A 576,716-nucleotide genomic window follows, 5' to 3' on the forward strand; every position below is an offset into this window, starting at 1 on the left:
CGCAGTGGAAACTTGTGAGCCACTTGTCTTAAAATATTAATCTGAAACTCGAACGCCAATTATAGTCATTTTGTCAACAGCATTAAAAATCAAGAAAAGGATTCTTATACACTTCGTGATCAATAAAAAGATGATTTTTATAATTATAGGTGAAAGAAATTAAAGTTGAAATATTTTTTCTGAAATTAAAATTCTGAAATTCGTTTTTCTTATATGTTCCATATCCTGATTTTCTCTCATATTTGGCATTCGAATGTACTCTAAAAGTATAATAGTAAGTAAAAAGTATAAAAGTAAGGTATGAGGATTTCCAACTGTGTAAGTAAATACAACTTGCATATATTATAATAACACAACAGAAGTTGAAAAACCTGTTTTCTAATAATTCCTTAATCTTTAAATATATTTTTAAGTTATGCATATATGAGCATTTATTTTTTCTGAAATTCGTTTTTCTTATATATTCTATATCCTGATTTTCTCTCATATTTGGCATTCGAATGTACTCTAAAAGTATAATAGTAAGTAAAAAGTATAAAAGTAAAGTATGAGGATTTCCAACTGTGTAAGTAAATACAACTTGCATATATTATAATAACACAACATAATAACATAACATAAGTTGAAAAACCTGTTTTCTAATAATTTCTTAATCTTTAAATATATTTTTAAGTTATGCATATATGAGCATTTATTTTTTCTGAAATTAAAATTCTGAAATTCGTTTTTCTTATATATTCTATATCCTGATTTTCTCTCATATTTGGCATTCGAATGTACTCTAAAAGTATAATAGTAACTAAAAAGTATAAAAGTAAAGTATGAGGATTTCCAACTGTGTAAGTAAATACAACTTGCATATATTATAATAACACAACAGAAGTTGAAAAACCTGTTTTCTAATAATTCCTTAATCGTTAAATATATTTTTAAGTTATGCATATATGAGCATTTATTTTTTCTGAAATTAAAATTCTGAAATTCGTTTTTCTTATATATTCTATATCCTGATTTTCTCTCATATTTGGCATTCGAATGTACTCTAAAAGTATAATCAAATATGTATGGTCAATATGGTTAAAATCTTGTATTCTATGTTATTCAACCAAATGTCCAATTTATGTCAAAGAAATTATTTTTAAAGTATGTAAAATAATATTTTTTAGAAAATTTTTGCGAAAATGCAGCTTTTCGATATCGTAATATTTATATTTTGTTATTAAATGGTTGGAAATAATTATATGAAGGAAATAAATTTGAAGTCAAATAATATTAAAAATAATCTATTCAATGTTAACAGTTTTATTGCTATCTAGAACAATTACAGTATTTTGAAAAATTAAATTTTAATTAATAATATAATTATAAAATAATAATTGAATTGAATTACGGAATAATAAATTAATTATAAGATAATAATAAGTATGCTAATCATTACCACTCATAAATAAACTCGATAATATAAACATTTATTTCATTTTTACTTTTAATGTAAATGAAAGTAAACTTTGTACTTTGTTTGTTTGTTTGACAATTTGAGCCTCTAGGATTAGTGCCGAAAATGCAATAATTACAATAGATTTTAAATATTTCACTTTAAGTTTCTCCCTCCTCGATAACTATATTCTATTAATTTCTTATACGAACTGCCATATTTTATGAGGCTTTTTTTAAATAAGTTAAATGAAACTCATATTTTCTAAAGTAATAATGCTCTAATAATTTAAATTAACAAGAAATATTATAGATAAGAAATTAAATACACTGACGTTGAGAATTTTGCAAGTTGTAATTTTTAAAAAATCGGAAATCTCTTTTTTGTTTCGTTTTGCATTTTTACTTTCTTGTGCGCGAAATATATAAAAGGAAAGTGTTGAATATATAAAACTGTAATCATGAAAAGATTCGATCTCGGGATTTTGATTAATATGCACTTTTTAGATCTGACTGATTTTGAAGAACAAATTTCTAGAGTTGCATCTGATTGTAAGTGAACTCTAACACGCCTTGATCTAGATAGATGACATTTTGTCTTTAAAGTAAATCTGTTGACTTCTGCCAAATTCTGAACGCAATTCAGTCAAAGAAGAATTATTTGCCCAGTAATGCGAAAGTAATTTAATACAATTATAAAATGAAGAAAGCTAAATCAATGAGATTTAGTAGACATATTTAATATCTTATTTGAGTAGATGTGATTTAAATTTATAACAAATGTGTTAAGGGGTTGGCCGTCTGTTGTTTTGTATCTTTGTATTTATATAAACTGGGTGACTCAAAAATGTAACATCGTAGGTAAATTTTGTTTATTTTTGTAAATTTGTTTTATTATTTTCATCTATATCAAATTCTGAACCACATTTTTCAATGATTTGATCTTTTGTCAATTAGTATTTCCAGAAGTATGTAAGTCAACCATCTAATTCTCCGACCCGCCACGAATGCACACGGATTTAAACCAAAAAAACTGAATGACCGGACCGCCGAAACAGCAACATTAGCGGGAACTGTGGTTGAGTCCTAAGGACCGTCACCGGCCACGGTACAACCCTCTCCGAAGGAAGTACTTCCCGTCATTGATGGGAGGAGTCAGATCCCCCACCTATTAGTGTACCCTCCAGGGTGGCGAGATCCAACCACCATGCCGGAAGCATCTCATCCTCATTTCGAGGTGCCCCCCGGGGGTCTTACAGAAGTATGTAAGTGCTATTACTTAAAATCACTATGACTACAGTATGTGAAATTTTGTACACATGACTACAATTTGTGAAATATTGATTTTATTTTTCACAATTGCAGTTCTGTGTCAAATTTTAGTTTCAATTAGACTGAAAGAAATGCGTTCAAATTATATATTCAGTTTTCTGGTACTTTTGTATTAACCACCCGCGGTTAACGCTAAAAAATTGTCAATTCTCGTACACTAATGAGCGCTTTCATAACTATAACTCGAAAAATTTGTGAAGTCAATAATTCCCAAGTATACTTATCAGAAAATGTGTGAGAAAGTTTAGGGAGATCTATAGGCCAATTTTATTTATACATAAGAATAAAGTAAATTTATTCTCAAACTTTAACAATATTAATTTTCTGCATTGTCTTTATTTATTAAAGTTAGTGAAATTGATTCCATCCTCTCATTAGTATGTATCTGAGTCAGATATTAAAATATTTTTCTAAATGCATTGTTTCTGAGTGTTTGAATGCAGTGCATCTTTTCTCGTAAGTCGTATTTTTTCTTGTAGGATGAATTCGGTCAAAATTCTACAGTTCTACGAATCTGTGCACAAATCAATAGTTGAATGTGACGACCTCTGTACTAATTTCATTCATCAAGTTCATTTTGTTTTTATCGTATTTTCGTACACCAGGGTAGTGGCAAAGATTTAATTCCAAAAATGATATGTCAGTAACAAAAATTCATAAATTTTAAAAAAAATATCGGGCCTTACTTTTTGATAATTGAAATAATTTCTTAAGCCTGATTTCTCACATTTTCATTAGTCACAGAATTTCTATTTCATTAAAAAAAAAAACTGAAATAATACTTATAATCATCGTTTTATTATAAGTGAAAATTATTTAATGCATTTAAACATGAATTTAATTATTTCTTGAAAACTGTATTGTTAAATCTAGAACTGTATGAGTTTTTGAAAACTTTTATAATTTATTCTATGTGTATTAAATATTTTTTCAATAACACTTTAGAATCGCATTTGTTTGCTTTTGAATTGCTTATTACTTTTAAGTTTTTTGACATTTGTATATGGATTACTGAATTATTATTTGTAATATTTTCCTTCGCCAAGAGGCTGCATAATACAGTTTCTTAATAATAAATACAGAATTGAAGAAAAGAATGTAACAACATCACTTAAAATTAGATATTGTTTTCGTAATTTTAAATACAAAGATAAATTAGGTCATAAGTTTTAGCATAAATCTGTGAGAGTGATTAATTGTAAAATGGCCTGAAATTACTTCTAATCTAAAAAAAATTGTGCGCAATTTAACGGCAAGTCTCCAAATGCATATCCTATTTCCTATTACTGACAATTAAACATTATAGAAAATCATAGTCACTTATTAGTAAATTTTTGAGTTTTAATATAAAAGATTTATCAAACAAACCAGATTATTGCTTAAACTATCTTTCATCTTTTAAAATCCTCACTAAAGCCTTATTTATAATTAGTTCTTCTTTGTATAATTTTTAACATTTTAAAAATTTCCTTTATGGATTGTACAGAAATATCTGAGGTTTCATGTCGATTCTTGTAAATTTTTTTCCATAGTTTCAACATTCTTTAATAGTCAAGTGTTATTAAAGAATGTCTTTATGTTGCTAATGGATCGTGTTAATGTATTCATATTCCGTACATAATTTTTGTGTTCATATAAATCCATTAGCTATTATATATTCTATTCTAAAAATGTATGCATAAAAACTTACATTATGAAACACAGAAATTGCTCCTATTTCTTTTCGTCGAATGGCAACAGTCAAATGTAAGCAAACCATGATGAGAATTTCATTACTTCGTTGAATGTTTTGACATTTGTATTGAATTCAGTGCTTTGCGTTGATAATTAATGGAGCTGAAAAATATTATTAGAAATGTTCTAGAAATGATTAGTCATGTGACTAAAATGTACATTCAGTCAGAGAAAAGAAGATGTAAAGGAAATCAAGAAAAAAGCTTCAAACAGAAAATTTAATCCAGCACAGAAATAGACTTAACCGTCTACAGATGGCATGCCTATGGAGATTATATTCATATATTGAAAAACAATTATCTTACAAAGTAGCCTATTGTATTATTTAAAAAATAAATTTTTAATGGTATCAGTTTCATTTCTATACAATTTCTCTCTTAATTTTGATATCTTTAATTCATATTAATAAAATGTATACAAAAATGTTTTTAAATGCTATAATGGAATTCAAACTCATCCAAAAAATTCAATATGTGTTAATTATTTTTAATTTAGTATAATCTGATTCAGTATAATTAATTGAACTCGTTTTCCAAGAAATATTTTTAAGGATAGGAGTTTTTTTTTTAAGTAAAATGTTTTTTTAATGCATTCCATAAATTATATAACATTTAAAGAGTGAACCATCTGATCGTCAAAAGCGGCTAGAATTATATAAAAGAAGAAAAAAAAATAATCAAGTTAAAGATTTTTAGGATTTCTGATTAGAATATTGTAGCGAAAATTGCTCCCTGCGATCAAGCGCCGATGGCTCAGTCGGCTGAACGACGCATCTCATAGCGGAGCGGATGGTTGCGGGTTCGAATGCAAGCGAGGCGAACGGTCAAAAATTGACTTTTAATTTCAATTTGCTTTATGTCAAACTTATGTTAATTATGCAAAGTTATGCAAATTTATGTTAATTATTTTAATATGTTATTTATGTAAATTCCTCATTTTCTGCGGGGCTTCAAATTCTAGAAGGTTCTTCAACTGTATATAAGTTGTTTCCCAATCGGTTAGATTGGTATTAAACTCTTCAGTTGATCTTGAGTGTGTTCATTTCTATTGGACTTGGTACATTCACCTCATCTACGTGACAATATGATGCCTAAATCAAACTGCTATTTTGATTTATATCGATATTTATGCTATTTATATCGATAAAAGATTATAAATGTCACTTTTCAGGAAAGTTAGATGAAAGATAATCACTTAGCTTCTGATATCTAACATACACTTTTTAGCGCTTTCATTAAATTTTGCTTGTTTTCTGATTGAAATACATATATTTTTAATCGACTCTTCTCTTATTTCATGGTGTGCTAATGACTTGAAATTTGGCACATTTGCGCATTCTTGATATCAATACGCTGTAAGTAGTCAATTTATCTAATTAAAATTTAATCCATAGAAATGGCAAGTGTTTAATGAATTTCAGAAATAATTTGCTTACAAGACTTGATAATATTTTTAATATTGAAATATAGATACAAAACTGAAATGTAAATGATAAGCTGGACAAATTATCTTCTTTTTGCACTAAAAACAATGCTTTTATTTTTATTTTATGGACTTTAAACATCTTTTCTATGTTTCCAAAATATTGTATTTTCATGTCCTTCTTGAATGCTTTCTGAAATAGATTTCTATAATGATTTTATGGAATAAAGCTAAGACTGCGCATATATTTAATTCAGAAGCAGTTTTCTAATATTTGTTTCACCCTTAAAATGCAGAAACTGTTTTTGCTGTAATTGTTACATTATTAAATTTTAGGCTGCATCTAAAGTGCAGTATATATTGACAAATACACAACTGATAATTTTATTTTTGCATATTTTTGAGTCAAATTTTGACTCAAAAAGTGAACTTTTCAATTATTAACTCAATAAATGTTAATTTTAGTTTCTTTTAGGTTTGCCTAAAAGCATCATGAATGAGGAAGAACATCCTATACTGAGAAAGAAAACTGCATAAAGTTGATTACATCTATAGAAGAATTGTACAAACTCCAGTTTAATAAATGACTATATATTATAATACCTGGTTGTTATCATTTTCTTGTTATCATAATTAAGCGTTGATTCTAAAATAGAATTAATAGAACTGAAAATTGCTGATAACTTTCATGTCACTCAATTGTAGTAAATAACAAATAGTTGAAATCCAGTAAAAAAAGTGATATAATTACCAATAGGTATAATTACTAAGTGATATAGTTACTAATCTACTTTATAATTCCTTATAGTGCCGGGATAGCCTGGTTGGTTGGGAGTTGGATTCGCATACCTTGCGTTGTGAGTTCGAACCAGCCAGCCGAAGACTCTCCGTGTGTGGTGGTGACTGGCGCACGTATAAATATGCCGTGGTCACAAAGTCCTTCATGTCGAGAGTAATACCAATGCCGGTACTAGATCAGAGGTGATCGTTCCCTAGTTCAAGTCTAAATTATGATCTGTGGTTGAATGATTGAAGTCTGCCTCGTAAAAAGGGTTGTGATGCGTGAGTAGCTAAGTCGTACTCTGGGCCTTCGATGGCGCTACTGAAAACCAAGAGACGCAAAAATATCGGCTTAAGCTCGCTAACTTAGTTAGCGGGGCTTGTCTATGACAAGTGCTATCAGAAACAACAACATAATTACTAATTATAGTTTGATTCGTAAAAGTAAGGATAAAAAGTCTACGCTTTTCAAATTTTTCTTAAAATATTGGATGAAGTAAACTATGTTTGATGATTCAAAATTCAACAAACAGATGTTAAGATATTGTAAGCACAAAAGCAAAGAAAAATCACATTAGAAAATCTAACGCTACGTCTAGCTATAACGAAAATGTAAGAGTTGCTTGATATTAGGGTAATCTTTTTGATCTGTTAGAAAATAAATGCAAATAGAAGTTTGAGTTCTGCTCAACATGCAAAAATTAAAAAACAGGAAACTAAACAGGCTAAAATCACATTAAAAAATTTAGGATTATAGTTTTATCTCCAAATAATCTTTTTCTTTATTTTATTATTATTTTATTATCAATCGCAGAACTGTGTCTTTGTTTTCTTATTTCTCTACTAACTTAAATGTATAATAGATGAAATTCTTCTTCCATAGCATTCAAGAAAAGCAGGAAATCAATTATACAATTGAATATTTGATAATACATTAAAAAAGTGTGATTTTTTTAATTTTTTTTTGCAACAATGAAGCCTACGGTTGGAAATTATGCCACAAATTATCTTTTAGAAAAAGTGCACGGTAATTAAATCGTTTCAAAAATATTTTCTTTTCTTAGCTCTCAATAACATTTTTAATTATCAGTATAAAAAAAGATAAACATTTTTATTAATTCTTATTTAACTAAAATGTTAGTAAACTTTTCCAATAAAATAATTTCTAGTTCCAAATTAGTAGTTTTTAAAGTATATTTATTTCTTTATTAACTCTGAATCAAATGTTCTAACCTGTTGAATACCATAAGACAGACAGACAGACAGACACACTTCCTCCCGTTCCCCTTTATGGTGAAAACAAATATCGAATATTTATAATATAAATACTCATTTAAATATTTTACATGAATGATCATTTGCAATAAAAATCTATTTTAAAAACATAGCAAAATAATTTTTTTAAAAAAAATCCTTCTTTATTGAACTGATGCAGATACCTTCTTCACTTTAGCAAACAGAGCGAAATTTGAATCTGAAAAGTAAAATTACAAATATAACAAAAGAAAACATACAGATATATATTATCAAAGCCAAAAAGAAAAGCTTTGAATGTAAGATATTCAAAAAGAGTTGTAATATTTATACAGTTTATAGATATTTATAATTTCTTTTAATTTTGTTATATTAATCAAAAATTTTAATATTATTATTAACCATTGTTTCTGCAGACATTAAACTTCATTCACGATGTAATTAAAAATTTGAGGATATACACCTTTTTTTTATTTTTTTAATTCTATGGATGAGTCAATTGCTAAAATAAGACGACGCACAATTTTGCTGCAAAAATGGCTTCTACTGGAGGAGGGGGGGGAGGCGATCTATTAGTTTTTGGAATGTTTCAACAGAAATACTCAAGGCCAGCCTAATTCAATAAACCAAATCGTTAAATTATTCGTTTTCATCATGTGAGAATATGATAACGTTTTGCTTTGAGGTTTTTGAAGCCTCAAAATGCGTAGGCAACAAATTGACGATTTATCGCCTTTGAGGCATCAATTTTTCGGTTTTAGAGTTATTAGAAAATAATAAAGAAGGTTGTCACTTTTTGGCTATTTATCGTCAACTAAAGTTACAACTTAATATCCAAATTATTCATTTCTGAATTCTTACGAATTGTCTTAATTAATTTAAGCCATTAACCAATTTAAACCGTTTTGAAACAATCACGAGACTATCAGATTAAGTATCCGTCGATATTTAGAAAAACGATGGGTTTTTTCCATCTCAAAATCTGTCGAATTCAAAAACTTTGTTTGCCAGCTAGAAAAATTAAAAATAAAAATTTAAAAAAGTATATATATATATATATATATATAGAGAGAGAGAGAGAGAGAGAGAGAGAGAAGTCTCGTGATTGTTTCACCGGTTTAAACTGGTTAATGGCTTAAATAAATTAAGACAGAAAATGACTTAAAAAATAATAATCTTCTCACATGATAAATTAAAATTTGCAGTCATAGATTTCTTTTTAAAAATTTTTTATTTTCCCTTTCTCTTTTTTTGCGAAAAGGATATAGTTTAGAGATATGAAGCTTGAGAAATTTGATTAAACTATTCAGAATCTGGTTTTTAATCCAACAGGAGAATACTTGTGAAGCGAAATCTCATGTTGAATCAGAGCTAGTTCACAACGATTTGCGATCTTTTTGACAAGATGGTAGTGCATGTGGTTTCATTTATTAGAGCGCAATCCGTAACACAATACCACTTTTTTTTAAATATGTCTGCTACATCTGAAATAAGAAGAGATACCTTGAAGCTTCAATAAATGCCTTGAATAAATGTAGTGAGAAATTATAATAATTATTATTTATTATAAAGAATATTAATGAAAGAGTTAATCTAATCTTAGAAGATAAATCCACTATAAAAACGGGGCGTTACTATAACTAAACTAAACTAAATGTAATAAATTATCAAATTTAACTTATAGATCATCATTTAAAAAATAAATTGATGATTAAATTTATTTTGGTATTAAATTATTTTAATAATTATTTCGGGTTCCCCGATTATTCAATTTATTCCCAATTTATAAAGTCCTATCTTGTGATCAACATTTCACTAGAGATTTTTGCAGTCACGCAAAACTCCTTCTTTCGCTGTTGTAGTCTATGCATCAAAAATCTACAAAGACCACAGTGAAAAGTGATCGAAGTATTTCTATAGAAACAATGCCATTATATCACTCATTTTTTACTTCAGTTTTCATATTTTAAAGAAAAAACGAACAATATATTTCCACTCAACATTGCGTCATTAGATCGCATAGTAAATATTTAACGCCATCACACTGTCAACCCGTTTCATTTATTTCAAAAATTTGCCGATATCTTGCTTGTGTAAATTTCCTATCTCTTTGGAAAGCCGAATGGCAACAGCAGGGGTTAGATAAAGAATTACTTCATTAGTAAGCAAACTCTTCACGATAGGATACAATAATGATGATGTTGTTATGTGGTTTTGATAACAAAACTGCCGATTTTTTTTTTTTTTGTCATGCATCTTTTAGCAAGGCATGCGATGACAATGGCCGTTTTGTAACTGCCTACAAAACTCGCATTATCATCATGATGACCTGACCATTTAAGTGAAAATACCAATTTTACATACATAAATTCCAAACCAAAATAAACTTTGAAGGCTTTTAACTAATTTAGTTTTTTAATATGAAGCGGGATATAAATTGTTAAAAAAATAACTTACGATTATACAGGAAAGTATTCTGGCATCAAGCGTTCGTATATTCCTACATCGATTGAATCGAATAGACAGAAAATGATTCTATCCATCTGAAAAAAAAAGAAAGCAATTAAAAGCAAACATAATATCTTGCGGTGAATGCTTGTATTAGCTAAACTGAAATTTAGCACAATATGCTATCGATGATGTTTAAATGATATTTATAACTTTGGAAAGTGTGCAAATTTATTTTCAATTTCTTTAAACATAAAATTGGTTAAAAACCAGCACAAACACCACAATATCTTACCACTGGTGAAATAAATTGGAGGAAATTAAAGTTATTTTGATGTTAATATTAAAATTTGTAAGTTGATGATTGAATAAAATTGATTTTAGATTTAGTCATATCTTTTTTTATTTACACTATTGTATGAGGCTATTTAACATAAAAATCTAAATAAAACAGAAAAATAAAGGACAGGCATTCAATTCCGGTTCAGATTGATTTTATTAATAATTTAATTTATCATCAAAGGTTTTTCTTCTTTACATTAGAGATTATTGAGAAATTACATGCACATTAAATCTTCAACAAAAAAAGAAAATCCATTATTAAAAAAATTTCAATATGAAATTATCTAAATGAATAATTGATATTCGCAGAATAACTCAAAAGTTCCTCGACAAACTTTGAGACAGGACAAGAAACAATCACACAAAAACAAGTCTTTTTCACAATAAATCATGAAAAGCAAACGCAAAGCTTACAATTTTTACCAATGAACGAAGTAAGAAAGAAAGATACAACGGGACGAAATGTATAATATAGGTTTAATATTATAAAAGTCTAAATAATTATAAACAGAATTGCATTAAAATAAAAAGATTAATTCATCATAACTGATGCACTGGAAAGAAGGACGGAGCGTTAAAAACAAATTTTGGAGTACTTAAGGTAAATATTCAACGGATTTGCTGTTTAAAGCTATGCAAGCTTCCTATGCAGTTAGTCATTCAATTGTGTTGATTTGCTATTATATATATATATATATATATATATATATATATATATATATATATATATATATATATATATATATATATATTATCTAGAACGTCTTTTATCTTTATCTTTTTGTGGACTAGACATCATATTTTCCAGTAAGTTTTACTTTCTTTGCTCCTAATCTATCTTTTAAGCTTGTCTAAAGATTTTTGAATTACTTGGGTAATAATAACTGAATTAAATTTAGATTTACGCTGAGCAAATAGCACAGCATAAATTTACTTCGAGCAAATAGCATCTTATTTCTTTTATCCATGAAAGGAGCTAATGCTAAAAGATTTAAAAAGAAAAGCAGAACTGAGTTTTTAAGAAGTGATAGATGTGTCATTAAATAAAAAAAAACTAATTATTTTAGATTTACCCAATTTCAACCTGATTTTGATAGTTAACAGTTGGAATATATATATATATTATATATCTAGAAAGTACATGCATCCTTACATATTAGTATCGAAGTCATACAATTATAAAGTTAATACTACATAACAAATTTCATTACTTCAGTAGAATGTAATTTTGAAATACAGTTTTCACAGACAAATGGACCAACATTATTCTAAAAATACATTTTTTGGACTCAAATAGATCTGAAAAGTGTAAATTAATCAAAATTTTGAGTTCCAATTTTTATCAATGATTTTAGTACTTTTTGTTTGTATATATTTCCGCTAAAGTACAGAAACCAGTTCATCTCAACATTAACTATGCTGATCCGTTAAAATGCGGAAAAATATTTCATTTCTCAAATTAGGTAATCTACGAATTACCTAGATAATCTGCACATTCCCTATTAGGCACTCATTAAAGTAAAAAATAAGGTCTTTGCTGGAACAACAGCAACGTTTCTGTACCCTTAAATTAAATGTCGTTTATTTATTTTTTGATATCTAAAGAATCAAGTTAAAGAAATCGAACAATCAGCACATTAGTTGACAAAATCAATCATCCATCAATTGAAAAACTGTAATACAAAGAATTTAAATACATTATTACAATTAAAAAATGAATTGGCGAAACATATGATAAAATTATGATTATTTATTAGTGCAATCTAAAGATTGGGGGCACTTTGAGTCGTATAGAAATTGGTTTTAGCGACAAGCCTGCATATTTGTGGTACATTTAAATTTGGAATCGCATTTTTTGAAACCCTGCCCGGGAAGTAATAGGGAAAGGCGATGAGAGAATCAAACTTTTGAATTTAACAATACGGAAGCCACTAATGTGTACATTACCTAGTTAAAAGGCTCAAAACTCTTGATTTTTCACTTTTGCTCAGGAAATCGGTTAATCTGCAGATTAACTAGGTAATCTGCATAGTAACGACTTTCGAGCTTTAACAGTAACATAAATATTGTTTACAAGAAAGTAAAAGAAACAATTAAAAATTTCAATAAAATCCTAATCGAAGAGCTGAAATTGCATGAACACATGTAAACACTCTACTTTTATTGCGTTCATTTCAAGGAACTCTCTGACAGTTGTAAGCGCAATTATAGCTGCACTCCGGTTGGGGTACCCGCAATGGCCTGTGGAAATGCAGGGGAGCGCAATGGATTTCAATCTTTTTTCTGTCGCTAGGTTTAAGCAGCTCAAATAGCACTTTCTCAGCATATCGGGCCTCAATCCAATAGGGCCTACCGTATGAATAACATCTGAAACGAAATTAAAAAAAAGGCAAATGATTTAATGCATAATGACTCGTTTGTCAATTTTAAACTATAAAGTTAGTAAAATCTACATTTAAAAATAATTTATGCATATTTAAAAATATTATTCAGTAATTGCAATATTTTCTATACGAAATTACTAAATTAAAAAAAAAAAGAAATCTATGATCGCAAATTTCAAGTTATCATGTGAGAACATTATTATTTTTTAAGTCATTATTTGTCTTAATTAATTTAAGTCATTAACAAGGTTAAATCGGTTTGAAACAATCACGAGGTTTCTCTATCGCTCTCACTCTCTCTCTCTCTCTCTCTCTATATATATATATATATATATATATATATATATATATAACCAATCTTAAGTAAGAAAAAGTTTGAAAACGAAACTAAAATTAAAACAAAACAAAAACAGTTTCGAAATCGCCACTAAAATTTATGACCTATTTAAACTAAAACCAAAAAAAGAACTTCATAGTATTTAGAGAGCGCAATTGCAGCTACTTCTAAAACACAGATGAATTGATACAAAAGTATTAGAATCAAGTTAATAGGAAAAACAAAAAATCAAAAAAAATTAAACCAAAAAAAAATTATAAAAAATATAAAAAAAGAATCCGGCCTGAAGACTTTTTCAAGGGTCACCCTCAGGCAGGGATTCAAAGAAAGGGATTTTTTCTGTGAGGAAAAACAGACATTGTCTAAAAATGATTCCTCGTGACCCGAAAATCCCCTGAAATTATGCTCAAGAGATATACCATTTTAACAGAAAGGAAATATAAAACAACAAATAAGAAGAAATTAACCACAACAAGGTAAAAATACAATAACAAAAATAACAATAAAAACAAACAATAGCACTAAAATTAAAAATTAAAAACGAAAAGGCCAGTACATACCATTAACAGTCAAGAAAACTTTAAACTATTGATTGTGATTCCCTGTTTTTAAAAAACTAGCGGTAAATTATGTAAACAGATGTAGGCTCCCAGCGCCATCTATTGAGTAATTCAATATGCAAGGAAAGTTCTATTTTTATTTAAGCCAAAGGATTAATCCCAAACCATACCTTGTTTAATTAAAAAATTGACATTACAGTAATTTCTAGGAAATTCATTTTTAATTAAATTTTTAAGGAGGTTGTTTGATGCTTCAATATAAGAATTTTTATTATTGCAAACCCTTTTGATCCTGTTAACTTGTGAGAAAATTAGATTTTTGAAAATTTTAGAGTTTAGATTGGAATGGTAGTTACATAGTTTTGTTATTTTAAAGTTGAAATCATCCCTTTTATCGTATATACCAACTATTGTTTTATCATTAGCAATTTCGATTTTTAAATCCAGAAAGGTAGCCTCAAGTTGATTTTTATTTGTATCTTTTAGAATTAAATCTTTTGGATAGCAATTAGTAATAATATTAGTATTGTCGAAGTTAATCAAAAGTAGGTCATCAATATATCTCCACCCGTTTATTAAATTATATTTAATTATTTTTTTCTCATAGTAATGCAGGAAAATATTAGCTAAAGCACTTGAGAAAGCTGTTCCCATTGGAATTCCCTTGACTTGTTTATAAAAATTAATACCATTAAACACGTAATTTTCAGTAATATTAAAATTACATAACTGAAGCCAGTTATTTTTAGGAATGATATTTTCATTTAAATATTCGTCATATATAAAAGTGCAGACCTTTATTAATTTTTCATGAGGTAGATTAGTGTATAAATTTTCGAAATCAAAAGTATTAAGTTTATTAATGTTGTTATCTTTAAGAAAATCCAATACTTCTTTGTTACTAGAAATAATAAAGTTGTCTTCATTTTTTATTTTGTCCAGGGTAATTTTTAAGTATTTAAAGAAATGTTTAAACGTATAGTAATTATAACTGCCAGTGCTACAGGTTACGAATCTGAATTTTAATGGATTTTTATGAAATTTAACTGTTGGGAATAAATAAGGATAGTTAAGAGAGCAAGTCTTACTAAAAATCAACTTGAGGCTACCTTTCTGGATTTAAAAATCGAAATTGCTAATGATAAAACAATAGTTGGTATATACGATAAAAGGGATGATTTCAACTTTAAAATAACAAAACTATGTAACTACCATTCCAATCTAAACTCTAAAATTTTCAAAAATCTAATTTTCTCACAAGTTAACAGGATCAAAAGGGTTTGCAATAATAAAAATTCTTATATTGAAGCATCAAACAACCTCCTTAAAAATTTAATTAAAAATGAATTTCCTAGAAATTACTGTAATGTCAATTTTTTAATTAAACAAGGTATGGTTTGGGATTAATCCTTTGGCTTAAATAAAAATAGAACTTTCCTTGCATATTGAATTACTCAATAGATGGCGCTGGGAGCCTACATCTGTTTACATAATTTACCGCTAGTTTTTTAAAAACAGGGAATCACAATCAATAGTTTAAAGTTTTCTTGACTGTTAATGGTATGTACTGGCCTTTTCGTTTTTAATTTTTAATTTTAGTGCTATTGTTTGTTTTTATTGTTATTTTTGTTATTGTATTTTTACTTTGTTGTGGTTAATTTCTTCTTATTTGTTGTTTTATATTTCCTTTCTGTTAAAATGGTATATCTCTTGAGCATAATTTCAGGGGATTTTCGGGTCACGAGGAATCATTTTTAGACAATGTCTGTTTTTCCTCACAGAAAAAATCCCTTTCTTTGAATCCCTGCCTGAGGGTGACCCTTGAAAAAGTCTTCAGGCCGGATTCTTTTTTTATATTTTTTATAATTTTTTTTGGTTTAATTTTTTTTTGATTTTTTGTTTTTCCTATTAACTTGATTCTAATACTTTTGTATATATATATATATATATATATATATATATATATATATATATATATATATATATATATATATATATATATATATATATATATATATATATAATATGATAATTTTTTTAAACTTTCATTTCCAATCTTTCTAGCTGGCAAACAAAGTTTTGGAGCTCCACCGGTTTTGAGATGAAAAAAACTCATCGTTTTTCTAAATATCAACACATGCGTAACTGATAGTCTCGTGATTGTTTCAAGCCGGTTTAAATTGATTAATGACTTAAATTAATCAAGACAATTCGTAAGAATTCAGACAATGAATAATTTGGAACTCAAGTTGTAACTTTATTTGGCGTTAATTCGCCAAATGTGACAACCTTCTGCATTATTTTCTAATAACCTTAAAAGCAAAAAATTTATTCCTCAAAAGCGATAAATCGCCAATTTGTTGCCTACCCATTATGAGGCTTCAAAAACCTCAAATAAAACAACATCATGTTCTCACATGATAATAGATAAAAGAAAATTGGTCTTGATTCTTGTTTCTTGAAGAAATATGAAAATTATATTACTAATGTGTGTGTAAACATGGAAACGAGTAGGAAATTTTTTTTTTAAATGATAAATGGCCAAAATTCTAATATAAATGTAATATAAGCTTGATTTAAAAAATACTTATGCACCTTTTAAACCAATCTTTTTAACCATCATTTTAACCAAAACTTCAATTAGAATTACGATGCTTTCTAGTTGATGTTAATAAATTAAAAATGATAAATAGATATAAAAAATCGGTATAGATTCTTGTTTCTTGAAGAAGTATGAAAATTATTTTACTGACAGCTTTGCAAACAATGAAATACGTAGGAAAAAGAGGAGATTTAAAATCAATGCAAATGAACATTACTGTATATTATAACAATAAAGCAACGGATAATTTAGAAATCACCGCTAGTGTTTTCAAAAATTTCTGCAATATCTTTTAATAAATATACTTGTTATAATTAACCTCATGCCATTCACAAACAATAGTTACAAAACGCTTTATTACCATGCGATCTTTGGCAATTAATTGCTGGAATATAGTATTACACCAGAAGGAGTGATCTCTCTAATATTTAATCATATAATTTTCAATAAGGGTCTGATCCACTTTTCCCTGTATGAAATTGGGAACATTGGGCAAAAGCGCGACTATCTTGAATCACACTGCCAAAAAATAGCTTCAAAACATAAATTTTTCTGAATTCTTCGCACAAATATGTGTTTTGGTTGATGGGTTTGTAGAACAAATGAAACCATAATTTGATATGGAAATACAATTATAGTTACAAAATGGTATTCCGAATTGCATTGATTTAAGTTATTGCGTTTACATGTGTGTGAAATTACAGACCGATTAACAATAAATTATTTGATAGGTTGTGCTCAAGTTCTCATAGAAAGCACCATTTTATATACTAACAGTTATGACGCGATGCTATAAAAAGATAGTAGTTCAAAAATAAACTTACGTTTTGCTGGTAATTTATAACCTCCGGTAATTTTGGCTTCGCCTTGTTCACAGCTGTTCAAAGAAATACATTCAGCAAAAAGCGATGATCCAGCTGCCCTATGGATATCTTCGTTGATCACTGTATGAAAATAAATATATGCAAATATAGTCACAGTGCCAGTCCGATTCTTCTTACATTCTCTGCGATTTCGAAAAGCTAACGGGGGGGGGGGCATTGTCAGGAATAAAATTCAATACTAGTGGACTTGGTGCGATTTTAAAAATAAAATTTTAATTACATTTTACAATATCCATTTAAAATTCAGGAAAATGTTGCACGATTATTAAATTGAACAATGAATATGGTTTTTTATCTGAGGACAAAAATGTAATCTATTGCTGAAAAGGAGATAAGAAATTTTTTTTAAAAATAATTGTCAGTATTCATAAAAAAAGTACTACTCTTAAATTGAGATAATGAAAAAAGCAATGTTTTAAATTTTAAAATTTAGTTTCGTGCAATGATATTTTCGGAAGTTAAAATGAAAAAAAAACCCACAGAAATTTGAATGAATTTTTATTCATTCATTAAAATTCTAATTAAAATTTCAAAAAAAAAATCATACCGAGTTGCACGCTTCTACCTTTTAAAGTATATATGTACCAATTTCGGTAGCTGTAAGTGAAATAAACTGGTTATACAGCACCAACAAACACGCACACACACACACACACACACACACACACTCATCTTTATTATTTGTACAGATGAACCTTTAGATGGGTTCGTTGATAATGACAAAAATTTGCATAAAATTGATTCTTTATGATTAGGTAGAAGCTCAAAAGAAAAGAAATTCTAATTATGACTAAATTATGATCGTATATTTGTTTTGGGAACTATCTGTTTTCAATGCATTTGGTTTAAATCATCACACAAGGAACAAGACTTAATTTTGCTAAATGCCTGTTTTAATCACCATTCTTTACTCATTTAGAAAAAAAGAAATTCTCTTATTTGATGAATATATCATAAATGCATGAAATACTCCACTTAAAATTTATAAGAAATCAAAATATTAAGTTTTTTTTTGGCATTTTAACTTTTTCAGATATGCATGAACATTTGATTAGAAGGTACAATATTTTTAGAATTTTTATACCGTTGGCTTTATTAAGAAAAATTGCTTGCTATTTTAGGGCAAAAGAATGCACTTCAGCAAACTGTCACTGATACTATTTTCTTGTAAGGCATATCATCGTAAACAAAATTAAATTTAAGGGTTTAAAAATAGTCCCTTCCTTAATGGATATAAGGAACAAAAACATTATAAAAAGGCATAATTTTGCTACCCATTTTGTATTTGTTAGATTTCTAAAATTCGAGCGAAAACTTCTCACTGAATTTTTGTGCAAAGATAAAAGCTCTTAAGTAGTGTAATGTAAAAAAAAATATGATTTTTCTGATTCAACCATTAGCGTTAAATATTCAAAAATTTCAATTTAAGCAAGATTTGATTTTATTATATCATAATCCATTTTGAACATTACGTCCTTTAACTTTTTTTTATTAGGAAAGTTCCACCGATGTAAAGATTTTAAAGTTAATGAATAAAATAAGAGTCAATGAAACGAAAAATGGATTTTATTTTCTAATATATTGAGTCAAATTGTGTTTAAAAGTGATAATTGTAGCTTATATATCCTTTGAGATAAGTTCTAAATATTTATTTGTTCATTACAAATTAAAAGTTTTGCAATTACAAAGAGAAAACGATAAACAAAATGGAAAAACTTACTCTTTGTGGTTTCGCTTGGGTCTCCTACAGAAAAAAAAAGTAATATAGGTATATTTTATCACCTTTAAATGATTTTTTAATTGAATATCACAGAAAGTAACAGTGATTGGCAAAAGATTCTTATTTCTTCATATTTTTTTTTATTTTTAAATTTTTCAAAATAAGTAAAACAAGTCTGTTAAAGTATAAAAAAAGAAGTTGCTTATTATATTTTCTAATGTGTCTTACTTAAATATTTTAAATATTTCACCGTTTGTCTTTTCTTTATATTTAAAAGAATAAGTCATTATTCCTTATATAATATAAAAGATTTTTTTTGAATTTATAATATTAAAGTTTATTCTAAATTAGCAATGTTAAAAATTCTTGTAAAACTTATGAAGTTTAAAGAATTTAATATAAATTATCATTGCTGCAAAACTCATTCTTCAATAAAAGTTTTTTTTGGAACGTTTCTCTTATCTATTGATAAATCACAGATCTGACATTCAATTCTATTGAAGATTCAATGGCCACTTAATTAAATTTGGGAATAATGAAATGTCGGCTGATATTTAATTTATCATCATTTGTTCCGGGCTATTTAACACAATCATTTCCAAGAGCCTACGATTAAATATAAAATAAAAATCTAATCTATTATGAAAGTCCAAAAATTAACTAATATATTTTTTTAGACATTTGAATAAATCTTGTCTGAAAATAACATCATAATAATATCTGTTTTTATAACTATACAGATTAATAAGTCTAGAAGTAGAAAATGTTAGGATTTTGATGTTATAATATATAAGTAGAATCTATGTTTTTCATAGTCCTACTTTTTATAATATATATATATATATATGTGTGTGTGTGTGTGTGTGTGTGTGTGTGTGTGTGTGTGTGTGTGTGTGTGTGTGTGTGTGTGTGTGTGTGTGTGTGTGTTAGGTGATGAAGAAAGATTCCTTTGGTAACGAATGACTACTTTTTTAAGCACGAAGAAACGAATACACAAACATCAAATATACAGCCGAGACGAACTCAAGTAATACACAACAGCACACTACAACAAACAGTAGCCCACGAATAGTAATCGGTAGTAACAACAACCATAGCACACAAAGCGACCAGACAGAATTCAGCCGGGAATCTAAGTATCTAGGCTCTAGGATCTCTCTAAACGCCTTAAATCTCCACTGTCACCTCGCTTTAGCTGTATCCAACTGCCGACACACTACTACACGACTCGATGCTGCTTCTATAATAAATTCCAGGTCTCGGCACACAGGACAGATCAATTTACAAATCATTTGAGCTCCACTTAATACTTGCGCTTAGCTGAACTTATCCAACTAATTCGCTGTGGACTCGCGATGCTACTCTGTCCACGACTTTCTTAGGCTTAGATTACGGCCTTTTATAGTTCCCGAAGCCTTCCAGAGAAGGTTCTAGAACAATCAGGCCTATATCGGTTCCTATTGACGCTCTCGCCAAAATTATGGAAGATTCCAGTTTTATCTATTTTATCACCAAAGTCCAAGTCAACAAATCGTCACCACGTTTATCCCCAAGCCCTGAGATCACTGATTCGTCATCCGATCAGCATTCAACAGAGCTAATCGTAAAACGGTCTTTCTAGTGATTGAACAACCGCTCTGAGAACCAACATTACAGACTTGTAAGATTAACCTCAATTAATCATTGTATCACAGTTGATCAATAATAACGGAATATATTCTTGATTGATAGATTAGTAACAGTAACTGATTATTTATGTGCTTTACTAGTTACACCAAAATGCATTCGCTTAAATTTTCACTTGAAGTTAATAATTGAGATTAAAAATACCTTACGTAATAATTTCTTACCTTTCTTAACGGTGCTACAAAGAAGCGTTTTCTTTGAAGAATTTACTATTGCATCCACTTCTAAAACTGTGATGTCACCGACAAAGATAGAAACTTTGTCATTCAGACTTTCATCTTTCATGTACTCTGAAGCTAATGAAAAAAGGGGACTTTGAAAAAAAAACCATCAAAAAAATCTGCATCCCAAAATTTTATTTTACAATCTTTTGCAGATTGTAAAAGAATATAGTTTCCATTTCAATTGATTCTTATAATGCATATAGCGAAGACAAATTTTATTAATTTATCAGAGTTCTTATTACAAAAAGAATTTTATATAAAAGCTTACAACCGACATGAATTTATTCGACATGAAATTCTAGCAGACATTCATTAAGTTCATTAAACAGATTTCCTTCCAGAGGATACATAGTGGACTTATAATTGCGTTAATTGCTTTGACTTCTTTATATACATTTCTTTTATTCAAATAGGGACACAGCTCGTTGAATTTGCCAGAATTTTGTAAAAGTTTCAATAAATATAAAGATATTTACAATGAATATATATATATGCAGTTTCAAAATTAGTTTTAACCAATTCACAACTTAAAATGCTTTATGTTGCTATTATTTCATAATTCATTTGAATTATGGTCAAATTTATTTAGACGGAAGGTAAAGCTCGTAGACAGTTCATAATTGCTATAATTGCAATTGGATGGTTAAGCCCAATAGGAAAGTTGGACTTAACAACTTCTATAACTCTTGTGTCATCAAGGTAGCTTCTTCTGCAAAGGAACCCATACAAACTCACGACGACATTACAGCTTTTTAGTAATGGCGAGCCAACTTTACATATTTTGTATGGGCTATGCTTAATATGTATTGGTTTTCTGCGTGTTATTGAGAAAGTTTCTTCTAGAGCTAAATCACTTTAAACTCATGACGATACACTAATGTTTCATCAATAGAGAAACTATATATTTCTATACTATATTACGATTATTCATTCGCTTGATTGAGTTTACAATTTGATAGATATATTTCGTTGCACTCATTATAAGATATTAATTAAAAGACGTGGCATGTTGCGGCCTTCTTTGTTCGAAGGCCATCCTCTATAACAAGATGGTGCCTCAGTGGGTTATAGAAAAGCAGTTTCTAACTATACTGGACAAAAAAAAACATCAAAAAGTAAAAAAAAATAATGAAATCATGAAAAAAAGAAAGTCGTCAACAATTTACTTAAGAAATGTTCTATATGCTCTCCAACTTTTTCTCCTACGATCTGCCTGTGTTCCATAACAGATCCCACTGTTATAGTGGTGATATTGTGAATATGGTTCGTAATACGTATTTTCAATTCGTCTAAGTTCGCAATCGGACCTCTGGACACAAGATCCTTTAGGAACATTACAGTCAAAAGTTACCAGGGTTCCGATCAGGTAATCGTGATGGCTATATCGAATGCAACCATTGGATAATAACATCTTCGTAAATTCTTTGAAGTCCGGAATATCACCAATGCCACGGTCGCACAATCACCATTTTTGTAAGAAAAAGCTTCCCAGGCAGAATCTCGATCTTTTAATGAAAGAGTCATTTACCTTCTGAGACTCAAAATAGCAATAACTTCATGTTTCCCTTATTTTTACATAAGAGTAATGTGTGGCGCGTATGTAACGTTTTTTAATAAGAATTTTTACATTAAAATATCTTTTTAAAAAATCGTTTTTAACATCTTATGAATAATACAGCCACATCCACCAATAAGTTTTTAAACGTTTTTTTTTCCTTTCTCAGGATAAATTTCCATTGCCTCATGTATATTGAGATGAAATATTATGTCGTTATAATCTGTGTTTGTTATATATACGGCCGTTTGAAAATGCAACTTTAATTAAAATCAACATGTATTTATTAACATAAATTCCAAAGCAAACAATCACTTTCTAATACCACGATATGATATAAAACATTTGTAGCTATTTAAAAAAAATCAAATTAACTTGAAGAAAGAAAAAAAATAATATTATAAAAACAACTAATAATTAAGAATAAACATCATATTTTATACCTTCGTAAGGTTGTGTGGTTTTTATATATCTGGAATATTCACTCCAAGTTGGAATATCATTGACAGTTACATAACTGGATTTGCAACAATACTCCTTTCGTTTTTCCGTCAGATTCATGTTCAAGTATTTGTCTGAAAAAAGAGATGTGATTTTAGTTTAACAAGGTTTAGAAAATTTCTTATACATATATTTGATCCACTCATTCCCAAGTTCATTCACCTCAAAATATGAAGCGTCCGAATTTCTCTCCGAAGAATAAGAAAACTTCCTTATCCCCCTCTTAAAAACTACAATGACAGCTCTTTTCATCATAGGTTAATTTACAAAAAAGGACATCACTTTTCTGATGCTTTTAAACAGATGCAGGCTAGAGTACCTCTTGAGAATTACAGAAAACACTCTACTTCCTCAAACCCCACTAAGCTTGTGTCTCAATGAACAAAATATACACAACAGTATTCAATCCGTCATACTTAACAAAGAAGAAATTTCACTCTGATATATACGTATCTCGGACACTCTCAGCAATTTTGTCAAACAAGCGTTTGAAGCCTTTCAGTATTGGTGGATTGAAAGGTTTCATAACGATTTAATTCCACTAGAAAAAAAGAGATAATATTTTTATTCTACTTTTTTACAATAATATGTTTAATTTAACAATAACATTAATTATCTAGTGCAGTTACTTTAATAACATTAATCATCTAGTGCAGGTACCTTAATAACATTAATCATCTAGTGCATAACCAATTTATACAGAGACAGATTGTTTGGATGATAAATTTCATTTTAAGTCCAAGATTATAAAATTGTTTGACGTCCTACACCTTTTGATTAATGACTTTGACTAATTATAATGGACTTCCCTTCAAATAATTTTTTAAAATTAATATTAAAGTCTTAGATAAATTTTATAATAAAAAACTGTAATTGATATAAGGTATTATTAGGATTTATCTTCGCTTTTACATTTTTTCCGTTTTTGAAAATTACTTTGCGCAAATTATCTCATGTTAATAAAACACAATACGCAAATCATGAATATATGGTGCAAGAGGTTCGATAATGGGGAACGATGCTTTATTCTGCTAAAATAATGTTCGACTATTACATATTGGTTTCTTGTCTAGAACGCATATCTCCATGCATAGCTTTCATATATTTCTTCTAATCATCCAACAAAATCTTCTGCATTTCGTGAGGGACTAGGAATAACATGTTATTTCGATTTTCAACGAGCACTGGTTATACTTTTACTTGTTTGTTAAAATATAAAGAGAGTAATTCTAATTTATCCCTATTCTGTGGATAATAAAGCAATCTATATAATTTACATTATTATTCAGATTTGTAGAGTTTTTTTTTAATTTTTTTTTTCATTATATTAAATGCACCTTAAGCATTTTATGTTTCTAAGTACGGTTTTCAAGTCCAAGATCAATGGATTTTTTTAATTTTTAGCATTTTTGTGACGTCTGTAAATTTTTACATAAGAAGCTTTCATATTTTGCATTTAATCCCTTTTAAAGAGATTAAAGTTTTAATGGGCCAATTTGTCTAAGCAAGTTTAGAAAAATTTCACAAATATTATTGCATCGATTTTAGGCTTTCTAAATATTTAGGTGCATCCTTATGATATCTTTTAGATGAAAGAATTACCCGCATTTAATGTCCGGTTATTGATATCAAAATTAAAATAGAATGCTTTGCATGCTTTCTTCTCTCAGTTGTCTCTGTACAGAGCCGACAAAGGGACCCAAATAGGAAAAAATATATTTAAAAAATGGGAATCTGCATATTGTAGAGATTTTTCCTAAAGTTCACATATAATTTTAATTCATTAAAAGGCAAATGATAGTAATAAACTATTACAACAACAAGCAAAGGAATTCAATGTTTTGATGAGAAATTTTGAAATTCAATTACTGTACAAAAATGATTAGATCAACTTAAATTTTCATAAATTTTCTTTTTTATTATATAAATTTAGTACTGAACTATTGCAATGTTTTTGTAATTTAATAAAACATCAAATTTTTGAAGTATAATTTGCAGCAGTACTTTTTAATTAAAATTCACATCAAACATATTTCACTCTTTCCTCAAGTCTTTAAATTTTGTTTTCCTATTTACAGTTCCTAACAAAAAGATATTTAAATTATTACATTAAATTAAAATTATTACATTTAAATTATTACATTAGATATCATACAACTTTTTGAAATCAAAATTATACTTCACTCATAAACTATGAAAAGACAGTAAATGATTTTATAACTTTTTAATATTAAATTTTCTTCCTTGCTCTATACGATTTTAAGCATAATTGTTAGAGAGCAAAACAATAGCTAGAAAAGAAATTTCATACTATTTTGAATAATTATCCATTATTGATGACGAAAATTCGGAGGAAAAATTATAAGCTGACATTATTCGGAATACTGTGTTATTTCAAGTATAATAATTTTCCTTGCTTTAGTTATTGATTATTTATAAAAAAGTTTTTAAAAATCAATCATATAATTTAAGTAAAATTGATAAATATATTTTAAAGAATGTTCCAGAATTAACAAAAGATTTGAATTTACAACCATTCGTGCAATAAAGTCTTAGCAACTATTAAAAAACTATTTGACAGCTGTTAGTTTAAGGTTAGTAATAATGGAGCTTTACATGATAGAACAACGTGTTTTCTGAACAATATTTCAAAAATAATGAAAGTCTGATGGCCACAGTTTGAAACCGTGAGAATTACCCTCTAGATGGTGTAATTTAATACCATTGTATTTCTTTCTATGGCATCATTTGAAGTTAAAGTCTATGTCAACAAGCCTACAAGTACGAGTGCATTGAAGGAAGAAATTCAACGTTGCAACAGCGAAATTCAGTCACAGATAGCAAAATGATGATGGAGAATTTCGAAAAAAGAGAGCCTGTGTGAAAACAAAACCGTAGAGGCCATTTTCCATATATGTTATTCCATACATAACCTTATAATATTTACTTTACGATTCAATAAAAATTTTTAAAAAATTTAAGAATTATTAAAAGTAAATAACTATCTTAGAAAAAATAATCCTTTACACTTTTATGATAGAAAAATATTCAATGTTTTCAAAAATTTATAATATTATAATTTAAAATCCAAACAGATAACAACTTCATTTTATAAAAGAGAAAAGAACAGCTACTTTATAAGATTTTACTATTTTACACTTTCTTACGATACATTTAAAATTAAAAAAGATTAAAATGCAGTTTATAAAGCACAAAAGAAACATTTAAGAATCATAAAGAGTAAATACCTTCTTAAATTTAAAATTAAAAAAAATTACAAACGCAATTTAAAAATCAGATCAAAAACATTTACAAAATAATAAAGAGTAAATAACTTCCTTAGAAAAAATAATCCCATAAAGTCTTATATTAGAAGAATACTCCGTGTTTTCAAAAACTTATAAAATTAGAAGTTCTAAACTCTAATCAGATTACAATATTATTTCGTAAAAGTATAGCAACTTCATAAAATTTTAATTCGTAATGAGAGTGACTTCGTACTTACGTTTTTCTTTAATGAAACTCATGGCTTCTACACACAAGTTAAGAGCGAATGATTTATTTCTTTTTTTTTAAAAGGAAATTACAATGCACATTCCTTTTCCCAAAGGATATGACATCATTTCACTTTTTGTGACCTCTCAATATTTTGATGAAGTTTGTGCACTGTAATCGTGGATGAATGATTTAAATATAGATGGCGTATGAATAGTCACTGTTATGTAGTAGATTTTTCTCTTTCTGATATGACAAATTCTACTGATTAATAGTACTAATAATTTCAAATAGGGCTGAATTTAAATGATATCCCTGGTAGCACAGACTGTTGCACAATATTGTGTGATATTATATAACATTAATCAATATTCAATAATATTATACAATATTCTGAATATTGATAGGTATCATACAATATTGTACATTATTTGTGTGTTACTAGGGACATGAAAAGTCATTCAATAAGTAAAAATATAGATGATATATTTTAAAGTAGTAAGAAGTTACTTCTGAAGTGATATTATATGACATTAATCAATATTCAACAATATTGCGAATATTGATAGATATCATACAATATTGTACATTATTTGTTTGTTACTAGGGACATGAAAAGTCATTCAATAAGTAAAAATATAGATGATATATTTTAAAGTAGTAAGAAGTTACTTCTGAAGTGATATTATATGACATTAATCAATATTCAACAATATTGCGAATATTGATAGATATCATACAATATTGTACATTATTTGTTTGTTACTAGGGACATGAAAAGTCATTCAATAAGTAAAAATATAGATGATATATTTTAAAGTAGTAAGAAGTTAATTCCAAAAATGCTAATCGGTGGCAATAAAATTCAGCTCTATGATACACTATGATTTGATATGATGCATATTGATTGGGTAGCTTAGTTTAATTTGGCTTAACTATATTAGCATTTCAATTTAAAGTAACATTAAGACAACTTCAGGATGGCCTTGTCATTTTGACCACAGTCAAGTGAGAGCTGTTGATGCATCGAAGATGACACCATCTCTTCAAACTTTAGCACTACTACATCAAAAGGCCTCGGTGGTCTGGAGGTCTCGTCTTCGGAACCGGAGTGTTTTAGTTTCGATTTCCACTTCCATTGAAGAATTGGGTCTGGTGCAAACGTCCTTCAGCTCTTGTGATAAGGAAATTTGGAGAGGGAGTGCCAGCTCAGATGTCGTCTTCATCATCTGACTGCGGTTCAAATTACGAGGTCCATCCCAAAATAGCACTAATGTTGCTTTAAAACGAAACGTTAATATAACTAAACTAACACTATATTAAAAGCATTGATGGATTAATACTCTAAATTGATTGATAAATATTCTAAATTTTGTGTAATTTAATTTCAAAATTGTTATGTTTTTCTGTAAGGAGACACATCGCATAGCTCGGCTGACATAAGATATATCTAAGAAATTTATTGAATATCTACGTTCATAGTTTAAAATTAACATCAAACGATTCTTATTTTGTAGTACGAAAAAATTCTTGGTACCAAGACTTTGATGCTAATGAAGAAGAGCTTCTATGTGAAGTCTGAACACGTGCAATAGCCCTAAGAATTATGAAACTGAGACTACAACCCAAAAAATTTAAGCTGTAGATAATGAAGTTATGATAAGAACGATGAAATTATCTCATTGGTGGAGATTTTACTGAGAAACAAAAATAGTATCGATGCGATCATAATTTTATTATCTTTTTTATTATTTTATTATCTTATCAACTTTCTGAATGATTTTTCCTCTTGAAACAGCAAAAACGAGCTAAAGTATATAATCCGTTTATTGTATAGATAAATTGATAGCTGCATTTTTCTTAGATCGTTAGTGGATTTACTTATTCTTTTCTTCACTTCGATAATTATTACATTAAACCTGAAGCATTGATATTAATAATTAATTACACTAAATCTGATATATTATTTAGTTATTAACTGATATTAAACCTAAGTTATACAGAAGAAATGAACGATTATAAATCTATCTGAAGGAACATTAGAAGATAGACAGATTACTCCCTCTAGGATACCGGAAAATAATTATTTACAGATAAAGCAAATATACCAGTTCATATACAAGAAAAATACATAATTTTTATCAATCCATGAATAGATGAAATTTTTTACTAGCATTTGTATCATTACCAAGAGATTTAGAAGGAGTAGGGATCCTATCGACTACACATTTATACTAGTTCATACACAAGAAAATGAGACAAAATATATACAGATTCTATATAGATCAGGTACATCAGGTATATAATTCTTTTCTTGTACAGATAAATTGATAGCTGCATTTTTCTTAGATCGTTAGTGGATTTACTTAATTATTACATTAAACCTGAGGCATTGATATTAATAATTAATTACACTAAATCTGATATATTATTTAGTTATTAACTGATATTAAACCTAAGTTATACAGAAGAAAAGAACGATTATAAATCTATCTGAAGGAACATTAGAAAGACAGATTACTCCCTCTAGGATACCCGAAAATAATTATTTACAGATAAAGAAAATATACCAGTTCATATACAAGAAAAATACATAATTTTTATCAATCCATGAATAGATGAAATTTTTTACTAGCATTTGTATCATTACCAAGAGATTTAGAAGGAGTAGGGATCCTATCGACTACACATTTATACTAGTTCATACACAAGAAAATGAGACAAAATATATACAGATTCTATATAGATCAGGTACATCAGGTATATAATTCTTTTCTTGTACAGATAAATTGATAGCTGCATTTTTCTTAGATCGTTAGTGGATTTACTTAATTATTACATTAAACCTGAGGCATTGATATTAATAATTAATTACACTAAATCTGATATATTATTTAGTTATTAACTGATATTAAACCTAAGTTATACAGAAGAAAAGAACGATTATAAATCTATCTGAAGGAACATTATTAGATAGACAGATTACTCCCTCTAGGATACCGGAAAATAATTATTTACAGATAAAGCAAATATACCAGTTCATATACAAGAAAAATACATAATTTTTATCAATCCATGAATAGATGAAATTTTTTACTAGCATTTGTATCATTACCAAGAGATTTAGAAGGAGTAGGGATCCTATCGACTACACATTTATACTAGTTCATACACAAGAAAATGAGACAAAATATATACAGATTCTATATAGATCAGGTACATCAGGTATATAATTCTTTTCTTGTACAGATAAATTGATAGCTGCATTTTTCTTAGATCGTTAGTGGATTTACTTAATTATTACATTAAACCTGAGGCATTGATATTAATAATTAATTACACTAAATCTGATATATTATTTAGTTATTAACTGATATTAAACCTAAGTTATACAGAAGAAAAGAACGATTATAAATCTATCTGAAGGAACATTAGAAAGACAGATTACTCCCTCTAGGATACCCGAAAATAATTATTTACAGATAAAGAAAATATACCAGTTCATATACAAGAAAAATACATAATTTTTATCAATCCATGAATAGATGAAATTTTTTACTAGCATTTGTATCATTACCAAGAGATTTAGAAGGAGTAGGGATCCTATCGACTACACATTTATACTAGTTCATACACAAGAAAATGAGACAAAATATATACAGATTCTATATAGATCAGGTACATCAGGTATATAATTCTTTTCTTGTACAGATAAATTGATAGCTGCATTTTTCTTAGATCGTTAGTGGATTTACTTAATTATTACATTAAACCTGAGGCATTGATATTAATAATTAATTACACTAAATCTGATATATTATTTAGTTATTAACTGATATTAAACCTAAGTTATACAGAAGAAAAGAACGATTATAAATCTATCTGAAGGAACATTATTAGATAGACAGATTACTCCCTCTAGGATACCGGAAAATAATTATTTACAGATAAAGCAAATATACCAGTTCATATACAAGAAAAATACATAATTTTTATCAATCCATGAATAGATGAAATTTTTTACTAGCATTTGTATCATTACCAAGAGATTTAGAAGGAGTAGGGATCCTATCGACTACACATTTATACTAGTTCATACACAAGAAAATGAGACAAAATATATACAGATTCTATATAGATCGGGTACATAAATGACACCCCAGATGGAAACTATATTGATAAAAAAGAAATTAAGGGAAAAATTCTATCAAGGATGATTCTTTTCGTAACAGGAAGTACAAATTCGTAAAATGTTTATCTGCTCTTTCCGGAATTGTTAGAACTCTTCCGTTCCAACTACTGCTTGCAAAAAAAAGGAAGTTGATGAAAATAAATAATGACGCAACGGAAGTTGTTATTCGAAAAAGACAGCTAAATTTTATTGTGTCTAGAAAAGATATACGAAAAAAGTGAAACTAATTAATTTTTTATATGTTAGATATAGACATATGTCAAATACAAAGTTTAAAAAAAATTTAAGTTGGAACTTGGAAGTAAAAAATTTAAAAAAATTAAATTTTATATATTCCTTATAAAGTAAAAGTATAAATTGGTAAAACGTTTTTATTCCATTCATTTTTTCACCCTACAGGTGGACACCTCAGATATGAGGATGAGAAGCTACCAGTATGGTGATTGGTTCTCGCCACCCGGTGGGTACAAGAATGGTGGAAGTCGCTTACCTGCTACTAATTACGGAATGTCACTCTCACGGGAAGAGTTGTAGCGTGATAGCAATGATGGCTTTTAGGATTCAAATTTAGTTCAGGCCAATGTTGCTGTCGCGGTGGTCCGGTCACTTAGATAAATCCATGTGCTTTAGTGACGGAGTGGATTAACCGGTTATGGTTCCATTCCTTTATGTGTACACTAAATTTTATACTCCTATCTTTAAAATTTCAAGATGCATATTTCTAAATTTAGTGGTTCTTATAGCAAGTTTAAATGGAGGTATATATTTACTTTAGAAAAGTCAACATATTCGATACAGTAAAACTGTCACATGCAAATATTTAGGTATTTATATATCATTCAATCGTCAAAACATAAAAAAAAAAGTTGCTTGTATGAATTACACTGTTCTTTGGTTTGATTGCTTGACAATTTAACTTTATGAAAAGCAGAAGATAATTTTCAGAAATTGTTATTGTAAGGTATATCAGATAAATAGTGAGATACATAACAAGAAAATAAAATTCTTTGCTCGCAATTGTGCACGTGATATTCTTTTGTAAATAAATTATATATTTTGGAACGATAAATGTATTGAAATGCTAATAAGTTACGCTATATTTAATCTTGATGCTCGCCTAACAAGAGAAAAATATAAGCGTCTTTGTATATGTCTTGACTTTCCTTTATGGAGTCATGTACATTTTTCTGTGCATAACAAGCTTCCTGCAGATACAACAGTTCTTTGTCAATGAACTCAAGAAACCTTCGTTGGGATTGCAAGTGAAGAAATGAGTCGCTTTCACGGAAGTTTGTTTCGAAATTCATACATTAATTAAATGTGTCGAAGATACTCGTTTTCAGTAATTTCTGTCACTACTCCAATGAATGCAAAATGACATCTGATTTGATTTCCTCTTTCTAAAAAACAGTCACATTTTACTTTCAACTGGTTTTAAATACACTAGATCCATAAACTCAGTCTCATTTTCTACGAATAAAATGTCGAACATTTAACTTTCCGTTACCATAATCGAGATTTTGTCATTAGGCTATATCGGTTCCTTAAAATGTGAAGATCCCTCGTGAAGCTTCAAATCTGAATTATAAATTAACTTAATAACTGAATTATAATATTAACTTAATAACTGAATTATAATATTAACTTGATTCAATTATTTAACCACTTTGTCCTTCTAGAGTTTGTATAAAGCTGTCTGGCATTTATGTTTCCCGACAGATTTACACTCATCTAATCACATGCTCAATGAAAGCTTTAGGAACGCATATGATTACATTGAATTTAAAATGATGAATGTTAAATTGGAAGGCGAGAGTTATGATGTAAAAATTTCACACAACGCAATTCTTACAATAAGTTATTTATTTTACAATATTCAGACAGTGAAAATACATATATTCTTCTGCAGTAAAGGAGAAATTCAATTTCAACATTTTGCAGTATCCCATTATCGCTATTCATCAAATTGTTGCTGTTTTGTACCATAAAATAAGGCGCTGTCCGTCACCCATAATGACTTCATCTGGCCCTGAAAGCATAAGTTTACGAGAAAATTTTAATTTTGATAAGAATAAAGAATGTTAATAATTTTAAAAATCTAGATTTTAGAAGTGTAAAATAATTTATGCGCACATATTTGAAATATAGTTCTTTTTATCTTATAAAAATATTAAAAAAACAATAAAATATTCGAATTTTTTAATAACGTTTAGTCAGTTAAATGATGCACAATAAATATTGCGCGCCAATTTTGAATTTAGCGTGATTCTTGGTTTAGTTCAGCTATATCAACTTCCCATTTTAAAGCAACACAGGCCTATAGTCGATCTCATAATTTTGAACCGCGATCAGATGACGAGGACGACACCTGATATGGCACACCCCACGTCACACCAGCGGGAGAATGTTTGGCTCGGACGGTTTTAACATGTACCAGACCCACTTACACAATGGTTCTTCAGTGGAATCGGGTCACGAACTTGATACCTTCCGGTTCCGAGTCTGAGACCTTACCAGCAGGCTACCGCGGCCCAGCGCGATTCTTGGAATTGGGAAAATTTGATGTCAACACCTAACATAAGACAAAGGGTTGACATTTTTATTAATATTTTTTAAATTTTTATGGTGTCAAATTACTTAGTCCCATTACTAAAATTTGTTTTTCTAGGAACTAAAGACTGCCCTGATACTTTAGTATTAAATATCAGGTCTTTATATTAAGTACATATAAACAACAAGATACAAAATAAGACAAAAGATACAACAAGAACAGATATATTGAACAAGATGCAGAAAGATTGTTCTGAAATCTACAAATAGAGCAATACTAACATTTCCACTTTCAGTATTGTTACGAAAAATTGCTTGATGGGTGTCGATTAGGGATTGCAATACCGGTATACCGGGATACCGAATACCGGTATTTTGAGCCATTTGTACACTTTTGTAATACCGGTATTCACAAGTTTAAATACCGGTTTTTCGGTATTTACTAAAAATTTTTTAAATTGTCTCCACTATATGTTCAGGTATCGCGAACATAGCAAAATAGTATACGTTTTGTTTTTATGTCTCCCTAACGGGCGAAATTAATTAGCTAATTATTGGCTTAATTAATTGCTTATATCTAAATGAGCGAAACATGGATTACCCCTGAAAGAAAATATTGTATCCATAACGGCTGAAGGAACAACAATTATGAAAAAAGTTGAAAAGTTGATTGGTGAAAATCAGCAGTTGTGCTATGCACATGGAATTCAATTAGGAGTAATAGACATATTATACCAAAAATAAATAAATAAATAAAGAACAAAAGAATCCAAATACTGTGGATATAGAAACTTCGGATTCCAACTCTGAAAAGAGTAAGAGTGAGAGTGATATTGACAATGAAGATAATAACAATGTAATTGTTGTAAAAGATATTGCTAATGAGGATGAAATATTAACCTATCAAGAATTGCTTCCTATAATTTATAAAGTTTGAAAAATTGTTAAGATATTTAAACGTTCCCCTATAAAAAGGATATATTACTAAAATATATACTAACTGAAAATAAAACAGAATAACTTAACTTCTAAAACACGTTGGAACAATTTACTCCTAATGATGGAACGATTTTTAAAACTGAGAAATCCAATCCAAAAAGCAATAATCGACTTAAACCTGTAAATTAATTTTTCAGATAGTGAATTCGACTTAATATCCAGAACGATATTAGCTCTACTTCCAATAAAACTGACTATTGAGGCATATCGGAGAGATTCTAATTTATTAACAGCTAATGCAACAATAAATTTCATGTTGCAGTCACTGAAAGAACAGCACACATCACTATCTGAAGAATTATATGTTACATTGAGAAATCGCGCAGAAGAAAGGCTTGCCGAAACAGAAAATGTCTTACGGTATTTACATAATTATAATGATTCCAAAAATGAAAATGAAAAAGAAGAAAAGAAAATAATCAATTCAAATCTGATTAAGTTTAGAGTAAATTTTCTTAAAATTTTTTACCCACAAACCTATCCACATTCAGAAAAATTCGGTTCAGTTATCGAAAATTATGATGTCACTACTGTCGATAGTGATAAGGAATTGTCTCTTGAACAAAAATTAGAATTAGCGATAAATAAAAAAATTTCAACGAACCAAATTACAATACAGAAATCAGTTATATCCAAAACCATGCGACGAGAAATCGATTTATTTGAAGATGAGGGATTTAGAGGTAATTACTTGGAAAAAGCATATCGCACATTGCTAACAGTACCACCAACTAGCGTAGATGCCGAAAGAGCGTTTTCGACAGCTGGTAATTTTTACACAAAATTACTTTTCAGGCTTAATGACAGTACAACTGATGCATTATGTTTTTTAAGATCACATTTCAAAAATTTGCAATAGTACCACAGACTGAATAGTGATATTTACACTTTTTTTTGTGATTTAGATAAATAAGATGTTTTTTTACTTTTTTGTGATTATATACTGTTATAATTTATAAGTTACAAATTATTTTTGTCATATTTACGCTCTCTAACAAAACTGACAAGTAAAGCAAAGAAACACCTGTGTTTTCTTTCTTTTTTTAAAATTTCTAATACCGGTATTCAAACCGGTATCCCGGTATTAAGATTTAAAAAATACCGAATACCGGTATTGAAATTTTGGTCCGGTATTGCAATCCCTAGTGTCGATGAATGAAATCCTAAAAGCTAGATAAAGAAAAGTGATGCTTTCTTTTAGTAATATTTCAACAAAGACGGACCGTAATAATAAAAACACAACTACCATTTACTAAAAAAAACCCACACTTTTAGCACCAGAAGATGGAAAATCGCTAATTAATAATAGCAATGATATTCAGCAACTATATAAAGACAATAATTTGTCAACAACTTAACACGCTCTCCGAACTGTATTTGAGAAATGTAATGACTTGCTTGTCTGGACGCCTCAGCTTTATGTAGTCCCCTTTCAGTATGTGATAAAAAATAGAATTCACCAAGCGTATCTCTGTGTCTTTATTTTTAATATAGAACTAAAAGTTTTGTATTTTCCAAAATCTTCACATATTTCGGCAAATTCGCGGCCAAGTTACCAAAAGGTTGCATGATTAGGGTTCAACAAATCATTCTTTCAACGATCCTAAAGAATTCCTGTAAATCTTTATTTACAGTCATAAAAGTGAATGACAGGGAAACGATATTACAGATTCGTAATAATATTGCCTGCTTTAACAAATTCCATGTGATTATTGGAATTGTGTTTTGAAAAATTTCATTCGTGGACAAATTATTTTTGAAATAAATACAAAAAATTCCCTTCCGTGCTATTATTTCATTAAATTATAATTGTGTTTGTTTGTTTCTTATGGCACTTGCCACTGACAAGCCCACTGTTACGAAGACAGCGATTTAAGCCTGAGGGGGAACGTCTCTTATTTTTTATAGCAGCGCCAACTAGGGCCAAGAGTACGACTTTGCCACTCGCGCATCACTCATTCGCTTGCACAACCCCTTTTTACAGGAGGGCACATTCACACATCTCACAGATAGAACAACAGAAGAACAACCATGCCCAAACCGGGACTCGAACCCGGGACGCCCAGATCACGGGGAAGACGCGCTACCCCTATGCCAGGACGCCGGCAAATTATAATTGTTCTGTACATATTACATCTTTTGAACCTACAAAAGTTTCTTCAAAGGAGTATTCTATGTGATAGGAAAATACAATGAAGATTAAAATTTATAACAATTCGTAATTGAGTTATATTATGATTTCATTTTTAAAAAAATAACAAATAGATAGTTTCACTATTTTACTATAAGCAATATTTCACTCTTTAAAATATTTATATTAGCTTAATATTCTTATTTCTTTCTATTATGATTAATTCTGTACTGTTTTCTTCTACCAGAAGCTACAAAAAAATCTTTTCATTAAAGTAATCCTGAAGAAAGGGAAAATAACTTGTTATAAAGGAGATTCTATGCGTATCTATTTTAAGAACTGAATTAGATTATCATTTTACTTATTTAAATATTACCTCACTAAATTAATAGTGAGTTACTATTACTTACTGAATATTACCTCTTCTCACCGATTTAATACTCTAATCATTTAATGTTCTCTCAAACATTTAAGAAGAATTACAAATAAATGTATTGGCGAAGAGCAGCAATAACATAGTACCTATAAATTTTGAAAGTGTTGATTTTTTTTAGTTAATTTTATTTGATGAACCAGTAATATTACAAATAGAAATTGAATTTTTATTAAAGAGACAATAATTTAAAAATTATAAGGTATATGAATTCCAAAGAATCCTTATTTATATGCTTTTAATGTTTTTTAACTATACTTGTTACAACTGTAAACTACAGGTTCTGCAAATTTCTTATGCTCTGGTTATTGGAATGAGATATACTCATTTCCTACGAGTTAAAATCCCTTTATTAATACATAGCACAGCACAAAGACATGATCAACACATGAAAGGAACACGAACAGAACTAAGTCACACCGTTTTTTATATCGGATGAGACTATACTAAAATTCTGACATCATACAATGATGTAATGAAAGACCAATCAGATGGCCTCATCACATCGCTTCAAATTCTCTCTTATGTCACGGCTGATGATGTCACAGATCAAGGACAAATTCGTGAATGAGAAGTAATGCAATGGCGTCGCAACAATACTTTAATTGTTATTTTATATTTAAAAGATTGATGTGTGATTTAAATATTTTGAATTTTGAAAATAAGTATCAAGAGTAAGAAAATTTTAATATTTCTTAAAGAATCAAGACTTTATTTATTATTAGAAAGCCATCTTACCTTTTGTTAAATGAAATAATGGCTCAGAATTAGCAGAACTTATATACAGCAACCAGAATTTGCCAGCTTCAGGATCATTTGTTATGTTTGCAATTTCATAAACGTACATTTTTCCCAGCATTGTTTTCCATTCAAATCTGCAAAGAAATGTATTAAACTACAATTCTTAATTGTGAAGTAAGTTATTATTTACATATAATAATTTATAATTTTCTCGCTTATATCTCCGTAATTTTTTGTAATTTGTTGAACTAAATTTATAACTCACAGAGAATATATCCCCAAACTAAGGAAGAGCTAAAAGCACAATGCTTACTCAAAGCAGCATTACTTTACACGATGCTTGTTTGTTTTTGTCAAATTAATGGGACAGTGGATTCCATAAGACAGTTTTGGGAATTATTGAGTCAGAGTTATGAAATTTTTTATGAATATATATTAAAGTATAAATACGAAAATTTCTTAAAAACATTTTAAAACGAAATATATATATTTTTTTAAATTTAAAAGCTATATAATTTTTAAAAATGTTAAAATATTTCAAGCGATTTAATTGTTAATTTTTTTGTAATATTTTTTCTTACTATCCAATTTAAATTTTTTTTGGAACAAAACTGCGTATGATTTTGCAATTTCCAATTAAATGCTAATTTTTTAGGAACATTTTAATGCAGACTTACTAAATTTTCATAGCTATTTTATGTTTTCCAGAACTAAAATTGACTTTTAACGAGCTAAAAAAAACTCGAAACATCAAATGCATACCTCACTTTCTTTTAGTGTTTGACCGAAATCTTTATTATTAATTTCATTTCATTTCTTCAAAAATTAAGATTACTGAAACATTTCAAATATATTTAAAACTAATTACAATATCATTTACAGAAAAGGCATTAAGATGCACTTTTTTCGTCTTAGCTCCTCAAATTATTATTTTATAGAAAAATACCTCTTATAACACTATTTTAGTTAAATATAAACGTGTATTTTGTTAATGAAACGATAGAAATAAAATTGCAAGTTTTCTTCCATTTTTGGTCATTTCAAAGTCCATTGTCTCCTTAAAAAAGGTGAATTGTGAATTGTTTATTATGCAGTTTTTAACAGAAAGTAGCTTCCTCACGTTTTATCGAAAATAACACAGGTTACACATACAAACAACACAAATAAGCATACAGACGTGATGATAGAAATTTTCCTGCGAAGAATTTAGAAAAACACTTGTATCATAGTGAAATTTTTTTATAATCTAAGAGTATTCCTAACTTAGGACTTAACAATACTAGGGGAAAATAACAAATCACTTGTATTTCGGATCTTCAATTGCAGCTAATTCCATGACTTCGGCAGCCGTGTAATTTTCTGGTACTCTGAGGGAAATAGAATGTATGACGTCCTTTTCGTCCCCTATGTATAAAGAATATGCCACTCGTATTTTCGCTCCTAGATAGTCACCGACTTCATTAACAAGATCTGCAATCAAAAGCATTTTGAAATTAATTTTCTAAAGCTATTATTTAAGCACCATTTATTTAATACTAGCCGCCTTTGACGACCAGCCGGTTCGCCAATCTTAATGTTCGTTAAAATTTTAATAATTAAATATTTTATGCAATTCCAACTTTAATAGATTCTTCAGCAAAATATTTTAAAACTTCAAATTTTGATAATCATATAATTCACTCATAATATTATAAAGGCCTTCAGTCATAACGTGATATGTATCTCTCTCATTTTCTGTTACCCCTCGTAGAATTTATGCTTTAAATTAAAGTGTAAATGATTAATCTGCAATTAATATAATAATATTTTTTACTGAAACAAAGCATTTTTTTAATAATATGATTACTGATAATAGAGTCACTGAGCGTTTAAACTTTATGGGCACTAAAGAATATCTTTCTTAATTTATGTAATATCTCAAGAATTTGTCAACAAAATTTTCTCAGATTCATCATGAACAGATCGATTCATTAACAATGTTTCATTTTAAATGCATCAAACACTAAGAAAATAAAATGAATCGCTAAAAATAATCGGTCTAAAACAGGTTTAAAAAAACTACTTAAAAAACGATGTACTTAAAACTATAAGCATATACAAAAAATATATAACTAACATAAATACAATTTAATTACAAAAGCATGCAACTAACCTAAAAATAATTTAAATCATTGAAAACAGGTTAAAAAAAAACTACTTAAAAAACGATGTACTTAAAACTATAAGAATATACAAAAAATATATAACATAAATACAATTTACTTACAAAAGCATGCAACTAACCTAAAAATAATTTAAATCATCCGTTGATAGTGGTTGTCATGACAACGATCAGAACAATGCGCATGCGTGAATTTTCTTCGCCAGTTAGGTAACGCAAATGCTTGAATTTTTCTACGCCAGTTGGGGTAACGCTATGCAGATTATACATTTTTAATTTCCTTTATTCTGTGTTATTTTAATTCAAAAGTACTTCAGAATGATTCTGAAACATGGATTAATTAACAATGTTTAACTTTAAATGCATAAAACATTAAGAAAATAAACAGAATCGTTTGAAATAATCCGCCGAAAAACGTTAACCCTAGCCTCATTACTGTTGGGAGAAAAAAAAACTGAAGCCGTACTCATTTGGCGGTTGGGGAAATGGAAGATTTTTTTGGCGGAAAAGTTGGCGGTGGGGAAAAAGGAAGATTTTTTTGGCGGGAAAGTTAGTTTTTAATTAATATTTAAAATTCTAATTAAAATTTCAAAAAACGGGACCCCAGGTGCACATTCCCGACCTCTAAGGTATACATGTACCAAATTTGATAGCTGTATGTCAAATGACCTGGCCTGTAGAGCGCCAACACACACACACACACACACACACACACACACACACACACACACACACACACACACACACACACACACACACACACACATTGAGCTTTATTATAAGTATAGATAGAAATTTTTCAAAAACATTTTTGGAAATTAAATAGAGAATATTCAGATAAATGACGAAAATGCTGGAATAATTATTTGTAAAATAAATAGAAAGAAAATTTATCAGGAATTTATGATGTCACAAACGATATTTAACAATCTCTTAGCAATACCGGAATTCACTTAAAACAACCTTTAATTACAATAATAACTTTAAAATAGTTTTATCCACAGCATTTTCAAAAAAGATATTTGGATCGTTTTGACAAATTGTCGAGTACTTGCTCCTGATTTTATTGGGTATTTTCAAAAAAAAAAAAAAAAAAAAAAGACACAGAACATAAATATTTTTTTCATGCTAGTATATTTTATTCAAAAACTGTGAGCTTTAAAAAGAAAAAAGAAAAATTGGATTTGCCTTTCTTTTTTATCATTCCTTTTTTGCATTCATGTTTTTCAATACAATTTCAAGATTTCACGAGATCTCTATTAAATTTAACTTAAATTTCCTTATAGGGGTAGCGGTTTCCCTCTTGATCTGGGCGTCCCGGGTTCGAGTCCCAGTTCCGATATGGTTTTTCTCCATCTGTGTTCTATGAGGTGTGTGAATGTGCCACCCTCTAAAAAGAGATTGTGCTACGAATACTTAAATTTGTAGGTGCAATATGACCACCATAAGACACCTAAATTATATCCTTTAAATTTCACCTTCTTTACACGACATGCCATACAGTTTTAAGTGTAGTCATGTTTTAATCGATTGTCCTGCTTTTAATAATCATCGGCTACGATTTTTAATGCAGTTTCTACAGACATGCTTGAACTACTGGGTGAGAAACCTCAGTCTAATATTTTTAAATTTTAACAAACAATTGGTTTGATGCATTTTATTTAAGTTTTGTTCAGTTTGGAATCTTTTTTCGTGTGTCAGCAATTAAGGACTTTTACTTTTTTCATGGATGTTTGTTTTTCAAATACATGTTTTATAAATGTTTTGAATCATGAATCATGTTTTTTTAAATACCGTTTTAATGCATCGGCTTGCGATTGAATTTTTAATCTTGCCTAGTTTTTAATCGGAATAATTTTTTTAAATATCTTTGAAATGCTTCTTGCCATTTGATTCACGCAGCATGGACAGATATGGCTTTTGAGCCAAAAAACCTAAACAACCAACCAAATTCACCTTCTTTATACCATATATGGTATTCCGATTTAATTGGCTAAAGCAATCCTCGTTTCAAATCATTTCTTGTGAACTAGTAATTGTAAAAAAAATGTCTAAATTGTTTTATTAGTTTCTAGAGGGAGATGTAGCTGGGGATTCATAGGTTTGAGATTTTCAGTATGCCCAGAAACGATTATATTGAGATTTAACCTAGATTACCTTAATGTCCTCGAACACATGTCTACTGTTCGTTTCAGTATTCTGAGATCCACTATTCGACGACTCCATCTGACTAAAAATTTACACGCGGTAGGATATGCGCTTTTCCGGGATTTATTTTATTGTTAAATGTAAGCATCTCCTCCTTTCATCTTTTCACTCGCTCCTAGTTTGCCAAATTAAACCTCTCCCAACGCATGCGCAAAAGCGAGGTGGGGTTTAGAATCCGTTGACAAACAATAGCCGCATTTGGCAAAACCAAATTTGACAGCAGAAGTAGTTTACAACAACAATTTGTATAAAATTGGATTTAAATTATTTGGCATCAGTTCAAACCATTGGAACTGGACCAGTTCTGAACATAAACATTCATAATTACCATTGAACATGCAAATTATATTTCCCAGCTTTCTAAACCCAACATAAACAATATTTGGACAGATTAAAATAAAATCTTCTCACCATCTCGATGAGTCCGTGGATTATCTGAACAGTCTACATTCGAAATGTCCACGAGAGTGTTCTCGTTCAAGATGGGCAGAGTCAAGTATATCGCCAAGAAATTTACAGAAGGAGAGTTCAGCTCTTTTATCAAGTATTTAACGGTTGCAGTCAGATTCCAGTCCTTGGCTAGCTCTTGACCACTCGATAGGAGAGCCTACAGTAGATATAAAATAGAATTTAATTTAAAATATCTAATATCTATATTAATAAATCCAAGGTTAAAAAGACTGCTGTTTCGATAAATACTATCCGCAAGGAAGAACATTTGTTTGATTTCCATGATGGTGTTGCCCCCCATAAACCTTTGAGTATAAAATACAACGGTGTTGCTCGGTTGGGGTGGGGCAGGGAACGTCGAAATTGGACTGTAGATGAGTGATAACAAGTTCTCTAGAGTGACGAATTAAGGTTCAATCTCTACCAGTCGGATGGCAGAATCTGGGTTTGGTGTATGCATGAAGAGAGCCTTTTGTCAGAATGCATTGTGCCTACAGTAAAGTTGGCGGAGGCGAAATCATGGTCTGGGGATGTTTCTCGTGGTATGGACAGGGACCCTTGATCCCAAGTCATGGTAAGCTCAATCCCGACTTCTACTCCATTATTTTAAACAAAAATGTACTTCCTACGCTGTTGCAATTTTACAGGTTGTATCATTGTTATATCCAGGATAACAACGCAACTTGTCATGTTGCTAGGATCACTATGGATTGGTATGATGACAATGGGGTACATAGATGACAATGGGGTCCTCGTCATCTGACCGCGGTTCAAAATTACGAAGTCCGTCCCAAAATAGTCCTAGTGTTGCTTCAAACGGGAAGTTAATATAACTAAACTAAATTAAACATGTCCAGTGCCATATTTTTCTTGAATTTAGCTCTTATAGATTATGAACATTACAAAGTGTTCGGATATTTTTGACAGATACATCGCAGTTGCACCTCATAATTCACTGAACTGTAAATAATATATATGATAAATACCATTAGAGATCCAAGTTTTCTATTGGTGGTCTTAAGGGTAAAGATATCTTTTGAATACTATTAGATAAACTTTGTTGATTTTCTCTCAACAAAATAAAACCATAACTGACCGTAACCTTTCTAAAAGTGTCATTCTGAAATAGAATAACTTACTTGAGTTATTAAAGCTGTGGTATAAACATTTCCAAAACTGCCATCATGAGTTTGGAGCTTTTTGAAATGCTGTATCGTCGCCTTGTATAATGTTAAAGTACTGTTGCTGAGCATATTGTTTGTGATGTTGCTGGTGCGATTTGCCTCGCAAGATAAAGCCATGAGAGCCATTGCTTGTAGATCTGAAATTGATAATATTAGAGGACGTATATCAAAATCATTATTTCACATGAACATAGTCATACAACTAGAATCCAATTCCAATATGCCTATTTCGAGGCATTGCTATTTCTATAAAATATGGCAGAAAAAGTTAAATTACTGTACTGCTCGGAAACTAATTATTCGGTTATAAACAATCTACTTTAGAACTTGTGAAGTTCGATATTATATAATAGGATATTTACTTTAACTGCGGTTTAAATTCGTGAACTCATAATATTTGGTTGGTATTATATAATTAAATTCGCGTAATTTTGACCATATTATTTGTTTTTATAATTGAGGATTAATTTTAAACAGTTCTGCAAAATTTAGAGACATTGAGAAAGAGAAAAAGGGTGAAAAATATCTTGCGAGATAGCCATACATTGTCTCTCACAGTACAAAAGGTCGCATGTCAGAAACTCAACTGGGTTGAAATCCATTAAGCGGTACCTCTTTATATTGCCAAGGAAAACATGTCACCAGTGTCAGCAAACCAGGATGGATTCTAAGGTAAGCAATGCAATGAAATTAACATAAATAAATATGAATTACTTAAAATTTAAACAATTTTTTAATCCGATAATTCCTTTTTTTTTCGAAATATTTCATAGGCCATCTATATTTACAGTAACATAAACTTTATTAACCATCTTGCTTGAGCAATTTCGAATCTATTGGTGATTTAAAGAGCTACGACTACCCAAATCTTTAAAAGTAAATATCTTCACGAAGCATTGAGCATCTACAAGTGCAGACGCTTAAGTGCTTCTATGTGTACCAGTTAAGAGCAGTTAAGAGTCTATATGTACCAGTTAAGAGCACCACCAACCATGGTGAGTGGTACACGTCCCATCTGGAATTCCATCATGGAATACTAACTCGGATTCTCATTTCAGCGTCCAATTCTGATTGAATGTGCACACTCTCGATTTGCAAACAGCTGCTAATTTATCTACCCATTTAACAATGCTGAGTTCATAATACAGCTGATCCATTTTATGCACAGCTTCCAAGATGCCAGCTCATCAAAATTCATTAGTTGAACAGTGACTAAGATACTAAGTGTATCGTTATAAGTAATTGTATCTGAAGAATCTTTTGTTAAATTATTGAATTTTCTTAATATTAGATGCGTATCCTTATAAACGATTATATAAAGCAAATATTAATTGTCCCAATATTTACTTCTCTGGAATATTCACCTGCAACGTGAGGTAACATATAATCTCAAGTTTTCATAAGTTGAATGAATACGGTCATTCATTCCGAAACTAGAAGAAATCTTATTCGACAGTGGAGGAAGTAAATTTGTGGTTAAACATGAACATCTCAAACATTTTTTATTTTTATTTTAGAAAGTTCAAAATTAATAACACTTATAGAATCTAGTGCGTTATGTCTTGTATTTCAATAGAAATATAAAATTAAAAACATAAATTGGTGGGCGGGTGTGCGTGTGCATGCACATATGTGGATTCAAAATTAGCATATATTTATATTTTGGAGGGTGAGAATGTGCATCGATTCTATTAAATTTTGAATTTAATTTTGGGTTAATTAAATATTAAGGGAAATTATGGCGTTTTTCTGCTATAAGATCTGAAAATATTGCAGTACAAAAGTTAAAATTGGAAAAATTATCTTATCAATGATAATAAATTTTTACCAAATAAATTAAGTTTCTATTTCGATTTTTAAGAAATAATAAAAGCATATTTTTCAAAGACTTTTTCTCACAAAGTAAAAATAAAATTTAACTCGCATTAACATGTTTCTCGAGCATGGGAAAAATTAGCTTTTATCAACAGGTTGCCGTCAAGTTGACAAAGACTGAAATTAAAAATGAAGTTCACTTTTATTGAAAACTAAATTCAAAAAGTGTAATTTTTAGTATGTATCCGTAAGAAATGAAATAAGAATGAAACATGATATATTTAGATAGATAAGTGTAATAAAAATGTTTCTGTGAACGTATGAAAAATGTTTTTTAACATATCTATATTATTAGTTTAGTAATTTTGTAGTAAGTACGCTCTCGAGTATCCGGTTCGGGACTATTTGGCCTAGTTTTCTTTATCATAATTAATTGAGGAGAGTCGAGGATTGGTAACATTGCCAAGAGCGGGAGTCTGCTACCATCCTCCTTCGTATCGTATGCAAAATGCAAATTGTGACAGGAAAAGAGCAGCGTTCTGCTCGTTGTTCATCGTTTTGTCAGTGTGCAATGGACCTCAATTTGTGCACTATTCCTGATTATAACTGCATAGCAAGTACAGTAATCGTAAATTGTTCTTGGTGTATGTTTAATGTTTTTTTAAGTACACCACAATTAAATGTTAAAAATTGAACAGTTTATATCCTTTAACTTAATTTTCTCTAATAAATTCTTGCATTGCAGTATATAAACATATATAAACTATCGGTACAGTGATTTCTATTTCAACTTGACACTTTACCAGCAACTACTTCTATGACTCACCGAGCCGAAGCCACGTTCATATTCTTCGTGGCTTGAAATGAATGGAGGGCTTCGTACTCAATAAGAAGTAAAAAAATACGTATTATAAAACTGAGTTTGGGTATAAAAACTTTGTTTTCTTGTATTGGTGGCCAAAAAAAGAAGTTCATAGAATTCGGCAATTTTGTTATCCGGCCTGTTCTTCCGCCACATTAGTCCCGATACTCGGGAGTGTACTGTATTTAAATGAAACATGGTTTATATAAATAAAGAATGTCCATTCTTCAAATTTCTAAATAATTAGTATTAAGTATATACATCTAATAATAAAAAGTAACCTGAATGAAGTAAATAATTATATTTTATGCAGTCTGAGTTTGTAACTGTTCTGATGAATCACGAATTTTATGTTATCCTACAGATCGTTGATCCTATGAATCATAGCTAGTAAAAAAGTCTTGAGACACTAATATTTTAAATAAAAAAATGCACTCTATTGAGGCTAAAATTAAATGATTTAAAGATATTTGAATACTACTATTTTATAAGTTGTTGAAATTGCAGATTGTTTTCAAAATAGTGATATTCGAAAGTACATAACTCGATGAGATTTGGTCTAAGAAAATACGATTTTTTTTTTCAAATTTAAGTTGAAGTGTCAAGATTATCTAGTGAAATTCGTTTCCTATGTAACAAAAGACTGTATAAAATTTAGGTTTCATAATTTTTTCAGAAGTACATTCATTGGCTGAAACAAAATAAAATATTTTTATCGTATCAGTTTTAAATCCCTTTGAATATAAAACTAAAAATTGAATTTTTGATGAATTATAGAAATGTTTTGCTGAATATTTTTTTAGATATTGCATAAATTATTTAAAAAATATTCTCTAACGTGTATAAGACTTCAGTTCTGAACGATTTTGTTTCCTATACCTATATTTAAAAAAAAAATGTATGGTTTCAGCAAATATATTTTTGCATCGATTTTGCTGATCGATTCTGTCTTTTTTTTTTTTTTTGTACTTAAGTTCTCAAAAATATATTTGGTTTCCGCAAGAAAGAGTTTTTGTATTTTTTTTTGAAGTTTAATCACTTACGCTTCAATTTAATATTAGTTTTCAGGAAGCTAATAGAAAATTATATATATATATACATATAGTGCAAGGAATAAAACGGCGTAAGACATCTATTACAGTATGAGTTATATAACTATCAGTATTTGAAGCTTAAAAATACTTTGTTGATGATTGCTGCTTGAAAGTATTTAATTGAAAATATTAGACAACTTTACCCAGCAATTGAACTAATTGCCAAAGACGACTATTATAATTCCGTTAGATTTATATCGTCACTGTTTGCATGAAAACACCCAGAACAAACAAACAAGCATTAAATCGAATATTCTATAAATGGCAATCGAGCTATGGTTTTTTGAAATGTTAAACCATGAAATGTACATCAAAATGCAAATACCTTTCACAAAAGGATATTCAGAATCGCTGCTCAATATACTATTAAGATCTGAAATAGCTCTGAGAGGCCAGGATTCGTTGGCATTGCAGAGCGTTAAGTAAGCCAGAGGGTGCGTGAAGTTCCCGGATTCCTCCACTTGCTCCTTGAGACGTTTCACCAAGTTGTTGCCGTAGAACTGTCGAGGGCTGTGGCAGGTGACCAGAAGGGCATTGATGAACATGCTTAATTCGCTGTTCGTTAAGGAGGGCCTAAAGTGCACAAACACGTCTTTATTATAGAAGTTATGCAAAAGTATTATTTATTCCGTAAATTTAAACAATATATTAAATTCTTCTCAATATATTAAATCTGTTCCAAATATGCATTTGGGAATTAAATATTCTATCAAGATATCACAGAAAAAGAAATGATTGAAACATTATTATTACTAATCAATTTAGAGCATAAAAAGCAATAACCTATGAGCCTAATTTTTAAAAAAGCACAAAGAGAACCTCAGAAAAAGTTAAAGAAGTATTCTATAAATATTAATCAGTAAATTGTGTCTTCTGTGTTCATATTTCTACTTCTTTTTCACCATATATACGCTACACGCACAGAAGATGAATCCAATACTCATATGTATTAATAATAACTTATAACTTCAAAATAGTTTGAGTTTCTATGAGTTTTAGAAAAAAAATCTATGAATTTTGAAAAAGAATAGTACTTGCTATTCTTTTTTAAAATCGTTTGCTACATTTGAAAGCTAAGATAAATATCTAGTGTCTGTAAAATTTGTTCAAAATATTACTACAAAACTACAGCTGTATTTTAATTTTTTTTCTAATGTCTGTTGGCCTACAAGATAAGAATAATATTCAACGTATATTAACCGTAAGTGAGGATAGTTATATTCATAAATAATATAACTAAATTACACCTCGGCATGAAAAAATACATAACACCAACTTTGGTGTTTTGCTCATCAAAAAAATGGTCGTTATATTTTCTCCGTGATATGAGACCGAAAAAAGAAGTGGGAAATTTTAACAGTGATTTTTTATTCTTAAATAAAAAGCTATTAATCCGGAAGACTTATGAACTCTTTATTTATATTAACGTTCCGCTTTTAAAGCAACACTAAGGCTATTTTGGGATGGACCTCGTAATTTTGAACAGCAGTCAGATAACGATAACGACACCGGAGCTGGCAACCCCTCTCCAAACTTTCGCACCACATTAGCGGGAGGACGTTTGCACCCGACGGATTTAACATGCACAAAACTCGCTTACACGCTGGCTCTTTAGTGGAATTGAGTCTCGAACTTGAAACCCTTCGTAACCGATATATTACCAGCAAGTCATCGCGGTACCGCAACAGACCCGAATTCATGTTCAGAAAAATAATTCTTGTAAAATTCTTATTCTTCACGATTTCATATGGTATCATAATGGCTGAATTTCAAGGAAAAATTGAAACAAACTAAATTTTAATTTAATATTTTGTCGGTTGTTAAAATTGAATTCATTTCTGATGACTATTTGTAAATATTAATTTAGTATTAAAAAATTGAATATTGATAAATGTTTTCTTCTTATACATGCTAACTTTTCATTTTTTTTCTCTAAATATTGATCAACTAAAATTATAGAATAATAGCTTTTTTTTCATACAACAAATACAGAGAGAGTGATAATTGCTTACAAAGATTTATCGGAATCTTTAGCGAAGTAGTCAACAAATTTTGAAAGAACAATACAGATATCGATCTAAAATGTTTACCAGATTGTATCCTGTATGATATCTCTATAAATTTTAAGAGAATTAAAAAAAATCTCTTAAACTGTAAACTTATAAAAACTATTTTCCTAAATTTACTTTTTTTTTATGTAAGCCTAAGCTCTTAATCTACGATTGCGGCTCTTTAATATCTTTATTTAAATTAACTTTAAATAACTTTCCTTAAAGTTTAATTCTTTATTTAAACTTTCCTTCTCAAATGAACAAACTTTTATTTAAACGACGAAAGAACTGAAGCTGCATCGTTCTTGTCCTTCTATTTCTTTTCCGATTCATATCTGAGAACAAACATTATGGTAATTTTTTCATTGTCCAACTCAAAAACTTAAACGAATAAAATTACTATTTTTGATAAGGTGATCATCTAACTATGAAAATTATACTGAAAAACATTTTTTATTTATATCAATAGCTTTTGGAAAGAAATTTCGGTAGTTAGTCCCAATCTTAAATAATTAGATTTAATTCAGATGATTTTGAAAATTAATTTCGTATTTTTTTAAAATCCTTTGTATAAATTTATATAAAAAGAAATGAAATGAAATATTTAGTGAAAAATAAAAAATATCGTATAAGGCAATGCGAAATATCTACTGTAGTACATTATGAAATGATATTAATGATTTTTTCTCAACGAAACCAAATCATTAGTAAATGATTTAGAAAAGATCAAGAAATTTTTCTTGACAAAAATCATTAGGAAAGGACCAGAAAATTTTTTTCCTGACAAGAATTATTAGGAAAGAAAATTCTATTCCTGACAAAAATCCTTAGGAATGGAAATTTTGTTTCTGACAAAAGTTATTAGGGAAGGAAAATTTTTTCTAACAAAAATCATTAGAAAATGGTTAGGAAATTTTGTTTCTAATAAAAAACATTGGGAATTTTTGTTCATAGCAAAAATCCTTGGAAATAATTAGAAAATTTTGTTCATAATAAAAATCCTTAAAAAATGATTAGGAAATTTTGTTCATAGCAAAAATCCTTAGGAAATGATTAGGAAATTTTGTTCATAGCAAAAATCTTTGGACATGATTAGGAAATTTTGTTCATAGCAAAAATCCTTGGAAATGATTAGGAAATTTTCTTCATAATAAAAATCCTCAAAAAATGATTAGAAAATTTTGTTCATAGCAAAAATGCTTGGAAATGATTAGGAAATTTTGTTAATAAAAAAAATCCTCAAAAAAGGATTAGGACATTTTGTTCATAGCAAAAATTATTAGGAAATGATTAGGAAATTTTGTTAATAAAAAAAATCCTCAAAAAAGGATTAGGACATTTTGTTCATAGCAAAAATTACTAGGAAATGATTAGGAAATTTTGTTTCTAACAAAAATCATTAGTAAATGATTCAGGAAATTTTTTCCCGAGAAAAATGATTAGGAAATTCTGTTCCTAACAAAATTTCTTAGGAAATGATTAGGAAATTTTAATTCCTAATAAAAATCGTTAAGAAATAATTAGGAAATTTTGTTTGGAAAAATCATTTTGAAATAATGTTTATTCAGCGACAGGACAGCGTATCGTCAAGAACGATGACTTTTACTTTACCTTAATAGAGAAACTGCTGTTCTTAACGAAGCCTCCTTTGCCATTAATTCTTCCTCAAGGACAGTACCATTGAATGTAGCAGCTGCTGCCAAATAGAGAGCTACAACAGCTCGAGGGGTGTTTTCTCTCCAACCCCAGGCACCCGTTCTTTTTTGTATCAACCAGGAAACGGCCTTCTCTCTTGCCTCGGAAACTCCGTCGATGGTTAGCAGTCCCGTTCCTAAAACATTCAAAATTAAATTTGAAATGATGATTTCTGTTCATCGAAAATGAAAAATTGCAGTTGATAGTAGAGGTTTACAGAACATTTTTCTGTTAATATGAAATAAGTTTTTTAATAATGGCTTTTTAACTTAAGGTGAATTTATTAGCTGAAAATCCACCTTTCTTATTCATAATAAAAAAATAAAAAAAATTAGTAATTTGTGGATTATTTCAAAAATTTTAATACGATATTTGTTTATTTAACTTGTAATTCACGTCTACAATTGGGGACCACAGTGGCTTGATGGTACGATCTCAGTTTGGAGGGTTCCAGGTTCGAGACCCAGTTCTATCAGAGTCGTCATGCAAGCAGGCCTGGTGCACGTTAAATCCATCGAGGTCAAAACCCCTTCCGCTGGAATAGTGAGGAAGCTTGAAAGGGGTGGGGTGGTCAGTGTCGTCCTCGGCATCTGACCATAATTTAAAATTGCAAGGACCGCCTAAAAAACGAGCGAAACTAAATTTCTACCCATGGTGGTTTGAAAGACTTTTCAAAATTGTACGAGAAGATTACCTTACTTACTTAAGTACTGTGGGTAAAAGATTGAGCTAGCGTTGTGGTAGGAACTTGGTTCAATTGAAATTTGTACGAAAACTGTTGAATGAAAAATGATAAGACACTACCAAAATACTATATGCATTGGGTTTAGGCACTGGAAATGGATGATTAGTGATTCATTCATATCGAAAATGAATCTGAGAACAAAGTTAAAATCCCTTTCTAAGAATTTCTAAGCCTTTCTTTGTGTTAAACAGCATCTATTACTTGACGAAATATTTTAAATAATAATGAAATGTTTTTGATAATGTTTGATTTGATAAGTTTTGAAGCAATTTTTGAAGCTTCATGATCATCTCAAGACTCATAGCGAATGGAGTTACATGCAGTTAATTTCAAAGATACTGTCAAAATATTATACATTAATTGCCGTCCAGAATTATAGAATATTAAGCATAGTAATTTTTTCCCACACATAATCTAATCATGACATACATAAATACATTTAAATAATCTTTCAAAATCTTGATCAACTGTATATTACTACGTATTTTTCTAAATTTATTAAATAAAAGTGATCATTATTTTCCTTTGGTAATGAAAAATTTGATAAGCATATAAACTTTTTGTAAATATTTGAATTATAGGGTTACTTTCACTAGTAGAAAACTAGTTACTGCAATAGGTAGGCTGTACATGATTTAATACACTCCGCCTGAACAAATTGTAACAAAATTCGTTTACTCTGAAAAATGTATTTCTTTAGAATCAAACCGTAATTCAATGAACCTAGTTTATAGAACAGAAACTCAAATACTTTCAGGTTTTCCAAGACTAAAGCAATCTTTCCGTAGTTAATAAAGACGAACTTATTATTTGTATAGCAAAATTAGTAATCACCTATGCCTTTTATAACTGAGCGGAACAATCAGTAAAATTTTTGCACATAAAATGATTTTGGAAGAGTTATTTAACGCCTCTTAAGTCTGAATAAGCTATGAGAAGGCTTTCTGACAGAAATAGAAACCTTTCATAAACTAATAGTAATAATGAAATAAACGAAACAAATTTTGCGTTCTGATTAAATGAAGAACTTTTATCTTGTTTATTTAAGTATGCATTTTAGAAAAGAATATTACTTTGTCAGAAGTCTTTGCTTTACAAAGATTAATTCTGGGCAAAAACACATTACTTGAAAATTTAGCAGCTTGATAGAAAAAGATTTGAAAATGGGTGAAATATTTCATAAACGAAAGTATTTCATCAATTATTTTTTTGTCAAAATTACATTCCATCATTTTTAATGTTCTCATTCGTGTCTATCTTCAGAATTTTAATTTTATCGATATTAATCTTTTTCTCTTGTAATTTCTATTTAAAAAAATCTTGATCTTCTAACATAAAGAGTTAGGGAAATTAATATGTGCAATAGCATTGCACCACCAGAAATGATTTTAAATATGATTATAAAAAGAAGTTTCAGCTATTACATTTTATTTTAGATATTGTATTTTCTGCGTTTTAACACTATTAATAAAGGAGATTTAACATTTTGTTAATCTGCTTTGTTGTCTATTAATGTGGGAGTTCTATTAGAGAACTGCACGATGAAATTTGTTTATCTTATATTCTGAAAAAAAGATCCACCATCATTTGAGTAAAAAATAAGGATATAATAAGTAAATATTAAAGCACCACATGAAGAGAAGATGCAACTTCAGAAAAAAAAATTATGTTTAATTAACTATTTAACTAAAATGTCAATGAAATTTCCGCAGCATCATTCTGTTTAGTTCAACTAATCTGCGGGAATTCCAATGATTTGGAAAGTAAGAAAATTGCTGAATATAAGCATATATTTTAAATAAAAAATGTAGGTATTTTTACTTTATAAATATTATTATAAATTCTAAATTCTTAATTAAAGACTCTTAACAATATAATAATTAAAAATAATTTTAGCGGGTCTAGAAAAATATATTTATACAGAATATAACTTCTACTGCATGTAACTTTCTAAAATCTTCTAGATTGATTCTTTTTTTACAGAAATTTTTTTCTATATGTACATACAGGGTGTCCCAAAAAATGTATACACATTTTAGCAGCTGATAACTAAGTTATTTCTTCTTTCTTTACGGACTGAACCCATTGAACCGAGTGATGGCAGACAGACTTGAATTTGAAGAAAGGAAATTTATTCTAAAATGCTACTGGAAGTATGAAAATGCAGTAGAAGTGCAACGACAATTTAAGAGGGAGTTTAACAAAGAACCACCTATACGAGTTACCATCACTCGAATTATAGATAAGTTTGAAGCTGATGGAACTGTCCAGGACGTCCATAAACCTGCAACAGTTGTTCAATTGAGGGCACCATTGAACATGAATGTACGAATATCCCAAGGGATTTGTTCCATCATGAGTGATATTCCATCGCTTCGCGTTGTCAGCAGTGTCTGGAGCAGAACGGACATCAGTTTGAGAACATGCGATAACAAGACAATAGAATGATATTTGTAGAATCTTTTACATGTTGAAAATTATTGGAATTATAATAAACCCCAAATTTACAATTATTTAAAGTGTGTATACATTTTTTTGGGACACCCTGTATATATAAACAGATATATACATATATAAACTAAAGGGTGATAAATTTACTAATTAAATTTGTTATCCTCAAAAATTGATCTTAGTTATTTTAATTAGTTAATAATTAATTTGTATCTTAAGCTCAGTTCATAGCACTATTAAATAAATTTCTTTTAAGTGAAATCTCATATAAGTAATAAACCAAATTTTAGACATTTTCATATGCATAAAGGATTACTTACTGACAATGTATTCAAGTTCGAAAGTTGAATTAGAATAGACTTTCCGTACGAAATGAACTACAGTAACTGTAGCAAAAGCTGTGATGGGACTTTTACTGTAATTTGAACTGCAAAATATGTATACATCACTTGTTCCCGTAACAGTGATTTTCACATAGTCATCTACACAAGAAAGCTGAAAACAATAGACCATTTTTTCATATTTTATATCAATTAGGTGAACATATAAAAATATAAGAGTCAAAGTTATTTGATCAAAGTGAATATAATGCTACAAGAAAAAAGTTTAATATTGAGGAGGTGAGGGTTCTGTGGAAATTGATGCCAAAACTAATAAATATTATCTCAATGCAAACTTGATTTTTTGAAGGAATATGAAGCATTCAATTTGGTTAGAAAATAAAGATTAAATTTAAAAAAAAATAAAATCCTTAGGAATAAAAGACACAAACACACTAATAGTCACACCATGGATGGATTACTACGTCAAATCAGTAATCCAACCATGCAGTGATACATATTTACATACAATTAAATAAAATGCTAAGCAAAAATGCATTAGTGATTTAATACAATATTTTTTTACGCCGTAATAGGCATTTTACCTAAGTAATACGTATTATATATAAAACGAAATTCCAATTAAATAAAATTCTTTTTCGGTTAATTTAAATATTTTAAATAAATATCTTGCCATCATACATAGTCATCAGAAAATATTACACATATGCAGAGTGTCCCCCAAAATGCAGAACACATATTTATTTATTTAGTTGTTGCCATTTTCCTTATAATTCCAGTTAGAAAGTTTCTCTAAATAAAGTGGAAAATTGTATGAAAGCATTTTGGCTTATATGGATATTAGTAAATTAAAGATTAATTTAAAAAAATTTAAAAATTAATTTTTTTATACAGTTCTCACAGTGATAATAGTGACACATTTCTTTTACATGCATGCGCAGATAAACACAGAAAGTTTGATTCTTCTGTCTACAAACCTTGCAGAGATATGTTTATTTTAAAATTTTGGTGAGTTATTACAAATTGAGATGGTAACATTAATAATATTCACATTTCAATATAAACGTACATTACAATTCAATTCGAGAAATTGAACATTGCAGAAGAGCTCAAAGAAGGTTTGGAATACGAAAAAAAAAAAAGAAAAAAAAAAAAAGAGAGAAAGAATTCTTTGCTACCTATTGAGTGTGTGATACTAAGTTTTTCAACAGAATGATAATTCTCATTAAGAAAGAATGTTTTCAAATTCTTATGATTTATATTGTATGCTATATATATATATTAGAATTCATTATAAAATGTAATTGCTGTTGTTGTTTATAATGGCACTTGCCATGGACAATCTCGCTGACAATGTCAGGGATTTTAAGCCAAGGGAGCGTCTCTTGTTTTAGTATCGCCAACTAGGGCCAAGCGTACGTCTTAGCTACTCACGCATCACATTCGCTTGCAAAACCCCTTTTTACAGGGGGGCACATTCACACCTCTCACAGATAGAACAGGAAGAACAACCATGGCCGAACCGGGACTCGAACCCAGGACGCCCAGGTCACGGGGAAGACGCGCTACCCCTATGCCAGGACGCCGGCATAATATGTAATTAAAATTGGTAACTAAATAATTAATAGAATGTATATAAATAGAAGATTATTTCAGAGACTTAATTTTACCTTCTTTCAGAATAATAAAAGTAAAACTAGCATGGGTACATTCTATTGTTTCCCTCACTTAGTTTCCAGATTACTGTTTAACTAAAATTCATTACATTCTAGGGTTAGATGGTTTTTCAAACACTGTTTTAAAAAACCGTTTTTTTTTTAAGTAAATTTTTCACATTCGAAAAACCGGATTTCCGGAACGCCTGGATATTCCAATTCTTCAAATAATAATAATAATAATAATTTTATCGATTGGGACCGATTTGTCCATAGCTGAGGGATTAAGGCGACGAGATGCGAATTTATTAACAAGTGAAGGTATATTTGAATTTCTGTTAAATGAACTAAATAATTTAAACACTAAAATAAGTTTGAAATTATTATATGCTTTAGAAGAATGAATTGAAAAAAGAAGACTAGTAGAATCAGCAACTCTTTTGCTGTACTTGCAAAATCCACAAAACATTTCTAGTTCAGCGAAGAAATCTAGTGTACTTTCTTTAGCTTCAAAAACCAAAATTATTAAGTTATCTGGAAAGATATTGTCTAGAATATTTCCAAATTCTTATGTTGAAACAGATTCTGATGAAGAGCACATTGAAGAAACTACTCATCAGAGTAATGCTTTTTTAAAAGAAGCCATGAAAAAAAATCAATTCATAAAGTTCTTGAAGACCCTGACGAATAAGACTTAGCCACCATTCAGTCGATATTTTATGTTTTTTAAAATCCTATTTTTTTAGGAAAAATTAAAATTAGTGAAAACAATATAAATATTATTCAAAATTTTTGGTTAAGTTTTCGTTATTTTGTGTAAGTAATATGTATATGTAATCTTTAATTTTATGAAATTTGATATTGATTTCGTTTTTTGTTATTTTATATTACTTAAAGAAAATATTTTTCCCTATTCTATTTTTTTTTTTTGACAAAAATTCGAAAACCGGCTGAAACCGGTTTTTCAAAAAGTTGGTTTTTGTATAAACCCCATTGCATTCCCGTAAAAGGGAGTTTATTTTTAAAAATAGGAATTTGCTAACCTCCTCTAAAAATCTCTCGAATATAGCATTTATGATGATCCCAGACATTTTATCAAGTTTCCTATTTTTCATTCTTTTTAGGAATAATTTTTTCAAAACATTTAAAATAGATATTTGAAATATATATCAAGGGAGCACCGATCACATCGATAAGTTTCGAAGAGGAGTCATAAATGTACTTTAATATAGCATCTGAGCCACATGTTAAAAGAAATAACATGTTAACTCTTAACTGGGGACGTGCGGTATGTGAAACCGCCAGCGATGGATTTCCGGTCACCCGTAATCTATTTTTAGCTCAATTGAATAGATTGGCCCTGTAACTTCCTGTTTAGTGACCTACAATACAAGTGCACTTTTTCAACCTATTTCAGCGGATGCCTTTTAAATTAATTCAATTATATCTTTAAGCGCGGTCTCTAAGACCGCACCTCCGTGTTAGAGTCCCAGTGATAAACAAGGCTTAGCAGACGGAGCTAAAACTTGGGCCCCGAAATATCATCCAGTTTACTGATCCTATTATGAAGCAGTGTTTCAGACACTTTTAAATAAAGCAGAAAGTGATTTTCGTGATGAGGATAATTGTACAGAAGAGTTTTTCGATGGAAGTCCACATTCGACTGATTCTGATATGTATGTTCAAACATAATTAATTTTTCCAGTCATAATGTATTTTGAAAAATTTATAAAATATATTAATATACCAAGATATATATATATATATAATTTATAGGTTGATTTTTGTACTAGTTCTTAACCTGTATGTTTAAAATGTCCTAGAAAACCGTGCTATGAAAGTCACACAAGCCGATAAAACAAAGGCCTAATTTTTTCTCTTGTCAATTTTTTATTTTATTTTTCATATAATTCTTGAATTTTACATTATATTATCTTCTATATACCTTCATATACTGTAAAAATAAATATGATTTAAAAAGTAAAAAGTAATATGTTTTTTCAAGAATATTATTTATTGTAACATGTACTTTGAAAAGAAAACGTATCTTCAAACGCCTTTACTTTTTTCAAGGATAATATATTTTGAAAAATTTCTAAAACGTATCTATATATCAAGAAAAATATCTGCAAAATATATTGGCAGTTTTTCGTACTAATACATTCATTAGAAAACTTAATTTGAGTGTAAATAAAATGCGATCTCGTAGACAGCACCTCCCCATTTAAGTCCTAAAATTTCACCTCCCCAGTTAAGGGTAAAGACGAAATATAGTTGATTTGTGATGCAAAGGAGGTTTTTCTTCCTTACACTAAAATATCAGTACAGGGATTCACTAGGTTAGAATAGCATCAGATCGGAAATCTAAAAAATTCAAATAAATTACCATATTTGAAGCAGATTAAATTTTCAGAATTTTTCTCTAACTGTATGAAATAGATTTTAAAAATCATATTTTATTAATCTGCTGTTTTCTGCCTTTTAAACTGAAAAGTTTTCTAATTCGTATTTCAAAAAATGCGGGGATTTTTTATGATATATTGTTATTTCCATTATTATTATTATTATTTTATTTTTTGTCTACACTATCAAAGTTTACCTCAAGGGTGTAACACCTTGATCATTTTGGAATAAAGATATTCACCATTTCGTATCTTTTTTAAATCATTTTGTATCAATTTAAAATATCATTCGTGCTAGATAGACATGCGTTTTAATTTCTGTCATGAAATAACAATAAATACTCACATTCGAATTTATGCTTTCGAACTTCAGACGAATAACATGGTCGGCTGGAACTGGAATTGTCCAACATTTTTCAAAAGAGGAAAATTTGCCATCCGAAAAAATCTTTCCAGATGCATTTCTTTCTGTTTCACAATTCTGGCAATGAACAGCATCTGTAATAATAAAGATAAAAATATGAGGGCGTTACAAAAATACAAATGAGACGTCTGCTACCAACTATTTAATTTATAGAATTTAAAAATACACAAACCAATCTCTAAGTAAAAATAAAGAGAAATGAATTTTGTTCGGATAGTTATATTATCATTTCATCCGAAATTATTGTTTTAAATCATATCTTGTGTCAAATAGTTGCTTTGGGCTAAAAGATGAGAGTTCTAGGACAAAAAATAGTTTATTTTGGCATTAAAGACAAGGAGACGGCACATAAATATAAGGCGAAAAAATATGCTTGCAGCACAGTGCTGCCATGGATACAGAATTCCCATTACAGCAACATTTCTATTCACAAATTCAATAGCATCAGAAACGAAACTGGTTGACAGATACAATAGTACAATATAAAAATAATAATAAATCCACTGGGACAATACACAAAATAAAATGAAAGTAAATGTTATAAAAATGCAAACATTGTTAAAATGCAAATATACAGTACTGTGCAAATTAATTAGAACAAACACAAAAATTTTCTCAAATGTTGTTTAATTAGTATATGTTAACTGACATGAACGGTATGGCAACCTAATACAAAATATATCCTCCTCTAGCTTGAATGGGATCTTGTACGCGGTTTGGCATGGATTCCACTAAATTAGAACATAAATTTTTGATCTCGTCATCACGAAATCAAACTTTTATAGCATTCTCAATCATTGTTTTCATTTTACTCACACGTCTCTTTACAATGCTCCACAAATTTTCCATGGGATTTACATCAGGAGAATTATCAGGCCAATCCAAAACCGTTATTTTCTGTTTTTGAAAAAAATTCGTTGTTAGCTTAGAAGTATGGCATGGAGCAAGATCTTGGTGAAAGATACCAACACCACCAACGAACGTTTGCATAATAGTCACAATTTTACATTCTATTATAGAAATATATTGTTTAGAGTTCATCATCCCTTCAACTGGTACTAAGCTGCCAGGTCCTCCAGAAGTAAAATAACCCCAAAACATCTGCTTCTGAGGGTGCTTAATTGTTTTAATAAGACGTTGTGCCCTGATGGGTTCTCCAAAATTTCGCCTGACAAATCTTGGTAGAAACCCTTGCACAAGAAAATGCGTTTCGTCGCTGAATACAAATTGCTTCCAATCTTGTGCAGTCCAGAATTAATATTTCCTGGCCCAATCCAAGCGTTTTTTCTTCATTGCAGATGTTAATAACTGTTTTTCGATTGGTTTTCTTGCAAATCTCCCAGCTTCAATAAACCTTCGTCGAACTATCGATGAATCCATGCTCACACCAGTAGCTAATAATTCTTTTTAAAGATCTCTACTTGTTTTGTAAGGATGCATTGTACTATTTCGTACAAGAAATTTGTCTGTTCGAGGTGTGGTCTTGCGTTTGAGTCCACATTTACTCTTTCATTTTGGAAACGCTATCCCAAAATTCTTTTGCTGATTAATAATCCTAGAAACACTGGATTTTCCAACTCCATCTGCTGTAGCAATATCCCTCAAAGTCATAGAAGTATGCTGACTAAGGGTAACAATTCTAGTCCTTTTCCTGGGAGTGATATCCATTTTTTAAATACACGTTCAGAAGGAGACAATTCACACAAGCGACCACTTCTTACAGCAACTGAAGGGAAAAATTTTCGACATGTCATTATCACGTTGTCAAACCGGTTTAGACTAGTCAAGGGCAGTCACGCGTTGTAAGAAAATGCAGTTGAAACCGGTTTGAGACAGAAAATCCCCGACAAAGGAACAATTTTCTTAAAAAATATGTTTGTTCCAATTAATTCGCACAGTACTGTATCTAAATATAATAACATAAAAAGGCTGGCATTTGCGTAAAGGCCTTAAAAACGTTACTATTCACAAATAGACTACTCAATGGCATCAGAGATCAAACTGGTTGCCAGATACAATAGTATAATATAAAAATAATAACAAAATACACTGGGACAATACACAAAATAAAAAAGAGACATTACTAGAATATAAATGTTATTAAAATGCCAATATACACAAACATATATGTTGCCGCGTTTAATTTTATTGATAGAGTGATAATCTTTACAACTATCTGCTTTATCATCGTTTAAAATGTTAACTGTTTAGCCTCAAACAAATATTTTTCATATGATTACACTGATCGGCTTTGGTGAGTATCTGGTCAATCGACAGTCAAAATGATGTTCATTTTCAATTTTAATTAAATTTCTGCACAAAGTTTTCATTTTATTCATGTTTCCATCAAAAAAAATATCTGTAAGCATCAAATTTTGATAGGCGTTAAAGGCTTTCTGCTTTAATAATCGTACACTTATTTGATCGTACACGTGTATTTTCTAAATGCACATTCTAAGAATGCCAACTTGTATAACTGTATACATACCATTAAACTGTCCGTAATTTAATTTTTAATTAGCGACGTCTTCTGCTAAACTGTAAATTTACCCTCTAATTCTTTATGTAACCAGTGGAGATAATAAATAGAATATTTCTTAGCTTTCATGATTTTCTTAGCTTTTATGAGAAGAAAATCATTAGATTATTTATTTAATGTGACAATAAAAAGCGTATAAATTTCATTGGAACATTAAAATTTATTGTTGAAAAAAGAATTTAAAAAAATTTTAATTTGGAAGATCATTCGTATCATTGAAAAGATTTTTTTTTAAATTTTAAAATGGTGTAAAATTTCTGTGTAATAATAGATTCTGTGTAATAATAGATTCAAAAATAAATCTACAAAAAGGCTGACATCTCACTTAATGTAATTAAAATTTCACAAATTTTTTGTAAAGGCTCGCTTTTACACTCAAAACTATGTCTGTATCAAAATTGGCGACTTTAAATCAAATTGTAGACATTGAAGTCAAAAACAAACCTTAGATAGCCGACGCACATACACAAACAAATCCATGTACATTCCTTTTTGGTATAACTAAAGAAAGAGATTGAAGCCCGGTGGCGTAGTGGTAGCACTTCACGCACAGGTCCGAGGTTCGATCCTCGGGCTGGGCAAGGTCGATTCAACCTTTCATCTCTTCAGTGGTCGATAAAGTGCGGACTAAACATGCTTGGAAACTAAACACTGGGGGTTCCGCCTTAGACTGACCATCTAACCGGGACATACACCTTACACCCAGGGCTCTCTATCAAGAAAGCAAATATGGGCACTGTAGGCCTTCGCCCACATGGGCTATCGTGCCACTGAGTTTAGAGATAGAGATTAATTTTGAATCATTATTTAATTCACATTAATCAAATTTGGTGACTTTGGATCAAATTGTAGGCACTGAACACAAAAACAAACTGTAGATAGCCGACGCACATACACAAATAAACCCATGTTCATTCCTGTTGTTGTTGTTTCTTATGACACTTGCCACGGACAAGCCCGCTGTTCAAAGACAGCCGATTTAAGCCTGGGGGGGCGCCTCTTGTTTCTATAGTAGCGCCATCTAGAGCCAAGAGAACGACTTAGCTACACTCACGTCACAACCCTTTTTACGGGGCGGACTTCATTCACTCAACCACAAATCGTAATTTAGACCTGAATCAGAGAACGATCACCCCTGATCCAGTACCCCCAGTGGCATTACTCTCGACATGCAGGACTTTGTGACCACGACAGATTTATACGCGCGTCAGTCACCAAGCACGCGGGGAATCTTCGGCCTGTGGGGTTCGAACTCGCAACCTAAGAGACGCGAATCCGACGCTCTACCAACCAGGCTATACCGGCCTATGTGCATTCCTTTTTGCTATAAGTGGATATAAAGATTAATTATGAATCATTATTCGATTTATATCTTTAATACTGAGATTGTCTAACAAAATTAAAATTATTTATCTTTTATTATACTTCAGAAATTTTTAATCTTAACGTTTATAATGATCAGAAAAAATATTAAAGTTAGCAGAATGGAAAAATAAAATGGAACGTCATTTCTTCCACTTAAGCACATATGTACATTACTCTGATGCATTTTAATGTAATTGTCGTATTTGAATATAATTAGCTGCTAGGTTCATTTATAGGTATTTAAATTTAGGACATATCTTTTTTTTATTGTGAACCATTTTCAGATGAAAAGTAAAAACTCGCACCCACCTCAGTTAAAAACACTGTTACACTACGAGTTCTCAGTATGCTTCCGAAATTTATTTTTATAAAAGTAAAGACAAGTTTCTATTCGAAATTTATCCATTAAACCACTTAGACCGTTCATCGACGAATAACAAATGCAAAAAGAGACAGAAAATTAGAAAAATGAATAACATTATTAAAAGAATGGCAAAAGACTTCGAAAATATTTAATTATATGTCTAGAAAATTTTGAAGTTAAAAAATATTTTACTAGCGAAGCCACGAGAAAACTACGGCATATTTAACTGAAATGTTTGCCAAACATTAATCCCGAAGAACCCACTGGTCGCCATAGGCGGCAAGTTAATTATGCGATTATTTTTCAATGGAAAAATTTCAGTAACTTTTCAATATAACCATATGTAATAATTGCTTGTAAGCAAATATGAGAAAACGATAATGTCCCAAACTCAGAAAGCAAAGAGACTAAATTCTATATGATTATTTAAAAAAAGAACGAAAGGACGCATTCTGCCTGCATTAGGAAATTAAACAATTTTTGAAAATAAATAAATATTAAAACACAACAAAGTGAATTTAATAAAATATTTATGTACTTGCAAATAATATGTACTTGATAATAATTCTGTATCAATAAGCAGTTATTATTTGCAATTATTGTTGCAATATTATGTCAAATTCAAATAATTTTTTTTATTCTGTCAGGCATTGTCACGACAAACCATTTTGTTATATAAAATTTTCCAAATCCTTCGGAAGTTTAATTAGAAAAAGCAAAATCTCTCTCTTTTTTTATTTTATTTCTGAAAATCTAAATTTTAGAAAATTTCTCAAAGTACGTATTTTTTTTTTTTATTTTTAATTTGAATACACAAAGAAAATGTTTTTAAAAATTTTATTAAAAATATTGTATCTTTCTACTTTCGTGCCTAAAATTAAACATAGTGAAAAATCAGTTATGTTCAAAAATTTTTTCTTGGAGATTTTGATGAAATTTCCCTTTTAAGTATAGAAAATAATTTTGGAGTTTTGCCTTTGAGCCTGTCTGTTTGGAGATAAAAAAAAGTAAGACAAGAAATGAACAAGAGGAGTGAAATTTTTCATATGGTCACACATTGTACAGAAATTGTAATGTTTTTGCTAAATGTTTGACGAAATTTACCTAATAATTGCATTTTCTTAAAACACACTTCATCGGAAAAAAAATGATTTTATTAAATTCTGTATTGACAATCGCTTCTACGACCAATTTTAATTAAATAAGGTGAATTTTCAGTTTATTTAATTTTACTATAAGCGTTAGTGACTTTATTTCTCACTTTTTACAGGCAACAGATAAAATGTTTAGTTTAATTTTAGTTATATTAGTGTCCAGTTTTAAAGAAACACAAGGGTAATTTTGGGACGGACCTCGTAATTTTGAACCACGGTCAGATGACAAGGACGACACCTGAGATGGCACCCTCCTCTCCAAACTTCCACACCACATCAGGGGGAGGATGTTTGGATGCATGATGGATTTAACATGCACTAGATTCTTGCGTTAGATCCACGATAAGACAGATCCTCGACGATTCTTCGTTAGAATCGGGTCTCGAATCTAAATCCCTCCGATTCCGAAGCCGATACCTTACCACCAGGCCACCATAAAAATGAAATACCAAATCATTGTGAAATTCAAAGGATAAAAATTTTAACAAAAAGTCAAACTTTATTGAATAAATTGTGTTTTGAATATCTAGTATGATTAAATACTTTTTCTTTTGAATAAAATCTTACGAAATTCCAACCTAAAAGCATGACGATGCCGAACTTAAAATCTAAGTTGTCAAATAAATAACCATTAAAAATTACAATGTATCATTATTTAAAAAAAAAGGAATTGTAAGAAAGACTGATACTTAATACAAAACAAATTATGTGTGGCGACTTCATGTTTTGATTAAAAGAAACATGCTGATATAAAATGTACAATAAACAACATCATCGGAACACTTCTCAATTTTTAAAATTTTCAGTACATGCTCATGCGTTCATCTTTTAAAATTAATATAAAAGAAATAAACGAGACTGAAAATACAAATTTTTGTATTGTCATAATACTGATTCAACTTATTCTTACTTACACAACTGGAAACCCAATAGGAAAAGCACAAACGCAATAAATTTAAAACCTTCCATTGGAAAACTGTAAACAGCAAATAATGTATTCCTTCCAAATAACGCATTTTTATTGATCGTGAAATGGATAAGAACCTTTATTGAACTTTGATAACGTTCACAAGATTACTTGAATTCGCGGTAGAGTTTTAGATTAATATTTTATGACAATAGGTTTCCATGTTATCTTCGCGGTAATCATTGTTATGTATTCTTCTATGAAATTTAGCAATTTACATTAATTTCTATATTTTGCATCTTATCTGGGAACTTATCAAATGAATGTTTGTTAATCTTATCAAATAATCGATATCGACATTTTTTTATTGTATTTTGCTTAACGAGATTGTAATCAGAAGTTCTCGGAATGATATAAGTGATATTAAAAACAAAAAAATCAAAAAAAAAAATTAGAATTATCAAAAATGTTTCAATATTAGATTTCAAAAACGAAACATGCAATAACCTGAATAATGCTTAATATATTGTAATATAATTTTGCACACACATGTCGAATATCATGACATAGTAAGAAATATAAGAAACATGAATAGAATTTTTCCTACAATTTAAAAAAAAAGAAATAGCTTGAGCATGGTATCATATGTTTTTGAAACTGCATGATTAATAACAGATGACATATGCTGTATACAATTTCAAATCGAACTTTCGTATTTAAATTAAAATTGTTAGATTGTTGTTAGTAATTCAGTGATAAATTATGTGCTGTACTATAATTGTAATAATTATGTACTTAGTTGTATATAATTATTAATTATAAGTATATAATTATTAGTTATGTATTAGTTGTATATAATTATAGTTGTGTATAGTTATGTAATTATAATTATGTATTATTGCAATAATGTGTATTAATTATGTATGTTGCAATAATTGTGTTCAGTAATAAATTGTAAATCAATTGTTGTGTCAGCAAATCCAATAATTAAAAATAAACTATTTAAAATTTTAGAAAAAATGGATGAAGAAGTTGATATGATGCTTTAGGTTTTCCTAGAGCATCCTGTACATGCTCAATTGAATTGATTAAAGATCTGCTTGTTATACCATAAGGCTAACAAAAATTCTTCCTAAAAATCTTCAGCGAGCTGAGATTTGTGAAGCATCGTGTTGATGTCCAAAAAAAAAAAAAAAAGAAATAATAACTAGCATCTCACCAGAAGAGCTTTGTATAAGAATAAACAAACATTTATTTCTATAAAACAATGTAACCACGGAATCCATATTAATAATGTACATATCTTTCAGAGTGATTCCTACATGTGCAAGCAGTCTCTTTTCAGAGTAGTTATCGATTTGTGTTATGCTAATCTTTTCGTCATCCATAACGCATCTAGCACGTTCAAGCGAAAGTTCTGCAGGGCGGTCGTAACGCGCTTCAAATGTTCTACTATATTTTAAAACTTTTAAACGTTTAAAACGCTTTGTAAATATTTACTTGTTTGAGTTTTTATTTTTGTTGTTCTAATGCGGCGGAAAAACAGAGGAAAAACAAAAAAATTTCGACGACTCGAGCGGACGGCGAAAGGGTTAAAGCAACTGTAGAGGTCACAACACTTTTGGATGATAAGTATTCGTAGAGCATGTTTCTGTGCATTGAGTATAGACATTATCTTATATTAGGTTTGTTATTCCGCATTTTACTTTATTATTTCATGTAATTTATCAATTCAAAATTTTATTGGAAATGTAGATTTCATTGTTTCTAAATGTTCACTTGTTATGTATAAAGCGTGCCCCGGCATCCTGGCATAGGGGTAGAGCGTCTTTCCGGTGATATGGTCATCCTGGTTTCGAGTCACGGTTCGGGCATGGTTGTTCTTCATTTGTTCTATCTATGTGATGTGTGAATGTGCCCCCCTGTAAAAAGGGGTTGTGCAAGCGAATGTGATGCGTGAGTAGATATGACATACTCTTGGCTCTAGTTGGCGCTACTGAAACAAGAGACGCACCCTCGGCTTAAAATCGCTGAGTTCGTTAGCGAGTTTGTCCATGGCAAGCCATGGCAACCATTAACGACAACAAAAACAAAGTTTGTGTTATATTTTATTGATATTGTTTGATGTTATAAGATATGAAGAGTATGAAAGTGTCTTCTGTAACCTATCTGATTAGTTTTGTCTATGCCTATTTATTTTGTTTACCTGTAGGAAATAAGGCTTCATCGTATATCATTTCAATCATAATCGTGATGTAGGCTGACTCAAGCACTAAACGCTAATGTTGCTGGACTTGCAATTTTCGTGAAATACCCTACTGAAATCAAAAATATGATTACTTTTTAAACAGGAGTGGATGAAAGAGTTTTAGTAATCTTAATCTGAATTACTCTATTTATTTAATTGCTTGCTTACTAAATTACAACCAGCTTAGTTTTAGTGGAAATTCTTGGCTGCTTTACTGTAATTTTTGGGGCTCAAATCCTAAGAGATGAACGAGCACAATAAATAATAACAATGTATAAATGCTCAACTGCCGATTAGTCCATACAGATTAGATTTAGGTAAAAAAAAAAAAAAAGGATGAATATTTACAGATTTTCCTTTTCTGTTTCAAGTCTTGCTAGAGGTGATTTGGATTCAGGGTTGCTTTACTGTAATTTTTGTTAAGTAAAAAAAAAAAAAAAAAAAAAAAAAGAAAATGGGGAATATTAACAAATCTTCCTTTTCTTATTCAAGTCTTGTTAGAGGTGAATTAAATTCTAGGTTGCTTTACTATGATTTTTGGTAAAAATACTCAACTGCCGATTAGTCCACATGGTGAAGGTTTAAATTTAAAAAAAAGGATGGATATTAACAGACCTTCCTTTTCTTTTTCAAGTCTTGTTAGAGGTGAATTAAATTCTAGGTTGCTTTACTATAATTTTTGCTAAAAATACTCAACTGCCGATTAGTCCATATGGTGAAGATTTAAATTTAAAAAAAGGATGGATATTAACAGACCTTCCTTTTCTTTTTCAAGTCTTGTTAGAGGTGAATTAATTCTAGGTTGCTTTACTATGATTTTTGGTAAAAATACTCAACTGCCGATTAGTCCACATGGTGAAGATTTAAATTTAAAAAAAAGGATGGATATTAACAGACCTTCCTTTTCTTTTTCAAGTCTTGTTAGAGGTGAATTAATTCTAGGTTGCTTTACTATGATTTTTGGTAAAAATACTCAACTGCCGATTAGTCCACATGGTGAAGATTTAAATTTAAAAAAAAGGATGGATATTAACAGACCTTCCTTTTCTTTTTCAAGTCTTGTTAGAGGTGAATTAATTCTAGGTTGCTTTACTATGATTTTTGGTAAAAATACTCAACTGCCGATTAGTCCACATGGTGAAGATTTAAATTTAAAAAAAAGGATGGATATTAACAGACCTCCCTTTTCTTTTTCAAGTCTTGTTAGAGGTGAATTAATTCTAGGTTGCTTTACTATGATTTTTGGTAAAAATACTCAACTGCCGATTAGTCCACATGGTGAAGGTTTAAATTTAAAAAAAAAGGATGGATATTAACAGACCTTCCTTTTCTTTTTCAAGTCTTGTTAGAGGTGAATTAAATTCTAGGTTGCTTTACTATGGTTGCTTTACTATGATTTTTGCTAAAAATACTCAACTGCCGATTAGTCCATATGGTGAAGATTTAAATTTAAAAAAAAGGATGGATATTAACAGACCTTCCTTTTCTTTTTCAAGTCTTGTTAGAGGTGAATTAATTCTAGGTTGCTTTACTATGATTTTTGGTAAAAATACTCAACTGCCGATTAGTCCACATGGTGAAGATTTAAATTTAAAAAAAAGGATGGATATTAACAGACCTTCCTTTTCTTTTTCAAGTCTTGTTAGAGGTGAATTAATTCTAGGTTGCTTTACTATGATTTTTGGTAAAAATACTCAACTGCCGATTAGTCCACATGGTGAAGATTTAAATTTAAAAAAAAAGGATGGATATTAACAGACCTTCCTTTTCTTTTTCAAGTCTTGTTAGAGGTGAATTAATTCTAGGTTGCTTTACTATGATTTTTGGTAAAAATACTCAACTGCCGATTAGTCCACATGGTGAAGATTTAAATTTAAAAAAAAGGATGGATATTAACAGACCTTCCTTTTCTTTTTCAAGTCTTGTTAGAGGTGAATTAATTCTAGGTTGCTTTACTATGATTTTTGGTAAAAATACTCAACTGCCGATTAGTCCACATGGTGAAGGTTTAAATTTAAAAAAAAAAAGGATGGATATTAACAGACCTTCCTTTTCTTTTTCAAGTCCTGCTAGTACCTTTTCAGCTAATCTAATCCAGATTAAACCCCAATCTTTTCATGTTTGTCTGCTTTTCAAAGAAACAAAACCGGTTTCTTTTTTCTTTTTCTAATTTTGAATTTTGCAGACAAAAGTACTACTTCGCCTTTTTCTTTTCTTTCTGCTTTCTCCTTCATTAATGAATTTCTCGATACAAACAGGTTATTGATGATAATATTTTCAATCAGATGGATTCGCAGAGGAAATTATTATGTATTTTTTTGTAAACTTATGGTGGGATAATTTTCTCGTATTATTCTTTAAGCAGGATAAATGCTTTATGAAAAAGACAAATTTCTTTTTGAATTTTTATATTATATATAAGGAGACATCATTAAATAAACTAAAAATAAATCTATTTCCGCTATAGAAATGGAAAGAAATAGAAGTTAATTGTTACTTATTTCTATCATAATCCTATCATATAATTTCATTCATATCATTATTTCTATCATATAATTTCATCCATAAATAATTAGTCTGCTAGAAATGTCATTACACAAAACAAAAACAATCGTTTTTAAATATGTTAAGAGCATTTTGTTCATGTTTTGTTGTAAGAATATTAATATTTCTTCCTTCATATTTTTTTCAAATATGGAGAAAGTCTTTGAAGACATATCGTATTACATTTATTGAAAGTTACGGTCTTATTTTTTTTTTCAATTATGAAACTAATTATGTCATTATTGCATTCCAGAAGTGAATGAAAGCTAATCGCAAATTATGATTAGAATCTTATTTAACTGGGGAATTGAAAATTTATGACTTAACTGGAGAGGCATTTCTTTATACTGAAATTAAATTTTCTAATGAAAGTATTAGTATAAAATTTAGGTTATAATCTGTGGATTTTTTTTTTTTGATATATAAATATGTTTTAGAAATTTGTCAAAATATATTATCATTGAAAAAAGTAATTGCATTTAAGCATGCAATTTCTTCTCAAACTACATGCTACAACAAATAATATTCTTGAAAAAACATATTACTTTTTACTATTAAAATCATATTTATTTTTCTAGTATTCAAAGATATATAAAAAGCAATACAATTGAAAATTGAACAATTATATGAAAATTAAAACAATGGGCAATGGTTAAAATTAATCTTTTTTTTATCGGCATTATTTCTGCGCAAAAACTTGTAAACATTCGTAGCACGGTTTTCGAATGCATTTTAAACATACAGGTTAAAGACTAGTATAAAAATCAGCCTGTAAATTTAGTATATATTTCTCTTGGTATATTAATATATTTTAGATATTTTTCAAATTTTTACATTATATCCAGAAAAAATAATTATATTTGAACATACATATCAGAATCAGTCGAATGCGAACTTTTATCGAAAAAAACCTTCTGTACTATTATTCTCATCACTAAAATCACTTTCTACTTCATTTAAAAGTCTCTGGAGCTCTGCTTCATAAGAGGAGCAATAGATTGGGTGATATTTCGAGGTCCAAGTTTTAGAGCCATCTGTTAAGCCTTGTATAATTCTGGAACACTAAAAGGGAGGTGCAGTCTCACAGACGCAAAGAAATAGCTGAAATATTTAAAAACGCACTCGTTGAAACCGGTTGAAAAAGTGCTCGTGTAGTTAAGGTCATGAAACAAGAAGCTACAGGGTCAATCCATTCGCTTGCGCTAAAAATAGAATAGGGATGATCGAAAGTTTATCTTTAGTGATTTGAGATACCGCACCTCCCACGTTAAGGTTAAATAAAAAAATCCGCAAAAAATTCATTTTCAATTAGATTGTTAACTAAAACGTAAACCTTTATTTTGTTGTTGTTGTTGCTCAAAAGCAATTTATTTTTCCATAGTAAGAATTCAAAGATATTTTTTTTTTGAAGAGATATATAAGAGATATTAGTAAAATGCATAAGTATTTCATAGCACATCATTGCCATGAAATACTATGAAAATAAACAAAGAAAAAAATGAATGTAGCCCCCTGGTTTTTTAAGGAAAATAATATATAATTTTTACAATCCTAACTAGTCGTATGGACTGTTGAATTTTTCGAAATAGCAATAATAAAAATAAACAGCATAAATTCTTTAAAATAAAATAATTAAAAAAGATTGAAAAACGAATTAATATCAGACATATGTAACTTACAATGATCGCTGAAAAATTCTTCTGAAGTAGTTAGCAGTTCTTTTATTTATTTAAGAAAATATGGTGAGTAATTAATAAAATTTAATTTAAGATATACGACGTGTTTTTGAAAAATAATACATGAACAATTTTTTATTGTACCATATAGCTAAAACAGAGTTTAAACGTCACTATTAGAAGAAAAAAATTACTCTAATTCCTTTAGGTTTTGAAAATAAACTACTTATTTAATTAAATTGTGTAAAATTTTCAATGTTAGGAAAAAGAGTAAGTTAAAAACTAATGGAAATATTTAATTTTTATTTCACCCATAACTACATAAAATGTAACTACCACAAACTACATAAAATGTAATAGAGCACAAGATAAAAATTATTTTAATAAATAAAAAAATTATGATCATTTGAAATTGCTGTTAATGAATTTTTGTCAAAATTTGTATACGCTTTGAACTTAAAATGTCTGTAAAACATGTCTGAATGAAGCTATCTTAAAATCCACGGTCTATCAAAGGTAGTAGATACATTCATTCCAAATTTTTTGAAATTTTATTAAATCGATTTTGAGTTATCATTTTTCCTTGAATAAATCACAATGAAATATTCATTCTTCAGAAAATGCATTTTGATATTTTACTTATAATTTAGTACATCCAAATGCGTTGAAAACAAATGTAGTTTCCACGCTTTATTAACAGAAATGCCAGAAATAAGCAAACTACGGCTGAATAGGTAGAGAGTTAATATAAAATATTATTTCGGTGAATTTTATTTTAAAAATAAAATAAAACACTCGTTTTCGGTTAAAATTACCACTTTTGACAATTTCATTTTTATTTCTCGTGTATTATTGAAACTACTGTATTGTTAGTTCTATCTTACATATATTAAAAACAAAGTCTGTTTTAGAATCCGCGAAGTTTGGACTTTATTTTAAGAGCCTAAAAATTTTTTTAATTTTTCTGGAAAACACATCTTTACAACCTAGTTGGATACCTTAAGCATTTTGATATAGATATACTTTTAATCTGATGTATTTTCAATAAACTGCACGCAGAAAAATTATTTCATAGTATAGTTGGTTTTTTTAGGTTCAGTTTAGTTATATTAACGCCCCGTTTTAAATCAACATTATGGCTATTTTGGGACGGACCTCGTCATTTTGAACCGCTGTCAGATGACGAGGACGACACCTGAGCTGGCACCCTCCTCTGCACATTACACCTCACCAGCGGGAAGACGTTTGGTCATGACGGATTTAACATGCAACAGACCCCATTACACGACGGTTCTTCGGTGGAATCGGGTCACGAACTTGAAACCCTTCGGCTCCGAAGCCGAGACCTTACCACCAGACCACCGCTATCCTCATAGTAAAGTTGGACAAACAGCTATAAGATTTTGTGCTTAGTTATTTATTAGACAATACTTAATCATTAAGAAACGAATTTTTTAAATCTTTAATTAATTAAAAAATAGTAGGCATCGGGATTCATTATTTTGATAAATCGAAAAAAAAAATTGATTGATCACCTTTCAACCACTTTAAAGTCCAAAAGTTTAGTTGTTCAGTGACACAAACTATATTTTCGGGATATTTTTTCTTTACTTTTAAAATATGTTTTAAAATTAATTAAAAATATAATTTGTGGCAATGCATTTTAGGATTCTAATGAAAGTGAAACCGATTTTATTGTTTCAAATAATAAATTTGATCATTGTTCACATTAAGATAGAATTTCCTTTATTTGGACAGAGTTTTCACTTTCACTTTTATTAAGGATTTTAGAATTTTTTGTGTGTAAAATATGTTTATTATCAAATAAGTTTTTTAATGTGTGTTTGTGAAATGTGTAATATGGTGTAACATAATCGTGCAGCATGGTAATCGTATGTAATATGGTAATCGTACAGCACAATGCGAAGGTTGCCCCAAACAAGAATAACGATGACTAGATACAAGAATCTAGCTTAAAATGTATTCATGCTATATATTTATATTAAAATTGAGAATAATTTTGAATTTTAGGAAGTACAAGGTAATTAACTGTACATTGAACAAGATTGTACATTGAAATTTGCATGTTAAAAAGTAGTATTTTATTCAATGTTTTTCATTATTATTTTTATTAATAGCGTTAATCAAATTTAGTAATACTTCAAAAAATGCTTATTAAAAATTAATAAATTAAATATTTTAAAATTTTTAATTAAAATAATTATGAACATAATCCTTATTTTATTCAGCCTATGTTATAGAACACGGAGAAATAATTATTTGGTATTTGAATGATATACAAATAAAATGAATTATATCTAGATACGGGAAACTATTCTAATTGATACTTTGCTTATTTCTAGATAAGATTGTTCTATTAATTAAACGAATTAAAACAGACTCAGATGTATCTTGAAAAAATTTAAGCACAAATTATGAAAATAAAGTTTAGAAGTTCGTTAGTTCTTACAAATATGAACTGGATATCATCCAAATGGTATCAATTTTATTTAAATTCTGTTTTGAATAATGTTATTTGCAGATTCTGTGCTTTTCGACAAAGCTTTATTTATAGGTATTCTTTAATTCAAATTAATTTTTATTTTATAATTAAATACGTTTTATTTCGAATACTCGAGTAAAGAGAAGTGTTGTTGTTATTGTTATTTCTGATCCCATGAAACGAAAGATCTCTAAAAAGTCTAAAAACAAAAGCTGACCCTTTAAAACCTCAAAAATAGTAAAATTTAAACATTTAAGAATATGATTAGGGGAGGTTTGATCTGCCATGCACCAAGGACATTCAGCAAAGATCTTCCGGAGAGAGATAGAGCTATTTGCTGTTTTCTAAAGACATCCAGACGGTGACACCAACCAGGACTTTTACTAAAGTAACAAGGGTTAGCAGGTGCGACCCTTCAAAGTGCGCACGACTCCATCTTTTTGATAGAAGAGATTTCAAAATTGGTTAATTTTGGATCACCATGAAATATGTCAGTTGAGACTGTCTTAGGTAAGTTATCGGCTAGCTCATTACCATTAAAATCAACATGTGAGGGGACCTATTGAAAGTGTATAGAGTGTTCAGCGGAGAACCTGGCAATAAGGTCTAAGATATTCATGCTAGTCTTATCTCTCAATTTCATCCAATGAGAAAGGTGGTGTATAGAGACAGGACTGTCCGTTAAAATCCAAATTTCCCACTATCGACTTCCATATATCGGCTTTCAATATATCGACAAGTTCAATGAACGTGTCGATATATTGAAGGACCTTATAGATTGCAATAAGGAGTTGTCAGGATTTCTAATCAAAATATCAGTAGCTCCTTCAGGAGTCTCTGTGTGCACTCTCCTTCTCAAGTCCTGCAGCCGCCTTATAGTATATGCTTTAGTAGTCAGTGAGGGGGAGTTCCTGGACGGAATGGGCGAAGCACGTCAGGAGAGTATTCTCCTGGCAGGGTCACCCAAGGCGTGAAGACCGTTCCAGTTTGCTTAACTTAGACCTGCAGGCATTCGGGGCTAAGTCAGTTTTCCAACTTCGGTACCCCAGGCACTCGGACCTATGAAAGCTACTCATTTGCCTCTATCATGAAGCCTAAAGAATAATAGTCTAAAGAATAAGCCTAAAGAATAATAGTAGAAGCATAAGGAATAATAATAGACTAATAGTTGTAATAGTCAAACGAATCTATATTTGTTGTCTTGATGGATATCTCATTTCATTATGTTGTTTTAATGAAAATATTAGCAAATCGTTCAACATTTCATTAAGTTTTAAATGAAGTGTATTTTTTGTTATTAAGAAAATTTTTCTCTTTCTCACTTAAAATTTCCGTATAACTGTATTTATCTTTTGAAAAACTTTTTTTACTTAACACGATAAATTTTATGTCTTTTTTTAATTATTTATTACATTCTAAATGTTTATTTTAACAAACGAATTAAAAATGTTCCGTTTTTATGAACTCGCAGAAATGTTTTTTCGTTGTTTAAAAATCATGAAGGTTGTTATCTAATGTGAAGCAATTAAGTCATGAAATTAAATCAATTTGTGTTGTTCATTTATCCTTTTTAGGGAATATCTTGATTGTTTTTAGCTTTTCCATTTATTTAATTTATGTATAACAAATAAAATGTGAATTACAGTGTTTGTTAGATTTTAGTCTAGTTCTGTTATGACTAATGCTGCTGTTACTTGCTTGACTGGAAAGGATACTTGATATTACTTGCTATTGTTTTTCTCGTAAAAATTTAATATATTTTCTTGTTTTGTTTAATAGTGCTTTTGTATTGCATATACTCCTAAGCATCCAATCAAATTTTGTAATTATAATATCTTACGTACACTACAGATTTGGTTCTGTTTCTGTTGTGATAATTCACATTTGAAATTCTAGTCTTTTGGATTGCCTTGTATTATATGACGTATTACATAATATCAATTATTCTATATCATGTATTATATCATACTGTATACTTTTTAAAAAGTAATGAATTTTTTTAATGTAACTGAATTCAATTTTTCTTTATATTTTCTGCTGTACTTAATTGGGCTTGCTATTTCTAATTGAATGTCGTTTACATGGTACTATTTGTAAGTGCTGTTACTTTGTATTCATATAATCATAGTTAGAGTTTGTAGGCAATTTTATATTCATATAAACAATTCAGTTATATGAATTGAAACTGCATTTGTATTATTTATACTGCATTTATAAAATAACACAAAACTGTATTTGTATTATTTTATATATTTTATTTTTTGGGAGTCACGATTCTCTACATAGTAGTACTCTATATTTCAGAGGGCTACAGGTCTCTCATAGCAAAATTTCCACTTCGGATGTGGAGAACGACAAGTTAAAAAAATGATGATTACTCTGGCTAAGAAGCATCGTTAGAAAAAGTCTGATCTAAAATAAATCAATCCAGGCCAAATGTTCCCCTAGTTGTCTTCAAAGAAAAACTTCAAAAGGTGAAATATTGTAATCGTCTGGCATCTACTCGGATAGCATTTTTAGTTGCACAATACTTTACAATATTATATGATATTATTCAATATTTAATGATATTGTAAAGATTGTTCAATATTTGCCCGTTACTAGGGTACTAATCTGACTACTTTTTAAAATTATATAAAGCCCTCCCTAAATAACCCTTGTGTGCTTCTCTAAAGCCGCAGTACGATAATCAGTTGATTCATTTACGTATGAGTAAATCTAAACAGTTTGTTTATTTCATCGTATACGAAGTATAAAAAAACATTGCAATCGTCAAAAATTCGAATTCAAAATTTTCCCTTTTTGATTTCAACAATTTTCCTTTTGAATAATCCCTTTTTGATTTCAATAACTCTATTGCATTATTGTATTTTACGGTCGGAAATTGATAACGTATATATTATTTACTGAATCAGCATTTTGTACAAGGATACTGCTTTTTTATGCGATATAATAATGATGTAACTAGGAAACATCAAATATATACGGTTCTGCCTTTATAGATTCATTTAAATGCTGCTTTACTTATTTTTTATAGAAACATAACAAAACAATTATGTAACAGCTTTTCATCTTAAAATGCATTATGCCCCAAAGAATATAATTTTATACATGATAAAACGAATTTTATATGAGCAGAATTTTCCAGTTTCTTTCCATATTTCTTGACATTTCATTGATCAACATTTAACAATCCCGGATGATTCTTAAACTGTATGTCAATCGTAAAGCAGTATTTTGTATCGAAAAAATATCCTATTAATTAATAATTTGTATGATATAATATTTTTAATGATTAAAAAATTTCCTAAAATGTATGTAATAATATTTGTTACACAAATTACAAATTTTCATGATCATAATCAGTCATTAATTATGTAACAATTAAAACAAATATTTTTTTGCAGTCGTAAAATATTAACTACAGCGTTTTACATCATTCGTAATGTCCACAAATCAAATAGTTGCTGTTTTATACCACAAAACAAGATGCTCTTCATCACCCATTATAATTTCATCTGGACCTGAAAAAAAGTAATATTTCTTAGAATCCTCGCTCTTTTGTAAAAAACAAAACATACGAAAGTTTCAACTCTTTAAAGAGTTGAAATCAAGGCGTGATCCTTCATCGTCACTTATAGGATTTGAAATATAATCTTTCTATCAATTTCAAATAATGAAATAAATTTTAATTTGATTAATTATGGAGAACTAGCTGTCATTGGCGATCATACGTTTGAACTTCATCTACACTTTAAAAGAGCTTGGCAAAATCTACGAATAAACCCCCAAGTACAAATATTGTACCAATTTCTCCATTTTTTTTTTTTTTTTTTTACTTCATAATACATTAATGTTACCATTGAGTCCTAAAATTCATATCAAATCAATGGGACTTTTATCTTAACCATTTTCCATTTTCGAAAGAAGTTTCGAAAGCATTATTTCATTGAAAAATCCTTACCTGAGTACGCTAGGCACAATCATCAATAACATATGTAATTTACCTATTTTTTCAATTTCAATTTCGTACCGAAGCTCAGCACTTCTCAATATACTAGCTATTGTCATATGTCCTTCCTTATCCATTTTAGAGCGATATTGCAATGCTTTAACAAAAACCCAATATTTAACAACAGGACCGTTTTCGCCAATTCTCATCGTCAAATGAGTACCCATTTTGCAAGGGTAGCCAATCAATCAGAATACTCTACTTTTAGGATATCTTTATTAGCTTTACCTTAGCCACAATTTTAAAGAGTACTTTCTTTTATTGCGAGATATATTTCATTAAATTACGACGACATGAAGGTAATCAGTATGGTCGCCGAAGACGATTCGTTAATAAGATTATTTCAGTCACGTCAGCCAACCTTGATTAATTACATCTTATCCAGATAACTGTATGATAAAAAAAAGATACAGTAGTATTTGTAAAATCTGCACAATAATAGCAGATTTTACAAATACTACTGTACCTTTGTCGTTGTAATTGATTAGCTCTACTTCAAAGACGCAAAATCGCCAAATTGACAGAAAAATTCTGAGAAATCATTTCAATTATTGATGTTGAGGGTTGCGCAAAATCAACCAAAATGGCAATTTTGCAAAATCTACCGAAATGGTGAACACTGGAGTAGAACATCTTCGATGACGTATCGTGGGATCATGAGCGCTCATATGAAGTAAAAGTTTTTAAATTCCGTACAGTGGTTGGGTCCGACGAATTCCGTTGCCTCATTTTCTCTAAGGGTAGTTCGTACAGGGAAGTTATACTTCCTGAAGGAAGTTGTACTTTCTATAGTTGTACAAAGAAGTTTTGTTTTTTCGATTTCTTCTGAAAATGAAAGCTGGTGGAAGGAAGGTAATTCACCAAGATGTATCTAAGGGTCATGAGCTTCCATATGGTATACAATTGAGCGAGAATGGTCTAGTGGTTTTGATTACCAAACTTTATCATAAGATTTCTTCATAAAGAATGAATTACGAAGTATTGTTTCTATGATTTATCTTCAAAATGGAAGAAAGAAAAAAGCAATGAGACTTTACATGAAATAAGAAAGGAGAGAAATCAGGCAAATAATTGTGGCTGGGCGAATTGTTCATTGATGTTCCTTATTGCTTTTAATGCTTGGATGCATAATTATATGATAAGGTTGTTTCATTTTGCTCGATTGATTTAGTCATTATGTCCCAATTTCAGAATTCTGTTGTTTCCTGAAATGTGTTTGTAAGTAAGTATTATGAAGGTATTGGGGGGTGGATGCATGACGCCACATCATAAAACATTGGGTAATTCGCTTGCATTAGCTGTAAGGATTGTCATATAATGACCTCAGTTTTTCCAGTTCCAGAGATTTATTTTTACTGTTAGATTTAGTGGATTAGTGCCAGAAACCAATCTTGATTATGCTGCGCCAAACGTATGGTATGAACTAAAATTTTATTTTATAATTTTTTAGATAAAATCTTATAATTTGTCTTGACTTGCTAACGTTTAGGGCATACGGTTAAACGCTGTAAGAAAACTTTAAAATAGAACTAATTTTAATAAGATCAATTGTTAAAAACCAATCCTTTTTAAGAAAGTAAAGAGATGTGGATGCCAAAAATGATACAGGAAGACTGAAAGCACCGGAAACGTTGTGAAACAAATTGTGGGCAATCAATTAGAATGCGTTGAGCTGACATTCGACATTGGCATTCTGTATATGGATTTTTACCGCACTCTCATACTTAAGAAAAGTATTACGGGATATAAAAATTTTCTGTTGAAATCTTTTGTTAAGCATAAGATTATTCTTGTGAATATAGAGTTTATAAGTAGATTTTTTGAGATAATAGAAAAACATTTCGCCATTTGAATGAGTCGATGACAAACGTGTGGAATTATCAACAGTTTAATTTTCAATTTTGCTTTATTTTTGCCATTATAGTTACTTATTTGTCATGTCGAAATTTTTTTAATGTAGTTATAATGCAATTTCATTTTAGCAGTTTTATAGCTTCTCTTCCCTTTTTTTTGGATAAAAACAATATTCACATGTTTATTTTATCAATATTTCAGAATAGACAACATTTGAGAAAAAAATGAAAAATGTCCTTCGGAATAATATAGATATAAGTAAGAATCAATTATTCTTAAGAGTATGAACAAATCTTATAGCGTAACAAGAAATGTAATGCATAAAGAAACTGCATTGAATTTGCATTATAAATTAGTATTAAGATGTTAACATTAAATTTTAAATGACTCAATAGTGTTCCGAATATTCTGATAGCTCAAAATAAATTTGTTGCAACAGACAATTAAGCATAAGGACGACAATGCGGCTTATTTGAGTATTAAAATGTCTTACCCTTTGTTAAATGAGTTAAAGTCTCAGTACTATTAGGAGCACCCACATACAGCAGCCAGAATTTCCCAGCCTCAGGGTCGTTCGTGACGCTCGCTAGTTCGTATACATACATCTTTCCTGAGATCATTTTCCATTCGAACCTGCAGGCAAATTTAGTACTGTGAAATATTTAGAGAATCCATTATTAACAAATAATGAGAATGTGATTTTTTTCATTTATACACCGCAGCTTTATTTTTATTTTGATGAGCATTCTATGACATATAAAGTGAGAACAAACTATTTACACAAAAAAAACTCAAGCCCAAACTCGAAGTTACTTAGCAAGATATTAAGGCGTTTTCTTTTATTTTAGTACAAGGATCACTAAGTGTTGTGAAATGTGATGTATTATAAATCTTTTTATTTTATATGTTTAAACTTTTTACAAAAAGTAGCTCAGTCGCATTTATCAGAAAACAGGCAAATAAAAATAAATATATGATGAGATAAAATAGACTTAATATCTAGTGGTTAGGAAAGAAAATTAAAAAAAAAACTCTTATTGAGAAACGCAGAAATATTTTTAAAAGAACTACACATAGTCAGTCTATGAATGCCTAAAGAAATTAATTTGGAGGGAGTTAAAGCTTCAGATTTAACTAAATGATAAAGTTCCAACAATTAAAAAAAAAAAATTTCGACTTGGCAAGCTGGAAGGCAAAGGTAGATTCCTTCACATCTAAGTTACAATCTGGCAACATAAATTGTTGAAGTTATAAACAGACAGAATTAGGACTTGAAAATCACTTTTCAACTCCTAAACTCTAAGATAGTGCAGTTATCCAAAAATATTAAACGCAGAAATTGCTTGTCTAGAAAAAGTACTAATTTTTCTAATTGTGTTTATTTTTCTATCTTCATTATCAAAAACGTTATAGAGAAATGAATATTTCCTCCCCCTACCATTTCCATCGCTTTGATCTAGATGGCCAATTTTCGAACTTAGTCGAGGATTTTACATTTCTAACAAACTTTTCCAAACCGGTTAAAATCCGAACAAAATTATGGTAACTTCATTATATTTGCTATTAAATGATGCGCTAAACATTTTAAAAGTGCATTAAAGCGAAAAGTGGGTAATAAACAAAATAAAGGTTCAAAAATAAATCGTTGAATAAAAAAATCAGATTTAAAAATTATTATATCTCTAATTCCAAGGGGCTCTCTAAATGTAATATGGTATGGGAGAAATCTAATCAAAGAAGAACATTTCAAATACGATGTTCAAAATGTTATATCTATCCTTTATTAAAGTTACATATTTTGGCTTCTTATTTAAATTTTTCTCCATCATTTCGAAAATGAATTTCATTTTTTAGAATGTTCCAAACTCCTATATTGAGATCACTTGATTCACTTATCATTAAATATACTCATAGGAATGCCCTTGTTCCTATGAATTCAAGATATTTCATTGAAAAGGAAATTTTCTGCTAACTTTTTGGAATTGGCAAATCCAGGAAATCGTCTAAAATAATAAAAAAAAGTAATAATTTTTTTCTGAATACAAAAAAAAATGCAAATTTGGCAGAAGCAAATCACTTGTATTTTGGGTCTTCCACTTCAGCTAGTTCCATAACTTCGGAAGCAGTGTAATTTTCTGGTACTCGAAGGGAAATAGTGTGAACGACGTCTTTATCGTCTCCTATGTACAGGGAATACTGTACTCGTATTTTTGGTCCTAAATAATCATTGATTTCTGAGACAGGATCTGCAATGAAAAAAATATTTTAAATAAGTTATTCTCAAATATAGTAAACTAACTCATTTTATAGATCATATCACAACTAACTCATATAGATCATATCAAATTCAAATTTAAAAAATATATATATAGCTTTTAAGATGTGTCAATAATATTGTTTGTTATCATTTTACATGATCCTTAGCTACTTTTGTGACATGCTCTAATTATTATCAAGCATCAATTTGGAAATTAAGATTTTAATGGTACACGCTTTTCCAAATAATTTTTAACTAATGAAAAGTGAATAATATGTATATGTACAAAAGCTCATTTTATAGATCTTAGGAATTTTTTAATGGATCTTGAGATGAGTTAAAATATAAGATATCTATACTTATAATAAAGCTCAATGTGTGTGTGTGTGTGTGTGTGTGTGTGTGTGTGTTGGCGCTCTACAGGCCAGGTCATTTGACATACAGCTATCAAATTTGGTACATGTATACCTTAGAGGTCGGGAATGTGCACCTGGGGTCCCTTTTTTTGAAATTTTAATTAGAATTTTAATTATTAGTTAAAAACTAACTTTCCCGCCAAAAAAAATCTTCCATTTTTCCCAACGCCAATTTTTCCGCCAAAAAAATCTTCCATTTTCCCCATCGCCAAATAAGTCAGGCATCAGTTGTTTTTTTCTCCCAACAGTAATTAGGCTAGGGTTAACATTTTTCGACGGATTATTTCAAACTATTCTGTTTATTTTCTTAATGTTTTATGCATTTTAAATTAAACATTGTTAATTAATCCATGTTTCAGATTCATTCTGAAGTACTTTTGAATTAAAATAACACAGAATAAAGGAAATTAAAAATGTCTAATCTGCATAGCGTTACCCCAACTGGCGTAGAAAAATTTACGCATTTGCGTTGACGTAACTGGCGAAGAAAATCCACGCATGCGCATTGTTCTGATTGTTGGCATGACAACCAACGGACGATTTAAATTATTTTTAGGTTAGTTGCATGCTTTTGTAAGTAAAATGTATTTATGTTAGTTATATATATTTTTTTATATGCTTATAGTTTTAAGTACATCGTTTTTTAAGTAGATTTTTTTAAAACCTGTTTTCGACCGATTATTTTAAACGATTCATTTTATTTTTTTAGTGTTTGATGCATTTAAAATTAAACATTGTTAATGAATCGATCTCTTCATGATGAATCTGAGAAATTTTTGTTGAGAAATTCTTGAGATATTACATAAATTAAGAAAGATATTCTTTAGTGACCATAAAGTTTAAACGCTCAGTGACTCTATTATCAGTAATCATATTATTAAAAAAAATGCTTTGTTTCAGTAAAAAATATTATTCTATTAATTGCAGATTAATCATTTACACTGTAATTTAAAGCATAATTTCTACGAGGGGTAACAGAAAATTAGAGAGATATATATCACGCTATAACTGAAGGCCTTTATAATATTATGAGTGAATTATATGACTATCAAAATTTGAAGCTTTAAAATATTTTGCTGAAGAATCTATTAAAGTTGGAATTGCGTAAAATGTTTAATGGTACGACCGGAGTTTTATCCCCTGCTTGGCGAAATTTTTAAAAATCGCAAACAACGGCCTTGCGAAATGTTCAAAAGCAAAGAAGCAGATGTTCAATTATAGTGCATAATAAAGATTGCCAGCTTTGGTGCGTTATCGCAACTTGGCGAAGAAGGGGGTTAAACTCCGGTTAAACCTATTTAATTATTAAAATTTAAACGAACATTAAGATTGGCGAACCGGCTGGTCGCCAAAGGTGGCTAGTGTTAAATAAATATAAAGTTAAATAATAGATGTCTTAAGGAATATGAAATATGTTTGTTATCATGTTGTTGTTGTTTCTTATGGCACTTGCCATGGACAAGCCCACTGTTACGAAGACAGCGATTTTAAGCCGGTGGGGGAGCGTCTCAGTTTGTCTAGTAGCGCCAACTAGGGCCAAGAGTACGACTTTGCTACTCACGCATCACTCATTCGCTTGCACAACCCCTTTTTAATGTGTTAAAATTTAAGATATGTTAAATAAATATAAGGTTAAATAATAGATGTCTTAAGTAATATGAAATATGTTTGTTGTCATCATGTTCTTGTTGTTGTTTCTTATGGCACTAGGGCCAAGAGTACGACGTTGCTACTCACGCATCACTCATTCGCTTGTACAGCCCCTTTTTACAGGAGGGAACATTCACACATCTCACAGATAGAACAATGGAAGAGCAACCATGCCCAAACTGGGACTCGAATCCAGGATGCCCAGATCACGGGGAAGACGCGCTACCCCTATGCCAGGACGCCGGCGTTGTCATCGTAAAGGTGCCATAACAACTCTCGCGGTGTGATCCGATGATTAGGAAATATCAATTGGGAAATTAAAAATATAATAGTGTTTTCTGTATCAAATAATTTTTAATTAATAAAAAGTAAGTAAAATGAATAAATGAAAAACTTGTACATGTGAAAAGTTGAGAAAAAAATTCCAGTAGTAGCTGAAAAAAAAATCCTTCTTTTAATGTTTTCGTCTTATTCGAAACGAAACTAATAAAAGTATAGTTTGAGATGGGAACAATGAACTTTATCAAATTCTTTTATACCATCATGAACATGATAGTCTGAGGAGCTCGAATTTTCCTTTGTCTTTCATTGTAACTTGAATTGATTAAGCTAAATCTTTTAGTATATCTCCATGCATCTATTCATGAAGTTGATAGACAGATTCTAAATTATTCATAAAGAAACAATTTTAATAGATTAATATCTGGCGAACGAGTTGGCCAATCTAATTTTTGTACTTGACAAGGTTCAAACTTGTATCTTTCCTGAATATGGCCTGCCTCAGTTTTGAATAGCATTCCTAAAATTATTTAAAAAATAGCATTCATAAAATAATTATGACTTCCTCTGAAAAGCATTCCTAAAATTATTAAGAAACAACATTTATAACATTGTTATGAATTTCTTTAAAGAGCATTCATAAGATTATTAAAAAACCACATTAATAAAATTTTTATGAATTTCTTTGAACAGTCATAACTTTCTTTTGAAAATTCATAAAATTATTAAAACTTTTTTACAGAAATAGGATAATTTGACATTTTCCTTTTAGTTTTATATTGTTTCCCTTTTTTCCTTCCTACTCTCTTTCCAATTTACTAAAAAAAAATCTTTAAAATCGTTATATGTTTAAGGAGTTTTCTTAAAATTTTGTGCTTACACATTGAAATGTAAAAAAGTGAATCATGAAGAAAATATTCTTTATATGCTTTGAACTATTATTGATAGTATTACTTTAGAGGGTTGTTACTCTGCATATTTTTTGGAGAATACATTTTTCTTTAAACTGAGTAGGAGTTCAGATTTGGTTGTGGAGTGGAATGAAATGGAACGCCTTCTTGTCTTACATGAATCTCGCATGTTATTTAACAGTGGTAGGTGATCTCTACACTAATATTCTCATATTTCAGAAAATCAAATCTGATTCAAGCGTTCCAGGAGTGGATTTGATTCCATGGTATAGTGCTGAGTAGGAGTTCAGATTTGGTTGTGGAGTGGAATGAAATGGAACGCCTTCTTGTCTTACATGAATCTCGCATGTTATTTAACAGTGGTAGGTGATCTCTACACTAATATTCTCATATTTCAGAAAATCAAATCTGATTCAAGCGTTCCAGGAGTGGATTTGATTCCATGGTATAGTGCTGAGTAGGAGTTCAGATTTGGTTGTGGAGTGGAATGAAATGGAACGCCTTCTTGTCTTACATGAATCTCGCATGTTATTTAACAGTGGTAGGTGATCTCTACACTAATATTCTCATATTTCAGAAAATCAAATCTGATTCAAGCGTTCCAGGAGTGGATTTGATTCCATGGTCTAGTGCTGAGTAGGAGTTCAGATTTGGTTGTGGAGTGGAATGAAATGGAACGCCTTCTTGTCTTACACGATCCTCTCATGTTATTTAATAGTGGTAGGTGATCTCTACACTAATATTCTCATATTTCAGAAAATCAAATCTGATTCAAGCGTTCCAGGAGTGGATTTGATTCCATGGTATAGTGCTGAGTAGGAGTTCAGATTTGGTTGTGGAGTGGAATGAAATGGAACGCCTTCTTGTCTTACACGATCCTCTCATGTTATTTAATAGTGGTAGGTGATCTCTACACTAATATTCTCATATTTCAGAAAATCAAATCTGATTCAAGCGTTCCAGGAGTGGATTTGATTCCATGCTATAGTGCTGAGTAGGAGTTCAGATTTGGTTGTGGAGTGGAATGAAATGGAACGCCTTCTTGTCTTACATGAATCTCGCATGTTATTTAACAGTGGTAGGTGATCTCTACACTAATATTCTCATATTTCAGAAAATCAAATCTGATTCAAGCGTTCCAGGAGTGGATTTGATTCCATGGCCTAGTGCTGAGTAGGAGTTCAGATTTGGTTGTGGAGTGGAATGAAATGGAACGCCTTCTTGTCTTACACGATCCTCTCATGTTATTTAATAGTGGTAGGTGATCTCTACACTAATATTCTCATATTTCAGAAAATCAAATCTGATTCAAGCGTTCCAGGAGTGGATTTGATTCCATGGTATAGTGACCAAAGACTCCTACTCAATTATTAACACTGAACCTCCTCTTCAACCTCAGGTAATAATCAAGTACTATCCCTATTCCTAAGCCCACCGGGCAGGGTATCGGATTGGATCGTAGAATGGAATGAAATGGAATGCATTCCTATCTTACACGATCCTCTCATGTTATTTAACAGTGGTAGGTGATCTCTACACTAATTGTTTCCAGGATTTCCAGTATTTTCAATCCCCATTTAAGTGCCAAATTTATTATGAGCAACTTATTTCGTAATATTATAGAATTGAATATTTTTATGCTTATAAATCCAATAGATTTATAGCATTCTTTTGTGTTTTCCAAATTTAATAAAATATTTAACATGTAAATAGTAACAAAAAAAAATTCAAAATTTGATAATAGTGTATTTATCAATATAAAATTATTCTTTTTATTTAAAAACTTTAATTTATTGCACTAAATATATTATCACCACATATATTTTTGTAATTTAAAAAAATATATATCCTATTTCTCTATAAAACTGTAAATTCTCAACAAAAGTTTAGCACAAGAGTAAATTCATGTAAAAACTATTGCTAATTTTAGATTTTAAAAAAGTAATATGATTCTTCCTGAATGCCTTTTATAATCTACCCTGATTTTACCGTTTGTTTGGCATAGTATAACCAAATATGGTACTTGCGCCATTAAACAAGTAACAAAGAATGATGCCTCCCGAGTCAAAAGTATCAGTGTAAGAAACAATGTGAATGTGATTCCAAAAAATGTCGCAACATTGAATAATTATATTTAACAAATGAAACATTCATTCAATAAATCTATAAATGTTCAGAGTAAGGCCATGAGAGAAAAAAAAATTCTAAAAAGAGGTAATATATTATGGTTAAGAAACGTTTTCATTTTTAATGTTTTCCAAAAAAATCTTAAGATATATTAGAGCTTATTAGAAGCTAGTGTATGGCAAGCTGTAATCTACTTGATAATGAATCCATAGCTAAAATAGTTTCGATATCACCAATCAAATAAAACTATATAATGCCAGCGTTAAAATGATTAATGTAAAGTATTTAATTGCTTAGATAAAAGCCTTTAAATATGAGATACTCTTTAGACTTTATAACTTGTATTTAATAAGAAAAGATAGATGTCTTGCTGTTCCAAATTTTCTAAATATAACAAAAGCAGCACATATGATCAAAAAAAATTCTCACCATCTCCGTGCTTCCGGGGATTAGCAGAACAATTTACGTATGAGATATCCATGAGACTTTTACCATTCAATATAGGTAGAGTTAAATATGTCACCAAGAAATCTACGGTAGAAGAGTTCAGCTCTTTTATCAAGTATTTAATTGTTGCATTCAGTTTCCAGTCCTTACTGTGCTCTTGACCACTGGATAGGAGAGCCTATAACAGAAAAGAAAGGAAAATTCCACCACAAAATAACTGCTATTAATATACTGGGTGATTATAAAAAAAAGTATCCCCATATATGAAACCGTGACTCTCATAGGAATCATAAGAACTGAATCAAATTTTGATTCAAGATACTTTGAGATATGCGCTGAAGAATCATATGAAAAATAACAGTTACAAAGGTGGTATGCCTACCAGAGACGGGAAGTTCAACAAATTCCTTTCAATATGGTACGTATTTTAGTTCTATGCACCATCTGACGCCAGTAAAGTGTCGTGGTTGAACTAGAACAACTAGAAAAGTTTTGAAACACAATAAAATGTTTTGTTACTTGTTGATTCTCTGCTGCTATTGGTTGTTTTCTCTTTACTTGTTAGTTTGTCTACCGCTGATGATTTTCGTGCTACAGCTACCGTTTCAACGCTATTTATTGGTTTTTATCTATGGAACACCAATAGAAAAGTTTATGTTGCCATTTAAAAATTTTGAAATTTTGTTACTTCAACCGTAACTGTTAAATTTTAAATGCTGTTTTTTCATATTATTCTTGAGCTCATATCTCAAAATACCTTGAACCAAAATTTTATTCCATTCCAGTGAACGGTACGATGGTTTTGGGATCATATACCGAGATAGTTTCTCCTAATCACCTGGAACAATTATCTGAATAATTATTAAAAAATGTGTGTTAGGAACATTTCCTAATCACCTGGAACAATTATCTGAATAATTATTAAAAAATGTGTGTTAGGAACATTTCCTAATCACCTGGAACAATTATCTGAATAATTATTAAAAAATGTGTGTTAGGAACATTTCCTAATCACCTGGAACAATTATCTGAATAATTATTAAAAAATGTGTGTTAGGAACATTTCCTAATCACCTGGAACAGTTATCTGAATAATTATTAAAAAATGTGTGTTAGGAACATTTCCTAATCACCTGGAACAATTATCTAAATAATTATTAAAAATGTGTGTTAGGAACATTTCTTAATCACTTGAAACAATCATCTGAATAATTTTAAAAAAAATTGTGTTAGGAACATTTTCTAATCACCTGGAACAATTATCTGAACAATTATTAAAAAATGTGAGTTAGGAACATTTTAAATTTAAAGTGTTTAAATTTAGTGAGTTAAATTTAGTAATTAAAGTGTTTAATTAATGTGTGTTTAACATTTTAAATTAACACTGTTTTTCTCGCATTATTCTTATCATACCCAGGCATTTACAATTATTGCATTAAATTTAATCAAGAAATTATTTAAACAATGCATTGATAATTAAAATATAATTTATATTCACATGTGAAACTGATATCGTGTTTTATGATTTGTATGTTGTTACGTCTGCTTTGATTACGTATACTCATTAGTAGAAGGTTTTAATTTTTTTTTCTTTTTCTACATTTATTCTGTATTATAAAAATAATCCCAGAATATAAACACTACTATGTTCCCAGGTAGCACAGCCGGTCGCACAATATTGTTCAATATTATATGATATTAAACTATATTCTACAATATTAAACAATATTCTACAACATTAAACAATATTCTACAATATTAAGCAATATTGTGAATATAGATCAATACCATACAATATCGCACAATATTTATGTGCTACTAGGGTTGAGACTTTTGCAGAAATTTATATCACTTACTCTTTCCTCCAAGTATAAATGAATTAAAATGATTTGATACTCTATCGTGTGGCTACAAATCGGATATAAATGATTGTTAATAGTGTTATTTATACTCTTAAGTGCGTTTTTCAAATAATAATGGGATTTTCTAAGTAAAGTTATCGAAATAAATAGCATTTTTATTTAGTCGCTACTAAGTCTACAAATAGAAAATATTGAAATATTCAAAAACTTCAAACGTGAGTTTTGACGAATCAAAACATTTCATTTCTCTTTGAGCCGGAAAAACATATTTTTGGAATTATGTCTGCCTGTCTGTGAATGGGATAACTTGAAAACGCTTTGAACTAGAAAGAATTTGGTATATAGCTTCTACTTCAAATTTGTAATTTGAATGAAGATTTGATCGAAATCCATCCAGTGGAAGTCTGTCTGTTCGGCTGCCCATACAAAAAGAACACGATAACTACAAAGCGAAAAGAGTTAGATAGATAAATTTGGTGCACAGAATTATCATTTAAAATGTAGATATATGCTAAATTTGGTACCAGCATCAAAGGGTTGATAGCTAATCAGTCTGTACTTTCAAATGCATATAAACTCAAAACTGCATTTATTTAGAAATATGAAATTTGGTATATGATTGTGTGACTATAATGGTATTTTCGTGTCAAATTTTGGTTTTAAATGACACGAAAGAAAAAGCAGCAAAAGTAAACACTTGGTATTCCAGGTTATTTTGTATTAAGAGCATCCCAATGATTTATCACCAAAGATCAAACTGTGATAGAATCTTTTATAACTATTACTCTCAAAAGATATGCGATTAATAATATAAAAGTACAGTTATTAGAGCTTGTACGAGATAGTTTCGTAGCGACCACTGCTATTGATTAAATATATTTTTAAATTCCGTTCTCTATCATGAAATTCATAGGTATACAATACTTCTGATTTTCTTACCTGCGTTATTAAAGCTGTAGTGTAAGCATTTCCAAAACTCCCATCCAGAGCCTGGAGTTTCTTGAAATTCTGGATCGTCTTCTTGTATAATGTTAAAGTTGGATGTCTGAGAGTATTTTCGACGTGTCTACTGCGATTTGCCTGGCATGATAAAGCAGTGATTGCCATGGCCTGAAGATCTGCAGTTGAAAGCAGCATTAGATGCCAAGTAACAGTATCAACAGTAACATTATCAATACATTTATAATAACATTACAATGCAACATATACAGTACATGCGATATATTCAGTCCAATATATATATACAACATATTCAGTACAACATATATACATACAACATATACAGTAAATGCAACATATATACATACAACATATACAGCGTACTCAGTACAACATATATATATGCAGCATATACAGTAACATTACAATGCTACATATACAGTAACATTACAATGCAACATATACAGTGACATTACAATGCAACATATACAGTGACATTACAATGCTACATATACAGTAACATTACAATGAAACATATACAGTAACATTACAATGCAACATATACAGTGCAAACAACATATTCTGTACAACATGCATACATGCAACATATACAGAGCATATACAGTAACATTACAATACAACATACACAGTACATATACTGTAATATTGCAATATATATGGGACAGTAACATTATCAGTATATGTATAGTAACATTACAATACAACATACGCAGTACATATCAACATATATAGTAACAATACAATATATATACAACTGTAACATTATCAGTACCAAAATTCATGTCCATGAATAAATCGGCCATGAACTGTAACACTGATTCAACTGGTAATTGAAGCTTTAAAGTAAACATGCTTAAAGATATCATTGGTTTTGAAATGCAGGAAACACACTTAATTGATGAATCAAGGCGTAGGCGATATTGAATTAAAATATCAGTCAGCGCTATTATATCAAAGATAAGGATTTGGCAATGTATGAAGTGATCACATATTAAAATTAGTATTTACTAGTTGCGTTAATATTTCAGACTGAAGATGAAATATATTTTTAAAATTTATAAAATTCCAAGTGTTAACTGAGCTATAAAAATTCTGATTATTTTCATTAATATTCCTGATAATAGCGAGTAGTTTCTTTTTTTTTCAAAGAAAGAATATTAAGTTTATTAAAGAAAGAATATTTATTAAACTTGTTATTTGTAATAAAGTCGCTTGTCTTGAAATAATTCAGAATCCTGAAATGACGATTTGAGACAGTTTGAAAACACATTTGGATACATTTTATGCAGACAAAATTGATTTATTTCAAGTTAAAAATAACATTTCCATGATTCCAAGTAAGCTTCCCCATTTTTTTAAATGCCGTTTTGCACATAGCCCCATTTCAAATAAAGCGAAGAATAAATTTTCAATAATACTCCTCATTAAATTTCAGTATTTCGATTTGATGAGTTTTGAGCATGGTACGTATACATTAGAAAAGTCAAAAATAAATGCTTGAAAGAAAATAATCAGAACGTATAAAAAATTGCAATCATGGACAACAGAAAATAAAATTTTGATATGCTAAAATCAAAATACCTTTCACGAAAGGATATTCAGAATCGCTGCTCAATATACTATTAAGATCCGAAATAGCTCTGAGAGGCCAGGATTCGTTGGCATTGCAGAGCGTTAAGTAAGCCAGAGGGTGCGTGAAGTTCCCGGATTCCTCCACTTGCTCCTTGAGACGTTTCACCAAGTTGTTGCCGTAGAATTGGCGAGGGCTGTGGCAGGTGACCAACAGTGCATTGATGAGCATGCTTAATTCGCTGTTGGTTAAGGATGGCCTACATGACATATAAAAAAACTTTTCGTTACAATTTTAACTATTAAATGTATGATGATTGACCCATTTATTTTCTTTCCAATTACAGGAATTTACAATAAGCTTATAAGGTATTTAATGACTGAAATGTCAGTGATTTTTCTAGAGTATCATATTTTCGCATCTAATATTAACCCTGCTAATCATCCAATTCAGAAACTTCATTTCGTAAAGTGCTATGAATTCTCGTATCGCAATCGTAACAGTAAATACCAAAAGATTGTGCTGTAAATTTGAGGGCATATTCTTTCAATCATAATTCTCAAATCCCCTTTACTATGTTCGTATTTAATTATTATCTTCGATCTGTATCATTTATTTCACCCCATCGGGGGACCACATCAGAAATGAGGATGAGGAACTTCTGGTATGTTGGTTGGTTCTCATCACCCTAATGGGTACAGAAAAGGTGAGGGTTGGCTAACTCCCCTCGATGACGGGACGTGCTTCCCATTGAAAGGGTTGTGCCGTGACAGGTGTTGGTCTTTAGTACTCAACCACAGCTCCCGCTAGTGTTACTGTCTCTGTCGTCCGGTCATTCCATGTGCCTCAGGGTGGGGCGGAGTAGTCAATTTATTATTTCATTTATTTTTATTTCTGAATAACTTAATTATTTTTGTTAATCAAAACGTTATTTAAGAACATATAACTTAAACGAATAAGTGTTTATTTTTCTACTAATGCTAGGTCACACATAGATGCCACTTGAGACTTTATTACGAGAAAGTTGTTGTTAAAATTGGATTTCCCAAATATGTATTTAAAATCAAATGAAAATTTATTTATGCGTGCAATGATTTTACAAAACAATAGATGAGTTCACCTTTCTTTTGAAAGTCTTTTGAAATTACAAAATCGAAAAGGGTTTCGCAGTAACTTCAAAATTGCATATTATTTATCATGAAAAGTTGCATAAATTGCTTAATACATTTCAGACATCATTAGGTCTTATATTAAGTCTAAGTTCAAAACTAATCATAAAAATTTCAAACATACATTCCGAAACATTGTTAAAATAATAATAGAGTGACTGTGTCTTTCCTTTTACCTTAACAAGGCAACTGCAGTTTTAAGCTCAGTCTGCTTTGCCATCAACTCTTCTTCAAGTACAGTGCCATTGAAACTAGCTCCAGACGCTAGATAGAGGGCAACAACAGCACGTGGGGTGTTCGACTTCCATCCCCAAGCAGGCGTTCTTTTCTGTTTCATCCAGGAAATGGCCTTCTCTCTAGCCTCGGGAACTCCTTTGATGGAAAGCACTCCTGTTTCTAAAATAAATATAAATTGAATTGTAATCATGTTTTCCTTTAATTTTAAACACCCGTCTTTATATTAATACTAGAAATAATGCCTTTAATAAAGGAAATAATGTATCGAAAATAAAGCTATGAAACTCAACTGCGTAACGAATGCAGTGTAATAAATTAAATTTAATAATTAAATGTTTTAAAAATATTCGTTAAATTCAAGGCAACATATCACAGTAATAAAACTATCATACTTGTATAAAAATATGTTAGAAATGAAAATAATATATTTTTCTATTTGAGAGATAAAATCCTACAAATGAAAGAGTTCATGGGTTGGAGGGAGAGAAATTACGTGACAAACTATGCTAAATGATTGTAAAGCTGCATCATTGAAAAAAAAATGATTATTTTTAATGAATTTTCAAATAGTCAAATTATCTTTTCCAAGAAGTTACATTTTCAAAATATCGTCGCCAAAATGTTTCTTGATTTAAAAGTAATTTCATTCAAAAATGTAAAGGGTGTCACAAAATTTATGCAAGATTTGAATTTGCCTCCATTCGTGCAATAAAGTGTTTGCAACCCTATTTAAAAAGTAAGCCTATTTGACGGCTGATAGCTTAGGGTTAGAAAAAATGGAGCGTTACACGATAAAACAACGTGTTTTCCTTGTTGAACAATATTTCAAAGATAATGAAAGTCTGGTGGCCACAGTTCGACAATTTGAGAATTGATCCCCCAGATAGTATGATTTAACAATATTGTATTTTCCATGGGTTTATTTGAAGTCAAAGGCCTATGCCAACAAGTCCACAAACACGCGTGCATTGAAAGAGGAAATTGAACGATGCATCAAAGAATTCATCCACATTTAAGCAAAATGATCATGGAAAATTTCGACAAACCAATGCGCGCGTGCCAGTAAATCCGAGGAGGCCATTTTCCTTATGTGTTATTCCATATATAACTTTATTCTATGTACTTTATGATTCAATAAAAATATAGTAATTTAAAGAAAAAATGCTGTATTTTTTTATTTAATTCAAACTTTGCGTTAACACGCAGTTCTATCGTTAACGCTCCATTTTTTTTATAACCCTAAACTGTTAGCTGCCAAATGGTTCTTTTAATAGGATTGCCAACACTATACAGCATGAATGGTGGCAAATTCAAATCTTGGGCTAATTTTGAAACATCCTTTATATTTTTGTCAAAATTAGCAGCTTTAAATCTAACAGTACAGCACTATCAGATGGATATATGCATAAAGACTTATTTCATTTAATTATTATTGCTTACAATTATTTTATCTCCATAATTATAGAGTATATCAAAATTCAAAAACAATTCATCTCAAAACTTTGAAACTGTTTAAAAATGAATTTTGTGCAAAAATCTTTTTGAATGTTATTATGAAAAATTGTCAATTTTCAGCTTAATTTTTAATTAATGAAAATTTGAATAAAATTATTTAATGACCTTAAGTGCATATTCTCAGCCATCAAAGTGAATATGTGCCGAATTTCATAGTCGTTGGTCAAATGGTTTGTTCTGCAGAGCGCCAACATACACACATATTCATCTTTATTACTAGTATGTATTGTAATGATATAATTAATTTTGGAGCAACAAAACGCCTGTTAAACTATATTTTATTGTTGAATCGCAGTGACGCGGAGTGTACTAAGTTTTGAGAGAATGCATTTGTTGCGACTTTTTAGCTCCATACAGAAAACCATCAATACCATATTAAATGGAAAATATTTCATACCACATCCAATTTCATCTGCTCCGTTTTTGCAGTCTTTCACTCCATCGCAGACTCTTTCCTCAGAAACGCATGTGTTGTTATCGCATTTAAAACTATTCTTGTTTAAGCATTCCATAGTCTCTGGAAGAAATAATAGTTATATTTTCAAAATACTAATATAAAGGGTGGTCAAAATTGAAACACCCCTACTTTGATCTCTCTGTATATTGATCTACTCAGTGTAAAGGCTCTAAAATTGCGGAACATACTATTCAAGACACGTGGAAATGGATTAAGAGGAAAAAAAACTAGTTCCAGAAACACCGACTGATTGAGCAGTACAACAGCATATATACTAAAAAGACACAAATAATCACACAAAAAAACTGAAACTGTTATTGTAATTGCAATTTCGCAATGTACACAAAAGTTTGCATAAAAACTTGGTTTGCTGCTGCTACTGTTCTAGGCATAAAAGGGATAAAACTGGAATAATACTATTCTTATCAGCGGTGACTTCATGCTTTGCTTGTGAAGTTGTTTTATGAAAACAAAGGAAATGCTGCAGCTGGACATCGAGTTTCGTCGACTAGAGATTTGCGCAAAGGACCAGGAGGTACGAAAGCATGGTCGAAAATTTCGTTCTACCCCACATTTAGCAACTCCAATGTCTTGATTCAATTACTTTTATTCAAGATGAAGCGCCTCTACACATTGGACTATGTGTGCAGCAGTTTCTTCGGCAACATTTTACTAATTATAAGGTAATTAGTCGTACGTTTCAGATAACCTGGCCATCTCGTTTTACACATCTTAATTCCCTTGATTTTCCGCTTTAGGGATACTTAAAAAATCTTGTTTATCAAGGACGTCTGGTAACCTTGACATATTTGAAAGACACTATCACTCTACATAGGAGAAACATCTCAATCTACCAATTACAATCCACAGTTGAACAGGCTGTCTACAGAAAGCAGATTTTACGTCTGGAAGAAGGAAACCATATTGGGCAGTTTTCCCTTGGTCTTTGTAATTGAATTTCTAATGCGCTCGAATGAAATAAGTTACAAATGTGTATTTTGAGTCTTTTCAACATATTTTTTGTTGTACAGCGCCATCTATCAATGTTTCTGGAACTAATTTTTTCGCGTTATCTGTTTCCGAAGTTGAATAGTTTGTTCAACATTTTTGGTGCCTTTACGCTAAGTAGTTCGCTGTATAGCTGCTCAGAGTAGTTGGTGTTTTAATTTTGATCACCTTGCATACGTGTAAATCCGACGGCTGTTGTTGTGGCATTTAAAGTTTCAAAAACACTATGAATGGCTGAATTCGAATATGATCCATTTTAAACAGTGATCTTGGTAGAAAAAGTTAAATTTTTAAAAACTTTTTTAACATAACTTGGAGTATAAGAGCTACAGTCTTACATTGCAATTCTTTAATTCGAATTGACTGCATCTTTATTTAATTTCTTTAAAAATAAATAGAATAATTGCACATGAGAGGATACGACGACATTAGACTGATAAAAATTTATGGAAAGTATTCCATACTACATCGAATTTTTACTAATATTAAGATGATTATATAAAAAAAAGATATTAGTTCATTTGAGAAATGAAAAATTGATTTATTTTATAGATCTATTTCTAGAGTAAAATCAGAATCATAGTTTAAATCAGAAAATCGATAATATTAAAATAATATTGACACAGAAGTAGTAAAGAAATGGTTGCTTTATTTTTAAAAAAAATTCTAATCAAAGAAATTGAAATCGCGATATGGTTGCATTTTGGATAAAATCTGCATTATAAGCCAAAAATATTGGCAAAATTAAAATGATAAATATTAGCAAAAATAAAAATAAGAAAAATAAATGACAAATAATAAAAAACAGAAATGCTTTTAAAATTACTTAGTTGATTAAATTTTGCATATATAGACGAAGGAGCCTTTTTAAGAAATTTACTTCTACCGAAGCTCGCCTAATTTAAATTTTTAAACAAGAGATTTAGCCAGAATCTCCAACAGAAATATAAGAGATTAGAGCATCTTTGAGGACATGGACTCCATCAAAATCATTGCAAAGGAAATAAAGAAAAGGGAATGAATGTGAATGAAATGATATTATGAATATGAATGAAAGGTGAAAGAACTTAGTGACATATTTTGCAAACCTAAACAGATGCAAAATGGAAATATTTTGTAATAATTATGAAACTGGAATACATATTAAGCATATTTGTGTTACGATCTTATACTTCTAGAAAATTATTTTTAAAGTTATATTTCCACTAAGTGAAAATTGTTGAAACCCGCGGGTGGATTTTGTAAACTTTTGTGAATTTGTACATATATGTTTCGATAAATAAAATAATCCTTGAATTGTTGAATGATAACATTTCAATGAAATGCTATTCAAATTGACTGTTTCGAAAATTGAAAGTTTTTTTTTTCCATAAAACAACGTTTTTGAGAAAAAAATTAAGTTGATACTTTATTCTACAACTATTCCATGAGTAAAGGCACAGTTACTATCTTTACTTTTCTTTTTAGATATCTAAGACAAAAATTCCAAATATAACCCCTTCTCCTACATTTTAGATTAAGATACTGAGTTCCGTGAAATTCATTGGAATATTACACGGTTTGTCCATGGCGCCACTATGATTTTTTAACCCTTTGCACTCGGATGGCGTAAAGCCTCTCAAGCACTATTGAAGTTAATCCATCCTTTTGAAGTTTTATTCATTCATTTTTTTAATTTTTCATTGTTAAAAATACCTGTTAAACAATAAGATGCAGATTAATTCTTCGGGTTTGGTTTGGTTTGGTTATATTAACGTCCCGTTTGAAGCACCACTAGGGCTATTTTGGGACGGACCTCGTAATTTTGAACCACGGTCAGATGACGAGGACGACACCTGAGCTGGCACCCCCCTCTCCACACCACACCACACCAACGGGAATTAATTCTTCGGGAATAGACAGCATAAAATAATTATTTTTTTCGGAGCAATAAACAAGCTTTTATAAATAATTACGCATCGAGTTATTTACAGACTGCAAAGGGTTAATTATGTGGTGTAAATAATTCTGATATATTATCTTATAAATTTAAGTAAGAGGCATAATTATGTTTTAATAAAAATATTTGTTGGCAGTGTAACCGATGGTTCCCGAGGTATTCACCGTATTAAAAGCAGAGTTTGGAAAAGCTAGAACTATGCAAAAATTTTTCAAAATCGGCCAACCAAAAATTCAAAGCAATTGGATGGAGGGTGAGATTGAAAAAAAAAATGCTAATCTATGAAATATTGGAAAGAATGTTGGTTTCACTCTTTTTTTTCAGGGGGCGCTTCTATGCATGTCATATGTACGAAGAATTAATCTATATTTTATGTATAAATAAAACAATTTTTTTTATGTCTTATACATCATTAATTTCTTTACACCAGTGATTTCTTGAGTGCCTCCCCCTCAAAGAAAAATTACGTGTAAATGGTGGCAGGTGCACGTATTCAAAGGAATTGGAAGGAGAAGGGAGACTGAAAAAAATGCTAAACAATCCATGAAATATTGGAAAGAATGTTGGTTTCACTCTTTTTTTTTAGGGGGCGCTTCTATGCATGTCATATGTACGAAGAATTAATCTATATTTTATGTATAAATAAAACAATTTTTTTTATGTCTTATACATCATTAATTTCTTTACACCAGTGATTTCTTGAGTGCCTCCCCCTCAAAGAAAAATTACGTGTAAATGGTGGCAGGTGCACGTATTCAAAGGAATTGGAAGGAGAAGGGAGACTGAAAAAAATGCTAAACAATCCATGAAATATTGGAAAGAATGTTGGTTTCACTCTTTTTTTTTAGGGGGCGCTTCTATGCATGTCATATGTACGAAGAATTAATCTATATTTTATGTATAAATAAAACAATTTTTTTTATGTCTTATACATCATTAATTTCTTTACACCAGTGATTTCTTGAGTGCCTCCCCCTCAAAGAAAAATTACGTGTAAATGGTGGCAGGTGCACGTATTCAAAGGAATTGGAAGGAGAAGGGAGACTGAAAAAAATGCTAAACAATCCATGAAATATTGGAAAGAATGTTGGTTTCACTCTTTTTTTTTAGGGGGCGCTTCTATGCATGTCATATGTACGAAGAATTAATCTATATTTTATGTATAAATAAAACAATTTTTTTATGTCTTATACATCATTAATTTCTTTACACCAGTGATTTCTTGAGTGCCTCCCCCTCAAAGAAAAATTACGTGTAAATGGTGGCAGGTGCACGTATTCAAAGGAATTGGAAGGAGAAGGGAGACTGAAAAAAATGCTAAACAATCCATGAAATATTGGAAAGAATGTTGGTTTCACTCTTTTTTTTTAGGGGGCGCTTCTATGCATGTCATATGTACGAAGAATTAATCTATATTTTATGTATAAATAAAACAATTTTTTTTATGTCTTATACATCATTAATTTCTTTACACCAGTGATTTCTTGAGTGCCTCCCCCTCAAAGAAAAATTACGTGTAATTGGTGGCAGGTGCACGTATTCAAAGGAATTGGAAGGAGAAGGGAGACTGAAAAAAATGCTAAACAATCCATGAAATATTGGAAAGAATGTTGGTTTCACTCTTTTTTTTTAGGGGGCGCTTCTATGCATGTCATATGTACGAAGAATTAATCTATATTTTATGTATAAATAAAACAATTTTTTTTTATGTCTTATACATCATTAATTTCTTTACACCAGTGATTTCTTGAGTGCCTCCCCCTCAAAGAAAAATTACGTGTAAATGGTGGCAGGTGCACGTATTCAAAGGAATTGGAAGGAGAAGGGAGACTGAAAAAAATGCTAAACAATCCATGAAATATTGGAAAGAATGTTGGTTTCACTCCTTTTTTTTAGGGGGCGCTTCTATGCATGTCATATGTACGAAGAATTAATCTATATTTTATGTATAAATAAAACAATTTTTTTTTATGTCTTATACATCATTAATTTCTTTACACCAGTGATTTCTTGAGTGCCTCCCCCTCAAAGAAAAATTACGTGTAAATGGTGGCAGGTGCACGTATTCAAAGGAATTGGAAGGAGAAGGGAGACTGAAAAAAATGCTAAACAATCCATGAAATATTGGAAAGAATGTTGGTTTCACTCTTTTTTTTTAGGGGGCGCTTCTATGCATGTCATATGTACGAAGAATTAATCTATATTTTATGTATAAATAAAACAATTTTTTTTTATGTCTTATACATCATTAATTTCTTTACACCAGTGATTTCTTGAGTGCCTCCCCCTCAAAGAAAAATTACGTGTAAATGGTGGCAGGTGCACGTATTCAAAGGAATTGGAAGGAGAAGGGAGACTGAAAAAAATGCTAAACAATCCATGAAATATTGGAAAGAATGTTGGTTTCACTCTTTTTTTTTAGGGGGCGCTTCTATGCATGTCATATGTACGAAGAATTAATCTATATTTTATGTATAAATAAAACAATTTTTTTTATGTCTTATACATCATTAATTTCTTTACACCAGTGATTTCTTGAGTGCCTCCCCCTCAAAGAAAAATTACGTGTAAATGGTGGCAGGTGCACGTATTCAAAGGAATTGGAAGGAGAAGGGAGACTGAAAAAAATGCTAAACAATCCATGAAATATTGGAAAGAATGTTGGTTTCACTCTTTTTTTTTAGGGGGCGCTTCTATGCATGTCATATGTACGAAGAATTAATCTATATTTTATGTATAAATAAAACAATTTTTTTTATGTCTTATACATCATTAATTTCTTTACACCAGTGATTTCTTGAGTGCCTCCCCCTCAAAGAAAAATTACGTGTAAATGGTGGCAGGTGCACGTATTCAAAGGAATTGGAAGGAGAAGGGAGACTGAAAAAAATGCTAAACAATCCATGAAATATTGGAAAGAATGTTGGTTTCACTCTTTTTTTTTAGGGGGCGCTTCTATTCATGTCATATGTACGAAGAATTAATCTATATTTTATGTATAAATAAAACAATTTTTTTTATGTCTTATACATCATTAATTTCTTTACACCAGTGATTTCTTGAGTGCCTCCCCCTCAAAGAAAAATTACGTGTAAATGGTGGCAGGTGCACGTATTCAAAGGAATTGGAAGGAGAAGGGAGACTGAAAAAAATGCTAAACAATCCATGAAATATTGGAAAGAATGTTGGTTTCACTCTTTTTTTTTAGGGGGCGCTTCTATGCATGTCATATGTACGAAGAATTAATCTATATTTTATGTATAAATAAAACAATTTTTTTTATGTCTTATACATCATTAATTTCTTTACACCAGTGATTTCTTGAGTGCCTCCCCCTCAAAGAAAAATTACGTGTAATTGGTGGCAGGTGCACGTATTCAAAGGAATTGGAAGGAGAAGGGAGACTGAAAAAAATGCTAAACAATCCATGAAATATTGGAAAGAATGTTGGTTTCACTCTTTTTTTTTAGGGGGCGCTTCTATGCATGTCATATGTACGAAGAATTAATCTATATTTTATGTATAAATAAAACAATTTTTTTTATGTCTTATACATCATTAATTTCTTTACACCAGTGATTTCTTGAGTGCCTCCCCCTCAAAGAAAAATTACGTGTAAATGGTGGCAGGTGCACGTATTCAAAGGAATTGGAAGGAGAAGGGAGACTGAAAAAAATGCTAAACAATCCATGAAATATTGGAAAGAATGTTGGTTTCACTCTTTTTTTTTAGGAGGCGCTTCTATGCATGTCATATGTACGAAGAATTAATCTATATTTTATGTATAAATAAAACAATTTTTTTTATGTCTTATACATCATTAATTTCTTTACACCAGTGATTTCTTGAGTGCCTCCCCCTCAAAGAAAAATTACGTGTAAATGGTGGCAGATGCACGTATTCAAAGGAATTGGAAGGAGAAGGGAGACTGAAAAAAATGCTAAACAATCCATGAAATATTGGAAAGAATGTTGGTTTCACTCTTTTTTTTTAGGGGGCGCTTCTATGCATGTCATATGTACGAAGAATTAATCTATATTTTATGTATAAATAAAACAATTTTTTTTATGTCTTATACATCATTAATTTCTTTACACCAGTGATTTCTTGAGTGCCTCCCCCTCAAAGAAAAATTACGTGTAAATGGTGGCAGGTGCACGTATTCAAAGGAATTGGAAGGAGAAGGGAGACTGAAAAAAATGCTAAACAATCCATGAAATATTGGAAAGAATGTTGGTTTCACTCTTTTTTTTTAGGGGGCGCTTCTATGCATGTCATATGTACGAAGAATTAATCTATATTTTATGTATAAATAAAACAATTTTTTTTATGTCTTATACATCATTAATTTCTTTACACCAGTGATTTCTTGAGTGCCTCCCCCTCAAAGAAAAATTACGTGTAAATGGTGGCAGATGCACGTATTCAAAGGAATTGGAAGGAGAAGGGAGACTGAAAAAAATGCTAAACAATCCATGAAATATTGGAAAGAATGTTGGTTTCACTCTTTTTTTTTAGGGGGCGCTTCTATGCATGTCATATGTACGAAGAATTAATCTATATTTTATGTATAAATAAAACAATTTTTTTTATGTCTTATACATCATTAATTTCTTTACACCAGTGATTTCTTGAGTGCCTCCCCCTCAAAGAAAAATTACGTGTAAATGGTGGCAGGTGCACGTATTCAAAGGAATTGGAAGGAGAAGGGAGACTGAAAAAAATGCTAAACAATCCATGAAATATTGGAAAGAATGTTGGTTTCACTCTTTTTTTTTAGGGGGCGCTTCTATGCATGTCATATGTACGAAGAATTAATCTATATTTTATGTATAAATAAAACAATTTTTTTTATGTCTTATACATCATTAATTTCTTTACACCAGTGATTTCTTGAGTGCCTCCCCCTCAAAGAAAAATTACGTGTAAATGGTGGCAGGTGCACGTATTCAAAGGAATTGGAAGGAGAAGGGAGACTGAAAAAAATGCTAAACAATCCATGAAATATTGGAAAGAATGTTGGTTTCACTCTTTTTTTTTAGGGGGCGCTTCTATGCATGTCATATGTACGAAGAATTAATCTATATTTTATGTATAAATAAAACAATTTTTTTTTATGTCTTATACATCATTAATTTCTTTACACCAGTGATTTCTTGAGTGCCTCCCCCTCAAAGAAAAATTACGTGTAAATGGTGGCAGGTGCACGTATTCAAAGGAATTGGAAGGAGAAGGGAGACTGAAAAAAATGCTAAACAATCCATGAAATATTGGAAAGAATGTTGGTTTCACTCTTTTTTTTTAGGGGGCGCTTCTATGCATGTCATATGTACGAAGAATTAATCTATATTTTATGTATAAATAAAACAATTTTTTTTATGTCTTATACATCATTAATTTCTTTACACCAGTGATTTCTTGAGTGCCTCCCCCTCAAAGAAAAATTACGTGTAATTGGTGGCAGGTGCACGTATTCAAAGGAATTGGAAGGAGAAGGGAGACTGAAAAAAATGCTAAACAATCCATGAAATATTGGAAAGAATGTTGGTTTCACTCTTTTTTTTTAGGGGGCGCTTCTATGCATGTCATATGTACGAAGAATTAATCTATATTTTATGTATAAATAAAACAATTTTTTTTTATGTCTTACACATCATTAATTTCTTTACACCAGTGATTTCTTGAGTGCCTCCCCCTCAAAGAAAAATTACGTGTAAATGGTGGCAGGTGCACGTATTCAAAGGAATTGGAAGGAGAAGGGAGACTGAAAAAAATGCTAAACAATCCATGAAATATTGGAAAGAATGTTGGTTTCACTCTTTTTTTTTAGGAGGCGCTTCTATGCATGTCATATGTACGAAGAATTAATCTATATTTTATGTATAAATAAAACAATTTTTTTTATGTCTTATACATCATTAATTTCTTTACACCAGTGATTTCTTGAGTGCCTCCCCCTCAAAGAAAAATTACGTGTAAATGGTGGCAGGTGCACGTATTCAAAGGAATTGGAAGGAGAAGGGAGACTGAAAAAAATGCTAAACAATCCATGAAATATTGGAAAGAATGTTGGTTTCACTCTTTTTTTTTAGGGGGCGCTTCTATGCATGTCATATGTACGAAGAATTAATCTATATTTTATGTATAAATAAAACAATTTTTTTTTATGTCTTATACATCATTAATTTCTTTACACCAGTGATTTCTTGAGTGCCTCCCCCTCAAAGAAAAATTACGTGTAAATGGTGGCAGGTGCACGTATTCAAAGGAATTGGAAGGAGAAGGGAGACTGAAAAAAATGCTAAACAATCCATGAAATATTGGAAAGAATGTTGGTTTCACTCTTTTTTTTTAGGGGGCGCTTCTATGCATGTCATATGTACGAAGAATTAATCTATATTTTATGTATAAATAAAACAATTTTTTTTATGTCTTATACATCATTAATTTCTTTACACCAGTGATTTCTTGAGTGCCTCCCCCTCAAAGAAAAATTACGTGTAATTGGTGGCAGGTGCACGTATTCAAAGGAATTGGAAGGAGAAGGGAGACTGAAAAAAATGCTAAACAATCCATGAAATATTGGAAAGAATGTTGGTTTCACTCTTTTTTTTTAGGGGGCGCTTCTATGCATGTCATATGTACGAAGAATTAATCTATATTTTATGTATAAATAAAACAATTTTTTTTTATGTCTTATACATCATTAATTTCTTTACACCAGTGATTTCTTGAGTGCCTCCCCCTCAAAGAAAAATTACGTGTAAATGGTGGCAGGTGCACGTATTCAAAGGAATTGGAAGGAGAAGGGAGACTGAAAAAAATGCTAAACAATCCATGAAATATTGGAAAGAATGTTGGTTTCACTCTTTTTTTTTAGGAGGCGCTTCTATGCATGTCATATGTACGAAGAATTAATCTATATTTTATGTATAAATAAAACAATTTTTTTTATGTCTTATACATCATTAATTTCTTTACACCAGTGATTTCTTGAGTGCCTCCCCCTCAAAGAAAAATTACGTGTAAATGGTGGCAGGTGCACGTATTCAAAGGAATTGGAAGGAGAAGGGAGACTGAAAAAAATGCTAAACAATCCATGAAATATTGGAAAGAATGTTGGTTTCACTCTTTTTTTTTAGGGGGCGCTTCTATGCATGTCATATGTACGAAGAATTAATCTATATTTTATGTATAAATAAAACAATTTTTTTATGTCTTATACATCATTAATTTCTTTACACCAGTGATTTCTTGAGTGCCTCCCCCTCAAAGAAAAATTACGTGTAAATGGTGGCAGGTGCACGTATTCAAAGGAATTGGAAGGAGAAGGGAGACTGAAAAAAAATGCTAAACAATCCATGAAATATTGGAAAGAATGTTGGTTTCACTCTTTTTTTTTAGGGGGCGCTTCTATGCATGTCATATGTACGAAGAATTAATCTATATTTTATGTATAAATAAAACAATTTTTTTTATGTCTTATACATCATTAATTTCTTTACACCAGTGATTTCTTGAGTGCCTCCCCCTCAAAGAAAAATTACGTGTAATTGGTGGCAGGTGCACGTATTCAAAGGAATTGGAAGGAGAAGGGAGACTGAAAAAAATGCTAAACAATCTATGAAATATTGGAAAGAATGTTGGTTTCACTCTTTTTTTTTAGGGGGCGCTTCTATGCATGTCATATGTACGAAGAATTAATCTATATTTTATGTATAAATAAAACAATTTTTTTTTATGTCTTATACATCATTAATTTCTTTACACCAGTGATTTCTTGAGTGCCTCCCCCTCAAAGAAAAATTACGTGTAAATGGTGGCAGGTGCACGTATTCAAAGGAATTGGAAGGAGAAGGGAGACTGAAAAAAATGCTAAACAATCCATGAAATATTGGAAAGAATGTTGGTTTCACTCTTTTTTTTTAGGGGGCGCTTCTATGCATGTCATATGTACGAAGAATTAATCTATATTTTATGTATAAATAAAACAATTTTTTTATGTCTTATACATCATTAATTTCTTTACACCAGTGATTTCTTGAGTGCCTCCCCCTCAAAGAAAAATTACGTGTAAATGGTGGCAGGTACACGTATTCAAAGGAATTGGAAGGAGAAGGGAGACTGAAAAAAATGCTAAACAATCCATGAAATATTGGAAAGAATGTTGGTTTCACTCTTTTTTTTTAGGGGGCGCTTCTATGCATGTCATATGTACGAAGAATTAATCTATATTTTATGTATAAATAAAACAATTTTTTTTTATGTCTTATACATCATTAATTTCTTTACACCAGTGATTTCTTGAGGGCCTCCCCCTCAAAGAAAAATTACGTGTAAATGGTGGCAGGTGCACGTATTCAAAGGAATTGGAAGGAGAAGGGAGACTGAAAAAAATGCTAAACAATCCATGAAATATTGGAAAGAATGTTGGTTTCACTCTTTTTTTTTAGGGGGCGCTTCTATGCATGTCATATGTACGAAGAATTAATCTATATTTTATGTATAAATAAAACAATTTTTTTTATGTCTTATACATCATTAATTTCTTTACACCAGTGATTTCTTGAGTGCCTCCCCCTCAAAGAAAAATTACGTGTAAATGGTGGCAGGTGCACGTATTCAAAGGAATTGGAAGGAGAAGGGAGACTGAAAAAAATGCTTAACAATCCATGAAATATTGGAAAGAATGTTGGTTTCACTCTTTTTTTTTAGGGGGCGCTTCTATGCATGTCATATGTACGAAGAATTAATCTATATTTTATGTATAAATAAAACAATTTTTTTTATGTCTTATACATCATTAATTTCTTTACACCAGTGATTTCTTGAGTGCCTCCCCCTCAAAGAAAAATTACGTGTAAATGGTGGCAGGTGCACGTATTCAAAGGAATTGGAAGGAGAAGGGAGACTGAAAAAAATGCTAAACAATCCATGAAATATTGGAAAGAATGTTGGTTTCACTCTTTTTTTTTAGGGGGCGCTTCTATGCATGTCATATGTACGAAGAATTAATCTATATTTTATGTATAAATAAAACAATTTTTTTTATGTCTTATACATCATTAATTTCTTTACACCAGTGATTTCTTGAGTGCCTCCCCCTCAAAGAAAAATTACGTGTAAATGGTGGCAGGTGCACGTATTCAAAGGAATTGGAAGGAGAAGGGAGACTGAAAAAAATGCTAAACAATCCATGAAATATTGGAAAGAATGTTGGTTTCACTCTTTTTTTTTAGGGGGCGATTCTATGCATGTCATATGTACGAAGAATTAATCTATATTTTATGTATAAATAAAACAATTTTTTTTTATGTCTTATACATCATTAATTTCTTTACACCAGTGATTTCTTGAGTGCCTCCCCCTCAAAGAAAAATTACGTGTAAATGGTGGCAGGTGCACGTATTCAAAGGAATTGGAAGGAGAAGGGAGACTGAAAAAAATGCTAAACAATCCATGAAATATTGGAAAGAATGTTGGTTTCACTCTTTCTTTCTTTCTGTTTTTCTTTTTTTTTTATCTTGGCTTCTATACGACACATAACAATATGTAGGAACAATTAATCTATATCTTATGTATAAATAAAACAATTTTTATGCTTTAAAGTTCATTAATTTCCTTGCACCATTATACTAATGATAATTCATTTATTATAATTCATTATACCAGTAATAATGACAATTTATAAATTTTGACATTTACTCAAATTCTACATTTCAAAAGAAATTAACGCCCTTGTCATTAGTGGCTCCTCACGGCATCAAAGGCAAATTCCGTGTACATGGTGGCAGGTGCACGTAAAAATCTGTCGTAGTCACAAAGTTCTCCAAGTCGAGAAAATACCACTGGGGGTACTGGATCAGAGGTGATCGGTAGCGTCCATTCAAGTCTAATTACGATCAGCGGACGAGTGAATGAAATGTATGAACGAAAGTCCGCCCCGTGGAAAGGACTGCGACGTATTGTTGGCTCTAGATGGCGCTACTGAAACAAGAGACGCTAAAATTCGGCTTAAAATCTCTGACTTCGTCAGAGGGCTTATGTATGACATGTGCCATAAGCAACAACAACAACCAGAGACAAGTAGTTCTGGTTCTGGTCAAGGATGATACATAAGATATTGAAAACGTTAACATTTCGTACTATAAATATTTCAGCTTCATAGTTATTAACCCTTAACTGGGGACGTGCGGTCTGTGAGACCGCTAGCGATGGATTTTCTGTCACGCCTATTCTATTTTTAGCTCAATTGAATGGATTGACCCTGTAGCTTCCTGTTTTGTGACCTTCAATACACGTGCACTTTTTCAACCGATTTCAGCAGATGCTTTTTAAAATATTTCCGTTGTTTCTTCCTGTTAGTGTCCCAGTGATAAACAAGGCTTAGCAGATGGCGCTAAAATTTGGGCCCGAAATATCATCCAGTTTACTGATCCTATTATGAAGCAGTGCTCCGGACACTTTTAAATGAAGAATAAAGTGATTTTAGTGATAAGGATAATTGTACAGAAGAGTTTTTCGATAAAAGTTCGCATTCAACTGATTTTGATATGTATGTTCAAACATAATTAATTTTTCTCGTGATAATGTATTTTGAAAAATTTATAAAATATATTAATATACAAAGATATATATATATATATATATATATATATATATATATATGCAGAATTTATAGGATGATTTTTATACTAGTTCTTTACTTGTATGTTTAAAATGCCCTAGAAAACCATGCTATCAAGCCGATAAAAAAAGGGCCAATTTTATCCATTGCCATTTTGTTATTTTTCGTATAAATGTTGAATTTTACATGATATTGTCTTCTATATACCTTCATATACTGTAAAAATAAATATGATTTAAAAAGTAAAAAGTAATATGCCTTTTCAAGAATATTATTTATTGTAACATGTCATTTGAGAATAAAATGTATGTTTCAACGCATTTACTTTTTTCAATCATAATATATTTTGAAAATTTTTTAAAACATATCTATATATCAAGAAAAATATCTGCAAAATATATTGGCAGTTTTTCATACTAATACATTCATTAGAAAATTTAATTTGAGTGTAAATGAAATGCGGTCTCGTAGATCGCACCTCCCCAGTTAAGTCCTAAAATTTCACCTCCCCAGTTAAGGGTTAACTAGAAATTCATAAAATTAATAAATAAGTCATAAAAACTATTTTATTTAATCAATAAAATATTACTTACTGATGGTATATTCTAAATTAAAAGCAGTATATCTTGAATAACTCGAAGACACATAATGTGTTATGGTAACATTGTCAAAAGCAGTGACGGGATTTTTGTTGCCATCTGAACTGCAAAATTTGTATACATCCCTTATTCCTGCAATGGTGATCTTCACATAGTCTTGCGAACATGAATGCTAAAAATAATAAGCATCATTTTAATTATTACTACTTTTTTTTTTAGGAAAACAATATCAATAAAAATCAAATTAGTGTAATGATGCGTCGGTTCTTTATAAATTGACAAATAAAAATATTTTTTATTTCTAAAAAGAAGGTATTTTATTATCACAGAAGTGGATAAACATTTAAAAAAAATATAAACCAACTATATTTTTTTGTAATTTTAATGCATCTTGAAACAGCATTGCTATATTTATTAAAATTTCTTGGATGGTAGTTGATTTTTGGATTACTTCAATGCAGATAATGCACAAATGCATATATCCAATCATAGCATAGCAATCACAGCGATTCCCCTGCCGAATTCCAATTTCTTACAAGTAAAATTACCATGTAAATTGCAAAAATGCTGAAAAAAAATCAGTAAAACCGTATAAATTCAAGATTAAATCTTAAATATTTTTCAACAAAGGATATTAGTAGCTTTGTACATATTCTATTTACATATTTAAAAAATCCCTAATTTCTGAGGTCTCGGCTTCGGAACCGCAGGGTTTCTGGTTCGAGACCCGATTCCACCGAAGAACCGTCGTGTAAGGGGGTCTGTTGCACGTTAAATCCGTCCTGACCAAACGTCCTCCAGCTGGTGTGGTGTGGTGTGGAGAGGGGGGGGGGATGCCAGCTCAGGAACCGCGGTCGTCCTCGTCATCTGACAGCGGTTCAAAATTGCGAGGTCCGTCCCAAAATAGCCCTAGTGTTGCTTCAAACGGGACGTTAATATAACTAAACTAAACTAAACCCTAATTTCTGAATTTACTCTTAACCCACTAGCTGCTTATCCCGCGATATCCGCGGGTTGGTAATCAGTCATATCATAATATTATCTTGTAACATATAATATCGGTCCACTTTTTTGAAAAATATTAGATGCGTTATTTGCAAAAAACGCATCTAAATAGTGATTTTAAAGAATTGCGCAGGCAGAGGGTTAAAGTGAAAAGTTTAGGAGAATATTATAGAATAATCCTTATTTGTAGAACAGTTCAATCAATCTCAAACGTTATGAAAGAGTTGCATTCCTTATATTATTTAAACCTTTCTATTCACAATTTTCTGATATTTAGTATCATTAATTTTAATACTTCTAGAAGGTTAGAGTAACTAATACAATTTAACCAAATTGTTTTCCTTGTAGAATTTACTTATCCAAATAGTTTTCCTTGTAGAACTTAACCAAGTTGTGGTTTTTGTGAAACTTAACCAAATTGTTTTTCTTGTTGAACTTAAACTTCACAAAATACTCACTTGGGATTGCATATTGGTGATTTGCAAGTGAGCAAAATACCCTAATGGGACTGGAACTGTCCAGCAGTCTTGTTTATTATAATAATTTCCACCCACGACGATTCTCCCATTCACATTATTTTCTATTTTACAACTTTGGCACTCCACAGCATCTGTAATAAAGATACAGATACAAGGTTCAAATATAAATGCAAACAAACATCTTAAATGCAGAATTATTCATTTTTAAATACTGAGCGGCCGTAAAATAATTTTTCCTGTTTGGCGGCATCTCCAACTAAAATGAATGAACGAAATGAAACCACATTTTGGAAGGCTAGAGAAGATAAATTCCGCAGGAAAAAATATTTCTAACAATTGCGATAGGAGAAATATCGGCGCTGCTGTCACATACAAACGAGGAAATTTTCATATCGAAATGTATTATGTAAAATTCCTAGTGTGTACGTGACAGCAGTGCCATGCATTCCTTGTAAAAAGGGAAGAGAAAACGACCTGTTAGCAGTTCGTTCTTGACAATTGGTGTTTTCTTGACTATTGTCTGTTTAATAGGGACCTCTTTAATTCAGCCTGCTTAACTTGTGAAACTAATCTACACTAGACAGTGTAATGCCGTGATTGCTCTTAAATCTGCATGTCTTGAAACAGAGCATAAGAGTAGCTGTTATGAGTATTGAAACTGACAGTTTACCCACACCAGTGGAGTATGTCATACACAGTTTACAATAAATTGTGCATTGGGAAGGGCAGAATATTAAAAATGTTACAAAGTTCCCAGAGAACCATAATATTGATGAATAAAAGAATATTTTCTGTGAGTTTCATGAATTCATTTCAAAACTGTACTTTCAAAGCGCCAGTATTTCCCCTATTGTCAACTTCTAGTAGTAATATTTTTCTCTGAAATTCATCTTCCTATGCCATCCATAGTCTGTATATGAAATGCGTTTTCATTTCGTTCACTCATTTTAGCTATTGAAGTCTCAAAATAATAACAAATAAAATAACTCTCCAGGGAAAGTTATTTTAGGGCCGCCTGTATATGACAGGGATATGAATTTCAAAATGAAAATCAATTGGAAGGATGTTTCAAGACATGAAAATTATCATTTTATTCAAAATAGCTATTAAATATTGTCTATCCATCTACGTCTGATTTTTTTGCAGGTATAAAAAGGTTTTTCGACGTTTATGCGAACAATGGTAATTGGCCTCTTATTTATTGAGGGTGAATTCTGGGAACTCTGTTGTATGGCATGACATTTATCTACCAAAATTATATTTGTAAGATTTGTCTTGCAAAATTACATAAACTATTTAGTTCATCAAGGCCGATTCTGAACGGGCGTGTGAACAGACTGACTATCATGGAAAATGTCCCGCCTTTAACTTAATGTAGATTCGGCACTGTCGAATATCGGTTTGCGTTTAATGTCTCAAAAATAATCCAGTAAGCCAAAACACGTGAGTTGTGGCAGCTGAAGTCCACAACACATCAATCAAAATTTTCTGCAATACTCAAAATTTAAAAAAAATTCAATATTTTAAGTATATTTGTTTTTATTCCCACTAATTCATGCAGGTATGAATTCCCAATAATTCATGCATTCAAAGTGGAAAATACTGCATACATGCAAAGCAGAACATACTGCGCATATGCAAAGTGGAACATACTGCAGACATGCAAAGTGGAAGAAAAATAAATAGCAAAACGTATATGCATAGAAACAAATATAATGAAAAATATAAGAGGAGCATAAGTGATATTTACATCATACAAACAGTAAAGAAAAATGAATAAAAAAAATGAAAACAAGTACTAAAAAGTTATGCACATTTGCATAAATTAATAGAGCCTCAGTCAAAAAGATCAGAGTACACAATTACGAAGCATCCACGAAAAAAATATTGTATCCACAAAACAATTAGAAAACGAGAAGAAAATGTTGTCTGCGGTCCAGTTTGGATGGGAAGAGAAAAGTATTGCTAAAATAAAAGTTAGACAGGGGAAAAAAATAAGCATCATGTGTGTCAAATAAAAAATTAAAGTGACATGTGTCAGCAACAAATTTTTTTAATTTGTTAATACAATCCTTGAAATTAGAATTGTAACCCTTTTTACTTCTTTTCACAAATGTTGAATGAGTATGTGGAAGAAAATGAATATTTCTACGAAGAAAATACTTTTAAAGAATTAACTACCGAATAAATTTTAATAGGAATGTATGGGTATGTATTACGTGTTGAAGTCCATTCCTCAAACAAGAAAGTGAGTCGATGAAAGAGGCATAGCATATGAATGGATATGATTGCTATGAAAATCTTTTTACAGTAGCAAAACAACACAGTTTATAAATTGTGCGGTTTGATAGATATGTTAAAGTTAAAAAAAAAAGATAGATATAAAAGTTTCAATAATTATGCAGCTTAAAAGTGAGGAACAACAGTTTTTCAGGAATACATAACTTCATTCATTTTCATGGAATTTAGTCTTTAATAATAAATATTTAAAGAAAGGGATGTGCTTGATAACGAGCATTATTTACGGCTATAATTTTTAATTACTTAATATGAAAAAACTTTATAAATTATTTATGATTAATAATAGAAACAAAATATTTCTTAATGCAAAATAGTCCCATTTCTTTTAACTGTTTATTTAAAATTAACAAAATATCTGGTGTGTTTTTTTGTTTGATTTTTAATGTCTTTTTTTTCACTCTAACTTTCTTCTTCAAATAATTTTCAATAAGCTTCACAATAAAGTTATTTTATTTCCTTTCAGCTTTGAAAATTAATAAATTTCAATATTTTAAACATGCTTAAATCGACGAAATATTTTTGGATCTATGCATGCTCATCTTTCTTTTATTGTGATACAATTACGAATGGAAAAAAGAATGAAGCACAAGCGAAAATACTCACGCGCAAATTTATCAAATTTTTGGCAAAAGATGTTTAATACGAAGTATAATTCCTTCATCAATGCCAGATGGCTGCGATTTGGAATTTTTAAATTATTTTAGTACATTTCATCACATGCAAATCCAAGTCATATATCAAACACATATATAAGATTCTTGAGTTAAAACGTCCAGGTTATCCATATTGTATGCAAAAAAATTCCACATGGTATATATTAAAAATTATCTTCAAAATATTGTGGGCTTAAAAAATCTATAAATGACAACAATATTATCACCGTTGAATACATAATATTTTGGACTCTAAGCGGAGTAGAAACCTTTTATCCCGATAGTATTGCACGAAATTATTAACTGAAAACACCCTTACTAAAAAATTCAAACGATTATAGAAATAAGCTACCATTAAAAAATTTTAAAATATATATAGAAATTTTTTATTGATACCAAACAAGAACATTTCGATACAGAACCCAAAGCAATTCTAATTTTGATCCTATTAAGAGATATTCTGCTATGAAAAAATCATATAAAATCATTCATAGAATAGCTTCCAATTTTTTTTAAAAATTTGTAATTATATACTCATGCATTCATTCTTCTAAATCATTGCTAAAGAAATTTAAATATTTTCATATTTCAGAGTATTAAGCTCTAATTATATATATTCAGTTTGTATTTACTTACATAACTGGAATCCCAATAAGAGAAACACAAAAGTTACGATCTTAATTCCTTCCATTGTAAAACTGTGAAAAAGAAATAACAGTTGTCTCTGAAGCAATGCATTTTTATTCATCATGAAATGGATAAGAAGCTACTTCTTGACCCTTGTTGTTATTGATAAAATTCATCGAATTCATTGGAGTTTTAGTTTGTTATTTTAAGACAATGAGCTCTTGATCTTGAAGCCATTGTTATACTTTTTTATGAAGTCAAACTCAACAAGTTGCACACGTTCCTAAAGTTTTATATCTTATCTCAGACACTTAATAAATGAACACTTCTTAATCCAGCAAAATTCTTTCCGTCAATTCCTTTGCTTTTTTGAGATAATTTTTGTTCTTTGAAATGTTTATCGGTGAAGCACTTCTGATGCGATTTAGGTTCTGTCAAAAAAATAATAATAATAATTTTATTCTCTGTAAACTAAAGGACATCGGTGAATTCTTTATCGCCTAAGGTGACATTTTCAAAAACCTTTCAATCCGTAGGCATAAATAATAAAATATCCCATGTTGAGACTACTATAGATAATGACTATTGATAAGAAATAATTCAGCACTTATTTCAAAACTAGCTGCCTTTAACGACCTGTTGTTTTGCCTGGGATATTGGTTATATTTAATTTCAATTAAATCCCATAGATATAACTTAATATCTAGCAAAAAATTGTCAAAAATATTAAAATCGTGCCATTTTAATAGTCTTAAACAGTGGTTCCCAAAGTGGGTTCCGTGGAACCATAGGATTCCACGAAAAAATTTAGGGGTTACGCGGGACAAATTTTATTTGATTAAAATAAATAAGAATGGTGTTTAATATATTCACATTTTCCTAGGAATGTTTACAATTCCCCCCCCCAAAAAAATAATTTATGTATTTTTTTTTTGTGCAATATACAGGTGTATGGATGTTTAACCGGGATCAAACTTCCGATTCTACCAATAGATGGCCATAATGGTATATTCCAAACTTCTTTTCCGGGTTACTGCTTTGGCGATTGTCTATGTCCCTTGGCTTCTTATAACCGCACCAGTTGATCCATGCAAAGCAAGTTTTTATTTGTTTTCATCATAATCACTGATTTGTCTGCATTGCATATTCTTAAACGACATAGATTAGATAGAAAAGAAAAAAATAATAATAAAAGTAATGTATAAAAAACTGTGAATTATTGAAAAAACCTAAACAAAAACGGAGCCTTTTCATACCATTTCCGGTAGAAATACATGGCGGAAGGATACACCGGAAGACTGGTAGGAGGGCTAGTTTGTTTGGAAACAAAGTCGGTTAACCATCCATTTGCGCCAATGCTATTGTGCCCTTGTATTATTAACGGTAACTGTAATTCAGATCGTAAACTGGTAAACAAAGTTTCAATATCAAAAGTAATACCGTAATATCTAAAACATAAAAATTGCCCTTATAATGGATCGTTGGTTAGAAAATGGGTCGTTAAAGAAAACTGACATTGTTAGTAGCAATGCAGAAATGGCGGAATCTACAGATAAGGCATTCCGGAACCCGCAATGCCACCAACTTCCAGTTCCGTACAGCTACAGCCTCATCTTCCAACTCTATATCTTCCAATTTTGGACACTTTCGCCACAGAATATCCCCGAACTTGGAATCTCTAGGATTCCCTGTCGGTTGAAAGGATATACGTGGAAGTATTTATTAAGATAAAAAAAATACACATAAAATGACATAAAATATCATCAATACACTTAAAAAGTAACTATATACAATATTATAATGATGAAGGAGGTGTTCGGTGGGGAGTATGAGTAGATGAAATCTATTGAAGTTAATATATTCCGGAGAAGAGCTTGATTGAGAAATGAAGAGAAAATTAATACTGGGCTTGGGTCTGGAGAAATCAATTCCTCGTTCTCTTGTAGGAACCGCACAAGATTTCTAATTTTGACATTGGACATCTTGTTTCTCATAACGTTGGTCCACCGTGGTATCAACGAAAAGACGTAAATATGATACTAGTTACCTATTGTTTGGATTTATTAGTACTGGTGACGGGGAGGCCAAAGATACGGTTTGTTTGTTTTGCAACAAAATATTGGCAAACAGCACCTTAAAACCAGCAAAACTACTGAGGCATTTGAAAAAAAATCCCCCAACAGATAAAGGCAAAGATATTTTTTTTTAAAAGAAAACTTGAAAGCCATAATAAAAACAAGAATTTTATGGTAAAAGAAATTCAAAACAGATAATCAAAAAATAACGGAAGCGTCGTATAAAGTATCTTACCGTTTTGCTCTAGCAGGCGAGGCACATGCTATTAGTGAATCACTTATTAAACCTTGTGTTCAAGATATGGTTTCGTGTGTATTCGGCGAAAGGTATAGTAAAAAAAGTGAAAGTGTGTCTCTTTCTAACAATACTGCAAAAAGGCAAATTAACGATATTGCCGATGACATTGAAATAGAACTTTTTGCACGGTTGCAGGCGTGTAACGGTTATGTATTGCAATAGATGAGTCCATAGACGTTGCTGGATCAGCAATTTTGCTTGTTTTCGTTCGATATGATTTTAATAAAAAAAATTGAAGAAGATTTGCTTTTATGTAAAAATTAACACCACGGCGGAGAATATATTTAACTGCATTGATAATTTTATGCCAACGCATGAAATTAACTGGGGAAAATGTATTGAAGTATGCAGCGATGAAGCAAAAGCAATGACAGGAAAAGTGAGTGGTGCTGTAGCACGTATTAAAAATGTTGCAAAAAACTGTAACAGTACTCATTGCATTCTTCACAGATATGTATTAGTAACAAAAAGAATTTCGGTGACATTTAAATCTGTTCTATACGAAACAGTGAAGATTATTAATTTTACCAAAAGTAAACCATTGCAATCACGTATTTTCTAAGCCATGTGCGAAGATATGGGTAGTCTTCACACCACTTTACTTCTTCACACGGAAGTTAGATGGTTATCGCGTGGTACAATGCTTGTGCGAATATTTGAATTGTGAAAGGAACTGATGGCTTATTTTATTAGTCATACATTTGAATTATCAGACAGATTAAATAATATGGCTTGGCTATTATTTAATCTAATAGCCAAGCCTCTAATAATAGCCTCGCTGATATATTTGGAAAATTGAACGAAATATGTTTGGCTCTGCAAGGAAAACAAGTCAACATATTGCAAACAAAAGATAAATTGGTTGCCTTTTCAAGGAAAATACAATATTGGATTTCAGCTGTGGAGCAAAATTACTTCGAGTGTTTCCAAACGCTACGTCATTTTCTCTAAGAATCTGAAATGGATTTAGGTATGGAAATCCGTGATGGTATAAAAACACATCTGTCCAGTTTACAGCAATCACTCAGTGATTATTTTCCAAACCGAGAGAATAAAAATAATTACTAGGTACAAGATCCTTTTAAAATAAAAGAAAAACCAAAAGGATTTCATTATATGGATTATGAAATTTGATTGAATTGAGTTCAGATACACAAGAAGCCACATTTAGAACAGTTTCACTAACTATATTCTGGTCAGATGTATTCGATGAATATCCAAATTTATCAAAACAGGCTATTCGAATTATATTGCCGTTTGCAACCACTTATTTGAGTGAAGCTGGGTTTCAAAATATGTTGCGACAAAAACCGAATTTCGTAACAAACTTGATGTTGCACCAGATCTGCGTGTTCAGTTATCAAACCTAACGCCCAATTTTTAAGAGAATTATGGAATCAAAGAAGCAGGTGCATTCTTCACATTAAAGATTTTCCATTTATTTTAGTTTATGTTTTGTATTTTTATTAATTATTTCTATGATGATTTTCTTTTTTAGTTTCTCTTGATGATGATGAATTATTTCTTTCTTTCTTTTTTTTTTTTTAGTTTCTCTTACTTCAATAAAATCTGAAATACCAAAATTATACTTATTTCATTTAATATCAGATATTAAATTTTGAAAAGTCGTTGATTAAATTATATTCAGGGTTCCGCGATCATTGGCAACAAATTTTGGGGTTCCACGACCAAAATAGTTTTTGAATCACTGGTCTTAAATATGTGCTATGCATTTCGTACATTAATCTTTCTATAGAAATCAGTCACATGATATCAAGACAATATTATAATTGTAATTGTCTGGATTATCTACTTTCTAAATTTCGGCGCCTTATAAACTTACTTTGTATAACATTTTTTACGTAATAGTGGTATTTTTTGTAATGTTTTAACACTGAAATATTTAACGTGAGACTTTTTTTTTGTAAACTCTACATATACTAGATAGAATCCTTCTTCTTTCGCTTTCAATAATGGAGGAAAATCCTGCAATAAAATAACTGATGAAAATAAATTAAATTTTAAATGTGACTACAAGTGCAGCTTTGCGTCAAATGTTTGTTTAAATTAGTTGAGATAAACATGTCTAAAACTAATTCAGTTTTCAGACACTATTAACAGCATGAAAGAGATTGATTTCTAAATAACTTGCCAGGAATCACACTATAGATCCAGTGAAATTGCCAAATTCACACCTCAAGTTAACATTTTGTAACTATTGTACGCCATTGCTAATAAGACGTTCTCTGGCATGACACGTTTATTAGAGAATAAGCGAGAAAACTTTGGGGACCCTCTGGCTATATATTTATTAAAATAGAAGAAGTAAGAGAATAACACTTCTTAAAAACAAAACTGCGATGTAAATGTTTTCCAGCTTTTGAGCCTCATTGTTCTCGAGGAATGGGATATCAGCTTACAATATCTGTGCAGGAAAGCACCACCTGCTGGCACATTTCAGCAATCTCATTAGCCTGTTAAATAAGCCCTAATTCTTCAGAGTGACTTATTGAAATTTGTTCTGCATCATTCTTTCTGGGGACTTCGACAGCCATTATTAGTCGTTTCACTTGTAATTATACCATTTTATTTATACCACAACAGTTTCTTCGCTTTAAATAGATATTGCGCAGAGTTTCCGTTGCAGATATCGAAATAAAGCAGTAAAGAAATTACTATTTTTGAAAGGGTAGTGCAATGAGGGCTTATTCCTCCTTGAATATATTAATTTTGCTGTTATTGCATTATTAACATTATGTTTTGTCATTTATTATTTTTTAAGCGGTTTTGTAATTTTACTTATCTAAAAAAATCTATTTTCATTTTTAACTTAGAAAATCAGCAGGATTACCTGGAATATTGTTCGTGTTTAATTAAATCTTCATTCTAGTTTTCGATGTTCTAGATTTTCCGAAATTGATATTCTAGATTCCTGAAACAAAATGTTTAGGAATAAATAATATATTCCCTAAACAATATATATATATATATATATATATATATATATATATATATATATATATATATATATATATATATATATATATATATATATATATAACTATAATATTGTAGCAGTGAATAAAATTGTCTTATTTTTAACTGCCTTATACAGGGTGGTTATAAAATAACTTTCCCTTTTTGGAGGCTTCTAAAGGTAAACAGAATGAAAGAAATGAAACCACATTTCATATACAGACTGTAAGACCCCCAGTGGGGGGCAGCTCGAAATGAGGAAGAGATGCTTCCGGCATGATGGTTGGATCTCACCACCCTGGAGGGTACACTAATAGGTGGGGGATCTGACTCCTCCCATCGATGACGGGACGTACTTCCTTCGGGAAGGATTGTACCGTGGCCGGTGGCGGCCCTTAGGACTCAACCACAGTTCCCGCCAATTGCTGTTGCGGCGGTCCGGTCATTCAGTTTTATGGTTTAAATCCGTGTGCCTGCGAGGCGTGTCGTAAAGTTAGATGGTTAACTATACAGACTGTAAAAGGCATGGGAAGATGAATTTCCGCTGGAAAAATAACTAAAAGTTGCCGATAGAAGAAATATTGGCGCTGCTGTCACGTATGAAAGAGGAAAATTGCACATCGAGATGGATTATACAAAATTCCTAGTGCGTGCGTGACAGCAGCAGTATGCATTCCTTATAAAAAGGGAAAAGTCAAACGACTTGTTAGCAGTTCGTTCTTGACTATTGATATGTTCATGACTGATTGTTAATGTGTGCTTAATATGGACTCTACCTTACTGGTAAAACTGGTGTAGAAACATTTACTGGTAGTTACCAGTAGAGTAGAAACATTTATTGGTTCTACACTAGACATAATATAACGCCAGCCGATGTCCCGGTGCCTATAACATTAACTAGTTGGATGAGTACAAAATGAAAAGAAGCATAAAAAGAAAGAAAGAAAATGCTATAAGAAAGGAAGAGGCGACAAACCATCCAGGGATCCCCAGAGGGAATCTTATCGGTGTCAAATCCTATACGACTATAATCAATTTTTTGGTGAAGTAATAACTGAATGGAGTTCTACATTAGATAATGTAATGCCGTGGCTGCACTTAAACAAACTTGCATGTCTTAGACAGAACGCAAGACGAGTTGTTATGAGCATCGAAACTGACAATTTACAAGCAGCAGTGCAGAATGTCATATAAGGTATGCAAAATGTTGCATACCGCGAAGATCAGAATGTTGAAAATATTGCAAATGCTGTTTCATTTCGTTCATTCGTTTTTGTTGCCCATGCCTCCAAACAGGGAAAGTTATTTCATGGACACCGTGTACTGTTTTGTTTATTGTGTCAGTGAAATTCCTAATGGAACTGACTTCCATTACATTGTAGTGTCATAAAAAAAACTTCAGTGTCTGCGTAATTTGTTTTAAATTGTACATTTTGCTTTGGAGTTCAGTCATTCCACTTTCTGAGTTCTTATGTAAACTGTCTTATCAAAATTAATAAGCAAATTCGTTCTTTCTTTCAACAATGAAAAGAAAAATTGCAAGATTAATTATTTGACGGAACATTGAAAATTATTTGAATTTTACAGTGAGAATAAATGCTGTTATTGAAAATTAAGCAACAAAATATATATTTAGATTCTAAAGAACTCTTTGCGAAAACTAAGCAGACTAAAAAGAGACATGATGTTTCATAAAAAAAGACATTTAAATTTGGAAGTAACATAAAAATCAGTTTTGTGTAGAAGTATTTTCGGAAGTTATTGAGGTAAAACACCAAGCTTCCGCTTCAATTTTTAATGAATTAAAACTCTAATTGAAGTTTCATAAACTGCCCATTTCACCCTTTCAAATTCCGCAGTTCTAACTCGAACCATCTTTCTATAGAGTACAAAAGCGTGCACGCACTCATTAAAAGCTATATATAATAATTTTATAATTAAATCTCATAACTTGTATATATATAAACAAGCAATACTTGTATATATATAAATTTATTTATTTTATGTATCTCGGAATTTCATATTTAGATAAGCTTTTGCTTTTTAAGTTTATCCGGATAGATGTCTTTTCTGAAGCAATGCAATTTTACATACATATTTTTTTATAACTAACTATCGGAGACTTTTTCTATTTGCTCTCATGATGACACTATCATATAGCACCATTTTGTAAATTTTTGTGGTTTTGCACTGTTACCGTAGGATGATAAGCTATTGAAACCTCAAAATTTTGTGAGAAGGTGCTAATATATATGATATTAGGTAAGATTGAAAAATGCTCATCTGTAATCAGTATGTGATTCGTATATAATAAATATTCGTAATAATAAAAAAAATTTTGAGCGAAGCTTGGTTTTCAAAATATTATATCAATATTAGCCGATCACTTTTCTTTTCTGCTTCGGAGACAATTTAATAAATGGAATTCTTTGCTTGATATCGCCAAACTGTAAAGCATTATCTTGAGAAAAAATATTTTAAATTTGCACTAAAGATGCAAGAAATTTTAGTATGTAACAGTATATTAAGATAGCATGAATTAGTACTATTAGAGTATTAATGTTTTTGATAATGTAATAAAATATAATTCTTTGTTTTTCCTTGTATTCTTTATATATATTTGTTTCCGATGCTACTCCGGTCTTTATATATCATCCTCCATTGTTTCAATATACTATCAAGGTTTTCATCCGCTGTAATAATATTTGTTTATAACTGAATTCCTTGCAATTCATAAAAACAAGAATCTGGAGCCTAATTTAAATTCAAAACTAAAAACATTTTCACAATGCCGACTCCAGCAATTTAATAAAAATACCAGTTTGTAATTTTAGAAAGAGGAAAAGGTGTTTTTATATTTTTCCGGTGAATAGAAATATGATCAAAAAATCTTTGCTAAGCATTATCTAAAACAGCAAAAATTCTTATTTATAGCAAAAAAATAAATAAATAAATCATTGTTTAGCAAGATTAAAAATACTAGAAACGCTATTTATATAAGAAAAAAATTTCATTTTAACCCCTTACAAGTCTTGGCCGGGCGTCAAGGGTCTCGCATTATCACTACTTGGATTTATAAACTAAAATAAAATGATTCACAATAATTCGATATAAAAAATTATATTCAATATACGAATACTTCAAGTATTTTATGGATTCTTAATTAATTCAGTAAGACAGCCCATTTCCAAAATGGAAGGTGTATCTAATTAGGTAGCAAGGGAGCAAAACGGTTAAAGGGTTAATATGGAAATTTCTTGTACTTGATCTAAAATGATGTCATCGAAAGAATAACCTTGTTACTACTAATTATTTTTTCAGTGTTCTGAACAAGATTACTTTAATTATAAACATCTACGCATAATTGTGTTTTATTTAATCTCACAAAACATAAAATTACAGTTTATTACAATATAAATCTCCGAAAAATCAAACTTGTGCTTTCTTGTACCACATAGTTATATGCGCTCCATCTTGTACAATGACTTTATCCGGACCTATAGATTAAAATAAAAATAATGAATCAAATATGACTTCAAAATAATAGCATTTGTACATAAAAAAATTTATTTCGTTCTACAGATTGAGCATTCTGAGCATAGAGAAATGATTTAAATGTATTTGAGTTTGAATCAATAAATACACTGATGAAAAAAATAGATTTATATATTTACTAGCCGCCTTTGGCGACCAGCCGGTTCGCCAATCTTAATGTCAGTTTAAATTTTAATAATTAAATATTTTACGCAATTCCTACTTTAATAGATTCTTCATCAAAATATATTAAAACTTCAAATTTTGACAGTCATATAATTCACTCATAATATTATAAAGGCCTTCAGTCATAACGTTAAATGTATCTCTCTAATTTTCTGTTACCTCTCGTAGAATTTATGCTTTAAATTAAAGTGGAAAGAATTAATCTGCAATTAATATAATAATATTTTTACTGAAGCAAAGCATTTTTTTTATAATATGATTACTGATAACACTTCTGGGCACTAAAGAATATCTTTCTTAATTTATGTAATATCTCAAGAATTTGTCAACAAAATTTTCTGAAATTCATCATGAACAGATCGATTCATTAACAATGTTTAATTTTAAATGCATCAAACACTAAGAAAATAAAACGAATCGTTTAAAATAATCGGTCGAACACAGGTTTAAAAAAGTACTTAAAAAACGATGTACTTAAAATTATAAGCATATACAAAAAATATATAACTAACATAAATACAATTTAATTACAAAAGCTTGCAACTAACCTAAAAATAATTTAAATCAAGAATCATCCGTTGATAATATTGTCAACAATCAGAACACAATGCGCATGCGTGAATTTCCAATGCCCGTTACGGTAACGCAAATGCGTGAATTTTTCTTCGCCAGTTGGGGTAACGCTATGCAGATTATACATTTTTAATTTCCTTTATTCTGTGTTATTTTAATTCAAAAGTACTTCAGAATGAATCTGAAACATGGATTAATTAACAATGTTTAATTTTAAATGCATCAAACATTAAGAAAATAAACAGAACCGATTGAAATAATCCGCCGAAAAATTTTAACCCTAGCCTCATTACTGTTGGGAGAAAAAAAAACTGAAGCCTTATTCATTTGGCGGTGGGCAAAATGGAAGATTCTTTTGGCGGAAAAGTTGGCGGTGGGGAAAATAGAAGATGTTTTTGGCGGGAAAGTTAGTTTTTAATTAATAATGAAAGTTCTAATTAAAATTTCAACAAAAGGGACCCCAGGTGCACATTTCCGACCTGTAAGGTATACATGTACCAAATTTGATAGCTGTATGTCAAATGACCTGACCTGTAGAGAGCCAACACACACACACACACACACACACACACACACACACACACACACACACACACACACACACATTGAGCTTTATTATAAGTATAGAAGTACAGCATCAATTTTATGCATTCAGCCGATTCTGTTATTATGTTTAACACTAGAGCATTTTGAATGGAAAATTTCATTCTTTTGCTGCTAAAACTAGTTATGAAGCACTGGGTTTTACCATTTCATATGATTTTATCAAGTCAGATCCCTACCCATGAGAACTTATTTTTAAATATAAATTACTTCTGATCTTACAAATATTGACTATGAACTTGCTCACGCAATAATTCGAAAAGGCGTTGTAAAAGAGCGGAAGTGGTGTCTCCGAACTTTATCGCATATTCTCTAATCTACCTCTTACTCCTGCCTGTCGGCCGCTGTGGCCTGATGGAAAGATCTCGGCTTCAGAACCGGAGACCTTCAATTTCGAGACCCGATTCTTCCGAAGAATCGTCGTGTAAGCGGGTCTGTTGCACTTTAAATCCGTTGAGTCCAAACGCCCTCCCGCTGCTGTTGTGTGAAGTTTGGAGAGGGGTTGCCAGCTCAGGTGACTACCTCGACGTCTGACCGCGGTTCAAAATTACGAGGTTGTCTCAAAGTAGCCTAGTGCTCTAGTAAAACAGGAAGTTAATATAACTAAGCTAAAAACAAACCTACTCCTCCCTGTATAAAATTTCGGACATGATGCAGAACCATACTACGAAAGCTCCGACTTTATTTTCACACACACAATGAGAGTTGGGTGCTTGTTAATATACTAAAGTAATCCACTACTTGTAGATTAAATGCATACGACTGGCGAATAATAGTTACAAAAGATCTACCTTTGGCAAGAATCCCTTTTTTACGACTTGCAATCTTTGGCATTTTTTTTGGCGATAAATCTTTGATATGCAATTTATAGAAAAATACCAGAAAATCGAATACGTATTTTAAAAGCTTTTTTTTCGAACCAATTAAAAATAAATTGACACAGAACTACTATTATAATCACAAGATCACATACCAGAATTATTTGTTTAAGTCATTACATACATAAGAAAATAATGATCAAAAAAGGAATTATCCTTTGGAGATTTGATTTCAAATTTGATATGATTGATTAATTACATGCCAAAATTGTAAACCAAATTTCATTTATTTAAGTTATTATGTTTTTTTGAATTATAGTATTTAAATGTGTACAAAAATACTAAACATACGAATTTGATTTCAAATTTGATATGGATATACTTTATAGATATTAAATGTACCACATATTATCTATCTAGCTTTTTACGATTTGTAATTATCATATTTATTTGTTTTTGGGCAGCCAGGAAGAATTCCTGTGAATGTCATTCATCCGAAATTTGATAAAAATCGACAAATTTGGAATAAAGACCATATGCCAGATTCGTCTGTTTAGCTCAAAGCATTTTTAATTTAGCATGTTCATAAACACACAGATAGACATAATTTTTTTTTGAAATTGTTTTTTTTAGAACTCAGAGATGTCTGAAAGAATGTATATGTATCGAAATGTAGAGTTCGAATCCTTATTAACAACATATTATATTATACATAATAAAGTAGTAACATGTAATTTGGTCTGGAAAGTCATCCATTTGTCATATGAATTCTCCTTACATACTAAGACAATCTGTAGATTCTATTTCGGATGATCTGACTTTATAAAGACAAGATGCTATAATTATAAAGATTATAATTATAGCATCTTGCTTCATCATATAGCAATATTCTCCTTACATACTAAGACAATCTCTAGATTCTATTTCGGATGATCTGACTTTATAAAGACAAGATGCTATAATTATAAAGATTATAATTATAGCATCTTGCTTCATCATACAGCAATATTCTCCTTAAATACTAAGACAATCTCTAGATTCTATTTCGGATGATCTGCCTTTATAAAGACAAGATGCTATAATTATAAAGATTATAATTATAGCATCTTGCTTCATCATATAGCAATATTCTCCTTAAATACTAAGACAATCTCTAGATTCTATTTCGGATGATCTGCCTTTATAAAGACAAGATGCTATAATTATAAAGATTATAATTATAGCATCTTGCTTCATCATATAGCAATATTCTCCTTACATACTAAGACAATCTCTAGATTCTATTTCGGATGATCTGACTTTATAAAGACAAGATGCTATAATTATAAAGATTATAATTATAGCATCTTGCTTCATCATATAGCAATATTCTCCTTACATACTAAGACAATCTCTAGATTCTATTTCGGATGATCTGACTTTATAAAGACAAGATGCTATAATTATAAAGATTATAATTATAGCATCTTGCTTCATCATACAGCAATATTCTCCTTAAATACTAAGACAATCTCTAGATTCTATTTCGGATGATCTGCCTTTATAAAGACAAGATGCTATAATTATAAAGATTATAATTATAGCATCTTGCTTCATCATATAGCAATATTCTCCTTAAATACTAAGACAATCTCTAGATTCTATTTCGGATGATCTGCCTTTATAAAGACAAGATGCTATAATTATAAAGATTATAATTATAGCATCGTGCTTTATCATATAGCAATATTCTCCTTACATACTAAGACAATCTCTAGATTCTATTTCGGATGATCTGACTTTATAAAGACAAGATGCTATAATTATAAAGATTATAATTATAGCATCTTGCTTCATCATATAGCAATATTCTCCTTAAATACTAAGACAATCTCTAGATTCTATTTCGGATGATCTGACTTTATAAAGACAAGATGCTATAATTATAAAGATTATAATTATAGCATCTTGCTTCATCATATAGCAATATTCTCCTTACATACTAAGACAATCTCTAGATTCTATTTCGGATGATCTGACTTTATAAAGACAAGATGCTATAATTATAAAGATTATAATTATAGCATCTTGCTTCATCATACAGCAATATTCTCCTTAAATACTAAGACAATCTCTAGATTCTATTTCGGATGATCTGCCTTTATAAAGACAAGATGCTATAATTATAAAGATTATAATTATAGCATCTTGCTTCATCATATAGCAATATTCTCCTTACATACTAAGACAATCTCTAGATTCTATTTCGGATGATCTGACTTTATAAAGACAAGATGCTATAATTATAAAGATTATAATTATAGCATCTTGCTTCATCATATAGCAATATTCTCCTTACATACTAAGACAATCTCTAGATTCTATTTCGGATGATCTGACTTTATAAAGACAAGATGCTATAATTATAAAGATTATAATTATAGCATCTTGCTTCATCATACAGCAATATTCTCCTTAAATACTAAGACAATCTCTAGATTCTATTTCGGATGATCTGACTTTATAAAGACAAGATGCTATAATTATAAAGATTATAATTATAGCATCTTGCTTCATCATACAGCAATATTCTCCTTACATACTAAGACAATCTCTAGATTCTATTTCGGATGATCTGACTTTATAAAGACAAGATGCTATAATTATAAAGATTATAATTTTGGCATCTTGCTTCATCATATAGAAATATTCTCCTTACATACTAAGACAATCTCTAGATTCTATTTGGGATAATCTGCCTTTATAATGGCAAGATGCTATAATTTTCAAGATTATAACTATAACATCTTACTTCATTATATAGCATTATTGTCCATAAATACTATGGCAATCTGTAGGGTTTTTTTTGTCGGATTATCTCCCTTTATAGAAGCAAAGTGCTATAATTATAAAGATTATAATTATAGCACCTTTCCTCATCATACAGCAATAGCAAAATATATTTCATTTTACATTCATTTATTGTTTGTTTTTGAATCCCACGTCTATTACTTTTTTGCATTTGAATTTATTGCTCATGTGAGTGTTACACTCTAAGCAAAATTGTTCCTTTTTGGGGATATTTCTGTTTAACAGTTTTCAATTCCTAGAATACAAAGAGAAAATATTTTTTTTAAAAAAAAAAAACCCTCCGGGATTTCTATTTCTTTACATTTCGGACATACCCAAATAGGAAAAACACATTTTTGAAATTATGCCTATGAACACCATTACTCAAAAAACCTTTCAGCTAGACAGGTGAAATATGTTGTGTTGTCTATATACCAAAATTGGTATTTTTATCGAATGTTGGACGAAATCCAAAATCGAAGAAATCTGTCTATCTGACTCTCCAAACATAAGGTAGATGGATAAATACAAAATGAAAAGATTTCGATAAATAAAATTTGATGCACAGCTTTGAGATCTATAGTAAGCCGACATATAAGGTGTAGACTGTATCAAAAATTGAATCCGGATCTCTCAAGAGGTTGTCCGTCTGTTATTTTGTACTTTCAAATGCATGTCAAAGCGATGGCTGAAAAATGCAATAAAATAACTAAAATTTGGTTGCGATCGAATTAAAATTGAAGTTCTATGCCAAATTTTAGTTTGAAACTTTCGGAAAGAAGGCGTTCAAATGTATTTTTGGTTTTCTGGTAATTCTATATTACTCGCATCCCAATGATTAATAGCACAATAAAATCGACGGTCATTGCATGCTAATAGGGTCTTTCGTAAATATTATTTGTCATTTTCATGATGATAATAATGCTCAAATAGTGGTCTAATTTCCAGCATAGAACTCCCATGTGCAGGACTCTGAGATTAAAAATTTGAGCAATCGTGGCGTTCACATAAGTGCTCAGATCAACACCTGACTGAAGTCCACAATTTTGCGTGTAGTTTTAGAAAGTTATAACATTTTCATTAGAAACTCTACGAGAAAGTTTCTCAGAGACGACTAGTAATGGGTTTTTCACTTTCTCGTATACGTAGTATAGACGTAGTAAAGTATATGTAGAAGACGTAGTAAAGTATATGTAGAAGACGTAGTAAAGTATATGTAGAAGACGTAGTAAAGTCTCGTATACGTAGTAAAGTATATGTAGAAGACGTAGTAAAGTATATGTAGAAGACGTAGTAAAGTCTCGTATACGTAGTAAAGTCTCGTATACGTAGTAAAGTATATGTAGAAGACGTAGTAAAGTCTCGTATACGTAGTAAAGTATATGTAGTAGACGTAGTAAAGTCTCGTATACGTAGTAAAGTACAGTAATCTTCAAACAATTCGAAATCGAGATTTTGACGAATCACCACTGTTAAACTTCTCTGAGTTCGAAACGCATTTTTGGAAAGTGTTCGTCTGTTTGTCTGTCTGTGACAAAATAACCCAAAAACGATTCAAACTAGACGGTTGAAATTCTGTATGTGGTCTTTTCTAGATTTCTATCAAGTTTTGAGTAAAATCTGTTCAGAGGAGGTGCTTCTGTCCGGCTGTTCGGATAAAAGTTAACACAATAATTGCAAAACAAAGAGAGTTAGAGATACGATTCGGTACGCAGATTTAACATCCATAGAATAGATATCTGTCAAAATATGAACCAGTTCCAACTGCGTGTCGACGGTATATCTGTCTGTACTTTCAGAAACATGTAAACACGATAAGTAAAAAGGCATTGACTTAAATATATCAAATTTGGTGTGAAAATTTTGATTACAAGTACAGTTTTGTGTAAAATTCTTGTTCCAATCAGTTGAGATAAATGTGTCTAAAACACATATTCTATTTTTGGATAGTATTAAAGCATGCCAGGGTTAATCGCCAAATAACTCGCCAAAACTGAGACGATATATTCAGTAAAAATGCTTAATTCGAACCTAAAGTTAATTGTCGCCAGTGTCATGTAAAGCGTTTTCTGATGCGAGAAAGTTTTGGGGAGACCATTCCTGGTTGTTTAGTGATTCTTTTCGGATGTTGATTACAATTTTCTTTTTGAATCGAATTGTTTTGTTTTAATTCCAAACCTGAGCGACATATAGTATATGTCAGGTATTGGCACTGTAGGCCTTGGTCAATGTGGGCTGTCGTGCCAATGAGTTTAGTGCCAATGCACTAAATATATATACTGATATACACACTGAGTACCAATGCAATATATATATATATATATATATATATATATATATATATATATATATATATATATATATATATATATATATTCCAAAATATATGGAATTTTTTTATATTTGGAAATAGACTTTATGATTGATTTTAAAAATAGCCTCCATTCATACAATGGAAATAGCAGATTTTTTTTCCCTCTGCAATAATTTTATAAATTACTTTTAAACTAATAAAAATGAATTAAAAATTATTTTTCTAAAATTTTAATAGCATTATTGATGTTTTTATCAATCAGAAAACCTCATCTAAATTCTTAAAATGTTACAAAAATTTGGGTATGTTCTTACTTTCATTAGTAAGTCTAACAGATTCAGCATCATTTCCAACATACAACAACCAAAATTTACCATCCTCAACATCGTTAGTTATTCTTGCTATGTCATAGATGTATAGTTTTTCTTTCATTTTCTTCGCTCGAAATCTGAAAAAAAATAATAAAAGAAATACTAATTAATGTACAATATTACAAGATTTAAACTTCAAAGTGACCTCTTATCTTCCAATATTGTTACCTGCTTGTTTTCATACATAATACCTTTCATAATGTATGATAAGGACCCCATACATTATGTACGTTTATATTATACAATATTGTAGAATATTAAAAATAATCGAAATAATATATAATATTGTTGAATATTGAACAATATGATATAATATCGCACAATATTGTATAATATTGTGCAATATTATACAATATACAATATTACACAATATTGTATAATATTGTGCAATATTACACAATATTATACAATATTGCGCAATATTGTATAATATTGTGCAACATCATGTTCTGCGAGTGAATAACTACTGGATAGTTGGGACAAACAAATGTCATTTAAAATAATCTTAAATTATCGTTTGCATAGAAATTTCTTATTAATTTTTTGCATTTTGATTATCCCAGTTATAATTATGTTCCTCAGAAAAGTATACTTAAATGATCTTAGAATTAAAAAATATACTGATAATCATAGTTATATTCGGTAATGTTTTTTTTTCTTTGTTTTCCTCAGCTAAAAATTATTTATGATGAAAATTCATTCATACATAAATATATAGATTTAATATTTATCTAAATACGATTGATGTAGCTTATGATAATAAATGAAAAAAAATTAGTTAACATTTTCAACCCTTTAGCAATTTTTAATTTTTTCAGTGACTTATACAAAAACCATAATTTTGAATTTATGTTTACAAATTATGAAATCGTCTCATGAGGGAATTTCATGAATTTTGAGTTTTCACTAAAATATATATTAACTGATAAAATATTTTGAAACTGTAGATTTTTATCAATTAAAAAAGTCTTTTAGCGCCTAATTCATGTATCAAAGTGGTAACTGGGGAAAATGTCGAAAATCTCAAATTTGTGACAAAAAGATAAAGGAAAATTTTTAAATTTGAGAGACGAAGACATACAGGATGTCCATAATTAAATTTTTCCTATTCCTAGCCGCTTTTATCGAAAATCTTCATTAAAATCAATAAGAAATTAAAGGATGATTTAATAAAGATTGAAGAAAAATATCTATTGAAATACATTCTAAATATATCCACCTAAGGGTTATTTATCTTGATAGCTCATAGTATGCATGCAAATCTTTTTCTATAGCATTCAGTAACTGTTATAAAAGCTACAAATATCCAAAGAAAACTTTCCAGTATACTCGCCATCCATCCACAATACTCGTTTTGAATTTATGAGATCTGGTTATTTTATTTAAAATGTTTTATCAAAATATGAATTGTATGTGCTAATTGCATGACCTTGAAGACTGTAATGGTCTCCAGCATCCGAAGGGAAATGAATGTGAACGATGTTGTTTTCATTGTTATATCCACCATTCTTTAATTGTGTACGTCATGTTTTAATTGATTGTCCTGTTTTTAATAATCAGCGGTTACGGTTTTTTAATTCAGTTTCCATAGATATCCGTGAGCTAGTGGGTGACAGACCTCATCCTAATATTTTTAAATTTTTACAAACCATTGGTTTGTTGAATTTTATTTAGGTTTCATATACAATTTTAAAAAAATCATATGTTGGATATTAATGCAATTGTACTTTAAATTTTTAAAGTGTCGTTTTAATACATATGGAGTAATTTTATAATCATACTTTAACCTAATTTAAATAGCTTTTTAATATCATTGAATTTAATTTTTACCATTTGCATGGCGCCGCTGGCCAGATTTGGCTTTTGTGCCAGGAAACTTAAGCAACCAAAACCAATCATTCTTTAATTATGTAACATAAGTATTAAAGCGAACGTAGTAAAGTTAACAGTTAAGTAATGATGGATACAACCATGATGGCCTAATACAGTATGTACAGTGTCCAACATATGGATAAGCTTAGGAGTTAAAAAAAGCATAATGGAAGTAACCTTGCTTGTATTTAGAATCTGCTCTTTGTGCTAATTGCATGAACTCGAAGATCGTGATGTTCTTCGACACCCGAAGCGAAATGGGGAGGACGACGTCCTTTTCATTGTTGCATCCATCATTCTTTAATTATGTAACCTAAATATTAAAGTGAGCGTAGTAAAGTTAACAATTAATGAATGATGGATACAACCTTGATGAACAGATACAGTGTACATGGACTCCAAAGTATGCATAAGCTTAAAATGGAAGTAACCTTACTTGTATTTAGAATTTGCTTCTTGTGGTAATTGCCTGACCTCGAAGACCATGATATTCGAGGTACACGAAGCGAAATGGTGTGGCGATGTACTCTTAATTGTCGTATCCATCATTCTTTAATTATGCAATATAAGTACTAAATTGAACTTAGGAATGTTAACAGTTAATGAATGACGGATACAACCATGATGACCAGATACATTATGTATGGATTCCATAGTACGAATAAGCATAAGAATTTTTAAAAAAAAGCATAATGGGTGAACCTTACTTGTATTTAGAATCTGCGTCTTGTGCTAATTGCATGACCTCGAAGATCGTTATGTTCTGTGGTACTCGAAGCGAAATGGTGTGGATGATGTCCTTTTCATCTCCTAAATTGAGGGAGTACTGCACACGCATTTTCGAACCCAACTTGCTTTTAATATCGGATACAGAATCTCCTTTAAATAAACCAAATAAGGAAAAATAAATAGTGAGTAACAAATCAATGAAATTTATATTTACTTTAAAGAAATTCTTAGATTAATCTATCTGTTGCTGCATTATAAAACACTTAGATTTAGAATTTGTTTTTAAGTAAATTGAAAACTTAAGGTTAATAGTAGGAACTAAAACACTTTAAACTGAATTTTGATGTAAATTTTCTTCTATCTAGTAAATTAGCTAGAGTACTTCGACTCTTTCAATTATTTATACAATACAGCTGCTTTTGTGTTTAGTTTCTTCACATAGTTAAGAAAACTATATATGCATTAAAAACTATTTGACATTAACTGATTAGATGCAAGGTTTAGTATAAAGTTTTGCTTATCTTTCCAAGTTTCATCTATCTTGATTATTCTGTTTTGGAACTATCGAATTCACACACAAATGTGCAAACAGACAATTTTATCATTGAAGAATTTTGTCCAAAATTTTAAATTGTTTTGTAATTTCCATAATGAAACTATAAAGTAAGTTTGATCCGTAAAGACCAGTACATGTTTCAGAAATTTGTTTAAAGTGATTTATTTAATGTACGATAATCTACATTAAAATTATTGTAATACAAAGACCATTATCACAAATGTGTAACATTTTGTTTGCATTATTCGTAACTAGTATCTTTGGCCACTAGTTTGTCCACCTAATTTATTGACTTTGCAGACTGTATATTAATATAGAATATAGCATTTTGTTAAATGCACCTTGTTATTTGATAAAAATTGAAAAACAGAAAACCATTTAAATCAATCTACTGCCTGCAAATTATCGAATTATTATCGAAAGAAAGCAATTTATATATCAAACTTAAACATTGGCAACAGTACGCTATTGAATATTTTTATAGATGAATTTGAATTTCATCAAAAACATTGCAACGGATTGTGTATGAAATAAAAATGAAATTGTAAGAAATAAAATATACTTTATTAAAGAGGAATATTTTTGAATTTTAAGATAATTCAAAATTATTGTTTTGAGATAATAATTTTGGAACATAGAAACAATATTTTCCAGAAACACCAATACATAAAAATAAACATCACCAATTTGCATATACATAACGATCACCAATCTGCTGACGGTAAACATATTTATTGCAACGACTTACGCATAATATCAGAACCGTTTATCTAATTTGATGACATCTTTTTTTGCTGTATTTATTCGGAATTGCAGATGAATTAATCTAATTAAATAAATAAATAATTTAGAACAATTAGATAGCAGATGGGAGCCAGAAGTGTGGCATTTAATGTCTCAAGTCTATTTTTTCTTTAAATTAAAACTTTCTTTAGATGCGTATTTCAGTATCTTGATATCTGTTACAACATTTTTCCTCTATTCGGCGGAATGTGGCTTTTCATATATCTTGTCGTTTCTTATATTATTGATTCCATATTTTCCCAGTATTTACCTCTTAACATTACCACTTTCAACTTCAAGAAAGGTGAAAAAACATCACAGAGTGCTAAATATGGTAATCAGAAATGGTATTCTAATGTTATGCAGTAATCACGTTACGGCCAGAAACTTGCGAACAATCATTGTTATATATTCAGGATTTTGGGAGGATTTTTAAAGACGATTTTTTATTTCTTATACTTCGTCAAAAGTGGGTTAACAGAAGATTTTACGATCATCAGCGATCATTCAAACAGGGAAAAGATTGGAGAATAATGCAAATTTGCATTTGATTTTTTTCCATTAATATATGATATCGATGGTCATTCTCTCTTTCCACTACCTTTAAAACTTCTATAATTGAAATATTGGATATATACGAAAAGATCTATACTTTTTAGTACGGATCTTTTCCACCTCAGCACTCAATATTTCATGTATTTTCAGATAAATTTTATTAAATCTCTCTGAAAATGCCTCAAATATTTTCCGAGAGATTTAGAAGAAATAAAATTACCGCACAAATTTAATTTTAATATGTAATTTTGCAGTGTCCATTTTAAGTAGGAAAGAAAGCAGGGCGCTAATGATTAAAACTCTCTGCAATCTGGAGTTAATCGTACTCTAAAATGTCCTCCAGCAATACAGCTGATAACGCAAATAAGCAACCATAGTATGTGAGTTTGAAAATTTATTGGAGAGACAAATTAAGTATATCAAACATTATATTAAATAATTTTAAAACAGGAAATTTGAGACAGCAGCAAATTTTTTCTTTGGGCAATTACCTTAAGTGAGCAAAACGAATATTTTTAATGCTATAATTTTGTTTGCCAATTTATCTACATACATTTCATTATTTAACCTTATTGTCTTTTTAAATCAACAAAAAAAGAATAAGGATATTTTCCCATGAGAGAAATTAGAAAAACCATTCATAAAATTTGTAACTATTTATCATGAATATAAATATTGTTCAACAATGTCCATATTCAGGATATATATATATATATATATAACGCTAACGTATAGGGCCCAGAAATTTCTCTTACATTATTTATTGTAGAATGGCAACAGTCAAATCTAAACAAATTGCTACATGAGCTTTCAGACTCTCTCATATACCAATTCTTCGTCTATCGAATTCACTCCATCAATTCCATTTTCACAGGGGGAAACCTTGGTACTTTTTCAAGCTCTGGAGGAACTTTCAGTTACAAGAAAAAATCTGATTTGTTGACAGACAACTATGTGGCCCTTGAAGCTTTAATATACCTTACAATCAAATCTCCAAAACTCTTTCACATATTAGCTGGCAAAATTCAAGCATAGGGAAAATTAAATCAGAAAATATGATAGGTGTGGTCTCCAAGACATTAACAGATTCATTGGAATGAAAAGACGGACGTACTATCAAAAACAATCATAGAGTCGCACCTATTGCTGAAGTGGATTGCTTCAGAAGATTTAATTTCTCATTATCAAGAAATCTCACTACAAAAAAATGAATTACATTATCCAAAACAGCAAATATCAAGAATCTATTGACGATGTTCCCACCATGCTTTCTCTTAATCCATGGCTCAAAAATAGAAGAGAATATATCATAACTAAACGTCTTTTTACTCGGATGATTATTACTCCAGCTCTGTTGAATAGGTTTTGGTTTACGTATTTATCCTCACTGTCAAGTTTGTAATCTTGTAAACAACATTGAACATATCATTCTTGTTTTGTTCCAAATATAAACTCATAGGTCAAACTTTTTTTGTAAAACTTAATATTGATTTCATTCTTGTTCTTCATTCAAAGCATTTATTCAAAAAGTTGTTTCTAATCAACAGTATCATTGGATTCTCCACCAACCTCAGAAGTTTTTTAACATCTATTCAATGAACTCTGTTGGCATTAGGGGACAGCGGCTTTTGTTGCCAAAAATCCCATTCTCATCCCATTTTCAATCAATCAATCAGACTGCCTCATTGAAAGATTTTACAACTACACTTAATTCAACACTTCACTAATAAAGCTACAAAATATTATTAGAAGTACTATAGCGAGAGATCGCCAAACACTTCACTCAAAGGAAAGGAGATGCAGAAGAAATCAAGAAATGTGCATTAAATAGTTTAATTCAGAGCGAAAATCGATTTAACAATCGCCAGATGAGTTATCGCTATGGCTTACCTTTGGAGTTTGATGGCAATATTTTCCACAACTATATCTCTAATTATCTAAAAATTACTATTTTAATCATACAATGACATTTTCGCCTATTTTTTCTTTGTTTTTTAGCATTTTTTAATTTAATTTCCAATATTATCATCATCATATTTGGGACTAAATAGACAGGATGGACCAGTGCCTTCCTTTGATTTCTGTTCCACCGCATTCTATTTTTGAGACTTGAGTGCCAATTTCTTTCCTGGAAATCCAGGAAGTCTGTCTCCACTGACTCCATCCATATCATTTTCGGGATACGCCGGGATAGCCTGGTTGGTAAAGCGTTGGATTTGCGTCACTTAGGTTGCGAGTTCGAACCCCGCCGGTCGAAGATTCCCCGCTTGCTTGGTGGCTGAAGCACATATAAATCTGTCGTGGTCACAAAGTCCTTCATGTCGAAAGTAATACTATTGGGGGTACTGGATCAGGGGTGATCGTTCTCTGATTCAAGTCTAAATTACGATCGGTGAATGAATGAATAAATGAAATGCGTGAATAAAGTCCGTCCCGTAAAAAGAGTTGTGACCTGTGTGTGGCTAAAGTCGTTCTCTTGGCCCTAGATGGCGCTACTATAGAAACAAGAGGCGCTCCCCCTCAGGCTTAAATCGGCTGTCTTCGAACAGCGGGCTTGTCCATGGCAAGTGCCATAAGAAACAGGAATGAACATGGGTTTATTTGTGTATGTGCGTCGGCTATCTACAGTTTGTTTTTGTGTTCAGTGCCAACAATTTGATCCAAAGTCACCAAATTTTATTAACGTAAATTAAATAATGATTCAAAATTAATCTCTAACTCAGTGGCACGATAGCCCATGTGGACCAAGGCCTACAGTCCTACAACAACAATATCATTTTCAGTCTATCCTTTTCCTACATGTTAGAATTTTATGTAAAAGACTTTTTTAATATGAAATCTAATCATTCAATCTAAATATATGAGCCTCCCAGTTCATCCGATTTATTTTTAAGAACTTTATAATATCTGGCTCTCTATAGATTTTATATAGCTCAAAGTTGTATTTTCTTTTCCGAACATTGTTGACTTCTATCCCAGCAAGAATGGCTCACAGAATTTTTCTTTTGAAAATGGCTATTTTATTTTCTCCAGCTTCGGTCAAGTAAATATTGGTTTAATTAAGGTTTTATATAGTAAACATTTTGTATTTATTGATAGTAGTAAATAATTAAAAAATCGTTTTAATCCGTAAAATATTTTTTTGCAATATTATGATGTTCAAATTCATCTATAAAAGCATTCAATCGTTTGCTTTTGCTAATGTTAAAATTAAAATAAAATAATTGTTTCCTTTGGACATGATCTCTGAAACAGAATTTTCACTTTTATTTTATAAAATATGCTCGTTTTATTTTCCAGACTAATTCAATTAAATTAATGCAATTTATTATAAGAAATTAATAAATTATACGAAATTAATTAATTATAAGAAAATGAAACTAAAAAAATTACATATTAATCTAATACACGTAATAATTACAAATTAATTATGGAAGAAATTAGAAAAATAAATCATAAAATGTTTTAAATAATTATCCTAATAATACTTAGCAATGTCATCATACTTACGTTGCGTTTTAGTCGAGCAATCAGTGTTTTTAATATGCGATAGGCTTTTCCCATTTAAAATTGGAATTATTAAATATACACTTTGGAGGTCAACAGAGGATGAATTCAAGTAATGAATCAAATGGTTTACTGTCTTATTATAATTCCAATCTTGGTTCTTTTGCTGGTCAGCCGAAAGTAGTGCCTGAAAAATAAAAACACACATTTCCTAACTAGAACATTAAAAATGTAAGAAAGGAGAATGAAGTAAAATATAGATAAATGAAGAATGAACTAATAATAATTATAAATAATAATAATAATAAGTAATGATAAATTAAGAATGAAGTAATGGAGAATGAAGTAAATATAGTGTTTCAATGATGCTATTGGAATATTAAGTAAACTCTTCTACTTGGGCTATTTAGACCTCTCCACTTTTTCTTTTTATGCCTGCGCCTTTTTTTTCTTTGGCTATTTTTAGCTTCTAGTACATAAGATTATGAAAAAATTTTTTGAATAGCTAGTCCTTTGACAGCTATTTAAATTCTATTTTTTTTAATTTTATTTATGAGCTTTTACCGGTGTAACGCCATTTTAGCACTCACCTAATCATCATCAGAATACCACTGATATATCAACTATTGTTATATAATAAATATTGAAATATTTTTTATCCTTAAAGGCTATATTAATATCCTGTTTTGAAGCGGCATGAAGGCGACTTGTCATCGTAATCTAGAACAGTCATCGATTGACAAGAATGATACATGTACGTAATCTCTCTCTTTAAATTCTTGCGCCACACTAACAAGATAATATCTAAACATTGATATCAGAATTAGCATGCATTAGACTCATATGAACTGCAAATTTTAAATGTTGTTATTAAATATTGTAACGTTGTTTTAGCCGGCGTTTTGGCCTAGTAGTAGAGCGTCTTCCCCATGACCTGGTTCGGGCATGGTTGCTCTTTAAACTGTTTTTTTATCAGTGAAGTGTGTGAAAGACCCCCCCCCCCCTGTAAAGGGGTTGTTGTGAGAGTAGCATCTTCATATGAGCTAAAAGTCAGACTTCTGCTCTAGGGTGCTTAGTGGCCTTTACCCTCAGAAACTACTGCACAAACTTGGCTTAAATCGCTGACTTAGCCTGCGGACTTGTCTATGGCAAGTTCCATAAGTAACAACAACAACGTTGTTTCCCATCACAGTTGGGCAGCTATTATAGGAAAGATTGTTTTATGGGCAGCTCTATTTAATGCTAATCGAACGCCGGATCAATGACCCCAGCCTCGGCAACGAATTTGGTGACAAAATGAATGTCAGAATCTTCAGTAATTTTGGCTGATAGGAACAATAGTTGGCGAATTATGCATGATTCATAGAGAACTGTCTGTGCTTTGCTTCGGAAGCTGTAAAAGACGTACTGCCCAAGTCGAAGTGAGTCATATATTTGGTTAGAGTTGAGTCAGTTATGAATTAGTTGGATCATTCCAATGAAGCTCAAGTGCTGAGTGGAGCTCAAGCGCTTACTGAATTGAGGATTGAACCATGCGCCGAGTTTTGTAGACAAATATTGAAGCAGCATCGAGTCGTATGCTGAGTAGCCAGTCGTATAAAAATGAGTCGACAGTTGAGTACAGCTAAAGCGAGGAGACAGTGGAGAACAGAAGGCATTTGGAAACAACTTAATGAATAGCTGCATTGATTATCTCTTCCTCCGGAGTTCTTCCAGACCGCTTTGTATGCTGTTGTGGTTGTTTATGACTGATTATTTATTGTGGACTGCTGTTTGTTGTAAGTGCTATTGCGCATTGCTATGTGTATGTCTCGGCTATGTTTTTTCCCCTATGTATTCGTGTTTTCGGCTAAATTAACGTCATTATTTGTTATTGAGGCTATTGACTGCGTCACCACGTACCCGCTAAAAGTGATTTTTTTTTGTATCATTATGAATGGATTCGATTTTGAAACACACCCTCTTCAAAGACGAGGCATTAGTATTAGGCTGCCATGGCCCCACAAATCTTTGAAATTCTGCTAGAAAATGTACCCGATCATGATTTTACTCTGAAAATGATTTTCTCATCAATGTTCTCCTTGTTACTTAAAATTCATTTTATAAAAAGATATTCTTACTATAATTTTTTCAATCACAGCTGTGCAAATCCAAGTTATGGAATAAAACGAAAATTAATACGAAGAAATTTTGAAATTCAAACTCAATTATCGTAGCAGTTGTGATCAATTATCTTACAACTTAAACAAATTAAAATAAAAAATAAAATAATAAAATTAAATAATAATAAAATTAAAAATAATTGTCCATCCCTTCAATATATGGTATTTTTGCTTCACCAGAAAAGAAGAGCTCTTTAAAATATCCGTCAAAATATAATACAATACGGGGATAGGTTACGAGTATTAGGAAATCGTATTATTTATGAATTTATATGTTCAAACGTCATTAATTTGTAAATGCACATATTGTAAGTGAGATGTTACTTTATATATATAAATGAGATTCCTTTTTCTTTTCCAAACAAAACCAGCGGGAGTATTCACTCATCAGCTTTCTCGTTTACTTAACCCTTTAAAGGTCCATTTTTTTCTAGTCATATTATGTTAAAATATTTTAGGCTTGAAATTAGAATAAGAAAAGGGATTCATTTAGCTTATTAGATAAATTTAATTTGATTCATTAATTAATTTGGTTAATTAATAATTAAGTAACAAATCACGACACATCATTTTGTGTGATATAAGGAACTGAAACATCTACACTTCTGTCTTTCTAAAACTTTTTGTCAGAACTTATGCCAACCTACATAATTTCATACAAAGATTGATAAATTTGGTGAGAAGCATACTTCCCACTGCCCTAGAAAGGGTTAAACAATCTAACAACTTTCTTTCCTTTAATTTTTTTAATTCTCCTCTGCATCTTCTGGATATAAAACGGAAATGAAATGATGTAGAAAAGGAAGCGGTAGTCTTCCAAAGTCACGACAGTCAAGATTCTTATATCTCAATCATCCAACTTCAAAACGCTTTATAGTCGTTTTTTACTTCGTAATATAATATAGAAAATTCAGCTAATTAATGCAGTACATTTCGAAAACGTTCCTTTCCGGCGATTAGATCCAAACACTTGACTATGACCTACAGTTTTATCTTCAAGAATGCGTGAACTTTTATTGTTTATGAGCTATCATGCTCAATTTAACATGAATATACAAATCAACAAATGTTTCCTCATCTGATGGATCTGATCTGAACTTAAATACACATCAAAATTCAAACACAATACACGTTATCACACATTTAAAACACATGATACACGTAATCAACATACATGCACTGGTGATAAATCTGTATGTCGATTTCCAACTAAATGGCTCTTTCTGTTTTTAAATATCATATTCATATGCATAAGAACAGAAAGACAGGCTTTTCTTCGATGAATTTTTACCAAAATTTGATAGAACTCCGTAAATCTGATAATAAAACTATAACTCATAAGCTCATTTCGGGTGATCAATGTTTATAGCAAACAAGCATAGTTCCAAAATGTGCTTTTACATTCTCATATGTGTAGTAAAAAAAGTATAGTAATCGTCAAAAAATTCAAATTGGAGATTTTGACGAATCTTTTTTTTTTATCCTAATTCTTATCAGTAAATTGCATTTTTAGTTTCTTGTATACGTATCGCAGAGAAAGTATAGCAATCGTCAAAATTTTCATATTCCTCGAGATTTTGACTAATCTCCATGTTTTAAACCTCCCAAAGAAACCCATTTTTGTAAAATGTCAGATTATCTGTCTGTGACAAATATAATTCAAACGCTTTGAACCAGGGAAATTTCGGTTAAATTTCAAATTTGATCTTTATTCCAAATTAATAGATTTTTATCAAAATTTAAGCAAAATCCGATAAGAGGAAGTCTGTCTGACTGATTGTTCGAATATACGTTAGCAAAATAGTTTCCAAAAGAAGAGAGCTGGATAGATAAAATTAGGTATATATATTTAACATCTATAGTGCAGACAGCTGACAAATTTTGAACCAAATACAACTATCGGTTGATCGCCTGTTGGTCTGTATTACAGGAACATTAATTCACAAACGCAGTGACTAAATATATTGTTACGAAATTTCCAGAGTTCGTTTGGATAGAGGGGGTTATATGGTGTGAAGAACGCTCAATCACGAGGCGGCAGTAGAAAATAAAACAACGCCGTTTATTTACACGAATACATACAGGACAGCACAAAGACGACAACTATATACAGCACAGAAGACGATTCTCTTCAGCCGAGACGTGCAGAATACAACATCAGCATACAAAACTCTACTACAGACAGTAGCACACAGCTTAGTTCAGCACTAGCTTCACTCCGTCGCTGCTCCACTTATCTCTGGAAGGCCAGTCCTTTAGCGTCGATTCCGATTACTCTTCTCTGTCGCTTCCGACTACTCTCCGATATGGTTCACGACCCTCAATTCACCACTACGACGACTCCACTGGTCCACAACTACTCTCTCTGGAAGACTCGTTCTTCCCCGTCGATCCCGACGACTCTTGACTACCACTCAATTCACGACCGGTTCACAACTACTCGGCAGCGGCAGGACTGCTTCCTTTTATAGGCATCAGGAGGCGGGGCTAGAAGCCTCACAACCAATCAGGAACGTTCGAGGCGTAACTCAGTTCCTACTGGACGGATCGAGAAAATTCTCGATGTTTCGGGTATAATATATTTTGGCGCCAAAGTCGCCAAGTTTGTCGCCAAGCTCTGGGATCTCCTAGGGAACCCACTATGCTGGGAAGCCGCATCAAGGATTCGTAATAATATCAAATTTGTTATGGGATTTTTGGAACTTCAAATGCAGTTTTTTGTCAAATTTTTGTTTTATTATGTTAAGTAAAGAGAGTCTAAAACATAAATTCGATTTTTTAGTACTATTTACGCATGCTAGTAATTAATCTCGAAATAACTCGCCAAGGATGAGACGACAGATTCAGTAAAAAATGCCAAATTCATTCCAAAAGTTAATAATTCGTAGCTGTTGTACACCAATGCCATGCAAGGGGTTCTCTGGCATGACACGTTTATTAGAGAGTATGCGAGAAAGTTTTAAGGTGACCGCTCCGATTGATTAAACTTAAGGAAGCCTTAAATGCAGAGATTCCTGAAGATCTCGAGTTCAAATTTTTTGATGATTACAATACTTTCTCCTTTTAAAGTTTGCATGGGTTAATGTTTGTATTGAAATAATTAAAATATAACTGTCTTAAATACAATACTAGATTATTATTCATATTTTCTGTGAATTATTCTCAACTTTTTTTACAGCGTTGTACGAAATGACGTTATGTGGAAACACGTCACTCAAGAACCCACTTCACTACGAAAAAAAAAAAAAAAAAAAAAAAACATAGAGCCATAAAATCATCTTGTATGTCTCTACAACCGCTTGAGAGCTCGATTGCAGTTGTCCGATTCTCAAGTTTATTGTTGTTTGTGTAACTTGATTGTGAGGAGGTGGTGAATATGACGTCATAACTAGGTGGTATCAGTTAAGTGTATTTTGACAAACCAGGACATAATAGATATAAATTTTGTCAGTTGACATTTCATCCCCTGCGATTGAAGATATATCAATAATGGAAATTAGGGGAAAATAAACAATGTTCAGAGAAATAATAGTAATAGAATATTATAATATCTTCGTAGCCAGCTTTCGGTTCAAAACTCCCTTCACCATAGCAAATACACTGGTCTATCGAGGTAAAAAATCAAATGCTAACTCACCAAAATTTATCTATAATAAAAGCATTGATATGTTACAAGTCTGTTATACCGTTTCCCTATAATTTCAATTTTATAATACATATTGGCAAGGTTTTTTAATGGATGTCATGCTAATGACCTCTAACCTTTCCGACAAGTCCTTGCCGGGGTTCTGAAATATGACTCTTTTTCTATCAGGAACCGAGATCTTTAGATTCTTCTAGAAACTTTCATGTGATGTCATGCCTTGATGAAAATCTTTAAGTATCTAAGATGCTCGAGCGAGTTTATCGATCTCTCTGTAATTATATCTGTGTGTAAATTGAGGATTATAGACCCCGTGCGCTAATGATAAGATTGCTGCTGATATTTAATAGTAAACTACTGTCACCTGCACTGTATATTTTATACTGTTTCTGTTACATGCACTGTATATTTTATATAATATTCTTGGAAGAAAGCGTCATTTCCCATTATTCAATTTCTTGTACTATATTACCGTTCACCTTTAAGAAAACATCAGTAACATCATTATCATACTAAAAGTAAAACCCACACATGAATATAAGATACAATATATGAATTAAATTTTAACTAGATAGTTTAACATCTTTGAGGAACTGAAAGTTTTGCTGATGAAACAAAAAGCTCTTGTAATGATTGGAAAATAATTTATATAATAGAATAATTATTAATAATTATATTTGGAAAACAATTTATATAATAGAATAATTATTAATAATTATATTTGGAAAACAATTTATATAATAGAATAATTATTAATAATTATATATTGGAAAATAATTTATATAAATGACTAAATATTAATAATTGCTATATATAATAATTTTGATTAATAATAATTATTATAATTATTATTAACACTATGTGAGTTTCTAAGATAAAAATTAATGCTACATTTTATTTTACCCTTTATATCTACTCCTGCTAAGAAATTCATATTCTTTATCTTATAATAATAAATTTTCTATTTTAAATTATCACAGTTTTGTGCTGCAGAAAATTGTACGCCAAATTAAGTATTAAAAAGGATGAAGTAATATGATTTGAATGAGGCACTAAGTTTCTAACGCGACACATCTCTAAGTTAACAAAATTAGTAGAGCTGATTTGAAATTCCATATACATTTCTTACTTACTTGGGTGACAACTGCAGTAGTGTAGATGTTTCCGAAACTTCCATCTTCGAGCTGAAGTTCTTTAAACTTTCTCACTGCTTCTACGTAATCGTTTAGTGGAAATAGAAAGTTCAAGACATTTTGATCATCGGCCTTCAAACACGAAAGGGCCATGACAGCCATTGCTTGGACTTCTGTAAAAAAATGTCTCTAACAGTTTTATTTGGATTGTCTTGATTTCAAAATATAATCAAGGATATAATCCAAGGCAATGTTTACTTATGGTAAAGGAATATTTTTCATTGCCTACATTTTTTTTAAATTCGTAAAATATCATCCTATTGTGGAAGAATAGGACAAGGAAGTGAAATTATTTAAGGATAATTATAATTACTAATGGTTGATTGGTTTGGGTTTATTGGCGCAAGAGCCATGTTTGGCTATGCTGCGACAAACATATGGCAGATAAACAAGATCAAGATAATGTATGGTGAAATACTATTAGAATGGATTAAAATCTAAAATCACTTTGAAATTTCTCATATTGAAATCTAAAAGTCAAAATATAAATTGTTAAAGCCAATTAAAAAAACTATTAAAAATAAGAGCAAGTTGTAAAATATTAAGATAATCTCAAGTTCTATAACATTCTCAATCAACATCTATCTATAATTTCAAGTGTGAACAATAAGTGAAGCAAATATGCAAGCCATACAGATAAAATGTTAAAACACATAATTATAACTAAACAAATTTGAATTTTCAATATACATATCTTCAATGTAGGTTTATAGTCAAAAAACTAAAAGGACTGAACCTGTAAGGGAAAAGAATGAGCGAAAATGCTATACCTTTTATATTTTGCAGGAATAATGTATTTCCTCTTTTCATGCTTTTAAAGGGTCGGGGAGGTGAGCCTACCAAATCTTTAGATATATTATACTCAATTATATCCTCCTCAGACGCAGAGATGAAGCTCATATCAGCATCTGCATTTTTTGTTTCTTTTGAAGGAAGAACGGATGAAAAACTAGGAGAAGTACCAAGTGAAGGAGTTTTATCAGGGTAAACATTAGTAGCAGCCTTAATGGTTGAAACTTTATTTTTTATTACCGCAGAATTGGGTACGAAATGAGGGGTGGTGGTGTAAAATTTTGTAATTTTTTTCTACAATAGAAATATTATTTTCTTTAATTGGAGAAATTTTTAAAAAGTTTTTTTTTTCAATTTGTAACAGTTTGAAAATTTGTTAAATTAGGTATATCGGAAGCGTCTTCACGGATTACTGCAGTATATTCAGAGGAAGAATTCTTAACATTAACTGATGGAGATACTTTTGGAGAAGAAGTGAGTAGAAGTGTATTTATGCTAGAAGATATATCAACTGGATCCCACTGAGTTGTTATGGTTGCGGATAATCTTTTGGGCGGCAGAAATGTAACTATTTCCAACTTTAAGGATTTTTAGTCTTAATAAGTTTACGGGCTTCTTGATAAGATATTTGAATTCTGACCTTTGCTGACACTATTTCTTTTTCTTATTTCCAAGCAAAGCAGTTTCGGGAAAGTCAGCCATCTAACTCTCCAGCCCTCCACGAAGGCACGAGGATTTAAACCATAAAAACTGAATGACCGGACCGCCGCAACAGCAACATTGGGGGGAACTGTTGTTGAGTCCTAAGGGCCGTCACCGGCCACAGTACAACCCTCCCCGAAGGAAGTACGTCCCGTCATCGATGGGAGAAGTCAGATCCCCCACCTATTAGTGTACCCACCAGGTTGGCGAGATCCAACCACCATGCCGAAAGCATCTCATCTTCATTTAGAGGTGCCCCCCGGGGGTCAGCAGTTTCGGGAAAAAGAAACCTGGCCTTCCTTGAAGTTGACACATTTCTCTGCATTAGTACAGTTAGTGCTATTATGACCGATATATGCTTAAAGGGCGCATGTCAATGTCCTTCATTTTGAATACCCAAAACGTTGGCAATGGAAGCATCTCAAAGGGTTTCATTATATAAGTTCTTGCAGAAAGGCGCATGTATCCCGCTTTAATATAATCTGGTAATTTAGAAGAATTGAATGTTAACACAAGGTGTTTTGAGTTTTCCATCCCTCCTTACAATAATTCTTCTTACATTGGTAACTCCCTGGTTTATTTGCTTTTCAATAATTTCTTCAATCGGAACATTACACAATTCACTGCATGATATAACTCCTTTGCATGAGTTTATTAATGGGTGTAGATTAACCTCTACGGAAATGATTGACAATGACTTAAGGTTTAAAATTTGCTTGGCTTGTTTGGCATATACAGCTTGAACCAAAAGATCACCAGATCTGAGTTTTTCAATAGACTTCACATCGCTTAGGTTGCTAGTTATACCCTTTCCAACAAGAAAAGGAGATACGCTGTGGAATGTTTCTGTAGAATCTGAAATTCTGTGAACAATAAAGTACCTCGGAAAATTATTTTGAAAAGTCGATACATTATTTTTCCCAATGAGAAAGGACATTTGGATTTTCCCATAGGACATTGCTAAATGTTCAGGCCCTACGGCACCGCCCACTACGGAGCCAACAAGGGAAGGCAGCCATCTGCTCTCGCCATTTCCAGCCTCGGCGCTTACCTTAGTGCTAGCCGGTGCCTATACTCTCAAGAGTTACCCTCAGGAACAGTGACCACCCTTAACGCCTAGCCCAAGAAGTAGCCCCTTCGCTTGATACCTAACAGACAAACCACTCAGGTGGCTAGCTACCAGCCAATTTATACTCCGGGGACCACAGTGCACCACCCGTCTAAAGGGTCACCACGCACGGCCAACATGTGGTTTGGTTTGGTTTGGTTGTTTGGATTTTTTTGGCGCAAGAGCCATTTTTGGCCAAGCTGCGCCAAGCACATGGTATGAAATGCTACTAGATTAAAAAGAACCAAACATCATAAAGTCTAATATAAAGTAAAATACGCAAATTCGGATGATATAAAACACATTCAAAGAGTAAAAATTCCAAATGAAAGTTTGAGAATAGATTTTCACATAAAAAGTGTTGAAACAAATTTAATAAATAAAAGACGATAAATCAATAAAAAGTGTTAAATGCGAATATAAAATCCAATGGTTCTTAAAAATTTAAAAAGGTTTGGGTGATGTTTTTCACCCACCAATTCCTGTAGGGTTAATGATAATGACTTAAAGTAGTGTAATCGATACGAGTTAAAACATGGGCATTCAATTAAAATGTGCTTGATGGTAAAATCAGCTTGACATGTTTGGCACACTGGCACCCTTTCACCAAAAATGAGATGCTTGTCCGTGAAGCGAGTATGTCCTATACGGAGGCGGTTCAATTTGACATCTTCCTCTCGTATAGGTAGAACGGGCCATAATCCAATGTTGGATTTCACGTCATGCAATTTGTTATGGGACTGCAAATCCCATTGGTTTTGCCAAATTATAAAAATACGACTATTGAAGGACTTCTTCACATCAGTGTACGGAAGTCCTTGGTTCAAGGTAACCGATGCCGATTTTACAGCAGTGTCCGCCTTTTCATTGCCAGCGATGCCCACATGACTCGGAATCCAACAAAAATTAATTTGGAAGCCCTCATTCTGCAAGAGACGTAAAGTGTATAGAATACGGATAGCAATGGGATGTATTCGATTGTGGTAGTGAGAAAGCGTTTCTAGTGCACTCATGCTATCGGTATAAATCATAAATTTTCTTTGAGAAGAATGCAAAATTTTCTTTAAAGCACAGAGTATTGCTAATAGCTCAGCAGTAAATACCGAGGAAAAGTTATGCAGACGGTAATTAAATGTATCGGATGAAAGTATTATGCCACAACCAACATGTCCATCGGATTTTGAACCATCTGTATAAATTGGAACGAAAGAAGAATACCGATAGCGATGATATAGAAAGAGTTGCTGAAAAATAATAGGAGCAGTTAATGACTTGTCAAATCCTGTAAAGGGATTCAAATAAGTAATTTGTGGTATATCCCAAGGAGGGAAGCAATAATCAATAGATTTGATACCAACATTATCAAAGTCGAAGTCTTGTAAGAACTTTTTTACTCTCTCACAGAAAGGCATAATGTGAAAGGGCCGAGCATCATAAAGTCTGCGGAGGCTAAGCGGTAGTGTTATTTGACTTATAGGATGTCTTGGAATAGATTTTGATCGGAAATAATACAAGGCAGATATTTTTTGGCGTCTTAAGCAGAGAGGTAGTTGGTTACAAATAACATGCAAACTCTCTACAGGAGACGTGCGAAATGCACCAGAACAGATCCGTAAAGCTGAATGGTGCACGGTGTCCAACCACCGCAAAACAGAAGATCGGGCCGACCCATACACCATACACCCATAGTCGATACGGGAAAGGATGACTGCTTCATAAATTCGCAGTAGGGAAGCACGATCGGCACCCCAAGATGTTCTGGAAAGCACCTTTAAGATATTTAATATTTTCTCACACCGCGTCCGAAGGTATAGGATGTGTGGTAAGAAGGTCAATTTCCGATCAAAGATAACTCCCAAAAATCGGGTCTCATTCACAACTGGAATAGTTGTATGTCCAATGTATATAGCGGGATCCAAATGTACATTTCTCTTTCTGCAGAAATGGATGCACTGACTCTTCTCAGGAGAGATTCTGTGGCCGTTGTTATTGCACCAAGCCACCACATTGTTTACTGCATTTTGTAGTTGTCGTTCAATTAGATTCATATTACTACCTTGGCAGGAGATCTGCAAATCGTCTACATAAAGTGTTCCATTAACAGATGGCGATAAAATCGATAAAACTTGGCTCAGATGAACTATAAAAAGTGTCACACTGAGGACGCTTCCTTGAGGAACTCCCTCAGATTGGATAAAAGAATCAGAGTAAAAATTAGCAACCCTAACTCGAAAAGTTCTATGGGATAAAAAGTTTTCCAAAAATACGGGCAAATTTCCTCTAAACCCAAAGTTAAAAAGGGTGGAAAGTATACCATAGCGCCATGCACGGTCATACGCTTTTTCGATATCGAAGAATATTGAGACAAGGTGATTCCTCCTGACAAATGCGTTGCGTATTTCGGTTTCCAGCAAAACGAGGTTGTCAAAAGTAGACCGACCTCTACGGAAACCACTCTGCAACGGGGAGATGCATCCTTGTTTTTCCAATTCGAACATTAAACGAGCATTGACCATGCGCTCGAAGGTCTTGCAAAGGCAATTTGTCAACGCAATCGGCCTGTAATTCAGAGGGTTCGATGTCTCTTTACCAGGTTTTAAGATTGGAATCACAATAGCTTCTCGCCATTGTGAAGGGTACTTCTGTTCAGTCCAAATTCTGTTGAAAAGCATTAACAGATTGGACAGGGAAGTAGTACTCAAATGGCGAAGCATGTTATACGTGATTCCATCTGGTCCAGGGCTCGTATCATGGACATGAGACAAGGCCAATTCCAGTTCATACATTCTGAATTCAGAGTTATAAGGAAAGGCACTTTGAGTATTAAAACGCAGCCGCAACCGTTCTGCGCGATTCTTAATTGCCAGAAAATCAGGAGTATAAGAATCTGCTGCAGAAACACGTGCGAACGCTTGGCCAAGAATATTAGCTACATCAATGGGGTCGGAATGCATCACATTTCCTGTTTTTAATACAGGAATCGAAGCTTCACGATAGATCCCATTAGCAGCCTTTACCTTTTTCCACAGAAGTTTACTGGACGTCCTTCATGTAATGGATGATACAAAATTAACCCATGAGTCTCTTTGGCTACGACGCCGAGTGCGACGAGCTAGCGCTTTGGCTCTTTTAAAAGCGACAAAGTTCTCAGTTGTTGGGTACCTTCGAAAGATGTTCCAGAGTCTTTTTTGATTCTTGTAACTATCCTGACAGGCTTTGTTCCACCATGGTTTTCGAAATTTTCTTAGACGTGGTGAACTCTTAGGAATAGTGGAAGTTGCGGCACATATTATACTATCAACGACATTTTGAACTGCTTCCGAGATGTCTGATGTATTGACCATCGTCTCCGTTATAGCTGCCATTTGAGAGAAAGCAGTCCAGTCTGCCCGCTGGAATAAGAAACGCGGGGGACAAAGAGTCGCACCGCCGCTATCAGCATGGCAGACGACAATAGGAAAATGGTCACTATTGTACAAATTAGTACTTACTTCAAAGGCCAAAAACGGCAGGAGTTCTGGAGAACATATGGCCAGATCAAGGCTGTGGAATGTACGTGTGGGTTCATGAAAATATGTTTTCTCATTATTATTGAGCAAGCAGAGCGAGTTGTTGGAAATAAATTGCTCTATCTGCTGACCACGGGTGTTTGTATTATCTGAACCCCACAAAGTACTATGGCCATTGAAATCGCCAAGTAAGATGAAAGGTGAAGGAAGCTGGTCCACTAAGTTGTTGAGATCTTGCTGACAAATGACATCATGTGGCGGTAAATAAACACAACAGACTGTGACCAATGTTCTTGTGTGAACCTGCACAGCCACAGCCTGTAGAGATGTGTGTAAAGTAAGAGATGTACTGGGATATAAATTGGATGTAAAGATACAGACACCACCAGAAGTTCGAGGCCCTGTGTCTGCATCTTTCCTAGTACAGTTATAGCCACGCAATTTTATGGGAATATTGGGTGTCAAGAACGTTTCTTGAACCCCAAAACAGATGGGATGAAATGTATTGAAAATGGTCTTGATGTCATTAAGTTTGGAACGAATGCCGCGACAATTCCAAGACAGGAAGGTACCCATTAAGAGAGTCTTTTTGAAGAGGAACCAGAAGAGGCAGTGGTTGGAGTTGCCTGAATTTCGCAACTCATCTCCAAGTCATCATCATCCTCAGATGGGTGTAATTTTATATCAGGGTTATTATGGGGAATATCACCGAAGATAGATGTCAAGTCCTTATGGACCACACCCTGCGTCGCTAACCCTAAGGCGACGGAATTTTTTGATTTGGACTTTTTTAATTTCAGAGTGAGGTCCTTATGCGAAAGGCCGCGTTTTGCAAGCTGCAGTTTCAGTGAATTTTGAGATTTTCGTTTAGCTTTTGGATTTAGTTTGCCAACGTGAGATGTTTCAGGTGCACTTGTAGAATGGTCTGTATCGGAATCTGAATTTTTCCTGAGATTTCTAGGTTTTGTGGCAAGGTTTTTACAATTTTTACAAGAGCAGTTCTCGCAAAATGATGTTTTAACTGCTGAAGAATAACTTATGCCAGGGGTAGGAGTTTGTGTTTGCACTTTACGCCTGGCTTCAATGTATGATATGCCTTCTTTTATTTTAACTGTTGTGATCTGTTTTTCCAGGTTCCAGCGTGGGCAGAATCGAGAATACGAGGGGTGGTCGCCATCGCAGTTCACGCACTTTTCTTGTGCGGAACACTGCTGGCTATCATGCCCTTTACTAGCACATCGGGCACAAGTGAGTGACCCGCGGCAATTCAGCTTTGAGTGGCCAAAGCGCTGGCACTGAAAACATCTAAGAGGGTTTGGAATATACGGACGGACTGGTAATCTAATGTATCCTGCATAAGCGAACTCGGGTAAATTTGGTGTTTGAAATGTTAAAATATGATGTTTGGTTTCAATAAGTTGTCCATCTCTCTTTATATTTATTCGCCGAACGTCTATTACTCCTTGTGGTTTCATTTCTTTTTTAATAATTTCTAATGGGACATTTAACAGTTCTCCGCAGGTAATAACACCTTTAGAGGTATTCAGAGATTGGTGAGGACTGACTGTGATGGCTATTGTTGCTAATTCCTTTAGTTTCTGTAGCTGCTGGGCTTGCTTTCGAGAATTCACCTCTACTAACAAGTCACCAGAGCGCATTTTCCGGATAGATGTAACTTCTCCAACAGTTGCAGCTACGGCCTTTTGAACTAAAAATGGTGACACGCTTGAAAAAGTTTCATTTTTATCTGAAACACGTTTGATTACGAAAAAACTGTCAAAATGGTTCTCATAATTAGAGTTAATTGGTACAATGCGACGCCCACTGAAGGGACCACGTTTGGAGGAGCCCATACGATATTGAGAATGATTCGGGCCCGACGGCACCGCCCACCACGGAGCCCAACAAGGGAAGGCAGCCACCGGCTCTGGCCATTCCCAGCCTCGGCACTTACCTTGGTGCTAATCGGAAACCTATACGCTGGGAGTTACCCCCGAGGACAGTGACCACCCTTAACGCCAAGCCCAAGGAGTAACCCCTTCGCTTGATCCCTAGCAAACTAACCACTTAGGTGGCTAGCGACCAGCCGATTGATGCACAGGGGACCACAGTACACCACCCGTCTGTCAAATGGGTTGCCACGCACGGCCAACACGTGGGGTTTTGGCTGTCCATGAGAAGCAGGAAGCAAACAGAGCGGCGACAGCTTCTCATGGAGAGCTCCCTCGCTTGCCGTCGAGGGAAGGAAAGACAAAGCAGAAAGCAGAAGGCGTAGAGGAGAGCGAACTGAAAGGGAGTAAAGATCCCTGGGTACCTCGGGATTGGGACACCCGTACTCACCTATAGAAGGTGAGCCCCTGAGGGGACGGCCAATATGTGAGATTATTGGCTGTCCATGAGAAGCAGGAAGCAAACAGACCGGCGACAGCTTCTATGCAGAGTTCTCTCGCTTGCCGTCTAGGGATGGAAGAATCAAGCAGACAGCAGAAGGCGTAGGGAAGAGTAAATCCCTGGAACCTCGGGATTGGGACACTCGTACTTACCTATAATTAGTGAGCCCCTGAGTGGTAATTACTAATGGATTCATTATGCGACAGAAATGAAATTGTAATCCGTTGTAAACGGAGTTGGATGATTGGAGAATTGACCCATATACCACTCCTGTTAAAAAAATCAGAAGCAAGTTGAAGTAGATGAAAGGCAACATTTTCCTTAACAATGCGTGGAGCTTTAGCAAATGATAGAGTATTACAGTTGCATTATGGACAAGGAAAGAATAGAGACTGCAAAGTAACATTTAATAAGACGAACACACTTATATAATATATTTACGTCCACAGAACAGTCTACAGTTTTTATTCTATTATATCGACACATACTAACGACAAACAAAGCAAACAAATGGTATCCCAAAATTTACGCAAGATTTAAATTTGCCACCATTTATGCAATAAAGTGTCGTAAACAATATTTAAAAACCATTTGACAGCTAATAGTTTAGGATTAGTAAAAATGGAGAATTACATGATAGAATAACTTGTTGACACAGGATTTGAATGAAATAAAAACAAAGTATTTTCCCTTTCAATTGTTATATTTTTATTGAATTGTAATGTACGCAGTGAGAGTTATGAGTAGAATAACTCATAACGAAAATAGCCTCCACGGCATTGCTGGCATATACGCACTGTTTTGTCTAAATTTTCCATGACTAGTTTGCATAAATGTGACTGAATTTTATTGATGCAGTACTGAATTTCCTCCTTCAATGTACGCATCTTGTGGGTTTCTTACCATAGATCCTTGACTTCAAATAACTCTATGAAAAGAAATCTAATGATGCTAAATCACACGATCTAGAGGCCTAATTTCAAATTTTCGAACTGTGGCTTCTAGACTTTCATTATTTTTCAAATATTATTGAAAAATGAGAAACAATGAAACAATGAGAACACCTTGTTCTATCGTGTAGGGCTCCATTATTACTAACACTACACAATAAGCTGTAAAATGGGTTTTTTTCAATAGGGTTGCCAACACTTTACTGCTCGAATGGTGGCAAATTCAAATCTTCTGTTAATTTTGAGACACCTTTAATTAGTTCAATATGAGGATTACTCAAGATTGTCACTTTACCTTATTTCGTAAAAAATCGTTCTCTTTTTATTAAATGTAATGCAAACATTCGCTCCACAACCATCTTTCGTTTCACCCTTCTGATGCATTTATAAGAGAATTGAAGGTTTTGTTTATGAGAATACGAAGTAGATTACGCCCAGACCATGGATATCAGATTCATTTTCATCTTTCACTTGGAGGAAAACCAGAAAACTGTCCAGCATTTAATCTAAAATCTGCGAGGGCAACGGTAGCCTGGTGGTAAGGTCTTAGCTTCAGAACCAGAGAGCATCAGGTTAGATACACGATTCCACTAATGAACCGTCGTGTGAGCGGATCTGGTGCAGGCTAAATTCGTCGGGTTTAAACGTCTACCCGCTGGTGTGGCATAGAAGTTTGGAGAGGGGTAACAAGCTCTTCATCTGACCATGGTTCAACATTACGAGGTCCGACCAAAACGGCCATAGTGTAGCTTTAAAACGGGACGTTAATATAACTAAACTAAGCTTAAAATCTGTGATTGAAGTCGATTTACCAGATTCCGATCTGCACTAAGCACAAATTTGGCAATATAATTCATGCAATATCTATATGATTTAAAATACAGGTGAAAAAATTAACCTGAAACAAACGTTATAGGAGTTATATCAAATGATTTCGATTATGCTGATAAAAATTCTATGGGTTTTTCAATGGTGCTTTCATTGCTCCAATTGTCTATTTTAGTTTGCAAATAACTTCTTTATCCATTTTGGATTGCTGTTAGTGAAACATTTGAGCAAATCTTTGATGTTCTCATCCTTTATATATTTACTTTACTTCTCACAAAACTTTGGGGGAAAAATCTTTATTTTCATGTTTTACCTTAGTGTCATTTTATTACCTTATAGGCAAACTCAAGATAGGCTACATAATAAAATAGTGTTTCGGTGGATATTTAAATTAAAAATATTATTTACCTAAAAGAAAAGAATATTCTGTATTAGTTTTCAAAAGGTTGCTGAGATCGTTGGATGCATTCACTGGTAATGTAGCACCGGCATTGCAGAGAGCTAGATATGCCACAGGATGAGTGAAGGCAGATGAAACCGGAACCTCTTTCAGCAGTTTCACCAAATCGTGACCATAAAAGTTGCTGGGATCTTGACAAGTCACAATCAGTGCATTAATAAACATGCTTAACTGATTAGCAGTCACTGAATCTGTTTCTTTCCTTTAAAAAAGCATGATTCAATAAGAATTTTCAGTAATTTTTAACAAAATTGCATAATCTTTGATTTCATACCATAAAATAAATATAAATCACATAATAATACAGAAAAACATAATAAATAAAACAGAAAATATATTCTTAATATTTGATACAAGAACTTCGAAATGCAAAATAGTATTACTTATGACATTTCGGTGTCTATTTCTGGGTTAAATATGTTGTTTCCGACTTTCAAAATTTGTATGATTAAATCTTAAAAAAATAAGTCAAAGTGAGCTATTTTGTTCAGTTTTTCGGCTATAAAATCTGAAATAATTACCGCATGAAAATAATTAGAGAAAAGTTGGTGTGTGTGTATGTGTTACGATAAATGTAATAAACTGGTGATTATATATAATTACTGATTATGCATAACCACCGGAAATTATACATAAATATCGAATTAATCCTATTTATTGTAATATATTATAATGAAACTTGTTCCAACTTGGAACAGACTGAACGGCTCAGTGATAGAATGCTATGGTCTGAAAGCAACAGTTCGCAAGTTCGTACCTGAATGTAGACAAGTTGCCTAAAAAAATTATTATTGATTTACTTTGTTATTTTTCGTTTGTTCTAGAATGTTCTTATAATTTCTGTATCTTTCTAAATCTGGTAGATTCGAGTCATTTCGTCTTGTGTATAAAAACATAGACAAGTTTTTGTTCCTAGAATAAAGTATAGAGCTGAGATTAGCGAGTATTATATTTGACTTTAGTTAAAACAATGTTTACCTACGCTAACTTCACCCACGAGACAATATTATATAATTTCACATTCCTTACAGAATAGAACAAAATTTAACACACATATTTCTTGACATTTGAAGAGATTAACTTCCCTATTTATTATAAAGATTATGCGGCCGTATAAAATTAGGGGAAACGGGGTTAGAATGACTTTAAATTTTTTCCCATTATAACTTATGCACATATCATTACATAAAAGTTAATTACACACTATATTAACATGTAAACTCATGTAGGCTTCAGAGGTATAAGTTTTTCTGTACAATGAATTCTCTAATTTTAATCACTTATTCAATATATTTGCGTAATAATATTATATCAACCGACATTGAGAGCTCTAAATCATCTTAAAAGGTTTAAAATAAGAATTCATAAATTATAGAACTTAAAACTTTACATATTTTGTTTATATATATATATATATATATATATATATATATATATATATATATATATATATAGAATAAATAAATATTCTAACGTAGAGAGAGAGGAAAGAACGATTAGTTTTTAATAAATTCAGTTTTTAAGGTCAATTGTTCCTTTACCATAGATTATTAGAAAAGCAGTTTCCTCAATTGTACTAAGCTTTTATTTAATTTTCAATAGTCACTATAGCTTAGTAATTTTAAAAATGCAAAAAACATCATTTTGCCCTAGTTTTGGGGCAAGATAATTCTGATAAAAAGTATGAGCCACTTTTTTCTTAAGATATATAAAACAGTACACTGCGTATTTAAATATTGTTAAGCAATTTATCGGAAATAATACAAAGAATTATCACAATTACAACCCAAACACATAACAAATAAGGACGAGTAATAATCGATGTTTTTTAATATCAAAAGTTATAAAAACATTTATTCCTTTCTGAGATTTATCATCAATCGTGCCACTTTTCATAAATTCGGTAATATTTTATTTTGTAGGAGGATCGTAATGGATGTAATAAAATGAAGGTACCCCATTGTGCTTTCATTGAAAACTTCACCTCATAGCTTAGTTATATTAATGCCCTGTTTCAGGGCAACACCAGGGCTATTTTCAGATAGACCTCGTAATTTTAAACCGAGGTCAGATGACGATGACGACACCTGAGCAGCCTCTTCCCTTTCTAAACTTCCACGCCAAACCAGAGGGAGGGCGTTCACCCCAGCGGATTTCACGCACCAGACCAACTTCCACGACAGTTCTACGATGGAATAGGATCTCGAACCTGAAGCCTTTTAGTTCCGAAGCCGAGATCTTAACAGCAGGCAGCCGCGGTCCCTAACTTTATTTCCTGCTATGATTATTTTACAGAAAACATTTTTTCCCTATTTCGAGGTGTTTTTTATTTTTTTGCCTTTGTTGATTTAAATCTTTTTATTAACTTACTGTGTTTTCTTTTGAATTAACGTATGTTCTATAGGTAGAATTGTAAAAATATTATGTGCAAGTTCATATGCCTTGCAGTATTTGCAGTAATTAGTGAATCATATAGAGGAAGAAAATCAGAAGAAAAAAAGAAATAAAGAAAGCACATAAATGTTAAATAATAGACAAAAAAAAGCCTTTGGAGTAAGTTGATGAGATAGAAAACTTTGTTCGGTTACCTTGCCCCAAACGGAAACATTAAAGGTTTCAGATTCCTTTTTTGGTAGAATTAACAAGAATAAGACATACATAAGTAGTAACCATGAAAAGCGTTTTGTCCAAAACAGTTGATTATAAAAAAGAAAAAAAACAAATGACTTCCTTGTTTATCAATAAGATCTTATATTCAAGAACTTAAAGGATTATTAACCCAAGCAGCAGAATTTGTTAAAGATTGCTGTATAATATTATTTTATATTAATCAATATTCAACAACAATATACAATATTGGGAAATATCTTAATATACTATTAAATATTTAACAATAATATATAATACTGTACAATGTCATAATATATCGTTTAATATTCAACAATGTACAATATCATAATATATTAATCAATATTCAATAACAATATACAGTGTTGTGTAATGTCTTAACATACTGTGGCATGGCATAATTTATTATTCAATATTTGACAATAATATGCAATTTTGTGCTATATATTGTCATACATTATTAAATATTCAACAATAATACAATAATAATCATATATAGCTCAATATTGTGCCATAACTTAATATATTATTAAATATTAAAAAACTATATTGCACAATATCCTAATATATTATTCAATGTTCAATAATATTATAAAGTATTTGTATGTTATTTGGGAATATCTGATAAAATGCACAAGTATCATCTAACGAACAACGAAATAGTCACAGTGTCTTCAAACTGTGCAAATTTTCAGTGCATTATAGTGTGAAACATTGTAAAGTAACAGTGTTCGAAGAAGATTACTTTTGTCACTATCATCAGATCCTTAAACACCAAATAAAAGAGCAGGGAACTTCCGAGTTATGACGATAAAAGCAACATACGAAATAATTTATGTTGTTGATATAACAAAGAGGCAAAGGGGAAAAAATGGAATCTCAAAGATTACCACTCAGTGTATTAAGTGCTTCAAAGTAAAGAAATAAACTGATAAAAGAAATTAAGCTTATTCCCCAAGGACTAAACGACAAAAGATGATGTTGTAAAAACTATTAACTTTAAATTGTTATAAGTCCTTATACTTGAAATCATTTTTGTCTCGAGTTTCTTGTTAATAGTGAGCTGAAAATGAAATTTTCTTTGTCACAAATGAATGTTAAAATCGAAAACGCTTGTGGCATTGGTAGACATAATCTAAGATTATCATAATTTTATCCATAATTATAATGCATTTTAATTTTGAGTCTTCCTAATAATATTCATTGCCGTTTACTTTCACCATGGCTTTTTTTCCAAAGCCTTATGCTTTTGAGATTTGATTTCCAAGTCTCATTTTTAGGTAAAAAAATTATTTTTTACACATTACTCAAAAACTGGTTTAAAATCTTTTATTATAAAATGCAATATAAACAAAGTCTTTAATATAATTCATAAGAAATTATTATAAATATTTCAGAATCTAAAATCCATGTGTGTGTTTTTTTCTTTCAAATTAGATATCAGAGAGAGTCATTCAAATGAATCCAGATGTTAATCACGATTTATTCAATTAATTGAATTGATTCAATTAATTCAATTAATTGAATTAATTAAAGGCAAAATATTTTATTACCCCCAAAAATAAAAAAAATACATACTTTTAGGATTCTAGTTTATTCTGGAATGAATAAAAAATAATAACAAATTGGCACTTTTACTAATATTAAACAATTCAAATTGAAAAACAGCATGCAATAAAAGCAAAATATAAGATTTATGTAAATTTCTTGCATCAAGTAGATTTGATCTCCGAATAATTGGAAGGAATTTTGTGGAATTCTAGTTTGAAATATATGCAAAATACCGTTTTAAAATTAACACAACAAAATCGTAAGATATTTGAGATCTAATTTTCCTAGTTCATCTTAATATAAATGATCATAAAACAGAAAATAACTTCTTAGTTAGAAATTAAATTTTATAATTCTTTTAGAACTCTGGTTCTTTCAAGAGTAAATAAGAAATAATAATAAAATTGCACCTTTACAAATATTAAACAATTAAAATTCGAAAACAACTCGCAATAAATGCAAAATACAAGATTTAGGTAAATTTCTTGCATCAAGTAGATTTGAATTCCGAATAATTGGAATGAATTTTGTGGAATTCTAGAATAAATTACATTGAAAACACCGTTTTGAGCTTAACACAACAAAACCATAAGATATTAGAGGTTTAATTTTCCTAATTCATCATAGCACAAATTATCATAAGACAGAAAATAGCTTGTTAGTTTGAAATTAAATTTAAGAGCAGTATAGCAGAAATTTCCACTTTTCAGCAAGGAACTAGGTTTTTCACACTCACCTTAATAGATAAACCAATGTCTGCACCTCTAACTGTTTTACCATTAGATTGCCCTCCAAATTTGCTTTCTTGATATTTCTGTCGCTAGCTAGAAACAATGCAGTAATTCCTCTATGAGTATTTTCTTGCCAACCAGAAGTTTGAGACCATTTCCTTTTCAGCCACTGAATTCCGCTATTAAGACTGTTATTCAAGCCATAAAGTATAGGAGTATAGTTTCCTAAAAATATAAAGATTATAAATAAAAAAAAATTACAATTCTAAAATCCTATAAACATTTCAAATTCCAACTTAATCATTTTTATTGATTGCTTACTTATTTTTTTAATACCATTTCATTTAAAATCACAATATTGTCACGTAGATACTTTAGTATAGAACTCAATGATACACACACGAAGTAGAGCTAAGCCAATTTATTAACTGAACACAGAACTGAGAACACAGTGGCTGACAAATCTTCTGCTTTTATACTAGCTGGGAAAGTTCCAGAATACTTTTCTGGAGACAGTAAGAAAAATCCAGAATACTTTTCTGGAGACAGTAAGAAAAATCCAGAACACTTGTTTGGTAAACTAAAGAAATGTCCAGAATCTTCTGGAACATGAAATAAAGGGAAACATAAAATCAAGGAATTAAATTCTCACACAAACTGTTAATCACTGTGTCTCTAGTGGGATTCGAACTCACAATCTCTTGATTATGAGATCAGTGCTACGACCATTCGGCCATAAAGAGTTGACTGCCTTTTTTCAATGCGGCAATATTATGGGAATTCCATAAAAGACTGGAGACTTTAAGGAATACGCTATTTTAATCGTAGAGTAGACAGTCTATAAAAAAACGTTAAATTACCTTAGGGCACATACGATAAAATCGTGGGAGGATCCGTAAAGGCTTGAATGACATGTAAACTACGAAAGGAAGTTTAAAGCGAAGAATTTCCAATGACTATTTTAAAGAATGGCCGACAAGCTATTCATGCAGAATATTTGTGGAATGATTATTCGCAAATTTTCGGAATCGCAAAAGACACGCCATGCCATTTTCCAAAAACAGTTGAAAATCTTGTTATGGATCCTCAAGGGAAAACAATTTTAATTCGAGACTCATCATCTATTCAATGGCAGAATTAGACTAAGTTTAGCAAAGAGCAAAATATGATTTTTTTTCATCCACAATTTTCAGCAATGTTTTTGCAAGTGTAAATAATGCCGGGGATATAGTATTATTTTTTCGCTTGTCCAAGATATCAGCTTTGATATTCTGTTCTCATATGCCTCCTAAGACTAGTGTCGGGGGCATCCACAGTCCGGAACAAATAATGGGTGAGAATAAATGTAACTATCTCAATTTTAAAAAAGTAACTTACAATGGTTATGCATATGTAACAATCATAAATTAGGTTTCAGATAGCTTTCAGAACTGCTCACATACACTGTGTCTTTTACCAAGAGCAGTCGAAATTCTTAATAGGACTCCTTCAGAAAATGCACTATCTACCAATAAATAATTAGACACCTGTGATATGATAAAAGAGATAAGCACAATTTATTCGTATTCAATAGTTGGTAGAGTCTCCACCTGGGACATTTACATCCTTAACCCTCCGGAGCATGCTTTCCTCAACTGTTTGAATGATGGACAGTTGTATTTTCTTTCTACTCGGCTTGGAAAAGACATGTAAGTTCTTTCACGGATTTTGGACGACTCCTGTATCCCATAATTCGTTGACCCAACTCGTCCCAGAGGTTTTCTATAGGATTCAAGGCTGTACTCTGGGCAAACCAGTTCAGTCGGTTCACCTCATTTCATCATACTTGTCCATGGTGAACCTCGTCACAGACAAGTGGCGTTGTCATCCTGGAAATAACAATGATCCAATCCATGAAACTGCAACAGCGTAGGAACTACATTTATGTCTAGAATAGTGGCGTACGTGTCGGCTTTGGACTTGCTATGAATTGGGATCAAAAGTCCCAATCCATACCACGAGAAACGCTCTAGATCAGAATTGCCCTTCCACCAAACTTTACAGTAGGCACAATGCATTCTGGCAAAAGTGTTCTCCATGCGTACACCAAATTCAGACTCTGCCATCCTATTGGTAGGGATTGAATCATGATTCATCATTTCAAAGAACCTCTTTTCATTCATCTACAGGCCAATTTCGAAGTGCCTTTTGACTACCTCAACTGAGTAGTGTGATTGGATTTTGTAAACAAAGGCTTATGGGTGGCAGCAGGACCATGGAACCCACGCAAATGTGCTTTCTTACAGATGGTATGTATATGTATTGAAACAAGAATCCCGGAGGCTTGTTGGAACTCCTGGAGTATATGGGCCATCGGTTTGGTGAGGTTTTTCAGAATTTTTTCCGGCAGCACTCGTCAGTCGCTATCTCTTGATTTCTTGAGTCTTCCGGGTCGAAGCACCTTCAGACAATCACCATTAATCTTCCACATTTGAATCACAAAAGCCACTGTCAATTTTGCAATACTTATGTCCCTTAAGAGATGACGATTTCTATGATATCCAAGAATTACGCCTTTCTCGAAGTCAGGCAGCTCTGAATTTTGTGGCATCTTGCATGTGACTTAATTTTTCATTAATTTTATAATTTGATATATTTTCCTACGCGATATTTAAGTACAGAAGGTGTAAAGTAGATCATGATCACAGATATCTTCATTTGCATGAGTGTCCAAATACTTATGGGTAGATCATCTACAAAAGCATCGTTCTCCTGCGGGAATTATCATATACCAGATTCACCAACTGACCTCTTCAAAAGAATCTCTGGGGCAAGATCTCCATATGAAATTCATATCAGTGCTGTTTGTATTAATAAATTGGTCTGATCTCCATGCATTAATATCTATATTCAATTATCATGGTATGATTTATCAGTACAATATACCTTAATATGCATCAGTTGAAAATATTCAAATAGCCATAAAAATTTCTTCTACAGGAAAATAGGACTTCAGCTAGAAACTTAAATATTAGTTATCATGCTGGTATTATCATTAAGGTTAAGTATTTGAATACATGGACTCTATTCGGTAATTTTTATTGTTAGAGAAGGGAAATATAAAATAATTTCTTAATAAATATTTATTAAGCAAGAATCAAACGTTTAAACTACTAGACCTTAACTACTTAACTACTTAAACTAATTTAAACTACTAGACCTAAAAGATTTCGCCAATCAGTGAGTTTCATTTCCACTTCAAACGAATTTTTTTTTGTCCTTTGGAAAATATGCAACATTAGAAAGAAATGATAGCACATAGTATTGCTAAAACAAACGGTGCACATCCTGGCAAGAACATGATATTTACTATCAACTAAAAGTCTGTTATGGGATATCTTTATTCCAGGTCTTATTCAGGATTACTGGTTTCGTTTTGTGTCAATTGAATCACTTAACTTGTTAGATTTTCAGGAGTTTTTGAGAAAAAATTTTCACACATCAGATGATGTGAAATATATTCAACTCATTTGTTTCCAAAAGCATTGTCTTATTCTTATAATCAACTCAAAATTTAACAAGAAATAGAAATTTTCTGTTTATCTAAAGATTTTTTACTCATGTTTCAATCTAATTATATGTGCAATTTAGTTGACAAGGAGTCTATAAATTTGATATTAAAATGATCTTTAAAACATTCGGTGAAATACAATAATAATAATAATAATAGAGCAATTATTACTTTTCATAATAAATAACTTATATTATATGACTGATTGAAGAAAAATTCTGTAATTTCTCTTATTTTTGAAAATTGATGTAGTGAGCTATGATGGGGTGTAGCAGAGATTTGCCGCCTAGAACAGAAAATCACTTTTTTGAGTTTGTATTCTAAGAAATTCATATACATAGCGAACATATATCAGTTTTTATATTAAATCAATCGATGTTAAATATCCTTCCTCTGTTAAGATAAGGATTTGAAAGAATAGAGAGCATTAAAAGAATTTTTGTTTTTTGTTTTTTTATACTTATAATGAAATTTCACCTCTTAAATTATTCGATTGAAACAATGGCAGAAGCCTGTTTTCTTTCTTCATAGCAAATACATTTTTCCAAACCTGTCGCTGTTTTTTATATTCCACTGATTTTAAGCTAAGATACTTTTGACGATGACAAACAAGACTATTCAACTTGCAGATACGCTAAAAATTATGTTGGGATTGCGCAAACGTTTCATCATTTTTCCTGAGGATCGGAATCTAGAATATGATGCCAGCAGTGCCTACAGCGAATCTACGAACATATCGATAATATGCATTAACACATTTTGTGCCATGCTACAGATATTTTTGCTGGGACAGTGCAAAATGAATTAAGATCATATTAATAAATTTGTTCCTATGTTAGTTTTTTTACTGAGAAAACGATTCACTTTAAAATTATATTGTTTATATTAATATTTTAGTTTTGTGTATTTCGGGTCATATAAATAAATTCATGCTTTCAGTTTAATTGCCATAGTTTTCGGTTATTTACTTATACAAGTCTAAAATGAAATATAATTTTTAACATACCGCATTCCTTTTCATCCGAGCCATCGGAACACTGTTCAGTTCCATCGCATTGTTGAGTTTTAGGAATGCATCCGCCATCGTCGCATTGGAAGTTATCTTCGGGAGAGCACGGAAGATTTTCTGGAAATTGCATTATTAGTAAATGCCTCAAATTATCAAAATCTCATAAAAATAATTTATAATATCAATAAAATAACAGTATTCAAAATAATGGAGGATCCAAAAATTATTTGTTTGGATTTGAAAAAAAGCATGGCGAAGCAGAAAATGTTTGGATCCAAAAATTTTCTCATTATTAGTTTTCTTCCTGATGTTTACGCTCAAGTGCAGCCCCAGCTCCCCTCCCCTGGTGTGGCGAAAGTAGAAATCCTTCAGCTCCGACTGAGTTCCTGTAACAGCTGGATCAAGAGATAGATGCTCCTCTACTAAGCAGGAGACCAAATTCAATGATTTATTGTTCACATTTACCTCCTGTTAAGCGAGGCTGTGATCCAATGTTTTAATAATTTATTAATAATATTTTAATCCTTTAATAATTTAATTAGCATATCGTTGTTGAGTTTGTAAATAAACTATTTAAAAAAAACTACAGTCCGCTACTTTTTTATTGGACTACAGACATCCACTAATAAGAAAAAGAGCTTCAGATTTTACACTTACACGAATCTGCATTTTAAAAACACTATGAAACGGTAACATCACACCCCTAATAGGAAATCAAGAGGTGTTAAGTCTGGGCATAGATGTTTTATCTCCAGAAAAGATATAATTAATCTGGATAAGGAAAACTATTTGAATGAGGGAAATCTTCATTCAAAAAGACTTTGGAAATTTTGCCCCAGAGCAGAATGCGAACATTAATTTATACGAACTATGTATAGATTCAAATTATAATCTTGAGAAAAGACAAAAAATATGTTATTATTGTCTGATAGAAAAAAAAATGAGCCTGTGGCATTTCTGGTCATTAGTACGCACAACACATTAATGTGTGGACTGTTATGAATTATTTTAAACATATTATATATGTTTCTACATATTATGTTATATCTGCTATTACTACTTACTACTATGTGTGTGGATTTCAGTCTATATGGTCAACCATCTCTATAGTAACACTCAAATTAAAAATTCATCATTTTATTATAAAGCTTGCAGTTATATTTTTCCTGCTTGAAAGTTTTGTCTTTTTTGCAAAATTCGATACACTGTACCAATACCTAATTGTCAAGACGCATTCCGTCCTCTTTCATATTTTTAGACTGGATCCAAATGTTTACCTAATATATGAAATATATTTTTCTGATTTTTTTGCTATCAGACAATAATAACACATTTTTTGTCTTTTCTCAAGATTATAATTTGAATCTATACATAGTTCGGCAAAAGTAATGTTCGCATTCTGCTCTGGGGCAAAATTTCCAGAGTCTTTTTGAATGAAGAATTCCCTCATTCAAATAGTTTTCTTTATCCAGATTAATTCTATCTTTTCTGGAGGTAAAACATCTATGCCCAGACTTAACACCTCTTGATTTCCTATACCTCGAAATGAGGATGAGATGCTTCCGGCATGGTGGTTGGATCTCGCCACCCTGGAGGGTACACTAATAGATGGGGGATCTGGCTCCTCCCATCGATGACGGGAAGTACTTCCTTCGGGGAGGGTTGTACCGTGGCCGGTGACGGCCCTTAGGACTCAACCACAGTTCTCGCCAATGTTGCTGTTACGGCGGTCCGGTCATTCAGTTTTATGGTTTAAATCCGTGTGCCTTCGGGCGGGTCGGAGAGTTAGATGGTTGACTTAACCGGTTACTTTCTCTACAGTCTGAAATGTTTTCAGTTTCAACAAACTTTCTTCGTAAATTTAAAATGTTGTTTAGAGATAGATGTTTTATTTTTTTGTACATTGCACAAGTTTCAATTGAATTGTGGCTATAGGCTCGGTTTAAAGCACCAACTTTATACAAGAAACATCTTTATTGGGAATCCTTACTTATGCATGTCAAAATTAATCTGAAATGTCAATTAAAACAATCCACTTATGTAAATAAATGCTCAAATGTTTATTGCAAGCCCCACTTTTCTGAGCCAGTTGATTTTATATTTAAAGTTAAAACTGTGAAATATATTAGGACCAATCTTACTTTAAGTATCTTTTACAATTTTATCAGTAAATATAACAGAAAAAATAGGAATGAAGTAAAAAAGTAAACATCAATTAGTGACTGGAGCTCAAATTCGGTTAGCATCACTTGCTTTCTAGTCGGATAAAAAAAATAGTGTGGTAAAAAAATTCGAATTTCCTTTTAATTCCACATGATTCAATAACTAAAAGAATTGTTCTTCAGAGTAACAAATAATTATTATGTGAGCACCAGATATTTCGTGTTGGAATATTTTATTTTGTCAGCCGATATGTTTTTATTATACCAAAACATGATTACATGCCATCACAGGGAAAGACGATCACATGATGTCACGTTGGTATCAGTTTATTAACGATGAAGTTACTACACTGATACTAACCTTACAAGACATCATTTAAAGTAGATGACGTACAATATCTAATTTTAGTATAGTTTCATATTCAACCTTTCGTGTGGGCAATAGGCGAGTACACAAACTTACTTATAATAAAAATGATTGCCGGTCTCTCTCTCTCCCTCTGTGCATGTATGCGTGTGTTCGGGCTCTCTAAGCTAGTAAGCTTATTCTTGACCTAGAGCTAATAAATTTAGCATATGCATACTTCGATATTTTAATTAAACTTTAATTAAAATTTTAACTATTATCTGGTGAAAACTTGATGTTGATTGGGTTTGACGTTTTTGAGACCTCAAAATGCACGAGCAGAAAATTGGCGATTTATAGCTTTTGATGGCTCGTTTTTTTGCTTTTAGGGTTATTAGAAAATGATAAAGAAGATTGTCACATTTGGAGACTTATCGCTAACAAAAAGTTACAATTTTGCTCGAATGTCCGCCGACTCTCCTGCCTGGTTAATATAGGGCAAGGTCGTAAGAAATTATCACCTGAAGAATACAAAGAAGAAAACGGAAATCAACACGAAAGAGTGGGGTAAGATATCGAAAGGCATATATAAATATACAGTAGAATATTAATAATAAAATATTTTGTTTTTAAACTCGTTTTCAATTTTTCTAGCTGGAAAAATGTTTTGGAGCTTAAAAGATTTTGAGATGAAAAAAAAAAACATATTTTTTTTAAAAATTAATTTCTTTTTTAAAATCCTTTCTAAAGACAGTCCCTTGAGATTCTTTTGTTACTTGAGCATGTAGTCTTTGAAAAACAAAGGAAGTTCTTGTTTCGTAGTGGCAAAGTAACAGATATTTTGTTAATTAACGGTGGTTCCACTCTCAAAGAAAAATCCTTGCAAGTATTAATCATGTTTCAAGCTGGTTTAGGTTTCACGGAATGAAATAAATCAATTTCGTTGGGGCACATATTTTCGTTGCGTGTTTTCCCATTATTTGTGATTGAATGATATTTTCTGGTGTAAAGCACGGTCTCAATTTATTTGGTTATATTCATTAATACGGAGGGTTTTACTGATATTATTTCCATGCATTTCGATCAATGATGGGCATTGTTGGGAATACATTTTGTCCTCATTTCTCTCTCTCACTGTACATAATTAAAATCTTAAGAGTGCGTTATTTTCACATAAAATATTTCATGTGATTACGCGTTTTCCCATTATTTGTGAATGAATGATATTTTCTGGTGTAAAGCACAGTCTCAATTTATTTGGTTATATTTATTAATACGGAGGGTTTTACTGATATTATTTCCATGCATTTCGATCAATGATGGGCATTGTTGGGAATACATTTTGTCCTCATTTGTCTCTCTCACTGTACATAATTATAATCTTAAGAGTGCGTTATTTTCACATAAAATATTTCATGTGATTACGCGTTTTCCCATTATTTGTGAATGAATGATATTTTCTGGTGTAAAGCACAGTCTCAATTTATTTGGTTATATTCATTAATACGGAGGGTTTTACTGATATTATTTCCATGCATTTCGATCAATGATGGGCATTGTTGGGAATACATTTTGTCCTCATTTGTCTCTCTCACTGTACATAATTATAATCTTAAGAGTGCGTTATTTTCACATAAAATATTTCATGTGATTACGCGTTTTCCCATTATTTGTGAATGAATGATATTTTCTGGTGTAAAGAAGTTCTCAATTTATTTGGTTATATTCATTAATACGGAGGGTTTTACTGATATTATTTCCATGCATTTCGATCAATGATGGGCATTGTTGGGAATACATTATGTCCTCATTTGTCTCTCTCACTGTACATAATTATAATCTTATGAGTGCGTTATTTTCACATAAAATATTTCATGTAATTACGCGTTTTCCCATTATTTGTGAATGAATGATATTTTCTGGTGTAAAGAAGGTCTCAATTTATTTGGTTATATTCATTAATACGGAGGGTTTTACTGATATTATTTCCATGCATTTCGATCAATGATGGGCATTGTTGGGAATACATTATGTCCTCATTTGTCTCTCTCACTGTACATAATTATAATCTTATGAGTGCGTTATTTTCACATAAAATATTTCATGTGATTACGCGTTTTCCCATTATTTGTGAATGAATGATATTTTCTGGTGTAAAGCACAGTCTCAATTTATTTGGTTATATTCATTAATACGGAGGGTTTTACTGATATTATTTCCATGCATTTCGATCAATGATGGGCATTGTTGGGAATACATTTTGTCCTCATTTGTCTCTCTCACTGTACATAATTATAATCTTAAGAGTGCGTTATTTTCACATAAAATATTTCATGTGATTACGCGTTTTCCCATTATTTGTGAATGAATGATATTTTCTGGTGTAAAGCACGGTCTCAATTTATTTGGTTATATTCATTAATACGGAGGGTTTTACTGATATTATTTCCATGCATTTCGATCAATGATGGGCATTGTTGGGAATACATTTTGTCCTCATTTCTCTCTCTCACTGTACATAATTATAATCTTATGAGTGCGTTATTTTCACATAAAATATTTCATGTAATTACGCGTTTTCCCATTATTTGTGAATGAATGATATTTTCTGGTGTAAAGCACGGTCTCAATTTATTTGGTTATATTCATTAATACGGAGGGTTTTACTGATATTATTTCCATGCATTTCGATCAATGATGGGCATTGTTGGGAATACATTTTGTCCTCATTTGTCTCTCTCACTGTACATAATTATAATCTTAAGAGTGCGTTATTTTCACATAAAATATTTCATGTGATTACGCGTTTTCCCATTATTTGTGAATAAATGATATTTTCTGGTGTAAAGCACGGTCTCAATTTATTTGGTTATATTCATTAATACGGAGGGTTTTACTGATATTATTTCCATGCATTTCGATCAATGATGGGCATTGTTGGGAATACATTTTGTCCTCATTTCTCTCTCTCACTGTACATAATTATAATCTTATGAGTGCGTTATTTTCACATAAAATATTTCATGTAATTACGCGTTTTCCCATTATTTGTGAATGAATGATATTTTCTGGTGTAAAGCACGGTCTCAATTTATTTGGTTATATTCATTAATACGGAGGGTTTTACTGATATTATTTCCATGCATTTCGATCAATGATGGGCATTGTTGGGAATACATTTTGTCCTCATTTGTCTCTCTCACTGTACATAATTATAATCTTAAGAGTGCGTTATTTTCACATAAAATATTTCATGTGATTACGCGTTTTCCCATTATTTGTGAATGAATGATATTTTCTGGTGTAAAGCACGGTCTCAATTTATTTGGTTATATTTATTAATACGGAGGGTTTTACTGATATTATTTCCATGCATTTCGATCAATGATGGGCATTGTTGGGAATACATTTTGTCCTCATTTCTCTCTCTCACTGTACATAATTATAATCTTAAGAGTGCGTTATTTTCACATAAAATATTTCATGTAATTACGCGTTTTCCCATTATTTGTGAATGAATGATATTTTCTGGTGTAAAGAAGTTCTCAATTTATTTGGTTATATTCATTAATACGGAGGGTTTTACTGATATTATTTCCATGCATTTCGATCAATGATGGGCATTGTTGGGAATGCATTATGTCCTCATTTGTCTCTCTCACTGTACATAATTATAATCTTATGAGTGCGTTATTTTCACATAAAATATTTCATGTAATTACGCGTTTTCCCATTATTTGTGAATGAATGATATTTTCTGGTGTAAAGAAGGTCTCAATTTATTTGGTTATATTCATTAATACGGAGGGTTTTACTGATATTATTTCCATGCATTTCGATCAATGATGGGCATTGTTGGGAATACATTATGTCCTCATTTGTCTCTCTCACTGTACATAATTATAATCTTATGAGTGCGTTATTTTCACATAAAATATTTCATGTGATTACGCGTTTTCCCATTATTTGTGAATGAATGATATTTTCTGGTGTAAAGCACAGTCTCAATTTATTTGGTTATATTCATTAATACGGAGGGTTTTACTGATATTATTTCCATGCATTTCGATCAATGATGGGCATTGTTGGGAATACATTTTGTCCTCATTTGTCTCTCTCACTGTACATAATTATAATCTTAAGAGTGCGTTATTTTCACATAAAATATTTCATGTGATTACGCGTTTTCCCATTATTTGTGAATGAATGATATTTTCTGGTGTAAAGCACGGTCTCAATTTATTTGGTTATATTCATTAATACGGAGGGTTTTACTGATATTATTTCCATGCATTTCGATCAATGATGGGCATTGTTGGGAATACATTTTGTCCTCATTTCTCTCTCTCACTGTACATAATTAAAATCTTAAGAGTGCGTTATTTTCACATAAAATATTTTATGTGATTACGCGTTTTCCCATTATTTGTGAATGAATGATATTTTCTGGTGTAAAGAAGGTCTCAATTTATTTGGTTATATTCATTAATACGGAGGGTTTTACTGATATTATTTCCATGCATTTCGATCAATGATGGGCATTGTTGGGAATACATTATGTCCTCATTTGTCTCTCTCACTGTACATAATTATAATCTTAAGCGTGCGTTATTTTCACATAAAATATTTCATGTGATTACGCGTTTTCCCATTATTTGTGAATGAATGATATTTTCTGGTGTAAAGCACAGTCTCAATTTATTTGGTTATATTCATTAATACGGTGGGTTTTACTGATATTATTTCCATGCATTTCGATCAATGATGGGCATTGTTGAGAATACATTATGTCCTCATTTGTCTCTCTCACTGTACATAATTATAATCTTAAGAGTGCGTTATTTTCACATAAAATATTTCATGTGATTGCTTTTTTTTGAAGGTTGATAAATTGAGTATGTATTTAGATATCACTAGATATCTATACGTATAATAAAGCCCAATGTGTGTATGTGTGTGTTGGCGCTCTACAGGCCAGACCGTTTGACATACAACTACCACATTTTGCATATGTATACCTTGGAGGTAGGAAATGTGCATCTAGGAGGTATTTTTTAAAATTGTAAATTAAAATTTTAATTAATTAAAAATTAAGCGAAATTTTAGCGTTTTTCCGCTATAACTTCCGAAAATATTATAGCACAAAATTGATTTTTACATCATATTGAAGTTCAGAAAATAAACTTTTTAATGATTCTAATGTTAACCTATAAATTAAATTTCTATTTTAATGAATTTTTAAAAAATAATTTAATCTTATTTTTCAACAATTTATTTCGAACAGAATAAAAATAAAATTTAATCTGCACGAGCACGTCATTGGAAGAATTAGCTTTTATCAACGTGGTGCCATCACCTTTACAGAAGTTCAGATTAAAAAATAAATCAACTATTATTGCAAATTAAATATATAAAAATGTAATTTTCACCACGTGTATTTATGAAGTGAAAAAATAATTTGAAACGGTATGTTTTCATAAAAAGTAAATGGAAGAAAAGTTTTCTATGATCTTTTATAATATGTCTATTATTAATTCAATAAAAAAGTTTAATTATAGGCAAACATGGTTTAATATATATAGGATAATCACTTTAATCAGCGTTCATCAGCTAATTTCGGGCATACATCTACTAACAAATTGGTCTAAATGAACTAAATAATTATATTTTATCTAACATGAGCCAATAAATGCCTTTTGAATCACATTTAACAAAATATTCTTGAAACATCAATAGTTTAAATAAAAATTATTGAACTGAAATCAACTAAATCAATCACTAAAACTGACTAATTTATGAAATTTGAATATCACTCTTCTATAAAAAGTGACAATTTCAGACCATTTCATTGACTTCATCAAAAATATCAAATATTCTGCCAGGGTTTTTCGGCAGTGATTGGGCTATTATTATGATTGTTCTAAAATTGATAAATAAAAACTTCATAAATCGGTCAGTTTTGATCGCAGAAGACAAATGCGTTTATTTATCTATTTAAAGGTTGAAATATCAAGAATATTTCGCAATATATAGGGTGTTCATTAATTATTGTCGGGGTTTCCGCACCTCATAACTTTCGAATAAAAAATATTACCAAAAACCGATTATGTATTCGTAAATTACAACTCAAAGAATTATGAATACTTAAATTACAACTCAAAGAATTATGAATACGTAAATTACAACTCAAAGAATTATATATTCGTAAATTACAACTCAAAGAATTATGAATACGTAAATTACAACTCAAAGAATTATGTATTCGTAAAGTACAACTCAAAGAATCGCCTTCAGCTGAATGCCTACAAAGTGCAAATTGTGCAAGCTTTACACTTTAATATCATTAATAAAATTCTTTGAGTTGTAATTTACGAATACGTAATCGGTTTTTGCGTAATATTTTTTATTCGAAAGTTATGAGGTACGGAAACCCCAACAAAAATTAATGAACACCCTGTATATTCGATTCCTTAAGACGAAAGGACTGTGTAAAATTTAAACTTCATAATGTTTTCATAAGTACATTCTCTGACTGAAATAAAATAAAATATTTTTATTTACATCATTTAAATATTTTGAAAGTAAAACTAAAAACTGAATTTTACGATGAATCAGAGAAATTTTTGTTAAATAATTCTTTAAGATATTATATACATTACGAAATTTATTCTACAGCGCACATAGAACTTCAATGCAGAACGACTCTGCTGTCAATTTCCATATTTATACAAAAAGACATGGTTGGTTTCAGTAAAAACTGCTTTTGTATTAATTGCAGTTTAATATTTCCACTCTAATTTAAAATAGAAATTTTATGAGAGCTATCAAAAAATTACTGAGATTGATAAGTAATAGAATGAATTGTTTAAGACCTACATAAATAGTATAACTGATGTATATAATTATCAAAATCTGAAGCTTAAAAATATTTTGCAGAGAAAGCTATTAAGACACCAAGTTACATAAAATATTTAAATTGCAAATTTTAGCGATTATTAATATTGGCGAATCGGCTGATCGCCAAAGACGGCTAATTAATTTATAAAGCAATTGCGCAACATTTTATAAGCTGCAAATTATGAAAAATAAAACTTGGTCTTTTTGAATTTTCTTTGCGAAACTTTATAAGGGTGATATTCGTCTTTTTTTGTAGAAATTTCATAATTTTGATTATATGTCATCGAATCATGTATTTGATTTGTTTATGGCATATTTGTTCTAGAATCGGTCATCAACATTACCATAAATAAAGAAATATAACTTCATTTTTCGTTCTCCGTTATATGTCGGTCGAAAACTTACCAAAGTGATATCTAATGGAAAAACGGCTTGTTTTAGCACTATCAACTTCTAATATTTTGTGCTCCACCCTTAAATCATCGTTTAAAATCAAGATATCCCAGTTGGGGCGTTCATAAAAGCCGTATCGTTTGGGACAAAAGAAGTATATTTCATTTCTATCAATTACAGAAATTTCCACTTTAGTAGTTCTGCAGTCCTGAAAAAAAAATCATTTTATTAACCTCATGGGAAAGATACTTATTCTTTGTGCATTTTGAAGATACCTTTACATATAAAGGTTGTCCTAAAATTAAAGCAAAAATTGAATTTGCTACCATTTGCGCAGTAAAGTGTTGACAAACCTATTAAAAAAACTATATGATAACTGATAATTTTGGCTTGTTATAATTGGATCGTTACACGATAAAACAACGTGTTTTCATTGTTGAACAATATTTTAAAAATAATGAAAATCTGGCTACCATAGTGCGAAAATTAGAGAAATGGCCTCATGTGATTTAACTGGATTTCTTTTTATGGGGTTATTTGAAGTCAAATAACTATGCCAACAAACCCACAAACACACGCACATTGAAGAAGAAAATTCAATGTTACATCAACGAAATTCAGCCACATTTATGCAAAATTGTCATGGAAAATTTCGGCAAAAAAGTGCGTATGTGCTAGTAAAGCCGTAAAAGCCGTTTGCCCTATGTGCTTTTCCATACATAACCCTATCCTTTGAACTTTACGATTCAATAAAAATATAACAATTTAAAGAAAAAAAACTGTGTTTTTTATTTAATTCAAATTTTGTGTAAATATCTCCATAAAAATAAATCCAATGGGGTTCAATCGCACGATTAAAGGGGCCAGTTCTCAAATTTTGAAATCTTGACCTCCAGACCTTTCATTATTTTTGAAACATTATTCAACAAGGGAAATTTGTTGTTCTATTCTTGTAACGCCCCATTTTTACGAACTCTAAACTATCAGCAGTCAAATGTTTTTTAATAGGGTTGTCAACACTTTAATGCACAAATGGTAGCAAATTTAAATCTTGCGTTAAATTTGTTATTCCTTTTCTATTCGTAAATAACAATAATTACAAAAGAAATTTAGTTGGAGATAGGATTTCCAGTTAAAAAAGAATAAATAGTTTGTTTTTGTGATCAGTAAGGCATCAAAATATTTTTAAAATAAACATACAGTAACAGTAATATTTTGGATAATTTTGTTATAATTTATGAATTTGAAGAGATTTATTCGTACATTTTAATGGGTCCATGCCAACCAAGTATTTGACACCCTCATTTAAAAAGTTCAGTTTTTTCAAGCACAATCTCTAATTTGAAGCATAATCCTTTCTAATGGTGATATCAGAGCGCAGTTTAATTAAAGTGACTGTAGTGATTGGAATTTGAAGCGTAAGAAAATAAACGTTCATAGATGGCGCTAGGCAACTAGCGCGAGTGTAATTAAAAGAGTGATGTCATTCGAGTGTTTGCTCTTGAAGGAGAAGGAGTTACTGAGCAGAGTAACTCGAACGAATCTGCAATAAATTTGTTAAGTTTTCTATTTGCCTATTTATTGAAAGCACTCACGAACCAGCCACGACAGTGACATTATTATTTGAATCGTTATTTTATAATTTTTTATTTACTTGCCAGACAATTTTTCTCTAATTTTAATAAATTATTCAAACGTAACTTTAAATGCAATTCCTAACAGTGTTATCTAATATCGTAAAGAAATTCAAACGGTGTTCGATGTCTCCAGGGCCGACCATCTTGGGTGCGGCGGGTGCTATGCACCGGGGCCCCACGACTGAGGGGAGTCCAACCTCATTAAGAATTAAAATAGTGTTCTGAAAATAGCGTTTACACGTACTGAAAGTATACAAGTTTGTTTCCACGTGGTTGGCTGAGCATCGACTCAGCCAACCACGCCAATATTAGGCAATAATCGCTACCTTTGAAAAAAGTTCATTTATGAATAAGGAAACCCCTTCAGACAGGTTAAGACGGCGCGGTGCAACTTCTGGGCGAAAGCAACGACCTGAAATCGCACCTTGTGGAAGGAGGTTGAGACTGGGTTCAAATGGACTTGTATTTACTTTTTTTTACATCTAATGTAATATTTTTATGCGTGCATCTGTGTATGTTTGTTTATATTTAATTGTTGAAACAAAAAGTAAAACGAAGATAAATTAAACGATCATTTCCTAGCATTGCACACTGCATTACTTCTTTACTGGACACGACTGGAATAAGAAGAATTAAGGAAGACGTTTAAAAGGAGCAGTCGATGGATTTGAAAATATACGAAGTTTACAGTATATATTATAGTCTAGTGCAAGCGTGCAAATATTATTGATATAAGATAAGTGGATTTACAGTCACTTATCTCACTTACTAGGTAATAGCGTACAGTATAGCATATATTAATTTGATAATTCATTCTATAAACTGCTTAATACTGTTAGATATAACCATGTCCATGCCAATGAAATATCGCTCTGGGTGTCAAAAAAGAAAAAAGAAGAAAAGCTAAACTTCACAAGAAGTCACAAATATATCACTTTTCTTGACTTCTAAGTAATTCTGGAAAAGAAATGCTTCAACTTCAGAAATTACAATTCAAACTTCAACTGGGGAAGAAATTTTTACTCCAACTACACAGTCTTGCAATGAAAATGTTGAAACGGTGAAAGAACCGTGTGTTTACACAAATATGACCGAATCAGAAGACAATGACAATAACAAATACGATCAGGAGAATATAAAAGATCTTGTTTTATGGCCAAGTATTCTAACTGATCAATTTAGAATGTTTTGTGTTAAAATCAGACCTGTAACATAAAGGTGTTTCTGCTAAAAATGCTAAAGGTAGGTCATTCTCCACTACATACTACTTTTTAAAAAATGTCAAATAGTGAAACCCAATTTCGCAGCTGGTAAATTTATTCAAAAATGCAAGACTCCTTATTTTACTTTATACTATTTTCCAAAAGAAGAGGAAATGACCAAATTAGACGATTTGTAGGTGGCTAAAATGAGTGAAGAAAGCTGTCAAGTGTAATCCAAGATCGTGAGCTTTCTAATTGTCATTTTAATTCGTTTATTGGTTAGAAAGATTTACTAAAACGACTAAATTTATGTTCGACTATTGATAAAACAAATAAAGTTAATATAAGTAAGGCAACGGCACAACTCAAATTACTATTTCAAAGAATTGTAGATGTGATTCTATATGTAGCGTGTAATAATCTTCCACTTCGAGGAACCAGCGTAATAATCGGTACTCCTAAAAACGGACATTTTTAATCGAATTTTTAAGTAAATACGACCTGTGGTAATGGATCACCTAAACAAAATAATGAATTCTAAAAATAGAACTATACATCATTTAGCAATAGATCACAAGAACAAATTATTTCTGCGGTAGGAAATGAAGTCCTTAACAAAATTAAACACAATATAAAAACAGCCACGTACTATAGTATCCAAATGAATTGTATTCCTGGTATTTCCCATGAGGAACAAACTTCAATCATTATTAGGTATGTAAATTTTGAAGAGAAAAGGGTTTATTGAAGTAACTGAAAAACCTTTTTTTTCGCACATCTAGTTCGAGGTATTGTAAAATGATAATGTTTTTGGTTCAATTTGTTTGTATTTATTTATCTTTATTACTACAGCTGTTGCATGAAAGAATGTCCATTAGGGTGGAACGAACTTTTCCACCGAAGTTGCCTTTTGGTGTAGATAAAATAAATTATAAATATGAGCAATATCAGAGTACGTCTTGAGGTGCCGCAAGAGCGTTAAAATTTCATAAAATTGAAATTTTTGCTACATTTTAAAGTTTTTTTTGACGAAATAATCGAATTTTGATTTTTCATTTTTAATGGCATGGAAAAGATGTCTTTTGGTATAGATAAGATAAATAAAAATTATAAAAAATATTAAAATACATCTTGTGGTGCCACAAAGACGTTCAAGTTTCATAAAACACTCTTTTTGCACTTTTTAAAGATTTTTGCGAGCCTTAATTAGGAAATAAATAGCTTTAAATAAGCGTTATACTATGGATAGAAAAATAAAAATAGTTTTACTTTTGCATTGGTATGGCATCCAGAAAGCTGAGTCATCACTGAAGTAGATGTTATTGAGGGGAGGCGGAGTTATGTCTGCGTTTGGTGATGAGATCAGAGCTGGTGCCGAGTTCAGTTGAGTTTGAGTCTCCGCTCCGTCTGTTGTGTAATGATTAACGTAACTGATTTTTGAATTTATCCTCTTGTGAACTTTGTAGTAAGTAAAAATGGCTCAAGTTAAGTTAGTGAAGACAAGACAAACGTCAAAATGTCCTATTTTTAGGAAATTTAGGGATTTGCTTGAAGTTGAACTGCTTATTTACGAATCTATTATGAAGCGCTATTGTTATATTAGACATAACCTCAAAATTGCTTCAGAGAAGGATCCTTCTGTAAGTGAAATATGGGGCACTTTAGTTCGCAAAATAGAACAAATATAGCGAAGACCTTCTATTCCCGTCATTTCTAGCAAAAGAATTTTGCCAATTATAAAAGTTTATCCTGATAAATACAGGAATTTATTTAAGTCTAAAAACAGAAAAATTTCAAATAAGTTTGATTCCAACCTCAGAAAATTTAGAGAAGAAGCTAAACGTTTATTTGATATTACTGCCTGTAAATGTGTAAATTTTAATACTTGCACTTGTATAAAAGAAAACGAAAAGTACCAGTTATGGAAAAAGAGTTTCTAAACGATCAACGCTCTAACAGGAAAATGATTATAGGTAACATTGATGTAGCTACCACAAGCGCTTTGCGGAAGAAAAAGTAAACAACTACAAAAATATTAGTGTTCCAGAAATGGTTATTGGCAGAGCTGAAGAAAAACAGGGTTTTTTAAAAAAAGCACATACAAGAAGAGACAGACCAACCAAATCCATCAAATAAACAAGAAGAAATAAAACTACCGAACCCTTCGAAACTGAACGAAGAGAAAAGCACTCAAATGCGTATTAAATTGTCATCTGTAACTTCCATTGCTGACCGTATCGGAATATCAGATAGAGCTGCTTCAGCTATAGCTAGTGCTGCTTTACAGAACTTGGGTCTAATAAGAGAAGAAGACAAATCCTATGTAATGGACAGGATGAAAATTAGAAGAGCGAGATCAACAAATCGAAGAGTTCTCATTAAAGACAATCTTTATGCTCAGATAATCGAAAATAGTGTATTGTTTTTTAATGGGAGGAAAGACATAACAATTTTTCAAGAAAAGAGAGGTAGTAAGTTGTATAAAAAAGTTATTTCAGAAGTGCACGTTTCACTAATAGAGGAACCAAACTCAAAGATTTTAGGTCATGTAACACCTAAATCTGGCACCGGAAAAGACATAACAGACAGTATACTGGAATTTCTAAAATATAGAGAACACAACAAGCAACTTCTGAACTTTACTGCTGTTGGGTGTGATGGAACCGTTGTAAACACTGGGTATAATAATGGTGTGATTTTTTTGATGGAGAAGGAAATAGGAAGACCTTTACAATGGTTAATCTGTTTGTTCCATTGTAATGAGCTATCACTGCGACATCTTTTTTGCCACTTTATGGTAAAATGAAAGGACCTAATGAGTTTAAAGGCTAAATAGGTCAGCAGCTAGAAAACTGTGCTAGTCTTCCTGTGGTTACCTTCTTGCCAATTGAAAATATCCCTCGTCTTCTGGAAAACAAAAATGATTTAAATACAGATCAAAAATATTTATTGGATATGTATATCTCTGTATGAAGTGGAAATTGATCACTAGATTTATCTTTAAGAAACCCTAGAAAACTTGCTCACTCCAGGTGGCTGACATTAGCCAATCGCTTGCTTCGACTGTATGTGGCAACTGAAAATCTTAAAACTCTGGCTGAATACATTGTGAAAGTGTATAATGCTTGTGTGGTTTAATATTAAGTTAGAACCGTCATGTACGTATGGTTTCAAACATATGTTTAATCTTATCTCATATTCACGCTATCTCTGTAACGATTTCAAGACCAGATTATTCAAAGAAATGGATACTTTGCTGCTCCAGAAAATATCCTTTTATACATGCTAAGTGATGGACGTAAAATTCAAAGAGAACTTGGTTTGCAACGTGTTTTAAAAGCAAGAACAAAAAGTATAGACATAGTAAGTTCAAAGTTCCAAAAATAAACTACGATGCAAAGGATTGCGTGGACATGATCTCATGGTCTGAAAATTACGTAACTGAGCCCCCTTGTTAAAACATGTTTCCAGTGACTCTCTCAAATACACTTTATACTGAAGACATCTGAAGTTGAACCAAATAATATAACGGACTCGGTTATCGACTTTCTCTTGCTTCCTTGTCACACGCAAGCTTTGGAAAGAGCTGTAAAACTGATGTTCGAATCGGTCCAAAATGTCTGTGGTTCAGTCGCAAGAGAAGGATACATGAAAGAAAAAATTGACTCACGTGTGAATGTGCCAAAATTTAATACAAAAAATCAGTTTAAAGGAGCAATGGAGCAGAAGAAAAGTAGCCTTTGAATCCTTAACGATACAAAAGTAAGAAACCAAATTTAACATTTAATATTTTTTTTATTATTATTATATTTTGTAATTAAGAATTTTTCGAGTTGTAGTGCGATATGTATTTAAAACCATCTTTTGTAACATCATATCTACGAAAAATTCATAAAATTCTTTTTATCAAAGTTTATAATTTTTCAATTTTTTACAAACTTTAAGTTCTTTGTGGCACTTTAAAATGTCATTGTATTGCAACCAAATTTAAAAAAAAATTAAACCTAAAAGGAACCCTTTTCTCTGAACTGAACCAAACTGAAATGGGAAAAATAAATTTTAAGGCTTATTTTAAAATTTGTCAGTCTTTTTTTTTTTTTTTCAAATTTCAAGCTCTCTGCGGAACCTAAGGATGTTGCAATATTGCAACAAAATTTTCAATTATTCTTTATAAACCTTAAAGGCAAGTTTTCCCCACTATTACCAAACTAAAATTGAAAAAAAAATTTGTTAGGCAGTTTTCGTTCTTGCACTTGTAAACTCAAGGCACTTGTAAACTCAATAAATTTTCTATCCGAATTACGATTGTTTCCGCCTGAAAATAAGTGTCCATCCTTTTTTAAACACCGATAATTTTAATGGTTTAAAATACCATTCCGGCTTCTCATTTCCCCAATCAGTGAATTTTTTTTAAAAAAAATGTGTTGAACATTCATTATAAAAAAAATTAATTTCATTCTTTATAAAAAATAAGATGTATGTTTATTTCTTAGAGAGGGATCTGCTGAAAACGACTGAATGGTGAATTGATTTTAAAAGTAATGGAAATGCTTCAATATTTAAATAAAAAGAAAAATTATTTATATTTTCAAAAAAAAAAACGTATTCATATTAAGGATAAATTTGTGTCCTGTTGTTTACTCCTCCGAAATTCCTGGGATAAAAATGCGAAAAAAGTCTTATTTTTCTATTAAGAGCTTAGACGTATTTAAAATGCGGCCCCTAGTGGTTTGGCTCTTTTAGAGCGAAGTTTACAGAAAACGAAATTAAGTATACCTCAAGAACTATCACGAATTTCAGAAAGAGATTAGATACACATATATAAAACGACTCGTTAAATCAAATTATAAAAAAAAATTTATTTCCTTAATGGAAAAATTTCGAGATGACAGTTAATAAACTATGTTAATTAAATCGGTTAATTAGTTTATATATCTCAACACACCTGTCCTTCAATCCATTTCTATCCTCGCCAATTTTGTGAAGATACAATATTAAATAACAACGTTACAGAGGTATTCTATTTTCTTGTCGATGACTACATAAATTTTGATCTCTTGTTTTCATGGCACATTGAAATTTGAAGGGGAAAAAAACCTTCTTATCTATATGATATTTTTCAACTTACCATTTCTGACCCAAACGATTCCATTGTGATATGTATATTACTATTTTGCGGGACAATGATATGCCAACATTTCGAATAGATATTGGCACGCTTTTCGTTTGCAATGGTCCCAGAAGTTCCAGTTACCAATGTGCATTCTTCGGTGGACACAACATCTGCAAAAACGATTTTAATTAATATCTGGGATATTATACTAGGGGTGTTAAAAAAGGAAGTTACACTTAAATAATTAGTGTCATGTCTACCTATCTTTTATTTAGTATTAGTTTCATTAACTGTAACTAATAACTGTTGAAACGTTTTTATTCAGAAAAATAAACACAATGGATGCAAGAAAAAGCCTGCTTATTTCCTCTTGAATTTTCCGCTATATTTTAGAGTCTTCGGGCTTTTTTAGAACTGAATGAAGTCCGCCCCATAAAAGGGTTGTGACGCGTGAGTTGCTAAGATGTACTCTTGGTCCTAGATGGCACTACTGAAAAACAAAAGACACTCTCCCGGCTTAAAATCGCGTCAGCAGGCTTGTCTATGACAAGTACCATTAGAAACAACAACAACAACATTAATACTTTGACAATAAGTGAAAGCAATGAAGTAGATAAGAACAAGATATAAGTCTGATCAATTCAACTTGCAACAGTATTAATATTATCCCAAAACTCTATAATTCACAGAAATTGTATTTTTTTACCAACTTATTTATTTGGCAACTAGAATTATAATATATTTTTAACCAACCTTCCTCTCGCACTCACACAAGTTGAACCTAGCGATACTTTATTTGAAAATCATCACAGCATCTGACTGAGTTCCAAAATAAACAGAACATATGCAACGAAATTAAAATAAAACGGCTTCAATTTCTATCGGAATTTGAAGTTTAAAAGTAATTTGTTAAATTAATCATTAATACTTATTTATTCACTCGATTCGATTGAAATGAAACGCAATCGATATTCTCGATGAACGAATTGGTCTCTGAAGATCGCCATCATGTTTCAATTCTGTTATCATCCTCATGAAATTGATCAAATTAATACAATAAAAAATAAAAGTAATTTGTTAAATTAATCATTAATACATATTTATTCACTCGATTTGATTGAAATGAAACGCAATCGATATTCTCGATGAACGAATTGGTCTCTGAAGATCGCCATCATGTTCCAATTCTGTTATCAACCTCATAAAATTGATCAAATTAATACAGTAAAAAATAAAAGTAATTTGTTAAATTAATCATTAATACTTATTTATTCATTCGATTCGATTGAAATGAAACGCAATCGATATTCTCGATGAACGAATTGGTCTCTGAAGATCGCCATCATGTTCCAATTCTGTTATCAACCTCATGAAATTGATCAAATTAATACAATAAAAAATAAAAGTAATTTGTTAAATTAATCATTAATACTTATTTATTCACTCGATTCGATTGAAATGAAACGCAATCGATATTCTCGATGAACGAATTGGTCTCTGAAGATCGCCATCATGTTCCAATTCTGTTATCATCCTCATGAAATTGATCAAATTAATACAATAAAAAATAAAAGTAATTTGTTAAATTAATCATTAATACATATTTATTCACTCGATTTGATTGAAATGAAACGCAATCGATATTCTCGATGAACGAATTGGTCTCTGAAGATCGCCATCATGTTCCAATTCTGTTATCAACCTCATAAAATTGATCAAATTAATACAGTAAAAAATAAAAGTAATTTGTTAAATTAATCATTAATACTTATTTATTCACTCGATTCGATTGAAATGAAACGCAATCGATATTCTCGATGAACGAATTGGTCTCTGAAGATCGCCATCATGTTCCAATTCTGTTATCAACCTCATAAAATTGATCAAATTAATACAGTAAAAAATAAAAGTAATTTGTTAAATTAATCATTAATACTTATTTATTCACTCGATTCGATTGAAATGAAACGCAATCGATATTCTCGATGAACGAATTGGTCTCTGAAGATCGCCATCATGTTCCAATTCTGTTATCTTCCTCATGAAATTGATCAAATTAAATAAGGATATTTTTTAATAAAAAAGCTAAATAAAATAAAAAAAAGTTATTTTATTGATGGATTCCTCTATATACTTTATAAAGAGAATAAAACTGTACTGTGCAATACAACATACAGTTGGATGCTGTATGACAAAGAAATTTATATTTTTCAAATAATTTATTTCAGTAAGAGAGTTTCATGTGCATAATGGAAGGAAACGTGAAGGACATTAAAATAACAGCTGTACAGCTTAAGAAAATCTTAAATATCAGGCTATACACAAAATAGTTTAATTAAAATTGAAAACAACCAAAATTCCTGTTGGCAAAAAAAGACCATTGCTAAAGGCGGCTGATACACGATATATATATATATATATATATATATATATATATATATATATATATATATATATATATATATATATATATATATATATATATATACTCAAAAAAATTTAAATCCCAGGTAAAAAAAATGAAATATATATATATATTTGATATTTAGCAAGAAAAACTACAATTATTGCGAAATTTTCACATTTATGCATTAATGACTCATCAAAATTCAAATGAGAATAATTTGAATTATTGTTGTTTATATTTCCAATGCTATTTCATCATATTACTAAAATTCAGTGCTTTTATAGCCCTCTACAAGGAAAAAAGTTATGAATTACTTACATATTTTACACGCTAATATCAACAGGAGAGACGTTAAATAAGTAGCAGCCATCATAACATCAGATTAACTTGTTACATCTGAAATCAAATCTGGTTTAGTCTTCACGACTTTATGAAACTTAAAGGACATATCAAAAGGAGGTCATGACCTCAAGATACCAAGTGGGCCTTAAAATAAATATTTACAACCAAATCACCATGCTGCTGCAGAATCATCTGCAGAATGATCCTATGACAAGGGCGTATGTTTTTCTTCACTGACTTTGTTTTCATATGATAACAGCTAAGTACCCAATGTGGCTCTGATTAACTTATTTAGGAATTTCTTTAAGTAATAGTAATATTTATCGTCTTACTTACTTATCAGGAGAATGAAAATAATAATTTATCGCTGTAAGAGGGCGTTAAAATAGATGTGGCCGTCTGTTAGAAAACTGTGTTAAGAGCAAATTAAAACCAGTGGGAGTGGTCTCCAGAAAACTTTCTCGCATACTCTTTAATACGCTTACCATGCCAGAGAACGCCTTACATAACACTGGGTTCAATATTTAAGAAATATTAACTTTTGGCATGACTTTAGCTATTTAATGAATCTGTCGTGTCATTCTTGGCGAGTTATCTGGCCATTAATCCCTGGCATTCGTTAATAGTATCAAAAATTCGAATTTGTGTTTTAGATATATTTTCTCGACCGATTGAAAAAAAAATTTGACACAAAACTGCACTTGTAGTCACTAAATCCCATACCAAATTTGATATATTTAAGTCATTGCATTTCTGAATTATCGCGCTTTCATGTTTCTAACTTTCAGACCGACAGACGGTCAATCTATTGTTGCTTTTGGCTCAAAACTTGACAGTTGTCCTAATTATAGATGCTAAATCTGTGTATTGAATTGAATCTATCTAGCTCTCTTCGTTTTGTAGTTCTCGTGTTAACTTATATTCGAACAGTCGAACAGATGTCCTTCCGCTTTGAATGCTTCTGCCGTTAGAAAATTGATATACATCTACAAATTTGATGCCAATGCCATATATCAAATTTCATCCATGTAACTTAAGGAGTTGTGAGTTACTTTGTTCAGAGATAGACTAATTCTAAAAATGTGTTCATCGGAGAGGTTCGAAATTTCGAGTTAGAATAGTTTGACGTGTAAAATGCTTCCTACATGTATATTTCGTACTTGAAAAAATTTAAAAAAACCAATACTTATTTTGTTTTGAACATCGTAACATGACAATATTTTGTGCTTGAATCTTCTGTCTTTGAATTGTTTTTAAAAATTAATACGTATTTATGTAACATTAATGTATTGGAAAAAAAATTGTGATACCATCACAACTAATTTTGTTAGTGCAGTAATTAAAATAATGTAAATTATCGCTGCGAAATATATTGAAAGATATTTTTTTAATTTATTATGGTTAGAAAAAAAGGATTCGGAAATCAAATAGCTGCCATTGGAAAACTTATTTTTAGAATGTTTAGTTACTGGATAATAATAATGCATTCCTGAAGTTAGTGAGCTAATTCTCAAAACCTTTCATGAATTTATATTTAACCAGCTGGTGTGGTCTTCACTAAACTTTCTCAAATATTCTGCAATCAAGGTCTTTTTTTCCATCCTTAACATAAATATATTTAATTTGGATAAGGCAGCGAGTACCTTGTATGGCATTGGTGAACAATAGTTACGAAATATAGAAAATTTCACTGAGTCTATCGCGATAATATTAATTTTTGAGCCTTTCTGTCCGCTGACTGATACCAAAATTAACACAAAACAATAGTTTTAATCGAAGACAACATAACTATTGCATCGATTTCAGTCATTTCGTTTACATGCATGGAAAAGTATAGATAGACAGACGGTCAATCGTTTGATGGATTTGATTCAAAATTTGATATCTATATATCTTTTGGATGCTAAGCCTGTGTACCAAAATGTATATGCGTTGCTCTTTACATTGTGTAGTTATAGAATTCTTTTACACTTAAACGGCTAGGCAGACAGACTTTATGTAAATGGATTTCGTTCAAAATTATAGATATCTATAAATGTGGGGAAAGATGTACCAAATTTCAGCCATCTAGCTCAAAGTGATTTGGAGTTATCTTGCTCACAAACAGGTAGACAGATTTAATTCTAAAAACGCGTTTTTCATACTCGGGCAGGTCTGAAGCGTGGAGATTCGGCTGTACTATACTAGTTAAAAAATTTTGACGAATACATTACGATCTCTATACTTTGTACACGAGAAATAAAACATATTATTAAAATCTCGAAAATTTTTTGTTAATGAGCATTGTTACCCAGGAAGCACATTAGCACATTACCCAAGAAGCATATTTTATGTACATTAGGCAGAAATTGATCCAACAACCTGCCTGTTAGAACGTTTCGAATGATTTCCCCATCATGCACGCAGCATAACGTGATTTGCCAGCCAATATAAATGTTAACATGTTTAAAGTCGCCAAACTAGTTTTAATTAAAATATTAACGTTTTGAACACAAATATAAATGATACAGCACAAAACTCGAAATTTGATCAAATATATCTTGCTTTTTTTGCATAGAAAATATTCCTAAAAAAGCATACTAAGCATAAAATGCAATCTTATGCAAATTTGATCTTCTCTCATCGATGTGTAAATCAATATTATCAATAAGCACTTATCATTTCTGATAACATTTTGAGAGTACGATTAATCTGTAGTGATAATATAACAGAATACAATAACGAAAAGCTGTTTTTACACATCTGAGCCGTAAAGTATTTTTGATTGTATGTCCTGCATTAAGTGAGTTCTCTTCGTTGAATGTTTATTATTGTTAATTTGTATATTATATTAAGAGTTATTTGCATATTATATAAAATTTTTGCGATTATACTTTCTGCATTATATCAGTTTTCATACTTGAATATATAATATCATTAATTTGTACGTTAGCAGGGTTATGTTATCAAATTATTTTTAATATCTGTTATATATTCTTAATCCATCTTTGCATGATGATGGACACTTTCATCATAACATTTAGTGAATAAAAAATTGTGCTCAAAACAGGTGTACTGTAAATTAATTGTTGCTGGCAACTTTTTGCACATCTATTGCGTAATAAGAAGCGTAGCTGTCAAAAAAAATCAAATGTTACAATTATTATAGAAGATTTGAAATTGTCATTCCGCTGTTTGTTGTAATTGGAAGAAACGTGCGATTTTTTGAATATATTTTTATAACTAATCTGATATTTTTTGCTAAAAAAAAGTGATAATGAATGGTTTTTTTGTGCTTCTGTTATTTTCTGTGTAATTTATATTGAATATCCCAAAACCATGCGATAGAAATTTACATCAGTATACAGTTGTTTCACTTCTAATGTATGACGAAATTTTTCTTACTTGATGTTTATTTTAAGTTATTTTTGTAGAGAAATTTAGAAGAGAGAGAGACATTGAATACCCTTTAGGTGAGTCACTCCGGTGCAAATACCCTAAATGCAATATCATGCAATAAATGTGGAATTAATATTTTTCTATACGAGAATATTAATTGTTTTTAATTATCATAGCAAAAAATGATACAAAGATGTATTATTATTTTTTTTTATTTTATACTGAGCTTAACATGTAAATTGGCATGATGATGGATATTTCCCTCATGCTGTTTTTTAATTATTTTATATTATATATTTATACTAAGATTTTTTTTAAAACATTATTCCCTCAATCTAGAGCATGAATTATATCACCCCGATTTATTTCACAAAATAAGAAAAACTCTTTCAAAGAAAGGTAAATATCTGACCTGTTTTGAAAAATATATGTTATTCATTGTCCGTTTAGCCTAGATATTTGATATTTTTTATCATTTAGCTAAATAAAAATTTTTATCTCTTATTAATTGCAATTAATATCTGCAATTTCAGAAAGCGGCGAAGAGGTAAAGGAAATGTTTTGGATTTTTTGTCAAAAAAATTTTTCAGAATATATTCTTTAAATGGTTGGGTTAATTTTATAATTTAAAATTTTCATTTTTCTTCCTTTCTAACTGCGATTTTTTTATTTGAATAAACTTTATTCAAATTTCTATCCACCAATTATCACAGTAAATTTATGGAGCCTTAGATTTTATTAAGCATAATAAGTCTATACTATAAATTTTTGAATTAAAATTTATTTTGAAATGAGCACTGGCTTTTATAATATGTCGGACATTATTACATTTTATGTCCGTAGATTTAAAAGGGAGAACGTTTTTATTTTAGTGATGTTGACATTACGTATTAAAAAGTTTTTTTGAAACCCGTAAAAGAATTTTATCTAACGAACTATTTAAAATTGTGCACTACAAAAAATACTTTGCAAACTATTTTGATAACGATCTGAAATAAAATGTGTTTAAAAGTTATAACTTCCATTTAGAAATTAATAAGAAAATATACCATTTGAAAGTCAGTTTGAGAACCTAATTCATTTGTACGGAAATATATAGACGAGTGACAGTCATATCATAGCGAATTTAATTCAAAATTTGATATAAAACTGCGATTGAAAATAACCGTAAATTGCTACTTTCCCTCCAATGAGTTCCATCGTTTTTGAAGTTATTACTAGACATTTTCTGCGCCCAGATGATTTACTATCATCTATATATTTGAAATAACAGGTCAAAAGTAAAGTACCAATCACTCAGCCACAATTAGTGTATCGATTTCACCAATTTTTATTTCATATGAAATTAATGAAAACAGTAATCATGTGAAATCACTGGCGCTCTTCTCTCAACCACCAGCTATTTCCTAAAGAAATTTTGAAAACTTTACCTTCACTATGCTGCCTTTTGGATAAAATTCTCGAATAAGTTCGCCAGTAACAAAGACTAAACAAAATATGTTTTCTGTTTGTGTTTCATTAAGGATACATACATAATCAAAACTCGTCTGTCTCCTTCTCCTCCATTTCCGAGAGATAAGCAACATGCAATTTGTCTCGGCTCACAATATCAATAACTGGACCGATTTTGCCAATTAATTTCACTACTTTAAATGCATAGCTTACTAGTCAGAAGGATCTATCATTATTATGTAGAAGAAAATGGGGCTAGTTTTGACATTTTTCGGAAAATACTCCTATTTTTCTATGTATTCGCGTTTTTATTTCTTTATAGCTACAATACTCCTTCATAAAATGCATAAAAAATATTCAACATTTTTGTTGATTTTAGCATCAGAAATATTTTTTCAAAACTTGCCGGCTGTTGCAACTTGTCCTATATACGGCAAGTTGTAACCGGTAAGTTTTATTTTATGTGAAATAAAACTTGTTTCCGGTGAAAGTTATTCCGATTTTCCATGTAGAGAATGTAAGTGAGGTCTCACTTATTTTCTCTCGAAAATAGAAAGTAAGCAACAGTTGATGCGATTGGGGGCAAGCGACAATTGATGACGTATTTAAATGTCGTAAGCTATGATTTAAAACAAAAAATAGGGAAATCGAGTAAATGGCGGCGAACTCTGTAGCCGCTTTTCCCAATAGAGAATGTACTGTGAAATAGTATTTATTTTTCTCTCTTAAAATGGAGAATCCTGATAAACGAGTGATTATTGCTGCCATATCCAGATGCTATGAATATTCATATGAATTTTTAAAAAATAGCAAAATCGAGTATGATATTTGTGGGGAAAAAAGATTTAAATGGAAATAAAATTGAGATGACTGAGAAGTTTTTTTAATTTTATTTTAAAGTGACGTAAAAGAGTTTTTTGTACAAAAATAGACTCCTTATTATAAGAAGTGCTAAAATTGTAGATATTAAAAGTTTGAAAAATTTATTCTTAATGAAAATCTACAATCCGAAAATTAAGTATGTGCCAGATTTATTGATCAGCAAACAACATTTTAATCAATTTACATGTTATTATGCATGTGTTATGAATAAACTGATATACATAGCATCCAAGCAAATAAACGTTTTAATAACATAATTCTGCTGTTAATTAAATTAATGAAAGTCGATTATAAAAAATGATTTTGCTGATGATGTCGTGTCCGCGGTACCCTAGAAACGGGGTGCAGTAGCTTCTGAGGTTAAAGACCCCTGAGCACCCGAGGGTAGAAGTCTGACTACTTCTAGTTCATATGAAGATGACACACACGCACATTCGCTTGCACAACCCCTTTTGACAGGGGGGCACATTCACACACCTCACAGATAGAACACAGATGAAGAACAGCCATGCCCGAACCGGGATTCGAATCCAGATCACGGGGAAGATGCGCTACCCCTATGCCATGACGCCGGCAAAGGTTTTTGCTAAACATTTTATTTACTTTCAGGGAAAATTTAAACCTCCGTTCTGAGGCATGTCTACTCCAAGTGAAGAAAATGTTCAAAAGCCCAAGACTCCCACTTACAAAGAAATAGATGGACTTCTGATTTCAAGCATATTTTCAGAGGAGAGTTTCAGATCTGCTGTAGCATACAAGCCTAGACCCGGTGACCTGTTCATCGTCACTTATCCTAAATGTGGTACCACATGGATGCAGAACTTGGTGGCTTGTATTTTCAGAGAAGGCAGGCCTTTCACGTCTGGCCTAGAATTCTTTCTGGAGACCCCTTTCCTGGAGTTGACCGGAGCAGAGGGGGCAGAAAAGATGAAAAGACCAGGCTCAATCAAGCTTCATCTTCCGTTCCATAAGACACCGTGGTCTCCAGAGGCTAAATACATTTTTGTAGCCAGAAATCCTAAGGTGATAATGAGTTTCATTTGGTTTATTTTATTTAGACTTATCAACGCAGTTATGCCAAAATGCCGTATATCAAATATGCCAAAACATTTTATTGATGCAAAAAACTTGTGCAGACTAGCAACAGCTGTTTTTAAATTGTTATATGGATATGGGATTGATGAATTTTGGCACAAAATGCCATATATCCTTAATGGTTCCAGCTGTTATATCAGAAAGATGAAGGTTTTGTTGTGTAGTTTTTTGACCTACGATATTTAGCTATAATATCAATGATATCAGTATTTTTCAATTATCAATATCGTAAAATCTAAGAGGATTACAAAAGAAACCCCGACATATAAAGGCTCTGCAAGTTGAAATGCCCTCTAAATTCTCTCATATATTAATACAAAACAGCCCATTTTGTGTTTAACTTCGAAGAGAATTGAGAGCGCATTTTCATCTTATATCTTTCGAGTCATCGTATTCAGATGCACAGAAATATACAGAAACAGTTAATCTCATGAAAAATATGGGCCAAAATTTGATACATATACACGTTCTTAATAAAAACCATAATTTAAACTTTATTCATCTGAGTTTTTCAGTTACAGTGTTTGTATAAAACAGAAATTGTATAATGAAAAATAAACTATCATGATTTTGGATCTTTATCAGTTAACTGACTAGATTCAAGATTTGATAATGTTAGTGTTAAAGCTCCTTACTTTACAAGGTCTTCAGTGTTAAGAATAAATAATACTACACTTTAATCATTTCATTTGTCACACTTTTCTGAGTAATCATAATGGCATGTACAATGGCTGATGACTGATAGACGGCTTCTTTTTTTATGGATTTTGTTTCATATTTCATAGTTTCATACTATTTATAGATTAGTTTCATACAATTTTAGTATTAAAATTATGTATCAAATTTAACTCGGCTAACCCTTTGCGTTGTTTAATTATTGCATTGACAAACAACTCGACCTATCAGTAGATATAATTTTAAAAAAAAGGGGGGGGCATTCAATAAGTTTCATATCCAGGGAGTTTCTTCAAAACTTTCACGTTTCTGACTTCTACATCTATTTTTAAGGAAAAAAATTACAGCCTTAATTGATCAATTACTACATAAATAATTAATTTAAAATTATCAACATCATAAATTAGAGAATGTTCAATATGACTTCTATGTTGGAATGATACCAACTTGTCAACCAAATTCGATCCACAATGGCTGCAGCATTCCTGGCTTGCTATCAAGGTATAGAATTAATTATCTATATATCTTCATCTACAATAGAAAATATTTTGTGTAATCCTATTCAAAAATAATAACAGCATAAAGCAAAGTTTTAAAATGGCTTATTATAAACCAGTGATGAAGTATCTATATTGAGTCTTCGGAAACAATCAAATTGTTTTCATAACCAGGAAAACATTTTCGATGACAGTGAACTCTTGAAAAATATATTAGGCCAATACGAGTTTATCATCAAAAATCAAAATATGGAAAAAACATACAACAGCAATTAATTTCTCTAAATTGTTAGGTTGGTCATCCAAGGCATGTCACTATATTACGCACGGGGAATATTCTTATTTGTTTGAAATGTTTTCTTTATAAAACCCTTAGAATTTTGTTTCTAAATCTATTTATTTGGGAAGTTACACTGTTTTTTATATTTGTATTTACATACGTTTTAATGCTATTTTACATTTTTAGGTGCTATTTTTTCAAATGGTATAGAATATGATAGAATTTTCCCACTAAAAACTTCATAAATTAAAATTTAATACATTTTTTTTGTTCAAATATGGTATAACAATATCTCAATACGTTCTGCAATTCCTGAACTAAAGAATAAGTAATCAATTCGTTTCGAAATTCTTTATAGTTGTTTTAGAGCGTGACAATGTGAAAAAATTAAAACTTTCGTGTTACTTATCAGTTTAACACCAATAATTAAAGAATGGATAGAAATACAGCTTATTTTTTAGTACAGAAAATAGATAATATAATCCTTAAACTATCTGCAAAATTTAAGTAAATTATTTTTAAACTTCTAACTAGATTTTTGCTTTATACTTCTTTTTAGCCAAAAACTGCCCTTTTATCAATTTTTAAAAAATTTTTGTCACTTAACTGGTGCATTTTGATTTCATAGAAGGGTTTTTTTCAATCCATTTTTATGAAAGTATTTATTTTAAATGTATCATTTTTTTAACGTTTTTCGAAAAATTCATCCCGAGCTTAATGACATATTTAAGATTTATTTTTAATTGAAACGACCCTTCTAGCGATCGTATGCTGCGTATGATTCCAATGATCCTTAATTTCAATGGTCCTTTCTGATATCCTTGCAAAATGATAGAACAATTGTCCTTTATTATCTTCATTGCATAGTGAAAAATAGCATTGAATAATTTAACACACTTATTAAAATTTTTCTCTTCAAATTTAACATAGTTGTTCATTGAAATATTTTATATTTGAAGGACTGCTGCGTTTCTCATTACCATCATACAAAGAACAACTTCGCATACCTGTTCTCAGATGGAACATTCGACGATTTCTTTGAGGCTTTCATCAAGGGAGAAGTGGGTTTTGGTGACTACTTTGACACTACGCTTTCTTGGTGGGAGCACAGGAATGACCCAAATGTTATTTTCGTCATTTATGAAGAACTTAAGAAGGACACAGTCAACAACGTTTTGAAAATAGCCGGCTTTATCGGCTCGGAATATAAAGTAAGTCTTTGTACTTGAAGCAATAAGTTAATTAGTTTTGTATTTTTGAAGAATTATTTCAAAGTTGTTGAAACATTGGAAACAATTTCAGGCAATGAAGGGTTAAAGCAATATCCAGTATAAAATGCTAATGAAACTAGCGGAAGTGGTCTCTCACAAACTTTCTCGTTTACTCTCTAATAAACTTATCATGGCAGAGAACGCCTTCATAGGCTTACTACAGTTACAAAATACTAACGTTTGGCGTGAATTTGACATTTTTACTGAATTTATCGTGTAATCTTTGGCGAGTTATTAAGCGATTGGTATGCTGTTAATAGTACCTAAAAATGGAATTTGTGTTTTAGACATGTTTTTTTCAGCCGATTGAAACAAAAGTTTCACACAAAACTGCATTTGTAGTCACAAAATCCCATACCAAATTTGATATATTTTAATCATTGTGTCCTTGAATTATCGCATTTACATGTTTCTGAAAGTACAGACAGAAAGACAGACAACCCATAGTTGGTTTTAGCACAAAATGTGACAGGTGTTTACACTAGAGATGTTAAATCTATGCACCGAATTTTTTCTCTTGCTCTCTTCGTTTTGTAACTATCGTGTTAACTTATATTCGAACAGCCAGACAGACGGACTTTCACTGAATCGGAATTTACTCAAAATTTGATAGCAATCTGCATATTTTATTTAAAGAACATATACCAACTTTATTTAAAGAACATTTCAACTGCCTAGCTCAAAGCCTTTTTGTATTATCTTTGTCACAGACAGACGAACATTTTCCAAAAATGTGTTTTTCGAATTCGGAGAGATCTAAATTTTGGAAATTCGTCAAAAACTTCAGTTCGAATTTTTTGACGATTATTTTACTTTCTCTATATTACGTATGAGAGAAAATCAAAAGAATTATTATCCATACCCTTTAATTGCCACAGCATGTATTGTGGATACCCATTAATTGCCACAGCATGTATTGTGGATATTCGTTCAATTTTTAATTATTATATTTTTATATACTTTTATTTAACTTGGTTTATTTCCTCTAAATAAAGAGAGAATTTTGCAACGAAACTTTTTACTTGTTTCCATCTTATCTCAACATTTATGTGTCCGCGATAACACATCAAAATTTTAATACTTCTAGAATTTCATCATTAATCAGTTGCTTCAATTTAATTTGCTTCAATAAGAAAGGGGCTATCCGATAAGAAATTTGACAAAAATTGATTATAAAATTGATAGTAATAAGGAATTATATATTATTTAAAACTTACAAATAATTAAAAATATATATATATATATATTTTAAACCCATGATATCAGTTTACTAAAATGTATAAAACACCTATTTTATTAAAAAAAAATAGGAATCAAAACAAAAATCGTAAATGCTTAAAAAGCTTAAATCCATTAGAAAAAAATAAGTTAACCCAAATTATCATGAAACGAAAGGAATTTTTGAATCTTTGCAAAAATTGGAATATGTTAAGGATTCTATTAAAATCACAATTTATATAGATTATTCGAGTCAATGTTTCACTCTTTTGAGATCTCTGTTTATACTTACAAATTTGTGATTAAAAAAAGATTTTCTCTATTTTAGTGTATTAATAAAAGCATTTTTAAAAATATTTATTATTATTTTTTATTGATCCCTTTTATATCCTGAATAGGTTAGGGAGATAAGGGAAATAATTTTTGAATAGAGATAAGGCATTTACAACAAATATACTATGGTCCAAAATGTTGAAGGAAAATATCCGCAAAACCGTAAAGTTCAATTTTATAACAAAAATGTTTACATACTAAACAATAAAAGTTGTCTTTATACTCTTAATCTCTATCATTCCTCTGCATATAAGCATGTTATTTTGAGCTCTTCACTGCTGGAAAATACCGGAATTTCACACATAAAATATTCCATTATTCATTCCAGTATTGTGAAATAGAAAGATCAAGCTGCTCCATTACTAATTTTTCAGAAAAAAACTAGAAAAAGATGCAAAAATGCTCCAAGATGTGATCCACCACAGCAGCTTCGAATTCATGAATGAACACCTAAACAAGCAAATCAAGGAAGTGCTAACATTGCCCAAGGAAGAGGTACGGAATAATTCAGATATTCCAACAGGGCTGAAGTCTTTACTACTCAGAGATCGGGTCGAAACTTCGAATAAAGATACATCATCGAAATTAATAAGAAAAGGTGAGAATGCTGTTGCTTTTGATTTCAATTTTGAAAAAATAAATTAAGCACTCATATATAGATTTTTAGAAGGATGACTTATCTATGAAATTCTCCGAGATTTTTGTCCACAGTACAATAAACGTCCCACTGTTTAAAATACAAGTAAAAACCAGCGAGAATGGTCCCTCCAAAACTTTCTCGCAATAAAGACGTTATCTCAAGAAAGCTATGTAGATCTGATTTTTCATGCACAGCTCATGAAACTTCGATGAAAAAGAAACGCTTGTAATTGTTAAGGTGTACGTACACATTTGAAGATTTTTTTTTTTAATTTTAACTTTAAAAATCCAGTTTTTTCACAGTAGGTTATTAACATATGATTAAACTCATTTCAGTGAGAAAAAACCATATTACATTAATTATTAATTAATTAAATAATATTTAATGAGCTAATTAGCCTATTTTTTGAAACATAATATCTTAAATTCTAATTTGTACAGATACACAATTCTAGTTGGAAATGATGCCTAATATTGTCTGCCTAGTTATAAAAATGTATAGTTATAAAAATGTATAGTTTTTTTTAAACAATTTTTTCATCAACAATAAATAGAAAAAGCGAGATTTTTTCTGCCATTTTAACTTTTAAACAGCTATTAATTTTTTTTCATTAAATATAACTTTGATTGAGGCACAAAACATCCGCTATTTCATACAGATTATTTTGATACATAAATAACTATATTTGGTTAATTTCTTGTTGAGTTAGGATTGTTTGAATGAAGCAACATAGTGGAAAAATATCATTCTTCATAAAATGAGTTTTAAAAACACCGCAACTAGTTTTTAATGAAAGCACCTCAAGAAAAATACTTATAACTCGAGAAATATTTCGAATATTGACAACATCTTGGTATCGTTTGAAAGCTAAAAGATCAGAGAACATTATTAAGCAATAAAAAAATATTCGATATTTTGAACGATTTTCGAAGTTTCAATTGTGTATATACACATTAAAACAAAATTGGCATAAGTTACAGTTAACATAGCTTAATGTAATTGCAGTCAGATTTATATTAGAATTAGGTTTATTCTCGTTTTGATTTGGTGTTGCATCTCCTGCATGAATTTCCAATTTTGCTGTAGAACATTGAAATCAACAATGTATATTATATTTTTAGCTTTTTTCAAACGTTAATTATACTGCAACTTTATAATAAGCGTATATCAGAATTCTTTTGCATTGTCGAATATAGGGGACATTTCCCTAAGGAAGTATTTCTGCATTGTTCCTGATCACATACCCTGTGCTCTTGTTTTTAAAAAATAGAAGATTCTACGCAAGAAAAATCAGAAAACAGTTTTCTTGACTAGTCATCCATTTATTCACATCCAGCCACTTCTTATTTTTTTGCGATTTCCGATAAGCATTTTCATATCACGGTTACGAATATTTCTTAAAGACAAAAATTATCTTCTCCATAAACTATTAAATTCACAAGAAACTCGCTGTGTTTCCGCGTGACCGTTAAAATAAATTTGCTCTGCTTTACCTTGCGAGGTACTGATCGCTCACACTCATGAGAACGTCTATTTTTCTTGACTGCCAATCAAAATTAGAAACATTTTCTGCATAACTTTCAAGGCAACGGGAATGCATTGCCATCTGAGGTTAGGAAGGAGAACAAGTCCCGATATGCGTTTTTGCTAATATAATTAAGGATATATAACCTAATTTACCGCCTCAATTATCTGTCCTGCATGAAAGATAATACAGCAGAAAAGTTAATAATCTACAAATTTTCTTATCATGAATTATTTTAATTATTAGAGATGTGTTGAAACGATGTCATCAGAAATAAAAACCCAGTTTTGCATTTGAGATTAAATATTTCTTTCAAATGAATCGACAACTCGCCAGATTTCATTCTTAAATCAGTTATTTAATATGCTTTTCACTTCCATCATTTTAGGTATCATAGGGGATTGGCGAAATTATTTCTCACCGACTCAAAACGCCAGAATGAATAAGAAATTCAGAGAGAAGTTTGCGGGAACAGGTCTTCTGGATTTGTGGAAGGATGATATGTGAATGCGTTTTCTTCCTTTCGAGGAATGAATTGTAATTTTGAGAGCAAGATTTTTGTAATTGTATGTGGAAAGTGCTTTGTATTATTAAAATGATTTTCTATTTTTTGTATCGTGCATTTGTATGCAATAATAACATTTTTGCAAAGGAGTCACTTTGAACACCCAGCTTATTCCTCAAGAATATTGATTGTGGTTTAGATTAATTCATGAATTAAATTCTAATATTATTCTCTCTTTAAGTGAATATTCTAAAGATTCCATGTTGGTTTAAGCATATACAGACCTAAAATATCGTTTTAGTGTTCGAAAATAAACTTGGAAGCATTCCGGTTTTCAACAGAAGATATAAAAAATAAATGAAGAAAATTCTGAATTTTATTTTTGCATGTTATTTGATATTCTATTATATTGTTTGAACTTTCCAATATTTATTCATTTTAGTATTAATTTAAAATTATATATTTTTTCAAAGTTCTTATAGATACATCGGTAATATGTTTTAATATTGAAGTTACATTCTGTATTTATATAGGATTCTGTGTTATGCAATTAAACTTTGTAAAATTTTGCCAATTCTTGAATGCATTAGATGCCCAAAATCAATAAGTTTTAAATTCGCCAGGGAAACAAATTTCTATAAATATCTGAATATCTATTTATGATATGAGAATATTGTATAATTAACCACACTTTCCATTGATATTACTGGTTTTGTCTTTTATTACAATGACAGATTAACCCTATATAAACTTTTTAATTAAATGTTAGATAAGATGTCAATAAATTCGTCTTCGAGAATCGATTTCAAAGGTCATTGATGGCGATATTAGTTTAGCAATTTGACTTGATTTCTTCACATTTTTATTATACCAAAATCAATATTATAAACATATGATTTCTGTTTTGATTGTTTTAAAATCTCTCCAGATAGAAGTGACATGTTTGTGTTGTCCAATAGTTTATTCTAGTTCTTATTTAGAAAGACTATAAATAAAAAAAAATTTATTATTCAGAAGCAAAAGTTTATCTACTCTTTTGTGGGTCTATGAGTACTTTGAAAAACGCAGAATCGTCTGCAATTCCGTATTTTCCACTCCTTTGTTTCTGAACAAAATGACAGTTATGATTGAAATGCTGAAATCTCCAGCGATATTTAAACAATCTATTGCAAATATTACATAAATGTTTCGAATAACGATGAAAAACCAATATTGAAATTAGTATTGATAAAATAATCATATATGAGTCTTCTTGTACCACATAATTATCTGGGCTCCATCATATACAATCACTTGGTCTGGACCTAGAAGTAAAAAAAAATGAAGCCAGTTTATGAAATACTCGTAACATTTCCTTCGCAAGACTTATAACATTTTTAAAAAGCAAACTGATGTCTATAAAGGCTGATTCGAGATTTTTTTTTGCAAATTCCTTGAAACAGTTCATATGATAAATCATTCGTATTTTCCACTTAAATCGAATTTGAAAGTTTGATAAATTTTCAAGGTTCAGACTTTCCAGAATCCGAAAAATACGTTATTGGAATCTGTATCTTCATACCTGCAATTAAACACAATAATTCAAAAGCCTTTTGAGCTAGACGCAGTAGCAACTGTGCATTAGTCAAAGTGAATAACTGTATGTGTCATTAACCTTTCTTTTAAATCATGATGACATGAAGATATACTTTTAGATAAATATTTTCTTTATCATATTGAATAAATTTGCATCCCTGAAAAGTTTTATAAAGCCCTCTACATTTAAAAATAAGCATATTGCTGCTGGCTTTGTATATAAAAGCGTGAAATTATGGGAAAACAAATGAAAATTTTAAAAAATTAAGCTATACTTTTGCTTTTGGGGAATTGTATACAAATTTAATTTATAATTTTACTGCAATCAATTTCTGAAGAAGCCAAACAAATTATTTACAATATTTATTGGAAATTTATAGCTGGATGTATATATCTTGGTACAAAATTTAGGGTTAGAACCGCTTGTTCAACTTTGTTGGGACATCCTTTATGTATAATCCCATAATTAAAATATATGTGTTTGGAATTCAATCAATAGACAAAATAAAAAATCTTTGCTTACACATAATATTTAGATTATGAGAAATTATTTCGAAAATGTTCAGAGTTTCTTCAACGTGACAAGTGCTACAGAACGAAATCTGGTAATAAAATAGACATAAAAATTAATAAACAAACGTTTCCCAAATACTGGCTAGAATCGAGAGCATTTTGACACGGAAATTTTGATTAGGTAAAACTCATATTTAAGATTTAACTGAATTTTTCCACAATTTACTAATTTACTTGAGGATTTAGGTCTTTTTTTATAATTTACTTCTTTATTCCATACTTTATTTTACTTTTCATTTGAACATTGGTACTTCATAGTTATTTTTAAAATGATATTATCGACTACTAGAGGCAACATGTCAATCGATTCATCTCGCGGACAATTCTAAACGATTTTTTTTAATTCAGCTGCATTATTACAGAATAACATAGTGCACAAGCTATTTTAAATGATTCCATAACCAAAAATTGAAGTCACCAAAAACAGGCAAGCAAAAATTTGCATAATACGCATTCACACAACTTTTGCTGCAAGAAATTGTAAATATAGGAAAAAAACAAGTACGACTATTTAATTTTTTTTTTCTTAAAGCGCTATCAAATAATAGTCAAGCAAGTAAAATGCTCCATTATTTAATTTTTGTGCCTATTTTGCCAACCAAATTCAGCCCTGTAATGCTATTTTAGTTGCGAAAGTTAGTTGCTTTTGCAACTAACTTCACTGAGTTAGCTGGTTGCGAAAATGTCACAATTTTATTTCATATCATGACCCAATTCATATGCATAGTGTTGTTCTTGTATAGTATTTTTTTGGGTAATTAAACTTAAAAAATTAAATATTTTTACTACAGCTACAAAGAGTCTGTACTTTTTAACGCCATACTGAAATGCCTTTATTAATTACAATTAGAAATACATGACCTTCTCATGCATTACAACAACTGTAGAATATTTGACATGGTCGCATCGAACACTAAACATGCCATGAATAGCCAAATTACCCTTTCCCAACTTCAATATCAATTTGCCAGCAAAGAGTCAACATGTTCAGGGTTGAAATGTATCAGATACGCACACACGACAAATTTTTGATAATAATGAGAACATACCTCAAATCATCAACCACTGGTTCCGAAATCAAGCCATAGTATCTGTTTCTCGTAGTTACAGTAATGTAATAACACAAAGTGACCATAAAATAACTTTCCCGGTTTGGCGGCATTGGCAGTTAAAACTAATGAACGAAATGAAACCACATTTCATATACAGACTGTAGAAGGCATGCGAAAAATTTTACAGAAAAAAAATTGGTACTAATAGTTGACGATAGGAGAAATATTGGAGCTGCTATCAAGTACGAGCGAGGAAATTTGTACACTTAGATGGATTATGTAAAATTCCTATTCATGAGTGACAGCATCGCCATGCATTCCTTGTAAAAAGATTCGAGTAGACGATCGGTTAGCAGTTAGTTCTTGACTGTTGGTGCGAGCTTAACATGGACCCTCCTTACTTCAGCATGTTTTACTAGAGGAAACTATTCTACACTAGACAGTATGATGCCGTGACTGCCCTTAAACCTGCATGTCTTGAAACAGAACATAAGACAAGCTGTTATAAGCATCGAAACTGGCAGTTTACCCACAGCAGTGGAGTATGTCATACACAGTTTGCAATACGTTGTACATAGAGAAGGCCAGAATCTGGAAAACTAGCAGTACCCACACAGCGTTGCCCGTGGCATAACGTCCAAGAGGAAAAATTAGCTTTAAACTGAAGTCTAGCCTCCATCCGATATGACATGAGCATGTCAAGCAACGTCAAACAGACATAAAAAGATATTTAGAAATCCTCAAAAATAATTACAAAACAATTTTCTATAGTACACATTCATAAATATTTAGGGCTAAGATATATATATAATACTTTGATATATAGTCATTTGGTGCCTTGCGAGATTGGCAATTTTTCGATGGTGCTTTGTTGTAGTTCATGTACAACTCAACCATTGTGAAAAGTAGTAAACTAAACAGCATTATGGTTGCTAGAAGAGCGTTCCGTTGGGTTTTCATATTGGGGATAAACTCTGCAGGGACATTAATCTTCACTTCAACCCAATGTGTTTAAAATCAGACCTAAACAAAGAAATGTATCTCATATGTATACCACAGCTCTTGTTAATTGCGCATGCGCAGTTTGAGTTTCCGCACATGCATGGATAAGTGAAAGCAGAGATACGCATGCGCGAATCATAGTAAGAAAATAATTAAAATCGTAATTATAACACTCCATTTTTTTTTTATTTTGATGCAACTGCAATATATTAAAACCTTCCCCTATAAATGCTCTATAAAATGGTACAAATATCTCCAATATCAGTTAAGTATTTCTAGAGTTTTTCTGGTCCAAACATACAAACGCTTTCAGGAGACTTCATTTTGTACTAAGTATAGATGTTTCACGGCATCCAAGGAACCTTAATATTGGTGAATAAAAAAATTTCTGTAAGTTTCATTAATTTATTCATAACTGTACTTCCACGGGGCCAATGTTTCCCAAAGGCGCCTCAATTTCAGGAGACACCCGAGCACAAGTCGAATGTGATTGGTTTGTCAGATCAGTGAATTGGAAACCGCCAAATTCGTTTTCCGCCAATTTTACAGTAACCCATTTTTATCTGCGAAGCGGTAAGCATTGTTTCGTATTGCAAGGATAAGGAATAAGCGTAGAATTCAAATGTGCGTTATGTTGCGCTGAAATTTATAAATAAACACAGTTATTTTAAACGCATTTTATTAAAAAAACAATTCATAATATTTTCTTTTTAAATATAGAAATAAGAGCTTCTCCCTGTGAAGTTATTGCCTTAAGTTCCGAACACATATGTTAAAATAGATCCAGTGAGAGTTTTGTAGATCTGCGCATTTCATTTTTATTGAAAGACAACATTTATAGACCTATATACAGTTCATAATATTTTCTTTTCAAATATAGAAATGAAAGCACACTCAGAAACATGTAGCAGACCCTGATTTCTTATATATCAGCTTTATTATAAAACAGATGCGAGTGTAAAATTTTAATCAACTGAATTACAAAACAAAATGCTCCGGTACTGACATCTATTTCCAAATCAATTTCGCCACAATACAGATCTAATGGTCAAAAGGAAAGATAAATAGCCAACAGAAGATTTTACATGACGTATAGTTTGAAGTCATGTGATCGAACTAACCAATCACATTCGACTTGTGCTCGAGTGTCTCCTGAGATTGAGGCGCCTGTATATTTCCCCTATCGACAACTTTTGGTGATAATTTTTCTGTGGAATTCATCTTCCTATGCTTTCTACAGTATGAAATGCGATTTCATTTCGTTGATTCGTTTTAGCTGCAGATGCCGCCAAACAGGGGAAAATATATTATATACGCCCTATACATTCTCATAGAATAAGTGATCAAACTACATTTTGAAAATTGTCAATAATGAAACTGTTCAAAATATTTCCTTACTTTCTGTGGCTTGATTTATTGAATTGGCATCTTTTCCAACGTAAAGCAGCCAAAACAGACCGTTTTCAAAATCGTTGATAATACCGGCTATATCGTAAATGTACAATTTTTCTCCCATTTTTTTCCATTGAAATCTATAAAGGCAAACAGAAGATCATGAATGTTTGTAATAACACAAAGGAGTTCCAAAATCATTTCACAGGAATGAAATAACTTGAAAAGTATCATAATGATTTCTTACTAGTAAGATCACTAATTTTTTGCTAATGGAAATATAGTAATATCTCAAAATTTTATTGAAAATCTGATTAATGTAATATTTCCTTATTCATTAAAGTGAACTTCATATTCTAGCAATATTTTTAAAATGACCTTTTTGATATTCACTGGTACGAATCCCCCCCGGGGGGGACACCTCGAAATGAGGATGAGATGCTTCCGGCATGGTGGTTGGATCTCGCCACCCTGGAGGGTACACTAATAGGTGGGGGATCTGGCTCCTCCCATCGATGACGGGACGTACTTCCTTCGGGGAGGGTTGTACCGTGGCCGGTGACGGCTCTTAGGACTCAACCACAGTTCCCGCCAATGTTGCTGTTGCGGCGGTCCGGTCATTCAGTTTTATGGTTTAAATCCGTGTGCCTTCGGGCGGGTCGGAGAGTTAGATGGTTGACTTCACTGGTACGAAACCAAAACATTACTTTATATAAATTTTATACTCTCATGAAGTTTTCAATTATAATTAATTTGTATGTGTACGTGCGTGCGTGTGTGTGTTTAAATGTTTTCATTGCACTCTTAAAAGCAGCTTTCTTAGTTAAACGCTTCGCGAAAGTTTTACTTTGGTATGAAATTCATAGAGCAAACTAGAAATAACAGTAAATGAAGGCTCAAGACAAATGTCCACTTTCTCATTGATATTAAAGATATTTGACAATATATAAATCCATCTATAATGGATTTATATTGTTACAAACTTGTAATTTGCTTCCCATCACGGCTAGTATCACCTTAAGAAAGACCGTTGTAAGATCTGTGCTGAGCGGCTGCCACGTCGATGACCTGAGAGCTTGGCGACCATTTGGCGACTTGGCGTTGAATTTGGCGAGTTTGGCGACTAAATGGATAATACCAGAAAGTTCGAGAAGTTTCATGATCCATCCAGTAATAACAGAGATACACCCAGGTACGCCCTGATTGGTCTGCAGTTTCTAGCCCCGCCTCCCGGAACTATAAAAGACGAGCAATCTGAAGCTGCGAAGAAGCCGTGTGTATCGTCAGAAGTGGTGTGTGAGAGAGGAGTCGACACGTAGAGAAACTGAAGGATTAGCAAGCAAGCAAGCTGCTGAACTAATGATTAATTAATTGTGCTGCGTCATTACGATTAATTGACGGTATTTGTAGTAGAAGAAAAATTTTGTAACAATATATTGTCAAAGGTATGATAATAGAGAAATAAAACCATTCTCTAATTAAAATGAACAATGTATATTCTTGAAAAAAATTGTGAAAGAACTTAACAAAAACAGGTTTAAAAATTTAATTCAAGTTTAAATTTTTGAAAATTAAATATGAATTATTTAAATTAAAACAAATAATTGTAATCGGAATATGCCAAACGGTAATTTTAATCCTATACGAGTCTCAAATTGGAGCATCTTGTCTCCTATGCGAGTCGTATAGGAGACATATGCATTATCTTATTTCTCTGCTAATTTTCGAAAATAGTCAATTATAATTCCACAGAATTTAACATTTTCTTTAAATTAGTAACAATAATGGCCGAATTCGCTATTTTCCAAAGTTTAGTATGCATATGTAATCTATAAATAACTTGACACATAATCCTAATACAAATGAATTTTGTGTTGACTAATTCATTGTATTAATGTCTTATAGATTGAATGAAAAATATTATACACAAATTTATTAATTTCGAATTAAGATCAAATGACTAGAAAGGCATATGGGCCTTACTCCGCTCTTTGAACCAGAGCAAAAATGCTTCAGTTTAAAAGCTTAGTTTTATCGAAGATATTTCCTCGTCTTGTTTAGCGATTTGATTTAGAATTATATTTCTGGACAAAATACTCTTAGTGTGAAAGGAAAATTACTTTTGAAGCTTTGTTTTTGGATTACTAACGAATTAAGTAAGCCAGTGGCCAACAGCTTTAATATGTTTGTCACTGATAGTCACCGTGTAATATAACGATGTAAATCTGCATCGTATAGTGAAAACCTCACATTACTTAACGCAGCAACCTTTGGATAATAATTTTAATTTTACGAAAACTATTTTATCGTTTCCGAACGCAGCTGGAATTTTTGACTGCTTATTTCTTTATCTGTGACAATTACGATTTATCTGTAACGCTTTATCTGTAACGCATTACGATTACTTATATAAAAAGTAATAACATACAGGAAAAATTGTTTTCAGATAAAAATAAAGTAAGTAACGAATAATATTTACATTTTTGTATATGCTGTTAAATTTATTCAAAAAAACTGTAGCCTTTTTCGTAATGTAAAAATATATGAATATGCAAAATCAGTTCTGCATAAGTTCACTGAACCTAGAGAGTCACCTTATACTTTGTTGCATACGGAAATTCGAAAAGATGGCGTTGGTCACTAGCCTATATTTTCAAACAGATTGAGGAGTAAAATTTCACTATGTAAGAGTACCCACATACCATAAGGGTGGTCTTGTAGAAAATTCAATGTTCCTCTATGCTTAAATGCTAAAAATCATTTTATGAATTTTCATCTTTTGTAATGTAACGAAAGGTATTATGTTTGAAATATTATTATTATATTATAGTACACAGTAGATTTGTGGAACTCAAGGAATGGTTGTTCATAAAGATGTAGAAATACAGCAGCATTTTTTATTTGTGTGTGTGAAATTTAAAAAAAATTAAGTGTTTTTTGTGCATATTTCCCTTTATCTATACACATTTCTCAAGTAATTTTAAATTGTATTTATTAAAAATGCAAATTCATGCACTCAAGCCTTAAAAACGTTCGATACAGAACTAGAAGAACAGAATCATTATTTCGGCTCAAAAGACTTTTTACAATTTCACGGTCATCACTATAGCATTTTTTGGAAATTTTTTAAGCATCTTATAATTGTGTTTATCTTTGCAATAAAACATTTAAAATTCATAACACATCTTTTAAACAACATTTATAACATCAGCTATCAAAGATCTCATATATATATATAGCAGATTTATATAAATTTCGTACTTGTATTTGGGATCCACCTCTTCTGCCAGCTGCATAATCTCAAACACCGTTATATTTGCAGGTGTTCGAAGTGATATGGTGTGAACTATATCCCTCTCGTCGCCTATGTAGAGGGAATACTGGACTCGCATTTTGGGTCCGAGTTTATTTTTCACTTCAGATAATGTATCACCTTAAAAATAAATAACTATATTAAAACTAAGAAAAACAACGCAAAATTAAATCACTGATTTTAAAGTTTCATAAATTATTGAACAATTTGAATTTTAAATAATAATTAAAACAATCTAAATGATCCTAAAGTAAATATTTTATACAAGTTAATTTATCAAATTTAAGCATGTATCATTTCCTTTCCGAACAAAAATGCCAATCTATCGTATCTCACACAAAATTATGCATCTTGATTTGTTATTTAGTTATTAATTAACGAAATTAATGAATCAAATTATATTTACATAATAAATTGAATGCATTCCTTTTCTTAATAAATAAATTGAATAAGTTAACTATAATCAATGGTAACCGAAGTTAGAAGTATGCAAGGTTGTGAGAAATATCAGTGTCAGTTTTATAATTCTGAACACAACCCTAATGATATTCGAAACTAGTATATTTAGTTTAAAACCTTAATATTTTTTTATGGAGTAAATTATTCTTTTAACCCTTTCAAGGGTCATGGGAAGTATAATTCCTCCAAATTCAACAATTTCTGTATGCAGTTATGCGAGTTTGCGTAAATTATCACCAATCTTTCAATAAAGCAGTAATGTAGATATTCTAGTTTTTTTTATACCACACAAAATTATGCATATTGAATTGTTGTTTAGTTATTAATTAACAAAATTAATTAATGATTCAAATTACATTCATGTAATAAATTAATTGCTATTCCCTTTCTTAAGTCTATCTCAGTATTAAAATTGTTTTAATATACCATTACTAGAAAAAAAGGGCACTTTAAAGGGATTAATTTTTAAATTAGAGGTATTCTCTTTCCATTTACTTATTTTCACAAGAATAAATTGAAAATAATCGAGTAGACATGCTGAGCCTCCTTTCATTAATTGAGTTCAAAATTTTATATAGATCTACAATTTTGGTATCAAGTGCACACACTTATTTTAATTTATCTTATTAAATGTGCTGAGTTAAACATACAGGGTGTTTCAAAATTCATAGGCAAGAATTTAAGAGGTGATAGAAAACATCTAAACAAGCAATTTTCACCATACAATGCATGGGCGGAGTGCAAGTGGTGAACCGCTAGATGGCGCTGTAATGGAAAGCAAAATGCGCGAGTTTTCTCAGACATCGTTATTTCTACAATAGATTTCAAAAGGTATGGTAACGTACAGTAATCGGGAAAAGGTGGATATGCATTTTATGTGCGGTCTGGCAAGCGGGAATGCTTTTGAAGCCGCCAGGCTGTACAAGTAGCGTTTCCCGAGAAGATACGCTGGAAAGATTAGTCGGGATGGGCCCTTGTCTTGGCCGGCACGCTGCCAAGATTTCTCCTGTCTTTTTCCTGTGGGGCCATTTGAAAAGTCTCGCCTACGAAAGCTTTATCGTCTCCGACGAGGACCTAGTTTACCTAGGATTTCTGTTGCTGCCTGCGCCATCCGAGAAATGCCGGTTGTGTTTGAAAAAGTGCGCCCCTCACTACGTCGCAGGTGTAACGCCTGCATCATAGCAGTCGGTTTCATTTGTTGTCATTTTGTATGTCATTTTGCCATACAAATATGTCATTTTGCCATACAAGTTGTCAATAAAATTATTCAGTACCTCCTCTATCCGTTTGGTGTTTCGTTCTTTCATGTGACAGTAACGGATCCCTACTAGCGGTCCACTGCTTGCTCTCCGCCCATGCATGGCATAGCGAAAATTGCTTGTTTAGATGTTTCCTATCACCCCTTAAATTTTTGCCCATAAGTTTTGAAACACCCTGTATAGGAGATAAATAAGCTATAGATTTATGAGCGTAATCCAAAATTGAGCTGAGCCATAGAAAATTTTGGAATAAACTCATACGGCCCTTTCATTATATATATCTAATTAAACATGTTTATTATATGAGGGGACATGATATTGTTTTGGTTTGGGATTTTGAAACCTCAAAATGCAAGGGATAGAAAATTAGCGATTTATCGCTATAGAGACAAGTTTTCCGCTCTTAGGGTTAACCGAAAATGATAAAGAAGATTTTCATATGTAGCAATTTATCGACAAAAAATGTTGCAACTTGTCGCGAATATCGGCCATGTTCTAGATTCTCCAGTCTGGCCAATAAAGGGTGGGGAAGTAAAAATTTATCACCTGAAGAAGCACAGAGAAGAAAATGGGAATGAACTCGAAAAAGTGAGGAGAGGTATCGAAAGTTTATATATAGATTTTAAATTTTTCTAGCTTGTTAAAAAAGTTTTGGAGTTCAAACAATTTTCAAGTGGGGGAAAAAATATAGTTTTTCGAAATATTAACGAATGCGTAGTCTGATAGTCACGTGATTGTTTAAAACCGGTTTCGATTGTTTTTCGTGAAGAATTTTAGAACTCAATTGATTTTGAAATGGTCAAAAACCATCGTTTTTCTAAATGTTGGTGATTGCGAAATATGAGTCATGTGAGAACATTATAGTTTTCTGTCGGATTGATATCCTATGATTAGAAAAAAAATAATGTTCTGTATGATAACTTGAAATTTGCAATAGCAGATTTCAATTTTTAAAAATTTATTTTTGAATAGAAAGATTGGCAAATTTAGAGAAAAATATTATAGTTACTAAATTGTAGGTAAGATTTCAAACTAAATTTCATCAAAATAGATAGATTAAAAATAAAACTATCATATTCTGATATATACGGATGAATAAGAGCAATCCATAGAGGAAGTTCATCCAAATTATAGAAATCAAAAGGAAAGAATTCTTATTCTCATTTTTAGAGACATCGCACCGAGATGTCCCACATGTCGGGTCATTTTTAGCATTAAACACATTTAATTGAATGTTCTTCAGTTAACTCTCACAGAATTCGTTTTTTTTAATCATCGTCTTTAACAGACTAAAGGGGACCTCCCTTAACAGACTAGGGGGGGGGGTGTACCACCAAAATATTTTCAAATTCTTAAAGGCTATTTGTTTATGTTTTTTATATACATCTAATAAAAAGTTGTGTTTGTGTTTTGTTGTGTGTGTTTTCAATTTGTGTGACAGCTAATGCTTTCACTTTTGGCTTCCAATTTTAAATCATTGCTTATTTTATATATTCATTATAATTTAATCAAATTTCGCCTTCTCTTACTGAAGCCGAATGATTATATATTTTAATTAATGAAGCATTTTTATCTAGTACGATTTTAGACTATATGCTTGGCACAGCATAGCTAGATATCGCTCTTGCGCCAAAAAAAAATCCAAAACAATAACAACATCCAAACTATAGAAATCAAAAGAATTCTTGTTTAAAACTCACGTTAAATTTCATTCATCATATTCATAACATTTTTTTTTTAATTCTGTGTTTAGAGACACTAAATTCTGGAGAAACTTCAAGGTCTTCAGACGATAATATTTTTAATTTGTATTATTTCTATAAGAAAAGTAAAAATTTAATGGCATTAAGAACCGATACTAAAAGATGTAGAATAAGTTTCTGTAAAATATATCTAATTTTATACTGATTTTACTTTGTGGAGGGTTTAATATGAGAAATGTAAGCATCACTAACAGAGATAACAATTTTAGTGCCGAGGTAACATAATTTTACAAATCTGAAAATATAAAACGGTTGTTGTTGTTTCTTATCCCCCTTGGATTGAACACCAATTCAAACCAAGTCCAAGAGATCGAATCGCATGATAAGTTTGCAAACTGACACCCCCTTCATTCACCAGCTGCCTCACAGAAGCGTCAATATATTCAATGATATGAGGAGGAATTTGTCGGCCGAGCAGTGGCAAAGGGTATACATCCTATGACCTCTGATGAAGAAAAGATTTCTTATATGGCCAGATCTTAGCCTATATAAGAGTGTTTGAACACTCTTTGGATTGGTGCATGCCAAAGACAAGCCTCGACGCCTAGAAAACGGAGAAAACATATGCCTACATATTATATCTATCTAAATTTAGCTCGAATCAAAAATATATTTGTTGAAGCCCAACCACCTAACCTTCCATAAATTGTCTTTGCTTCTGCGACTGTATCAGCGCCTCTGGAGAGAATTACAAACACTGAAGATTTTTTTTTCTAAATAAAACCTTGATTATGAAAACCAAGTATTTATAAAAGGGTAGAATGTCATTAAATATGAAATGATATTTATTTGTTGATAATTTAATTCAATTTAGTTGTAGTCAGAGAATGAAATGTTAGTACATGATCTCATTTGGAGCAAACTTGGAATTTTTGGACCATAATCAGGCAACAAGTATGACATCTGAGCTGCCACCCATCGCTTTGAACTTTTGAGTCACAACAGTTAAGGGGCTTGTTTTTTAATGTTTGTAAAGTATCCCAAGCTCTTATAAGTGATTGATACTCCATAGAATCGGGTTTCGAACATGTGGTACCAGTTTCGTCTGCTGGATAGGAGGATCACTGCAGCCATATAATTTAAGGAGAAATCCAAAATACAAATTTCATAAAAGTTGATTAAAAATACATCATGGAAGCTAAATGCATGAATAAATAATTTTCAAAAGCCACCACAGTTTAACTAATTTTAAATATCATGGTATAGTACTTAATTTCTAAATTGTTATAGTTGGAAAAGTGTTCTAACTTGACTAACTACACTTTATCTTATTTGAGTTAGGAAAAATACTGCAGAAAAAAATTTCGATATCTTAATTTTTATATAGTCCCCCTATCCTATTAAATATATTAAAATACTCTTGACATCTAACTTGGTCAATTTTAGTTCTAGAACAGTGAAATATTTTTAAGATTTTAATGTTTAAAGAATATTTCATTGAATATAAATGATAAAATTTCATGAAAATTGCGCATCATTTCATTACAAAATTGTGTATTAGTAGTAGAAAAGTGCAAAATTAGGCGTCTTATTTTAATATGCAGCGGCTACATAAAAATGTAGACCTTCTGATGATGATGATGATGATATCGTGTCCGCTTTGCCACCGAAAGGGGATGCAGTAACTTCTGAGGATAAAGACCCCTGAGCACCCGAGGACAGAAATCTGACTTTTAGCTCATATGAAGAGGACACTAACACATTCGCTTGCACAACCCCTTTTTACGGGGGGGGGGAGGAGCTCTTACACACACCTCACAAATAGAATGAAAGGTGAAGAACAACCATGCCCGGACCAGGACTCAAACCCGGGACACTCAGATCGCGGGGAAGATGCACTACCCCTAGGCCAGGACGCCGGATAATGCCTTCTAATTTTTTAAAGTTGTATCTTAGTTAAGTCAAAGACAAGATGTCATCTAGGGCATTTCCTATATTTTATATATATGCTTAGCAGATAATGGACCATAATTAAAAGGAACGTCATTTATATTCACTATTTTCGAATTTCATTATAAGTATTTTAGATTTCTTCTGTATTCTAATGATCGATTTACCTTCTTAATTAGGTGTAAGGTGGAAAGTTTATTCTAATGTCAGAGAAATATATTTTCAAGGTCATGATTTCCTTTCATTAAATATTTTAATACCACAAATGAAAAAGCAACAAAAACTTGAAAACATTATAAGAAAGCGTCACAATCCATACCATTCGATTCTTGCTGCAGACCAACAGAACAGTTAATGTTTCCAATATCCGATAGGCTTTTGCCGTTTAAAATAGGTAGAATCAAATATGTCGCCAAAAAATCAACACTCGACGAATTCAAATATCTCATTAAATGATTGACTGCTGCCTCAAGTTTCCAATCTTTGCTCTTTTCCTCGCCAGCGGATAAAAGTGCCTGAAAAAAAAGTAAAACTTGAAAAATACTTCTTAAAACTAGATACTGATATAAATAATGTATTGGTTTTCTCCTCTAAAAATTTTACTTCGTTGATATGTAATTGCTTATAAAGAAACATTTAATTTACAAGCTTAATATCTAATGTGAAATTTCCAGAGATTAAATTTTTTTAATCTTTTTAAAATATGAAAACTATGTATGAGAAAGTAGGAAAAGAAACTATAAAATTCCAACTGAATCCCCTTGGAATCACTGAAAATTCAAATTAAAAATATGAAGGGGTATAACAGTTTGGAATTTGATTGTTAATGATTGGATTTACACAGTGTTTTCTGATGAAAATTGATTTTCTATAATCAGAATAAAAAGACTTTGCCTAACTTACATACACAATTTTATTTTACGAAATGAAATTGAAAATTCTAAAGATTGATCATTTCGGAGGTTAATTAGTATTTAATTTGCACATGTATTTAAGTTTGTGAATCATATGAATGACGTGAAGTTGATAACGAATCCAAAATCTTCTCTTAATTGTTTTTCAACTCCATTATTTAATAAGAAAATAAGTTTCTAACTAGTTTTTATTTGTACGAGATTCTTTACCTAATGACTCATTTTTTTATTACTAACTATGCAAGTCTATATGATAACACATATTTCATACACGTTGCATACGTTTCCATTTGTTTTTGATTACGCAGCATACAATACAGATCGCCTTCTCATACCCCCCGTATCCGTAACCATTCTGGTCACTGAACGGTTTGGTGAGCATGTTACGAGAATTTTATTTAAGTACCAAATATTTACAGTACAAAAAAAATTAGAGTTTACAAGCATATAAAAAATGATATTGAGATGAAACCGTCCACAAAGATTTTCAATTTAGAAATATCATTTGAAATAATAAGATGCTGAGAGACAAAATGTGTAAAAATATACATATTCTGTGTTCACTTATTTTTATGACAGATGAGGATACAGCTATAAAAATCAGATGGAAAATTATTTGGTTAATGAAAACGGAGAGCAACTTTGTTTGATTGAAATGTCTGATAGGAGCTGCGGTGCTATTTTTTCCCCTTAGTCTTTCTTAGTATGACACTTGATGTTGAGAGCTAGGAGGTAAGAATAGGTCTTTATTTTCACTTATAATTTTGATTATCCTATTGATTTTTTTTTTGCCTGGAAAGGAAGTTGCTGGCGACTCTTTTCAGCCTTCTTGTTCATGGTTTGGTGATGTTTTTTTCATATGCCGAGAGATTGTGAGGATAAGAGGAAATCGTCAAAAAAAATTGAACTCGAGATTTTTGCATAGTGTTTCAGAATACCCCAAGTCCGAAAAACGATTGTTTATATCCGTTTCTGTGAACAAGATAGCTTGCAAACAATTTGAGCTAAACAAATGAAATTTAGTACAATTATATCAATTATAGAATACAATTATAGATTTCTATCAAATTTTGAACGAAATTCAAAACAGAAGTATGTACATCTGGCTGTACGGATACTGCAAAACGAAGAGAGATAAATGGAAAAAAATTTAGTTCAGATTTAAGAATGCGAACTGAATTGAAATTAAACCGAATTGTCAACTTAATTGAACCGAATTGAAATCAAATCCATAAAACCTAAAAAAATCCATAGAATAGCCAAAATGTAGGTATCTATCAAATTTGGAATCAAATCTGTCAAGATATTGATCATATGTCGTTCCAATATCAATCAATGTCAGTATGCAAGTCCATTTACTCAAGAATGCAAAGAATTAAAAGAAATTAGGTACTCATTCTTACCACTATAACTTTAATTTGTCAAATTCTGATTTCAATGAATTATTAAATATGCGTTCAAGTATATATCCAATTTTTCTGTACTAACTTCTTTTTACCAATGCCAATGATTAATTGTCAAAGATAGTACGATAGAATCTAACAATAAGAAACACTGTTTTATCGTCAAAAATCTACATTTTGTAACTATTTTTCGCCAATGCCATCTAAACCATTCGCGGTCTTATCAAGGTCCACAGGTTAAATCGAGGTGGGGGAGGAGAGGATAACACCTTTAATAGGGAATATGAAAGAAACTTTTGAGAAAAGAATTCCCACTAGTGGTATTTGCTCTCTTCTTCAAATAGTTGATTTAATTTCTCGCCTATTCAGAAAATAACTCTTCCTTTTTTTAATACAGAAAATTAGAAGAAAAATGAGATCGTTACATGTTTTTCAATTATTATGCAAGACGGGCAGATATGTTCCATACTCTTTCTCTTATCTTGAATCAGCAAATTATAATCCAATAATTACAATCTAAAATTTTCCGAATAATATGAATATTTCATTTTTAAAATTTTGAACATTTTAAATATCTACTTCTATTCTAGTTTCAAATACAGCTGTATATAAAATCCTTCTTTGAATGAATAATAAACATTACATCAATGGTTGGAGTGGCATTTATTCAAAGTGCCCTTCAAATTTTGCACTCTAAAAAAACACTCGAAACGAACACTCAGCATATCATAATGGTAAATAATTTTAGTACAAGAGATAAATTAATTTTAAACAGATTATACAACTGAAGAAAGCAAATGAAATTAAACAAGGTGTTAAAGTTTCACTTTTACACATTTTAAATATAAAAGAAACAGTCTTTAGCCTATAAAAATACTTTTCTGAAGTGAGGTAATTGTTGACAATGTATAATACAATAAACCCCCCTAAAACAATTTTAGTTAATCTCCGATCTAATTATCTAATTTTAAAGGGTGATGCTACCAAAAAAGATTTTTTAAATTGTATATAAGTATGTATTAAAAAGCGCTTATGTACAGGGTACTTACAAAAATATGGAACTTTAAAAACTAATAACTTGAGGAAAATAAATTCCATTTGTACAGAAAGGATTAAAAAGAAACTAGATTTTTGTTACGAGATCAAAATTTATTGATAATATAATTTACAATTTAAGCCATCAAGTAGTTTGTAGCTGGTGCAACGATGCATTACTTAGAATAAGAATTTGGACTGCGTAACGGCTTACAAATATTTAATTCATAATCCTTTATTCAAAAATTGTAGTGGTAAAATTTCATTTTCGGTTTAGGATGCTTGCAAATTCGCATCCTAATTCCACTGAAGAACATGTTGTACATGAATGTCTGGTTTAAGCTTGTGCGTCAAACATTCCATCGTTCGTGCAGTGTGGGAATTAAATGAGTTCGAAATTAAGAGATCCGTCCCTAAAAGCATTCAATTCAAAATGAGGCAGTAATCATGTTCGCTGTCTCATGACTCCCCAATGTTTTTCATTTATCCGATTGTACGAAAGCCTCTAATTAGATACTTCTTCTCTGTTATAACCACAAAAAGCAATATTATATATAGCAGCACCATGCACACTGTTTTAAAGAGAAATGTTACAAGGCTGAAATCTTTCGTAAAAGCGAAGGTCTTTTGTGTAATTCAACTTAAAAGTCATAAAAAATATAAGTTGGTTTAAAAAATAATTTCATAATAATATCTATTTAAATTCACTATTGATATTTTATTTTCTTATCACTGTCCGTTTTATAGACCTTATTTACATGTGCCACGACCATAGCCTACTTCTATTCTACATCGTTAATGCTTTTTAAGAATAAAGAAGTGCGATTTAAAAAGTTGTCATTTGGTCTAATGTAAAAAAAATAATAATTCACCATGAGTTTATACTAAATGCTGATATTTGCTCGTATAAGTTAAAAATGATATTTAGTAAATATTCGGTCTTTCGCCAATGTATTTGGGGCGTCGACATTCCTTGGAGAGTAAAGAAATTCTGCACAATTCCGATTTTCATATTAAATAAATTTCAAACAAAGGCATCTTTTGCAAGAAATTCCGTGAACTCTCATTTATAAACGAGTCTTTTATTCAAAAATATTATTGGAATCTGAATTTTACAACATATTTCGTATATTCTTATTATTATGAAGTTAATCATATTGAATAAATTATACATTAACTACATTTACCTTGAAGAACTTTCCAAAATGAACTTCTGAACATTGTGAATCTAAAGCAGTGAAAAAAATGAATCAGTATTGTAGTGATTGGTTCATAGATGGCGCTAGACCACTAGCCCGAGTGTAATTAAAAGAGTGATGTCATTCGAATGTTGGCTCTTGGAGGAGAAGGAGTTACTGAGCAGAGTAACTCGAACGAATCTGAAATAAATCTGTTAAGTTTTCTATTTGCCTAATTTTTTCAAAGCACTCACGAACCAGCCACGACAAGTATTATTAAGCAAGGAGGTAGTTTCATCATTAGCTCCATCTATTGAGAGTCATCAGCATTATTTAGCTAATAAATATTTTTAATTTATTCCTGGTAACATGTAACAAACAAATCTTTTCGAAAAATTTCGCACAGATAAGTTTTGAATTGGTCATTTAATTAAACCATTAATTTAAACCATCTTTAACCAAAATGACAAAAATGAAATAAATCAAACCAAATTATCAGAAACTTCAAAATTATCTAACAATAAATGGAAAAATTAATAATTTAATGGAATAACGAATGGATTAATTATTATTTCGAGATGTGTAATCCATTCTAAATATCAGTCATCGAGGAATCATCAGAAATGAATTGACAGAATACAACAACACATTTCTAAATCATTCTATTCGTTACTTGCTTCACAAATGACTCACAAACATTACAAATTTACAACGATCGTGTGCCTATTGAGTTTCGAGCGGATCATAATAAAAAAGCGCGAACTTTCCAACTTACTTGTGTGACTATTGCAGTTGTATAGATATTTCCAAAACTTCCATCTTCAAGCTGAAGCTGCTTGAGTTTTTTCAAGGCTTCTTCATAATCAGTATAGAGAGAGGAAGAATTGGAGTCGTCCTGCTGATTGGCTCGTATACATGACAGAGCCATGACAGCTGCAGCTTGGACATCTTTAAGAATAAAAAAATAGAAAATAATATATTTCTTTGGTCTAAACAATTATTACATTAATCACTTTTAATGAAGTTTCAACTTGAAAAAATAATAGGCTTTGATGTAATTTATCTACATTTTTAAACCTAACGAATAGAAGCAATCCCTTTAAATTCAGTTTTGATGGTAAATGTCTAAGTTATAAAATACTAAAAATTTCCCATTTAAGGAAGCAAAAATTATATATTTTGGTAACTTATTTTATATAGATAATGATGACAGTCATACTTAAATGAAATAATTATGAATTGAGCTTCAATTAACTAGTTGTATCAAGCTAATTAATGATTATTCAATTTAATAATTTTTGATTTACCGTAGTAATAAATTGATTTAAAGCACATGCATCATAAAAGGGATAATCTGCACTTTGTAATTATCAATAATTGCAGAATAAAATATTCGTTACGACGTTCGGTTATCATCCGCCAAATCTACAATATTATTTTCCTGCACAGTTAGTCTCATAGTAAGGAAAAGAGATTTACAGATATTCCAAATGGATGATGAATGGTTGCTGTTTGGCGACATTTTTCAACTTTGGCGACAAAATGTCGCTTATTTTTTTGTCTTGCCAAATTACTGTTCGTTTTTTATTTGCAACTGAGAATAACTGGACGCGAACATATCTAATTGGCAATCATGTGCGCGTTTCCTTACGGATGCGAATAAATTTAAAAGAACATAAGATTAAATACGATTTTAAATATTAGAATGCAACTTCGTGAGAAAACTTTTCTATGCGTTTTTTTAACTAAATATTTTGCCTATCACACACATATTTCTAAAGTGGCAAAAGTAAAAATTGAATATTTGGGGAAAATAATGAAAAATGAAGCTCCGAAAAAATAAAACTATACAAATGCTCTGATCAGCGGGATTTTTTAAAAAAGCAATTCCTTTGATAAAAGCCTATTTGTTTAATAATACCTAAAAAATACAATTTTTTCACTAATATCGCTTCAAAAACCGGGTGTTTATTTTTTTTAATTTTGTCACTTTTGAATCAGGTATTACTTTTTTACTTGTATCGCTTTACAGGCGTAGAAACTCGGGTTTCCTTTACTAATATCACTTTAAAGCAAGGGCCAACCATTTCCTAAAAGAAATGTATATTCTGAATCACTTTTTAAAAATATTGCAGAAATCGCTGCTCACTGATATATCTAATCTTTAACATATTTTAAATACACTATTTAAGCAGTATAAATTTAAAATTCTATCAATCCTCAAAATAAAATTATACCGATATTCCTTTTTATCTATTTTTATAGGAAAAAGTAGATGTTTGCAAATTTTCACTCATTCCATCAGCGATATGTTTCTTATCATTTTTAAGTACACAGAATGGGTTTTCGGTGATACACATTTTATGTAATCAGCTTTAAGAGAATGATACATTATAATGAAACCATTACCTAAAAGAAACGGATATTCTGAATTACTGCTCAAAATGCTGCAAAGATCACTGGTCGCATTAACTGGTAGGGTAGCACCGGCATTGCAAATGGCGAGGTAAGCCACTGGTTGAGTAGTTAGAGAAGAAATATCAACTTTTTCCTCCAGCATTTTGACCAAGTCAAAGCCATGGAAGTTGTGCGGATTTTGGCAGGAGATGGTCAGGGCATTAACGAACATGCTTAGTTGGTTTGCGGTTAGTAGATCCGTATCGTTTCTAAAAATTTGAAATCATGATGAAGAATAACAGTTTGAAAGCATGATGAAGAATAACAGTTTGAAAGCATGATGAAGAATAACAGTTTGAAAGCATGATGAAGAATAAAAGTTTCAATAATGATGAAAAATAAAAGTTTAAATAATGATGAAAAATAAAAGTTTAAATAATGATGAAAAATAAAAGTTTAAATAATGATGTATTAACATTATATCTAAATATTTTCAGTGTAATTTTTTTAAAATGCAGATATATATGATTTATATAAATTTATTTACACTATATTATATTATATATATATATAAACGTAAGCGTACGTAGCGCAGAAATTAGTTTTATTACATACTGTCGAATGGCAACAGTTAAGAATAAACAAATCCCTATACGAATGTTTCAAACTTCTTCATTGAACGTTTATATAGCTGCACATAATTCTATGCTTCGTAAATTAATAAAGCTACAAAATATTATTAGAAATTCTCTGGATAAGGCTAAAGCGTAATTTCTTGAGAGTAAAAAGATGTAACAGAACTCAAGAAATAAGAATTGAATAAGATTTAATGGATGTAAAAATTGGCATAACTATTGCCTGATGAGCATTGGCCTATGAAAATTTATGACTATCTTCCAAATGTATAATTTCATAAAAATGTTTTTAGCAATTAATTTTATTTTTAATGACATCAATTTCATTTCTGCACTATTTTCCTTTTTATTTAGTTTTTAAATGTAATATACAATTTGTAACAATTAATATTTAATGTTATGAAATTCAAATTAATCAAGCGCGAGCTTCTGCCAATGTTAAAATTAAGATTTTGAAATGCATTCGCTGAGCCTTAACTCCGAAGTAGAATTTTTACTTCTATTTTCGATTTGTAATACATACAATTTTTAATTTGTTCATGTCATAATTTATTCAGTTAAACCCATGATCTTATTAAATAACAAGGAAAATGTTTTTAAAAAACTAGCATTTCACAGCTTAATATTTATTAACTTAAAAGGTCAATAATTTAGGTGAATAAGCTGGTCGCCAAAAAATAGTAAGTTTATTTTATGATTTGTTTTGCAATATAATAAAGTACTAAAAATTTAAGTAAAAAATGGAAGCGAATAATTGGTATCTAGAAATAATAAAGAAATTCAAACAGCACTTTCACATTAAAGCGTCCTTTGGACAGCAAGCATATAACAATTGAGAGAAGTATTTTTCCTATACAAAACAATGAAAATATGTAAATTTATTGCAGATACCAAAAATAGTTTCGCATCTTACCTGAGTTGTAATCAAATATTGTATGTGCTAGATGAAGTTAATCGGAAAAAATAAGGGTGGAAACGCCTGTTTTTTGTACAACATGTTTGCTTTTGTCACTTAGTTTCTTTCAACTTTAAATAATTCTAGTTACTAATTATTTTTTGGCTAAACTATTTAAAAACAATGTTCTTTTCTTAATTTGATATCAATTCTAAATCCTTAAAATAATCTGCTTAAAAAATATAATTAAAATTAACTAATAAGGAAGCAAACAGGAATGTTCTCTTCACTTTCTTGCATATCTCCACATGTGGTGTCTTATTTTTTAATTTTAGGTAGAGTGAAAATAATCAAAGGATTTTGAACTTCATTGCATCGAACTGTTTTGCCCCCCCCCCCAAAAAAATTGACTTCTAAAAAATTGTTGCCTTTTAAAGTTAAAAGTTAAGTCTAACTTAAAATCGACTTCTAAAAGTCAATTTTCTAGTTCCTTGCTAGCTGAAGTGGGAAATTTCATATGCGCATGGCATATATTCATGGATTTAGCACAAATTTTGATGCATATCTATAATTTGGCTGAGAATAAACTATGTTTTAAATTTCATTATATATATTGCTTTATCCCTGAGTTGTGTTCATATGGATGAGTGGACAGATTTTAAACGGGCGGATTTATTCCAGAATTTAATAGAAAGCTTTAATTTTGTGTTTCGTTATAGACTTCTCAGAAACACTTCCTAAGAATGCCCTAACATTTCACAGCGCATCTTATTTTTTTTTTAAATTAGTCTGTTTCTCTTTATAATTACATTATAATCCTCCGGGGGGCACCTCGAAAAGAGGATGAGATTTTTCCGGTATGGTAGTTGGATCTCGCCACCCTGGAGGGTACATAAATAGATGGAAAATCTGGCTTCTCCCATCGATGACGGGGCGGACTTCCTTCCGGAAGGGTTGCACCGTGGCCGGTGATGGCCCTTAAGACTCAAACCACAGTTCCCGCCAATGTTGCTGTTATGCCGGTACGGTTAATCAGTCTTCTTTATCCGTGGGCCTTCGGGAGGGTCGGAGAGTCAGTAATATGGCTTAATTAGGTTATGATATATAAAATCAGCCGTCAGAAATTTCTGTGTATAAGTATATATTAATATTCAAAGTCATAAATCCTCATAGACATTTTTCATAAAATGTCGACAATAAGTTTAACACATCGGTCTATCAATAAAATGCTGTCTATTTTTTTTTTTTTTTTTATGTATGAGGACTGTATTAAAATTTGAAATATGCGTTTCATAAAAATAAACCATTTTTATTTTCTCGATGTAGGAATTGTGCAAAGAAAAACATTGTAAGGGTAAGAAAACTCGATATTTTGACGATTCTACACTCTTCAAAGCTCCATGAAACCCAAAACCCCACTTTTGAAACTACGTCTGTCTATAAACATAATTACATATTGTTTTTACACCAAATTAACAGTACTCTCAAATTTTGAATGAAATCCTTTCACAAGAGATTTGTCTGTTCGATTACAAATGAAAAAAGTAACTACAAAATGAATAGAAATAGATACATAAAATTTGGCGCACAGATTTAAAGTCTAAAACATAGATATGGAACTAATATGGAATTCCAAATTCGATAATATGTAACTAGATCTAAAATACAGATAAATATAGAAATTTGGAACCAAATTTATCAACATATTGACAGTCTGTACTTTCATAAGCATGTAAACGCGATTAACTCAAAAACACAGCGACTTCAATTTATGAATTTTGGCCATGCAACTAAAATTTTAGATCCAAGTCAAATTCAAGAAAAAGTGTCAACATTTTCCCATTCGTACTACAGTAGAAATAGTTTAAAAGAAATTTTTATCTTAATTTACAAATTCAGAAGAAAAAATAACTCTTAACTTTATATACTCTCTCTTCCTTTAAAAGTATTGTTACGAAATCTCAGGGATTCGTTTGGATAGTGGGGGTTATATGGTGTGAAGAACGCTCACTCACCAGGCGGCAGTAGAAAATAAAACAACGACGTTTATTTACACGAAGACACACAGGACAGCACAAAGACGACAACTATATATAGCACAGAAGACGATTATCTTCAGCCGAGACGTGCAGCTTCAACAGCAGCATACAACAGTCTCTACTGCAGACAGTATCGCACAGCTTAGTTCAGCACTAGCTTCACTCCGTCGCTGCTCCGCTTATTTCTGGAAGGTCAGTTCCTTATCGTCGGTTCCGACTACTCTTCGAATCCACTGGTCCACGACTCAATTCACCGTCCGTTCACGACTCCGACGACTCCACTGGTCCACGACCACTCTTCTCTGTCGCTTCCGACTACTCAATTCACCACTGGTTCACCACTCGACTCACCACTGCCCGGCAGCTGCGGGTGCTTCCTTTTATAGGTCTCAGGAGGCGGGTATAGAAGCCTCTCAACCAATCAGGAACTTTCGAGGCGTATCTCCTTTCCTACTGGACGGATCGGGAAAATTCTCGATGTTTCGGGTATAATCTATTTTGGCGTCAAAGTCGTCAAATTCGTCACCAAGTCGCCAAATGGTCGCCAAGCTCGGGGACCTCCCATTGAACCAACTATGCTGGAAAGCCGCATCACTATTCGTAACAGTATAATAACATTTTATATAGCTTTAAAGGCCTAATAATTTACAGTGGAGACATGCCAATTAAAGGCATTTTAATTTGAAGGGAAAAATAGTTTATTTAAAAACAACCCACTAAAATTACATTGAATACTAAATAAACACATTAACCGTATGCCATTACGATTAATTGCATTGTAGATTAACGCCAAACAGATTAATATATTAAGCACTTGCTTGCTTTGCTACACAGTTCTTTACTGTCTTTATGCAAGGAATAAAGATATGAACAGTCAGATCTTACACGGCCTAGCCTAAGATCCACCATCTTATTCCGATGGTACAGTGAAGGAAATATCAGCGTTTTAGGGAATATGAGACAGTTCAGGGGAACCATTTCTAATGGTTTTAGAGCGATGTTGGAAACTCATTTGTTGGATAACATTTAAAGAATCAGATATATTGATATATTAGATGTATATCAATATATTTGGCATAACAAATATATTAATATATCAAATTTTATTAAAAAATGTATGCTTTGAACATACCTTAACAAAGAAGCAAGAGTTTGGACCTCCAACTGTTTCACCATTAGTTTTCTTTTTAGGTCCATAATTGTAGCATTTCTTTCGGTTCCTAAGTGCAAAGCTATAACTCCCCTGTGAGTGTTCTCTTGCCAACCTAATGTTGGCGACCACTTTTCCATCAGCCACCGCGTTCCATTTAGTCTACTGTCATCCACTCCAGCGATTGCATCCACTCCAGTTTCTAAAATATAGAAATTGAGAACTATAAGCCTTTATTCAATGCTTTTATTTTTTTCCTGCATTGAATTAAAACAGTCAAAAAAATAACTTTAGAAGAACTTGTAATAAAACAAAATTTATAGAACTGGAAAACAAACTATACTTATGAGTAAACTACTTTTATATTATTGGAAAACTACAAAGAGCATATGTTATAGTTAATTCAGTTAACCCTTTCTAGGACCGTGGGAAGTATGCTTCCCACCAAATTTATCAATCTTTGTATGAATTTATGTAGGTTTGCATAAGTTCTGACAGTTTTTTTTTAGAAAGACAAACTTAGATGCTTCAGTTCTTTATCTCACACAAAATGATGTGTCTTGATTTATTAGTTAATTATTAATTAACCAAATTTATTAAATTAAATTTATCTAATAAGCTAAATGAATCCCTTTTCTTATTCTAATTTCAAGCCTAAAAATATTTTAACATAATATGACTAGAAAAAATGGCCCTTTAAATGGTTGATAAATATGAAAAATCCTAGGCCGTTGTAATAAATTGATTAATCACTTGTTGGTAATTGTTTATAATAATCAATCAATGTGATTGATCTATCACTTTTACATTACGATTATATTACCGGATTAATATTATGGTTCGAATCAACTATTTAATTCATTTGACCATAACATTTAACGTAAGAATAATATCAATAAAGTCAGGTAGCTCATTCTGTAAATGGAAGTACTGCAGTTCATTTAATGAATCATCGAAAACACAGGGCTATTAGATAATCCTTCCAAATATCTTACCACTTATTTATGGACCGTAGCACCATCTATTAGTTGGAAATTTCCTCCGAAGGATTTATTAATGTCCAGTAATGTGCATCATCGGTTCAGCATCCTGTGAAACTTTGCCTCACTCGCCCATATTCCGTTGGAAAAATTTCTGTAGCACCTACTTTGTTCAATGCGCAATTTCAACAGTGAAAGCGCGGCTGTTTGCTCCTTGGTATTAGGTCCTGCAGCGTAATTACATGGTATGGATGTGCCCCATTGCCGTGCAATATTTTCCATATTTGGCTTTGTACTAAGCTACAGTGTTTACTATTTGTCTAATACTGCTGCAGGGATGGGCTAATGCGTAGGCCAATATCTATTCTGCTGGTGAGGCCGTGGTGGCCTGGTGGTATGGACTCTGCTTGTGAGCCGAAGGGTTTCAGGTTCGAGACCCGATTCCACCGAAGAATCGTCCTGTAAGGGGGGTCTATTGCACCTTAAATCCGTCATGACAAACGTCCTCCCGCTGGTGTGGTGTGGAGAGGGAAGTGCCAGCTGAGGTGTCGTCCTCGTCATCTGACCGCGGTTCAAAATGACGAGGTCCGTCCCAAAATAGACCTAGTGTTGCTTTTCAACTGGATGTTAATATAACTAAACTAAAACTAAATTAAACTTCGGCTGGTAGTGAACTATGCATATTTAACCTGTTTTAAATATGCTGGCTTCTAGCACTACATGTGTCTGAGGCGTCAAGTATCATTTTCAATTAATGTCAACGTTTGACGTGCTAGTGTGGAAATCCGATGGCATAAGTACATGCAGCCATCAACGCATTCATTTAGTTGGCATTTGTCGTAGAAAATTCTTATTTTACAATTCTAATAATTATCCAGACTCGCCATTTCCTGACAATACACCGCATGAAGCGAGAATACAGGTTCGGGTGGGTTTTATCTGATCCGTAACGTCTGACAATACAATATTGCTACGAAAACTTCCCAGGTGGGTGAACGTAGGTTGCTACAAAATAGCACCACAACAGGAAAGATGACAAAAAACGATGCTTTATTCTATTAATATTCCAGAAACTTGTAACACAGGAGCAATTCAGATAGCGCAGAGATGAGATGCACAAAATTAATAGTGCTGACACAAAATGTTCACACGACATAAACTGACTCAACTGTCAATACGACGCTGCATCGTATAGCGTCGGCCCCAGTTTCAATCTAGCTGTCTTCTATACGGTCAAGTCGCCTACAAATTCAACAAAAACAGCTTACATTATATTCAAATCAGATTCAGGTCTCTACAATTGAGCCCAATTCAACTAATTCCTTAATAGAAATATCGATTCAGTTCTATATCGTAAATTTCGTCCCTAAGCTCGCCAAATTTAGTGACAAATTGCCAAATTGTCACCAAAATTCTTGCCATTATTGGTATCTCTGACTTATGCTAAGGTAATCCCTTGAGATTCACTGTAAATATTCGTATTCGAATATTTACGGTAATATTTAGTGTAAATAAATATTCGTCTCGTCCTATTCGATTTTATAAAAAAAAACTAATACACGCTTTTATTTTATTCATCTTTTAAATACATTTCCAGTTTTACTGTTGTATTATGCTGTTCTTGTGGATCTATAAATCGTCAACTGAACTTTGCTTTTGATAATTGCCAGTCTCCAAGTTATCTGTATAAAATGCTTAAATTGTATAAATGCTTAATTGTAGGGTCATAAGAATTTAATCAAGTATAATTGTGCAAATTTTGCGATTTCTGATCTTCAGATTCCCTTTCTCCCCCCACTCACGTGATTTCTTATTATTATTTACTGTCTTTATTTGCTTTCTTTGTTGCTTAAATTACACTTCGCAATTGCTGCACTCTGAAAAATTTATGATAGTATCGAAAAATGCTTTTTTCAATTTCAGAACAAATTAAATCACATTAGGCAGAAACATTTTAATCGATAATATCTCTCCCAAATTTACGATTAACCCCATAAAAATCTTGTGATTTTGATATGACAACTTTGTAGTTAAACTTTTGGACTTTGGTTCCCGATATTCTTACTAAATTTTGTACAGGTTTTGGTCTCAATCACTCGAATAAAGCATGTACACAATGCTTATTCGTTTTTCCTAATTACATACAAAGCGCAAAACTTTCATGCGTGATTTGCGAAAGAAAATAAAAATCTGAGCACTCACAGTTTTCAGAACCATTCCCAAGTTCCATAACTTTATACGGGTAGGTGGACATGAGTAAAATCTTTATTATTATTAGAGAAGATGAAGAAATTTTTTCGCAAAATTGTTATTCTGTTGACGTCATTGATAGGATAAAAACTTACATTAAGTAATAATTAAACGGCAATTAATAGCTAAAAATATTTAAGTAACATATTTGCTTCTAGAATACATAAGTGCACACAATTTTAAATCTCTAACATTAAAAAAGTGAGTAGAAAAACTCTTTCTCGAAATTTCATGGGAAATACTTAACAAATCAATTTAAATAAATATTTTTGTACCAACCGCAGCTCTCCTCGTCGCTTCCGTCAGGACAGTCTTCAATTCCATTGCACACTTGAGAGAAAGGAACGCATGCGCCATCGTAACATCTAAAGACGTTTCTCTGATAGCAAAGGAAGTTTTCTGAAAAATTTATATTTAGAATAAGAGAACAAGAGCCATGCTAAATTGTATACATATCATTAACTCAGAAAAAGAACAAAAACCCTTTTAATGTTTCATGCTATTCGTTCCAACATTTTCCGGTAAAAGGAAATTGTTGCTTATGGCACTTATCATAGACAAGCCAGCAGACGAAATCAGCTATTTGAAGCCGAGTGTTAGCGTATCTCGTTTCAGTAGCGCCATCTACGGCCAAGAGTACGTCTTAGCTACTCATGCATTACAGCTCTTTTCACGGGACGGACTTCATTCGGGCATTCCATTCATTCATTCATTCACAGATCGTAATTTAGACCTGAATAAGGGAACGATCACCTCTGAGCCAGTAACCCCAGTGGTACTGGTTCGACTTGGTGGACTTCGTGGCTATGACGTATTTATACATGCACCAGCCACCATATACTCAGAAAGTCAATAGCCGGCAACTCAACCGATGCGAATACAAAGCCCTACCAACCAGGCTATCGTGGCCACTTATAAGGAAGTGATTAATCTGTTTAATTTAACTTTGTAGTTTCACGTTTTTAAGAATGAAATTTCGAATTTCATTTTTTTTTCTTCTTATTTCTTGGTGTGCATAGGGGATCTGGTATTTCACATATTAGTACATAACCAATAGTGATTGAATATTTTAAAAACTTCAGACCTCACGAGTTGTGATTTTCGATATTTAATTTTAGAAAGATTTGTAGTAAGTTTCGACAATAATATTTTTATAATAATATATACAAACCGAATAACAATATTTATAATTGTGAAATACATTTAATATTAAAAAAATACTACAGAAATATTTTTTAAAAGCAAAATTATTTATACTCTAAAAATATAAAATACAATTTATTTTGAAAATCTGAACGTAGAAATGAAGTTGTGAAACTGCTAAGAGCAAAAATTATTTAATAGAAATAATTAACTAGAAATTAAATAATTTTCAATCTCGCATTGGAAATTCCTAACCCTACCTTGATAGTACAAAATATATTAAGAATTTTATTTAAAAGAGTTGATTTTAGAAACTTTCATAGCTTTATTTTTTTCTGACTTTGTTTTAACCATAATTGAAAAAAAAATATCTTTTTGAAGTATATTACTCAAAATACTTTTAAATACTGTTTAATATTCATTTTTGTGAAAATCGTTTCAAGTTTGAAAATTTCTTTGAAAATTAAAACCATTTTATTCCAAAACATTGAACGGAAATAACGCTAAAATGGGAATAAATATTGTTCCTGCAGTGTAAACGGTGTTTGTATAGTCATTGTTTCAAGTAGTATTAATAAAAATTTCTTCTCTCTAAGTCTTGATCTTCTCATACTTGGACATTGAATACAAAATAAAAAAACTTTAATTACAAATTAATACAAAACGAAAACTTTTTTAAAGATTTCTGTAAAAAAACGATGGGAAATGGAAGTAAACTATTTATGTTTATACAGATTGTCCCAAAAGCGCGGAAGAAGCGTTTCGTTTCTTTCACTGTCAGAATTAGACATATACTTCTAGTTGCGAAATTTCTCCAAATGAGGTACTAAAATATATAAAATTACTTTGGTTTCAGTAGTTTTTAATAATACAAAAATTTAATTTGTATAGTAAGCGAGCAAGATGTTTTTCTTACATACATCTACAAAAATGCAAAGTTTTATGCTTCTAACTGTAAAACCCTGTTGATATATTAAAAGATAAATATAGTGATAAAAATAATTTATCCATACCTCTAATAAGTTTTTGAGCGATTCGTTACTTATAATTTTCAACAATTACTTAGTTATGAATGAAAAATTATTAAAAGGATATAATCAGAAGATACAAACTCATTTATTAACATTCATTAAATTTCAAAAAACAGTAAAATAATAAATTAATCGTATATTTAAAATTTTATCCAAACTTTCACATTTGGAAACAGTACGAAATTCATTTTTTCAATAATAATTGAGTATATACTATCAAGTTCATCACTTGTGGCTTAAAAATTCTGAATTTGTCTGCAAAGGTCTGTAAAGCGTATATTAACAAAGCTCATTCATCCCTTAGTTCAGACATAACAGCAATCAAAATTAACTGAATATATGTTATCATTCACTATTTAGCATACTGTTGTACAAAATCTAACCAATGAAAGAATTTCTAAAAATGCTTCAAAATGCATTTATATAAAATTGCCACTGATGATGAAATTATTGTATGAAGAACGAATTTTTTTATTTCTTTAAAATATTTTCATGATCTACTCTTTAACCTAGATTAAAACTGCATTCTTCTTTCGAAATTGACACTGTCAGAAAAAAAATGATTTGATTTTACCCAAGGCAGGGCGCAAATGTAAATTTCTAGACGTCGATCATATAATTATCCGATTCATCATAATGTCAACACTGTCGACTTTGGTATGTTGAGTTCTGGACTGATTCTTCGTATACTAGCATGAGGATAGCTTGAAATTTAAGCCAAAATATCAGATATAAAGATACTGCAATTTTTAACCACTAAATCGTTCTGTAAACACAATTCCTAGAAGGATAATTAAAATTCGGAAAATGATATTTCTACTCTTTAACTAGGGCAGCATTACAATCACATGCAGAATAAATCGTCAGCATATCCAAATATTCTTTGATATTGAATAGGTCCTTATTTTAGAAAACACTGAAGTGCGAGCAAAGCCTTTTATTTTCTTGCTCTGCATTTCAGTACTCTGAAAAATCGTAAGTGCTCATTTCCTCAAATTTCATTTTCCTTCCTCAAAAAGTCGAAGTTGCACAATTATGAGTGATTAACATATTTCTTTAAAGTTATAATGATCGGATGATGTACAACTAAAGCTACACAACTAATTACCTATGACAATTTTTGTGCATTGAATAAATGTGTGTTTTTGCCATAAATATTTCCACCTAAGAATGCAATTAGTCCCTTTAAACTTAAAAATAGGTATATATCTGCAACTTCTGTAGATAAAGATTCGAAACTTTGAGCGTGTTTAAATGAATTTTTTAAAAAAGCATTTTAATATTAGATGTTTTTCGATATGGGGACAATACAAAAAAAATTATGTTTGTAGTATCTTCCTCTGCAGAAAAAAAGAAATGTTTTCATGTAAACACCCGTCTTATTTAATGAAACTTTATAACTGGCAGTATATGCTTGTATGCAATATTCAAGGAAATTCTAGCTTGTTCCGTTTATTGCATAGCCTTTGTAAATCATTTATGTAGAATAAAATACAGAAAATAATTTAAACCGCATAATGTTTGTAATTAGTTTACACCACATCTGTTAATATTCCTAATTTTTTTAGGGACCATTTATAAAAAAAAGTAACGTGTGCTTGTGTGATAATGTAAGAATGTGCAAAAACTGTGCTCCAAGAAAAATTTGATTTCCAACTCAATTTTCAGATTTCTCTTCTGTGTAAAATATTAAATTCAATACAACAACACCCAAAATTAAAGAAAAATAACTTCGATTTCGTGTAACTCGCCCTTTTTTCTTTCAATATTTATAGTTTTAAAATATGTTAGATATGAGAAATTCAGAAAGAAAAACAACCTTTCAAACTTGCATTCAGATCTTTGAAATTGAATTTTTTTTAATCCGCCATAGAATTAGGTCTGGTTCCCTGCGGTGAATAACTAGCTGAATTCGTATAGACAGACCTACAATCAATACAATAGTACAGATTTGTGATTAGTCTGCTTTAATTGAAGCTGATGCTTTAGATAGATCCATTAAAAAAGCAAACAATAATATTTTAAGAAATTAGTTTGGTTCTTGATGAAAAAAAATTCTTATGCTTACAATAGACTAATAGTGTATATGACATACCAAAGTTTGATTGACATTGAGATGAAACAACTGACATTCAAATAATTTCATTTTATGCAATGCTTTTATTTTATTATGTGGTATTGTGTATGGTACGATATATCCAAACTATACCAAAAAATACCCTTCCTCGGTACCTGGTGACTCGAATATACTTTGGAAAGAACGTTCAGATCGCTTAGACAAAGAAGTGACAGAAAATACAGCTTAGATTGAATGAATCTCTCCTGAAGATATAATTTCAAGCCTCAAAAAAGTGTTGCATCAGATCACAATCAATAATTATAGAAACATTAAATATTTCATCTCCTTACGAGAGATCCTTAGCATTGAAGCACTATCTTCCTGGTCCAAAAACTCGGAGGGAAGATGTTGTCTTGGCCAGACTCATCAGCAAAACAATTATAACACCAGGACTGTTGAATCGTTTTAATCTCCAAAATGATCCTCTTCGTAATAGCATTTATAGAATGTAATAGCATTTATGATATTGAATACACAATTCTTTCGAGCAAAACGTATACATATTATAGAGATAAGTTGTGGATTTTTCTACAGTTAGATAAGCAAGATATCCTTCAAAAATGTTTTGGGTAAAATAATATGCAAGTTTCTCTTCAAGCAATGAAGCACTTCAATATCTTTAATTTTGTTGATCACATTCTGTTGAGGCATTTTTGAGTCTCTTTCCTTTATCAACATTCCGTGTTGCGGGAACTCTCCTTCTTATTGTACCTCTTCTTTTCACTGGAACTTTAGAATCTCGAATATGGACTAAATCCCAGAGCGAAACTTCAATTTGTTTTTTGGTGTGTGTGCGCGCGCTCTAGTGTTTATTGATATAAATATTTTGCTCTGGAAAGAAGGGATAACAGCCATTTATGCTACAAATCCCAATATCCTACTTCTTTCAAATTCAAGTGGCGGTATATCTCACTGCTACCTTATTTTTATTAAATGCTTTCTTTCCAAATAGCCATTTCCTAGCCTCTGCTATTTTAAAGCTGAATTCCGGTTTTTTCTTATTTGTGTGTGTTTTTTTGTCAATTCCACCTTCCACATTAATTGAAAGTACAATAAAAATACTTTATATATAAATGGATCTCTAACTGTAGTTCCTTTCAGCCGATCGAAATGGCATTTCAGATTTAGTTATCCGCAGGTACGATTTCGAAATTTTGTGAATGACCAAGAAGTGGCGTTCACTGTTTTAAGTACAGAAACTCGAAATTGTTGAATTGCATTGCCCACTTTATCTCGACACAAAATACTCAGCGCATGTGAAAACGCTGAAGAACGTTATGTGTATCACAAAAAACAGATGCGTTATATAGATGCATTAAAAAACTCTGCAAGTGTCCTCTACCTGCGAAAAAAAAAACACTATCTGTTTATTGTTATCTCATATACAGAGTATACATGATCAATCCTCAAACTTAGTCGTATTTTAAAGGAAGGACTTTATCAAACGAGAAATTGCAAACGTTTCTTTTGCTATGTTACGTTCGGCTTTATTATTAACATTCTCCATTATGTAATGTTTAATTACCTAGCATAGAATCCATGAGGAAAATAGGTTATCCAAATAAAAGTTTCTTTTGGTCCGATGATCTCTGTTCTCATCAGTGATTAATGTCTTGTTTCTGTCATGTGCAAATTTATTACGTATGCACCTGGATCGTTCTTTGTATGTTCGCATAGCTGTTTTTTATGCATACACAACGCGTCCGTTTTTTGTGACCGTTCCAAAACTCTTTAGGGTTTCCGCATATGCTAAATATTCTGCGACTGGAAAAGTGGGCATTGTCGTTCGAATGTTTTGAGTTTCTATATCTATAACCGCAACCGTGGACGCCATTGTGTTGCCGTTTACAGAATCCCAAGCAATTACCACTGAATAACTATGTCTTGATTGGTTGAAAAGACCACCCACTAGAGGTCCATATATCGGAAAAGTCTTTCTATGGCCACCCTTTATTAATGTGTGGCTGAGATATGTCAATTGATTCTTTGTCTTCAAATGTGTTGGCCTGGTGGTAAGGTCTCAGTTTCGGAACCGAAGGGTTTCAGGTTCGAGACCGGATTCTATGGAAGAACCGTTGTACAAGTGGGTCTGGTGCACGTTAAATCCGTCGGGGCCAAACGTCATCCCGCTGGTGTGCTGTGGAAGTTTGGAGAGGAGTTTACTAGCTCAGGTGTCATCCTCGTCATCTGACCGAGGTTTAAAATTACGAGGCCCATCCCAAAACAGCCCTAGTGTTGCTGTAAAACGAAACGTTAATATAACTAAAATTACTTGTCTTGAAATATTATATTACTTTGTATAATAGTAAAATTCCTTTTACTTATTACTCTTTACTTATAATATATGACTTACCTAGTCGGTAATTCATCGAAAATTTGCTGGTAACGTAACTTCCTGAATTTATGTAATGTGTCACCGTGACATCGTTAAATGCTAAAATCGGTTGCCACTGAGACACACCTGGGCAGAAAACGAAGGTATCATTTCTATAATTTGCAATAGAGACTTCCACTTTGGAATAAGAGCAATCCTAGAATAAAAACATTTTCAATGATTAGAATACAGTGGAAATAAGGAAAACAGGAAAATGAAAATTGAAAAAATAAAAGAAAAAAAAGAAAATTCGAAGCTAAAAGTAAAAGAATAAAAACAGATTTATTCAAAAATTGGTATTAAGTAATATCGCTTTAAATACGATTACAGTAAAATAAAAAAAAAAGCAGGAAAGAAATTTCAAAATAAGACCAGTGATAGGGATCTCCCCGGTACGTTCTCATGTTGGCTCTGTAAAGGTGTTATCAGTCCCACTACCTAAAAAGCTGGGGTCGTCCAATAAGAACATGAATGTCATTAGTACTCAGATTTTTATTTTGAGAATCCCACAATTGAACATTTTGAGGGCAATGATTCCAAAATTTGATACAAAACTGCAGTTTTGTATCAAACAGAAATTGGAATTTTGTATGCCATCTTAACAGAAATGAGATGACATTAAATTTCCTATGTATAAATCATTGCGTTTTTGAGTTCTCACGTTTACAAGTATGTAAATATACGCACAGACAGGCAGTCCACTGCTTGACGAATTTTCTTTTTATGCTATACCTGAAAGTAAAAATGACATTACCGATTTATTTTAATATCTAATAACTTTTATATATAATTAAAAATGACCAAAAAATAATTTTAATAGGATATGCAGTATTTATATTTAAAATAATTTTAACAAGCATGTTTGTTGAAGATGCAATATACAAGACATTAATGATAATTATGTAATAAAACTTCACATAAAAAGTTTTTGCATCTGATGCGATCGAATTTTAAAAAATAATTGAGAATATTTCATGCGTCATTGAATCATTCTATTGCAATAAAATTCTATATAATTGAATATAAGTATAATTGCATTTATTAAATTATTGTAACAATAAGTCATATGTTAAAGACATATTTAAGTAAAAAAAAAATCAAATTAGAGTAACACTTTAGATTTTTTTTTAGTTTTGAATATGAATAAACTCAAGTAATTATGACAAGAGAAAAATATTCGATATAAAGGTATTCAAATTACATAAATACTATTGTACAAGCATAATATTTAATAAATACTTATTTAATAAATAAATTTTTTAATGTCTAATATTAAATATTTAGGGTTATTACAGTCCATGTAACAGCACGCTACTCAATATTGTACAATTTTGAGTGATATATTATTCAATACTGAGAATATTATTTAATGTCATACAGTACATACATGCATACCATAAGAGTACTTGCACATACATGCATACCATAAGAGTACTTGTAGATACATGTGCAGTGTTTACAACATATGTATAGATTAGGAAGATTATACTTAAATAATACACACTAGATTTTACCTAACTAGATTTGACACTCAAAATGCAGATAAAATAGATGGTACTTAACAAAAATTGGAAGCTACCTCCTATATTTTTTCTTTAATAAAATCATGAAAGAATAATACAAATGCAAAATGTCTTCAATTAATCATTGCAATACGAATAGTTTGCTCTGCAGCAATTTAGAGATTGCTCTTTTTTTCGTTCACTATTAACTACACAAATTAATTGAGTTTTAAAAATGAGAATGATAATTATTACAAAATGCATCATTGCATCCAGTTAAACGGGCTAAAATCCCAGAATCTAGGAAATACAGTAGAAAACTTCAAAATTAATGTTAATAGAAAATCGATTTATTAATTTATTCCTCAGTTATTATTAGAAAAATATAACATATATAAGATGATAAAATTTATTGTTCCTAGTTACCATTAAATCCGAAATAAATCACAAAACCAAATCATGCAACAGACCAGAATTTTACAGTCCTTTTAAAGGTTGCATCAGATAAGTAATAAAATATATACATCTTGTCATTAAAGTATATTCTAATTAACCCTTAACTTGGTACGTGCGGTCTGTGAGATCGCTAGCGATGGATTATCGATCAACCCTATTCTATTTTTAGCTCAATTGAATGGATTGACCCTGTAACTTCCTGTGACCCTTCAATAAACGTGCACTTTTTCAACCGATTTCTGCAAATGCTTTTAAAAGAATTCAGTTATTTCTTTAAGCGCGGCCTCTAAGACCGCATCTCCCTGTTAGTGTCCCAGTGATAAACAATGCTTAGCAGATGGCGCTAAAACTTAGGCCCCGAAATATCATCCAGTTTACTGATCCTATTATGAAGCAGTGCTCCAGACACTTTTTAAATGAAGCAGAAAGTGATTTTAGTGATAAGGATAATTGTACAGAAGAGTTTTTCTATGAAAGTTCGCATTCAACCGATTCTGATATGAATGGTGAAACATAATTAATCTTTCTAGTCATAATGCATTTTTAAAAATTTATTAAATATATTAATATACCAAGAGAAATATATACAGAATTTACAGGTTGATTTTTATACTAGTTCTTTACACTTAAAATGCCCTAGAAAACTGTGCTATGAAAGTCACACAAGCCGATAAAAAAAAGGACCAATTTTATTTAGTGTCATTTTATTTTTTTTATTTTTCATATAATTGTTGAATTTTACATTATATTGTCTTCTATATACCTTCATATACTGTAAAAATAAATATGATTTAAAAAGCAAAAAGTAATTTTTTTCAAGAATATTATTTATTGTAACATGTAATTTGAGAAGAAAACGTATCTTCCAACGCATTGACTTTTTTCAATGATAATATATTTCGAAAAATTTCTATCTATATATCAAGAAAAATATCTGCAAAATATATTAGCAGTTTTTCGTACTCATACATTCATTAGAAAATTTAATTTGAGTGTAAATAAAATAAGGTCTCGTAGACCAAATCTCCCAATTAAGGTTTAGGTATCAATCAATGCTAAATGAAATGTTTATGATAAAAAAAAGGTTTTTGCCTTCCCGTATACCGAGCATAGAGAAAGCATTGCAATCGTCAAAATACCGAAATAAAGAATTTTACGATTCTCCGCGTTTTAGAATTCCAAGCTCGAAAAGAACATTTCCGAACTAAAGCGTTTTACGATTCTCCGCGTTTTAGATCCCAAGCTCGAAAAGCACATTTTTGGCATTATGGTCGTCTGTGTGTGACAAAGATAACTTAAAATCTCTTTGATTTAGATGAATGAAATTTGGAATACGATCTTTACACCAATTCTGAAAATCTCTTTTTAAAGAAAATTCAAAAAGCAAATGTACAGCAAAATCTATTTGGAGAAAATCTGTCTGCCCTCTAAGTTATTACGAAAGCTACGAAAGGAAGCTAAATGGATAAAACTCGGTTCAGATATTTAACATCTTTTTTTAGACATCTCTCAAATTGCGAGTCAAATTTAAGAAAGGATTAAAAATATATTGGTCTTTACACTTAAAAGCATGTCAACGCGATTCATTAAAAACGCTTTGATGTAAATATCAAATTTGGTATGCTATAACTTAATTGCAATTGTAATTCTGTATCAAATTTTGGTTTCAATCAGTTGGGGAAAATGCGTTTGAAATGCACATTCTATTTTATTAGTGTATGCGAGAAAGTTTTATGGCGATCATTTCCATTCCTTGAATTGTTATATTCAGAAGGAAACAAGTTATAAGAAAAAACATTTAGATTCATGTCAGAGCAAGTCACAGAAAATTCATCCAACTCTTGGTCGAATTCTTAGCAATCACAATATTTTCTTTCTATTCTTCGTTCGCGAGAAAATAAAGATGAGACAAAAATATGCTTTTAGTTTTAGAAAATTATAATATTTATCTTCGTTTATTTCACTAGATGAAACTTATATTATGATTTTTTTTTACCCTCGAAGCACGATTATAAATGCTTCCTATTACTTGTTTATAAATATTTATAGGATTTTTCTAATACCTTCAATCCTTGTATGATGCAGTTCTTTCCTTCTATATTGCATAGCAGATATACAAATTAAAAATTACAAAATCACATTTTAACTTACGAAATTTATCTGAATTTTTTTTTACAAGTTATTCACTATAATCATTACTCGTACATATATGAGTTGCTAATAATGCTCATAATCACTATTTCAAGCCTTCAAAAGCAGACACTCCCAATTGCAAGCCTTCAAAAGCAGACACTCCCAATTGCAAGCCTTCAAAAGCAGACACTCCCAATTGCAAGCCTTCAAAAGCAGACACTCCCAATTGCAAGCCTTCAAAAGCAGACACTCCCAATTGCAAGCCTTCAAAAGCAGACACTCCCAATTGCAAGCCTTCAAAAGCAGACACTCCCAATTGCAAGCCTTCAAAAGCAGACACTCCCAATTGCAAGCCTTCAAAAGCAGACACTCCCAATTGCAAGCCTTCAAAAGCAGACACTCCCAATTGCAAGCCTTCAAAAGCAGACAGTCCCAATTGCAAGCCTTCAAAAGCAGACAGTCCCAATTGCAAGCCTTCAAAAGCAGACACTCCCAATTGCAAGCCTTCGTGCAGACACTCCCAATTGCAAGCCTTCGTGCAGACTCACAGCTTCGAAATGTCACAGACAGACATTTTCCAAAAATGTGTTTTTCGCACTCAGATGTCTCAAATTTGGAGATTCGCCAAAATCCCAAGTTCAAATTTTTTGACGATCACAATGTTCCAGCCTATACTTTGTATATGAAAAAGTAAAAACACTGCAGCCTAAACGGAGGAAATATGTCTGCGAAAAGTCTACTTGGTTGTGAGTATGTGAAGAAAACAATTCAAACACGCTTCAGTCTACATCAATAAAATTAGAGGTATGCTTTATCTCCAACATACATTTATTTACATTTTGGAATCAAATCTATCAAAAGTGAGCCTGTCTGTAGTTATATATGTGAACGCAACAACCAAGGAGTGCCATTGCTATTGAACTTGCAACTAAAATTGTAAATATGTCACAATTTAGACAAAAGAGGCTAGAGGAAATGCTATGAATAAATCCCAACTTTTTTCACAATACTATGAAGCCCAAAACATAACATACTATGCAAGTAAGTCCGATTGAAGTTTGAGAACAATGCATTTAAGGTGAATTAATAACGGGGTGGTCGGTATAGGCTTTCAAATATTCGAACTTGCAAATACTAAGTTTATGGCCTGAGCCAACTTACCGTTCTAGAGTTCCAAAATGATTCCATGCTGAGTTGTACATAACTGTTTGACGGAATAGTTATTTCCCAACAATAAAAGTAACTGTACGCTTTTGTGTCATCATAGATAGTTCCAGAATCGTCTGTTAATTGGTAACATGACTCACTTAGAGCAATATCTACAAGGTAAAAGAAATTTATACAAATAAAAAAAAATATTTTAAATTTAAAACATTTTAAAAGCATGCATTTTAGTGACTTCATGTCTGACTTAACCCAAAATGTGCTGATTTTAAGGGCTGAACGATTGTAGGTTAAACTAATTCGGATTAAAAAATAATCTTCGTATCAGTTTAGTATCAGTTTCTAGCAGATCTTAGTTTAGTTGACCGAAATGAGATTAGATGCAATTCATTTGGAAACAAATAAAAATTAAAAGATGTCTAAAAGAATTCTTCATATTGCTTCAAAAAGTACCAATGCATTGAATCATAGAATTTTAAATGGATTAAACAAAATGCAGTTTAGTTTATTTATTTTCAAATCATTTAAATTGGTCTAATCAAACTTCCAACATTATTTTGGGTATCCGAAAAGGATGAAAACATGAATATGGAAGAAAAAATTCGCATTTATATTTATATTTATTTATATATGTTTTGCAATTTCAAAAAATAGACATGTTTCTGTTTCCAGTGATATCTTTATTTTGTTTCTATGCCAATTAGAAGCCAAGTTACAAAAAAACTATTGACATGTAAGTAATACTTATTTAGAAGCATTTAAAATCAAAAAACTATTTTAAGCATTTGAAATATTTTTTGAAATTGTAAACAGAATAAATCTCACAAATAAAAATGAAACCATTTAAAAAAATTGACTTAAAAAATTGAAGATTTACGAGAATTATAAGGTATAGCAAAAAAAATGAACGAATTTAAAATTGTAAAAAGTAAAGTAAAAAAAATGAAACAATTGGAAAATGAATACTATTTTTGTATTTTAAAATAGGATAAAATGTAAATATTGCATGAATGGGCAATGGATTTTCAATTCCTTGAAAATAGGACTTAAAAATAAATGGTTTTCTATTTCATTTGGTCTATGAACATTTTTTCATCTTTACTGTTCTTCTTAACAGTATTATCCATTTTATTATAATTATTTATTTACACTTTGATTACATTGGATAATTCACGAGAAGGAATTAAATATTAAAAAATAGTACAAAATTAAAAAAGAAATGGAAAGTTTCACGACTGAGAAATTACGACTGATTTTAAAAAAAGATTTTACAATGAATGTACACAATTTTCTAGTAAATGATTCCAGATCTACCATTTATGTCTAAATATTAACCACTTTAGTAAATAGGATGCTTGGCGTCTAAGCAAATGATTATGCTTAAGTCTTTTAAATGATTCCTGTTTTCTTCTTTATCACAAAATATTTGAGGTCTAGCTGCGTTAAGTGTGTTTGAAACAGCTAGACCAAATATAAGATGTGTAACCTGATAAACCACTTACATATTTTAAATTAAGTAAATAAATAACAATTAACAAATTCCCATTTCGCTGCTGTATTCTGAAATAACCAAATATTCTCAATCTATTCTTCTTTCTGGGCACTATAATAATGATTCGATTTTGTTTATTTATATTTGTATAATATACATTATTAGTATAATATATTTATTATATGCATTATTTATATTAATACAATATAATTTAATTAACTCAGGATATAATCGAATGCGTTTGTTAAGTGAAATGCAATATGACTAACAGTAGCAATTTGAATCAGAATTAGTCTTGCAATTTATAAATAAATTCGAATTATCAACTAAAATATATATTTTTCCAATGAAAAGTAGAAAAACTATACATTTACCCAATCGGTAATAAAAAACACTTCAATATTCAAATTTAATAACATCGTGTCTTGATTTATAGTTAACAAATCTAGTAGTTGTACACCATTTAAGAATAAAAATGAAACATAAAATGCCAAAATGCCTATCCAACTTTAATTTTGTAATTTTAAAAGTAAAAATTATTAAGCTCAAATGATAATGTTAATGAGCATTTTATTAAAAATAATTTATACACTGAAAACAGTTAACAGATGCAGATTCCATGCGTTCAAATTAGATGCTGGGGTTAACTAATGGGATAAATTAGATAAAACTGGGACTAATTGGATGAAAGTAAATATTAACTGGGACTAATTGGATGAAGGTGAATATTAACTGGGACTAATTGGATGAAGGTGAATATTAACTGGGACTAATTGGATGAAGGTGAATATTATCTGGGACTAATTGGATGAAAGTGAATATTATCTGGGACTAATTGGATGAAGGTGAATATTATCTTTGACTAATTGGATGAAGGTGAATATTAACTGGGACTAATTGGATGAAAGTGAATATTATCTGGGACTAATTAGATGAAAGTGAATATTATCTGGGACTAATTAGATGAAAGTGAATATTAGTCCCATCTGGGACTAATTAGATGAAAGTGAATATTATCTGGGACTAATTAGATGAAAGTAAATATTTTAGATAAAATATACGAAATCTGATACGAATTTTATAACCAATATAACAACTCATTTGTTTTACTTTATTTTACTTTAACAATAGCACGATAATTTCTTTTCTCCAATGATTAAACAAATGAATAAAAACAATAACTTACGAAATATCCTCAGCAATAACAAAGAAAATATGGCAAGGAACTTCGAAAGACCCATTATTTGAAAATCTTTGTACAACACGAATTGATTTAGAGTCGAAAATCAAACGTACGTTATAAGACTGTGATCATGCACAAGAAAAAAAAAAGCATTCTTCGAAGTGATGGCGCTGATGGTCATTATATTATGACGTCATCTGTTTTATCCAGTTTCTGCAGATCTGCTAATAAAAATAAAAAAATTATTTTCTTGTAGTTAAATTTTTCCTCTTCGATTTTGTTGCTATTTTTATTCATTTGTAGTTCAAATTTAATTTCTTGCGCTTTTGTACATTTTTATATTTGTATTTACCCTTCATTCATTTTTGATATAAATTTATTTATTGAGTAAATGTTTGCAAATAGAAGAATAACTTCTTTCAGTAAAAATGAAATAATCTGAACATACAGGAAAATAGCAAAAAAAATTTAACATTCTCCATACATAGTTATCATTATATTTTAAATTATAATTTTCAAATAAAAATATGAAAAATATATATGCAAATTATTTTTATCTTTTAACTCAAGAATGAAGGGGAAACCCAAAATAATACGGACACCATTTCTTAATTTCGAATCAGTTATTTTCAGTATAATATAATATATATATTAATACAACAAAACTTATACGTTATTTACAAATATATATATAATGATATCTCTTAATTTAAATCCTAATTAATTTCCTAATTTTTGTCTTAAATAAGCATATATTACTTTATTCTAGAAGTGTTCTCTTATTTCTTGATCCGAATCCATTTTTTTTATTTAATGATTCTACATGCACTTTTAAAAAAATGCTGAGTTTCGACTTTCCATAGTTCGAGCGAAGGCATAAAAATCCCTAAAGACTATGACATAATTTCAGAGATACCTAAGATTCACATTCCTATTTCGACATATGTCGAAGAAATCCCTCAAAAAATATTTCAGTAGAAGCTCAAATGGTAAATTTCTTACACTTTGCTCTTATATATATATAATATAGTATCAGAATAATGAGTGATTGAATCGATCTCCAAGTCTCCGAATTATCACAAATATTAACAATTGACTTGATTCTGTAATATAAATCCTATGGATAGAGTTATATAATATTATGATTATTAAGATGTATGATAAGGAAACTTGATATTCAAAGTACATCCGGGTTAAAGGGTTAAGATACTTTTAAGAAATATGAATAAGTAAGTAGTTATGACTGCATTTCACAGACAATCATGTGTGATGTCATGTTGACATCATGTCACAGACAACGCCATGTGAGTTCTGTGCGTAATAAAAAGAAAGTCATATTATATACCACGAATTTTCCAAATCTTGGTGAAATGTCAACGAAAGTCACATATCGAAAATCACTATTTCTCCAAGAACTTATTTTTATTAGAAAATCAATTAGCGGATAAAATTTCTATTCTTCGAACTAAGTCTTGCATATAAATAATGCATGTATATTACAGATGTACTTCCCAATTTGGGTAACTATCTTTGCTTTAAATTTAGTTCGTATTTAAATTTTTATAGTTTCTGAACTGAAACTATTAAGCGTGAAATACAAATTCAGCTTAATGAAAGAAATGAAAAAGAACGAAAGAAATCGTGTTTAATTATTAAAAAAGAAAATGATAATTTCGTTTACTAACAAATTTACATTTCTATTTTCAATTTATTGAAAGAAATTTATATATTGCATATATATTCATATATTTTTCAAAGTAAATGAATGTTATTAAAATTGTATAAATAAATAATGAAAAAATGGTGCAAAATATGTGATATATATCTCTGTACATCGAAATTTATGTATATCAAATGTTTTTTCTAGAAACATTTTGTTCAATTGATAAATATTCGAGTGTATTTTTCAGACTTATCCAGTATGTCTCGTCGTTGTACTTCATATACACCATTCCTGAATTTCTTTAAATTCAAATTTCCATTAAACTACTCTATGATAAATATTCGATGCATTTGAACAAATAAAGAATGGGTAAACATTTGTAGAAAACTGCCTACTAAGACATACAGTTTCTGTTTGTGGCGTGCAAGCATGCATGATTACTCTAATCTAATCATGCTGAATTTTTTTAGCAAAATTCAAGACGAATAGTCTTTTTTTCTTATTCGTTTCAACATCCTTGTGCTTTTATATATCTTACAACAATAAAGCCCGGTTGTAGAATAGGATTAATCAGAAAGGAAATTACTTTGAAATAATGCAGAAAGAACACTTGTTAGCCATATACTGAATCAGTCACTTCCATTTATATTTTAAATAGAAAATTGCATGGTGGGAAACTTGTAACATGGTTGGGCAAAGTATAACTTTATAAATGCGTGTATCCGGTAGAGAACGTCTAGTGATAACAGTATAAACTCAAAACAGCATGATTTTCCACTATCAGAGAATCACAAAGTATTACCCACTCCTTGCCTTAAAACTCCAGGGTGGTCTGAATGAGTATTATTGAGGCAACAGAAGGCGGAAATGGAATATTAGAGGAATATTTTAAGGGGCACTATCGAAACAGTCGTATTCACTAACATGGACCAAATCTTCCTCTGAGACGCATGTCTTGTCTTGGGACAGGCGATAACTAGATCTCATAAAATATTTAAACTCACTAGAGAAGTGAAACCCTTCTTATTTGTATGACAGTTCTCATCCAAGAAATCGTGACTTACAATACACTCTCGAGTATCTGGTTTGCGACTATTTGGCTTCCGTACTATCCAGCCTAGTTTTCTTTTAACGAGGAAAGCAAGGCTTTGCATTGCAACGTTGCCAGAGTATTGGAAGCTTGTGTCTGCTATGATCCTCCTACGAATGGTGTGCCAAATACAAAATGTAAATAGAAAAAAAGCAACGTTCTGCTCGTTGTTCATTGTTTCTTCAGTGTGTAATGAACTTCAGTCGTTGCCGTTGTTCCGTATTTTAACTGCATAGCTCGTACAGTGTTCGTAAATTGTTCTTGGGATGTACTTAATGTTTCTTTAAATGTACCACAATGAAGATTGCGGAATTTAGGTTAAAATGTGAACAAGTTATCTTTTAACTTATTTTTCCTCTAATAAATTTTTGAAACATGCAGTACAGTATAAAAACTATCAGCACAGAGCTTTCTATTTTAACCGCAAACGTTACCGGCAACTGCTTCTATGACTCACCGGGCAGCGGTCACGTTCACATTCTACGTGGTTTGAGATAAATGGAGGATATAGTACTCAATAAGAACTGAAAAAATACAATGCGTTTTTGGTATAAAAACCTTGTCTTCTGGTATTGGTACGAAAAGAAATGAGTCCAAAGAACTCTAGCCCAATCGATTTTTTTACTATCCGACCTGCTCTTCCACCCCATTAGGCCGGATACTCTATAGTCTACTGTATTTGATGGGGTTACTTTTAGAGAACACAAAATCAATGGAACTGTGTGTGTGTAAGTGCGCACGGTCACATGAGAGCTGTCAATTTTTCATGACAGTTGTTGTAAAAGAAAAGATGACATCACATCAGATCTTAAACTTCATTTTAAACATGAAATCTGTACACATACCGAATACCTAGAAGTAAACATACAAAATGGCAATCTTACATATTAAGACATAATTATTCACTCGGTGGAATGTAGGTGTAAATCTGATATAGCAGGTGTTTGATGTCTGCAAATATGCAATCTGAGTGAAGATGGGCCAATTAACTCTATTTCTACCATAATTGGATTCAATACGCTAAAGACATTAAAATACCTATATTTTAGGGATTTGATTTTCATTCCTCTCGTCTTAAATAATTCTACAGTGAATTGAACTGGATATGACATTGCCATTTCTTGAGTGCAATTTTCTCAAAAATTAAGATGTTTAGTTTAGTCTAGTTAGTTCAGTCGTCCCGTTTTTAAAAGCAACACTAGGGTTATTTTGGGACGGTCCTCGTCATTTTGAACCGCGGTCAGATGGCGAGGAGAACACCCGAGTTGGCATCCTCTCTCCACACCACACCAGGGAGAGGGCGTTTGGCCAGTACGGATATAACGTGCACCAGACCCGCTTACACGACGGTTCTTCAATGGAATCGGATCACCAACCCGAAACCTTACAACCAGGTCACAGCGGCCCTAGTCGAAATCTAAGAATCGTAGAAATATAGTTTTCTGGAGATTTTTCAGTCTGTGAGACTGATAATTGATGCCAAGCTGAATTTATATGGCAATTACAGGGTGCCTTGTACGTTTGCTTTTAAATAACTTGAAAAAATTGAGTGGCAGAATAAAGCGAATTATAATGTGGATTTCTCGATAATATGTTTTTAGTTCTGATCCACAGAAAATAATGCAAATGTAAGAAAAAAATATGATAGACTTAGAATGGTATACGATAAACAGCAGAATGGTAAATCAAGAGACAAGAAATTTTTATAATTTGTGAATTGAAGAAAGAAAAATCTTTTCACTCAGTAAGTTGTTCAATGGCAATTGTATGATCACTAAAACGACTCTACAAATTTGTTTGCTAAGCGTCAATTCCACAGTAATAATTGCACGTTAAATCTGTCGGGTCCAAACGTCCTCTCTCTGGTGTGGTGAGGAAGTTTGAAGAGGAGGGTGCACGCTCAGATGTCGTCCTCGTCATCTGACCGCGGTTCAAAATTACGATGTTCACCTGAAAACAGCCCTAGTGTTGCTTTAAAACTGGTCGTTAATATAACTAAACTAAACAATAGTAATCGAGTGCCATGTTTTAATTTATATAAATGTTAAAAATCAAGACACCCTTAAATTGTTAGTGGGCATACCTCATTCAATAATTTAGTTTTAAAATTCATCATAGCTAACATGTTACATATTGACGCAATCAGTGGGACTCCAGTTTTGCAATTTTCAGTTACTGTAGATTCCTTGACAGAAAATAAGTTAGAAATTAGTTGTCTCATGCTAAATGTTGAAAATCAGCTTTTTCATGATTTAGTAAGCAGATGGCGCTTTGAAATAGCTAATATTATCGTATAGATGAACCGGGTGTTAACTAAAGTCAAAGAAAAGACTCGCTAATCTCAACTCGAGGCTTTATTCAAGGATCTAAACCTTACATCTGTTTTTATCCACACGAAATGACTCGAATATATTAGATTTAGAAAGATGCAGAAATTATAAGAACATTCTAGAACAAATGAGAAATAACAGAAAGTAAATCAATAATAAAAAAAAACATTTTTAGGCAACTTGCCTGCAGTGAGATAAGAAATTGCGAACTGTCTCTTTCAGTTTATAGCATTCTACCACAGAGCCATTCAATCCGCGTCAAATTAGAACAAGTTTCGATACAATATTAATTCTTAAACATAGATATTTAAAGCATGATCAAAGATTTAAAAAAAAAATAGAAGTTCTGAAGTATGTTTTGTTATGAAACAAACTATTTCATGCATTAATAAGTATATGTAAAGAAAAAAAAAAGCTTTTTATTCGTTATACCAATTTGTAGGAGAAAAAGCATAATCTTAAAATTTCGTAACCGAGACCTTACCAGCAGGCCACCGCGGCCTAAGAGGCCTCTATCCTAGACGCACATACGACATGCAGCGTACGCGAAAGAATACATCCCACAGAATGGATAAGCCTTACTTTGAAAAAAAGCACAAAAAATAATGTTTAATTCTAACATCGTCGTTTTTTCTACATTTTTCGATTATTTGTTCATTCATAATATAAGTACATTCTTCCTCTGAAAAATGACGGTTTTTTTTTTTTTTTTTTTTTGACATTATAAACCGACAACAAGGTTTTCCGTAATAAAAAGAGAAGTTTGCGAAATGTATCCTAGAGCTACACAAAATACAACAGAACTGACGGTAAAATACAAAAAGGTTAATTACAGTTACAAGGAATAACAAAAAAAAGAAGAAAAGAATTGCTGACATTATTGATATGTGTTTCTTATCACTATCCTGTGGGAGACGCATCATTTCACAATGTTCTCAATTAGAAGAAGAATTTCGATGAGTATTTTGCATTAGAAAAATATTAAATCAAAGTATAATCCGATATTATAATTTTTTCCAGTTTTGCTTCATTTCAGTTGCATAGGTTCTTAAGAGTCTCTAAATTCTTTAAGTTATGGAATTTCGCACACACTGAAATCTACATTCCACACATAAGGAAATGGCTTAGTTTAGTTATATTAACATCCCGTTTAAAAGCAACACTAGGGCTATTTTGATGCGGACCTCGTACTTTTGAACCGTGATCAGATAACGAGAACGATATCTGAGCTGACACTCGCTCTCCAAACTTCCACACTCACCAGCAGGTGGAAGTTTGGCCCGATGAATTTAACATCCACCAGATTCGCCTACATGATGGCTTTTCGATGGAATCGGGTCTTGAACCTGAAACCCTTCGGTTCTAAGGCTTAGAGCTTAGTACCAGGCCACGGCGGCCCCATGAGATGGAATGATCAAGATAATATATATAGAGTAATATTAGGATTGAAATTGTGTCTATCTACTCAGTCTCCATTACAAACTGTCACGTCCACCATTTTCTTCCCAAATTCAGCAATAAGCATGTATTGGAAATTGAGATCATATTCATTCGATTTGATCATCTGAAAGATTATATATGAAAAAATAATATCAACCGAAAATTTAGAGCAAAAATTAACTGATGTGGGGAAAAAAATGGAACGATATTTTTTTCGGATAAAAAGTATATTGATTTAAAAGTCAAATGCCAAAAAAAGCTATGCGAATATGTATTTTCCATTCCAGCCCACAGTACCATTCTGAAAGCAATGTTTTTGGCTTCAAACAAGTTGCCTGTGGAAATAAACAATTTTGAATCGTCATTGCAATTTTTAAATAACTTGCACCCAATTTCATAAATATTTGAAAGTAAAAAAAAAGTTATGAAAAAAGTTAAAATATGATTCTGCTAAAATATAAATAAAATAAAATAATCTTGCATTGTTTCTTATTGTTCTGAATGTTCATTTCTTTTATTGCTTAAGTCTTATTACTGATTTTATCAGAGTAAGAAATATTATTACATGTCTAATTTTTCATGTTTTAATCTATTTAGCACTAAAATGTCCTCTCTCAATGCTTGACAATGATGATGTTCCCATATAATTTAGAACGATAATTATATGGGAACGATAATTATATGGGAACGATAATTATATAGGGATATAATATAAAGCAGATTTATATGGGGATATAATTATCGTTATATCCCCATATAATTATCGTATATAAATAATTTTCTAATATTATATTATATATGTATATATCATTTGAAATCAAGGGACATATCAGTGGGAATATTGGGAATGCGTGGAATGAGCACATCTTCGCCATTCGACATTCTGCCAACAATAGCTGTCTCTATTCGTTCCGCATGTTGGTCTTCTGATTCTGATGCGCGTGTTCGGGTAGCATATCAACGTTGTATTTCGATTCTTGCCGCATGTTGATCTTGAGCCTCTGAAGTACATGAGTTTGCATTTCATGAAAAATCTGTTTCATTGCTCCCTTGTCATCCCTCCTTTGTTTGAGAAGCTCGAATTGGCTTATTTCTACATGTTGCGCTGGTAGATCTATTAATTGACGAACGTTTAGGGACATATTTTTTGTCGAAACAATGGACAAGATATGCGCTTGTATAACCGAAGTATCGGTTGTCGATTCACCAAATAATCAGAAAAATTGTTTCTTGCACTGGAAAATTTCTATTATATATAACTTAACTTGATCGGCATCGATAATAATAATTCTATTTTGTATGTGTGAGATAAACTCTGAATAATATTTCCAGTTTGCAGCAGACAAAATAATGTGCACGCTGAATGACAACACCCTGTGTAGAGACTATTCATTAATGAGAAGAAAGAAATTAGTGCTTGCACTAAATATTTTCAATTTCATTTCACTCACATTGATTGGCATCAATCATAATAATTTTATTTTGTTTGATATATATGCGATTAACATGTGCGAATGACATGTGCCGTTTACTGTTTGTCTTTTATCAGTTTTAAAATAAAAGCCATCGCAGCAACAGCCTTCGCGCAAGTGCAATCAATAAGTTGGCAAAGTTTCATAGGAATCTGTCTAACGGTATTTCTGCGCATAAGGTACGAACAAACAAAAATTATTTTTTCTATATTAGATGATCATGCAAAAAATAATATTCCTAAGAACAAATTAGGAGACTTTTATTTCAATATTTATTAGTTTAGAAATACCAAAAAAAACAAAAAAAAAACTTAATCTCCAGCAATTCCAATGTTTGAAATTTTGCTCTCTGAACAAAAATATAAGCTGGTATTTAAATCTAAGAATGTTAGCGAGTTTCACCAACAAATTAATTGTTTAACTTATTTAACCATATAACAGCTCTAAATTAACTAAATAAACAATTTCTAATTGTATAGAAAGACTTCGAATAATATTTCAAAAACAAATCGATGTCAGTGTTGTTTCAATACTCGAATATTAAACTTCTTGTACCACATAATTACTTGCCATCCGTCTCGTACAATGAATTTATCGGGACCTGAAATGGAAGAAAAATCACAAATATTAAGAAAAAGGAAGCAAAAAAATATTACGATTATTAAAATAATTCCATTTGCAAGGCGCATCCAATATCTAAAAAAAAATTACTTATAAGAACTTCGAATTTATCTTTAAATGCTATTCGAAACAAATGGATTTCTTTCCTACATCTCTCTTCAAATAAAACATTTGATTTTAGCACTTACCCCCTTGCCGTGGAAAGACGCGGAATGCATGTCGAAATGCTTTTTTTTTTCCACAGAATCGCCAACGACGTGTTGCGCACGTCAGCTAATTTAGTTGTTATATTAACGTCCCGTTTTAAAGCAACACTAGAGCTATTTTGAGACGGACCTCATAACTTTGAACCGCGGTCAGATGACGACGACGACACCTGAGCTGGCACCTCCCTCTCCAAATTTCCAAACGACACAAGTTGAATGACGTTTGATCCAGACTGATTTAACGTGCAACAGACCCACTTACACGACGGTTCTTCGATGACCCTATGTTTCTTAACCTACGTTTCTTCTACCATAATTTGAACCTGAGACCTTACCACCAGGCAACTGCGGCCTTGTACACGTCAGCAGGCAATTGTGACAGAAAGTAACAGTGACATTCGCGACTCGTCGACTGAGACTGTTTGCACCGGAGTTTGGTCGAAAATTAATTCAACTAGGAGATATAAATCTGCGAGTTACAGTGGACTGTTTAGGCACACGCATCTGTGAATTTCTTGCCACCCTCAACTGGTCACAATAATACTTTCTGAAATCTAATTGCAGATTAAAAATGTGAATTGCGACTTGATGCTTAAGATTGTGTTAACGAAACTGAAAATTCCTTAAGAAATGACCATAAAATAAAAACTTTAATTCATTTTAGAAACAGCGCATGTCTTTTCACTATCATACATAAAATGTGAGAGTGCAACATATGAGATGGCTTAGTTTTAGTTTAATTGTATTAACGTCCTGTTTTAAAGCAACATAGGATTATTTTGGGACGGACCTCGTAATTTTGAACCGCGGTCAGATGAAGAGGATGACACCTGGGCTGGAATCCCCTCTCCAAACTTCCATACCACATCAGAGGGAGTACGTTTGGAACTTACTGTTTTAACGTGCACCAGACCCGCTTACACAATATTTCTTCGGTGGAATTGGATCTCGAACCTGAAACCCTGGGTTCCGAAGCCGAACCCTTACCACCAGGCTAAGGAGGTCTCATATAAGTTAGCATGATTACGGTTACGGTCGGGAGATTGAAAGATCGTTGGTTCGAGACAAGATTTCATTGAGGTTTTGACATGTGTGTAGACGCATAGCTAGATAAATTAGTTTTTATCATGCGAGTCATCAGAACGCGATTTCAAAATGACGAGGTTATCCGAAACACATTACCAGGATATACATTGAAAAGTCAATTGATTTCAAAACACTAAATGGGTTTCTAAATTTTCATCTAATCACAGATAACCGAGTTTCCTTGCATAACTTACTGCTAAACTAATTTATTAGTATTCATGCCGGCGTCCTGGCATAGGGGTAGCGCGTCTTCCCCTTGATCTGGGCGTCATACGTTCCAGTCCCGGATCAGGCATGGTTGTTCTTCATCTGTTCTATCTGCGAGATGTGTGAATGTCTTTCTGTAAAAAGGGGTTGTGCAAGCGAATGCTATGCGTGAGTAGCTAAGACGTACTCTTGGTCCTAGTTGGCGCTACTAAAACAAGAGACGCTCTCTTGGCTTAAAATCGTCAGCGAGCTTGTCCCTGACAAGTGCCATTATAAACAACAATTAGTATTCACGTTATACTTTTTTTATTTTTTATTTATTTTTTATTTTTATTTTATTTTTTTATTTTTATTTTATTTTTTTTATTTTTATTTATTTTTATTTTATTTTTTTATTTTTATTTATTTTTATTTTATTTTTTTATTTTTATTTATTTTTTATTTTATTTTTTTATTTTTATTTATTTTTTATTTTATTATTTTTATTTTTATTTATTTTTATTTTATTATTTTTATTTTTATTTATTTTTATTTTATTTTTTTTATTTTTATTTATTTTTATTTTATTTTTTTTATTTTTATTTATTTTTATTTATTTTTATTTTATTTTTTTATTTGTATTTATTTTTATTTTATTTATTTTTTTGCAATTATCTGTTAATTCCTCGTAATCAAATCGGTAAAATATGGTAACAGTATCTCGAAATAATGTAAGTCATTTGCAACATTAGTTTTGATAGAATATTTTATCTGATCAAAAATATAGAAGAAATATGTAGAGGTGTTATAAACAAAGGGAAAAAAATAAATAGGATATAATTTAATTGTAATAAATCTGTATTTAACACTTTATGTCCAATCTTCCCTTGAATGAATTAAGCTTCTATATTTGCAACATTTAAATTCAAAACTTTTTTTTATCTTTTACAAATAAAGGCAGATAACGAATAATAATCATTTTATCATTTAATAGTAGTATCCGCTCAGAGCGTGGCATAACATCTAAAAGGAAAAATTAGCTTTAGACTTAAGTCTAGCCTCCACCTGATATGACATGGGAATGTCATGCGGGATCAAAAGGATATTTAGAAATCATCAAAAATAATTACAAAACAATTTTTTATAGCACATCTTCAGAAATATTTAGAGCTAAGCTTTGTTATACAGTCATTTGGCGCTTTGAGAGGTTGGCAATTTTTCGGTGGCGCTTTGTTTGGGGTTACATGGCCGCCATTTTTTTTTATGTGACTGTATGCTACTGTATTTCGATTTCTCCTCGATTCCCTTGATTATTTCCTGCTGCACATACTTCTGCTTACTTTCATTATCTTCAATTAAATTTTTTTTTCATGCATTTCATTTTACTGCATTTATTGGGGTTTTTTTTTTTTTTTTCATATTTCCGTTAATTTGCTGCAGCGTTCCTCGGAACCTTTAAGAATGGAAACGCTATCGCTGGCGTTCGCGCCACATTCAGCCATTTCGCTAAAATTGGGTGATAAACTATTTTTTGGATGAAAATAACTGTATATTAATGCTGTTCCATATTGACACTGTTCCACAAAATTATTTCAATTTTCCCTTGTAAACAATATATGCTATTTGATTTATCTTTCCATTTTAAAGCTGCGCTAAGCTTTGATATACAGTCATTTTGCGCCTTACGAGGTTGGCAATTTTTCGGTGGCGCTTTTGCTACCGTTACCCTATTGCTGCCGTTCTTGCCACTTTCTGCCATTTCGCTAAAATTTGGCGATAAATTATTTTTTGGTGAAAATGACTATATATCAAAACTATTCCTAAAGCTGAACAATATGGACAGACTATAGATATTGTTTCTATTGAAACCGAGGCATCATTTCTGTAATCCACACATGGATCGAAATTCAGAGAGGAGTATTCTTTTTCGCACCAAATATCAGGAACATTTGTTCTTTCACTTCTCCTGTGTCTCAAATTTAAATGTCTTTCTCAGTCAGCATATAGGCGCGATTCATTGTCTTTCTCTGTCAGCAGATAGGCGCAATTCATTGTCTTTCTCTGTCAGCAGATAGGCGCAATTCATTGTCTTTCTCTGTCAGCAGATAGGCGCAATTCATTGTCTTTCTCTGTCAGCAGATAGGCGCAATTCATTGTCTTTCTCTGTCAGCAGATAGACGCGATTCATTGTCTTTCTCTGTCAGCAGATAGACGCGATTCATTGTCTTTCTCTGTCAGCAGATAGGCGCGATTCATTGTCTTTCTCTGTCAGCAGATAGGCGCGATTCATTGTCTTTCTCTGTCAGCAGATAGGCGCGATTCATTATGTCTCTGTAATTCAATTGCAGTGCGATTTAAAGAGAGACGGTTACTTCGCCCAGCAGAAGACTCTCCTTTGAAGAAAGTCTGGACATTCTTTCTCTGATATTAGCTAACCTAACGTTTTTCTCCTCCACATTTTCATTATCGTATAACAAATAAAGCATTTTAGCATTTAATGTGCTCCGGCCAAGGTTGAATTTCCTTCATTTTGGGGATAATGAGATTTGAATCGTTGTTTAAAATCAGACGTAAAAAAAGAAATGTATTGCATATGAATACCACAGTTCTTGCTATTTGTACATGCGAAATTTGTGATTTCCGCTCACGCGCGGAAAAGGGCAAAGCACGGATACTGCTGCTTTACGCATGCGCGAATTGTAGTAGGAAAATAATTAAAATAGCAATTATAAAACTCCTTTTTTTATTTTGATATGACTTCAATATACTAAAACCTTCCCCAATAAATGCCCTACAAAATAGTACAAATATCTCCAAAAGTAGTTAAGTATTTCTCGAGTTTTTTGGGTTTCAATATACAGACGCTTTCAGGAGATTTCATTTTATATTATGTCTGATATCGATCTCCAAAAACTGTTATGGATCAATATTCCTAATTCTCAATACTCATGTGATGTAGTATATAAAACTCAATGCTCTTCAAAGACTTACTAAGGCTTTTAATCTACTTTAACTACATCTAATTACATTCACGGACATCTAAAACTACGAAGCACACAAAACATTACATCAAAACACAAACATTGAAAACAGAAGTTCTCACAAAAAAAGAAATTGCCAGATACAAGAAAGATACAACAAAGTTTAAAAATAATCTCGTAACCAGTCAGTTTTCTATATACTTTGCATAGATAATTTTAATTGCATTATTTATTCCTAAGGACCAGAATTACTCATGCTTTCATTTTCCTTTTTTTAGACTATAATGAGAAAACTAACATTTTTTTCTGAAGCATGTACTGTTGAAACTTTAAAATATTTTATTTGTTCTTAATGTTTGGTTTTAAAGAGAATTTTAAATGCTTGATATGTCTAGTTTAAAAGGATATTTCTTCGATCGCTTTATTTCAATCACTTTTTGATTCATGTCGTGACGTGCCACTAGCACTGGTACATTCCAGAAATGTACTCATAAAAATGAAAGGTTAAGATTTTTTTGACTTTATCATTATTTAAAAGAAAGAATAATTCTTTGTATAATTAGCTAGTTCAGTACCGTTTTAAACCTTTGCAATAAATTCATTATGCATGGTGAAAAATAAATTAACTACATTTTATTATAATATAAGCTGTTTATTTGAAATAATTAGGGGGGGAGGTCAACACCCCAACTCTAAACATTGGTCCCCTTTCTACTATTACTATTTCATATGAAACCTCACGATTCCAGATACGTCTTCCAAGGTCATTTGTTTTCCATTCACTCTCATTTTCAAAAGAAATTTCAAAACTGTTACTTCCTTTTATATTACTATGAGAAAAGAAAAAAAAATAGTTTAATGTTCTCCAACTGCATCTGGTGCACCGATTTCGTTAATTCATATAAAACTTTATGCCTCTTAAAGATTTCATCAATGGTCACTTACGTTTCATTGAAGATTCTACAGCATAGCCACCATGAATCTAACACTATAAAAGGATTGTAATTCGAAAACTCTAAATGCGTGTAAAATAAATGATATTTCAACTAAATTTAGGGAAATTTCCATTTTAAAAGTTATCTAAATTCTGAACTCTTTCCCACATTTTCTTTGTTATGCTTTCTTCCTTCCTAATCTGCCTATTTCTTAATTATTATCAAGATTTTAACAAGAAACTTTTATAAAGAATCTAAAAATGGTTTTTCTAAAAAATAGTGTTTGATTTTGGGACCTCTTATAAAGTTCAGTTGAGTTTTTTTTAATAGCACAAAAGCCATCTTTGGTTAAGCTGCGCCACATTCATGAAATTAAAATATTTGTATCAATTTATAATGAAGTAAAAACAATGATTGTTTACAAAATTCAAATTTGTAAAAGCGTGAAACTGTGAGCCATATAAAAGCGCAATAATGATGTAAGATTTGGTACTGTACTAAAAAGCGCGGCTAATGTTTATATATAATTATAAAAATCAATATTTTTAAAAAAAAATTAAAAAGGCGAGCATGCTGAGTTTTTAAAAGCAACTCGCCCAAATCAGGGCAAAATTTCTGAAAACGTGCAAGACGGTGTCAAGAAAATCGTGGAAATTCTACAAGAATGTATAAAAAAAGACATAGGACTCTTTCAAATTGAGCAATAATTCAATCACTCAAACAAATGTCGAAGGATTGAATCGAGTGTGCCCAATCTTCAAAGTAGTTAAAATTATATTCAGTTTTCTACTGTGTAAAGATGGCCAGAAATCTATTGTAGGCTTAATTGTATGAAGCTTATTACGAATCAGTGCGTCCCATTCAGTTTGCCATTTAGAATGCAAAATGTAACATATATATTTCTTATAATCAGAAAGAGTAATCTGTGTTGGCAAGAGAGTAGTGGCCAATTTAGCTGCCATATCAGCCTTTTCATTTCCCATAATTCCCATATGTGAGGGGACCCATCATAAAATAATTTAAAAGACCTTCCAGAAAAGTTTGTCATACAAGTTTAAAATGTAAAGCAAAGGATGGCTTCGAACATGTAAAGATAATAGGAATTCCAAAGCGCTCAGTGAATCAGTGTATATTATGTTGCTATCTGCAGAACAATCTGAAATAAACGACAAATCTTTTAAAATAGCAGTTACTTCTGCTGAAAAAAATGGAAAAAAATAAATGAATTTTATAAGCTATTGTGGAATTTGAAATAATACAAGTATAAGAAGTAAGATCGAAACCTCTAGAGCCATCTATAAAAATAGGTTTGAATTGACAATATTTTTGACGATGATTAGCAAAGATTTGCTGATAAATAATATCTGTAGTTTTTTGTTTATCAAAATGTTGAAAGAGAATCAAGTATTGGATAACATGAGATTTCCAAGGTGTTAAGAGAAATGATTGTTCAGAAACTACTTGTTCATTCTCTAGATGCAGTTCTGAAACTAAACGAGTCATTCTCTCAAAGAATGAGGGTATTAATGATGGTCGAGTAGCCTAAAGGCGTTATAAAAATAGGTTCCTATTAAAATAATAGGGATAACCAGGGTTTCATAAAATTTTAAAATAATAATGGGAAAGACAATATCTGCCTTCTGATGATATTGCTGGATTACAATACCTTATAAAGAGATAAGCAGAAATTTTCTCGAAATTGCGCCTTGAGTAATGTAAATATATAAATTGCCTAAAAAAAGCTACCCAAAATCTACAATGATGAAACAGATCAAATTCTATTCTTACTTGTTTTGATTCCAAATGCTAAAGTACCATTTTTTCTAATATACAGCATCCAAAACAATCCATCTTCAAAATCGTTTTTCACGCCTGCTATATCGTAGACGTACATTTTTTCTCCCATTTTTTTCCACTAAAATCTATGATGTAAATTTTTAAAAAAATACAAATACATTTAACAATATAAAATGGTTAGAGATTTATCTCATAGAAATAAGTTTTTAATAAAAAGCGATAAATATTTTCAGCAAGCAGGCAAATGATTTTTATTTTACAATTCCCGAAACAATTCATTGCAAAATATTATTAAAGAAAACTCGCTTAGTAAAAAAATTTCTTTTATTCATCGTAATAATCTTGCATATTTTATTAAACATATTGTTACGGAAATTCCGGGGTTTATTCCAATTTTTTTGTCGATGAAAAAACAGTCCTTTAGTAATGGGCGACGACTTTTATTAACACGAATACAAAGATAACAAATGCACAGCCGAGTCGAACACAGCAATACAGAGCAGCCTATTACAACCAAACAGTAGCCCACAAAAAGTAATCGGTATTAATAACAACCACGGCGCACACAAAGCAGACAGACAAAATTTTGCAGGAGGAGGGAATCGTCGTAGCCACACTTTACGGTCACTCCTAACGCCTTCAATTCTCTAAAATCTCCTCGCTTTAGCTGTATCCAACTGCCGATTCACTACTACACGACTGGCTACTCCTCACACGACTCGATGCTACCTCCACAATAAACACAGGACTCAGAACACAGTTCAATTCAGAAATCGATTTAGCTACACACAACGCTTGCTCTTTGCTAGACAGTTCCAACTATTCACCGCTGACTCTTTCCACTAATCTGTACACGACACAATACACGACTGACTTCGGCTTGTGACTGCCAGCCTTTTATAAAATCACGGATATGGGCAGAGAAGGTTCTGGAACAATCAAGCATATCTCAGTTCCTATTGGCTCAATCGCTAAAATTCTGAAAGTTTCCAGTATTATCTATTTTATCGCTAAACTCACCCAATTCGTAGCCAGGTCGCCAAGCTCTGAGATCACTGATTCGGCACCCGATCAGCACATAACAGAGATGATCGTAAAACGGTCTGTCCAGTGATTGAACTAACCGTGCTGGTAAGCAACATTATAGATTATTTCAAAATTTTTTTTTTTTTTAGATCTCAGTTGGTACAAGCTCAAAACTTTTGTTTATATTTATACTGTTAAGCAGCTTTCAATAAATTTGTGTGTTTATTTTTTTTTTTGTTTTTGTGTGAATACAAAAACTTTATTGCACTATATAAAACAGCTTTCGCAAATATAAACAATACAAAAGTTCTGCGTATATGAAAAATCCTACAGAAATTGAAGGTTTAGAAAGGAGAAATTAGTTTGTCGCAGTCATTAACATAAATTAAACTCAGGGCTAAACATGTAGCCAGTGGCAGCAATTTCAAAATCTTTAAGCCTTATCCTCGGGGTTCATGATTTAAACCCAAGTTAAATTTCTCATAAATTTCATAATAAAATATTCTTATAGATTTTGTATAACTTAATAAGTAAACTATTTTTTAAATTCTTTACGTAATAAAAATTTACGAAAATGTTAATTTTTATGCAGTTGTTTAAAGATTATAGCTTAAAGTGATTGTTTTCAATAACGTAAATCTACAAAAAATAAGTTTGAATTTTTTTTTTATTTCTGATAGATAAATTTTATATTATTTTGTGAACTGTGAAGTCTAACAAAAGACTTTCAAATAATAACATAATTCTAAAAAAGTAATTTTGAAAATTTTCAAATAGCTAAATTTTACATTGTTTTGTGAGTGGTTTCCAAAAATGAGACCTGTTGTTTTCCTCATCTGATGGTTTTTCAAAAGAATTTGAGAAAATAATGCGAAATTATTATATTAACTTAAACTGTTTTTTTTTTATTTTTTTATTTCTCTTACAATTTAAATAATGCATGAATTTATGATAAAAGCTCCAAATATTTTTAGCCTGTGTATCTATTCATCTAATTCTTATCACTGCCAATTTCACAAAATTTCTATTTCCGCTTTTCTTCCATTAACTTTGATAAGGATAATGTTTGTTTGTTTGTTTTTCATCATCTAGCACTAGTTGGCTATCAGGGCAATATTTCATCTTGCATTCCCTTCTTTTCTCTTGATTTCTGGTAAAATTGCTGACAGCACCTTAATTTTAAGGGAAAATCCACCTCGTTTTCTAGATGTGAAATGAAGAAAATGAATTTTAAGTTCCCCTTATATCTTAATATCTTGAAATTTCTGCGATAAATTTGAAGAATTTAAAAATAATTGCTCTCTTCAAAAATTAAATTTATAGTTTAGATCTCATTAATTTCTAAGAAGTTAGTTATTGCTTTTTTGAATGATTACCAGACTTTTGTTAATCTTGTTTAAAAATTTCAATTTTCATTACATTTTACATTAGGTTCAAACAAATATCTGTTTCTATAGATTTGCTTCGGATAATTCTCTGAAAATGTTTATAAATATACTTGAAATATTTTCCTTGAATTTTATTAAACTAACAAAGGCTTTCAGGGTGCCTAATGGGGCTGGGCGATGACGGAACTTCATCGCGATATATCGTGATATTATTTATTTATAGCATTTATAAGTTAGAAATAGCATCTCTTAATATATTGACTGATCAGAACGACTCCAAATAAACGGAAACTTCAACTTATATAATAAACTTTTTTTAATAAAAATAGAAAATAATTTTGGTAAAGCTCTTTTAATAAAGTGTGATAATGCATTTTTATTATTAGAATTTTTATTATTAGAAATCAAGCATTTTTATTTATTAGAATAGTATTTATAGAAATATTAAAATTCTGTATGAAGGTCAATAAAAACGAAGAGCAAAAAGTAAATAAATAAACATTAACCGATAACCAAAACGAAATAAAAAAATATGTAAATTTATTGTGAACATCCATTTATTGTATCGCAATTTATCGCTAGCCTCTAGGTAAAAGCGGTATAACGGAATTTCTTTTCTTTTTTTTTTAATGCGAGCACGCTTAAGTGTGAAAATACGAGCTACGAATAAAATTGTGAATTTCATCTTAATGAATCCTTTTTACTTTTATTTCTGAATATTTAACGATTAAACAAAAAACAGCCAACAACTTTCTGATAACCGCAATTATTTGTCCATAATGGTATCATTCAGTTAGAGTTTAGTTTTAGTTATATTAACGTCCCGTTTGAAACAACACAAGGGCTATTTTGGGACGGACCTCGTCATTTTGAACCGCGGTCAGATAACGAGGACGACACCTGAGCTGGCACCCCCCTCTCCACACCACACCACACCAGCGGGAGGACGTTTGGTCATGAAGGATTTAACGCGCAACAGACCCCATTACATGACGGCTCTTCGGTGGAATAGGGTCTCGAACCTGAAACCCTCCGGCTCCGAGCCGAGACCTTACCACCAGGCCACTGCGGCCCCTCATTCAGTTAGGGAGAAAACCGTTTATTATACAACCGTTTATTACAAAATTAACCCTAACTGATATCCAAAATGAAATCGAAAATGCAATTTAATTGTGTATATCGATTTATTTTATCGCGATTTATCGTGAACCATTATTCATGATCATGATTTCGATATATCGATATTTTTCGAGAACTGACATCAGAAAATCGATTTTTCAAAAATATCGATTATTTTGATAAATCAAAAGATCGTCAAGCTCTGGTGTCTAATTTTATTCGAGGCGGTGGAAATAAAGCCTTATTTTATTAAAAAATTTATTCTTGAATATTTTTGACAGCAGGTTCAGTGTCTCCTTTGTCTTCCATTCTTTTTTATACAATGTTCCATTCTTCCATCGCTGTCATATTCGAGTAAAGATAAGAAAATTTGTATAATCATTTTATGGATGTAACATAAATATCACTTTATGGACGTAACAAAGATATCACTATCACAAACTGCCTATATACCTTCTGACTATAAGACTACATTAAATTTTGTTATGAATCTGTAATATTGTTTGCGCTGCGCAGTTAGTCTCTTATTAAGGAAGGGAATGTTACAGATATTTTAATGGATGCTGAATGAAATCCAGGTCAACTTGTTCGATCTTGAGAGCCATTCAGCGACAAAGCTGATGGTTCTAGAAATTACAAGAATCAAGCGATTTCTCAATTAGAGCTCAAGAACTAGAAATTGTTCTAGATTTAGAAGTTTATTTCCAAAAGTTATAAAAAACAGTTACTTTTCAAGATCATGATTGTTAAATGTCAGACTCTAGTCATATCTCAAACAGCATTGTCGCCAGTTATATAAAGGGATCTTTAAAAATTTCTTTGGATCTTCTCCATTAGTCTGTGAATTCTTTGAATTTTATTTTCAGGAAAGAAATAGAGTAGGAATATTCAAGCTCCAAATTCGCAATTTTGGCATGTGGATTGACAAATTCAGTGCCTGAAATTTTAGCATCCTCCACTTCTTTCGAAATACATATTCAAACTCATTGAAACAGTTGCATTACGACAGACCACCGCCTTCGTCCTTCTTCATCGAGAACTCGACTTAGATCCGTGTGATTTTCATCTAATCCCTGAATAGAAAAACTTATTTGAAAACTAAAACTCCATATTAATGAGAGACTTCTTAGTAAGGTTAAGACTTCCACCATCAATGGTAACGTTCTTTAAAAAGAGGAACGAAAACTTGCTGTAATCTAACAAATGCCTGAGCAATGTCGTTTTTCTCTCGTCTTTGTTTTGCAATTCAGATTAATTTGAGAAAACAAAAGGGATTCTCGTAATTTGATAGAAAGATTGAAATTCCATGGTTGGGATTCATAATTATTATTAGACATGGACTGTTCCTGTGTAATATATTTAAACGCATTTTAAATATGTAACTCGATTAAATTTAGATATTGTATAAAAAGAAACTAACAGCAAAAATACATTACAATTTATAACAATTCATCAAATACAGAATTTTGAATACATAAAAAAATTAAAATAGAATCTCTGGTCTAATTCCACACTGAAAAGAAAAATATAACCATAAAATTACAAATATAACAATTTCGTTTGTGAGCCTGAAATTCTTGAAAGTTGCTTTTTCAACATCTTTGCATCCAATTATGGCCAACGTTTAATAACATTCACCTTTAAAAGGTGATTAGATTCGGAATGAATTTTTGATAAAACGCTATAAAACAGATATATTTCTTAATTTTTGCTTTAAAAAAATATTTAAAAAATATATGTAATCAAACATACTAGTTAAATTAAAAACTTTAAAAAAAAAACTGGGAAAAAAATTTTTTTGGCTAAAAATAGATATATTCTACAAAAGATCTAAAAAAAAGCAAAAAAAAAATCAGTTCCATATAATTTGCTTAAACTTTTGCAGATAAGAAATACATTTAGTTCCTGAAGTAAAAATTAAACTTTATTCCAATTCAGTATTTAAATATTGGAGTTATAACGGATAAATAAAATGAAATTTTAAATTTTTTTCGCATTTTGAATTATTAAAACATATATAGAATATTTCTATATATGGAAATGAATATGAATAATCCATTCATATTTCTATGAATGGATTATTTATTTTTTAGTTCCAGAACTGTAGAACATATTGAAAAATTATTACTAAATCTGAACAAAAAAATATGCAATAAATTTTAATTTATAAGGTTTTTCGTAAAAGAATTCTACCAAAGAAAATAATTTGAGAAAGTATCATGAAAATGTGCATAAAAGTAAACATAAAAATAAGTAACTTCCCAAAAAATGGATCTAGAAACAAAATACAAAGTTTTATATAAAAAAACTGTTTAAACATTTAGATAAAAAAAAAATCATATTTTCGAAAGAAGCCTATATTTTAGCGTAGTCAAACAGTTGTAGCAAGTTGTATTCAACGTAGATAAAAATCTAGAGAACCTTTAGATGTTTAAAATACTAAAGTATTTGTAGATGAATAAGAGGTACAAAAATTTCGTACTTGTATTTGGAGTCTGCTTTTTCTGCTAGTTGCATGGTCTGAAATACAGTGATGTTTTCGGGCGTTCGAAGGGTTATGGAGGAAGCTCTATCCTTTTTGTCGCCAATGTATACAGTATATCGCACACGCATTTGAGAGACGAGCTTATTTCTCACATCGGGGGCAGAATCGCCTTCAAGAATATAAGCATCAATGAACTAAATTATGCAACACAATTTATTATAAATACATCTGATTATGCACTTTTGTAAATTAAAGAATACTTTGACTTTAAAATTCTGACCTATACCAGTTTCAAACTAATTATAAAATTTCTAAATGGATTGACTAATTTATCATATTCATTTACGTTTTTACATGTCATCGAGTCTTTTTAATGAAAATAATTTCATAAATTAATTTGTAAATAAATGATAAATCTCGTTAATAGTGCGGTAAAGGCTAAGATATGTATTAGTGTATACAATTAAATAATTCTTAATTCTTTCTCGGCGAAGAGCGTCTTTAGGCGCTCAGCTATAGACGCTCACTCTGAGCGAACAGCACCTATAGACGCTCAGCCAGAGTTGCCCTCTCCGAACGAACAGCTCCTTTTTGACGTCATTCATTTCTGACATATCCTACGCTGAAGTAGGTTTCTAAAATGCTTTTAAAGTTTTTATTTCGTTCTAGTGTGTTGCGGTGTCGATTCCCCTGTTCTGGATTTCTTTTCATGGGATAATTATCATTTGTTTTATTTATAGTTTTTTTTGTAAGATAAAATAAATAAATCGATAATTAAATGGAAAAAATAAACCAAAGCAATGATAAATTACCGCCATAAAATTGTGGGGATACCACAATTTGTTATCAGTGACTGCCCAATAATGTCTATTAAATCGTTTGTTTTCGACGCCCTAGCAGCTCACGCTTCTTGAGCAGAGATTTTTTTTACAAAATCAAATATAATTATCAACAAATTTTGCCCCGATAATGGACAAATGGTAGACGAATATGAGCTGCGATGGTATGGAATTGTCATTCTGACCTGTCTGAAATGTTTGGTGGTGAAATTGGATACAACGGTAAAATTCAAAATGCATACAAGAGACGCATACTGCCAAAGAACTCGGAGTCTGATTCTGAAAACATTGAGGAATTACCAGACATCGATCAGCGGCAATTTCTTTGGAGCGCACACGTTTTTGATTTTCATGAGCAGAATCGTTACGCCTGCTGCCTAGAGTGCATTTCATTTCTGAGGGCGCCGTTTCGAAAGGATTGCACAGAAATAAAAAAATACAGTTTTAAATATTGTGGTGTGTCGCGTGTTCAAAATTTATTTGACTAGAATCTAGCTTCAAATTTTAATATTCGATATAATACATAGACGAATTATATTTAAAATGAAAAACAATTGACTTCCATCTCGAATGCCTAAATGCGAAGGCGATTACCTTTTCCATATTACCGTCATAAATTATAGCTTTTATAACACCCAATTTCTTCAAACGAGTATTTTAATCCAGTCTCCCTATACTTAAACAATACGATTTGTTTGGCTCTGCAGAATATAAAAGAGAATTTAATACGAGTTTTTATATATTTTCCTTGTAATCTATTGGTGGAAAATTTGATACAGATCATAAATCTTTATTTCATATACACATGCTAAATTTCATCTATCTTGCTTTTTATCCTTTAGAGTTAACGTGTTCACATATCCATGACAATATCCTAAATATCGTTTATGTTGCACGTCTATCCCTTAATATACTGAATTTAAAATCAGACAGATAAATTGAATGTAATTATCTCAAATTAAAGTTTGCTAATGGGAGAACTTGTTTATTTTTTGATTTATCGCGTGCACAATCGCATGAACATATAGACCAGGTAAGAATCAACTCATTGATAGATCCGATACAAAACAGTGGGAGTTGTCTTCGCAAAGCTTTCTCGTTTACTCTCTAAATTATTATCTCCCACCAACTCTACAAAAACTTATGAGCCTTAGGTAAGGCAGGGAATCCCTTGCATGGCGCTAGTCTACAATAGTTACGAAAGAGCGTGAATTTATCATTTTTACTGGATTTATCGTATGTTCCTTGTCCAGCCTTTTGGCGATTAATAGCAAACACCTACCTATTAATAATATCCGAAAATCGAATTTGTGCTTTAGACGTTTTTCCTAACCGATTGAAACTGAAATTTGACACAAAACTGTAGTTGTAGTCACAAAATAGCATACCAAATTCAATACCTTTAAGTAACAAGACTATAGTTGTAGTCACAAAATAGCATACCATATTTAATGCCTTTAAGTCACAAAACTATAGTTGTAGTCACAAAATAGCATACAAAATTTGATGCTTTTTGAGTCACAAAACTATAGTTGTAGTCACAAAATAGCATACAAAATTTGATACTTTAAAGTCATTTGTTTCTACGTTATTGCATTTACATGCTTCTGAAAGTATAATTCGAAAGATGGTCAATTCTTTATCAGATTTGGCTCAAAATTTAACAGGTGTCTGCATTATAGATGTTAAATCCATGTTCTGAATTTTATCCGTCTATCTCTCTTCGTTTTGTAGCTATCTTTTAACTTATATTCGAATGGCCTGACAGGCGGATTTCCCATGAAATAATTTCGTTCAAAATTTGATAGAAATCTAAGAATTTGTTCAAAGCCATAAACCAAATTCCATCCGTCACGCTTGAAACGTTTTTAAATTATCGTGTTCACAAATCCACAGACATAGCTACAAAGATGTGTTTTTTTTAACTCAGAGAGGAGTAAAATGCGATTATTCGGGGAAACTTAGCTCAAATGTTTTGAAAATTACACTTTTTTTAAAAAAAAATATTTGTATAGGAGAAAATAGTAGAAAATATTGACAGAAAAAATATTAAATTACCAAGTATTTAGATGTCACGAATGAATAAAGAGGAAAAGGAATTAAAATCTTCGCCATGCATACCTTTCGATTTATGTCGCAGATCAATAGAGCAGTTTATGTTTCTCACATCTGATAAGCTTTTCCTGTTTAAAACCGGCAGAATCAAATACATAGCCAGAAAGTCGATAGATGAATTTAAATGCGTCGTTAAATACTTGACTGCTGCATTAAGTTTCCAATCTTTGCTATTTCCTTCACCAGCTGAAAGAAGTGCCTGAAAAAATATGAAAGAATACTCTTACAAGATGTCCTTTCTACAATTTCTACATTAACCAGTTTCTCAACCATTAGGCATACATAGGGTGTTCGAAAAAATCTTAGACTGTAATATTATACAAAACGAAAGCTATCTGGTATAGAAATAGAATGCCTTTAATTACTTACACAAGTATTAAAGTTAATACAGGTTACCCACTTATATCCGTTGCTTCTATCTTAACTTTTAAACGGTGACAGCTTAGGCCATAAAGTTGGTGTCTAGGTATAGTACAAAAGGTTACTCAATTAAGTAACTTACAGCGCCATCTATCGAAAACTTTTAGAATTAGTGGTCTTGTAAATGGTGAAATATACGAGGGAAAAAAAATAGTAGTGTTCTCTCTATTTAATAAGAAAAGCTACCTTGAGGTAAGTTAATACTCAAACGGAATGCAAAATATGAACATTTGTTTGACCACGATTTTGAAAATTATGGTAAAAAGTTGAAGAAAGAAATTGGGACTTGCCCCTGTTATCAGGATCATTAATTAATATTTCTCAAAATTCTATAGTTAGCGACTATACGTCTGCATTTCTCGCTGCACATTGTGCAACGTGGCAAGTGTTACGGATTCAGAAGCACCAGTAAGGTGTTTTAGTAAATTCCTCATCTCTCTCGGTTCGATTTTTTCTCGCTTTGCTCACTCTTCAGAACACCATAATCTTGAAAATCATATCGAACGAATGATCACTTTTGAATCCCGCTTTGAGTATTAATGCGTGATATCGTTTCGTATTACTATAACTATAGAGTCGCTATAAATTTTTAATTGCATTTTTACACGTATCTTTCAATGTTTACGAGATAGGATCATTAATTCCAAAATTTTCTGGTAGATGGCGCTGCAAGTTACCTCAGGTAGTATCTCATAGCCGTTTTACTATTCCGAAACCCCAAACTATATACTGGTTAGTTGAAGCTTGGTAAGAAAGGACTTCTTTTTAAGTATTCGTCTCATAATAAATGAAATTCACACTGAATGGATAAAACAAAATTCTGAACCTTTCTATGGTCAGTAATAAATACATCCATTTACACTGGTTCTTTAGAAATGTTTTAAATCGGTTTCTTTATTAATAAAACTGTATACTTAGCAATTTTCAAAAGAAACAAAATTTTATAAGCAATAAAATTAACTTCTTGGCATTAAAATATTTTATCATTTTTTAAATAATACTCATACATAAAATATCATCTTTTTATATAATATTTATTCAAATAAATATATATGCAATAGTTTTCTGATTAAGAAGTCGAAATATAATAAATATAAATATTGTATACACAATGTCTGCATATTCTATACTGAATAACATGTAAAATTATTCTGAAAGCTATTTTCAGCAACATTGATAGCAATAATATGATTACAATATTTTAGATTCTATATTCTATAATTCAATATTTTATAATTTACTGTTCATGAATTTTACTTTTAGTGTCGAATATTCTAAATATGCTTGAACATATCCTAGTTTTAATTTGGTTTTTTTTTATTATATACTAGCTCACCCGGCAAACGTTGTTCTGCCATATAAATTATTTCTAGTGAATAGTTTGGTTGTTAATTAAAAAATGACGAATGTATTACAAGTGTGTGGGGATGGGATCTATGACAGAAAGAGGAATGGAGCGCTGTAGACGATGATCGCCGATAAAAAAAAAAAACACCAATCATTCTTTTTCTCAATACAATGTATTTCATTAACGTAACGAACATATACATTGTTTGATCTCTTAAAAGTTAGACGTAAAGTGAAAAAAGTAATATATTTTTTATCCTAAAGTATGAAAATGAAATAAAGAAAATCAATATTCATTTCGAAGAGCAATTGAGTGTACGATATTTTTTGTCAGTCCGTCTTTAGCCAACACAAATACGCACGATGGTTTGCCCACGCGAGAACATGCCACGTATAATTGTCCGTGTGAAAAACATGATATGCCCAAATCTAAGCCGCAAACAGACATCGTTTGCCCTTGCGACTTATTAGATTGGCATTCGCAATGACAATTAATAGGAAATTGACCGCTTTTTAATTCTATTGGCACATCTGTGAGAATCATTGGAATTCGTGGCAGCAAAACCTTTTCGGCTCGGAATTTGCCATTCAAAATGGTGGCTTCGATAACGTTTTTCATCAATTTTTTTTAATGACCAATCGCGTGCCATTGCATCGCCGTGGTGGGTTCAAATTCCGAAGTAAGATAACCGGATATCCAACTTTCAGTCGTAGAAGGTGTGGTGACATGCCTGGCAAATCCAATGAGTTCAAAATCTCTGTTGGATAATTTACAGCTACATTAGCATCGCAAACTGTATCGATCGATTTGAATGATACCAATTCGCCTGGCAACGACTGATGTATCTTGAAGTTTAAATCTTCGACGCCCACATTTTTTTGTTGCCAAAATGGCTCTTTCTGCCAGCCACGCATGATTTATGTATTGTGTGCGTACATCGGGAAATATGCGGTCAATGAGAACATTTTGCGAATCAACGATAGTGCAGAAATGAGTGGGCAATTTATGCATCCAGTATTTTCATAGACAGCAACTTTTCCATCGCCGATATCTAACAATTGGTCCGATAATGTGTCAGCCGATGGATCTTGTAGCATTTGGACGCGCGTGTTTAATTTTAGCTGGACTTTTTCAACATTACGTCACAGTGGCGATGACTTCAAGCAAGCGTTGATCTCCTCATCGTACGGTCAACGTGGATAGGAACACCCTAATTACCTAGCGCTGTGAAATATACTTTACGACCTATTCTCATACCTACCAAATACACATAAAAAATTTCATGAAAATCAGTCGAGCCGTTTGCATAATCCGCATATGAAAAAGTAAAACAGCATTTTTTTTTTGTGTGTGTGTATGTGTGTTTATCTAAGTATGTATTTCTGAATAGACAACGGCACATTGAATATTTGCAATCAGTTATTCAATGCATTTTCTAATTCTACGTTCATAATGTTTCTATAATTATAGAATTATTTAGTTTTTTTAAATTATAAATAATACCATCCATAAATTTTAGTTTCCTGTATAAAAAAAAAAAAAATTTAATTCTGTCTTTACTCACAATAAATTTTTAATCTTTCCGCGATTCTGAATCATTTTGTGAATAAATCTCAAAACTGATGCAGAGATTTTAAGCATTTAGAAATATGATGTGCCTATTAAATTTTACAAAAGACACTCAATTAAAATTCTGTATTTTTACGGAACATCAGTTCCACTAAGTCCGTAAAATCAAGGGATTCGCTTGTAGTGGGTGTATGGTGTGAAAATAATCGGCAGGTCTCAATAACGAAAGATGGCATTTATATACACAAGAAATCACGAATACGCAGATAACAAATTCACAGCCGGGACGCACACAAGCAATATACAGCAGCACTTCTCGCAAACAACAGCACAGCATGATAAGCGCCCAGGGAGAGAGCTTGTTCAATTATTAACCAGAGCTGAACTCTAAACACGACATCCACCTCGGTCACACAACCTTTTGTAGTTCAAGAGACAGAGCAGAGAATGATCCCGAACAGTTTGGCTTAAAACTGCCGGCCTTTTATAGATCCCGAATGTGGGCAGAGAAGGTTCTGGAACAATCAGGCATATCTCGAAAACTATTAGCTCTACCGCAAAAATTCTGGAAAATTCCAGTATTATCTATTTTGCCTCCAACATCACCAAATTCATCACCAAGTCGCCAAATTTGTTGCCAAGCCCTGAGATTACCAATTCGGCATCCGATCAGCATCCAACAGAGCTGATCGTTAAACGGTCTTATAGTGATCGAACTATTCGTACAGGGAAACAGCATTATAGATTTGTAACAGTGTTATAATTTTCACATCTTACTTGGGTAACAATTGCAGTAGTGTAGATATTTCCAAAGCTTCCATCTTCGAGCTGAAGCTGCTTGAATTTTTTTATAGTTGGATCATAATCAGTACAGTGGGCATAAACATCTTGCTGACTGGTTCGAATGCAGGAGAGAGCCATGACAGCTGCTGCCTGAACTTCTATAGAGAAAAAAAGATAGTGTAAAACACTTTCTGGAATTGGACAAAGCTTTGAAATATATATTTTAATGCTTATTATCTATTTAAAATTCTTATTTAACATTTGTCTCGTATTCGTAAAGATGATAATTAGTAAACGTTTTCCACGCTTCCTGATGTACAAGAGTGCTATACTTTTATATATAGAGTGGTCATAAAATACTTTCTCTGTTTGATGGCATCTGCAGCTAAAAGGAATGACCGAAATGAAACCACATTTCATACACAGACTGTGGAAGGCATGGAAAAATAAATTCCAGAGAAAACAAGTTAGTGTCAAAAGTTGCCGATAGGGGAAATTCTAGCACTATTGGAATACAATTATTAATCAATTCATGGAACTCACAGAAAATAATCTTTTATTCTTCAATATTAAGGTCTCCTGGACACCGTGCAACATATTGCATACGGTATATGAATTTCCCCACTGCTGCGTATAAACTGTCGGTTGCGATGTTCAAAACAGCCCGTCTTATGCTCTGTTTCAAGACATGCAGATTTCCTTAAGAGGAGCCACGGCATTACACTGTCTAATGTAGAACAGCTTTATCAGTAAAGCATGCTGCGGTAAGGTAGGGCCCATATTAAGCACACATCAACAGTCAATCGCGAACAAAACTCAAGAACACACCAATTGTCAAGAACAAACTGCTAACCGATCGTGTGCTCTTCCCATTTTACAAGGAATGCATAGCGTTGCTGCCACCATGCATTATGAATTTTAAAATATCCATCTCAATATGCAAATTTCTTCGCTCATACGTGGCATCAGCGTCGGTATTTCTCCTAGCGGGAACTTTTGGTGCTATTTGTTTAAATTTTTTTAACACATCTTTAGAAGATATAACACATTAACTTATCTCTTCTGTGGAATATCTTCACTGTGGAATTTTCAGTGGAATTCGTCTTCCCATGACTTCCATAGTCTGTATATGAAATTTTCATTTCGTTTATTCGTTTTAACCATAGAGGCCTCTCCAAACAAGAAAGGTTTTTTTTATGGCCACCCTGTTCTTGTATATTCTTCAAATGAAAACACATTTTTGATTAATTAACCATTGAAATAAAGAATTCATCAGTTAATTTATGATTTAACATAATTTTAATCCTATAGGAACTGTGCCACCTTGTAGAGAATAAGAGAAAAAAAAATACTTTCAAGATCTCATAATATTCACCGACATTCATTAAAGACTAAAAAACAGAAAATAAGAAATATATTTCATTTTGGTATATTAATATAAGTGAGTTACTAAAAAAACTTTTTTGTTTGATATATTAAAGAAATTTCATATTTGCAGATTACAAATGATAGATTTTACAGAAATTTATTTACTTTTTTAATAAATTCCAATTCATTATTCTTAATGTGACAATGAGTTTACTTTTGGAATATTTAAGGCATTCAAATCTTTGACTTAAAAAAAAATATATAGAAAATTGCGAATTAATTATGATCAGTGACTGTCGGCATATTTGTTGTTGTTGTTTATAATGGCACTTGCCATGAAATAAGCTCTCTGACGAAGTCAGCGATTTTAAGCCAAGGGAGCGTCTCTTGTTTTAGTAGCGCCAACGGGGGCCAAGAGTACGTCTTAGCTACTCACACATCACATTTGCTTGCACAACCCCTTTTTACAGGGGGGCACATCCACACATCTCACAGATAGAACAGATGAAGAACAACCATGCCCGAACCGGGACTCGAACCCAGGACGCCCAGATCCAGGGGAAGACGCGCTACCCCTATGCCAAGACGTCGGCGTCGGCATATTTAAAGGAAATAAACGAAATTAGATCTCATTTATACATTATAATTCTGTCAATTGTTAATAAATTTTATTTGGTATTTTGTAACACTTATGAGTTAAAAAGATAAAATATCTGAGTTTAAGGTCGAGATTTTTTAAACTTTTAATGCTTAGTTAAAAAAAAAATTTAAACTTTAAATACTCTAAATATCTTTTATTTTATATAATCATCGTCAGAATACATTCAGCTAAAAATATTATATTTTAAATATATATATATAACCAGTTCCATAGTTTACTCAATAAATTTATTTAATATTTAGACATATTACTAAATTATGTAAAAAAATAATTTGGAAGATGTCATTGCTTCGATACTGCATATTACTAATATCTCGCAAAGTTTTATTTCACAACATTCTTACAGTGGATAATGACTTAATGAAAACGACTATTTGCTAAATTGTACTCCCAATGTCAACCCAATAAACAAACAATTATTTCCTTAGGATTACATGCAAAATAAGTATAGTTTAGTTATATTAACTTCCCGTTTTTTTTAAGCAACGCTAGGGCTATTTTGGGTCGGACCTTATAATTTTGAGCCGCGGTCAGATGACAAGGACGACACCTGAGCTGGCAATCCCTTCTCCAAGCTTCCGCACCCTACAGCAGGAGGACGTTTGGGCCCGACAGATTTAACGTGCACCAGTAACCCTTACACGAAGTACTTTCGGTGGAGTCGAGCCTCGAACCTGAAACTCTCCGTTTCCGAGGCCCCATGGCCCTCCATGTGAAATGGGACAATACGTAACATTCTGAAGCAAATTTATAATAACGTAATTTATTATACATTCTATTTTTTAAAGAAAAGCTATCTGAAGTTGTTTTGTCTTGGACTACGTTTCAAAATTCATGAACCTGAGACACAGCATTAACATCAAATGAACTAGCAGCGCGCATCACTGCTACCGTATAAGGCCCCGTTCTCATGGTCCATGTAAGCCTTGCGTCAGGCTCATTTTGTCCTCTTTCCCCTCATTTGTGGTTATAAGGAGTTTCTTGAGGTCTGCTCATTTTCATGACAGTTTGCGTGAAGCTCCTAACTTCCACAGGGTTACTAACAGGCAGCTGAGGACAATGGTTCTACGATGAGTCGAATGGCAGATTTGCGACAGTATCCAGAAGGAAACGGGCCATGAGAACGGAACTTTGAGGTGATGCTTCTTAATGGGTGATGCACCACGATGGACTGGTGGCAAGATCTCGGCATCGGAACCGGAGGACTTCAGGTTCGAGACTCGATTCCACCAGGAGTACCTCGTGTAAGGGTGCTTGATGCACGTTAAATTCATCTGGGCCAAATGTCTTCCCGCTGGTATGGCGCCGAAGTTTAGAGAAGGGGTGCAAATTCAGGTGTCGTCTGAGTGCAGGTCAAAATTGTGAGGTCCGTACCAAAATAGCTCTAATGTTGCTTTAAAAGGGGACGTTAATATAACTGAACTAAACTAAATTTAATAAATGATGCGATAATTCCCCCTTTCTTTCAGAAACTCGCACATTTCACTAAAAGTTTGTTACTCTGTTGATTCTGTCATTTCTTCCTCCCTGATCAAATAACCCCAGAAGCTTTTTGCTATGACAGAGAATGCAGCTCCTACACTCATCGGTGGTTCTTTTACCAGCTCATCTGTGTCATTCTATCCACCCCATAGCAGTATAATCTTGGCCAGAGATAGATAAAGGCTCCAGAGGTATTTGCTCAAATCCCTTGGAGTCGCGTTCGCCAACGTTATCTGGCTAAAGCTTATTTCATTCAGGAAAGAGGATTCTTTTCAAATAAGTGCTCTTAACAGATTAATACAGACTAATCAAACATGCAACGTGTCTCCTAGCCACTCGTTTTGCAAAAAATGTATGTTAAGCAAGTCACATTTTTACATTTTGTTTCACTCGTTATTTGAACCACTTGTTATGAAAAATAATCATTAAGCAAGGCATGACTATATTTCTCAGAATTGAATAAATAGAGTTATGTATCATCTCAAGATGATTTAACCAGAAAAAAAATCACTTTATATTCATATCATGCGTTTTTCAAAATTAAGTTCCTTATTATATATATATATTCTTGGGGATTGTGAAAATATGGTTGTTGGTGCTTTTTATGGCACTTGTCATGGACAAGCCCGCTGACAAAGTCAACGGTTTTAAGCCGAGATATTTAGCTTCTCTTGTTTCAGAAGTGCCATCTAGGGCCAAGAGTATGACATAGCTACTCATGCATCACAGCTCTTTTTACGGGACAGACTTCATTCATTCATCCACAATTTTAATTTAGACCTGAATCAGAGAACGATCACCTCTGAACTAGTACCTCCAGTGGTATTGTCTCGACTTGGAGGACTTTGTGACCATGACAGATTTATACGTGCACCAACCACCTTATACACGGAGGGTCTTAGATCGGCGGGATTCGAACTCACAACCCAAAGGATACGAGTTCAACGCCCTACCAACCAGGCTACCTCAGCCCATGGAAATATTGTATGTATCAGATGCTTTAAGACAACGAATCTCGCTTAAGCATTCGCAGAATTTAATTCTACTTATCATAGCTATTAATCAATCGATAACTTCTTCAAATGTTCTTAAATGTATAGTGGGAAATTGAACTTAGGTTGGATATACTATGGTCCATAAAAGGACCTCATATTGTGATTTATAAGCCTCAGAAGTTCTAATGGAAGTAATTAAAGGCATTATCTTAAAGTTTGATTCATATTATTTCATAATATGTCCAAAATTTCTTTAACACCCTGTACAAGAAGCAATTAACGTAATCAAATTAAATTTTCAAAAATTTTCATTGTTTTTTTTATTATTTTCATATCATTTATAAATTAAAATTAATTTTTGCGGTTTTTCAATTTTATATTTCGATACTTTAAATTAATTTGCAATGACGTATATTGAATGCAATAGACTTTAAAATATAAAACATTTTAAAATGAAATTACCTAGGAAAAAAGGATAATTCCAGTTATCATTTAAAACGATGCACAGATCACTGATTGCATTTATTTGCAAGGTTTCACCGGTATTGCAGAGGGCGAGATAAGCCACAGGATGAGTTGCTATAGAAGAAGTTTCAATTTCCTCTTTCAGTAACTTCAACAAGTCAAATCCATAGAAGTTGCGAAGATTTTGACAGGTCACAATCATAGCATTAATGTACATACTGAGCTGATTTGCAGTTAGAGGATCCGTTTCATTTCTACAAGAGAATATAAAGTGAAACAAAGGTTAGTAAAGGTAGTAAGAGTAGGATATATACGAAGCAGATTTGAGTTGCTTCCCTCCTACTGCCCCTAATTTTTTTTCAGACACACACCCACAATGTTGAATTATGTCCTCCCTGTCTCTACGTCTTGAGTTACTTCCCTTTATTTTCTTGTTAAAACCCATTAAAAAATTAAACATTTTATTTTGTATACATGAAATGGAAAAGATATTTCCATAGTCAAAAACTTCGTACTCCAGATTTTGATCAATCTATGTTTCAGATCTCCCTGGGTTCGAAAGACACTTTTCGAAAATATCTGTCTGTCTATGATCAGGATAACTCGCAAACGCTGTGAGCTAGACGGTTGAAATTTGGTACACGGTCTTTACATCAAATCTGCTATCAAATTGTGAGAATAGTTCTAGGTAATCTGTCCCACGTTTTGAATATAAGCTAACACAGTAACTTCAAATCGAAGAAAGCTGGATAGATAAGATTTGGTACACATATCGATAGTGTAGATACTAATAAAATTTTGAACCAAATCCAGCAAGCGTATGACCATCTGTCGGTCTGTACTCTCTTAAACATGTAAACGCAATTTCGGAAATATATCAAATCAGAAAATGGAATTTTCTGATTACAAGTGTGGTTCTGAGTCATTTTTTTTTCAATCAGCTAGGAATAATGCATCTAAAACACACAGTCAATTTTGGCATGCTATTAACAGCATGGTAGGGATTTATCGCCAAGAAATTCGCTAAAGATCCTACGATAGGTTCAGTAAAAATGCTGAATTCATGCCAAAGCCTAATATTTCGTAACTATTGTATGAAAAGATAATGCAAGAAATTATCTGGTATGACACCTTTATTACAGACTATGCAAGAAAGTTTTGGGGAGACAACTTCCACTGGTTTTAAAATATTATGGTCAATAATATTTTTGGAGATTTTATTATTTGGTGAAATTAAACTTTCAAACTAAAATTTAATTTTGTAAACAAGTTAATGCTACAGAAAGATTTTATCATAAAATAATGCTATGCATTAATTTTATTCATTTGTAAATTTCCAGTCAAATATTTACCTCAAAAGAGATGCTAGTGTCAGAACCTCCAGTTGTTTCACCATCAGGTTTTCGTCTGAATTAATACCTGTAGTAATTCCTTTGGTTGATGAATACCAAGCTATGATTCCTCTGTGGGTGTTTTCCCGCCACCCTGCTGAAGGAGACCATTTTTCTAACAACCATCGTTTTCCATCGAATCGACTGTCGTCCACCTCAGAAATTGTAAAAGCTCCAGTCTCTAAAATATTGAAATTTCTGATTATTTCCTTCATCTTTTGTATTCATTGCACACAAAGACGCATTAAAAGCATTAATGTCGCTCTAAAGAAATCCAAAATAATAATAATAATAATAATAATAACAATAATAATGATGAAGCCAAAGCAAATAGGGATAATAGCAAAGGCCTGGATAGTCTGGTTGGTAGGTCATTAGACTCGCATTCCTTGGGTAGCCAGTTCGAAATCCGCCGGCAGAAAAATCTCTATGTATAAGGTGATTGGTGCGGGTATAAATCTATCGCGGTCACAAAGTCCTCCAAGTCAAGACAATACCACTAGGGGTATTGGTTCAGAGGTTATCGTTCTCTGATTCAAGTCTAAATTACGATATGTGGATGAGTGAATGAAATGTAGGTTTGAAGTCCGTCCCGTAAAAAGGATTGTGGCGCATGAGTAGCTAAGTCGTATTCTTGGCCCTAGATGGCGCTACTAAAGCAAGAGGCACTAAAAACCTTGGTTTAAAATCGCTGACTTTGTCAACGGGCTTGTCTATGCTACAAGTGCCATAAGAAAAAGCAACATAATAAAACACATCGAGTACCGCATAGAAATCACTAAAACATACGCCAGGAACAGCAGGTTTTTAAACAATTTATGCATTATTTAAATCATTATAACTACAGATCATAATGTATTTTAGGACACGAAATTAAAGAGTGAAAATGAGAAAACTCGTGAGTGGCTTTCAATAGATGGTCGAAACACGAGAAAACTCGTGAGGCGTATGCAATGTGATAATAAAGCAGTACTACACCAAGTGAAAAAATTAGGACAGTCATATCTTGTAAATTATTCTTCGTATTTTGATCCTATAGATCTAATTTTTTTACGTTTTCTATCTTTTTTCTTTTATTTTCAATGAATAAATTTTATCTTCCACTAATAATAATTAGTTGCACTTGACAATTTCTGGAGTGTGAAAAAAGTAGGACACATGCCGAAATAACCGTTTTGGAGTTTATTGTCAACTTTAAATATGGATATTTCGTTCTTTTTAACTATTTTCATTAAAAGAATCTGCTATTTTATAGAAAGCCTTTATACCTTTATTTAGGATGATTAGAGGAAAGTTTTTAAGTGCAGTTCAAAAAGGTCAAATTGTCACCTACAAATATGATGACATAGATGCGAGAGAGATTGCAGGTCAGTTACATATTAGGCCAAATAGTGTTTCGAACTTCAAAAAAAAAATCCTAGTAGTCAAGGGATCAAAAAGACTGACATACATTGTAATGCCTTGATCCTGACAGATCAAATAAGTGAGAAGCGTAATAAACAATTCCTTTATTTAGAGTCTTGTATATGTACGCAAAAACAACTTGTTGTCATCTAAGTTAATATTTTTTACAATATTCACACAACAGTTGAAAGTTAATCATGAAATAGTTCCTCGATCAATTCGGAGAATAATCACCACCGACTAACAGTTCTAACAGGCTGTTAGCACAAAAGCCTACTCCAGGGGTAGCTCAAGAAGTCCACCGATCTTTATCGGGAAGATCTTAACACAAAAACCCGAATCACACACAGCTCCTCACAAAATCAGGAACATCTTCGAACACTCAAGGCTCTCTGGCTTCTCCTTAAAACGGTTCTCACTGCTCTTCTATTCAAAAAATAACGCATTTTATTTCTGTCAAATCGCTTCTTCTCATTTTCTCATTGGTGCACTTGAGTTCCTTATCAGCCAATAGCCCTTCAGCAATCCTTACTTAATACTCTCCAATCAGTCATGGGAATATCTATTAATGATTCATCTTTATAATTGACCCTTCACGAACACATTATTGTCACTTCGTAGTGAGAAAAAAGTTGAACATCTGGATGGTTTGACAATTTTCTTCCTTGAAGATACGATGGATCTGTTTGAAACGACGAAACGCACATCTGTGGGTTTTTTTTCATCATCTGGATGACAGACAATAATTCAACTGGCGAAAAGGATGACCCATCTGGCAGTCTGGAGGTACTTAACAATGTGGAAGTAATATGTGGAGTTACGTACATCTGGCCGGAATCCAAATTATCAGGCGAGGGAAACAGGGAATGTTACAACATAAAAGAACTCATAATAAGGGATCAACGAAAAAGGATTCGAGAGTTAGAAAGAAAGCAAATAAAAGTCCTGCCAAAATCAAAATAATGCAGGCATCGCCACATTTCAAGAACAACCGTCTGCAACTAAAAAAACTCCCAGAAATTCGTATTTAGAATAAGGAAGCACCATCTAAACGGACTGAAAAGCATTTTGAATGCCGACTGCAGATAAGCTAAAAACTATACTTCCTGAAGTTGAGAATGGAACAGATGTAAGCAAAGAAATGTATCTCATATGCATACCACAGCTCTTGCTATTATTTTGCTTTTGAAGCTTTGAAGCTATTCAATAATATAAATTTTGTAACAAGTTTAGATTCATATATTAATTTTAATAACATTTGTATTTTAATATTATTTATGTTGCAATAAATATTGAATTATTCGATAACAATATAACCATTACCAATGGTTGCTTCAATATGTAACATTTCAATTTTACTTTATAGGATACGAAGTACAGAGAAGGTACTGTAATCATGAAAAAATTCAAACGCTCAATGTTGATGAAACTTTCCATTTCGGACTTATCCGAGTCTGACAAACATTTTTGGCATTATGGCTATCTATCCGTCAGTCTGTCTGTAACAAAGATAACACAAAAACGCTTTAAGGTAGAGAAATAAAATTTAATTTATGGTATTTACATCAAATGTATAAATTTCTATCAAATGTTGAGCAAAATCTATTTTGAGGAGGTCTGCCTGTCCTTTTGAATACAAAGTGGGTAAAGTGAGCAAATCGACCAAAAACATCCGTAAACCTACATCTAACCAAGATGCAATATTTCGAGAGATGTGATAAACATATCTGGCTGAATGGATTTTTTTGCCCTCTGAAGTCTTTTTAATTGTGTATTATATGCCTTTTCTTTCCCGGAAGCAAGTCTAAATAGGAAATTATGCGAAGCTTAAAATACGGAAAATCTAAATATGAAATTATATGCGAAACTTAAAATACGGAAAATCTAAATATGAAATTATATGCGAAACTTAAAATACGGAAAATCTAAATATGAAATTATATGCGAAGCTTAAAATACGGAAAATCTAAATATGAAATTATATGCGAAGCTTAAAATACGGAAAATCTAAATATGAAATTATTAGTTTAGTTATATTAACGTCCCGTTTGAAGCAACACTAGGGCTATTTTGGGATGGACCTAGTCATTTTGAACCGCAGTCAGATTACGAGGACGACACCTGAGCTGGCATCCCCCTCTCCACACCACACCAGCGGGAGGACGTTTGGTCAGTACGGATTTAACGTGCAACTGACCCCCTTACACGACGGTTCTTCGGTGGAATCGGGTCTCGAACCTGAAACCCTCCGGTTCCGAAGCCGAGACCTTACCACCAGGCAACCGCGGCCCAAATATGAAATTATATGCGAAGCTTACAATACAGAAAATCTAAATATGAAATTATATGAAGCTTGGAAAAAAAAGCATTTACCGTTAAGTGGTACATTCTGCAGACCTCGATGTGTACAAATTTCTGCCGGGTATTCACGTTTTCATCTACATGATTTCATTATCATTCCTGTTTCTCTAAACATGTAATTTAACTTATTTTCTTCTGAAATCATAATTTTTTATTTTCTAATATACGAAGTATAGAAGAAGTATAATAAACATGAAAAAAAAAAAATTCGAACTTGAGATTTTGTCGAACCTCCCCATGTTAAACCTCCTTAAGTTCGAAAACAGAATTTGTGAGAAATGTCTGTCTGTCCTTCCGTGACGAAGATAATTCAAAAATGTTTTACGCTAGAAGGTTAAAATTTGGTATACGGTCTTTACACCAAGTTTGCAGATTTCTCTCAAATTTTGAGTAAAATCTATTCGTGGAAAATCTGTCTGCCCGACTGTTCGAATATAAGTTAACACGAGAACTACAAAATGAAAAGAGCTAGATAGATAAAATTAGGCACATGGATTTAACATCTATAATGTAAACTATAAAAGTTTGGACCAAATCCACCAAACAGTTGACTGTCTGTTGATCTCTACTTTCAGAAACATTTAAACGCAATAATTCGAACTCGCAATGACTTAAATATATTAAATTTGATATGGCATTTTGTGACTTCAAGTGCCGTTTCGTGTCAAATTACTTGTTTCAATAGATTACGAAAAATTCCCTTTTTGGATACTACAAACCGCATGCGAGGGATTGATCGCCAAAAAACGCTGATACGATAGATCCATGATACGATAGATCCAGAAAAAAGGCTAAATTTACACCAAAATTTAATGTCTCTTAACTATTGAATGCCAGTTTCATTTAAGGCGTTCTCTGGCATAATAAATTTATTAGAGAGTATGCGAAAAAGTATTGTGGAAACTACTCCCTCTGGTTTTACTTCTCGAATCTAAAATTTGATAAGTTTTTCAAAGAGGAAAAAACTTTTTAAAATCCATTTATAGCAATAATGATGCGGTACTTGCGACAGGGCTTTCTTCTTACAATCTGAGCAGGGGAGCAAATATGCTTCGTTACTATGCATCCACAGAATCAGAAAATAGTACAGAGATAAAAAACATGCTAATATGCCAAATTCTCACTCTATGAAGAGAGTCATACAAATTTTCTCTGGTTTTCTTCCGAAGATTAAACGTTCTTTCTGGAACTATGTTGGATTGTTGGTGTACTTGGATATTACGAGCAAAATAAATATGATTTTATTGTTGGAGAATGTTATGCTCAGATGGCGAGTTGTTGTAAGTCATTTTCCCCCAAAAATTAAATTTTCAAAATCAAGTTATAATCGTTATTGTGTCAAAGGAATCAAAATGTCGTGTGTAATATTGTAACAGATTTGACTAAGTAAAACAGAGCAGTAATATTTCTAGCATTTTTTAAATTCGAAACGTCACGAAAATTATCCAAGCTGCTACTTTAAAATTTTGTTTTCCTTTGATCCCCTGATTTTTTTCTGTTTTCCAGGAGGGATACTTGAGGAATATGTTTTCAGGAGTTTTATTTCATTATCTTTTTTCATTGCATCAATTTCTTTTGCCTGATTATTCACAAGTCGAGTTTATTTATTTTCATGGCGTATGTAGACCATGATCAAGACTTCAAAAAACTGCAGACTTTGGGGAGCCATTTAGAGAGAAAATGTCAGGTAAATTTACACACTTTTAATGTTTTGTCTTTATTATTAACGCTAACCCATGCCCCCGATGCATATATCCTGGTAAGTCATCTTCTAACCAATCGGTTTAGTTTAGTTATATTAACGTCCCGTGTTTTTTAAAGCAACACTAGGGCTATTTTGGGACGAACCTTGTAATTTTGAACCGCAGTCAGGTGACGAGGATGATATCTGAGCTGTCACCCCCTCTCCAAACTTCCACGCCACACCAGCAGGAGGACGTTTGACCCCGACGGAATTAACGCGCACCAGACCCGCTTATACAATCTTATCTTCGGTGGAATCGGGTCTCGAACTTGAAATCCACCGGTTTGGAAGTGGAGACCTTACCACCAGGACACCGTGGCCTCTATCTTACCAATTGAATGGACATGTAATGCAATTCTTTTTATGTCAGGTGTAACCCAATGAACATATACACTGGTAATTTTTCTACCCACTGAGTAATTTTAAAATCTGATGTATCAGGATTGTATAAATTATTGATATTAAATAAAAATATTTACATTATTTAGAAAAAAGGGTTATATTTACAATATTTCCGTATGGCGTAGTGATCAGATTTTGTATAAAATTCATTAAGGCAGAAGTCCATCTTAAAATTGGAGTCGCATAGTTTGACTGGGCACTACAGATCAAACAATTACTACGCTGTAATGTCCTGATCTAGACTGATCAAATAACGAAGCAGAATTTCCAGACAATTCTTTATTTTACAGCCCTATATATACAAAGAACAACTTGTTCTAATCTTGGTTAAATAAATAGCTATTTACACCTGTAGTAGAAGATACAACAGTCAAAATCGAAGGTTTTTCTTGGAACTCAGTTCTCCATCATGTCAACACAACTCCAGGGGTAGTTTCCGAGACTCCGAACTCGTGGGCGTAGTCCAACATACTTTGCAATTCGTTTCATCTCTCCTCTCTGAAAAAAATCCCCGCGCTTTATTTCGGCGACAATCTCCACCTCTTAATTTACATTGGTCATTTGAGCTCTCCTTCGGCCAATCGGGGTTCAGCCATATGCTCTCTCAGCGGCGCCAGTGGGTCGTGGGAAGGTTCTTTCACAAAGAGAAACATCTAGCATCCCAATGTTCGGACACCCCCTTCTCTTTGAAGGTACTATCAATACCTCTGGAACGAGGAATTCCATATGTGGTCTTTCACTGTAGTCGCTAATGAACAGATGCGAGACTACCCATGTAAAAAGATCCAACATCTGGCTATCTCGAGGGGGTTAGTAAATAACAGCGACGACACAGCTGGCTGTAAACGTCTTATCAGTACTGGGAAACGGGGAATGTTACAACGCAGAAAATATTCAAAAAAAAGATTGTCCGATTTCTTAGGATAAAGATTCAGAATGCAACAAATTGTGCTTTTTTTCCAAGTAAAATTGATTATGTAACAAAAATAATAATTTGAGCAATCATTTAGAATTATGTAGAGCTGAAAATGGAACTTGCCGGTAGATTTGATTCAACGATGAACCACAATCCAAATAGAAAAGGGGCAATACGGAGTGTAGGAAAATGCCTGCATTTTTCAAACTCTACTTTTTCAGATTTTTGCAATGCCGGCTTAGGAAATTGCATTCTTTGAAGTCTGAATCATGGGCTGCACGGGTAATGAAAGTAAATCGAATCGATTAGGGAACATAGGTTGTTGCCCCTTTACTCGTAAAGTATTTAAGCACTAAAGTTCCAATCGAGCATTAGCCAGTTATAAAAAAAGCTTTATTTTAAATGTTGATTAAGCTGTGTGTTAAGATTGAATATTTTTGCTTTTAAAATTATTTTAGACAGTTTTTGATTGAAAATATTGAAAGGAGATACATGCAAAATTTCTAAAACCTCACTGTTACAATGTATGATTGATCTTGTTTAACCGTTGACTGTCGTGTCATTCGCATTCGTTTGACAGCAAAACTTCTCAGTCAAGGTAGAATTCGATACGAGTAGAGCAAGTCTACGATTAGTTTTTAATTATGTTTTAACACGTTATTCAGCTATATGAAAAACCTGCGATTCATGCATACTATCCAATGAAAAAAAAATTTGTTTACTAGAATTAAAAGCGCAAATAAGTAAGCATCTTATTAGATAGTATTCCGAATCACGCGCATCAATCTTGGAAGCGAACGTGCTTATGTCGTGAAGAAGCAGTTCTAAGTTAAGAAACGTAACTTAATAAAATTCCTGGACGCATTCGTTGGCAATATCTGCACTTGTAAATCGGATCATTGCAAAATAAAAATCATCTAATTAGAATCTCTAAACTGTATAGTACAGAACGTTTCATCCGATTAGAATCTCTAAACTGTAGTACACAGAACGTTTCATCCGATTAGAATCTCTAAACTGTAGTACAGAACTGTTCATCCGACTAAATAGTGTATATGAATTAAAAGTGAAATACGCAATAACTAATGAATTAACGAAAAGAAAATACTGCATTTCAAGTGTATAAAATTAAATTTTATTCTGAGTAGATAACAAGTTCCGAAAGTGAAAGAATGAAATTTCTTAAAGAGTTTTGTAAGTGTACCGATATCAAAACGAGTCGCAGCACACAGATATTTTTTTATTATATATATTACAACTTTCAATAAATTTCTCCAGTGCTTAGTTGCAGTTCTCACAATTTTTATGGATAGAAGTAAAGGGCGAAACCAACATAAAGGAAATACTTATATAAAAACATTTCATTATAAACTTATTTAAAGATGAAAATTTCTTTATTAAAAATCTTGTCAAAATTTCCATAATAATTAAACATCTAAATAATTCAATTATTGGCTAAAGTAATTAAATATATCCTAATTTAAATTATCAAGTAATTATTCCTACACAGAATTTTTAAATGTTACACCTTAAAATAATTTAGTTTAAATTACCAATAAAAAATACATTATATCAAATTCAATTTTTATTGCTTTTTCATATCAGTTTTGAATTAAAATATCAAAATTTCTCTTGCAAATCATGCCAAATTAGTGCAAACAGTCAACTTTTAGACACAATAACTAGATAAATAAAATATTATAGAGTGATTTGAAGCTTTTTTCACTTTAAAATTCGAAGTTTTGGTTAGAAGTATATTTAATTGATAATTATTCAGTATAATTCAAATGACAAAATCATAATTATTTTGATTTGAGTTTTAAGAAAACGCAAACTTTTTATAAGATTCAATCGAGATGATGTACAATGAATGAAAGATTCACCCTTTGCATGAAAAGGCAATTCGATGCATAATTCACTTAATACATGTACTTGTTTATTACATTAAAAAAACATACAATTGTTTTAAGTTGAGTTTCCCTGAAAAAAATAAATCTACATCTTTTTACCACTCTGTAGATATTTTTAACAATTAAAATTAAAATAAAGCGTTAAAATGATGTACCGTCTTGAATAATGTGTGAGAGGCACCATTCGAGTGCAGAGGGTACAGAGAGTTAATACTAAAGTGATATGCTAAAAAGCATTGGAGTTTCTATTCTAATGTGGTGAATTTTGAAAGCGTTGATGAAAATATTTTTGATTCATTTAAATACGACATTATTGAATTCAGAAGGTACAGTTTGAAAGGAGAATAATTTTTAGAGAGAAATAAGATGCGTCTAAAACCTAAATAAAAATGAAATGCCATTCCCTTTTAAACTAAATGGGCAAAATGAATTTGCATATTTATACAAAGCGCAGAAGAAAATGCATCTGAAAAGTAATACAAACACAAATGTAAAATTTCAAATAAATATAAAATGAAAACAATTTTGCTATTGATTACGAGTGCTTTAATATAGCAAGCAAATGTATACAATGAGTAAAAGTACACAATATTTCCTGCGAGTTGAAAATAAGACTTCTGACAAAGTCTTGCTTTTTTTCCTGGGTGAAAGGAAGGGAGCCTTTTCTTCCTCATAGTATTACCATTTTTAATATAATTCTTCACTCACTCGTATTTTGATTAAAAGAACAGAAGGACTGAATTCTGATATGCAACAGGCTGCAAAGTATTTATTGGACTTCTTGAATAATTCTCCCTTTTATAAAGAATGCCCATTGTTCACTGTTTAACCTTTCGACTGCCAGAGCTTTGACTTAACAACGGTTGGAAATTATTCAAATCTTCGAAAGTTTAGTTATATTAACGTCCCATTTTAAAGCAATACTAAGGCTATTTTGGGGTCGACCTCGTAATTTTGAACCCCGGTCAGATGACGAGGACGACACCTGAGATGGAACCCCCTCCCCCAAATTTCCACACCCCACCAGTGGGAGGACGCTTGGCCCCGACGGATTTAACGTACACCAGACCTGCTTATACGACGGTTCGTCGGTGGAATCGGGTCTCGAACCTCAAACCCTTCGGTTCCGAAGCCTAGATCTTGCTACCAGGCCACCGCGGCCTCCTCGTTAGTCAAAGGGTTGGTAGCCAGAAAGTTAAATTTTTTTTCTCGTGTTTTAGGATTTCCTTGAGCAGGCACAATTGCATCCCTTTTTATTATTTTGCATTGGCATTATTTCATGATATTATTTTGCATTGCACATAAATAACTGCTTACTTCTTTTCTAAAATATTTGGACCTATCTACAAACTTTACACCTTGCCAGAAATGTAAAAACTCTATTAATCTTCATTGACGATGTTGCACCACGAGTTCATCGTATTATCGTATTTTTAACTTAAGAGCTAAAATTAAGTGATTTATAGATGTTATAACTACATACAAAAAATTTTGAACTCATGATTATTTCGAGTGTTTTACACATTCTTCGTTAAATTGATAAGACAATACACTTCTAAAACATCATCTAATAAGGTAGTAAATAAATCAGTTAAATAGATAAGCATTATTTTTGTTCTATTTAGAAATATGAAAGTTCTGTTTTGAATCTATACAAATGTAATCGAGGAACAGAAAGCGGCATTTTGAACCCTGGTTAGCCCTCTCATTCCTAAGGTCATTCGAGTTCAAATTCCTTACAGAAAAGCCTCAGTTTCTCTTTCGAAGATATGAAAAATTTCTTACCCCCTCAAAAATCGTCATGACAACTCGTGTTCTTAAGAAGTTGAAGCACAAACGAGGACCCCTCTTAATTGATTGCTAGTAACCAAATTTATGTTCGTATATCCCTTGAGAGTGATCAGAAAACTGGGCGAGTCTCTTGAACAAACACAGCATACATTATGGGTATTCAATCACATTTAAAAAGGAGAGAGGAAATGTTCTCAGCGATATCCAGACATCTTGAGAACTCACCATCGAATGGAAGTTTGAGTCTTTCCAGTATTGATCTAGTTAAGGTAAAAGTGACTTTTAGTGTGCACCCAGCTGCGCCAACAATGCCAAGTCGCCAATAAAGATGGCGGACAAAATAAACAAATACTTCCGCGGAACAGTTACGGTTACCATTTCCCGCCATCTAATTAGGACTTTTTACTGATAAGTATTTTTTTTTCATACTGCCCGGTGCCTTCTACAGATGCCGAAGGCATCTGTAGAAGGCACCGGGCAGAATTTTTTAACTTAAAAAAAAAACATCCTACGGCTTTGCTATCAGCGGGAGCGGGAACCTTGTAGCTTCGCTACCACATTGAACATAAAGACTGTATGGATAACAGAAACAGTACATAACCGAAGGAAAAGAAAAAATGAAGAAATAAGCAATCGGAACATTCTCCATACAAAATTTCAAACAAACATACTTTTCCCAACTTCATAAACTCGTAAAAAAAATATATTCCATTCACCCTACATCCATTCTGCCGGTTCGATATCAAACCATTCTCAATACAAAATTTCAAACAAGCATCCTTTCCTAACTTTATCAACTCGTAAAAAATATATATATGCATATTTAACTCACCCTTCATCCATTCTACAGGTTCGAAATACTCCCGACATAACAAATTATGAAGGTAACCAACCGAAATAACACCAAAAGAATTACGAGAACTGCGAAGAATTCTATTGCAGCTGTCTTTTAAAGTGAGAATGCAAACGATTGTTTAAAGCGCATACTAACAATTAAAAATTGCAAAAGAATAAATATTTTCTGTTCGTATTCACATTAAAAAAAAGAAAGAAGAAAATAACTTTTAATTATAAGCTTAACTTTCTTTATTTAATAAAATTTCAATTATAATCAAGAACAAAATTAAAATCTTTATTCGATATTTTTAATATTTTTAACTTAACATTTTTCATAATGTAATTGTAGTTTATGTACAACTCAACCATTGCAAAAAGTAGCAAACAAAACAGCAGTACGGTTGCTATAAGTTGGATCCGATGGGTTGCAATATTGGCGACATACAGCTGGTGCACACTAATCTTCACTTAGGCCTTAGTTAACTACGACAACATTATTTTACTGAAGTCAATGCCGATGTTTTATCGTCCGGATTACACCACTCCCGTTCCCTTCTCAAACTCATAACATTAACCCTTTGCAGTCGAATGTCTTCTCTCAACCACCATTCAAGACAGTGCATCATTTTGACATTTTATTTGTTTATTTATTTTTAATTTTAATTGCTTAAAATAACTACAGAATATTAAAATGATGTAGATTCATTTTTCAGGGAAATCTACTTAAAGCAGTTGCACGTATTTATTTTTCGGTGTAATAAACAAGTACACGTATTAAGTCAATAATTATGCATCAAATTATCTTTCCGATTGCAAAGGGTTAATACCACACATGAATTCCTTTTTTTTAATTCCCCATTTCTCTACATCAAACTGCATTTTTAATCTAAATTTCTTTAAAGAAAATGTAATTATGCTTTCAGTTTCGTTTATTTAAAATATATATACTAATGTATATATAGAATGCACATTCGTTTGAAACGATTTAAGGTATTTAATTTATTAGTTGCAAAATCCGAGAACTATTTATGTAAAACGTAATGAAGAAATCTTAAATAAGACATATTATAAATCATATTAATAAAAAAGACTAAAATAAAACAGCAGCCGAAAAACAACAAAAAGGCAAAGAAATCTAAATTGTAAAACGAAAGAAGCATTTTATGTATGAAATCATTGCATCAATTGGATCATCAGTTACTGAAAGATGCGCTATAAATGAACTCAATGTTTGCTGACAATTTATCAAGAGTAAGAAAATATAATAATTTTGTAATAGAAAATAAGATTCGATTAAAGTTTTAAATCAAACCATTCTTAGATTTTAATAAACGCATTTAAACTAATTTCATCAGTTAGTTTTCAATTTAAAAAAAATCCAAATCAAGCAAAAAAAAGCATCTTACCGTCTTTGCATATCAGTAACAAAATCGTAAAAACAAGGAGCTTCAAAATACCCATAAATTGAAAATAAATTTTACACGAACTGGTTTAGTTTATTCCTAAGAAAATTACATTAAGACTTTGTTGTTATAAATCAAGGAACATCTTTCTCAAGTTGTGGCGCTGATTTTATCAAATCTGTGACGTAATCAGTTTGAGCTGGTTTCTTTTTCACTTGCTAAAATTTATAAATAGCATTTTTTTTTTTTTTTTTTTTTGAGATTCTAAATTATTTTTGCAAATTAGTAGAAATTTTTAAGCACAATAATTCGAATATTGATCAGATATAGGAGGATTCAAAATAACAGTTACAAAATAAAAAAAGTATTTCAGAGTGCGAAAATTTTTTTTAAGAAATCTTTTTAGGAACTTCGGATTAAACACTTTAATTTAATAATACTAGTTGTCGTTTAAAAGAAACATGAAAAAATAACTTAAGTTCTTTACAGTCAAGAGCAGATTTCTCGTAATGTGCATGTAATATTTCTCATATCTCAAACTGTTTGATATATCAGCTAATATTGTTTTCCTGCACAATTAAGGTGGGTTCACACGAGGCTAACAGTTGCGCGCAATTGTTGTCTCTCTGCTGTTGTCCCCGTGTGAACAGTTGAGACAACGTCGATGGGACAATGGCTAATAGTTGTCCCAACGGGACAACCATTTGCCATTGTCGCGTTGCAGTCACTTGATTTTCCTGAAGTAGGCGTGACCTTCTATTGCGTGCAATAGTTGGCTTCGTGTGAACCCACCTTTAGTCGCATAAGAGAGGTTCGCACAAATATTACAAGAATGGCGGGCCGATGACCTCCCAGTCTTGGCGACATATTTGAAGGCTTGGAGGTAAATATTTCGAATTTGGAGGGTGGTAAATGAAGATTCTCGGAAGAACAGGAATTAAAATGATATATCTGTTAGGATCAGAAATTCGTTAATTCTTCTATAAGTTTCTGTTCCCTGTCACGTAGAACAATAAAATTCCGAGGGAGAATAAGAGTTTGTGAATTAAGTGAATTCATTCTTTAGAGTGTTTATCGCAAATGGAGTTAGCTTAGAGCTCTTGTCGCTATTCTGTTGTTTACTAAGTTGTAGTGTTGTTGTTGCATGCGGTTTGATCATGTTTCCGAGTTTTCTTGCGAAATTTCTTGAAAACGTCGTTATCCATTATAGAGCTGATTGGATTTCATATACACCGGACGGAGTTTTCTGTAACAATATGTGCATTATGATGGTTTTGCAAGAACATCAATACAGCAGCAGGTTTTATCTATACTTATAAAAAGCTCAATGTGTGTGTGTGTGTGTGTGTGTGTGTGTGTGTGTGTGTGTGTGTTGGCGCTCTACAGAAAAAACCATTTGACCTACAACTACCAAATTTGGTACGTGTATACCTTGGAGGCCGGGAATGTGCACCTGGGGTCCCTTTTTTTTGAATTTTTAATTAGAATTTTAATTATTAATTAGAAACTAACTTTCCAGCTAAAAAAAATCTTCATTTCCCCTCCACCAAATGAGTAAGGCTTCAGCATTTTTTCCCACGCTAATGAGGCTTAGGCTTAACATTTTTCGGCCGATTATCTCAAACGATTCTGTTGATTTTCTTAATGTTTGATGCATTTAAAATTAAACGTTGTTAATTAATCGATCTTTCAGATTCATTCTGAAGTACTTTTGAATTAAAATAAAAAAGAATAAAGGGAATTAAAAATTTCTAATCTACGTAGCGTTACCCCAACTGGCGTAGAAAAATTCACGCATTTGCGTTACCGTAACTGGCGTTGAAAATTCACGCATGCGCATTGTGTTCCGATTGTTTACATCTATTTTCAACGGAAGCGGGATTATTTTTAGGTTAATTGTATGCTTTTGTAATTAAATTGTATTTAGTTTAAGTTCATCGTTTTTTAAGTAATTTTTTTTACCTGTTTCCGACCGATTATTTTAAACGATTTTGTTTATTTTCTTAGTGTTTGATGCATTTAAAATTAAACATTGTTGATTAATAGACCTGCTCATGATGTATCTGAAAAAATTTTGTTGACAAATTTTTGATTTATTACATAAATTTAGAAAGATATTCTTTAGTGCACATAAGGTTTAAATGCTCAGTGACTCTGTTTTCAGTAATCATATTACAAAAAAAAGTGCTTTGCTTCAGTAAAAAGTATTATATTAATTGCAGATTAATCATTTCCACATTAATTTAAAGCATAAATTCTACGGGAGCTAACAGAAAATGAGAGTGATACAGATTACGTTATGACTGAAGGCCTTTATAATATTATGAGTGAATTGAAATTTGAAGTTTTAAAATATTTTAATGAAGAAGCTATTAAAGTAGGAATTACATAAAATATTTAATTATTAAAATTTTAATGAGCATTAAGATTGGCGAACCAGCTGGTCTCCAAAGGCGGCTAGTCCGAAATAAAGATGGATATTTTAAGCATGTGCGTTACTGAAAGTAACGGGGTTGTTATGCTTATGTGCTTCTGGAATAATTTTTGAACCTTTTTTATCATATAAGTACCCTAGATGTATAATTTGCAAGTAAATGAAATAAAAATTATGTTTTAATGATTTATTGACGTTAATCATCTGTGCATTATATTATGTCTTCAATAATATCCAATGCCTGGAAAGTTTACAGTTTAATTATATTAACGTCCATTTTAAAGCAACACTAAGGCTATTTTGGAGCAGACCTCGCAATTTTGAATCGCGGCCAGATGACGAAGACCACACCTGAGCTGGCGCCCCCTCTCTAAGCCTCTACACCACACCAGCAGGAGGACATTTGGCCCCGACCGATTTAGCGTACACCAGATCAGCTAACACGAAAGTTCTTCGGTGGAATTGGATCTTGAACCGGAAATCCTCCGGTTGCGAGACTAGACTACCAACAGGCCACTGCGGTCCCAACGCCTCCACAATTGTGATGCCATATTTCACTATGATTTGTGTTTATTTCTCTCACTTTATTTGGACCTTCAATATATTAGCGCTATTTCGAATCAAAATTTCCCACCCTGTTTATCTGCTAATAAAAAAGTAGTACTCGCTCGTAGCTTTTGCATTTAAAAGTGCATTTATTCCTTTTGGCTATTAGATCATCTGAATCGGCTAAAGTATGAATTTCTAAACTCTGGTCAGACAGTTAGCAATAATAATTAATAAAAGAGCACTTTTAATGGTACACTAAAAAGTAATTTGATTTTTAATCTTCTTTTACATTTTTGTCTTAAACTTATAATTTCTAATTATGAACTTTATAGAATTTTGAAGTGGCATTTTTTCACAAATTCAATATAAATTTGCGCCAGTCAATGGACTCAAAGTTTTGATTAACGAATGAATAAATATTAATTAGGTTCTGGAAATATTAAAATAGATTTATTATTATGGGAAATACACTAGTAAATAAAATCTTAAAATACTTTTACACCTCGTTGTCAAATTCGTAATGAAATAATAAATCACACAAAATCTGCATTATTTTTCTGTTTGGAACCTAAATTTTGATAAGATATTCAAATAAAGGCAGACTGCATTTGAAAATTGTAAACATAATAAATAACCATTTGCAGCACAGCACTGGAGTTATTTGTGTATGGCATATGTTTTAATCTATCCTTATAATAAAGCTCAATGTATGTGTGTATGTGTTTTGGAGCTCTGCAGCCAGACCGTTTGATCTACAGCTAACCAAATTTGGCACATGCATACCTTGGAGGTCGAGAATGTTTACCTCGGAGCCTTTCGAATTTTTAATTAGGATTTTAATTAATTAAAAATTAATCAAAATTTTGGCTTTTTTCCGCTATAATTATAAAGGATATTATAGCACAAAATAGATTTTTGTATCACATTGAAGTTCAAAAATAATCTTTTCAATGATGCTAATGTTTTCGAAAACAAATTAAGTTTCTATTTTTAATGAATTTTTAAAAAAATAATTTAATCATACGTTTTAACAATTTATTTCACACAAATTAAAGATAACACTTAAGCTGCACGGGCACGATGTACGTTAATGGGGGAAAAATTAACTTTTATCATCTCTTTGGCCATCATATTGACAAAAAAACAAATTAAAAAATAAGCTTGATGGTTGGGTTGACGGGGCGCCTAGCCCCGGCAGGGGCTTATCCCCGGTAAGGAGAGACTTCACAGTGCTTTGCTGTCTATACTTTGCCGTGGCCGTCTTCGACGAAATGACGAGTGTCAGGACTCATTGTGATTGTCAGATATTAGGGTGAGGGTGGGGAGAGGGGTTACGCTGCCGTTGGGCTTAGTAAGTTTTTACTGCTTGTGAGCTAGAATTGGCTATTGAGATAATGTTTAATTTGAGTTTGAAAAAATAAAAATTAGGAAGAAATACTAAAGGGCTGAGATAAATTAAAGTAGTATATTACGGGGTCTTCTAGAGTTTGTAGATGGTTTATATTTGGGGATTTTAGCTATTGCTTCATTTTCATTCTTATCCATGTTTTTAAAGAAGTTAGTGGCTAGATTTTTAATGAATTTTTTAAGAGGGTGATAGTGTAGGCATAAGTACATATTTGTATTGGGCATGTAGTATTTCATATTGCAGAAATTTCTAATTCAGTTATTTTGCTGGCGTTCAATAAGTCTAAGATTAGTCTTGGCAGCATATCCCCACACAGGGCAGGCATAAGTTAATACTGAATGCAAGTAGGCAGAGTAAATAAGCATTTTATTTTGTCTACTCATTTTGGAGTTTCGAGAAATTAAGGGATAAAATTTACGAGTTAGGTCTCGAAACTTTTTAGCTGTGTAAATAAAGTGGGGTTTCCAAGTTAATTTACTATCTAGAATAACGCCTAAATATTTGCATTCCTTAGACCACGGGACAGTTTGATTTTAATTTTAACTGGGGATAAATTCTTTTTACAGTTATTTTTATTAAAAACTATAGCTTCAGTTTTACTAGCATTTATTTCAATTTTCCATTCGACGAACCAGTCCTCAAGAGATTTAATATGTCGGTTTAAAGCTATGGTAATGAAATTTTGATTTTTGTTTCTAGCTAGTATTGCAGTGTCATCAGCGTACATGCACAACATAGTGTTAAATTGCTTGGGGATATCATTAATAAACAAGAAAAATAAAATTGGCCCTAGTTTAGATCCTTGAGGTACACCTGCAAGAATAGGTTTTACTTCAGAAAATTCATTGTTTATCTTGATTTTAAAGGATCAGCAACTGAGATAAGAAATTATAATTTTGATAAGGTGTGGGGGTATGTTGTAATTAATTAGCTTGTATATAAGACCATCTTGCCAAACTCTGTCAAAAGCTTTCTGAATGTCAAGGAAAACCGCTGCAGTTTTTTGCTAAAAAATAAGCTAACTATCATTCAAAATAAAATATATAACAATGTAATTTTCAGCACGTGTCATTTTGAAATTAAAAAAAATATGAAACATGATATTTTTTTTAAGTAAATGCAAGGAATCTATAATCTTTCAAAATATCTTGTGGCACGGTAGTGCCCCCGCCAAGTCGAGTAAAAACAAGCGGCACGGCCGTACCATTCTTTTCTCGAAGTAGTTCAGGCCATTTTCGACCCCCTATAACTTCGTTGTGGATAAAACTAGAAACCGGAATTTTCAGTAACTAAGCAGGCATTATATAAACACGGTATATTTCAAATTTCATTAAATTTAAACCAGTAGTTTAAGAATTATAACTAGTCAAAGTTTGTGAATTTTGTCACTGACTGACCGATCATCAAAACTCTAAGGCACTTCTAGCAGACATAGAAGCTTCAAATTTAAAATACAATTAGTGTTTAGTGTATAAATCAAGGAAAAACTAAAATATGCGTGTAATAATGGATGGATTGATAAATTTCTCGAAGTTTCGAGTATTATCTATTTTGTCGGCAAATTCGTCGCCAAATGGTCGCCAAGTTTGTTACCAAGCTTTGGGATCACTGGCTCGGCATCCGACAGCATCCAATACAGATTACCGTTAAACAGTCTTTCGTATGATGACACTATTCGCATTTTGAAGCAAAATTACAGGTTTGTAACAATATCTAATTTGAAATAATTCAATTTAAAGCTGTGGAAGCTGCAATCGCAATGGGTGACTTTCAGAGAATCAATCTGGTAGAAGAAGAGCAAACTGATCTTCAAAGTATGATCGCAAAACTTAATGAAGATCAAAAAAGAGTCTTCGATATGATCACAAATAAAATGGACACAACTGATAATAACGCTGACGTTTTACGCTGTTTTGTAAGTGGAACTGGACTGGAAATAGCTTTTTAATAAAAACTCTGAAAGTTTTGGTTAAGACGTATTTAAACAAAAGAGTGGCAGTTAGTGCTCCAACAGAAATAGCTGCATTGAATGTGAATGGATTGACTATACATAGACTATTGCAGCTACCTGTAGAACACAAGCAAACACCGAAGTACAAGCCACTTTCTGATGAAGTGCTCCAAGTTCTGAGATCAGATTTGAAAGAAGTAGTGTTGTTTATCATAAACGAAGTGTCAATAATATCTAATGTTACTTTAACATATATTCATTTACGCTTATCTGAAATATTCGACACAAGCGACGATCAATTTACGCGGTTAATCCTGATAACCCGGTTGGTCGCCATAGGTGGGTGGTAATAAATATAATAACGCAAGAACTCTGCTCTTAGGAACGCCTTCTTGATGAAAGCTGAGATAAAATATTTACAATTTGCTCTATAAAAAGATTTCTTTGCACCTTCAAAAGATTCTTAATGAATATTGGAAGATTACCTCTAAACAGAGTGTTGTTGACATACTTCGAATTTCCGTTCCTCCATGTGTTATAAACATTTATTCAAAAACACTAATGGCTTATGGTAAAAATCGAAACAAGATGTATCTTGTTTACAGTATTTTTTTTGTATAGAATCTTCTTTTTTATACGTATCTCTCGCATTCGGACGTTGTTGGTTAAAATTATGAGCCGGAATGCGACAGCTAAGTGTGAGTGTCTTTGTAATCTTTTCTTAAAATGGGAAACAAAGCAACGTGAGCCTTTTTATGAAAAAAATAACACTGCTTTGACTATTTCTCAACCCTGATTCGAGGCGTCTAATAATGTCTGAAACAAGACGAGTAAAATAATTTCCTTCCACTAGCAAAATGAGGTTACATTATGTTCGAGATAAAATCATTATAGTACAGGGGAATTGTAGATGCTTAATTTTTATTAATAACCAAAAGAGTAAATTTTATTAGGAGCATTGCTGAAATATTTAATGTTAATGTAGCTTGAAGAAGATGGATTACACATAAAAATGGATCATTCATGTTGCCCCACTTTCGTCAATTCTACTTTCTTCTTTCATTTTTCTGATGGGATTTCTTTTAGGTGGAAGTTCTCTCATTGTCTTAAAAATTGCAACGTCTGTAGAACTCACCATCTGCACTACATCCGAAATAGGCAATTAAACTCGGACATTCTGAAAATTGAACCGTTCTGAACACTTCACCTAAAACACGGAATAATCTCCTAATATAATTGCAAGATAAATGGTTATTTTCTCGATCAACATAATGGTAACGGTATTTAAACGGAATTTTTTCGGAATTATCGAAAAATTACATTTTTTTATTATCTAGTTATGTATCTGCTTCCGTCTTTGAAATTTCTTAATGCACTGTTCCTCACGACTGTTAAATTCTTCGGTGGTGGTGGAAATTCAACGAGTTCAAAGCCGCAACTCGAAAATTGTAACCGATGGCTCTTGTTGGGGATTTGGATTTTTCCGCAAAATTCAATTTTGGTCATGCTCCACTAAACCTACACTAAATTTGAAATTCTTTATTATCATGCTTACTCTTGCAGCGGGAAAATTTTCAGCTATAAATCAGAAAAAAAATATTAAATCCTCTATTATGATTTTAAACAAAATGTTAAAATTATCAATTCAAAAATAATTGAATCCACTTAATTCCGTATAAAATCATAAAGGCTAATGACTTTCAGAAATGCACATACATGCGTTCGTTCTCTTCTAATCTCATAGTGACGAATGTAGAAGGCGGGCGGAGAACTTCGTTCGTGAAACAATGTTAAAAAGACGGGACATTTAACTGAAATGGGGTGAATAGTATGATCCTTAGGACAGGATGTGACAATCGGGACACTGCGCATCACATAAAAAAATATTTCTGCTCGAAACGAGTGTACCGAAGGTGAGTGTAATCGATTTAACATCTATACTCTGTTTCACCCTAACTTGACAGTAGTGTATATTCTAGGCATGCCGAATCGCAGTCGTTATGAGGGGAACTGGGTTACTTTAAAGTACAAAGTTACTAGAAATGCAGATCGCTGGCGAAACTTTATCTCTCAAATTTTTCGCCAAATAGTAAATATTTATTTACTTTATTATATTATCACTTTATCGGAGATTTAATTGTTTCCTTATTTTCATTATTTTTTCAATATTATTGATACATTATTTTAATAAATCATTAATGTTATTTCATTTCGTTTCATCGTTTTTCAAAAGAAAACCCTAAATCTTTCAATATTCGGTAAAGCGTAGTTTGGCTAATGTTTTTCGAAAAGATATCTGTGTCATCGTTCACATCTTTTAAAACTTTATCTAATGTTGGGATCTCATTTCTACGAAAATATGCATGGATTTTTCGTCAAATACAGGATAATGTAAAATCATCATATTTTACAAGACCTGAATGTTTACCTACTGAGCCTGGTCATTTCTTTCCAGGGGTATGAAACTTTATCGACGATTTGATTGATAGAATCTTGAGGGTTTCCTCGGAGTCGAGAATAAACGTTTAATATGTTTCTGCATGCTGCACTTTTTGTTGGTTTCACTCATCTTGAAGGTGTACGCAAAACAGTCGGTGATAACACTTTCTCTTTTTCAGAGATTTTAGAAGTGAATAAAAATAACGAACCGAATAAATATTCAACAATCAAAACTAATAACTACTAATGTGATTAATAGTATCAAAAATATCAGCTGGTAAAAAAGCGAGAATAAAAAAAGTACGAAAGATTATAACGGTTGCGAACTGAATGAAGCTGAGTTGGCGGAGACGTAAAAGAAAAGCGCTCCAAATATTTGACCTTGAAGATCGATCCTAGCCAAAGTGGAATTCATTATCTCAATCTTTTAGCTTTATTCGTTCGCTTAGTTTACAAAATACTTAACAGATAAGCACTTCTAACTTGAGAATAATTTTAAATACATACTTATAGAAAAAGGATTTCTGTAATTTATGATATTATTTGATAAATTTCTGCGCATTTTAACTATTTTAAAGTCAGAATTGATGAGGAACTCTTTCCCAACGAGGAGCGTCACATTTTCTACCTTTTACAATACTGCCAAGTTAGGGTGAAACAGAGTATAGCATACGCCCACCACTAAATGACCGGAGATTTATTAAGGTTGGAATGGAGCTAATTTGCGCCTTGGATATCACATTATTGATGCTAATGACTGACTCTAACAAGAGTCATTTTTTCCAAGTCTGCTTAGGGAAATGATCATGGATACCCAAGGGACATGAGAACCAACCGAATAAAATATAATAATCACTAATATACGTTAAAAAAATGCTATTCAAAGCACTAGAGTGTGTAAAATGTTGAAAGAGAAAGCGTCTCCTCAATGGTAGATAAATTCTCCATAGCAATTCAAATCACCATTGATTCTAATGATAAAACAGCATATGTTATGCAAATACTACATACATCCCGAGAGAAGTCGGTCATCATGGAAAGGCATGTTGGATCTGTTAATAACGAACAGGCGTGGTAAGGCATGTTGGATCTGTTAATAACGAACAGGCGTGGTAAGGCATGTTGGATCTGTTAATAACGAACAGGCGTGGTAAGGCATGTTGGATCTGTTAATAACGAACAGGCGTGGTAAGGCATGTTGGATCTGTTAATAACGAACAGGCGTGGTAAGGCATGTTGGATCTGTTAATAACGAACAGGCGTGGTAAGGCATGTTGGATCTGTTAATAACGAACAGGCGTGGTAAGGCATGTTGGATCTGTTAATAACGAACAGGCGTGGTAAGGCATGTTGGATCTGTTAATAACGAACAGGCGTGGTCTCCTCAAAACTTTCTCGCATACTCTAAAAGCGACTTTATAGCAGTGGCGTGCAATAGTTACAAATATCAAATTTTAAGGTGAAGTTAGCCTTTTTACTGAATCTTTCGTGTCATCCTTGGCGAATTATTTAGAGAATAATCTCTGGCATGGGGTTAATAGTGTCCGAATATTGAATTTGTGTTTTAAAATCCTTTTTAGCGGTTGAAGCTAAACTTCACTTGTTTTCCGAAAAGTCACGTGTCATATTTGATGCATTTGAGTTATTGCTTTAACATATTTCTAAAATTACAAACCTGTAGATGATCAGTCCCTTTTTGGATTTGCCTCACAATTTGACAATTTTTAGCCTATAGAAGTTAATTCAATCATTGATTTTTTTCTGTCTAGCTTTGTAGTATTAGAGCTAAATTATATTCGAACAGATAGACTTCCTCTGAGCGAATTTTGCTGAAAATGCCATAGAAATCTACAAATCGGGTACAAAGACTATATACCAAATTTCATCAAAGCCTTAAATTACCTTTGTCACAGATGGAAATCTTCCAAAAATGTGTTTTTCAAAGTCGGAGAGGTCTAAAACCTGGAGTTTTGTCAAAATTTGAATTTTTTGACAATTACTACGCATGAGAGAAAGTAAAGACAATAAAAATGTAATTCGGATTGCGATGATATAAGAAATTGCATAATTATTTATTTGATAATGTATTGCATACCTGAGGTAGTGGTAGTTTAGTTAAATCACAGAAAAATAATTTATGTCCAAATTTGTTGTTAACCAAGAACCAGTAAATGCAAAGTATCAAAAGGGGCATTGAGGGGAAAGGAATCTCAAACTGGCTTCTTTCTAATATTTTATAAAAAGATGAGTGCTGTTGCGGATTATCTCCAACCAAGTCTTTTATACTGATGTTAGAACAACCAAACCAGTGTCTCTATATTTGCTAAAATATCAGCATTTCCTTCCGAAATGTTTAAGTGATGAAAGACTGAAATTTGCGTACATAGTGGTGAAGTTCAATAAATGTTTATGAATCCATCTAGTATGTGCAATTCCAGGGATATTTAAGATGATAGTCTGCTTTCGATTTAAATTACCAAATTTTAAAGATTTTTGATAATTTTATAATGTTTATCATGATTTTATTCTTCCTAAATACTTCATTTTTTTTGCCAATCGCTTTTTAATGGCATGCAAATTGCCACTTATTAGAGCACAAAATTTTCAACCACTATTATTGGATTCGCAGCAACTTTATAAGCAATCTCATTCTTTGCAATATCTGAATTTTCATGAATCCAATAACAAAACATCTACATGCATGCCTTAAAAAAAAATAGAAAAAAAAAGTTCAATGCATTTTCAGGCTAAAGAATTGCTTGAAGGAGACAAAAATTCCATCGATTCAACGACGTTTTTTGAATCTATTTATAAAATAATTTATGATCTGTGACCACTATTTTAACAACACTGTATATGGAATATGTTCCCAATGTAAATACAGAGTAAAATTCGGACAATTTTACTGAAATTATCGTGCCTCTGATATATATACAGTGTGGCCTGGCGGTAAAGTCTTTGGAACCGGAGGGCTTCAGACTCGATTCCACCGAAGAACCGTCGTGTCAGCAGGTCTGGTGCATGTTAAATCCCTCGATGCCAAACTTTCTACCGCTGGTGTGATGTGGAAACTTGGAGAGGAGGGTGCCAGCTCAGGTGTCTCCCTCGTCATCTGGCCGCGGTTTAAAATTACGCGGTCCATCTCAAAATAGCCCTAATGTTGCTTTATAACAGGACGTAAATATAACTAAACTAAACTGATATGTACAGTATCACCCAAAAGACTGTCGGCCTTCTAATCATTGGTAAAACAGATTCATAGCCGGATACCTGATGTCGACAATCAGAAAAAAATGTATCCAATTTAGTGAAGTCGATTTATTTCATATTCGAAAGTCTGATTAAAATTTAAATTGATAATTTTCTGTGGCGGAAACTCGTTAATTTTTTTAAGAGCAGGGAAATGAATAATATTTTATGTCTGAAAGGATATGTCCAACTTTAAAACCAATTGTGCTAAAGGACAACACCAGAACAATGAGTTATATATATATATATATATATATATATATATATATATATATATATATATATATATATATATATATATATATATATATATATATATATAACATGGCATTATAATGTAAGAGATGGAATCGTCTCGAATCTGGACCAGCTTACAAAAACGAAGTGTATAGAGTTCGGATTGCAATTAAAGACATCCTATAGCTGTAGCGAGAAAACACTTTCAATGCACTCGTGCTATCGGTTAAATTGTAGATTGTTCGAATTTCGTTGAGAAGAATTCGAAATTTTCCGTAGAGCATAGGATGTAACCATCAATTAAGCGGTAATTGCTGAGCCACAATATGTGTATCAGATGAAAGAATTGGGTCCTAACTAACATGCCATTTGATATCAGGCCCTCCGTCTAAATCGGAACAAAAGAAAGATATCAATATAATGGACATCGAAGTTTCGTAAAGGATGTATTTGCGTTCCATTAAAAAAAGCGTACTTACTATTCCACGCACCCGTATTGTATAGAGTGAATAAATGGTTGGAGGTGGGGAACAGAGGTTAAAATATATATCTATGCATATCACAAAACAGTGTTGAAATTTCATAATATACTTGTTATCAATGTAATTTTATAATTATCTCAAGTATTGGAAGGATAATATCGTAGAAAACATAATACAATTTATATTAAATTAATATCTCATAAATTGTAAATTCTGCACTATTTCTTTTCCTTTAACCCCGAAGTTTAAATGCGTATTATTCATATTGCTAATGCAATTTTACTGATTAACTGTGCTTGCTCTGGGTCAAAATACACTAATAATTGGGATTTGCTCTATGGCAAAGCAAATATAGGCGTTTGTTGTATCTTCGATATCACATCTATTTTGATAAAATCTAATTCTAATCATGCCAATTTACTAAATAAATAAAGATTCAATAAATAATAAAGCAGGCAGTTAATGAATAACTCAATATTATATTGCACCAACTTTTAAAGTCATATTAATCTTAAATAATATTAAAATCTTCCATGTTAATTCCTTTTAGAAAGAATATTTTTTTTAAATTGTCCCATCATTTTATTACAATCAAATGAACAAATTTCATGTTAATAGAGTTTTCATAGAGTTTCGGATTCCAGCTCTTCAACTTATTTGAATCACTAAAAATGTTATGAACAATAGTTAGTATAATTATGAAAGGAAATATTTTTTCGCACATTTAAATATTGTTGAAATATAAATCTCCAATCGTATATTGTTGAGACTTATCAGTAATAGCAATATTGTTAAAATGTAAGAATAAAATATCACATTATTATTTTATTAACAATGATCCATTTAAAAAATTGCAACAATGCTAAATCAATAATAATCAAATAATGGAATGTTTTATAATTGTTTTTGAGCGAGTGATCTTCCGTGCTGGTGAAATTTGCTGCATAATTTATTTTAGTGAATTTTGAGTTTTGAACAAAAAAAAAACTATGGATGTCTTTGTTTTTATAGCAGTTTATCTGCATATTTTGTTGTGCTGTGTGATGATCACAGCATACGGAGAATTTATTTTTGTACTCCCAATATTGGCATATGCTTTGCTAATGGAACTTTTTAAATATGCAAAGTCTATGATAATGTGCGAAACAGACATCTTTGAGGAAAACGCAGAGAACAACACTGCGGTTCCCGTAGTACAAAATCGATCTGTATTTCTGTTCTGTCATGCTCTGGGCATAAAAGCAGAGCTGGCAGATACTACTGATACCGAGACTGGAAAGCTCTCTGAAACATCAATTCCAACAGTGCGCTCTTCAACAGTTTGGAGTTTCTGCAAAAAGCTAAGCATGAAAGCCAAACTGGAATTTCCAAATGATTATGAGCTCACCAAAAATGGCGAAATTCCAATCGTATTTTCGAAGGATGTCAACATGATCTGCACATCCTTAGAAATCAAAGCCAAACTCCGTTCCTAAATGGAAAATTTATCATCTTCGGATTCCAGAAACATGTTCAGTAGTTGGTTGAGAACTACTGAACACTGGACCAACCGAAGTCTGAAAGAACAAATCAAAATGCGAAGGGCAACTATTTCATATATTTTTTGACATTTCCATCTATTACTGTTTATTTGTGATATTGACACAAAATGATGACATTATAAGGAAGCTCACTATTATTCTTCTGATGCCGATTTCTCTTTTTGAAAGATTGGTGAGAGTTCCTCACAAAGAGCAATTCAATGAACTGCTTACTGATGGCCATACTTTTACGCTTATATCTTCTGCTACTCATTAGAGGAAAAAGAAAAGAAAGTACTCGTTGTTTCTTCGAATACCAGGAAACTGCTCAGAAGTTGGCTGAGAACTACTGAACCCTGGACCACCCGAAAACTGAAAGAACAACAATAAACGAGGGATAATCATTCATATATTTTTTCGACACATTATTTTACTGCTGCTTGTTTGTTATATTTGTCACACAATGATGAAACTTTGGTGAAATTTACTATGTTTCTTCAAATGCCAATTCTTTTTTGGAAGCTGGGTGAGAGTTCCTTACAAAGAACAATTCAATAAACTGTTTACGTATGGCCATACTTTTACGCTTATATCTTCTGATACTCATTAGAGGAAAAAGAAAAGAAAGTACTCGTTGTTTCTTCGGATGCCAGAAAACTGCTCAGAAGTTGGCTGAGAACTACTGAACCCTGGACCACCCGAAAACTGAAAGAACAATAAACGAGGGATAATCATTCATATATTTTTTCGACACATTATTTTACTGCTGCTTGTTTGTTATATTTGTCACACAATGATGAAACTTTGGTGAAATTTACTATGTTTCTTCAAATGCCAATTCTTTTTTGGAAGCTGGGTGAGAGTTCCTTACAAAGAACAATTTAATAAACTGTTTACGTATGGCCATACTTTTACGCTTATATCTTCTGATACTCATTAGAGGAAAAAGAAAAGAAAGTACTCGTTGTTTCTTCGGATGCCAGGAAACTGCTCAGAAGTTGGCTGAGAACTACTGAACCGTGGACCACCCGAAAACTGAAAGAACAATAAACGAGGGATAATCATTCATATATTTTTTCGACACATTATTTTACTGCTGCTTGTTTGTTATATTTGTCACACAATGATGAAACTTTGGTGAAATTTACTATGTTTCTTCAAATGCCAATTCTTTTTTGGAAGCTGGGTGAGAGTTCCTTACAAAGAACAATTTAATAAACTGTTTACGTATGGCCATACTTTTACGCTTATATCTTCTGATACTCATTAGAGGAAAAAGAAAAGAAAGTACTCGTTGTTTCTTCGGATGCCAGAAAACTGCTCAGAAGTTGGCTGAGAACTACTGAACCGTGGACCACCCGAAAACTGAAAGAACAATAAACGAGGGATAATCACTCATATATTTTTTCGACACATTATTTTACTGCTGCTTGTTTGTTATATTTGTCACACAATGATGAAACTTTGGTGAAATTTACTATGTTTCTTCAAATGCCAATTCTTTTTTGGAAGTTGGGTGAGAGTTCCTTACAAAGAACAATTTAATAAACTGTTTACGTATGGCCATACTTTTACGCTTATATCTTCTGATACTCATTAGAGGAAAAAGAAAAGAAAGTACTCGTTGTTTCTTCGGATGCCAGGAAACTGCTCAGAAGTTGGCTGAGAACTACTGAACCGTGGACCACCCGAAAACTGAAAGAACAATAAACGAGGGATAATCATTCATATATTTTTTCGACACATTATTTTACTGCTGCTTGTTTGTTATATTTGTCACACAATGATGAAACTTTGGTGAAATTTACTATGTTTCTTCAAATGCCAATTCTTTTTTGGAAGCTGGGTGAGAGTTCCTTACAAAGAACAATTTAATAAACTGTTTACGTATGGCCATACTTTTACGCTTATATCTTCTGATACTCATTAGAGGAAAAAGAAAAGAAAGTACTCGTTGTTTCTTCGGATGCCAGAAAACTGCTCAGAAGTTGGCTGAGAACTACTGAACCGTGGACCACCCGAAAACTGAAAGAACAATAAACGAGGGATAATCATTCATATATTTTTTCGACACATTATTTTACTGCTGCTTGTTTGTTATATTTGTCACACAATGATGAAACTTTGGTGAAATTTACTATGTTTCTTCAAATGCCAATTCTTTTTTGGAAGCTGGGTGAGAGTTCCTTACAAAGAACAATTTAATAAACTGTTTACGTATGGCCATACTTTTACGCTTATATCTTCTGATACTCATTAGAGGAAAAAGAAAAGAAAGTACTCGTTGTTTCTTCGGATGCCAGAAAACTGCTCAGAAGTTGGCTGAGAACTACTGAACCCTGGACCACCCGAAAACTGAAAGAACAATAAACGAGGGATAATCATTCATATATTTTTTCGACACATTATTTTACTGCTGCTTGTTTGTTATATTTGTCACACAATGATGAAACTTTGGTGAAATTTACTATGTTTCTTCAAATGCCAATTCTTTTTTGGAAGCTGGGTGAGAGTTCCTTACAAAGAACAATTCAATAAACTGTTTACGTATGGCCATACTTTTACGCTTATATCTTCTGATACTCATTAGAGGAAAAAGAAAAGAAAGTACTCGTTGTTTCTTCGGATGCCAGAAAACTGCTCAGAAGTTGGCTGAGAACTACTGAACCCTGGACCACCCGAAAACTGAAAGAACAATAAACGAGGGATAATCATTCATATATTTTTTCGACACATTATTTTACTGCTGCTTGTTTGTTATATTTGTCACACAATGATGAAACTTTGGTGAAATTTACTATGTTTCTTCAAATGCCAATTCTTTTTTGGAAGCTGGGTGAGAGTTCCTTACAAAGAACAATTTAATAAACTGTTTACGTATGGCCATACTTTTACGCTTATATCTTCTGATACTCATTAGAGGAAAAAGAAAAGAAAGTACTCGTTGTTTCTTCGGATGCCAGGAAACTGCTCAGAAGTTGGCTGAGAACTACTGAACCGTGGACCACCCGAAAACTGAAAGAACAATAAACGAGGGATAATCATTCATATATTTTTTCGACACATTATTTTACTGCTGCTTGTTTGTTATATTTGTCACACAATGATGAAACTTTGGTGAAATTTACTATGTTTCTTCAAATGCCAATTCTTTTTTGGAAGCTGGGTGAGAGTTCCTTACAAAGAACAATTTAATAAACTGTTTACGTATGGCCATACTTTTACGCTTATATCTTCTGATACTCATTAGAGGAAAAAGAAAAGAAAGTACTCGTTGTTTCTTCGGATGCCAGAAAACTGCTCAGAAGTTGGCTGAGAACTACTGAACCGTGGACCACCCGAAAACTGAAAGAACAATAAACGAGGGATAATCATTCATATATTTTTTCGACACATTATTTTACTGCTGCTTGTTTGTTATATTTGTCACACAATGATGAAACTTTGGTGAAATTTACTATGTTTCTTCAAATGCCAATTCTTTTTTGGAAGCTGGGTGAGAGTTCCTTACAAAGAACAATTTAATAAACTGTTTACGTATGGCCATACTTTTACGCTTATATCTTCTGATACTCATTAGAGGAAAAAGAAAAGAAAGTACTCGTTGTTTCTTCGGATGCCAGAAAACTGCTCAGAAGTTGGCTGAGAACTACTGAACCGTGGACCACCCGAAAACTGAAAGAACAATAAACGAGGGATAATCATTCATATATTTTTTCGACACATTATTTTACTGCTGCTTGTTTGTTATATTTGTCACACAATGATGAAACTTTGGTGAAATTTACTATGTTTCTTCAAATGCCAATTCTTTTTTGGAAGCTGGGTGAGAGTTCCTTACAAAGAACAATTTAATAAACTGTTTACGTATGGCCATACTTTTACGCTTATATCTTCTGATACTCATTAGAGGAAAAAGAAAAGAAAGTACTCGTTGTTTCTTCGGATGCCAGGAAACTGCTCAGAAGTTGGCTGAGAACTACTGAACCGTGGACCACCCGAAAACTGAAAGAACAATAAACGAGGGATAATCATTCATATATTTTTTCGACACATTATTTTACTGCTGCTTGTTTGTTATATTTGTCACACAATGATGAAACTTTGGTGAAATTTACTATGTTTCTTCAAATGCCAATTCTTTTTTGGAAGCTGGGTGAGAGTTCCTTACAAAGAACAATTTAATAAACTGTTTACGTATGGCCATACTTTTACGCTTATATCTTCTGATACTCATTAGAGGAAAAAGAAAAGAAAGTACTCGTTGTTTCTTCGGATGCCAGGAAACTGCTCAGAAGTTGGCTGAGAACTACTGAACCGTGGACCACCCGAAAACTGAAAGAACAATAAACGAGGGATAATCATTCATATATTTTTTCGACACATTATTTTACTGCTGCTTGTTTGTTATATTTGTCACACAATGATGAAACTTTGGTGAAATTTACTATGTTTCTTCAAATGCCAATTCTTTTTTGGAAGCTGGGTGAGAGTTCCTTACAAAGAACAATTTAATAAACTGTTTACGTATGGCCATACTTTTACGCTTATATCTTCTGATACTCATTAGAGGAAAAAGAAAAGAAAGTACTCGTTGTTTCTTCGGATGCCAGAAAACTGCTCAGAAGTTGGCTGAGAACTACTGAACCGTGGACCACCCGAAAACTGAAAGAACAATAAACGAGGGATAATCATTCATATATTTTTTCGACACATTATTTTACTGCTGCTTGTTTGTTATATTTGTCACACAATGATGAAACTTTGGTGAAATTTACTATGTTTCTTCAAATGCCAATTCTTTTTTGGAAGCTGGGTGAGAGTTCCTTACAAAGAACAATTTAATAAACTGTTTACGTATGGCCATACTTTTACGCTTATATCTTCTGATACTCATTAGAGGAAAAAGAAAAGAAAGTACTCGTTGTTTCTTCGGATGCCAGAAAACTGCTCAGAAGTTGGCTGAGAACTACTGAACCGTGGACCACCCGAAAACTGAAAGAACAATAAACGAGGGATAATCATTCATATATTTTTTCGACACATTATTTTACTGCTGCTTGTTTGTTATATTTGTCACACAATGATGAAACTTTGGTGAAATTTACTATGTTTCTTCAAATGCCAATTCTTTTTTGGAAGCTGGGTGAGAGTTCCTTACAAAGAACAATTTAATAAACTGTTTACGTATGGCCATACTTTTACGCTTATATCTTCTGATACTCATTAGAGGAAAAAGAAAAGAAAGTACTCGTTGTTTCTTCGGATGCCAGGAAACTGCTCAGAAGTTGGCTGAGAACTACTGAACCCTGGACCACCCGAAAACTGAAAGAACAATAAACGAGGGATAATCATTCATATATTTTTTCGACACATTATTTTACTGCTGCTTGTTTGTTATATTTGTCACACAATGATGAAACTTTGGTGAAATTTACTATGTTTCTTCAAATGCCAATTCTTTTTTGGAAGCTGGGTGAGAGTTCCTTACAAAGAACAATTTAATAAACTGTTTACGTATGGCCATACTTTTACGCTTATATCTTCTGATACTCATTAGAGGAAAAAGAAAAGAAAGTACTCGTTGTTTCTTCGGATGCCAGGAAACTGCTCAGAAGTTGGCTGAGAACTACTGAACCCTGGACCACCCGAAAACTGAAAGAACAATAAACGAGGGATAATCATTCATATATTTTTTCGACACATTATTTTACTGCTGCTTGTTTGTTATATTTGTCACACAATGATGAAACTTTGGTGAAATTTACTATGTTTCTTCAAATGCCAATTCTTTTTTGGAAGCTGGGTGAGAGTTCCTTACAAAGAACAATTTAATAAACTGTTTACGTATGGCCATACTTTTACGCTTATATCTTCTGATACTCATTAGAGGAAAAAGAAAAGAAAGTACTCGTTGTTTCTTCGGATGCCAGGAAACTGCTCAGAAGTTGGCTGAGAACTACTGAACCCTGGACCACCCGAAAACTGAAAGAACAATAAACGAGGGATAATCATTCATATATTTTTTCGACACATTATTTTACTGCTGCTTGTTTGTTATATTTGTCACACAATGATGAAACTTTGGTGAAATTTACTATGTTTCTTCAAATGCCAATTCTTTTTTGGAAGCTGGGTGAGAGTTCCTTACAAAGAACAATTTAATAAACTGTTTACGTATGGCCATACTTTTACGCTTATATCTTCTGATACTCATTAGAGGAAAAAGAAAAGAAAGTACTCGTTGTTTCTTCGGATGCCAGGAAACTGCTCAGAAGTTGGCTGAGAACTACTGAACCGTGGACCACCCGAAAACTGAAAGAACAATAAACGAGGGATAATCATTCATATATTTTTTCGACACATTATTTTACTGCTGCTTGTTTGTTATATTTGTCACACAATGATGAAACTTTGGTGAAATTTACTATGTTTCTTCAAATGCCAATTCTTTTTTGGAAGCTGGGTGAGAGTTCCTTACAAAGAACAATTTAATAAACTGTTTACGTATGGCCATACTTTTACGCTTATATCTTCTGATACTCATTAGAGGAAAAAGAAAAGAAAGTACTCGTTGTTTCTTCGGATGCCAGAAAACTGCTCAGAAGTTGGCTGAGAACTACTGAACCGTGGACCACCCGAAAACTGAAAGAACAATAAACGAGGGATAATCATTCATATATTTTTTCGACACATTATTTTACTGCTGCTTGTTTGTTATATTTGTCACACAATGATGAAACTTTGGTGAAATTTACTATGTTTCTTCAAATGCCAATTCTTTTTTGGAAGCTGGGTGAGAGTTCCTTACAAAGAACAATTTAATAAACTGTTTACGTATGGCCATACTTTTACGCTTATATCTTCTGATACTCATTAGAGGAAAAAGAAAAGAAAGTACTCGTTGTTTCTTCGGATGCCAGGAAACTGCTCAGAAGTTGGCTGAGAACTACTGAACCCTGGACCACCCGAAAACTGAAAGAACAATAAACGAGGGATAATCATTCATATATTTTTTCGACACATTATTTTACTGCTGCTTGTTTGTTATATTTGTCACACAATGATGAAACTTTGGTGAAATTTACTATGTTTCTTCAAATGCCAATTCTTTTTTGGAAGCTGGGTGAGAGTTCCTTACAAAGAACAATTTAATAAACTGTTTACGTATGGCCATACTTTTACGCTTATATCTTCTGATACTCATTAGAGGAAAAAGAAAAGAAAGTACTCGTTGTTTCTTCGGATGCCAGGAAACTGCTCAGAAGTTGGCTGAGAACTACTGAACCGTGGACCACCCGAAAACTGAAAGAACAATAAACGAGGGATAATCATTCATATATTTTTTCGACACATTATTTTACTGCTGCTTGTTTGTTATATTTGTCACACAATGATGAAACTTTGGTGAAATTTACTTTGTTTCTTCAAATGCCAATTCGTTTTGGGAAGCTGGGTGAGAGTTCCTTACAAAGAACTATTAAATAAACTGTTTACGTATGACCATAATTTCACGCCTATCTCTTCTACTACTTATTGGAGGAAAAAGAAAAGAAAGTACTCGCTTTGTTTCTTCGAATACCAGGAAACTGCTCAGAAGTTGGCTGAGAACTACTGAACCCTGGACCAACCGAAGACTGAAAGAACAACAATAAGCGAGGGATAATCATTCATATAGATTTTCGACACATTCTTTTACTGCTTCTTATCTGTTATATTTGTCATACAATGATGACACAATGGTGGAGTTCACTACGCTTCTTTAGATGTTAATTCTGGAAATTAAGTCAAGATCAGTTGTCCACTGAAATTGCCGAGAATACAAAGAACTATTCAGTGAAAGATGAGTGCTTGCAAATGCTTTTATTCTTCTACTGATTATTCGAGGAGGAACAAATTAAAAACCATTTAGTTTGCTACTTCGACTGCCTGAGACCTGTTAAATAGTTAACTGAGTGCTGAGGAATACAGGAATGACAAAAGATATAATAAGCATATTAATGAGTGATGAAAATTCTATATTATTCAGAGCGCAATCAGAAATATCACCTTCCCGAACATGTGCTTTCATATGAACAGTTTTGTATTTGAAAAAACTATGTAAACCGATACAATTTCCTAATGTCTAATTAATAATTTCATACCTTATATAACTTTATAAATTTAATTCAAAATAATTTTTAGTTGCCTTTATTTTCAATAGTGTTTGAAATAAATAATTTTGATTTTTGTTCATTTTGTTTTGATATGAATTTTTGCGTTTGATATTCTTTTTAAAAATTCAATAATTTATCAGATTTGCATTTCAATATTAAAATGGATAATTTGGCTGAAAGGAAGAAGAATATGGTAATTCTATGCTGTCACTAGAAACGCACAACTAATCGGAATTTCTGAATTTCTCCATATAAAGAATTGAGCTAAAAATCTATTATGAAATTACCTCTTTAGATATATGAAATATGCAAAACTAATCAAAATTAAATATCTATTTCATTTTTTCAATAAATTTTTCCAAGGCTGATTTAAATAAACTGTGATTAATTCCATATTAAAGTATTTGTGTTTATTTTTCATATACACACATAGAGCAAATAGACGAGAACTTTGCCGAGGGTAGAACAGCTAGTAGTTTAATATTTTCGCTATATTGACACATTTTTATGCATCATATAAACTTTAAACAGATGATAATCATAATCTATTGTCTTCAGTTACGATCACGATTAATAAAAATCAAGTGATTAAGCATTTAATGAAATATAGAAGATGGTTTGAATTTTATTAAAATTATGAAAACCATTATTGCAAAAATTCTATCGAAAAAAATTGTCAAATTCACGATATTTGTATATAACAATTAAATTAGTATCATGAAAACGGTAAATTTTTGCTATAATTTAAATTGTGTAATCTTAATTTTAGTATGATGATATTTTCGGAAAGTATAGTGAATAAGGAATATCTGCTTGCAAAATATTTCATTTATAATGATTCTAATTAAAATTTAAAACAAACAAACAAACCCTGTAGTTTTAGATCAAACGATCTAGCTTCTTAAGTAATAACATACAACTCACAAACACACACGCACATACTGAATTACATTGTCCTTGAGGTATTGTCCTTGATGTCCATTATTTATTCTATGAAAAAAAATCTGTTCCTGGTATAAAGCGTTGAAAATCAGTTTAGAATTATCTAATTATCGCTAATCTTTTCTGTGATTAATTTCATGAATTTTAATCACCTCCAGTGACAGGGAATTCACACGTGCGTGTGCCAATTCAAACGTGCGTGTGCGTTCCACTGTGACTCGCAGCGTGGCCACACCAAGTATTAAATAGCTTACAGAAAATGGAAAAAGATTTCAATGCTCTAAGGGAATTAATTTTCGACTTGTAACTCTGCTTCTGTAAACTATGTTCTGGCAAACAGTTTCTGTTGACGGTTCGCATCATTTTTACTTCTGCATGGCGATTCTGAGATAAGAGCTTTTCTACTTGTGTGGAACATTTTCCCACTACAAGTAGTTAAATATCACAATGGAGCAGATAAAATTCAAAACATTTCTTTTGTATATATTCTTGATTATATGTTCTTCATCTTTGCACATTATCTACTTCACTTCATAATGAATTATGTATTATAATATTAATTATCAATTTTTTTTCTAAATTTGTAGTCTTTATTTCTAGTATCTGGGGGTAAGGCAGTGCCCCCGCCAAGTCGAGCAAAAACAAGCGGCACGGCCGTACCATTCTTTTCTCGAAGCAGTTCAGGCCATTTTCGACCCCCTATAACATCGTTGTGGATAAAACTTGAAGCCTGACTTTTCAGTAGCCAAGCAGGCATTATATAACACAGTGTATTTCAAATTTCATTAAATTTAAACCAATAGTTTAAGAATTATAACTAGTCAAAGTTTGTGAATTTTGTCACTGACTGACTGACTGACCGATCATCAAAACTCGATATCACTTCTAGCAGACATAGAAGCTTCGAATTTAGAATACAATTAGTGTTTAGTGTATAAATCAAGGAAAAACTAAAATATACTTGTAATAATGGAAGGATCGATAAATTTCTCGAAGTTTCGAGTATTATCTATTTTGCCGGAAAATTCGTCGCCAAATGATCGCCAAGTTTGTTACCAAGCTTTGGGATCACTGGCTCGGCATCCGCCAGCATCCTATACAGATTACTGTTAAACGGTCTTTCTTATGATGACACTATTCGCACTTTGAAGCAAAATTACAGGTTTGTAACAATATATAATATGAAATAATTCAATTTGAAGCTGTGGAAGCTGCAAACGCAATGGGTGACTTTCAGAGAATCAATCTGTTAGAAGAAGAGCAAACTGATCTTCAAAGTATGATCGCAAAACTTAATGCCGATCAAAAAAGAGTCTTCGATATGATCACAAATAAAATGGACACAACTGATAATAACGCTGACGTTTTACGCTGTTTTGTGAGTGGAACTGGTGGCACTGGAAAGAGCTTTTTAATAAAAACTCTTAAAGTTTTGGTTAAGACGTATTTAAACAAAAAAGTGGCAGTTAGTGCTCCAACAGGAATAGCTGCATTCAATGTGAATGGATTGTCTATACATAGACTATTGCAGTGCCTGTAGAACACAAGCAAACATCGAAGTACAAGCCACTTTCTGATGAAGTGCTCCAAGTTCTGAGATCAGATTTGAAAGAAGTAGTGTTGTTTATCATAGACGAAGTGTCGATGATATCCAATGTTACTTTAACATATATTCATTTACGCTTATCTGAAATATTCAACACAACGCTACGATACGAATGGGTGGTTTGTAAAAAAAAATATTGTAGTTTTTGGAGATCTCTTACAGTGAAAAGTCACCTTTTGAAAAACTATCAACTGCTGAAACTAACAAATTGCTAGGTTCCCTAGTAGGGATTGCAATACGGGACCAAAATTACAATACCGGTATTCGGTATTTTTTAGATCTTAATACCGGGATACCGGTTTTAATACCGGTATTAGAAATTTTAGAAAAAGAAAGAAAACACAGGTGTTTTTTTGTTTTATTTGCCAGTTTTATTAGAAAGGGTAAATATCACAAAAAATAATTTGTAACTTATAAATTATAACAGTATATAAAGAATCACAAAAAATAAAGGAACAACATATTTATTTAAATCACAAAAAATTGTAAATATCACTATTCAGTCTGTGGTACTAATACAAATTTTTGAAATGTGATCTTAAAAAACATAATGCATTGATTGTACTGTCATTAAGCCTGAAAAGTAATTTTGTGTAAAAATTACCAGTGTCAAAAACGCTCTTTCGGCATCTACGCTAGTTGGTGGTACTGTTAGCAATACGAGATATACTTTTTCCAAGTATTTACCTCTAAATCCCTCATCTTCAAATAAATCAATTTCTCGTCGGATGGTTTTGGAATAGCTGATTTCTGTATTGTATTTCGGTTCATTGAATTTTTTTTTTTATTTATCGCTAATTCTAATTTTTGTTCAAAAGACAATTCTTTTTTACTATCGACAGTAGTGACATCATAATCTTCGATAACTGGACTGAATTCTTCTGAATGTGGATAGGTTTGTGGGTAAAAAATTTTAAGAAAATTTACTATAAACTTAATCAGATTTGAATTGATTCTTTTCTTTTCTTCTTTTTCATTTTCATTTTTAAAATCATTATAATTATGTAAATACCATAAGACATTTTCTATTTCGATATGCCTTTCTTCTGTGCGATTTTTGAATGTAATATATAATCTTCAGATAGTGATGTGTGCTGTTCGAGTGTGATGTGTGCTGTTAGGAGCAAACGGTGCCAACGTGTTTTAAAATCTAACATTAACATATATTCTGTTTTATTTTTAGTTAGTATGTATTTTAATAATATGTCATCTTTTATAGAAGAACGTTTAAATATCTTAACAATTTTTCGAACTTTATAAATTACAGGAAGTAATTCTTGATGGGTTAATATTTCATCCTCATTAGCAATAACTTCTTCAACAATTACATTGTTATTATCTTCATTGTCAATATCACTCTCACTCTTACTCTCTTCAAAGCTGGAATCCGAAGTTTCTATATCCGGAGTATTTGGATTCTTCTGTTCTTTATTTTTTTGGTATAATACATCTATTACTCCTAACTGAATTCCATGACCATAGAACAATTGCTGATTTGCACCAATCAACTTTCCAACTTTTTTCATAACTGTTGCTCCATTAGTCGTTATGGATACAATATCTTCTTTCAGGGATAATCCATGTTTCGCTAATTTAGATTTAAGCAAATAATTAAGCCATTAATTAGCTAATTAATTTCGCCCGTTAGGGAGACATAAAAAAAAAACGTATACTATTTTGCTATGTTGGCGATACCTGAACATATAGTGGAAACAAATTTAAAAATTTCTGGTAAATACCGAAAAACCGGTATTTAAACTTGTGAATACCGGTATTACAAAATTGTGAAAATGGCTCAAAATACCGGTATTCGATATCCCGGTATACCGGTATTGCAATCCCTATTCCCTAGGTATACCGAATCTGTGGATTGAACTGTTTATATACGATGAACTTACAATTAACATGCAACAGCTCAATGGTTCTGATTTTGTTGAAATGCTAAATAGAATAAGATGTGGCTACACAAAAAGACCGCGACTTACTCTCGGCTAGATTAATAACTCACAAATCCAATTCAAATGAAAACAGATTAATTGAAATAATTGAACACCTCTCGGAACTTCCTGATGATATCGTTTGCTTATTACCTTCAAAAAACATGTGTCAACAATTAAATACTGCAATACTTAAATCTCTTCCACATCCCGAAATAAAACTTACAGCTGTAGATAGCATAGATTGCCCCAGATACCTAACAAAAAGAGCTCGTGAATGCATAAAAAAATATGAAAACGATACTTCATTGACTGCAGGCCTGGAAGAGAACATCATTATAAAAATAGGAGAAAAAGTCATGTTAAGGCGAAATATTGACGTGAGTCTTGGTTTAGTTAATGGTTCTATCGGTATAGTGCAAAGAGTAAAGGTTGATCTGGAAAATACAAAAATAATTAAGAAAATATACATTACATTTAATAAAGAACATATTTACGAGCTTAGTCCGGTGAAAACTAAATTTGAAATTATTAATAGAGCTTATGTTCATCGTGAACAGTTTCACATATGTATAGCCTATGTTATAACTAGGGATTGCAATACCGGTATACCGGGATACCGAATACCGGTATTTTGAGCCATTTTACAATTTCGTAATACCGGTATTCACAAGTTTAAATACCGGTTTTTCAGTATTTACTAGAAATTTTTTAAATTGTCTCCACTATGTGTTCAGGGATCGCAAACATAGCAAAATAGTATACGTTTTTGCTTTTATGTCTCCCAAACTGGCGAAATTAATTAGCTAATTAATGGCTTAATTAATTGCTTAAATCTTATTTAGCGAAACATGGATTATCCCTGAAAGAAGATATTGTATCTATAACGACTAATGGAGCAACAGTTATGAAAAAATCTGGTAAGTTGATTGGTGCAAATCAGCAATTGTCCTATGCTCATGGATTTCAATTAGGGGTAATAGATGTATTATACCAAAAAAAATAAAGAACAGAAGATTCCAAATATTGTGGATATAGAAACTTCGGATTCCGACATTGAAGAGAGTAAGAGTGAGAGTGATATTTACAATGAAGATAATGGCAATGTAATTGTGGAAGAAGATATTGCTAATGAGGATGAAATATTAACCCATCAAGAATTGCTTCCTATAATTTATAAAGTTCGAAAAATTGTTGATATTTAAACTTTTCCATACAAAAAACTCCATATTAAAAAATATATACTGACTGAAAATAAAACAGAATATATGTTAATAATATATTCTAAGACACGTTGGAACAGTTTACTCCTAATGATGGAACGGTTTTTGAAATTTAGAAATCCAATCCAAAAAGCAATAATCGACTTAAACTTGCAAATTAATTTTTTCAGACAGTGAATTCGTCTTAATATCCAGAACTATATCAGCTCTACTTCCAATAAAACTGACTATAGAGGCATTATGTGGGAGAGATTTTAATTTATTAACAGCTAATGCAACAATAAATTTCATGTTGCAATCATGAAAAAACAGCACAAATCACTATCTGAAGAACGTAGACGTAGATGCCGAAAGAGCGGTTTCGACAGCTGGTAATTTTTACACAAAATTACTTTTCAGCTTTAATGACAGTACAACTGATGCATTATGTTTTTTAAGATCACATTTCAAAAATTTGTAATAGTATCACAGACTGAATAGTGATATTTACACTTTTTTTTGTGATTTATATAAATAAGTTGTTCCTTTACTTTTTTGTGATTCTTTATATACTGTTATAATTTATAAGTTCCGTATTATTTTTTGTGATATTACACTCTCTTATAAAACTGGCAAATAAAACAAAGAAACACCTTGTTTTCTTTCTTTTTCTAAAATTTCTAATACCGGTATTAAAACCGGTATCCCGGTATTAAGATCTAAAAAATACCGAATACCGGTATTGAAATTTTGGTCCGGTATTGCAATCCCTAGTTATAACTATACACAAAAGTCAGAGCCTAAGTCTAAATAATGCCTTGATGGATATCAGTTCTGCAGTATTCACATCCGGTCAAGCTTACGTGGCACTTTCGAGAGCTACAAGTCTGGACGGCTTACATCTAATTAATGTCGACTTTGGAAGTATTAAAGCGCAGGAATCCTCAATTTGTGAATACAACAGACTAAGAAGCATTTACCGTCCAGACTTGTCAAAAATTGTAACATCAAAGCTTACGAGAAAAACCCATAGAGACAGGGAGTAGGCTTTGAGAAAAACTGTAGCTGAAGCTCAAGAAGTAGTACCGGAAAAAAAAGAGGAAGACTACATACAAAAATAACAAAAGGACTATCTACAAAAAGAAATCAGATGCCATCAAAAACATAACTTGTAAAAAAAAACCAAGTCTCGCAACTCAGTTCTTCTATCGTAAAAAGTTGTGAGATCCATGTAATACCAAGTCGGTCCATTTATTCAGTCCCTACTTAAGGGTTCTTCTGTCTTAAGTTATTACGTAATTAGCTAACCTAACAACATCTTATAGTGACCATATCAATATTAAAAATCTTTTATGGTTTAAATAAATAGATTGACTGATGCAAGTTGTATTAAAGAATAACTGAAAAGGTAAAATTCTCAGAAACTGAAAAATCAATCCTCAGAAGGTAGTGAGACATTTCCTCTTTCACAGACATGTTAACCTTTTCCTCGCAATGTATTAATTTACAGAATTTTAAGCAAACAGCAAATACGTAATGGTTGTAACTTAATTTATCGCAAAATGAAGAATGGGAAAGAAATTAAATGTTATAGAAATCTCGTATGCCGTAAGTGACGTTAAGCTTAAAGAATAAATAAAATGACAACAAGAAAGATATATAAACAAAATTCTTTCACCATAGAACTGTAATCATGGATATTTATTAATCGCCAAATAACTCTCCAAGTATAACACGATATATTCAGTAAAAATGCTAAATTCACGCCAAAAGTTAGTAATTCGTGACTATCATGCGCCAATGCCATGTAAATCATTCATTAGCATGACAAGTTTAATACAGAGTATCCAAGAAAGTTTTGGAAAGACCAACCTCGCTGGTTTTTCATTATTATTTGAGTGGCTTTTAATTATTTGATTTTTTTATTATCATTTTTGGTTATTTTGATTATCTACTTAATTCCTCAAAATTACAGCTTCCGGCCTTCGATTTCTGAGTTTGATTTCAAGCGTTCGGTGTTCTACATTAAAACGCTTGAACGAAATTGTGCAAATGTATTTTCCATTGTCCAATTGGATCAAATTTTGAATTGTCTTTTCATTATTCTTGTCAAGGTTTTCAAACGTCAAAGAACTTTGTAAATAGTTCCATATGATTTAAGGCTTAATTTAAAATAATTCCTCAACAAAGATAGAGGTTTAATGAAAGATGAATTTTCTGTAAAGTAAAATCTTTGTTTAGCATTATCGGTTTCTTCAATAAAAAATATCATAAATGAATATCCAGCTTATCGCATAATATTTTTGATTCAATAATAACGCAAGTAAATGCCAAATATAAACTTTAATACAGAAATATTTTTTAAAAAATTTAAATACTTCTGGTACAGCTTAGTTGTTAATTATTCACCTGATGCAATGTTGTTAATATTAGTATAATGATGCAAAGAACTACTCTGTTAGTAGCCGGCGTCTTGGCATAAGGATAGCGCGTCTTCCCTGTGATCTGCGCGTTCCGGGGTCGAGTCCCGGTTTGGGCATGGTTGTTCTTCCTATGTTCTATCTGTGAAATGTGTGAATGTGCCCTCCTGTAAAAAGGGGTTATGCAAACGAATGAGTGATGCATGAGTAGCAAAGTCGTACTCTTGGCCCTACTATAAAAACAAGAGACGCTCCCCCTCCGGCTTAAATCGCTGTCTTCGTAACAGCGGGCTTGTCCGTGGCAAGTGCCATTAGAAACAACAACAACTCTGTTAGTTTAAGCAAACGATTAAATTTATTAAAACAAAGCAACTCACAAGAGCACGAGACTGAGACGTTACCCAACACTGATGGGATTCAGCTTTCATACACATAGAGAATATTCGAGAACAATCCAAAATGAATATTTAAGAAAGATCAAGAACCTTCCAGATCTTAGATAAATAATAGTTTTCAATTTAAACTAAAGAATTTCAGTCTTTCGATAAAACTCAGTGGCTGGAATTCGATCCACGAACCAACTAATCGTAAATGAGATGCTCTGTCGACTGAGCCAAGGGAGATTTCTACTTATTCAGCTATATGTGGTAAGATCATTAGCATAACAAATTTTGTAAAACAAGCAAAACTATTCATATATATAATGTGTTTTTTTCTACCAAGGGTTTTTTTTTTGTCTTTATTCAGTAAACTTTCATCCCACGATAACGTTTTAAACTTATGAAGTTGGATAAACCTTCTTCTTATAAAAGTTATTAGCCTACTCGAACTACAAATTGTGGACAAAAGCCACCTTATATCTCTCTATCTCCCCTTACCAGTACACCTACATTCTGCAACTGAATAGTGCTACGAATTAAACAGATAAAAATTGTTATATGATTTTGTCCTAGTAAACGTAGTGCTGTAAAAAATTTGTCAACGAATTAACTTTCTATTAGTTCTTCTAGTCATGGATACGTAAATGCGATTATTCAAAAATATAGCAGTCTATAAAATCGATATGTCTTCTTTGATCTTTTCAGTTTCTTTTTGTCAATCTCTGCCACATTTTGGGTTAAACCTTTCCAAAAGTAAAGTTTCTATCAGTGGATAAATAGATGAAATTTAGTATGTGGCCTTTGTACCAAACTTATTCATCTGTATTAAGTTTTGAATCTTATTGGCAAAGGAGAAGGCTCCAAACTTGATGCAACTTTCTTCCCTTTTCATATTCCTACCTTCATCATATGAGAAAATCAAGTACGAAACGCGTTATATTATGAATGTTTATGCCATTATTGAAATAAGAATGCCCCCCCCCCCACTTCGATAAGCCATATTGGATTTCATGCTCATATATCAAGTTCATGAAAATACTGTTTCAAAATTTCCACGAACTTGGCTTCAGGGGAATTTATGAAACAAAAACGGTTATCTGAAAATTCCTTTGTAAATTAATTTACATTTTCATGCAAATAAAAGAAATGAAAGATGCTTCCATTATGCGTTCTATAAATATCATCATAACATCCATTAAAAACTTCATTTGTTTTATTTACCTCTTTTCCATATAAAATTTCTGTAATTTTTAATTAAATCAGATTTTGTATTTCTGGAATGTTTTCTTATTTCATAATTCAACCGGATTCTTATTATTATTTATGGATTACATTCTTATTTCATTCATGTAAAATATTTTAAGCATAATATTTCTATTTGTAAACATAGTATAAACTTAAAAGTTGAATAAAAAAAATTCTCTAGAAATAAATTCATTTCCTTTTATGAAGCATGTTTCTGCTCGAATTATCTTTAGATCAATCTACTTTAAATATTATTTTATTGATTTTAAAATTTAATGTGTTGCAACTAGCCTCTTAAATTTTGCTGAGTTTGACCTTTCCTTCAAGTAAAATAATAATGTCGTTAGATAGTATGACCATTCATAAATCACTTGCAAGTAAATTAATTGAAAAATTCTCTTCGCAATTAATTAAATCAGATTCCTAGCTGATATCGTGTGTAAAGTAACTAAATTGGAAAAACCTAAGTGGAGTTTTATATAATATTTTTTTTAATGATTCATTAGTGAATTGCTTGTGATGGCAATTTTTAAGTATTTATTTTCAGACAAACTTCTAATCTTGAGGTCATGATCTTATGGAGTTACTTTTTAGTGCCTCAGAAGTCTTAACCAAGTTAGATTCGAGTTAAAAAGCAGAAAGTGAAAGTAGTTGCGAAAAAATGCTGAAGGCTTCCTATTTTATCTTCCTTTTGTTAGTATTTGTGTGCAAAATATGTAAGTAACCCTGAACTATTTCCTTCCCTTGGGAATAATTAATGAAAAAAATTATCTATAAACATTATGAATCATTTAATTACATATGTAAATACTAACCGCCTTTCGCGAACAGCTTTTTCATCAAACTCAATTTTCTCTAAAATGTACAATACAGTATTTTATATTAATTTATATCTTCATAGCTTCTTTAGGAAAATATTTTTAAGCTCTAAATTTTGATAATCATATAACTTATACTATTATGGAATCCTAACGCCATTCTGTTCATTGTACTATGTATGCCCCTAATTTTCTGAAAGAAATTTAATTCTTTGGAATTTAAATTTAAGAGTTTAAACTTCAGTTAAATCAAATACTTTTTCCTGAAACCAGATATGTTTTTTTATATATATGAATACAGAAAGCAGAATCATTCATCTTTTGCATCTTAGGTGCAATACAATATTTTTTTATAATTTATGCAATATCTCAAGGATTTATTCCATAAAAATTTCTCTGATTCATCATAAAATTTAGTTTTTAGTTATACTATCAAAAGGATTTAAATTCTGCAAATGATAATATTTTGTTTGCTTTTTTCAATTAATAAATATATTTCTGTAAAAATTTTAGGAGTTTAAATTTTATACAGCCTTTGGTCAAAAGGAATTGCATCCAAAGGAATATTCTTGATAGTCGAAATTTTAAATTTAAAAAAATGGTTCGATCTTCTGCTATCGAATCTGACCGAGTTATTAAGTTTTTAATGTCACTATTTTAGGAAATGAACAATTCCATAATTTCAGCCTTGGAGAAGCTCTGGACGCTGATATATGTCTTTTTGAGATTGTTAATGGTGGTCTAAAAATCGCGCGTTTTTATAAAAAGTAATATTCAGATGTTCATAGTACCATAATTATTAGTCAGAATAAAGTGAACTTTTCTTTTTAATTAAAATATCAGTGTCTCAATAATATTTCCTAAATATGACTCACATGGCAGAAGATCTGTATCTTTTAACTGTAAACGAGCAATTCTTGTATATATATGAATTTATTTATTTCATGTATCTCGGAAACGGCTCTAACGATTTAGATCAAATTTTATATTTAGATGAAGTTTTCATTTTTTAAGTTTGTCTGTATAGGTTTCTTTCTTGAAAAAACACGATTTTACACGAAAAAATTTATAACTTCTTTTAGAATAAATGTACTTCCACTTCAGAAATGTGGGTAGTGTAATATGGTGGTCAGAACAGCATGAAGGACATCTGTGTTGCGAATCCACTAACTATTATAACCTTTTACTATCAGCTCTCATGCTGTCATATGGTGCCATCTCGAATCCGATTTCTTCATGGTAAACACTGAGTGCAAGTTCAATATTATAAGTAATTGAATAAACTGTAAAATGAAAACTAAAATAGCAGATTGTTTCAAATAAACTAAGTCCTCGCTTTGTTTTTTTTAAAATTTAAATGACCAGTTCATATGTAGGTAAGATTGAAAAATATTCATATGTAAATAGTATGCGATTCGTATCTAAATATTTTGACCAAAAAAAAGACGATTTAAAAAATTGACCAAGAAAAGACGATTTAAAAAATTGACCAAGAAAAGACGATTTTACACACACACACAAAAAAAAAACATTTTCCGAGCAAAGCTAGGCAGATATCCAGATATTAAAAATATAAAATTCGTTATTCTTTATCAAGTTTATTGACTCAAACTAGATACAACACATTTACTTTTATTTAAATTACTTTTCTTATTAGATTATATGTTAATCAGGGTTCAGAAATTAGCTATTGAGAACCCGATTAAAGGGGATATACAATGTATATTAAATCATGTTTGCCTTAAGTAACTCTAATTATGGACAATAATGCAGATATTAAGATTCTCAGAAACTTTTTTGCATTTACCTTTTGAGAAAATATCATGTTTCATATTCATTTTGTTTCTTACAATTACTTGCTAAATTTGCATTTCCCTATGGTTAGTTTGCAGTGAGAATTAATCTTTATCATAATTCATCTTTATTATAAGTAAAAATAGACGTCTTTGGTGATCAACTGGTTCGCGGGGAATTAATAGTTGCTAAAACTTTTAATTAATTATTTTATGTAACTTTGTCTTAATGGTTTCTTCAGTAATATATTCTTAATCTTCAAATTTTGATATACATGACTGATACTTAGAAGCCTTACACTATTCTATTCATTACGTTATGCATTTTTCTCATTTTTTTTATGTCTTTTCCGCTGAAGTTACATTTTAATGGATACATTTTAAAAATGCAAACTAATTTCTAACCTAAAAACATAATGTGACATGTTGTATTTTTCTTCAAGTAATAGTATTTTAAAAATAGATTTAAACCTTTTACAGATTCTTCCCAGAATAAGCTTTTTCCAGAAATCTTCTTTTTCAATAATGATTTGTGTTAAGAATAGAATAATAAATCGTATTGTAAGGCAAAAACAAAAATATATTAGTAATTTTTATCAAAAACTTTAATGTTCTTCCAAAACCCTTAGTTCTTTTCTTTATATTTTTAAATGATATATTTAATATCATTCAAACATTTTTGTATTGTAAATGAAAGTATTTTGTATTTGTAAATGACGCAATTTTTTTCTTTATCCGTGATACTTTTAATATGTTTTCAAATCCTTACGATTCTTGTTGGGAAATATGCTTAAAAAATTTTTAAAAATACATTAAATTCAGAAAAAAAAATGTTCATACAGCAAAAAGAAAATTGATATCATTGAAAAGGTAACTTTGTGAATTTTAAAATGATGTAAAAATTAATGATACATTTAATATCATTCGCACATTTTTGTATTGTAAATGAATGTATTTTGTATTTGTAAATGACACAATTTTGTTCTTTATCCGTGATACTTTTAATATGTTTTCAGAATCCTTACGATTCTTGTTGGGAAATATGTTTAAAAAATTTTTAAAAATACATTAAATTTAGAAAAAAATGTTCATACAGCAAAAAAAATTGATTTATTTGAAAAGGTAACTTTTTAAATCTTAAAATTATGTAAAAATTGATCTTTGCTGTAGTATCTTCGGTAGTTATTGTAGAGAAATTCACGTTTACTTATTAATTAATTAAAATTCTAATAAAAATTTCAAAATAATCGTTCCAAGGTGCACATCCCTATCCTCCAAAATATATATGCGCCAAGGTTGGTAACTTTTAGCCAAACGCTCTGACTTATAGAACGCCAACGCACATATCCATTTTTATTACAAGTAAAGATACATAGGTCTGTGTCTAGATTTTGTCTGTGTGTGAGTATATATCCTTAAAGAAATCTCCAATTTTCCTCAAAACTGGGTGTATTTTTGTAAATATTTTCCAAAAAAAAAAAAAAGTAGAATATCATTCTTCTTCTCAAAATGTTTCAAAATTTTCCAAAGGTCATTGACTTCTTAAAATATCAATTAATTAAAAACTAAGCAAGTTCAGGGGGGGGGCTCACTTTTTATTCCGACAATATTATCTCACAAAATTACTTTTAATCTATTTTAAAATTTAAAATTTTCAATGACATTCGCTACCTTTTTTTTACTATTCTTCTTCCAATTTTAAACATAATTTGTAGCAATAATTTTATCGCTTTGAAAAATTAAAGCCATTTTCTTAACTTCATCAAATCAATCTAGTCTGTTTCTATATTAAAGTACTGAAATATTTAATTTTTTCGACCATATTTGTATTTGAGACATCCAAAAATGAATTTATAAATGTCTATTACAAATAGATTGTTTACCATAACATTAGTATATTGTATTTTTAATTTTTTAAATACGTAAGTCAGTCATAAACTAAGTTGCTCTATTTCGAAAAAAATTTCGGCCAAAGGCTATTTTGATGAAACTGTATTTCAACACTTCGGACATTTATCTTTATCTTATGATGTAGCGTTTTCATGAGGCAACTTTAGCTTTTCTGATAATCAGTAATAAATATGTTTCGATAGTTGGAAGTGGCGTCCAAATTGGAAATGCCACCAGTGATTCTTTTGTTACGGGCAAAAAGGTGTAACAGCACTTAACTTTATCAGCATGAAGTGTATGGTGGAACGGCTATGTCACGTCGAACAATCGGGAAAGTGGTGCAACATGTTTGTGAATGGACGTACAGGTATTGATGACATTAATCGCGAAGGAAGACCACCAACTGCGCCAAATTCTGAAATCGCTGCTCACGTGAGTGAATACATTCTTGCAAACAAACGCATAACAATAGACGACACCTCAAACGAACTGGATATTTGAAGTTTGCATAAAATTACTGTCGTACAGCTTACATTTCATAAAGCTTGTGCTCAATGAGTGTCACGTCTGTTGATGGAAGAGCATATTGTTTGCCAACGGATTCTAAATCCCTCCGCGCTTTTGCGCATGTGATAGAATAAGTTCAATTCCACAAAATAGGGGTGAGACGATAGATGAAAGGAGGAAATGTTTAAATTTAAAAATCAAGTAAATTTCGCTCAGCCTTTTGTGTCTCACCGCTTCGTGAGATAGAATTATCGAAAACGGGGTCGTCTCAGGATACTGAACAGTAAAAGAAAGTGTTTTGAAAGTGCGTTTGAGTTTCTGCAACATCAAAAGGAAGGAAATAAGTTTTGGAACAAAATTGTAGCCAGAAAGGATACTTGAATTTGCCATTTATGATCTGAAACGAAACGCAACTCACTCGAGTGGAAACATTGCACTTCCCCGACTTGAATAAAAGGTCGAACTTTCCATCTGAGGGAAAGGAATGATGGCGCTGTTTTTCAGCAAAGAAAGTTTGGTGCACACAAATTCATGCCGAAGTGTGTCACAATAAATGCATTTTCTTATTGTGAAATATAAAACGATTGTGACTATCCCTTTAAAATCGGCAGTCAGGTAAACTTTCGAAAGGCATTGTATTCCCCTATGACAATACAAGACTACATACAGCAAAACAAGCAAAGGAGGGAAGGAAGTGACAAGCTTAGTCAACTTACAAGCATCTATACAACTATATAAATGTGAAGGTTTGGATGGATGGATGTTTGTTAGTCAATCACGCCAGAACGGCTGAACGGAATTGGATGAAATTTAGCACAGAGATAGATTATAGTCCGGAATAGGACATAGGCTACTATTTGTTCCGGTTAATTGAGGGGTTAATTTTTTATTAATTAAAAACTTACTTTCGCGCCAAAAGTCTTTATTTCCCCACCGCCAAATGAGTAAGGCTTCAGTTGTTTTTCTTTCCCACGCTGAAGAGGCAAGGTTTAAGATATTTTCGATCTATTATTTCAAATGATTCTGTTCATTTTCTTAGTGTTTGATGCATTTAAAATTAAACATTGTTAATTAATCGATCTTTCGGATTCATTCTGAAGTACTTTTAAATTAAAATAAAACAGAATAAAGGAAATAAAAAATTTCTAATCTGCATTGCATTACCCTAACTGGAGTAGAAAATTCACGCATTTGCGTTACGCCAATTAGCGTTCACGCATGCGCGGTGTATTCTGATTGTTGACAATTGTATTTTCATTTTAATTAAAAGTTTAAAAATTATGTGTATTATACTGTTGTAGCTATCTCAAACTCGATTGATAAATAAAATAGACTTGACTTGATTTTCTATCTTGTTTTATTATACAGTAGACTCCCGATTATCCGCGGGCGGGTTATCCGCGCCTACCACGCAAAGTTTTTTTTTTCACTGTTTTTTTCAAAAAGGTGCAGTTTTACAGGTATGCTTTTGTAATTACATAATACATTACAGTATTAAAACAGTACATATGTATTAATTTTTCTGTGTATCCTTGACGCCTCTCGTAAATACAAAGCACTTTTCTGTTTTCATTAACAAAATGCATTTTAGGTTAGTTTTGAGTGATATACTAAAATATTAAGCGTTAGTTAAACATTTCCTGCTGTTTACGTTTTATTGTACATAAAAAGATTTTTCAAAGTTGGAATGACTGTTTTCTCTTTTTCTATACCCGTTTTTAGCTTTTTTTCGGATTATCCGCGATTTTTGTTATCCGCGGCGGCCACGCCACCCAATTCCGCGGATAATCGGGAGTGTACTGTATATTTTTAATAAATTTATTTATAGTTTAAGTACATCGTTTTTTAGGTTAGTTTTAATTTTTTTTTATTTGTTATTATTTGATACTTTTTCGAAATGCCCAGAAAACGCAAATCTAATCTTTCGAAGAGGAGTAATTAAGTTCCGGCTATGAAAGTAGCTAGAAGACCTGTTTGTAATTTTAGTGAACACTTGCGGACTGTAAAACCTACTCCAGTTGTGGGATACATACAAGGACACTTTGTAAGAAGATATCGTGCTTAGGCTGGAGGAAGGCTTCGTATCAGAGAATTTGGCAGTAATATTATAAAAGCTACCATTATTACATTAGCTGCTAAAGGAGGCAGTATTTTAATTAACCGCATACCTGTTACTTCAAACAACTTACCATTTTGTTTCAAGAGGTTGCAATTTCCTTTAAAATTGGCTTTTACAATGACGATCAACAAATCCCAGGGCTTAATGTTGTATATATTATGCCATTAGAATAAAAATAAATGTTGAAATTTTCCCGTAGACCTTTCTCAATCAGTTACAAGTTTCTTGATGATATTGTTACGAAATTTCCGGGTTCGTTTGGATAGTGGAAGTGATATGGTGTGGAGAACTCTCAATCAGAAGGCGTCAGTAGAAAAAAACAACGACGTTTATTTACATGAAGACAGAACAGCACAAAGACAACGAGTACACAGAAGACAACTATATACAGCAGAGACGAACACAGTAGCACACTTCAGTAGACAGCAGCACACGAAGCGGATAGACAGAATCCAGCAGGAGAGGGGTTCCTGGGAGCTTCTCTCTACCGTCTCTCCAACAGCTGAGCTTCTCGCTTTAGCTGCCGACTCGCTACTTCTCACACGACTTCACTTACACCACTCTCTTCTTCCTCGCCGCTTCAGAGTGCCCGTCTTTTATAGTTCCGGGAGGTGGGGCAAGAATCTTCGGACCAATCAGGACGTCTCTGGGTGTATCTCGGTTCCTACTGGATGGATCTTGAAACTTCTCGAACTTTCCAGTATGATCCATTTTGTCGCCAAAGTCACCAAATTCATCGCCAAGTTAGTCGCCAAGCTCTGAGTTCATTGACGCTCAGCACGCACAGTACAGATCGTACATCCTGTCTTTCTTACGATGACACTAGTCGTACTGGGAAGCAAAATTACAGGTTTGTAACAATATATGAGACTTTGCTTTCAACAACGCTATAATGATACGGTTTGATAACATTTTACATTTTGATAAAACCGTCAGTTCTCATACACACACATCAAAATTTCCACGCGAACGAAGTCGCGGGTAATGGCTAGTAGTAGGCTATAAGGAAGTGATGGCCTAGAACTTTGCTAGAAGCCTTCCTTATAGCCTAGAACTTTCACCTTAAGACTTCCATGTTTTTGGTCTCATGAAAGAAGAACTTTCAAAACGACAATACCATTCCGATGATGAGAGGAAAGCTGCAATCCAAGAATGGTTATCGGGCATCGAAAGAGATTCCTCTACAGAAGGCATCGAAAAACTTGTACCGCGCCTCGATAAATGCTTAAATAACAGAGGTCATTAAGTTTAAAAGTAGATTTTGAATGAAACGTTATGATACAAATAAAGTTATTGAAAATTTTCTATCATGTTTTGATTTCTCAAGAAATGCTACTAACTTTTTGACTGACTCTCGAAAAGCATAAAATATTATACACTAATGAAGCTAGATAAACCAAAAAAAAATATCCTGAACTACGACAAAATGCTTAGGAATCGTGTTTCTTCATGGTAATGGATAATCGTATATCTCTTTAAAAAATCGTGGAAAATTGTTCGTGTGAAGTTGAGAAGTGATGCTATATCTTCCATGAAGCCTGGATTGCAAACCGTTAAATTGTTTTTATTGATGTTAGAACAAAACTCACTGAATGAATAAAATCGTAATGGTAAAGATGCGATAAATACACTTTTTTTCCTTCTAAGTACTAAAAATTTCTATGAATGTGTGCTAAATTAAATTGCAAGAAAAGTGGCAATTGTTATCAACAAAACAAGAAACTTTAAATAATAAAAGTTGATTCATTTTTTCAAGAGTACATTAATACTTAAGACACATGCTTTGCAGGTAGCGTAAATTAGTAAAATTTAACTTCAATTTAACAATTTATAGTTACAGACTATTTTTTTACATTTTAAAATTTTATTAAAAACATAAAAACAATTGTAAAGAAATGAAATTGATATCTTAAAAAAGGTAATTTTTTTGAGTTTTAAAATAATGTAAAAACTGCATTTTTATAATAATAGTTTTAAAAGACAGGGTCATAAATTATTAAAAGTAAATCACAGTGATTACTCATCTGGTTATGGTTAAACTTATTTTTACGATGGTTTAAACTTTCCATTTGACCCCCATTTCTTGATATCTCTTACATCTTTTTTTTCTCCGCCAGCGTCCTGGCCAAGGGGTATTGCGTCTTCTCCGTGATCTAGGCGTCCCGGGTGCGAGTCCTGGTTCGAGCATGGTTGTTCGCTACCCTGTGTTCTATCTGTGAGGTGCGTGAATGAGCCCCCTGTGAAAAGGGATTTTGCAAGCTAGTGTGGGCGTGTTTCTTCTTCATATGAGCTAGAAATCAGACTTCTGCCCTCGGGTGCTCAGGAGTCTTTACCTCAGAAGCTATTGTGCAAAAACTTGGCTTAAAATAGTCACACGACAAAAAAAAAAATCGTTTTTTCTTTTGATTAGATAAAATTTTTCGAAATATGATGACTTCTCTCCAGACGACCTCTATCTAATAATATTTTTCAAGTCCATTAACCAGTGCTGTTTTAAAAATTTTGCCGATATAAAAGGTTCGACGATGTATCTGAAATGCTCGATTTTCTTCATTCCAGAATTATATTTACACAAATTCAATAATTAGCTATTTTATTATCAGCAAATATTAATTATTCTCAAATTATTTAAAATTTATTTATTATTAATATTATAACATTCCCCGTTTCCCAGTACTGATAAGACATTTACAGCCAGCTGTGTCGTCGCTGTTACTTACTAAACTCCTCGAGATAGCCAGATGGTGGATCTTTTCATCTGGGTGGTCTCGCATCTGTTCATTAGCGACTACAGTGAAAGACCACATGTGGAATTCCTCGTCCAAGAGGTATTGATAGTACCTTCAAAGAGAAAGGGGTGTCCAAACATCTGGATGCTAGATGTTTCTCTTTGTGAAATTACCTTCCCACGACCCACTGGTGCCGCTGAGAGAGCATATGGCTGAACCCCGATTGGCCGAAGGAGAGCTCAAATGACCAATGTAAATTAAGAGGTGGAGATTGTCGCCGAAATAAAGCGCGGAGATTTTTTGTTAGGGGAGAGAAGAAACGAATGGCATGAGACGGTTTGAATACGCCCACGAGTTGGGAGTCTGAGAAATTACCCCTGGAGTGGTCGTGTTGACATGATGGAGAACTGATTTTCAATAAAAACCTTCGATTTTGACTTTTGTATCTCCTACTACTGGTGTAAATAACTATTTATTTAACCAAGATTGGAACAAGTTGTTCTTTGTATATATAGGGCTGTAAAATAAAGAATTGTCTGGAAATTCTGCTTCGTTATTTGATCAGTCTAGATCAGGACATTACAATATTCATTCTGGAATATTTCCTCCATTGTTGTTTCAAATAAAAATAGTCGTACCTCTGTATTTTTAATGACATTTTTAGTAAAATATTTAGGAAAATTATTTAAAAGATTCAAATATGGTGCCCAATCATTTTAAGCTTATTAATTCATACTCTCTCTTATAGGTATGATAACCGGAGATCGATGCACTCTGGTAACTGGGACTTCTGGAACAATTGCAAACGAAAAAGAGGGTCATTACTATTCAAAGTGTTGGCGTTTTAGGGTACCCCTGAATAGCATCACACGTGTCATTATGGAATCATTTAATCCTAGTGCCGTAAGTACATTAACTTTTAGGTGACCGATAACAATTCCTTGCTTTAATTCTAATAACGATTTAAATTATAACGAAGACATAACATGAATCCAGACTCGGTCAATCTGCGTGGTTTCACAGTTTTCCTCTTTGTAGAATATGGAATGTGTCGAAATAACACTTTTCACAACTGTCTGATTTATTATAAGGAAAATTCATCAATATTTCTGAAATTAAACAATGATCATATAAATCTTTTGCCAATATTAACCACTAGGGGCTTTCTATTTCTTCGGGCGATGATATATTTCACAAAAAATATTTAATTATATTTTACCCTTATACAACAATTTCTTCAAGATATTATTAATTCATGCCACTTTCCAAACAACCAGTCGCCTTTGGCTACTTATCTGTTCTCTAGGTTATTGATGAATATAGAATTGAATTTATTAATTGTTGTGATTAATTATTGATGGATGAATTTTAAACTATGAATATGGAATGGATTTGTTTTTGTTTTTTAAATCTCGCCTTGTTAAATGATACAACTGAAAAAAATTATTTATTCAATTCAGTTTATTTATTCAATGTGCTACTAATTATTGTGAGTTAAAATTAAAAGTGTATGTACCATGAAACCAGTGGCAGTGATCTCCCAAAACGTTCTCACGTACCCTCTAATAAAGATGGATTTGCTCTAATACCCTCTAATAAAGATGGATTCAAAATCACTATTTGACCTAGATACTTTAATTATATTAACTGAATTATATCACATTTTCTACCTTGAATAATTATCTTGCTCCTACGTTAAATAAAACTTTTAATGGAGTAATTTTAAATTTGTAGGAGTATTTGTACAATCCTGAATTTTATAAAGTTTCAACGTGATAAAATATTTTTTTACTTTTCCTTAGACTTGTGAGTATACTAAAGTGGAAGTTTATCCAGTCAATGAAGACATAAAATATCTATTCTGCCCTGATAATTCTTGGAAACCCATAGTTTTGCATAGTGACTTCATAGTGGAGCACACAATAACAAATTTCTATGACATTACAAGTAGCGGTTTCTCAATTAAGTATGAAAGCGGTAAGTTTTTAACTTAATCTGCACTGTTCGAGAAACATATCTCTGCACTGTTATTGTTTCTTTGGAATTTCAACTAGAAATATGTATGAGCGTAATGTAATTTTGCTTTGATATTTAGAATGGTACATTTTTAACAACAGTTTCCGAACAAACAAAAGAGGAAACCATTCTTAGTAAGGCACTTTGACACGATATAAATCATGTTTAAATGTAAAATTATTGCAATTTGAAAGTTCCTATTTGTTTTTCTTCTTGGTTATCATAACCTATCTCAATTTTAATAATTCTTGTTTTAAAATTAATGTAAACAGATGTGTCCGCTTTTCATTCATGGTTTTCCATTAATTGTTTTAATTTTGCGATAGTTTACTTTTGCTTTCAATAATTTAAACTTTTAAAAGACCATATATTATGTATGTGGAAATTTAGTTAGGAATATAATGAATATGAATCTGTAATGTTACTTTGGTTTGGATCGATACGGATTTATAACTCCAGCCTTGATGAAAATCTTGATTACAAAATGAAGGATATCAGAATTTTGGTGATACATCCATTTGGATAAGATGATCTTTCTAGAACCTTCTGATGCTTGTCATAGAAACGATAAAAAGACGAAGAAAGTGCTTGAGTCCAACGAGTAACGCAGCAGCAGTCAGTCAGTCAAGTATCGCACCGGGAGAGTATTGAATTTGCCGACAAGTTGTATACAGAGTAGTCAGTCAGCACTGAGTCACGTATTATGTTTGAAGACAATTAGAAATCGAGTTCAGCTGAAATCAGTAGACAGTGAAGAATAGCAAACGTTTGAGAGACTTGAATAATCGTGCTAAATTTGTTTTTTATGCTCTGTCCGAGCGCTTTGTACTGTTAAGGTTTTTTACAACCGATATACTGCGAATGCCTTGCTGATTATTGTAAATTCTGTTCTAGTGCACGTTCCGATTGCGTTTTTGTCTGTTCATATTATTACGAAATTTCCAGGGGTTCGTTTGGATAGTGGGAGTTATATGGCGTGGAGAACGCTCAATCAGCAGTAGAAAATAAAACAACGACGTTTATTTACACAAAGACACACAGGACAGCATAAGAACGACAACTATATACAGCATAGAAGACGATTATCTTCAGCCGAGACGTGCAGCATACAAGACTCTACTGCAGACAGTAGCACACAGCTTAGTTCAGCACTAGCTTGACTCCGTCGCTGCTCTGCTAATCCCTGGAAGACCAGTTCTTCACCGTCGCATCCGACTACTCCTGGTTCACGACGATGCGGCAGTTGCGGCTGCTTCCTTTTATAGGTCTCAGGAGGCGGGGCTCGAAGCCTCTCAACCAATCAGGAACGTTCGAGGCGTATCTCGGCTCCTACTGGACGAATCGGGAAAATTCTCGATGTTTTGGGTATAATTTATTTTGGCGATAAATTCGTCGCCAAGTCGCCAAATGGTTGCCAAGTTTGTCGCCAAGCTCTGGGACCTCCTATGGAACCAACTATGCTGGGAAGCCGCATCACAGATTCGTAACAATATTTTCTTGTAGAATAAAGCGTAGTACTTTTTTTATTGAACCTGTTGGACTATTTCACCGTTACACCCACTGCACCTAAAATGTTAAATTTCGGATTTGGAGTTTGAATTTTTCATAACACTACACATGTTTCTTATTTCATTTTCCTAATAATTAAAGGCATAGTTACTTGCATTGAAGTTGTAGTGTACGTCAATAAAATGATATATCTTCCATTATTACAAATAGAATATTATTTTGATAATACGAGAAAGGCTTATTAGATTATTTTGTTCATCTTTCCATATTTTTGGTTTCTCTTTATACACAAAACTGATATTTGCCATAAATTCTTCACTGGAAGTGTTTTGGGAATTAAAAACAACTTATCATTTTTTTGTGTGGGGGGGTATGGAGGGGAGGATGGATGTATATACATAAAATTAGTACTATAATCAGTGAATATTATGTACACACTGCTTCAGATGTATATAAATATTATTTATATTAAACATACAATGTCAAAATACATTAAAGGAGGGGGCGGGTAGTTGATCATCTCTAATATCACTATCTAAATCTTTTAAATTATCAATATTTTAAATAAAATTTCTGAAACAGTGCCTTTTGAGACAATATGATATTCCAATGAATCAGTTACACTGTTTTCAACTGACCATCAGAAAAAAAAGACCACTTTCTATAAACGCCATTCAAAAATAAGTTTTTGCTGCTTTTTCTTCAATTTTCATATTCATACTATAGATTTGTAATTAGTAGATTATTTGCTGGTGCATACCTTTTTTGCAGGTATTCACTCTGAACTAATTAAAAAGTTATTTGATCCTTTATGAACTATTCCTAGATTGCTTCGTTAGAAATATAGATATCCAGGAATAGCTCAAATATGGATGTTGTAGCCTTTTAAATTGTACCAACATTAGATTAGTACCTGGTACGATGTAGGAATAATTCTTATATAATTCTCCATCTTCAGTCTTTGGCTAGATCTTTTTTTTTTTTTTTTTAATCTTTCATAATTTACTACAATGAAGAATTATCTGCTTGGTTTTGAAGAAATCCGGATAATATGGTTATACAAACTACCGTTTCGGAATTACTGGGCATTGTATAACCCAAAACCGTTCATATGTATGTTGATTGAAGCGATGTCGGATCTACAGATTTACAGACCTGCAGCCGACACATATTTCAGGATGAAGAGCTTTCCGTTTCAATTCCAAATTTCATTATATAGAGAATTATTTTTTTAAGCTGAGACATTACCAATTGATAAAAGCTCGTCAATCGATTCAATTTACCCAGGGATTATCTCTACTCATATATCTCTGATCGGTACTTCTACCTGAGAGTCTGTCGCATCAAGTTCAACATTCAGTGGAATAAGAGAGCTCTTAAACGCTTTTATCACATTCCACATTGATAGATGTTAGTTCACGTTTTCGCAAAGCTGTATGTTCATCTATAGTGGCAATATCTTCACACCAATACGCTGAGCTCGAAACGAAAACCAAACCTCAAGGGATAGTTAAAAGGAAGCTAGAAATTACAAAAACGAAAGCTGAATTAAATAAGGGCGATTGTTTTTTTGTTGTTGCCGTTGAGCTGAAAATCATGAAGAAAATACAATTCAGAGCCTAAACCATAAGACACGGGTGCATGACTAATGTGCTAGCATGACAAAGAGACGAAAATATTTCTATATCAGGTGTGCACAGTGAAATAAATGAAGAAATGGTATAAAGTTCGGATAGTTTAGGTTCAGTTTATTCTTTGGTATGATTTAAACAATACGTGATACGACTTCCAATGCAATTCCCCATAATCACATTTTTTTTTATTTATGAACTAGCCGTCTTTGGAGACCAGCCGATTCGCCAATCTTAATGTTCGTTAAAATTTTAATAATTAAATATTTTATGCAATTCCTACTTTAATAGATTTTTCATCAAAATATTTTAAAACTTCAAATTTTGATAGTCATATAATTCACTCAAAATATTATAAACGCCTTCAGTCGTAACGTAATATGTATCTGTCTAATTTTATGTTAGCTCCCGTAGAATTTATACTTTAAATTAAAGTGGAAAGGATTAATCTACAATTAATATAATGATATTTTTTACTGAAACAAAGCATTTTTTTTTTGTAATATGATTACTGAAAACAGTTACTGAGCGTTTAAACTTTATGGGCACTAAAGAATATCTTTATTAATTTATGTAATATTTCAAGAATTTGTCAACAAAATTTTCTCAGATTCATCATGACCAAATCGATTAATTAACAATGTTTAATTTTAAATGCATCAAACACTAAGAAAATAAAACGAATCGTTTAAAATAATCGGTTGAAAACAGGTTGAAAAACTACTTAAAAACGATGGACTTAAAGCTATAAGCATATACAAAAAATATATAACTAACATAAATACACTTTAATTACAAAATCATGCAACTAATATAAAAATAATTTAAATCATCCTTTGATAATGGTTGTCATGTCAACAATCAGAACACAATGCGCATGCGTGAATTTTCAACGCCAGTTACGGTAACGCAAATGCATGCGTTTTTCTACGCCAGTTGGGGTAACGCTATGCAGATTAGAAATTTTTAATTTCCTTTATTCTGTTTTATTTTAATTCAAAAGTACTTCAGAATGAATCTGAAAGATCGATTCATTAACAATGTTTAATTTTAAATACATCAAACATTAAGAAAATAAACAGAATCGTTTGAAATAATCAGCCGAAAAATCTTAAGCCTAGCTTCATTACTGTTGGGGGAAAAAAACTGAAGCCTTACTCGTTTGGCGTTGGGGAAAATGAAAAGAGTTTTTAGAGGAAAAGTTAGTTTTTAATTAATAATTAAAATTTAATTAAAAATTCAAAAAATGGGACCCCAGGTGCACATTCCCGACCTCTAAGGTATACATGTACCAAATTTGGTAGCTGTAGGTCAAATGGTCTTTTCTGTAGAGCGTCAACACACACACACACACACACACATGCTTTATATATAAGTATAGATTAATGATTTTAATCAGATATGTAAGCATTTTTAGGGGGATTTTTTTTTTATTTTGAAAGTGGCAAGAACGCGTTTTTACTAAAAGTTTGATAATAAAAAAAGCTGTTTCTTTTTTACATTGTATATTTCCGATCAATTCATGATTTTTCATAAGGAATGCGACTCGAGCAACCTTTCCTTAGCTGAAATTATGAATCTTCTTTATCGATTGCATTTCATATTTTGTCATTTCATATTTCATATGATTTATGCTACACAAGCAGACATTTAATTAAAAAACATTAATCATTATGTTTTAGCATTATTTGAAGCATTATGAATGGAATTTAACTCATTATGAGTCTTTATTTTTTCAACAAACAAAATAATTTCGATGGAGGAATACAGGCATTAGGAATTTTAAAAGAAAGTGGAATATCTTCATTACTTTCATCTGCATCATCAAATTAACACCAGACAATTTATTTTCTGTTGATTCTTCAAGTGAAGGAAAAACTCTGCTTCCGTGAATGAAACGGAGAAACAAAAATTGAAGGAGAAAATTTGGAAACTTTAGAAAGGAAAAATCGGCGCATAGCCATGCTTTGTGTTTTTTTCACCATTATAGTATGGTATCAATAGAATTATTGTTAATGAATCTGGAGGTTCTGGAAAATAGTTTTATAAATGTAAGGGACGTATACAACGGCGTTGAATTATATTTCAAATTATGCATTTTATTTCATACAGTATTTTTAAATTATACAGAAATCTGTTAGATAAAAAAAAAGTGTTAAGTTGGGAAGTTTAACATTCTAAAGTATGAAATTTTTATTAACCGATATAACTTTCTGTGTGCTTATAAGATGGATTGTTTTCAGAAAATACGCTTTGCTCTCAAGATAATATCTTCAAATGCAGTGATGTCATGTGCATTCCTCGTTCTCAAGTATGTGATGGAACAGTTCAGTGCCCCGATGGAATCGATGAAAAGGGATGTGGTATGTCAGAATCCTTCTTTTAAATTACATAAATTAGAAATTAGATAACCGATGGCTTAAACATATTATAAGAAACATAGGGCTATCTATTTAGAATAAATAATCGTCCCTGGTAGTTGTTTGTGTAAATTTCTTTCTCACCAGCTTTCTTGAAGCCTTTATCCTTTTAAATCAAAATTCAAACAACCACTTGGACTTTTACTTTCAACTTAGGTTTTTTTATAAAGGGAGTCCCAAAATTAATTAAGATTTGAATTTGTACCATTCCGACAATAAAGAGTTGGCAATCTTATTAAAAAAATCCATTTCACAAAAGTGTAAAGGGTTTGAAAGTTTAGGGTTAGTAAAAATGGAGTGCTACACGATAGAACAACATGTTGACGCAAGATTTGAATTAAATAAAAAACACAGGGTATTCCCCTTTCAATTATTATATTGTTACGAAATTTCCGGGGTTCGTTTTTATAGTGGGAGTTATATGGTGTGAAAAACGCTCAATCACCAGGCGGCAGTAGAAAATAAAACAACGACGTTTATTTACAAGAAGACACACAGGACAGCACAAAGACGACAACTATATACAGCACAGAAGACGATTATCTTAGGCCGAGACGTGCAGCATACAACAGCATCATACAACAGACTCCACTGCAGACAGTAGCACACAGCCTAGCTCAGCACTAGCTTCACTCCGTCGCTGCTCCGCTTACCTCTGGAAGGCCAGTTCTTTACCTTCGATTCCGACTACTCTGGTTCACGACTGCCCGGCAGCTGCGGCTGCTTCCTTTTATAGGTCTCAGGAGGCGGGGCTAGAAGCCTCTCAACCAATCAGGAACGTTCGAGGCGTATCTCGGTTCCTACTGGACGGGTCGGGAAAATTCTCCATGTTTTGGGTATAATCTATTTTGGCACCAAAGTCGCCAAATTCGTCGCCAAGTTGCCAAATGGTCGCCAATTTTGTCGCCAAGCTCTGGGATTTCCCATGGAACCAACTATGCTGGGAAGCCGCATCACAGATTCGTAACAATATTTTTATTGAATAGAAAGACACATAGGATAGGGTTAGGTATGGAATATAACATAGGGCAAATGACCTCCACAGCTTTGCTGGCACGTACGCACTCTTTTGTCAAACTTTTCCATGACCATTTTGCATAAATGTGGTGGAATTTCGTTGATGCAGCGTTGAATTTCCTCCTTCAATGCTCGCGTGCTTGTAGGCTTACTGGCATCGATCTTTGACTTCAAATAATCCATAAAAAGAAATCCAGTGGTGTTAAATCACACGATCTAGGGGGCTAGTTCTCAAATTTTCGAAATGCGGCCGCCAGATTTTTCGTTATTTTTGAAATATTGTTCAACAATGAAAACACATTGTTCTATCCTGCAACGCTCTATTTTTACTAACCCTCAACTATCAGCTGTCAGATGAGTTTTTTAATACGGTTGCCAACTCTTTCTTGCACAAATGGTGGCAAATTCAGATCTTGCGTTAATTTTTGAACACCTTTTATATATCGTCATACCATATGCAAGTCACTAATCTGTGAATATTGATTTTCATATAAATAAGTTGTTAGTTTCCTTCTCTGTCTATTATACATTGCAAAATTGTCCATCGAAATTCAGATTACTTAATTGTTGGACAAAAATCTGTATTATACAAAAGAGTTTGATTTCCGAAATTACTTTAAATAATGGTCTTTGATTCTCTGACATTTACAAGTATTTATTTACCATTTCTCGAATTTTTGCATAATTTTAGATAACACAGCATTATTGGATCGCAGAATGAAAGAAACCCGCAGAGCCGGAATTCAGTGGCTGAAGAAGAGATGGTCTCACTCAGCCGGTTGGCAAGAAAACACTCACAGAGCAATCACTGCATTGTTTTTAGCAAGCGAGAAAAATGATAAAAATGTAGAAGAAACACTAATGATAAAACAACTAGAGGTTCAGGCTTTGGTTTATCTCTTGAGGTGAGTATAAGAAAAGAAGTATCCAGAATTTCAGAAATGATTCTTATAGTCTGAGTATTCCTCCCCTCCTCCTACATCTCCCATTTTTGAATTAAAGTTTGTGCATTATTAACTGCGACTTTCGTGTAAAACGGCCATCGATTTCTACTAAGATCTGCTCCGACTGGCAGATGGTAAATTGAAGAAACTGAATGTAAATTGGATTTATATTTTTCTACAGTATTTTCGTTCAAATGAGTTATAAAATCTATACATAAATCAAAAAAATTCAATCTTTGTACATATAATTATTGTACTGCTTTGGCCACTGTTTCATCATATTAAGGGACTTTAATTTGGATGAAAACCAATGTGTTTTAAGCTGAACCTCTTTATTAGGTGTTTCGTGTGCCCACTAGTATTCAGATACAGCTAACGCTCACTCTTTTTTTTTAATATTTTTTTTCTTTTTATAGATGGAAGTATAATGAGTTTTCCATATAGATGATGTAATAATTCCCCCGGTATTGAAATATGCAATATTTCACAATATACTTAAATATACAACTACCCACATAAAAGTTTACAAATATATAAATAATTACTTTCAAATGAATAATATATTCTAAACTAGTATGATATATAATTCTACCACATGGCAATTTAATTTAGTGGTTATCTTTTATTCATCAAAAAAGACAATCTTAGAAATCGAACGCGTGAAAATGTCCATGGAAGTTTTCACTTTAAGTACTTTGATTTCATCATCATTTCCACAGATAACTTCTAAAATTCTTATCATTGCCCAGTTATTGAGAAGTAAGTAACTTTCTTCTATTAGCACTTAACATCCTACAATAACATTATCTTTTTGAAATTGCCACTTATTTCTTTGTTTTTAATGTTTAAGATAATAATTTTCCCAATACTTCCAACTAGTTTGTACACACTTGGTTGTACATTGCCACTGAGGAAACATATTACCTGAAATAACTAAAATCTCGTTTCTGGTATTAGACAGATAGGGCGACCAGTTGAAAAGTGTCTTGGGGTTGAAACTTCATATTCTTTAATATTATCTATCAATAGAAATAACGAGCATGAATTAAGTATAATATTCAATTTATAAAATTATGGCTTCAAATTTTTCAATAATTATTTTGTCTATTATCAAAAGTTCTGTGGGATGGCTTTTAAATGATTTCACATATGCCTCTCACAAACCATTGAAATTATGAGAGAGAGAGAGAGAGAGAGAGAGAGAGAAGGGATAAATTTTCACTGGATGGCTTCTGAAGCAAAATAATTCGCTGAAGTTTCGTTTTTGTTGCTAATTAATTTTCCAAAACAGTTTAATTTTCAAACTGCATCGTTAAAGTTAAATGTGTGATCGGGCATTAAAATTAAAATTCAGGCATTTAAAATTTTCAGAGTTGCAATAAAATGTTCATTTATTAAATCTATTATTGTCTCAATTAATATATTTAGAGGCCAAGCATACAAAAATTGCTACATAAATCTTTAAAAATACCTTCTAAAAATCCTTTTTCTTGATTTTTAAATTTTATTGGAAAAGGCCGCAAAAATTCACCCCAGAGTTTAAAAACGGTGCGTTTGGAAGCACCTACTTTGATGGTATATTTCCCATTATTTTATCACTCCAGTAGATCTTAATCTAGAGCATCCAGTACATTCGTATACTGATTTTCTTCCAATATTCTTGCTATTAATGAGTAATATTGCATTCCGATTTGATCATGTGTAACGATGCGCTGAAACTTCTTATGTACAGGTTAAAAATGCAATTTATAAATTTAAGTTTACTCGACTAGATTGCGTGATTTTTGACTTTAAATGGTAAAACAGAATTATGAAGTCATCCGCCAACTCTGAGTAATGAATTTTCATCTAAAAAATGATCAATGGTGACACTCGAGCTAAAAACTCAGTACTTTTTTTAAACCCATCTGCAGTTAAATACTTACTGTCATACTGTTACAAGATTCCCTAACTTTGATGTTATTTATAAAAATTCTTAAAAGTAAAGCTAAAAATTCAAATTAGTTTTAAAATATTATCTATAAGTTTAAAAATTTCATCATAAAATTTTGAATGGTTGTTAGTAATTCAAAAATTCGCAGCACATTTTAATTCCTCAATATAAGCAGGATCTGAAAGAATTCCATAGTTCTTTTATTCATCAATTTGTAAATCAAGATACACATTTCGTTCTTCAAAAGTTCATCTGCAATGCAACTTCTATACATTAATTTTTCAGGATTGTCCTTGGAACTTACATGACTCTTGTACATGCCTTTTGAAAGTGTTTGAATCTCCGTCAACCTATTGCTGGCAAATCTTTTGAGCTTATGAAGTTCATCTTGTTCCACATCAAAGCAATTATTGAGTCTATCTGCAACCAAATTTTATGAGTGATTAATTGTAGAATTGGCACAACTTATTAAACTAATCTCGAAAATAGCAAAGCTTTAGTTCTCTTCCTCCCGGAAATGATTAATCTTTTTAAAGGAGCCACTCTGGACTTGCAGCATAATAGCCTAGTTTGAAACAGTTCGGAATCGTTGAAGCATTGTATGTAAACAAGTGCAGTATGACACGTTTATCTCAATAGGTAACATGAGAAACTGAAGAACACTGTTCTTCCAGTCATCTATAAAACAACCATAACATCAACTGCTTCTCTGCAAATCATTTTAAAAGAAAATCAATATCTGTCTGAAACGTTCCACCAACCATTATTACCACCGAAATCTTTAATGCTCAACTCCTCAGCAATTTCTATGACTTTTTCTTTGAAAATCACGGCAGAAATTGGTATATTTTGTGCTCTAGCATGTTTTAGCCATCGAACTAAAACCTCCTCGATCTCGCCAAACTTCGATGTCCCCCCATTCTTTTTTTTATCCTTGCAGTCAGTTTCTTTAATGACTTGTTCCGATGAAAGAATATCAATTAAATATAGTCCTTTGGGAAAGTTGTTTTCAAAAAATGCAATTAAGTTTTTTTTTTTCCTTTAAAAGCTAAAGCTATGAATTTTCGTTTCACTGGCTTGTTAAAAGCATAATCGAACCACAAAATTGCAAGAGAAAAAATAGCCCTTGAAGCGGGGTTTATTCGCTATGAAATGAAGTCAAACTCAGGAGGATTCAAGAAAAACGTTTATACTCGAGAGAATCCCAGCGAGAAATGAGCTTTGAACTATTAGTAGCAAGAAGTATGGTGTACGCACATAGAGAAATTCTAGATCCATAAAATGTTTGTTGTACGGTAAGGAATATTTAATAACTATAGGGACCTACAGGTGTTTTGCTGATGTGACAAACGTGATTGAAAATTCCCTGTAAAAGAACTTTCTTAAAGTGAAGCGGCAAAGCTGACAAGATAAACACGATGGCATGCAAAATGGAGAAGAAAGATGCTTTTAGCTGTTTTTGAGATTGACGTGTTATCAGGAGTAGAATTAAATTTAGCGATGGGTAAAAGAGGGTTATTTTGCATTATTGTGTATGAGACCTTATCCGGACCAAAGGGGAAGGACGGCTTCAACGGGGTGACGACTTATTGAGGTTTTTCTGTTGTCACCGGATGTATTATTCTGGGATTATGTTTTATTTTGGAATTCGAGATTTGTTGTTGTTTTTTATCATAAATGCAAGGAAAAAAGGTTTTTTTTTTTTGTTGTTGTTATCTTTAAATGTGTATGCCTTCAAAATTTAAGTTCATGTAAATGTAAATATACCAACTCTAATACTAAATATACTAAATGTAAATATACTAATGTAAATATATTAAATATGCAAACTGACTAACTTGAGTCATTGGATATCTTTCTCGAGACGTAACATAGTTGCTCAAGATGAATAAAAAGAATTTTTGTCTGGGGTTTTTATTTATTTATTTGAAGGGGAGGAAGGCCAGGAGTAACAGTGTGCCCTCTCATTTTTTTTATAAGTTTTCTTTATAATCTTCATATGTTGTATAATGCAAAAATTTTAAGTATTAGAAAAACAATTTTATGCCATCGTTTTCATCAAGACAGTGGTTTCAGTTTCGTCTTGACAATGTGCATATTTTCTCCTAGATTTCTCCTCCATTTATAAAACAGAAAACAGTTGCTTTTTTTTTTATCTTCAATCCATCATAATATTGTTAGTGTTGAAAATTAACAAGTAATAAGCATTTTGTAGAAGAAACAAATCATTAAAGTGTTTTTTCAATCTTCTTTCTTTATAGAAAAGAAACAGATCCATTGACAGCAAATCAGTTGAGTATGTTCGTCAATGCTCTAACTGTGTCGTGCCAGAACCCGTATAAATTTTATGCCAATGATTTAGTGAAACTGTTGAAAGACCAAACAGAAGTTTCATCCCTGATCGCCCGTCCTGGAGCGTATCTAACGCTCTGTAACGCGGGTGAAACTTTACCAGTCAATGCCACCCACGATCTCGGTAACCTGTTGAAGTCTGATTCAGCATATTCTTTTTTTCTTGGTAAGTTTCATCTAAAACTGTAACTGTCGGCCATAGAAGTTGTATTTCTTTATTACTTGAAACTGTAACTGATACATGGTAATAATTATCACTATTATTGATAAATAAAGTAAAACAGAATAGATGAATTTGCACACGTTTTCCTGTAGAAATGCTGTCCTTAATTATTCATTGACTAATGCTTAATAGCACACAAAGAAACGACCAGTTACCCAGAAACAGTGTGGGTACACGCATAATATTTGGGACAATTATATTATGCCGGATAGGAAAATAAAGTATTACAATTATAATTCATAAATACTGACAATTAGTTACAGCCATTGACAACATATAATTACATTCGCTTTTATAATCAATTTTCGTGGCTCCAGGAGTGATAGTTTAGGTTTAGATTTAGATTTCTGGCGCAAGATCCTGTTGCAGAATATGCTGCGCCGAAGCAACTTAAAATTTTCACAGCAAGATAAAAAGTAGTTTATCGTTACGAGAAGTGCAACTGACAGTGTTCAAACTAGTCAAAAGTTAAGGAAAGAAGGTATTAAAACTGCAAGTTAAATTTCATGGATGATACCAACATCTTTAAAGTACGAAAAAACGTTTGGATGATGCGACTCACCCAATAAAAAATCTAAGGTAAAATTGTTGGACTTAAAATGCTTCCAACGAAGATCGGTAAAACTTGCGCATTCTATTAAAATGTGTCGGATTGTTAAAATATCTCCACAATTAAAACATACTGGCGGTGGCTCGGCAAAAAGTAAAAATCTATGTGTTGGTGTGATAGTAGTCGGAGGGGGAGATATAAGTGCCTCGGGTGCCAATCTCTTGGCGCGCTATCAGATAAACAATTAGTACATTATTATCAATATTTTTAATGAAATATCATGGGGGAGGGCAAAAATGTAGTGCCATGCCGTGAGAACTTTTTATATTTTGAATCATTGACGATGACTAAGACTGAAAAAAAATTATAATAAGCCCGGGAGAATGTTACCTTCGCTTCTCCTCTTGCCTTCCTGACAACATTCTCAAATTCGTTCATCTTATTCAAAGGTATCTTCTCGTTTAGTATCTTTTCGCCTTCCGATGTGTCAACCAGTAGATTTGTTTTTTGATATTATGGCTTTTACAATCCCTGCCTCATTCTTATTTCATCTTAATACGTTTCCATAAAATGAACGATGCAATTGCTAAATATTAAATTAGAATAAGTACCAATGTGACTAGATGACACATGTTACTCTGAATTATTTTTTTAGTTTTTAAGAGAATATCCAAGTTTTACTCCGAATCTGGAATGATTGTCCATATTTAGATTTTAAACAATTAATTAATAATAAAAAAAAAATAAAAGGTTGATTATATTCAGCTAAGGCTGATTGTAATTCGAATAGGAGCTGACAGTAATTGAAAGATTTAATTATGATTAATTCTTTAAAAACATTTTGGCTTTAATGTACGCAGAATAAAATGAAAAAAAGCCTGACAATCATTTATTTATTATTAAATAAATTTCAAAAATTAAAACGAAGTACAATTTAACTTATTATTATTTGTCCTAATAATTTCGTTACAACAGAGAAATCAAAATGCCTTTCATAGAATTGACAATAATTTTACATCCAAAATTGCTAAGAATGCTAATCCTTACTTAGGTATGTGACTGCGTTCGGGATGAATTTATTGTAAAACATTCGAAAGTAGTTATACTTTTGAATATTTGCATAAAAAAAATTGAAAAAACATTTATAAAACCAAAATATGCCAGTTAAGTGGCAAAAGATTATTTTAAAAAATTGGAAAAAAAGGGGCTTTATTATTATTATTAGTAGTAGTAGTAGCAGGATTGTTAATATATTATTATTGGTATTGTTAGAATTATTATTATTATTATTGGTTAAAAGGAAATATTAAGGGAAAATTTTCTACATTAGAGGTTTATCAAATGATTTGCTTAAAATTTTACAGATAGTTTAAGAAATGTATTATCTAGTTCTAGAACTAAATAAATAAGCTTTAAGTCTCTGAATTCTTTAAATATTGTGATTCGATTTATAAATTATAAATTTTCAATTTTTTCATTGTGAAAGACAATAAAATATTTCTAAATAAATAGAATATTCACTATCTAGTTCAAGAACAGCAGAGCATATTGAAAAATTATTATACCGAATTTCAACAACAAAAAAATGTGCATTAGGTCTCAATTTATGAGGTTTCCATAAAACAATTCGGTCAAAGATGAAAATAGCATCCAAAGATATAAAATAGCATTAAAACTTATATAAATGTAAATATAAAAATCAGTGTATCTTCCCAAAAAATAGACTAATAAACTAAATTCTAACGATTTTATAAAGAAACCTCTTCTAATATTAAAAATATTAAATTAAAAAAAATTATAATTTCTAAAATAATAATCGACTTTTTAACGTACCTTCAATCACTTGCATTCATCTTCAGAAATAAATATGAAAATAAAAGTTATTTCACAGCCGGTAAATACTGTTTTCAGAATTACTTTAATTAATTCTAAAATAAAGCTAAATCTATCCGGGGAACATTGTTAAAGGCAATTAATACATTCGCAGATATTCAAGCAGTGGCTATCATGGCCCTTTCTTGCTTACAAGTCAATAATGAGAGAATCTTAAACGGGTTTTTTCCACACACCGAGTACCAGGAAGCTCTGACGAAATTGAAGCAGCTTCAGCTCGAAGATGGAAGTTTTGGAACCATCTACACGACAGCAGTTGTCACGCAAGTAAGATAGAAATATATTTTAAATTTTAAAACAACTTCAACTTCAACAAATTTATAAGTACTATCCTGATATTCTTTAATTCTGAAAAAAATATATATATGTTACATCTTTAGAATATTGCCATTTTCTATTTCTTTAATATATAGGATGTTTCTTTTTCAGAAATGTCTTACAAATTTCTTCTTATAATTAAGTAAATAATTTTTTTTGTTCATTTCTTTTTAGGCATTGCTTTCAGCTGGTCAACAAAACAGTACAGACTGGAATTACAATAAAGCAGTGAACCACTTAATTCAACAATTTAACTCCTCAACAATTGATTTCTTAGCCGTGTACTTGATTCTACCAATTTTAAATGGAAAATCCTTGCCACACATTGGAAACACAGACTGTTCAACTATAATGCAACGTAAGTTAAATACTATCAATGAAAATTCGCCATATCTGTTCTATACTACTAATAAAGTAGAATGTTATAAGTTAAGGCGAGGGGAGGGTTTTTATAATCCAGATCATTTGACTTTGAAATACCAAATTTAGCATTTTTTTTTCTTTTTTTTTACGATTTATTCTTTATAATCTTTTAAAGCAGAGAGTAGAAATTTAGCACACAATTAGTAGTAACCTATTAGCACAAAATGCCCAATAACACTGTTAGATATCTCCACGATATTGTCCAGCGTTCAGAAGATCGAATAACATCGTGATGATAACGTACAATTAACCCTTACTTCTGAATAATTGTGCATTAAAACTAGCAATATCTGCATAATTTTTTTATATTTTTGGAAAAAAATTAATTATTACATTAATTATTTAAAGGCGACCCTGTTGCTGAAGCGAAAGACAAGCTTGGTCCCAAAATGCGTGTCCAGTACTCTCTCTACATAGGGGATGAGAAGGACATCGTCCACACCATATCGCTTCGAATTCCGGTAAATATTACAGTTTTCGAGGTCATGCAACTGGCACAAGAAGCAGATTCCAAATACAAGTATGATTATTTTCTATATACTTAGAATGAAAAATTAAACCATATCCCTAGTAGCGCACATATATTGTACAATATTGTATTATATAAAACAATATTCGCAATATTGCATAATATTGAATAATATTAAATAATATCGTACAATGTTGTTCAATATTGTGGGACAGGCTGTGCTACCAGGGATGTGGAACAATTATATCTTTAGTACGAAGTGTCTACTATATTATTGTGGTATCTTCCCGATATTGTTTTGTTAATAATGTTTATTCTGCACAAAAAAAAAAATGTGAAATCTAACATTGTTTGTAACTTATGTTCTTATACATGAGATTGCTATAAAACTTACCATTCTCCGTTCGCAGCCTCTATTTGGCAATAAGACACTCATGTATCATGCTGCTTTTAATATTGTGGTGCCGCTTTATAAGCCAGATAACAGCTACGGGACATGAGTAATTACTTTTGTCTTGTGTTCTTGTTACTCGGCTACACATCCAAACATTGCGAGTTCGGTCCTCGCTATTGCTAATAGCAACAATATTAAACAAATTTTAATCGAAGGGTCATCTTTCAATTGAACTTTTGTATGTGTGTGTATGTTTATCTGTTCACCAGATATCGCACTCGATTTTGCAACACTTGGTGAGGCAAAAATAATTCAAACATTTTACAAGCTATTTAATTCTTGTACTTGCATTTAAAATTTTTAAAACTTTGTTTTCTGTTTGTGCTAACGTTTGGGCCTCATTATTCTTGCAATTTATTTCCAAATGGGTCTCCAAACTAAGCAGGAAATATGATGTAATTTTATCCCGACTACGCATTGGTCACACTCACTTGACACATAGATTTTTACTTTTTGCCGAGCCACCGCCAGTATGTTTTAATTGTGGAAATGTTTTAACAATCCGACACATTTTGATAGAATGCGCAAGTTTTACCGATCTTCGTTGGAAGCATTTTAAGTCCAACAATTTTACCTTAGATTTTTTATTGGGTGAGTCGCATCATCCAAACGTTTTTTCGTACTTTCAAGATGTTGGTATCATCCATGAAATTTAACTTGCAGTTTTAATACCTTCTTTCCTTAACTTTTGACTAGTTTGAACACTGTCAGTTGCACTTCTCGTAACGATAAACTACTTGTTATCTTGCTGTGAAACTTTTAAGTTGCTTCGGCGCAGCATATTCTGCAACAGGATCTTGCGCCAGAAATCTAAACCTAAACCTAAACCAAATGGGCCTCCTTTTATCTTTTGAGGACACAGAAATTTGAAATTTTTTGCCCAATTTTTGTTGCATGGTCATATACTAGGCGTTTCATTATGATTTCAATTGCTTTCATATTTTAATAAATGTATTTTTAAAATTTGCTCTTAGATTCTACCTTTTGTTTGGCGCAATAGGACCAAAATTAGCCTTGCGCCAATAAATATCACAGAATAAACAAATTTCCCAAAATCATGGTTTTATTAAGCAGTGGCTTGTGTACAAGCACTGTGGAACTCCAGCAACAACTGTTTCCGTTGAATAAATACAATCACTACTTTATTTAAGTTTGTATGCGATATCTAAATCCATCTATTCCTTTTACGGCTTTCGATATACTGGCGGAGTGCGGTTGGAATATTCTCTTCGTGAACAGAAAACTTCCAAAAAAGTATAGATTTCTATCGCATGCGTTTGTAAAGATAACACACATACATGAATAACAAAACGCATTCATATCCTCTCCAGCTTATAAACGGAAGATGCTGAAAGATTAGTGCTAATTCCAACCGGGCGCAAGTGCAGTAAGAAAGCGCATTCGTTCCCTTCCATCATTTGCGAAGGGAAGGAAGCATTATCCCAAATATAATACTGTAACGATTCAGCTCAAATGCCCTGAAACTCTGTTGATCACTGTGACGTTCCTTTTTCCCACACTCGATAATTGACATTCCCGTCCAGTTGTATCATTAACGAAACTCCCACAGTGTTAAGTGCCTCCAGATTGCTAGATGGGGGACCCTCCTTTTAAGTACGGTCATCTGGCCAATTAGTGTGAGTCCAGATAAGGAACCACATGCACGTTTTACAGGGGAAAAAATCGTGTCTTCGAAAGGGGAGAGTGTAAAAACCCTCCAGATGTAAATCTTCATTATTTACATTGTGGAGGATTTATCATCAATGGACATTTCCACGGTCGACCGGAGACCATTTAGGTTTGTTCTGAACGGTGATTAGGTATAAGGGAGCCCAAGTCTACCAATGTGGACATAAGTTTGAGATAAAAATAAAACGCGAGAGAAGCTTCGTGTGAATCGGACTTCCGAGTAAAATTCCACCCGAAGGAAATTCGGTAAATTCTGAGAGCTACCCCTGTAATAGCCTGAGACGCCAACAACCTGTTAACTGTTCTTGTGAAGTTGTTTTCTCGAAATTGTTCGAGGAATTATTCTTGTTTAATTTTCGTGTTGTAAATAGCATCATTCATTTAACCTAGATGAGAGAGTTGTTTTTATGTAAATAAAATTGTAAATAAAGAAAATTGTATATAAACGCCACCCATTATTTGATAAGATAGGATCAAGTTATTACAATGCTTCATTAGCTACCAGAAATGCTAGAAGTGTTTAAATGGCTTTTCTTTCGTAGCAAATTTTGTCGCAATTTTGAAAATTCAGAATAAATAAAAATTCAATAATGATTATTGACAAACAAAAGTTAATTTTAAAATGTTATACTATTAAATTAAAACTGTAGAATTTTAAAAAGTAACAACCCAATATATATAGATTTATTTAAACTTTATACACTAAAGACATTTTATTTTTCACCAGCAGTTGAATAAATGTTTATAAACGAGAAATTGAAAAATGAAATAAACGAAAACATTTTATTTTGAAGCTTTATTTGTACTAAGTTTTATTAAAAAATAGATATTTTTTTGTTAAAGCTTATATAAATCAATCAAAAAATTCTGTTATTCATTTACTGCAAATAATCAAACTATTCAAAATAAATTAGAAAAGACAAGATTTAAATTATAGCAAAAGACATTACTGCACAAAGTAGGATAATTTACAGCACCCCCAATGCATGTATCACCACTGATTATGTTCATAAATCATCATTAATTTAGAAAATTATGATGATGAAAATATTGAGTGGAAAATTATTTCAATAAGAGTATCTTTATCAAATAAAATGCTCATACTGTGACTCTATTCTAATTAAATATTGATTACCTGGTTAAGCCATTTGCCAATGTAGAAGTATTTTATTTTTATAAATGAATAGATATTATCACTGATACTGAAATTCATAGATAACAATGTGATGTGAATACAAATAAATAATGTTTATTAAGAGTTTCAAAATGCAGTGAATTCTCATTTTGAGTGCTCTCAAGTTGTGAATTCTTGATGGCAATATACTAGTTTAATATTTTCAGTACATAATTATTAATTAATTTGATCGGATTAAATTTGATTTAAAACTAGTGATACCTACTGTTAATGAATATGAAAAGAAATTGATTTCAATATTTATAATTATGAAGCATAAATTAAAGATTAAAAAAATTAAAACATTTCAGTTTTTAGTAAACTATTAAAATTGTTTATTAATAATTATTTTGATGAGATTTGTTTATTTGTACTTTTAATCACCATATTATACCTCTCCCCTTTTTCTCAGATTTCGGGCAAAGAAATCAGCAGAGAAATTGTACATCTATGATATAAAAGGCATAATCAATGACTTCGAGGATGGAAAATTTTGGTTGTTGTACATTGGAAAAGATACTGAATCTATGACACATACTAATAAAAGTAATATGTCCAACCTTTTCAAATTTTTTTTAATAATAAACAGCACTTATTATATTATTGAAATTTTATAAAAATTAGCTTTGATTCAATATTTTATTATTTTCAAAATACTGTAAAAAACTAATTTGCTAAGTTAAAAAGATACATTTTACTTTTCCTTCTTTTTCTCATCCTAGGTAATTCACATATTTTACATTAAAAACAGAAACATGTCTTTTTTTTTTCTTCTTTTTAAAGTAAAGATTATTTCATATTATATAGCAATGGTAAAAATATTTCATATTTGTAAGGATTATTTTATATTAGTCAGAGAGCTCAGTTTCAGCAACTATCAAAATTAGAAAATATTTTTCTAATAATGCAATTTTTAACAAGCATGTATCATTATTGACTAACCATAAATAAATATTTATTCTAGGTCCCGATACAATCATTTTACAAGATGGAGCTCATATAGTCATGTGGTACAAGAAGGCACATATTTGATCAATTAATGAAAAATATTATGAATTTTTTTGTAACTTTTGTGAGATTAAATAGTATGTGAAACCATGTATAAGTAATTTAATTCATAGGAATTAAATAAAATGATAAATCATATAGTTGTCAAAAGTTATCTTAATATGAACCATGCTTTTATATTAAGAAATGATTATGTTATAACAGATTTTTTTCTTCAAAAATTTGAAAATCGATTTATTTTTATTTTTTAGAGTCTATTCTGTTTTATATTCAAGAGAAAAATAATGAGTTTAAAAGTATCTTTATGACATATAAAATAAAATTATGAAATAAAATTGGGAGTTACTGCTAGTTACTTAATAATCTGTTTGATTTCCCCAAACTCTTTTTTATTTGTTCCAAACATATTTAGATAGCCATTTAGTAACAACAACATTCTTTAAAAGTAATGAAATTAAAAGACAGTAATTCACAGCTGAGAAAAAGAAGTCAGAGAAAAGGCTTCAACTCTTTAAGCTAATAACTAATATAACTTTGAGAAAATGTAACTATTAAAAATAACTAAAAATATATGTATTTAAAACAAGCTCATCGTCAACATAAAATACTCATTAAAAAAAACCATCAAGTTTTGTCATATACTGTGTAAAAATTGAAGAATTGATACTATTATATTTTAAATTCTTTCACATATTTAAAAAAATTTATGTCTGTGTCATACAAATAATTACCTAACACTTTAAATCTATTTTCTACACATTAAAGGATAAGCAACTGTCAAGTAATTTTGTTATGTAAATTTTATAGAGAAGCATAAAATATTATGTATGCATAGATGAATCCAAGAAAAACATTTTACTAATTGAACTTTCCCACTAAGGGGTTGAGAAAAAATTTCATTTTTTAAATAATTTCTATTACTGATCTACATAGAAGCCAAAGTTCTTTCACACAATCATATCCCTCATTTAATTCAATTTTGTAATTGGAGATATATGACAATTACCTTCATTCAAAAATTTTTCATATCTTCTTTGATATTTGCAGCCATTTTGTATAATAAGTATGCATTTATTGTTGCCATTCTAAGAAATGGAAAACATTCTTTGAAAATTCTTTTAATTTTTGCAATCTATTTCCTATAGGCTCTTCAAATGACCCATTAGACTCATACTTTTATTACAATCAATACCATTCTGGGGTACTGAACTTCGATTATTTCCTTTTTCCACCCCTTTTTGTATTATCACAACAGTATCTGTGCAGTCGGCCAAACATGGTAGTAAGGACACTCATCTTTTATCTCTCCATTTTAGATATATACATAGTCATTACTAACAGCCCAATTGAATTCTTCAATGTTTTGACCTTTATCATCTGTTAATTTGGAAGATTTTTTTTTTCTCAATGTTCTAATTATCCCATAAGAAAATATTTTCTGCATTTCTAAAAATTAAAATACATTGTTGGAGGAAAAATAACCATTTATATATAACAGATAATTTTTGCCTCAAATAAGTTGCGAGAGATTTTGCACAACTCTTTAACCTAAATTCTTTTCAGCTTCCTTTGTTTCTCCAGAGTAGATTTTAAAAAATTGATAAATTCCTTTTTATTGGCATTAATGTTTTAAGCATTACTGTCAAATTTAAAAAACAATCTTTAAATTTGACCATAGATTCATCAATGGATTTATTTAAAATGTATTTAAAAGATTGAAGCACATAGAGAAATATCTTGGGAAGATGCCGAATCGAATCAACACCCACAATTTATAAATATTTGTATCCTCTTTTTTTTTTTTTTTTTTGGCAAAGGTGTTATCATTGAATTGCAAATTTCTTCAAGATCCATCAGAATCTTCTTACTGCCATTTAGCTTAAATAAAAATGATAGTGAAGAAATTTTTTTGTGATCAATAATCCTCATAACTGGAGCATCTCTTTGCACCTGTCATAAAATTGATTGCGAAAGATAAAAATTACACCTGAAGAATTAACAGTGAATAATTCTTTCCAAATTGCTTTGAAAACAACATTTTTAATTAGTTGCACAGAAAATGTTAAAAAAATTGCAAAAAATGACTCATATACCATTTTTAATATTGGATAGTCCAATATTAAATATATATGAAAATATTCAGTATAACTTTATGTGCGTATCATTGTTGTTGGGGTATATTCAAAAGTAAACTTCAAAAATAAAATTAAAAAATAGATTAATAAAGTCTATAACAGGAATGTAGTTTTCACCAAAAATTCAAAATAACATGATTTTGATGAAGAAACAATATTATTCCATCATTAGTTTTTTTATTAAACAGAAGACTTCCATTAAAACACAAAAATAATATATTTATCTTTTCAATAAAACCTTAAACGATTAAAAGTTATTTTATATGAAAAATTATGAATTTGTAACCCAGTCCAGAAACCTTTCTGGTTAAAATTATTTGCAACTCTTCAACCACTATTTGTTACTGTTATAACATTCATAACATGAGACAACTTAAATAATTAATCATATTCAAAAATGACAATAAATTTTCTGGTTTTGAGCTATAAACATTTTAATTACAAAATGACATGCAGAACATCATATAATCCATTCAATATCAAAACAGCCTTTTTTTTCAAGAAAGAAAAAAAAGCAATATATGCAGAAAATGAACAGAAAACTCTAGATGAAATTAAATAATATGACTGAATATTGGCACAGGCTACCATATCTTTCTACCGTATGGAGCTATAAGCAGAACATTCCACACTGGTAAGCATAGGAAATTTTATAGCAGCAAAACAATAGTTCTCTACAGGAGAATGGATTCTGATTTGTCGAAGATGAGTATCTCGTCCATTCTGATGATTTGACAGAATTGCAATTTGTATTATATATGTTCTAATCGGTTGATCAACAACATCTTTCAAAGTTATTCTCACCCAACCACTTGGTTCATTCAATTCAACAACTTCTATTTCATGCAAGTCATGGAAATGGGTACCAGCTCTAATTGAAATCCTGAAAATAAACAAAACATATTGCAATTATTTACAGAGCCATAAATATATAAAGAATTAATTTAAATTAGAAAGTGATAACAACTGGCTCTGAACAGGAATTTCATAAGAGTGAAACAAGAATAAAAAGTTTTAGACAACAAATAAAGGCCAAATATATTTAAAGGACAAAAAAAAAATCCATTATTTGTCATTTTTTAAATTGACCATTAAGAACAATTTTGAAAAGTAACACTATTAAACTATGTTTAAACATATTCAACTTGTTTTTATATGTTATGCTTCTCTATACACAAGTGTAGGTTCATTATTACAATGAGGCGAGCAATTTATTTATTTAGCTAGTTTTTCATTTAATTCCTAAATAGAATTTTAAAAATTTAAGTTTAGTAAAATATATAATGTTGTGAGGTAAAGTCAAACATTATACATCTTTATAGACATATTCTATAATATTTATAGAAATATTAAATATGATTCTTATAATTTATAGATGAACTTCATCAACTTCAAAAACATTCTACCATACTATTTAAATTTGGGAATTGAATCAGAACTACAACAAATTGAATGATTTAATTGTCTGAAAATGCAATGCCAATATCAATTACAATGATACTTATGCAGAGTTAGACAATTTAGATAAAATGATAAAAGAATAAAGTGGGAGAAAATTTACAGTACTCTTCTTATTTTACAGTATGCTATGTCTAAAATTTATGACATGGCATTTAGATGCCACTTGCAATGCAAATTGCATGCAATACACAATAATTTTATAAAAATAAAACAAAATGATAATGTCTTCTATAAAAAAAATCCCTGAAAGTGTCTTCCCTTCAACTTTCTCATATATTTCGACCACATAATAGATTTTTTTAGATTTTTCTCTCTTGAATTTTTTGCTATAAATGTTCAAGGAGGATGAACACACCTGAAGTATAATCCACAAGCACCCTTTAACTTCCAGTTGTAATAACAAAAATATACCAGAATTTGTGATTAGACAAAGAAAACTGAATATTAATTTTTGACTTTCTTTTGACCCAACTGGATGCAAATTTTAATATTGATTTACAGCTTCAGCTACAAAGCAAATATAAAATTACAATTACCCAAGTTGTTACATATTTGAGTTATAATGTTCACATACAGCGAATAAACAGATCAACAGATGATCACACCATTTAGCCTTAAATTTAATACACATCTACATTTTTAGTGATAAAACAATGTACCAAATTTCATCCATATAGCTCTTAGAAATTTCAAGTTATTAATTAGATTTCTCTTACATGAATTTCACCCAAAACATGATAGAAATCTACAAATTTGCTTCTACTACTAAAAAGTAAAAATATTGCATAAAAAAGTAAAAATAAAAAAGTAAAATATTAAAGTTTACAGAAAAGTAAAAATATCTAATACATACACAACATAAAATATATAATTTTCAAGAACCATAATTCATTCAAACTTTAATAAAAAGTTTTTTCAAGGAATTTTTGAAAATTTCAATTGGAAGTTCAAAACAAACACAACCATTGAATTCTAATACTTATCCACTTATATCAGGTAAATTTCTTCTCTTATGACAAAGATTAATTCATAAGGTATTCAAAATTTAAAGAGTAAATCAAAAGAATTTTCTTTCAATTTAGAATCTCATCAATCTACTATACACATAAAATAAAAATTGCTACAATCTGTGCTGAACCTTTTGATTTCATATTGTTTAGTGACGAATTTCTGCACAGATATATTCTTATAATTATTGCTGATAATCAAAATCATAAAATGCCAAAACAAAAGAACCATTTAAAAATGCATCTAAAAGATAGTCTAATTTTATAAAAGACAGATTTTTCACCAAAAAAGAAGTGCAAAGAGTTAAAAATCTAGAAAATAAATGTAAAGAATAAGAAATAATGTAAAATAACTTAGATGTAATAAATAGTATTTTAAATAATAATAATTACTGCATTTACTTAATTTTATACTGTTTTCAGATACTGACAATGTGAAATGTACAAGGAAAAAAGAAAGAAACCATTACACTCTCACAAATAGAGGTTTATGCATTTATTTACCTGTTAGGAGTATAACTTTCGTCCAGTTTATAATCGGCATACAAATAAACATCTTGAATGGTGGTTTTTCTTCTAAACTGAATATTCACTAGATGGGGTTGTGGCCCATCCGACTGCCAATAAGTTTCTAAGCATTGGTCACGTAGTTGATCAACTCCAAATCCTTTCGGAAAGAAAATTTTTAAGTACAATCACAATGTATCAAAGAACTAAATGAAATTGCATAGGTCAGTGAGAACTTAACCATTTGTAATTTTTTTTTTCTTTCAATAGGACACTGATGTATCATTATCAGCATATTTGATGCAAGTTATATTAGAGAATAACTGGAATGGTAAAATTCTCAGTAATTGAAAAGTCAATCCTCAAAAGATACTGAGACATTTTCACTTTCACAGACATGTTACTTTTTCCCTCATGATATATAAAGCAAACAGTATATATATAATAGTTGTCGTTTGTAGTTTAACTCATCACAAAATAGAAAGGAAAGAATTTTTTTTTTTTTTAATTTTATAGAAATTTCAGATGCTATAAGTGATGCTAAGCTTAAAGAATGAAGTCAATGGCTTTAGAATAATAACAAGCATTATAGATAAACAAAAATCTTTCATCATATAATTGTAATCATAACATTTTCAATAATTTATAACTCTTATCACACTATCATCCCACAGGATACTTAGAATATGTTAATTTACAATTCAATCGCATACCATTGTTCACATTTAGAACTGAAGCAGATTTAAAACTTTACAAATTCAATAAAAAAATCACTGCAATTGTAAAAGAGAAAAACAATGATTGATACTTACAGTTCATTAATCTACTTTATTTAAATAGTTTAATCGCTTAATCTTTATGTATAATAAAGATGAATGCCCGAATGAACAATGCAAATTCAAGAAAGAATCTGAACGGAAACAGAGCTCTGAACAAATTTAAAGATAACTATTATTTCTTGCAGAAAACAACAAGCAACATAAAAATACAAGCAACAACTGGAAGATGAGTAGTTAATTTTTTCTTCAAAACCTGGATTTGGAGTTGAGAATTGAGTAACATTTAACTTTAGTTCCGTCGTAATTGCATTTGATTTTTTTAAAATGTATTTTTAAAAAGTTAAGTTCTTGTCAAGAATGACACCAAAGTACATTGTATCTTTGTCATGGAGATGTTTTTAATGAATAATTTTAATGGAGAAGGTAGATTCCTTTGTTCATGTTTGGCATTTACTTATATTGATTTGGGTCTTCAAACGTATTAATCATTTTTCTATGAATTTAAGATATGCAATTAGTTTTTCTATTACAAATTTTAGATCTTTATTAGTACAGAGTCTGTGCCATTGGCAGAGAGACTGAGTTTAGTTTTTTTGTTTTGCTCTACACTCTCAGATATCCTAAGAAATTATCCAACAGTCAAAACATTTTTTTTTTTCCCTCAACCCAAACAAATATGATGAGACATGGTATTCTACATGATCATTTATTATGCTAAAAATGATTTGTTCTACAATTCTGATAAGGCTAAGTAGGAGGCCGACTGGATGACAGCTATCAAGTTGGTTTAAATATCACCTAGCTAAGGGACAGAAACAAAAATAGCTGTTTTTCAAGAGTTTGGAAAGTATTTGATTTTAAGTAAAAAATAAATTATTTGGAAGATTTGCTTGAAAGGGAACTTCTTAATTAGGTTGAAATGTAGTTTAACCCCCCCCCCCGAGTTTTTTGTCGATATGATAACCCACCAAAATGATATTCTAGCAACCTTAATGCTGTTTTGTTTACTACTTTTTACAATGGTTGAGTTGTACATGAACTACAATTATTTTATGAAAAATGTTAAAATAAAAATAAAAGATTTAAATTTAGTTGTGTATTATAATTAAAAGCTTTTGTTTTTACTACTAACACGACACTGCAATGTTACTTTTAATGTGAATACAAACACAAAATATTTATTCTTTTGCAATTTTTAACTGTTAGTATAGACTTTAAGAAATCATCTGAATTTTTATTTTCAAAATCTTCTGCGATGGAATTCCTTGCAGTTCTTGTAATTCTTTTTGTGCTCTGATGGTTCCCTTGATAATTTGTTATGTCGGTAATTGTACAAGAATGGATGTCTGGTGAATGGAATGGCATGAAATATTTTGAAATATATATATATAAATATATAATGAGTTGATGAAGTTCAGAAAAGAATGCTTGTTTTAAATTTTGTATGGAGAATATTTTAATAGCTTCTTCCTCCACTTTTTTTTTTTTTTTTTTGGTTATGTACTGTTTCTGTTATCCACTTAGTCCATATGTGCTAGCAAAGATATTAGTTTCTTACTCCTGCTGCTATTGAAGCCATAGGATGTTTTTTTTAATTAAAAAATTCTGCCCAGTGCCTTCTTCAGATGTTGAAGGCATCACATGCTCTAAATTTTGTTCTCTACACAACAGACCGACGCAGCCAATTTGTATAAACTTCTTTATTTCAAATTGTTAAGATAACCAACAATAGTAATGGCAAAGGTTTAAAAAAAAAAAAAAAACTAGGATAAACCAATACTTAATGGTAAAAATCAAAATTTTAATGCTGAAAGTGGTAAATGTAACTGTTTCACATAAGTGTTTGTTTATTATGTCTGCCATCTTTATTGCCGATTTGGCATCCTTGACGCAGCCAGGGACACACTAAATTACACTTTTACCCTTAATTAGGTTATTATTCATTCCATATATGTCAGGACTTAAGATTTAATGAGAATAAATCTTAAGATTTTAATGCAGGCTAGAATTTCAATGCAAGGTATGGTTCAATTTCAATCTTGATTGGTTCCATGTATTCATATGCTATGAAATGAAATTCTATATTTTGGAAGGGGAGTTGTTCAGTTTCGCAGAATTCTATCTAAGATAGTAAGCAGGCCGGAAAGAGGGATTGAGTTGTAAGCTTAGAATTAAGAAAGGCCAGAAGTCTCCCTCATATTAAATTAACGTATATATTTATAAACATTTTTTTTATATTACTATTGCCTAAAATTTTAAGACAAATTCAACATGTTAAAGAAGAAAAAAATAGCTATTGTTCCTACTCTCTCATTTAAAGTCATAAAATTAAGAATGCATGCGAAGTAAAACACACACACACACACACACAAAAAAAAACATTCTCCCTATTATGATACAAATCATTTAATGATTAATTAACAAAGAGCACTATTTATTTTGCCAATTTATATACTTGAGCATCAATTTCAATCTTTGCAAATTTTTCAGTCATAATTTTTTTTTTTTAAATTTTGTAACAATTAAATTGGCAAAACTGCTTTACATTTATTGGATTCACTCTCTCTCTTTTCTTCTTCCTGAAATTTTTTCTACTTTTCTAAAGCTTCATAATACCTCATATGCATTCATTTTCTATACTGTAGCATACCTCTTGAGATAGGTATATAAAAAAATTGAAATATAACCATTAAATAGTATACACCTCAAGATCACATAGGTATACACCTTTGCAGCATTTTTTACAAACATAAGAAATTTTGCTAAAAAGTGTTTTTGTTCTGTTTCAGTAACTCCACTAGTATTTAAGTAGAAATAATCTTATTCCAGTACAAAAATTTTTTCTCAGTCTTGAAAATTGGACTGATTTATGAAGGAAAAGGATGAGATTTTGAGAATGGTATTTATTTTCAGAGCGATGTTTAAAGAGATTGGCAATTTTTAGATGAAAGAAAAAATTAATTTTTTGTAGTCTCCGGGTTTTTAAGGAAAATGCAATGTGTTTTCCCGATTTTTCTGGTGCCGTGGCGACACATTATGTCATTCACAAATAATGTGATAATTTGTAACATCATACTCTACTTTCAACTCCTACTGTGTAGAGGGAATAGTTAAAATTGAAACATGCACAAAAATTACATTTTAAAAATATGCAAGAATTACATAAAACAATTTAGAAAGCTCAACATACATACTCTTGTATTAAGAATGAGGGGGGGGAAAAAACTAACCAGGTTTACAAGATGACAAGGACCACACAGCTTGAGGTCCCACTTCTCGAACTTTTCCTTCTCTTTCCTCCCTTAAAGGGTCCATAACATGATGCTTAAGTATCATTATTAGAACTATCAATCACTGCAAAATAATAATAATAATAATCACAATAGCATATTAGGAGACAGTAACAGAAAATTTTAGAAAGAAAACAATGTGTATTTCCTTTAGTTTGAAGGTTATTTTTATATACATATCTATCAAACTTTCTACTAAACGGGATCAAAATAATCTGGTGATAAATTGAGATTAAATTCAGAAATAAATTATTAAAAAAATGTGTTTTTTTATTTCATGATGGTATATAAATGGATATTTTTAAGATAGGTATGCTAATGTTAATCATAGAAATATTTTTCTCAATGCATCATTTTCGTCAAGTGAAGAAATTAATAACAGACTGTCAATGATAGTATTTAAAACGAATTTCTTTATATGACTACAAATTATGTATGTATGAGTTTTGAAATTATAAAAGCAGCATAAACGTTATATTTAAAAGAGGAGATGGTAGAAAAAAAATAAGGAAATAGGAACTATTGAAATTTACTTATACCACATAATAAGCAACTCTATTTAAAAGTCATCAAGCCACAATAGTATATTTCAAATGTTAGTTGTTTGTTGATAATTAAAATGCTTATAAGCTAGAAATAGAAAGTTTCTTTAAATTTTATTTAATATCAATTGAGATTAATGGTTAGATATCAGTTTCCTTTCCTTTCCACAGACAATTACGAGCTGAAATTATACTCTAGAACAAGAATTTTTGAACTTAAATATGACCAGGTATTTTTTTTAATTGAATTTAATAATTTAAAAAAAACTTACAAGTAGTAACAATCTACAATCGTAGATAAGACGAACTTAACAATAAATACACAACAGCTAAATAAACTATTGGAGATTCAAAATCAACAATGGTGCAAATATAGCGTCAGGGGTCGTCGTATATGTATACATATATTTATCTCTTCATATGTTCATAAAAATATTAAAATTTCTTGAAAATGTCAGATTATTAAATGTGCACATTTTTTTTATTTTAAAATATTTTAAGATTTGTAAATATTTGTAAAATGTAATTAATTAAACAAGTGAATAAATAAATAGGAATTTAGTGGAAAAGATTGGCATCAGATATTTGACAATATTTACCATCTGATCTGAAATGAAACCATTAATTGGGAACCAAAATTATGAAGTAATGTGGATTACATAGCTGCTACTAAAAGGAATTCATATTATTTGTGTGTTGCATTTTTCTTAATTCCGATCGTTTTCTTTAATTGAGTAACTTCAGGAATGTGTCAAGCTTATAGTTTTCAGTTTCCTTAGAATAGTGAAAAGGCCTTTTTTTTTATGTATTTTTTTTTCATATGTGCAATCAAAACGACATATGTTGGTTTTGAAATTTAAATTTTGAATACTTTTTATTCATGCTAGATAGATCGTAGTGCTAATACTAATTTCAAGATGCTTAGCGACGGTGATAGTGATTTCCGCCTTCAGAGAGTTGTTTGTAACGATAGACGATGTCAAAATATAATGTTTGTGTCGTCACTGGAAATAGAAATTGAATGTTTTCAGTGTGGCCAAAAGTTTCTGAAAAATTCCTTAAGAAACGTCCAAGGAGTAATGCCTGAAGACTTTGCAAATGGGCTAGATTTATACATTCGTAGATTGCTTCTGACTTCCTTCTTACCTAAAAGGGGACCTGAAATGGTCAAAGTTCTGGGATTGTCAAATTATTATTGCAAACTCCTGTCACCTTTTCTAACAAGATACGGAATGGATAAAGAAACTGGGAAAGCAAAGCTTTTAAAGGATATGAATCGAGGGGAAATTTTTGATTGCAGTTCGTTTGGTGACAGAGCTTTTCTAATTGAACCAGAACATGTAAATATTCCAGGGTTTGGAAGGGATATCACTGGAAGTATGAACTATTTATCTGAAACTTTGAAACTTATCAGATCTTCAAATGGAAATGAAGAACGTTTGTTACCCATCCATACTGATGGTGATGGCCACTGTTTAGTTCATGCAATATCTCGCGCTCTTGTTGGGCGAGAATTGTTTTGGCATCCTTTAAGATGCTGTCTCAAGAAGCATTTTGAAACCAATCTTGATAAATACAAAGTTAGTCCATTATATTTTTTATTAATAACTAAAAATTAAAAAGTATTTTATTATTTTTGAAATTCTTGAATATCATACTCTCATATTTTTAGTAATATTTTATTTTTGTCTGGAAAGGAAAGAAAAGTTTTTAAAATGTATTATTTGGCAAATAATTTTATTTTAAGCAAAAAAATTTCTGGATATTGATATACTTTGAATCTTTCTTGGTGTGTGCTTTTTTTTATTGTTCAGATAGAGAAACAAATTTTTAAAAAAATTGCTTGTTTTAAATTATGGACATAAAATTTTTTTGATGGAGTTTCAATCTGTTTTCATTTAGTGTAATTTATATACATTATACTAGGTTATGTACTTATTTTATAATCATGATATTGTACTGATAATTCTAATAACATATTAGTTTTAACAATATAAATGAAAACAAGTGAGCTTCATTCCTTTATCTCACTTAAGTGGCCTAATTTTTCCATATAATTATCATAAAGGTCCCATTAAACAAAAAAAAAAAAAACTATGTAATAAAGAGGAAAAATTGTGTTTAAAATCATCTTTTAGTCTGTTAATAAATATATTGTGCAACTGCCTATTAATGGATAGAAATCAATAAAAATGACAATTATATTTCTAAATCTTTTATTATTTTAAATCCAATTAAATTTTGAAATTACAAGAACACTGTATTAATATCTGATTAATTCTCAAAAATCAATCATATATATGTTGGTTTTAAAATAAACCATATTTATACATAATATTTTGTAATGCCTAACAGATCATAGCTTATTGCACATAAAAAGTGGATGATAATATCACTCTTATTTGTTGACTTCTACATTACTATTGTCCACCTTAAGTGGCCAAATTTCTCCATGTAATTGTCATGAGACAGTATGTCTCAAAGTTATTACATATTTATCATTCCTTATTATTATGGGAGCAAAATATTTTTCAGTGCTTTACATGTCTTTGAGTTTATATTTATTTTATTTATTTGTTTATTTTTCTTAAAGGAGCTATTCAAAGATTTTATTGATACTGAAGAATGGCAATCAATAATTGATGAATGTGATCCTGAATTCAAACCACCTGAGGGTGAACTTCATGGGTTAAGAAACATTCATATATTTGGATTGGCCAATGTTCTGAAACGTCCTATTATATTGCTGGATTCCTTAGAATGCATGAAGAAATGTGGAGATTATTCTGGTAATACAATTTAAAACATTTATATTATTTATAAATTAAAAAAAAGTTTATTATGATTAAAGTAATAAAATTTAGAATGATTTGCAGTTTCTATTAATTATTTAATTAGATTTTAATTTTCAAATTTGGAGAAATATTGTCCACTGCTTGATGGAATTATGATATAATAATCAAGCATTTACATTCCAAGGCTAAGGAATATTTACAATTCAAAATTTTGGAGGGAAAAAAAAAAGATGGTTGATAAATTGATCAAATTGCTATTTTCATATGGGCCATTTTCAAATTCTGTATTGGTAGTTTTTGAAAATTGTATTTAGCAGAAGACTAAAATATATTTTCAAATTCTAGCTTTTGTCTTGGCATTTCTGTTTTGCAATTGCTAATTTGGGAGCAGTTATTCCATTAATGTTGTATCATAATATTAAATATGCATAATTGTAAATTTGATATTTATAATAAAAAGAATGTTTGCCTTTTATAACAGATTATTGAATAATTTAGGAAAGTTTTCTTTACGTCATATATGGGCTGTAATTTATTTTCCTCTGTAGTATTTTTTGGAGGGGAGGGGGGGGGGCTTTTCTTTAAATTTGTTTTCCCCAGTATCTTTTTCTTATAGTTTTAAATGCCATTCAAAAAGTATTCTTAAAAATTAAACATTTACAGCCCAGAAAACACATCATCTGAATGCATGATTACATCATTATTGATGATGCAATCATGCATTCATATTACAAATCTATTAAAATCATCTTCTTTTCAAACTGTTTACTGTTTAATTAAATTTGTATTGCTAAATTCTTTTTAAAATGCTATAGTTTTATTGATCACTACTGTACCCCAAAATATAATTTTCTTATTATCATTAAGTATTTTTGTATGAAAGTGAATTTTTCATTTAATAGTTAGAGGAGTTTGCTGAATTTAAAAAAAAAAAAAAAAAAAAAAAAAAATGTTTGTGATACAGTTTCAAGAATTTAAATACTTGATTTGATATCATCAATTTTATTATGAAATACTATACATTTTTGATGTCACATTATATCATTTTATTGTGCATTTTAATTGTAGCATATTATGATGAATTTGATTGTTTGTCATTAAATTTTGTAATCAATATAATATTCATTTTTCTAGTTCATTGAATGATTATACTTTTTATTGCATATAATTTGTATTTCATGCCAGGCCATAGATGCTGAATATAGATGTATAATTTCTTGTTAACTGTTGATAAGAACTATGGATTATATATTTACTTATTATTATGTTTTTTTTATTCTTATTTATATTATCCTTTTAGAATGATAGAAATCTTATAAATAATAATAAAATTCAAAACATTTTTTGAGATGAAATATGGCGGATATTATACCAGGCTCTTGATTTATTCAAAATCAAATATAAATAGCTTAAATCATTTCTCTTTCTCTCTCTGTTACTCTGTTAGTAACCAACCTAATTTTAATATATTTTAAATTAGATTATTTTTAATCTTATTAAATTCTCCCATGTATTTCTAAAGGTAATAAAAATAATTAGTATTAGCTTGCAGATTTTCGGTTGAAAAATATTTGAAAATTTTAGTCATACATATTTCTACTGTATGGAATCACTCCTTCCCATCTTTTGAAATATTCATAGTATCACATTTCTTTATTCTGTGGCTCATTTGCAAAATATTATCTTAACATCTTTTATTTTATGTATTTACTTGCTGATATTGGATGTATTAAAAGAAGCATATTCTAACATTAGCATTGTGCTTTGGGGAAATAAATCTTTTCTAATGCTTTTTTTCATTATTTCATTGATTTAATTTTCAATTTCCTTTTTATTTGAGCCATAAGGTACTGATATGAATTTTTTATCAGAAATAGAAATAAGTGAACTCCAGTGCACTATTTATATGATGGAAAATGCTTGATTAATAAAAGATTGATTAATTATTTTATTAAATATTTTTAATATGTATGGAAAGAATAATTTTCTTGCTTTATGAAGTTATAGTTTAAGAATGTCTTATACCCAAAAATTTTATACATAATTTATTTTTCTATCTACAGCTATTTTCCTTCCTGGATTAGTAGATGCTGAAGGTTGTAGAGGAAGAGACAAAAGCTTAAACAAGCCAATATGTATTGCTTGGAGCAGTTATAGCCATAATCATTATATTCCATTAGTTGGCATTCGAAATAGTAAGTTTTTGTAATTGATACATTAGAATTTATTATTTTGCCTCTAATTCTTTGCAAATAGTATCTGAAACCCCTTTTAATAATGAAACTTTCGTAGACATAAACTAGAGTCACTCATATTGGACAGTCTTATACTTTCTGTTATTCCAGTGAATAATTGCTTTGTGGTTTCTTAATATGATATTTCCCTTTTAGTGACTAATTCAGAGTCATTTAATCCTTCTTGTGCTTCGAAATGAGCATTAATAAACAATGTAGCAAAATCTGCTCATTAAGATAAATTAACTCTGAAAAGACTAATCACTAGAATGATCCTAAATTCCTACTTCCTCTTAAAACTAATCAAATGTCTGAGACCATTTTTTTCCCATGTTAAATGAAAATCAAATTATCGTTATAGAATTAAACTGTCACTTTTGCTCTTATTATATATACTAGCCACCTTTGGTGACCAGCCGGTTCGCCAATCTTAATCCTCGTTAAAATTTTAATAATTAACTATTTTATGTAATTCCTACTTTAATAGCTTCTTCATTAAAATATTTTAAAACTTCAAATTTCAGTTCACTCAGAATATTATAAAGGCCTTCAGTCATAACGTAATCTGTATCTCTCCAATTTTCTGTTAGCTCCTGTAGAATTTATGCTTTAAATTAAAGTGGAAATGATTAATCTGCAATTAATATAATAATATTTTTTACTGAAACAAATAAATTTTTTTTGTGATCTGATTACTGAAAACAGAGTCACTGAGCATTTAAACCTTAAGGGCACTAAAGAATATCTTTCTTAATTTATGTAATATCTCAAGAATTTGTCAACAAAATTTTTTCAGATTCATCTTGAGCAGGTATATTAAATAACAATGTTTAATTTTAAATGCATCAAACACTAAGAAAATAAACAGAATTGTTTAAAATAATCGGTCAAAAACAGGTTAAAAAAATTACTTAAAAAGCAATGAACTTAAACTAACATAAATACAATTTAATTACAAAAGCATACAACTAACCTAAAAATAATTTAAATCAAGTCCGCTTCTGATGAAATGTTAACAATCGGAATACAATGCACATGCGTGAATTTTCAACGTTACGGTAACGCAAATGCGTGAATTGTTCTACGCCAGTTGGGGTAACGCTATGTAGATTAGAAATTTTTAATTTCCTTTAATCTGTTTTATTTTAATTCAAAAGTACTTCAGAATGAATCTGAAAGATCGATTAATTAATAATGTTTAATTTTAAATGCATCAAACATTAAGAAAATAAACAGAATCGTTTGAAATAATAGGCCGAAAAATGTTAGCCCTAGCCTCATTGCTATTGGGGGGGGGGAAACTGAAGCCTTACTTATTTGGTGGTGGGGAAAATGAAAGGATTTTTTTGGTGGGAAAGTCAGTTTTTAATTAATAAGTAAAATTTCAAAAAAAGGGACCCCAGGTGCACATTCCCGACCTCCAACGTATACACATACCAAATTTGGTAGCTGTAGGTCAAATGGTCTTTTCTGTAGAGCGTGCGCACACACACACACACATTGAGCTTTATATATAAGTATAGATATATATTTTCTGAAATAGATCACAAGATATTTTGTAATTAAAAATGAATATAAATATATGAATTAAAAAAATTACCTATATATTCCTTTTTTAAAAACGTTTATTTTCAAAAATTATTTTGGTGTTTTACAACAGAATTATTTTATATGCATTTATTATAGCGATTTCAGGCTGGATGATATTTGTGTGATGTAAATGTAATTTAATATTAATAAATAAATAAATAAATCTGTTTTTTATGCAATTTTATAAATAAAAATCCGCTTGAATTATCTTACTATCTGGTAACATTTATTTATGTGTTTCTATAATATTACTGAATGTTGTTTTATAGAAAAAATAATTTGAAATATATATTGGATGTATTCGTTTACCTAATAGTTTAACAAAGGTTGGTAGTTTCTGACTAATTTTGTTAAAATTGTGGCATTTAGATTTTTCTCTCCTATTATATTTTGTGGTATTAAATGTGATTAAGTTTTAAGTTCACGTGATAAATAAGTTTGGTAAAGTTGTTAGTTGAAAGCTGAATTATTGTTTGTGTGTTAATTATTTTTGCAGTTCTGTATAACTATTAGTTAACACTTTTTTTCTTCTTTTTTTAGTTCTACAACAGTGTTTTTACTTCTGTTTTATTTATTTCCAGATATTGCATCCTTGCATAAACAAATTTATATTTTGTTTGTTTCATTAAATTTGTGTCTTTTGATTTTTTTAATGACTGCTGAATACCATGAGCATTTCAATTTCATATCTGTTGGGTTCTATTTTACACATTTAAAAGTTAAAATATTTTTTAATGCTATTATCACATTTAGTGGTCTTCATGAAATGATGCCTTAAAATCAAATCAATGATTATTCCATTTAGTGGCTAGTTTAAAAAGGTTATTACACATAAAATCTTTGGTACTTCTGGTTTGTAGCAGAAGCCAAAAAGCACTAAGAAACACTCACCAATTTGCTAATTTCAATCATCAAACTATTTAGCTTGTGTTTCACATATTCAAAATTTTTCATAATAAATAATAATAATATATTTGAGTATACTTTTATAATATGGTTAAACTTTTTTCTTTACTCTTTTTGATTACCATTAAAACCAAATTGTATCAAAATATCAAACTAGTTTTTAATATATGTGAATATAAAAATTTGATTGGGTTATATTTGCCACTTACATTGTGCAAAAATTTTTACTTTTTCTTATTTTATGTTAATATTTTGTATGCTTCATTTTAGTGCCTTTGCCTGTGCTACCTCTCTCCTTATTACCTAAAGTTTGGGGTATGCCTCAGTCTGAAACAAATACCTATATTGAATTTGATGACAGTGGCAACTGTACCATAGGTGGTTGCAGAGTACTAAGTGATAATTACATTCAGCGACTGGTTGTTGCAATGGAAGGACAATTCTTTGAACATTATAAGATTCATCCCTCACTAGTAGCAGATACAAAATTGTTTTTATGTGCAGATAATGGTATGATTCTTTGTTATATCTTAGCCATATATTTTTAACATATATAATATCTATCACAACTGCTTATTTGCAACAAGTTAAGAATACTTCTATCCCAAAACAGTTGTAAAAAGTTCTTTGGAGAGGGGGAAAAATCTAAATTTGTTACTACTCTTCTGTTGAAAAATATCCCTTTTTAAGGACTTATTGTCGCCTTCAACTTCTTTAATTTAAATAAATTTGCTCATTATATTTTATTTTAGAAGAGGGCTATCTGAAAAGAAGTCAAGAACTCTAGCATATTGATTTATGAATCACATTACAATAGCAATAGTAGAACGTTAATCTTAAGTTTGTGTCTTTTATTTTCTTGGAAATGGCATTTATTTTTGTTGTAATTTTATGAATGATACAGTAAACCAGTAATTGACCTGTTTAGTGATTATTTATATTTCTAAAACCAAAAATCATCAGCAATGAGATAGCTAAATCTTTTTCATATCTTTTTGAAATAGCAAAAACTTTTCAGGTTTTTGACTTCATACCGAAACATTTCAGGTTTTGCAAATTGTGTATGGAAAGAATTTTAATTGCTTTCTAATTTTATGGATAGTATCAATGCTTAAAATTGAGTAAAACATCCTTCAAAGACAATGTGAATGCTTGGTACTCTTCTTCATCAATGAACAATCAAGCATGGGCATATACCTAGTTTATCCATGTGTGTATATCCATGAGAATTAGGTGTAATCAAAAGTTAGTGTCGGAAAACATTGACTGGTAACCTACAAATGGATTATGCTGCTTTAAAATTGATCCATATTTCTTGACTAATAACTGTGCCTCGGTATGTTAGAAGTTATTAAATTGTTCAAATGTGAATAAAAAAAATCTTTTTAATGTGTCATAACTGATAATTAAATTTGGGAATATGAAAATGGCATTGAAACAAACAGCCAATCATTCCAACAGCCAACCAAACAGCCATTTCTTTCATTAGTTCATTAAATGTAGTCAAATAATAAATGCAAATTTTGAATTGGATGTTATAAGGCAATTTAGAAAACTAGTGGCAGAAACAAAAATTAGGAAAAGTAAAACCTTTATGCTTCAAAATATTAATACGCCTTCACAGTATACATTCTATATTTGCAAAACAAGGTGCAAAAAAAAATAAGTGACTGTGATTTTTGAAATAATGGCAGAGATTAAAGAGAATCGAATGAAATTAACCTGTAATCTCTCTAAGTATATCCTGAAAGCATTCCATTATTAAGAGCTGTATATAACTGAAGAAGGTTATTATTTTGATTTAGGTAAGGCTCATTAAGAAGATGTTCTAATAAATTATTGACTTATTTTGAAATATTATTTCCTGTTTGGGACAATAAAATATTCATAAGAGCAATGCAAACTGCAAAAACTGAGCTATACAAATAAAAATTGTCCTCAAAATTTCCTAATCAATCATACTCTGACTTCATTGTAACTTTGACTTCTCAGTTATGTGGGCTATTATTTTTCCCACAAAGCAAAATGGTGTGCCAGCATATTACTTTCAAAAACTATATAAATTTGGGATATTTCTCATGCTTTTTCTTTCTTGGCGTCTGCTTTCCTGGTGGGTACAATGCATTGTTCACACCAAGGCCTGGACAATGAGATCTTATCAAAAAATAAAACTGGGCTATTTCTGTGAAATTATGAAGAATAATCATTAAAGAATATTACGACTATTTCTTCAAAACACACACACACACATATATATATATAGGAAATATTTTGTTTATTGCATTTATTTTGCAAATTGTGCAATTTTTTTTAATATTTTCTCTAATGTAAAGGTTTTATATTAAAATTAAAGTTTAATTTTTAAAAATTTCTAAAGTTTACTGAAAGTTAAAATGAAATTCGATATGTGCTTCAGACATTATCTTTGGATAAATGTTAATCTAGCACTTCTAAATGTCTTAATGCTATTTAACGGAGAGAAAATGGATATGTAGCTGTTATATATATATGTGTGTGTGTGTAATGATATTTTAAACTGTAATTTCTATTCCAATTAATTTCCAAAGTTTTATCGTAATTCAACCCATATTAACTTCATCCTAAAATAATCTCTTTACTTCCTGATCCCATTCTACTTTTTCTATTTAATTAATTCCAGAGTAGCTATGTAAAATGCTTTAGTCAACGATTCCCATGCTCCGAGTGAAGGGATAGAATATTGCAGATCTAAACAAATTCTTCTAAAAGATCTCTGTGTTTCCCTTGCCTGGTTTGATGCATGTAGAGAAATCCCTATCAAAATCTCATGGTATATTAGACAAGGGATAATTAATTTCTCCCTTTCTTACCTTCTTCTGCTTTTGTGCTGCACTGTGAACAGATGTGCCTTGTCCGCTCTGCTTGTAAGTAAATCGTGCCTTCCAGGAGAGAATAAAACAAAGTTAAAAGTCCAAAGTGTCTTCTATGTCTCCAACCATGATTCTGCTTTCAAAAATTATATATATATATATATATATATATATATATATATATATATATATATATATATATATATATAAACCAAGAAATTAGGCCTGGTAATAAATGTTTTATTTAACTCATTTACTCACAGGTTAATTTAAGAAACAGATTTTAGTAAAGCTTTTTTAAAATTATTTCAAAAATATTTAGAATAAAGTAACTATAAAAAATTTTTTTTTAAAAAGTTATTAAAAAAGATAAAAATGTATACAGATAAGTTTATTTAATATATAAAATATCAAAAAATAATACTAACCTAGAAATTGTTTGCATTTACCCAAAAATGAACCAGAAAAAAATAGCAACACTTTGCTGTCAAAATCTAGTTAATGGGTGGATATACCAGTTAAGATTTGTTTAGAAATTTGAGATAGTATATTGACTTCTGAAACAAAACAGGCCAAGAATTATGGAATGTTTTCAGTTTATCCATGGAAATGAATTATAACTATCCAATAAATAAGGTTTTAGGCTCCAACAGTTAAGGATGTCCCGATTTTGGAGTATTCTTTTTCTGCGAAGATTAAATGTGAATATATTAACTTGGTTGTCTTTGCTTGCTATGTTATTAATTTTAAATTGTTATTTTTAAGTGTGTATTTAGCAATATTTTATAGTATGTGAACTATGTTGATATTTTTCTTTTGCTTTTGTATTAATATGATGGTATAAACTGATCACATTATATGTTTAATATCTATTTGCATGATTAAGATTTATGTTGAAATTAAAAAATATATATATTCAAGAAAAGTTAATAATGATGGGAGAAACTGTTGTGCACATTTTCAAATCATGTCAATAAATAGTAACTGTGTTTATTTGTATTTTTTCAGTTCTTCTGAATACAAAAGCTATAACTGTTATTCAAAAGGCCAAAGCACTTGTTGCTGAGGAACGTCTGTTCAAATGCATGCATTGCAAAGCCCTAAATGAAATGCATTTTGATCTTAGTTGGTTTTGTCGTGGTGGTGTTTTATACAACTCTTTATTCAAAATAAATAAAAATTTAGTACCTGGGAAATACTATGATATCACTATTGATTCAATTTATCGTAAGTATATTTGTCTTCTTCCATCAAATTCACTGATAAAAACTAAAATCTCTATTTTATTCAGATTGTTTTTCATGATTTTGAATAGAATAATAATTATGTAATCATCTGGGATAATATTTTAATTTTTAATTTAATGAAAAATTTTTATTAGTGCATGAAATCTTTATGATGTAATCTCATATTTTTAAATCACATTAACGATGCTTCAATTTTGACCACCCATAGTATTAATGGATTATCAGTCTCCTCTGTGATAAGCAAGTTTCTCTTTAGCATCTCTGCTCTTGCCTGAGCCTTAGAAGTGACTTTTTATCACAATTTTACTTCATCCTTTTTCCTAAAATATAATTCACTCATTTTGTTAAACTTTTATAATACTGAATAAATTTTATCAAATTTTCTGTTGTATAATTATTTGGCATAATAAAGAAAAAAATCACCAATTTTATAATCATTTATATAGATAATATAAATAAAAATTTGCTCTGTGATTATTTTGGAATATGAAAATTAATTGGTATTGAATAAATTTCTCAAGGATTGATGAAACTATGAATTTAGTTCTTTTAAAGCTTGGATATTGCAATGTGAAACTCATTTTACTCTTATATTTCAAGCAATTATTTTTTTATTAACAAAATGTCAATTTATTCATAATATTTTAAGATTCCAGTTGCTTGTATTTTCTAGTTCAAAATGTTTACTTCTTTCCTTGTGTATCACACAGGTTACATTGTTCTTCCATAGATTAAAAGTATAATTCATGTTTGAATATTAATATACTACATACAAAATTTAAATATTATATGTTTTTACGTAACATAATTCAGAATTTTTGTAATATAAATAAATAGTAAAGTTTTTACTATATTATTAATGCATAAAATGAATGTTGGCTATTTAAGTTTTTGATGAAAATTTCTATTATACATTACATGCATCACATTTTCAAAAAATATGCTTAGAATTTTGTATATAATTGGTAATTGAATTATAATAATATTTTTTTTTAAATTTCAACTAAAAAAGCAAAATTTGCTTATGGTTAGCTTAGAGTTTGATATACAGATGTTAATTATTGCTTATTCATTATTTCATGTTTGTAGGTTAATATAATTTGCAGTTTGTTTATAACTACTACTTTTAGAATAATTTTATAGTTATGATAATATGAGATTGAGAAGTAATTTGCTCCATTGCTAAAAATATTGTCATATAGTTCTTCTCTGCATGAAATTGCTATTGAAGATTAGCATTATTGATATAGAATAAGTTATATCATAAAATTAGGGAATATTTATATAGAAGCAATTCGATTTGGTCAAGGATAATTCATAATTGAAATTAAAATTACTCATTCCATACACCCTAAGTCTGTTTCTTTTGAGGAAGATCACCAAAATATGGCTTATAGAAGTTATTAACACCAACACTGATTTTAGCATCTACTGGCTGAAATTTCATAACCCTATGGGGTGCAACACAATAGATAATTGATTTTTTTGGGCTGTGTAAGTGCTGCTGAGAAGTTTATTTCAAGGATGGAAATCCCAATTCATTACTGAGCAACATTTCCACTGACCAATAAGTTACTGTATTAAAAAAATCTAGTATAGCAGTTAATGCAAAAGCTTAAAATTCCATTAGTATAGTTGATAATCAAATTTAAATATAATCTGGACAATGGTTTTGAAAAAAATCAAGCTAGCCAGTGATAGGCTAGTGGTTTAAAACATTTCTTTTTTAATCATGCCACATAGATTTGCTTTCATTTTTCTGAAGCATCTTTAAATTAAGATTTGTAATCAATACATTTAAATAAAAAAAACATTTAGTTATTTTACTTTATAATTTTTTGTTTTTTAAATAATTTTTTCCCACTCTCTCTCTACTGGTTTTTTTTTTTTTGTTTTTGACAATGCAGTTGTATCTGAAATTTATTGTTGGTACAATCATGAAGTATTAAATAAAGGTTCTCTAATTTGTCATTTCTATTATCTATCTTGTTTATATATTATTTTATATATTATAATATTTGTGCTTCTACGTTCATGCTAGACTACTTTAAAAATAGATGTACGGTAGACTCCCGATTATCCGCACCTGCCGCACTAAGTTTTTTTTTTTTTTTTTTTTTTCTTTCTTCCAAGCAAAGAGAAAATGCTTCCAAAGCAAGAAGCAAACACAAATGACTGATTTCTTCAAAAAGGTGTAGTTTTGCAGTTATGCTTTTGTAATTACATAATACATTACAGTATTAAAACAGTACATATGTATTAATTTTTCTGTGTATCCTTGACGCCTCTTGTAAGTACAAAGCACTTTTCTGTTTTCATTAACAAAATGCATTTTAGGTTAGTTTTGAGTGATAGACTAACATATTAAGCGTTAAACATTTCCTGCTGTTTATTTTACGTTTTATTGTACATAAAACGATTTTTCAAAGTTGGAATGACTGTTTTCTCTTTTGCTATACCCGTTTTTAGCTTTTTTCGGATTATCCGCGATTTTTTTTATCCGCTGCGGCCGCGCCACCCAATTCCGCGGATAATCGGGAGTCTACTGTACATCAATCTTCAGGGTTAACATAATAACAATTTAAAGTTTAGTGAATAATTTTCTGTTAAAACAAATTACATCATAAAATCAAAAAAAAAAAAAGTTTACATTTTTTTTTTTTTTTTTTGCTGTGATAAACAATATAAATTTCTTCTGCTGTTCCTCTTTAAAGCCTCTTTATTTTTGCTTTATAAAATCATAGGTCTCCCCCCTCCCTCCCTTCTGCACTGATGTTCAACTTCCATGCATGCAATATCGAAACTTTTTAAGCTTCATTGTAACAAACTATTTCTTTATTACTCAGCATATTTTTTCAGTAGCTTAAATAAAGCATCATCCTCAAAAATTTGTATAACATTAGTGAAAAATGTTTTAATGAAGCTTTTATGGTGACTTTAATTTGTGTGAGAAATGCACAGAGGAATCTTTTTGTAAAAAATATTTCTGTATTGCAGTTTTTATTATTCAATAAGTACATTTGTTATCAAATACTTTTTATGAAACTTTACAAATTAAATTGTCACTAGAATTCACTTTTTTCCGATAAATGTAGTCAGAAATCAAGCAGTGTTATTAATGTAAATATATTGATTCCACGATTTAAATATTTTTGAAGGAAAAAAATCCCTTCCTGCCCCCCTCCCTTCCCCCCAAAAAAAATTTCTCAAAAATCTATAATATTTTTTTTTAATTTAAATACCTGGCAAACAAGATAAATTATCAGTGTAATCAGTATGATTAGTGAAATATAAATAATTTATTATGAGGGGGATAGAAACCAAATTTTAATGAATATTATATAAGTTGGCAATCTACAGATCAGACCATTTGACCTACAGCTACCAAATTTGGCAAGATATTATCAGTCGTTAACATTAATTCCCATTTTATGAAAAAATGCTTAATAAATGAATAAAAGTTGTGCAGTTTTAATAATTTTAAACCCTTTAAATTATTCGGAATATATTTTAATTCATAGTTTAAAACATTTTGAATACAAAGAGCTTCGTTGTCAATCCAAAAGAAAAAAAAAACTTACAACATTATTATTTAAATTTTAACCTTTTCTGCCAAATAGATATGTTGCAATATCCAAAATCTGTTAGAATGTCAGCATTTTACATAGAAATCTGAAATCAAAAAGAAATTGCTAAAATTATATATATTATGTCTTTCAATATTATTTAAGAGTAAGATTTTATAATGTTTATATATATATATATATATGTTAAAGGAAAAAGTCTATACATGAAGCAAATTCCCCTTTACATTTGAAGTATGCAAATGAAAAAAAGAAAACGCTATTATGGTAACAAATTTTGTAAAAATCTTTCATTTCAAAGAAGCAAAGAAGTTAAATCCTATATAATATACAAATATGCAGAGGTTTTATTCTAATCACACTGTACCTAATTTCAAAGCTTTTAAAGATAGGCATATTCTTCCATTCAGAATACCATGCACTTTGGAGCAATTTTTTTGAAATTTTAATTAATTCAAAATTACACTGAATTTTGACATTTTCCCTTGATGACTTCTAAAAATATTGTAGAAAAATGAATTTAACATCGTTTCAGAATTTAAGAAATTGACTTTTTAATGATACCAATTTAACAGTCCTGTAATATTTTCCTAAATTTTGACCTTTTTTTTACCAAATTTTTAGTAATATATTACATTACCTTGAATTTCAATCACTGTTTCATCAATATATATATATATAATCTGATTGCATGGTTTTCTTCCATTGTTGAAAATTAAAGAAGGATTCTATTTAATATATGTGCAATTTATGAGAGGAATGAAAACTTGAAGTTATAATATTCCAAAATTTATAAGATTAACAAACCCTCAATTGCATTTTTAATAGTTCCATGATGTTATGGATCTGTCTTTATTAGAAAGGTTTATATACACATATGGAAGTTAATTAAAATAGCAGGGCTTTAATGTCTTACAATTTAGTGGAATCATAGACAAAAAATTTGATTTAAATTTTTTAACAGAAATTAACTAAAACGATTTTTTCTTTAATTAATGATTCAATGTTTTACAATTTAAGGATTTAACTAAAATTGAATATCACCAATATCCCTAATGAATCAGCTGGTCGTCAGAGATGACTAGCATATATATATATATATATATTTTAAATATTTGTCATTTTGATTTTCTAAATAATGTGTTTAAACTGAAAATATATGTTTACAGATTATGAATGCAGATATGAGCCTTTGAAAGATGTTTTTATTCCGAACATGAATTCAAGTTTCATTGAAAAGTGTTGCTTTTGTCAGAGGTATGTTTAGAAATTGTATTCTCAAAGTACTAATATGTTTAGATTCATTGGAAAAATTCAAGGCATATTTATGGTTATAAAATATGAATAAGCTTCTTTATTGCATTTTTCTGTAACATCTTAAATATATTGATGTAATTTTATACATTTATATATGGAGTCAAAAAAATTTTTTTAATTTTTTTTTTTTTTTTTTTCTTTCTTTGCATTTGTCTTATAAAATTACTTATGAATTATTATTCAATTTTTTTTTCAATTATTCAGTTAAGTAAACATTTGCTATAAAAATTATTAGTCACTTTTTTTTTTCCAGTACTTTCTTAAAGAGAATTAGAGCCGATGGATCTATTGTTTGTGAATCAGAAAGTGATTTGAATGAAAAAAAGAATCCTCAGGGACTTGATAAAATTGGTCAATTATCTGAAAAACAAAGTGAAGATGTTCCAGAAATGTAAGTCGACTATCCATTGTTCCTTTTCATTGTTTTTTTTTTTTTTTTAATCATGAATGATATTTCTAATATTTGTTTTAAGGACAGTATTATAAGTATATTGGAAAAATAGTTTAACTGTTAGCAGATTCTGTGGGGAGCAGATATTTTTTCCAATATTTATGCTTATCTCCTCTTCTTATTTATAAAAAAAATATATATAAGTAAAGTATCTAACCCTAAATTTGAAAAAAAAAAAAAAAAAAAAAAGGAATTTAACTTAATAAAGGCTGGAATTTTATTTGAAAGAATTAGCATTAATTTTTTAGTGATATGGCACTGAAGAATGCATATCAGAACTTCTTAACTGAATGGCTTTTTTTGCCTTTACTCTTTTTATGTGTGTAATTGTAATTTTCATTATAGGTCTAGAATGAAATAATTAATTTTGCACCAATAGATATGTCTAAAAGCTGGAAAAATATCATTTGATTTCTTGGTGCAAAAAGCAACTGTAAACAAGCTCTTAACAACTTAATTATATTTCAAGATGACAATTTTTTTTCAGTTATCTAGAGTTTAAACTGTGAAGTAAATATGTGGCCATAACATTTTTATTGAAAACTAGATTCCTTGAAAACAATCATGAATACCTACCATATGAATTATAACAATCTAATTAAGTATAACAAAAAGCAATTAGTTACTATATTTATTATTTTAATATATTTCTAATGCAATTTCAAATTAAAAAGGATTAATTAATTTGTGGTTTAAGAAAGTAGGCAGGGATAAACTGAGGTATTTGGTATTTTTGAAATTTTTTGGCACAAGAGCCATAATTGGCTAAACTGCGCCATGCATATGGTCAAAGATTAAAATCAAAGACATCAAATGTCAAAAGATCAACAGGAGTTTCTAAAATGTGCGCTAAAAGTATGGTAATATTGGCAGAATTGTTTAAAAATTTGCAATGCAAGCAAAAAAAACAGAAAAATCAAATATACTGAAGGGATAAACTGAGGATTCCATGACTGTTATGAAACAGAAATGCATATTAAAATAATCAAATAAATACATCCATGCATATCAGAATTAAATGTCATAATTCTCCATAACATTAAAAAAATATCTTGCTGCTCTATCTTTAATTTCTAAGTTTTTCAAGTGCTAGCTAAAATCCAAATTTCACTTTCACAGCTACTTATTTTTGAAATATTACTTTTCAAATTATGCTATCTTTCTTTATCCTTTCTTTATAATCCTTTCTCGATAATTTGAAGAATGAATTATCATATAACAACTGCCCCAAAGAGAAATTGAAGGAAATTAATATAATCCATACTGAAATTATGGAATTATGATCATTTGTACTAAATAAATGTTATTGAATAGACAGTTGAATAAATTTAGCATAGCAAAATCAAATTAAAAATCTTTGAATCAAATAATAATCAAGAATAAGTAAGATATAAAATGTTTTGGTATTCAAAATCTATTATCTTTGAATCAAAATCTTGATTATCAAGAATAAGTAATATATAAAATATTTCAGTATTCAATGTCTACTAATGATTCTGTCAGTCATGTTATATTGCATATAATTTTTTGTTAGTATATTTTTTTAAATTTTAGGTTATGTTTCTTATTGCAACATATTTTGGGGCTATAATGACCTGTATTTTAACTCTAACACATTGGCCACTGAGAGGAGGGGGGGGGGCTTCTTTTTGAATATTATAATATTTTCCCCTTCTAATGACCAATATTCTAAGTATTCTTCTTTTCTCTCTCTCTCTAATTTATATCTTAATTCTTTTTTGTGTGTATTGATTATTGAAATATGAAATGCATTAACAATGTAAGACAATTTAGTGAGCATGTTACTTTATAATACAGTCATACTTCACTTAACAAGCACCTTCCATAATAAGTATTTGCATTATTCGCAGAACAAGCAGTGGAGCCATTATAATGTCCTATGCAGGATTGGCTTGTACATTGGTCTATATCAGTCTAAGTTGAGCATTTATTTGTTTGAAGAGAATCTTATTTTTTACATGGATGAGGCTTTATCTGAAAAGTTTTGTTGTACACGATTCCTAGGATTTTAAGAAAGTGCCTATGAAACTTTGATTGACAAGTCTTGATTGCATGTCTGGCCAAGATTATGGGACTACAAGAGGGCTGGCAATGATATCAATTAGTTGGTTGAAGGACATAGCCAAAACTGCTGGGCAGCTTATGGAATTGCTTTTTGTTTCACAGCAAAATATTGTCAATGAGATTTGGTCAAGAGAGGAGAAAATAATAGTCTCAGCAAAACAACAATCTTCTAGCAAAATAAAAGATATACTGAAAGTGTGGGAAATTATTGCATTTTACATTGAGAAGCGTCGCCCTAACCAGATAGCAGCTATGTGCTCAACAAATTTATTTAACAAGAATATCATATCTTATTTTCACCAGATTTTGAAGCTTAACAAAAGACAAATATTTTCTGATAACTTTCTTGTAGAAAAGCATTGTAGATTATAAATCTCATTATTAAAAAATTGGTTTTAAGTATTTTTTCCAAAATTGAACACATAGTCCTATTTTACATGGATTCGTATGGGGGGGGGGAAATTGTTTTGCTTAAAGGGTTGTTTATCATTAAAAGTAAGGTAAGAAAATAAGTAATGTTCATTAAGCAAAGTTCCACTGTATTATCTGTTTAATATCCAACTAGAGATTTCCTGTATTCATCTTTTTTTACTTCTCCCCCCCCCCCTTAATTTGGAGGAGAAAAGTAAGCTGAGCAATGAAAATTAGACAAAGAAAATTAACAAAGTGATTGGTATAACTTTTGGCCCTAAGTATAAATTTAATTTATATATGTCAATGTTTAGCATTTGTCTAGCATTTCTTTCCAACTTTTTTTTAGGTTGATTTTAAAGATTAAGTATGGTGATCTTGAAGCAGAAGATGTCATTCCAGATTTTAAACTTGTTAAAAAAGAATGCATTGGAAAAGCAGTAGTTGCGATTTGTTCATCTTTTATATGCAAACATTTTCCAAGTAAGTTTAACAATTTTCTTTGTTGGAGGCTTATTTTATTTATTTTGTATTATTTTGCTATTTTTCATAAATAGTACATGAGGGTTTTTTTTTTTTTTAAAGTTTTTTCTGGTTCTCTAACAATTTTTAATGCCATTGTAGATTAATAGCAATATTTTTGCTTTTAAAGGGCTTTCAAACATTATTCAATTGAAAATCCATCTTTTGCATCAACTTGTTACAATTTTAATTCTAGTACTCAGAGTGAAACATTATATATTGATTGTAAAAGTTTGGAGAGCGGATCTCAGTACATCTGATTGTGACTCAATATTTTTTTATCCATATATATATATATATATATATATATATATATATATATATATATATATATATATATATATTATGTGTTTTCCACTGTCCTCTCCCTACACCCTTTTTTCCCCCCATTGCTATAAATTAATATCAAATATATTGAAACAGTATCTCCCATTCATAACATTTTAAATCAATCCTATTTTTACTAATTAACTAAATATTAAGGTATGCTTAAAATATTTTAGTACTTCACTAAGTGTGTAATATGTAAATGATTAATTTTTTTAACTTTTTCATGTATTTAAATTTTATGTTTAATAAATTTAACAAATTAAAATACTATTTAAAACATTTTTTTTTCTTACCTATGAAGTAGATGACTTGTCTTCTTGGAGTTAATTAATGTTCATCCCTAAACAAATCATAAGAGAGAAAAGACTATGTTTGCAATGGCTTCTTTACTTTTGATTTGATTTTCATTATTGTTTTTTAGTATATGTATTTTTTCTCTATTTTTATACCTTATACTTTTAATAAAAGAATAAAAGTTCGAATATAAGAAAGGATTATATTGAAATTTAACGGGTGAAAAACCTGTTGCTCGGGATTTGTGGCTAATTACTAGCATGGAGGCATTGTTGATTAGTGTGTAACATTTCCTTCTTTTTCTGTTAATATTTTCACACAGGTGCAGATTATTTATTAGATGTTTTTTTAAAATATCAATATAAATATCCTATCAATAAAAATCAATTTTATATAATGTACTGAACTTTTTAATAGCTCTGTATATTGAGCTATTTCAAAATAAAATTATTTTTAAGCATTGTATATAAGAGAAAAAATTTTTAAATCAAATAAAAATGAAAATTTTATCAATAAGTCTTTTGAGATTATTTCTTCAATATAGTTTATATTTAAGAATTAAAAAAAATGTACTTATATATGTTTAGATTTATAAAATTTATTTAGAAGTTTTATGTTTATTGTCATTTGGTGCAGTTACAGTTATTTTTTTAATTTTCTAAATTATTAAAGCCTTTTTATTTATCCAAGCACATATTTTAATATTATTGAAATATGTATATTATTAACATTCTTAATATTATATTATGAATCATAAGATTTAAAATATTTTAGTAGAGTTTTTAATAAAATATTTTTGATGCGTTTTTGTTTTTCATTGTATATTGACTTTCAATTTTTAATTTTATTATAATATTTTCAGAACATGTTCACAATGTTGCTTTGCATACTTTTGTTGCTGAAAAAATTGTACAAACAGCTGGGATATCAACTGTTCGTGCATTACCATCACAAGATGAACTTAATATTAGGAAGAAAGAGGTAATTGATGTGAAGAAAGTAAAAAAAATGTTAGAGAATGTCTCTAGACTAATTCATGTGAATAACACAAAAAGAAATTAATTTAAAATTTTTATTTTATTTGATCTTTTTTAATCATAAAAATGTTTGTTTTCTTTTAGAAATAATTTTAATGTCTTATGATATCCAATAGAAAGTCATTTCAATTTTAATTTAGAAAATGTTTGCAAATATTTTAACTTTTTTTTTTTTTTTAGTTTTAAAATAAAAGTAATATTTTGTAATTTACAAAATTTATTTCTTTATTTCAACATAATAAAGAATAAATCTAAGAGGCTCTACTTATGTAATATATTGGGTAACATGTAATTTATTGATTAATTTATCAACTTTTGCTGAAAACGTTTACTTTATCTTCTTATTAAAAATTATTTGTGTTTCCTACTTTATTATATTTCTCATTCAACAACATTGCTTCAAAGAAGCAAACCTCAAAACTGCAATGCCTTTTATAGAGGATCTAATTTTCATTCATTTGCATTAGAAAACCATTTTAATCTAATCAGATTTGAAAAAATAAATTAAAAAAGAACATATTACCTGGAGCAAGAATAAGTGCATATATATTGGAAATATATATGATCGTCATTATTTTAATTATTACAAACTACTTTAAAAAAGAAGAATCTTTATATAAGAAACCATGTTGCATTTATTTTATAATAATAATGCTTATTTCGTTCCTTTTGTCTCAGAATTTAGAAGTTATTGCACTTAGCTTCTTGTTTTCCATTAAGAATAAAGCTGGAAGTATGTTAGCTAACTAAATATTGTTTTTTAAAATGTATATTTTTGCTGTGAAAAATTTACGAACAAAACTTATGTAAGTGGGAAACTAAACTTACTACATATTTTTCAAAATTTAGAAGTTGTCTTTCTTCACTTTTCCTTTTGGTGAATTTTTTAAATAATGTTTTCAATGACAAAAGTAATAATGTTTTCACATAATATACAATTTCGCTTTTTAGCCTTTAAGCATTATTTTTATTAATAATTTGTAAATTTATGTATGACTTTATTTATATCTGTACAGGAATGTATTGCTAGTACTTCATCACAGAAACAGCTTACAGCTTCTACAAATCCTAGTTCAACTGAGACTCAGTCGTGCCCATCCACTTCCAATCGTCAGTTTGTTAAAGTAGTTTCACAAAATGCTCAAGTAGTAAGTTTTTATCCCCCCCCCCATTATTTTAGAAATAGGCTTGTAGACTAAAAGTCTATTTCTTTGCCATGAATAGTATTGTATGACAATTTAGAATAGAAGAAAAGATAACTTTAAGAGACAACCTTGAAATATGTAGTTCCAATAATGTATTTTTTATTTATTTTATTTTTCTTCAACAGCATTGAAGTATGTTCTGATTATTAATGGAATTTGTTTAGCTGTCTTAAGGATTTTTTTTAAATGACGAATAGTTATTTCTAATCATTGAAATAATTACCACTGTAACATTTTTAACAAAGAAAAATTTATCCTTCTGCAAATTAAACTGATAGAATTATGAAATATTGAATATCTCTAATTTTAACAAATCTTAGAGCTAAATTTGTGACCTCTAGAGGGGTCGTTTGCAAATTGAAATTATGCACTGCTTTCTAATTTTTTCAAATTGTTCCTTAAAATAAAACTTTTTTATGTGACTTCTATTTAGATTAAACAGCTATAACTCTGGCAATTTTTATTATAAAAAGTTGAAATTTTTTTTAATATGTTTTAGAATATTTGCAATTTTTTACCAAATATGACTGATAGAGGCATATAAGAAAAGCAGATTCATAATTCTTTTAGAAATTCATTTATTGGCTTGAAAACAAAATATAATTCTTCCTATCATTTAAAGCATTTTTCCAATCCTATCTCTAATGATTCAAAAAACAGCTATTGGATCATAATGAGAGTGCACTATATGTAACCCTATATACATCATATATAGTTTGGGCAGTTTTATTTGCACACTTTTTATTTAATGAATGAAGAAAGGAAAAAGATGTTTTTCTTTGACTGCAGAAGATATAATTTAGATTTGCTCTTTCTCTAATATATTTTTATGGAAAGATTTGAAATCCATTTATTTAATTAATTTTTCTAAGTGAGAGCTTATAATCCATTGATTGCCACTTCAAATATTGTTTCATGATTTTTCAAGGAGTTTTTCTTTCAAAATCGTCATCACCATTTGTATGAGGTGTGGACTGAAAATATATAGTTATAATGTTTTAAACAGTTTTATGGGATTTTCTTTTAGTTATAAGTTGTTGCTTTATTTTCTTAATTAATTTCAAATTGTATAATTGCACTTTTTTTTTTTTTACAAATGTAGTCATTAGTTTTTCCTATCTAAAAAGAATAGCAAGGGTAGAATTCTATATATTATTTGTTATTTTGCCCATTTTTCTCAATTAATGGAATACCTGTAGTTATGAATTAGATAACGATTGATTTTTTTTTAATGAATTTGTGATATAGATACTCATTTTGTATAAGAACACATTATTTGTTTTTGGAAAGGAAGAAACTTCAACTTTATGAAAATATATCAAACTGGTAATTAGTCCTTTATAATGCTGAAAACCATTTTACCACCTTATTATTTTTTTTTTTTTAAGGCAAACCTTTCTTTAAGTGAAAATGGAATATCTTACTTTCAACTTCAAGAATGGATCAAAGATAAGTTCTCCATTCCAATTCCAAACCAAACAATAAAAATCGGTTTCCCCCCAAAAGAATTGGAACCGCCTGTAGACAGTACACAACCTTTACCTCTGAAGCATGGAGATAGATTAGTGGTCGAAAATTGTCCAAAGCAAATCACAAGTCGACCATCAAGTAAGTAATTAGGAGCCATTATAAGTAACCAGATTTCAATAAAAAATAAAGAATCTTATTTTTTCTATTTTTGTGCTTATTTTATAATTTTGAAACTATATGCAAATATTAAATCGGATTATTTAGAGCAATAGTTAAAACTAACTATTGTTAACTTTGTTTTTATTGCTTCCTGATTAGATTACACATTGCATTTTGAAAATGTTTTTATTAGTACCCCATGAACCCATTGAATTCTTGAAATGTATGAGAATTTCACGTTTTTATTTCAGTTTATTGGACCTAGAAATAATTTGCTTCTACTTTAAATTTAAAAATAGAATAATTTGTTTGCCTTATAATGTACACAAACTACAATTAAATGATTAAAAATGTGTTTGAAATTAAAAATGTGTTAAGTTATTTAACTAAATATAGTTTGAAAGCATTAATAGTTTCTAAGTAATATAAATATTGGAGAAGAAAATTGTACGATTTTGAAGTAATGAGATGTCTTTTTAAATTTGTATATTTTTTTTCTAGTTATCTTTAAATATGAATGTTTTCTTAAAACTCCCAAATACTTTTTTTTAACTATCATAAAAGTTACTTTTCTTTAATGTTTTTTTTTTATACTTGTGCATTTTTTTAATAAAATAAATTGAACTTCTAACATATATTAATTGAGTTAATTTTCATTCAAAATTGTTTAATACTTCTGCATTCTTTTAGTAGGATTTATTGAACTTCTAATGTGTATTAATTGATTATTGTAGGTGCTTCCATTGCCAGGAATGCTGCTAGAGACTTTTCTTCTCAAAAGCCTTACACTACGTACCAAAGTGATGTGCTGTGGAATTTAGCAAAATTGTCTCCAGAACAATTTCGGAAAGGTGGAAAATTTTATGAAGAAGTGGCAGGTTCCAGAATTTTGTACGATATGGTACACTTCTTCATCGATTCCTTTCCAAATAAGGTAAAGAAATTCTGTTTTAACAAAGAAAAAAAATCATGCCATCTTCATTTTTTTTTTTTTTTTAATTTTATGTATTTGTCCTATTTTTGATTTAAAAGCTTAAAATGTTTGAAAAAATTTTAAGATTGATTTTTTTTTTATTCATTGCATGAAGATTTTATTGATTTTACTATTATTTGTAATCTGTAGACTCCATTTGTTAACCTGTGATTATTGTTATTTTTCTGATTTCATTTAAATCATGAATGACAGTCTAAATAAGTTTGGAATATCTGTAATCCATGAATCCAGTGAAATTGTTTTATTATTTAATTGAATGCATATAAGTAAGTAATGCACATTTTAAGCAGCTTAATAATATAGCAGATAACGAAGTTTGTTAATCTCCTATATTAGTATATACAGCTATTTTAAAATAAAAAGGTTTAAGTCATCGTGTTTGCACTATTGAAATGTTCTTCTTCCTCCCCTTCTCCATTAAAAGCCTAACATTGATTTTTAAATGTATGTATTGCAAAATTTATCAATTGAATTATCTGTGAGAAAAAAAAAATGGAATGAATATCAAGCTAAGTGCTTCTGAGCTTGAATAAATAATTTCTGATTGCAGTATTTTAGAGGAATCATTTAGCTCATGAATTATAGTTTATAATGGTATTAAAATTTGATATGAAATGAAAAATTTAATATAATCCAGTAATGCTCTTGACATAGCTTTTATAGTTTTAGATTTAGGAAATTTTTCGCTCTCCATAGATAAGCTAAATCTGATTTCAAATTTTTGGATTAAGTGCTAAGAACTATGAACTCTAACTGAGCTAATACAATAGACTAAAAACAAATATTAATCTTAATTTTTTAAAAGAATTAATAAATATTTTATTTTGAGAAGGGGATAACAGTAGACATAAATTGGCTTTATCCACAAAATATTTTTATTTATCAAGATCATGTATTTTACATCTTTCAATAAAATGAAATTTGATAATAACTGCATATAGACTGAAGTTTTTTAGAAGAACGATATGTAAACTTTTTGATATATTTATTACTATTTGAGAAAAAATAATAACTTAGAGCAAAGCTTTACTGCTCTTTTCTATCAAAGGGAGCTTAATTGATAAAAATGTGGAACAATTTTGATTGAAATTACAATTGCTACTTAAAACGAAATTTAAAACAAAGATCTAGCTTAAGACAAAATATGAGTGCAGTGGATAAGTATTAGAAATTTTTATCTGATACAATACTTAATGTTTAGTTCATGAAATTGAAACCATTCATAATAATACGAATGAAAGATTGTTTCTCTAGGCAATATATCATGTACTGGGACATAATTTTTTCCATCGATCTGATTTATTGTATTTATTTATCTTCTTTTTCAGCTTTTTTAACATTAAAAAAACGTGCTCTCCAATTTTTCACATGTCAGGAATTTTCTACTATGGAGAAAAAAATAGGAAGTTCTTACTACTTTTGCTACATATCCCACCACATCCCACTTGATAGAACTGTTAAATTGCAGAGAAATATATATCAGAAAAAAATGAGGTCCCAGGTCTCAACAATGTCTTCCATATCTGAATTTAGTACACAATATGAAGTTGTTTGTTTTACCTATGTGGTTTAGATCACTTTAATTCTCAAGAAAAATAATATAACTGCATACTGCTTTAAAATAATAATAAATAAACTGTTTGACTATTTATACCAATCCAATAGATGATATATTTTGGTATATGGCAATACCATAAAACTTTAAATTAATGTTTTTCTTTCTTTCTATACTTTCATTTTATAGTTATTGCCTACTTGTAGAAGAAATAATTTGTTATACATTTTTTTTTCTCTCTTTTCTTTCAGACCTTTTCTTACAATCATCATAGTGATAGTATTGAACTGTGTGTCAAACCATTGGGGCATTTTGAAATAAGTGTTGATCTTGATAGCAGAATTGAACAAGTTCAAGAGGGTGAATCTGTTAAAGGTTACAGGAAATGTCCCGTGATGAGTTTGAAGATTGGACATAAGGATCCGGTTGTTAACAAAACCTTAAAGAAGAACTTACCATCAACAGCTCAAACTTCTTCAGAAAACCATGCAATTCCCCTTGTTCGTAAAGGACCAGGGTTTTCCATATTAACTAGTCCAGAACCACCAGAGAGAATGGATATAACATAGTATTTTTATATGAAAGTTATTTATTTATAATCTTATACATCAGTTTGTAAATATATACATATTTATCTATATATTGTGTGTATATATATATATATCCATTCAATTGTACTATTTGTCATTACATGTGTTCTTAAGGAAATCATTGTTTTCATATAAAAATTTGTATATATCTGCAAATATTTTGTTTATTTTTGTTTGATGAAAACAAAGTACAATTGAACTAGTGCTTCTTATTTTAAAGATCTGTGTCCAAACGTAAAGGGAAATTCTGAATTCAACTTGGCATTTCTCTCCCATGTATGAAAATAATATTTGTGTTGTATGACCGAGCTTTGGGGATACTTTATTTTTCTGTCATATGCAGTGTATCAATTAAATGATGAGACTGATTATTTTTCTTTCTGAATTTCATAAATAGTACTGGCATATATTATTTGATGTGGAATCCTCTGACATCACTGAAAGCACTGTGACAATCAGGTGACAAAAGTAAGAAATTATTGTTCAATTTTGATATTGTTATAAGAACTGGTTATTGAACTTTCCTTTAAGAGGTAATGCAAATATTTTTTGTTTTCATTGATATGAGAAAAATAACTTTTCTACGGGGCAATTCTCTGATCGTGGATAGAGAAATTAATTGCAAGAAGTTAAATTTTTAAATATAGTAGCAAAGCTGTTTATGCTTCTTTTCCTCTACTTGAAATATTTGTGATATGCATTCTGACATTTATATGAAAGAAGCAGCATCCAGAACTCATAGACATAAAATTAAATGAACTATTATTAATGATAGTTTTTCAAAAAATGACATATCACTTTTATATTGTACAAAACTAAGTACTAATTAAATTTTCTGACAGCTAAATTTTTTATACAGACAGGTAAAGTGATTTCTTTTCTTTCATTTTTGATCTTCACAAATCTTTTAAGTGTCACATTCTGATATGCATTATTGAAACATATATAATCTATTTTCCATAAGAACTCTCGCAGGTATTAATTTTACATTGTTGTATATACTTTATGTAGGAATTGTGCTACTTCACTTGTGGTGGATTTGCTAGTTAATCTTCCTGAAAGCACTGTTCTTAAATCTTTAATTATGAAATATTGCATTGTAGCAAATTATTTTTATGTCCTTAAAGTGTAGGTTTTATGTGATGTACAGACAATATGCCAGCAAAATTTCTTAATTTCAAACTACTGCATTCTTTTATCTTTGATGTATGAATTCAACCTTGTTAGCTGAAATTTTATTACTTCAGTGTCATTATTTTTGATACTCTGCATTTTATTCCTTTTCAAAATAATTATTTGTTATACTATTGCTATTATGATTTGTCAAATAAAAAAGAATATTTATTAAGTAATATTTTGATGTGTGTTTATTATAACATTACTTACTCTAATTTCAATGCGAAAGTATTACAGTTTATTTAAAATAACATGTGGTTAAATTCTTAAACTTATTCTAAATGTAAACTACTTTCATCTAGCGAAATACTCATACTCAAATACTCATTTTCAAGAAAGGTAAAGAACCGTATATGCAAAATGCATATATGGAATTTAATTTTTATTATTGTTGTGTGATATCTGTTATATTTCATTACCCAATTGTAAATTGTATCAACTAAATGGTAATTGTAGTCAGATATTCTTTTTAAAAAATATCAGATTGTTATATTGTAATGTTGATCAGTGTAAAGGATCTGAAGGAAAACTCTATCAAAGAATTCTTTAGAATGAAGTGATAAATGTTCAGCAAGTGAAATAAACATTTTTTTCAATCTCATTCGTGAGATTTTTTTTTTTTTTTTTGCATGAAATGATGTTTTTAATTGTCAGTGTAAGCTTGACTTATCTGTCCTCTGTCAAATCTGTTACCCAAATACTTTAATTCAATAAACAAAACCCACATTTCAGTCTCATTTGTGGAAAAAAAGGTTTTGCATGAATGATGTATTTTATATTTACAAAAAATGTTTGTGTGCGAGTTTGACATTTCTATACCATTTCTTGTCCTCTGTCAAATCTGTTATCCCAAATATTGTAATTCCATAAGCAAAACCCACATTTCAGTCTCATTTGTACAAGATTTTTTTTTTTTTTTTTTTTTTTTGCATAACAGGATGTAATTTATGAAGAAAATGTCAATGCATAAGTTTGACATTTGTGTACCATTTTTTTGTCCTTCTGTCAAATTGATTATTTTAAATATTGTCAGATAATTTTCTAAAGCTTAAGTTCCATATATATGAATAATGAGATTTCCTGACATGTAACAACACATTATTTTCAACTGCTGTTTAATTTTTATTTACATTTTATAAAATTCTCTTTTCAGTTGTAAAAGTGTTAGAAAAATTGATAATACCGTTTAAATAAAAATGATTGTGGTTTTTTATTATTATTATTATTATTTTAGTCTTCTCTGTTACTTTTGGTTGCACTTATATCACTTTTTAAAAAAAATTCATATATGTTTGTAGTTACAAAAATTATCTTAATGGTTTCATCTAGCTTTAAGCTCCCAAGGCAAGAATTTTATTACATATTATAATTTAGTTAAAATTTATTTTAATTCTATATAAGTAAAATAAAAAAAAATTCTAATCATTATTTCAAAAATTAGATGAAATTTAATCCATATTTATTACTTGAATTCTTAATTATTCATTCATAAAATTTTTGATTGAAAGTGTAATTTAAACAAATTCTTATGTAAAGGAAACTAAACAAATTTTATACTAAAAAAAAAAAACTTGCTGATATCTTTAATTTAGTATTATAATTCGCAGTTTGTATCATGAATCATCAGTAAATTCATATTCATCTACAGCCATAAAGTTTATTTTAGTTTATTAGCCATTTTGAATCATTCATCTCCAATAGTCATAAATTGAATTTAATTACTGATAGTTCTTAATTCATCTTATTCAATTCATCTTATGATTTGAATATAAATCATAAGATGAATAAATAAGCAATATTGTGTTCATATTTCGGATACAAAATTTAACTTGTATTTGTTTATTTAAACCACTTGTTTTTCTTTGTTTTCATTATTGCTATGTTCCCAATCATATTGCTTTAACAATTTTATTTGCTTATGATAGAAACAAAAATGAAATTGGGTGCAATGGTTTGTTATGTTGCATTCCATTCAATAGCAGGATATGAAAGACTGTTGAATATACTTTCTTCTAGTGAAATTTCCTCCTCCCTTTTATTGTTACTACTAGAGGATTTTAGATTTTTTTTTTTTTCTCATTTCTGTATTAACATCCAATTTTGAGGAATGATAACCACTTAATTTTGAACACCATTTTGATGACGCCTGAGCAAGAACTTTCCTTTTTCAGACCTCTCCACATCAATAGAAGAAACTGTCCTTCAACACATTTAATGTGCACCATGCCCAAATGAATAGTTACTCTTGTGTGGAAGCTGCTATCATGTCCTTGATTTTGCTACAAGGTCATTGTAGCCCTATCTGTTTTCTAAAAGTTGCACTTTTATCATTAGAGCTTTATGAGATTAATTTGTCAGTTTTGAATTATATTTCAGTACTTTAAGATATGCAGAGTGACCGTTGAGCTTCAAAAAGATGCTTAAAGATCAGTGATTTTTGTCATAGTTTGTATTTTACAAATAATTAGTCTAGCATGGCTTTGCTTGAAAAATAAATAACCGACTGTCTTAATGTTACTTCATTGTGGATGTAGTTGATGTTCATTCATATTGTTGCAGAAAGTCCATACAGTGAAAAGTTCAATAATGGACAACAGCTCTTTATTTTGCATGAAAACGGACAAAGCATACGCAAAATTCAACAATACACAAGCAGTTACTCGGTATTAAACAACCGCAACAGCGCAAAGAGACGAGAGAAAACTCAAGAGAGATCAATATTCCAAAGCGAGAATTCACTCGATTACTCGTTTCACAACTGTCTCAGGTTTATATAATCTATGTGTTAGAGCAAAGAAGCTTCTATAAAATATCGTATCTTCCTGCTTATTTTATAGAAGACGACAATTTCTATTTCTGAAATTGTCAAAATTCCAGTAGTTTCGGGAACCTTCGTATTTTGTTACTATGACTTTGAAACCTCCTTCATCATTTCAAAATAAACACAACAAATATTTTAAGATTTCTTTTTATCATATCGTATATGCAGAACATTTCTTCCTTTACTATTTAGTTATATAAAACATTTTTTCCTTTGAATTATTAAATATATTAAGTCAAAGTCATAGCATTCTTACATACATGCATATAAGTTGTGCTACATGCATTCAAACAACCGAAATACTTTACTGAAACTCTTCTAAATAACCAATAAAATATTTTGTTCTTGTAAGTTATAATTTCGTTTCATATTGATTGATGCTGTTATATATGTATATATAATCCAAGCCATTTAAAAGGTTATCACCTTATGATTTTTTTATGATAGAATGATACAAAATGAAAAAAAAAAAAAAGAATTGTGGTTAATATACTTCTAAATAAAACTTTTATTTATGTTTAATTGAAGATGTCAAAATTTTTTGTTACTGCATATTACAAATATTTGAAATTAAAAAATGGCTTCATTTAAAATAAAAATAAGAGCATTTTGTGTTTCAGAAAGATAAATTTCATGATAACAATAATAGTAGGTTAAATAAAATCAGTGTCGACGCGGTTAATCTCAGAAAAGTTAACAGTTATGGAAGTTAACTTTTACGGATTATTGATCATAGATGTTTTCTTTAAGTCTTTATTTCGAAGGTATGAATCAGCACAAATCGATTGATAAAAAAAACCGAACAATTTGATTACTTTTACTGAATTTTCAGTGAAGCCTAAATATTCATTATTAGTTACTCGTTTATATATATATATATATATATATATATATATATATATATATATATATATATATATAAAGAAAAAAGAAGAAGACGTTAGGATTTGTTTTGAAGAAGAAATGATTTCGAAACCTTTTGTGTCGACTTTTGGATGTTTTTAAGAGACTTCGAGACTGTCATCCGTGTAAAGCCTAGTTCCAAAGACCTGTGCGCATCTCGGGACAGGCACACTTTCCCCTCTCTTGTGGTTTTTCCGGGGTTCTTTGATCTCTGTTCAGTTTGCCGGCAATTTGCGGGAAGCTCCCGATCGTGTCCACAAGCGGGGTTGATCCAACAATAGATCAGTTGGCAGATTTATGATCATATCCCTAAAGGCCACAGGCCGTCGGCACAAGCTGGCAAACCTGGCTATAACAGTAGCGTCACTTGGGTGGGGCAAGCAGAGCATGTGGTCTGGGGGCAAAAAAAAGAAATTATTTAGTTATATTTAAAAGAAAATTTTCTACGAAATTTGTTCCCAAGATTTTTAACAATTTAAACGGTTTCAGTAAGGCGAGAAGAAATTAAAGGCTCCCTAATTTGGAATAAGGGCTTATAGTTTGTGGTTATTTATGCGTTAAATTATATCAAAATTTATATTAGAGAACGTTTATTGTATGGAAATTAAGAATTAGATACTTTTACTATTTTAGATTTATGTCAAAAAAAAAAGATATTTCCTTTTTGACTTTTGCAAAAGCCACATTTTACAATAGCATAGCTAGAAATGGTATAAATTAAAACTGACAGTCATATGTGTATCAAAAATGAGTCGTTGTTTTAAATATTTGGTCAGTAAAACAGATAGTCGAAACTACAGGGTGGCCATAAAATAACTTTCCCTGTTTGGCGGCATCTACAGCTAAAACGAATGAAACGAAATCACATTTCATTTACAAACTGTGAAAGGCATGCAAAGATGAATTCCGCAGGAAAAAAAAAAAAATTAGTACTAAAAGTTCTCGTTAGGGGAAATATTGGTACTGCTGTTACGTAGAACGAGGAAATTTGCATATCAAGACGAATTATATAAAATTCCTAGAGCACGTGTAACTGCAGAGCCATGTATTCCTTGTAAAAAGAGAAGAGCAAACGACCTGTTAGCAGTTCGTTCTTGACTATTGATGTGTTTTTAACTGTTGTTCGTGGCTAACTGTTGATGTGAGCTTAATATGGACCCTTCTTACCTCAGCATGTTTTACTAGAAAACTGTTCAACACAAGACAGTGCAATGTCGTGGCTGCTCTTATACAAACCTGCATGTCTTGAAACAAAACATAAGATTGGCTGTTGTGACAATCGAAACTGACAGTTTACACGCAGCAGTAGAAAACGTCATACACCATATGCAATATGTTGTACATAGGGAAGGTCAGAATATTGAAAGTGTTGCAAGGCGTCCAGGGGACCTTAAAATTGATGAATAAAAGATTATTTTCTGTGAGTTTCATGAATTCATTCATACCTACACACCCACAGCGCCAGCATTTTCCCTATTGGCAGCTTTCGGTACCTTTTTTTTTCAGCGGAATTCATCTTCCTATGACTTTTACTGTCTGTATATGAAATGTTGTTTTATTTCGTTCATTCGTTTTAGCTGCAATTGCCGCCAAGCAGGGAAGTTATTTATGGCCTCGTGTATGCCTGAAAAAATCATGAATATCAAATAATATATTCAAGATTGATATATCTGAGACATATATCTTAAGATAAAATAGTGAATGGAAAGTAGGTGCTCATAATAAAATTGAATTTCACAATTTTTCTTCTTTGGAGTATCAAAAAAAAAAGGATGGGGGGGGGGCGACTGCTGAACAGACTAGAGATAAATAAGATTCAGAGATACGTTTATTTTTATTCATTAAAACCTCTATTAAGCAGGACAAAAAAAGATCAAATCAATAGTATTTTGATCTTTTGGAATTTGTATTAATTCTTTCGGATGCGGAAAAACAGAAATAATTTTCATTAAAATTAAAAGTTCTATAATGGAAATCATAAGCAACAAAAATATATAATATGATTTAGGATGGTGTAAATATAATAACTAAACATCAATGTGAAATTTTAACCAAACTCGTACAATCTTAAATTTATTTCGTTACTTTTAAATTTTATGAGGTAGCTGTGCTGTTACTTTTGACGATAGCGTCATCAAGCTAAAGAGCTTTTAGCTAACTAAAGCTTATACAGTGCACTCCCGAATATCCGGTTCACGACTATCCGCCTTCCGCATTATCCGGCCAAGTTTTCTTTATCGTAATTAATTGGGAAGACAAGGCATTGCATTGGCAACATTGACAAGACTTTGGAAGTGGGCGTCTGTTACGACCTTTTATGTGTCGTGTGGAAAATATAAGTTATGACAGAAAAAGAGCAGCGTTCTTCTCGGTTTTCATTGTTTTGTCAATGTGTAACGGACCTCATTTGTTGTCGCTGTTCCTGATTATAACTTTACAGTACGTACAGGATTCGTAAATTATTCTTGGGATATGCTTAATGTTTTTTTAAGTATTCCACAGTGAAGTATGCTGAATTCATGTTAAAATATGAACAGTTTATATCCTTTAACTTACCTTTTCTTTAATAAATTCTTGCAGTGCAGTATATAAACATAAATTAGCTATCAGTATAAAGACTTTTATTTTAATTCGACACGTTACTGCCAACTGCTTCACAAGGCGGCAGGCCACGTTCATATTCTACCACGCTTGGGATGAATGAAGGGCTTAGTACTCAATAAGAAGTGTGAAAATGCATATTTTAACAGTGAGTTTTGGTATAAAAACTTGGTCTTTCTGATGGGCAAATAAATTAGTTCATAAAACTCCGGCTTATCCGGCTTTTTTTATACCCGGCCAGCTCTTCCGCCATATTAGGCCGGATACTCGGGAGTGTAAGGTAATTTCGCATCGATAAAAGAGAGAAAGGCGAATTTATTACCATTTCCAACACCCAAAGCCTTCAGAATTTTTCGGAAGTAATGTATGCTTTTTCATATGCATATAAATCCTTTTTTTTTTTTCTAAAATTATAATAAAGTGCAATTTTTCATGTCAAGGATAGATTAATAATGTGTTCATTTTAATTCATCTTTGAGATTTTGTGAGATTTCGTAGCTTTTTATTTCATGCAAAGCATTTTAATTTTGTTACAGAATGCTTTATGTATTATTAAACGTAATGAATAGTACAATTTAATTGATAATTTGGCGATATGTGTGAAATAATACTGCATATTATCACAGATATTAACTCAATTATTAAGGCGTTTTAATGTTAATATGTGCTAACAAAATATTTCAATATTTAAAAAGATTTTTACTCAATTTTTAGTATAATATAAATAGAAATCATATTTAATTAGTATTTCTCTAATATATTAAAAAATCCACAATAACAATTATTTTTTTTTTATTTGGGCCTTTTTTAAATTATTCAAATTCGAATAGAGACAATTATCTCTATAAGTTTAGCTTATAACTTAAGAACTGATTTTATAACAATTGTTTTCCGAACATTTTTTTAAATATTCTTGCTACACATTTTAAATTTAAGGACAACGATTATTATGAAGTTAATTATAGTTGTAATGTTTGAATCACATCAATTACAAAATATTTTATATATTCTTAGTTAGATTTATTTGGATTTTCTGTCTTCGCACTTTTTAGCATAAAAGTTAGATAAAAAATAACTTCGTTTTCAGATATATATATATATATATATATATATACTTATAATAAAGCTCAATGTGTGTGTGTGTGTGTGTGTTGGCGCTCTACAGGCCAGACCGTTTGACATACAGCTACCAAATTTGGTACATGTATACCTTGGAGGTTGAGAATGTGCACCTGGGGTTTCTTTTTTCGAATTTTTAATTAGAATTTTAATTATTAATTAAAAACTAACTTTCCCGCCAAAAATATCTTCCATTTTCCCCACCGCCAACATTTTCGCCAAAAAAATCTTCCATTATCCCCAGCGCCAAACGAGAAAGGCTTCAGTTTTTTTTTCTCCCAACAGTAATGAGGCTAGGGTTAAAATTTTTCGGCGGATTACTTCAATCGGTTCTGTTTATTTTCTTAATGTTTGATGCATTTAAAATTAAACATTGTTAATGAATCAATCTTTCAGATTCATTCTGAAGTACTTTTGAATTAAAATAAAACAGAATAAAGGAAATTAAAAATTTCTAATCCGCATAGCGTTACCCCAACTGGCGTAGAAAAAATCACGTATTTGCGTTACGTAAGCGGCGAAGAAAATTCACGCATGCGCATTCTGTTCTGATTGTTGCCATGACAACGTTATCAATGGATGATTTAAATTATTTTTGGGTTAGTTGCATGCTTTTGTAAGAAAATTGTATTTATGTTAGTTATATATTTTTTGTATATGCTTATAGTTTTAAGTACATCGTTTTTTAAGTAGTTTTTTTAAAACCTGTTTTCAACCGTTTATTTTAAACGATTCGTTTTATTTTCTTAGTGTTTGATGCATTTAAATTTAAACATTGTTAATTAATCGATCTGCTCATAATGAATCTAAGAAAATTTTGTTGACCAACTCTTGAGATATTACATAAATTTAAAAAGATATTCTTTAGTGCCTATAAAGTTTAAACGCTGAGTGACTCTATTTTCAGTAATCAGATTATAAAAAGAAATGCTTTGTTTCAGTAAAAAATATTATTATATTAATTGAAGATTAATTCTTTCCACTTTAATTTAAAGCATAAATTCTACGGGTGCTAACAGAAAATGAGAGAGATACATATTACTTTATGACTGAAGGCCTTTATAATATTATGAATGAATTATATGATAATCAAAATTTGAAGTTTTAAAATATTTTGATGAAGAAGCTATTAAAGTAGAAATTGCATAAAATATTTAATTATTAAAATTTTAACGAACATTAAGATTGGCGAACCGGCTGGTCGCCAAAGGCGGCTAGTACTTATAATAAAGCTCAATGTATGTGTGTGTGTGTGTGTGTGTGTTGGCGCTCTACAGGCCAGGTCATTTGACATACAGCTATCAAATTTGGTACATGTATACCTTAGAGGTCGGGAATGTGCACCTGGGGTCCCTTTTTTTGAAATTTTAATTATAATTTTAATTATTAATTAAAAACTAACTTTCCCGCCAAAAAAATCTTCCGTTTTCTCCACCGCCAACTTTTCCGCCAAAAAAAATCTTCCATTTTCCCCATCGCCAAATGAGTAAGGCTTTATTTTTTTTTTTTCTCCCAACAGTAATGAGTCTAGGGTTAACATTTTTCGACGGATTATTTCAAACGATTCTGTTTATTTTCTTAATGTTTTATGCATTTAAAATTAAACATTGTTAATTAATCCATGTTTCAGATTCATTCTGAAGTACTTTTGAATTAAAATAACACAGAATAAAGGAAATTAAAAATGTCTAATCTGCATAGCGTTACCCCAACTGGCGTAGAAAAATTCACGCATTTGCGTTACCGTAAGTGGCGAAGAAAATTCACGCATGCGCATTTTGATTGTTGCCATGACAACCATTATCAACGGATGATTTAAATTATTTTTTGGTTAGTTGCATGCTTTTGTAAGTAAATTGTATGTATGTTAGTTATATATTTTTTAAATATGCTTATAGTTTTAAGTACATCGTTTTTTAAGTAGTTTTTTTAAACCTGTTTTCGACCGATTATTTTAAACGATTCATTTTATTTTCTTAGTGTTTCATGCATTTAAAATTAAATATTGTTAATTAATAGATCTGTTCCTGATGAATCTGAGAAAATTTTGTTGGCAAATTCTTCAGATATTACATAAATTAAGAAAGATATTCTTTAGTGCCCATTAAACGCTCAGTGACTCTATTATCAGTAATCATATTATTAAAAAAATGCTTTGTTTTAGTAAAAAATATTATTATATTAACTGCAGATTAATCATTTACACTTTAATTTAAAGCATAAATTCTACGAGGGTTAACAGAAAATTAGAGAGATACATATCACGTTATGACTGAAGGCCTTTATAATATTATGAGTGAATTATATGACTATCAAAATTTGAAGTTTTAAAATATTTTGCTGAAGAATCTATTAAAGTTGGAATTGCGTAAAATATTTAATGGTACGACCGGAGTTTAACCCCCTGCTTGGCATAATTTTTAAAAATCGTCAACAACGGCCTTGTGAAATGTTCAAAAGCAAAGGAGCAGATGTTCAATCATAGTGCATAATAACGATTGCCAGCTTTGGCGCGTTACAGCAACTTGGCGAAGAAGGGGGTTAAACTCCGGTTCAAGCTATTTAATTATTAAAATTTAAACAAACATTAAGATTGGCGAACCGGCTGGTCGCCAAAGGCGGCTAGTATATATATATATATATAGAGAGAGAGAGAGAGTCAGGAATGGACGCAATTTGTCTTGGGCACACCTTTGCCATTGGGCTATGGTGACAGTTATTATCGCACGCAGAATTTTTCATTAATGTATTTTCAAATTATTTCATTCTAATTCTTAGTTGCGGATTAATAATATTGATCACAGTCAATATTTCTATTTCACCCAAAATCTTTATATGTAACTAAGGTGTGATTACAAAGACTTGAATTATCCAACCAATTAATTGATATTAAAAATTGCCTAAGATGATAAATTTATGCCAACAAAATATTTTTATTTAATTAGAAGACTTGTTTATAATGTTTCGGCTGCACTTATATGAATTCATTATTGTCGATTTATTCCAAACGATTCCTTAATCATTAGTCGTTATTTGGAATGGCTAATTTGAATAGGCAATTCCAAAGCTCTCTGATCTTCTTATTTAGATGTGCTTAATCAGAAGATCAGAATCTGATTTTCTGTTTCAACAGAATATTTCTGTATGAAGCTAACGTGTGTTCAATCTATCGCTTTTTAAATGCTATTTAAACAAATTTGAGAATATCGGATTAAATGCCATTTTCATCTTTTTATTCTGCATTAAGAACACGATAAGTAGTTACTGGACCATTGCATATAGTTCATTAGTAGGCTTTGAAAAAACCTACATGTAATAAATTTGATTAAATTTAAAATGAAATGAGAAAGGATTTAATGGTGCAACAATAACTGGACTTTTTTTTTTTTTTTGAAAAAATTCATTGCTTTTCTTTGCTTATCTTTCTATATTTAATACTAGCCGCCTTTGGCGACCAGCCGGTTCGCCAATCTTAATGTTCGTTTAAATTTTAATAATTAAATAGGTTGAACCGGAGTTTAACCCCCGGCTTCGCCAAGTTGCAATAACGCGCCAAAGCTGGCAATCTTTATTATGCACTATAATTGAACATCTGCACCTTTGCTTTTGAACATTTCGGAAGACCGTTGTTGGCGATTTTTAAAAATTGTGCAAAGCAGGGGGTTAAACTCCGGTCGTAGCATTAAATATTTTATGCAATTCCAACTTGAATAGATTCTTCAGCAAAATATTTTAAAACCAAATTTTGATTGTCATATAATTCACTCATAATATTATAAAGGCCTTCAGTCATAGCGTGATATGTATATCTCTAATTTTCTGTTACCCCTCGTAAAAAATTATGCTTTAAATTAAAGTGTAAATGATTAATCTGCAATTAATATAATAATATTTTTTACTGAAACAAAGCATTTTTTAATAATATGATTACTGATAATAGAGTCACTGAGCGTTTAAACTTTATGGGCATATCTTTCTTAATTTATGAAATATCTCAAGAATTTGTCAACAAAAATTTCTCAGATTCATCATGAACAGATCGATTCATTAACAATGTTTAATTTTAAATGTATCAAACACTAAGAAAATAAAATGAATCGTTTAAAATAATCGGTCGAAAACAGGTTTAAAAAAACTACTTAAAAAACGATGTACTTAAAACTATAAGCATATACAAAAAAATATATAACTAACATAAATACAATTTAATTACAAATGCATGCAATTAATCTAAAAATATTTTAAATCATTGAAAACAGGTTAAAAAAAACTACTTAAGAACCATGTACTTAAAACTATAAGCATATACAAAAAATATATAACTAACATAAATACAATTTACTTACAAAAGCATGCAACTAACCTAAAAATAATTTAAATCATCCGTTGGTAGCTATGTCAACAATCAGAACACAATGCGCATGCGTGAATTTTCTTCGCCAGTTACGTTAACGCAAATACGTGAAATTTTCTACGCCAGTTGGGGTAACGCTATGCAGATTAGACATTTTTAATTTCCTTTATTCTGTGTTATTTTAATTCAAAAGTACTTCAGAATGAATCTGAAACATGGATTAATTAACAATGTTTAATTTTAAATGCATAAAACATTGAGAAAATAAACAGAATCGTTTGAAATAATCCGCCGAAAAATGTTAACCCTAGCCTCATTACTGTTGGGAGAAAAAAAAACGAAGCCTTACTCCTTTGGCGGTGGGGAAAATGGAAGATTTTTTTGGCGGGAAAGTTAGTTTTTAATTAATAGTTAAAATTTCGAAGAAAGGTACCCCAGGTGCACATTCCCGACCTCTAAGGTATACATGTACCAAATTTGATAGCTGTATGTCAAATGACCTGGCCTGTAGAGCGCCAACACACACACACACACATTGAGCTTTATTATAAGTATATAGACTAGCATATTAAGAACGTTTTTAAATTGAAAAGTGAGAATGTTCGAATATAAATGAGAGCTTAAACGCGCTTATTTAGGTCCTGTGTTGTTTAAAGATTCTGGGAAAATTTCTGTTACATAATCAGATGCTATTGTCAATAGGAAACAATTACAAAATACATTTTTGAGATATAACTATTATCGCAAAATAACAAAGAAAAATAGCTAAAAAACATTCTTAACACATTCATCGCTAAGAAAGAATTAGATAAAAATTCCATGAAAAGATAAATATCAATTCTTCCGACTGTTGATAATTTGTATACAAAAAAAAAAAAAGTAAAAGCATTCTTCAGATATGTATTAGAAAGTTCAACCTACAGGGTGGTTATAATTAAAGTTACCCTGTTTAGACCTACGTAGTGTCCGCTTTAGTGGAAGAATGTCGAAGAAGCTTGATACTTAGGTTGTATGGATCATGGGGAACAGAAATCTGTAATTAAAAAAAAAAAATTAGTTCAAATTTCAACCGCCAGGTGAGAAGGCGGCGCAAGAAAAACAAAAAAACACAATTTGGAACTTAAAAACTGTATTTAATTGCAATATATGTTCAATGTGCATTCCATTTACACACATGTTCAAAGCGTGTTATGGCGTGTTCAATAGTGGCACGAAGGGTTTCTCGATCAATCGCAGCAACAGGGCGTGTTATACTTGCTTTCAATTCATACAGAGTCTGTATGCTTCCTCCATAGACACGATCTTTTAGGAATCCCCACACCCAGAAATCACAGGGATTCAAGTCCGGAAAACGTGGAGGCCAGACAGTTGTAAAACTTCTTGAAATTACCCGTTGATCTTCAAAATAGGCACGAATCAATGCCGTCACTGGTCGAGCAATGTGAGGTGGTGCAACAACTTGCATGAAGACAGTAGTCCCTAAACATTCTCGTTCTTGTAACGCAAGGATGATTTGCTGCTGAAGAAGGTCGCGATAACAGGCACCCGTAACGGAACACCTTTGAGGGCCATGAGGCGTGTTCTCCTCAAAAAAAAAAGAGGGAAGAAGAATGAAATCAGCAGTAAAACCACACCATACATTAATGTAATCAGGATGTAGAGACTGTTCATGCACATCATTAGGACTTGCAGTACCCCATATGCGACAGTTCTGAGTATTAACTGCTCCGCCTAGGGTAAAATGAGCCTCGTTCGACCACAAAATGTTCCAAGGCAATGAATTGTTAACGGCTATTCTGGCTAAAAAATTCTAGCAAATTGATTTCGTTTCTCCGGGTCTGCAGGATTCAGCGCTTGCACATGATGGATGTGTATGGATATTACTTTACAATGGGTCGAAGAACTTTTCGTACAGTAAACCAAGGGAGGGACAAATCACGTGTCACCGCTTGAGCACTTGATGAAGAATATTACGAATCAGACGCTCTTTCGACCACGGCAAGAGCGACTTCTTCCACAGTTCTATTTGAAATCCGTTTCCGTTCTCTTCCTTGTACCACACCAAACTCTCCAGTCTCTTCAAATTTAATAATCATCTTTTTCCAAGCCTGCCTGTACATAGACCCTTTTCGTAAGTCTTTCAAGCGCCGATATTCTCGCAATGAAGCTGACAAATTATGCTGTTCTGATAAAGCAACTTTATCAGTAAAGCTCTTCCTTTCTTCTCTAACGACATGGCGAAGAATGATTTTGCGGCAGTGAGTACTGGCTTTTTAAATTACTCTAAATTTGCATAACGGCCTTTATCACACTTGAAAACCGCCATTTATCGGCCGAAATTTGAACTAATTTTTTTTTATTGCAGATTTCTTTTTCCCATGATCCATACTACCTAAATATCAAGTTTCTTCGACATCCTTCCACTAGAGGACACTACGTAGGTCTAAACAGGGTAACTTTAATTATAACCACCCTGTATATCTAAACTGGCATAAGAGACAAATTTTAGCGCACAAAAGTAATAATATCTGAAGGACGAGATATCTCGTCGGTAGCATTGAAAGTGTTAGGAATAATTAAACTGTTCTAAAGATTGTGAAATTCCGCAAAATAATAGCTACACTCAAATTCCATTATTGTGACCAATTATTAAAATGAAAAATTAGATGCAAATTAAAAATTATTGTGCAAAAATATTTTTAAGAGAGATAATTGCTGTCAAACTGTCAACGTTAAAACCGTGTTAACTGTTTTACATATGCTCTGTTTATTTGTACTTAAACCAATTTAATGGAGGCCAGTCCTATAAGAATATGACACTAATTAAAACATAAATACGTACTTATATTGAACTACAGAGATATTAAACAGAATCTTTCTAGTTTTAGCTTTCAACAGCGCAAGAAAATCATGCGATCAAATATTTGATAATACAATGAAAACGATTTGAATTTCAGGGCAATAATGTAATATTTGTTAGAAATTAAACAAAAAATATTTTTTTAAATATTTTTGCTTTTTGCAAAAATATTTTTTTAAAAATATTTTTAATTTTAGATATATTTCGCAGCAATCTAAAGAAAAGTGCTAAAAATTTGGGTTTAGATGGAAATTTCATTTTTTAGTAGGACAACGATCTCAAACAGAATGCACGTAACGTCAAAATATGATGTCTTTATCATTATAAACAGCAATTACACACCACCACAGTACCCCTACATCAATGCCATTGAATATCTGTGGGCCACACTCGAAGCAGTGGTCCAGAAACACAAAATTAGAAACAAAATCCATTTAAAACAAGTGGTGAAAGAAGAATGGGGTAAAATATCTTCAGATATCACCAAAAATGGGTCGAATCGGTACCACGATGTTTAGAGGCCATTATAAAAGCCAAAAGACATGCAACTAAATGCTGACATGTTCTTTCTATGCGAGATATTACAAGAATTTCATTGATGTATTCTCAATTTTTTGAGGCAAAATTCTGCGCATGTTTATTTAAAATGCTTCTGAAACTTTTCAATTTAGAAGGGTTTTTTTGTTGATTTTTCTTTATTTTTACTCTAAATTAAACCATTTGTTATGTGTAAAAATAAAACATGTTTGCACTTCTCGGTAATGTGTTATTTATATTGAAAGTCGAATTTATCAAGTAAAAGTAAGGTGTGCTCTCAATTTTTTGAGCCACTGTGTATCTAACAATATCTATGCTAATAATAAAGATAAATGTGTATGTGTTGGCGCTCTACGCGCAAGACTATTTGATACACAAACATCAAATTTGGTACATGTATACTTTGGAGGCTAGATATGTGCAACTTGGAGCGATTTTTTAAAATTTTAACTAAAAAATTAACCTAAATTTTGGCGTTTTTCTTCAATAACTTTTTTAAATGTTTCTTCACACAAATGAGTTTTTATACCATTTTTAAATATACAAAATTGTGTTTTTAATGATGCCAATTTAATAATTGAGGAAATTTCCGCTGAAGGAGTCACCATCATGCTTAACTGTAAGACGTAAATTTTTTGAATCCGAAGCAGTATTAGGTTTTTTCTATACAGTACGATGGCAGTCACTGCCAAAAATGTTGAATTTTCTTTCATTACTAAATATAGCTTTCTTCCAAAGGTTATTGGTCTTCAATTGATGTTTTTGTAAACTTCAAATGCTTTTTCTGAATTTGCAAGCTGATGAACGGTTTCTCTCTAACAATGCTACTTTTACATCCAAGTTGTCTAACTGCATTTCGCGCAGTTTCAACATTTAACCTCTGCCTATAATTTGAAAAATTTCTGCAACAGTTGGATGAGCCATATGGTCTCGGCAATCTAAAGGAATGTGTTAAAAATTTGAGTTTAGATTTAAATTCTATTTTCCAGCAGGAAAACGACCCCAAATAGAATGCACGTAACGTCAAAATATGGTGTCTTTTTCATTGTAAACAGAAGTTACACACACCACCACAGTACCCCGACATCAATGCCATTGAATATCTGTGGGCCACACTCGAAGCAGTGGTCCAGAAACACAAAATTAGAAACAAAACCCATTTAAAACAAGTGATTAAAGAAGAATGGGGTAAAATATCTTCAGATATCACCAACAATTGGTCGAATCGGTACCACGACGTTTAGAGGCCATTATAAAAGTCAAAAGACATGCAACTAAATACTGACACTTTGTTTCTATGCATGATATTGAAAAAATTCATTGGTGTATTCTCAATTTTTTGATGCAAAATTCTGCACATGTTTATTTAAAATGCTTCTGAAACTTTTCAATTTAGAAGTTTTTTATTGATTTTTCTTTATTTTTACTCTAAATTAAACCATTTGTTATGTGTAAAAATAAAAACATGTTTGCATTTCTCGGTAATGTGTTATTTATATTGAAAGTCGAATTTATCAAGTGAAAGTAAGGTATACTCTCAATTTTTTGAGCCACTGTATGTTAGATTTTTTAAACTGTTTATTTTTTTGCTAAATCAATTTTGAATGCCTCATATAATAAAAAGTAAGAAATTTTAATGAATTAATTAATGAATCTGTCTATAAGTATGAAATATTTATAAATCATGCATTAGTGCAATACAGACTGCACACAAAATATTCCAAACATTCAGATTTAATTCTGTATAATAGTTTCCCAGTCTCAGTTACACCAAGAAAGTCATCTATTTTGGAATATTTTATTTCTAAAAGCGTTTCAATGTTCAGGAACACATTATATACATTTATATATTTGGAAATCGGATTCTTTTATAAAGCTACAGTTCTATGTATGATGTATATTTAAAAACAGAAAATAATAAATAATGTATTTTCTCACGTCTATTCATTGTTTATGTAGCCTTATATACGCTGTTTATATAAAAGATTAGAAAATAATGATGTATTTTCTCAAGTCCATTCACTTTTATCCCTTTTAATATAAAAATAAGCAATCTCTCTTTCATTGAACAAAGTAGAATTTTCTTTAAACCGAGAGTAATTTATTCGATTTAATGGTCTTAGAATTTATGTTGTCGTTTTTTCCATCAGTCAGAATATGTATTAAAAAAAATAAATACAGATTTTTCAATTGATTCAATAGAAATACATTTCAATTGATTTGTTTCATGAGACCAATAGGTCATTAAAATTTATATAAAAATTTAAGCAAAATTTATATTAATTTTATTTTTTAATAGTTTTTTCCCTTTATTTATTTTTAAAACAATTGTTTTCACTAAATTAATCACATTTCATCCTATTCTATTAAAAGATGTTGCCACGCAAAAGATCATAAACGAATTTTTTTAAAATCTTAAAATTTTTGATGAAAACTAATTGAAATTATAAATTTTGTAGTTATAATTATATCATTTGTTTACTAAAAAATATATTTAATAAATTGTTGATGATATTTATTTCGTTATGAAAATAAGAATACCCATCTTGTTTCTCTGCTCTTTGTTAATTTTTATTTTATCATTTGTAAGAACACTGTTGCATTTATGTTCTGCAAATGTTTTATGATTTTAATATCTGAAAAAAAAATCTTTTTCTAATAATCAAACATTCTAAAAGATATGAGTCAGTATTGCGTTTTTAATTATCTTTTCTGTCAGTTTTGTGATCGCATCGACTTCTACTTTTGTTGAATTATTTTCTCTTAGTAACCATGGCAACACTTAAATCAAGGTTTTTTTTTGGATGGAAAAGAGTATTATCTGAGGTCTTCAAGCTAAAAGAACGGTCGTTACTTTTATGCTGAGGTATGTCAAATTTTATTTTCTAAAATATATAAATTTGTATTTTTCATTCTTTTTTTTTTTTTCAAAACTTTGACGGTAAAAAAATTTAAAATTTCTCCTTAATAAATTTTCTTTCATTTAAGATTGTTAAGCATTTACCGAACAATTTAACAGAAGAGACAATAGAAACGTTTGCGTACGAACGTTAAACATTAATTTTTATGGTGTTTTAATAAAAATTGTAGGTATAGTATTATAACACAGTAAGTAAAATAATGTAGACTTTATTGCATAATATGAATTATTCTCTACATATTTATGAAAAATTATACTTTCTGAAACAAGGAATTTTATATCAGAAACTCTAAAAATTTTGACTATTAATTTTTTTAAATCCAATTCTTTAATATTTTCTAAATATTTGCATAAATAGCATATATTTCAGAATTCAGCATTTCATTCTAAATAATTTATTTCAGTAGTCTTATGCACTCATATGCCCATTCCATAAACTGAAAAAAAAATTTATATTTTTACTAAGAACTTATTTGAGTTTTTATTAATTTCTGTGCAAATGCTATGTACATTTTATTTAATTTGAAGGATTATTATTTTTTTTCTTTTTATTCTAAGTATGGATTGTATTTTATTAGATTTTATCAGGAATATTTAAACCGAAATTTTCATCAGCTTAAGAATATTCCTTGAACTACAGTTTGTTACTATTGAGTAAAATTGATTTATAGTTAAATATTTGAAAAGGCTTCAATAATTTCATTGTAATTTTTTCATGCTTTTATAGCTTTTTTTAAAAACTTGTAACTTGTTTTGTTAGCTTATAACTTGTTAGGTTTTTTGTAAAACTTGTTTTTTATGCTGTAAATATACAATTTTTTAAATCGATTTTCAATTACTTTTTTGATTTACCTGAAATTTTGTATATTTTTATAGTTAGTTATTCTAATTAATTTAAAGTTTCAATGTTTAATCAAGGACAAATGAACTGTTCAGACTTTGTTCTAAAACCGTATATAAGTTATTCTAAACAAAACAAAAAAAAACCCTTCAAAGATTACAAATTCGTTTAATTTTGAGTAAAATTGATTTATAGTTAAATATTTGAAAAGGCTTCAATAATTTCATTGTAATTTTTTCATGCTTTTACTAGCTTTTTTTAAAAACTTGTAACTTGTTTTGTTAGCTTATAACTTGTTAGGTTTTTTGTAAAACTTGTTTTTCATGCTGTAAATATACAATTTTTTAAATCGATTTTCAATTACTTTTTTGATTTACCTGAAATTTTGTATATTTTTATAGTTAGTTATTCCAATTAATTTAAAGTTTCAATGTTTAATCAAGGACAAATGAACTGTTCAGACTTTGTTCTAAAACCGTATATAAGTTATTCTAAACAAAACAAAAAAAACCCTTCAAAGATTACAAATTCGTTTAATTTTCAGCAAAAAAACATTAGTTTTGTTCTTATAAGTTAAGAATTTTATAAGAACTAAAAAATTTGTTTTTACTTTAAAAGCTGAAAATTAATTTAATATATATATTTTTTTATAAAACAAGATACTTTTATTCATATACTAAAAGGAAGAACATATATGTATGCATGCAAGTATGCATATATATATATTTGTATGTATGTGTATCTGTGCTATATATATATATATATATATATATATATATATATATATATATATATATATATATATATATATATATATATATATATATATATATATATCAAAGTATGGAAGTAAAAATAAAGGTTGTACGAATGTGAGAGGATAAAAATAATATGTGAAGGAAATTAAGTCACATTGAATATTACAAAGAATAAAATCCCGAACTTTTTTCATGGAAAAATTTTAACATGTTAGTGACATAATTAAAATCAAAATTTTAACTTTAACAATTAATCTTTCCGAGATTTTGCAAGAACTCTGACTTTACGGACCTTTTCTTTTCTTTCTAGAATTTATGATCTCTTTCAGAATCCTAAATCATTCTCTTTAGAACACTGGTTAGAGAGAGGGTTTTGAAATTTAAAAAATATTTGTTTGTATCATATTCATATCATTCGTATCTCTTTTAAGGAGTTTTGAAATTACTGATTTGCATTCTATTATATAATTCATGTTTTTCTTTTACCTCCAGTATCTGGTAAGAAATTTAACAGAGCAGTTCGTGAGTAATCAGTGTTTTAAACTTCAAATAAGCTCATTTAATCATTAAAATCTCTTTAAAAAGATAAAATGCATATTTAACAAATTTTTTTTTTAATTTTACATTTTTAGCGATTAATTATTCTGCTTTATTTGACCTATGAATAAATAAATGCTTGAAACATAATTGTACAAAAAAATCAGTAATAGCTAATTGTTTTAGTTTATAAATGCTTATTACACAATTCAAGCACATGACACAATATATATAATGAAAGCATTGAATGTCCTACTTTTAACTATAGGTACACTAAATTATGAGCTTTTTTCCCTTATGATTTGAAATTGGTTAAGTCTGAACAATATTAATGACTGTATATTCTTATTTACAATTCAAATGACAATGTGCTAAGTAGAGCCTTTAGTGAGGCACTTTATTTAAAACCATTATAATAACATAGGATGTGTACCTACTAGATCAGTGATAACACATTTTCAGATTATTCTAACATTGATATTTTTTGAGTTTCCAAATATATCTTGAAATTATATTTGTGTTTTTCAGATGATTCCTAACAGTATAAGTCAACTGCAATGGCATGCGCAGTTTATAAAAATAAAAATTTTGATTTAAATGAATTTGTCTTCAATGTATGATGGTGAAAAATAAAGGCCAATATATATATAATTATATATTCTTTCTTTTCTAGACGTTTTTGAGCAGAATGGCTTACAGACATTTACTTAACTTTTGGCCTCTCGTTCCCAGTTTGGATTTGCAGAGTGTAATCGCAGTATCCAATCCACCTGCATCTAAGAATAACAACATAAAGTATTCTGATGAGCCCTTTCAATTCTACAAACAAAAAACTGATGATTTTTGTTCTATGTTTAACCAAAATGAATCAACTAAAAAAGAAGTTAATTGCCTATTCATAGGAAGTTGTACGGGGTGTATATTCAAGACCTTAGCTCGTTTCGACCGCCTTGATAGTGATAAAATGAACTTGTACATAGCTTACACATTTCCAGAATCTCTTACCAGAGATTGGTTACTTCTGTCATTATTCATGGATTCCACTTCCGAATTAAGCTTGCTTGAGAAAGCTGAAATTTTCTTAGAGATTCTTGGTAACACATATGTCCGTGCTTCAAGTGCTTCATTCACTGAGAAAGCATCGGCGGAAATCTTGAAAATTATTGCATCTTCAGAAAGCAATGAATCTTTGCTGCCTTCCATTTCTACTAAACAGTTGAAACAAAGCGAAGTTGATGAACTGGTTAAAGTTTTAACATTTTTAAAAAACAGAGAAGAATCGTTTGACATTGGCAAAGCTTGGGATGATGCTTTGCGTTCCTTCTTTGGCCAGCACTATGACAGTCGGAAAAATCTTTTTGATTATCATTTCAATATGAAACTCGAAGATTACAGCATCATTAATCTTAAAAAATATCTTGACTGGTGTGAAACTGGAATCGCTTTCAAATTCAGAAGTGCAAAGTATAATTATCCAAATAAAACAATGGCTGTTCAACGACGAGACAGTCGACTCAGGCAGACAAAAGGCGTTCTAGACTCTTATGTCGGTGACATAGCTACTAGTCCTTTCTTAGTCTATGGGGTTGAAATTGAAAACGCTGAGTTCTTCAAGAAAGCAAACAACGAATATCTTTCAACCAGTGAAGATATTTCTAAGTACAACATCATAGATATGCTCGATGAATTTACAACATTCAGAAAGAAGCAGAATTCTAAAACGGTCGAAGTTCATTTCATGTTTTTTAATACTTTATGCAAATCACGAAAATTCGGCAAGTACTTTGATGGGATTTACGTTCCATGTGATATGATGCATTGTTCCAATAAAGTTTTACCTAGACTTTTGAAAGATGATGGAATTGTGGTATTCGAAACTATTAAGAATGTAGTTAATTCAACTAAAGAACATAAAGAGAAACATATGGAGGGCATATTTCACATTGCAAATTCTGGTGGTTTGACTGAAATAGAATGTGATGGAGTGAAAAATTCTGGTAACTTTAAAATCTTCAAGCACCATGTAAAATGAATAGAAAATTTTTTGCATTGTAAAAATAAAAATAAAAAAAATCTACACTTTTTTTATTTTTATCTTTTAATTTGATGAGTCATAAATTTCTATTCATTTGTTTAGAATTTTTGGAATGAAAATATATTTTGTATGCTGTAGATTTCAAAATATAAATCCACATTTGCATTAATTTACGCACACACACACATTAATTTACCACATTACATTTACATTACAAAGGAAATATGTGACAAAACGGAAATGGAAGCAGGCTTATTTATGCGATGTGTCAAAATTTGTCTATTAAATTGCATGATATTTTGTATTTAATTTAAGGCAGATATAAATTTCGAAGAAATTTGTATATTTTCAACTTTTATCTCTTTTAGGCTTAATTGTCTTTAGAAAAGTTAAAAAAATTGTTTATATATTTTATATAGATTGTGTTATTAACAGATTATGTTTCATTCTACATGTGCATGTGTATGCATCCTTTTCCTTCTAGTTATCATGATGATGATGTCTTATACGGATTATAACTTAAATTTGACAGCTAAAATTTTAGATATCCGGGAATCCCTTAAATCATTTCATTAGCTTTAATGGACATTTAAGAATCACTTGCGGATGTTTTATTAAGTTAAGGTAGTTTTTAGTAGATATGAAACTCTTTAAAGATAGTTTTTAATTTATAAACGCAGTTTTCGATGGCATTTTGAGTACCATCTTTTCTGGGGCATTTACCTGAATTTCATTATGTTTGCTTTTTGAGTAATACTTTTAGTTCAGAAGACTTGGAAGAATGAAATAGTAATGATTTAACTAATGGCCTTATTTAAAAATATGGCTCAGAATGTATCAATACTTTGAATGTAATTAGCTAATAAGAAATATTATCGTATTGACACTAAGGTGCTCATAAATCATGTCTTTCCCTTTTTCTAACATATTAAAATTTTGCTAAAACCTTTAAAATATATCTTAAATAATTTTGCAATTGAAAGAGAAAAAAGTAACAAGATTTCTTAGTAATATTTTAAAAACTGAATTTATATGTTTTTTTGTAAATAGTGCAATATATAAAATTAGGAAGAGCTGCTTTCTTCAACTCTATTTTTTGCATACATCTAGTTTGAGAAATCGTCATTTAAATTAGAAGAATCGTAAAATTGTATAATCATTGCGATTGTATTTCACGATATTTGTACTAGGTACATTCTGTTTCGTTTTTTACACCATTGTACTGATGCCGATAGTGATAAAATAATTTTTTTTAACCAAAATATAACTCTAATTTTTTAAAAACGAAAATAATCTAATAAAATCTTTATATATATTCTATTATATATATATATATTCTATAATCTTTTATAGAAATAAATATCTTTATTAAAGTGGTGTTTAAAATTTCTTTTTTTATAAAATGATTTTTCTAAATTATTTTTTTTTTTGAAAGAGAATTAACTCCAAGAAATTAATTTTTGATTCTCATACTGTTATTTTTTTTCTTTTAAGAAGGTTGTTTTAGAAATTTTAGCAAACAATTAATATCTGATTCTGCGGAGTATTTTTTGTCTTTTTTTATGCCTCTGAAAGGATTTTAAAATTAAAATCAGACGTATCAAACTCTTTTATAATTTTCTATAGTCCATGAATTTTTTTATAAGCTTACACAGTGAACTTCTGTTATTAATTGCATTTTTGCATATGAATTACACTGTTTCCATCTGTAGATAAGTGATAATGCATTCGAACATCTGCTATAAATCAATGTATCTTTGTTGTGAAATATGTAATTACATAAATGAATGTTTAGTAACTAAATCAGTAAAGCAAGACTTATTGTTTACAAAATATTGAAATTTATCAACAGCAAATAAAATATATTCAAGCAGTTTCAAGAAATAGATAGAAAAACATTTGAAACATGGTTTAAATTTTCTCACACTATTTTACATAAAATTCTAATGTTAGTCATAACTTACAGCAATATTAATTTATTTCCACCGTATGAGCATTCACCAGTATGGGGTTAAAATTTGAGCATGGTTACCCGTTCTTTTTGCACAGGAAAATATAAAGAAGAAAATCACTCATTTACACACACGAACACTGACGATACAAAACAATAACATATACGGTAGAACGAATGTCATTCGATTAATTCAGTTCAAAACCTTGGCATTTTTCCAAGTTTGGTGATTCATCAACACGTGAATGTTCTGTTATGAATTCCAACCAGAATGCACAACAGAGATTCGTACATTGATAAGACCAGTGATCTAATATAAATAATTTGAAAAAACAAATTTGGCTTTCTGTAAAACATATAGTCATTTGATTTTTTTCAAGTAGTCAATTTTAAACGATGACTGAATGTTGTACACAAAGCGTAATTCATAACTGTATCCTATTTCATATCTCTTGTTTTTTAACAAATGATTAAGCTTCAATAACAGTCACTGAAGTTAGATGTCACAGAACATGTAGACTTGCAGTTCATGGCGAATATTCTCTCTTTATGGCAAAAGCACCAGATTTTGATACTCGTATGCTTCAGGATCTAATCGTTCTTCCTAAAAGAAAAAAAAATTGCATTAATTAATCACTGTATTTTAATTCAAGCAAAATTGTTCAGAGCTAAAATATAACTAGTTTTTGAATTTTTATATTATATGAAAATAATGTAAATTTATAAGGTGTAGATATTCTTATATAAGATGTATATAAAATTTTTGAAAAAAAAAATATTTATTTCTTTTTAGAATCTTGTTTAGTTTTAGTCTACAGCTACTATTTTTAATTCATTCGTGAAATTATAACGATTTGTCTGAGGAATATTTGATTATAATGAAAATATATACATTTCTTAAAATGTATATTTTTGTAGTGGTTATTTTTGAAGAGATTCTTAATATATTTTACAGAAAAATACATAATTGATTTTAAAAGCATGATGCGGTTGATTTTACACGGTTTTATCCAATTTTGTAATAATAATAATAAAGAAGAAATGTCGCAAATAAGTGACAACCAGCAATTATAATTAAATTATAGTTGATAAAGTTATAATGAACTGTAATGTTCGTTTGTACTTTTGTTTGTTTGTTCATTATAAAAAATATAGAGGATCAATTGATAGCATTCATTTGGTGTATGTCAATATCTCCATCTGAACAAACCTCGAAAATTCACTAAATATCAAAAGTTATTGAATGTTACAAATATAGATTAGAGCACATGCAAATATGTATGTTTATGTCTGGGATTTATCTTGATTTGGGTCGATATAAAATTATTTAAAAAAAAAATTGAACATATTTTCTTATACAAAGTACTTAAAAAAAATTAATAGAGGACAAAAGAACTTTAGAATCATGAAAAAAATAAGTATTTTCACATTTTATAGTGCCTTTTAAAATACAGAAATGCCCTAAAATGTACGATGTTCATATTATATTCTAAGGTGATAGGGTATTTTTGTTCTAATGATACAGTTATTCAATATGAAAAAAAAAAAAAACTATCGACTAACTATTGGCACAAAATTCCGAACAATATTGTTTTATAATATCTTTACGATATTATTCGGTATTCAGAATATGGAAAAGTATTGTGAAGATATTGTGAAATATCTTGCGCCTAAAGGGGAGTATTAAAAATTGTACATTAGTTTCCAAGATTTGTTATAAATTTTGATTCTATATTAATTCTTTGCAAGTGAAATTAATTAAAATTCATTTATTATTTCGGAGCATATCATTTTTTAAATATTACCACAATCTTTTTTAAAATAGCTCTTTCTTAAAATTTATTTTTAGAAGATAATTTCTTAAAGATGCGACAACAATAACTCTAAATATCTTAATTTGATTATTCTTTTAAATATTTCAAGGAAAATCAATGTTTTAACAAATAAAATACTTTACTATCACCTAGAAATAGGTATGCTTGGCAAATTAATTTGCTTTTGGGGAAGTTAAATTTTTTTCTGAAACAAAATTGATACGAGTTTATTTATTATGTATCTAAATACTGCTGTGATGCCAATTAATTCAACAATTAACAATGAAAATAAATCTATCGCTGTTCCATTTATGAAATTTTTTTAACCCTTTTATTCATATTACGCTTTGTCATTTATTCCATAGATATGTTGAAATTTTAAACTAAGGCTGATTCTACTGATTGTGTTTTGGCAGATGCCAAAGAAATGCCCTTTTTATTTATGGAATACATTCCGTTCTAAAAACAGTTCATGGTCAGCCTCTCTGGCAATAAAACTTATTTATTTGGTCTGCGTTCTTGATGGCTTCAGGTTATACAAGATGTCCACTCTAAACATAAGCTAATTGAAAAAATGGTTTAAATAAAGATTTTTTTGTTGTTGTTGCTTCAGACAATATATGTATCGCTAAAAAATAAAAAAACAATAATAATAAAAAAAAAACTAAATTTTTTTACAATTCTCAATTGTATTACAAATATTTAGTAAAATATTCTTGTTCCAATAACATTTTAATAAAAAAAAAAAGCTCCACTCCTCAATCAAAACTGACCGAGTTATGAAGTTTTGAAATTATTTTTTAGACCAGACAACTGCCTCCCCCCGTGAGGAAATTAAATGGACGATTTTCCTTACGGCGAATGCTAAAATGATCTAAAATAGTGATATTCTAAACGTCGGAACTTGGCGAACTTGAATTGCAGAAGAATGGGGCTTTCTTTTTGTTTAAAATGTTAGTACATCGAGAATATTTTACAAAATAATATTTATAGTGAATTATACGAAAATTTGGATTTTGAAATTTTTTTTGTAATTACATTTATTGCCTCAAACAGCATAAAAAATAATCCCTTACATAATTTAAAACATGGTTTCTAGTTGAAAGTATTCGTATATATCTACCTCTAACAGTTTAGAAATAAGCTATTGAGCCAGATTAGAATAGAGTGCATATTTTATGCAAACGATAGATTTCTCACCTGGATTAGATTAAACATAAATTTAAAAATCAATCTTCTAATAGCAATTTAGAATTACGCTTTAAAACTAAAATGGCATTGATAATCGTATACCACCCCAAGAAAATGTGTCTCAATTAACAGACTAATTAAAATGAATTAAAGCAATACTCTTTATCATTTTTCTTATTTTGATATTAATATAATTTATATTATTATAGTATTTCTTAAATTTTGAGCAGTCGCATTACTTTAAAATTATTTCTCCTCTATCGTAAAGGGTTCCCAAATTAACGATGTGTCGTTTTGTGAACAGTGTGAGGACGTTCTTCACTTTTGATCTTCACCCGAGAAAGAGTTATTTATGACAGAATGTTCGCAGTTGTGACATTTGGACGTAAAATCAAGGATGCGAAAAGCAATCTCGCGGCTTGGACACGCATCGTTTCCGAGAAACGTGTGCCGAGAGAGTTATCAGGAATTTCGCTTGTGATATTCCCCCCTATCTCGCATTCATCAATGAGAAATGGCCCGAAAAACAGATAGTCCATCAGAATGAAGAACAATGAAGTAAATCGAGAACAAAAACATCTATTAGTCCATCGTGAATACTACACGTGCATCTGAGATTAGAAATATTGCTGCTGGAAATGACATAACTCAAAAGTATGAGATTCTTTCAACTCCTGGAAGCATAATTTGTATGTAGATTTGTTTTCTGGTCTAAAAGTCAGAATTTTGTTTTATCTTCCAAAACAGAATATCTTACTTGCGGAATTATTGTCATGATCAGCAAACGGTTGACTGAGGTCACGATTAACGAAGTAACAAAGTTATATGTTTATTTAATTCATATTTTTAGTAGAATAATTTTTTAAACGTAATAACTGACCTTCCGTTTCACTAAGTCAGATATAAGATCCTAGTAAACAGTAAGAAAGGAAGGCAACCGAATGAAATTTCGTTAATTACAAATACCAAATACTGTTAGTCAGACAAATACCAACAAATCAGACAATTATCAACAAAAGAAAATAATATTAAATACTAAAAAAACATAGGATTTATTTTGTTTATTTCTATTACTATTTAAATAACCTGAATGATTGAGTTAAGTTATTGCCATTATTTGGTCCGAGACAATATTATTTTGCACGAATATAAAAGGCAAACATTCGGTGTGTCCATGATAAAAGGAAGCACATCGAAATATGACTCCTAAACAGTACTATAAAAGTTCTAAGTAAAAGAAAAAAACCCCAGTTAATTCAAAAGATTTGTTTCATAATACGGATGCATTAGTACTACGTATCAAGAATATTTTTAGCATGAAGAGCCTTCATTTCTTTTTTCTGTTTTAATTTCCATGCACCATGACGTATACTGTAACCACGAAGGTTAATGATTAAGAAACTCATTATGATGGAAAAAAATCCTTAAAACACCTATATTATTTTAGTAAGTACAAAATACAAAAATAGTAAATACAAAAATATCATTACAATTTTTTTTAAATTTATTCATTTGTTGTATTTATTTCAGACGATATTTTGATAACGATAGATGCCAATTAAAATGCAGAAATTAAATTCATCCAATATTATTTTTAAAATTATGTTATTTTTTTAGGTTTAAAAGACTAATCCAACTATAGTTGAATCGAATATATATATATATATATATATATATATATATATATATATATATATATATATATATATATACAGTAGGCAAAATGTTTATTTGTACACCACTTTTTTTGAAAGTTTTAGAAACATATAAGCAGCTATTTTATTCATTGCGACGTGTCAGAGTGAGTTTGTTGTTTATTTCCAAGTAAACGAAAAATTTTTTTTGAAATAATTGAAAATAAAATCTAAATATAACGAACTCGGAAAATTTCTTGAAAAAAGTATATTTGTACACCTATATCTCCGGTAAGTATTACTATCATTTCATGTAAATTTCCACATTATAGTTAATTTTTTGGATAGTTTGTATTTTTTAAACATTGAAGGTTATCTTTTTTAACAGTGAAGGTCACTCGCAGAGAAAAGTTGAGAAATGGCCACGAAATCAAAAGAAGTCTTTTTAGACATGAGAACTCATATTGTTAACCTTAATAAAAGTGGAAAATCTTATCGCGAAATTCAAAGGATGGTTAAGTTTCCCTTTACAACTATTGGTTACATCGTAAGAAAATATAAAAATACTGGACGCGTTGAAAATGAACGCAGGCCAGGCGGCCCGAGTAAATTAACTTCAAGAAATAAACGAAGTATTGTTAAAGCAGCTATTAGAAAACCACAAATTTCTGCTCAGAAAATTGCAGATGACTTTCTCGCATCTTCTAACATTAAAGTGACGGTTCAAACAATAAGAAAAGTGTTACATAGTGCTGGTTTAAAAGGCAGAACTCCGAGAAAAAAACCAATGATCTCTGAAGTAAATAGAAAGAAGCGTCTAGAATTTGCTATGAAATACAAAGACAAACCGATGGACTTCTGGAAAAAGGTTATTTTTTCAGATGTGAGTAAGTTTGAAATTTTTTCACCCCCTAGTATCCGAAAAATCTGGCGAAAAAATAAAACAGCCCTTGATAGTAAAAATGTACTTCAGACCCTGAAACATGGTGGTGGAAATGTGATGGTTTGGGGCTGTGTAGCTCATGGCGCTGTTGGAAAATTACACTTTATTGACACAAAAATGACAGCTTTAGGTTACACTGATGTGTTGCGGCATAACTTATTAGACAGTGCTAGAAAATTGGGTATCGGTGACACTTTCTTATTCCAACAAGATAACGATCCAAAACACACTGCGATAGTTACTAAAACATGGTTGCTTTATAATGCCCCATGACGCCTTGAAACTCCACCACAATCCCCGGATATAAATCCAATTGAAAATTTGTGGATGCTATTAGATGCTCAAGTCCGAAAAAAATATTACAGGTAAAAATAGTTTGAAAGAAGCACTCATGGAAGCTTGGGAAGAAATAGATCAAGAAACCACCAAAAAGTTAATACAATCAATGCCAAGACGTCTTGAAGCAATTGTAAAAGCCAATGGAATGCATACAAAGTATTAAATTTCTATAAAATAATTATAATTATGTTTAAAATTTGTCACTAAGTAAGTGTACAAATACTCTTTTTGTATAGTTTTTATAAAGTTTTATTCATTAATCAACTAAAGTTTATATGATTGTTTTTTTGTTGATATTTTATTATTATTTTACCTCACTAGAATATATTTCTGCAATTTTAACTTAGTTACCTTATTTTATTTTGCTATAATATTCCAAAATTGAAGTGTACAAATAAACATTTTGCCAACTGTATATAAAGAAGGTTCTCAATTATACTAATCTTATTTCCGCACATTTTTTCTCTAATTTGAATGAATTTTTAAAAATACTTTTAAGATTATTTTATAATAATTCTTTTTATTGTTAATTACTACATTTATATTTAAGCCCGTTGTTGAGATTTTATACTTATTTTGTTGTGTGCACAATATATCTACTTTATAATGACAATATATATACTTTATGGTGCTTCGGCCAAGTAACTCGAATCGCCATCATTTTTTTTTCTTTTGAAGTTTTTATTAAATTAAGACAACATAGTATCCAAAAAATTATTCTAAATAGCAATTTCTTGATTAGAAATTAAAAATTAGACATTATCATTTAAATTTTGTGATGCTTGGAATCTAAATAAGATTTACAGGAAATGCCTGTCGATTCAAATAAAAAATTTATAACGTCTAACATTGAATTTTCGACTGTGTTATGCAAGCGAATAGGATCAAGGCCATCAAGTTTGTTTAGTTGAGAAACGTTTGAAACTGAAGATTCTGTTATTAAAGAAATAACATTTGGAAGAAGAAAATGGAAGTGTAGGATGATCCCATGAAGAAGGAAAAGAAAGGAAAAATACTTTGCTATTTGCTTTAGTGAATATATTCAGTGGTAATTTGTATAGATGGATTTCTAGATTTTTCAGGCAACGCACATTAGATGTGACGACTTTTTACAAATACAATGGTTATTTGATCGCATAATGTAAATTTAAATTTTAGTGAAATTGCGTATAAATAAATCTGAAAAAGTGATTACAATTTAGAAACGTGTAAGTGAGAAAGAATTGCAAACCTCACAGAATAAATCCAGAGGTTATCAGAAGTTCTATTTTCAAGTAACTAATCACTCTCACTCTGTGCTGGAGATTTCTAATTATTCTTTATAAATTGCAGATAATAAGCTTTCATTTTAAAATTCTTTCATCTTTCTATGAATAAGTATACAGATATATCTCTATAGCGCTTGAAAGCTCTGCCTTTCTTCTACTATATCCTATTTATAAGTCAGATAATTTCATTCACAGATGATAATATGCTGCAGAGTTATACTGATATAACTCTGTGGAGTTTTAAAATTCAGCCTTTCTACTGATACATCCTATTTATAAAGATAATTTCATCCATAGATGATAAAACGCAACTTCCGTCAAGAGGTTTTGAAATTCTTCAGTTATTTCGTATCACCCAACGGCAGGGTCATCGATACATTCCATTAACCTACAAAGGCCTTCACCGCTTAAAAAAAAAATGTCCTTTCGACATCTTTAAATTTTGCACATAACATCATTATGAGAACTGGAAGTCAGCACGGAATTAAAACCACAAATTATGGGAAATAACAAAAGTGAAATTAAATTTTTCATTCAGATTATTAGTGTTCTTCCTTTTCTATTTGAGAAGAAAAAAGTTTTAAAAACTGAGAAAAATCATTACACAGTATTCTTTCCCCGTGTGCTTCTCGCAAGAAAATCACTGGTAGACGTTTGGACACAAATTATTATTTATGCAGGTATTTTATAATTAATTGACATTGATTGGCAACAAATAAAATACGAAAACATTTTCGAAATAACGATGACTAATCATGAATAAATAGGAATGCCATAGAAAATAATTGCTATAGATTTCTGAGAAAAGCTTCGGAAATTAATATTCGATATATATGCATATATATATGTGTGTGTGTGAGAGAGAGAGAGAGAGAGACAGCATTTTTATTTTGTAATTTAAAATTTTATTTGCTGAAAATTGAGTTTTTAAAACATATTTTGAAAAAATTAGATTGATTTGTATACCCTAATCTCTCTCCAGATATACTTTTAATAATATAATTAGAGTTAAAAGTAGTTGGTTGCCACTCAAAAATTAAATTCAAATGTTTTGAATTTGGAAATTTTTCTGACTTTTAACGTTTTCTGTATCTCCAATTGCTCAGAAGACAATCCTCAATAATCCATAATCTTTATATATTACTCTTTTATCTTTTATAAGGACAACATCTTTTATATTTTACAAACTTTATTTTCAAACATGTTCTCACATGATGAAAAGCTTTTATTTTGCGATATTTGATTGTCCTCCTATTTCTTTGATTTCTAGAATTTTATTAATATTGGAATTTGATGTATTGTATTTATTTGGGACATAAGACATTTGGAAATAATATATGAATAACATTTCTCATTCAGCCGCGAAAGCAACTTTTTGAAATTTCAATTTTCAAAATTCTTTTTTTTAATTCACTTCAGCTGTTTTACAAAAATAAAAGACCTTAGTTGAAAATGAGCTATTTGGAATCCTACAAAGGATTCAAAATGGAAATTCCTATTTTGAATTCTATATAAAAAGATGAAGGTGCTGCTTGCTGCTTAAAATTCTATATAACGGATTTCAATTTTTAAAAACTATTCTATAACAATAACAAACAAGAATAGCTAATAAATAAATAAAAATCACAAGCAGTACTTTTCTGATATGTTCTGTGATAATGCAAACGATAATTTAAATGTTATCATTCGTGCTTAACATTTAAATACCCAAATTTCAATCTTCAAAGATATCAGAAACAGAAATAAAATATCAAAATGTCACTTTAATACTTATTTATATCTTATTTTCAGTTGTCAAACTTATCTACCATATATAACATCCCAGATAACTCTGGAACATTTAGTTCTACATACGGCATGGTTATTTTTGCGGTCATATTTCCTGCATCGCTTCCCGCTCGTATGGTGCTCACTCAACGGTTGCTTAGGAACGAAGCCATGTATGAACCGAATCCTTTTCAAATTGTTATTTTTTGACGCATTCTGCGTTTCCGTCTTTCACTTCCCACTTTCTTCAATCCATTAACACTAGCTTACAGAGGTGTCTCTCGACAAATTGCCTTCTGCTGAATTGTACAGAAAGGGATAACGAGGAAATCTATTATGCATATCTGGATTTCTTTGGCAGTTATGGCAAGGAAAAATATGGGCTTTGCGGTCTGAAAACTGCCAGACTATGTACTGAAATCTTAATGTTAATAAAATGTGCATTTAAAATAACTGAATCTCTTTTTATCTTGTGGTACTTTTTCCTCTTAAAATAATGAGATTATGTAGATTCATAAAAATAATATTTGGTATTAATTTCAAATGGAAATGTATACAATTCCATCACGACGTTTCATTTACGTTTTTTTTTTTCAATGGCCAATATAGGTGCATGATTTTGATATTTGACAAAAGATCAGTATTAAGTATTTTTATATTCTGTCAAAAGAAAGAACTGATTGTTTATTTGTTGTTGTTTTTTTTGACAAAATGTTTCTTTAAATTGGCTATTAAGTAGTATATGACCCATTAAGAGTTATATGATAGTTATTTAGGGACTTGCCACATAATTTTGAATTGTAATTATTGACGAAGAGAATATTCCAAAAATATTACTAGCAATTCCATTTTTGGAACTTTGGAACCACTTCAACCTGAGGGTGATAGTATATCTAACCTGCAATAGGTTATCATGCATTGTTAAGGCGAAGGTGGCCTGGTGGTAAAATCTCGCCTTCGAAACCGGATTGTTTCAGGTTCGAGACTCTATTCAACCAAACAGCCGTCGTGTAAGTGGGTCTGGACGGGGCCAAACGTCCACCCACTGATGTCGTGTCGAAAATTGGAGAGGTGGGTGCCAGCTCAGATATCGCTTTCGTCATCTGATCGCGATTCGAAATTACAAGGTCCGTCCTAAAATAGCCCTAGTGTTGTTTTAAAGCGCGACGTCAGTATAACTAAACCAAACTCACACATGACCAATTCTCAATGAATTGTATATCTAGCCTTCTATCATCCGATTCCACGATTGAGACTTTATAACGAAGTTGCTTTAGGCCAATAGATGGTTATTCCTTCGTGACACTGTATTGTAGATATTTAATATTCATAAGTCAGTGTTTTTTTTTTCTTGCAATCTAATCGCAATGAGGCTAATTATTGTTGCCATCTTTTAATGTCAAATGTTTCAAGTATTTGACGTGGAATAGACGTTTTTGACATCTAGTGAGTGCACTTTTCCAAAAAGCAAAAGGAATGAGAACCAGCATAGAGTAAAACAATTCTCTATACTATGGAATGTTCTCTGACATTTATCAATTGAAATACCAAATAAATTGCTCATGATAGATGTACAGCAAAATTAGTACAAAATCAAAAAACAATTTTAAAAAATTGCATTGCAGTAAAATATAAAATATTCTCCAGTCTTGCTAATTAATAAATTTACTTAATATTAAATTATTGTCTACATATTTTTAATTAAACATTTGTGAAAGTACATGATGTGCGATGATTTTGGTGTGAAATAATGGGAAAAACATACAGTAGCTGCGATTTTAAAATAAATTCATCTTCAACAAACTCAAATTTCATTTAAAAAAACTGATTTAATCTACAAATTACATTCTTGTTATACTAATTCAATAAATAAATAACGGAATAAAATGAAAAATAATGTTTAAAGTGAAAAGGAATATAAATTTTCATATCCAAGTCTCTTTTTGTTTTGCAGTTATTTAGTTTGAAATCAATCCAAGAATGTAAAGTGGGATAAAATCAATTCAAGAATTTTAAAAAAAAACCGTATTTAATACTGATATATGTAAATCTACTAATGTATTTTTAATGTGTTGGTAGATTTAATTTTATTTTCTGACTACTGAGAAATTAAACATTATCTTTGAAAAACATGTATGAATTTCCTTACTAAAATTGCAGGAATCATTTTTAAGAAGAAATCCATACAAATCTCTTTTCTTATCCTTCTAAACATTAATTTTAATAAGAAACTTTGAATTCTATAAGTCTTATCAACCAAAATTATTCAGGTATTGATTTCAGATTTAGTAGGTACTCTCTAGAAAAATGTATATTACAATATGTGATAGGATAAAAACTTATTGGAAAATATGACTATTTCCATAATATGCGCTACAAGCTGTTACTTGAAATTTTATTCAATTCACTTTAATCTTTATCAATTATGTTTTAATGCTATAAAAAATAGAATTTATGTTTATCTATTTTTGTTAGAGCAATAAATATATTTATATTTTTTCAACAAAGACAAAATTTTATTTGTCTTTATCTTACAATCATATGACTATATAATAACATCCAATATACATTTCGAATCCGTTCGCTTGTCGAATTATTTAGAGATTTTATACTACAAAGAATTTTCAAGAATTGAGTTAATTAGAAGATGAAAATTATCTCATAGAAATCCCATTATTTTAATGGGTTTGGCCATTTCCTTTTAATAAATTATTTCCTTTTAATTTAATAAATAATTTCCTTTTAATTCAGGTAAAATTCCACAATAAGTTGCTGACGAGGCTTACATTACTAAACTGATCCCAATATATTGATAGACCACATTCTTCTTAGAATACTAATATATATCAATTATGAAATTTAAAATAATGAAATATTATTTATTTCACATTTAAATGGTCCGAATATATAATCTGAAAATAAAGTTACGAAATTTGCGTACAAAAAGTAAACTTTTTTTTGGGGGGGGGGAGGGAAATGTTTTTAATAACCACAAAAATATAACTGAAAATTAAAAACACCAGTAGTTCCATTAAATTCCGTTAATTTAGAATCAATATTGATATGCTGTGAAATGAATAAATTTATTATTTACGTAATTTACTGAATATGCATGCTACAAACGTAATAGGTTACAAGCATTAGACTATGGCCTAGACAGTAAGTTTTTATTTAATCCTATTGAAATGTGAAAAGTTCACAGCAATTTTCTGTAGATAAATGCACATCTGCGTTGGGAAAAAAGGCTTAATGGAAATCTTTTTAGAATAAGAAATTTAATGATGTCATGTTAATAGAATTTAATGTTTTACGGGTTTTGCCATTTTCCCATGTATTTTTGGAATTTTTTTCCGCTTCCCTGAAGAAGCTCTGAGCAACAGAACCGTTCTATAGAACGACATCCATTAATCTTACAGATGAATACAAAGCATTTAAAACGGATTTTTTTTTTATATATACATAATATATTAAAGAATTTGATCTTTAAAATTTGTCATGCAAAATGATTTAGAGTACGTGATATGATTGCAAATTTCAGCTGACACTTAAGAATAATTGTTCAATATTTAAAAATATATTGTCAATGTCTTTAATATATTTGCTTTTTAAACTTTCTGGACCTTGTATAAACATTATTAAAATTATTGCAAAAATATTTAAGACCTCAAATAAATTGCATAAATTCAAAAAAGAGTTAATAAAATGAGAATGCGGTTTCGTGTGCATTACAAGAGTTCAATAGCCGACAATATGCATAGATATTGGATACACTGCCTTAAAAAGTATCGTAATATTTAGAAAGATTGTTCTTTTAAATGTTTTTTTAATATAGCTTAGAAACGATTTCAGAATAGAATATCTAATTGCAATTGATGCTGTCTAAGTATTAAGCACCTGAAATTACAGAATTCCATACTCTACTCGTTTAATACTTAAGAGATGTTTATAATATTATCCGATATGTTAGATTATTGTATGCAATTTCTTTTTTTTTTTTTGACATACTTTAAAAATTTAGATTTTTTTTTTTCTAAAAATTTTTTTGCTATTTATTAGGCTGAAATTTTTTTAGGTAAGTAATTAGATATCAATAATTAAGGTGTTTTTTTTACCCTTGTAATTGATTTAATATTAAGAAAGTTGTGACAAATTCTCTTTGTTTTACATTCTTATTCAGTTTCAGAGCTTTAAGTTACTATTTTTACCAGTTTTTTTTTCATTACTAAAGGTGTCTAAATACTTCATGGCATTTTTTTGTGTCATTAGCAGTTTGATAAATACATTTACGCAATTAGTGAAATTATAATCAATCAGCTCCAAAACTCTCTTTGTTTTACATTCCGATTAAGTTCAGAACTAAATTTGAGTTACTATTTTTATCCATTTGTTTAAATTATAAAGACGTCTAAATACTTCATGGTATTTTCTTCTGGAACTAACAGTTTGGTATACACAATTAAATTCGTGAAATTATAATGAATTGGTTTCAAAATGGAAAAATTGACGACTATGGTAATTAACATTAATCAGTAACTTAACCTCCCTAACACAAGATAAAAAATTACTAAATTAACTTCTGATTTGCATATATCAGCATTAATGCCTGGCCATCAATTTCACGATTCCGCAAATTTCTAATCGTCCAATTGCCACTTTCAAACAATGGCAACTCGGAGCATTCTCCACAGTTCATGAGATTCTTAATTTGTGCGTGCAGACTTCCTCATCCGCCGTTGCCGTATTCCGCAGCTAAAAAGAAATATGGCCGACAGGTCAACTGAGACGACGGATTAGGCAGGTTCAGCAGGTAAGTAGCTAGCGACTCTGATAGGTAATAGCAGGAATTTCAGCTTCCACTACATAAGGGAGAAAACTTCACCCCTTCGTTTCGTTCTTTTTCTTACTTTTTCTTTGTTGTTTTCGTTCTTTCGAACTTCGTCTGTATCGGAATAGAAGTCAATGAACGATGAGAACAACGTACGAAACCCCAAATTTACTCGTCCTCGAATGAAGACTCGACAATGGAAAGTGACGTTTGTCACGCTTTGAGAAATTGATTTTTTTGCTACCCATTTCGATTTTTCATATCATTGCTTTTATTTCTCAGTAATACGTATGATATTAGAACTATGTTTCAGTTATATGAATGATATTATGTTTCAGCAATACGAATGGTATTAGAATTATGTTTCAGCAATACGAATGATATTAGAATTGTGTTTCAGTAATACGAATGATGTTAGAATTGTGTTTCAGCAATACGAATGATATTAGAATTGTGTTTCAGTTATATGAATGATATTATGTTTCAGCAATACGAATGGTATTAGAATTATGTTTCAGCAATACGAATGATATTAGAATTGTGTTTGAGTAATATGAATGATATTAGAATTGTGTTTGAGTAATACGAATGATATTAGAACTATGTTTCAGTTATATGAATGATATTATGTTTCAGCAATACGAATGGTATTAGAATTATGTTTCAGCAATACGAATGATATTAGAATTGTGTTTCAGTAATATGAATGATATTAGAATTATGTTTCTTTTATTTTGTAAAACTGTAATGGTATGTTATGGTGTGGGTTTTTGGCACAAGTTCCAATTTAGAACAAGCTGTGCCATTCTAAAAAATTTTTAAACAGTTCCAATATTGTAAAGCTATAAAGCCTTTACTAGGAATATATTTATAGATGTGTCAAATGACTGAAAACTAAATATATAAATATTTAATTTTTCGGTTATTATATTATAGTTGCAACTGTTATAAAAGTTTATAATTCTAAAATAAAATAGTAGAATTATTCATCAGTTTTTATAGAAAATAATATTGTTAGCAGTAGATAACATCTGATATTCATCTAGTTAGGTTTTAAATAATTGTTTGAGAAAAGCTATAAGCTTGTGGCCACTAAAAGCTATTATTCTTTAAGAAGTTCTGCAATTAATTTAGTGAATAAATTAAATTCTGTGAAATAAATTTTAAAATTGTATAGAAATAGGTATTTTATCTAAAAAGAAGCATTTTATGGAAGTATGGAACTAAAAAGATTGATTTATTTTCAATGGCAATTCAGTGACGTCACATGAAGATGAAACCTAACCAAGCCACAGATATGCGGATAACGCCAAAGTGATATCATCTGATATTGAAATACATGACTTCATATTGTGTGTTGTGATGTCACTTTTTTTATCTTTTTTTTCTTTCCTACAAGACGCACAACAGATATCAAAATTAAATTGGTTCTACCAACTCACTGGTAGAACCATTCGAGCTTCAATTAATCTCATTTAATTAAGGTGAATTGATGTTAATGAATGATATCAAATTAATACTTGCTTTCCCAATAAATGATCTTTCTATATCTTGGCACAATCCAAACTATTTCTCCGTATTAATTTTCAATATTATAATATGCCAGTTGTGGTATGTCTAAAAAGTTTTTGGTTTGAAACTGAGCATTTTCCCACTTTCAAAATTACACCGATCAGACGACAAAATAGATAAGCAAGTGAAAAAAGTATATGTATCTTGAACATCTGCTCTCTAATGAGCAGGTGAATTAGATTTTTTTTTTTTTTTTTTTTTTTTTTGTCCTTTGTTAAAATAAGGATGAAAAATCTTTGGAGTGTATATAGCAAAATAAATGCTGGTCATATGGTTTCTCAGTATATAATATAAAAACAGCATTATATTCGAGTTTTAAAAACTGACAAAGCAATTTAAGGAATTTCTTAAACTTAATTTAAGAACATATATGTGGGAAGCGCTGACAGATCCCGTATCCTGTATGGCGCCATGCTGGCCATGTTGCGTCACGTCATTAATCACGTAATGCTTTCCCGCCATTATTGGCAGACGAGAGTTGAGCAGTGAGACTGCAAGACGTGCAGCTCACGCTCATGTATCTTTTATGTTCTATGTAGTAATGTTTTGTCCTTTGTACTTTAATCTTAATAAATATATTTCAAATATTAATGCTGGTGGTTGCCTTTTCCCACATTTTTGGGGGTTCGGCCGCTATTTTCCTTCCTTTTGTGTGTGTATATTTGGACGATATAGACTTTGGTCTTTATTCTATTTATTTTGTGTTATTGTATTTCTATATACTGAACACTAATATTATTTTTATTTTCAGTTAGTTATTCGATATTTCCAGTGCACGCTATTGTATTGCTATATACTTATGCTGTCACGGATGGTATGACTATTTTATTTGTTTTATCATGTGAATATTTCAATTTTACATATTATATTCCTGTATTTGCTGTTTGTTTTATATATTTACTTCATTGTACTGTATACCATAAGGCGAGGTCGCCTATCCTGTCATGATGGCCGATGTGGGAAGCGCTGACAGATCCCGTATCCTGTATGGCGCCATGCTGGCCATGTTGCGTCACGTCATTAATCACGTAATGCTTTCCCGCCATTATTGGCAGACGAGAGTTGAGCAGTGAGACTGCAAGACGTGCAGCTCACGCTCATGTATCTTTTATGTTCTATGTAGTAATGTTTTGTCCTTTGTACTTTAATCTTAATAAATATATTTCAAATATTAATGCTGGTCGTTGCCTTTTCCCACATATATTTTAATTAAAAAATATATGACATTATTTGGATGTGATGAAGTAATTAACAAATGGCCATCTATTAAAGAATTTTACGGAATGAAATGACGATATTAACCCCTTGAACTGCAATTTATTTTTTTAATCAGAACTGCTTTAAATGGTGTCAGACACTCGATTTAATTTTCTTAGTTTTAAGAGGAAGGGTTGAAATATGAACTTATGGGGTTAAAAAAAACTTTAAAACTTAAAAACAAATTTTTCTATGAATGCGTTTCTAACGTTTTATAAAAAGCATCAGATTGCAGTGATTTCTGATGCGTGTAGCTTACCATTGTCAGTTTGCTCAAGAAAGTTCATGACGAATTGAACTCGTCGTTTCAGTTCAAGGCCTTAATCAAAGCAAACAACATGGGGGGGGGGCGTAGAAAAATAAAATAAACATCTAAAATGGCGCAGATAATTTTCATCAAAAAATAATTAAAAAAAGGGGGGGGCAATGTATATTTAATCTTGTGCTGTTCAGTCGTCTTATTGTCTATTTATTAAATTCTTATTATTTCCTTGCACGTGATTTAATTGAAAAAGTTGATTTGAATTTAGATTTAAAAGCACGTCTGATAGTGAAAATTCCATTAATGACATAATGACCATGTATAATGTTTTGAAAAATATTGTTTTTCATTTAAATGAAAATGTAAATGCTAACCATGTTTTCTATTTAATCCTTTCTAGCGCCTTGGGAAATATGTTTCACACCAAATTTATCAATCTTTGTATGAAATTATGTAGGTTGGCATAAGTTCTGACAAATTTTTTTAGTAAGTCAGAAACTTAGATGTTTCAGTTCTTTATCTCAGACAAAATTATGTGTCTTGATTTGTTACTTAATTATTAATTAACCAAATTAATTAATTAATCAAATTAAATTTATCTAATAAGCTGAATGAACCCCTTTTCTTATTCTAATTTCAAGCCTAAAAATATTTTAACATAATATGACTAGAAAAAAATGGCCCTTTAAAGGGTTAACGCAACATGCTTCAAGAGAGTTTTTAAGAAAATGGTGGAATTCAAGCAAAAGTAAAACCACTAGATGTTTTATCAAATAAATTTTTTATAAACACATTAAAAATTTTTAAAACATTAAAACTTTATTTATTTGGAGTTTGATAAGGAACAGTTGGTAAAGATATGCTTTATACTTAGGAAAATGCAGAATAGTTAGCAATCAGTTTATAGCAATTTGACTCTTTAGTTTTGACATAAAATAAATACTTCTGAATTAAAATAATAATAATAATAAAAATATTCGAAATGCTCCATTGCTCTTAAAATAAAGCAGTGTTTCAGTTAAATAATTATTTTTTTAAAACACTTACATTTTAAAATAGTTATAATTCAATAAGATAAAAACTAAGAAAATTTGAAACGATCAAATTTCTGAATTTGTTGTCACTGAAAATGAAAAGAAAAAAAAAATTGTTAATAAACACTATTAATAAATATAATAAATAATTACACTTGTAAATATGCAAAACTTTTACGCTTCTTTATTCATAGTGCAACTATCTTTTTCTAAGTTTTTTTTAAAAAAAATTTTTTTTTAAATATATAAGACTGACAACGAAAGAAAGAAAATGTTGATTGAAAGAAAAAAAAAAAAATGAAAAAAAAAAAAAAATAAAGTTGATTTCACTATTGAAAAATAGAAACGTGTTTTAGAACAAAATGTAAATGTTTAGATTTCATGATTCAAAAATGTTGTTTAGAATAAATGATGTATATTTATAAGAGAATTCAACAAACGAAATATACTAAAGCTATTCATTTATTACGTTTTTATTAAAACATGTATATAATTGCTTCCCCCCCTTTCTTATTTGTCTTCTAATTGAAAATAAAAAAGTATTTGAATCCACAAACTCTTGATAAATAATGTATCATGAATGTCTTATTTAATATACATTTTAAATGCTTCTTCTTTCACGTAGACAAATATTTGCCTGCTCAATATTTTTTAAAAAAATATTCTAAATGGTTTCCAAATAACATCGAAAATTTTCTATCATCGGTGTTACTTCAGTTTATTGAGGCGGTGTCAATTAACGAAAATTTGAGCTAAATCAGATCGAGAAAAATGATTTATTTAATAATTATGACAATCCATAGAATTACTTGTGAATTTTAAAAGCTCACCTGTATAAGAAACTATTGAAGCGCCTTTAAGTAGTCATGCTAAAGTAGCATAAAAAATCACTAGCATTTCCCCCTGAAATAGTTCTTAAATACTTCTTCTCTTCATCATATTCTTTTAGAAGAAGATAATTTCAGTGTTCGTGATTCTGGAAGACGCTTAACTCTAGTCGAAAGGGAATGAATTCTCGCTGGTTCATTAACTCTTTCTGGAACAAGCACTAATTTGGAACTTAAAGAATCAGTGCAACCAGCCGAATAGGAAGGTATACATTAAAAAATTCCATAGAATATTCTAATGTAGGAAAAGAAAATAATAATAATAAAGAATAGAACAGAAAACGAAATATGCACAACATTTTGATGCAGATGTTCTTCTTGGGGGTAAAAAAAGTGGGGAGGATTATAAACCTGTTCCATTGGCAGAAATACCGCGAAAGTGTTTGTATGGAGAAATTCTTTCTTCAAGATGCTTCTACAGAGGAGTGGGGAAGCCCCAAAACCGGTCCCCACCTCCGCATGTCTGCAGTTAGGCGTTCCACATTTGGAAAGTGACATCAGGTGTGTATTTTTGTGTCAACACTGCATTGTGATAAACAGTGGTATTGAGAAAATGTATTTTGAATATAATTTTCAGAACCAAACCACTTCATTCAGAAACAATAAACAAAAATTTTCGAATACTTTTATCGTTTATTTATCTTGATGTTTTGTCAACAAGAAAATCAAAATAATTTAGATTGAAATTTTTTATAACTGTAGAAATGTTCTATATGTTGAAATTTTGAATTCGAAGCTCTTCAGACATAAATAGATTATTAGTTTTGCAGATTGAATAGATTTTAGGAACTTATACGAAGGAAATTACTAAGGACATGTACAATTTTGATTTTTTTGTACACCATCAGTTATGCAGAATTTAATGTACACGTAGGTAACGTCCTACGGAAATGTATCTTTATTCTCCAAAAATTAAATTAATTATTTTGGAAGAACATCAAATTATATAAGTTGTCGTTGATTCGCAGCTGTTTATTGAAAATTTGCTTATTTTTTCTTGCTTCTTTTAACTGAAATTTAATTTCCTTAGACGATGGGTTTCAAGTTTCTATTTTAAGAGTTTTAATATCAATAGTGTTAATAATTTTTTGCCGTTAATTTGTATAAATTACCGGAAATAAAAATTTTAAACAGTTTATAGCCGAAATGTCTCCAAAGCAGCCAGAACAGAAAATATAAAAAGTATAAATATGTAAAATATTAATTTTTTTATATAACCGTCAGAGTTTTTTTTTTTTTCGTTATTGAATAGGAAATTAAATACTGTTAGAATTCGGTACGAATTTTGTATAATAATGAAGATGTATGCTGTAATTTCATGATCATTAATTACTGTTTCATTTATAAAAAATGTAAACAAAATTATATAATTTAGGATGATATGAATGAATTATCATGAATGCGATATAATTATACGACATAAAAGGTTATGCAGATATTTTCAGCTTATTTCATTCTGGAAATATTTATGCAAAGATAAGAGAATTTCAGAAATATAATTAGCAAATTTTTTAGAAGTTGCACAAGAGAAATATTTATAAAGATAAATAGGCTTTAGATTTGAAAATAAATGCAAGATTGAATAAGTACCATAATTATGCCAACTTCAAAAAATTATTGAATATTAAAAATATATACTTCAGATTGTTCTCAGTTACAAGTTATACATAGTAAAAAAAAAAAATCTTTCAAAATTTCTTTTTAAAAAGTACACACAAAAAGCAAATATTCTGGACGAAGTAAATTAATTGAATAAGAATTAGTCAAAAAATTGTTAAAATCAATTATTTCCTAAAAAAACCAATTCAAAAAGCAAATATGAATGCTCATCAGACAATTCTTGGATGAATATTTTAAATATATTCTTGTGGTGGATTCTGAATATATATAATCAAAATTCTTCATATAAAAATAAAAACAATGCAAACTCTTAAGAAAAATAGAAATAATTATTTTTAACAACATATGTACTATTTTCTGTTAATAACAGAAACGGCATTAAAAAAAATTCTAAACTGAATTATTTTTATAAACTATTAAATTTTTTAAATATAAAATCAGCTTTAGTATATCTTATCGTATTATTTTGAAATTCATGATAAGATGAGTTCATATATCTGAACTTCAAAGCCTGTTTCTTAAATCTTTTATCAAAATATATCAATCTGGATATCCTGTTAACAATAGCTTAGATCTGATTGTCACAGATTAACTATGAATTGAAAGTTGTTGCAAAAAAAAATCTGATGCACATTGCAGAGTACTTAATAAATGAAAATTATTATTTGTTGTAAACTTAAAATATAAATGCACAGTAGCATCAAAAATCTTGAGCTCTTACAATGAGATCTTCTCTATTCATAAGGTTTACGAATACTCAAATCAAAGCTGATCATTAAATTCGGATTGAAACAAATAGTGACTCACTAACAGAAAAAACGAATGTAATCAAATACCAAATAAAAGTACGTTTGAAAGAAACGATTTGCAATAATCTACAATGAATAGTGTAAATATAAAAATAAAATTTGCAGTCCTCAGTTCATTGACATTTGCTACAATCCAGTATAAAAAATGTAAATAAAATGTGGTTTTTTTTATCCTATATTATTTTTCTTTCTTATATTTATTCGTACATCGATAAATCAGTCAATTGAAGCGTTAAAAAATCTTTTTGTCTACATTACTTAAAACCAAAACAGAAATTGAGTTTTGAGCAACTGATAATGACATGGATAGAAAGAAATATTTTAACGATCTCTAGCATTACAGATTTCGCTGTCTAATTCTATTATAAAATGTCTCTATAGACAATCATCGAAAAATTTCTCCCCTCGACTTTCTTGTATATTTAGAAAATAAAGATTTTTTTTTTGGGGGGGGGTAATTTTTGCCTCCTTCACATTTACGAATATATGGTGAGTCAGATTATAGGGAAGGAAGCAATAAACACTCGAAGGTCATGGCTTCCACAAGCGTGAATGGTTCCTCTTTCCCATCGTATAAGGACATGCAGTATGGCGCATTTTGTGCTTCATAATAAAATAAAGGAAGCTCAGTATGCATTTTTTAGGTTTTCCTCTACATTTAATTTCATTTGAATTTAAAATTTTTTCACATGACCGCATTATCAAATTTTAATTTATCTATGTCGTTACGTATTTTTAATTATCGCATTCACGTAGAAGCGAAAATGCAAATCAGCAAATGGTCCTTTGCCCCTTAAAGTCCTTTGTTTTAAAATTTAATCCATGCCTACGATTCTGCTGATAAATCCGTATACCAAATTTAATCCATGAAACTCTTGTCGTTTTTCAGTTATCCAGTTCACGTGTTTCAGGCAGACACACGGACTCTCCTTCTTTTTAACAAATTTTGTGCATACCAAATTTCATAGCTCTTCCTTAATAGCTTTGTGAGTTAACGCGTTTACAGACAGACAGATGTATATAAAAAAATGTGTATTTCAAACTCAAAGAGATTTAAAACGTATAGACTCATCAAAATCTTCAAGTCAAATTTTTTGAAGATTACAATATTCCCTCTTTGTATACTTCGTATTCGAGAAAATAAAAATTTGGAGGAAATAAAAATTTGAAGGGGAAATACTTAATATTAAAGATTAAAGTGGCGTATAAGAGAACGAAAGTGATTAGAAAACTTCCTAGTTATAATATAAGTAGAAATATTTCATTGGACAGGAGTTTTTTTTGTCGAATAAAAATTAATATTTCGATAATATGGATTTTTTTTTGTTTTGAATCATCGCAACGATTACATGAGCAATAATAATAATTTAAAGAAATTTTCTTTATTATTTTTTTAAAATCTCAAATTTAGCTATGAGAAAGAAATAATTTTTGTCTTTTATTTCAGTGCTTCCAAATTTTCAAAAATTTGAAAAAACCGGAAACTTTTCTTTATGCATGACTCAAACTATTTCATAGCTATGTCTCATAACGGAAATTTCCGTTTTTATTCTACACAAAGCTAACATGCCGCATACTGGTTTATTTCTTGGAAACTTGTCAAGTTCAATGAAATGTCAACCCCCATCTGACTCATTTTTCGAATAGAGTATCTTGTTTTCAGAACGAAAGGAAAAGTGAAAAATAGAGGATGTGGGCTCGAACGATTAGCAACACAATGCGAGGGCGTCGCCGAATTTCGGGATCATATTTGTCGACGCAAAACGGTTAACATGGTTACTTTTCAATATGGTTCTCTTGGGTAAGTAGACAACACCCTGAGCCATAGAAACAGTTTGTTTCAAATGTGTATAAGGCGTAGCAAAGGTGTTCTTACTTTCTTGAAAATGAAATAAAAAGTATGTTTGTTATTTTTCACGGTTTGTTAATCTGTTAAAATTTCTGAAACTTGCTTGAAATTTTATTTGAATAAAGTTCCAATATGTTTTGTATGTAAAAAAAATAATAAAAACAATTTAACATTTAAAAAAAAGTAGTGAGATTTGGAAGGGTACTTTATTCCAGGCTTATGAGGAAAATTATTAGTCATGGTCTGTTAAGAATTCAATTATTAAATTGCAAGCAGTTATTTAAGGAGTGTCACACTATAACATGAATCAATGAAAGAATTTTTAAAAATTAAATACATCAAAGAAAAGACATTACATTTTCCAATTCGATATTTCCTAGCGAGATATCGATTATTACAATTTGCCTAGATCAGTGAATCGCCACATATACTACAGCACTGCTAATGATGCATTATATATTTTTGATGGTACAGTTTTTACATAAAATAATTAAATGAAAGTAATAATATCTTATTAGGTAGAACCCTATGGTAGACCACTTATTGCAATAATTCTCATGATAAGATTTTGATAAAAAAAATTTTTTGCAGTTCTTTACCGAGTATGGTCCCTAAAACTGAAAACCACCCTTCGTTCAAAAGTTTTATATATGTATATGCATATAACCTATGTTATCTTGTGAGCTGGATAATTAAAGTAATTTAGTTCGGATTTTAATTGGCTTGGAATATGTTATTAGAAATATAGAAAAATTGGATGAGTTCGTAAATGGACCTTCTAGCTCAAAGGGGTTGGAAATGGTGGGTGGGGGTGGGGGACTGAAATTTTCTTTTCGCTATAATGATCTTAATATTGATGATATAAAAATAAATCCAATTATCCAAATTAGAGACTCATTAAGGTGAACAACTTTTGTATTTAAAGTTTATCGATAATTGCAATAGAAGGTAAGGATTGAAAAGTAATTTTCAAGCTCTAATTTTGACTTTTTTTAACATTAACACTTAATGTTGCCAGGTAGTAACTTAAATGTAATGGAATCTACCTTTGCCTTTCGGCTTGCCAAGATATATTTTTTTAAATTGGTATTTATCTTTATTATTGAATCACATTTTTTTTTTTCTTTTTTAGCAGCTTTCCACAAATTGATGCTTATGGCGGCGGCCACACTAGCCATATGATAGTTTTACCTTTGAGATTAATACCGAAACAAGCAGTAAACTTAAAAGAATTTTGCTAAAAATATTAATGCCTTTGTATGCATACCTTTGCAGAGATGGGTTTATTTCAGTGTTTGCAAATTAAAAATATATATGGAACATAGTTTTAACTTGAATCGCTCTTATATTTAAAATTAATAAAGACAAGGCCGACATATTGTAATTGGTTACAATAAAATTAATTTAATCGTAGCATAAAGTCCTCATAAATAATAAATATTCTTTCACGTAGATTTTATTACGATATAAAATTTTATGTACGAATATAATTGAATGAAACAAATTAAATTTTTTATTACTTGATCATAAAAACTTCACTTCGGATGAGTTTATTTTTAATTAGAAAAGGTTTTAATGATTGTGCATAAATTTTCATTTCTTATCTATGCACCACAGCATTTAAAATATTTTTACATTAAAAAAAATGTATTCTTGTTTAAGATAATTCAAAAATATTACTTTCTTACTTAATAAAAAGTTTCTCTACACGTCTTAGTTAATAAAAATATTTAAAATGAAACTATTATAATCTAGAGTTGAAACAATTTAAAATTAAATTAAATTTTTATGTCTAATTAATAATTATTGGTTATTTTTTTCTAGTTCATGACATAATTCCTATTATTTTACATTATTATGGCCAGACAAAACATTTAGGAAGTATTTGATTTTTTGAGAGTGCCCTTTAAAAAAATTACAAAAACAAAAGTGGGATTTCACAAAATAAAAAGGGAGTTAAATTAAATAAATGTACAGCCTCTGCTTAAAATCCATGAAATTAACTTTCATTGCTTTTTCAGGACTCAATATTATTATAAATATTCAGTAGATTTTAAAATTTTAGATAAACACATTTATTTCAAAAGTCCAAATAATGCAAAATATTTTTATAGTGCGAGTAGAGCCTTAATTAATGTAATATTAATTAAAGCTCATAAGGTGCATCTTATGAGTACTGTGCGATACATCGACCTAGCCAGAGGCCATGCTGGAAACTTAATGGGGCCGTCTAAGAGCAACCCCACCTAGCACGAAGGAACAAACGGCACTTGATTGACATTGGACTTTTGCAGACAATAGAGAACCTCCTAGGGAAAACGCATATTGATACAGAAAAGGAATAGAAAAAAAAAGCATTGCATTTTGAATTACATATTAAGTTGTAAAACATTAATCTTATGAATGTAATTTTAATATTTTGGAAACTGTGATCGACATTTTTTATGTGAGATTCAGGCAGTTTGAATTAATAAAGATAAGTTTTAATAACTGATTTTAAAGCTGAGCACAATTTAACATTTATATAACTATATCAAGAATAAGCATGCTGAAATCAAAATAACAGAATGAAGTCTAAAACTAGGGTAAGGGGTTACCACAAAAAATCATCGAATAAAATAACTTTTCATCTTTTATTGAAAGTGTCTTCTTAACATCAATAGCAGCGAACAATATGCTGCCATCGTCATACAAGCGCACACTAACTTACAAAATTAGATTTGTTATTATACCGACAAAGGATACCGAGCGTTCTCAGATGCCAGCAGTTTATTTCTATCCCAAAACTCGTTCCTACTTGATGAAAAAAAAGCCGAGCGAAGATAAGCACTTATGAAAGCAATCCACATGCGCATTAAAGCGGAAAATTTTAATTAAAGTAAACAAACGAGTGACAAAGACGTGGGAACATTATCTTATCTGACGATTTTAATTATGTTGTATGTGTTAGATATTTATGTAAGACTAAATTTCGTGTACGACATTGCATGATGTCGTTAAATTCTCAACAAAAGTAAAGGTAAGAACCAGCAAAAGTCACTATAAACGTAGATGATAAACATTGTTTCATGTCACATTGGAAGTGAAATGAATTCACCATTTTGTACGCTCTTCACGTCTTTTTTTTTTTATATGCGTATAATTTGCGTACCTAAAAGTGCGTTTGGAACAAACATTAATTATTGGATAACAATGCTATTGTGTGGCGCAATCAGATTTTTCTGGTTTTTTATTAGGCCAGCTAGATTGTTTGTTAAAGGCGATAAAATGTTGATGGCTGCTATATTTTGTATCAGGAAAAAAATTTATTTATACCAAGCAGTTGATAAATATCAAGAAATTTATTCCTTATAATAGGATGATAAACAGAATTTTTCAATAATTCTATTAAAAGCAAATAAATGAAATTGTATTTAATTTCCTTTGTTATAAGAATTATGAAATATAAGTTAATAAAAAGGAAAAAAATAAAGGGTTATCTATTCTTACAAGGCATAGAATACCTTTTTCTAGAATTTCACAAATATGAAAAGAATAGATCAATTTAATAACTTTTAAGAAGAGAAGAATCCGTAAATTTGTAGAACAATTGTCTGAAACAAATTATTTTTTTATTTCATTTAAATAATTTGCACATTTTATTCCATCCTAAAACTAGTGTAGTGGTTTATCGTTTACGAACAACTACTGTTTTGAATATACTTGAAATATAAAATAATAAATAGCGTAATTCAGAAAGAAAATAACAGCTCAATTAGATTATATATAAAAAACAAATTTAAAGATCCCAAATAATAAAAATAAACAAAAAATTAATTTAGAGAAAGTTTTTCATATTTTTTTTTCTCATATTGAATGCACTTATAGATAGTAATAAATATTTTAGAATATAACAGATGAATTGCATACATTTCTCTGGAGTATATATACAAATTTTTTGTAAATATAAATTTATAGGAAGAAATTAAGACAAATAAGAAATTGTATGATTTATGAATTGTCAAATTCTATCAAATTTAAATGTTCTATAAAAAGAAGTCAATTACTTTTTATAAATAACAGCAATTTTCTGAAATTTTAAAATAACATTCTAAGTAATGAAAATAGAAAAGCGATTTTCATTTTTAAACGAACTGTTAGAGAAAAAATCATATTTGGCTTTCTTCAAAATAATAAATTTTGAAAGAGGGAAATTTAAAAAAAAAAATTTAAATGGCAATAATTTGATTTAATTAAAACTAGTCAAATTAAAATTTGATAAAAATTTCAGTTAATTCAAAAACGTTTACTTAAACATTTAATTTATCAGTAGTTGTTGATTAACAGAAAAAAATTAAGTGAATAATATTTCAGATTTTTCTTCTTTAAACTAGTTCCTTAGTTGGAATACTTCATCATTAATTTGAAAATAACTCCAAAAATTTGCGGCTAAATTGAGCGTAATTACATAGTCAGGAATAAATCTTTATTTTGAGGATTTCGAATTCTCTTTATAAATTGTGCTCAATACGGTGGCCCTTAAACAATGCATTTTGCACCTGTTTTTCCTACCACCTGCTAAAACCAGGAATTTTCTTTTGTTATTTTTAGCTTATCTTTGTGCAAACGATTTTTAAATAACAAATATTAAGATAAACTGAATGAAATATATTGTAAAAACTGAATTCCATCCATCTTCCTAAGTCATATATTTTTGATTTGAATTTGCTATCTACTAGCCGCCTTTGGCTGTTCGCTGGGAATAATCGTCACTAAAATTTTCAATTAAATATTTTATATAACTTGGTCTTAATAGTTTTTTTAGCAAAATATTTTTAAGCTTCAAATTTTGGCAGGTATTTTATTCCATAGTACTTTAGAAACCTGTTGCTGTTCTGTTCATTTTACTATGCATTTTCCTTATTTTTTTCAGCTCTTCGAAAATTTCTAAAAAAAGGAGTACAGACAACTATTTCTAGTCTTTAATCTAAAAAAATAGAAAATGTGACATTTTTGATAATAGAAATAGAAATCAAAAAATAGAAAATGTGACATTTTTGATAATAGAAATAGAAATCAAAAAATAGAAAATGTGACATTTTTGATAATAGAAATAGAAATCAAAAAATAGAAAATGTGACATTTTTGATAATAGAAATAGAAATCAAAAAATAGAAAATGTGACATTTTTAAATTTAAATCTTTTATAAAGTTTTTTCCTGAAATCTTTTTGCTAATGATTATCTGAAAGAAAGAAATTTAATTTCGCAATTTTGTCCCTTCCATTATTTTTTTTTTGTCCATTTTATCCATTGATAACGATAGTGAAATGTATTGTGAGGCAAAAACGAAAAAATATAACTTTTATCATGTCTTTTCTCAATAACTTAGGTACTCTTCCAGGATTCATAGGTATCGTATTATTCTTGTTGAAAAAAATTGCTTAAAATTGAAAAAAAATTATTATATATTTTAACAAAATTTATACTTCAAAAGATTGATGATAAGAATTCGGAATCGAAAATAGATAATTATTTTTTTCGAATTTGAAGACGATTTAAAAAATATTTTCTTATTTTGTAATATTTTCTGAAATTATTGGAGTAAAACGCCGAAATTTTGCTTAATTTTAATTTTAACTTAAATGTAAAAAAAAATCACTCCGAAGTGCTCATTTTCATTTGCCAAAGTCCATGTGTTAAGTTTACAAGTTGTATGTCAAACAGTCAATAGTAGAATGCTAACATACAAAAAGACACTTGTATCTTTAATATAAGAAAAAACACAACTGATTTTTAAATAACAATTATTGTAATAAATAAAGCACAAAATAGAAAATATTGTAAAAATAAATCACAAATTATGAAAAAAAGAATTAGTTTCAGTACAGAGCATGTAAAAAAATTAAATTTGATTTAAAAATAATAGAAAAACTTTTTCAGAATAAACTAAATAATCTAGCTGCAAGCTTTCAGTAGCTGTTTAACTTGTTAGTCAACATACCACTTTGATCTTTAAATGAATTTTAAAACATGAAGAAGTCCTAAGAATGTTTTTCAGAAATGTTGACTTTTGATTTGAATAATTTAATAGCCCTGATAATTGAAATACCTTGAAAACAGCTTTAAAAGGTATTAAACTTTCATTATATGTAAAAAATTGCTTAATTTGCCTAGTATTTTGCCTTTATTCTTTGTGAACATATTCAAGCCGAGGAAAATTGAATCAATTGCAAAACTGTTTTGGTCGAATTTATTTAGTCTGAAATAATGCTGTACCACAATTTTCATTGCAATCTTTTAAGACAACGTTATAACTAAAAATGTGTTTTTTTTAACTGGCTTCTAATTATATAACAGCGACAGTTTATGGAACATTTTTTTCTTTCTTATTTTTATATAAAATAGTTTGGAGATTTTGAAAGATTATACATAAACATGAAACTTATTTTGTTCGAAATTGCTCCTTTGTTGAGGCGTTTAAGAGAAAATAGCAATTCACCGAAATGATAAAAGGATTTCGTACAAGCTATTGAAATTTTCCAATAAAATAAAATGCATAAGTAAAAAAAAGAAACCCCAGTTATTTAGTTCCTTTATCCTGGAATGAATAATGCAAGTTTACAGGAAACAACGCAAAAGAAAACAAATCTGTTCACCAAGGTGTTTGGTGTTCGTGTGGCCATTTGTACGTGCTATTGTTTTAGGTCTGCTACTGATTATTATGACCTTGTAGTAGCAGATGGACAAAGGCCACGGACTAAAGGGTGAGCTATCCGGAAAGGACATGCCATTGATGCTTCACCTGAGTCACGTTCGAAATTGCGAAATTGAATTTTTAAAAAGAGGGACTACAAAGAGTTTGGAACGAATCATTGCTCTCGGAAAGTGGCGAGGGGAAAAAAAATTAGCTCTTGTGAAAGATTCCGTTATATTCCATTGTTCCAGTGCACATCAAGTGAGACTTGCATGGGCCATATTTTATATTACGTGAACTGAAAAAATATATTAAAAAATCAGAAAAAAAAGTAAAGAAATAAGTGAATAAAGTAGTGAGTAAGGAGACGAAAATAACTTTGGTAGAGCAAAATAAAATATGGCAAGGTTTTACTCCTCTAGAAATAGTGAGTAAGTGAAAATAAGTAAAGGAATTCTTTAGAATAATAATATAATAACAGTATTTTTAACCTGTCAATAATAAGTAAGAAGGTGAAAATAACTTCAGCAGAGTAAAATAAAATGTAATGAGGTTTTACTTACTCAGAAATTATGAGCAGATGAAAAAAATTAAAGGATTTCTTAAGAATAATATTATAATAGCAGCATTTTTAACCTGTCATTAATAGTAAGTAAGGAGGCGAAAATAGCTTCGGTAGAGCAAAATAAAATGTGGCAAGGTTTTACTCCTCAAGAGAAAGTGAGCAGCGAAAAAAAGTAAAGAATTTCTTTAGAATAATATTATAATAGCAGCATTTTTTAACATGTTGTTAATAGTAAGTAAGGAGATGAAAATAACTTTGATAGAGCGAAATGAATTGTCTTGGGGTTTTATTCATCCAAAAATAGCGGGGAAATGAAAAGAAGCAGACTTTCTTTAGAATAATATTATAAAAGCAGCATTTTTTAACCTTTCATTAATAGTAAGTATGGATTCGAAAATAACTTCGGTCGAGCAAAATAAAATTTGGCAAGATTTTACTCATCCAGAAATAGTGAGTAGGTGAAAAAAAATGTAAAGAATTTCCTTAGAATAATATTATAACATCAGCATTTATAACTTGTTTATAATAATAAGCAAGGAGGTGAATATAACTTCGGTAGAGCAAAATAAAATTTGGTGACGTTTTACTCATCCAGCAAAAGAGAGTAAAGTAAAGAATTTTTGGATCAAAGGCTTTAAAGGTAATGTGGCTTAGAAGTTTTGAGAATACGAAGCCAGCTCAAATATCTCTTTTGCCATTTGATCACGATTCAAAATCACGAGATCTGTTCCAACACAATTTTCATATATATGAATGGAGATGATAATTTAACAAATCAAACCAAACATGTTTTTAAATATATTCAAATTAAATGTTAACATTTATACACAATTGAAGATCCTTTGAAATATAATATACAATCTTGATAATTTTCTTTTTATTTATGGTAAATCCATCCTGTTTTTATTTTGCTTATGAATAGTAACACTAAAATCTATAAGTAGTTGAGAACTTTATACTTGAAAACTAATATTTCATTTCTTAAAAAACATTTAAGCAGAATTAACTTGCTTCAAACAATTTTATTTTCCTTCGTGCTTATTAAAAGTGACCTTAAAAAAATTGTTTTTATGAATTATGTAAAATATCAACACGTAAAATAATACTAAAGACAGCTAAATTGCCCATTATAATTAAGCTGCCTCTGATGTCTTCTTTTTTATTTCACTGCTAGCCAACATTTTAGAATAATATATTAAAATAAACATTTTCCATTTTTATAGTTACATAAAGAATTGGGTTCAAAATTCTTTATAGCCAATCTTTGTTTTGGAATATTAAACAGCTATTGTCTGAAACCTCTTGCTCACGAATGATTTTCTCAAAAGGATCACGAGTGTTTTTTCCTCGTTTGCAGTAGTTTGACAGCAAGTTCAAAAGGTTACATGAATGTAGCAGGTAGTGGAAAATCAGTCACCTGAAGACAAATCATCGTGGAAAAGCTAGTTCGTGAACGTGTACATCTAGAGGGAATTTCAGATCGTATGATTCTTTTTTATTGATTAATGTGTTTCTTTATAAACGTTCCACAAGATTTTATCATATTTCTTTTTTAGTATCATATATTTAGTATTATATCATATACTATTTAGTGTATTATTATTTACTTAATATCATATCATATTGTATTTACTTATTATTAAATACGAAAACTCTAATTTAACCCAAACGATAATTATCTGTGAATTCTAAAGTGCTTGAAGAAATTCATAATTAATTTTTCTTATTTATATTTACTTAAAGACTTTTAGCATGTTAGTTGGTTACAAATTTGAGGACTTTTTATTTTTTTTTATTTTTACAGCTGTTTTCAAAAATCAGAGATAATTTTGAAGATTTAAGATGAAATTATAATATAGTTTATTTTTGCTTTACTATTTGTACATTGCTGTTTATTTTTTATGCGAGACTTTCCAAAAAAAATAATCTGCGATTGAAAAAAAAAATTGCGACACTTGATAAAAATCTTGGATTTTTATCAAGTGTCAAGTGTTTATCGAAGATTTGACGAGAACTTTTTAAGCCTATTGTCATAATGTGTTCTTTTAGATAATCGTAAAGAGTATGTGCATTAATAAAATTATAAAGTAAACTAAAAATAATTTAAGCAAAACTGTTTAAATATATTAAAAATTCAAAAAAGTCGAGACAATTTAGATAATACTTTCTTCATCAATGCCAACGAACACGAAAGATTGTTATGTAAATAGACAATAATATTGTATAAATCGGGCTAAACAAAAAACATCATCAACAACAACAACAACAAAAAAAACTAATAAAAACATTTTTCTTTAAGTATCGATTGGAATGTGCTTTAACCTATTGTTTTTTGGTGAAATTTTTTCAAGGGATAAAACGCGCCAATGTTAATACGCAATACATCAATAAATTTCGATTAGAATTATCCTAATAATGCTAAAGAATGAAAATGATTGCAATGTATATAGAAAACGATATTAAATAAATTACACAAATTCCAATACTTATATTTAAGTGAATTAAAATTCCAGTATGAATTACCAAACCGAAGAAGAATAAAAAAAAAAGAACTGTTCTTAACGTTGCGCGTAGTAACTGCGCGATGCTAAGTGGATTTCAAATTGGAATTTTAAATTTATGGAGCATGCATTGACTTCATTTCGGTACGAATTTTTAATACTTCAGTTGTTTTGTTTTATGTCAGAATTATAATCCCAACAGAATGGCATCCTGCCATCTACAAACAGAAAACAAGCTGCCATTTCTAAAGTAATCAGTCCCTCAGCTGCCCTGCAGCTGCAGCATAACCCTCCACGCCAGAGCAGATGTTGTCGGACTTCTTTCCCCTCGACTTCCTGGATTTTAAGAATGAAAGCAAATTCTTTCCAGCGTAGAAATACCTCAACAGGTTTTTCTCGGCCCTGCGTTCGCGGATAGGGAGGTGGGGATAATAAATAAATAAATAAAAAAAATGCTCAAATACAGAATGAAAACATTCCACCGCCGGGTATTATTATAATCTAACTAAAGCCTTAAAGGCACAAGCGCAGGTTTCATGGATGTCACGCAGTTCTGCTAACCATTTTTGATGTTTTCATAATTCGTATATCGAGTTTGGTTGCTTTTTGTGACGTCGACGTTAATGTGTTTTCATGTTATTGCTACGGAAGATTGTGGTTTGATCGAATCTTCTGTTACGTAACGCCTTAAAAATGTAAGAAAAATAAATAAAACTACTGTCACGTCCATTCGAAGCAAGCAAGCGTTCGGCAAGTGACAGGTATGTCAGATGTTGGTATAAATATAGCATAACAATGCTGGAAATCATCCAAAATTCTTTTAGAAAAAAGGAGGGGGGGGGAATTACAGACCGTTACTACGCATGAAATAAATAGTATTGATTTATTAAAAATGAAGGAAAATTTTTGTCACACGGAGATATGTTTCATGAAATGCTGTCTAAAAAATTGTCTACGGAATAATAATAAAAAATTATATTCTGAAACAATGCAAGAGTTTTAATAAACGAATTGAGATAAAATATTTTCAAACATAAAAGAGAACAACTACATGAATTCATGGGAATTATGTTAATTCATTGAGAATAACAGTATAATAAAATTAAATTGAACAAATACTTTTTGTTGAAACCTTATGATGTACATATGCTCAAATGTTTGCAGAAAGAAATTTTTTAATAAAATGGAAATATAAATATGAAAATAAAAATCGAAATTATTTTAAAATTCAGAAAAATTCAGAATTTTTCATAAAAATGATTGCTTTTCCACACAGTATTAAATAAATCTTAATTTAGTTTAAATTTTTAGAAGTCGAATTAAGATAATCTCTTTCAAATTAGAAGATACTTTTATAAATTTTTAATTTATCATTTTTTAATAAAATAAAGTATGCAATATCCATTTCAAAAAATTGTTTGAAACATTTAAATATTTTATTCGTTGAAAGTTTCTAATTCCTAATTTAAGACATTATTCTTAAAAAATGAAATAATAATACAGATAAATGATCCAAATGATTTAGAAAAAAAATTAGCAATAGTATAAAATAAAATACATATTTTAACTTCCATTTTTTTAAATCTTATTTGTGACACTGCAATTTACATTAGAGTCGATTTGTACATTTTAAGCTTTGTTTGCTAAATAAAAGTCTTTTTTTTTCTAAAGAAATTATGTCACACTAATTAAATTCTATAAGAATATATTGAATCCATTTATAATCAATAATTAAATTCTGTAAGAAAAATATTGTTTGAACATCTTCGTAGGATTTGGTTATATTTTTAAATAATAAAAATTATTATTTTTTAAAAAAAAGAATGAAAGAAATTTAAAATATTTTTTAAAAAGAAAAATCACTTTTTTTTTTACCCATTATATTTATTTGTAATTTAATTTATTTCAGTTATATCTTATTGTTTGAATAAATAAAAATTTATGATAATAAATTACACGTTATATGCAATAAGTTTGGGAAAAAAATTCTGAGTATTAAATAATAATCTTTCATGGATAAGTAATAATTTTTAAATCAAAAACTGGTTACAAACGCATCATTCAAGTTTAATGAATATTTTCGCTCATATTACTTGCAATTACTTTTTAGTGGCGCTTTAAATTTATAAAAAATGAAAAATTATGAATTATAATTAAGAATTAATAATTATTATAGCTGTTTAAAACATTTTACATGATGAATCCATCATTCTTATTGACAAATTTTGTATGGTCAGGGTAATTAACCTTGCATTTATGATTAGAAGTGACGATAATTAGGCACTTGAGACACTTTTCGTGTGTAAAAATGTGAGGAGGTATTAATAGCCTTTTATTCGATAAGTTTGGGATATAGACAAGATTCATGTATTATTTATTTACTTGAAATTCTACTCATTGCATTTCTCTCAAGGTGATTGCTCTACTTAGGAAATAAAACTGAGCCCGCCTGCATGGAAAACTGACCTTTCTTTAACAGGCGTGCCTCTACATAAACGAGATTAAAAACTAATAGCACCAACAAACGAATCATAAAAAAGCTACTGTTATGTTATGAAATGAACAGTATGATATAACAATAAGGGTGTTGCCTAAATGACTCAGCCGTATTAAATCCTAAATGATATCTGTTGCCATTTTTATAAAAGAAATGTAAGGTTTATTAACAATATAAAAATTTTAAATCGTCTGCAAAATATTTATGTTTTCGTCTGAATTTGTGAGGAGCTTATTGTTAAAAAAATTATTATGGTTTCAGCCTTACATTTGGTTTATTATGGCGGATATAAACATTTTTTGTTTTATTTTTTAACGCAATAGTTACTAATTTTTCTTTCCATTTAAAGTAAACCATAAGTTACCAGAAATTTCGAACAATTAATCTAAAATATTATCTCAAAGCAAAACGACTGAATATGGCATTTGAGTTTTATATCTTATGTTTAGGATTTAAGACACTTATTTAAAGAATTTTTATATTCAACATACTATCTAATAATTTAAAAATCATAAGTATTTAATTAATTAGTAATTTATTAATTATAATTATTTAATTAATTAGTAATTATTTTATTTAAACTATCTAGAAATTGTCCATTATTAACATTCCACTGTCCATTATTAAAAAAAGAAGAAAAAAATTACAAGAATTTAGAAAAATTAGGCAAGCAATACTTTAGATTTAGAACCTGGAAAAAGAAAGAAACAGTTAAATATGTAATCTGAAAAAATTCACTATTATTTTATTTAGTTTGTAATTCAGTATTTTTCACAAACAAATATATTTCCAATTTCATTTCGCTCTTTTTTTTTCATTTGAAATAATACACTGAGTATAAAAAAATTTAAAAAGGAAAAAGTGATAGAATTTTTAGCAAGTAATATACCTATTAATCAGAGAAAAAAATTATTTTTGAAGTTTATTAAAAACAGCCATAAAAGTAAGCAACATTGCAAATAAGTTTTGAAAAATAACTGCATGATGTTTACTTGTGAAATTTCGCTGATGCAACAATTTTTCTTAATTATTCTTATGAAATGCATTTTCATGAAATAAATCATATCCATTTTCTGAAAATAATCGAAACCGATAGTATTAACTGCGTCCTTAATTTATTCGATTGATTGTCTGAAGATTAATATATGATTTCTTAAGATATGTTTATTATACGATTTATTTTTTATTTATTGTATTGATTTGAGTTACTTTTGTAAATCCTTTTATATTATATGTCATTTTGATCTATATAGAAAAAAAAATAATTGACAGTGATTACTAATTATTTCATTTACAAATTTCTAGATTAAAATTGGTTGGATTTGATTTCTATGACAGTGGCGTTATTTAGTTATTGACAGCTTATTCTTAAAATAAATAATCATTGAAAATTTTTAGTTTTTTTAAGTCAGAGAAAGCGTTTGCAGCAACTTTTGCTTTGAAAGTCTATTTAGTTTTCAGCAATATTTCGAAAGACTGCGAGCAACTGCAGGCATAATAATCTGACACAAATCGATATATGAAAAGGTTAATTTTTTATATATTTAAACGAGATGGGAATTTAAAGCATTTCTTCATTCAAGGCTGTTTCAAACATGATGTTAAATCGGTTCAGGGAATAGTTTCGAAATACAACCGGTTCCGAATCTGTTTGGCTAAAATAAAAAAATGCATTCGATGAAACAGCCTAACTGGGTTAATTTAAGTCTAAGCCGTCCGGTGAGTTTTTCACTTTGTTTGAAATAGCGACTATGCAAGAAAAAGGCTTGGTAAATGATATAAAAATTATTTAAAAGCAAGGGTCGTTTACAAATCCAAAAACATTTGTAAAATTATTCATTCATTATTCATTTAATATTTTAGAGAATACTAACTCTACCTATGGAGTCTAATTAAATATATTAGGAGGCAAATGGTAGAAAACAGTTTTAAGATTCTTTTATTATTTTTATTCGCAGATATGGTCTCACATGTTTTGAAGTTAACATGTGATGTTTCGTTTACAATAACATGCATTCATTATTAAATCAACATGAGGTTTACAAAAGTAAATATAAAAGACAACTAAACCATTATGCAGAATTTTTTATGGAATAATAAGTAAAAAGTAAATCAAAAATAAAATTTAAAAATTAAAATAAGTTATAAAATTAAATATAATTGAAAAAATGAATAAAAGAGAAAATCAAATGAATTATTATTATAATCATTTTGTTTAAGACCGATTTACAAAATATCATTAATTAAAATATACACTATGTCACAAACGAGTACGGCATACAACACAAACATGAAGTGTTATAGAATGAAAAAGAATACCCACTTTTACACACTATCGAATTAACAGATAACGGAATAATTTATAGTAAAGTGATAAAAAGAAAACCGAACAAGACAGCTGATATATAAACTTTGCAGACAATAAGATTGGAAGTTGGAAATCTTTTTGTTTGTTTGCTTGTGACTATATTTTGCAAACTATAAGAAAGAGAGCTTCAGATTTACATATAAAATGAAATCAGTCAGTCAGTTTTTTTTTTTTTTTTTTTTGACAAAAGATTAAGTTTTCACTAGAGTTTATAAAAATTCTGCATTTGCAGAAAAATAATGAGCCCAACATTTTGATATTTACCTTATATCAAATATTTTTTTCATTCAGAGAGATATACCGTAAAGTTATACCATTTCCAATTTATAAATTTATGACAAATTTTCCTTTAATATGCATTATTAAAACTTTTCTCAAATTAAACTATTAAGTAGAACTTCTCTTTGGTTATTGTCTTCTCGTTAATGATATTTAAAAAATGTTTTGCAAATTGTAATTTCAGAACTTAACATCATTATTAATTAAAATTCTAAATAACTTTTACTGACTTTTGAGGTACTATAGCTTATAAATATATTGTCTTAGTCATGTGACGAAAGGTAGCCAAATGGGAGTTAATAGTTTTAATTAATAAGATTGTAAAAGAAAAGTCAAGTCAGATAACTAAGCTAATGGGTTTATATCTCTTCAATGGAAAAATGTTTGATTAAAGAGTAAGATTTTTTTTCTTCAATATTTTATATTTTGATAATATGTTTTTTTGTTTCATATATATTAACTACTATCGTGTCAATTTTGATACGCAATTACCTTTGAGTGAAATTAAAAAAAAAAAAACTACTTCTAAAGTGGAAATTTCTTTTGATCTAAATCATCTGTTTAATAAAGTAAGTAAAAAGGTTTCTTTATCCTTTATATAACTAATTTTAACAATATTTATTGTTATAATTTTAAAAAATTTGCTAAATAGATCGCCAACGTAATGAGGTATGATCGCATTTTTGATGGTATATATCGTGATTATAGCAATTAAAATTAATTTTATAATATCAAATTATGTAGTAATTCCATATTCCTAATCAATGATACTTTTTGCAAAAGAACAACTCGAAAGTTATAACCAAAGTTGTTTTCATTTGATACTAAAAATTGTTATTTGAGCAAGTTAAAATTATGTTAATTACAGAACCTCAAATAGGCGTATGTTAATTTCAAAGCAAATCAAAAACCATGCATTGCAAGAAATGAAAACAGATGAGAATGTACGGTGTGTCAGATCGTCATTTTATCTTGAAATAATACTATTAGCAATTACTCAGCTATTTAAAAAATATATTTAATTAATGTCAAATATAATGCACTAATAAATCTTGATATATTAAGAGACAGAAAACAGATTGATCGACAGAAATTTATTTAATGCATCATGGCAAATGTAAATAACAGCAACAATGAACAAATTCATGGATGCCTTTAAAGATTAAAATTCATTCAAATTAGCAAAAAAGATTTTCTAGTGAAATTATTTATAAAAAAATAATAGCTATTTTATTTACTATAAGCTGTTATTATATTTATTACTTGTTTTTAATTACTATTATATTTACTTATTTTGAAATGCAGCTTTTGCATATCTAAACAAATTCAATTTCACAAGAAGAATTCTAAACTATATTGCAATTCTTTCAGAATATATTAACCTTGCTTTTAATAATTGTTTGCATTCTGATAGGAAAAAAATACTTTCTTTTTTAAAATTGAAATATAAATAAAAATGAATAATGATTCTCTTAAATGATAAAGGGAATTAAATATATTTTACAATATGAAACGCATACCAAACCATAACTCAAAAGAATACATCTTTTCGCAAACCAAAGTATTATTTCAATAGAAATAAGGATTCTACTAAATTCAGAAAGCAGAGAAATAAGTTTTGAATTGAAGAATTGAAATTTTCTAACGAAATATTTCTCTAAAAAAATTAACAAAAATTTTGCAGACGATATTTTAATCTCAAGAAAATGATGAGTCTATGATTGTTATGTATAAAAATTAATTTTATTTTCTCTTTATTCTTAAAATTTATTTTTATAGATGATAATCATAAAATAAATGAATTGCGAGATAAAAAATTTCTTAAGGAATTTTTTACTTCATGTTTACTGATTTTACTTTATATTAACTGATTTAAAAAAGCCGTTTTTATATAGCAAAAGTCCATTTTATTGTACCTAATTTTACAAGTTCTAAATTTGAATTATGTTTTTAAATTTTTGTAAAAGAAATATGAAAGTTTATGTTTTTTATTATGGCAATAGTTCTAAAGACAGATGTTATTCTATAATGAATTTCAGTTTCATTTTGCTTCTTAGAGAATGAAAATAAGAGCTTCGTGTAGTTATAATTTTAATCAATAAGACAGTTGTAATACATTCGTCCAAAATCTACTATTTTTTTTTCTTTTTTTCAAATGAAGTATAAAGAATCCTTATCAAACTCTAGGATGATTGTTATTCTTTTTTTCCCTAATATCAGTCAAGGTGAAATACCCTATGAAAAATGGAATAATAATTTAAATTTTTATGAAAAGAACTCGGAGGATAGTTTCAAATAATTATGTATTGTGCATTGTCTAGTTTAATAATTTAAATAATGTAAATAAATTATAATTTGATTGAATGCAAAAATAAACAGGGAAATAAATTCTCTTTCTGAAATAGTAATGACCCAAGAATATTAATACAATTTTTGAAAATTAAATGCACTTGCATTTGATCAATATTATTAAGAATAATCAAATTTATCGACTATTATTTTAATAATGGTATTATGAAGTAAAATTTTTAAGCTACTGAATGAAAATTTTAAATAATTTAAGTAATTAAATTAAAATTCTTTAAAAAAGAAATTAGTTTAATATTAAGTTTTCAGTTACTGAATTTTAATTGATAATACTTTTTAATAAAATTGTTGTTTTTTACAAGCGTATAGATAAAAAAGCGACATAGATTGGGTAAAATAAATGAAATAAGGACACAAAATTATTTTTTATTTAGTCTGATTACTTTACGAAAAAAAAGCTTTAAATTTATGTTCTGGCAAAATTTTCACTTCTCTAACATTATTTTCACAAAAATTCAATCTAATTCCGAAACTTTTTTAATTAAATAAATAAAATCGTCTGCTTTCTTTAAAAAAAATATAGGCAGTTGCTCCACTGATATTTAGGTTATTTCTTTCTGTTCAAAAACTGGATTACTGCGTGTCGTATAAACTTGCGTGACAATTAAATAACTGTACGGGCAACTTTAAAGAGACTTTGTGTTAATATATACACAGAAACTGTTAACAGCCAAAGAGACCATTGAACTATCGTGACGTGTACTTAACAATCTGTTATTATTGTCAAGAATTCATATAGATGTAGTAATACTCTCAATTAGGAGTTTCAAAATACCTTACATCATGCGTATTTACGAAATGCGCAAATTCCATAGCATTGAAATAAAAAAAAGTACTTCCATATAATAATACCATATTATTATTATGAAAGCAGAAAATTAAACAAGAAAACGATTCTCCATCTTGTAATTTTAAAACTCTTTTCGATAATTCAATAGAATGTCAAATAAACATTGCAAATAGAAAAAATATGATCATATTGAATTTAACATTATTTTCTTTCTTAAGAGAATAATTATTTTTCTGTAAATAATTCCTTTTTGTTGAGAATAATTATAAATAAGTCTTCTCTGTCGAGAACAGCTGATTCTTATTCTTAATGTAAAGTGTATGATATTCCAGACAAACAAAATGCGCTTATATATTACCCCCAATATATGAAGTGCAGGCATTTTATAAATTCCTAAATATAATTCAAAAGTCAAATAATTACTTTTATTTTATCATTCCGAATGTTAGAGAAATTTATGACAGAATTCATTCTTTTATAGATAGGATAGTTATATAGATTTTAAAATGACATTCCAGCTACTAATAACTAGCTGCATTAAAAAAAATATTTTTAAAGCAATTTTTAAAAGCTAAACTTATTCTTTTAATTTGAGTCCAATAAATTTTTAAATATTTTAAAGATAGGTTAAGTTATGAAGTCGGACCTGATTCCAAGATATTGCCAACTAGATAGTATCAAAGAGATCAAATGGTTAAAAGTTTTGTCATTTTTATTTTGCTACTGTTTTAAAAAACATATTAACTTATCCAGATTCATATACCTAAATATCATTTTGAGTACTATCAAGTTCAAAAAATACGGGCTAAGGCCAAGCTCAGAAGGTTAGACCAATAAAAGGAATTCCTGCCACATCGAACAATTAGGATATATGGATAAACTTATTAATTATATTTAAGTTTAGAATAACAATCAATTTTCGAATACATTCCTTTGAAATGAAAATAATGTTGGTAACCATATTAATTGGTTACCAACAAATTGGTTGCCATAGTATATTTAGCAAAGAAAAAATATTATAAGGATAGAGTTAAAATTAACTTCATAATTTTCCTACAAATAAATTAAATTGAACTGCAGTTATAACACTTTATGACAGTCAGTTTAATTTTATTTATAACATTAATAAAGTTAGAAAAAAAACATAAATGTTTGAAAATGTTATAAGAATTTTTGAAGTATTAATGTAATATAATTAAACATTTCATGGAAATATTTTTGAAATATAAATATTTTCTTGATTAAAGCAAGATGTATATATGCTTCTAATAAACTATGTACAGAATGTTCCAATATTTAAAGAATAAACGTGTGAAGAATGGAACTCGTAAGCGTCATAACGAAACAAGATCATTATTTCACTTCAGGAAATTAAATGGCATTCTTCAAACATCAAGATACTTGAATTGTATTGTTAAATCAAACGAGGAAGTTAACTGCCATCGTAACTGGACTAAAATCTTAAAAGTGATTTGATTATCGAAGAATAATGGATTTCCGTAGAATAAGTATCACTGAAGAACAAAAGAAATTGGATTTAGAAGAAGAAAGAAACCTTTAGAAGGGGAATAATACAGAACAATAACTACAAGGAAGTATTTTTTAAAGAGTGAAAACATCACACACAAAAAATATTTAAACCAATAATGGAGAGAAAAAGGACCATTGAAGAAAAGTAGAACAAATAAAAAACTTATTAGGCTTAGTATGTTATAAATAAAATTTTTACATTTTCTTTCCTTTAAATTTTTATGCCTGCACACCAATTTTTACTTTCTGAAGAAAATTTTAAAAATAAACTCTAAATGGAATTTTAGGAAATAATATTTAATTTTATTAATAAAATAATATTTAATTGATAATTCTTTAATCTGTATAATTTATTTTTTAATTATATTTTCTTTTTTTGTGTGTTCAAAATGTAAGTTAAAATTATTTTCTACTTAAATTTATACACACAATTTGTAATTATAAATTGTGCGTTTAAATTTATGTAGAAAATAATTTTTTATTTTTTTTTCTCAAAGAAAATGCTATTTTATAATCAAATGAATCATTTATTTAAGAACTTTTCTATCTCCTGTGTTGAGCATTCGAATAAAAAAAGTAGTTTAAAATTAATAATTAACAATAACTAATAATAACCAATTTATTACTAAAATTGAGGAATTAAAAGCTATTGAAAAAAATGTGCATAAAAAGATTTTATTTTCTGTAGAAAAGTAAAGATATGAAATGTTAAGTTTAAATGCTAAAAATAAAACAAAACGTAGATAAGGGATCAGAAATTCCATGCATGGAATTATTATGTATTCATATCAAAGTGTGAAGCTTTTTGAACTGCTAAAATCACATGTTTTTTAACCTTGAAAAATGTTTTACGACTCTACATATAAAGCTAATCTAATGCAAATTGCTGGGAATTGTGAGTTGAATAAGCAATTAAAAGATTTCCTGTAAAATCATTTAACAAGGAGTTTCATTTTGCGCACTTAGTTTTTTTCAAGTTTTAAAATGATTTGCGGACGAAATTTCTTTTATTTAAATGGCTGTCGTTATTATATGATCATATCTTTGACTAACATCACAAAATTAATTGACATCGAGGATAAAACAAAAAATGGTTATGTTTTTATGATATATTACATAAAAAATAAAATTAGTAAAACAAGGATGTAATTTTAAAATGAATAAAAAATAATTTATATAATATTATTTTAATATTTTTGCATTTATTTTTAAAAAAAGAATATTATGTAAAAGGTGAGATATCATTTTTTTTTCTTGATATATTATATGAAATATCTTAAATAATTTTAAAACGATAAAAGGTAAAAAGAATATGTAAAAATCATAACATCTACATAATTTCATAACTGTAATTTTTTTTAATACTAGGAATCGCTTTATTTATTTATTGCTAATCTTTTAAATATTAGGATAAATTTGTCGATATATTTTTGATATTAATTTAATGTATGGCAAAGAGTTTAGCCATTGTAAACAGAAGTATGATTGATATTTTATCATGTAAATGTATGTTAAAATATCAATCGAAAGAGCCAAAAGTATAAAATAAAGGCTACAAATGCTTTCAGCCATAGTTTTCTGATTTCCTGTTACGAGAAGCTACTAATATTTTTTTATAATTGTTTATGCGCATATGTATTATTACGTTTCAGTAAACATCTTTTTATTAGGATTTATATTCATGATCACACATTAAAAAAGTATCTTTTAAGTATCTTAAGGAAAAAATGTTATAAAAACGAAGAAAAAAAAACTATTCAGAAAAAAACTATTAATTTTTGATGATAAAAGAGAGGAATGAAATCAAATTATAAACGTAATAAAGATTAATTCGAAGAATGATGAGAATATGGAGAATACAAATTTTAATAATTTATCACTATTTTCCTATAATTTTTCTAAATAATATAAAGTTATAAAATAGTTTACTAGGCTTTCAAATAAATACATTTTTATTGAATTTTAAGAAATGTATCATAATTTGTCATTAAAGCTCAATTTCATAACATAACAAAAGCAAATGTTTGGAAATTATTTCATGAAATTTAAATCAATATTCTTTCTAGATTTATTAAACAATTTACAACAACATTAAATTAATCTTTATAAAAATATCAATAAATTAAGTGCATTAAAAAGCAGTGATTTACTAATATAAACCGAAGCTCACAATAATATAACATACATTTTAAGCCTTATTCTCTTTTTTTTTTCACCCAATCTCACAATTATCATCAAATTCGAAAAAAAAAAAAAAAATGTGTCGAACTGTGTCCTGTCGTTCGTTGCATAACAGCAAAAAAAAAAAAAAAAAAAAAAAAAAGCAATTAAAAATCGAACAACCAAAAAATAAATGTAGATCATTCTCGAAATCAGGTTCTGTGGTCGCAAGTTAGGTGTTCGTTTGTGGGCTCAATAGGTTTCCGGCCCAAATAGGCAAAAAAGAGAATCCGTGGGTCGCTTTTCGAATTGTCTACGATTCGTCCGTGGGAGTTATCTGTTGCTCACCATTACGTTAACAGACCAGTCACGTCTGCAAAATGTCTTGCAATTGTTGCTTCGATGCTCATTATTATCGTCTTGTTGTGCTTTTGCTTAGCGGTTTGGGACACGCAATTTCCTTATCTCGTAAAATATCATGTTTAAAGACAGTTGGTGATTTGAGATTGAGGGAGCATATTTGCCGTGAGTTTTGAAACGTTTGTTTTACTGATTTTGAAAAGGGTGCTATCAATATTTGGGAGATGAAAATCATCAAATTCGTTTTTCATCATAAATTACATTATTATAAAAACCTTTGCAGTGTTCTTACTGAATGAAATTGGAGAATATTCTTTCACAAAAATCTTTTATCCAACTTAAAATTAAAAAAAAAAAAGAAAGAAAGAAAATTACAACGATTGAAACTGTTTTTCCATAAGTTTTTCACAAATTTTAATGATTTTTTTAAGAAAATACTTTTAAGTATATTTTACTCCCATACTTTCCATTGCTTTAGTATCTACATTTACACACATACACGTCGGAACAATAAAAAATATGCTTTTTAAAAACATTTTGCACGTTAATGCTGCTGAGGATTTTAAAAATATAAAATAAAAATAGACGATTCGAGCCTGAAACAATATCATGTTACATTTCTTCAGACTAGAAGTTCGAATTCAATATAAAATTTTTTTTTTTGTAGAATATATAAGTATAAAATACGCTTTATAGATGAATTTAGTCTCAACACCCGCTTCAAAAACTCCATGATGTACATTTTGGTTTGATTATCATAAATTTGAGTTGACAAATGTGTGAAACTGTGATTCCCCATGGACCATTAAAGGAGAACATTGTTACCAAGCCGCCTCGTCTCAAAGATATATTTGAAAAAAGGATCAAAAGGTTGAAAAATGGGCCAGTAGTAATGAACAAAGGAACTAGCATTATAGAAACCATCATATTATTGCCAAAACAGGTTATTAAAAATACCAAAATACTTTTAGTAATACTTTTTTTAAAGGTTACTCCTTTTACAAACATCGTATTAGTAAAGAAAATTATAAAATTTCAGATATTTAACTATTACTTTTGTATTATTATTTCAAGATAATAGTTTTTTGCTAAATAAAAATTATAATATCATAAAAAATGTTCTATAGCATACATATAATCTCGTTTTAAGGTCAGTGCATGAATATATTTTTCTTTTGTCATAAAACGTTTTAACTTCGTTATATTGTAACTATGCATATTTAATATATTGCCAAAACAAACATACACAATAATAATATAATATAATATAGTAAGGTTAATAAACTTTCATGAAAATAGAAAAACTAACTTTTATATTTTAAATAAATGAATTGCAATTGACTCCAAGAAATCTGATAACTTATTTTCACTTAATAATAAAGGGAAAAAAGATTGTGAAGAATAAAGAATTTTTTAATTAATATTTTGCTTTCAAGAAATTTATGTTTGATTAATTTCTTAATTAATTAATTTTAAAACCCTTATTTTTAACTAATGTTTTTAATAAGAAATTATTTATTAAAAACATTATTAATTAAATATTTTGTTATTCAATTTTTTTTCATCAGTTCTTTCACCTTTTCCCACCATTTTTTATTTGCTCTTCTAAACGGTTAAAAACATAATATGCAAACAATTCATGCATAACTGAATCATTTTTCTATACTGCATCAAAGTTTTATTCCGTTAAGTATTAAAATTTTCCCAATATTTAAATCAATTCTGAAACCAATATTTGTAACGTTAAATGTTTTCTTTTCTTTTTTTTCCCCAACATTTATTTTTTTAAAGAGCGGATGTCATTTTTTTTATACTTCATTTCCTTCATTTTTTATTCAACAATCTTCTTTGTATATAATTTTTTGTTTTCTGAATATAGTAACTAAGTACTAGCGATTATTTGCTTACAAAATGTATATCTGCCATGTCATTGGAATTTTGATTTAGATAAATGTGCAAGATAAATTCTCCTTTTTTACACGCGTGAGTACACTATTCTACTATTTAGAATCCACAAAAGACAGTAACCCCTGCATGTATTTATGCACTGAAAGAAAAGAATGTATTTATTTTGGGGTAAATCGCTTCACTAATTCCAAATAACCCAAAGTTGCAATGCATGAAAAAACACTGCAACACGTGTATCATAGAAACAATATCAAGATTCTACAGGATTTACCATTCAAGAATTCACAATTCGTATCTAATTTACTAAATTACAACTTTGGAATCATTTTCGCAGTTAGGATCAACGTTGAGTTCGATTATGATTTAAGTACAAAAAAGTCATAAAGGAAATATCACGTTTTTCAAATACCTTTCTTTACTGGTAAAAATAATAAATAAAAATTTATTTTTGTCACCTTTTTATTTTGAAATTTAATATCTTTCGTATCATAATTATTCATTTCAGATTTTCTAGAAAAATGGCTTTGTAAAAAACAACTCAGAAATTGTTAAAAAATTATAAAACCGAATTCTTTTTTTTGATATTGGTATATAAATTTTTTTAAATAATATTATATAAATAACATTTTTAATAACAATGTATAAATAATAATATTTCATATAAATCAATTTATAAATAACAATTTTTCCCATGTACTTTGAATGGGCAAGACAAGGTGAGAAAATGTTATCTGTAACATTTATAATAATGTAATGAAGATTCATTTTTTAAAGATATCATTCAGCATTTGTATTTATTTCTCAGTCAATTCTGAATTTCGTTAAAAATTATAGAGAATTTCTTTGTATTCTTATTAGTGTTTTAATACTGTTTTCTAGTATTATTCTATGAATATCAACTGTAATAATGTTTTCTTCTTGCAAACAAATATGACATTCAGAATAATTTTGTGCATTCAATAATTTTTTTAAATTCTAACTTTGTTAGAAGCTTTTCTTAAACATTCTAAATATTGGAAGAAAGTATAATAAAAACGATATCAATCGTTAATTAAACGTTTTATCGTTAATCAATCAATTAACGATAAAACGATATCAATCAATAATATCAACAACGATATTCTTATAAAGTTGTGTTGTAGGTAGCATAGTAATAGCTTTGTTAACAGCATAATGACTGAAATATTGTCTGCTTTTCCTCTTACTCGACTGAATTTTACATTTTTCAAATTTTGTATTTTGTACAGAGATATCAATATCAATTTAAGAATTTTATTGAATTTGTAGAGGCTGATATTTTTAAATACCTTCATCATTTTATAATGAGTTTGATCCAAAGTAGACATTTATATCAAAGAACTCATATTAGTCAAATAATATCAATAACATAATTTGCAAGTAAATATAATATAACTATTATATAAAAAGGGGTTTCTAACAATTTCCCTTGATAAAAAAAATTAATTAATCTTAAATATTTGTCTTTTTTACATTTCTAAAAATTGGTTAATTTAAAAAATAGAAAAGGAAATCTACTCACCGTTAATATAATTTTCACCTCTGATATGCAGCGGATTTTTTCTTAATAAAATTCGATTCTCCTCTACGACTTGAAGTTGTTCCTGGCATACCGTTGTCATTTAAGTCCAATCCACTGACCAACTGAGCTAGCTCTCTCTCTTTTCTGTCTTCATCCCTCGACCTTTCTGGACCCTCTCCATCCTTATTCAAAGAGTCAGTGTTAGAATAAAACTGAAGACTGGCCAAGCTATTCGATCTTGAACGGTGTTCCTGCCTTATAGAATAAGAGAAAGCTCTTTCGTTGAGATGTCCTTTCTTTTTATATATCCCTGTATTGAAAGGAGACCCATCCTGATCTTCTGAAGATCCCTTGTCATTGCCTTCAGGAGCATCTACAATAAAAGAAGGTTTTTCTGGGGGTGCTGGTGCATGGAATGTTTGAGGTTGGTAGTAATGTTGTTGCTGTAATGCTTGGTAAGAGCGTCCACGAACTAGACCCTCCCGAAACGGCATGTTTCTTGGAGCTGTTCCGTATTGCATAAAATATTGTTCATAAGGAAATGCTCCAGGCTGGTACGTTGAAACCGGACTAAGGGGACGACTACTTGAAATGTAAATTGGTTCCTCATGTCCTGGTATGGGAAGACGGCCGTTTTTAGGCATTCTACGCTCTGTATAATATCCGGAATTGCGATATGGTAATTGAGGAGGTGGTTGAGGCATAGATCCATAGTGGCCCATCACTGAAACGGGTCTCATACCATTCATCACTCTACTCGAACCATTCATAAGGATTTGTTGTTCTTTCTGTTTCTTTTTACTTTTGGATTTCGAAGGCTTTGAAGGCTTGTTACTTTTATGTTCCTTTCCATTGAAAAGACTTGGGGATGGGGGTGGAGGTGGTCTTGGAATGCCTCCTGCCATCTGTCTGATTTTAGCTTGAGCGGACCTCATTGTTCCTGTTGCTGATTTTAAACTTCGCATTGTACCCGTAGCATCTACATATAGCATTTCTCTCTCTGTAGGAGCAATTCCAGTCCAAATCTTGTAATTATCATCATCCTGACTACTTGTGACATTGTTTCTTGGAGGTGGATTGGGTTTTATTCCATTTGTTCCTCCTTTATGAGTTCCATTCGATGCAGTAGTTAATGCAGAACCTTCTCCTTTAGAGCGCCACACTTCTACTTTTTCCAGAGTATTCAATCCAGACAAAGACTGAGATCGCCTGTTTTCCATGTAATAAGGATTTTCATCCAGTTGCTTTGCTTGCATCATATCAGCATATGAATGAAAACAACATCTGACCAAGGCATTGGCAGCAGCTTCTTTCTTGCAAATAAATGCGTGACATTCAAGAACCTTAATCCCAGTCGTCCGTCTGAGAATGCAGGCAAATAAAGGAGGATGACTGGGATCAGCATATCTAGCAAAGGGGCTATCCAAAGGCAAAAATTTCTCGACCCTTTCCCCATTATTTCCCGGAACAACTACATACCGAATAGCAGCACAATAATGAAGGGTTTCGATATTGAAAAACCGAGTTACCTGCCTCATGGATTCATCCACATTTTCCATCAATATCCCATTGCTCCAGACACTTAACCAGGAATCGATCCCCTTGGCGGAGAAAGATCCCTGTTCCGGATACAAATCCCGGAGCGGTTCCTGAATTCCCTGCAGGCCATCCTTGGTGATGTGCGGAACTGCCGACCCCAGGTACAACACCCGACACCTGCATATTGGGGTGGTCATCGTTGATTCACACTCACAAAATCCTTAATCACAATCCATATGGGAGTATTTCTTCCACTTTTTCAACTCAACAACCCTTCCAGCAAAACCGATCGAACCGTCAATAACAAATGATGGTAACAAATATGGCGAAGAGGAAACGTGTCCGCTTCAACTGCACTACGAGATTTCCTGCTCAACCCGCGTCGGTACGATCTCTGCAACCATTGGAAGGTCGTACCTGGTTGAACAGGTAGCTGGCCAATGAGAAACCTGCTGCAACTTTAGCAGAAGTATGCGTCTCTCTCTCTCTCAGTCATTGAAGGTCAGCAATTTTTTACCTATCTACCTGTTGAGGAGAGCGCCAGGCAAGGAGACTACCTAAAACCGGATTTTTGTCTCTCTCTCTCTCTCTCATTCTGTCTTTAAACTCGAACCAAGGCAGTAGCTTCGAGGCAGAATAGGGGATGCGTTTCCGTGAGTTGCTCTGTAATTTTTCAATACCGTTTGTTGACTGCTTTTTCGTCCACGCGTGTAAATGAAAACGTCATTTTTATTTGGGAAGGGATTAAGGAAGAAGACTGCCTATGACGTGACTGAAGGAAGAAGCACCGCTCATCTTTTCATTATTTCTCACACAGCAGTTTTCTTCTCATATTTTTCTTTATTTCAAAACGATCAGGAGGAAGTTTCCATTAGCAATCAGGGGACCTCTTAAGCAAGTTGGGTTTAATATTGGAAACGAAAACACAAATTTTAATAACTTTTTAATGATTAATAATTATAAAATACTTTTCTACAATAGATTCCAATCATGAGCATTCATTGTATTAAAAATTGAAATATTCAGGATGTTTGTTTTTATGATGCTAGTTATTTATTTTTATGCTGTAAAAAATTACAAATAATTATAAAATTAATAATAAATTCAAATAATAAATACTTATGAATATAATTTATGTATTATATTCAAATAATTAAATTCCACAAAATGAAATTAATTTGAAATGAAAAATTGACAACTGCAAACCTTATATTGAATAAGTTTATTTTCATTGCTATTTTTTTCAAAAGAATATTTTTTATTTGCATGTAAACATGTTCAAACTTGAAATTTGAATGTAAACAGAGTGGGAAATAGCGACAAATTCTTTTATCCTCGTATAAACATGTTATATCTCATAATCAATTTATGAATTAAGTAAAAGTGTGCTGTTAAATAAAATACTTCCATCATTTAAAAATATTTATTGATTAAAAATTCAAAAATTCAATAATCAAAGAAAGTAATTACTTGTTGAGTACTTTCAACGGTATACTTAAACAAAAAATTGGAGATACTTGACTTTCATGAAATATGAAAAGAAATCACTCCTATATCCAGTCTAATTTCACTTATCTAATTTCAAAGGCTTTTCAAAACAAAATTAGAAAATTAGAAACTCGAACTCATCACAATTAAACAAACTTATATTTATTAACATTTATAAATATAAGTTTTGTCAAATTATGTTTATATTTTTGAATATACAGATAATTTGACAAATCATTGAAACAGGGAAAGAATTAAAATATTTTTTATTTAAGAATTAATAAAAAGAAGCTATTTAAGTTATTTAAGAATTAAAATATTTTTTTATTTAAGAATTAATAAAAAGAAGCTATTTAAGTTACTTAAGAATTAAAATATTTTTCATTTAAGTATTTGTCAAATTCCCTTTATATTTTTGTTTATAAAGAGAATTTGACAAATCATTATTGAAATAGGGAAATAATTAAAATAAATTTGTAAACTCTCCAATACTTCATATTATTCTTAAAATAATATAAAATTAGTTCAGAAAAATTTTCTTAAAAAGGAACATCTGCTGTAAATTTTAAAATCTTTTTTTTTTGAGCTGCTAAATAATAAATTAAAACGATTTTTTTTTAAATTTTAAGCTTATTAAAAGAAAAATATATACTTAAAAATAAAAGAGTATTATATAAATTCTAGCTCTTTTTCACATCAGTTAAAAATAAAACTTTGCTGTATATTTTTAAAAAGAATAATTCATTAACTTTTAAAATGTAAATCACTAAAATTTATAATATTAAAATCAAATTGATGCATCTAGTACTAAACTTACAATATTTTTCATTAATATATTCTTTATTAATAGGTATTTTACACACTTGTGTAAATTAGATACCTTTTAAAATTTGGAGATCATTGATGTTTCAACTTTTAATTTCTTTTTCTTGAAATTATTGAATAATGTGATTATTCATAAATATTACAAAACTATTTTAATAATTAATTTCTATCAATTTAAATTTAATTTCATAATTCCGCACCCATCACAGAATCTTGTTTCCTTTACAACATGGAATTTGCGTTACTAAAAATACTTGTTTCATGTGACATTACCGTCATATCACCTGACTAAAAAATATTTCCGAGTGAATAAAAGAAATTCACGTGCCTCGTATTTGGATCGGATTTCCTTAACATTTACAAATCACGCATCTCGATTTAGTTACCATTGTATTACTGCGCATGCGTATGGGATTATTCCTTATCCTCGGTAGAACCTCACAGAAATTTTCTTATAGACTTTAAGCGTATCGAGGACTCAGATTGACATTTCCTAAATATAATGATTTTATTACTAAATAGTTTATTTATATTGTACATAATAATGTTTTTCCACTATTTTTTTTCTCTTATATGTAGTATAGAGAAAGTATAGTAATCATAAAAAATTCGAAATTTTGCTTTTTATTCTTTTTTACTTACATATACTTAGTATAAAGAAAAAATTGTAATTGCCAAAAAATTCGAACTCGAGATTTTGAAGAGCCTAAAAGTTCGAAAAACACATTTTTGGAAATTGCCCGTCTGTCTGTCTGTGACAAGGAAAATTAAAGAACGCTTTCAGCTAGATGGTTGAAATTCGGTACACGGTCTTTACACCAAATATGCAGATTTCTATTAAACTACGAGCAAAATCTATTCAGAATAAGTCCTTATGTTCGAATATAAGTTAACACGATAAATACAAAATGAAGATAACTAAGTAAATAAAATTCATCTATTCTGTAGACATTTGTTAAATTTTGAACCAACCAACAAAAGGTTGACTGTCAGAAACATGTAAACGCAATGGATTAAACTTATCAAATTTGGTATAGGATTTTCTGATTACAAGTGTAGTTTGGTGTCAAATTTTTATTTCAGTCGATTGAGAAAAACATGTCTAAAACAAAAATTCGGTTTTTGGATACTATTCACGCGTGCTAGGAATTAATCATCAGATAATTTGCCAAGGATGGCACGATAGATTCAGTAAAAATACTAAATTTGTCAAAAGTTAATATTTCGTAACTCTTGTACACCAGTGCCATGTAAGGCGTTCTCTGGTATGAGAACTTTATTAGAGAGTGTTTAGAGAGAGAACTTTATTAGAGAGAGAAAGTTTTAGGGAGATAACTCCCTGGGGTTTAGTTAAACTCTTGCCAGATTTTTATAAAAAAAAATAATTTTATATAGTGTCAGTGTACTACTAAAAGTAAGCAAACCAAAAGAAATAAAAAACCAGTGGAGTGGTCTCTTCGAAATTTTCTGGCATACTCTATAATAAAAGTGCTATCTCATTTGTCCCTCCCCTGCTTATAATTAGGGATCTTGGACATAGCACAGAAAATAAAAATCTGAGCCTCAAATGTTCAGATTTTTATTTTTAAATCCAGTACATGAGAGTTTCATGCTTCGAAGTAGGGGGGGGGGAAGATTTATTCATTTTGGACATCTTTTTTTCAACTGATTAAAACCAAAATTTGATACTTAATTGCAATTTTTATAACAAGCATATAGAAAATTTCATTTTTTTAAGTCTTCTCATTTTTTAGTTATCGCCTGAAAATGTATGCTAATGTATAGACTGACGGACTGTCTTTTGACAGGTTTGGCTTAAAATTTGATATTAGATGTTACAACTGTGCACTAAATTTTATTTTTTAACTCTTTATATTTTGTAATTATTGTATTTACTTTCAGACAAACAGACGGAGAGACGACCTGCGCATGGATTTCATTTATATTTATTGAAAATTTATAAACTTAATGTAAATTCACGCACCAAATTTCATCTGTCGAGCTTACAGGTTTTTGAATTGTCAAGTTCATAAACAGATAGACAAAAAATCAAGATGATTAAATTCCGGGATGAAAAATTATATACTAAGTGGTTATTGCAAAATTTTGTCACGTTCATATCAACAACTTGTTTATCAGAAATCCAACAAAAGGTAAAATTATGGTAATTGTCGGTTGTAACGACGTCCAAAAAGCGCCAACAAAAAATTTCGCCAATTTGGTCATTTTAATCATCAAACTATATAGGATGTGATTCGCTTTTTGAGTATATTTTTATAATTTGGTGAAATTTTCTCTTCTTGCTTTTCGGCTTGGAGGCTTATTCTTATTTCTTCTGTAAGATGCTTGTTAAAGCAAAAGTGGGCAAGATAAAAGAGACCAAGGTATAAATTTTTCTTTTCTAAATGGAGTGCAAGAAGGAGAATTTTCGCAAGTCTGTTGAATTTAAACGACTTAAAAATTCTAGAGGTATAAGAGTTATGAATTTCGTGAATCAGCCCGCGTATTTTGGATGGTTGAACAGTCGGTATTTTATAAACATCTGTTTATTATATATTTAGAAAGATAATTTGTTATTTTTGGCTGATATTTATACATATACATTAGACTTAATTAAGAGTTGATACATCACCATGTTTGACCGTTCAAAAGAATTCTACAATAATAGTGTCAAAATTATCAAATCTAAAACGTTAAATGAAACAAAGATTATAAATAATCTAGATGCTCAATCCAGTCTTTTAGAAGAATACAATAATAAGGTCAGAGGTATACGGTTCCATCCTTTGTTAATCCTTTATGTAGAATCATAACTGTAGTATGCTTTGCAATCGCCATCTACAGTTTTTGCGTAATATATTTAATGATTTTTTTTATGTCTTTATATTTTTGACTAACTAAAATAACTAAAACGAATTGATTTTTTTAATGCTATTTGGAAAGATTGGTTTAATGACACGTTCGCCAAGTTGCGATAACGTGCCAAAGCTGGCAATCTTTATTATGCACTATGATTGAACATCTGCTCCCTTGCTTTTGAACATTTCGCAAGACAGTTGTTGGCAATTTCTGAAAAAAGCGCCAAGCAGGGGGTTAAACTCCGGTCTTAGCCTGAAGTCTATTCCTGTGAAAATAGAGCTGATACTTGTCAGTTGAAAAGGCGATCAAAAAGCGTAAAGAAAAAAATTCGCCAATTTGAAGATTTCAATCACCAAACTATATAGCATGTGATTTACACGTTCAAAATTTTTCACAATGAATAATAATGTACTTGAAAATATTTTTGTCATTTGGCGGAATTTTTTGTTGACCGTTAAAACGGACAAGTACTACAGAACTTTTTCTTTTCTTTCTTTTCTTTTTTTTTAAATAAAAAAAGGAAAATCAGCTTATGTACTCAATATTATTGATTTTGTTACCATCGTGATATGTGTAATCATGATGAAGACTGAAGGGATTCAACAGTCTTGGTGTCTTATAATCACCTTACTGAACAGCCTGATAATTATTACAGTCAAATAAGATGAAAAATAGATTAATTCAAACAGTTGCCATCAAAAATAATGAGAAGATAAAAATGAGTTGATCGTGTAGAGTGTTTATACTAGCTTTGCCAATGACCTTTTGATGGTAATGAGCTGAAAATGTTAAATTTTATTTCGGACTGATCACGTAAGAGCTATTAACACGTTCGCACCAAACTGTTAAAATTCTTCCTGTTTTCTTGCGCGTGATGATAAAATTCCGTGTGAATATGAAAGTAAGAAATTGAAATAATTTCGCATTAAGCATGCGCAGAATGTATCTCTGTGCTTCCTTTCATCGTTGAGTACTTTTGATTAAAAAAAATGAAATTAGATTGAAAAATATTCTTCTAATTTTTGAAGTGTTTGCGAATGAAGTTTAATAATCTTGGAATATTTTTAAAAATAACATTAATGTTTTTCTTCCTGCTTAAATTTTAAAAGGGCAAATATATTATTTCTTAAAACATTAAATTTTCAAATGGTTGCCAGTGCTGATCACCCTGTATAAGTTATTATTTTTCATAAGAACAAAATGCAGAACAGCTTATTTTATTAAAGCGATTTTAATTATAACACGCGAAGTCCAAAGAATGAGGCCATTTATAAAATATTAAAGTACCAGTTAGACAGCTATTAATTGCTATTGTGGGATTTAAATTATTTAAAAAATATTTTTATAAATTAAGTGAAATTAATAATTTGTATACAATAGATACAGAAGCCACTCAAGAAATTTTTATCTAATTTTTTCTCTATTTTTATCGAATTTTTATATGATTTAAGAATAAAAGAGGTTCTAGTGAAAGTTTCACTAAAAGCTCTAAGTATTAATTAAAAAGTCATTTTTGCGAATTAAAATCACATTTACAGAAAATATTACTTTATTTTTAGTATTGCAACTAATTAAATTACATTATATTTTTAAGTCTTCGAGTCATCTTTGTTGATATTCAATCAAATTTTGCATCAGTTTTTTTAATTATTATTTTAACTTACGGAGAAAATTAATTTCCTGGCAATTTCTAAAAATCGTTTGGTTCGACTGATATTCTTATTTAAAAAAAATTCAGACGATGGATTTTGTATATTATAGTATTTAATATGAAAATAATATATACAGCAATATTAGACAAGAAAGTATTTCATTCTTCGTAATGGATTATATATCTAATATAAAAATGGAATAAAAATTATGTGAGTTTTAACAGAAAAATTTGACATTGTTTACTGCGCAAAATAAAAAGACACACATATGCAACTTGGAGGAATTTCTCTTATTTGCAACTAAAATTAAAAGGTCGCACTTCATAAATTCATATGGGCTGATGCTGTACGCATCATTGTGCTTTCAATATACATTTAAAAAATCCACAACAATGGAAGTTCTGGGTAATTTTTTTCCCCGACTGATTGGGAAAAACGTGTATAAATACATCATGCTTGATGTATGATGTTATTGCAATTATTCGAGATGTCGATTTTGAGGGATGGATAGCTTACATCTTTGTTGGAGTCCAACATCGATTTTGTTGAATCCATGCAAAAGAAAAGAAGACTCTCATTCAGAAAATTTGTTCTCGTTCATGTAATTATTGATTAGCTCAAATATTTTTTTCTTCGGCAATCCGTTCTGATTGAGATTAATATAATAGCATATCTTCTTGAGTATGAAATTCCACAAAAATAACGAAACAACACTATCGAATAACTAAAACCAGCAATATGTGTATATTCATCAAATTGCATTGAGAAAATAAAGATTTTAATCAAGTCACTAATTCTTTTTCACAACGTTGTGCCACTATCCCAATTTGTAGCGTGATTTTATTATTTGAAAAGGGCAAACTATTAATATACTTTAAATATTTGTATTAAAATTACTAGGATATCACATCCTTAATGCAAGATTTCATCCACTTTTCACCAATTGTATATGCCCAATCATATCTGCAATACAATAACTAATTCAAAGGGAAATTTAAAAGGGTTTGGTTATTAAAACATTTAGTTTTGAAAAAAAACCATTTTTTTTTCTATTGAATTTATCTCATCTGCTTGCTACATTTTCAATGCTTTTTTGCTAATGTATGGATAATGTATAATTTCATATACATTTTCAATTTAGAAGGATTTAGACTATTGTTTACGATGAGTTTTTCATAATCAACACACAATCTACTGGGGTTCATCGTCATTACCAATCCATGTAAAATCTATTGATAAATAGCTGCTGTCACTCTTTCGTCTTTTTTTTATTAACAGACACACGTTCTGTTTTAGGAATAGGAAGAATTGTATGGGAATTATTTAATGATTGCTTTTGGTTTACGGATTGAAAATAATTATTTGTCATCAAATTTATTGCAATTTTTTTTCTAGTATGTTTTTCAACTTTCCAGCTCTTAATCACAAGTCGTTCTGGAATTAGGGCCAAAAAAAAAAAAAAAAAAAAAACCCTACAGCAAATTCTCTATATTGCACCCTTTCCCCCAAATTTTCTCCCCATATTATTCATTAAAAAATGGAAATAAAGAACACGAAGGAATGAAAAGGCTCAAGTGAAATTTTGGGAAAAGATAAGAGTTTTAAAGGAAACACGAAATAAATTGATAAAAAATAAAACTAGTATGAGTGGTCGCTCCAAAACTTTGTCGCATACTCTCTAACAAATATGTTATCCCAATGAACGCCTTGCATGTCATTGACATACAATAGTTACGAAATATTTACCCTTTGTGCGAATGCAGATTTTTATTGAAACTATCATGTAATCCTTGGCGAGGTTTTTGGCGATTAATCCATGGCTCGCTGTTAAAAATATGTGAAAATCGAACTAGTATTTTAGACGCGGTTTTCAGTGCCGATTGAAACAACAGTTTGACACTCAACAACATTTGTAGATACAAAATCACATTTGATATCAAACAATCAAATTTGATATGTTGAAACTATTGCGTATTTCAGTTATCTCGTTTACATCTCTCTGAAAGTACAGACAGACAGACGGCAAACAACTTGTTGGTTTGGTGTCTACACTATAGATGTTTAATCTGTGTACCGAAATTTACTTATTTAGCTCTCTTCGTTTTATAATTATCGTGTTACCTTATATTCTAACAGATGGTGTGCATGCTTTCTCTGAATGGATTTTGTTCAAAATTTGATAGAAATCTATAAATATGGTGTAAAAACTGTATACCAAATTTCATTCGTCTAGCTGAAAGGCTTATGAACTATTTTTGTCACAGGGACAAACATAATTCTAGGAATGCGTTTTCGAACTGAGGGGATTGTGTAGAGATTCGTCAAAATCTCGAGCATGAATTTTTTGACGATTACTATACTTTCTTCATATATACTACTATTATAAATGTGAAAGTTTGGATGGATGGATGTTTGTTAGTCAATCACGCCAGAACGGCTGAATAGAATTGGATGAAATTTAGCTGAGAGATAGATTATAGTCTGGAATAGGACATAGGCTACTATTTATACCGGTTAATTGAGTGGTTAATTGTTTATTAATTAAAAACTTACTTTCCCGCCAAAAATCGCCAAATGAGTAAAGCTTCAGGTTTTTTTTCCCCCCACGCCAGTGAGATTAGGCTTAACATGATTTTGACTATTATTTCAAACGTTTCTGTTTATTTTCTTAGTGTTCGATACATTTAAAATTAAACATTGTTAATGAATCGATCTTTTGGGTTCATTCTGAAGTACTTTTGAATTAAAATAAAACAACATAAAGGAAATTAAAAATTGATTATATTGCGTTACCCTAACTGGCGTAGAAGATTCATACATTTGTGTTGCCCCAATTGGCGTTGAAAATTCACACATGCGCAGGAGTAACAAAAGATAAAGCCATTGATGCTATAAATTCCAATCTATTTCCACGCGTACGAAGTCGCGGGTAAAAGCTAGTACTATATATACGAGGGAAAAAAAAAAAAACTAAATTTTTAACCCAAAAGTATGTTTTAAGTCAAAAACTTTAAAAATAGTTATTATCACTCTCTTTTTTAATCCAATGAAAGGAGTATGAAATAATTAGCACAAATCTTCGATTTCTGGTGTCCGTGTTGCGAGTTTTATTTTTCACCATAATTAGCATTTCTGCTTTTGGGGGACTTTTTTTTTTCTCTTCCCACTACTGTAATACTTCATGGCCTTTGCTATGTCCCAGGGTTCTGATTTGAAGCTTGCTGTTCATAACGTCATTTGAAGAAACAAACATAGCAACTTCAAAAAAAAAAAAAAAAAATGAATAGAATTTTTTTTAGTGAATAGTTAATAAATAATTACTGTTATTGAATCCCAATAAAAAGTCTATAGGTCAAATAGTCAATTTCGCTGGGATGTCATCATCAAATACGTTTCAACAGAGATAGATCAAAATGCGAAACTTTTATTAATATTGTCAGACTATATATACATATAGCATTTAAAAAATAAATCGAAACTTCTATTTATTCATCCATATAGAAATAAAAAGGGATTTTTTTTTCTTTGTGCACCAATTTATTAACTCAACTCTGAACTGAGAACACAGTGACTGACAAATCCTCTGCTTTTATACTAGCAGGGGAAGTTCCAGAATACTTTTCTGGAGACAGTAAGAAAAGTCCAGAACACTTGTCTGGTAAACTAAAGAAATGTCCAGAACACTTGTCTGGTAAACTAAAGAAATGTCCAGAATCTTCTGGAACATGAAATAAAGGAAAACATAAAATTAAGGAATTAAATATTCACACAATCTGTACATCGTATAGTCGCTAGCGAAATTCGAACCTACGATCTCTTGACCATAAGTCCAATGATATGACCATTCGACCATGGAGAGTCAACTTCTGACTTTTCAATGCTGCAATATTATCAAGCCACAGGTTGTAAATCTTTTTATTCGAATGGTATAGCAATAAAGTAGAGGTGAACGGGTTAATACCGCGCAGTGAGCTATTCCGCGTGCAACAACTTTCAGTAGCGAAAAGCGCGAGAAATGGTATCGGACTTTTTGCCTACATGGTGAAAGAGATATGTGTTAGAATAAGCCACCTATTTCTCGTTTTATTAGAGCATTCTTTGGTATTGAAAGAAATCAACTTTTTTCTCATAATATCGGACTTCCAATTTTTAAGTTAAAACTCCTTTTTTATGCAATAAAAACTACTTCTACCTGCACATATTGTAAAAATCAACGTTTTCCAATACAATGTTATTTTTTAAGCCAATTTAATCAGTTTCAATCGGAACAATGCCAGCTGAATGAATGCGCTGTGTGTGGGGTAATTATGCGCAATATGGCAAATGTGGCGCAGTATCCCTCTTGTATCAAAATAAAGTATGTTATTACCCCACTCCAAATATCCTTTAACTAATGGGTATGTGTTTGTAGAGTCTTCGAAACTATACATGAATCTTGAAGCTGGGAAAGATATCTTGAAGCTAGGCTCAACTAACAGAAGTTATTGGAAATATTTTGCAGGGAGATTGATATATCGGGGAAAAAGGAAAACATTTGGAATGCCTGTATCCCTCTTATATGAGACGCATGTCTGTCATTTAATCTTTCAGAAACTTATTTTAGAAGAATATCCATTCTCCCGTTTTACAAGAAAAAAAAACTAGCTGTGCATACTTTAAAATTAACATGGTTGTTTTGTGGGTATTCAGAAGTTGGTTCGTAATTTCACTGAATCCAACTAACTCAAATTGATTTCAATAAATAGACAATAATAATTGTTTGGATTGGCTAATATTATTTCTTAAATGCACTGTGCCCATATAATTAAAAAAAACCTTCCGTTAATTTTAACCATGAAAAAAAATTAAAGACTATTTAAAATACTTACAAGCAATTTTTGAAAAGATCAAATTATTTGAAAAATTAAACTGAGTAACAATTGTGCAAAAGCCTGCAAAATTATTGTTTCGAAAAGAGTCAAAGCAGTTCTGTATTTTAAAATTCTTAGAAAGAATGTATATAATGCCACAATGGTTCGTGCTTTCCCTGATGTAGGAACCTAAACTTTGAAAATTACAAAGATGCCAATGAGTTGCTCAGTGTGCTCTGTTGGAACCCATAAAGATTAATGCATGTGTGAATTTTAACTTCGTTATCATAAATTATTTAATAATGTCATTTAATTTAAAAATTTGTTCTTTATTTAAGTATACGAGTTTTAGATCAAATTGGATTAATACATGCAGTTTATAGAGCTCATAAGAAACAGTGCTTTTACACATAATTTACAAAATTTTAACTCATAGGCGGAATTAACCAACTAATTGCGCGAAATTACCAGCCATAGGTGATAATACCAAGTAAATTATTTAAAAACATGATTATTTAAAAAAATAAACTGCTACACAAACGAGAACTACATTCACTTTGCATTTAATGAATACTGGTAACTAGTCAGTGCAAAGTCATTTTTACATTTACAATTAATATAATTCCTTTAAGTTTGTGGAATATGTCCACTTTCCCCTAATAGAGGAAATAATTGGATCTAATTGGATTTCCCCTAATAATAAAATAGAGGATCTAATTGGATTCATACTTTTTGTTTAGACAGAAAATGACTTCTCTTGTAATTAGGACTGACCATCTGAGAGGGAAGCGATGCACCCGGCCCCACGAGCTGAAAGACTCCCATGACCATCAAGCTTAAATGCAAGAAATTTTTAAACTTTTTTTAATCATAATGCAACGCACACATGTGTTGAAAAGTTATTCTTTTTGTCGTGCAAAAGTCATCGCACATTAAATAAACATATTTAAATAATTACATTTTTCTTCAAATTTGTATAATGTTTATTTAGAATCCTTTTTATCATGTGAGAACAAGATGTTGTTTTGGTTTAGGGTCTATGAAGACTGAAAATGCATGGGCAAAAAATTGGTGATGTGTCGCTTTTGAGGCATCAGTTTTTCGCTTTTAGGATTATTAGAAAATGATAAAGATCATTTGTCCCATTTAGCATTTTATCGCCAACAAGAAGACACAACATGGCGTGCATGTCCGTCTTGTACCCGATTCTACAGTCTGGCCAATAAAGGGCAGGGTAGTGAGAAGTTATCACACGAAGAAGTACAAAGAAGAAAATGGGAATGAATGCGAAAGAGTGAGGTGAGGTATTGAAACTTATATATACGTATATATATTACATATTTTTTTTGAATTTTTCTATTTTTCTAGCAGGCTAAAAAAGTTTTGGAGCTCGAACTATTTTGAAGTGGGGAAAAAAGAAAAAAAAACAAAAAAAAAACATCGTTTTTTAAATATTGAAGCATGCGTAATCTGCTTGTCACGTGATTGTTTAAAACCGGGTTAAACTGGTTTTTTACGAAAAAAAATTCTGGCCTTAAGAAAATTTTTTATAGAACTTGACTGATTTTGAGGTGGTTAAAAGCCATCGCTTTTGCAAATATTAGTGATTTTGAAATATGAATTGTGTGAGAACATGATGTTTTTCTGTCGGGTTGATAAAACGCTACTTAAAAAAATAATGTTCTGACATGCTAACTTAAAATTTGCTATCGCAAATTTAGACTTTTTATGTTTTATTTTTTGAAAAATATTTTGGAACCATCTAAGTTTTTTTTTTTTTTTTTTTTCATTTGCATTTGCATTTGCACTCCTTTATGGAAAGGAATGCTCTTGATTATAATAACCTTATGTTGCAGGAAGTCATTAAGCCCTTTCAGTTTGATGGTCCGGGTTCACATTCGAAAAATATCTGATCAGTACACCATTATTGGAATTCATCGATTTTTCTCAGTTCTTTGAATATTCTTCTTTTTATTTAAATAAATGTATACTCATAAGTTTCTTGTAATTTGCAAAGCTTATAATTGAAAATTAATTTTGCATATCAATTTAATTCAAAGTATCCTACATTAAGCATAGGAATCGTCCAAAAGTGTGGGCAGAGCGGTTATTCTATCATTTTAGACGAATTGCAGCAGAGTTTATAAGTGTTCTGGAAATCATTCAAAAATATGGTTGTAAAAATTTAATGTTTCGCATTTTCAAAAGTCGCACCCATGAAATTGAAACCAATGGAAGTGGTCTGTTCAAACCTTTCTCGTGTACTCTGTAATAAACTTATCTCGCCAGAGAACGCCTTGCTTGGCATTGGCGTACATTCGTTAAGAAATATTTTTAGCATTTTTAATGAATATGTCGTGTCATTCTAGATGATTTTTTGGCGATTATTCAATAGCATGCAGTTAATAGTACCAAAAATCGCCTTTGTACTTTCTACAAGTTTTCCTCAAGCGATTGAAACAAAGATTTGACATAAAAAAGCACCTGCAGTCACAACATCCCATACCCATGTATTCACTTTATTGTTTATTTTTGAATGATAATGTTTACATGTTTCTGAAAGTTTAGATCGACAGACGATCCATTCCTTGTTGTAATTGGCTCAAAATCAGACAGGTTTCTACACTATGGATGTTAAATATATGTATCATATCTTATCTATCTAGCTCTCTTCATTTTGTAGTTATCGTGTTAACTTATATTCAAACAGCAGGACAGACGGCCTTCCTCTGAACAGATTTTACTCAAAATTTGATAGAAGTCTGTAAATTTGGTGTATATACCAAATTTCAACAGTCTAGCTCAAAGCCGTTTTGAGTTATCTTTGTCACAGATAGACTGAAATTTTCAAAAACGTGTTTTTCAAACTCAGTGTGGTCTGAAACGTGGATATTTGTCAAAATCTCGAGTTCGAATTTTTTTGACGATTACTATATTTTCTCTAAACTACGCACACGAGAAAGTAAAATAAGAAAAATAGCATTAAATTTTAATGCTATTTATTGACAAAATCATGGTTATTGAGTTTAGGGTTAATTATATTGGAAATTTCATTTACGTGTTCCGGTTTGTGCAGCAGATTAATCAGTAAAACAAAATCTTGCTTATAACTGAAAAAAAAAAAGCAACAACAACAACAAAAAAACAACAACATGACATTGCATTATGGGTAATAATGATGCAGAATGCTCACAAAAAATTTTATTTTTGATTGGCGGAATGCTTTTAAAATATATATTATTTTTTAAATAATTTGGAGTATCTCTGGCAAAAGCCCCTTTCCCCAATTTTACCAAACTAGGAAAAATCAACTCAGTGTGAATGTAAATCACGTGTATTTATTTTAAAAAATAAATTCAAGTGCTGGCAATATGCGGTTAAATTAAAACCCTTTTGGTAAACAAATTTTTAACATAAATTTTAATAGTTCTGTTTTTAAACAAAATTATACATGATAATCGTTTTAAGCAGGTAAGGCAGCATTGAATATTTTTACCATTGTTCTTAGGTTTTGTTAAGTTTATCTTTGTTTTTGCTACGTTATGTTGAATAAGTTGCATCAAAATTTATTAATTACTTTACTTCATCTTTCTAACGAATACAACAATATTTGTTTTTTATTTAAAACAGAGTGCAAATCTAGGGATTTTGATTTTATATATTTTCGTTTGTTTTATGTTTATAAGGAGGCAATTTTGAAATTGATTTTCCCCCTAATTCTGACATGCTGCAGTTTTTGAAAGCTTGGACACTTGTGTGTTCTTATTGACAATATATTAAAATTAATATTTTCAGAATTTATTCTATTAAGTTATAATTTAATAGAATAGTTTAAACCTTTAAAGGGCCATTTTTTTCTAGTCATATTGTGTTAAAATATTTGTAGGCTTGAAATTAGAATAAGAAAAAGGATTCATTTAGCTTATTAGAGAAATTTAATTTGATTAATTAATAATTAAGTAACAAATCAAGACACATCATTTTTGTCTGAGATAAAGAACTGAAGCATCTAAGTTTCTGACTTTTTAAAAAAAATTGTCAGAACTTATGCCAATCTACATAATTTCATACAAAGATTGATAAATTTGGTGGGAAGCATACTTCCCACGGCCCTAGAAAGGGTTAAATAAATACAACTTCAGATCAATAGATTCAAGGCCGCATAATCTATATATTTGAAATAATAAGGAAAACAAAAGAATCAATCTCCCAGCTTTACCCACAAGTACGATTTCACAAACTTTTATCTCATATGAAAATTTTTCATCTTTAAATATGTATGTCATCAACGATTGTCTTCTTCCTTAATATTTCGTGTTTGAGAGAAATTCTAAAAACACCGCTTTAATATACATTCTGTAAGGGAAACTTCCTCGACAGAGTTCTCCATACTCAAAAACAACACTAGTTTTGAAATTTTTCATGATTCTTTGATACGTCATCAGTGGACGCCTACCCCCTTTCTTTCTGTTTCGAGAAATATTCCAAAATGAAACTCATACAATTCAACAGTAGGGATATTTCATATATTTTTATCGCCAATTAATTTTGCCACTTTGTAGTATAACTAATCATTCAGGAGGCTCTATTACTAATGCATAAATATAAATTTGAATAATATTTTCTTTTGTTGTGATAAGACGTAGTTCGCCAAAGTTGATTGAAGTGAATAAAATAATAGATTCGTAGATAGATTTAACATCTATAGCGTAGATATCTATCCCATTTTGAGCCAAATCCAATGCGAGTTGATCTTCTATCGGTCTTTACTTTCAAAAACAAGTAAAAGCAAAAATTCAAAAATGCAATGATTTAAATATATCAATTTTAGTATGTGATTTTGTGAATACAAATGTAGTTCTATGTCAAACGTATTATTCAATCGGTTGGGAAGAACATGTATAAAATTCAAATTCAATTTTCGCATACTTTTAATCGCATAACAGCGATTAATCGTTGAAAAATTTGCATAGGATCTAGTAAAAATGCTAATGATCTTACGAAAAAGATCAATATTTCATAACGACTGTAACCAATATCATGGAAGGCATTCTCTGGGATAAAACTTTTATTAGAGAACAGAGGCCGCGGTGGCCTGGTGGTAAAGTCTCGACTTGTGAGGCGTAAGGTTTCAGGTTCGAGACCCGATTCCACCGAAGAACTGTTGTGTAAGGGGGTCTGTTGCAAGTTAAATCCGTAATGCCAAACATCCTCACGCTGGTGTGGCGTGGCGAGGGCGGAGCCAGCTCAGGTGTCGTCCTCGTCATCCGACCGCGGTTCAGAATTACGAGGTCCGTCCCAAACTAGCCCTATTGTTGCTTTACAACGGAACGTAATATAACTAAACTAAAAAAAATTATTAGAGAGTATGTGAGAAAGGAGAGAGCACTTCCGCTGGTTCTGTTTTCTTATGCACACAAACACACAGACAGAGGATTTATGTATATATATCAATGTATGTATGTATATCAATATATAAAGAATATTCTGTATTTTTTAGTTTTAAATGAAATGAGAATTATGTATATTTTTCAATAGGTTCCATGATTTCTAAGAATTTTGTACAATTTCCAAAACATGAATTATACAAGCATGTATGCAGGAGATTTCCGAAACACATCTGAATCAAAGCTAGATCAGCATTTTAATCATAGAGATATAGAATTGAACAATAATTCGCATGACTTAAGCGAAGATCACTTAATGAAGATCAATCCCTTTGAAAATAAAAATGAGAATTCCCAAAATACATTTCAGTTCAATAAAGCTTATACTTTACAAAGTCAAAATAAGGAATGTCTAATGAAAAACAACAACAAATTGGAAAATGTAGGTGCCCAGCATTTTGATGATGGCAATCCAGTGTCTCAGCCCGCAGAACGACGAGAAAATCTTTACAAAGACAAAAGAATAATACAAATTGGGAATAATAATTTTCCTGTTAGGCCTCATCGAAAATGTCTTGGCTCTCAAAGTGCGCCGTCCCTTCTTCCATCTGCATCAACTCAGCATTTATCAAATGAAAGAAGTGATAATAACCAGAAAACAAAAAGCAATTTCAAGAATGGAAAATGCTTAGTTGAACATCCAAAAACAATTTCCAATAAAGTTCCTGCAAAAGCTCAACCTTCAAATAATGACAGAAAACAGGAAATGAAAAGCAATCAAAGAAATAAAAACATCAATATCAGGAAAAGGCTGGATTCTAGAAAAAGACTGAAAATTCCAGTTAAAAGGATACAGCTAATGGGAAATGGTGAAATGCCTTCTCACGAGAATGGTTCACTTGCTTCAGTGGATGAAATAAAATATGTACCAGACACAAGAAATTCTGATGAAACAGATCGTTGCAGTTCATATTCCGAAGCCGATCTAAGGTACGTTGCTGAAAAAGGAAACCTAACAAATGAAAGAAATATGCCCCATACAAATTTTCAACAGAGCTTAAAGCAAAGTATTCCAAGAAATCCATTATTCGATAGTATGAAGTACATATCGAATATTGTCTGTATGTCAAATTATGAGCGACCTTATGAAGAATCAGCCAATGAAAATTGTTCTAAAAAAACTGACAGTCGTTTCACCACGGACAGTTTTTTGAGGAAGGAACTTTCAGATTATAAGGAATTTTTATTGTATCGTCGAAACCTGCGAAAGCAAAACCTCAATAGAGAACCGAAATTTCGCACTGCTAACGTTTCGGAGAGATTTAAATTTCAGGAAAGGAAAGAGTTTCATAATCAAATGCCGAAGAATGATTACAAGAACAGGAAAGAATATTTAAATGAAAATCGACAAAAAATATATCCTCACTCCAAAGCAAAACATGTTCATAAAACAAGAAGGCCAAAGGTATCAGAGGAGCAATTATGGAAGCGATTTGAATACAATTTTAAGAGGTAACTATAGGAATCCTGGTCAAACTTAAGATTAATGTATGGTCACCAAAGCTAAGTTACTTTGGGACAATTTCTCGCCAAAATTGTTTAGCATAATCTTAAAAGTTGTTTGTTACTATTTTTGGTAGTCATCCAAGATGGAAAACTTTTGGCGAGTTTTTTAGATTATTGGTACGAGTTTGGCATGCTTGGGAAAATACCGTACATTAATCTCAAGCCTTATCGAATTTTTCTGTAAAATATTTTATTATTTAAAATATATCATTATTTTTAAAAGTATTTTCCAAATTTAATAATACTGTGTAAAAAAAGCGAATCAAAATCAGATTTCTTCAGCTGTCATGGCATAATTACCTTACTTTTTTTCATTTATGTTTTTATATATCTATTTACTTGTAATTTAGCTGCAAAATTAGAAACAAATGCTTGTTCTTAATTCTATAGTTCAGTTTTCTAATTTTATCATATTAAAAAAAAATTGAAGACAAAGTTTCACTCAGAAATTTGCATTATCATAATAACTCTTTCGAGTTTGGCGACAATTAAATAACACCTTCTCTAAATGACATCACAGTCTGGGACATCACTTTTTGTGACATGTTAGAAAAAAAAAACTTTAATATCATTTTATATAATGGAAAAAGATTTTTTTTTCGAACTCATGAAACTTATAAAAGTATTTGTGCTTAGCAGAAGATGAAAACTAAATAAAAAAATTGAATTTTTCATGAGAAGCTTTTCAAATTTGCCTAAAACAGAACCAAACGATCATCTTTACAATTACAAAGCTTTCACGATTGTTCTTCAGCGATATTGAAACTGAATCTTAGACATTATTTCTCGAAAAAATATACGTGTCTTAAAGCTTAATGTTTTAGGACTATGTATTTCTTTCATTCGATTTATTTTTCGTTTGACTATCTTCCATGAAAGGAAAGTTAAGAATTTTCAGAAATACACTAAATTATATAATCAGACAGCCATAAATTTCAAAACTTCTAGAATTATAAACCTCCATGATATCATTATAGTATTTGTACTACTGTGGCAATAGATTTATGCCTGGTACGCAGTTAAATTTCGACTTAGATATATATATATATATTTTCTATAGAATACAAATCATAGATATCGTAAATTAAAAAGAATCACTATAGCAATACAATATGATAAAAGTAAGTATTGAAGCTTGATTTACGGAGTATTTCTTGAGGAAATTATAAGTGCCCTTTCACAGCTGATTTGATTGAAATTTTGAAAATGAAAAAAAGATTTTCTACCTATTTTATGATCCGAAGAGTTTGCCTATACTATTCAAAATACTCATTAAATATTTGGTTAAACTATTAAGGGAAATTTTTTTTGTCCCCAAATATGTGTTTTTATGAACCCTTATAATGCTAGAAGATGATGTTTAAGTCAAGGCAAACACTGAAAAATACTGAATCTAAAAAGATGCCGCCCTCCCTTGCTATCACGATTACTAGATCAATTTAGATTTTTTACTTTATCGTTTACGTTGTGTACAAAAAGTATAGCAATCGTCAAAAAATTCGAGCACCAGATATTGATGAATTCCCCGATTAGACTTTCCTGAATTAAAAAAAAAAAACATTTTTGAAAATGTCCGTCTGTATGTCTGTGACAAAGATAATTCGAAAATGTTTTGATCTAAACTAATGAAATATTTTATGGTCTTTATACCAAAGATTACTATCAAATTTTTGGCAAACTCCATTCAGAGGAAGTCTTTCTGACTATCTGTTTATCCCAGTACAATCTAACACTATAATTAAAAAACGAAGAAAGCTAGATAAATAAAATTTGACACGCAGAATTAACATATATAGTCTAGAAACCTATCAAATGTTGAGCCAGATCGAACAAGGAATTGATTGTCTGTCCATCTGTACTTTTAGAAACAAATATGCAAAAGGATTTTTGCAGAATGTTCTCTTTTCACAGGAATAGATTGCGGATTAAATTTCATCTTCACAAGAAAGAAAATTTTAATTATATAATTCGCCAAAGATGACACGAAAGATTCAGTAAAAATGTTAAATTCATTCAAAAGTTAAAATTTCCTAATTATTGTACGCCATTGCTATTCTCGGCATTTTCTGTGATAACACATTCTTAGAGTGTATGCGAGAAAGTTAGGGGAGACAGTTTCCACTGCTTATAAAATTGCGCGTAAAAGATTGCTTAACCTTACGCTTGCGAGTACGATTGTTCAATTTTGAAAATAATATCTGGTATGTTATATTTACTATTTTTTTCTGTAACTTCAATCGAAAAAAGAAAAGTTAAAGCACTTTTTTTTACATTCCATTTGACTCATTTTTAGTTTACTCTTCAAATATTATGTGAAAATTAATGCTAAAATACAACATTTCTCAATAATTTTTTATTTTTTTTATTATCAAAGATTATTTCGATTACTGCCACCAAAAGAAAAGAAAAGAAAAAAATCTAGGTATATGTTAAGTACCATTTTTAGAACTCAAAGTTAAGTTTTCACTAGTAAATTTTTGTTTTATCGCAGATTTTCTTTGACATATTTAAAAAAAAAATTAAAGTTGGTTGTATTAAATCAAACGGATAATGATATTTTAACGAGATAGAGAATTTCGGACCAAATAAGGATATCAGGATTTTGACCCGGAATCCTTAATCTTGGATAAAATATGAATATAATTTGTTGACTCTGAAATGATGACAAAAAATTAATAGTTTGTGCCAAAAATGTAGTTTTCTGTCAGACTTTCGCTTCAATCGGCTATGAAGAACGTGTCTAAAATTCAAATTAGATTTTCGGATACATTTAACCGTATGCCAAGAATCTCGCCAAGTATGACATAATAAATTCAGTAAAAAATGCTAAATTCACGCCAAAAGTTAATATTGTAAGCCAATGCCATGTAAGGCATTCTCTAACATTATATGTTCGTTAGAGACTGTGATTAGGTAGACTACTCTCGCTAGTTAAACCACTACATCGGTAATAGTTTGAAGATTGAAAATGCCGCCCTTGTTATAATATAACTTTTTTGGTTCACCATCATTGATATAACAAGTAAACTAGCGTGCAGGGATAATTCATAATTTAATCAAATAACAATTTATAAACCCTTTTATCAGATAATCATTTTATCCTTAACCCTATTTCCTTAGCCTTATCTTATTCTTTAGCTAGTAATAATTTTATCAGGTAATAACTTAGGAACTGATATAATGGTTAACCGATAAAATATCTTTATGGCACCTTCTAAGACTAGCACATTGAACATTTCCATTCCATCTCCCCTCACATTCACTACATAATAGCTATGTTTTAAACAGAAGGGCCGCTTTAGCCGAATGGTGAGGTCTCGGAATCGGAGAGCTGCAGACTCGATATCCGATAATGTCGGAACGTCACTGTGTAAGATGGCTTGTTGCAGGCCAATTTTGTCGGACCAAACGCCTTCCTGCTGGTATGGTGCAGAGGATAAGATATAGGAGTTATAGTTTAGGTGGTTTTCTTATTATACAGTGGCTTATTATATATTATTTTTTAATTGTTATATATTATTTAATTTTTTTAAAATAATATATTATATTACAATTAAAAATTATTAGTAATATATTATTTATTTTAATTTTTAATTATCTAGTAATATATTATAATTTTATGAATAAGATATTTTATGAATTAAAATGATTTAAGGTTTTTAAAAATTTCAAAATATTCCAGACGACAATTTATTATTTTTTCCATTATTCTTTCTTTATTATCCCATATAAATTTATTTGGAATAAAACTGTGTACGATTTTGTAATTCCAATCAAATGTTAATTTTTTAGAAATGATTTTATGCCCGTGTATTGATTTTTCAAAATAATTTAAAGTTTTTCTGAATTAAAAGTAAATTTTAACTGCCTAAAAAATACTCGGAAACACAAAATGCGCATCCTGTTTTCTTTTAATATTTAGCCGAAATTTTTATTATCAGCATTATTTAATTTCTTCCAGAATTAAGCTACCAGCAATATTTCAGAGATGTTTAAATCGAATTAGAATATCGTTTTAAGAAATGTCATTAAAATGTATTTTTTGCTCTTGATTCTTCAAATAATTATTTTATTAAAATAATTATTTTATAATGATGTTTTAGTTGAATATAAATTTATATTTTAGCGATGAAACAACAAAAAGCAAATTTCCTATTTTTATCCCTTTTCCTTCTCATTTCAAAGCCTACTGTCCCTTTAAGTTGAAGCAAAATTGCTGCCGCCCATTTTCAATATTTTATCATGTGAGAACATGATGCTGTTTTGATTTGAGGTTCTTGAAGCTACAAAATGTAAGACAGAAAATGGGCGATTTATCGCTTTTAGAGTTATTAGAAAATGATAAAAATCAACAGTCAATCAAAAAAGCTACAACTTGGCGTGAGTGTCTGCCGTGTACCCGATTCTCCTGTCTGGCCAATAAAGGGATATATATAAACTTTTTTTTTTAATTTTCAATTTTTCTAGTTGGCAAAAATTTTTGGGTGTTCGGATGATTATAAGTTTAAAAAAAACAAGAAAAAAAAACATGACTTCTTTAAAAGCTGACAATTACACTATACAATAGTCACGTGATCATTCCAAAGCAGTTTGAGATGAAGAAACCTCCATCGTTTTCTAAATATCGACGTATGCGTAATTTGACCGTCACGTGATTGTTTCAAATCGGTTTAAACTGGTTAATGACTTAAATTAATTAAGACAAACAATGACTTAAAAAATAATAAGGTTCTCACATGAAAACATGAAATTTGCGATATCCGATTTCAATTTTTTATACTCTCTTTAATTTTTTTAGTTCATAGTAAATCTTTCTCAAATGTTTGAAATCTGAAGAAAGAATAAAAGGAAATCAATTATTAGAAAGTCATTGACCTTCAAAATCCCTTGTTCTGTGAACATATTAATTTTCGAAATTCCAAGTGAATAAATTTTTATCAATTTTTTTCCGCACACTTGTCACTTAATGACTTGTCTTTCGGAAACGACAGATTTTAAATCTAAATTACGTTCGGGTAGATTTTATTTTGTTTTTGGAATTGGAACTGTAACTTCTTTTTACAAGATTCCTGAACTCTTAAGGCTGTTTTAAACCGTTCCCAGGTACGCCACCACGAAGAGATATTCGGGTGAAGTGATTCCGCGCAAGATCAGTACCGAATGGATGAGCAACATGGGAGTCGTCGGTGATTTACTCACGGAGAAAGACGCCGACGTCGAATTCAAGAAGGCCGCAGGGTAAGGTTGCATACCTGTTTCCTTCCGCGGTCCTTTGCCAAACTGGGTCAGCTAGTTCCAAAGTTTTCATTTTATAAACATTTTTTTTTTAGGCTTCCAGTCTTTTTTTTAAGTATAATAGGAATATTTTGGAATATTTGAGAGGAAATTATTTTCTTTTTTGCGATAAAAAAACTGAGGGTATAATGTGAAGATTTCAATATTTAGGCAATTGGAAAATCATTACTTAGAAAATAAAAGAAAAAAAAAACAACTTTGAAACTAAGATTTTACTGGTATACTAAAAAGCAGAAAATAATTGTTAAAAGTATAAAGATATAACAAAAATAAGCTCTTAGTTAAAATTTTAATCGCAGTTATTTAAGGTTTTTAATTCTCTAGAGATATTTAGGAGTTTTTGTAATAATACTCATTATGGCTTTTGATGGCCAAATTTTGAGCTAAATCTAACAAGAAGTTAATTGTCTATCGGTCTGCAGTTTCAGAAAAATTTAAATTCGGTAACTCAAAAACTTAATAACTTGAATGCATCAAATTTGACATGGAAATTTGTAACTACAAATACAGTTTTGTGCCAAATTTTGGTTTAAACGATTGGGAAAAATGGGTCTAAGTGCGATTTTCGGATGTTATTAACCGCATGCTAGGAAGTTACGCCAAAAATCTCGTCAAGTATACTAAAATGACACGACAGGACACGACAGATTTAGTAAAAATTCTAAATTCACGTCAAGAGTTAATATTTCGTAACTATTGTACGCCAATGTCATACAAGGATTTCTCTGGCATGACAAGTTTATTAGATAGTATGCGAGAAAGTTTTGGGGAGACAACTTCCGCTCGTTTCACATTCCCCAAGTTTATAAAAGTATTAGTGGTTAGCAGAAGATAACCACTATACTAAAAATCAATTGTTTGATGAAAAGCTTTTGAAATTTGCCCAAGATATAACCATAAGATTATCTTCATAATTGCAAAACTTTCACAATTGTTTTTTCAATGATAAGTATTGAAACTGATTCTAAGACATTATTTCTTGAAGAATATACGTGCGTTAAAGTTTCAAGAGGGGAAATTGGGTAAAACATAATGTTTTCGGACTTTTCTTCAAAGTGCAGTAATACGTGTTTCTTTTATTTGATGTCAGTGGGTGTTCATTGAGGCTTAATTTCCTTATAGTACTGTTTTCAAGGTCTCATGCTTTTATAATTTTGATTTGACCTTCACATTTTAAGTAAAAAATTCTTTTAAGATCATTAAAAAGATCAGGCTTCCTCTAAAAAATATTTTTCTCATTTTGCACATGTTGCTCCTCAATTCATTTTATAATTTACAGTTATATATATTATGGAATTTTGCAGTCTTTTTCGCTATTTTATACCCTGATTGAATCTTACTTAAGAAATCACATGAAATTAAAATCAATTGATTACAGGACCATCAAGTGTAGAAAATATGAAATAGATATATTTTCATAAATGACCAGAATTTAATAAAATTTCGTATTGTATTGTTTTTAATAAGCTAATAAATGAATTAAAATTATTAATTAAAATTCAATCTTTACAAACACGAATTATTAATTCTACTATTGTCAAGCTTCCGTGATAGAAAGTCTACATGGGAAATAGGAAAAAGAATTTATATCTGAACTTGCACCTTTTTTTTATAAGTGAATATAGCGTATTGAAACTCTATTTTTTAATCAATGGGAAAACATTCTAATTGGCGTTTTTTTTTCTTTTGTACATTTATAGAATATAACTTATTTCTTTGTTATGGAAGTAAATTTTGTAATTAATTTTTTGCTCGCTTTTTAATGCAAGGTTTTTGAAACTTTCTTGATGACACAGTATTATTCTAATATTTTTCTAAATTATCACTCAATCAATTAATTTAATGAAGCACTGATTCCTCTATTAGCATGTATCGTCTGCCAAAGAATCTCAGAAAATTTTATTCTAAAATTCTGCAATTTCTTTATAAGAATGTATTATAAAGAAAAAAAGTCCTGAAAAATAGAAAATAATTAAACTAAGAAAAAAATCTCCTTTTTAGCAATTCTGAAAAGTGCGTTTTATTATCTAAGTGCATTCTTATGAGAGATTCTATTTCTTAGGACTTCATTCTCTTAAAATGCAAACAGAAAAACGACAAAGGACAGCAAGACTAAAGACTTTAACGATACACGAAAAAAATATTTTTAACCTTAGGAAATGGAGATCCTTCGTCGTCATGAAAACATGTGAATAGAATTTTTTTTTTCTCATCAACTGAGGACAGCGGAAGAGGGATTATTGGTGTGGCGAGGGGGAGGGGGAGGGAAGTCTCAGCCTGATCCTCAGAAACCTTGTCTTCCTGCCTTGAAACTCTTCCTCCTTGCAATTCTAAGAATGCTATTTGCACGCACGCATTCAAGGGCGGAATAATTATCCTTTCGTTGGAAAAAAGTGTTAATAGTTACGCCATATTTTAAGTCATAATTTTCGTAGAATGTTATGCTTAATAACAGAAAATGGTCCATGATGCGATTTGACACTTTTTTCCTTGAAAATTTCTAAATTTGTATGCACTGACTAACAGGTGTTTGTATAGATAAACTAATGTTGGGTCAGTCATAATATTTCTGATGTCATCGTAAATTGTTTTTCTTCCCTTCTCCGAGAGATTGTTTATGAAAGCTTTAATTTTTTGAAAAGGCTTTACAATGAAATTTTATTTGTTCTAAATGCTGTTTAGATACACAGGGTGTTCATTAATTATTGTCGGGGTTTCCATACCTCATAACTTTCGAATAAAAAATGTTACGCAAAAACCGATTACGTATTCGTAAATTTCAACTCAAAGAATTTTATTAATGATATTAAAGTGCACAATTACACCTTGTAGGCATTCAGCTGAAGGCGATTATGTATTCGTAAATTACAACTCGAAGAATTATTTATTCGTAAATTACAACTCAAACAATTATGTATTCGTAAATTACAACTCAAAGAATTATGTATTCGTAAATTACAACTCAAAGAATTATGAATACGTAAATTACAACTCAAAGAATTATGTATTCGTAAAGTACAACTCAAAGAATCGCCTTCAGCTGAATGCTTACAAAGTGCAAATTGTGCAAGTTTTACAATTTAATATCATTAATAAAATTCTTTGAGTTGTAATTTACGAATACGTAATCGGTTTTTGCGTAATATTTTTTATTCGAAAGTTATGAGGTACGGAAACCCCGACAATAATTAATGAACACCCTGTATGAATAATGGATAATTTCCTTTCGACTCGTTTGTCAAAGAAGTCATAATGACCTAGGCCAAACAGATCTTATTTGAAGTCTCGCTATTTTGATTCGTATAAGGAGATATATTTATAGTGACTTTATGGCGAATCACTTTTTTTTTAAAGTATCGCTACTTTGATTCGTATCAGGCGATATCTTCACATTGACTCTTTGGCAAATCTATTTTTTTCAAGTCTCCTTACTGGGATTCGTGTCAAATGGCATATTCATAGTAACCCTAGGGAGGAAATAGGGAGAAAAGCTTTTTTGCTGTCTTCGTCAATGCTGTTAAGAACTCTTTTCTAATGCTAAATAAACCCCTAAATACATCTTTGTTTTATAATTTGGGAATCATTGATTTTTATTTTTGAGGGGACAGAAGTATGCGAAACCAAAGTATTATGGCCGAAATTTTGATGAATTTCTACGTTTCAAATTTCCCAGAGTCTGATAAAAACATTTTTGGAATTATTTCTGTCTGTTTCAGAACTCAAAAGATGAAGGAAATTTAGTCTTTATATCAAATTTATAGATTTCTATCACATTTGGAATGAAATAATTTACAGGAAGTGCGTCTGTCTAGCTACAGAGGAACATGATTATTGCAAAGTATAGATAGCAAGATAAATAAAATTCATGCACGGAATTAATATATGAATTTCAGACCATTATCAAATTTTGAGCTATATCTGTTGATGAGTTGACTGTCTTTTACTTTTGCATGCATGCGCGTGGAGTAATTAGATAAATGAAATTTAGTAGACAGTTGTAGCATCTTAAATGCAAATCTGTATCAGTTGTTAAATTATATCCATAAATGAGTTTGCAATCTGTCAATCTGTGCGGCTATATGGGTATAAACGCAATAATTATATAAATGAAATTTAGTACACAATTTTAACATAAAATATTTTTATCAGTTTTTGAAGTAAATTTATTGAATTTCTGCTATTGTTTGCCTGTCATTTTGCACTGTAACATGAAGTAAACGCCATCATTCAGGTAATAACTTTAATAAGCGAAATCTGGTATGTGAGTTTGTTATTGAAATTGTAGCGCCTTGTTACATTTTGGATTTAGTCGATCAATAAACGGTGTCAAAATGTACATGCTGTTTTCTTTTCTACGAAGTACAAAACTCACATATACGTACAAAACTCACATCTGGAAATAAAGGTAGGAGTTCTCGTGACGTTCATGGCATGCACAATTTCCACCATTTCATTCGAGAAGAGGAGGAGAGGGGATAACATCTTTAATACCGAGTGTGTGAGAAAATTTCGAGGAGAGACTTTTATATCTATTTAATTTTAATCTAATATTGATTGAATTGTTTAAAGATTTTGATTTCTTATAAATAAGTTTCAAATTCTTTGATATCGCGAAGTACAATGAATTTATGGCATGTATAAATAAGCCACAGACGCGGAATTAAATCGAAATTGGATTCAAGATGCTAAAGCAAAGAGGCTCAATTTAAGTATTACAAGAATTAGAGGCTCATTTTATATACAGAATTTATATAGAAGCAAATATATAATGCTTTTATATTTTTATTTCACGGTTTCCAAAGCCTCCTGGAATTGTTAAATTAAAATGACTTTATGATAAAGTAAAAGGGAATATTAATGATTACAGTTTTACTCCTAATGCTATTTATTTATTATTGGTGCAATTTTTAGTTCATAATTTTTTAGATGTAATAAAATTTTGATTTTCCAACGGTGTCCAGGTTTTTATCGATTAGAGGGGATTATATTAATGTTCTTCCTTTCATTTTTTCACTTCAGACGTCTACCGGTGATAATAAAATAATTTATTTTTCATTTTCTTATTTAGATGTCTTTTGGCGATAAGAAATTATAGCGCAGTGGTTTTAACGCCATTTTAAAACTTAAAATAATGATTCAATTTATTTTTAATCGGAACTTTCACAATGTGCTCAAAAATAAATGTATTTAATATTCTCTTGCTGCTTATATAATCATAAATCATATTAAGGCTAAATAAAATCTAATACGGAGTTAATGGAAGGGATGATAATTTTATATGTAGGGTTTGAAATAATAACCATATAAAATGTTTTATGAAAACGCATTAAAATTTCGAATGATACTTTTTATATAAATAAAATCACTTTCCTTCCATTTTCAGCTCCAAAATCACTATGAATATTGTAGAATACAAAGAATTTTTGATAAATTTAACTCTGAAGAAGAAACTTCCTTATTACGAAATCTATCGTCGCATGTGTGGCATGTAAGGTAAGTCATATTTTATATAAAATATTATTGGTCGACATAAAATATTTTTTTAAAAGTTCAAATAATAGATTAATTAGAAAATTTAAAAAAAAAAGATTCATTTTTTGAAATAAATTTCTTAGAAGAAGGTTTCATTTAAGTTTTATTTTAAATTTAGAAATATAAATTTGTTTTGTCATTAACAAATAATAATTTCAATTTAGGTCTTGCATATGTTTTTGTATTTTTCAGTTTTTTGTAATTTTTTTTAAAAAAAACTTAATTATAAATGTTTTTAAATGAGAAATATTAAATGAAGTATTTACGTGAAAACTATTTGCATGTTATGCATTATGCTTTCATATAATTAGTGCTTTCGATGGCAAAAATGTAATTTTCTGTATTTTTATTGAGAAAAAAATATTCTCTGGATCTGCGTACATACTTGAATAAGCATAAGGAACGGTCGTCTTGGCAGGTTAAAAACTTAAGAAAGTTGATTAAAAATTTTATTTGAAAAAAAATGCTAAGCTTTTAATAGCATTATAGGATTTCTTAAACAGGACAGTAATAAGATTTTTTAATGGTATAATAAGCTTTAATGGTAATATAAGTATTTTTAATGGTAATATAATGGTATTTTCTCAAAGTTTAAATTATTAAAGTAGTTCTTGTGCAGGATTAAAAGAACTTTCCAAATATAGTAATAAAATCTGGAGTTGATGATTTTTATTTTCCAAATTTGTTGTGTAACCACAAATTTATTTATTCTTTTGTATTTATAGAATATCAAGAGATAACAAGACATCCATTGAACCGATACGAAAGAAATATGGTATTCTACGACAACCATCGAATGCGGATTTTATGTCTTAAAATGAAATACGTCTGTTTTGCACATATTCCATATTCTGTCATATATCAGTAGCAATAATCTTCCAATTTAAGTGCCATTTTCATATTGTAAAATATTTCAGTTTGGACTCTTTTTGTTGTTAAGGGAATTATTCCTTTATTCTTTTATTCCAAGAATTATTCTTTTTACAAATGATGATAAGCAAATAAATACATATAATGTTTCCACTTTGTTTATTGTTATTATTTAGTTTTTGTCACTAAAAATATAAGACAAAAGAACAATAAGTAAAGTTGTTATAATTAAACTTCGTTTATTAACGAAGTTTCGGGTTTATTTTTGTAACTGCAAACGAAACAAAATTTCCCAGCAAACAAAAGTCGTACTACAAGCATTTGTGTTCTCTGAAAACGGAAGAAAAGTTAAAGTTTACGTCAATAGATGGCGCTGCATCAACATTTAAAATAAAACGTAAATTGCTTTTGTTTTTTGTTAAATGAATCAAGGCAAATTTATTTCATTATTATTCAAATTCCACTTCGCTAATTAAGGAATTTTTGGAATTGGATATATGATTTTACACAATGCAGAATGTTATTTCAAGTTAATTTCATGTGATTAAACTTATACATTTTGTGTTATTATTCTATTCTTTAATGGCTTCCTCAGTAAAATATTTTTTTTAATTTTAAATTTTGATAGCTATAAAATTCATATTTTATTTATGCACTTATGTTTTACAACGTACTCTTTGTTACGATATGCATTTTCTTAATTTTCTGTCTATATCTTTATGCATCTAATTTAACATGAACTAATTGTGCTGTTCAAAAATAAGTGATATTTAAAAAATTTTCTTGATTTTGAAGTAAAACCTTAATAAAATTTATTAAAAATTTTTAAAAAAAAGTTTATTAAAAATATAAATTAAACAGGAAAATATTCAACACGGAAAAATAAGCGGAACTTTCATATCTTTATCATAAGCAATGAAAAGAAAATCCAGAATGAAATATTAGTATCAACAATGTAAATGATTTGATTTTCATTTCAGTAATGAAACTGTACAATTGTTAAATATACTTAAAACTTTTTTAAAAATTAATTAAACACTGAAAAACCATTATACGACAAAAAAAAAAACCTGGTATCAAAAAAAAAAAAAAAATCTCTCTCTATATATAAAACGCTAAAGTACGTGACTCAGAAATTAAGCTTATTACTAATTACCGAATGGCAGCAGTCAAATATAAATAAAACAGCCAACGATCTTCATTCATTAAACATTTTTGCAGCTGTACTGAATCAAATGCCTCGTTTAACTAATTCATGGACTGTAAAAGAAGTATTTTGAACAACGAAGAAGAATACTGCGTTAGAAATAAAGAAGAATACTAAGTTAGAAGTTAGAAGTAAGTTAAAAGTACTGCGTTAGAAGTAAATTAGAAGTACTGCTTTAAAAGTGCGTAAGAAGAAGAAGATAGTTCGCTATGTCACCACAGAGAACATTCAGCTAGAAGAAAGAAAATATAAAAGAAATCAAGAAATAGGCTTCAAATAAAAAGCTTAATGGAGCGCAGAAATAGGCTTAACCGTCGCCAGATAAAAAAAAAAAGACTTAAAATGAATGCACGGTTTCTCGCCAAGCTCGTTAAAATCGTGCCAATTCCACAAATTTTCTAAAAGTCTGCAATCCTGAGTATATACCAAAAATGCTAACAAACGGCTTTTAAAGTTTCAATAACAAATTGTAACAATTGCATTTTGTGAGAAATTGTTCCAAAATGTTTCAGTTTTGGCGCCCGTATATTAAGCTTCAGTCTAGCCGTAATCTCTATGACTTGCCTTCGGAAATTGATAATCATATTCTTCAGAAACAATTATCTTATAAGAAATGCTTTTTGTTTACCTTAATAATAAAAAAATTACATTTTTAATGATATAAATTTTATTTTAGTACAATTTCTTCGCTTAATTTTAATAATATTTTAATTTAATTTAATACACAATTTGAAATAATACTTTTAAATGCTGATAAAATTCAATCCCATACGTCATTACGAATTAGTCACGTCACCAAGTAAATTCGTTGTAAGATTTTCACATTCGCTTTTATTTCGTAATATATACACTTTGTAATTTGCAGTCAACTGTTTTTATTGAATTAACATGTTTTAGTCGTGTCAAATTGCGAAGTAGAATCTTTTTTTTAAGAAATGCATCCCATATTAATTATTTAATAACCCATATAATCAATAAGCAGTTAATATTTCGTAGAAAATAATTAAATATAGAAGATAAACGGTAAAAAAATTGATATCATTAGAAAGATAATTTTTTACTTTTAAGTTCATGTAATTTTTTTTGTATTGTAATATTATTGTAACTTATCAAGGAAAGCTCCGAAATTTTGCCTAAATTTTGTTTATGATTGTAATAAAATTTTTGGAAAAAAAAAGTCGCTTCGAAGTGCACATTTTCACCCTCCAAAGTATATATATATATATATATATATATATATATATATATATATATATATATATATATATATATATATATATATATATATATATATATATATATATATATATATATATCACCCTCACCACCACGTAGACATACACATACGTACAAAATACATAGACATAAATCTTTACTATATTATTTACTATTTTTACTATACGGGTGCATACCGACATCCTGGCATAGGGGTAGCAAGTCTTCCCCGTGCTTTGAGCGTCCTGGTTCGGGCATGGTTACTATTCATCTATGTTCTCTCTGTGAAGTGTGTGAATGTGCACCCCTCTCCCCTGTAAAAAGAGGTTGTGCAAGCGAAAGAGTAGCCAAAACGCTCCTTTGACCCTAGATGGCGCTACTGAAACAAGAGACGCTCAGTCGGCTTAAAATCGCTGACTTCGTTAGTGGGCGGCTTGTCTATGACAAGGGCCATAAGAAGCAACAAAAACAACTTAAGGAAACATAAACAAAGAATAAAGTTGCTTTTGATCCATTTATGGAATAGACTGAGTGTTAAAACTTTTTCCCTTTTATTTAAAAAGTAATACCTAAATATTTATGTACTAAAATTTTATTTTAGCATTCTTGAGTACTGAACTTGAAATTATTTCTTGAGAGCGAAAGAATTAATTATCTCTGGTAGAATGAAAATGCAATTTTTACTCCTTTGAATTATTACTGTAAAAATGTCAACAGAAACAACATAAGGGCATCAATCTCCTTACAAAATTTCTTAAAATTTCACTAAGAGATTTATATTTCATTCGGGACAAGTTTTCTATAAAGATCAATAATATAAAAATTCTTTCTACCTTAACTTATTCTTTCTACCTACACCTATTAAAGATTGCTGTTTGCAAGATTTATTATATAAGGCCAAAGAAAAGTATTTTCAAGTATAAAGCGATTAGAAATTTATATCAAAATGAAAATTTTGTTTTCCTCTTGTAATTAAAATTTCAAGGAAGAAAAATTTTGCGACAGTCACTGATTTCCGACAAAAGTCTTATCTATCATTTTCTATGAAATGCAAATTCGAATAGTCGAAATACGTTAGAGTCAAAGAAACAAAAGTCATTTCTCAGGGACATAGTCTAGACAACTTCTTTTATTCAATTTTGTATTTGCCGTTTCTTTTTATACTTTATCATATACGATGTATGGAATAGTGAAAGTATTGAAATTCATACAAATTGGACCTTGAGAGTTTGATGACTATCCAAGTTTTAAATCTCAAAGATTTCAATCTTTATTTTCTGGTACAACCTGAGTAAAAACTTTAAGGCCAGTAAAAATTTTTGAGAAAATGGAAACATATAAACTGAGGAATTAAAATACCATTTGATTGATAATTATTGAGCTTAAATAAAAGTAAAAAAAGTAGAAAAATTAATTTACAAATATTTTATTATTACAAAATATTACAGAACACACAGATGAATATTTGAGCCCGAGTAGAAACTTTAAGGCCAAAATAGAAAATAACATATAAGAAAAAAATTACAAATTCTTAGAAGGTTGTGTAGGAGCCATTTCTTCGAAGTACTTCAAATATTCTTGTTTTCTTGGATGAAACGAGTTTTTGACAAAGGGCGGGGTCGGTTTTATACCATTCATCTTCTATAGTAGATTCTATAGTAGATTTCAGCTCTGTTGTTGATGTAAAATGTCTCCCATTTTCATGAACTCTTCTTGCTAAGTCACCCCAAAGATTCTCGATTGGGTTGAGGTCAGATGGTCTAGCTGGCCATTTTACAGTTTCAACATTGTTGACATGGAACCAATTTTTTGTGCTGTTACTCGAATGGATTGATGCATTGTCTTGCTGCTATTTCCAATTTTCTCCAGCAAGACATTCAGCATTTGGCAAAAGATGATTTGTTAGGACATTTTGGTATCCTTGTGAATTCATTCTACCTGAAACGAATGCAATTGAGGCCACACCATTGTAAGCAAAACAGCCCCAAGTCATGACCCTCCACCTAATTGGCGCTTAGAGAATATTTCTTTTTCATTTCTTATATCATGCCAGTAGAAATTCCAGCCACCTGGTCCATCCAAATTCCATTTTTTTTTCATTAGAAAAAATAATTTCTATCCATTGGTTGTCCCAGGTCATGACTTTCTGGCCAAAGTTCAAACGCTCTATTTTGTGTCTCTGCAGTAACTGAGGCTTAGTCAATTTTACTGTATAAGTGAACCTTCCAGACCTTCTAATTGTGTTATAAATCGTTTTTTGACAAACTTTTAAACCTGTCGTCGGAATCAGTTTCCTGGTTGAGTACTTTCCAGTAGATGCAAGTTGGCAAACTCTTCTTTCATCACGCGAGGACAAAGCTTTAGGTCTTCCCCCAGTATTCTTTTTATCATAATTGTCTTTCAATTTAAAAAAAAAATGTTGACTACAGTCTTTGATCTTCCTATCTTTATCGCAATAGCACGACTACTCATCTCTGTCGAAGACAAAGCTTCGATCTGTCCTCTTTCACGATCAGTTAACTTCTTACCCTCCGCCATCTTTACAAAGATCACCAATACTTCGAAGCAACGTATGACAAATATGAAAATTGCAGCGTTGCCACAAGCCAGAAGTTGCAATGGTAATTACACGATTATATTATATTTATTTTTAAAAAATGACTGGTGGCCTTAAAGTTTTTACTCTGGCAGAAATACTAACTTTTTAAATAACCACATGTTTATCATAATTATGTATTTGCAAATTATGTTTATGGCATTGATTTCTTATCAATGAACTTTAATAATTAATATTATTTGAATCCCTTTTATTTCATTTTACATTTTCTCAAAACTTTTTACTGGCCTTAAAGTTTTTATTCACGCTGTAGATGTTTATAGAAAAAGTATTATAATCGGTGAAAAATTCGAACTCGAAATTTTGAATGAATCGTCAGATTTTAGAACTCCATGAGTACGAGAAGCATATTTTTGGAAAATATTTGTCCTTGCAAAAGATAACTCAAAAACGCTTTGATTTAGACGGAAAGAAATTTGGAAATGAAAATTTAATATATGGTCTTAATACAAAACCTGTAGATTTCCATCAAATTTTGAACAAAATTTGTTTTCGTCTGTCTGTCCGGATGTTCAGACATACGTAAACATAATAATTACAAGTCTATGTCATAAAATTCGGTACACAGCTGTATCATCTACATTGTAGACGCGTACAAATCTTTCAGCCATATTCGAAAAAGGTGAAAGGCTGCCTGTCTGTATTTTTAGAAGCACGTAAATGCGATAACTGAAATACATAATGCTTTAAATGTATTAAATTTGTTATGCGATTTTGTGATTGCTATTGCAGTTTTGTATCAAATTTTGATTTAAATCAGTGAGAATAATCGTCTTAAACACAAATTAATGTTTATTAGAGAGTATTCGAGAAAGATTTAAGGAGAACACACTTGAAGATTTTTTTTTAAAAATTAAACCGCTGTGTCTTTTTGTTAAGTGTGTGAAAACAGCGACTGAAAAATAAAATATGGGTTGACAAATGATCCGTTCAAATAAATTATATTTCTATATGTACAGGGTGGTTATAATTAAACTTCCCCTATAAACAGCATCATGCAACGCAAATGGATGAACGGATAGCAGTGAAATTTGGTACATAAGCTATACACGACATGCGCTCAAGGAATTTCGAAAAAAAATTTTAACTTCCAAAATGCCCACCAGAGGGCGCCTTTTTTGGAAAAACAATTTCAATACAATAAAAGACCAAATCGGAATACAGAAACAATATTAACATTTATTGACTAGTTTCTGATCATCTTGTCATCGAACCACAGTAAATAAAGGTAAGGAATAAATAACAGTACGCTGTTTGAGAAAAAGAAACAGTCCAGTTTGCTAAACAAAAAAGATAAGGATGAAATTGGACAAAAAGAGCAGTTGTTAATCGCGTCCAGGACGATGTTCCATGTGACCACCCTCATTCAACTGCAAAATTTTAAAGTCAATGGACAGTGTGTTCAACAGCAGATCGTAATTGATCAGTTGTGATGCTTTGCACATGAAGCGTTATGGAGTTTCTTAAGTCATTCAATGTCGCAACAAGATACCGTCATCATTACAGCCGGAAACATCGACATGAAACACGACAACGACTGCAAACGTTTCTTACCCTAACTTGTTTTGCATAAAGCTTCCTCTTCTTCGCAAGCTTGCAAATCTCGACATTTTTTCCTAGAACTGACAGCTTTTCCTGGTTTTACATTTTATTACTCATAATTCTTGTTCTAGATTGTTAATATTGTTTCTGTATTTTGTTTTGGTCATTTATTGTGTTAAATTTAATGTTTAAAAGCGCCCTCTGGTGGACATTTTAGATTTTTTCTATTGAAATTCCGTGAGCGCATCTCGTCTACAGTCTATACACTAAATTTCGTTGCAATCCGTTCTTCCGTTTGCGTTGTAGGATGCTGTTTATAAGGGAAGTTTAATTATTACCACCCTGTAATTTGAAATTAAATATTCTTTGGGAAATAATTTATTTAAAATTTCATGAAAAATACAAATATGTAAAAAAAAAATGCTTAGTAGTAGTTTAATAAAAATAATTAATCGCAGTTTAAATTAAAAATTACGTAAGTTGAAGTTGTTGGGTTGACCTAACAAAATAGGTTACTATATATGCTCATATACATCAGACCTTATAAGGAGGGAAGAAATAGGAAAGCTACAACATTGGCCTTTTGCGTTTAAATAGAGAGTTATTTATCTTAGAGGAAAAGCTTAAGTAAGAAAATTAAGACTTCGTCATTCCTCTTAAATATGGGCTTTGCAAAATGAATATCTGGTAAAAGTTTCAGATCGATACCTGGCACGTTTTTTAAGATGTTAAACATATCTTTGAATATGCTGATTAATAAATAATACATGCATTTTTGCAAAAATATTTTTGATTAGAATTTCCAACGCATCTTTCATATCGAAAAATCAAATTTTACGTTTGAGACGCAATTGATATTCTAGAATATATAATAATTATGATTTTATAGAATTGTGATAATGATTTCTAAGTAATCAGTCATTTCTTAAAATAACACAAATGGAACTGAAAAAATACAATCACATTGAATACTTAAGAAAATACTACTGGAAATCATGTTGAATAATTTTTTTTATTGCTAAAAGTATTATTTACATGAAAGACTGAAAACAAAGAGCTTATTGAAGCTGCAACACAGAAGCCGTTTCTGCCGCCAACACCTAATTTGTTGATTTGGTATTTTAAATAGCGTTGTACATTGTCAATTTTCCATTCCATAAATTCAATTTTCGTTCTGATTCAGAAAAATCTATAAGAAACAGAGAAATGATTATAAATATAACACATCAACAGTATAATTTTATTTCTTTAGTTAGAAAAATTTGTTTTCTATTTCAAATAATTACTTGAAATTATTTTATTTTAAATTGAAGAAAAAAGTTTACACTGTTATGTTATACTGAGTATTCTAGTATTGCCTTGAAAAATTTGGCTAACTAATTTGATTATTAAATAATTTTTTTCAAAATGTTGTTTGTCTTTTACCAATGGCATAATGGTCAGAGCAAGAATTGAAGGAGGATTTGAACTGAAGGAAAAAGGCATTGGTTTTTCTCTAGCTATAACCCTATACGATGCTATTAGAAAACTGATGTCCGTGAGCAACGAATGGTTCTGCGGGGTCAAGTTGTTGTTGGAGATTTTGTTCTAAGCCAAACACAAATGACTGCCAATTTCCTGCAAGGAACGAACTGCTCAGTGGGCTCAAGTTGGCTATTGAAGGTTTAGCTTTAAGCCAAACACAAATGCCGGCTAATTTCCTGCGAGGAACGAATTGCTCAGAGGGTTCAAGCTGGATATTGAATATTTCGTTTTAAAGCCAAACACAAATTTTGGCCAGTTTACTGCAAAAGTCTTCCAAAATGGCAGCATCCACGTACATATTGAAGTTAAGTGAGATTATTAGTCACGAACTAGGAGCTCCGGATTGCTTTAGCCAATGAAAGTTATCATAATTCCCTTGTATCATAAACTTAACTATTTACTCTATAACAAATGGAAATAATTTCTGTCAGAAACAAGAATATTAAAGTTACATTTCTGGTAGTTATTTTGATAATAATGCCGGATGGATCATTGTTACCTTCGTATCATTATTAAGGAAGGATGTAATGAAATAACTCTAGTAACTAAAGTATTTACTCCACATTCACTTTGATATTCTGACTCGCATTTCTGTATTTCTTTGAATGTTACCTGCTTTTAAAATTATGTTCAAATTCTCATTTTAAGCGAAGAATATGACAAAGGACTGGGAGAGTGCTATCCTTCTATATTTGAAGTATTGAGACATAAGGGATGTTATTCCTTTCTACCTGTGAAGTTACTTGATATCAGTTTTTTTAAAGTAATCAATCACTTTATCTTTTGTGTGGGCAATGAATGGAATAAGAAAGTAAAATTTTCAAAAGGGCAATTAGATATATTAGAACATGGAGGTTCTTTAAATCATAGTAGTTTAGTGCCACAGTATCTGCTTCAGTCCAAATGACTAAGAAAAGTTCTGCAACACACACCTAAAGATTCTTGCACAGCCCCCAGTAACACAATGGTACATTCTGATGGTAGAATGGTACATTTTTAAAGAAATAATTCTTCTATAGTGTGATGGTACTATTTCTGTACCAGCTTGATACAAAGTAAAAAGCTCGATTCGCATAATATTTGAATCCCTTACAAAAAGACTAATACTGATTTCCTATACTCGATGATGCTATATAATTCGTTACTTTAAAGGCATTATTTTCTTTCACTAAAACACCTTAAATTCATATCAAAATCCAATACAAATCAAAGAAATAGGAATAAACTCTGCTCCCAAATCAGTGTTCATTCAATGAAACCATTTAATGATAAGAAATATCATTTTATCGTTAATTTTTTAAATGCATAACTGTTAATGTTAAAATTGTTAAGAAGAAGAATAACAGAAGTCTTCATACTGATAACCAACATTTTGCTCTTGGTGCACAAGTTACAAAAATTACTTCAAAACATTAAAAACGATTCACCACATGAAGTCAACTACAGAAAATTTCCTTTAATTACAACAATGATAATTTCTTGAATTAGAATAGATTCTTACCTATGTTTACCAGAAGATAGTTTTGGCAAGACCAGGAGCATAAAATCCAGCTCCGTGTCCAATAAGACCGCTGTAGGCGAGACCAGGAGCAGCAAGAAGAGGAGCAGCAGCAAGGGCTGGAGCAGCAACAGCGGGTGCTACTGGAGCGACTGGTGGAGCGTAGGGACTAGCGATGGCAGCGGAAGCTGGGGCGCTGAGGGCGGTTCCAGGTTCGTTGGTCTTGACGGAAGCTCTGAAACCTGCAGCATCGGCGACGTAGTCAACTCTTCGGGCTCTGCCGTCAATGTCGGTGATGGTGTAGCTTCCTTGCTTGTTTCCGGCGGCATCTCCGACTTCAGCCCTGGCGTTGGTGGCGGTACCGTAGTTAAAAGCATAGTTGCCAATTGCCTGTAATTCATTTGGCGATATATTTCATTAGACAATTGTCTTTTGACATTTAATTCCCATACATTCATGAAATTTTGATAATCTCTCTTTATATATATATATATATATATATGTAACGATGAATGTCTTTTTGTCAATATTTTACACAAATCTACAGCTTTTTCCCCCCAATCTTGAAGAAATTTAGTAAAAACGCTTTATAGGATAAGAGGAAAGTTGCTGTTAACTTTTCAAAGTCTAATACTGAAGTAAGCCGAGGTTTAAATAAAGATTATGCAAGATCTTAGCATTTATCAACTATATTTCTATAAAATATTATCACATAAAAAGGAATTTTTATTTATCTTAAAACTAAAAAAAAATTGACCTTTTAAGTGATATCAATTTCATTGATGTAAAATTTTTCTTTAATTTTAATTTTTTTTTTAAATAAGTTAATTCGATAAGTAATCTGGAAATTTTTTTTATTACTATGATGTAATTAAAATTAATTTTATTGTCCCATTAACCGTTATGTGGCATGTTCTTGATAAAACTAAAATTCAGTTCAAAAGTAGATTTCTTTGGACTAAAAAAGTAGTTAGTATCGCTAAAATGTGGTTTACATTAAAAGGATTTACAGCCTAGACATGATGGCACAGAAACCTTTCTATTTGAAGGCTTAGTTTTAGAGTCCCTGGGTATTAAAAAGCTAATTTTCATTAATAAATCATCTAGATCAGTAATCATGTAATTCATAACTTTACAATCAAGCAACAAATTTCGACATACACAGCATACTTCCACAAAAGTTTTACATCACTAAACCCTAAAAACACAGATATTTTGATTTAGATTCGCCTTTGTTTATTATTCGAAATCTTAGATTGATATAAAATACCATTCTTTATTAAGTTAGAATGGAAATGAAGCCCCCCCCTTTTTGGGGTCATTATTACATTTTTAACTGATACAGTCATGAGTGATATTGAAACACTTACCGCATATTAATAGAATTCAATTCAACTTTTCAGATAACTTTTAATCATAATCTGTTGTATTCCTTTATGCAATATTATATTTGTTACGAAACCTTTTAGAGTATCCTCTACTTTAATTTCCGAAATTGTTCTAAATATATCTCAAAACTAAACAAACTTTGTAGATCGAAAGGTCATTGATCCTCTCTTCGAAAATCATCGGAAATTGAAATGTTTACTAAAAAACTAAAAACTTGCGGTTCTAGAGTTACGTAAAATAATATCCGTTCGTAGAATACAATCTATCTTATAATTTATCTCTTATTGCATTTCGATATGAAATTCACTTTGAAAGCTTACTTACCGAAGAACAAGCTGTCTCATACTAAAAATTAAAGAAATTTTATTAAATATTTTGTATTAAATATAGATTGCAAATTCACAGTGCTGTAACGTTTTCTATGGAGAAAAGAGCAAAATATTACCATAAAATTCAAGTTTAGTAATATAAAAGTTCTACATAACTTCATCATTTAGCTCATTTATGTAATGCATTAATTAAACTGTAACAGCATGATCGCATCTTAGAAAATAACAGATAAAATGAGCTTATGAATTTTTTTTATTGATTTCTTTTTTGTTTCATAGAGCTTTGAAAAATATATAGAATTCTCTACTTTAATTTATGTATATGTTACAGATAGTTTGAAGTCCGGATTTTCGCAAAGGATTATCTCAAATTTCCTAATTTTTTTTCGCAAACTTACTCATTGACGAATGACAAACGAGAAAAATAAGAAATGTATTGCAGAATCGCTTCGAATTAGTCATGTGATGAGCCTAAATAACATTTGTTACTCCACAGAATATCTATTTAATACATACAACATATAGCGAAAATATATAATATAATCAAATAGTTTTCTTTCGTAGTTTGTCTGAAAATCTTTAAGTATACTGTAGAATGTCAGCTTTTTATGTATTATAGCTTTCTAATTACAAGACTCCATCATAAACATCAACATTTACTTGCTATCATAGGAAACAATTTCATCTCCTTTTCGTAAATACTTTATTAATTCTATTCAGTAATATTAGAGTTATTAGTTTTGAAATAAAGCTTCTGATATTTGAAATAGCATAAAACCTTTTTTAAGAATGACAGACTGTCAAGAAGTTTCTGTCAGTCTCGATAAAAAGTAAAGAATTAAAGAAAATAGCGTCTATACTTACGTCTTGGGATTGTGCGCTGATGCTTGATCCTGTGTTGACGATGGAAGTGGCCAAGAGGGGGTTGGCACTGACAGCTGCAAGAGCTGCGCACAAGATGGCGATCTAGAACAAATAGCTGATGTATCGATTCATATCGAAAAAGAATATCTATCAATTTGATCTGGAAACCATGCCAAAACTCAAGAATTGGCATGAAAACTGTCAATTAGAGCTCTGTAACTGTATATGCGAATTCTGAAAAATGCTAATTCGCAGTAAGGCTCTGTAACAGTACACGTGACTTAGAGCTCAGTTCAAGATATTTCCTATTTTGAACTAAAGGTAAGCTTAAATAAATTGGAAGATTTATCAATAAATCGTGTATATCTTTTAAATCTGCAAGTAAATAAATTATTACGAAGAGAGCTAGAAAAATAAATTTCGGTACTCAGATTTAACAGCTGTAGCACAGACACCTATTAAATTTTGAGCCAAATTCAACTACATGCTGAATGTCTGTCTGTCTTTACTTTCAGAAACATGCAAACACGATAATGCAAAAACGCAGTGAATTAAATATATCAAATTTGTTATGAGAGTTTGTGTTTTCAAGTGCAGTTTTATGTCAAATGTTTATTTTAATTTGTTGGGAAAAACGTGTCTAAAACACAAATGCGATTTTCAAATGCTATTAACTGCATGTCAGGGGATAATCGCCAAATAACTGGCAAAAGATAACACTATAGATTCAGTAAAAATGCCAAATTCACGCCAAAAGTTCATATTTCGCAATTATGGTATGCCAACGCCGTGTAAGGCGTTCTTTGGCATGACAAGCATATTAAAGAGTATGCGAGAAAATTTCGAGGACACAAACCACTGCCACTGGTTTAGATGAGAGAAATATTGTTATCTAAAAGTGTAAAATATGAGGATAAGCAGATATATCAAATGATTTAAATAACGGAACAGAATTAATTTTTGAGGGAAAGAATGCAAAAGCCAAAAGTTACATATTTGTCTACGGTGAGTAAAACAATCATTGATTTCAGAAAGTATGCATTGCAATTTGTGATTTAAACATTTTAAAAGCTATTTCACAAGAGATTTTAAGAATATTCTAAATTTCGTTCTAATGACTTCCACAGATATTTGCTGTTTGAAAAGTCTGGTTGAATGAATGAAGTGTAAAGATTTAAAGAATCATTTAATAATTAGTTTTTTAAAGAAAGTAATGAATATATTTAAAAAAACATAATATGTCGTTTTTCATCAATCATTTATCTCGAAATGCATCGAGAAATTCAAGAACTTCTTCCTTTTTCAAATTGAGATTTGATTCAATATATTTTCAATTTACAACTTAAGGATTAAACATAGGATAAGAAAAAAGCAAAAATGGTTGAATGAAAATTGGCTTTCTAAATATTTCTTTAATACTTAGTACCAAAGCATTCCTTATCAACTTGAATGAGTTTTAGAAATCTGATTACAGCTTTGGACAAAGCGGTTTATAAAAGATTAAAAATGGGGTTCTATGAATGCTAGTAAAATTTGTACAGTTATTTTATAGGCTCCATACCATATGGTTGAAATTTTCATATTGCTTACATAGGTTAAGCACTTTATGGGTACTTCAAAAATTTCTAGGTGTATTAAATATAAAAAAGGTTAAATTCTTAACGAAACTATAAAAAAGAATTGAAGAAATTTCCAGAGCTTCACTTACCTTTGCGAACATGGCTGTTTCTGGGATCTGTTGCTCTAGGTGAGATTGATGGTTCACGATTCCCTCGCTTGCTTATATACTAACTCTTCCACAAAACTTTCAAGGACCCTCTAAAACTCGGGCATATTTGAGATGGGTGGGGTGTCTCCCTTAATTATGCAGAAACAAAACAAATATGCGTGGGAATGATCGTAGAGTCCTTTTTCTTTTGCTCTTTTCGGCATCTGCAAGGCACACGCAAATTCTTCTTGTGCTTCACTAGGAAACAAGGTGCTTAATTAAAACCAGTTCTGATCCAGTTTGGGTACAAAAGATGCAAAGTTTACCTGATGGAACAGTTTGACCTTCCCTTGACGATCTGATTCTTCCATGATATTAACTTTCTTTTATTTTTCGATTGGGATTATTTTTATTCACGTGGATTTAATAATCGTGATGCCGTCATTGCATTAGATCGCCGGTGTGGTTTTTCTTTTGGCTCCTGATTCGTTTCCTGATTATGTCTACTATTGATGAATTGATGAGAATTTCAGTTTGTTACAAATATAACATGTAGAACATAGTTTCTAGTCAAAAAGGCTTTGTTTAGGCATTTGTATTTATTATTATGTTCTATTTGATAAGGAGAGATTTTGAATTTAGAACACAGACTACTTTTTACCTTTCGCCGATTATTTTCTCAATGCTTTTGCTAGTTTGTGAAGGACATTGCTCGAGAATGTTTAAAATCACAAATTTCGCAAGAAATAGCTTCCATAGAAAATATTGGGTAACATATTAAAGTTTAAGCACAGTGTTTATTTTGTCTTAAAAATGACACCGATCGAGGAGACGGTAATTAAAAATTCTTCACAAAATAAAATGGAATGTTGTATACAAATGTTTTAATTATGCAATAATTTCTTCACCATTAGATCAATTAAAACACTTTAGATATTTTGTTGAACATTAAAAAAAAGAAACGATTAAAGATTTTATATTGGCTTTCCCATTTGCTCATTTCTTAATGATAAGTAGTGCAAATTTCATAACCGATGGATGAAGTGTGGTAATTTTGATTCCTCATCTGATGTATATGAAGTTTATGTGCATTAAATATAATCATAGGTTAAATGTACATTGATTAATGCATTCTAAAAATATATATAGAGACAAAACTTAATAGTCGTCTTCGTTTTCTAACTGTGGTGTTTCATATGTGGTCCAGTGGATCATGAATTTCATATTGCCTTTTCACTAATTTATTTTTAAAAGTTACTTCAAATTATATACATCATGTGCAGTAATTTTGCTTTGGGTGTAAATTATTAGGTTACTCCGGTGCCTTCTAACCATATATTCAGTATCCTGCCACACAAGTAAAGCAAGTCTTACATAAGTATAAGATGACGTTCAACAGCGCCATCTGGAGGAACAGAAATTTGTAACACATGATTCCAAACTTATACAACTTCATATAACATCTTAGAAGGGGTTTCACAATTAAATATTAAATTTTCAATTTGAACATGATAGATTTTAATTAATTATCCATGGCATTTCTATCATTTCATCTAAAAAAAGGCAAACTTAGAACCCGTTCTTTTTCAGGTAATTCATTCCAAATAAGTTGTGCCATTTATATTTAGTATCCTTTTCATATCTTGCATAATAAAAATATATGATTTCACAGCACAGCTCATGAGAAATTGCAGTTAAATGGCAAATGGTCTGCTCAATTATGATGGTCATATGACTGCGATATCACTGGAAATGATTCCTGTATGTATTTGTGATATTAAAAAATCTACCAATTAGTATTATTACAAAATTAGAAATGAGCAAACAATCCTTATCATTTATGAACAAATTGAGTTAAATAGGTTTTACTTTAGGTTGCATTGAATGTTTCTTGAAAAAGGAAAGCAAATCTGCTGCAGTTCAATTTGAATGTAAAATTTCTTGATGCTTTTATTAACAATATTACTATTAATATTGCTTCGAACATTTAATTATTTATTATAAGTAGTGCATCAAAATGTTTTGTGATCTATTAAAATAGTAATTTCTTCAAAAATTGAATAAATATAACTTTTAATCGTAGAGAGTACGCGAGAAAGTTTTTGGGAGCCACTGCTGCTGCTGCTGTCCTCCCCCCCCCTTTTGTTCCTCTTGTGAATAGAGTTTTTGGCAGGTTCTATCAGGAGTATTTCTAATAATGCTTTAAAGCCTCATTAATTATCAAAACATTGAACTAAATGCAGTTATAAAAATGTTCATTAAAGCAGCCTGAAATGTTCGTGTAGTGATTTGTTTACATTTGACTGTTGCCATTCGACAATAAGAAATAAGAGCGATTTCAACGTCATATACTTTACTGTTTTATATAGAACCATATTTTTGAAAATTCTAGATGCTATTCAATTTCAAATTAGTTAATAACCAACTGAATAATGAAACCTGTATCTGGAGATTTATTCTTTTATCAGGCAGCGATTAGATCCAAGGTCAGAAACCCGCTTTTGTCCAATTTCTTCGCTTCTGAACTGAAACGTAGATCTTAACCCTTTAAAGGGCCATTTTTTTTCTAGTCATATTATGTTAAAATATTTCTAGGCTTGAAATTAGAATAAGAAAAGAGATTCATTTAGCTTATTAGATAAATTTAATTTGATTCATTAATTAATTTGGTTAATTAATAATTAAGTAACAAATCAAGACACATCATTTTGTGTGAGATAAAGAACTGAAACATCTAAGTTTCTGTCTTTCTAAAAAAATTTGTCAGAACTTACGCCAACCTATATAATTTCATACAAATATTGATAAATACTTCTCACGGCCTTAGAAAGAGTTAATGAAAGTAAATTTTCAAATCCAAAAGCTTTAATCTTATATTTTTAGCACATTCTTGTTGCGAAATAAAAAGCATGCTCAGTGGAATTAGGAATCAAGAAGACAAAAGTTTCGAAACGAAACATATACTTGTCATCGATCATTTCTTTTAGACGAAGGTTTTGTCTCAGAAGGACATCGAAACAATAAACCGAGTACAATTATTTACTTTAAAAATATTGTCAGAAATGATTCGTTTCATGTTTTATATATAGTAAGATCATTTCTCAATCCTTTAATCTTTGAAGGTTTGGTATAGTCAAGGTATATAAAAGTAGACAATAAGATGAGATAACTTGCAATGTCATATAACAAATAATATTCTAATCTCAAAAACTGCATATCATACTCATTGGCAATCTATTACAAAGTTGAGTAGAAGCATTGATTGAATAGGAAAAGATGATTTGAATCTTCAAATGATAAAAATAAATGTGTTCGCCGTTAGAATGTTACGAATGCACAATGGCTGTTGACTTTCTTGCAAAAATCTTTGGACGCATTCTTTAACATTGCATCTCACGAGCTACGAAAAATAACCTTAATACAGATGATAAATATCATCATATTAATTTCATATAGGTTAGAAACGCAATTCAAAAATTAAAGGAATATTTAATTGAACGAATTACAGGTAATCTTTTAAGAAAGTATATAAGTTATACAATTCATTCTAAAACACGATTATGTGTTTTCAATCTGAACTATGATCATAAGTTTATAAAGCATAGGTGTATTTTAAAATTTTAATTTAAATATAAAGTATGATTTTAGAATCTTGGAAACAATAATAAAAAAATGTAGTGTATGAAATTATGAAACGGAAATGAAAGTATTATCAATTTATTGCTTTTCTATATAACTGCCTTCAAAATAGGGGAGGGGGAACTACAAAAATTCGAATTGGAGTACTTGGAGCATTCACTACACAATCCTGGATTTGACACTCTCAAATTTTCATTGCCGCGATGGCGTGGTGGTAACGTCTTGGGTTGGGAAGCAGAGGGCTTCAGGGGGGGGGGGCAACTCAGGCGTTGTTCTCGTCATCTGCCCACGGTTCAAAATTACGAGATCCGTCTCAAAATAACCCTAGTGTTGCTTTAAAGCGGGACATTAATGTAATTAAACTAAACTGGAATTTTCATCTGTTAAGACACAAGTAGAGGTTCCTCGGTTCTGACGACGACTTCCATGAAGCTGGGATCTTCAAACTGATCCAGAGCTAAGGCTCAGTATGATTGACAGTTATGTAGAAAATTGATAAATTGGTAATACTTTCACTTCCGTGTTTATAAGAATAATCATTTGCATATTGTTATTATAAAAAGTAAAACGGTTTCCAAATAATTATAATACTCACATATTATTATTTTCGTTTCTTACTAAAACCCTCTTGTATGTGTCTGTTTAATACAAATTATACGTATGAATTGTTTCAGTGTTTTTTATTCTTATTCAAACACTCTGTTTTTCTGTTTAATTTTAAATGACATCCAAGTATATTGAATAAAGACATTGATTCCAGTATCAAAATTAATGTGTAGTTATTTATTATTACCTAAAATTCTTTGCACATCGAACACTTCATATTTGATTGCAATCATTTGTAGATATCTATACTAAGGTTATAGTCATGAATCATCTTGTCTAATATTAATTTTAAAAGCTTGTGTTTCATATTTAATAAAAAATATTTAATTTGTGGATATTAATACTAATATCATGGTCATAAATCGTTCTGCTTGATATTAATTTTAAGCGTTTACATTTTATATTTAATAAAAAAAAATGCTATCAATTGCATATATTAATACTAATGTCAGAGGCATAAGTCATTCTATCTAATATTAATTTTAAATGACATCCAAGTATATTGAATAAAGACATTGATTCCAGTATCAAAATTAATGTGTAGTTATTTATTATTACCTAAAATTCTTTGCACATCGAACACTTCATATTTGATTGCAATCATTTGTAGATATCTATACTAAGGTTATAGTCATGAATCATCTTGTCTAATATTAATTTTAAAAGCTTGTGTTTCATATTTAATAAAAAATATTTAATTTGTGGATATTAATACTAATATCATGGTCATAAATCGTTCTGCTTGATATTAATTTTAAGCGTTTACATTTTATATTTAATAAAAAAAAATGCTATCAATTGCATATATTAATACTAATGTCAGAGGCATAAGTCATTCTATCTAATATTAATTTTAAATGACATCCAAGTATATTGAATAAAGACATTGATTCCAGTATCAAAATTAATGTGTAGTTATTTATTATTACCTAAAATTCTTTGCACATCGAACACTTCATATTTGATTGCAATCATTTGTAGATATCTATACTAAGGTTATAGTCATGAATCATCCAGTCTAATATTAATTTTAAAAGCTTGTGTTATATATATATATATATATTTTAATTTGCCGATATTGATACTAATGCTCCAGTCATAAATCTTCCGGCTTCATATTAATTTTTAAAGTTTACGCCTCATATTTAATAAAGAAATTTGCCATCAATTGGAGATATTGATACTAAAGTCATAGTCATAAGTCATCCTGTCAAATATTAATTTCAAAAATTCATATTTCATATTTAATAAAAAAATTTCTGTCATTTGCAGATATCTTTATTAAGATACCTTTCCCTTTTCCAATGACTCTTTTTCTATTTGAAGAAACAAACTGCAATGGAAAAGACATTTTTATTAGGTATGTAAATCCAATCAGATCACTTCATACACTAATAAATGGGACGTTGAACTCTAATTAATTAGAATTTTATAAACGACCGTAACTACAAAAATAGAATAACTAAAATAAGAATCAATGTTTCTAAAATATTAATTAATATTCAATAAATTGAGGAACATCTTTTGAGATATTTATTATGCAACATGCGCACGTGTTTCGACCACATAAATTTCATAACAATTCCAAACTGGTTTCATCGTCATTAAATGTAATGAGTGAAGATGATACTAAATCACCGCAGATAATATTTGAACTCTAAACCTGTTCGCGAATTATGCAAATGGCGAGAAATAACTAATGATATAATACGATCTTAAACAGGAAACATTAGCCATTTGCCATAAAATAGCACGTCATAATTTAATGATAGTATCCTTTTTTGATTACTTTTACATTTTATTGTATAGACACGTAGTTAAAACACGTTAAGAACTTTGAATTAAAAATATTACTAACACTTGTTAAACAAAATGGTATGGAGTTTTTGGATATTTTATGGAATTACAAAATGGTATGGAAATTTTTTATACGGTGTTTTTATAAAATTGGCTAATTTTTATCAAATTTTGAATAAAATCCGTTCAGTGTGCCTCTCTGGCTGTTTCTATATGTCTGTAACTATAAAACGAAGAGAGCTAGATAGGATATGATTCGATTCATATAGATATGATAGATAGGATATAGATATGATTCGATTCACGGATTTAACATCTCTAGACATTTATCAAAGTTTGAGCCCTGTGCCTTCAGAAACTTTTAAATGTGATAATTCAAAAGCGTAATGACTTAAGTATATCAAATTAGATATGGGATTTTGTGACTTCAAGTACAGTTTTGTGTCAGATTTTTGTTTCAAACGATTGAGAAAAACGGGCTTAAAAACACAAGTTAGATTTTCAGATACTAGTAACTGCATACCAGGGATTATTTTGCCAAAAAAACTCGCCAAGGATGACGCAATAAATTCAGTAAAAATGTTAAATTCATGCCAAATTTAAATATATTGAAATTGCTGTAAGGCATTCTCTGGCATGACAAGTTATTAGAGAGCATGCGAGAAAGTTTTGGGAAGACCACTCACACTAGTTTCGATTTAATACTTGAATTAGAGAGTATGCTAGAAAGTTTTGGGGAGATCTCTCACACTAGTTTCGATTTAATACTTGAATTAGAGAGTATGCTAGAAAGTTTTAGGGAGATCTCTCACACTAGTTTCGATTTATTACTTGAATTAGAGAGTATGCTAGAAAGTTTTGGGGAGATCTCTCACACTAGTTTCGATTTAATACTTGAATTAGAGAGTATGCTAGAAAGTTTTGGGGAGATCTCTCACACTAGTTTCGATTTAATACTTGAATTAGAGAGTATGCTAGAAAGTTTTGGGGAGATCTCTCACACTAGTTTCGATTTAATATTTGAAGAGAGTATGCTAGAAAGTTTTGGGGAGAACTCTCACACTAGTTTCGATTTAATACTTGAATTAGAGAGTATGCTAGAAAGTTTTGGGGAGATCTCTCACACTAGTTTCGATTTAATACTTGAATTAGAGAGTATGCTAGAACGTTTTGGGGTGATCTCTCACACTAGTTTCGATTTAATATTTGAATTAGAGAGTATGCTAGAAAGTTTTGGGGAGATCTCTCACACTAGTTTCGATTTAATACTTGAATTAGAGAGTATGCTAGAAAGTTTTGGGGAGATCTCTCACACTAGTTTCGATTTAATACTTGAATTAGAGAGTATGCTAGAAAGTTTTGGGGTGATCTCTCACACTAGTTTCGATTTAATATTTGAATTAGAGAGTATGTATTAAAAAGATATCTACATTTGAAATGATACATTTTAATTGCGTGTATGTCCCATCAAATTAATTAAACATGACTTTGTGGTCAACATATCAGTTATACAATCTATACGAATAACAAGCAGCCATTTTTAATTAAATTATTGAATATAGCTAAAATATATAGAATATATGTAATTTTTTATCTTATTATCCATGCATTAAATATGAATCAACAAGCATAAGTCTCAGATCTACGGATCAATTCTTAGATCAGTCGTCAATTAATTTTCACTTCTTTACATTTCAGCTATCATTTCCAATGATTTAAAATTAACTAACCAAATAGATTGTAACAAAAATTAATATCTTATTTAAAACTTATTTTAGTTTTTCTTACATTGGATTGTTATCGATTTGCAGAGAATTGTAATATTTATCACTCATTCATTAATGAGTTTTATAAACCAGAGTTACTCATTTTATTGTTTCCAACCTGTTGACAAGGGCGGGGAGAGATAATGACCTTACTTGAAACCGGTGGAGATCACACTCACAACGCGTGAGGATCACGCATTCGAACGTTTCCCGCTCGGCGCAATTAGAACATGCAAGATGCCCAAGCTGACTGTGGTCTAATAGCTGATTTCTGTAACTTTTTAAATAGGTATATATTTTGAGCTACAAATATCATAAAAAAAATTTATTATAAAGTTTTTAAGGCAATAAATGCGTTGCTAAAAAAATTAAAAAGAAGATCATTTTATTTAATTTTCCAATCCTAATGTTTAACAAGATATTCTTGACATTCTAATGTTTTTAATTTATATTCTATAATATCTGAAAGAACAAGTTTAGATCGGCAGTTTTTTATTTCTTCTAAAATCGTGATTTTTCGGAGAAAAGAAAATATTTAGAAGTGAATCACATATTCATTACATATGAACATTTTCCAATCTTACCTACATATGAATTGGTCATTTAAATAAAAAAAAATCATGAGTGCACCTAGTTTAACATGTTATTCCAAACAATCTGCTATACCACAGCATTCATTTTGCAGTTTATCTACCATTACTTATATTTTTGAACTTACTCTCAGTTTTACCATGATGAAATCGGTTCCGAGATGGCGCTGTAGGACATTGTCAGCACGAGAGCAGATAGAAAAAAGCTCTAATAGTTAATTATAAAAAAATATTATTGTGTGTGTAAAATCGCAATTTTTCAGGAAAGACACGTATTTAGATAAACTTAAAATGCAAAAAATATTAAATATAAATACATAAGTAAAAAATAAAGCAAAAAGCTCGATTGGAACCGAGGACCCGCAACACAAGCGTCATTCATTTTGTTCTTACATCTATATTGCACTGCCCACACTTCGATGCGGCAGTTTAATAAACTTATTTTAATAGTTAATTATAAAAAACACTTTTTTGTGCGTAAAATCACGTTTTTTCAGGAAAGGCACTGATATAGATATACTTAAAAAAGAAAATCGTATCTGAATATTAAATTTGACTGAGATCGTTAGAGCCGTTTGCGAGATTAACGAAATAAATTTATGTATACAGGTAGTTATCAAAATAATGGAAACACCTTAGATTTATAAGGAATCCTTTATAGTATGGTGTAGGACCACCTTTGGCATGTAATACAGCTTGGATTCGTCTAGGAATCGATTCATACAAGTGTTGAATAGTGTTTAGTGGAATATTGTACCATTCTTCCTGGAGATATTGTGAAAGTTCTGGGAGAGATGGTGGCGAAGGATATCGATTCCGTATTGAGAGCTCTAAAGTAGACCGTAACGATTCAATTATATTGAGGTTGAGTGACTGTGCGGGACAAGGCAGATGTTTAACTTCATCCCCGTGTTCATCAAACTAAGATTGGACAAATCTCGCTGCATGGATAGGTGCATTATCATCCTGGAAAATTCCATCTCTTGCAGGAAACAAAGTTTGCATCATAGGATGGACCTGGTCAGCTAAAATTTCTATATACTTCTCTCCAGTGATCATTTCTTTGAGGGTTATGGTTGGTCCAGCAGAAAACCACGACATTGCTGTCCATATCATGATAGATCCACCACCATGCTTGACATAGGAAGGAGACAATCACAATCATTCGCTTGTGCAGGTGTCCTCCAAACGTGCACCCGTCTTGTTATAAGGAAAAGTGTGAAACACGATTCGTCAGACCATATTACTTTCTACCACTCATCAACCGACCAGGTTTTGTGAGTATGACATCACTGTAGACGATGTGTACCATTAACATCTGTGACAAGTGGCTTAGGAATTGCTGCTTTGCCATAAATGTTCTGTTTATGAAAGTGCCTTCTAAATGTAATCACTGAATAATCCAGTTGGGTATTGAGCTTTGCGGTCACTTTAGCTGCAGTTGATTGCTTTTTAGACATAACAATTCGCTTCAATGTCCGTAGGTCTCTTACACCGAGTTTCTCTTTCAACCCATTATTTTGCTTTGCGAAGCTTGTCTTGCAGTTCTGCCATGACTTTAGACACTGTATATCTAGAAAAGCCTAAAAATTGGGATATTTCCGTCACACTTGCTCCAGCTAGACGGGCTCCTACAATTTGGCCTCTTTGAAAACATTTTACGCTTTGGAAAAAAATCCATGAATTGCAGAACTTCAAAAAAAGATAACACATATCTCCAGAATTTATACATTGAAATTTATAAAAAAAATTGGTGGCCATTGTTATATTTTAAGGCTTACAAACCGCATTTAAAAATGTCACTTTTATTTATAGGTATCTCCATTATTTTGATAACCACCTGTATATATACGAGAATGGCTCCTTTAAAATTAAAAATATACTTTGAAACTGGGGTTGCTGCTGCAAATGACATAATAAATGTTTTTCTAAAGTGTTTAAGGCTATGAATATATTGCCAAAAAAATACAAAAAATATAATTTTATTTAGTTTTTAAATCCTAACTATCGTGTTTAACAAGCTACTCTTAATATTCTAATGTTTTTAAGTTATATTCTATTTTACTTGAGGCAATATTGAATATAGAATCTTTATTATTAATAGAAGTAGAAGTACTTCACTCACAAGTATGAAGAGGTATTTGTTGTACTTCTAACTTTGCATAAAATTCATTTGGTAACTCAAGTTTAAAAAAAAAATTGCGGAAAAAATCCTTGCCTGTTGGATTCTCTTCGAAAGTAATATGAAATATTCCTACAATACTTACTACAATTATAATTATCTTTCTGTTGTAAGACAACAGCAATAGAAACAGATGAAACTCGTAAAATTCTGTAAATAGGTAAATCATAAGTAATAAATAAATGTGCCGATAATATAACGAATAGAAAGTTGCCAATTATAAATACATTATTACCATACTTCTACGATTTCTTCTTCAATACCAGACTTTTCAGGCACATAGATATCAAGGACCACAATACTGGCAATAAAATCCCTTCAGACATCACCTTTTTTATATACGAGGTTTTTGAGGCAATACCACAAAAGCAATTAAATGTAAATTTACAATATATCTATTAATTTTGTATTTCCGATTGCTCCCTCAAGATCAAAACACTATATCTACAACTATAGTTTTCATCTCCAAATCGATAAAACTTTATTACACTTGCTGGGTTCGATGGTACTAAAACACTTCCACCATCTTTTTTTTAATCACCTAGTATACACCAATGAAAAATTGTGAAAAAGCGCAAAAGATGAAAATACGAATCGCAAAGAAGGAATTCATCTATCGTGATGAAAACTAAAATATAATACAAATAAGAGATGAATTTCCCTATTGTGCGGCAAACAAAGTAGCTTCAAACAAGCTCTTCAAGTTGAGTGGCGAATACTCCCTCATATGGCCATCGAAATGTTATAACGTAGACATATTTAGTAGTTTACTTAATTGTAGGGATTGCAATACCAGACCAAAAGTTCAATACCGGTATTCGGTATTTTTTAGATCTTAATACCGGGATACCGGTTTTAATACCGGTAGTAGAAATTTTACAAAAAGAAAGAAAACTCAGGTGTTTCTTTATTTTATTTGCCAGTTTTGTTAGAGAGTGTAAATATCACAAAAAATAATTTGTAACTTATAAATTATAACAGTATAAAATCACAAAAAAGTAAAGAAACATCTTATTTATTTAAATCACAAAAAAAGTGTAGATATCACTATTCAGTCTGTGGTACTATTACAAATTTTTGAAATGTGATCTTAAAAAACATAATGCATCAATTGTACTGTCATTAAGCCTGGAACTTAATTTTGTGCAAAAATTACCAGCCGTCGGAATTCGGCATCTACGCTAATTGGTGGTACTGTTACCAATGCGCAATATACTTTTTCCAAGTATTTACCTGTAAATCCCCCATCTTCAAATAAATCAATTTCTTATCGGATGGTTTTGGATATAGCTGATTTCTGTATTGTATTTTGGTTCGTTGAATTTTTTTTATTTATCGCTAATTCTAATTTTTGTTCAAGAGATAATTTCTTTTCACTATCGACATTAGTGCCATCATGATCTTTGATAACTGTACCGAATTCTTCTGAATGTGGATAGGTTTGTGGGTAAAAAATTTAAGAAAATTTATTATAAACTTGATCAGATTTGAATTGGTCTCTTTTATTCTTTTTCATTTTCAGTCTCTTTTCTTCTTTTTCATTTTCATTTTTGGAATCATTATAATTATGTAAATACCGTAAGACATTTTCTATTTCGGCAAGCCTTTCTTCTGCGCGATTTCTCAATGTAACATATAATTCTTCAGATAGTGATGTGTGCTGTTCTTTCAGTGACTGCAACATGAAATTTATTGTTGCATTAGCTGTTAATAAATTAGAATCTCTCCGACATAATACCTCAACAGCCAGTTTTATTTGAAGTAGAGCTGAGACTGTTCTGGATATTAAGTCGAATTCACTATCTGAAAAATTAATTTGCAGATTTAAATCGATTATTGCTTTTTGGATTGGATTTCTCAGTTTCAAAAATCGTTCCCTCATTAGGAGTAAACTGTTAGGAGTAAAAAATAAAATATAGTAAATACCGAAAAATCGGTATTTAAACTTGTGAATACCGGTATTACAAAATTGTACAAATGGCTCAAAATACCGGTATTCGGTATCCCGGTATTACAATCCCTACTTAATTGTAATACACTTGTTCCAAGAAATGTTTATATTTGCATAACATGTATGCAAAATAATTTAGCCATTAAATACATGTTACAAGCTGAGATAGAAACACATGATAATGCAGAAGTGAAAATGCTTTTATTTGACTTTTCCCATGCTTGTAAATGCTGTTATTATAAATATATAATTTTTCTTGTTTCATTTTTCGCTTTTTATTCTCTCGTATACAAAGAGAAAATATAGCACAGAAAGTATGTGCAAAACATAGATCGTATTGAAAAAGATGTTTAACTTTTCGCTTTTTTTTTAATTTTTAGGTAATGCACCCTCTTCTAATTTTCTTTTTTTTTTTTTTTTTTTTGCTAGATAAAAATTTTTGATGCAAATATCGCCATAAGAAATTTTAACAGCTAAAAATAATTATGAATAAAAAAAAATATTTTTTTTAGATTGCAGCAAAAAAAAAAAAAAAAAAAAGACGTAGATAGACCTAGAAAACCTAAGCTGGATATGCAGCTGATATACCAAAAGAAGAAAAATTTCCGCATTCCAGTTAAGGTAAAATAGTGATAAAGAGAACGGTAGGAATTTTTGGGGACTTTGATGGCCCCACCTTAGATAAAATGCGGTTTCTGAATTCTACCGCCTTTGTGGCCTCTTGCTTTACACAGACCTCATTTGCTTATCTTTTCCTCGATATCCAGTCTTTTATGAGTTTCCTTGATAGTCAAATAGGTGAGGATAAATCATTAATTAAAGTAAGCACATTCTTAGATCATCATCAAAGGAAGAGACATCAGGAAATTTTTTCATAACACAATACAATTTACTATGTTCTATGAGCTTATACAATTTACTATGTTCTATGAGCTGTATGATATATTACTGCAAACGGTACAACAGAACCAGGATTCACAAAAGCTATTTTCTTATATTAGAAAAAAATTACATTCTGACGTCTTTGCTAATAATAAAGATATGATAAAGCGTTGGTGCTTTACAAGGCAGACTGCTTGATCTTGAGACCTCAAAGAGGTAGTACGGAATTATTTCCTTAAAACTTTTGTTTAGAATGATATTTTAAACTTTTGTTTAGAATGTTTTTAATGAAAAATTAAACGAAATTTTGATGTTTATCTGCGACATATTGAATAAATATTGCAGCACAAAAGTAATTTTTGAATCCTTTTAAAATTCAAAAATTTATGTCGATAATATCAGTTTATTTGTCGCATGTTTTTTTTTCTATTTTTAATTGATTTCAATAAAATATATTTTTATTTCAGTGTTAAAAAGAAACTCAAATCGTTTGCAATGTTTCCAATAATATTTCATCCTGGTTTGTGTTGTTTTATTGTTAATGATCAAGTTATGAAGGTTGGGTTTATTTATTCATGTTGAGTATATTTTAGCATAAGCCACGCTTTTATTAAAATTTTTGAAATGTTGTTGTAAATTAAAGTTTAGTTTCAAATTTAAGAAATGGTGGAAATTGTTTAAAAAGTACGTTCATTTTTAAACAGTACTGTTTCTTCTTTTATTATCTTTGTTGTATAAAGATATAGACAGATAATTATGAGAATATATAATACAATGAACAGAACCGTGTAAGGCTCCCAAAAGAGTTATGTTTTTATTAAAATTTGAAGTTTCAAAATATTTTGTAGAGAAAGCCATTGGTACTGAGATGTTCAAAATACCAATTGAAATTTTCAACGATTATGAATCAGTGGTTACCAAAGACGACTAGTATACAGTATACAGGAAGGTAAAAAATAGAATTGTTTCAATTTTGATTCGTTTATTTTTATTCTTTTTTTTAATTTATGGTTAATGATACAGAGGAGAGAGAAAGCATATAAAATATGAGTTCAATAACGTCGCACCATGTATGAGTTTAAATCCATTAATTAAAATCACTCCTATAAAAATAACTAAAAATACATTAAAAATTATCAAAATTAAAAAAAAAATGAAAGGAAATAAAATTGGAAAATTTTTAGTTTTTGAGTTTTATGATCTGAATTTTTTTATAAAATATGCCTTGACATTATGAAGAATAAAGTTCACATTTTATTGATTTATTTATTAAAAATATATTCAAAACTTAAAAAAAAATCTTACTTAACAAATATTTATTTTCAAAGAAATTAATTATCAAGCCTTCATCATTGCTTTTAGGAAGTTTTGAACTATTTTTTCATCATGTTTGTCACAAAACACAATTTACCAGCAATTTTTCAGACTATAAGCATTATCTTGCTTGAAAGATAATTAACGTAGAATGCCATATTGAATATTCTTTTCTAATTGCAGGTATTGGATTTCATATTTTTCGTTATAAACTTTAATGATTGCCCACTTCCTTCGAAGGCACCTCAGATATGAGTATGAGAAGCTTCCGGCATGGTGGCCATCCGGGTGGGTGAAGAAATGGTGGGGGTCGATTACTCACTGCGATCACAGAACGTGCTTCTCATGGGAAGGATTGTACCGTTGCCGGTGATGGCCCTTAAGACTCAACCTTAGTTCCCATCAATAATGTCATTGAGCTTCGATCAGCCAGATTTAGCCAGTGGTGTCTCGGAGAGGCTAAGCTGTGGTTCATGATTCCTCAGCTGAAAGTTATTTTCTCAGTTGAAATAGATTAAAATAACTATAGGGGAAATTTTGCAACATTTCAGCCTGAGAAAAAGAAAATGCGTAACTTAAGATTTATCTTGAGACTCCGGTCAAAGTCACTGCAATTAAAAATGCAAAGAAAAAAACTTTAAAATGTAAATGAAATGGAAGAGTGCAGATATTGATCATCATTTTCCGCTTTATTCCAGTTTAATTTGTCTCTACAAGTTAGTAATATTTATTTATATTTATGATTTATTATGATTTAAATTTGAATTACATAGCACATAGAAGCACTAAAAATTTTAAGATCTTATTAAAAACCTCTGCCTTAATTTTGTTCTGCGATCAAGATTATCTAAATTCTTATTATTTTTGTTGTTAACCCCGTTTAGACTTTTCCGATTAAATGGCTTAATATATTTCATAAACTAGCCGCCTTTGGCGACCAGCTGGTTCGCCAATCTTAATGTTCGTTTAAATTTCAATAATTAAATAGGTTAAACCGGAGTTTAACCCCCTTCTTCGTCAAGTTGCGATAACGCGCCAAAGCTGGCAATCTTTATTATGCACTATAATTGAACATCTGCTCCTTTGCTTTTGAACATTTCGCAAGACCGTTATTGGCGATTTTTAAAAATTCCACCAAGCAGGGGGTTAAACTCCGATCGTAAGATTAAATATTTTACGCAATTCCAACTTTAATAGATTCTTCAGCAAAATATTTTAAAACTTCAAATTTTGAGAGTCATATAATTCACTCATAATATTATAAAGGCCTTCAGTCATAACGTGATATGTATCTCTCTCATTTCCTGTTACCCCTCGTAGAATTTATGCTTTAAATTAAAGTGTAAATGATTAATCTGCAATTAATATAATAATATTTTTTACTGAAACAAAGCATTTTTTTAATAATATGATTACTGATAATAGAGTCACTGAGCGTTTAAACTTTATGGGCACTAAAGAATATCTTTCTTAATTTATGTAATATCTCAAGAATTTGTCAACAAAATTTTCTCAGATTCATCATGAACAGATCGATTCATTAACAATGTTTAATTTTAAATGTATCAAACACTAAGAAAATAAAATGAATCGTTTAAAATAATCGGTCGAAAACAGGTTTAAAAAAACTACTTAAAAAACGATGTACTTAAAACTATAAGCATATACAAAAAAATATATAACTAACATAAATACAATTTAATTACAAACGCATGCAACTAACCTAAGAATAATTTAAATCATTGAAAACAGGTTAAAAAAAACTACTTAAAAAATGATGTACTTAAAACTATAAGCATATACAAAAAATATATAAATATAATTTACTTAAAAAAGCATACAACTAACCTAAAAGTAATTTAAATCGTCCGTTGATAATGGTTGCCATGCCAACAATCAGAACACAGTGCGCATGCGTGAATTTTCTTCGCCTTTTACAGTAACGCAAATGCGTGAATTTTTCTACGCCAGTTGGGGTAACGCTATGCAGATTATACATTTTTAATTTCCTTTATTCTGTGTTATTTTAATTCAAAAGTACTTCAGAATGAATCTGAAACATGGATTAATTAAAAATGTTTAATTTTAAATGCATAAAACATTAAGAAAATAAACAGAATCGTTTGAAATAATCTGCCGAAAAATGTTAACCCTAGCCTTATTACTGTTGGGAGAAAAAAATACTGAAGCCTTACTCATTTGGCGCTGGGGGAAATGGAAGATTTTTTTGGCGGAAAAGTTGGCGGTGGGGAAAATGGAAGATTTTTTTGGCGGGAAAGTTAGTTTTTAATTAATAATTAAAATTCTAATTAAAATTTCAAAAAAAGGGACCCCAGGTGCACATTCCCGACCTCTAAGGTATACATGTACCAAATTTGATAGCTGTATGTCAAATGACCTGGCCTGTAAAGCGCCAACACACACACACACACACACACATTGAGCTTTATTATAAGTATAGATTAAAATACTCGGATAAAATTTATTTACTATAATGAATCACTAAGAATATTAATGTGGGAAGCGCTGACAGATCCCGTATCCTGTATGACGCCATGCTGGCCATGTTGCGTCACGTCATTAATCACGTGATGCTTTCCCGCCATTATTGGCAGACGAGAGTTAGGCAGTGAGACTGCAAGACGTGTAGCTCACGCTCATGTATCTTTTATGTTCTATGTAGTAATGTTTTGTCCTTTGTACTTTAATCTTAATAAATATATTTCAAATATTAATGCTGGTCGTTGCCTTTTCCCACATTTTTGGGGGCTCGGCCTTTCTCGTGAATACCCCTAGCAAATCCCGCCAAATTGTTGAAAAGCTGTGGACGTTAGTACAATTTAAGACGTTAAATTGATGCTAAGAATTTTGATAAGAGTGGATTTTTGCCGTGGATATTTTAATGGACGTTAGTGCACGTTTTGGATGGATATGATTCAAGTGGAAACGTTAAAGGTTCAAGTACTTCGTGTTCTTGTGCAACTGTGCTGACATATACTGGCTGCTTTAAAAAAAAGGAACTTTTAAGAGTGAATAATTCGACTGCTCCCAACCAGGTAGGCGCAATTTTTTCCCAAGTTTAAAATTTATAGTATAGTATGTTACTTTATTCCATTCTCCCTTTAAATTTTAATCCCGAGTGAATGTGCATTAGTTCTGTTTTAATTCATTACAATGTCTTTAAAACTAGGTGATATTCAATTAATCGCTAACTCCCTAAAATATGCAAAAACTAATTCAGTAAAATTGCTTAACTCTGTGTTAGGTTACAGTAATTTTGACCATTCTTCTCGAAAAAGAATGAGAAATTTTGAAAGATTTGAAAATTTAGATGTAGAAAAACATAAACAAGAGTTGTTGAATAATTTTTCTTTATCTGATTTTATCTCCATTTCTGATTTATTACATTTAGAAGTAAACGAAAGAAACAAAAATGATTTGTGTGAAAATATTTTTCAAGCCCTAAATAATTTAGATGAATTTCAGAACTCGCTAGATACTAGTTTTTTATCGGAAACAGAAGAAAAACCTTTATCTCCTCAACAGATTTCTCAAACCGAAAGTTCAACAAGTAATGGGGGTAATAATTCTTCCTTCCCCATCCCCGTAACTTCAGACGAAACATTAATAAATAACAGTCAGGCATTAATTACTGGCGCCAAAAGGGAATCACTCGAAAATGATCCCTCGAATAAACAAACGATGAATGAAATAAACCTTCAGTTTTGTTTTTTATTACGCGATCTCTGTGGTAGTAGCAGAAACTTCACAGGAAATGATTCCTATTCGATTAAAAGTTTTTTTTATGATGTTGAAGAGAATTTTTCTTTTTCCTTCTTTAAGCGAACAACAAAAATTAATCTTTGTAAAGAGATTAGTTTCCGCCGCAGCTAAATCTTTTTTATTCTCTCAAAGAAATCTAAATTCCTATCATGCTTTTAAAAGTGCATTCATTAATGAATTTTCCGATAAAGTAACTTCGATTGAAATACATAAACAACTAGAAAGACGTAAAATGCGCTCGAATGAAACTTTTATGCAATATTTTATTGCCATGCGTGAAATTGCGAATCAGTCTGAAACCCTTATTGATGAATGTTCTGTTATTCAATACACAATAAATGGGATACAGGGTTCTCCTTCTGATAAAATTATTCTTTATGGTGCAAAATGTTATTCTGAGTTTAAAGAAAAATTACGAATTTTCGAAACTATCGTAAGTGCAATGAACGCAAATAATTCAAAGATGTCGTATTCTAGATATGCTAATGACGGCCAAAGACGTGATACAATACATAAAATCCCTGTCCAACAAAGAGAATCAAAATTGAATCTTAGTAATCCGACTAACAGTAAGACGCGTTGTTTTAACTGTAACGATTTTGGACATATCTCAAAGTCTTGCCCTAATCGTAATCGTGGTCCTAAATGTCTTTCTTGTAATTTTTTCGGACATAAATCTTCCGATTGTCATCGTACTACTCGGAATGACAGTTCTACCCCACGGGATAATGTCAACACTTTACATTTATTGCATTCTCCGTCGAATATGCATAAAGAGGTTGTTATTCTTAATAATACACTTTCCGGATTAGTCGATACTGGTAGTTTTTCGACACTTCTCAAACATTCTGCATGGATTAAACTAGGATCGCCGCCGTTGACGAATAACAAGATGACACTAACTGGATTCGGTTTTTCCCAAACTAAAATAATAGGTTCCTTTGAATCTGAAATTATTATTGACAAACAAAGTTTTCCTGTTTTTATTTCTGTGGTACCTAATAATTGTACTACTTATGACCTAATAATAGGTTGCGACGTAATAAATCAGGCAAATTTGACAATTAAACCTGACGGTGTTGTATTTTCCAAAATTTCTAAATCTGATGATCCTGTTGAAACTGACAGTTTTATAATGGCTATTTCTGCCGAAACTCCCACGTTTGATATAGGTCCGAATATTTCTAAACAAACTCGCAATGAGGTTGAACAGATTTTGTTAGCCTATAAACCTAACAAAACTAAAACCACGAACATCGCACTTGATATAACGCTTACTGACGATGAGCCAATTTTCCACTCTCCTCGACGTTTACCCTTTGCCGAACGTGATATAGTAAATGCGCAGATAGACGAGTGGTTAAAAAATGGAATTATAGAACCATGTTCTTCACCCTATGCTAGTCAAGTTGTCGTAGTTCGTAAGAAAGATGGAAAACATAGAGTCTGTATAGATTATAGAAAATTAAATCGTAAATTAGTTAAAGACCATTATCCACTACCATTAATTGATGCATTTTAGATCGTCTTCAAAATGCTAAAATTTTCAGTACTCTCGATTTGCGTAACGGATTTTTTCATGTGCCGGTAAAAGAAAAAAGTCGTTGTTACACCAGTTTCGTCACAAATACAGGTCAATTTCAATTCCGTTATATGCCATTCGGTTTAAGTTCATGTCCTCCTGTCTTTATGCGATACATAAATGCCGTTTTTCGTGATCTTATTGCAAAAGGCATTGTCCTCCCGTATATGGATGACATCGTCATTCCCGCAAATAATGAATCTGAGGCTCTCGAACGCCTTAACACTGTTCTAAAAGTAGCTCGCGATTATGGACTAGATATAAACTTTAAAAAATGTCAATTTTTGTATAGTCAGATTGAATTTTTGGGTCACGTAGTAGAACACGGCAAATTGCTCCCTTCACCCTCCAAAACTAAAGCCGTTCTTAATTATCCTGAGTTAAAAAATGCAAAAGACGTACAACGTTTTCTAGGTCTTACGGGATACTTTAGAAAATTTATTCCCTCATACTCTACTATAGCAAAACCACTTAGTGATCTTCTTCGTAAGGACAGCCCCTTTCTATTTCAAGCTCAGCAAAAAACTGCGTTTTTACGCTTAAAACAGTTACTTTCTGATAAACCCGTTTTAACTATTTTTAATCAAGGCAGTCCCATTGAAATTCATACAGACGCGTCAATTGATGGCTTGGGGGCAGTCCTACTAAAAAAATCCAAGAAGAAAATCGCCGTACCTACAATCTGCGTAGGAAACATGCTCAAAAATTTCAATTGAATGATCTCGTCGCAATCAAGCGCACTCAATTTGGCCCTGGTCTGAAATTGAAACAAAAATTTCTCGGACCATATAAAGTGATCAAAATTAAAGCAAACGACACATACGATGTTGAAAAGTATGATTTCTTCGATGGACCATCAAAAACTTCAACTTGTGCAGAATATATGAAACCATGGTCCAGCAATATAGAACATATCACTTAAATTGTGTTTCAAAAGAAAACACTGAACACTACTTAAAGAGAAAGAGAACTATTTTCCTTCCTTTTGTGTGTATATTTGGACGATATAGACTTTGGTCTTTATTCTATTTATTTTGTGTTATTGTATTTCTATATACTGAACACTAATATTATTTTTATTTTCAGTTAGTTATTCGATATTTCCAGTGCACGCTATTGTATTGCTATATACTTATGCTGTCACGGATGGTATGACTATTTTATTTGTTTTATCTTGTGAATATTTCAATTTTACAAATTATTTTCCTGTATTTGCTGTTTGTTTTATATATTTACTTCATTGTACTGTATACCATAAGGCGAGGTCGCCTATCCTGTCATGATGGCCGATGTGGGAAGCGCTGACAGATCCCGTATCCTGTATGGCGCCATGCTGGCCATGTTGCGTCACGTCATTAATCACGTGATGCTTTCCCGCCATTATTGGCAGACGAGAGTTAGGCAGTGAGACTGCAAGACGTGTAGCTCACGCTCATGTATCTTTTATGTTCTATGTAGTAATGTTTTGTCCTTTGTACTTTAATCTTAATAAATATATTTCAAATATTAATGCTGGTCGTTGCCTTTTCCCACATTAATGTAACCAGATTTGACTTCTATTGACACCAACTGAAAGATTTATAAAAATGAACAATGATCTTAATATTGATTTGAATAACATGATTGATGGTAGCCTTGAGATTATATTGATTAATCCTTAGTAAACATTAATTGATATGGATTTCTGATTTATAGATTACTATGCACGTTTCATTTTTTATTTCTTAAAAACTTCATTAAATAACTACTGCCTGCAATATACCTACTGCCTACTGTATTAATCAATTAATTGGCATAGTTTTACCCATTTATTGCAATAACATTTTTTTATAATTGAATGCCGCAAGAAGAACAATAAAGACTGTTTAATTTAAACTGTATTAGGAACACGAAAGCTTCCATATTTAAAGACAACAATCTGCAAATATATAATAATAATAGGTAACGGATGCTCTATAAATCTAGCTATCGGGGTAGATATCGAACGAATGCTCAATCTATCGTCGCTCAAAACTGGCATTCTGGAAATTGCGGACAGCAATTAAGAAATGGACTGGTTCACCCTGGATTACGAAGGACAGTCGGAACATCTTGCAGAAATTTCGGTAAAGCTTCTTCCTGAAAAATGTGACTAGATGAATATCGAGTCGCGCTGGTTGGAGGTATAGATCTTTGAAAAAGTTTTTCGTTATACCCGCCTAAACGTCCACAGAGAAGCATTTTTGAAATGTCTGTAGATGAGTAATTTTTTTTGTTCCCTACATAAATATTGTGCATATTAAAAACACACACCTTCTAATGAAGATATCGCTTTATCTATGAACAGCTGATACGTTGAAAAATCCGAGCGCATCGCAAACTATCACCAGAACCATTGGCAGAATTCTAAGCATAACAACTTTGCACTTGCTTGCAAAGCTTATACTTTTTGAATGTGAAATGGATATAAATGTTCTTCATCTAAGGCTTTCTAAACGGATGATTGACTTATATGTACACGGCGAACAATAATTCTTGTAAAGGTGTGTTGTTTTTTGATACAGAAAGTTCTTGATAGTTTCTGCCATGTTTAGCTATTGTACAATTATTTTTCAAGTCATTCCGTCAGAGCTGGCAATTATTGAATTATTTTCACAAAAGTTTCGATGCAACTGTTAGAATAATTCATGGTTGGCCATACGCAATTTTAGAAATTCATTCCTATCAGCAATACTAAGATGCACGTTTGCTTTTTCACTATTCGTAAAATCAACCATCATGACTGAAAATATAAATTCAAATAACGTTTTCCCTCGAATGCATCAGATCACGGATGACCAAGTCCAGGACTCCAACTAAGCATAGAGTCGTAGCAATTATCCAGAGAGCCGTAGTAGACGAATTCCTCAAAACAGGCACTTTGCTTTTTTTTTTCTTCCAGAAATAGTTTTTTTTTTGTGCATTTAAATACTTTGAAAATGACTCTCTGTATTTCTGTTTGCCAGACTATGATTAATATAAGATTATAATTAACTGTGCTGAATTTCGGAAAAATATGTACACATCTGGAAATTTTGAGACAAAAAATCTCAAAAATATTTAAATTAATTAATTTTTAAAAGAAAAAAAGCATATATATATATATATATATATATATATATATATATATATATATATATAAATAAGAAGAAATTACTTTTAGAAATAAAATATCTCAACTTCTATTCCGAAACATCAAAGTTGATAATGTCTCTGGTTTAATTATTCTATTTTTACATTATTTTTTTAAAAAATAACTTTAACAAAAAGGAGCCCATTTCTTGCGTAATCACATGCGTAATGGATACGTTATTTAGTTTTGAAAGATTTATACATTTATTTATTTGAATCTCACTATTATCATTTCTAGCCATTAATAAAATTTTTTCTAGTTGGTTTTTTTATTGTATATCTCAGGATTCTTATGCCTGTATTCGATGAAGGGATGCATTTTTTGGTTCCTTCTTCTTTTCAGAAAGTAAAAATAGTTTTTAAATTTGCATGCATCTAATGATAGAAAAAATTTTTTGCATAAAGAAATATTTAGAGAGCAAAGAAAAATGATGTGGTCGTTAGCTGTGACACTTCTTTCATTATAGCGAAACAAATAACATATTTCAATAATTTAGTCAAGTATTTCTTATCTATTTTTACAATTACAAACATATATGTAACTTTTTTTCTTCAGTGAAAAAGTAAAGTAATGTAATAAATTTTCAACTGTGATTTAGAGGATCTAAAATAACGTAATATCAACATCTCATAATATCAATTTCCTTATACATTTTCGTACTTTCAAATCATAATAGAAATCGAATGAATATTTCGAGCTGCATCTTGTTGTAACAAGAACCAAGATTAACTGCCAAGTATAATCTTGATTAATGTTTAATAATATTAAATTACATTTCTGTGCTAATGTCTGGCCTGCTGGGATAAGCAGAAAACTTCAAATAAAAAGAGAGAGAGAAAAAAAGAAGCTAGCTCTCTTCTATATATATTCAAACTTTTTTTTTTTTAAATTTAAATAATATCGCTTAATAGTCACGCAAAGGATACCTTGTTTTTATGCTTATTATTAAATTATTTTTTATTCTTTCATCTAAAATAATAAAATAAACGCAACTGCTTGAATTGCTTTTTAAATAAGTAAAAGTGCATGTTTTAAAGTACTTTTTAAAACCATAAGTTTTATTGCAATGGGAACAGAATAAATAGATATATTTTGTTCAATGAATACTGTCAAACTTTAATAGATACTTCAAGCATAGAATAAATATACAACATATACATAGAATACATACAATAAATAGATACATATACATAGAATATATATATATACAATAAATAGGACATATACATAGAATACATACAATAAATATACAACACATACAAACATATACATAGAATAAATAGATATTTCAAACTTTGGCATCTGATATCAAATGCAAGAAATTTGACCTAATAATAATTATTTAAAAAAGCCTTAAAAAATATCGTTTGCAGCACTCTACATCATTAAATTGCTGAGCGCAACTGACTGCACGAGTCACACATTTCATGTCATTCACAGAGTAATAGTATTTCAGCACGTTGTATATTGATACTCCGCTGATTATCATTCGTTATTTATCCATCGATGCAAAGTATGCTTTATTCTTTTTTATTCAAATTATTTTACAGTTTTCAGCTTATATCTATACAGGATTTCTTATCAAAATACGTGTAAGAACAATTTTACTAATAATCCAAAATTATTATATTTTATATTGAAATAATAAACAATTAAAAAAAGCAATTTCATGTTAATTATGAACTACATTTTTTTCTATAGTTATTTCTTGCTATTCAGTCAGGAAAACTTGATAATCTCTTTTTGTATAGAAAAGCATTTTAGATGCAGAATAAGTAAATTTAAAAATCCCGAGTTCGTTTAGTCAGTTTCTGACGTGCTGCCCTCTAGTGAAAGCCAGAAAAGTTATATTCTGTAGGATAAAATAAATATGCCTATCAAATACACTCGATAAAGTTGAAAATAGAGACGTAATCATACAGCTTCTTTAGAATTTTTTTTATATATATAAGTGCAAGGGGGTGAGTATCTCGCAAGAAAGATTATTTAAGATATGCAAAAGAAAAGAATACACACAGCACCACCTACCCAGAGCCGGCCTACTCTTCAAAAGGATCTGGAAGCAAGATCCCATTTGAAGCAATAATTTTTTTTATAAAGCAAAAAAAAAAAAAAAAAAACATCTGAACATATATTATTAATGTATATTTATTTAATGCGCGATTATTATTATTTTGCTAATACATCAATTACTTCAGAAAAATTTCAATTTTTTGCAGTTTCTTTTTCGATACTTAATAGAGCAGGTGCATTTAAACGTTCTGAACATATGTTTGACCGAAGATAATTCTTTATTAATTTTAATTGATGAAAGAGCGCTCAGCAGTTGCTGTAGTAACTGGCAACGTAAAGAAACGTTTTAATACAGTTAATATATTTAGAAATAACTCATTACAATTATTATTTAGTATGCGTTGCAATATGTCTTGTACGTTATTTACATCTCTTTCATTCAACAGTAATGAAAGGTTCGGTAAGACTTAAGATTAATGTCCAGTTACTTGCAAAACATGACAAAATCATACCAACTTTCTGAAAACTCGTCAACAGTCAACCAAATAAGAATGGGTTGACAGTGTGCCTAACCAGGACTTATGATAGTTAAAAAATATAGTTAATACATAATAATTTAAGTGTAGTTTTGTAGTTTTCACTTATAAAAGTTTTAAAAAAATTCGAACTCCAAATTTTGACGAATCGGCACGTTTTAGACTTCCCAGTATCTCAGAAGCTTATTTTTTAAAAATCAAATCACGCCTATGAGTGAACGCAATTATTCAAAAGCGTTTTCAGCTTGATGGATGAAATTTTGCATATTTCAATTCTGTATATTTTATATATGTTGTATATATCTTCAGATTTTTAAATTCCTATCAAATTTTGAACGAGGTGCATTCAGAGGAAATTTGTCATTTCGGTGATTCGAAAGTTATTTAACACGATAGTAACAAAATGAATAACACGAATGAGTAATATTTGATGTACAGATTTAATAGCTGATGATGTCGTGTCCGCATCACAACAGAAAGAGGGGTCCAGTAGATTTCTGAGGGTAAAAACCCCCGAACACCCGAGGGCGGAAGTCTGACTTTCAGCTCATACGAAGCTGACAATCACTTGCGCACCCCCTTTTTACAGGAAGTGGGTAGGGCTCTACCACATACTTCCCAGATAGAACACACATGAAGGAATAACCATGCCCGAACCGTGACGCCCAGATCGCGGGCAAGATCCGCTACCCCTATACCAGCAAGCCAGCGATTTAGCATCTAAAGTATTTTAAATTTGGATTGACGGTCTGTCGATCTGCTCGTTCACAAGCGTGTAAACGTAGTTATAGCGACTTAATCTGATAATTGATCTTATCATTAAAATAGTTTGATATGGAATTTTGAGTTTTATTTGGTTCACAAATGAGCGTCCAAAATGCATATTCGGTTTTCTTCAATACTCTACGAAGCACTAAACGCTCATTTAAGGAATTTTGAAAACTGGTGCTTCTTAAATTTATGTTTTTTTTTCTTCCCTGCATTAGTTTCGCGTGAATTTTATCTTTTAGCATATTTTTGCGCGTTTCTTCTCTTTTTCTTTCACTTTTCTTTTACCTTCCATTTTCTTTGTTTAACTAATTGCTACACTAATATGAGATGGCAATTTACTTCAAATACAGCGCAGAGCAGAAACTTATTTCTTAACATATTAAGTAAAAAGGAAATTTGTTCTCAAATTTTACTCAACACATTTTTTACAAATTTTAATCCATTTCAATCTTGATCGATAGTATTCGTTTTAAATCACTCATGAGAAATCCAGTTAATATTCGAAAAAATATATAAATTAAAACCCACATAATATAATTAAATATTAACTCCCCTATTTGCTCCCTGTAGTATTCTATCCTTGATTATTAGATTTATTCCATTGTTAACTAAGTAATAATCATTGGTTATATTTCAATTGTTATTGGATACAGAAGGTTTCAACAATCACTCTTATTATTGTTGTTAGCAGAAATATTACTGTTTAATATTAAACAAATGCACAAAATACAAACAATATAATAGATGAAACAATGAATCCACCTTCTGCTGCTCTGTTAAGAATCATTTCTGTTTCTGCAACTGATCGTTGTGTGACTTTTTTTGCTGAGCTATGCTTGGTGCGTTTTGTGTACATTTCAATGAGGCTACGGCCATCATTGGATGGATCGTCCTATGGACGATCTTGGAACTGTTGAAATATTACATGTTCCCCCACTTACCCTCAATCGGAGATCTGTTTTTCGATCCCGATTTGGATCAAGATGTTGATACACCATCTGATCCACCTGCGACTAGAGTAGAATCCGTCCCAGTGGTTCGCTCTTACACGGTATTTAGGATTTGCCAGGCTTTAGAACTTCCAGCGAAACTGGCTCCATCTGCAATCCAGAAGCCTGATATCACTGTTGTAGAATCCTATATGGTCTACAAGCTGTGTTCTGCTCTGGGTTTGCCTGCACGGATGGCTCCTGTCGGAGTGCCAATTGTAGAATCCTTTGCGATCTACCAGTTCTGCTTAGCCTTGGATATTCCAGTGAGATACCGGTCGCAGAAGGACGCAGTTTAACATCAAAACTGTCGTCGGCTGCCCGATGCAGTTTTCAGATCAGAACTGTCTTCGGATGCAGCAATGGAGGGTGGGTGGGCGGGGAACAAAAGTAGCCCACCTCCACGTGGTGTTCCCTGGGCAACGGTGCAGTTCTTTTTGAAACTGCATCGGCTAAGAGGCTACTCAAGTATGAAACAAATAATGAACTTTTTATTTAGTTTGACAAAATTACACCCCTTTGATTTTGCGTTTTAATACCACAAAATTTCATTACAAGCATCAAACTCAAAACATGCAGAACGTGTATTTACGGTAGCAACAACTGCAATGTTTCTTAGGTATACGTAAGAATTATATATTTTTTTATCCTAAAAAATAAAAAAGAATTTAAACACGCTATATGCAATAAGTTTGGAAAAAAAATTCTGAGTATTAAATAATAATCTTTCACGGGCAAGTAATAATTTTTGAATTAAAAACTGAAAAACTCATTAAAAACTAAAAAACTCATTAAAAACGCATCATTCAAATTTAATGAACATTTTCGCTCATATTATACTTGCAATTACTATTAAGTGGCACTTTAAATTTATAAAAAATGAAAAATTTTGAATTATATTTAAGAATTAATAATTATTATAGTTTTTTAAAACATTTTACATGATGAATCCATTATTGCATGCGGATCTAGAGAAAGTATTCTAGATTGCATTCCTTTATATTTCCCTCTCATGTTACTACCGTTGTCATGTGCTTGCCCTCTACAATTCATAATATCTAAATCAAGCTCAGTAAATCTTTTCAATACAGTTTTTGTTAGTCCTTCTCCGGTCACATCAGTTACTTAAATAAACCCTATAAATGACTCGTTTATAGTTAACCTTTTCTATTCAATTTTCACATACCTAATAATGATTGAAGTTTGTCCCTTTGGGAAATATCAGGAGTACAATCCCTTTGAATACTATAGTGAATAGCTGCTTTTATATCGTGTTTAATTTTGTTAAGGACTTCATTTCCTAATGCAGAGGTAATTTGTTGTTTTGAACTATGTGCTAAATGATGCACAATTCTGTTTTTCGAATTTATTATTTTGTTTATATAATCCGTTAGCACAGGATCGTATTACTTAATAATTCGATCAAACATAAAAAAAAATTTCTATTATTAGGCTATCCTTTTATTTCGCGATTTCCTCGAAGTGGAAGATAAGAAAAATAGAACCATTTAGCTTGATTTGTTTTACCAATATATGAACGTAAATTTAGTCATTTTAGTTATTCTTCCCAAGCAATAAACGAATTAAAATGACAACTAGAACGCTCATGATCTTGGATTACAGTTGACAGATTTCTCCAGTTATTATAGCCACCTATAAATTGTGTAGTATGGTCATCTCTTCTTCTTTTGGAAAACAGTATACAATAAAAACAAAACACGGAATATTGCGTTTTTGAATAAATTAACCATCTTCGAAGTTGGGTTTCACCATTTGACAATTTTTTAAAGTAGTAAGTAGTGGAAAAGGATCTACCATCTGCATTTTTAGAAGAAAAAATCCTTTGTGTTGTACAGGTCTGCTTTAACACAAATCATTCTAAATTTATCAGTTATAATACTTGGCCATTAAACCAGGATCATTTATACTCTCTTGATCGTATCTGTTATTGTCATTTTCGTCTTTTCTTTTCTGATTCGGTCATATTTATACAAATACACGGTTCTTTAACAAATTTCACCATTTTTATTGCAAGACTGTAGTTGGAGTAGAAATTTTTTTCCCAGGGGAAGTTGGAATTGTAATTTCTGAAGTTGAAGCAATTTCTTTTTCAGAATTACTTCGAAGCCAAGAAAAGTGATCTATTTGTGACTTCTTGTGAAGTTTAACTTTTTTTCTTTTTTCTTTTCTGATCATTTTCTTTTTTGACACCCAGAGCGATATTTCATTGGCATGGACATGGTTATATCTAACAGTATTAAGCAGTTTATAGAATGAATTATCAAATTAATATATGCTATACTATACGCTATTACCTAGTAAGTGAGATAAATGACTGTAAATCCACTTACTTTATATTTATAATATTTTCACACTTGCACTAGACTATAATATATACTGTAAACTTTGTATATTCTCAAATTCATCGACTGCTCCATTTAAACTTCTTCCTTAATTCTTCTTATTCCGGTCGTGTCTGGTGAAGAAGTAATGCCGTGTGCATTGCTAGGAGTTAATTGTTTAATTTATCTTCGTTTTACTTTTTGTTTTAACAACTTAATATAAACAAATATACACAGATGCACACATAAAAGATATTACATTAGATGTAGAAAAAAAGTAGATAGTTGATGATTTACAAGTCCATTTGAATCCAGCCTCATCGTCGAATTCTGGGAGTCGCATGCGTCCAGAAGTCGCGCCGCTCTGTCTTAACATGTCTGAATGGGATCTCCTTATTCATAAATGAAGTACCCCCCCCACCTCCCCTTTTATAGGTATCACTGCGATCGTTGTCCAATAAAAGCGTAAGTCGAAGCTCAGTCTGCCACGTGGAAACAAACTTGTATACTTTCAGTACGTGTAAATACTGTTATTGTTCAGAATACTATTTTAATTCTTGCTCACAGTTGGACCTCTCAATCGCGGGGCCCCTGTGTACAGCATCCTCCTCACCGCCTAGATGGCCGGCCCTGCACCTACACATTAGACCCTTTAATTCATAACGATAAGAATATTTATTTGTTTTAAGAAATGAGAAGCTAAATAATTAAAGAACTTTCTTTCATTTAAAATGTTGGGCAGTTTTTTTTTCTTTAAATTTAACATTACAGTTAATTTCTATCAGTTATTTTGTAGAATCTAGATAGAATATGTAATAAAAATTGTAATTTGGTTTCAATGTTTTAATTTTTTTCATTTATTAAGAAGTGAAATGGGACTGTCAAATTAAAATAGAATCATGGCCCATTAAAAAATTATTAGTTTCTTTTCTTTTTTTGAGAAAAAAAGAGAAATATTAGTCTTAGTGAGAAATGCTTTCACTATCCTATGTTATTAATCACGTATCACTTGGAAAGGATTAATTTAAATTTGTAAAATCATTTTCAATTGTTATTCAATGAATTATTTATTAAGTCTTACTCTATTTTCAACCTAATTATAAAAATAACCTTTAAAAATATATCCTTGTTTCCAATCAAGTCTACTTAAGGTGTACGTACACACTAGAAGATTTTAAAAAAAAATTTTAACTTTAAAAATCCAGTTTTTTTACAGTAGGTCATTAACATATGTTTAAATTCATTTCCTCATTTCAGGGAGAAGAAACCATACTACACTAATTATTAACTAATTAAATAATATTTAATGAGCTAATTAGCCTATTTTTTGAAACATGATATCTTAAATTCTAATTTGTACAGATACACAATTCTAGTTGGAAATGATGCCTAATATGAGTCTTCATGTTGTCTGTCTCAATCACGTTATAAAAATATATAGTTTTTTTAACAATTTTTTTCATCAACGGTGAATAGAAAAAGCGAGAGTTTTTCTGTAATTTTAACTTTTAAATAGCTATTAAAAATTTATTTCTATAAATATAACTTTGATTGAAGTACAAAACATCCGCTATTTCATACAGATTATTTTGACATATAAATAATTGTATTTGGTAAATTTTTTGTTGAGTTATGATTGTTTGAATGAAGCAACATAGTGGAAAAAAAAGTCTTCATAAAATGAGTTTTAAAAAAACCGTAACTAGAGTTTTTAATGAAAGCATCTCAAGAAAAATAATTATAACTCCAGAAATATTTCGAATATTGTCAACATCTTGGTATAGTTTGAAAGCTAAAGGATCAGAAAACATTTTGAAGCAATAAAAAAAATATTCGATATTTTAAACGATTTTCGAAGTTTTAAGTGTGTACATACACCTTAAATTGACAAAATAAAATAGATTACACATGACCAAGAAAATAAATCTCTATCTAACAAAATAGAAGAACTAATTTTGCATTTGGGGCAACAAATAAATAAATTCACATTTTAACATAGAACATTTCACAAATTCTACAATTAAGATTCGATTTATCATCACTAAACTGTTAATGGGTTTATTCAGAGTAGAAATCTATGATGGTTTGTGATTTGGTGAGTATTAGAATATATGAAGTTCAATATCCGAAATATGCACTTGTTTCCGAACAGAACCAACAAAGTCTTGGAAATAAAATAAAATAGAAGTAAATAATTTTTGCTTTTTTACATTTCGATCAATTTTTAAAGATAAACTTGTACTCTTTCTTTTCTATCATAAAAGAAGCATGTGAATATTTAAACGAGAATGATTGGCGAATGCAGTTGTAAGCTGTTCTGTAGAGCACAGTTGCAAAATCTCTAATCAAAATAAATCATGATATATGTCATTCGACACATCTTCCAATTTTTAATTTAATTTAATTGTTATGAATAATAATTGTTTTTCTGATTTCATCTGCTGATCGAAATTGATTTATTTCAATTGAATATCAATCCATTTAAAAATAAGATTGATAATTAGAGAGAGAGAGAGAGTTAGTTAGTTAGTTATATGAACATCCCGTTTTAAGCAACACTAGGGCTATTTTGGGACGGACCTCGTAATTTTGAACCGCGGTCAGATGACGAGGACGACACCTGAACTGGCACCCCCCTCTCCACACCACGCCACACCAGCGGGAGGGCGTTTGGCCGCCTTGAATGATTTGAAGTGCAACCGACCCCCTTCCTCGACGGTTCTTCGGTATAATCGGGTCCCGAACCTGAAACTCTACGGCTCAAGGACCGAGACCTTACCACCAGGCCACCGCGGCCCATGAGTGAGAGAGAGAGAGAGAGAGAGAGAGCGAGCGAGCGCTTTTAAGTAAAGATCATGTTGGGATTGTTCAGTCCTGATGTATTTAAAGAAAAATGAAAAGTTGCATAAAAGTACTTATTACCTTAACTACAAACAAATTCAAATGACAAAGAATGACCATATTAAGAATTTAAAAACATGAATTATTATATTAAAGTATTAAGAATATAAGAAATTATATTATAATATAAGAATTATATACATATTGAGAATTTGAAATTGTCAAGGCGAATCTTATACTAATGCTGATTCTTTGAGCACATAAAACTCTGTAAGTAAATGCAAATGTTATGGAAAGAAACTTGAAAAACCTAGGCATATTTCTCTTCGCAGAAGAGGTACTATGATTTCAACATCTTACAGTTTTGAAGTTCCTAAATCTATATGTTGTCGAAATCTTAAAAAAGGGAATTCCATGAATTGGGTTTCAAGCATTATCAAACCATTTCTTAAAATTACAATTAGTGATCTCCTAAAACTTTCTCGCATATTCTGTCATAAAGGTGTCATTCCTAAGAAAACGCCTTACATGGCATTGGACTACAATAGTTACAAAATATTAACTATTGGCGTGAATTTTGCATTTTGACTGAATCTATCGTGTCATCCTTGGCGAGTTATTTGGCGATTAAGCCTAGGCATGCGTTAATATTATTCAAAAACCGAATTTGTGCTTTAGACACTTTTTTATCAACCGATTGAAATCCAAACTTGTCATAAAATGGCACTTGTACTCACAAAACCCCATATCAGATATATTTAAGTCATTGTGTTTGGGGGCAATCGTGTACATGTTTCTGAAAGTATAGATACCAACAGATGGTCGATTCTTTGTTGGATTTGACTCAAAATTCGATAGGAGTTTGCAATGTAGATGTTAAATTTTTGTACCAAATTTGATGTACCTAGCCATCTTAGTTTTATAATTATCGTGCTAACTTTTATTCGAAAAGCTGGACAGACGGCCCTCCTTTGATCAGATTTTACTTAACATTTCATATAAACATGCAAATTTAGTGTAAAGACCGTATACCGAATTTCAACCGTCTAGTTCAAAGCTTTTTCATTTATCTTTGTGACAGATAGACGGGAATTTTCTAAAAATGTGTTTTCAAACTCAGGGAGGTCTAAAAAGTGGAGATTCGTGACAATGTCAAGTTCGAATTTTGTGACGATTACTGTACTTTCTCTATACTCCGTATAAAAAAGAATAAAAAGCAAAAGTTTGCAAACAAGGAATTCATCTTTTAAGTTTAAAAAGCAGTACCGAAATTATTGACAAATCCAGAAATTTTCTGAACACTTTCTTCCCCGTGATCTGGGCATCCTGGGTTCGAATCCCGGTTCGGTATGGATGTTCTTTTGTAAAGTGCGAATTTCATCTTCATATGAGCTGGAAGTCAGACTTCTGCCCTCGGGTGCTCAGGGGCCTTTATCCTTAGAAGCTACTGCACCCCCTTTCCGTGGTAAAGCGGGCACGACATCATCATCATCATCTGAACACTTGAAATAAAAATGAAGAGGTAATATATTTAATTTATTTTTTTTAAAAATGCCATCGTTTTTATGGTAAGTAATATTGCGTTTTATATTCATTTTCTTTTCTCACTATTATTATGAGACAAATTAAATTCATCAACTGCTACCATTATTATTGGACAGAAGAAATAGCTTTTGGTGAAGATACAGTTTTAAGTAACATAAAACAATTTTAATTTTTTAAAAATTTGTCTAAGGCAATCGTATAAAATTTTTTAAAAAATTTAACTTTTGGAAATTTATAATGGGGTTATATTATTTGGGATTAATTAAATTTCTTATTACATTTTTATAATTTTTAATGTGAACTTATTTTTAGGTGGTAAAAAACATAAAGCGTGTTTCATTCTTTTTGAAACATCCTGTGAGGAATGAACTTCACGATAAGAGATTCATTCTGAATCTGAAATAATGAAACTACAAAAACAGAATATTTGGAATGTATGAATTTACTCATTATTAGAATTGAGGAAAAGAGAACCAAGGAACTCAGTAATACATATTGAGAAAATTATGATTTTCAATATGTGACTTCAATTTAATGTTTATTACTAAAACTGAGTTCTCATTCTGATATCGTCATTGATAAATTAAGAGTTAAAAGATCTTGAGTTATGGTCAGTGTGTAAAACTTTTTTCTGAACAATCGTTTGAGTAAAATGAGACAAATTGACAAAAACATAAAGCAGCAAATCAAAGCCTTTACATTGTTGTTCAAGCAGTGGATTGATTTAGAAAATTTGACTAACTATGGAGATACAAGGATTTGTCCTTAGATAATTTGCAAACTAATGAAATCAAATGACTTAATGTTATTAGAAGTAAACTTGTAATGCAGAGAGAATTCACACCGTTTTGCTTTTTGGCATAAATATGTCATTTCTAAAGTAAAACAATATCTGAAAAAAAACCCAGTAAGATCAACCAAACCTCATTGAAGAAATATGATCAAAATTATATACATAGCGGAGAAGAAAACAAAATTAAGATCTATTCTCTGCTTAGTACCTAGAATTCTAAGCATCGATTAAAGAGATTTAAAATTTTATTTTTTATGCCTGTTGATGTTTACAATGACTTTTAAATCCAAAGAATGATTCTTGGAGATTTTTGGCTGCATGTGAAAACGCTTATATAGCTTTATACATATAATATAACGGTTCATCATTAATTCCACACCATATAATATTTTTTTCATTAAAAAATGCTGATCTGAGTTATTTTTTCATTAAAAATTTGTTGATCTGAGTTACAAAGTCATGTATCAAAGATTTAATTAATGTAGTATAAGTTGAAAATATATTTCTGTATAATCCTATTTGCCAATGTCTTTTTTTTTACTCAGTCGGGCATTGTAGAAAAAAATTTAATTGCCGTGGAAACAGCTTTAATTATCTTTATTTCTGCGAGATCACAGAGAGAAAATAATCTTTTTTACATCTCTGTTACATTATCATTTAATTACCTTGAAAATAATTTGAAACTAAACACGTTTCAACTATAAAAGGATTTTGCACCTATATTAAATTTCGTAACATCAGTTGTACGATTATTGTTAACAATAAAATATTTAAACTGAAAGTATCTGAAAAAAAATAATTACTCAATTCTTTAAATGATAATCAGGTGTTGCGTGTATATATCGCATCAGTATTTTTATACTTTCAATTGAGTGATTTTTTCCCCTATTTTTTTCATTTTTTTTGTTAGCTGATTTTGTTTTCGTCCATGAAAGGAATATTTTGAGAAAGAATAGATTTCTAGAATTTCTAGTTAGTTTATCAATTCCTAAGATTTTTTAAAATTGATTTTAAAAATTGTATATTTACAAAAATTTAAAAAAAAAGTTTAAATGATATAAATCGTATTAATTCATATTAAAATACTATATTTTGTCCAAAATATATTTACAATGAAAAAAAGAATAGTTAAAAGATGTTCTTACTTACTATGCAGAGATGAAAATTTAATAATTAAAAGAGAATTCTAAGTACAATAATTTTTGTTTTAGTTATAGTTAATGTTTACGCTTTCTTTTTGACTGTCCCATTTCTTTTTCCTCTAATTCATCTATTAAAAAAATAGGTGAAAAAAATATGAAACAACCAAATAACTAAAGCAAAAAAAAAAAAATAGCTTTGGAAACAAAAAGCACGTTATATCTTAAAATATTTTATAATATGGACGAAAAAAAAAGAAAATATATAATGAATAAATTGTATATGTACCCAGAGTCCAGTAAAGTAAAAGTGTGACTTTCTACAATATCAAGAGATTTCCTACAGTAGCAAAGAGTTAGAGATATTGATAACTTAAAAATGAAATCGACACAGATATCAACTTGAACAGTTGTCTTTATTAATGTAAATATTATTTACATGAAAGACAGCACATGATAATTTGTCACAATTTGTTTTCCAACCTTTTTCTTTCTCCAATAACAAAATTACTTCAATATTCTTCTTCGTTCTAGAAGATCTTCAAAGAATTTTGTTGTTTTTAAAATATTCTAAAACAAAGAAATTATTCAAAGCGTAAGTAAAAAAAATACGAAAATTTTTTGTATACAGTTCACAATGACTATAAGCTACAAATATATTTCTAAATATGGATTAAATTATTTCAAAATAATAATTGAAAATAATAACATTGAAACAGATGAGTAATTATTTGTACTGTACAATAAATGCAAATAGAAGTAAAATAAATAAATTCACATCCATTACGAAAATAGGAGTTTATTTGTTCTGTTTTAGCATAATCTAAGGATATTTAAACACATTATGAATATTTAATATAAATCCAGAATACTCTTTGTTAATGATGCAAATAAAACTTTTATCACCAGGATGAAGTAAAAGAAACCGTCTCTAGTAAAAATATTTAAATAATTAAAAAAGTCAACAAAAATTTTCCTGAATGATATATTTTTTTGGGAAATCTAATTAGTACAACCAGGATCTTTTTTTCTCTTTTTATGATTTTCTTTACTGTTCATATGAATAAAATTGAACTTATCTTAGCTAAATACAGATTATCAAGATTAAACTATTAAATTAATAATAAACGATTAACAATTATATTGTAAGATCAAATGATTAATAACATATGCTATAAAATTTTATGCTATTGATTATAATTGTAATAAATGATATAATTATTGTTTGTTATAAGCACAGATATTAATAAAAGTTTTTTTTTTTTAAATTGAGACTCTGCTCACCATAATTTATAAGATGAGAGCCTTTCCAATTCCAGGTGCAAGAAGTCCAGCTCCAAGAGGAAGTCCAAGAGCTGCTCCGTGTCCAATAACAGTGCTGTAAGAGGAGATGGTGTTTGGGACAGCGGCAAGAAGAGGAGCAGCAGCCAAAGCTGGGGCAGCTGCGAGCACAGGAGCAGCAGCTACAGCTGGAGAGGCAACAACAGGGGCAGCAGCCACTGCTGGCACTGCTGGGGCGACAGGTGCTGCGTATGGGCTAACTACGGCAGCAGAAGCAGGGGCGCTAAGGGCGGTTCCAGGTTCATTTGTCTTAACGGATGCCCTGAAACCCAAAGAATCAGCTACGTAATCGACTCTTCTGGCTCGACCATCGATATCGGTGAGGGTGTAAGCTCCCTTCTTGTTACCGGCGGCATCTCCGATTTCAGCCCTGGAATTGGTGGCACCCAAACCATCTACAATGCCGTAGTTGAAAGCATAGTTTCCAAGACCCTTGAAGATGAAGTTATATTTTAATAAAGACTGCTGTAATTTCTTTGTTATATATGCAATGACAATTAGTTTCAGCGTATGTTTCTATTCTGCTTTTTTGAGATTTAATAGTTTCGAAATGAAATGAAATAAATTTCCCTTTTTCATTTGTTACACAAAAAAAAAGTAATTTGCTAAACACCAACAATTATTGAATTTGATTTCTTCTGATATGGGTAGTTTCACAGATTAAATGTTTTCATCAGCTGATGTTAAATGATTGTTGTTATTTTTATATAAAAGAAGTTACTGATCAAAGTATTTTATTTTGTTTCTCTTCTATTCGTTTGGGTCAAGAGAAGAATAATTTATTGGCCGAAGATGCATGTCGTAGTGATCATTCGAATTTTATTATTCAGGATGATCTAATATGTTTTTTATTTACAATGCTATTGATCATCTTGAAACCGAAATTACAATTTTTCATTACGTTTACAATGGGCTGAAGTCTTTTTTTTGGAATAATTTATATCTCAGGATCGGGCTAATAAAAATGAAATAAGCACAAAGATTATGATATCCATATATATAAAATGTCAATATACGTGGCACTGAAATCAATATATTAACTGGTGAATAGTAACCCCTTATTACTTACAGGCAAATATAAACACCTATCTAAACGAATTTTTCAAGGTGCTTCACTGAACAGTTTTACAGCTGCATTTAATTCAGTGCTTCGTTAATCACTGTAGCTAAAAAATATTATTAGAAATTCCATGAAGATTGCTTGCAATCTATTCAGTCAGAGGAAACAAGATGTAAAAAACATCGGTAAGTAACTGCCAACAAAATAGTTTATCAAGCGCCAAAACTGACTTAACCAGCCGGGTAATTGTAATGATTTAACTATTCCATATCAATCGTTTAAAATGTCAATAATCTGGACAAACAAGCATTGCCAAAGGCGGCTTATAATTTATTTCGTTTTCGCTGCGATAACAAAAAGTAAGACATAAGGCTTACCTTTCCCCTCAAACAATGTAAATTATTCTTAAACTTTTAGTATATAAACTACGCGTGATATTTAATTTTTAAATTGACATGAAATCTATTATCAAGAAATAAATTTGACGTTATATTCAATAACTTTCATTATTAGAATCCAAAGATTAATTTAAAAGGAAATCAAAATTATTCACAGTCTGTTTATATAGAATTTCTCCCATTAATATAGGAATTTAACCTGTAACTGGAGATAGGAGTCAAAATGACTCCGCGTTGTTCATTAACTCTGATTATCACGTGGTATTTTGTCCTTGAATACAGTCATCTCCTCAGTGCCTTCAAATTGTTCATTCAGCAGTATGTTGGCAGAAGTCTAAGTATGAACAAGTTCGTATAACCGAGTTATTCTTTTTTAAAGTTTTTGTTGTTATTTATGGAGTCATTGACTTCATGTCTCTAAAATTGCTTTTAATTTGAATAATGAAAAAATAACATTTTAAAATAATGTATTCTTCATTTTTGTTTGTTAAATTCTAACAATTATTAACATTAGTGTAATTCCGTAATATCTTAACGAAGCAAACACTCATTAAAAGTTGTTTCGGTTTTTATTATAACATCTTTCAAACATTTATTAATATAACATTTAACAGTTTTAAGATTTTTGGTAACTACATGATTTCCAGAATGTATTGTGTTTCCAAAATGAATTCCAATGCTGTTTACAAAAGACAAAAAAGAAAAATTACAATGGAGTCAATTTGATTGCATGTCTTTAACCGCTTGCGGAAATTCATGGTTAAATTATAAATTTGATTCAAAAAGCACTTTCATTTTGAAAGAGAATAATTTAACAGTAATTTGTAGATAACAGATATGATACTCACGTCTTGTTGTCTGGCGCTAGTGCTGACACCAGTGTTAACGATGGCAGTTGTCAGAATAGGATTGGCGCAAGCGGCTGCAAAAGCAGCGCACAAAAGGGTGACCTAAAGCAAAGAAAAATTAGCTATTTCATTTTTGCAGTAGGCTTTCTCAAGATTATGCAGCGTCTTGTAACATATGGGTGTAATGAGAATAATATCAGATAAACATCATTTAAGATACTGCTCTTAATATATTGTTTAAAATTACGATTTCTCTAAAACTAGCAGTTGTAGCACAAGTTAACAAGAGTTCGCGTTAAGAGATGAGTTCCTGAAGCGGAAGATATACAAATGGGAGTGGTGAGAAATATGTTGAAATCGGACAGAATCAAAGATATTTTTATTTTTTAAAGATTTTAGAACGATACACGTCATGACAAATGATGGCGGATTTATGCGAATAATTGTACAATATAATTCTAATTATTTAAAAGCATTTTGAAGATAAGAAAGTGTTATATATAAGTAAAATTATAATCTATTGAAATAAATTACTTTAACATGTTTACTATAAAATTGATAATCTAATTATTTATTTTTGTTTATGTTTATTTTATGCTCATTTGGAAAATTTCTTCAATACGATTTTATAATATGAATAATAATAATAAAAAATTAATTTATTTTTTGAAGTTAAGAAAAATATAAACATTTTTCAAAACTACATAAAAATTAGAAACATGACTATCTATTTAACATTAGTCTTTAACAATTTTATACCTGTTAAATTTTATATATGATCGAAATTTATATATTGAGTAATTCAACATTTCAACTAGGGCATTTTGGATTCCCTCATGTAATAATACTCATGAGAATATATAATTATATTCTCAATGACTGAAAAAATAAGAAAAATCATACAGTTAAATATATTTTTGTATCGGGAATAAAAAAAAATAATGATTGAATACAGTAAAGAAAATTATCAAAAAAAGGGCTTAACCCTTTATAAAGCCATGGGAAGTATACTTCCCACCAAATTTATCAATCTTTGTATGAAATTATGTAGGTTGGCATAGGTTCTGACACATTTTTCAATAAGACAAAAACTTAGATGTTTCAGTTCCTTATCTCGCTCAAAATGGTGTGTCTTGATTTGTTACTTAATTATTCATTAACACAATAAATTAATTAATCAAATTAAATTTGTCATAAGTTAAATGAATCACTTTCCTTAAACCAGTCTCATTCCTAAAATTTTTTTACTATACTATGCCTAGAAAAAATGGCTTTTTAAAGGGTTAAAATAGAAATTAAAAGCATTTGTAAATATCATTATTTTACTAGTTATAAAATAGCAGAAGGGGAAAAAAATTAAACTTCTTTTTGCTTAATTTTGAAATATTATAGCAACACCTTATAATTTGCCAAATATATAATTCAAAACGTTTTATAATTTCTTTTGCAACAAATTTGGGTCACTATGATTGCAATATTTTACTCTCCTTATTTTCTAGATCATGAAAGAGCAAAGGAAAAAAGTTTAAATGCCTGTCTCCTTAATTTTGATATATTCTAGCAAAATCTTACAATTTATCAAATATTTTATCAATTCAAAGCTTTTAAAAAATTTTTTTTCAACAAATTCGGGTCGTTATGGTGTTAATATTTTGAAATAGACATGGACACAAGCAGTTATAAAATTTTATTACTATGTACGAACAGATTTTTTTTTCAAATAATGCTACTGATAGAATATTTATATCAGAACTGATCGAATGATAGAATATTTATATCAAGACTGATCGAATGATAGAAATTAAAAATCAATATTTTGAACTCACCTTTGCAATCATATTTGTTTCTGTGATCGGATACTCACAACGAGATAGATGATGGGTCATTGCTTCTTGGTAGCGTTTTTATACTATGTCTTCCGGAATATCTTCAAGGACGACAGTCGATGCATATTCAAAAAGGGTGCGGTGACTTCTATAATTATGCATAATAGATAGCGTAAGTAAGGACACATTTACTTTTTTCTGTGTGTGCATGTTTGCATTTATTTGTGTTATAAGATGTTATATTATTCAAAAAGAAAAAAAAGAGTTAAATGAGCACCAGTTTGAACCGGTTCTATGCCAATTAATGATACAAGTTACGTCCTTCATCGATGATCTGGTTCTATAATGGTTCTTTTAAACATCTTTTCTTTGAATGTGTCATTTTCATTTATTTTCTGTCAGTTTGGTTATTATTAGTACGAGAACCATTGTGATGATTTATAACACTAAGATTTTTCCGAAGTAAATATTGATTTATGAATTTGATTTTTGTGAACATATTGTAAAGTTTTGCTTAATAATACTTAATATTTTATTTCATTAACATTTATAGAAAATCTTTGATTATTTCAATACCGTTATTATAACTTTCTAGGTTGGCAAAGGGTACAACTATACTCATGTATTTACCATAAGGTTGGCTCGTGTGGCCAGGTTTGGCTATTGTGCCATTAAAATCCAACCTCAACTGTAAAGGATACATTATATAATAATGCAATTGAATAGAATAATATTTTATTAAAACAAAATTTTTAAACATTTAGTGCAAAAAATTTTCTCTTTTAGATTCTTGAAAAGGAATTAACTGCAAAAAAAGTAAATCGTCTGCCGTTCTTTCTTAATTTCTTTAAACAGCCAAACCAATGACTGTTTCTATTTTTATTTTTAATTTAAGAACAAGTAAAGCAGATATAGATCTATCTTCCTGAAATTCTGTTGATAAAACGTATTTAAGATTTCAGAAATTTGATTCAATTAAAAAAAAGTTATGTTATTTAAACTTATAAGATAATTAGCAGGACTTTAATCTATAAGATGAAAATAACTGAATATAAATATATATTTTTTATTTATACAATTTTTATCAAATGTATATCTCTAAAGTAAATATCAGATTTTTTTTTAAATATAGAAAACAATTTACGTAATCTTTTCTCTCTCTCTTTTTTTTTAAATCTAACAATTTTTATAAATACTAAATATAATTAAAATTAAAAAAAAATATTTAATAATTTATTAGTCCACAATTTTTTAAAATATTAAACTAATGTTACCATTAGTAAAAAAATTACGATTATTTAGCATTAAGACCAAAAAAAAATTACAAAGGTTTTGAATGGTTTATAGATCTTAGTATATTTTAAATGAAGACTTTGCTTCTAGCAAATATTTAATTTAAAATTACTGGTATAGAAAGAAATTAATACTATAATTGATTGAAGTACTCCTCTAAGTGATATTAGCACAGGAAGACATGTGTCAAATTATCACTAATAAAAGGAAAAATTGCAAAATTTGATTCTCAAAGAAGAAGAAAAAGAATTTAATTATAAATTACTATTACCAGAAATTTTGCCCATTTTAAAATAATAAGTGCCTAATGAGAAAAAAAAATATCAGAAAATCAATATGTATCTTACGGAATTTTTCAGGTGTCCATGAAATTAGTTAAATAGTCTTAATTTTAAGATGTAAATAATTTCTATTTATGGTTTAATTAAATTTATCTGCTATTTATTAAAATGAAAAAAGTTCTTTTAAAATATAAAGAATTACTTAAAATAAATTTAAATTAGGTTTAAAACTCTTTTATCTAGTGAAAATTATATCACTAAATCATAATGGTTTTTTTACTAATGCCGATGTAGAACAATTATTTAAATTTATTTTGTTTAACGTTTTTGATATAAAGTTAACTATAAGATTTCAAATTGCCTTGGATTTTGATAACATTATACATTACATAAATATACTTATCGCTATCTTTTAAATATATAACAATATATTATACCAATTTGCACTCTCATGATATTAGGTCATATAATAAATACAACAAAACACTAAAAGTAAAATAGGATCCGAATGATTTGTGACAATCATTCCAATATTGTCGATTTCAATTCAATTAAATGGGTTACGGTTATTTAGAAAAAATGAAAAACTTAGATGTTAATCTAATTGATTTAATTGTTGAAATTAGGGACTTGTCAAAGGTTTTTATTTTGTGATAAAAATGTTCAACATCATTACATTGGCTGTGGAACTATGTCAAAGAATTATCTCCTCAGAAAATGAAGAATGAAGCAGTTTCAAAAAAGTTTCAATCAGAAATGAAAATAGATTGGCATCTAACCTTGATAACATATCTAGAAATCATGAGATTTCATATAAAACAAAAATTGGGGATAGTTGAAATAAGGAGCTGGTCAAGAATCAACACTTTTAATCCTCTCATTTCTTGGACCACTAGGGTTCAAGTAATTCAGAATATTGGAACTCCTTTGTCTTTCAAACATGAGAAAATTCCTGACCCCTGCTGAAAAACTGCAATGAAAGCTAGTTTTCGTAAAGGGTTGATATATAAAAAAAAGAAGAACCCTCTTATCTGATAGTTACTAAGCAATTATATATATCTAGGACATTCTTTGAAAGTTCTGAAAAAAACCGCGTTGTCTTTTAACTCTATCTTGGCGAGAGTCTCTAACGAACAAACAACGTGCCTCGGGTATTCAATCAATCACGCTTAACGAAAGAGAGAAGGAATTTCGTAGTGACAATCAGGAATTCCGGACGCCCACCATAGTTTTGTTAAGCGTGCATTTGAGGCTTCTCGTATTTTAAGAGTTATAATTCATAAATCTAAAGGGAATTGAAAAATCTAAGAAGCTATTCTACTGCTATAAGGAAATTTAATCAATTGTTGTTATTATTTAATAAAATGGACATTTTAAAACTTCATTAGAAATAATTTTTTTTTCAACAAATGATTTTAGAAAATTGTTTCAGAATTTTTTCTCTTCTTTTAAATATAAACAAAGGAAAGTTTAGACAAAGGTTAAAACACAAAATAATTTTTAATATATTTTTATTTAGCAATATTGTTGAATGTTTATTTGTAGGGAATTATTTGTTATTATTTAGAACACAATTTTATTGTTATTTATGATAAATTGGAAAGCTAACTGTAAACAAATTTTAAATTAAACTAAAAATTAATATTCTGTTCATATTTCTTTTTAATTTTGTATTTTATTCTTTAAAAATATGTTTTATGTATCTTACTTTTAATTTTGAAATTAATTTTCGCTTTTCTTTATATTATAATAACAATTTTTAAATTTTTACTTTCGAATTCAATATTTAGTAGGAAATAATTTGAAAAATATATCCTCCTGTTCAAATCTTCAATAATATCTCCATTTTGATTGATTAATTTGTTTTGTAAACAACATTTGAGTTTTTCCAATGCCATTTTACCGGTTAAGAAGGGCGGAGTAGAACACTGACCTTCCTGTGTGCCGGTGATGCACATTTGTATATCACGTGAAAACGCCGCTCTGGTATATTTTCCATGTGATTGTGAGTATAAAAGAAACTGTTTCTTTCTTAGTTAACATTATCAGTTTAATAGTTGTCCATTCAACAACAACAATGATCGCTAAGGTAAGAAGCATTTTTTAATTATTTACATCTTATAATGCTTCAATTTCAATTTTAATTTTAAGCAAATTATGTCAATAATCTCATATAAAAAGTGTCAAATGCAATATTTTATTAATGGCCTTAATATAATTTTTATAGCTTCGATTCTATTAGAAAAATAGAGTGAATAATTGAAAGCCCGCTGATCTGTGTACTTAAAATTGATTAATGTTACTGTAAAGATTTATCTTTTTTTTATAAATTGGTTTTTAAAATTTACGATTATATTTCCAACTAGATAAAAATGAAATGAGTTCAATCTTTTTAAAGTTTGTGAAGAGTTTATTTTAAGAAATATATATCTCACGAATAAGTTACTTTTCCTTTTGGATGGAAAGAGGACTGTTTTATTCAAGATTCTACATCTAATTTTATTTTTTGAAAGCGATGGGATTTCTTAAAATTAATTTCGATATGTCTTTCTAAAATTTTTGTTAAAATTGATGTATTTGCAATGAATTTTCTAAAAACATGTGAATGATCATTTTTGATGAGTTTTTTTTAATAAACAAGCCTTGTAAATAATCACTTCAAATAGTTTCATTTATTCACTTTATTTAAAAGTTTAATGAACTTATCTTAATCCATAAAATAACATGTACAAATAAAATGAAGATCCCGTTAATAAAATACATGGTAATAAAGTACATAATGCTTTCTTTAAACTGAACTATATTTTAGTTGATAATGTTAAGTTTAAAATAATGTAATACTGTCAGTTGTTAGTTCTGTAAATAATCAGAGGAATTGGTATATTGCAAAAATATGATGATTGCATTAAATTAAATTCAATATACATAATACTTTATGCTAAAAATAGAAAAAATCTTTTGAAATTACAATAAATAATAATTTTAACATTATAAACAAACTTGACGATATTCTTAAATTTTTATATTTCCTAAATATATCAGAAAATAAATAAATAAATAAGTAAATAAAGTTTTTAATTAAACTGCTATTTTCTTGTAAAACATCCCTTTTTTTTCATATGTGGCCCAATTAAAGTAATGACTTTTATATGCAAGCTAGTATGTTTCTAATAAGATTAGTTTTTTTTATAAACATAGTAAATGCTGATTTTTTTCTACTATTCAAAGAAATTATCGCTTTTCTGATATATTCCTCTCTAATCTCTTCCACAGGTTGCTCTTCTTCTCGCTGCTCTTGCAGCAGTTGATGCCACTGTCTTGGCTCCCGGACTTCTAAATGCCGGAATCTATGGACCTGCCGCTGTCTCCACCGGATCCGTCGTTGCCATTCCCGGAGCAGTGACCACTGATAAGAGAATCATCAGTACCACCGGACTCATCGCTGGTGCTCCTCTCCTCAATGCCGGAATCATTGGAAATGGACTTCTCGCCAATGGTCTGATCGGTGCTCCAGTTCTCAACAGCGGCCTTATCGCTGGTGCTCCCCTTCTCAATGCTGGCATCGTCTCCCCCATCGGCCTGAAGAGTGCTGGAATCCTAGCAGCCCCCGGTGTTGTCAAGACCATCTTGTAATTTATTTATTGCGAACGAACATAAAATCGAGCTTTTACTGTCAGATCTCATCTTTTAATCTTTTATTTAAATAAAAGCTTTCTTGACATAAGTCTTTGTGTTTCTTTATTAATACAAACTTATTATGAGCCTGTTATATTTTAAAATATAATTGGAGGAAGAACAGAAAAAATTTTACCACTTTTCAAGCCATTCCTTGATAAGTCTGTTGGTATATTTAGATCGTCAAAAGGGTTAACTTTTTTTTGTATAATTTACCAAAAAGTTTTGGAGGGGAGGGTTAAATTATCTACAGAATAACTGACGTGCAAACAAAATAGTTCCTTAACCCTTATGTTCATTTTGTATAGTATACCATACATACAACTTTATAAAAATATATTATCACTATAAAATAATTTTTAAATTAGTTTTATTAAACGATTTTTATTACACGATGTTTTTTTTAAATTTATTTTTTGATGTTTTTTTATAGCGTAAAGAAGCTACCTATATACATTTTTTTTTGCTTTTCTTCAAAAAAGCAATTTTGCCACGATAAGGGTTAAGGTGAGTGAATATCAGTTGCACTCGAAAAATCGTACAAATTTACAAACATTATATAAAAATTCTCTTAAGGACTTTTGCATTTTCCTTTAAAAAAAGATTTAATTAGTTCACTTAATAATGAATATATATTTTCGTTATTACTATATTTGGAATTCTTCAATGCCTTTTTGATGTGTGCTTGTAGTTTTTATGTTAAAGTTTGTAATTAGAAAGTTAAAATCAAATCTTAATTAATAATAAGAATATGCGCTGTAATAGATAATTAGTTCGCTTTATTTGAAGGGAAATTCTGGAATCACATTTGAAATATATCTGGAAAGGATGCAATTTGTAGGATAATATGCATAAATAAAAGTATTAAGACTATATGATATAATAATTATTTCCTATTCTTTATTGATAATTCTATTTTGGAATTTATATATTTTGCAGATTCATGTACATTGTCTTAATACAAATTATTTATTTTAGCATTTAATGTCTTCTGATAAGAGTTTGCTGGATCACTTATTAATATATGAAAATGGATCACTTATTATGGATCACTTATTAATATATGAAAATAACTCCAATGGAAAAAAGACGTAGAGCAATATGCTTCAATCACCATGAGGCAAAATCAAAAGCTGACAACTTTCATGTCAGGAACCATTTGATGTGTCCCCTACAAATGTATTAAGCTGCGGAAAAACATTGAACAGATTAACCAGCTCATGGAGCAGCTACTGCATACACTGAAATTTTTTTTAAAGTTTCAAGAATTATGGGTTATTCTGTTACCCTTTTAAATATTTCCACTGCAGGAAACTTTAGAAAATTGTGCTTCAATCACCATGAGGCAAAATTAAAAGCTGACAGTTTTTATGCCAGAAATCATTTGATGTGTGTTCCACAAACAGCTTAAGCTGCGGAAAAGCATCCAACTGATTACCCAACTCATGGAGCAATTACTGCATACACTGACATTATTTTTAAAGTTTTCACGATTATGGCTTATTCTTCTTTTACTCTTACAAGTACTTCCAATGTAGAAAGCCAAAATTTAGTTTAGTTTAGTTATATTAATGTCCCGTTGTAAAGCAACACTAGAGCTATTTTGGAAGGGACCTCGTCATTTTGAACCGTGGTTAGATGACGAAGGCGACACCTGAGCTGGCACTGCCTCTCCACACCACACCATCGGGAGGACGTTTGGCTCTGAAAGATGTAATGTGCGACAGACCCCTTACACGCACCTGAAACCCTACAGCTCACGAACCGAGACCCTACCACTAGGCCACCGTGGCCCTGCAGAAAGCTATAAAACAATATGCTGAATCATATTACCAGCTAGTGGCACAATCATAGTTTTTATACCAAGAACCACTTGATATGTTTTCCATAAATGTATTAAGCTGCGAAAAAGCGTTCAACAGATGGAGCAAATACTGCATTTGAGGTTTTTTTTTTAATTCTCCAGAATTATAGGTCAATCTGTAACATTTATAAACACTTAAAATGTGTGAAGATGTAGAACAATATACTACAATTCTACATGGGGTAAATCATGGGGCAAAATAAAAAGTTGACAATTTTTTTAATTTCGTGGCTAATAGTGTTACAAAATGTATTATTGATAGAATACGAGTAGCTTTTTTAATTTGGATCTATAAAATTGAAAATTCTTGCTATGAAACTACTGTGCAATCGTGCTCAAATATTCGCAATGAGTAGACGGGTCAATGCTTCTTGGTCACGTTTTTGCATATTGTCTTCAGGAATAAATTCAAGGACAAAAACGCCGCTCACATTAAAAGTGGGTGCGGTGACTTCTGCAATGATGCATGACAAAACAAGGTGTTATTTTTCGTGAGTGACATAACTAAAGTAAGTTGTACGTCGATTATAGGAAATAAGAAAGCTGTTGAATTAGAACCAGTCTAATCCAGTTTAAAACGAATGAAATGATGTAATTTCAACCTCTATTGACAGCTTCCTTTATGATGATTACTTTTTTAGTCATCTTAGATAATCTATTAGAAAATTTTATATAAAATACCAGTAAAGATTTTTAATAAAAGAAGTAAGAGATTGCGATTTTAAAAATATAGGAATATATTTGATTACAAAGTTAATATCTTTCGAAATATTAACAGTTATTTTGAGTAAATCTCTGTTGATGCGTTTGAAAATTCATATCAAAATGGTATGAAATGTGCTATCAGTTGATAACAAGAATTTGATTATAATGGAATTCAATATATACTCTTAACCGTCACTTACTGAAGTTTCAATAAAACTGTCGAAATCAATGAGTTTTTAAGAAAATCATTATTTAATCTTTTTTCTGTTAAAAATGATTATCTTATTTAAAATGTATTGATCAATCAATAAATCTAAATTTCTTTTGAATTATGGGGCTATAGGACCTTTAACAGCTAAAATAAGCATCGAAAATTGTTCAAATGCAACATTCCCTAACGTAAGAAATAATTCTTAAGCTTAACAGATACTTTTAACCATACTGTTATAAAACATTTGTCCTTACAATATGAATTTTTAAGTCAGAGAAAAAATTTTCATTAATTAAAATAAATGTGAAAAATAAGCATGATTCGTATAAATTCTGACAAAATTTGCCTGCGCACTAAGTTTTTCAAAAAATAATTAACTAATATTAACAAATGTTAATATAACAATTTATTCACAAAGAACATAACTTGATAATATTACAATGTGATAAATATTTTAATAGATTTACTGGAGTTATTTAAATTTTTATGGAACATGATAACGCTTTTAAAAACATTTTTTATACATTAGCACGCACCGAAAAAGAATATACATAATTTTGCTTTGATTTTGCATAATTTTCTTTCAACACTGACCTTAAGGTTTTGACTATATCTTTTAAACTAATTAACTTACACGCTTGTGCAGTATCAAAAAAAAATGTTCAGAATTATTTCGGTTATTAAATGAAATCATAAAATGTTTCGAAAATTTAAAGGTTTAAATTTTCTATAGCCCCTTAAACTATCGTTCTTATTCGCCCTTGATTAAGAGACCAGTGCTATGACTATTCGGCCATGGAGAGCCAACTGCCTCTTTTCAATGCGGCAATATTTTCATTATTTCCACGCATTTGACTGTTTTCAAGCATTCAAAGACATGATTACTGCCTTTCAAAGGAAGAAACTAAAAAAAAATCATTCAGGATTTAAAACGATATCTCATAAGTATTTCTCTAGAAAATTCATAATGCTGCGTTACTTTAAATATCATTCTTAAAATTTTAAAGAATTTAATGTAATGTATGTTGATGAAATATAATAATAATTCTTATAAATATTAAAAACACTACATTTAAAGAATAAGGCATTATTTTTCACTTTCTTAATCAATTAAAAAAATTCCTGATTGACAAAATCAATTGAAAAAATCATCCTATGAGTTCTCTAAAATAAATGAAACTTTAAAACATCCTCTGATCTGTCTGTTTTTGTTTTTAACTACAATTCTAAAATAGACGGAATGGATTAAAAGAAAGTTTAGAAAAAGGCACAATAGTATTTTAACAGACGATTGTATTATTCTAGGATTCTTATGTATTTTATTTGATTAAGACATGATAAATCGTGTTGGAATATCGCTGGAAGAAAAGAAAAAATCCACATTTTTGAAGAAGGAAAATATTTATTATTTGCTTTTAGAAATGTTCGCATGAAAATTATACAGCACATTCAATTATTTCTTCAAACTTTCTTAATTTTCATTTAATCATATTATTTAATTTTTTTTATTTAGAATAGAAATTTTCCAAATAAACAATAATTAAATAGGTCAATCAGATGAATACTTAATTTAAAATTATCGTCAGCCTTTGAAGGCCGTCTCTTACATCCAACACAATATCTTTCTTTCAGAAAGATTAATTTATTTTGTAAACAACGCAATACCTTCAATGCTATTTTACTAGTTAAAAAGGGTGGGGTAAAGTACTGACCTTTAGAAAAGCTGTCGAGAATCACTAGGCGATCACGTGTAAAGCTTTATACAGGGACGATCTTTGCACGTTTATGGATGTACAAACTTATTTTTAAATAATAATATCATTTTTAGCTTAGAAATTGTCACCGGAAATGGACTCCTCATCAATGGTCTGATCGGCGCTCCAGTTATCAACAGCGGTCTCATCAATGGTATATCTCTGGCATCATTTCTTCGATCTGCCCATAAAGCCGGAATCCTCGCAGCCTTCGATGTTATCAAGAACATCTTGAATTTATTTGTTATAAAGAAACGGAATAAGATGCCTTTTCTGTCTTGGATTTCTGTCTTTTATTCAAATAAAAACATCATTTATTTAAAAGCTAGCTCTTCATTAGTTCTTAATAAAACCAATGTTTAGATTACTATTGGCTAATAGAATTAATGCAGGTACCTACTTTTGTAAAACAGAAGAAAATTAAAAAATTATTAAAGGTAAAATCAAAAATGGCTGATGATGTGACATAACTCAAATCTTTATAAAATGATATGATAATGTAGCTCAAATCATTAGAAAAAAAATGTTTTGGATAAAACAATGCAATTAGAGCTCGAAAATGCTCTAACATATAAAAATGATTATACAAGATTATGCTTAAGTCTTCAGATCGGATTCATTTTCGGATTTTCATATTAATGGTAAAGCCTTCAGTCCTATGGACCATTTTTTCGTTTTAATTTTTCAGGCCAAGATCATTTTTTTTCTCACTTTTTCCCTGTTTATGTATTAGATTTTTCAGGTTTTCCCCTGCTTTTAAAACACATATTCGGTTGGAGAAAAGACTTGGCCTCTCTTCAGATATTTGTTGACAAGTCGTAATCCTTTCATTTGGCAATAGGGCTACCTGCAATTTCCTGTCCTCATACTAAAAGACTGTTAATTAGTTAAATGGGGAGAACTAATGTTATATGTTATTCATAATAACCTATTTTTTAAAGGATTTTTTGTTCAACTCTCTTACTTTATTTTTTATTTTACTCTCTTTTCAATTGTTAAAATATAGAAGGATATGAAAATTACATTGCAGACCAAATTAATATTTCTGTTTTCTTAAATGTCATCCTTATTTATGATTGAAAATTAATTTACTTTAGAATAAACCAAGAAAGGCATGGTATTAAAAGAAAAAGAACCAATTCCTTTCCTTCATCTTTCAAATAACTTTTAAATAAAATGGCATCACAGATAGAAATGATAAAGCAATTAAATAAATATATCAGGAGAACGATAAAATATTGAATTTGCTTCAATTATTGTTATAAGAATTCTTCTTACGGGAGAAATAGGATAGCCAAATTACATGTAAACAATTATCGTGTTAATTGTTGATTGTAATTTGGTTATCGAACTGTTTACAAAATATGATATAAACTTGAAATGTTTTCACATAGTGATTATGTTTTTGCATAAAATCCTCTTTTCTTCCCACAAAGACCCCATTTCTTATAAATAAACCTTTTGCAAATTTTCTATTTCTTATGTTTACAAAATTCTGTTATTAATACTTCAAAACTTCCTGAATAAAATAATTGTCCAAAGTATATAAATCTGTGCTTGCATCTGTAGTAGTGGGACTATGCATTTCTAATAAATGGACATCAAAAATACAAAAGAAATCATATATAATTTCAAATCGGTGATATTATTTCAGTGAATTAAATGCATTCAGTTTATTATTAATACATGCATATGTTTTATTTAAAGTGTTTTATTTATAAATTTAAATAATTTTAAATTAAAATAATTTAATTGAATGTCATTTATATGAGGGTTTTTCGGATTATTTTGATTTATTATTATAAACGTATTGCAACCTTTTAATCAGAGTAACTTAACGTGAGTAATAAATTGACATACTAAATAAAGAGATTACAACGAAAATTAATTTATTTATCACTAGACATCAATTATAGGAACTAGTCATAAATTAATATGTCGAAATTAAAATATGCTAATATTAATAAATTTATTTTTATTGATGACGAGTTATTTCAGTTGAATTATGGTGCAAACAAATTTTTTCGATGCATCAGATTATGATTCACATTGCAGTCATATGATTTTTATTGTCTTGACCTGATCTATTAAATGTTAAAGTAAAAAAAAAAAAAATACGCGATTAAATCTTGAAAGAAAAAATGAAACGGTTTGAATTTTATTCCAACAAAATGATCTTATTTTAAATGTTAAGCAAAAAAAAATCATTAAAAAATAAATTTTTAAAAAATGACTCAAATTCAAGGAAAAAAACCCCAGAAGTATCAGTTAAGTAAGTATAGAAAAAATAATAGACTTCGAAGTTTAATTGCATAAAACTCTTTTATGATACATTCGAAAGTCATGATTTAACGTCAAAATTATGCCTATTTTTTCGCAGAACTAAAATTCGAATGAAAATTTCATAGAAGTCGGTCCGAAGTCCAAATTATTTCTATGCAAAATTTAGTCTTCCTAAATCAGTATAGGCTATTAATTAGTCGTCCTATCAGTTATTAATTAGTCGTCCTATCAGTATAGGCTAGATCTTATCTGGCCTATAGAAAGCATGCGCGCGCACACACACACACACACACACACACACACACACACACACACACAGAGAGAGAGAGAGAGAGAGAGAGAGAGAGAGAGACTAATTAATCACTCTGGCTTTGATATCATCTTTTTGCATAAGTACGATTACATTAGTGAATAAAGTAAATGTTCTGAAAGATTGTGCATATGTGCATAAATAGATTTATTAAAAAATTCGTATTCTTTTTAAATCGAACAATATTGTAATGTCGCAGGAAGATAGATATAATGGAAAGAAAAGAAACTGCAAGAAGGTATAACCGATTTGAACAGTCTCTAAGGGTATTTCGCGACAGTGAAGAAAATAAATATTCGATAACAGAAATTTCTATAGTTCCATTTCCATTCAGGAGATAGTAATGATTTCCTTCTAACTCAATGGTTCATTAATTCTTCTTCCTTTTACTATTACGTATATGTTTAAAAAAACGAAAAGTAAACATCATTCCTAATTTAATTTCTAACCTATCACTATTGGCTTTTCAAATGCTGCACATGCAAATGATAAGCCTTGTTTATTTAGAATTCTTCTTTGTTAATTATACTGAACTAAAATCAAATGTTCATTAACTCATGAAAATATGTACTCTAAAGTTGAAAATATGTAATCTAAAGTTATTCAGAATTAGAATATATTTAGTCATCAGTAATTTATCATGTATCATTCCCACTACATATCAAAATTATTTTTTTAAGCTTATGTTTAAAAAATAATTTTGATGTTAAAAGGCTACTCGTATGTGATAAAATGAAAAAGCAATATTGAATTAATAATTTTATGAAAAGACAATACTGAATTAATCTTTTATGCCACTATTACTCGCCAGCCATTGAAAGTTGAAAGTTCATCAAGTTAATAAATAATATTTACTTATTCCATCGGGGAATTAATTTTAATAATGAATGCACGAAAGACTATAAATATCTGTAATTGCCAATGTGTCTTTCCTATTTATTAAAAATGTTTTATTTTTTACACTTTATTGAGGTCTTCATTACAAGAAAAAAATATATAATTTAATAATGCACAAGATTACATCAACTAATAAATTCTCTCAAGAAATAATAATACATGCTAATGGTTAAAAGATAGTTTCTTCAATGTATGGATGTAATTTAATTTAAGCAGTATTTGCTGGTAAATGAAGTAATTGGGAATTAATTTTATGGGTCATTTGTATTTCTTTTTCAATTTATTCAACAGTTCTAACTTTTTTTACACGTGCGTTTTCTCTTCAATTCATGTGTTTATATATATTGTACAGAAAATACTTTATTACAGAATATATAATTTTTAAGCATTTATTTCATACATGAAAAAAGTATTAATGTCAGGAAAGGATGAAAAGGAATACAAGAAATATTCTCAGTTTGAACATTTATTTTTTAATACAAATATTTTTGCATGAAAGACAGAGTAACAAGAATTTTATGTCTTGTCAACCCATTAAGCTCTTTATTCATCGTATTCCAACAGTTCATTGATTTCGAAGTTCGATTTAAGCATTTCACATCTGGTAATTACTTCCTTTAAACCAGTTCTGAAAAATAAGTAAGAATGAAATTAATACACAAATGCAAAAAGTAGTTATTCAAGCTATTATGTCGAAATAAATTCAAATTTACAAGAGAAATATTCTGAACTGATTATTAACCGATGATAGTGTTGAATATGTGGTATTTTGATAGCAAATACATCTGTTAAAATAAACTTAAGTCACTGATAAGTAATTAAGCTCAAGAACTTAAGAGTCAACAAAGTACTTTTTAAAATTTCATAAGTGAAAAAAATAACTTATAATTAACTTCCAAATGTTTTTAGGATTATCAACCATTCTGGAATACGTACCAATAAGATAAAGGCAAATCACAATTATTTTGTAACATTTCATAACATCCTATGAAAACCAAAATGATTACATAGCGTTTTAAGAGTTTCTTATATGTTGTTAAATATAAGATGCTGGTCTCCTAAAAGCATGAAATCAAACTATTGTCTAATGATTATCATATTAAAGAAATAGAAAATCACATCAGAAAAAAATTACTCATCTGGTTGTTACAATGGATACAACTCTCGTAATTCCCATTAATTAAGATAACTCAATATAAAAGCAAATTCATCAAAACATAGAGCTTTATTCAAGGCTTTAATTTCTTTGTTGCAAACTCTGTAATTAAGAGACATTAGTTTACTCATAAATATAATCCATATCCATTTCTAATCATTTGATTTCTTCACTTTAATTTAGAGAATAAGAGTCTTTCCGATTCCAGGAGCTAGAAGTCCTGCTCCAAGAGGAAGTCCAAGAACTGTTCCGTGTCCAACAACAGTGCTGTAGGAGGAGATGGTGTTTGGAACAGTGGCAAGAAGTGGAGCAGCAGCTACAGCTGGATCGGCAACAACAGGGGCAGCAGCCACTGCTGTCACTGCTGGGGAGACAGGTGCTGCCTATGGGCTAACTACGGCAGCAGAAGCAGGGGCACTAAGGGCGGTTCCAGGTTCGTTTGTCTTGACGGATGCCCTGAAACCCAAAGAATCAGCTACATATTCGACTCTTCTGGCTCGACCGTCGATATCGGGGAGAGTGTAAGCTCCCTTCTTGTTACCGGCGGCATCTCCGATTTCAGCCCTGGAATTGGTGGCACCCAAACCATCTACAATGCCATAGTTGAAAGCGTAGTTGCCGAGACCCTGGAATATAAGTTAAATTAATCTTTTATATCTACTGCAAAATTAGTTAATATACTTTTGTAAAAGCGAAAAACAGAAATTGAAAAAATAAGGCCATGATTGCATACAGACAACAAAGCAAACAGCAATAATAGAAATAACAAACATTTACGCAAAAGTGAAAGCCAACATTGTGAGTTTAATATAATGAAAATTTTTTAAAAATTTATATTCTTTGAATTGATTCGATACACCATTAATTGGCGCCTGGTTATTTATAAGTATAGCTGTTTGAAATTTAATGGTTTTCATACTAAAATGCATTTATAAATATCTCAAACAAATTAATCCTTATTTAAAAGGTTTATTAATTTGTCAGATATTTCGATTTGAAATTTTATAGTATTTTTATACATACTACTTTTCTCGCATGCATTAAAATGTTCTCTATTCTTGCATTAATGAATTTTTCAGAATCTAATTATTTGAGAGAACACCAAATAACACATTAATTTTTTTTGTATTATTATAAAACAAATGTAATATCAGGCGTAAAAGAAAGGATTTTTAAACTTTTATTAAAAAACTTAGTATTATTCTCATTTTTTATCTAGTCACAAATACAGTAAATCATCTGTTCCCACGATATATTTCGGCATTCGTATCCCAATTTAGCACACAAATCTTGCTTCTGCCCTACGTTTAATGTAAATGTGGGTTTACACCCGGCCAGTTCCAAGATGGCCAGTAAAACAACGCAATCGCAGAAAGGGACTGATTTATGTTTGCCACAATTTTATAAGATGGATTCAGGTATTCCATGTTTGGCAATAAATTGCCGTTTTGGTGTAATAGAATTTTTCTTTTCATCTGCGTCTCGTATTAAAATGATGGATAGCCGGCAACCTGGCCAAGGGATAGCGCGTCTTCCCTGTGATCTGGGCATCCTGGGTTCGAGTCTCGGTTTGGGAATGGTTGTTCCTCCTTTGTTTTATCAGTGAGATGGGTGAACGTGCCCTCCTGTAAAAAGGAGTTGTGCAAGCTAATGAGTGATGCGTGAGTAGCAAAATCGTACTCTTGGCCCTAGTTGACGCTACTAAAAAAAAACAAGAGACGCTCCCCCACCGGTTTAAAATCGCTGTCTTCGTAACAGCGGGCTTGTCCATGGCAAGTGCCATAAGAACCAACAACAACAACAAAAATGATGGATATTTAAACAAAGAAACATGGAAAAATAAAAAAAAAGTCAACAAATCTAAATTTAGAAAACTTTAGAAAAAAATGGCATAGAAAATGAAAAAAAAAGACAAGAACTATTTTGCACCAGAAAGAAGAAAGAGCAAAACATGTCGGAGTTAATCTATAATAAGTGATCAATTTTTTCAAGCTAAAAAAATCCCCTCGAAATTCTACAAACGCATGCGCAGTAAGAAAAAAATACAATACAGCGGCATGTTGTTGTCCCGTCGGAACAAATACTTGTCATGGACCGAACAGCATTTTTGAATCTTTCTACGCATGTGCTGCCGATTGGCCGTCTTATGATTGGCTGAGTGTAAACTACCTTTAAATTAATTTTTAATATTGTACAATCGGTTTTTGCAAAACATATTCGATTAATATAAAAATTTAAATCATAACCTTGATAGAAATAATATACCTTATACAAATGCAATAAAGAATGTTTATAGAAAAATATAAATTACAACTCACATCTTGCTGTCTTGCGCTGCTACTACTCCAGTGTTAACGATGGCAGTTGTCAGAATAGGGTTGGCGCAAACGACTGCAAAAGCAGCGCACAACAGGGTGATCTGAAATACAGTAATCAAAGCCATTTTCATGCAATAAAGTGAATATAAACTTATTGCAACATGCCTATTAACGGAAATATATTGAATTAAAATAAATATACATTACTTCTGTTATTTTAGAGTACAGTCAGTGAACAAGAGTACATCAAATATTATAGTGTCAATTTCTTTTGATACTCTAAAATTTTGTTTCCCATTATTATTTATGAAAGATTTTTGAAACTAATTTTACAAAAATAAATATTATTGCTTTTACTATGAAATGTTTGAAATACTTCTTAATACTGGTCATATTTTTAAAAATATTAAAGGCAGCCTGTAATGATAGATGATAACGTATGCGAAATTATGAAATACTTTATTCCAAAATGTTTTGAATTTTAAATTTTCTAAAATGTGCTAAGTATCAGATGCATAAATTATCTCTGTGGTATTTTGAAAAACTATTAATCTACATTAAAATCTTTCTATTCCAACGGTTTCTAGAATGATAATAAACTAATTTTATTCAATCGAGTTTCATATTTTTATTTTATTAGGATGAGATTATTTGCCATATATAGAAGTTTAGAAAATATATCTACAAAATATTAGATCTATATTTAGATTTAAAAAAATAGCTTTCATGACAATATACGAGACAAAATAAAAACATTTTTAATGTAAAAAAAAAACAACGTTTTTATGGAAAGAATACTTAATAACAAAATAATAGAATGCAAAAAGAAAAAAATTACACCTAAAAAATCTAATTTTTTAAATTTTCAAATCTAGTTTATTAAGTATTTTTCCGCATTCCTTCAATGCCGCTTTTACCCATAGGTCTCATAGAACATCTTCTTGCTGAATTATTTTATATATATTTAATATAATTTAATCATTTCTGTCTGAAATCCCTCAATCTCAAATGTTTTCATTCATTTAAGTATTATTTAATAAGCGTTTTACGGATTAATGTCAGACGATAATTAGAAACCTTGCTGACGATATTACTTCGGAGATGAAATATTAAAGATACTTGAATAATAAACTGAATTAAAGAAGAAGATTTGAAATCTTGCAGAATAAAACTAAACAAATATAATATATCAATATATTTTACTAATTTTTGATAAGTTATTCATAGTTTTATTGTACATGATGCTATTAAAATGTACAATTCAGTTATTTCATACAATAACTAGGTATTTCAGAAAATAACTAGAGAAGTCAGTTAAAGTATATAACGGATGAAAAATTTCATACTTTACCTAGTTATTCTACGAAATAACTAATGATAGACCGTTATAGGGAAAAATAAACAATTTCAAAGTTATTTTATAAATTAATTGAGCATAAACAGCTGATATTTCTCGAAAAATACATTTTATCCCTATTGCGGATGATTTATTGATAAATAATAAGAAAAAACAGATTATATAGTTTATTATTGCTCACATTGCTGGTATTAGTTAAACAGAAAGGAAAAAAAATAATATGTTGTAGAAATAGTTAGATTTAATATTATCAAAAAAAAAAAAAAATACCCAAGTGGTTCAAAATTGACTGAAAGCAGCTAGAACCGGTTCAAAGAACTTTCGAGTATCAATTTTCATAGTTTTAAGATGAAGTATCGTTATTCTATAGAATACCTAGTTAAATCGTAGAATCCAATAATTTTATGTACTTTAACTGACTTCTCTAATTATTCTATGAAATACATAGTTATTCTATGAAATAAAGGATTTCGCACTTTAACGGTAACGTTATATAAATTAAAATGCTCATAAAACAACTTAAAGTAATATGACCAATTTTGAAAAGCACCAATATATTTTTCATAGCTAAACTGGATTATTTTATCTGTAGGATAAGTTTTAATAAATTAAATATAGATTGTCCGAATAATGTGGCAACAGATCACGCTAGAAACTAATCGACATTTTCTGAGAGTAGCTGATTGTGCTATACCATTTTGTACGGACTAAGTACATTATACACATTTATTTTTCTTGTGTTTCCGGACTGTTAGGTAATCGTATAAAAGTTTCCATTTAAAAGTCCGAACAAATGTTTTAAACGCCACGGGACAAAGTGTTCTATTAAATAACTTAATTTCTAACAATATTGGAGAATGCTTTCTTAATGGCACGCTCATTAAATTATAAATAACTGAGATTTTACCAAAATGAGTTTACCTTTGCAATCATGTTTGGTTTTCAGATCGGATGCTCACAACAAGATGATGGGTCAATGCTTCTTGGTCACGTTTTTATACACTCTCTTCCTGAGTATGTTCGAGGACGAAAGTGGATGCATATTTAAAAAGGGTGTGGAGAATTATTATTTTTTAATTTTTGTTTTGCAAAACTGTATATTTATTATTATTCTCTTGAACAAACAGAATAAGAAATTACATTGATTATCGAGAAAGAGAAAGTTGCTTAGTTACAACCGGAATGATCCGGTTCAGATTCGGACCAAATTATGATAATGACGACCTTCTTTTGACAACAAGTTGCCTTAATGATTGTTTGTGTTTATATTAGATGAATTCGATAGAAAGTTCTTAATAAAATGAATAAATAAAGCTTTCGAAAAATTAAAATTTAGAGCAGATTTAAAATTAAATATGTATAGCAATCTTCTGATCAGTTTACTAGTATATGGTGCGTGATAATTGCTCTTATGTGGTCACTTTTCAAAATCTATCGTGTAATCAAAGACGCCTTATCAATTTCACCCGTTTTGGCATTTTCATTTAAAGCGCAAATATTCCCAAAAGAATAAATGCGTTATAAAAGAACTGTATTTATCTTTACCTGTTAAAATGCAGTTATTAATATGAAATGTTGTGCTGAATAAAGATAAACAGATGAATGCTTTCCATAAACACAGTCTTATTTAGAATAGGCATTATTTAGATAGGCATTGGAATAACATAACTGATGCGAAAACGCATTTTATGACATTATGCTATTTAAATATTGAACGTAACATTTTTGAAATAGAAGCATTTTTGAAGCGCACACATGTTCACCTTCTCTTTTTATCTGAATATTGGGCATGGCATTTTTGAATTAAATGCACTTTTAAAGTGCACATTCATACACACAATCACTCATTCGCACAAACACACACACACACACACACACACACACACACACACACACACACACACACACACACGCACACACACACACACACACACACACTTGTTTGCATATGAATTATTGCATTGAATACTGCCTAAGATATTTTTGAATTAAAAACAATTTTAAACTGCAAACTCACACACAAACTCATTCATTCTCTCTCTCTCTCTCTCTCTCTGTCTCTGACACACACATGCACACACACACACGCAAAGACTGGACACCTCTCCATGCCCCTGCGACTATAATCTTTATGATTATTTAAACAGTTGAATACACACACACACACACACACACACACACACACACACACACACACACACACACACACACACACTTGTTTGCATATGAATTATTGCATTGAATACTGCCTAAGATATTTTTGAATTAAAAACAATTTTAAACTGCACACTCACACACAAACTCATTCATTCTCTCTCTCTCTCTCTGTGTCTCTGACACACACATGCACACACACACACGCAAGACTGCCACCTATCCATGCCCCTGCGACTATAATCTTTATGATTAT

General features: G+C 30.4%; 15 protein-coding genes across 22 annotated transcripts; 5 read left to right on the forward strand and 10 right to left on the reverse strand.

The window, feature by feature from the left end:
• Positions 1–7,959: 7,959 nt before the first annotated feature.
• Positions 7,960–26,793, reverse strand: LOC129971807 (ADP-ribose glycohydrolase MACROD1-like). The gene is made up of 8 exons (XM_056085784.1): positions 26,705–26,793; positions 23,142–23,273; positions 21,084–21,215; positions 19,234–19,257; positions 17,454–17,573; positions 12,905–13,113; positions 10,414–10,499; positions 7,960–8,176 (listed from the first exon to the last, which is right to left on the reverse strand). Exons 1-7 carry the CDS (start codon positions 26,724–26,726, stop codon positions 10,416–10,418), a joined length of 723 nt encoding a protein of 240 aa, XP_055941759.1. The 5' UTR covers positions 26,727–26,793; the 3' UTR covers positions 7,960–8,176; positions 10,414–10,415.
• Positions 26,794–32,737: 5,944 nt separating this feature from the next.
• Positions 32,738–65,697, reverse strand: LOC129980506 (uncharacterized protein CG3556-like). The gene is made up of 10 exons (XM_056090840.1): positions 65,615–65,697; positions 59,201–59,352; positions 54,777–54,951; positions 51,177–51,396; positions 47,840–48,087; positions 43,699–43,880; positions 42,521–42,716; positions 39,042–39,210; positions 37,738–37,874; positions 32,738–32,915 (listed from the first exon to the last, which is right to left on the reverse strand). The coding sequence occupies exons 1-10, from the start codon at positions 65,667–65,669 to the stop codon at positions 32,848–32,850; spliced, it is 1,602 nt and encodes a 533-aa protein (XP_055946815.1). The 5' UTR covers positions 65,670–65,697; the 3' UTR covers positions 32,738–32,847.
• An 11,174-nt stretch (positions 65,698–76,871) lies between these two features.
• LOC129976578 (uncharacterized protein CG3556-like) lies at positions 76,872–115,692 on the reverse strand. Its single transcript, XM_056090217.1, has 11 exons — positions 115,549–115,692; positions 111,938–112,089; positions 110,469–110,646; positions 96,242–96,361; positions 94,269–94,488; positions 92,935–93,182; positions 91,333–91,511; positions 88,514–88,709; positions 82,522–82,690; positions 80,938–81,077; positions 76,872–78,102 (listed from the first exon to the last, which is right to left on the reverse strand). Exons 1-11 carry the CDS (start codon positions 115,661–115,663, stop codon positions 78,035–78,037), a joined length of 1,785 nt encoding a protein of 594 aa, XP_055946192.1. The 5' UTR covers positions 115,664–115,692; the 3' UTR covers positions 76,872–78,034.
• An 8,564-nt stretch (positions 115,693–124,256) lies between these two features.
• LOC129976586 (uncharacterized protein CG3556-like) lies at positions 124,257–187,906 on the reverse strand. Its single transcript, XM_056090229.1, has 11 exons — positions 187,801–187,906; positions 185,091–185,245; positions 177,136–177,331; positions 167,323–167,442; positions 162,772–162,991; positions 157,805–158,058; positions 147,057–147,229; positions 140,122–140,305; positions 134,696–134,867; positions 132,060–132,193; positions 124,257–124,385 (listed from the first exon to the last, which is right to left on the reverse strand). Exons 1-11 carry the CDS (start codon positions 187,853–187,855, stop codon positions 124,318–124,320), a joined length of 1,731 nt encoding a protein of 576 aa, XP_055946204.1. The 5' UTR covers positions 187,856–187,906; the 3' UTR covers positions 124,257–124,317.
• Positions 187,907–190,545: 2,639 nt separating this feature from the next.
• On the forward strand, positions 190,546–201,644 carry LOC129969691 (sulfotransferase ssu-1-like). Its single transcript, XM_056084378.1, is given in 6 exon segments — positions 190,546–190,606; positions 194,146–194,559; positions 197,043–197,294; positions 199,280–199,358; positions 199,360–199,503; positions 201,459–201,644. Coding segments are annotated over 5 exon segments (981 nt in total). The 5' UTR covers positions 190,546–190,606; positions 194,146–194,172; the 3' UTR covers positions 201,578–201,644.
• Positions 201,645–202,593: 949 nt separating this feature from the next.
• Positions 202,594–245,470, reverse strand: LOC129969937 (uncharacterized protein CG3556-like). Its single transcript, XM_056084424.1, has 11 exons — positions 245,330–245,470; positions 242,649–242,806; positions 237,376–237,553; positions 231,009–231,128; positions 227,482–227,701; positions 222,793–223,049; positions 221,159–221,331; positions 216,173–216,368; positions 210,431–210,602; positions 207,176–207,309; positions 202,594–202,879 (listed from the first exon to the last, which is right to left on the reverse strand). Exons 1-11 carry the CDS (start codon positions 245,382–245,384, stop codon positions 202,812–202,814), a joined length of 1,731 nt encoding a protein of 576 aa, XP_055940399.1. The 5' UTR covers positions 245,385–245,470; the 3' UTR covers positions 202,594–202,811.
• Positions 245,471–253,643: 8,173 nt separating this feature from the next.
• Positions 253,644–293,502, reverse strand: LOC129975838 (uncharacterized). Of its 3 annotated transcripts, XR_008785049.1 has the most exons (8): positions 293,359–293,502; positions 280,549–280,768; positions 279,194–279,450; positions 274,220–274,383; positions 270,112–270,304; positions 267,149–267,320; positions 261,125–261,258; positions 253,644–253,922 (listed from the first exon to the last, which is right to left on the reverse strand). XR_008785049.1 is itself a non-coding variant. In XM_056089079.1 (7 exons), the coding sequence occupies exons 1-7, from the start codon at positions 293,411–293,413 to the stop codon at positions 253,913–253,915; spliced, it is 1,071 nt and encodes a 356-aa protein (XP_055945054.1). In that variant the 5' UTR covers positions 293,414–293,502; the 3' UTR covers positions 253,832–253,912. The 3 variants fall into 3 exon arrangements, 2 of the variants coding, with proteins under 2 accessions (XP_055945067.1, XP_055945054.1); XM_056089079.1 differs by lacking the exon at positions 261,125–261,258 and having other exon boundaries at positions 253,832–253,922; XM_056089092.1 differs by lacking the exons at positions 261,125–261,258; positions 267,149–267,320.
• A 32,592-nt stretch (positions 293,503–326,094) lies between these two features.
• Positions 326,095–357,482, forward strand: LOC129980284 (uncharacterized protein CG3556-like). The gene is made up of 11 exons (XM_056090786.1): positions 326,095–326,228; positions 336,117–336,271; positions 337,171–337,345; positions 342,768–342,887; positions 344,653–344,866; positions 349,100–349,356; positions 351,951–352,123; positions 352,349–352,532; positions 352,946–353,117; positions 356,796–356,929; positions 357,348–357,482. The coding sequence occupies exons 1-11, from the start codon at positions 326,174–326,176 to the stop codon at positions 357,413–357,415; spliced, it is 1,707 nt and encodes a 568-aa protein (XP_055946761.1). The 5' UTR covers positions 326,095–326,173; the 3' UTR covers positions 357,416–357,482.
• A 2,367-nt stretch (positions 357,483–359,849) lies between these two features.
• Positions 359,850–367,501, reverse strand: LOC129980300 (anaphase-promoting complex subunit 10-like). Its single transcript, XM_056090788.1, has 4 exons — positions 367,385–367,501; positions 366,511–366,634; positions 362,499–362,661; positions 359,850–360,409 (listed from the first exon to the last, which is right to left on the reverse strand). The coding sequence occupies exons 2-4, from the start codon at positions 366,614–366,616 to the stop codon at positions 360,124–360,126; spliced, it is 555 nt and encodes a 184-aa protein (XP_055946763.1). The 5' UTR covers positions 366,617–366,634; positions 367,385–367,501; the 3' UTR covers positions 359,850–360,123.
• Positions 367,502–367,725: 224 nt separating this feature from the next.
• LOC129969607 (deubiquitinating protein VCPIP1-like) lies at positions 367,726–397,086 on the forward strand. Of its 2 annotated transcripts, none has more exons than XM_056084257.1 (13): positions 367,726–368,692; positions 369,706–369,901; positions 371,971–372,102; positions 374,908–375,147; positions 378,495–378,713; positions 383,487–383,574; positions 383,870–384,025; positions 386,931–387,064; positions 388,590–388,708; positions 389,781–389,912; positions 391,358–391,577; positions 392,333–392,532; positions 394,399–397,086. In XM_056084257.1, the coding sequence occupies exons 1-13, from the start codon at positions 368,030–368,032 to the stop codon at positions 394,714–394,716; spliced, it is 2,817 nt and encodes a 938-aa protein (XP_055940232.1). In that variant the 5' UTR covers positions 367,726–368,029; the 3' UTR covers positions 394,717–397,086. The 2 variants fall into 2 exon arrangements, with proteins under 2 accessions (XP_055940232.1, XP_055940238.1); XM_056084263.1 differs by having other exon boundaries at positions 383,888–384,025.
• Positions 397,087–416,845: 19,759 nt separating this feature from the next.
• Positions 416,846–418,196, forward strand: LOC129975077 (dynein axonemal assembly factor 3-like). The gene has a single exon (XM_056087978.1). It carries the CDS (start codon positions 416,853–416,855, stop codon positions 418,194–418,196), a length of 1,344 nt encoding a protein of 447 aa, XP_055943953.1. The 5' UTR covers positions 416,846–416,852.
• Positions 418,197–420,017: 1,821 nt separating this feature from the next.
• Positions 420,018–470,772, reverse strand: LOC129973276 (uncharacterized). Its single transcript, XM_056087491.1, has 2 exons — positions 468,762–470,772; positions 420,018–420,754 (listed from the first exon to the last, which is right to left on the reverse strand). Exon 1 carries the CDS (start codon positions 470,495–470,497, stop codon positions 468,776–468,778), a length of 1,722 nt encoding a protein of 573 aa, XP_055943466.1. The 5' UTR covers positions 470,498–470,772; the 3' UTR covers positions 420,018–420,754; positions 468,762–468,775.
• A 35-nt stretch (positions 470,773–470,807) lies between these two features.
• On the forward strand, positions 470,808–500,670 carry LOC129973292 (uncharacterized). Of its 5 annotated transcripts, none has more exons than XM_056087493.1 (6): positions 470,808–470,953; positions 483,125–483,278; positions 487,513–488,873; positions 494,031–494,165; positions 499,606–499,715; positions 500,480–500,670. In XM_056087493.1, exons 3-5 carry the CDS (start codon positions 487,552–487,554, stop codon positions 499,712–499,714), a joined length of 1,566 nt encoding a protein of 521 aa, XP_055943468.1. In that variant the 5' UTR covers positions 470,808–470,953; positions 483,125–483,278; positions 487,513–487,551; the 3' UTR covers position 499,715; positions 500,480–500,670. The 5 variants fall into 5 exon arrangements, 3 of the variants coding, with proteins under 3 accessions (XP_055943468.1, XP_055943467.1, XP_055943470.1); XM_056087492.1 differs by having other exon boundaries at positions 483,125–483,273; XR_008784967.1 differs by lacking the exon at positions 487,513–488,873 and having other exon boundaries at positions 483,125–483,273.
• A 7,533-nt stretch (positions 500,671–508,203) lies between these two features.
• Positions 508,204–514,666, reverse strand: LOC129981181 (adult-specific rigid cuticular protein 15.5-like). The gene is made up of 4 exons (XM_056091911.1): positions 514,518–514,666; positions 512,810–512,911; positions 510,231–510,617; positions 508,204–508,394 (listed from the first exon to the last, which is right to left on the reverse strand). The coding sequence occupies exons 1-3, from the start codon at positions 514,527–514,529 to the stop codon at positions 510,237–510,239; spliced, it is 495 nt and encodes a 164-aa protein (XP_055947886.1). The 5' UTR covers positions 514,530–514,666; the 3' UTR covers positions 508,204–508,394; positions 510,231–510,236.
• Positions 514,667–551,190: 36,524 nt separating this feature from the next.
• LOC129981160 (adult-specific rigid cuticular protein 15.7-like) lies at positions 551,191–556,240 on the reverse strand. Its single transcript, XM_056091875.1, has 4 exons — positions 556,203–556,240; positions 554,377–554,478; positions 552,014–552,502; positions 551,191–551,299 (listed from the first exon to the last, which is right to left on the reverse strand). The coding sequence occupies exons 1-3, from the start codon at positions 556,212–556,214 to the stop codon at positions 552,020–552,022; spliced, it is 597 nt and encodes a 198-aa protein (XP_055947850.1). The 5' UTR covers positions 556,215–556,240; the 3' UTR covers positions 551,191–551,299; positions 552,014–552,019.
• Positions 556,241–576,716: the final 20,476 nt, after the last annotated feature.

Source organism: Argiope bruennichi, chromosome 1 (assembly GCF_947563725.1).
Source record: "Argiope bruennichi chromosome 1, qqArgBrue1.1, whole genome shotgun sequence".
NCBI lineage: Eukaryota > Metazoa > Arthropoda > Arachnida > Araneae > Araneidae > Argiope > Argiope bruennichi.

Bases quoted from the DNA above. Each gene is read 5' to 3' on its own strand.
- LOC129975077 (XM_056087978.1), top strand. From the start codon at position 416,853: ATGGCTTACAGACATTTACTTAACTTTTGGCCTCTCGTTCCCAGTTTG.
- LOC129975838 (XM_056089079.1), bottom strand. From the start codon at position 293,413: ATGGGTATTTTGAAGCTCCTTGTTTTTACGATTTTGTTACTGATATGC. The intron at 280,769-293,358 runs GTAAGATGCTTT...TCAATATTTTAG, and splicing joins GTTACTGATATGCAAAGACG to AGACTGGAGCTTTTACAATT. The intron at 270,305-274,219 runs GTAAGATGTGAA...ATATTTTTTCAG, and splicing joins CTACTGCAATTGTTACCCAA to GCACTTCTTTCAGCTGGTGA.
- LOC129980506 (XM_056090840.1), bottom strand. From the start codon at position 65,669: ATGGAAGGTTTTAAATTTATTGCGTTTGTGCTTTTCCTATTGGGTTTC. The intron at 59,353-65,614 runs GTAAGTAAGAAT...TTATTATTACAG, and splicing joins CCTATTGGGTTTCCAGTTGT to ATGCTGTTCATTGCCAGAAT. The intron at 43,881-47,839 runs GTATTTGCATTT...TATCAATTTCAG, and splicing joins TGAATATCCTTTTGTGAAAG to ATCTACAAGCAATGGCTCTC.
- LOC129980300 (XM_056090788.1), bottom strand. From the start codon at position 366,616: ATGATACTTAAGCATCATGTTATGGACCCTTTAAGGGAGGAAAGAGAA. The intron at 362,662-366,510 runs GTTAGTTTTTTC...TCTTTCCGAAAG, and splicing joins CTTGTCATCTTGTAAACCTG to GATTTGGAGTTGATCAACTA. The intron at 360,410-362,498 runs GTAAATAAATGC...GTTTATTTTCAG, and splicing joins GAAAGTTATACTCCTAACAG to GATTTCAATTAGAGCTGGTA.
- LOC129971807 (XM_056085784.1), bottom strand. From the start codon at position 26,726: ATGAGTTTCATTAAAGAAAAAC. The intron at 23,274-26,704 runs GTAAGTACGAAG...CTCTTTTTTCAG, and splicing joins GAGTTTCATTAAAGAAAAAC to ACAAATACTTGAACATGAAT. The intron at 17,574-19,233 runs GTAAGTTTTTCC...ATTTTCATACAG, and splicing joins CCCAAGCGAAACCACAAAGA to TGATCAACGAAGATATCCAT.
- LOC129969607 (XM_056084257.1), top strand. From the start codon at position 368,030: ATGCTTAGCGACGGTGATAGTGATTTCCGCCTTCAGAGAGTTGTTTGT. The intron at 378,714-383,486 runs GTAAGTATATTT...ATATGTTTACAG, and splicing joins CACTATTGATTCAATTTATC to ATTATGAATGCAGATATGAG. The intron at 387,065-388,589 runs GTAAGTTTAACA...TAATATTTTCAG, and splicing joins TATATGCAAACATTTTCCAA to AACATGTTCACAATGTTGCT.
- LOC129973276 (XM_056087491.1), bottom strand. From the start codon at position 470,497: ATGACCACCCCAATATGCAGGTGTCGGGTGTTGTACCTGGGGTCGGCA.
- LOC129980284 (XM_056090786.1), top strand. From the start codon at position 326,174: ATGCTGAAGGCTTCCTATTTTATCTTCCTTTTGTTAGTATTTGTGTGC. The intron at 342,888-344,652 runs GTATGTCAGAAT...GCATAATTTTAG, and splicing joins AATCGATGAAAAGGGATGTG to ATAACACAGCATTATTGGAT. The intron at 352,533-352,945 runs GTAAGTTAAATA...AATTATTTAAAG, and splicing joins CTGTTCAACTATAATGCAAC to GCGACCCTGTTGCTGAAGCG.
- LOC129973292 (XM_056087493.1), top strand. From the start codon at position 487,552: ATGAATTATACAAGCATGTATGCAGGAGATTTCCGAAACACATCTGAA. The intron at 488,874-494,030 runs GTAACTATAGGA...AACCGTTCCCAG, and splicing joins TTTGAATACAATTTTAAGAG to GTACGCCACCACGAAGAGAT. The intron at 494,166-499,605 runs GTAAGGTTGCAT...TTCCATTTTCAG, and splicing joins GAATTCAAGAAGGCCGCAGG to CTCCAAAATCACTATGAATA.
- LOC129976578 (XM_056090217.1), bottom strand. From the start codon at position 115,663: ATGATGAATAAAAATGCATTGCTTCAGAGACAACTGTTATTTCTTTTT. The intron at 94,489-96,241 runs GTATGAAATATT...TATTTATTTTAG, and splicing joins AGCAGATGAAATTGGATGTG to AAACAGGAGTGCTTTCCATC. The intron at 88,710-91,332 runs GTAAGAAAATCA...TTTCTGTTATAG, and splicing joins CTACAGCTTTAATAACGCAG to GCTCTCCTATCCAGTGGTCA.
- LOC129981160 (XM_056091875.1), bottom strand. The intron at 552,503-554,376 runs GTGAGTATCATA...TTCATCTTCAAG, and splicing joins CTAGCGCCAGACAACAAGAC to GGTCTTGGAAACTATGCTTT.
- LOC129976586 (XM_056090229.1), bottom strand. From the start codon at position 187,855: ATGATGGCTGCTACTTATTTAACGTCTCTCCTGTTGATATTAGCGTGT. The intron at 177,332-185,090 runs GTAAGTTGAAAA...TTTTTTTTTCAG, and splicing joins AATCGTTTGGGTCAGAAATG to GACTGCAGAACTACTAAAGT. The intron at 158,059-162,771 runs GTGAGTGTGAAA...GCTTTTTTAAAG, and splicing joins ACATTGGTTTATCTATTAAG to GAAAGAAACAGATTCAGTGA.
- LOC129969937 (XM_056084424.1), bottom strand. From the start codon at position 245,384: ATGGGTCTTTCGAAGTTCCTTGCCATATTTTCTTTGTTATTGCTGAGG. The intron at 242,807-245,329 runs GTAAGTTATTGT...TTTACCTTGTAG, and splicing joins GTTATTGCTGAGGATATTTC to ATATTGCTCTAAGTGAGTCA. The intron at 221,332-222,792 runs GTAATGGTTTCA...TTATTCTTAAAG, and splicing joins AGAATATCCGTTTCTTTTAG to ATGTCCAAGCTGCAGCTGTC.
- LOC129981181 (XM_056091911.1), bottom strand. The intron at 510,618-512,809 runs GTAAGTATAGAC...AATGAATTACAG, and splicing joins TCAGCGCACAATCCCAAGAC to GCAATTGGCAACTATGCTTT.